This window comes from Bos javanicus, chromosome 4 (genome assembly GCF_032452875.1).
Source record: "Bos javanicus breed banteng chromosome 4, ARS-OSU_banteng_1.0, whole genome shotgun sequence".
Lineage (NCBI taxonomy): Eukaryota > Metazoa > Chordata > Mammalia > Artiodactyla > Bovidae > Bos > Bos javanicus.
This window is the reverse complement of record NC_083871.1, coordinates 71694312-72253169: the sequence shown is the minus strand read 5'-3', so window position 1 is coordinate 72253169 and position 558858 is coordinate 71694312. Positions and strand designations below refer to the sequence as shown.

At 40.6% G+C, this 558858-nt stretch overlaps 3 protein-coding genes, 1 long non-coding RNA gene and 1 pseudogene across 16 annotated transcripts; 3 read left to right on the top strand and 2 right to left on the bottom strand.

Moving 5' to 3' along the window:
• The first annotated feature begins 278471 nt into the window (after positions 1–278471).
• Positions 278472–443525, top strand: PALS2 (protein associated with LIN7 2, MAGUK p55 family member). 12 transcript variants are annotated; one of them, XM_061414334.1, is made up of 14 exons: positions 328047–328249; positions 332686–332779; positions 372941–373059; positions 395585–395737; positions 399066–399218; positions 399999–400226; positions 414387–414428; positions 415902–416033; positions 418941–419040; positions 419370–419438; positions 421002–421163; positions 428437–428639; positions 429595–429723; positions 437084–443525. In XM_061414334.1, exons 2-14 carry the CDS (start codon positions 332755–332757, stop codon positions 437258–437260), a joined length of 1692 nt encoding a protein of 563 aa, XP_061270318.1. In that variant the 5' UTR covers positions 328047–328249; positions 332686–332754; the 3' UTR covers positions 437261–443525. The 12 variants fall into 12 exon arrangements, with proteins under 12 accessions (XP_061270323.1, XP_061270319.1, XP_061270320.1 ...); XM_061414339.1 differs by lacking the exons at positions 328047–328249; positions 332686–332779 and adding an exon at positions 278472–278493; XM_061414335.1 differs by lacking the exons at positions 328047–328249; positions 332686–332779 and adding an exon at positions 307941–308025.
• On the bottom strand, positions 417697–517499 carry GSDME (gasdermin E). 2 transcript variants are annotated; one of them, XM_061414342.1, is made up of 11 exons: positions 517413–517499; positions 508753–508982; positions 503933–504125; positions 472286–472457; positions 470380–470500; positions 463790–463954; positions 460893–461020; positions 459804–459999; positions 453521–453594; positions 448864–449116; positions 417697–418991 (listed from the first exon to the last, which is right to left on the bottom strand). In XM_061414342.1, exons 2-10 carry the CDS (start codon positions 508961–508963, stop codon positions 448886–448888), a joined length of 1491 nt encoding a protein of 496 aa, XP_061270326.1. In that variant the 5' UTR covers positions 508964–508982; positions 517413–517499; the 3' UTR covers positions 417697–418991; positions 448864–448885. The 2 variants fall into 2 exon arrangements, with proteins under 2 accessions (XP_061270326.1, XP_061270325.1); XM_061414341.1 differs by lacking the exon at positions 417697–418991 and having other exon boundaries at positions 447037–449116.
• LOC133246250 (uncharacterized) lies at positions 451937–461177 on the top strand. Its single transcript, XR_009735978.1, has 2 exons — positions 451937–452245; positions 454633–461177. It is a non-coding gene; the product is annotated as an uncharacterized LOC133246250 (long non-coding RNA).
• An 8060-nt stretch (positions 517500–525559) lies between the features above and the next one.
• Positions 525560–532985, top strand: LOC133246892 (histone-lysine N-methyltransferase SETMAR-like; annotated as a pseudogene).
• An 8264-nt stretch (positions 532986–541249) lies between these two features.
• On the bottom strand, positions 541250–542788 carry LOC133246246 (EP300-interacting inhibitor of differentiation 1-like). Its single transcript, XM_061414327.1, has one exon. The coding sequence runs from the start codon at positions 542771–542773 to the stop codon at positions 542198–542200; it is 576 nt and encodes a 191-aa protein (XP_061270311.1). The 5' UTR covers positions 542774–542788; the 3' UTR covers positions 541250–542197.
• Positions 542789–558858: the final 16070 nt, after the last annotated feature.

The window sequence follows — 558858 nt, the reverse complement described above, 5'->3', positions numbered from 1 at the left end:
ATGCTGTCAGCAGAAAGGGTTGCTGTCTAATAGAACCTTCTGCAAAAATGTCCTGAATCTCCTCTGTTGAGTATAGTAGTCACTAGGCACACATGACTTTTGAGCACTTGCCCGTATCAAGTGCAAACAAGGAACTGAGTTTTACATTTTAGTGTATCTTAAATAGCCCTGTGTTTCCAGCAGCTACTGTATCAGACAGCTCAGATCTGCACGTTTCCTTAGGCCAGTACTCTTAGAATTTGAGTCATAAACAGAAACACACTGAGTAGGATAATTATCTTTTCACACAACATGGGGTATGTTAATTTAGCTACAGGTTATTAAACTCCCCCTCTCTTTCAGGTACTTATCTGCATAGGCTTAACGTTATTAGATTCTTATGTGTAATTTCTAAATCAAAGAAATGGGTCTCATTCTATATTTGTACTTTGAACTACACTCTAAAAAATATACATAAATATTTCTATGTGATGTCTTAAAACTGCTTACCAAATCCCTGTAGCATATCATGACTTAGGGAATTTTATGATATACAAGATATTCTGTGTTCATAAAGCATTCTAATGTTTTTCCAGTGCCCTTATGAAAGGAACCAAAAAGGCCCCTCATCCCTTCCATCATGTGAGGACATAGCAGGACAAGGGTTGGCTATGAATCAGGAAGCAGGCTCCTACCAGACATCAGACCTGCTGGTGCCTTGATTTTGGGCTTCTCTACCTCCAGAACTATTAGCAGCAAATCCATGTTGTTTTTAATCCCCAAAGTCTATAGTAATTTGTGATAACAGCCCAACAGGATTAAGACATTCCTAATAAACAAAAATTCACTTTAAGAAATATAATAATGGTAAACTTTAAATTTTAAACTTTAATTGCAAAGCTACATTCCAAAAGATTCCATAGTAGTATTTCTGAAACATTTACAGCCTGATAACCATTCTTGGAATGGGTTTAAATGCAACATGTCACACATCTATCACTGCAAATTGTAATCATCTTCACTAGAGTTACAGTAAGAACAAATTCAACCTTCATTAATGAGATGCCTATGAGCAACATAGTCATTATGAAGTAAATGTATAAGAATTTATGAAGCTCTCCTCTGATCCTAGATTTATCTGACATTCTATGAGCTATAAATTGTGTATGTTTTTTGTAGATGCCACTGTTTTTATTTTGATCCTTTCAATGCTCATGACACATTCAAGTAGAGGATTATCCCCCCCCATTTTCACCAGTGAGGAAACTGAGGCCCAAAGAAAACAAATGACTTTTCCCACCTCATTCAAGTTAGGGAGGTTTGATGGCAGCTGCTCTGTTTACAAACTCAGGCCTGCCTGGTGATGTTTTCGTGGAAGAAGTCAGTCAAGACCAGGTCACATATAATCTAATTAAGAACCTAATCACGACACACTTAAAACAAATTAGACAATAACAAATAAACCATGCAAAGGGCATTTAGAAGAGGAAATGAGTGTGGGCAGAATGAGCTAGAAGAGACTTCACAGAAAATGTGAATGTTGAGCTGGGATTGAGTACATTCTGGGTAGGGTGACCAGTTAAGCTCCACACAGAGGTGGGCTGGCTCACAGAGTGGCCAGGGTTGGATCAGTGAAGAAAAGTCCAAAAATGACCAAACTCATTCATCCATTCATTCATTCACACACTTACCATGTTTTGAGCACCTAGAACCCATTGGACATTACACTGAACACTGGGGATACAAAGATCAATAACAGTTTCTCAGGGAATTTGTCGTCTAATGAGGGAGACATGTAGTTATGGTGTATTGTTGGAACTGCAGAGGTGGGCCTGTTAGAGTTTGGGGTGTTAGAGGCCTCCTTTCCACTCATCATGTCTCCCTTTGCAGTTTCCTGACAGAAGAGCTATAGATTTAACAATCAGTGGGCAAATGGAGAACAAAGTAGCCGATCCAGTGAGGTCAAAGGCAGGGCTGCCCTAAGCTAACTCAGGATGCCTGGCTGAAGTCTAAGCCTCCAGAGTAGCCCAGCCCCCACACCAAATTTCAGCTCCCTGGTGGAGAGTGCAGGAATAGTGAGGTTTGTGGCAGCTTCCCAAACGCGCTTACCTAAACAGACACACAGACAGGAAGAGCTAGCCTGCTGTGTCCAGCAGCAGATGGCGGAAGAGAAGGGACACTCATGAAACCATGTTACCTCCTGGTACAATGCTCGTGCCCACGGAGCAATGTGGTCTCAAGAATCAATCAGAATAGCAACTTCATTCCATGCAGATGCAGACAGTAAAAGAGAATAGAGGAGGAATGCCCAGAAGCCTCTGCTAGCCAAGACAAAACTTGGGCTTTTCAAATTCAATACACTCAAAGCTGTAATTCCATTTCAGGGGCCGTGATATCTCCTCGCTCTCTTACAGGGAAGTGGGCATGAGGTGTTTCAGGAACTCTGCGAGGACACCCATCCCAGGCTGGGAAGAGTGGAGGAGGAAGGTCAAATTTCCTGGAGTAACTGATGCTTGAGCAGAGGTTTGAAGGTGGAACACCAAGTGCCAGATGAAGAATGCAAGGTAGGAGGTAGAGGACCTGCAGGTATGAGAAAACAATACATATTTTGAGTAGTTTTAAATTATTCATGTTTCCTCTACTTTGAAACTGACCGTGTGCTAAGCTCAGACCTCTGGGTTACTATTCTAAAAGCAGAATCCCATGTAGGATGGAATCAAGCCCCATAGCCACCCCAAACCCTTTTCTCCCAGGCATTCCTCCCCTCCAACCCCACCTGTCCTTCCTATAGACTTGGATCTGGGAGAAAACCAGCCCCCCTAATAATATTCTTCATTTAGCCAAATCAGGACTCAACTTCTCAGCCTGGGAGTTCTTAATCATGATCTTATGGACAAACCTACAAGTTCAGAGAATAAACATTTTAGAGTTGGTTCTATTCCCTAATTCAGGAGAGATACAACTCACTTTTGCTGTATTTTAACGGCCTAAATACCTACCAGCCTCTTCCCCCTGCTTAAATAAGGAACAGGACAGAGGAGCAGATAAAAAGAAATGGAAAAATCAGCATTGTTTGGGACTTCCACATAATGATACAAAGTTTCTTCCCACTAAGCAAAGAGGGCTATCTGGAGCCAGGTCCACACTAATCCTCCATGTGCCCTGCTGATGGCAGGAAAGCAAAGAAGAGGGCAGATAGTCATTCCTCTCTTTCTAATATACCTGCATTATGCTAGCAAGAGAGTTCCAGAAAAACATCTATTTCTGCTTTATTGACTATGCCAAAGCCTTTGACTGTGTGGATCACAACAAATTGTGGAAAATTCTTCAAGAGATGGGAATAACAGATCACCTGACCTGCCTCTGAGACATCTGTATGTTGGTCAGGAAGCAACAGTTAGAACTGGACATGGAACAACAGACTGGTTCCAAATAGGTAAAGGAGTACATCAAGGCTGTATATTGTCACCCTGCTTATTTAACTTCTATGCAGAGTACATCATGAGAAACGCTGGACTAGAAGAAGCACAAGCTGGAATCAAGATTGCCGGGAGAAATATCAATAACCTCAGATATGCAGATGACATCACCCTTATGGCAGAAAGTGAAGAACTAAAGAGCCTCTTGATGAAAGTGAAAGAAGAGAGTGAAAAAGTTGGCTTAAAGCTCAACTTTCAGAAAACGAAGATCATGGCATCCAGTCCCATCACTTCATGGCAAATAGATGGGGAAATATTGGAAACAGTGGCAGACTTTATTTTTGGGGGCTCCAAAATCACTGCAGATGGTGACTGCAGCCATGAAGTTAAAAGACGCTTGCTCCTTGGAAGAAAAGTTGTGACCAACCTAGACAGCATATTAAAAAGCAGAGACATTACTTTGCCAACAAAGGTCCATCTAGTCAAGGCTATGGTTTTTTCAGTAGTCATGTATAGATGTGATAATTGGATCATAAAGAAAGCTGAGTGCCAAAGAATTGATGTTTTTGAACTGTGGTGTTGGACAGAACTCTTGAGAATCCCTTGGACTGCAAGGAGATCCAACCAGTCCTTTCTAAAGGAAATCAGTCCTGAATGTTCACTGGAAGGACTGATGTTGAAGCTGAAACTCCAATATTTTGGCCACCTGATGCAAAGATCTGACTCATTTGAAAAGATCCTGATGCTGGGAAAGATTGAAGGCGGGAGGAGAAGGGGACGACAGAGGATGAGATGGTTGGATGTCATGACCAATTCAATGGAGGTGAGTCTGAGTAGGCTCTGGGAGTTTGTGATGGACAGGGAGGCCTGGCGTGCTGCAGTCCATGGGGTCGCAGAGTCAGACATGACAGAGCGACTGAACTGAACTAATGTTTAGATGGTTACTTAATACTGTGTATGCAACAGAAAGTGTTTTTTTTTCCCTCTATGTAGAACATTGGAATCAGTTACAATGTCATCAGAATTCAACAAATACCTTTTCCATCATCATAAAAGAAAACAGCCTTTCAAATGAGATGTTTCAGTGAAATATTATTTTATTGTGTTTTGTCAGTAGGAGGATTATGATATTGTCACAACTAAGTTATTGCCTTTTCTTCTGCCTATTAGTAAAATTAGCACAGTGTGATATCACACAGAATCTTTTCCTCTTTTTAAAATTGGAGTGGAATAACATATAATTAATCATATGTCATCCAGGCTCATTTTTTTTTAATGTGCTAGTAAGAGTTATCAATTTAAACTTGTTCTAATGCTGCAGGATTGAGACGCTTGCAATCATGGGAACAGGGTGATGATGTGAACGGTACCTGCTCTGTTGCCTGACACACAGTAGGTGTGCAGTGAGGACCAATGCAGCCTGCACTGGATTGGGATGGCTAGGAGTGATCCTGGAGGGGCCAGAAGCAAGGTGATGTTTGATGAACAACCTCGAAGGGTTCTTCATCATTCTCATCATTCTCCTGACCCAGGGATCCAACCCAAGTCTTCTGCATTGCAGGCAGATTCTTTACCATCTGAGCCACCAAGGACTAGGTACTGTTTATGCAAGGCCTTGACAAAAGTAGAAGAGTTTTTTGTAACAACTTCCTGGTGTTCTCAGAATCATTGGTTAACAGACTGTAGTTTTTAGTGATCTTAGAAGTTCTAGTCACATTAAGTTATCTTTAGTATCAAGTTTAAACAGAACTTATTTTATCCTTGAATATTGTGATCCTCAAATTTCCTGAAACACCTTTGCATGCATGTGTGCTAAGGCACCTTAGTCGTGTCTGACTCTTTGCAGCCCTATGGTCTGCAGCCTGCCAGGCTTCTCTGTCCATGGGATTCTCCAGGCAGGAGTTCTGGAGTGGATTGCCATGCCCTCCTCCAGGGGATCTTCCTGACCCAAGGATTGAACCTACGCCTCCTGGATTGGCAGGTGGGTTCTCTACCACTAGCACCACTTAGGAAGCCCATGGAATACATTTAGGTCACTGATATTAATAATTTTTTCCTGGCTTTGAGTTTAATGATAATTTTGGAGTTCTCACAAGCTGTTAACACTTACACTGCTAGTGTATTGACATATTACAAGTATGTCATGTTGGCATAGTACACTTCTTACTAATGTATTGACTTTAATTTCGGGGGACTCTAGTTTGTCCTTAGGCAGATTATTTTGATATTAAAACTTGTTAAGGATTTGAGCCTTTTAAAAAAGCTATTTTATATACAAGACACAGATTCCTCTAATTCTCAATCTGGTCCTAATTTCAGTATTCTTCGTTTTTCCAGAAGTTAATTGAGTTTGAAACTTTATTTGTTCAGTGTATTTATTTGAAATCTGATTTGACTCATTAATTTGGCTGCTATACTAAGAGGTTATGAGGCAATTTAAAGTTGAAATGAGAAACTTTGAGTAGAAAATAAAAGCCACAGTTTGCCCTTCCATCTCACTCAATGTGTGTTTACTTGCTCATGCCCAACTCTTTGCAACCCCATGAACTGCAGCCCACCAGGCTCCTCTCTGTCCATGGACCACAGCCCACCAGTCTCCTCTGTCCATGGGATTTTCCAGGCAAGAATACTGGAGTGGGTTGCCATTTCCTTCTCCAGGGGATCTTCCCGACCCAGGGATTGAACCCGGGTCACCTTACTTTTTGGGTGTTATCTTATTTGGGTATTATCTACTAGAACGTGTGTGCATGCTCACTTGCTCAGGCATATCTAACTCTTTTCAACCCCATGGACTGTAGCCTGCAAAGCTCCTCTGTTCATGGAATTTTCCAGGCATGAATACTGGAGTGGGTTGCCATTTCCTCCTCCAGGGAATCTTCCCAACCCAGGGATCAAAACCACGTCTCCTGTGTCTCCTACATTGGCAGGTGGATTCTTTACCACTGAGCCACCTGAGAAGCCCAGTAGAGAGAACAGCATTGTTCAAATGATTTTTCAATTAATGTTTGTCGAGAGTAATTTGAATTTTATTTATTCTGATTTCTCTATCTTTTCTATCACAGGCAAGTCTTTTCAAATCATAGTGAGCTGCTAAGTCAACTAGTCTGTGAATTTCAATGCAAGAATAAGCAGTGTTGGCAGAACAAATTTAATGTAGTCATTCCTCCTAATAGACTGAATTATTGACCAAGTTATAATGGAGGCAGCTGATCTCTGATGAGTTCCTAGAGTCCCAAGGATGTTATCAATTCCTAAGACATTTATTGAATAATCTGTCTATGACAGGTACTCTGCAAGGTTCCGAGAGTCATATAAAGATGAGTGAGACAGTTTCTCTGCTCTTAAAGACCTGGAAATTTATGAAGGAGACAGACACATGCTTGAGTGACTGCACTATAAGGTAGATCATGATTGAGATTTAAATAGAAACATAAAGTAGTTGCAATGATAGAACAGGGGAGGCTGAAAGCGTTTCCTTCCACTACTGTGTGTAGGGAGTGGGGCTGTTATTTGAAGTGGACCTTGGTGAATGGCAGTTGTTCAATAGGTTACTCTTCACTACTGCTAATCTCAAGGTTATTATTAACTATGTTATAGTCTTAGAAAAAAGGCTGTGCAGGTGCCCAAGCAATCTTCCCTGAGATAAATGTCAAGATGTCTAGGGACGTGGATATTGGCCATGCATCTTGGAGTCAGCATGATTATATAAATTGGTATAAATGGGAGGTGGGATGAGAGAATAAACACCATGGAGGGGATAGGATGGTGTCTGATGTTCTTTTAATGCTCGAACCTCCACCCTGAAAATCAGGGATTCATTTGGGCAACAATGAGTTCAGTTTAGTTCAGGTCAGTCGCTCAGTCATGTCTGAATCTTTGCGACCCCATGAATCACAGCACGCCAGGCCTCCCTGTCCATCACCAACTCCCGGAGTTCACTCAAACTCATGTCCATTGAGTCGGTGATGCCATCCAGCCATCTCATCCTCTGTCATCCCCTTCTTCTCCTGCCCCCATTCCTTCCCAGCATCAGGGTCTTTTCCAATGAGTCAACTCTTCTCATGAGGTGGCCAAAGTACTGGAGTTTCAGCTTCAGCATCAGTCTTTTCAATGAACACCCAGACTGATCTCCTTTAGGATGGACAGGTTGGATCTCCTTGCTGTCCAAGGGACTCTCAAGAGTCTTCTCCAACACCACAGTTCAAAAGCATCAATTCTTCAGCACTCAGCTTTCTTCACAGTCCAACTCTCATATCCATATGTGACTACTGGAAAAACCATAGCCTTGACTAGATGGATCTTTGTTGGCAAAGTAATGTCTCTGAGTTTGAATATGCCTTCTAGGTTGGTCATAACTTTCCTTCCAAGGAGTAAGCGTCTTTTAATTTCATGGCTGCAGTCACCATCTGTAGTGATTTTGGAGCCCAAAAAATAAAGTTGGGCACTGTTTCCACTGTTTCCCCATCTAATTCCCATGAAGTGGTGCAAAGAGATGCCATGATCTTAGTTTTCTGAATGTTGAGCTTTAAGCCAACTTTTTCACTCTCCTCTTTCACCTTCATCAAGAGGCTTTTGAGTTCCTCTTCACTTTCTGCCATAAGGGTGGTGTCATCTGCATATCTGAGGTTATTGATATTTCTACCACCAATCTTGATTCTAGCTTGTGTTTTTCCAGCCCAGTGTTTCTCATGATGTACTCTGCATAGAAGTTAAATAAGCAGGGTGACAATATACAGCCTTGACGTACTCCTTTTCCTATTTGGAACCAGTCTGTTGTTCCATGTCCAGTTCTAGCTGTTGCTTCCTGACCTGCATATAGGTTTCTCAAGAGGCAGGTCAGATGGTCTAGTATTCCCATCTCTTTCAGAATTTTCCACAGTTTATTGTGATCCACACAGTCAAAGGCTTTGGCATAGTCAATAAAGCAGAAATAGATGTTTTTCTGGAACTCTCTTGCTTTTTCAATGATCCAGCAGATGTTGGCAATTTGGTCTCTGGTTCCTCTGGCTTTTCTAAACCCAAAAAATAAAGTCTGACACTATTTCCACTGTTTCCCCATCTGTTTCCCATGAAGTGGTGGGACCGGATGCCATGATCTTCGTTTTCTGAATGTTGAGCTTTAAGCCAACTTTTTCACTCTCCACTTTCACTTTCATCAAGAGGCTTTTTCGTTCCTCTTCACTTTCTGCCACTTCCAATTTGCCTTGATTTATGGACCTGACATTCCAGGTTCCTATGCAATATTGCTCTTTACAGCATCAGACCTTGCTTCTATCACCAGTCACATCCACAACTGGGTATTGTTTTTGCTTTGGCTCCATCCCTTCATTCTTTCTGGAGTTATTTCTCCACTGATCTCCAATAGCATATTGGGCACCTACTAACCCGGGGAGTTCCCCTTTCAGTATCCTATCATTTTGCCTTTTCATACTGTTCATGGGGTTCTCAAGGCAAGAATACTGAAATGGTTTGCCATTCCCTTCTCCAGTGGACCACATTTTGTCAGACCTCTCCACCATGACCCTCCCGTCTTGGGTGGCCCCACACAGCATGGCTTAGTTTCATCAAGTTAGACAAGGCTGTGGTCCATGTGATCAGATTGGCTAGTTTTCTGTAATTATGGTTTCAGTGTGTCTGCCCTCTGATGCCCTCTCGCAACACCTACCGTCTTACTTGGGTTTCTCTAACCTTGGATGTGGGGTATCTCTTCAGGCTGCTTCAGCAAAGCACAGCCCCCATATTTTTGAAAGAAATGATATTTTGGCAGAGCAGTGGTCACACTGGGATCTAAGTAACAAAGTTTAACAGATGAGATTATTTCTCTTCTCCCAGGCTCAGACCCCAGAGTAACAGCACCCACACACAGCTCAGTCAACTGTCAGACATCAAGTGCTGAGCCCATAAATACAACAGGAGAAACTCTATCACTTGGCAGAACAGGCTTCTCATGAAGGGCTCCTGCAGTTGTGGCTGACATTTGGCAGATCAGTTTTGGGGTTTGACTTGTAGGGTCACCAGTCATTCTGGTTTTCCCATGACTTTTCCAGGCTTGGCACTGAAAATCCTTCATTCCTAGAAAACCCTTCAGTTCCAGGAAAGGCAAGGCAGCTAGCTGGTCACCCCACTTGGGAAACAGACTATTTGTGATCTCGTTTTTAGGGAAACTATGCTCTGAGTGCTCTACTATGTACAAGTGAGCATCTCAGCCGTCCATCTGCATTTACACACCTGAACACAAATGCTTAACTGCATGCTGTTTTCCTAATTGACTTTCCTAATTGACTCTTTGGTGAGAGTACAGCATTCTCTCTAGATCATTATAAAACGTGATTTCAAAATATTCCCATGATAGAAAAGAACATCAGCTGTTAAAATATTGAGAATGTTTTATAATTTCTAGACTAGCCACTTCCTTATTCTAACATTATGAGCACATTGGTTCTGTGAATGCATAAATATTTAATTTCATGGATAATTAACTCTTTATAAGAAAAATTATTTCAACTTGAAAGCTTAAATGGCTATTTGCCTTCTGAAATTACAAGTTTTGCAGGTTTTGTTTTTTGTGACAAGAAATAGGATGAGAGATCTAACATTTGTTGAGAAGCTGGTATAAACTAGAATTACTGTAATTCTTTTAATCCTCATACAAAACATGAGATGCAAGTATGGCTGGCCATATCTTACAGATAAGGAAACTGAGGCATGGAAAGGTGAAATGAAACAAGGCAACAAAGCTAGTAAGTGGTGGAGATGGAACTCCAACCCAGACCAGTTTGACTACCTATGGGGATTTTAAATCATTGTATTATTATTCTCTCAGTAAAACTCCACCCTGCTGTTTTATTACATATAATCAGGCAGTATAGAGAATTACTGAGCTGGATCATGGAGTCAGGAAAGAATGAAGTCCTTCATCTTTGGGCAATGACTCCCCTCTGTTCTCTAAATGCTTATTTCTTAAAAGTCTAGTGCATCTAATACTAATACAGCTATACTAGCTTTTCAGACATTCAGTTCAGTTCAGTTTAGTTCAGTCGCTCAGTCATGTCCAACTCTTTGCGACCCCATGAATCACAGCACGCCAGGCCTCCCTGTCCATCACCAACTCCCGGAGTTCACTGAGACTCACGTCCATCGAGTCAGTGATGTCATCCAGCCATCTCATCCTCTGTCGTCCCCTTCTCCTCCTGCCCCCAATCCCTCCCAGCATCACAGTCTTTTCCAATGAATCAACTCTTCGCATCAGGTGGCCAAAGTACTGGAGTTTCAGCCTTAGCATCATTCCTTCCAAAGAAACCCCAGGGCTGATCTCCTTTAGAATGGACTGGTTGGATCTCCTTGCAGTCCAAGGGACTCTCAAGAGTCTTCTCCAACACCACAGTTCAAAAGCATCAATTCTTCGGTGCTCAGCCTTCTTCACAGTCCAACTCTCACATCCATACATGACCACTGGAAAAATCATAGCCTTGACTAGACAGACCTTTGTTGGCAAAGTCATGTCTCTGCTTTTCAATATGCTATCTAGGTTGGTCATAACTTTCCTTCCAAGGAGTAAGCGTCTTTTAATTTCATGGCTGCAGTCACCATCTGCAGTGATTTTGGAGCCCCCAAAAATAAAGTCTGACACTGTTTCCACTGTTTCCCATCTATTTCCCATGAAGTGATGGGACCGGATGCCATGATCTTTGTTTTCTGAATGTTGAGTTTTAAGCAAACTTTTTCACTCTTCTCTTTCACTTTCATCAAGAGGCTTTTTAGTTCCTCTTCACTTTCTGCCATTTACCTATCTTCTTTCATCCATTTACTTTCAATCTTTCTGAGCCTTCAAGTTCTTGTAGCAAAATAAAGTTATTAAAAAAAGTTGGTAAGCCCTTTTACTATCAAGTTTAGGCTATTTACATTTACTATGATTATTAATTTCTCAAGAGGCAGATCAGGTGGTCTGGTATTCTCATCTCTTGAAGAATTTCCCACAGTTTAAGCAACAGTTAGAACTGGACATGGAACAACAGACTGGTTCCAAATAGGAAAAGGAGTTCGTCAAGGCTGTATATTGTCACCCTGTTTATTTAACTTATATGCAGAGTACATCATGAGAAACGCTGGGCTGGAAGAAGCACAGGCTGGAATCAACATTGCCAGGAGAAATATCAATAACTTCAGATATGCAGATGACACCACCCTTATGGCAGAAAGTGAAGAGGAACGAAAAAGCCTCTTGATGAAAGTGAAAGTGGAGAGTGAAAAAGTTGGCTTAAAGCTCAACATTCAGAAAACGAAGATCATGGCATCCGGTCCCACCACTTCATGGGAAATAGATGGGGAAACGGTGGAAACAGTGTCAGACTTTATTTTTCTGGGCTCCAAAATCACTACAGATGGTGACTGCAGCCATGAAATGAAAAGACGCTTACTCCTTGGAAGGAAAGTTATGACCAACCTAGATAGCATATTCAAAAGCAGAGACATGACTTTGCCAACAAAGGTCTGTCTAGTCAAGGCTATGGTTTTTCCTGTGGTCATGTATGGATGTGAGAGTTGGACTGTGAAGAAGGCTGAGCACCGAAGAATTGATGCTTTTGAACTGTGGTGTTGGAGAAGACTCTTGAGAGTCCCTTGGACTGCAAGGAGATCCAACCAGTCCATTCTAAAGGAGATCAGCCCTGGGATTTCTTTGGAAGGAATGATGCTAAGGCTGAAACTCCAGTACTTTGGCCACCTCATGCAAAGAGTTGACTCATTGGAAAAGACTGTGATGCTGGGAGGGATTGGGGGCAGGAGGAGAAGGGGACGACAGAGGATGAGATGGCTGGATGGCATCACTGACTCGATGGACGTGAGTATGAGTAAACTTCGGGAGTTGTTGATCGACAGGGAGGCCTGGCGTGCTGCGATTCATGGGGTCGCAAAGAGTCAGACAGGACTGAGCGACTAATCTGATCTGATGATTATTAATGTACTTAGATTTATTTCTACCATCTTATTTTGTTTTGTTTATCATGCTTTTGCTTTACTTCTATTTTGGTGGTGTTGTTTTATGGAATAAATCATTTCCTTCTTCTTTTTTCCCTCCACGAGGTTACATATTATGCTTCCCGTTGTTGTTGTTTTTCAGTCACCCAGTGATGTCTGACTCTTTGCAACCCCATGGATTGCAGCACGCCAGGCCTCTGTGTCCCTCACCATCTCCCGGAGTTTGCCCAAGTTCATGTTCATTGCACAGTGATGCTGTCCAGCTATCTCATCCTCTGATGCCCTCTTCTCCTTCTGCCCTTGATCTTTCCCAGCATCAGGGAATTTTCCAGTGCATCATCTGTTTGCATCAGATGACCAAAATACTGAAACTTCAGTTTCAGCATCAGTAGTTCCAGTGAATGTTCAGGGTTGATCTCCCTTAAGATTAACTGGTTTTATCTCCTTGCTGTCCAAGGGACTTTCAGGAATCTTCTCCAACACCACAGTTTGAAGACATCAGTTCTTTGACGTTCTGCCTTCTTTATGATCCAGCTCTCACACCTCTACATGACCACTGGGAAGACCATAACCTTGACTGTACTGACCTTTGTCCGCAGAGTAATGTCTCTGCTTTTCAACACACTGTCTAGGTTCATCATCACTTTCCTGCCAAGAAGCAATCGTCTTCTGATTTCACGGCCGGCTGCAGTCACCATCGCAGTGATGATGTATTTTCTATCCTTCTTCTAAACAAAATAAGGAATTAGAATGAGCCCAACTCCAATAACCTCCCCAGCCATTTTGCTCATTTGTCCTCCCGACTAGACATTCTTATTTCTGTTATTCAGGGTCGTCAATGGTGATTTATATTTGCCTGTGCTTACTTTTTTTTTTTTTTGATCACTGTTGCTACGTTCAATGTATGCCTTCTTTCTATATTCAGTTTCCTTCTTCCTACTGTAGTATATGCTTCAGAAGTTCATTTAGATAGTGTCTTGAAATCATGTATTTTTTCAATGAGTAGCTTTATTTCAGTTTAGCTGGACACAATATTCTACCTCTCCAGTTATTTTTTTTCAATACTCCATAGCTATCAGTTCATTGACTCTTAGCGTCCTTATTGATTTTCAGAAATCTGTAATCTTTCAAGTGTTTTTTTCCTGTAGATAATCTATTTTTTCCTCTATGGTTGCTTTTAAGAATTTTTCTTTTTCATGGCAGTCTGAAATTTCACACTGATGTGTTACTTTGTAAGGTTTTTTGTTTGGTTTTTTTTTTAATCATTTTTTTGTACTTTAAAGTCTAAGGATTTGGGTCTTTTATCAACCCACATATGCGCTCTCTTTAAACATTGCCTCTCTTATTTTCTCTATTATTTCATTCTGGAAATTCTATTGAGTGAACCTTCTTATTTTATGTTTCAAAACTTTAAATCACTCTCCTATTTCTCCTCTATTTATTTATCTATGCTACATATTCTGAACAATTTCTTCAAATATGTTCTGTTGCCTCTAGAATTCCCTTCAGCAAGTCTAAAATGCTGTTTAACCCATCCTTTGAGCTTTTGTTTTAATGACTGTAGTGTTAAATTATTATTTTTAGAACTTCTGTTTCGTTATTTTGAATCCTTTCTACTTTTTCATAGTGACTCATTCTTCAGACTTTGATTCACTTTTGTGTTCTTCATTATTTAAATTAATTGAAGTATACCTGTACTATGTACCCTTTCAGATTGCTGGTTTGTATTTCAAGTCCTTGAGGCTCTACTGTCCCAGCATGTTGGATTTTCTTATTCTTAATCCTCTTTTTTGTTCCTCATTCCCTACAGAAGCTCCATACAACTTTAACTAGGGGAATGTTCCTTCAGGATGGTTTTGTGTATATCTGCCATGTGAATCCCCAACCAGTTTATGTTAATTTCTTAGCTTGGTGGGTCCTGGATTATGGGGTTAGTGTACATTTTTCAATCCACAAGATGTTCAATTTGGAGTTTTAGTTTCCTATAGAGACTTTTTTCCCATCCAGAATCTAGGCACTGGAAGGCAAGCTAAGCCATATTTTTCCTATTCCATCCTTTCATTCTCTGTTATATTTGCAATAAACAGATATTTGAAGATCCTGCATTTATGCTGAAATCTCAGTTCCACCCAAGCAAAGTCAAGGGCTGAAAGCCTCATCTACTGAAACCAGAGCTTCTGCATTCCTTGAACTTACTCCCAGTGAGATCTTAAACAGGATGAGGCATAAGCATGGATGCTAAGATCTTTGCTTTTTAGTTTCCTTATTATTTCTGGTACCTGGATAATTCTTCCACCCTTTTTTTGTGAGCTCTCTTTTGTACTTCTAACATTATATATTTGGTTCAGTATCCCTAGCCTATTTGCATCATCTTCATACTTGATTTTTACTGAACTGGGGCTCACAGTGGTTAATTGTTTACTCATTGCTATGTTCTAGTGTGCACAAAAGGGCAGCCATTCCTTGATATACACACGAGAAAGAGTTATGGAAATATATTTAAACTAGTGTATTAGAAAGACTGTCATCAAAGAGAAAGAAAGATGCACATAAATTTATGCTACAAATAGTTAAACTACAAATTAGTGAGAAAGAAGTAGGAAGTACTACTACTATAAAAGTAGGAAGTAGAGGACAGAATGGGTAATTATATTGCTGCTCCATCCTTGACTACTTGAATGACCTTGAGTGAGTCACAGTCTGTTTCTCAGTTTCAACTTCTGGAAAAATTATTAATACCAACCTTGCCTAACCATTAGAATTAAGTGAACGAATGTGTAAATACTTGTCAAAATACATGGCAAATAGTGAGTACTCAATATATAGTAGCTCCCTCCCTCCATCAAGACAGAAAGAATAGAGGTGTACATCATCATATCATTAATTAGAGATGATCTGACAAAAAGGGATTTCAGCATCTAGTTTAGATGCTTAGTGAATGTAGCCTTTAGAAATCTGGAGGATTCAACTGGGAAAAAAAGGTCAATAAAGATGCAAACCCTGACTTGTGCTTCACTTCTAACACCTAGTGTGTTAAAGATTCACAGTCTCTGAGTTTCAGCTTATAGAACCTCTCTATGACAGCTGGCTGGCACTGTATTTAGAATATGAGTGGGGTCATTGCTTTAAATTACTGTTGAATCTGATCTTATCAAAGAATAATGACTTCCATGTAGAAACCATGTAAAACCATTGAACGGTTTCCCTTGAGGTAGCCTGCCCCTCCCCCCATCCCAGCTGTTAAGGAGTGAAGGGAGGCAGTAAACAGAGAAGACAGCCACTTTCCTGGAAATCTGGGTCAAAATTTCACAACAACCAAGAGATAGAAAGGACTTTAGAAATCATTAACTTGTTGGGAATTGTCAAATCTTGTTCCACGTATCAGTCCTTCACATACCTGGTTGAGGTTATTCATAACAATATGATGGATAATAATTACATCCTGAAGGAATACAGTGAAGTTACTGGATAGGAACTACTTATACTAGAGAACTAAAAGTGATCTTCTACATTATTAACATTGTATTTTCTAAGGTTGGGATTTGCCAGAATGTTAAAGTAGGCTGATTTTCTCATCTATTTTAGTGAAGAAATCCACTTGAGGCATGTACTATGTATTCTTGCCTAGAAAATCCCATGAACAGAGGAGCCTAGTGGGCTATAGTCTATGAGGTCACAAAAGAATCGGACATGACTTAGCAACTAAACAACTGTGTCTCAAATGCAGAAAAAAATGTGGAAGTAGGAAATTCTTTATTCCAAGAAAACAGGGAAGCCTGGTGTGCTGCATTCCATGGGGTCGCAAAGAGTCGGACATGACAGAGCGACTGAACTGATGAATTTAAATAAACTCCACATCTAAACTGTTTCTCTCCTTCAAAGGTTCCCCTTCTTCCTTCTGACATACAATCTAAGTGCAAGGAGAAGCTTGGTGTTGTGGTAAGAACTCTTGGCCCAAATGCCTCCCATCTCTGGAGACTCTTCCTTGCCCCTACAGCAACTGTGATTTTCTTCCACTGGTATATGGGCAGCAGTGGCCTCTGCTCTCACTGAGTCCTCTGTTGAGGTGTTCTAGACTGGAATAACTCGTGACTTATCTCAGGGTGGCCCAGCAAGACAGGTCCCATCTGACTGGATCTTCACTTGCCTCTCGCTATGTGCCTCCCCTCTGAGGCCCGGCTGTGAATCCCAGCTGGCAGCTCAGACAGCCCCCTCCCAGCCTTCTGCTAGAGGGACATTCCCCCTCCATTTTAGCACATGAGGCCCAGCTAGCATGTTCAGCTGCCTTCCCTATGGCCTGAGAACTTCAAGATCCCTTCTGCGCTACACTGAGAACATGGGAAAGCATGGGGGGTGGGGGTAGAGACTGTCCTACCCCCACTGTCCCCTAAATATTCCATATCACTTTTTCTCTCCGATTCTGGATACCTGTGTTTGAGAAGGTCAGCTTATTAACCTCTTCACTCTTTCTGGACTCTCTCTAATCTCACTCCACCACCAACCCCCACCACCATACACACTAAGTTAACCCAAAGAGCAGCAGTATCTGAACCCTAGTCTTACCTTTCTTTCACTCTCTCCCTTTCAAAAGGACCTTTGTGTTATATTCTCCTCTTTCCTACTTTCTTTGTTCTGGGAAGTACTCACCCTCCCCTTCCCAGGTAACATAAAACACTATTCATGCCAGAAAGGACTACATTTTAAGAATGGTTGACTGGAAGGAGAAATGCCTCAGGAGGTAGTTCAGTGATATTATCCTTGTTTCATATTTGAGGACAAGCCAAAGTAAAACACGTAATGACCACTATACGTATAGGGAAGAGCTGGTCACCAGCATCTACTGATATTAGTTCTGCGTGCTGCTCCTGTGCACCAGGGGAACCTCCTTGGGACCCAAGTGAATAGAAATGTGAGCCCTGCAGGGCAATGAATTTTTGGTGTCACTTTGAACCATCTCCACTTACATGTTCCTCTAGCCACGGTTTCTCAGAACTGCCATAATACTGAGAAACATCAATTCCATCTGCTCAGTTAGATGGTGAGTAGGTCAAGGTGGGCAAAGTTAAATACCTAGACAAGAGTAGGAACTCAAATCCAATTCTTTCGACACCAAGTCCAGTACTCTGTGGGGCTTCCCTGCTGGCGCAGTGATAAAGAAACTGCCTGCCATTGCAGGAGACTGAGGTTTGACCCCTGGGCCAGGAAGGTCCCCTGGAGAAGGAAATGGCAACTCACTCCAATATTCTTGCCTGGAAAATTTCACGGACAGAGGAGCCTGGCAGGCTACAGTCCACGGGGTCACAAAGAGTTGCATACGACTGAGCACACATGCATATGCTTATGCCAGTGCTCTACATGAGTGATACTCATCAGTGGAGCAGTAAAATAATACAACATGAATGGGGCGGGGGCGGGAAGTTGGGAAGAACCTGGGATTTCTTTGGAAGGAATGATGCTAAAGCTGAAACTCCAGTACTTTGGCCACCTCATGCGAAGAGTTGACTCATTGGAAAAGACTCTGATGCTCGGAGGGATTGGGGGCAGGAGAAGAAGGGGACAACAGAGGATGAGATGGCTGGATGGCATTGCTGACTCAATGGATGTGAGTCTGAGTGAACTCCAGGAGTTGGTGATGGACAGGGAGGCCTGGCGTGCTGCGATTCATGGGGTCGCAAAGAGTCGGACATGACTGAGCGACTGATCTGATCTCTCTCAAAATATTTTCCTTATTAACTTGTTCCATATTCCAATACAATAGAAAGTGAAAGTCACTCAGTCATGTCCAACTCTTTGGGACTCCATGAACTATACAGTCCATGGAATTCTCCTAGCCAGAATACTGGAGTGGGTAGCCTTTCCCTTCTCCAGGGGATCTTCCCAACCAAGAGATCGAACTCAGGTCTCCTGCATTGCAGGTGGATTCTTTACCAGCTGAGCTATCATGGAATCCCTCCAATACAATAGGCTCTTATTAAAATGCAGATATTCCTGAGGGTGTATATATTATATATCATATTTATCTCATGTATATCTGATACATGTATATATATATAATATGTAATACATTCAGATACCTGGGGATAATATCTACCTGGGAATGGGTGGATAAGGCAGTTTATTCACCATTGTTAACATTAATAACTTGGTATGAAATAGTTTATGCGTCCCTATCTCAAGGACAGCCAGCTGAAAGGTTTCAGTAAAGATAAGTAGAGAAAGATGAAGGAAGATACAGGTCCTTCTGAAGGAGAGAAGACCGTGTTTGGGGAGTGTGCGTGTTTACAGTGTATCAGCAGAGAACAAGCTTGGAACCTGGAACAGGTGAGGGTGTGTGGAGCCAGGGAGGCAAAGGTGGCTGAAGGGGAGTGGGGAGCGCTCTGGGGACGCACCAGACTCTCTGCACCTTCGTGCTCTGGACCGAGGCATGGGTTACTTCACCTCTCTAAGCCCCAGATTCTTCATGATAATTCCTGCCTCTGATAAGACTCAGCAAGTTGTTGATATGAACTCAGCAAGTTGTAAACACTCAAGCACTGTACAAACGATAGTCACAATTATCAAGGCATCTGTCCAACCCAGGGATTGAACCCAGGTCTCTTGCATTGCAGGCGGATTCTTTACTGTCTGAGCCACCAGGGAAGCCCTACTGAAGACCACATGAGTGACTTTACATTTTTTGACTCATTGCAGAATGCCCTTGTAATATGTAAAAAGTGCCAAGGAAACATGCCAATAATAGTTCATGGACATAAAAGGGTTTCTTTCTTTTTTTTTTTTTTAATGTGAATTTTTCTAATTTATTTGAATAATACATTTGAGGGTCTTGGTAAAAGCATAATTCTACAACCATGTTCCTTGATACTTGGCTTGTGAATTCGGATTGGCTTGGAAGAAAGGAAATGTTATTTAAGAGTTTTGCCTGAAAGGTTAAATACAAAAGCTTAGTGGTGTACTTGAAGGTATCTGAGTTCTCAGCTCATAAAAAAGCCAAGAGATACAGGGAAAGGTCAAGAAGGCCCCGCAGTGGATGCTGTGCTGTCATGACATCCCTCATTTCATGTCCGAGGCACTCAGTTGTCTAGGTGCTGGGAGATTTGGCAACTACTGGCACTCAGCCAAGCTGCTCAAAGAGAACCAGCCTCAGCAGCTGAGAGCTGTTTAGCCCAAGGTCCTGTGCATCTCCCCGCCCCGCCTACAAGGAGTCTCAGCATGTAGATAAAGCCCAGCCCCCTCGCCCTAATTTGGGACAGCTTTATAAAGACCCTTTCCAGCTCCAGAACTCCTGGTGGAGGTTTTTTTAGGTAACTGTAGAGTCGTTCCCTCTGTCCAACCACAAGCACACTCCCCAAAGAACTTCCTGCATGCAAATCTCCATCCAAGAGACCTTCACCAGGGACCAACCTGAGACACTCCCTCCCCGCTCTGCTGCCCTTGGGGGGCCTGGCCTGCAGAACAGGAGGGATTGTTCTTGTTCACTCTGCATGGAGCTGATTAAAAATTCACTTAGGCAGAAGGAAATGATAGCACCTTTAGAGCAGCAATGTTGAGTCAACAGGGAGGATGTTTCCAAAGAGCTTGTGTTCAGGGGTCAATGTCTTTCAACTGACCATCGCTTACACTGTTTTCTGAGGCCTCGGAGTCCGCAATACTTGCGATACAGTAAAATTTCCTGCCTTTTGCTTGTATCAGTTATATAGCAGTGCCTCATGGTAACGTTTGTTATTGTTCAGTTGCTAAGTAGTGTCCGATTCTTTTGTGACCCATGGAGCCACCAGGCTCCTCTATCCATGGGATTTCCTAGGTAAGAATGTTGGAGAGGGTTGCCATTTCCTTCTCCAGGGAGACTTCCTGACTGAGGGATGGAAACTGCCTATGTCTCTTGCTTTGGCAGGCGGGTTCTTTACCACTGAGCCACCAAGGAAAACTCCCATCTATACTGTAAGGAAAAACTGAGGAAAATTCACAATAAGCTAAACATACCAACTTTTATCCATTGTTAATTTATTAGAATAAAACCTCAATTCATCTATCAATTGGCAAAGATGATAGATGATAATATTTGACATAGGTGAGTCCATGAGTAAATGGTCACTGTTACAGAATATCGTAAAGATTTCAATTCTCTTCCAAATTAAAGTCAATGAAATACTGGTTACAGACCCCATTGGAACCTTTATAAAGAGATTCTTAAATTCATTGGAAAGAGAAAAAAAAAGAATATAAAAACTCTTTTTAAAAAAGATAAGTAAGGTCTTGCCCTACCAAACATAAAAATTTAAAGTATAAAATTATGGGGAAAACATAAAACTAAAGAAGTGAAGAGTGTGGTATTTGTGTAGGAAAAGACCAACTGATCAATAATACAGAGTAGAGCCTGTAGAAACCCCACCTGTGGATGGCTGGGAGTTTGTTATATGCCAAAGATGGCATTTCATATCAGTAGGGAAAATATAAACCATTCTTGAATAAGTTTATGTCAGTGGATAAAATAAAATTAATTCCTTTCTCACAAAACAAACTAAATTCTAGGCATTAGTTGGACAACATTCTAGAAAGGACATGAAGATAAATATTTTCAATTTTATGGACCATACAATTTCTGTCACATATTCAACCGTGCCCCAGTGGTGTAAAAACAGTCATCAACAATATGTAAACAATAGATGTCGCTGTGTTCCAATAAAACTTTATTTACAAAAACAGGCAGCAGGCTGGATTTGGCAGTAATCCAGGTTGCTGAACCCTAAATTAAAAGACCATCAGCATTAAAATACACACACACACACACACACTATAATAGAAAATATAGGAAATTTGTTATAACATTGATGTGAATAAGGCCTTCCTCTAAGCAAGACATAAAGGATTAACTGGAAATACTCAGTGTGGGCAAGAACACAGGGAAAGGTTTTTAAATGCATTCCTTTGGGGCCATTAATTCCATTGCAAGGAAATTATCCTATAGCAGAGATTGCATCCATACACAATGATAAATCTATATTTCCATAGATCTATGTATAGAAAAAGTTAAAAATTAAGCTACATGTTTTTTAACAGAGGTTTAATTAAATTCCAGTACATCTGTACTATGTCTAGCATAGTGTAACAATAGCATTAAAAAAAATAAGCTTGTTCTGTGTGTACTGACATGGCAAGATAAACTTGATACATTAAGTTTTAAAAAAAGCAATTACTTTCTGGAGTGTATACAGAGGGTCCCTGACTTACAATTTTTCAACTTTACAATGGTGCAACAGCAAGATACATTCAGTAGAAAACGTGCTTCAGATTTTGAATTGTGATTTTTCCTGGGTTAGTATATGTAGTACCATGCTCTTGTGATGCTGGGCAGGGCAGTGAGCCAGATTTTTGGATTATGTTGTTTGTTTGGGGTTTTTTGTCATTATTATTGATTTGCATAAGTTGTTTTTATGTTTTGAAAATTAAACCCTGTTGTTTGCTGCATTTGCAGTTATTTTCTCCCAGTTCATAGGTTGCCTTTTCATTTTGTCGATTGTTTCTTTTGTTGTACAAAAGTTTACGTTTGATTAGGTCCCTTTTGTTTATTTTTGCTTTTATTTCTATTGCCTTTGTAGACTGACCTAAGAAAATACTGCTAGAATTTATGTCAAAGAATGTTTTGCCTATGGTCTCTTTTAAGAGTTTTGTAGTGTCAAGTCTGACATCAAAGTCTTTAAGCCATTTTGAGTTTATTTTTGTGTTGAGTGTGAGGGAGTCTTCTAAGTTCATTGATTTACATGCAGCTGTCCAGCTCTCTCAACACCACTTGCTGAAGAGACTGTCTTTTCTTTATTGTATATTCTTGCCTCCTTTGTCAAAGATTAATCAACTGTAGATGTGTGGGTTTGTTATAGACCCTTCATTATGCACAAGAATACTCCCATATATCTACCTTTTCAGCTTAAAATTCAGTCTATGATTAGACCTGAGACCAGAAAGTATTCTCACAGTTAAATTGCTTTAAATTAACCCTCTTACTTAGTCTCTATGAAAAATTGCAAAATACTGAATGTCTATCAATAAGGATATGATTGGATCAGATATGAAGTATTCATGGTTTGGAATATCCTACAGCTCCTAAAGGAAAAAATATTTGAACTATACATACTGACCTGCAGGGATGTCCATAATTTATTAAGTGAAAAGAGCAGATTGCAAAGCAGTGTGTGTACTGGGATATGAACTCATTTTGTAACAACCCAAATAAGTGGAAAGAAAGGGAGGAAAACTCATATAGGAATATATATATTTGTGTATGTGTGAAGAAACAGATTGGTGTGAATGGATTCATGTCATACTGTTGGCCTTGGTTACTTCTGAAGATCAGGACTGGAGACGTGAAGTGATGAATTTTATATCTTTGTAACATTTGATGTGCAAAAATAAATATGTATTATTTAAAATTTTTAATCCAATAATTCAATCCCAGTTGCAAGTACACTGAAGTCTTGATAGACCCCCACATTTTCACAATATACTGTATATCCATGCTTCATAAACTTTCGAGTGCATGAGGATGCCTGGAGGTTTGTTAAAACACAGATTGCCAGGCCTCTCACCATCAGAATTTAACTCAGCAGATCTGGGATCAGGCCTGAGAATATGCATTTTTTTAACAAGTTGCTAGGTGATGCTAATGCTACTGGTCCATGGTCTGACTTTGAGTAGCTGTAAATCTGATTTCCCTGAAGAGAGAAAAATCAAAGAGACCTTCAAGGGTACCTGAGAAGGACTGAGACTAGACAGTTTTCAAGTGTGATGCTTGAGTACCATCACTGATGGGAAAATGTACTCATTCTCTTCAGTGGTACTTAACTGCCTCCTCAGAACCTGCTCAGTGACTGCAGATGCTCTCTTGTATGTAGCTCATAGACATTAAGTGTGGGACTGCTGTTGGTGATTCACGTTCAGAGCTTTGCTGTGTCTTTCCACAGCCTTTAGTTCAGTTCAATCACTCAGTCATGTTCAGCTCTTTGCGATCCCATGGACTGCAGCACACCAGGCCTCCCTGTCCATTGCCAACTCCAGGAGTTTACTCGAACTCATCTCCATTGAGTCGATGATGCCATCCAACCATCTCATCCTCTGTCATTCCCTTCTCCTTCTGCCTTCAATCTTTCCCAGCATCAGGGTCTTTTCAAATGAGTCAGCTCGTCTCATCAGGTGGCCAAAGTATTGGCGTTTCAGCTTCAGCATCAGACCTTACAATGAATATTCAGGACTGATTTCCTTTAGGATAGACTGGTTGGATCTCCTGCTGTCCAAGGGACTCTCAAGAGTCTTCTCTAACACTACAGTTCAAAAGCATCAGTTCTTTGATGCTCAGCTTTCTTTATAGTCCAACTCTCACATGCATACATAACTACTGGAAAAATCATAGCTTTGACTAGATGGACCCTTGTTGGCAAAGTAACAACTTTGCCTGCTTTTTAATATGCTGTCTAGGTTGGTCATAACTTTTCTCCCAAGGAGCAAGTGTCTTTTACTTTCATGGCTGCAGTCACCATCTGCAGTGATTTTGGAGCCCCAAAAATAAAGTCTGTCACTGTTTCCCTGTCTATTTCCCATGAAGTTATGGGACCAGATGCCATAATCTTTAGTTTTCTGAATGTTGAGCCTTAAGCCAACTTTCTCACTCTCCTCTTTCACTTTCATTCAAGGGGCTCTTTTGTATTCTTCGCTTTCTGCCATAATGTGATGTCATCTGCATATCTGAGGTTATTGATATTTCTCCCGGCAATCTTGATTCCAGCTTGTGCTTCATCGAGTCCAGGATTTCTCATGATGTACTCTGCATAGAAGTTAAATAAGCAGGGTGACAATATACGGCCTTGATGTACTCCTTTCCCGATTTGGAACCAGTCTGTTGTTCCACTTCCAGTTCTAACTTGCTTCTTCACCTGCATACAGATTTCTCAGGAGGCAGGTCATGTGATCTGATATTCCCATTTCTTTAGGAATTTCCCACAGTTTGTTGTTATCCACACAGTCAAAGGCTTTGGCATAGTCAATAAAGCAGAAGTAGATGTTTTTCTGGAACTCTCTCGCTTTTTTGATGATCCAAAAGATATTGCAAATTTGATCTCTGTTTCTGCTGCCTTTTCTAAATCCAACTTGAAAATCTGGAAGTTCACAGTTCACATACTGTCAAAGCCTGGCTTGGAGAATTTTGAACATTACTTTGCTAGCATGTGAGATAAGTGCAATTGTGCAATAGTTTGAGCATTCTTTGGCATTGCCTTTCTTTGTGATTGGAATGAGAACGACCTTTTCCAGTCCTGTGGCCACTGCTGAGTTTTCCAAATTTGCTGGCATATTGAGTGCAGCACTTTCATAGCATCATCTTTTAGGATTTGAAATAGCTAAGCTGGAATTCCATCACCTCCACCAGCTTTCTTCGTACTAATGCTTCCTAAGGTCCACTTGACTTCGCATTCCAGGATGTCTGGCTCTAAGTGAGTGATCACACCATTGTGATTATCTGGGTCATGATGATCTTTTTTGTATAGCTCTTCTGTATATTCTTGCCACCTCTTCTTAATATCTTCTGCTTCTGTTTGGTCCATACTATTTCTGTCCCTTATTGTGCCCATCTTTGCATGAAATGTTCCCTTGGTATCTCTAATTTTCTTGAAGAGATCTCTAGTCTTTCCCATTCTGTTGTTTTCCTCTATTTCTTTGCACTGATCACTGAGGAAGGCTTTCTTATCTTTCCTCGCTATTCTTTAGAACTCTGCATTCAAATGAGTATATGTTTCCTTTTCTCTTTTGCCTTTCATGTCTCTTTTCATAGCTATTTGTAAGGCCTCCTTGGACAACCATTTTGCCTTTTTGCATTTCTTTTTCTTGGGGTTAGTCTTGATCACTGCCTCCTGTACAATATCACGAACCTCCATCCATAGTTCATTAGGCACTCTGTCTATCGGATCTAATCCTTTGAATCTATTTGTCACTTCCTCTGTACAATTGTAAGGGATTTAATTTAGGTCATACCCGAAGGGTCTAGTGGTTTTCCCTACTTTCTTCAATTTAAGTCTGAATTTGGCAATAAGAAGTTCATGATCTGAGCCACAGTCAGCTCCCAATCTTGTTTTTGCTGACTGTGTAGAACTTCTCCATCTTTGGCTGCAAAGAATATAATCAATCTGATTTCAGTATTGACCATCTGGTGATGTCCATGTGTAGTCTTCTCTTGTGTTTTGAAAGAGGGTGTTTGCTATGACCAGTGCATTCTCTTAGCAAAACTCTATTAACCTTTGCCCTGCTTCATTCTGTACTCCAAAGCCAAATTTGCCTGTTACTCCAGGTAATGGCAACCCACTCCAGTATTCTTGCCTGGAGAATCTCATGGATGGAGGAGCCTGGTAGGCTACAGTTCACGGGGTCGCAGAGTCGGACACGACTGAGCGACTTCACTACACTTCACTTCCAGGTATCTCTTACTTCCTACTTTTGCATTCCAGTCCCCTATATTGAAAAGGACATCTATTTTTGGTGTTAGCTCTAAAAGGTCTTGTATGTCTTCGTAGAACCATTCAGCTTCAGCTTTTCAGCATTACTGGTCGGGCATAGACTTGGATTACTATGATGTTGAATGGTTTGCCTTGGAAGTGAACAGAGATCATTCTGTCATTTTGGAGATTGCATCCAAGTACTGCATTTTGGACTCATTTGTTGACTATAATGACTACTCCATATTCTCATGGAATCCAGTTGCTTGCCTGCTGGCTGCTTGAAATGATGTTTTGCCTTTGTGGTAATTGGCAATACTGTGGGCATTTAGAAGAAGCAGCAGCATGCCTGGCTCCCTCTGGCCTGAGGGAGCCAACAAGCATTAACTCAAGGGTCTGTGAGAGCTAACACATGATGGGAGCAAACGGTGTCATGAAAAGTTTTCAGTTTTCATTCTCCTAGATGTCTTGTTTGGTGGGGCAGATGACAAAACTATTGAAGTAGAAGGCCTAAAATTAGGGTGAGAGTTGTTGGGGATTTCCAGAAGGAACCTGAGGGATCAGCCAGATTACTAGGCATTCATTGAATGCACCATGTTCTCTCATTCTCTCTAGGTGGCTGAACAGTGGGTCAGACTTCAGGGTTTGACATTCCATCAACTTGATTTGGAATGCTAGTTCAACCTCAGCCTAAGATGTGATCCTGAGCAAAGTACTTAACATTTCTGAGCCCTGGTTTCCCCACCTGTTGAAACAGTAGAATAATAGGTGTCACAGAGGATTATCATTGGCATTAAGGGAGAAATGTTATATGTAAAGACCCTAAGTTTTCTTTGTAGTTATCATCATAATTATACTATTTCATGGATTATAAGAAACACATTTAAAATTTTTTTATATCTTTGAAATCAGGAAGCATAGGCAACTGGTGTGAGGTAATTGTTATTGTCTGTGCATGAGAACTTGCAAAACAAGCATTAGCAGCTTGTATGAAAATCTCAGAAACTATAGTGGAGTTCTCACCTAAGAAACGCAGCGTTGCTAACACTTTCGGTGGCCTAGACTTGAAGATGATATTATTGTGAAAAGCATGGCCAGTGATACCCAAAAGGTGAAAAGTGACTTAGGAGAGCTGAATTCTCAGTGGGGGAAGAAGTTTTAGAAATACCATTACCATATTATCAAAGATCCAGCAGGGACCAGATAGTGTACTCAAATTGGGAAATTAAGGAAAGTTTAGCAAAAGGGCACTTTACAAAAGTATGGATCAGGTTTAAGACAACCAGCAAAGGATAGTGGAGTGGCTCCAGACCACAAGAGTGGGGAGCAGTTACCACCCCTTGGCTTGAAGGGGCAAAGACTTACTAGACCCCTGAGAAGGTAGCTTTGTATAGAGGGGGGCTGGCAAGAGCTGTGGCCTTTGATAGAGAGAGGGACAGTAGAAGGGAGGAGACTTGGAGAATAAACACACAGCCTCACAGACCTTCCACCCTCTGATCTCCCTCTGGTGCTCCTCATCAGCTGAACTGATGAGAACCCAAATGAAGAGGAGCCCTTATGTGAAGTCCCCATAGTTCATTCTCCTGGGGGCATTCAGGACATAAAAATTGCAAAGGGTGAATTGGAGGGTCAAGCAGTGGATGCCCACATACTAACCTGTATATTGCTTACATTTTTTCCTATGGATATGATTTTTTACATCTTTGTGGGTATATCTAAAATATCTCTTTCTGTAGGTATGAAATAAAGATTCTAAGTAGTAGAAAGAGAGCTTCTATTTAGCTGTGGAACCTCCAAAGCCTAAAAAGTCTTACAAAATACTATTTCCTATCACATCCTCAAATCAATTCCAGGTAGATCATACATCTAAATGTAAAAGGCAAAACCATATAGCTTTCAGAAGCTAATGTTGAAAAATACTTCCTTCACTTTTGGATAATGAAAGACTTCTTTAATGGGCCATAAAAAGAAGTAACAGGAAATGAAAATATTGGTAAACTAGATGACACTGAAATTAAGAACTTTGATTTCTCAAAAAATATTATTAAAAGGGTAGAAGGGAAACCACAGAGTGAGAGAAGTGATCCACAGTACTTACGTGCAGAACAAAAAGAATCCTGTAAAACAATGAATCAAAGAACCCAGTAGAAAAAAAAAAGTGGGTAAACAACTTCCAAAAAGTGACCAAGAAGCATATTTTTAATATATGGTGTTCAGCCTCCTTGGTAATCCAGAAACACAAATTAAGCTCACAGCAAAGATTAGAACAAAGTTACTAGATGGACAAGACCAAGCATGGTCAAGAACGTGGCACTTTGGGAAATCTATACACTACTGTTTTTGTTGTTGTTTAGTTGCTGTCATGCCCGACTCCATGACCCTATGGACTGTATGTAGCCCACTGGGCTCCTTTGTCCATTGGATTTCCCAGGCAAGAACACTGGAATGTGCTGCCATTTGCTTCTTCACTGTACACTACTCAAAAAATGTAAAATGTGATAACCACTTTGAAAAACTGTTCAGTATCACATAGTATTGTTGAATGACAACATCCAACAATTCAGCTACCAGATATAAACCTAACAGAGAAGTCTGCATATAGATTCAAAAGACAGGAGCAGAATTGTCCACAGCAAGAAGGCTTATCATGTCCCCAACTTGGAAATGAGCTTCATGTCCACCAGTAGGAGAATAATATTTAGCAATTAAATGAATGACTACAGCCATACACAACTGTATGGATGAATAGGTTTATATTAAAAAACCAGGCAGTATTATTCTATGGTGCTACTAGTCAGGAGAGTGGTTATCTTTGGGGAGAAGAGAGAGGTGAGTGGGGTGGTGTGTGAGGGGGCACATGTGGTACTGGTAATGTTCTATGGTTTGATATGGGTGATGGTTACATGAGTATGCTCACTCTGAGTTAATTAACTGAACTGTATACTTCTACTTGCATATTTCTTTTTCTGTGGATCATAAGTCAATAATAAACTTTAAAAATAAAAGACCTTATAAAAGTTCGTAGGAATTAGATATAAGGAGACACTAAGTAAAGGCTGATTTGGGAAGGAGAAAGTCTGAGATTGATGTAAATGACTGAAATTCTATTTTAACCCCAGAAGCACTGACTGTAATGGATCATCATGTACTGTCTCCCAACCCAAATCTGGAAAATCATGCCCTAAAAAGAAATAGTTAGAGACTTTAAACTTCACTCTATCATCCCTGTCCCTTTCCCACCAGGCTGAAATTAAAGCTCTATTAAAAAGTGAATTCATTTAATATATCTTAAATTGACTGGCTTATCTGTCGAAGCCAGAACTACATTTCACAGACCTTCACGTAACAGCCAGTGCATATATAACACTTTGTTCTCTGCTGTTCCCAAGGTCTAAAGAGCCTGCACACAAACAAAACAAATCCATGATACAAATTATGGATATGGTTAATATAAAACCAATGGACCAAAATTATGTATTTTAACGATTTCTAAATAATGTTCTATATACCTAATAGCATAATTTGAGGAACTCAACAAAGCAACAAATTCCATTAACATTCTTATTAGTCCAAAGCAATCTCCCTTTCTTTAGGACACCTAACTTATCTCAGCAGAATTTAAGAGTCACTGCAGTATGAAGGGTAGAGTCTAAAACTCTGGATGCCAACCAGAGCCATATCAAGAGTCAGCCCCAGTCACAACCTCATGTATGAAGAATTGTCTCTCTTATTTCTACCTGATCAGACAGCTAATCCACCCAGCACATGTGAACAAACCCACCCAGTAAAATAAAGAAAGATGTTGTATGCCACTCAGCTCCAACCACATAGACAGTGGGGAAGGAGTTGTCTGTGATCATTCAAAGTTCAGGTCATTCTCTGGGTCAACAGCCAGCCCCACCGAGTGCCCACTTCACCCAGCACCAGGCTCACTGATACTATGACAGAGAAGAATAAGACTCAGTTCCTGCCTCAAGAGTTCATGGTCATTCATTTATTCTAGAGAATTTAGAAGCTACATGAAAGCAAGTTGAATAAAGCTAAAATCTGTTTTTTTCAATTACAATAGTAATTGAAATGTTTTTAGTTTTTAAAAATGTTCTTCCAGTTACAAACAATGCTACAGATTGAATGTTTGTGCCCTCTTACCCCTACCCCAAATTCATATGTTGAAATCATGATGCCTCATATAATGGTGTTAGGCGGCGAAGCCTTTGGGATGCAACTAGCTCATTAGGATGAAACTGTCATGAACGGGATTAGTGTCCTTATAAAAGAAGCTCCAGAAAGCTCCATTTCCCTTCTTCCATGTGAGAGCATAACAGGAAGACAGCCATCTATGAATAAGAAAGCCAACCTCACAGACGCTAAACCTGTCAGAACCTTGATCTTAGGCCTCCCATTTTCCAGGACTATGAGAAGTAAATTTCTATTGCTTATAAACACCCTGGTCTATGGTATTTTGTTATAACAGCCTGAGTAGACTAAGACAAACACATGATCTTTTTTCTTTTTCAAATCAAAACATGCTCACACTCTATATACTATCTCGTAATCTGCTTTTTTCAATTACTATTTTGTAAACAAAATAGCTTCTACCACCCCATAAGCTACACGTGAATGGAATATTCACATGTTATTCACTGGCTATCTTTTGCTCATTCCTGAATCCTTAGGATCTGAAAGAGTTCCATCCACCAGGCATCATTCTCTCCATCTCTATTTTTTCTTTACAAATTCTTCAAAAAAAAAAAAAAGACTATATATTATTACTTCCAGAATGAGAGAGAAATTTTACAGTTTCTTCAAGAGCTTTCTATGGTCCTAAAGTCTCATATGTCAAGGCTGTATGTTGTCACCCTGCTTGTTTAACTTATATGCAGAGTACATCATCAGAAACACTGGGCTGGAAGAAGCATAAGCTGGAATCAAGATTGCTGGGAGAAATAGCAATAACCTCAGATATGCAGATGACACTACCCTTATGGCAGAAAGTGAAGAGGAACTAAAAAGCCTCTTGATGAAAGTGAAAGAGAAGAGTGAAAAAGTTTGCTTAAAACTCAACATTCAGAAAACGAAGATCATGGCATCTGGTCCCATCACTTCATGGGAAATAGATGGGAAAACAGTGTCAGACTTTATTTTTTAGGGGTCCAAAATCACTGCAGATGGTGACTGCAGCCAAGAAATTAAAAGACGCTTACTCCTTGGAAGAAAAGTTATGACCAACCTAGATAGCATATTGAAAAGCAGAGACATTACTTTACCAACAAAGGTCCATCTAGTCAAGGCTATGGTTTTTCCTGTGGTCATGTATGGGTGTGAGAGTTGGACTGTGAAGAAAGCTGAGCACCGAAGAATTGATGCTTTTGAACTATGGTGTTGGAGAAGACTCTTGAGAGTCCCTTGGACTGCAAGAAGCTCCAACCAGTCCATTCTAAAGAATATCAGTCCTGGGTGTTCTTTGGAAGGAATGATGCTAAAGTTGAAACTCCAGTACTTTGGCCACCTCATGCGAAGAGTTGACTCATTGGAAAAGACTCTGATGCTGGGAGGAATTGGAGGCAGGAGGAAAAAGGGGACGACAGAGGATGAGATGGCTTGATGGCATCACAGACTCGATGGACGTGAGTTTGAGTGAACTCCAGGAATTGGTGATGGACAGGGAGGCCTGGTGTGCTGCGATTCATGGTGTCCCAAAGAGTCGGACACGACTGAGCGACTGAACTGAACTGAACTGAACTGAAAGTCTCATAGAATGGTCCTTAAATTTACTCTGAAAAGATACCTTTTCCTAAATACTTTTAATTTTGAAAAAAGATGGTTTCTTTGTCAAGCCTCACTTGTTCCAAGATGCCTGGGCTGTGGTTGAGAGCCTGGGCACTGATGGGACAGGGGTGAGTTCAACTTCCAGCTCTACCCTCTCAAGCCTGTGATTCCTCTTCTATGTCTTAAGGAAAAGAAAAAAAGCAACCTGAAAAATAGGGCCTCCTCCTCCTTAGATCTATAGTAAGATGAAGTGAGCTAATGCCTAAATAGACATAAGAGTGCCTGACAGGGATAGGTACTCAATATCTTCTCTGTATTTTTTTTCTTAGCTGTTCCTGCTGCTACTGCAGAGCCTAAAATCCTCTGAGGCAATTTTTCACTGAAGCTGGTTTTACACTGGAGTGCTTTGCTCTGAAAGCATTTCCTTTTAAGTTACTTCTGTATTTCAAACAGAATGTGGTCTGACAGAATGTGGTCCACTGCAGAAGGGAATGGCAAACCACTTCAGTATTCTTGCCTTGAGAACCCCATGAACAGTATGAAAAGGCAAAATGATAGGATACTGAAAGAGGAACTCCCCAGGTCAGTAGGTGCCCAATATGCTACTGGAGATCACTGGAGAAATAACTCCAGAAAGAATGAAGGGATGGAGCCAAAGCAAAAACAATACCCAGTTGTGGATGTGACTGGTGATAGAAGCAAGGTCCGATGCTGTAAACAGCAATATTGCATAGGAACCTGGAATGTCAGGTCCATGAATCAACGCAAATTGGAAGTGGTCAAACAAGAGATGGCAAGAGTGAACGTCGACATTCTAGGAATCAGCGAACTGAAATGGACTGGAATGGGTGAATTTAACTCATATGACCATTATATCTACTACTGCAGGCAAGAATCCCTCAGAAGAAATGGAGTAGCCATCATGGTCAACAAAAGAGTCCGAAATGCAGTCCTTGAATGCAATCTCAAAAACAACAGAATGATCTCTGTTCATTTCCAGGGCAAACCATTCAATATCACAGTAATCCAAGTCTATGCCCCAACCAGTGATGCTGAAGAAGCTGAAGTTGAACGGTTCTATGAAGACCTACAAGACCTTTTAGAACTAACACCCCCAAAAAATATCCTTTTCATTATAGGGGACTGGAATGCAAAAGTAGGAAGTCAAGAAACACCTGGAGTAACAGGCAAATTTGGCCTCGGAATACGGAATGAAACAGGACAAAGACTAATAGAGTTTTGCCAAGAAAATGCACTGGTCATAGCAAACACCCTCTTCCAACAACCCAAGAGAAGACTCTACACATGGACATCACCAGATGGTCAACACCAAAATCAGATTGATTATGTTCTTTGCACCAAAGATGGAGAAGCTCTATACAGTCAACAAAAACAAGACCAGGAGCTGACTGTGGCTCAGATCATGAACTCCTTATTGCCAAATTCAGACTTAAATTGAAGAAAGTAGGGAAAACCACTAGACCATTCAGGTATGACCTAAACCAAATCCCTTATGATTATACAGTGGAAGTGAGAAATAGATTTAAGGGCCTAGATCTGATAGATAGAGTGCCTGATGAACTATGGACTAAGGTTTGTGACATTGTACAGGAGACAGGGATCAAGACCATCCCCATGGAAAAGAAATGCAAAAAAGCAAAATGGCTGTCTGGGGAGGCCTTACAAATAGCTGTGAAAAGAAGAGAAGCAAAAAGCAAAGGAGAAAAGGAAAGATATAAGCATCTGAATGCAGAGTTCCAAAGAATAGCAAGAAGAGATAAGAAAGCCTTCCTCAGCGATCAGTGCAAAGAAATAGAGGAAAACAACAGAATGGGAAAGACTAGAGATCTCTTCAAGAAAATTAGAGATACCAAGGGAATATTTCATGCAAAGATGGGCTCGATAAAGGACAGAAATGGTATGGAACTAACAGAAGCAGAAGGTATTAAGAAGAGGTGGCAAGAATACACAGAAGAACTGTACAAAAAAGAGCTTCACGACCCAGATAATCACAATTGTGTGATCACTGACCTAGAGCCAGACATCCTGGAATCTGAAGTCAAGTGGGCCTTAGAAAGCATCACTATGAACAAAGCTAGTGGAGGTGATGGAATTCCAGTTGAGCTCTTTCAAATCCTGAAAGATGATGCTGTGAAAGTGCTGCACTCAATATGCCAGCAAATTGGAAAACTCAGCAGTGGCCACAGGACTGGAAAAGGTCAGTTTTAATTCCAATCCCAAAGAAAGGCAATGCCAAAGAATGCTCAAAATACCACACAAGGGCACTCATCTCACATGCTAGTAAAGTAATGCTCAAAACTCTCCAAGTCAGGCTTCAGCAATACATGAACCATGAACTTCCAATTGTTCAAGCTGGTTTTAGAAAAGGCAGTGGAACCAGAGACCAAATTGCCAACATCCACTGGATCATCAAAAAAGCAAGAGAGTTCCAGGAAAGCATCTATTTCTGCTTTATTGACTATGCCAAAGCCTTTGACTGTGTGGATCACAATAAACTGTGGAAAATTCTGAAAGAGATGGGAATACCAGACCACCTGATCTGCCTCTTGAGAAATTTGTATGCAGGTCAGGAAGCAACAGTTAGAACTGGACATGGAACAACAGACTGGTTCCAAATAGGAAAAGGAGTACATTAAGGCTGTATATTGTTACCCTGCTCATTTAACTTATATGCAGAGTACATCATGAGAAATGCTGGGCTGGAAGAAGCACAGGCTGGAATCAACATTGCCGGAAGAAATATCAATAACCTCAGATATGCAGATGACACTACCCTTATGGCAGAAAGTGAAGAGGAACTCAAAAGCCTCTTGATGAAGGTGAAAGAGGAGAGTGAAAAAGTTGGCTTAAAGCTCAACATTCAGAAAACGAAGATCATGGCATCCGGTCCCATCACTTCTTGGGAAATAGATGGGGAAACAGTGGAAACAGTATCAGACTTTATTTTTTGGGGCTCCAAAATCACTGCAGATGGTGACTGCAGCCATGAAATTAAAAGACGCTTGCTCCTTGGAAGAAAAGTTATGACCAACCTAGATAGCATATTGAAAAGCAGAGACATGACTTTGCCAACAAAGGTTCATCTAGTCAAGGCTATGGTTTTTCCTGTGGTCATGTATGGATGTGAGAGTTGGACTGTGAAGAAGGCTGAGCGCCGAAGAATTGATGCTTTTGAACTGTGGTGTTGGAGAAGACTCTTGAGAGTCCCTTGGACTGCAAGGAGATCCAACCAGTCCATTCTGAAGGAGATCAGCCCTGGGATTTCTTTGGAAGGAATGATGCTAAAGCTGAAACTCCAGTACTTTGGCCACCTCATGCAAAGAGTTGACTCATTGGAAAAAACTGATGCTGGGAGGGATTGGGGGCAGGAGGAGAAGGGGACGACAGAGGATGAGATGGCTGGATGACATCACTGACTCGATGGCTGTGAGTCTAAGTGAACTCCGGGAATTGGTGATGGTCAGGGAGGCCTGGCGTGCTGCGATTCATGGGTTTGCAAAGAGTCAGACATGACTGAGCGACTGAACTGAACTGAAGTGAACTGTATTTCAAAATTGTTATCACTGGAATATGTAGAATCGATAATACATACAGCAGGCTCTTGGGGCCGTGTCAGCTCCTTCTTGGGAATGGGTTCCCTGAACAGCTGGGAGGGTGTGAAAGGGCACTTAGCTGACCCCAGAGGTTTTTCCTCAGCCTGCTGGGGGGGCCCTTTTCTCATCATCACCCATTTAGTGACTCCAGTGAAATGCTGAAAAGTTGTTTAAAAAAAAAAGTATCAAGTGTGTGGAAGAATAAAGCTATATGCTCCTTATTTCACCTGTGTTAGTAAAATATCTTACATTCCTTTGTCCTTTTCTGTCAATAAAATTGAGTCCTGCTGGCCTGCTTTTTTTTGCTTATAATGCTGACTAAAGAAATCTCAGGCCTTAAAAATATGTCTTCATAATGGACAAGAGGAGTCGAGTAGAGATGCAAGAGGTTGCCCTTCTCCTTTTCTAGAGAGGGAGAGAGACCTTTTTCCCATAAAACTAGTTCCAATTATCTAATTTGGTAAAATGCTATAAATTGAGAGCTTTCACAAGAATATCAATCTTGCTTTTGTGTGATACGAGCTTAATTTTCTTCCTTTTTCAAAAATCTACCCTTGAAAAGTATTATGAACAGAGGAGTCTTGTAAGAGTCCTAAGACTTAAAAAATTGGTGCCCTGACCTATGAAAATATGGTGATTGTGATCCTCTGCAGCTTCCTCTGCCCTGATGATCCATTCTTTTCCTCTGTGGGCCTTGTCCTGGGCCTGAGGAAGCTGAGTCCCCTGGATCACATGCCCCAGCCTCCCTTTGGCCAGTGGGAGAGCCTGGACTTGGGACTTTGGTAAGGCAGGTGAAGTCCAGCATGAAGTTTAAAGAGACCCTCACTCTCAAGTGTGAGCCTGAGCATGAGGTCTCCCTGCCTGCCTCACACATGGGATAAAAAGAGGGCATTCACTCCCCCTCCATGTTTTGGCTGTTTCTGGCTCTGCCAAGGGAAGAACATCAGGAAAGGCTCCTCCAGGGCTCCAGTCCAACCTGGGCTCACCTGCCCCTCCAGCCCTAGAGATAGAAATGATTTACCAGTATTACTGGTCTCTGAGTTGCCCAACTTCCCTCCATGGTTCTCTTAACAACACTTAGCTTTATAAGTAGTTCCTTCATTAAAGGAAGTTTTGAACCATCTGAGTCAGAAGTTATTTCCCATAAGGACTCTCAGTACAGTTCAGTCGCTCAGTCCTGTCTGACTCTTTGCAACCCCATGGACTGCAGCACACCAGGCTTCCCTGTTCATCACCAACTCCTGAAGCTTGCTCAAACTCATGTCCATAGACTCAATGATGCCATCCAACCATCTCATTCTCTGTTGTCCTCTTCTCCTTCTACATTAAATCTTTCCCAGATTCAGGGTCTTTTCCAATGAGTCAGCTCTTTGCATCAGGTGGCCAAAGTATTGGAGCTTCAGCTTCAGCATCAGTCCTTCCAATGAATATTCAGAACTGATCTCCTTTAGGATGGACTGATTTGATCTCCTTGCAGTCCAAAGGACTCTGAAGAGTCTTCTCCAACACCACAGTTCAAAAGCATCAATTTTTTGGCGCTCAGCTTTCTTTATGGTCCAACTCTCACATCCATACATGATTACTGGAAAAACCATAGCTTTGACTAGGTGGACCTATGTCGGCGAAGCTAAGCTAATAATCTTTGGCAACAACAAAAGTAATTCTGATTGTTTATCTTAGGTTATTTATTGCTCACCAATAATGTTGCGATTGATAGCTCAGTATTCTTGACTAGTACAAATAATTGAAGTATGACTGTCAGATCAGAGAAGGAACAGAAGAGAACTTCAAATTCCATGCATTTGTATGATTTCTTAATTTTAAACATCCAGAGTTTTGTCCCACTTAGATGAGAGGAAAAAATTTTAGAGAAAATTGCAAAGTGTGGATGGAGAAAATGTTTAGGAAGCAAGTATGTTTGTGCCTGTACAAAACCTGCAGAAAATGGCAAGTTTTTTTGCACTATTCCTGATTCTCCAGGGTCTGTTCCATGACAAAGGAACAGAAGCCATTGTCATGCCGGGAAGTTGAGGTGCATGTCTTCAGCTAATGCTGAACAATGCATATTTTGGAAGATGCATTACTTGCTGCAGAGAAACTCCTCATTGGGAGGAGAGGGCACATGGCAATTCCTCCACTGACACAACTCTCTTCCCTGAAAGTTGCTTTGCCCTCTGGGGAGCTGGTGAACAAGTTGTGACTCCCAAGCAGCAAAGCACTGCAAAATTCAGTGTCCCCATTTTGAAAAGGTATAGATTTAGTTTTGTGGGAGTGAAAAGGGCAGAGGGGGAGGGGAGGAAACTGTTGCTCTGGGACCAACACCTCTGCCCTGCAGGCTTGTCCCCCTGCCCCTGGAGGCTATGGTTTCACCACCCCAGCCAGTACTTGCCAACCAAAGAATGCCATGAAGCTCAGATTCTTCATTCATCTATTGTATTGGGGAGTATGGCGTGGACCTGTTAGGACACTGTGCTCAACAAAGAGGCTTTCAGAAGCCATAATTTCTGAGAGTCTCAGTTCCATTTAGATGGCAAAATAATTGCAAGTTTCCAGTGAGAGTTTCCATAGCTGCAGAGGCACGGAAGTCTTGATTTACACTTGTATAGTCCTGGAATAGTTGTTCATATGAAAATGTTAATTAGTGTTATAACTGCTCTTTAATTTGCATATTCTGTTAATTAGCTTTCTCTTTGGGAGTGACCAGATTTGGAATATGGGTATGAGAGACCTATGCAACCTCAGAGATGAAAATGGATTAAAAATACTTTTTCCTCAACCACCATTCTTTTTTTTTTAATTTATTTTTTATTGAAAGATAATTGCTTTACAGAATTTTATTGTTTTCTGTCTAACCTCAACATGAATTAGTCATTGGTATGCATATATCCCCTCCCTTTTGAACCTCCCTCCCATCTCCCTCCCCATCCACCCCTCTAGGTTGATACAGAGCCCCTGTTTTGCCTGAGCCATACAGCAAATTTCCATTGGCTATCTATTTTGTATATGGTAATGTAAATTTCCATGTTACTCTTTCCATACCCTCTCCTCCCCTCTCCACATGTCCATAAGTCTATTCTCTATATCTGTTTCTCCATTGCTGTCCTGTAAATAAATTCTTCAGTACCATTCTTCTAGATTCCATATATGTGTGTTAGAATATATTTCTCTTTCTCTTTCTGACTCACTTCACTCTGTATAATAGGTTCTAGGTTCATCAACCTCATCAGAACTGACTCAAATGCATTCCTTTTTATGGATGAGTAAGATTCCAGAAATATTACTTTGCCAACAAAGGTCCATCTAGTCAAGGCTATGGTTTTTTCCAGTGGTCATGTATGCATGTGAGAGTTGGACTGTGAAGAAAGCTGAGCGCCGAAGAATTGATGCTTTTAAACTATGGTGTTGGAGAAGACTCTTGAGACTCTGTTGGACTACAAGGAGATCCAACCAGTCCATCCTAAAGGAGATCAGTCCTGGGTGTTCATTGGAAGGACTGATGCTGAAGCTGAAACTCCAATACTTTGGCCACCTCATGTGAAGAGTTGACCCATTGGAAAAGACCCTGATGCTGGGAGGGATTGGGGACAGGAGGAGAAGGGGATGACGGAGGATGAGATGGCTGGATGACATCACCGACTCAATGGACATGAGCTTGGGTGAACTGCAGGAGTTGGTGATGGACAGGGAGGCCTGGCGTGCTGCGATTCATGGGGTCACAGAGTCGGACACAACTGAGAGACTGAACTGAACTAAACTGAATATTCCATTGTGTATATGTACCACAACTTCTTTATCCATTCACCTGTAAATGGACATCTAGGTTGCTTCCATGTTTTAGCTATTATAAATAGTACTGCGATGAACAATGGGATACGTATGTCTCTTTCAATTTTGGTTTCCTCAGGGTATATGCCTAGGAGTGGGATTGCTGGGTCATATGGTGGTTTTATTCCTAGTTTTTTTAAGGAATTTCCATACTGTCTTCCATAATGGCTGTATCAATTTACATTCCCACCAACAGTGCAAGAGCGTTCCTTTTTCTACACACCCTGTCCAGCATTTATTGCTTGTAGACTTTTTGATGATGGCTATTCTGACTGGTGTGAGGTGATATCTCATTGTGGTTTTGATTTGCATTTCTCTAATAATGAGTGATGGTGAGCATCTTTTCATGTGTTTGTTAGCCATCTATATGTCTTCTTTGGAGAAATGTCTGTTTAGGTCTTTTTACCACTCTTTGGGTTGTTTGTTTTTCTGGCATTGAGTTGTATGAGCTGCTTGTATATTTTGGAAATTAATCCTTTGTCAGTTGTTTAATTTGCTATTATTTTCTCCCATTCTGAGGTTTGTCTTTTCACCTTGCTTATACTTTCCTTTTGGAGAATGAAATGGCAACCCACTCCAGTATTCTTGCCTGGAGATTCCCAAGGACAGAGGAGCCTGGTGGGCTGCCATCTATGGGGTTGCACAGAGTTGGACATGACTGAATCGACTTAGCAGCAACAGCAGCATACTTTCCTTTGCTGTGCAAAAGCGTTTAAGTTTAAACAGGCCCCACTTGTTTACTTCTGTTTTTATTTCCATTAGTCTAGGAGGTGGGTCATAGAGGATCTTGCTTTGATTTATGTCATCAAGTTTTCTGCCTAAGTTTTCCTCTAGAGTTTTTTTTATAGTTTCTGGTCTTACATTTAGGTCTTTAATCCATTTTGAATTTATCTTTGTGTATGGTGTTAGGAAGTGCTTTTACTTCATTATTTTACATGTAGCTTTCCAGTTTTCCCAGCACCATTTATTGAAGAGGCTGTCTTGCCCTATTGTATATTCTAACTTTCTTTGTCAAAAATAAGCTACTCATAGGTGCATGGGTTATTTCTGGGCTTTCTATCATGTTCCATTGGTCTATATTTCTGTTTTTGTGCCAGTGCCGTACTGTCTTGATGACTGTAGCTTTGTAGTTTAACCTGAAATCAGGAAGGTTGATTCCTCTAGCTACATTCTTCTTTCTCAAGACTGCTTTAGCTATTTTGGGTCTTTTGTGTTTCCAGTGAATTATGAATTTTTTTGTTCTAGTTCTGTGAAAATGCCATTGGTAACTTGATAGGGATCACATTGCATCTGTAGATTGCATTTGGTAGTATAGTCATTTTCAAAATATTGATTCTTCCTATCCAGGAACATGGAATGTCTCTCCATCTGTTTATGTCTTCTTTGATTTCTTTCATCAGTTCAGTTCAGTCACTCAGTCGTGTCCAAATCTTTGCAACCCCATGAATTGCAGCACACCAGGCCTCCCTATCCATCACCAACTCCCGGAGTTCACTCAAACTCATGTGCATCGAGTCGGTGATGCCATCCAGCCATCTCATCCTCTATCGTCCCTTTCTCCTCCTGCCCCCAATTCTTTCCAGCATCAGAGTCTTTTCCAATGAGTCAACTCTTTGCATGAGGTGGCCAAAGTACTGGAGTTTCAGCTTTAGCATCATTCCTTCCAAAGAACACCCAGGACTGATCTCCTTTAGAATGGACTGGTTGGATCTCCTTGCAGTCCAAGGGACTCTCAAGAGTCTTCTCCAACACCACAGTTCAAAAGCATCAATTATTTGGCACTCAGCTTTCTTCACAGTCCAACTCTCACATCCATACATGACCACTGGAAAAACCATAACTTTGACTAGATGGACCTTTGTTGGCAAAGTAATGTCTCTGCTTTTCAATATGCTATCTAGGTTGGTCATAACTTTTCTTCCAAGGAGTAAGCATCTTTTAATTTCATGGCTGCAGTCACCATCTGCAGTGATTTTGGAGCCCCAAAAAATAAAGTCTGATACTGTTTCCACTGTTTCCCCGTCTATTTCCCATGAAGTGATGGGACCAGATGCCATGATCTTCGTTTTCTGAATGTTGAGCTTTAAGCCAACTTTTTCACTCTCCTCTTTCACTTTCATCAAGAAGCGTTTTAGTTCCTCTTCACTTTCTGCCATAAGGGTGGTGTCATCTGCATATCTGAGGTTATTGATATTTCTCCCTATAATCTTGATTCCAGTTTGTGCTTCTTCTAGCCCAGCGTTTCTCATGAGGTACTCTGCATATAAGTTAAATAAGCAGGGTGACAATATACAGCCTTGACGTACTCCTTTTCCTATTTGGAACCAGTCTATTGTTCCATGTCCACTTCTAACTGTTGCTTCCTGATCTGCATACAAATTTCTCAAGAGGCAGGTCAGGTGGTCTGGTATTCCCATCTCTTTTAGAATTTTCCACAGTTTATTGTGACCCACACAGCCAAAGGCTTTGGCATAGTCAATAAAGCAGAAATAGATGTTTTTCTGGAACTCTCTTGCTTTTGTGATGATCCAGTGGATGTTGGCAACTTGATCTCTGGTTCCTCTGCCTTTTCTAAAACCAGCTTGAACATCTGGAAGTTCACGGTTCACATATTGCTGAAGCCTGGCTTGGAGAATTTTGAGCATGACTTTACTAGCATGTGAGATGTGTGCAATTGTGCGGTATTTTGAGCATTCTTTGGCATTGCCCGTCTTTGGGATTGGAATGAAAACTGACCTTTTCCAGTCCTGTGGCCACTGTTGAGTTTTCCAAATTTGCTGGCATATTGAGTGCAGCACTTTCACAGCATCATCTTTCAGGATTTGGAATAGCTCCACTGGAATTCCATCACCTCCACTAGCTTTGTTTGTAGTGATGCTTTCTAAGGCCCACTTGGCTTCACATTCCAGGATGTATGGCTCTAGGTGAGTGGTCACACCATCTTGATTATCTGGGTCATGAAGATCTTTTTTGTACAGTGCTTCTGTGTATTCTTGATACCTCTTCTTAATATCTTCCACTTCTGTCTTTTATCGAGCCCATCTTTGCATGAAATGTTCCCTTGGTATCTCTAATTTTCTTGAAAAGATCTTAGTCTTTCCCATTCTGTTGTTTTCCTCTATTTCTTTGCATTGATCACTGAGGAAGGCTTTCTTATCTCTTCTTGCTATTCTTTGGAACTCTGCATTCAGATGCTTATATCTTTCCTATTCTCCTTTGCTTTTCACTTCTCTTATTTTCACAGCTATTTGTAAGGCCTCCCCAGGCAGCCATTTTGCTTTTTTGCATTTCTTTTCCATTCATCAGTGTCTTATAATTTTCTGTGTACAGTTCTTTTGTGTCCTTAGGTAAGTTTATTCCTAGATATTTAATTCTTTTTGTTGCAATGGTGAATGGGATTTATTCCTTAATTTCTCTTTCTGATTTTTCATTGTTAGTATATATAAATGCAAGTGATTTCTGTGTACTGATTTTGTATCCTGCAACTTTGCTAAATTCACTGATTAGCTTTAGTAATTTTCTGATACTGTCTTTAGGGTTTTCTATGTAGAGTATCATGTCATCTGCAAACAGTGAGAGCTTTACTTCTTTTCTCATTTGGATTCCTTTTATTTATTTTTCTTCTCAGATTGCTGTAGCTAGGACTCTCAGAACTATGTTGAATAATAGTGGTGAAAGTGGACACCCTTGTCTTGTTCCTGAACATAGGGGGAATGCCTTCAGTTTTTCACCATTGAAAATGATGTTTGCTGCAGACTTATATATGGCCTTTACAATATTGAAGTAGGTTCCTTCTATGTACGTTTTTTGGAAGAGTTTTAATCATAAATGGGTGCTGAATTTTATCAAAGGCTTTTTCTACATCTATTGAGATTATCATGTGGTTTTTATCTTTCAATTTGTTAATATGGTGTATCACATTGATTGGTTTGTGTATCCTGAAGAATCCTTGCATTCCTGGAATAAACCCAATATGATGATGGTGTGTGAGCTTTTTGATATGTTGCTAAATTCTGTTTGCTAAAATTTTGTTGAGGATTTTTGCATCTATGTTCATCAGTGATGTTGGCATGTAGTTTCTTTTTGTGTGTTGTCTTTGTCTGGTTTTGGTATCAGGGTGATGGTGGCCTTGTAGAATGAGTTTGGAAGTGTTCCTTCCTCTGCAATTTTTTGAAAGTTTTAGAAGGATAGGCATTATCTCTTCTCTAAATGTTTGATAGAATTCTCCTGTGAAGCCATCTGGTCCTGGGCTTTTGTTTTTTGAGGGGATTTTTTATCACAGCTTCAATTTCAGAGTGTGTAATTAATTTGTTTATGATTTCTATTTCTTCCTGGTTCAGTCTCAGAAGATTGAACTTTTCTAAGAATTTGTCCATTTCTTCCAGGTTATCCATTTTATTGCCATATCAGTTCAGTTCAGTCACTCAGTCGTGTCCGACTCTTTACAAACCCATGAATTGCAGCACGCCAGGCCTCCCTGTCCATCACCAACTCCCGGAGTTCACCCAGACTCATGTCCATCGAGTCAGTGATGCCATCCAGCCATCTCATCTTCTGTCGTCCCCCTCTCCTCCTGCCCCCAATCCCTCCCAGCATCAGAGTCTTTTCCAATGAGTCAACTCTTCAAATGAGGTGGCCAAAGTACTGGAGTTTCAGCTTTAGCATCATTCCTTCCAAAGAAATCCCAGGGCTGATCTTCAGAATGGACTGGTTGGATCACCTTGCAGTCCAAGGGACTCTCAAGAGTCTTCTCCAACACCACAGTTCAAAAGCATCAATTCTTCGGTGCTCAGCCTTCTTCACAGTCCAACTCTCACATCCATACATGACCACAGGAAAAACCATAGCCTTGACTAGATGAACCTTTGTTGCCATATAGTTGTTCATAAAAGTCTCTTATAATCCTTTGTATTTCTACACTGTCTGTTGTTCAGTTCAGTGTCTGTTTTAACCTCTCCTTTTTCATTTCTAATTTTGTTGATTTGATTCTTCTCTCTTTTTTTCTTGATGAGTCTGGCTAAAGATTTGTCAATCTTGTTTATCTTCTCAAAGAACCAGGTTTTAGTTTTATTAATCTTTACTATTGTTTTTTTCATTTCTTTTTCATTTATTTCTGCTCATATCTTTATGATTTCTTTCCTTCAACTAATTTTTGGTTTTTTTAATTCTTCTTTTTCCAGTTGTTTTAGGTGTAAAGTTAGGCTATCCATTCAATGTTTTTCTTGTTCCTGAGGTAGGATTGTATTGCTATAAACTTCCCTCTTAGAACTGCTTTTGCTGCATCCCATAGGTTTTGAGTTGTTGTATTTTGATTGTCATTTGTTTCTAGAAATTTTTTGGTTTCCCTTTAGATTTCTTCAGTAACCTGTTGGTTATTTAGAAACGTGTTGTTTAATCTCCATGTGTTTGTGTTTCTTACCATTTTTTCCTTGTAATTGATATCTAGTCTCATAGTGTTGTGCTCAGAGAAGATGCTTGATATGATTTCAATTTTCTTAAATTTACTGAGGTTTGATTTGTGACCCAAGATGAAGTCTGTCCTGGAGAATGTTCTGTGTGCACTTGAGAATACAGTGTATTCTTCTGCATTTGGATGGAATGTCCTGAAGATATAGAGATTGATCTTGTCTAATGTATCATTTAAGACTTATGTTTCCTTATTAATTTTCTGTTTTGATGATCTGTCCACTGGTGTGAAAGGGGTGTTAAAGTCTCCTACTATTTTTGTGTTACTGTTGGTTTCTTCTTTTATATCCATTAGTGCTTTTCTTATGTAGTGAAGTGCTCCTACATTAAGTGCATAGATATTTAGAGTTGTTATGTCTTCCTCTTGCATTGATCCCTTGATCATTATGTGGTGTCCTTCCTTATCTCTCGTAATCTTCTTTATTTTAACGTCTATTTTGTCTGCTCTGAGGATTGCTACTCCAGCTTTCTTTTGTTTCCCATTTGCATGGAATATATTTTACCATCCTCTCACTTTCAGTCCATCTGTGTCTTTAGGTCTGAGGTGGGTTTCTTGTAGACAGCATATATATGGGTCTTGTTTTTGTATCCATTCAGCCAGTCTGTGCCTTTGGTCGGAGCATTTAATCCATTTACATTTAAAGTAATTGTTGATATATATTTTCCTATTGCCATTTTCTTAATTGTTAAGGGTTGATTTTGAGATCCTTTTTTCTTCTCTTGTATTTCTTGACTATATAAGTCCCTTTAACATTTGTTCTAAAGCTGGTTTGGTGGTACTGAATTCTAGTAACTTTTGCTTATCTGAAAAGCTTTTTATTTCTCCATCAATTTTGAATGAGATCCGTGCTGGGTACAGTAATCTTGGTTGTAGATTTTTCCCTTTCAGTGCTTTAAATATATCCTGCCATTCCCTTCTGGCCTGCACAGTTTCTGCTGGAAGATCAGCTGTTAAGCATGTGGGGTTTCCCTTGTATGTTACTTGTTGCTTTTCCCTTGCTGGTTTTAATATTCTTTCCTCATGTTTAGCCTTTGCTAGTTTGATTAGTATGTGTCTTGGCATGCTTCTCCTTGGATTTATCCTGTATGGGACTCTTTGTGCCTCTTGGACTTGATTGACTATTTCCTTTTCCATGTTGGGGAAATTTTCAACTATAATCTCTTCAAAATTTTCTCATACCCTTTCTTTTTCTCTTCTTTTTCTGAGACCCCTATAATTCAAATGTTGGTGCATTTGATATGGTCCCAGAGGTCTCTGAGACTGTCCTCAGTTCTTTTCATTCTTTTAACTTTATTCTGTTCTTCAGAAGTTATTTCCACCATTTTATCTTCCAGCTCACTGATTTGTTCTTCTGCTTCAGATATTCTGATATTGATTCCTTCTACAATATTTTTAATTTCAGTAATTGTGTTGTGTGCCTCTGTATGTTTATTCTTGAATCTAGGTCTTTGTTAATTGTTTCTTGCATTTTATCCATTTTGTTTTAAAGGTTTTTGATCATCTTTACTATCATTCTGAATGTTTTTTAATGGAGTTTGCCTGTTTCCTCTTCATTTATTTGTACTTCTGTGTTTCTAGTTTGTTCCTTCATTTGTGTAGTATTTCTCTGCCTTTTCATTATTTTTTTTAACTTATTGTGTTTGAGGTCTCCTTTTCCCAGGCTTCAAGGTTGAATTTTTTCTTCCTTTTGGTTTCTGCCCTCCTGAGGTTGGTCCAGTGGTTTGTGTGAGCTTCATATAGGGTGAGATTTGTGCTAAGTTTTTGTTTGTTTTCCCTCTGATGGGCAAGGCTGAGTGAGGTGGTAATCCTGTCTGCTGATGACTGAGTTTGTATTTTGTTTCTTGTTTAGATGGGGCATCCTGCACAGGGTGCTACTGGTGGTTGGGTGATGCCAGGTCTTGTATTCAAGTGGTTTCCTTTGTGTGAGTTTTCACTATTTGATACTCCCTAAGGTTAGTTCTCTGGTAATCTAGGGTCTTGGAGTCAGTACTCCAACTCCAGAGGCTCTGGGCTTGATCTGCTCTGATATTGACTGGGCAGGATCCAGTCTCCTTCCATCTGTGGCTCTGCCTCCAAGAAGCCATTTAGCCTGGGGAGAGACCATAGATCATCCTTCTGAGGCTGGCAGGGAAAGGCGTCACACCAACAACCGAGGTGCAGAGTCTAAAGGAGGCAGAGGTTCAGTTCCGGCAGGAGCAGCTGCCACTAATCCCTCAACCACCATTCTTATACAGAATCTTCTCCACCTTGTCACTCCCAAGGGTCTTTCAACTTCTGACTGTACGCTTCTAATGATTTCCCTAGGGGATAGGGGATGGTACTAGTATTCAGCCATTTGCTGGATACTGTGTGCTAGGTATTCTCTCCTGTATGCCCTTTAGTCACCCTAGCTGATAAATATTGCTATTCCCAGTTTGTAAATGTTGACACTGAGGTTCACAGAGCTTAAGAAACTTGTTCTTTAAAAAGTATGTAGATTTCAATTTTAGCTCAACATATGAAAACTTGGAAATCCCATTCTAACATTAAGAAAAAGCTGAAAAAACTGAACATCAGTTACTTAGCTTGTATTCATCAGAACACAGAATTCACAGAGCAAACTGCAATCCCCAAATCTGGAGAGTCAGGTGAACACAGAGAATACTGCTGAGATCCACTTCCTTGGAGCCCAAGCTACTAGTGCCATAAACTGGTAAAAATGCTTAAATGCTAATTGTGAAAAATTGCTGGAAGCTGAATGTGGACTAGCTTGAGGGTGAGAAACTGCTAGGGGCCACAGTTCTAGCGGGGGCTTCACTCTTCAGGTGGGCTTTACATCCAAGAAACCCACCAGGTTGTCACAGTAAAGATCAGAAAAAGATCCCTTTGTGGATCGGCTCATGGAAGAAAAAGCATAATCATTGTGAAATATACTGAAAGCATTTTTTATAATTCACTCTTTGCAACCCTATGGACCATGCCAGTCTCCTCTGTCCATGGAATTTCCCGGATAAGAATATTGCAGTGGATAGCTATTCCCTTCTCCAGGGGATCTTCCCAACCCAGGGACTGAACCCAGGTCTCCTGCATTACAGGCAGATTCTTTACTGTCTGAGCCACCAGGGAAGCCCCATAGCGCACTCCAGAAGACATGTTATCTGAACCTTATCTCAGGCAGGGGAAGGGCATTCTTCCCACCCCAGCTCCATCTTTCCTCCCTGTTTCATCTAAGGGAAACAAGGTGAAAGTGAAAGTGAAGTCACTCAGTCATGTCCGACTCTTAGCGACCCCATGGACTACAGCCTAACAGGCTCCTCCGTCCATGGGATTTTCCAAGCAAGAGTACTGGAGTGGGGTGCCATTGCCTTCTCCGAAAGAAACTACAATACAGGGAGTTAAATTTTTTCTATGATATGCTCTTTTGCTAAAAAATACTTTAATAATTCTAAAAGTAATTTTGGAAGGCATGGGGGAGGACGGAAGAGCTGAATTATTATTGCAGGGTCTCTGATCAGTGCTTTTTGTCCAATCCAGTGAGGTAATTAAAGATTTATAAGAATATACATATAAATGAATCACTCTGCTGTACACCTGAATCTAACACAATATTGTACATTAACTATACTTCAAGAAAAAAAAATTGAATTAAAAAACCAAAAGATTTATAATAGAAATCAAGGTGATAAAAATAACATTCAGCCGGGGATCATACCATTCAAGAAAAAGATCAAGAAAACCGCTTGTTAAAGCCAAGGTAATATAATCAAATTATATTAATAATATCCTATTCTTAGTAACAGAAATACTCAGTATAAGTGTTACAAAAACAAGTCTTATCATGTATTCAACACCATCATTTGCCAAGCATTGTGTTAGGTGCTTTACAATCATGATTCTAAATTCTAAAAACTATTCTTAGGAAGATGGGTAAGGTAAGGGAAACAAACAAACAAACAAAACTAGAAAAAACAACCATAGGTAACAGGGATCAGGCCTTTAAGGAAATAAACTGAGACTACTATAGCCAGATGGGCTTCCCTGATAGCTCAGTTGGTAAAGAATCCGCCTGCAATGCAGGAGACCTCGGTTCGATTCCTGGGTCAGAAAGATCCCCTGGCGAAGGGAAAGGCTACCCACTCCAGTATTCTGGCCTAGAGAATTCCATGGACAGTCCATGGGGTCGCAAAGAGTTGGACACAACTGAGCCATTTTCACTTCACTTTCACTATAGCCAGAAAAGGGAGCTGTGGACAAGAAGAAACACTTGTGAAGGGCACAACCAAGAAACACAAGCCTACCAAAGCAATGGGGTTTAACTTGAAGATTGCAGGATGCCACTTCTTCTCCACACCTTACTACTCCACCAACTGTGTCCCAGTAGACTAATAATGGGTTGTAGCCTGTTAAATGGTTAAAATAGAACACAATAATTGAGGTACACCATTGTGAGATTTCAGAACTCTTGGATAAAGAGAAGAAACTTCAGGGAGAAAAAACAGGTTTTGTACAAAGGATCAAGAAGCTGAATACCACTGGACTTCTCAACAGCAATAATGAAAGTATTATTGAAATACTGGCAATAATGAAAGCCATTACAGAAGGTAATGGCTAGAATAGCTTCAAGATTCTCAAGGAAAATAGTTCCAACCTAAAATGTCACGCTCGGCCTACCGGTTATGCCAATTAAATGTGACATTTTTCAGAAATCAAATATCACCAAATTTCCTTGCATTTATTTTCAGAAAGTTGATGGAGGATATACCATACCAAACAAGGGAGAAACCTCTCCTGAAAGAGAAGACATAACTGATGACTCCTTCCACTCCTCTGTCCCACAACTCAATCCCTACCATTAATGAATGTTGTTTGTATTTCTGTTTCTGCAGCCTAAGATCCCACTGGATCTTGGTAGTTACATCATGTTCTCTGAAATAAATTTCAATCCAAATCCTCAAATTAACTGACCACCTGCTAATGTTAAACCATATCCTCTCCCAACACAGACACACCAGGTACCCACACTTGATTATCCCAAACTTGGAGATTTATATTGATAAGTTCCCTGGATTGTGCCATGAGCCCTGCCTTGTCTTATCTAAGTGCAGAATCTGCTATCTACTACTGTTAAAATCCATGTTGTTAGTTTTGTCCCATTGCTCTAGACTGTCAGGATCCTTTCTGATCCTCTTTCTGTCATCCAGTGTACTTGCTGTCCTTTCCAAACTCCTTTCCTTTGTCATCCACAAATGAAATCAATGTGTTCTGTAAACTTTCAACCAAGGCATGGACACAAATGCCAAACAAAGCAAGGCTGCATCATCCAGAAGTTCATCAATTAATGCCAACAGCTGATCTACCAGTTACGACTTTACCTAACTCTGATGGGGAAAATGCTCCTGGAGAGAGCACCAGATCTGTAAACAAAAAACTGTATATCATTAACATGGGCTATCTGGTTTCTATGCTGTAATGCAATTCATGAGACATTTGCCATTTTAAGTGCAAACAAATTCTTTGCATAAAGTTTGAAATTGATACATTATTTTAGCCTCAGTTTGTGAAAACCAGCTACAGAGGAAAAATATAGGAGGAGAATCTCATATATTAGTTCTAAAGAAAATATAAAATAAACATTGCCTCCAGTCCCTATTACCCTTAAAATCCCTTTAGGAAAAGCCACATTGGAGAACATCTCAGTCTCTCAGTGAGATCACCAACATGAGTTTCCTTTCAGCATTGGAACAGATTGCTGTCTCTTTAGCTGATCATCAGTGAAGTAGCTGGTTCCATTTTAGTGACCATATTAAAAGAAAAATATGTTTATTTAAAAAAAATTTAATCAGGTGTATTTGAATTAGTGTTGTGTTAGTTTCATGTGTACAGAAAAGTGATTCAGTTATACATACATATATTCATTCATTTTTAGATTTATTTTTCTCACATAAGTTATCACAGGATATTGAGTAGAGTTTACTGTTCTATAGAATAGGTCCTTGTTGATTAGCTAACTTATACATAGTGGTGTGAATATGTTCATTCCAACCTCATTTATTCCTCCCCCCCACAACATTTCCCCTTTGGTAACCAAAAGCTTGTTTTGATATCTGTAAATCTGTTTCTGTTTTGTAAGTTCATTTGTATCACTTTTCAAAGTTAGATTCCACATATGAGTGGTATCATATGATATCTATCTATCTGATTTACTTTACTTAGTATGATAATCTCTAGATCTATCCATGTTGCTGCAAATGACATTATTTTGTTCTTTTTATGGCTCCGTAATATTACATTGTATATATGTATTACATCTTCTTTATCCATTCCTCTATTGATGGTCATTTAGGTTGCTTTCCATTTCCTGACTATTGTAAATCATGCTGCAGTGAACATCAAGGTGCAGGTACATTTTTGGATTATGGTTTTCTCTGGACAAATGCCCAGGAGTGAGATTGCTGGATCATATGATAGCTTTATTTTTAGTTTTTTGAGGACCTTCTGTACTGTTTTCTATAGTGGCTGTACCAGCTTGCATTCCTACCAACAATGTGGGAGGGTTCCCTTTTCTTTACACCCTCTCCATCATTTACTGTTTGTAGACTTTTTGATGATGGCTGATCTATCTGACTGCTGTGAAGTGAAACCTCATGGTAGTTTTGATCTACAGTTTTCTGATAATTAGTGATGTTGAACATCTTTTCATGTGGTGTCTGAACCTTTATGTCTTCTTTGGAGAAATGTGTATTTAGATCTTCTGCCCATTATTTGATTGAGTTGTTTATGGGTTTGATTTTTTTTTTTTAAACATAAAGCTGCATGAATTGTTTATATACTTTGGAGATTAATTCCTTGCTGATCACTTCATTTGCGGAGGTTTTCTCCCATTCTTTGGGTTATCTTTCATTTTGTTTATGGTTTCCTTTGCTGTATAGAGGCTTTTAAGTTTAATTAGGTCTTATTTGTTTATTTTTGTTTTTATGTATCTTTTCAGTACTAGAATCACGCTCCTTGTGGCAAGATACACCCACTGTTAGGAAAGATATTGTGTGAATATCAGGTTTTCATCTCACCTAGACCCCACAGCACGCACTTAGTGAATGGAATAGATGGAAATATTACACAGTCTCTTACTCTCAATATCTCTCTTGTGTCCCTTTCTTCCCCACAACCTGCCGCATTCCTCAGAGTAGAATTTACTTTAGTTAAACATGAATATTTTGGTTGTTTAGCCATACCACATTTAGACAAAAGGGTCAAAAGTATGCAGATTTCTGAAACCTGAGACCAGAAAGGATGTTTAGAGGCAGACAGTCCTTCAAATTAAGGTCAATTACTTACAGTCTGTTATTTTGGGAGATTCAGGGCTGGCCATTTCAGCAACAGGGTAAGTGTCCATTATAATCCAGATTTGTCATAGTTTAATTACATGTCTACCTTGGGGAATTATTGGGTGCCTAGATCTGCTCTTTCTAGTTACTCTCCTATCATTGTCCCCTGTCTCATAAAGTTGAGAAGAGACCAGGTCAACTGGAAACGCATTTTCAGTTCAGTTCAGTTCAGCTGCTCAGTCATGTCTGACTCTTTGCGACCCCATGAAGCGCAGCACGCCAGGCCTCCCTGTCAATCACCAACTCTCGGAGTTCACCCAAACTCATGTCCATTGAGTCGATGATGCCATTCAACCATCTCATCGTCTGTCATCCCCTTCTCCTCCTGCCCTCAATCTTTCCCAGCATCAGGGTCTTTTCAAATGAGTCAGTTCTTCACATCAGGTGACCAAAGTATTGGAGTTTCAGCTTCAACATCAGTTCTTCCAATGAACACTCAGGACTGATCTCCTTTAGGATGGACTGGTTGGATTTCCTTGCAATCCAAGGGACTCTCAAGAGTCTTCTCCAACACCACAGTTCAAAAGCATCAATTCAGAAACACTCAGCTTTCTTTACAGTCCAACTCTCATATCCATACATGACCACTGGAAAAACCATAGCCTTGACTAGAGAGACTTTTGTTGGCAAAGTAATGTCTCTGCTTTTGAATATGCTATCTAGGTTGGTCATAACTTTCCTTCCAAGGAGTAAGCATCTTTTAATTTCATGGCTGCAATCACCATCTGCAGTGATTTTGGAGCCCCAAAAATAAAGTCTGACACTGTTTCCCCATCTATTTCCCATGAAGTGATGGGACCAGATACTATGATCTTCGTTTTCTGAATGTTGAGCTTTAAGCCAACTTTTTCACTCTCCTCTTTCACTTTTATCAAGAGGCTCTTTAGTTCTTCACTTTCTGCCATAAGGGTGGTGTCATCTGCATATCTGAGGTTATTGATATTTCTCCCGGCAATCTTGATTTCAGCTTGCACTTTTTCCAGCCCAGGATTTCTCATGATGCACTCTGCATACAAGTTAAATAAGCAGGGTGACAATATACAACCTTGATGTATTCCTTTTCCTATTTGGAACCAGTCTGTTGTTCCATGTCCAGTTCTAACTGTTGCTTCCTGACCTGCATACAAGTTTCTCAAGAGGCAGATCAGGTGGTCTGGTAAAACTGGGGTTTTAGAGTCCCCTAATATAAATAATGCAAAGGAAAGTCATTGCTCCTCCATTGCCTTGCCTGGCTAGCAGTTTTTAGGAAGGAGGAAAATTTGTCTTATGAAAAGAGCAGTGAGCTTGTTTTTCATGACAGGGAACTACAAAAAAGAAAACCAGGGTGTATTGAAGGGTTTGACATAGGCAGTGTCATAATGGTGTGCATATCTAATGTACCCAATAACCTTACTTGAAACAGATGTGGGCATCTGTAGCATTTCTACTTATTACTACAGTGAAAGTGAAGTTGCTCCGTCGTGTCCAACTCTTTGCGACCACATAGACTGTAGCCTACCAGGCTCCTCCGTCCATGGGATTTTCCAGACAAGAGTACTGGAGTGGGTTGCCATTACAGTAGGAGGATTTTATTTTTAACCCAGATAACAGGACCTGAGCCAGGTATATATGTGTGAAATAGTAACCCAGCCCTCAGAAAGAGAAGCACACTATTGACAAACAATGCCTAACTCTAAATGAAAATTTGGACTCACATGGTCTTTGGCTGCATGAGGAAAGCACTTAGGTTCAGTAATTTACAGAATTAAGTGAGTGTCATATTCAAGAGCTTTTAGTAGGAATGGTACAATTAAATGACCAATATTTCAACAAAGCATTTAAAATTCTTATCCTTAATTCAATTTGACCATTTAAGGAGATTTATTAAGCAGATAAATATTATCCTGAAACCTGAGACAGAACTGTGTTTGAGTGTCTCTTCTAGAAGTACAGGTCAGCAGTGGACTGTTGCATAAGCAGGGGCTCTGGGTGCAGCAGGCTTGGGTTTGGCATAAGCCCTCTTGGAGGAAGTCGCCATTAACCCCACCATAGAGCTGCCAGAACTTACACAGGACTGGGAAATAGACTCTTGGAGGGCACAAACAGAACCTTGTGTGCACCAGGACCCAGGAGAAAGGAGCAGTGACCCCATAAGAGACTGACCCACTCTTGCCCAGGAGTGTCCAGGAGTCTCCCTTGGAGGTGTGGGCCTGCTACAGGGTTGGGGCCCTGAGTGTAGCAGTACACCTATGGGACTTTTTGAAGGAGGTCACCTTTATCTTCATTACCTCCACCATAGTTTGGCCTCAGGTCAAATAACAGGGAGGGAACACAGCCCGCTCTTCAATAGAAAATTGGATTAAAGATTTACTGAACATGGCCCCGCCCATCAGAACAAGACACAGTTTCCCCCTCAGTCAGTCTCTCCCATCAGGAAGCTTCCATCAGCCTCTTAGCCTTCTCCAACAGAGGGCAGACAAACTGGAAACCACAAACACAGAAAACTAACCAGTCTGATCACATGGACCACAGTCTTGTCTAACTCAATGAAACTATGAGCCATGCCATGTAGGGCCACCCAAGAGGGACAGGTCATGGTGGAGAATTCTGAGAAAACATGATCCATTGGAGAAGGGAATGGCAAACCACTTCAGTTTTCTTGCCTTGAGAACCCCATGAACAGTATGAAAAGGCAAAATGATAGGATACTGAAAGAGAAATTCCCCAGGTCCATACGTGCCCAATATGCTATTGGAGATCAGTGGAGAAATAACTCCAGAAAGAATGAAGGGATGGAGCCAAAGCAAAAACAATATCCAGTTGTGGATGTGACTGGTGATAGAAGCAAGGTCTGATACTGTAAAGAGCAGTATTGCATAGGAAGCTGGAATGTCAGGTCCATGAATCAACGCAAGTTGGAAGTGGTCAAACGAGATGGCAAGAGTGAACGTCGACATTCTGGGAATCAGCGAACTAAAATGGACTGGAATGGGTGAATTTAACTCAGATGACCATTATATCTACTACTGTGGGCAAGAATCCCTTAGAAGAAATGGAGTAGCCATCATAGTCAACAAATGAATCTGAAATGCAGTACCTGGATACAATCTCAGAAACAACAGATTGATTGCTGTTCATTTCCAAGGCAAAACATTCAATATCACAGTAATCCAAGTTTATGCCCCGACCAGTAATGCTGAAGAAGCTGAAGTTGAAAGGTTCTATGAAGACCTACAAGACCTTCTAGAACTAACACACAAAAAGATGTCTTTTTCAATATAGGGGACTGGAATGCAAAAGTAGGAAGTCAAGAAACACTTGGCTGCTGCTGCTGCTAAGTCACTTGAGTCATGTCCAACTCTGTGCAACCCGGTGGACGGCAGCCCACCAGGCTTCCCCGTCCCTGGGATTCTCCAGGCAAGAACACTGGAGTGGGTCGCCATTTCCTTCTCCAATGCATGAAAGTGAAAAGTGAAAGTGAAGTCTCTCAGTCGTGTCCGACTCTTTGCGACCCCATGGACTGTAGCCTACCAGGCTCCTCTGTCCGTGGGATTTTCCAGGCAAGAGTACTGGAGTGGGGTGCCATTGCCTTCTCTGAAGAAACACCTGGAGTAACAGGCAAATTTGGCCTTGGAGTACAGAGTGAAGCAGGGCAAAGGCTAACAGAGTTTTGCCAAGAAAATGCACTGGTCATAGCAAACACCCTCTTCCAATAACATGAGAGAAGACTCTATACATGGACATCACCAGATGGTCAATACTGAAATCAGATTGATTATATTCTATGCAGCCAAAATGGAGAAGTTCTATACAGTCAGCAAAAACAAGACTGGGAGCTGACTGCAGCTCAGATAATGAACTCCTTATTGCCAAATTCAGACTTAAATTGAAGAAAGTAGGGAAAACCACTAGACCCTTCAGATTTGTGCATGTGTGCTCAGTCGCTTCAGTCATGTCCAACGCTTTGGGACCCCAGGCTCCTGTGCCAGTGGGATTCTTCAGGAAGGAATACTGGAGTGGGTTGCCATGCCCTCCTCCAGGGGATCTCCTGACCCAAGGATAGAACTTGTGTGTCTTTTTTTTGTCTCCTGCATTGGCAGGCAGGTTCTTTACCTGGGAAGCCCAATAGTCTTTGTACTGAAATCTAAACCTGTACTTTTAAATATGCTCAGGGCCTTTCACTATACAGTTTAATGGTTTCCAGGACTTATTGATCTCATAATGTCAAAACAATTATTTTTCTTTGCCTCAAGGCACTTAATCTTCCATTAGAGGAGATCAGTACCAAAATTGGCTGTAGAGAGCTTTAAGGCTGAATTAAAATTGCACCAAGTAAACAATTGTGTCATTTATATTTGTTAGGAGGCAGTCACCACCTGACTTATCCTGCTTGTGCTGTAGGAACCAGAAGTCAGAGGGCAGTTTTCCTAGTGGAAGTTTTTATTCAAACTGTTGTGTCCCATCCGAGCTATCCTGTTGAAATATGACATTTCTGACCCTGATAACATCATGGGAATTTGAAAGAGGATATAGATTGATTTTTTCTGGGTTTCCTTATTCATTGACCAAAAGGAAAAAATAAATAAATTTTGTATGTATTCATAGACCAAAATATTTAACTTTGAAAGATTTTTGTCCTCAGAAGTAGGAGAGCAAAATATAAAATAAGAAAATTCTCTTGATACTGTTATTCATCTTATTCACCAACAGAACTCTGGCCAAGGGACCTTGGCCAACATTTACCAAGCACTTACTACGTATGCCAGGCTCTGTTAATACTGAATTGTATTGTCACTTAATCCACATGCTGATTCTATGAGAAATGCTTTATTGTTGCCTCTATTCTGCAGATAAGGAAAGCAAGGTATAGAGCAAATAAGTCAACTTGTCCAAAGATATGGGCACAGAGCTGGCTTGAAGTCAGGTAGTATGACTACAGCCTCTTATTCTGCCATATTTCTTTTGGAAAAAATCCATCTCTGAAATAGAAAGACCCTCACCCAACCCTTTGACCTACTGACTGTAAGACTCAGACAACAGACTGGATAAAAGTAATGTATTTTCAGATCTCAATGTTAATTTCCCTCTTGATCCTTCTTCCTGTTCTTTCTATAAGCTTTGAAAAGACGTTGGCCAAGCTGACAGGCTAGGCTGTACTTATTCAGAGATATTTTATTTTTCATGAGTGTCAAGGTAAGGAAATAAAGAGGAAGTATAAAGACCAAAAGCACTTAGGCCACCTTCTCTGCTTTTAGTCTTTGTAAAACAGATGCAGGCTCATGTATCTGTAGTGACACTGGGTATAAATTACCTTTTGGTATTTGGCTTCAGGAATCAGAGGAGTATAGGGCTTTTCCATTTGGCTTTTTATTTCCTCTTTTTTCTTCCAAAAAAGGACCTGATGAGGCATTTTCTCTTTATTCTGTGCAAACCTAAACTCTCTAAACAGAAGTTTATTCTGTGCAAACCTAAGCTCTCTAAACAATCAGGCTGTGCTGTAGATATGTAGTTTTGGGAACTCACCTGGTTGGTGGAGCAGCTGCACAACTTATTTGACAGAGGTTGGAAGTAGGAAGGGGTGTTTTGCTCAGGGAATCACTTTGCATCTCATTTTTAGAGCAGCTTACAGTTTAAACTGTTTAAACTATTGCACTGGGTGTGGGGCAGAACTTTCTAGCCAACGTGGCTTGATGAAGTCTTCAGAAAGAAGCAGAATCCTGTTCTAATCCTCAGAAAGACCATCCTACATCAGAGAAAGGACTCGTCTTCTATGTGGTGGCCAACACAAGTCCTTGGAGACTCCTGACCTGCAGTTGGGAGCTGAGAGAGAGGACACATTCAGGAGGCATTGTTTTCTGCCTTCTGTCTTGTCCTCAAGTTTTCCCAGCTTAGAGAGAACTTTACAGTTCATCTAGTTCAACCCTGGACTCTGCTTGGAGAGAAGGTTTTGTCCAAGTTTGAGGCTTTCATCTTTAGCCCTTTTTGGAACATTGGCTGGATCATCAGGAATCCACCTCCTGAAGTCACTGGGTTTACCAACATTTCCTGAGTCTTTGCCTTGTTCTGTGTCCTGCTGGTTCTAGGACTGTGAAGAGATGACCCACTTCTTCTCTCTGGCTGAGAGAGGAGGTAGTTAGGCATGATTTACCCTAGGAGTGACTGTTTACACCCAGGAGGCTAGATCCGGCTGGAACACAGCCATGTTCATTTGTTTGTATATGCATGTGACTGCTTTCAGGGCTTTCCAGGTGGCTCATGGTAAGTAATCTGCCTGCCAATTCAGGAGTTGTGGCTTCGATCTCTGAGTCAGGAAGATCCTCTGGAGAAAGAAGTGGCAAACCGTTCCAGTATTCTTGCCTGGGAAATTCCAGAGAAGCCTGGTGGACTACACTCCATGGAGTCACAAAGAGTCAGACACGACTGGGCGACTAAACGGGGAAAACAACGGTGACTGCTTTCGTGCTCCAGTGGCAGAGACGAGACAGAGACTGCACGGCCTGCAAAGCTGAAAATATTTACTGTCTTACTCTTGACAGGAAAAGCTTGCCAATGCCTGGTTTAATTCCTTTCCTCTTGGGGTTTCATTAAGAGCAGTGGCTGATAGATGAGGGTGCTTTGGCAAGGGCCATGTTTTGTAAAGCAGAATCTGAATGTGCCTAAAGGATGCTCATGACTCTTCACATGCAACTCATCCTGTTTTCCTAAACCCAGCTACCTTCATGCAAGGCTACCTCTGTGGCTTCAGAAGATATTTGAATTTAAGAGCCTTGATTCCAGGCAAGATCACTTAAGATGGACCAAGTAAGGAGTGGCTCATCTTCACTCAGCTTCACCGTTAAGCCTTGACATGGGGACTTATGTTCTTTACCTTTAGTCACTCTCCCCATAACAGAATCTTCAAATACTCATGGAATTATAGAAGGAAAAAAGTACAGAGTCCACCTGCCCTCTTTGACCCCAGGGGCAGGTCTTTATTAGCCTTTCAAGCCTGAAATAACACCCAGCACAGAAGAGATCCTCTACAAATATTGTTGAATGACTCAGTGGTGGAGAAAAGGGGAAGAACAGAGCAAACAATTGATGCTGCTTGGTAGTTGGCCAATAACAAGTTGAAGTTGCCTCATTCTATTTTCCATAAATTTTTAAATACTTATTTTAATGGTATAAAGATAGCCTTTTTGATTAGAAAACCAACCATATGAAGAAGTTTCTATGATCTGAACAATTAATATGACCAATTTTATTGTCAGTTCATGAATCTCCCAACAGTCACTAAAAAGAAAGCCTAGGAATTGGATAGATGGTAACTGTAGCTGAGTGTTCCATATGTTACTGGATCGTCTTTAAACTGACTTGACTTTTAGCTTTTAACCCTTGGCTGGTCCAAGGGTCCCTATTTGTGTAAAGATCTTAGTGATTGAGGGATTGCTGGTTGGTTTTTTTTTTTTTTTTTCTGTAAGCAATAGAAATCAGCATTTTATTATATATAGAAAGTATAACTTTATATTACAAATGATAGAACCCAAAGGAGCTATGAAGGATCCCATAGTTACCCCTTGGTTGATTGGCAAATTTCCCACCTGAGCTATGGTAGACAAAATGAGTTCTTTCTACTTAAAATAGAGAGAACTTTCCCTCAGTTCAGTTCAGTTCAGTCGCTCAGTCGTGTCCGACTCTTTGTGACCCCATGAATCACAGCACGCCAGGCCTCCCTGTCCATCACCAACTCCCACAGTTCACTCAGACTCTCGTCCATCAGGTCAGTGATGCCATCCAGCCATATCATCCTCTGTCGTCCCCTTCTCCTCCTGCCCCCAATCCCTCCCAGCATCAGAGTCTTTTCCAATGAGTCAACTCTTCAAATGAGGTGGCCAAAGTACTGGAGTTTCAGCTTTAGCATCATTCCCTCCAAAGAAATCCCAGGGCTGATCTCCTTCAGAATGGACTGGATGGATCTCCTTGTAATCCAAGGGACTCACAACAGTCTTCTCCAACACCACAGTTCAAAAGCATCAATTCTTCAGCGCTCAGCCTTCTTCACAGTCCAACTCTCACATCCATACATGACCACAGGAAAAACCATAGCCTTGACTAGACAGACCTTTGTTGGCAAAGTAATGTCTCTGCTTTTGAATATGCTATCTAGGTTGGACATAACTTTCCTTCCAAAGAGTAAGTGTCTTTTAATTTCATGGCTGCAGTCACCATCTGCAGTGATTTTGGAGCCCCAAAAAATAAAGTCTGACACTGTTTCCACTTAAAATAGAGAGAACTTTCCCTAGTTATGCTTGAAATAGACAGAGGTCTACTTACCTTTCATCAGTGGTTTGAACATCAGGAGCAGCTAACATTTATTGGATGCTTACTAGAGAGCAGGAGCTGTGCTAATTGCTATACATGTAGTATTTAATTTAATCACCACCCAAAGATATGAGAGAGATTGGATTATTATTTTTATCTTACATATTTGGGTACTGAGGCCTGAAGAGGTCAACTAAGTTACCTGAAGTCAGGCATGAATTTATTGACAAAGGTAATCCACTTCTAACTCCAAAGCCACTTAGCCACTAAAATGCCAATTCAATAATCTCCCTCAATAGTCCATGTTTAATTGTTTGCTGCTGCTGCTGCTGCTGCTGCTGCTAAGTCGCTTCAGTCGTGTCTGACTCTGTGCGACCCCATAGACGGCAGCCCATCAGGCTCCACCGTCCCTGGGATTCTCCAGGCAAGAACACTGGAGTGGGTTGCCATTTCCTTCCCCAATGTATGAAAGTGAAAAGTGAAAGTGAACTTGCTCAGTCGTGTCCAACTTAGCGACCCCACGGACTGCAGCCTACCAGGCTCCTCCATCCATGGGATTTTCCAGGCAAGAGTACTGGAGTAGGGTGCCATTTCCTTCTCCGTTTAATTATCATTTTTTAAAAAAGAAAATTCTATATGGAAATACTGGCTAGGCTATATATTACATTATGAAAGTGAAAGTCTCTTAGTCATGTCTGACTCTTTGCGACCCCTTGGACTATACAGTCCATGGGATTCTCCAGGCCAGAATACTGGAGTGGGTAGCATTTCCCTTCTTTGAGGGGTCTTCCCAACCCAGTGATCGAACCCAGGTCTCCCTCATTGCAGGTAGATTCTTTACCAGCTGAGCTACAAGGGAACACTGGTATCATTCAAAGCAGTTATGAACCTATGATCCACGGATATATACTTTACATGTTTACGAGCACTTCACAAAACCCATATATGTACACAAATTTGTGTACTTGTGTGTTTTGGTGCATGGGTGAGCATTTTTCTGGGAAGGAGCACTTATCAAAAATGTTGAGAACAGTTCACATTCTCAATAATTCAACTGTTCTTTGACATACTCAGTAAAAGTTTCCTGATTATCAACCATCTGGCCAGCACTTTGCAAGGGAGATACATGATGAGTGATGTACTGAAGAAGGCCTTCCTGCCACTTTTTGCAGTCACCCTAAAATAAGGAGGCCCTTTATATCTTTCCTCACTTAATTGGGCTCCAACATTGAACCTATATCTTACATTAATTTATGAACTTAAAGATCAATATAAAATTAAACATGCTAAATGTGTTCACTAGTTAACTGAAAAAATTAGAGGTACCATTCTTACCAAACAATAAAAATACTCTATATTATCATTTCGTAAATTCCGTAAGTATTCTGTCTTCATTGAATTGTCTTGGTTTTCTCCAAGTAATCAGTCTTTGAAAAAGTTTTAAAAAAATGTTTTTAGCAGTGAGATTGAGTCTTTTCCTACTAGATTTATTTTTCAGGAGCTTTTTAGTGTCAAGTGATAGAAACCCAGACTTAAATAATAATAGAAATGTATTTCATCATACAGCTGAAAAACCCAGTGCAAATTTAGTTTTAGGAATGTGTGTGTCCAAAGTTCAAACAATCATGTCAAAGTTCATTTCTCTCTCCATTTTTTCAATAGGCTCTTGCCACGTGGTGAAAAATAGCCTCAGGTCCTTAGTCTATCAAAATAGCAACTTCAGCAGAAAAATGATCTTCCCCATCTCTCAGCAAAGAAGTCACAACAGTATTTGGACTGGCCTGAGTTAGACATGCTCAACAGTAAGCCAAAAACTCCAATAACTATAGCCAAGGAGCACTCAAGGCCAGAATCACACACCTGCCTTTGAGCTGGGGGCGGGGGGGTGGGGGGGAATTGCGCCTCTCGGTTAACATGGTATCATAGAGAAGGGAAGGCTCGTGTTACCCTAAGAGATGCAAACGGTGCTTAATGTACCAAAACCACTGATACCCATCACACCAACATTTGTGTTCTCAGGAGGCTGCCTACCAGGCTGACAGTCTATCCTTTGCTCAGGCACACGTGCTAGGCATTATTTTAGGCACCAGAGATACAGGTAGGACTTCCCTGGTGGTTCAGACAGTAAAGCGTCTGCCTACAATGCAGGAGACCCAGGTTCGATCCCTGGGTTGGGAAGATCCTCTGGAGAAGGAAATGGCAACCCGCTCCAGTACTCTTTCCTGGAAAATTCCATGGATGGAGGAGAGTGGTAGACTACAATCCATTGGGTCACAAAGAGTTGGACACGATTGAGTGACTTCACTTTCACTTTCAGAGATGCAGGTAGACAGAAGAGGCAGAGATCCTGCCTTCCTGGGGTTACATTCTAGTTAGGGGAGAGAGTCAATAAATAAAGCAAATAAGTAAATTAAAGAGTAAGTTTTCAATAGAAGGTAAGAAGCTTTATAGAGAGCTACAAAGCAAGAGAGAGAAAGAGTGTATTAGAAAAGAAAAGGAGTTTCAAAGTCTGCATGATCATGAAGGCCTCACTGGGTGACTCTGAACAAAGACCTGAAGTAATTGAGAGATGAATGTGTAGATGTCAAGGGGATTAGAGGTCAGGAGAAAAGAAACAGCATGTGTAAGAGATGGGCACATGCCTGGTTTACTCAAGGTTTAGGAAAGAGACTAGACGAGCTGAGATTGAGTGAGCAATGGAGAGAGTAACAGGACATGAGTTCAGAAAAATAATGGCATGCCTTACTGGGGCTTTGGTTTTTACTTTGGGTGAAATGAAAACCACTGCGCTCTCTGAAGCAGATAAACTTTTCAAATAGCATCACTCTGGATGCTGTGTTGAGATTAGGCAGAGGAGGACCTTGGGGCAACATCAGGAAGACAATAGGGTTTGGTGAAAATTCAAGTGAGAGATGGTGACTTGGACCAGGATAGCAGCACAGCAGATGGTAAGTAGAGATCAGACTTTGTGCCTGTGCTAAAGGTAGAATTACCAGTTTATGCTATCTGAGTTTGATGTTGATCTAAGAGAAAAGAGAATGGTTAAGCTCAATTCCAAGATCTTTAATTAAAGTGGGGAAGATTGAAGAAGTAGATTTGGGGTAAGGGGGAAGATCTAGAAAATTACTAAAGTCTACCACACTATATGCAGGTCAGGAAGCAACAGTTAGAAGTGGACATGGAACAACAGACTGGTTCCAAATAGGAAAAGGAGTACGTCAAGGCTGTATATTGTCACCCTGCTTATTTAACTTATATGCAGAGTACATCATGAGAAACTCTGGGCTGGAAGAAGCACAAGCTGGAATCAAGATTGCCGGGAGAAATATCTATAACCTCAGATATGCAGATGACACCACCCTTATGGCAGAAAGTGAAGAGGGACTAAAAAAGCCTCTTGATGAAAGTGAAAGAGGAGAGTGAAAAAGTTGGCTTCAACATTCAGAAAACGAAGATCATGGCATCTGGTCCCATCACTTCATGGGAATTAGATGGGGAAACAGTGTCAGACTTTATTTTTTGGGGCTCCAAAATCACTGCAGATGGTGACTGCAGCCATGAAATTAAAAGATGCTTACTCCTTGGAAGGAAAGTTATGTCCAACCTAGATAGCATATTCAAAAGCAGAGACATTACTTTGCTAACAAAGGTCCGTCTAGTCAAGGCTATGATTTTTCCAGTGGTCATGTATGGATGTGAGAGTTGGATTGTGAAGAAGGCTGAGCGCTGAAGAATTGATGCTTTTAAACTGTGGTGTTGGAGAAGACTCTTGAGAGTCCCTTGGACTGCAAGGAGATCCAACCAGTCCATTCTAAAGGAGATCAGTCCTGGGTGTTCTTTGGAAGGAATGATGCTAAAGCTGAAACTCCAGTACTTTGGCCACCTCATGCAAAGAGTTGACTCATTGGAAAAGACTGTGATGCTGGGAGGGATTGGGGGCAGGAGGAGAAGGGGACGACAGAGGATGAGATGGCTGGATGGCATCACCGACTCGATGGACATGAGTTTGGGTGAACTCCGGGAGTTGGTGATGGACAGGGAGGCCTGGCATGCTGCGATTCATGGGTTTGCAAACAAACATGACTGAGTGACTGAAATGAACTGAACTGAACTGAACCACACTATATCCATTTTCAAATCTATTTTCAAATCCCCTGAGTTTGATTTCTGTCTCCCTTAAGAAAATTTCTTGTGTCGAGCAGTGCCAACTTTGTAGTTGGTCCTGTGCTAAATATGACTCAAGCCATAAACCCACAGTTTACAGGCTGTATGGGAAGACAGTGTTTCCCCACATGGATGTTTAGTAGTAGAAAACTGAATGACTATTGTTGTTCAGTTGCTCGGTTGTGTCTGACTCTTTGTGACCTCATGGACTGCAGCACACCAGACTTCCCTGTCCTTCACTATGTCCCTGAGTTTTCTCAAACTCATGTCCATTGAATCGATGATGCCATCCAACCATCTCATCCTCTGTCGTCCCCTTCTCCTCCTGCCTTCAATCTTTCCCAGCATCAGGGTCTTTTCAAATGGGTCAGCTCTTCACATCAGGTGGCAAAAGTATTGGAGCTTCAGCATCAGTCCTTCCAATGAACATTCAGGGTTAATTTCATTTAGGATTGACTGATTTAATCTCCTTGCAGTCCAAGGGACTCTCAAGAGTCTTCTCCAACACCACAGTTCAAAAGCATCAATTCAATTGCCCTCAGCTTTCTTTATGGTCCAACTCTCACATGCATACATAACTACCTGGAAAAACCATAGCTTTGAATATATAGACCTTGAGACTGATACAAAACATGTTACATTGGGACTAATTCTGTAACACATTCTTCTAGGAATTCAGATGAGAGAGGACTCAATTTTTCTGATCAAGACAGGAAAGATATAACTGAGGGGGTAGGATTTGGGTTGGCTCCTGAAGGAAGAACTAAATTTGGATAGATGAAGGGGATTATCTGTAAATTTCAACTTGTTTTTAGTGTCATACCTTAGCTGCCTTTATTGGTGAACAAGCTGTAGATCAGTGTTCTCAACTGCGATTCCTCATAGGAATTACTTGGGAAGCTTTCTTTACAAATTATTCTCATTTAATTGTTATAGAATGAGTCCTGCATATAAAGAGTTTTTAAAGCTTCCAAACAATTCCAGTGGCAGCCAGGGTTAAGACCTGGTACGTGGTGTAAAGCAGAGGTTGGCAAACTATAGCTCATGGGTCAAATCCAGCTGCTGCTTGTTGTTGTAAATAATCTTTTATGTTGATGAAAACCCAGTGGTGCCCATTCATTCACATATTGTCTCTGATGGCTTTCCTTCTATACCAGCAATGTTGATATCAGGCCCAGAAAAAGTTGATATCAGGCCCAGAAAAAGTTCACTGACCCACAGTGTGGCCAGAGGATCGTGGGCCCTGGTATCAAACATGCTGCTGCTGCTGCTGCTGAGTCACTTCAGTCATGTCTGACCCTGTGCAACCCCATAGACGGCAGCCCACCAGGATGCCCTGTCCCTGGGATTCTCTAGGCAAGAACACAGGAGTGGGTTGCCATTTCCTTCTCCAATGCATGAAAGTGAAAAGTGAAAGTGAAGTCACTCAGTCGTGTCTGACCCTCAGCGACCCTCATGGACTGCAGCCCTCCAGGCTCCTCCGTCCATGGGACTTTCCAGGCAAGAGTACTGGAGTGGGGTGCCATTGCCTTCTCCGATCAAACATGCACCTGGATCTAAACATTTCTACCCATTAATAGCTCTGTGACTTAGGACAAGTCACTCAACTCTTCAAAAGATGATTTCTCTACCTGTCAAAGATAACAGGGACATTATGAGGCTCAAAGAAGATAATCTGGTAGAGAACCCAGAATAGGACCTGGCACATGGAAATTTTCAATGAAATAGTTTTCCTTTTTTCCATGTACTGAATGGAACCAATCTTCCAGACCGTTCTTCTGCAAAAAAAATTTTTAAAGGAATCCTTTAAATTCCTTGCAGCCTTATATGACCTTTGTGGCATTCATACCTTCTCATTGTCCTGCAGCAGAAGTTCCTTCATCTGGGCCTTTAGGTGCTTCAGTATCTAGATGCTTTTCAGGGAAGATCAAGATGGACCCACTTTATATTTTACTGGGTAATGAAGGGTTTTAGTGTGTTCTGGTGTGTTTAATATGTAATATAATAAAAAAAAGGACTTATGTGTCATGTCAAGGGGTAGAAAATAAATGATTATGACAAGGGAAATGGAAGATCAGATGGTGTAACCTCAACTGACAGCAGAATCAGCATGATTAACGTTCTCAGCTAAAATAGCCGGCATTCAGAAGCATCCTTCCAGTCTTTCCAAGGAGCTGGGGACATGAACTGTTTCATAATGAGAAATTGCCAACTTCGTTTCTTGAATGTCCTAAGAAGTAAGGGACAGTTCTTAAATTTTCAGAAAAATTTTAAAAGAAAGCTACTGGACCAAGGGCAGAGATGTGGAAATGGAGCTTCATAGATCTTCATTCATAGATCTTCAGCAAATTACACACACACACACTCACTTACTCTGTACACAGTTCAGAAAGACAAATAGCTTTATACTCAGCCCTGACTGCTGGTTCTATAAACCACTGTTGCATGCTGTGTCGTTAGTGTGATTTGTTGTTCAAAAACCCTCCTCCCTAGAAGTGGCAGACTTGGGAGCTGCATTATGACTCTTGGGGCTCAAGAGTATTTGCCTTCATGGCCCCTTTCTTCCATAAAAAGCATTTAAAGTGATATGATTACATTGAGTTAAAGATGAACATAATCCAAGCTGATTAAGATTTCTTTTTTTCTTCTAACTTTAAAAGAAATTAGAGCATTTTCACAGGCTCCTAGAAAGTATCCTGGGCCCTGGGTACTCTGTATATTGTGCCTCATGGGTAAATCAGCCCTAGACTCACTTAGACAAAAGCAATACATCACATCCCTTAGCAGCTAACAAGCACTAAAAAGGCTCGGTAGAAGCCACATATACTGTGTTCTGAAAGCCTGGTCCCTTAGGTCTGACGATGAGTCCCAAAGTGTCAGTGGTGGCCAAAGGTCACACTAACCACATATGATGTCTTCCTGCCTGGGTGGATGTTACACTTACTACTGTGACACTGCAGTTGTCCTACCCCTAACACTATCTGCTGTCACTTATGTATAATCATCCAGAAATAGCATTGAAAGAGCAGAGTGGATCAAATGTGAGGATGACAGAGGGTAGACACTATGGGTGTCTGTACATTGTCCTCTGGACACCAGGCTTTCCACTCTTCAGGGACAGATTGAAGAATCTGACCCTGAAATCATACCCTAAATGCCAACTCAGGGACCGCTTCTTCTCCCCCAGTGACTCGGCTGAGGGAGGAAGCAATCTGAGCGTGATGTCGGAGTGACTGGGCAGTGCTGGTTGTTTTCCTAGCAGGTGTTTGCTTCCCATAAAGCCCCACTTTCACTGGTGTGAGTCACAGATGTGACTGCTGAGTGAGGGTTATGAGCCCAGTGGAGAAGCATACACAGTTACTTATCTGTCTATGTTACAGAGTCTATGCTGTGGGGTCTTCAGCTTCAGCAGCAGCACTTCAGAAAAAGACAAAAGAGAACCTTCCTTGCAGTAGTCAGGGAGGATAAGCATCATCCTCAGATTCTGGGCCAGCACTTGCTTTGGAAGTTAGCATAGAATCACATGCTCAGGGCCTTGGTGTGAGCTCTGCTTGACAATTGTCCTAGGAACCAAGTGATTTGATGTGATCAAAGGTAGGAACAAGGGTTTCAGTATAGCCTAATCTAGGCCAGTCTTGGAGTTGCTTGTGTATGCGTGTGTGTGTATCGGGCGGGTATTGAGAGGAGGGGATTTATAGTAAAAAAAAAAAAAAAAATCACTAATTAGAAAAGGTGATTAATTTTAAATTAATAGAACATCAGGGAGATTAGCAGATCATAATTCTGATTTCTTTACCAGAAGCTGACATCTAAAAGAAGAGAGTTAAGATAAAGGAGTAAATGGAAAATACTCTTTAAGTGATATGGAAACATGAGTCTAAGAGGGGCGTGGGGGAGGCGATTGTGTCAGACCCAGCTCAAAAAGCAGTTGTGCAAATCAGTTTCCTTCACACAGTAATTTGTGGAGCTATTGTTGAGGGTATTTGTGTTTGAATAAGAGCTTGTCTGTCTCATCACCCTGCTTCTCTCGCCCAGAGCCTAGAGTGAGAGCACAAACTTTCACCTGAGCTATTGTAGCTGGTAGTCATGGAAACTGCCGAGAGGCACCCAGTTCAATAGTAAGACTTCACTGCAGGAACACAGGCAGGAGGACGAAGAGCCAGCGGGTTTAAATAAGAGACTCGCTAATTAATGGAGCACCGGGGGACAGCTTAAAGAGAAAATTGCTCAGTAGATAAATCCAGGTTTTCAGGCCTCTCTAAAGGAATGATGGCAGTCCCTGGAGGGCTGTGGAAGTGAATGTTTTCTCTCTCCCTCTGTGATCTGGTTTGTTTGGAGTCTTTGGAGGCCAGTTTGCCCTGGCTCTCTGCAGCGAGGAGTAAAGACAGCAGGTACTTGGACTTCCCAGCCAGTTGAAATCAAGATGTGAAGTGGCACGGCTGAGACTCTAAGACATGGCTTTCCCAGCCTCTCTGTCAGCTCTGACCCTGGGTCTCTGGCTGTTTGTGTTCTGGTTCTTGGTGAGAGCCTTTTCAGGGAGGTGGCTCCCCTGCCCTTACGGGGCTTCTCTCTCACTCTTCCCCTTTCACCAAAGGCAAATGGATACTTCTCTTTGGTCTCCCTCCCCATTCCTTGCTTCCTGGCCAACTTTCAAGACTGTCCCTTTTTTAAAAAAAATTTTATTGAACTATAGTTGATTTACAATGTTATGTTAGTTTCTGCTAACTGAAGTGAATCATGTAAACATATACATATATCCCTCTTTTTTGGATTTTTGCTTCCCACGCAGGTTACCACAGAGTGTTGAGTAGAGGTCCCTGTGCTAAACAGTGGGTTCTCATTAGTTATCTATTTTATATATAGTTGCATATATGTGTCAATCCCAATTGCCCAATTCATCCCACCCTCTACTTTCCCTACTTGGTGTTCATACATGTGTTCTCGACGCCTGTGTCTCTATTTCTGCTTTGCAAAAAGGTTCATCAGTATCCTTTTTCTAGATTCCACATACATATGGACCTAGAGACTGTCATACACAGTGAAATAAGTCAGAAAGAGAAAAACAGATATCATGTATTGACACATATCTCTGAAATCAAGGCTGTCTCTTGATCAGGTAACAAAAACACAAGAGGATCAGGTCTAGCAGAGTCTGTGTGTATAAAATTTGAAAACACTACTGTATGCCTATCAGTCCACAAATATCAGCTGCTTGGAGAGGAATAGGAAAATCATTATCTCACCAGTCACCCATTTGAAAACACTTCACAACAAATGAAAGATTGATTTGGTCATTTAAAGTATATCAGATTTCATTCCCCAAATGCTTTCTGAGAGCCGTTTACTGAACTGGGTGCTGCAAAGGTTATTCGAGTAAATCAGGCAGATTCCTCCTGCCAGTTCATCTCCCTCAGGTGAAAGAAATAAGCTTGAGATGCTTGATGAACAGAATCTAAATAGTGTGCCAGCCTCCTCCTCTGTCAGAGGTGACGTCACCCTGAGATGAGGCTTACTGTCCATGGCTTTGTGCATTCCTACAGAACAAGTTTAGTTCAGTTTAACTCCTGAAGGTGCTGGGGTCACTCTGCTGGAGGCAAGTTCTGCTGAGTTGATGCCTAGACATTAGTATGGAGAGTGAGGTACGGGCCAGGCCAGTTTGTGGTCATGGTAGGAGGCTTCTCCAAGCCCATCCCTTTGCCAAGGTGGTCATGCTTTACTTACAATGGCTGAACATGTGTTTGTGACATTTGAGACCTGTGATATTTCAGCTCAAGCCTAGGGTCCCGCTATGGCCTGAGTTCTTCCCAGGTGGCGCTAGTGGTAAATAAAGAACCCAGCTGCCAATGCAGGAGACATAAGATCCCTGGGTCAGAAAGATCCTCGGGGGAGGGATGGCAACCCACTCCAGTATTCTTGCCTGGAAAATTCCACAAACAGAGGACCTTGACAGGCTACAATCCGTGGGGGTTGCAAAGTGTGGGACACAACTGAAGCGACTTAGCATACACATGGCTTGAGTACTAAGTCGCTTAAGTCATGCACAGAGTTGGACACGATTGGAGCAACTTAGCAGGCACACACTACGGCCTGAGCAGGGATTTGGACCAGTGGAGGCATGGCCACAACAGTGCAAGAGCATCCGTCAGGCCGCCTGGTACAAGAGTCCCATCATGACCCTGTGTGGGAACAACCAAACCACAGTGGTGCGGGACTGACCGAGTGACCTCTCCTCCTGCCACTGGCAAGCAGAGCTAAGTCCTCAGCTGGTAAACAATTTTGAGTAGAAGTGAGCCCTCAACAGTGAGACAGACTTTCTGCCCATTTGAACATGGCGGATGCACAGCAATTAGTTGGATAAACAAAAGAGTAAAAACCATCATCCTTATGCTAGTCTTTAGCATCCCTCTTACATTTTCCTCTCCCTGACCTCATTTCTTGTCAGTCCTTCTCTGGTCACTCAGCGCCAGGCAGGCTGGCCTCTTTGCTGTTCCTCAGGCGTGCTTTACCTCAGGGCTTTTGCACTTGCTCATCCCTATGCCTGAAATGCTCTTCCCCAGGAGGTGCTCCCTCATGACCTTAGAACACTCCCCACCTCCAGGATTCTCTTGCTTCCCATTCTTCTCTGATTTTATCCATAGAACTAATCACCATCTGACATTACGTATTTACCAGTTTGTTACCTCTTACCCCTACCAGAATGTAAGTTCTACAAAGGCAGGGGCTTTGTTTTGCTTCCTGCTGTTTCAGCAGCACCTAGAATTGTGTTTGGCTCATAACAGTGCTTCATGAACATTTGTGGTTGAAGGACATGTGAGTCTCTTGGTACCACAAGTTGGAGGAATGCATTCATGCATGTTACCAAGAAATAAGATAGAAGTTAAAAACCATAATGGGCTTCCCTGGTGGCTCAGACAGTAAAGAACCTGCCTGCAATGCAGGAGACCTGGGTTTCATCCCTGGGTCGGGAAGATCCCCTGGAGAAGAGAGTGGCTACCCTCTCCAGTATTCTTGCCTAGAGAATTCCATGGACAGAGGAGTCTGGCTGTCTACAGTCTATGGAGTTACAAAGAGTTGAACATGATTGAGCAACTAACACTAAAAACCTTAACTGAGGCAGATAACAGTGTCCTCAGAGTCTAGAGGAAGGAGAGAAGATTCCAACTGAAGGAGCTCCAGAAACAGTTCCTGTAGAAGGAAGGGACCATTTGATCCTTAAAAGATGAGTAGGATTTGGAATTTGGGGATGGGAGGCAATTTGAGTGAAGGATATAACATGAGCAAATGCATGAAGTATTAAGAACAGCTACTTTTAAGCTTGTTCTTTCATCTCATTATATTAGTCAATATTTTTAGTGCTTTTTGCCATGAAAAAAAAAATCGAAATCAACTGGACAATATAGATGACTTAACCCAGCTTTTGATTCAAATCTAAAGCAGCCTTATACTGAGATTTACTCTTAAGCAAATTTAGAGTTGCTTTTTATATTATTGATACCCTTGGATTTAATTCAAAGTAATGAAAATAATAGGTTGCATAATAATATTTATAACAGTAATTTATTGCTTGCTATAAGCTGGGCACTGTGCTAATTTTGTATACAGTGTCAACCTTTTAAACAGTTCTATGAGAGGAGCACTAATACTCCTTCCCATTTACAGATCAGAAAACTATATAAAGGTATATACATAAAGGCATAAAGATATTAAGTAACTTGTCTAATTTCACATTGTAAATCCAAAGACTTCAGCATGTATCTGTCTGATTCTAAAGCCCATTCTTCGAAGTGAAAGGAATTAATTTACAATGCAATAAACAGAATGCAAAAAAAAAAAAAAAAAAAAACATTAAAAAACAAAGAACAACTCCTTTTAACTAGAGCAAGGGAATATAGAAAAGAGATCAGTGAATAAGATAGTCTGAAATGTAATTGAACTTAGAAACTTAGATTTTTGAAGGGCCTTGCTTTCTGGTTGCTCCATTCTCTAGGAAATAATGAATTTCAGTTCTATAAAGCCCATAATGATACACCAGGGGCTGATATGTAAAACAGCCATAAGCACAGAGATAATCAGGTGGGACAAGGGGGAAGCACGCCTCCCAGCCCACACATCCACTCCCATCTCTGTGAACCCCTAAGGCGCTGCTATGCAGACTGAAAATCACTGCTCTATAAATAGGGAGCTATTAGAGGTGTTGGGGCTAGAGCAAGGCTGGATTAGAGCTATAATTCAAAAAGATGAATCTGGTAACCAGCAGACAAATTGGAGAGGGAAGGAACTAGAAGCAGGAAACTCAACTGTGAGACTTGACGGAGACTATATGAGAGAGAATGTTAAGTCCTAAGTTAGATGGGCCTGACCATGAATCAGAAATTCAGGAATCCAGGACTCTGGCAACATGGAAAAGTGACTATGAGGGAGAAAAGCAGGATTGGCTATTAGGGTTGAAGAAATCCACTCCAGTGGTAGTTGTTCCAATGGGCACCATAAGCTCAGGCTTGACTCAGGCCTGTGCCAACATCCTTCAGGTAGGAAGATCTGAGCCTCCAGCAATGCTGCAGGTCATATAGATTTCACCTGGTTCTTCCCAGTCAGTTCTCTGCAGGATCTAAGCCTGCAACTTGGGTGTGGGAAATCAAGAAAACAGATGCATGAGACAGGGAAAACATTGGAGCCCAAAAGTCTAAGGTCTCCATGCTTAGCTCCAGACTACTGAGTCCAGCAGAGAAAATGACACAGCTCTGCACACAGGAGAAACTGAAAGGAAGTCTTCAGCTTGTTCCAGGCAATGAAATTCCTTATGGATCCCTCATCAATTAATTCTCCCACCATTTTGACAAGCTATCAGTACACTGAGTCCCTACTCTACTATCTTGACTCTCATTTTCGGTAAGTAACCATGTTCATTCTCTCTAGGGCTAATATAGTCCAGTCCAAATGCCATCTTGATGATAAGATTTTATAATCTATACCTATTGCCATGATCTCTTGTCTGTGCTCCAAGCTACTCATCTCATACATCCATTGAATGTCCCATGGTCATCTCAAACTTGGCATGACCTAAAAAGAACTTGATTTCTGCTTTCAAGTCTATCCCTCCTCATCTCACTGTAATAGTAAATAGGAAACATCAACATCATCCACCCAGATATACTAGTTTAAAACCTAGAAACCATCCCTGATTCCTATCCATTGGCAGGTCTTGCCTATTCTATCTCAAAATGCATCTCCCTCAAACCCAACCTCTCCTCTCCATCACTACAGCCACTACCTTGATTTCCAAGACATAGCAATCTCCTGTTTTACTTATAACTGTTTGGCCCACTTCTTGACTCTCTGCTTTTCAGAATCACCTCCTTCCCTGGCCATTAAGTACTAGCACTACACAAGGCTCCATCCTAACCCTCTCCACTTCTTCCCTACCCTATTCCCTATGATCTCATTATTGCTCACACATCAACTATGCAATAACTCACATATTAATGTCTAAAAGCCTGAAAAGTTCCCTTGAACTCCAGACTTGTCTATTTAGCCACCTTCCTGCCATCTCTTAGAAGTCTCATAGTTACCATAATAATGCTCACCTAACATTTAAACAGGAGAAGGCAATGGCACCCCACTCCAGTACTCTTGCCTGGAAAATCCCATGGACGGAGGAGCCTGGTAGGCTGCAGTCCATGGGGTCTCAAAGAGTCAGACACGACTGAGCGACTTCACTTTCACTTTTCACTTTCATGCATTGGAGAAGGAAATGGCAACCCACTCCAGTGTTCTTGCCTGGAGAATCCCAGGGACAGGGGAGCCTGGTGGGCTGCCATCTATGGGGTCACACAGAGTCGGACACGACTGAAGTGACTTAGCAGCAGCAGCAGCACATTTTAAACAACTGACTTTTTGGACTCCACTTACCCATCTGCAAAGTTTAACTATCTTTGTTATTCTTTCCATCTATTTCTCTCTCTCCTTTTGTTACCTACATATTAGATTTTCTGGGTCAGTTTTCCGACTCTCTTACTTTACCCAGTGCTTTATTACGTGTTTGTATTTTTGCTCCACGCTGAGAATTATTACTTCCAAGAGTCCTTGCATACTAATTTCTGTCCCAAGACTAACCCCCTCTCATTTAACAAATCTACTCAACTGTTTATTTGGGGAACCATCATCTTTTAGCTCCAGAAAGTCTGCTATGTCCTCACATTCCTTGGTGGTCTCACCCTTACTTGCCTTCACATTGGTCTGTTTCTTCCTTCAGTTCTGTTTGCTGAGCATGGTTCTTTTTGCTGAGGTCAAGATTCCCTTTTAGGCTGCAGGGCCCCCAGAGGGATTCTTTTTCTTTGTCAGCTCACAGGGGCTCTTAAATAGTTGCTCAAATTCTCTAAGTTGTGGCACTTCAGCAAGTGGTAGATCAAAAAGTATTTCTTCCATGGGGGTTGACGGTGCCTCCAGCAGACAGGCTACCAGGCCTCTGACAAGGAGTGGATGGAAGTCATTCTGACTGAAGGGCTCCTCTCTTTCCAACAGTTCAGCATGGGATAAATTCTGCCAACCATGCCAGTTCCTCCTTGACATGTTGTGGCCAGGGAGCACAGGCACATTCTCACAGAGCTGTGAAAATATGGAGTTCTCTGTGTCAAGCCCATCCTAGAATCACATCTTCCCAGCCTCCTCCAGTGCTGTCTCCAGGCTCTCAACCAGCCCACAAAGGAGTGTCCTGCACTGGTTTTCTTCCTCAGGACCCTAGAGTCTGCAGGCTCAGACATCCCTACAGCTGCTTGGCTCTGGGAAGGAGGCAGATTAGTGCTGGGAGGGTCACCAGCTGGATGTGTGCTGGCACCGTGGTCCCAAGAGCCTCCTTCATTCCAATGTGATTTAAAGAGTTCATGCAGCTGCTCATTGTTCATGCAGCCATCCGACAAGCAGTCTTGGGATGCCAACTCTCAGCCGGGCAATATGCTCCAAGCAGGGATACAGACGGAGCCCAAGCAGGTATGCTCCCTGTCCTCAGGGGACTCAGAGTCCAGAGTAGGAACAGAGCTTATTCAATAACCACACAAGGAACTGGAGCACAGCCACTGTGTCCAGTGCTGCAGGGAGGAGGCCCATGTCATGAGGGGGCTGAGTAGGGATCTGAAGAGGTCAGGAAGGTCAGGGGAGACTTTCCTGAAGGCACAATTCTGGGGCAGAGATTTGCAGGATGAGCTGGAGTCTTGATTAGCAGAAGTGGGAAGGGAAGGAGGCAAGGGCTCCCAGGCAGAATGAATTCCCTGTGCAAATACTCTGGGCAGGAGTGAACATGGAACAGACAAGGGAGTTTCACGTGTGGAGCACAGAGCGAGAGACAGGGCAGAGCATGCGTGGTGAGGCTGCAGAGGGCCATGGGCCCTGACACGTGCAGGGCTGTGTTCTAAAGCCAAAGGGAAGTCCTAGAAAATGTGAAAAGTGGGACAAGGAGGTAGGAGGCGAGACAGGATCAGATTTGCATTTTGAAGGGTCATTTTGCCTGCAGTGAGGAGAAGATATTTTATGGACAGGTAGTGCAAAGGGGACTGAGTGGACTGGTTAAGAGGCTACTGCACTGCAGACATCCAGGTGAGTGACAGTGATGGGCGGGGAGCAGTGAATTGATTCAAAATTAAATTAGGATAGAAAAATGACCAGATTTGGTTATAAATTGGATGAAGTCACAAATAACATATATTAAGCCAATTCATAAGGAATGTTGAGAGTAGAGATACTAGGTGCAGAAATACTAGGCCAATACAAAGAGAAAGAAGGCAGTGTTAAAATCAGACCTCAAGGAATTTAAGGTTGAAAGTCTTAGATGAGATAAGAAGGATGTAAGTAATGAAAAAATCAGTATTTAAGATAACTTTATGTGATCTTGTACAAAAATCAATTGACAAATTAGAACAGCCATGCATTAACAGAGACCAGCAACACTTGGGTAATTCAGTCAAGGTTCTGTGGAAAGAAAGTCAGCACAGCTGGGATATGAAACAGACACAGCAGCAACATCCTCTGAAGTTGCTGGAAGCTTCCTGATCCTCACAACCCTCTCCAACAGGTATGCGGCCTAAGATGAGAGCATCAGAGTGGGTAAGGACCCCTGAACCTTTTTGGAAGGGTCATCGTCCCCGTCCAAGCTCAGTCTTTTATGCACAAGCCTGGGGCTGACCAGCCTGGAGCTGCACCTGCACTTAAGAGTGGAAACCAATAGACCTCAACCAGGACGCTCTTTTCATCGAAGGCTCTGCTGCTAAGTCACGTCAGTCGTGTCCGACTCTGTGCGACCCCATAGACGGCAGCCCACCAGGCTCCCCCGTCCCTGGGATTCTCCAGGCAAGAACACTGGAGTGGGTTGCCATTTCCTTCTCCGATGCAGGAAAGTGAAAAGTGAAAGTGAAGTCGCTCAGTCGTGTCCAACCCTTAGCGACCCCATGGACTGCAGCCTACCAGGCTCCTCCGTCCATGGGATTCTCCATGCAAGAGTACTGGAGTGGGGTGCCATTGCCTTCTCCATCTAAGGAGTTACCCTTCCCAAAATGATTGCTGGAACACAGCACACAGTACTCAGGCTCACAGACTCCTTACCCATCGTTCTCTCATCTCCTTGAGTCAACAGCTTGGTCCAAACACACTCCTAAGAAACTTTAAGTATAATAGAGTTAATGGTATCATTTGTTAAGTTCCCTGAAATAAGAGAAATATTTGAAAATTTCCCCAATTATAGCAATAAATGCCTAGAAATTGAAATGAGAGAATAATTTCATAAATGTAACTCAAATTATAAGTATTTGATAATGAATTCTACAGAAAAGGCCCAAGAATTACCTGATTAAAACTGTAAAATATTGTTGAAGAATAAGATCTAAGTAAAACAGAAACCATACCATGTTTTTAGATAAGAAAATATTTCTAAACTATAATTTTTCAAATTAACTTATAAATTTAATATTCCAATTAGAATACCATATTTTATGAGGGAAATAGGCTGGGAATTTAATAAACAGATAATGCCCAAGAATAATACAGTTATGGAAGATATAAATAACAAGAGTCCTGAGGGAAATTTGTCTCACTAGATATTAGAACATGCTTTAAAATAGAACAGGATATATTAGAAACTTGATCTTAGACAAAAGATCAAGAAGGAATAGAACAAGATATATTAGAATGAAAGCCACTGTGATCAAATCAATGTACAAATGGATCATGGAACATAGTGGGGGAAAAAAAATCAGTGGAACACAATAGATTCCAGAAATAGAGGTCAGCATATTTGAAAAATTAATATATGACAAAAATTGGGAATTGCACTAAGAGAATTGCATTGGCCAGCTGATTACTGATCTAGAAGAAAGTTTGTGCTCAGTTGCTCAGTCATGTCAAATTCTTTGTCATCCCATGGACTGTAGCCCGTGAGGCTTCTCTGTCCATAGGGATTCTCCAGGCAAGAATACTGGAGTGGGTTGCCATGCCCTCCTCCAGAGGATCTTCCCAACTCAGGGATTGAACCCAGGTCTCCCACATTGCAAGTGGATTATTTACTGTCTGAGCCTCCAGGGAAGCCCAAGGATACTGGAGTGGGTAGCCTATTCCTTCTCTAGGGGAACTTTCCAAACCAGGAATCAAACTGGGGCCTCCTGTATTGCAGGCAGATTCTTTACCAACTGAGCTTTCTGGGAAGCCATAAAGATACTATAAAGTCACTATAAACAAAAAAAAAAAGTCTGGAAAAACATTGCAATGTACAGATCAAACATTTAATGTCATTGTATAAACAGATCTCTCAAAATGACAAGAAGGGGACAAATAAATATTAGTAAAATGGGCAAAAGAACAAAGAATTTAAAGAAGAGAAAGTCTAATTAGTAAGCAGGTGCCAAGTTCACTATAAAATACCAAAGTTTATACATGCATACACATATGTGTGTGTGTATATATATATATATACACACACACATATACTCATCAGACAGGAAAAAAAGAGAGACAAAATGGGGATATTGGGAGAGGGTACTCTCATTTATTACTGGTAGAAATTTTAACTACTAAGAACTTTCAAAAAGAACCTGAAAACATCTTCATGTAAAAACTACATATATATTTGGTCAACCAGTTCTACTCCTGAGAACATATCCTGTAGACGCATCAGTCTGAATATATAAAAATATATGTATTGTTGTTGCTCAGTTTGCTAAGTTATGTCAGACTCTTTGCAACCCCACGGACTGTAGCAGGCCAGACTTCCCTGTCCTTCACTATCTTCCAGAGTTTGCTCAAACTCATGTCCATTGAGTGAGTCATGCCATCCAACCATTTCATCTTCTGTCATCCCCTCCTCTTCCTGCCTTTAATCTTCTGTGTTTAGGAGTTCTTATTTCAGCATTTTTGTAGCAGCCCCAAAGGAAACAAAATCACCACTTCATAGAGGAATGCTTAATATATTGGAGCTGTTAAAAGAAAGAATAATAGCTATATAAATTGACATAGGAGAGATTTGATGAAGTTTTCATAAGGTATATTGAATAAGAAAATCAAGATGCAGCAAAACATACAACTTATACATAAAAGATTAGATGAATATCATGATACTGTATTTTAGAAACAACCTAAGAAATACCTCATACATGTATGTGTAAATATGTATGCATAATATATACAAATATGTCATATATGTGTGTACATAATTTGTACATAAATATATATATATATTTATAAATACACATGTATATGATATATGTATAGAGAAGCCTATGTGCTAGATTAATAATTGGACCTCCTTGGGACAGAGTGGAATGGGAGCAGTAAAGAAATGATCCAGTTTGGGAAGGACAGTCATATCAAGTCAGTTTTTGGCTTAAAAAACCTTTAATGACTACTCATTTTACTTGGACAAAAATACAAGTCCCAGATGATTTTATCCCTGGCACTTCTTCAGCTTCACCTTCCACCTTTCTTTCTTCTAACTGTCTCTAATCATCTCAACCTTCTGAAAACTCCTAGAACATGCAAGGCTCTTTCCCACTGCAGGCTTTGTATTAAATACTTGTTTGTATTTCCCTTCTCCTGGAAGGTTCTTCCAGGGCACCAGACTTCTTGTCTTCTAGATCTCAGCTTAAAAGTCACCACACAAAAATGCCCAAATGCCAAATTTAACCACCCCATTCTTTGTTATAGTATACTGTATGTTTTCTTCACAGCACTTTCACAACTGGTGATTATTTTGGTTTTTGTTACTTAAGTATTGTCTGTCTCCCCACTTTGAGATGTAAGCTCCACAAAGGCAAGAAGTATGTGTATTCTTCTTACTTTGTTACTGACACCTAACACAGCAGTCGCTGAATGATCCATTTCTTTCACTGATGAAGTTCAATCTGTCAAATAAAAAACCATTAACTTTCTGCTCACTCCTCAGCAACATCCACACCCATCCTTCTTCCTCCAGCTGAGGCCTGCCTGTGAAATAGGTCCATGCTTTGCCCCTTCCTTAGGGACCTCAGCCCATTAGTTATCAACCTTCTTCTGTATTTTCAGCTTCTTTGCTGATGCTTTCTTTTACATATGTGCTAAAGTCTTCCCATTCTAAAAAGAGGAAAAGATGAAAACATTTAATATCTTTCTGATAAAATACACTTTGTGATGAATAATCCCCATGAATCCCAAACAAAATAACTAAAAAATTCTAAAGAATTTATTTTGGGAAGGAAGATGGGGACAGAGATAGTTCTGTGATGCAAAAGCAGTGAAGAGCAACAAAGAGCACAAAAATGAGACCTAGATATGGAAATGATAAATGACAGAGGCAGCATCACAAATTAGTGAAAATTGGCAAAGAAAGATGGTCTTTTCAATAAATAGACTTGGGAAAATTGTGCCACCAAAAAAAAAAAAAAATGAAAACTGGCTCTCTCCCAGATAATGTACATGCAAAATTGATTCTAAGCAGATTAAAATCCTAAATGTGAAAGGCAGAACAATAAAACTTTTAGAATGTACTAAAGAAACATAATTTCATGACTTTGGAATAGGAAAATGTGTTTTTTTACAGAAGAATCTATCAAAGAAAATGGCTAAAATGGCTAAATTTGAGTATATTAATTATATTCTGTTCCTCAAAAGGCATCATATAAAGAAAGTAGAAGGATAAGCCACAGCTTGGAAGATGTAATAAGCCAAAGACTAATATCCAAAAATATAAAGAACACCTATAAATTAATTTAAAAGGCAGAAAACCCACTGTAAAAATAGGCAAGTGATTTGAATAAACATTTCATAAAGAAGTCTGTAGTAAATATATATATATATATGGAAAAGTAATGCTTTCATAGTAATCTGCCAGAAAATGACTATTTTAATAGATCAGGATAGAAGGTGGTACACCAGGACTCTCAGGCTCTGTCTCCAACCTCAGGTAAAGTGGCTCCTGCATTTAATGGTCAGGTCCTCACCTCTGAATTGTGCTTAGGGTATTAATGTTTGGAAGAGGAGCTTCAGAAGAGGGACCTTATTCAAGATAAGAAGCTATTATAAAATTTTGCAAGAAGATTATGATCCAGCATTTATGAAATTTCCTAGTAGATTAATCTGATTTTTACTTATGGAAAATATGGGATTAACTTAATCCTCAATGAAATCTGAGGGTGCTGACCATAAGAGCTCAAAAAATAAACTTTTTAGTCTGATGAAGCCATCATCATTTTCCTGACCTCTGCCTCTCTCTCCGATCTCCTGTCTCTTCTCATACTTGCTGTAACCACTCCCATCTCATTCCTACTCTGATCTTTCTATATCTCAACATTTTACAGTATTGTTAGCAATTTTTAAATTTTTCTCCAATTCATGATGAGTATTATTGGAAGAAAAATTTCAGCACAAAATAAAGTCAGCAGTAGTTCCAACTGCATATGATAAAATTTGTTTTACTAAAAATTAATGGAAAACTCTATTTTTGTCAAAATTCAAGCTGGATGAATTGGAGTCAGTACAAGTAATGGCCTCAGAAGGAAACTATAGTTTTGCCTCATGGCAAAAACCACAAAGGGTAAAATGTGACAGGACCTCAAACTCAATCAATGAATCACATTTTGCTACAAAATTTCTCTTTAGAAACACATTGAAAATAATATCATAAAAATTAAAAAGAAGGAAAGATGGAACTGGTATCTCTTTTGTACAGAAAAACTGATAATTTAGTCCCATCCAGTTGACTCTGAAATTCTGAAAAACATTGTATCATTCTGATTAAAACATTTTATCCAAATTATCCTAAACATCAGTAGTTTATTGAAGTGTGCATTTTCCATGGACTCCTACAACTTACCCTATACATAAAATATTTATAACCTAGTATTTTGTGAATCAGAAAACAGCAAATATTTATTCATTATCTAATGTCATTCACTAATACTTATTGAGATGTCATACATTTTTGCAGCTAACATTTATTGAGTGCCAGCTGTATACTTCTTTGTGTGCTAAACATTAAGAATACAAAGATACACGAGACAAATTTCTGACTCAAAGAACTTATATTTACACACTGAAAATACAATAAAAGCAGTTCATTTTGCTTTATTTTTTTTGATTCTGTTTATAAATCTGTGCATTTTTTAAAAAATTCACATGGTTGAAGATGCCATTTGTAAATTATTCATTCATTGCTCTGCTATAATATCATCTCTTCAAGGCAGTGTCCGCTCCTGAATTTTCATTTATTTAAACACTTGTGCATGGCTTAGAAATCAGTACCAAAAACCTCTATAGCATTACACTCAAGATATGAAGTTGGCATTTTACATTCTGTAACAGACTCTCCTTAATTTAGCCTGTCAGAGTTAGTTTATCCTGTCAGTCCTCCATAAAGTCAAACCATTAATTTCCTGACTGTCAGTGTACATATCACTTTCAGGATAAATCTATCAAATAAAACCTGACATCTCCCAGGCTTTGCCATCATTAGATAGTGATTAATGTTAAAAACTTCCATCCGTCTTAAACACTCCCCCTTCTAATTCAGTAATTGGATCAAAGATAGAGGATATTGTGTTAATGGGCAGGGCAGTCTTCCCAGGTGGTTCCTTCAGCTCCCAAGATATGGGGTCTGAGATTCCCCCAAACCATTCCTAGCTTGAAGATTCAACTGCAGTCTCCAGCTGGACTTCTGCCTCGGTACTTCAGTACTCCATGGTGGTACTCCATGAATCTTAAAAAAGATCAGGATGAGTTAATTACAAACTTTGGCCTGCAACAATCAATGAAGCTGCCAGGAATCAGTTCTTTCAGATTTTTTTACATTGTATTAAACATATGGTATTCTAATACATATTTAGATATAGGGTATTAATAATATATTTTTAATACAGTGAGTTAATAAAGTACATTAACATATCAATACACTGCACTAAAGAGCTTAAAGCTTTATATTGGATTCCCACTGTTTCACTGCCAACTGGAAATACAATCTCTTCATATTCTGACTCCTACCCAGTCCTTCATTCTCTTTTAATCTCTCCTTCTGTCTTGCATCCTATCTCTGTTTCCCCACTCCAGCTTCATTGGCTTATTTGCAACCTTTCAAATACCCTGCTCTTTCCTTCTCTGAGTCTTTGCATTTTCTCTGCTGAAATGGTCTTTTCCCTCATCTTCATTCATGTTCTCTTCAACTTTCAGGGTTCTGACTCAAAGTCATTTCCTCAGCATTGGGCGTCCCACGTGGCTGAGATGGCAAAGAATCTGTCTGCAATGCAGGAGACCCAGGTTTCATCCCTAGGTTGGGAAGATGCCCTGGAGAAGGGCATGGCAACCGACTCCAGTATTCTTGCCTGGAGAAGTCCGTGGATAGAGGAGCCTGGCAGGCTATAGTCCATGGGGTCAAACAGAGTTGGACATGACTGAGTAACTAACACTTTCACTTTCTTCAGAATCACTTAAACCTAAATTCCATAAGTATGTTGTCAAACACCTCTCCTTTAGCACGAATGTCACCACTTACTTGCTTATCTGTTTAATGTCTATTTCCTCTCCTCAACAGTAGAATTCATGAGAACATGGAAATGTTCTGGCTTTTTACCGTTCTGTCACTGTAGCCAAGTACACACAAGGACTCAACTCACACAAAATGTTGAATAAATATGTTTAATTGCAGTGGACTCTCTCTCTCTCTCTGTCTCAGCTGCTTTTGATATTTCCTCTCTCTTGGGTTTTCAATAGTTTGACTGTCATGTGCTTAGATCAGATTTTCTTCCTGCTTGTAGTTTTTTGAGCTGCTTGGATCTGTGGGATAATTTTTTTTTATCAAATTTGGAAATGTTTTAGCATCATTTCCTCAAATATCTCTCTTCTCCTCCTGCATTCCAGTTACACACATGTAAAATGGCTTTATAATATCCCACAAGACAGCTTCTTGGAAGAAAAGTTAAGACAAACCTAGACAGCATATTAAAAAGCAGAGATATCACTTTGCCAACAAAGGTCCATATAGTCAAAGCTATGGTTTTTCCAGTAGTCATTGAGAGATGTGAGAGTTGGACCATAAGGAAAGCTGAGTGCCAAAGAATTGATGCTTTTGAACTGTGGTGTTGGAGAAGACTCTTGAGAGTCCCTTGGACAGCAAGGAGATCAAACCAGTCAATCCTAAAGGAAATCAACCCTGAATATTCATTGGAAGGACTGATGCTGAAGCTAAAGCTTCGATACTTTCACCAACTGATGTGAAGAGCCGACTTATTAGAAAAGATCCTGACGCAGGGAAAGATTAGGGCAGGAGGAGAAGAGGGTGACAGAGGATGAGATGGCTGGATGGCATCATCAATTCAATGAACATGCGTTTGAACAAGCTCAGGGAGATAATGAAGGACAGGGAAGCCTGGCATGCTGCAGTCCATGAGGTCTCAAAGAGTTGGATATGATTCAGGGACTGAACAACAACACAAGGCACTAAGGCTCTCTTTCTTTTTTTTTTTTTCTCTCTAAATTTCAGTTTAACTAACCTCTTTTTTTCTTCCCTTATACAGGACTTATCTATTCTTCAGGGTGCTATTTACCCTTTGAAATCTCTTTTCAGTGCACAGGTTTCCAAGAGCTATACTCAGACAGAGCATGTACAGTCTTCCCCTTTTTGTGTGTGTCTTAACATTTGACCAATGTTAAGACACACACAGGCGTTCAGAGGACGCCTGTGCACATTCCTGGAATTCCTCCTTGGCACAGCTCTTTCGTTTCTGGTACTCTGCCCTATAAAGTTCCAGCTGCCCAAGCAACGCCAAACTCTGATCTCTGTCCACACAGCTCAATGCCACTGCTGTGCTCTGTTCGTGCTCTAATTCCCTCCACTATGTCCCAAAGAGTTCACCACACAGACAGCCAAGGTGATCAGGAGACTCACTTCATGTTTTCCCTCAGAACTCCAAGTCTTGCTCTGTTTTTTATCCAATGTCTGAAAGTCATTGTTTCATATACTTTTCCAGTTATATAGTTGTTGACTTTGAGAAAACTAATCCAATACCAACTCTTCTGTTTCCCCCATCTTATTTGGGATAAATCCAAGCTCCTAGCCCTGGTTAATAAAGCCCTGTAGGACCTGGCCCCTGCCCACTTCTCTGACTTCATCAAACATCAGTTCCCTCTCTCCCCACCTGTAGACACCATACTGACCTCCTCTGCATCTACAGTGCCTCCCTACCATAGTGCCTTCGCCCTGCTGACTCTTCTGTCCAGGTTGCTCTACCCTCTGATCTTCATGGGATGGTCCTTTGCTTATCATTCAAGTTCACCCAAATTAAAGTATCCACTCAGTCACTGTCAGAGTAATCTGTTTTAATTATCTGCAGGATACATATCACATTCTGATATTTTTCATTCACCTAACTCTTGGCTTATTTTCTGTCTCCCTTCATTAGAACAAAGTATCCATGAGGCCAGGAACCTTTCCTGTCTTGTTTCCTGCTGTATCTTCAATGCTGTCTAGCCTGTGGAAAGCTCTTGCTAAATATTTCCTAGGTAAACGGATAAAACCCATTTTTCTTTTTGATTGCTTCATACTTTCTCCCAAATTACCACCAATTTCAATGGACATTCAATCTTATAAAATATACAGATGCTGAGGGGGAAGGTGGTAATGCTAACATTACCTGAACTTTATGACACTGAACTTTACATTCATTATCTCATTTAATCCCTATTACAAGCCTTTGAAGTATCTGCTATCACCATCGATATGGTAGATGAGGACACAGCGGCAAAGAGAAGGTCAGCGCCTTTCTGAGTATCTCACATCTCCTCACTCCCACACCCCACTGTTTTTTATCCAGATTTTATAGAGTTGGTATTGTTCAGTCTCTGATTTTTATTGCCCCGTCATTGGAGCTGGGTTTGTATCACCTTTGAGACGTGCCCAGGTCACGCTAGTCTCTAGCACTGAAACATCATGTACCACATCTGTTACCCATTAGTCTTCTTTGCAAAAAAAAAATAACCCATACTGTGCTATTGTATCCAACCCTCATGTTTCTACTGTAGCATAAATATGCTTAACCAGCTGTTGCTAACGCTTTGTAATACTTGTGACAACTCTACTGAGAACCCCTTCTTAATGGGGCAGATGGTGTGAACTCAAGCAGGCAAGTGGAAGCTTAGTGATAGAGCCCAGGAAGGGGGTGCTGGTCAATGCCACTTCATTTTGCTTTCGTTTGTTTTTAAGATTTGAGTCTAAAACAGGTCATGTGGAAGTCCCTATGCACAAGTTTCAAAGGTAGCATAAGATCTGAGGTTCAGGGTTAAAGGAAAGGAGTTTGGGGGTGGGAGAACAGTTAGAAATATTTTCACAGAAGTGACTGATGAAATTACCAAAATGAGTATGTTTCTCCAAAGAGCACATAGAGAGCAACAGAAGGCATCAAATAGAAGTAAAGAGCAAGGGGATACATAAAAAGAATGAGCATTTTCCCAGAGAGAGTAAATGACACATCCAATGCCAAGGTTAATAATAGCAATATTAGTAACTAAATAAGAGATGCAGTTTTGAGTAATTTTAGGAAAAAAATGTCCAAATACCATATCCACTGCTTACAACCTATGAGACCTGGGCAAGTAATTTCTTCACCCTCTTCAAGTTTGAATTAAATCTGGATAATTAATCCTTCCACAAGATATGAGAGAAGAAAACAGGGACTTACCATATAGCACAGGGAACTAGATTCAATATTGTTTAGTGACATATAATGGTAAAGAATCTGAAAATGAATATACATATATATAATAATATATATAATCACTTTGCAGTACAGCTGAAACTAACACAACACTGTAAATTAACTATACTTTAGTTTTTAAAAAATGATTTAAAAAACTATGTGAAAGAGGGAGATTCAAAATAGAAGGCACAATATGTATTAATACAATGAAATCAGTGTAAAGGGTCTCCCACAAACCCCAAAACACAAGCAGGTGAAGATAAGCCTCCATCATTCACATAGTCTGTAGGATATCAGCGGTTGCAGAGGGTTGTGGGAGGAGGAAGGAAAGACGGAAGCATCAAGTCTCCTACATACAGATTTGTAAACAAGAAAAGCTGGAATTCTTTAGTAGTCTAGTGGTTAAGACTCAGTGCTTTCACTGCTGTGGCCCAGGTTCGATCCCTGGTCAGGGAACTAAGATCCTGCAGGCTGTGTGGCCTGGCAAAAGTGGGAGGCAGGAAGAAGGGGTAGAAAAAAGCAATAGCAGCAAGAGCACTCCCTGGAAAGCACTGTGAGCCATTGGAGAACAGCCATTGCAGCTGGGAGGGATTTTGCCATTTTTGAACTCCCTGGGTGGGAGTGTGGCAGGGAGGGAAGGGGTCTGCAGGAAGAAATTCTGCATGGGTTTGAACAGTGAACCCCCTATTTTTCTCCATGGTTGGAAGAACGTTTAGAATTTAGGGGCAGCAGCAATAGTGCTAAAGGCTGTACAGATGCATGCTGCAGGAAGCCTTCCAAATTTCTCAGTTAAACACATAACAAAGATTTGGGTGTTCATGAGATCAGAGTATAAAAACATTAACTTAATTTTCTTTGAGACCACGTCTCAGGTTTCCTTGTTATTAGACTCTCCCGGCCGAAAATGGCCCCAATTCCATGAATGTTGCATGAGCTTGCAGAACATCTACGATGCCCTTGAGTAAGATTCATTATCTCACACAATGCTGGCTACTGCCGGTTCATGGCTGTATGTTCTAGCAATTTTGAGCTGGCTCACTCCAGAAGGAAGAAAAATTATGACATTAAAAACTTTACCTGATCTGAGCACCTGCCTGCATCTGCTTGTTTGTGGACAAACCAGGTAAGCTTGAGAACAAGTTATTTTAAATAATTTGCATATAGGAGGTTAATTACACCGGAAAACAGATATATTGGTCACAAATGTTCCCTGCCTCATTTTTGCCATTAAGTTACATAAAAAAAGAGGGCTGCGATTTCAGTGAGTGTTTGGGAAAGTGCCCCTCCTACATGTTTATGTGTAGGAGGTCAAGTGAATCCTGAGGAAAAAAAAATTCCAGACATGAGAATTCCTGGTGCCTCAGGGAGCAGCAAGGTGGTCAGTACTGGGAGCAGAGGTGGAAAGAGAGGCCATGCGGCTACAGTCAGTGCAGGGCCTTGTAGGGTCTTTGGGGACTGAGGCTCTTACGTTAAGTGGAGTGACCCCACTTGGAGGGTTTAGAGCAGAGGAATGACATAATCTGAATAATGTTTGAAATGGATTATTCTTGCTTCCTGTGTTAATGAGAATTACTAACTAGACTGTGGGTGGCAAGTGTGGAAGGAAGGAAACCAATGAGAAAATTTCCACAACTCTGAAAAAGGGTGATGAAGCTGCCCACATCAGGAGGGAGCAGAGACAATGGTTGTGAAGTGGTCAGGCTCTGGATATATTTTAAAGGCAGAGTCAATAGGACTTGTTGATGTATTAAGTGTGATAATTAAGACAGGATTCAAGGATGGCTCCACTGCTTTTGCCTAAACAAATGGAAGGATAAAGTTGCCATCAACAGAGACGGGAAAGACTGTGACTTGTGAGGGTTATGGGTTGAACTGTGTCCACGTGCCCCCCGCCCCCCTTCATATGCTGAGGTCCTAACTTCTAGTCCTTCAAAATGGGACCTTATTGAAAATAGGGTGTTGCCCCATTGCTCAGTCGGTAAAAAATCTACCTGCAAATGCAGGAGTCTGCCTGCAATGCAGGAGACCCAGGTTCAATTCCTGGATCACGAAGATCCCTTGGAGAAGGAAATGGCAGCCCACTCCAGTATTCCTGCGTGGAAAATCCCATGGACAGAGGAGCCTGGGGTGCTACAGTCCTTAGGGTAACAAGAGTCAGACATGACTGAGCAACTAAACCACAATAGTAATGAGTTAGTTCAGTTTAGTTCAGCCGTTCAGTCAGGTCCCCATGGACTGCAGCACACCAGGCTTCCCTGTCCATCACCAAGTCCTGGAGTCTAGTCAAACTCATGTCCATTGAGTTGGTGATATCATCCAACCATCTATCCTCTGCTGTCCCCTTCTCCTCCTGTCTTCAATCTTTCCCAGCATCAGAGTCTTTTCTAAGGAGTCAGTTCTTCACTTCAAGTAGACAAAGTATTAGAGCTTCAGCTCCAGCATCAGTCCTTCCAATGAATATTCAGGACTGATTTTTAGGGTTGTCTGGTTGGATCTCCTTGCTGTCCATGGGACTCTCAAGAGTCTTCTCCAACACCACAGTTCAAAAGCATCAATTCCTCAGTGCTCAACTTTCTTTATGGTCCAACTCTCACATCCATACATGACTACTGGAAAAGCCATAGCTTTGACTAGATGGACCTTTGTCAGCAAAGTAATGTCTCTGCTTCTTAATATGCTATCTAGGTTTGAAATAACTTTTCTTCCAAAGAGCAAGCGTCTTTTAATTTCATGGCTGCAGTCACCATCGGCAGTGACTTTGGAGCCTGAGAAAATAAAGTCATTCACTGTTTCCATTGTTACCCCATCTATTTGCCATGAAGTGATGGGACTGGATGCCATGGTCTTAGTTTTTGAATGTTGAGTTTTAAGCCAATTTTTTCACTCTCTTCTTTCACTTTCTTCAAGAGGCTCTTTAGTACCTCTTTGTCTTCTGCCATACGGGTGGTGTCATCTGTGTATCTGAGGTTATTGATGTTTCTCCTGGCAATCTTGATTCCAGCTTGTGCTTCATCCAGCCCGGCATTTCACATGATGTACTCTGCATATAAGTTAAATAAGCAGGGTGACGGTACTCCTTTCCCAATTTTGAACCACTCTGTTGTTCCATGTCCTGTTCTAACTGTTGCTTCCTGACCTGTACACACATTTCTCAGGAGGCAGGTAAGGCAGTCTGGTATTCCCATCTCTTTCAGAATTTTCCACAGTTTGTTGTGATACACAGTCAAAGGCTTTGGGGTAGTCAATAAAGCAGAAGTAGATGTTTTCCTGGAATTTTCTTGCTTTTTGTAGATCCAATGGATGTTGGCAGTTTGATCTCTGGTTCCTCTCCCTTTTCTAAATCCATCTTGAACATCTGGAAGTTCTTAGTTCACGTACTGTTGAGAAGAGGTCATCCTGGGGTAGTGTGGGTCCCTAATCCAATATGACAGTGTCCTTTTTAAAAGGAGAAGTTTGGACACAGCCATGCCCAGGGAGAATGTTGTGTGAAGATGAAAGCAGAGGTCTACAAGCCAAGGAACCACCAGAAACCACCAGTAGCTTGGAGAGAGAATGGGACACATTCCTTCTCACAGTTCCTAGAAGGAGTCAACTCTGCTGATGCCTTGATTTCAGACTTCTAGCCTCCAGAACTGTGAGCCAATACATATCTGTCATGTTGGCCACCTAGTGTGGGATACTTTGTCCCAGAAGCCCTAAGGACTTAATGAAGAGGAGTCTGGAGAGAAGGGCAAGTCAAGGATTCAGTTTGAGCCCCTTTAAATACAAGATGCCTGTTGAACATCTAGAGTAGATCAAGGAGGCAGCTCAGTATTAAAGTCAGAGGTTCAACAGAGACGTCCAGATAGAGATTTATTTTACTGATCATTAGCGTGCTCATAGCATTTAAAGCTATGAGATGAGTGAGATCTAGAGATCCAGAGAGTGAGAGCAAACAGATAAAAAAGAGGTTCAAGGAGGAGTCCAATCGAGGTTGGAGAAATAAGGAAGGGCTAGTAGGGGAGAGTAAGAAGGAGCTGCCTGTACAGTAAGTGGGAGACAAGGACCATGGGGTGTCCCAGAAGTTGAAGGAAGAAAGAGTTTTAAGGATGATTCAGAGACAGGCTGTGTCAAATATTGCTGGTGATGAGAAGGTGAGTAGGAATTGACCACTGGTATTAGTAATTTGGGTGACTTAGTGATTTTAGTGGACAGCCTACTGTCTATCTAATTGGATAGATTAGATAGATCTAGAGGCAAGGAATTAGAGACAATTTTTCATATAAAAGGAAGCAAAGAAATTGAGCCATATCCAGAATAAAAGTGACTTGACAGAGAATATGTTGCGTGTGTGTGTGTGTGTGTGTGTGCTTTACTTTAATATGAGAGAAGTAACCTTACATTTATATGTTGATGGAAATAATCCAGAAGAGAGGGAAATTTTCCTGTTGCAAATAAAATAAGGAAGAATTGCTGGAGTGATGTGTCAATACTTCGGTAGATGAGGGGGGTCAGGGAACCAGGGTCAAGGGGAGTCTTTGACCATGAATAGGAGCACGGAAGTTTCCTCCACAGGAACAGAAATGTAAGCAGGTATGTAGAGTCAAGGAGCTAGCAGGTGGTTTGTGCTGGGAACTTTGGCAAGTTCTTCTCACCTCTCTTGAAGCAGTGTCTAGTGGAATAGAAAGCAATGTCATCAACTGATAGACAGGAGTAGGAAGGAAGTGCTGGAGGTTTGAGAAGAGAGGAAAATATTGTGTAATTGTCATTTAGAAGATACGGAGTGACTGCCCTAAAAGACTATTGTCTGGTTGCCAGGCAGCCCACTGTGATCAAATTCACATTAAACATAACAGAAGTCACACAGATCCATGTGGGGAACCCAGTGCTCTCAGGAGGGAGTGACGGTTGACATAATGTGTCAGCCTGGCTGAACCACAGGGTACCCAGACATTTGGTTAAACATGATTCCGGGTGTGTCTGTGAGGGTGTTTCTGAATGAGATTAACATTTGAATTGGTAGACTGAGTAAGGCAGATTTCCCTCCCCACTGTGGGTGGGCCTCATGTGGTCAACTGAAGGCCGAATAGAACCCAAAGACTGAGTAAGAGCAAAGCCTGCCGTCCTGACTGCTGAGCTGGGACATTGGGCTTCTTCTGCCTTCCAGCTAGAACTTATACCATCAGCTCTCCTGGATTTGTAGCCTGATGACTGCAAGGCTTGGGATTTCTCAACTTCCATAATTGCATGAGTCAGACCCCAGGCCCATTTGGTCGGTCAGACCTGATGAGCTACAGTCAAATGGCATTAAAAAAAAAAAAAAAAGCCTAATGTCTAGGGCTCTTCACAGAGCAGGTTAGGATGGGTACCAACTGGGGACGAGCAAATGTGGACACTTCATACACTGAGTTCAGTAAAACATCTATAAAATGATTGAAAGTGAGCTCTGGGCAAGAATTTTAACATCCAATTTATTTTACAGATGAGGAACACTGAGGCCCCCAGAGATGAAGTTATGTCCTAAGGCTACACAGCTGGTTAGTGGTTGAGACTGGACTAGAGCCTATTTGGTTTCACTCCCCACTTAAATGCTCTTTCCACAGCCTCCCTAATTAGGGGGGCTTCCTGAACCCAATGAAGCACATGTAACCCTTTGATATGAGGATGCTTTCCACCAATAAAGCCAGGAAGTCTCCAGAAGCAATGCCTCCCAATTGCCTGGAACTTCTGGGTATGCATAAGGGCATCAAGGAGTTTTTGCCATTCAGAAGTCATTCCCCACCTTTAGATCCCAGAGGCCTTTTCAGTGACAGCCGCTCAAGCAAGTCCATGTATCTAATTAAAAATATGGATTTTCTGTTGTGAGTTAAAGTCAAAATGCAGCTTCAAAATTTGCTTTGCCAAGTACATTTAATAATACCTAAATGCTCTCATGTGTTAAATATTCATCCATTTTCTCCATAACTGCTTACGATAAATATTGATGATTATCTAACTTTGCAAATGGCTGTGTACATAGGAGAATATTCATGTGTGTCTCATTGATTTTCCTGACAGGGCCAAATGGAGCAGGTAGGCCAATTTAACACAACCAATTTCCAATTTTGCACAGGCTGAATAGGAGAAGGGCCATGGAAATGAATAATCAATCTTACTACCATTATTATTAATAATATTTAGCTTACCTACAGCTCCTTCCATCTTCTGAGCACTTTGCCAGCATTAACAAATTTATTCACTAACACTAAAGGGAGGCATTTCTGTAATGGGAAGGAGAGGCCAAGGGAGATGTACGTGGCTAACCAGGGCGAAGGAATAAGTTGGAGCCCTGGTGCAAAAAAGGGATAATCTCATGTGAGTTCTGATCCCCACTGGATTTTTTGCCTCCTTAAATTTTGGAGACTTATTGCAAACCCAGGAAGCAAGTCAAATGCATTTATAAAACCTAGTTTTATAAAATGTGTGCTCCCCATAACAATAAGAACTGCCTGATAATGGCTACTGTATTTTGAACACCTACAGTGAGCTCAACGCTGCTAAATGTTGGGGGTCAGAAAAGAGCCTCTATGCTGAAGAAGCTGGCAGATCAGTGAGGGAGAGGGAGCTGTGATGAACCAAACTATAAGCAGGCCATTCCTGAGATAACAGAGAGGCACAACTCCCCCGAGAAGGGCACCCAGCACACTGTGAACATCTTCCCCGTGAAGGTGGTGCTTCTACTGGATGAGGAGAATCAAGCAGGGGATTGGAGCAGGGGAGACAGCCATTGTAGAGAAAGGGGAAAACCTGGGGAAAAGTGGGCTGGAGAAGTGCTGTGTCCTCTGGAAACTGCAAAATACTTCAGTCTGACTGGAGTGAAGGCTGCCTATCTGAGAGGAAAATAATGTGATGCCAGAGGAATAATTGTGATGCCCTTGTATGCCCCTGCAGCAGGTTCTGTAATAGCTCCCATCGCCCTCGTTTCCCTGTAGTGTGACCTCGCCACCCTTCCCTCGAGAGGTGGATCATGTCCTCTCCCCTTGAATCTGGGGGTACAGTGGACAGAAGTCGGGTCAGGTCCCCTCCCTGACTTCTGAGACTGGGACAGAAAAGGCAATGCTACTTCCGACTCATCCACAGGGCCCCTTGCTTTCAGAGTGCTCAACCACCAGCCACGAAGTCTGGTGCAACACCCCACTGGTGCTCAGGCCACCAGGCTACATGGAGAGGCCACATGTAGTTGCTCAGGTCAACAGCCCTCGCTGAGACCCCAGCCAACAGCCAGCACTGGCCTCCAGACGTGTGAATGAAAACACCTCCAGATGACTCCAGCCCTGAGCTGTCGAGCTACTCCCCACTCTTTCATCTTCCCGGTGGAGACTTCAGACACTGTGAAGCCCAGGCAAACTGTCCCCATTGTGGACCATCCAAATTTTGGCCCATGAAATCCACTAGCATAATATAATGGTTGAAATTGGCGGGGGAGAGGGGGTTGTTATGGAGCAACAGTAACCAGAACAACAGCACCACGGACTTTTTATTCCCAGAGAACCGCTGAAGGATGTCAGGGGAAAGTAATATCGTCAGGTTTGGTGCTGAGTGGCCCCCAGGGAGGGTCTTCCCAGGTGGCTCTAGTGGTAAGGAACCCACCTGCCATTGCAGGAGACCCAAGAGATGCAGGTTTGACCCGTGGGTCAGGAAGATTCCCCGGAGGAGGGCATGGCAACCCACTCCAGTATTCTTGCCTGGAGAATCCCATGGACAGAGCAGCCTGGTGGGCTACAGTTCCATAGGGTCACAAAGAGTCAACACAACTGAAGTGACTCAGCACACACAGCCCCTGGGGATCTTATTTGAAATGCAAAGACCAACTAGTTAGTGGTTTCTGTGTCTCAGGTCTATGGGTCATTCTCAGGTGAGTCTGGGTTGTCACCTTTTGTGTCACTGTCAATTAATTTTGTCAGCCTCATGCCTCTCCCTCTGGCTCAGTGACTCTTATTCTTGGCCGGACATTTAGATCTCCTCAAGAGCATTAAAAAATCCCATTTCCCAGGCCCCACCCCAAAGCAATTAAATCAGAGTATTTGGAGAAGTGGGACCCTGACACGGGTATTTTGAAAGGGTCCCCTGGTGATTTTAATGTGCAGCAAAGGTTGAGAAGCATGGAATGAGCTGTTCACTGACCACATGGGCTGAGTTAGGGGACAGTAGCTCATGCTGTGGAGAAGGCAATGGCACCTCACTCCAGCACTCTTGCCTGGAAAATCCCATGGACGTAGGAGCCTGGTGGGCTACAGTCCATGGGGTCACTAAGAGTCGGACACGACTAAGCAACTTCACTTTCACTTTTCACTTTCATGCCTTGGAGAAGAATATGGCAACCCACTCCAGTGTTCTTGCCTGGAGAATCCCAGGGACGGGGGAGCCTGGTGGGCTGCCGTCTATGGGGTCGCACAGAGTTGGACACGACTGAAGCGACTTAGCAGCAGCAGCAGCAGCAGCTCATGCTGTAAATCTGAAACTTAGTTGAGAACTAGAATTACACATTGCAAAATTTGTAGTACTCTTTTCACCTTAGCAGAAAAAGAAGTTTCTAGACACTAGACTGCTTACTGTAAAAGAACCAAAGGAAAACTTACAGCCCCGAGGCCGTATTATGAAAAATACATGCATTCCTGAGGGTGAATTTAGGAAAAAAGAGAATGCTGAGGTTCTCTTATCGTGAGGCTTGTTTATTTTCAATTGAGAGCTTGTTTCTCTAAACCACAGCTTCCCCAGCATGGTTTGATTAAAGCATCTATTCCAACAAACTATTTTCTTTTGCTCTGACACTGGCCCAAACCAGAACCCATCAGTTTCATAGCTGTAGTGCATATCTAGAAACTGAAGAAAAGAATAAAAAACCTCCCCTTATGTTGTGTGAATACGGTGGTGAGTGGGTACATGTATGCAGGTCCAGAAGAGTGATACCAAAAGGTAGTGGGTGGGCAGGATGGTATAGAGAGGGACTGGGCAGAGGAGAATGAATTTAGGAACGCTTGCTAACCCTGAGCAGGTCACCTGCCTTCTCTGGGCCCCAGTTCTCTCAGTCATATAAGACGGTAGGGTAATCTTGAGGTCCCCTCCCCAGCCTGAGACTATGATTCTGTCATAAGGTACCAGAAACCTCTGTTCTGTTTTGTAATTATCATTCTGCCCCAGACAATCTGTGAGTCCTAGTACATGGCAGTTCATTCCTCTGTGTATTAACCATGTGGTTTTTTTAATTGAAATACAGTTTGATTTACAATATTAGTTTCAGATGTGCAGCAAAATCTCATTTATACATGTATTTTCAGATTGTTTTCCATTATAACATGACATCAAATATAGTTGCCTATGTGTGCTTAGTCTCTCAGTTGTGTCCAGCTCTTTGCAATCCCATGGACTGTAGCCCGCCAGGCTCCTCTGTCCATGGGATTCTCCAGGCAAGAATACTGGAGTAGGTTGTGATGCCCTCCTCCAGGGTATCTTTCCAGCCTAGGGACCAAACTCAGGTCTCCCACATTGCAGGTGAATTCTTTACCGTCTGAGCCACCAAGGCTATACAGTAAATCCTGATTGCTTATCTATTTTATGTGTAGTAGGGTGTATCTGTTAATCCCATACTCCTAATTTATAACCATGTTTTCTGATGCTTTGAAGACCCTTGGGGAGACTGCACCTCCCAGGGCTCTAATTCCTGGAGGTGAAAAAGGGATCACCACCCAGCAAACAAAGCAATCCAGAGCCATACCCCAAATACCTCCTTTATCAGGTCTCATAACTCTCACAGGCTGGACCACTGTCCACTTGCCATGGTCATCCCAGAATCAGGTACCAGACCACTAAGTGCAGCCTCTATGCACCAGAGCCTCCTGAAATTATGCAAATTAGCCAACCCTCAGCCTGCTACCCTGCCTTGCTCCTTCCTCTCTCAGAAATCACAATAAAGGCTCCTGCCCACGTTTGCCCCTCACTTCCTCTGCCTCCTGACTGCCCTGGTTCTTCCTGTATGCCCCCTGATCTTGGGAGCTGTGAGGGTAACAAGCTGACTTTGCAATGGCAGTCGCCTCCTGATCTGTTGACCTCACCACACCTGAATAACAACAGAAGCTACACTTTCAAACATTCTGACCATTTGTAAGTCACAGATGAGAATGGCAACCTTTCTCTCAGTTTTCTGAGAACAGCCATTGATCCCAAATGCAGTCCATCAAAGCATGTGTGCTTAGAAATTATAGCAACATTTCAGACCGATAAAGAAAAGTACCTTCGAAGTCTGCATGTTAGGATGGGCTGGTCCAGGCAGCCATTCCCTCATCCTTAGATCTGTAGATTGCCAAGCAAATTGTCCATGGAGTCACAGATGATTGGTATGCAAATTGGGGGAGCAAATACAAAACAGTCCTTCAGCATGACTCAGCAGTCTTGGTAGTGTTGCATCAAAGAAACTGACCCTAACCCTTCCAGACACACACCCTGTGCTCAATAGTACATATTCCCATTATCAAAGCAGTCCATTATGCCCTGAGTTTAGTAATGTTTCCCATAATTTGCATCATAATGGTGTACTGATATGATATGAGAGGGACCCACAGTCTCATCTCAGCACCCCATTTTCATAGCTCACGCAGCAGGCTTAATTTCACAGCTTTTAGTTTTATGACATTCAAATACCAACAATTGATCAAGGGAGGGGAGAGCCCCAAGTTGATTGGAAATATCTCACTGCAAAAAATCCTGAAGGAAAACTTGCCACTTTATAAAAGGTCACCAGATAAATAAATTGCCTTCTCAACTGGGATGATTCCTGTTGTCATTAAGCCCCAGCAGAGATCTAACACACTTTAATGCTTTTGCTAAATGCCGAGAGAGACAACGGCACGTTCGAGGTCAGAGACAATGAAAACTAAGCAATTGGAGCCCAAGTCAGAAGGCTTTTTCTTTTTTTCTCCTTTTTTTATGGGTAAGATGAAATAATAGGCACTTTTTAACTTTTTTAGACTCCGTTTCTGCAGTGGTAATCTTGTTCCACGTGAACTCAATTGACCAGGGACCGAGCTCCCACTGCTTACCTGAGTTGCCTTTATTGCAGGTGTTTCTCATTCCTGCTCTCATCTCACACCATCCCGCCGCCACCAACATGGGAAAGCAGCAGTGTTCACCGAACTGCAGGGCCTTTCTAGACCTTCCGAGACCTTCCTTCTGGTAAGTGGCTGCTATGGACTGTATCACATCCCCGCAAAATGCACATGTTGAAGTGTGAATCCCCCAGTGAGACTATGTTTGGAGATGGGGTCTCTAAGGCCTGGTCAGCCACCTGGGAGGAGAGCTCTCTGCTCAGTTCAGTCACTCAGTCGTATCTGACTCTTGGCAACCCCGTGGACTGCAGCATGCCAGGCTTCCCTGTCCATCACCAACTCCCGGAGCTTGCTCAAACTCATGTCCATCAAGTCAGTGATGCCATCCAACCATCTCAACCTCTGTCGTTCCCTTCTCCACCTGCCTTCAATCCTTCCCAGCATTATGAGAGCCCTCGCCAGAATTCAAACCCTGCTAGGCCGTGATTTTGGTCTTCCTCGCTTCTAGAACTGCAAGAAAATTAACCTCTGTGGTTGAAGTCACACAGTCTGAGGTATTTTGTTACAGCCAACCAAGCTGAGTAACCCAGTGGCCTCTGAGGGAGAGGAAAAGATTCCTGGCTTCACCACTGAGCAGGACCTCCAGGCCAGAATGGACTGTGGGCCCAGTTTGGCTGGTAGAGACACAGGACAATTTCACTACAGAGGTTTTCTGCTTGTAAGAGGGAGGTCGTCACACTGACCTCTAGCCACTCGGGCAGAGGGTATAGGTAAGGATGGTTAGGGCCATGGGCCCTCATCTAGGGAATGGGTCCTGTGTAGAAGTTCTTGTTATTAAGTATTGCTCCATCTGTGTGAAATGGTCTGAGTTTTTGCAAGAGTTCTTCAAGTTACAATGAGGGAAAGGGTGTGTCATTACAAGTGTTTGTTTATGAAACGGGGGTTAACCCAGACATTTACAGGATTCACTTTCTCCTGAAAGCTGGTCCTGAAGGTGTATGTGTTAGTCGCTTAGTCGTGTCCAGCTCTTTGAGACCCAGTGGACTGTAGCCTGCCAGGCTCCTCTATCCATGGGATTCTCCAGGCAAGAATGCTAGAGTGGGTTGCCATTCCCTTCTCCAGCGGATCTTCCCAACACAGGGATCGAACCCAGGTCTTTAGCATTGCAGGCAGATTCTTTACCATCTGAGCTACCTGGGAAGCCTGAAAGCTGGTCCTAGAATTATCTAGAAAATGGTGGGTCAGGCTCACTTTTCTGTGACCTCTCTGGCTGCTGCAGGTTGTTTCTCTGCTCTGCTAAATGAAGCGGATCCAGTCCAGGGATGCCTGGTGGATCTTTCTTTAAGCCTTGAAGCTCAGGGAGCTCCTGAGCTAATAATCCAAGCCTACACCCAAGCAACGTGCATCTGCAGGCCCCAGAACTGAAACCTCGGTGTCAGAGGCATGTCTCCTGGTCTTGGAGTTGAATGTCTATTAATCGTGTGTGAGCTCATCAAGAATGTTTAACTTCGCTTATAAGAAACTTGTGATTCTACCACACAAAGCAAAATAGTGTGTGTGTGTTCTCATAATTCATTTGTTTCTGTGGAAAGATACAAGATGTAGAAGCCAACTTTTACTGACCCAACATTTCCAGAGCACCCACTCTGAGCTAGGTGCTTTATATAGTAGAAACTAACATAAATATGAGTTAAAACCATTATATGTGTTACTTTATCTAAGCCTCACAATGATTTCAAAGGAGCATATTGTTATCTGCCATTTACAGAAAAAGAAACTGAGCCGTTGAGAGGTTTGGTAACTAGCCCATGATCATAATAAGTAACAAAATCAGGCTTCCACCTCGGTCGCCCGGGCTCTAGTGTCTGTGTATGGCCCCTGTATTTCATTAATCCTCATGTTACCCTACAAATCAGGGACCATACTGTATTTCATGGACCAAATAAAATTACTTATTCAGTATCTCATGATTGCTAATAAGACAGTCAAACCTTACCCAGATCCGAGTGACTTCTAAATCTACACACATTCCATGACCCAGGGGCTGACCACATTATTGAATCCAGAGAAGGTACCCCAGAACCGTGCCCCCCAATTTTAATGTACATTGCCATGTACCCAACATTCCACTCCTCAGCATTTACCCAAGAGAATTAAAAACATATATCCATACAAAAACATATAATGCAGGCAAATGTTTTAACAGCTTTATTTATAATATTCAAAAGATGGGGGAGAAAATGTCTATCAACTAAAGAACAGATAAACAAAATTGGGTATATCTTATACAATGGAATGGAGAAGGCAATGGCACCCCACTCCAGTACTCTTGCCTGGAAAATCCCATGGATGGAGGAGCCTGGTAGGCTGCAGTCCATGGGGTCACTAAGAGTCAGACACGACTGAGCGACTTCACTTTCACTTTTCACTTTCATGCACTGGAGAAGGAAATGGCAACCCACTCCAGTGTTCTTGCCTGGAGAATCCCAGGGATGGGGGAGCCTGGTGGGCTGCCATCTATGAGGTCGAACAGAGTTGGACACAACTGAAGCGACTTAGCAGCAGCAGCATACAATGGAATGCTATTTGGCAATAAAAAGAAATGAAGTGCTGATGCATGTAAAACATGGATGAACCTCAGAAGCATTATGCTAAATGAAAGACGCAAGACACAGAAGACCACATATTATATGATTCCATTTAGGTGAAAGATCCAGAAAAAGCAAATTTGTACAGACAGAAGATCAGTGGTTGACTCAAACGAGTGGGGAACAGAGATTAAGAGTAAATAGTCATAGGAACCAATAATGGATACACAACTTGCTAATTTCACTAAAAATTATTGAGTTGCACACTTGAAATGGGTGAATTAAATGTTATATAAAACATGCCTGGATTAAGTGGTAGATGTTTTAATGTGCTATTGAATCATCTTGGGATTTTGTTAAAGTGCAGAATCTGAGTCAGTCGGTTAGGAGTGAGGCTTGCATTTCTGAGAAACTCCCAAGTGATGCTGATGCCATTTGTTCAAGGTCCACGTTTTGTGTAGCCAGGAGACAGATTCCAAATCCCGGCTTCTCTAATTCAACCAACCAAGACAGATTACACCCTTACTTGGGCTTTGTTTGTGAAGATGGAGTACCCCAATGTTCTCTTTCTTGAGTCCTTATTTGGACCATGTCATGACTGTATAATACCAAACCCCAAAAGGAAAAATTTCTTTTTTTCTTCATCCTGTTCTTTGTTAACCTAAACCAGCAATTCCCCATATTTAGTGTGCATCAGGGTCATCCACGGAGAAGGTGATGGCACCCCACTCCAGTACTCTTGCCTGGAAAATCTCATGGACAGAGGAGCCTGGTAGGCTGCAGTCAAGGGGTCTCGAAGAGTCGGACACGACTGAGCGACTTCACTTTCACTTTTCACTTTCATGCATTGGAGAAGGAAATGGCAACCCACTCCAGTGTTCTTGCCTGGAGAACCCCAGGGACAGGGGAGCCTGGTGGGCTGCCATCTATGGGGTCACACAGAGTCGGACACGACCGAAGTGATTTAGCAGCAGCAGCAGGGTCATCCAAGGAGCTGTTTAATATGCAGATTCCTTGACCCACCCCTGAAATTCTGAATCTGTAGATCAGAACTAGGAAATCTGTCTTTTTATAAGCATTTCAGATCATTCTTTTTTAAAAAATTAACTTACAATATTGTGTTAGATTCATAATGGTTCAGTATTTTTTTAGATTATATTCCATTATAGATTATTACAAGATAATGGGTATAATTCCCTGTGCTCCACAGTAAATCCTTGCTGCTTATCTAATTTATATAAGTAGTTTGTATCTGTTAATCTCATACTCTGTTAACCTTCCCTCTCCCCTTCGGTAACCACAAGTTTGTTTTCTCTATTTGTGAGTCTGTTTCTATTTTGCATGTACATTCATTTGTATTATTTTTCAGATTCCACGTATAAGTGATATAGTGTGGTATTTGTCTTTCCCTGTCTGATTTATTTCACTCAGCATAATATTCTCTAGGTCCTTTCATGTTGCTGCAAATGGCAGTGTTTCATTCTTTGTAATGGCTGAGTAATTTTCTGTTACTATATTACATATTCTACTACACATGCCATATCTTCTTAATCCAATATTTGTTGATGGGCACTTTGATTACTTGCATGTACTGGCTATTATAAATAGTGCTTGTATGAACATTGGAATGCATGTATCCTTTTGAACTAGTATTTTCATTTTTTCTGGACATATACCTAGGAGTTGAATTACTGGATCACATGGTAGTTCTATTTTTAGTGTTTAAAGGAACCTCCATGCTGTTTTCTGTGACTACACCACCCAACAGTGTACGAGGTTTCCGTTTTCTCCACATCCTGTCCAGCAATTCTTATTGGTAGATTTTTTGATGATAGCCATTCTGACATGTGAGGTGATAACTCATGTTTTTCATTTGCATTTCTCCATTAATCTAAAAGTAGTGATTTTAAGCATCTTTTCATGTGCCTGTTAGCCACCTGTATGTCTTCTTTGGAAAAATGTCTGCTAAATTCTTCTGCTCATTTTTTGACTGGGTTTTTTGATATTGAATTTAAGAACTGCTTGTGTATTTTGGATATTAAGGTCTTGTCAGTCACATCATTGCAAATATTTTCTCCCCTTCCATAGGTTGTCTTTTTGTTTTGTTGATGGTTTCCTTTGCTGTGCAAAAGCTTTTAAGTTTAATTAGGTCTCATTCATTTATTTTTGCTTTTATTTCCTTTGCCTTGGGAGAATCATCTAAGAAAATATTGCTACGATTTATGTCCGAGAATATTTTACCCATATTCTCTTCTAGGAGTTTTATGGTATCATGTCTCATATCTAGATCTTTAAACCATTTTGAATTTACTTCTATATATGGTGGGCTTCCCTTGTGGCTCAGCTGGTAAAGAATCTGCCTGCAATGCGGGAGACCTGGGTTCGATCCCTGGGTTGGGAAGATCCCCTGGAGAAGCGAAAGGCTACCCACTCCAGTATTCTGGCCTGGAGAATTCCATGAACTATACAGTCCATGGGGTTGCAAAGCAACCCAACTGAGTGACTTTCACTTCACTCACTCTATATATAGTGTGAGGGAGTGTTCTAATTTCATTAATTTGCACGTAGCTGTCCAGCTTTCCCAAAACCACCTGTTGAAGAGACTGTCCTTTCTCCATTGTATTTTCTTGCCTCTTTGTCATAGTCTAATAGATTATATGGGACTTCCCAGGTGGCATGGTGGTAAAGAATCCACCTGCCTATGCAGAAAATGGGGGAGATGCAGGTTTGATCCCTAGGTCAGGAAGATACCTTGCAGTAGGAAATAGCAGTCCCCTCCAATATCCTTGCCTGGAAAATCCCAAGGACAGAGGAGCCTGGTGGGCTACAGTCCCTGGGGCTGCAAAGAGTCAAACACAACTGAGCACGAATGCACACAAGCAATGGGTTGTATTGGAGTTCTTATGCCAGTTTCCGGTTAGTTCTGCAGGAGAGTTGTTTCACATGTCAATTTGTCTCTGATGTGTTTATGGAGGGAAATGAGCGCCACGTCCTCTTACCCCACCACCTGATGTGGGAAATCACCTGGCAAACAAACAAAAATGCTTATGCCTGGGTCCCCGCCTCAGCGATCATGATTGTTTTGAAGACTTCCTGATGATTCTAACATACAGCAAAGTATAAAAATTCATTGTTTCTCATAGATGCTTATTTCATCCTTAGCTTCAAAATCAATTTCTGGGCCCCAGACTGCTGGTTTATCAGCAGTGCTTCTCTCTTCACCCCGTTCCTACAGCCCCTGAGGACCCTGTTCACCCGGGAGCACCAGCCCACTCTTGGCCACCTCCCACTGACAGTGTAACTCTAAGGCTTTGGACACTTAATCTGTGACTTTTCATCCGTCTCTAACTCCTTCTTTCCTTATATTTCATAAGAATCGCTGAAATTTCAAATCTTCCCCCTAAATCTCTTCCAGGGAAAGAGAGCCAGGAGAGAAGCTGAACTCAGGAGCCCATTTTTCTGTCATTGTTAACAGTTTCATTTATGGTAGACTTCCATTTCCCACACCCTTGTGTTCCAGCAGCTCACTGGGATGAGGGAGAATCTTTGGGAAGGCCTTCTGATCGTGTGTGGAAGGAGTGGGAGAGAATTAAAAATACAGGTGTACTCCCATAAAGCATTAGTGAGAAAGCAGCTATTTGGCATGTGTGTGTGTGTGCAGCCCACACAAACATAGGTTGTGTGTTTATGCATATGTAAATATGCAAAGTTGAAGCACCCTCTAGTGGAACACCTAGAGATCGCATTTTCCAGAGGAATTCACCCTCAAGAAGAAAAAGAAAACAAGATATTTTGAAATCTTATCTGACCAGAGCATCATGAGAAATGAGAGCATAAGTCTACAGCATCTTCATAGTCATGACAGGATATCCGGGGCACCGGCTGACTCAGTGACTGCCAGGTTCAGCTTGGTGAGCAGGGGGTGCAGGCTGAATCAACCTTTCTTACAGGCCTCCTACAGAGGCCTTCGTTCCCCTTGTGCCAAAGGTGTACAAAAGCAGGATTGGGAAGTTACAGCTGCTGCAAAGGAAGGTTTTATAGATTACCATGAAGTTCCTTCAGTTCAAGAAGCTGCCTGTTCCCATTTCAAATGAGGGAACAAAGATGGATTATTCACTAATGGGATAACCAGACTACTGTCAGGAAGAGGATATATTGGAGACTTAACCTACTTTTTTTACACTAAATAAATTTCAAATTAAAACAGAGGAAAACAGTGGAGATTATACTAAAGTGGTGAATGCCTTGCCAAATAAAGCCTCAAATCCGTAAAGCCATTAAAGAAACTTGATAAATTTTACTACAAAAATAAATGTTTCTCTGCATGGCAAAAAAAAAAAAAAAAAAAGCCATGAATGTATTCAAAAAATAAATAGCACACAGGGAAAAATTGCAACAGATAGCATGAAGGGGTAATTTCCTTACTATATCAGGTGTTCCTACAACCCATAAGCAAAAGACCAACAAGGCAATAGAAAGAAACAGGCAAGGGATCTGAACAGATAAGTGACAGTAAAGAAAAGGAAAAATTAAGCACTTAAACAATAGGCAGTGATATTCAATCTCCTTCACAAACATTGCTTTCCAGGTTGCAATGCAGGCTCACACATTTGAGTAGGGCAGGCTCAGGGAAGCAGGCTGGGTGATATGTGGGAATGGAGAGTGTACATCGGTACACTGTCCGTGAAGAGCAATTTTGCAATAGCTGTCAAAATGTAGCCATACGCATTGACCAAGTAAAGTCACTTGTAGGAATTTACCTTAGGATATGCTTGCAGATGTGTGAAATGATACATGCATGAGGAAATTCAATGCAGTATGGTTTAGAAAAGCAAAATCCTAGAAACACTCTAAGTGCCCACGAATCAAGGACTAGAGAAATAAAGCATGACACAGTCACACAGTAGATTCTTATGCAGCCCTGGGCTCCATGTTCCCAAGAGTGAGGCAGCTTGGTGTGATGATTGGATGGCTCTTCCAGAAACTTGAAGTGAAAAAGCAAGGTGCAGTGAAGATGCTGAGAATTTTCCATCACACTCCATTACTTTTTTAATTTAAAAGAAAAATGAGGATTCATGGGAGAAGTTTTTCTTAGTTCTCAGAACCAGCTAGTGATTTTTTTTCTTATATTTTTGGTATTGATATCATCCTGTTTTATTTTTAATTCAATGAATTGAATTTATCGTAGAAGGAATATGTGGAAATGATAAAAGAACAAACGTTAGTTTTTATGTTATAGACACAATAGTCAGGTAACTGCTTGTGTTTTCCCCAGTATAAGCTGCTAGAAAGTTCAGAATCATGTTAGTAGCTCATATCTCCGGACATACAGAATCTTCTGGGATGAATACTTTGTACTAAAGTAAACTCTAGCTATTTGTTTCTAGTCTTACATTCCCAAACTATTTTTTACATGTATTGTAATAAACTGCTTCAAATTCATTTTTTTAAGGAGGTAGGCGTATTTTTAAACTAGAATAAAAAGAAAGCAAAGTGAAGAAAGGAGTGTATATTATGCTACCATTTGCATTAAAAAAAAATACATGCCTGTGCTCATGCATGCATCAAATATCTCTGCAAGGATAGCCACTTTTGTTGCCTGAAGATGCTAGGAGGACAGATGTAAATGGAATCTTATTAATAGCTCTAAGTTATTTTGTATTTTAATTTTATGCCACATACATATTTTTAAAATATTTTTAAAAGTCCTCCCCTTTGCTGTAAAGAGTCACCCAGTTGCTGCAAGCACCGCTCTTCTGGTACAGCTGTTTCACCAACAGGAAGACGTGTTTGCAGAGGAGACAGTGACCTACCCTCGCCCACGGAGTTTCTGTTGCAATGTGAACTCCCTGGTTCTTTTTACTATACTAGAGCTACTGAGATATCTGTAAATATTTCTACTGGACTACAGAGAATGAAAGTTTGGCCCATCTTCCATAGTTTGCACTTTAGGAAAAATCAATTTGAGGTAAATAAAATTTTTTCCTCCATAATAAAACTGAATAAGTTCTTAATAGGAAAAGTGCAAAGGGCTGAGGAGTTTACTAGTGTAAAGCTTTCACTTTCATTCTCTACAAGCCTCACATCTTTATAAGTCCCCCAGCAGTGATGAATCTATTTTTGTCAGGTTTATGAGGTGTAACTTACATATAGTAAGATAGTAACATTTACCTTTTTAAGGGTACAGTTCAGTAAGTTTTGACAAACACATATAGAACATTTCCATCACCTCAAGAAGTTCTCTCTTTCCCTCTTATAGTCAAATCTTCCCACAGCCCTCATCTGGGAGCAAGTTTACACTTACAGAGAGCTTACCAAGATAGAACAGACTTCTCACATATTCTCTACCAGCTTCCCCTAATGTTGACATTTCACAGAACATGGTTTATACATTTATCAAAACTAAGAAATTGACACTGGTAAATTACTGTTAACTATAGACTTTATTCAAAAATCACTAGCTTTTCCATTGGCATTTTTCTGTTCTGGATCCCACCCAGCAGCCCACCTGCTGCTGCTGCTGCTAAGTCGCTTCAGTCATGTCTGACTCTGTGCAACCCCATAGACGGCAGCCCACCAGGCTCCACCGTCCCTGGGATTCTCCAGGCAAGAACACCCACTCCACACCCAGCAGCCCACATAGCCCTTGGTCAACCTATCTCCTTAGTCTCATCTGTGACAGCTTCTCCATCTTTCTTTGTTTTTCATGACCCTGACACTTTTTTAAGAGTATCAGTCAGGTATTTTGTAGTATGTTCCTCAAGTGGAGTTTGTCTTCTGTTTTATCATGGCTAAACAGGGGTTCAGGATTTGAGGGATAAATACAGAAGTGACGTGCCCTTCTTATTGCATCATATCTGGGAACATGATGTCCTCATGATTTCTTGGTTAATGTGACCTTGATCATGACCAATTTTCTCCACTATAAACTTACTTACTTTTCCACTTTCCATCCTCTCTTCATTGGAAACGAGTCACTAAGTCCAGCTCATACTGAAGGGAGGGAATTAAAGTCCACCTCCTAGAGTAGGATGTATATATACCTGTTATTGGCTGCCCATTCTCTTCCTGGTGCCCAGTCTTTCTCAGTGAGGATCTGGTAAGGTTCATGGAGAAAACTCTGCAGGAACTATATACTCCCACTATGATTGCACCTCGTATGGATCCTAGTCCATACTTGGCATGGCAACTATCTAGTTTATCTGAATTCTTCTTATTCACTTGTGTGACCCTGGCATCTCTTCCAGTCACACTCTGCACAGCTGAGCCAGGACTTTCCTCCCATCTCTTCTTGGAACACCCTGTCTTTTTTTAGATTTCAGGCACTTTAGTTACCTACAACCTCAGATCTCTAATGATTTCAGGAAGAATTATAACTTTGTTGTTTATCAAAGTTTTACCTGCTGAAAAGGGTGATGGTCTCTTCAGTTTTCTATATCCAGGGTGGAAGCAGAACTTGATGTAATGAATATGAAAAGCAATCCTCTCTCCTCCCCATAGAAAGTGAGATCTAAAGGCTTCATACTTGCTGAGACCTCAGAGAGCATCCATGATTATGTGACTCTCAACGAGGGCAACCATTGGCAGGTATTCCCTTGCACATCAAGACCCATGACTGTCCTGGGAATGACTGGAGTCATTCCAAGAATGAATGATCAGGGCCAAGTCCAAGCACATGTTTCCAGAGCCTCTCCGTCTAGTAGCATCCCTTACTCATGCCTCACTTGCCCAAGGCACCCTCCAGGTAGCCCATGTCTTAGGTCTGCCATGGCTCCCACCAACTGGGTTTATGTACTCCCTTAACAGCACCTGGGGACACCTCAGCCCCTCCTGAACCAATGAGAAATGTGAGCACAGGCTAGTATTTGATGGCGGCAGTAGTGAGAGCCCTGCCATCCTTCCCCTAGAACACAGGAATTCTAACCTCACACACTCAGGTCTCTGAAAATTTTGTTCCTTTTTTGTTCATTCAACAACTAGCAAATATGGTAGCAATTATGTGGCAGAAATTATGCTGCGCACTGGATGTGCATCCAGCCACCCCCGTAAGAACAACTTAACATTTATTCGTCTACATAAGGAGAGGCTAAGCAACACAGATCTTTGCATTTCAAGTATACAGAATAACCTTTGTAGTGACTGCACCTGGTATGTGAATGAACCATTATGAAGTTTCATTTGACCCTCCCAACAGCTCTGTGAGGTAGATGAAAGAGAAACTCAGAAACGTTAGATATTTGTCCTACAATCACACTGTTAGTATCAGAGCCAGGCCTTGAGGTCCTTCGACTTCAAGTGGTGTCTTTAACTGCCTTGATGCTTTGCCTGTCATGCTTGAATCTATCAGATATGTGGTAGAAAGGAGTAAATGTTTGAAACCAAATGCATCCCATTTAAATCAAAAGCACCCCTACCAAGAATAAGAGAAAAGACTGTTCAAGGGTTTAAACGCTTGGATTCAGGTCTAAATTTATATCCCTCAATCCAACAGCCTTTTTCTAATCATGGCACTCCAACTGAGACTCAGAGAGTGACCCCTGGACCTGGAGACCCAAACTGTCTGTGACAGTGACAGCAGCTGGCATGTAAGCCCATTATTACCAGCTGAGAGGAAGGTCCACTGCTCGGTTTCTTAGCAGAGGAGAAAAACCCCAAGTAGGTTTACAAAAAATGTTTTGAACTCTCTCAGGGAGTCATAATTAAGGAACACCAGTAGCACATCCAGTCCATGCTTCCACAAAAGCACAGATAAATTGTCTGAGGCCTCTGTAGGTGCTGCTCTGCACAGCCAGCCCTAGAGAGCTCAAATCTAATCTGCCTGATGTCCCTGGAGTAAGTGCTGCTCCAGGCATGTTTGAACTTCAGAGGAAGCTTGGCTGAGCCTATTTCATTATTCCCCAGCAAATTTACCCAAATGCCAGATAAGCAAGCCTTTTTTGATTCAGCACACTGCACACTGGAGCAAGAGAGCTATCGCTTGCTCATTTCACCTGGTGGGACACTTTTTGGAGTTTGCTTTCAAAAGAAGAGACAAGATTGCTTTCTCTCAGTCTTCTCAGGAAAAATAAATGAGGACAAGATCAATTTCTCAATTTTACATAGAGGAGTAACCATAAGACTGTATGATTTTCTCTATGATTTCAAACAAGCAAAAAAAAAAAAAAAAAAAACCAAGTGGTCAGGCTTCATCTTTGGGGATGAATAATATATCATCCAGGAGGCTTTTCAGCAGAATGGATTTGCCAACTTTCAGTGTTTGTCCTGAAGGAAACATTCGCTCAGTCAAAACATTTACATTGTAAAGTCAGGAGAATGTGTCAGCCTTCCCTGAGGTAATGTCACAACATCTTGACAAAACATATGCCACAATAAAATTATATCAGAGCAAAAAAAATAAGAAATAAATAAAGAAATGGTTATATTTGTCTGTATGTGTTACACACCTCCGCCTAAACTTCAGTTCCACTTACTAGGATGAAAACTTTGCAAATAAACTAAGAGAAATAAATTGTTCCCAATAAAAGAGGAATTCCTGAAACGTTTTTTTCAAGTAGACCAGAATATCTGTATAACCCAGTCCTCTATTTCATAGGTTTATTTGGGCCCTACATCCTTCATTGTATTCATTCTACATGATGAAAACTCATACAGTAAACTGATTGTATTTATAAGGAATACGTTTGGAATCCCTTTTGAATCCTAAATTCCTAAGCATGGAAAAGTTTGAAAGAGTTGCTGTATCCTACATACATTTCACAACACAAATGAAAACCTCAAATATAAGCAATGAAAAATAGAGCTTCTCAGGTTGGATGGAGATGAAGCAGAGAACACAGAGCCCCATCTCTTCATTTTCCTCTTAACTAGACGGTTAATCCCTTTCCACACCCTCTCTTGCCTCCCTCCTCTCCTGCCATCCCCACACCCAACTGATGGTCCCTTAGGCACCTCTGGGAAATTTGGAGGCAGTGTGGAGCAGCTGTTTGAATGCAGCTGCTCTAACTGATATCTATAAACGCCGTGCTGTACTCATCTGCTAGCAGAGATAAATGGCCTCTCTCTTTGATTTCTAGGAAGAAGTTAAGTGATCGTCGGTTCTATGCTCAGATTCGTGTTTGATGTACTATTGCTTTTAACGACTGTAATAAAGTTGTCATAGTCATCTACTCACCTCTAGGTGCTCCTCATCCCCTGAGGATTTTAAGCACCTGATTCACTCTCTCCCCATCAATTCTATCCCTGATATAATTCTTAGTGACTTCAGTATCCAAATAGATGATTCTCCTAAAAGTGTGACTTCTCATTCTTGATTTCTCTTCCTCCAGTGATTTTCCATATCCCACTGTCAGCCATTTGCTCCCTTGGCCATGCCCTGGATTGAGTCCTTGTTTATAAGTATGCTCCCTCAATAATCTCAGTAATTTTGCTGTCTGACCACCAACTCCTATCTTACTATCTCCCTCCCAGTTACTTGGATTCCAGTGGTTCTTCAACCTTACAAGCCCCCAGTCCATTGATCCTACTACTTTTTGCTGTCACTTTACCTCTTTTGTCCTGAGTTCCTTCCATAGCTTAGATTCCTTGGTTCATTTGTATATTTATTTCCTCACTCCTGACAAAATGCAATTCTAGTCTTTCAAAATGTAGATTTTGCTATTGTTTGGTAGGCTGAGGCCAACAGATCAGGAGATGACTACCATTGAAAAGCTAATATGTTACACTCACAGGTTCCAGGATGGGCATGGGGAAGGGGGAGGTGGGAGTGGAGGGTGGGATGCACCGTGCTAGGGGTTGTGGGGGAATGACACAGAAGGGCACCAGGGTCAGGAGACAGAAGGAGCAAGTGGGGAGCTGAACTAAGAGCCTTTATTGTGGTTTCCGCAGGAAGGAAGTAGAGAGGCAGAGCAAGCAGGTTTAAAATCAGCTAGTGTGAATAATTTCAGAGGGCCTGGGGCAAGGTTGTCCCTCCCTGGCCCTGGGGTGATTAGACAGAGGAAAAGTACCCAAGTGTGAAAGCCAGCAAAGGGAGATGGTTGAGAGTGTGGGCTCTGGATTGCTTGTTTTGCATATGAAAGGTATGTTCACAGACAAGACTTTTACTAGCTCTAGGAACTGGCAGCCCCAGGAAGCGAAATCTCTCAAGGGTCAGCAAAGTCCCAGACGTCAAATCATCAGAAACATATGGTTAATGCATCTGGTTAAATGCAGCCCTCTGCTGACTTTTCACCAGCACCCAGGCAGCTGGGTGTGATTGAAGCAAAACTCACAACGGTGCTGACTGGCCTCATTGTAAACGTATGAGCAGCATAAAACTCCAGAATTGCCCACCTCTGTTGACTTTGTCGGTTCACTGTCCCAATCTCCTGGCTTTTTAAAAGTTCTTCCTCTCTTCTCAAGCATCCAACAACTTCTTTCCCATTTTCCTTTCTTTGCTTCTTCTTTCACTGAAAAAATAGAAATAATCAGAAATAAATTCCCACACATTCCCACCATGAGAATCACCTGTACCCACTTTGTCTGCCTTCTTTCCTATTAAAACGGTGAGCCTCCAGGGTGACCCCTCTGTTCCAGCTCTACCTCTCTCCTGCTCAGAAGGAACCTCTTTCCATGTAGCCTCTCTCTAGTGCATCAACAGTTGCACCTTCTCTTCTGAATCACCCCATCAGACATAGAGATTGTAACCTCCCTCCTGAGAATGGAAAGAACTCTCTTGACTCTACGTCTTCCTTCAGATACTGCCCAGTTTCTCTGCTCCCATTTACAGTAAATTTTTCTAAAGAGCTTCTGTCTACTTTCTCTGCTTCCATTCTTTATTGAATCTCTTCAGGCTGTTGCTTCTCTTCACGCTGCCAAAACTGCTTTTATTGAGGTCTCTAATGACCTCCATCTTGCCAAAGCCAATGGTATTTTCCCACTAACCATTTAATTGAATGTATCAGTGTTGTTTTTTATAGATTTGTTTATTTTTAATTGAAGGATCATTCCTTTACAGTGTTGGTTTTTGCCAAACATCAACATGAAACAGTGCATCATTTCATGCCCCTAGAGATACTCTCTAGCCTCCTGGAAACCATCCTTTCTTGATTCTCTTCCTGTCTTAATCTTTCGCACTCTAAATACTAGAGTGTCCAGAGCTGAGTCCTCAGACTTCTCTGTCTTCACTCTTTCTGTGGGTGATCTCATCCTCTCATGGCTTAAAGGTCCATCCACATGCTGATACATCTAAAATGTCCTATCTCTAGACCAACTCCAGACTTGCCTCTCCAACTGCCAAGTAGACCTCTCTGCTTGGACTTTTAATAGGCACCACAAATTTAACATGTCCCAAAACAAATTCTTATTTTCCTCTATTCCTTCTATCATCCTCTGCATCTTCACTGTTGAACTCTTAAGTTTCCAACTGCTCAGATACTAACTTTAGAGCCATCCTGGATTCTTCTTTCTTCCGCACACCATATCCAGAGGATGAGTAAATTCTGTCAGCTTTCCTTTTTAAATGTAGGTACCGTCTGACCTCTTTTTAGCTCCTCCACCTGGTCCATACCACCATCATTTCTTCATCTGTCGTTTCTCACCCAATTTATTGTACTAACTGCTTAACTGTTTCTGTTTTTCCTCTACACCTGAATTGTTGCACCATCACCCTTCCACCACCCCTCCTTACCACCAAATCTGGCTACACTCCAGCTCTGGTTGTAGTCTTGGCTTCACCAGCATCCGGGGGTGTGACCTTTGGCAATGACTTTCCCCTCACTGGGTCTCTTTCTTCCCCTGTGAACTGACAGTGGATTAGGGTATTTAGGTTTTTTGTAGCTTGAATATTTTACGGTCATCTGTTTATCACACACTGACCCTTGAAAGTGTTAAAACCCCCTTTTATGCTTGGGGGAGGGGGGTCTGATTTAATGCTCCCACTGACTTCCATTCCTAGGCTTCTCACAGCACCCTGCACCTACCTCTGTGTGTTGTTTTTCACATGGTTCCGTAATCCGTGATTCGCTTGGGTCTCTCCCCTCATGGGACTATGAGCCCCACTAAGGCAGGAAGCCATGTCCTAGCTGTCTTCATGTCTTTAGAATCCAGCACAGTGCCTGGTATACAGTAATGCTCAGGAAAGGTACATTATGTGAATGAATAGAAAGCAGAACCCCTTCAAACTGGGGAGAGGATAGAGAAAAGAAGATAACAGAGATAAAGCCCCGAGGGATGAAGGCAAATGAGGATGCTGGGGCAAAAGGCCAAGTCCACAGTGACAGGTTTGAAGAAGAAAAGGGGTGGGGATACCGCAGGAAGGCCTGAATACAGTGGGGCCTACTGGGGCAGGGGGTCACTAAGTTGCACTGCAGAGCCAGCCTGAGCTCAGTCTCAAGGAGAGAGGCAACTCCATGCCTTCAAGGAGCTAACTAGCTTGTGGGGCAGCTAACTCATGGATGGACTAGAAGCCACGTAAAATTGTACCAGATGGCGCAAGAGCAGTACTGAAGCTCTGAAGAGTGTGGTATAGATTATTAACACTGTAGATTAGCCAGGGAGAGATGATATGGGCGAGAGCCTGTTTCCTGCTCAGCTGAAGACAAATCTATGCCTCCTTCCAGATTTTTTAAATCTACAGGTAATTTCTTGTGTTGATGCCCTTGTGAGGCAAATAAGGCCTTCATGCCAGAATCACAATGGCAAAAATTCAGTGGACCTTGTTCCAAAGCTTTCTGGTTTCCTTTCAGTGAAATGTGTCATATAGAAGTTAAAAGGCTTCACCCACATGTTCACAGCCACAAGACCCTCCCTGGCAATAGAGTCTGTAAGTGACGGTCCCCCTCCCACTTGGCTAACCATCCATGAAACCAAGGGACGTGTCTGTCTGCTTGGTGCTGCTTCCCTTTGTGTGGCTTTTACCTGAGAGACAGTTGTTGCTCAGTGAGATTTCTGGAAGAATGACTGAAGAAGTCTCAGCATCATGTGTTACAGGTGGGAAGATTTGCAACTAATTGGCTTATGTGTGAAATGTCTACATATCCAGGGAGAATTTTATTTATATGTAAGGAAATGAGTTATTTACAGGTGAGAATTGTTTAGGAGTACCTCCATTTCTTGGAAGTTGAGTTTATCATATAGCATTGTATTTCCTTTTTTTTTTTTTTCAATGTGGTAGGAATCCCAAATTGGGTCCAAGCTCTGTTCCCCACTGGAGATCAGACTCCCTGGACAATATACAGTGAACCTGCTGGGAAGGTCTGCCAGAAGCTGGCCAGCACAATGACGGTTGCGCCTCCAAGGTAAGGACTCTTCCTGTGAAGAGACAGGGGCAGGTTCTATGGGGAAAGAGGCAGGAAGAAAATGGGCTTTATGTACAAGGAAAGGTGATGTGTATATGTGGGGTGGGAAAGTACAGCAGACCATCAAAGTGAAAATGAAAATGGCTATTTCATTAAAAAACATTCTTAGATACTGAGCACTAACAGCTTGGTTTCATACCCTTCTGTACGGTGACCTTGAGAGGGTGATGCTGATACCTAGTGAGGACCTGAAGAAGGAAGCCAGATGAGGAGAGAAGAAAGCCATGGCTGATGCCACACTATTCAGTTCAGTTCAGTCCAGTTCAGTCGCTCAGTCATGCCTGACTCTGCAACCCCATGGACTGCATCATGCCAGGCTTCCCTGTCCTTCACCAACTCCAGGAGCTTGCTCAAACTCATGTCCATTGAGTTGGTGATACCATCCAACCATCTCATCCTCTGTCATCCCCTTCTCCTCCTGCCTTCAATCTTGCCCAGTCTAAGGGTCTTTTCCAATGAGTCAGTTCTTCACATCAGGTGGCCAAAGTATTGGAGTTTCAGCTTCAGCGTCAATCCTTCCAATGACTATTCAGGACTGATCTCCTTTAGAATGGACTGGTTGGATGTCCTTGCAGTCCAAGGGACTCTCAAGCGTCTTCTCCAACACCACAATTCAGAAGCATCAATTCTTTGGCTTTCAGCTTTCTTTATAGTCCAACTCTCACATCATACAATACAATACAATATAAGAAAATTGTTTAATTAAACATGCCAATAGTTGTAATCTTGGAGATTATTTTGGCTGCAAGTAATAAAAGTCCCACATTAAATTGGCTTATACACTCATGCATCTATCAGCCCCCATACATGATTACTGGAAAAACCATAGCTTTGACTAGACAGACCTTTGTTGGCAAAGTAACATCTCTGCTTTTTAATATGCTGTCTACATTGGCCATAGCTTTTCTTCATAAGCACATAAGTAGAGCCCTTGGCAACTACCGGGAATAGTTAGGAGTGTCTACGCATGAGAAAGCAGAGAGTCAGAAATATAGGTAATTGCCAATAATACTCTTGGACAATACCTACAGGTGTAGACTAGCAAGGAGGAACTACAAAGTGTTTAAGAACCCAGACTCTGGGTTTGTAATGCCTGAAACTGCCTAGTTATCTGACCTTGGACAAATCATGTAATGTTCTGTGACTCAGTCTCCCTAGCTGTAAAATTAAAAAAAAAAAAAAAAGTACCTAATTCATGGAATTGATGTGAAAATTAAATGGGTAAAGAATCTGCCTGCAATGCAGGAGACTCAGGAAATGTGGGTTCAATCCCTGCATTAGGAAGATTCCCTGGAGGAGGAAATGGCAACCCTTGCCTGAGAAATCCCATGGATAGAGGAGCCTGGCAGGCTACAGTCCACGGAGTTTTAAAGAGTCAGACACAACTGAGCACACACACACAATACATGCAAAGCTCGTTAAAGAGGATCTGACAGATGATCAAAATGGTGGTTGTTTGCATTGCTACAATGGTTGTATTTCTAGAGACCTGAAGAAGACACAGCGCAATAACAGTTCCTAGTATATTCTGGTAGATGAGTATCTTCATGGTGGTTTCTTCCCTTTGAAAGGTGGAGCCTGTTTTCCTCTTATTGAATGTGGGATGAACTCAGAGATTTGCTTCCAGTTATGTGAATGTGGTAGAAATGATCATATGTGATTTCTGAAGCTAGGTCATAAATTAAGAGTCACCTGACTCTTACTTCCTTAGATGGATCACTCAGTCTCGGGGAACCCAGAGGTCACATCCCAGCACAGTCATGTAGACTGCAGAGTGGCCATGTGGGGAGGAACTGAGACCTCTCACCAATATCCAGCACCAGTTTGCCAGTTGTGTTGTCAGTGAGCCATCTTGGAACTAGATCATCCAGCCCCAGGCAAGCCTTCAGATGAGTGCAGCCCCAGCTGAGCGTTTGACTACAGTCACCCAGCTAGGCTGCTCTCAAATTCCTGACCCACAGAAACTTTGATGGGACATAAATGCTTATTACTATTGAGTTGGCCAAAAGATTCATTCAGATTTTCCCATACCATCCTATGAAAAATCCGAACAAACTTTTTGGCCAATCAAATATTTTAAGTGGCACAGTAGTAAAGAATCCACCTGCCAATGTAAGAGATGCATGTTTGATCCCTGGGTCTGGAAGACCCCCTGGAGTAGGAAATGGCAACCTCACTGAACACAATCCTTGTTAACTGATTGTTGTATTGTATTTTTTTTCCTACAGGAATTGGCATGAAAGTGGATGTTTCTTATATTGAAAACCTGGGTTTTCAATATAAGAAAATTGTTTAATTAAACATGCCAATAGTTGTAATCTTGGAGATTATTTTGGCTGCAAGTAATAAAAGTCCCACATTAAATTGGCTTATACACTCATGCATCTATCAGCCCCCATACTAGAAGTCCATCAGTAGTGTAGGCTCCAGTGGCTGACTTATCCAGGGCACTGCTGCATCACCCTGTGACTCTCTTGCCCCAAACCTCCCCCACTGTCAGCCTCTTCCTCACACTGAATAATAGGATGGCTGCAGCATTTCCAAACCTCACATCAGTGCATGCCAGCACCTAAAAAAGTGTCACTTCTGGAAGCTAGCCCAGAAGAGTGAAGATGAATATTCCTTGATACATTTCATTGGCTAAAATTGAGTCACATGGCATTTCCTAAGTCTTCACTGGGAAAAAAGCTGGGATTACCTGCAGGTCACTCAGGGCCACCCCTGCAGGCAAAGGTGTCAGCCTTCCCCAGGGCCTCTGGAATGGGTGGGAAAGAGTTGGGCAGCTAAACCGTGTAGATAGTGTTAGAGACAAGAAAGGGGGAATCTATGTTGGAGAGGCCACCAACAGCAGAGGTTATGTGAAGTGATTGAAACAAACAAGAGCCATTAGAGCTTCCAGTTCCTTTAAGAGACATGGGAAGAAAATAGCTAGTCAGTTCAGTTGAGTCACTCAGTCATGTCTGACTCTTTGTGACCCCATGGACCGTAGCATGCCAGGCCTCCCTGTCCATCACCAACTCCAGGAGTTTACCCAAACTCATGTTCATTGAGTCAGTGATGCCATCTAACCATCTCATCCTCTGTCATACCCTTCTCCTCCTGCCTTCAATCTTTCCCAGCATCAGGGTCTTTTCAAATGAGTCAGCTCTTCGCATCAGGTGGCCAAAGTATTGGAGTTTCAGCTTCAACATCAGTCCTTCCAATGAACACTCAGGACTGATCTCCTTTAGGATGGACTGGTTGGATCTCCTTTCAGTCCAAGGGACTCTCAAGAGTCTTCTCCAACACCACAGTTCAAAAGCATCAATTCTTCAGCACTCAGCTTTCCTTATAGTCCAGTGAGAGAGGTTATCAGAGGACAGACAGACTGAAACCACAATCATAGAAAACTAACCAGTCTAATCAGATGGACCACAGCCTTGCCTAACTCATTGAAACTAAGCCATGCTGTGTAGGGCCACCCAAGATGGACGAGTCATGGTGGAGAGTTCTGACAAAATGTGGTCCACTGGAGAAGGGAATGGCAAACCACTTCAGTTTTCTTGCCTTGAAAACCCCATGAACAGTATGAAAAGGCAAAAAGATAGGACACTGAAAGATGAACTCCCCAGGTCGGTAGGTGCCCAACATGCTACTAGAGATCAGTGGAGAAATAACTAACAACACTCAGTTGTGGATGTGACTGGTGATAGAAGCAAAATCCGAAGCTGTAAAGAGCAATATTGCATAGGAACCTGGAATGTTAGGTCTATGAATCAAGGCAAATTGGAAGTGGTCAAACAGGAGATGGCAAGAGTGAACATCAACATTCTAGGAATCAGTGAACTAATCCAAGTCTATGCCACAACCAGTAATTCTGAGGAAGCTGAAGTTGAACGGTTCTATGAAGACCTACAAGACCTTCTAGAATTAACACCCCAAAAGATATCCTTTTCATTATAGGGGGATGGAATGCAAAAGTAGGAAGTCAAGAAACACCTGGAGTAACAGGCAAATTTGGCCTTGGAGTACAGAATGAAGCAGGGCAAAGGCTAACAGAGTTTTCCAAGATAGCAAACACCCTCTTCCATCAACACAAGGGAAGACTCTACACATAGACATCACCAGATGGTCAATACCAAAATCAGATTGATTATATTCTTTGCAGCCAAAGATGGAGAAGCTCTATACAGTCAACAAAAACAAGACTGGGAGCTGACTGTGCCTCAGATCATGAACTACTTATTGCCAAATTCAGACTTAAATTGAAGAAAGTAGGGAAAACCACTAAACCTTCAGGTATGACCTAAATCAAATCCCTTACGATTATACAGTGGAAGTGACAAATAGATTCAAGGGACTAGATCTAATAGACAGAGTGCCTGATGAACTATGGATGGAGGTTCATGACATTGTACAGGAGGCAGTGATCAAGACTATCCCCAAGAAAAAGAAATGCAAAAAGGCAAAATGGTTGTCTGAGGCGGCCTTACAAATAGCCGTGAAAAGAAGAGAAGTGAAAGGCAAAGGAGAAAAGGAAAGATATACCCATTTGGATACAGAGTTCCAAAGAGCAGCAAAGAGATATAAGAAAGCCTTCCTCAGTGATCAATGCAAAGAAAGAGAGGAAAACAATAGAATGGGAAAGACTAGAAAGCTCTTCAAGAAAATTAGAGGTACCAAGGGAACACTTCATGCAAAGATGGGCTCAATAAAGGATAGACGTGGTATGGATCTAACAGAAGCAGAAGATATTAAGAAGAAGTAGCAAGAATACACAGAAGAACTGTACAAAGAATAGCTAATAAACCTGCAAATCTTGACGACCACACATTTTATGATGTTCCCGCAGGCTTTACTTCCTAGTTGAGGTTTTCTTTCACCTTTGGTCATTTTTTTGTTTTTCTGTGAAATTATTTTTTTGTTACAGAATTTAGAATTTAATAAATACTTCAGATTATTAAAGGAATTTAAAGCTTTAATAAAGCTCTCAGCTTATTTATAGGTCACTTTGGGGAGGAGAGAGGTTTGGAAGAGGTCTCTTCATAACACAGGTTAAAATATGCATTCTTTTCTGAGCCAGAGCAACTTCATGCAGGGTTGTTCCTCATGTTATTAGGTGGCCTTTAATATTTTTGAAATATGGCATAATTAGGAGGCTGAACCTTACTTTAATGTTTATAGCAGCATTTTGTCAAACTAGGTTTTGGATCATATACAAATTCTGACACTAGAGGGAGTGCATAATGTATTACGGAAAGAAAAAGCATACACCTAATAAATTCAAGGTAAAAATGCAGAGTAGCAAGACAAGACCTTCATTATAGTCTGCCCTCCAAGCTCCATCCCCCTTTCCCCTCCAAAATAATATCACTGGAGGTCTCTTGCCCCCTTGTAGCTAGTTTGAGTTTGTAGGAGGTTGGTAGGTTGCTTGTATTACTGTGGAAAGAACGCTTTATTTTTCATTTTTAAAAGGAGACATATTATTTCCTACTTCTCACATGTTGAATGGCAAAATTAAAATTACTCCTTGCTGCTTTATTCTGTTTCTGACTTGGTCAACACGTAGTAATCGTATTTTTAAAATGAAAAGATCAGAGGTTTAGTCTTTGCTTAGAAAATGCAGTCTAGTCTTCTGAAAGTCAGGGAAAGCATCTATTTTAGCATTCAGCTTCATCCTTCACTCCCTTACTAAAGGTGCCACTCTGATTATTTAGCAGCTAATGTCAAACAATTAGCAAATCATATTTAAGGAATTTTTATTTCCTCATGCCAAAAGTCTCCATGCTCTAACAAAATGGAATGCCTAAATGGCTGAAAATGTGAAAATGACTGCAGATAGACTGAGCTATTAACATAGCAACAAAGGGCTGGCTGAAACAGTAAATGATTGCTGCCATTTGGTGAGACTCAACTGTTCCTGAAAAATGTGATAACTGCCATGTGCTTTTCTATAACCTTTTTGTGGATTCATTATGCATTCCACCGTTATCTTACATCCATCTAGTACTCATATCAGTCTTTGAGCTACCAGTAAACTGTCTCTTTAATGGAAATTAAAATTAGAAAAATTTAAAAAGCAAGCTCATTATGAGAAATCCTGGCTTCTATCCAGATGGGTGAAATGACCCATACAAAGGAAACATCCAGAACTACATTTCTTACTTCTAAAGGACCAAACATGCCTCAGACTACAGTATGTTTGTCCAGACTTAACTGCCAGCCTTCTGGCTAAGGACATTTCACCATAATGGCTTTTGAAAAGTGAAACAAGTTTTCAGGCAATGACTCCTTTTTTGAATTTTGGGGCTTTTTTTTTTTTTTTTGGAACAATGCTTTTTTCATTTGAAAACTCACTAAAAAACAGTACTGTTTCGACATTTCAGTTTAAGTCAAAAACACTCATCCATTTATTCAGTACAAAAGTTTCTAGTTAACAAATATCATGTGAAATAAATCTGAATTGTGCCCCTTGGTTGGATGGACCTGAAACATCTTGCCTTTGTGTGTCCACTGAGTGACTAGGACAAGAAAGTAGCCACTTCAATGGCTACTCAGTCTGTGATGAGCATGGGCCATTTTTACACACTTCCAAAGACTCTCACCTTTATATTGCTGCACAGGTATTTTTCTGTGCTTTAATTTTATTGTTAAATGAATTTGAGTGCACTCCTGAGCCCCAGAAGTATGCGTGAGTCAATCCCCTGACATCCCCTCTTCCCTGCTCTGTACCCCTCCCCCACCCACCACACCTACTAGCAGACTTTTCTCCCTCCCTTGATAGACTTCTGTTAGTTTCTGTCTACAAATTGGATTCATTTATTTTCACATTGTTGTATATTACTTAGATAACTTTGTCTTTATCATGAAATGTTTTCATGTTGGTTAGTGAAATATGGTTAGGTATCTTGGATTGGTGTGAAATTAATCATAATTTTTTCCGTAAAGATGAAGTGAAGCACTTTTTCACTTAACAGCTTTGTACTTAGTGGCACAGTTTCCAAGAATGCATTAAAGATGCTAAGCAAGGATAGATGTGTGCTGAAGCACAAAACAAGCATTGGGTAGGTCTGTAACTATGAAATTTCCCACATTCCACAGGGTAGCAAGTGATAACCTGCAAGAGACCAGACTAAAACTGCTCTGTGTTGGTATTCAGTATTAGGATTTGTTTTAGGAGCTCAATATGGCAGGTGGTTTCCAGAGTTTCTGGAAATTTTGTTTGGGGAAGTGGGGAGTTGCATCAGAAAAGGAAAATGTCTCCATCCAGAATCTTTTGGTAATTCAGGAGGTTCATGGATAATCTGACAATCCCCATAGATATATCTGGTTGATTTTTAAAAATGATTTTATATCTCTTTTTATGCTTTACAAGGATCAGGCAGCAGATTTGTTGGTGCATTGGTTCCCAGATGGCACTACTGGTAAAGAACCTGCCTGCCAATGCAGGAGGTGTAACAGACTCGGCTTTGACCCCTGGGTTGGGAAGATCCCCTGGAGGAGGAAATGGCAACCCACTCAAGTATTCTTGCCTGAGAATCCCATGGACAGAGGAGCCTGTCAGGCTACAGGCCATAGGGTCAGCACAGAGTCAGACATGACTGAAGCAATAGGGTCGGTCTAGTCTAAATTTCTAGACTACAATTCAGGTTAAATGCTAAGTTTATTTGTATAATTTTTTACATACAGTTTTCTACCCTTTGATAGCTGAGTACCATTGTTTTACATATGCTATGCACAAAATTCAGACTATTTATGGAAAATCTCCCAAGAAAATTTTGTATCTAAGTGCAAGCTGGTTAGCATTGACACAACTATAGGAATCCAATCTGGTGTGATCATTTATCCTTAGATCTCCTGTTGTGTTCAAAATGCTATACATACAATGAAATAGATACCCAAACAGTAGAAAATATTTTCTACTAGATATCTTCTGTGGGAAATTGTTGTTTGAGATGTTAAGGGAAACAGTATTTTCAAAACAAATCTAAATTCTAAAGGCATCCAAGATTGTGTCTTATCTAGGTCTACAAAGAAAGAGGTTGGAAAAAAGCACAACTTAGTTGTCTGTCCATGAAAAATTAATCAGTAGTGGTGAAGAAAAGTTTTTATTGACATAGAAGGTGTTTACAATGTACTGCGAAGTGAAAAAAAGCAAGTTACAGAAAAGAATCTGCATTTTTTAAGGAAGATGTGTATAGAAAGGAAAATCAGCAAAATTTAAAATAAAATTTAAAATCAGCAAAATGTAAACATGTAATTATTTCTGAATAATAAAATTATAGTTTTATTTTCCAACTTATTTGTATTAAAAAAATTTTTTTAACAATAAGCACATATTACTTGTTTGATATTTTATGTATGAAGTTTAAAAACACCAATAGATAGTAATAGCTTGATATTCACTTTGAATAAGATTTAGACCAATGAGTAAGATTTATTGAACCTAGCTGCATACAGAAATGCCTAGTGGGGAGAATCTGGAGGTGGTGACTCCTCCTTGCAGAAAAGGGTGGGAACAGTGACCAATTAAATAACTAAGTCCCTGCCCTCACAGAGCTTGCACCAGAGTAAGTAGAAAATGACGGTAAAAATTAATAAACAGAAACCTCAATTAAAATAGAGGCAGGAGGCCAGAAGTGGGAGCTCTCACGCAGAGCCCAGCAGGAAAAAGAAAGACTTCTTTTTGCCTGGCAAGTTCTTGGCCAATGAGAGACTGTCACAACTCAACCAATGAAAAGTCATTATACTTCAAACTCCAAAGGACTGTTTGCTATAGTTCCCCCTAACTTCGTTTGAAAATTAAAGTCGCTCAGTTCTGTCCGACTCTTTGTGGACCCCGTGGACTATACAGTCCAATGGAATTCTCCAGGCTAGAATACTGGAGTGGATAGCCTTTCCCTTCTCCAGGGGATCATCCTAGATCCTTTACCATCTGAGCCACCAGGGAAGCCCTCCTAACCTCCTTTTTCTCTCTATGAAAGAGTTCTCCTCTCCTTGTAGTGGGGGACTTGCATGGGCTTTACATTTAGCTTGCCCTGGTTACAGATCCTGAATTGCAATTCTTTACTGATCTCAAATAAACCCATTTTTGCTGGAAAAATAACTGGCAGTCAATTTGAGGTCTTCATTTACAATTCTGTAAATGAAGAGCTTTAATATAATGTCATTGGTTATATGAGAGAAGCACACACATGGAGAACTGTGGGAGTATGGCCAGAGGCATTCATTCTGGGATTTGGGGAAAATCTTCCTGGAGGACAGTGTCATGCAGTGTCCTGTTAGCTCAGTCTCCTCAGAAATTAAGTGCCTGGTCCAAGATCATACGGCCTTGTAGGGGCCAAATCTCAAGTCAAACCTTGTTATCTGACACCTAGAAGAAGAATAAAGTAAAAGTCGCTCAGTCCTATCTGACTCTTTGCAACCCAATGGACTATACAGTCCATGGAATTCTCCAGGCCAGAATACTAGAGTGGGTAGCTTTTCCTTTCTGCAGGGGATCTTCCCAACCCAGGGATCAAACCCAGGTCTCCCACATTGCAGGCAGATTCTTTACCAGCTGAGCCGCAAGGGAAACCCAACAATACTGGAGTGGGTAGCCTATCCCTTCTCCAGAGGATCTTCCCGACCCAGGAATTGAACCGTGGTTTCCTGCATTACAGGCAGATTCTTTACCAACTGAGTATCAGGGAAGCCCACCTCACAGCTAATTCTCTACCAATATTGACTTTGACAAGTTGGAACAAAAGGTCTGAAAAGGATGCAGAAAACATCCCCTTTTCCAGAACATCCCTTTCCTATAATCCACAACAACACACTTGAAATAAACCACCAAGGCATCAGCCTGTAGATATTATTAGTGAAGGCAGCCCTCTCAGGCAGTTTGACCTGGCACAAAAGTTGTCAGATTAATGGCATTAGAAAATTTGCAAATCAAATGGTTCATTACTTATGATACTACACTTGCAAATAGGATTATGTTGATTATGCACTATAAATAGCATTTTAAAGAGACTCCCTCAAGACAGAAAGGGCTAAAATTTTGTTAGTCAGGCTTTTAAAGTAAGGATCATTGAACCGCTAAACAGATGAAGCCCTGGGGTCAGAGATTAGCAGCCCAGTGTGGTTTTGGAAAGCCAGGATTCTGCTCATGATTTCCTGTTGTGACATCTTTTCACCAAAAGATGAAACAGGGGAGAGCAATTGATGAGGGAACCATCACAAGGGCGTCCCCTCATTTCAGAAGAGTCAGTGCTACAGCCTGAGTCAGCCTTGACTGCACTGAGCCACTGCCCAGGCCAAGACAACTGAATCCCTAGAGGAGAGAGGGCTGGGTGAGAGTGAACTCAGAGGAGAACTTGAAGGCTTCGACCTCAGTTGCCACTCCTGTCAGCTTCACAGCACATCCCTCTGAATAAACTTGTCCGATTGAATAATCTTTTGCCCTCTTTTTTTTCAAGAAGTCCAGCCAGTCTTACCTTGTCCCTTTTCATAGTATAGTAATCACATGGTAAATACTCAAGGAAGATGGCATTAGCTCACGTAAGTCTACACTGAGTCACTGAGTGCTACACATGTGCCTGTGTGCTAAGTCACTTCAGTTGTGTCCGACTCTTTGCAGCCCTATGGACTGTCACCTGCCAGACTACTCTGTCCATGGGATTCTCCAGGCAAAAATATTGGAGTGGGTTGCCATGCCCTCCTCCAGGGGATCTTCTCGACCCAGGGATCGAACCTGCATCTTTTATATCTCCTGCACTGGTGGAAGGTTCTTTACCACTAGCACCACCTGGGAAGCCCAAATCCAAAGTGGCTCTATGTAAAAAATTCCCAGCTTGCTGCATCCATTCACTTATGCCATTCTACTTGAAGGTTAGGCTGGGAAGATCTTCCCTATTAGTGAGATTATATTTTGTAATTTATTTTTATGTCACGGACCCAAAGCATTTCTTTGTAGAACATCAATACAGTGAAGTCTAAATAATTTAAGCATTTGGAAAAGACTACATTATATCAAAATCAGACTTTAAATATTCTGTTCCTTTTAAACATAGAAATAAGTACATCAGTAATAATGTTTCCCCATACAAAATGTTTCCCCATATAAAATTCCTGGCAAAGTTGTTTTAAAATATAAAGAAGGGACATTTAAGTCTACATTTCATGTGTGAAGAACCAGGGCTGCTTATTTTCTTAAGCAAGCTAAACATGTCCCCTGAAATTCTCTAGGTCCTATTAATGCGCTTTGAGAAGTCACTCTTCATAAGTAACCAGAGGTAAATGTAATCCTCTCTTGTCTGAATTCTTATAAATTCTAAGTCGATATAATCCTATTTCACTGTAAGTCTTTTCCCCTCCATTTTATAAATGTGCCTATACTTCCCACCCCCATCCCCACCTCTCCAAATCCACTTAATAGACATGGAAAATGTACTCTGTTACTAATGAAGGTTTACATCCTCTTGAGTTTTTCATTCTCAGTTATCTCCATTTACTGGAGAACTCATTCAGGTAGAGTCATATCCTTTCAAAATAAACTCAAAATGGCTTAAAGTCTTACTTATAGCAAACGTGATACCATAAAACTCCTAGAAGAGAACATAGGCAAGATATTCTCTGACATATATTGTAGCAATGTTTCCTTAGATCAGTCTCCCAAGGCCATAGAAATAAAAGCAAAAATAAACAAATGGGACCTAATCAAACATAAGCTTTTGCACAGCAAAGGAAGCTATCAGCAAAATGAAAAGACACCTACAGACTGGCAGAAAATATCTGCAAACAGTGCCACCAACACGGGGTTAATTTCCAAAATATATAAACAGTTCATGCAGCCCAACACCAAACAACAGTCCAATCAAAAAAAAAAAAAAATGGTGGAAGATCTAAACAGACATTGCTCTAGAGAAGACATACAGATGGCTAAAAGACACATGAAAAGATGTTCAACCTCACTATTAGGGAAATGCAAATCAAAACTACAATGAGGTAACACCTCACACTGGTCAGAATGGTAAATGTTGGAGAGGATGTAGAGAAAGGGGAACCCTCCTGTGCTGTTGTCTGGAATATAAACCCGGGCAATCACTACAGAAAATAGTGCAGTGTTTTCTTAAAAACCTGAAAACAGGGTTGCCACTTGATCCATCAGTCCCACTCCTGGGCATGTGTCTAGAGAAAACTCTAATTCAGAAAGATACATGCACTCCCCTATGTTCATAGCTGCACCACTTACAAAAGCCAAGAGGCGGAGGCAACGTAAATGTCCATCAGCAGACAAATAGATAAAGATTTGGTACATGCATACAGTGGAGTATTACTCAGCCATAAAAAAGAGTGAACTAACATTTGCAGCAATGTGGATGGACCTACTGGTTATCTACTAAGTGAAGTGAGTCAAAGCAAATGTCAAAGGATGTCGCTTACATGTGGGGTCCCAAATATAATACAAATGAAGTTACTTACAAAACAGAAACAGACCCACAGACATAGCAAACAAATTTATGGTTACCAGAGGGGAAAGGGCTGGGGAGGGATAAGTTTGGAGTTTGGGATTAGCAGATACAAACTATTCTATATAAACGAGAGAAACAAAAAGGCCGTACGGTATAGCACAGGGAACTATATTTAATATCTTGTAATAAATAATGGAAAAGAATATGAAAAAATATGTATGTAGGTATACACAAGAGTATACGTACATATACATATATAAACTGAATCACTTTGCTGTATACCATAAACTAGAACAACATTGTAAACTATATTTCAATTATAAAAAAAACAGACAAATCTTCCCCTGTCTTCAGCTTGCCAAGTGTGTGTTTGGGCAGCTTCCTTGAAATTGCCCAGCATTATGTACCTTATATGAAGGTGTAGCTGTCAGATCTACTTAAAACTTATACCTGCAACTTCTAAAGACACTTAGGTATCAAACTGAGGATAAGTTAATTATACCTTCTATTCTCAGTTAGGTGTCTGTACGCAAAAGTGTGGTTATTTTGAGCTTAAGGAAGCTGAATTTCTTCATTTGCTCAATGGACAGAAGACAGTAACCAACTATTCTCACAACTGTTGGAAACAAGCCTAAGAATGTAAATTGTCATGTGAGGAATTGCAGGTAATTATACAGAAAATGTCCCATGGGAAAAATATACTGGAACCGTCTGCCCAGGGACAGTTTGGCATCTCCATTACTAGGAAGAGTTTTAAAATATCACAAAAACCCATTAATCAAGATGGTTAGTTAGAAACCAGACTGGCAACAAGGGGAACAAGACAGACTTTTAGTTTTCTCTCCTTCTTTTTAGAGAACTATAATTAAGACATGTTTGTGTTACTATATACACATCTAGAACTTGCATGAAATGTCCTGTTTACAAAAACAGGAATGAACCATCCTTATTTGCAGAACACTGAACCAAACCCAGATATAATTTTTTTTCTTCACTAAAGCAAGTTTTAAATAAGACATTTACTGAAGCAGACTGATCCACAATCGTACTCATTTAAAACTTTTGATTCAGGTATCAACATCTTCTGAGTTCAACCTAAACTGAGCTAATATTTAAATGTATGTGAAACTCTCCCATGTATTACTTACAGATTCTTTATATTATGTATAATGTCTTTACATGATCTGGACACTATCTTAAACGATATATCTAGCATGGCTAAAGATCAAATTTGTTTTATAGAAACACAGCATAGGGCCTCCCTGGTGACTCAGTGGTGAGGAATCTGCCTGCCAATGCAGGAGATGCGGGTTCCATCCCTGGTCTGGGAAGATCCCACATACTGCGGAGCAACTAAGCCCCTATACCACAACTACTGAGCCTGTGCTGCATAACAAGAGAATCCAACACAATGAGAAGCCCACACTCTGCAACTAGAGACTACCCTCACTTGCGCAACTAGAGAAGAGCCCATGTAGCAACCAAGACCCAACACAGCCAAAAATAAATAAATAAATAATAAATATTTTTTAAATACGTAAGATAATTAATACATTCAAATCCATGTTAAACTAACCATCATGGTCTAGTGATCCTAGAAGTCTAAGGATATATTATAGGTCAACTGATCTAGAGATTTATAATGGTTAGCCCCCAACTCTTGGCACTAGTGGTAAAGAATCCACCTGCCAATGCAAGAGACACAGGAAACAAGGGTTAGATCCCTGGGTTGGGAAGATCCCCTGGAGAAGGAAATGATAATCCACTCCAGTACTCTTGCCTGGAAAATTCCACAGACAGAGAAGCCTGGGGACTACAGTCCATGTGGTTGCAAAAGAGTTGGGCATGACTGAGCACACACACACACAGCCCCAGCTCAGCATCTACCTTCCTTATTGTGGTTTAAGGTATTGTATCAGAGATGCTAATCTCCCCCAACCACTTTCTCATAAAGAAAACCTGACTCACTCCCAACCCTAGCTGCCAGAGTTGTCCATTGCAAACTCACCCTGAAGCACAGCTGGTTGGACCAGTCCAAAGCATACCCCCAAGGCACAGAGGTGCTCCAGGGCCAGACTGAGCCACCAAACCCTCCCTCTCTCACTCCTTTTGATCTAAGAAACACAGCAGCCAAGTTAGAGGGCAGCTGAAACACCCTGACAATGGAGCACGGATATCACTGTGCACACAGTGCTGCTGCTGAAGGCCCTGGGCAGCCCTGGTGCCTGAGTTCTGGGGACATCATTTTCTTTCTTTTCTAAATAATTATTTATTCATATGTTTGTTTTTGGCTGTGTTGGGTCTTTGTTGCTGCACAGGTTTTTCTCTAGCTGCAGCCAGTGGGATCTCCTCTCTAGTTGCCGTGCACAGGCTGTGCATGGTCTGTGGGGCACCCGGGCTTCAGTAGTTTTGGCGTGTGGACTCGGTAGTTGCAGCTTCCAGGCTCTAGAGCACAGGCTCAATAGTCAAGGTGCATGGGCTTTGTTGCTTCATATGTGGGGCCTTCCCAGACTCTGGCTCAAACCCATGTCTTCTGCATTGGCAAGTGGATTCTTTACCACTGAGTCACCAGGGATGCCCACAATTTTCTTTCAGTTTCCAGGAAAATTGTGGGTTTCTAGTAAACACTTACCCCAGATACTGTAAAATAGTTTCTGTTCCTCACTTTCAGGTGCTCTCTTGGCTCCCTTGCTTTCTCACATCTCTCCCTATGCCCTTGGGTGGTACGATCAGAGGAAGGGTCTCCGTCCTGTTTCAGAAGCAAAGAAAACACTGGAGCCACAGAAGCAGTGTCTGATCACACATGTAAACAGTGAGGTCTCCTAAAGGAAGACAAGCCATGAAACGAGATGTGGGAGGCTTTAGAACCAAGCGTGGGAGCCATGGTGGTACTTTGGAAGCCTGTTATTCTACGGTGCCATCTGCACGATGTGGGGCAGGCTTGATGGATTAAAGAGGCACTTCTCACGCTTAAATGAGCACAGTAATCACCCAGGGATCATGGTAAAGTGCAGGTTATGATTCAGTAAGTCTAGGGGAGAGTCTGTGTTTCTAACAAGCTCCCACGTGATGCCAAAATGTGCCTAGGGACCACATATAAGTAACACAGGTGTAAAAAGAACTGAGCAGGACTGAATTGTGTAGCAACAGAAAAATAAACAGTAAATAACAATAAGCAATAAAGTAGCAACAATACAACATAAATAAGTAAAAGGAAATAACCATAAACAACAATAAAAGGATTCCCATATCATCAAATTGTGACAGCAAACAAAGAGATCTCAAGATGATGGAACTTTTGGACCCACACACTCCCCATACTCTACACATAGCATGTATGACTTTGGATACAGTGCTGGTCACTCCTTAGGCTGAGCTAGAAGCCAGCAGTGCAGTTATTGATAGAGACTGGATCCAGTGTATTCCACGAGATAGGAAGGCAGGGGTCAGAGTGTAGTGCTTGGCACCGTGCTGCTGTTGTTGTTCAGTCTCTGTGTGTCTGACTCTGCGACCCCATGGACTGTAGCACGCCAGGCTTCCCTGTCCATCACCACTCCCTGAGTTTGCTCAAACTCACGTCCATTGAGTCGGTGATGCTCTCCAGCCATCTCATCGTCTGTCATCCCCTTCTCCTCTTGCCCTTCGTCTTTCCCAGCATCAGGGTCTTTTCCAATGAGTCGGCTCTTCCTATCAGGTGGCCAAAGTATTGGAGCTTCAGCACCAGTCCTTCCAGTGAATATTCAAAGTTGATTTCCTTTGGGATTATCTGGTTTGATCACTTTGCTCTCCAAGGGACTCTCAAGAATCTTCTCAAGCACTACAGTTCAAAACCATCAATTCTTCAGTGCTCAGCCTTCTTTATGGTCCAATTCTCACACCTGTATGTGACTACTGGAAAACCATAGCTTTGATTATACAGACCTTTGTTGCAAAGTGATGTCTCTGCTTTTTAATGTGCTGTCTAGGTTTGTCTTAACTTTTCTTCCAAGGAGCAAGCGTCTTTTAATTTTGCAGCTGCAATCATTGTACATATTGATTTGGGATCCCAAGAATACGAAATCTGACACTGTTTCCAATTTTCCCCCATCTATTTGCCATGAAGTGACAGGACCAGATGCCATGATCTTCGTTTTTTGAATATTGAGTTTTAAACCAGCTTTTTCAGTCTCCTCTTTGACCTTCATCAAGAGGCTCTTCAGTTCCTCTTCATTTTCTGCCATTAGGGTAATGTCATCTGCATATCTGAGGTTGTTGATATTTTTCCTGGCATTCTTGATTCTAGCTTATGTTTCATCCAGCCCAGCATTTCGCAAAATGTACTCTGCATATTAGTTAAATAAGCAGCCCTTGACTGCACACTGTGCACAGAAGACAAATACAGGCCCTTCTGAATATATAGCTGCTATGTGAAAATTAAACTTGGGTTATACTAAATCTATGCTATTTAAGAAATAAGTTGCAAAGTGTCCTTTACTGTCCCTTTTCTGCTGACCATAACTAGCTACATATCTACTCATCACAGAGATTCCTCTTTCTTTCATCAGTCCATCTGGTTACATTATTGAAAGAGAAGACAGAGCCCACTGGTACTGGCCAGTGGAACTCTGTGGTAGAAAGGGCAGCTCAGGACTGGAAAGTTGAGTTCTTGCTACTCAAAGTCCTTCTGTTGTGTGCTGCTGAGGAGGAAGGGGAGATGAGTTTGGTTCCAACTCAATCCTTGACCACGGAAGTACAGACTTTAAGTCTGGGAAGCCTTCTTTTTATTTAAAACACACTGTTGGAGGTGACAGTGCTTTTGGCCATGCAAATATTATGAAGCTCCCAATTTAGTTATGGTTCAGTTAACCTAAAGGAAACTGAAAAGCCAGTCGGGGGGAGCTCTGTGCTTTACTGGGAGAATGCCATATGATGAATTTCCTTTTCCAAAGTGCACTCTGGGCTGCCTTTCTTTAGTGATTTCTCAGTTAATTGTCAGCTTTAACCCTTTTTCAGCTGCTCAGTTAAGTAAGCTTCTGATTCAAGAGGGTAAACTGTCTTTATATTTTTATATCCTTCACATCTACCTGCCTCCAGAGGAAGATAAACAGATAAAATTTTTTTTAATATGACTATAAAATAATGAGACAAATTTAAAAATAAAAAAGGTCAGCACCAGCAATAATAGGTCATGTTGAGAACATGTTCCCTTGATAAATGTAAAGAGAGTGGCACTTACCTTTGCAGTCTTTATCCTCCAAATCCATAACTCAACCGATTCATGAGAAAAACATCAGATAAATCCCAAGTGAGGAACATTCTATGAAATACCTGACCAGGACTCTGTAAAGTCATCAAAAGTAAGGAAAGTCTGAGAAACAAATGTAGCCAAGGGGAGCCTAAGGAGACCTATCTCTGGATGCGATCCTGAAATGGAGAGAGGTCATTAGGGAAACACTCAGAAAGTTTGAATAAAGTATACACTTTAGTTTAAAATGCTGTATAAATAATGATTCATAAACTGTAACAAATATACCGTACTAATCTAAGATATAATAGGAGGAATTGAGTGTGGGCTAGTATATGGGAGTTTTCTGTACCACCTTCACAATTTCTCTGTAAATCTAAAACTGTTCTATAGTGAAAAGTTTTGCTTTCTTTTCTAAAAAGAGCATGCTGGCTGCTGTATGCAAATTATACTCTAGGGCATGAAAGTGGAACCAGGTTTTAATATCCCCTATGTTCTTGGAAACCAGCTTTCTCTGTATTTTAAAAAGAAATTGCAGCTATAAGACAGAAGAGTTCATACTCGTATTTCCAATTCAAATTCAAGACTACAGAGCTTTTACATAATCTTCTCCACCTCAGGCTAATTGGAGCATTGTTCCCTACAGAACTAGGCAAAGCCTTCTGAATTCTGATATTTGTGGAGCCCCCAGAAGAAGTGACAGCTCTGTGCCTAAGCATTCCAGATGAATCCTGACTCATATCAGTAACCTGACCCATTTCAAGTTCTTAATTTCCTTGGAAATGAGTGGATAACCAAGAATTATGAGTCATCTAAGGAATGCCTTCAACATGAAAGAAAGGGACCAAGAAAAACAGGGGAAAATGTGTAACAGTTGAAGGGATATATAATTTGAGAAACAAGAGAGAACTTAGAGGAAAAAATAATTACTACCCTTAGAGACATTTGAGAAGATTTGACATCATTAAAACCCAACAGAATGCTATGAAAGAAGAATGGAGAAAAATGAAAAAGTTCTTAGATAAGACTGCTAAATAAAGAGTTAAGTAAAAGAGTTCAAAAATAAAATTAGAGTTACCTCCCAAAAAGAAATATAAAAAAACAGATGGAAAATATAAGAAAATAGATAACATCTCTAGGATATCAGTTTAGGAGACATGACATCAGACAAACAGGAGACCAAAAAGAAAAGAGAGAAAATAGAGGGGAAGAAATGATCAAATTAAAAATGTAAGAGAACTTCTCAGACCTGAAGGAAAGAGGTATTCATATTTCAAGGATCTACCGAGTGCCTAGGACAATAAAATGAAAAACATTCACAACAAATTATGAAATCTCAGAACGTTGAGTTTAAAGAGAAGATCTGAAAATTTCCCAGAGAGACGCTTCTAGAGGTCATGTACAAAGAAAAAAAAAAAAAAAAAATCACACTGGCCTCAAAATTCCTCATTAAGTTAGAAGATAATGGAAAAAGATCTCAAAAATTTTGACCAAAAATAATTTTCACTGATCACTGAAGATCTAGGCAAACTACCAATCAAATGGAAAGCTAGAATAAAATTTTAAACAAAGGCTTGGGAATTTCTATCCCACGGTACTTGTGTTCCAGAACAAAAATAAATAAAAGGGGAGCCAAGAAGGAGAAGGATGCACTGAGACCTCAAATGGACCCAGAGATGCCTTAATAAACGAACACAGGAATAAGGATTGTAACTGTGGAATAGCAAGGAATGTTGATCCTAGAACCAGTATTCAGTCAGTCAGTTCAATTGCTCAGGCAGGTCCAACCCTTTGCAATCCCATGGACTGCAGCATGCTGGGCTTCCCTGTCCATCATCAACTCTCAGAGCCTGTTCAAACTCATGTCCATTGAGTCGGTGATGCCATCCAACCATCTCATCCTCTGTCCTCCCCTTCTCCTCCTGCCTTCAATCTTTCCCAGCATAGGGTCTTCTCCCATGAGCCAGCTGTTCATATCAGGTGACCAAAGTATTGGAGCTTCAGCTCAGCATCAGTCCTTCCAATGAATATCCAGGACTGATTTCCTTTAGGATGGACTGGTTTGATCTCCTTGCTGTCCAAGGGACTCTCAAGAGTCTTCTCCAACACCACAGTTCAAAAGCATCAATTCTTTGGTGCTCAGCTTTCTTTATAGTCCAACTCTCACATCCATATTATAACTACTGGAAAAATCAGACTTTGACCAGACAGGCCTTTGTTGGCAAAGTAATGTCTCTGCTTTTTAATATGCTGCCTCGGGTGGTCATAGCTTTTCTTCCAAGTAGCAAGTGTCTTTTAATTTCATGGCTGCAGTCACCATCTGCAGTGATTTTGGAGCCCAAAAAGATAAAGTCTGTCCTTGTTTCCCCATCTATTTGCTATGAAGTGATAGGACCGGATATCAGGATCTTAGCTTTCTGAATGTTGAGTTTTAAGCCAACTTTTTCACTCCAGTATTTTATCTAGACCAGTATTAAGTCTAGATAAAATGGACAGGCACTCCCTGCTCCCCTTGTATACAGAGGGAGGACCCGAAGTTTTAAGGTCCCCTGACCAAGCAGATTCCTTATTCCACAAGTCCTATGACCAATGAACTTTAAACTTGCATAAGAATCAAGTAACTCTGAGGTGGGAGTGGGGAGGGGTTCATTTACACCATTGTGTGTCCTTAAGCCTATATCCTAAGGGCCTCCTTTGAAAGGACACTAAACTGATGCAAAGTGATTTTGTCCATTCCAAGTTGTCATCTTTCCAGGCCTTGAACCTGGTCTGTTCTTTGTGGTCTCTACCCTACATGAGGCCCGGTCAACAGTGAATCCAACCCAGGGAAGAAATGAAGGGAAATCCCAGTAAGACAGCTGTGTAGCAGGCCTAAGAACAGGGAGTCCAGGTTTTAAGAGCAGATGAAGAACTCCAGGAGAGAGGGACCTTGGGGAAAATGAGGATCCATGGGATTTAATATGATCTCTGAGAGTATAGAATTGCTTATAGGATAATAAAGAACACTCCCTGTGAGGAAAATTACAAATAGTACAGTAATTATAGGTAACATTTGTGTGTATGTGTGCTCAGCTGTGTCTGACTCTTTGCAACCCCATGGACTGTAGCCTGCCAGGATCCTCTGTCTGTGGAATTTTCCAGGCAAAAATACTGGAGTGGGTTGCCATTTCCTTCTCCAGGGGATCTTCCTGACACAAGGATCGAACCCTTGTTTCCTGGGTCTCCTGTATTGGCAGGTGGATTCTTCACCACTAACGCCAAGACCAGGCACTATTTTAAACACTTTACTTTTATTAGCTTTCTAATTTTCATAACAGTTCAGACACGGGCACTATTATTATTCCCATTTTAGAGATGATAGAACTGAGGCAAAGGTCAAAAAGAACTTGGCCAAAGCCCATAGTTAGTTAATGACAAAGCCAGCATCAAACTGTGGCAGACTGGCTGCAGCCCCTGAGCACTTGAATTAACTGCCTGAGATCAGAAGGACAATCATCATGTCTGAGCTGTTGTGCTGTGAACAACATTTACCTAAATAAGACAATGAAAGCACTGTTGATTGGTTTTCATCTTTTAGTATCAGCTGCAGCATAACCCTAAACGTGTCACCAGGTAACAATGTAAAATGAAAGTACAAGTGGCAAAGTCAGGAAATGGAAAAGTAGGTTAGAAGAGATGAGGAAAAAGGTAGGGTGCTCTTTCCTCATCATACAGAAGAGGGGGTTGAGAGCTACCATCTGTAATTGCATTAGTTTGTCGTCTCTCCTGAAACTGTAATGTCAGGGGAGACCTCATCTAGCTTGCTCATCACTGTGTTCCCAGCCCCTGCAAGAGTACAAGGCACATTATCAGACATCTAGTAGCTATTTCTGGAATGATAGATGGAGGAAAGACAGACAGGAGGAGAGAGAGAGAGAAAGAAAGAAGGGAGAAAATGATGGGGAGGGAGTGAAATTTACTTGACAATAGTTTATTTAAATTTACAAAGGTAACTGATACAGGAAATAAAAATAGTGATATAATTTTATTGGGAGAGGCAGGTGTGCTATTGAGAGTCATCTAAATCCTTAACAAAAAGTCAATAAACTGTGTCTATATTTGATAACTTAGGAAACAGTGATCTAGGCATATTATTAAGAGAGATGTAGATAAAACAAAAAGCACTAAAAATAAGAAAATGTATGTGTTTAAAAATAGCTGTTTTTAGATGGAGGGTGGGAGTATTGAATGATGGAACAAGACACTCGATATTATAAGTCCATCCATATTTTTTTCTGTCTCTGTGCAGGTAATTATTCTGATTTAAAACAAAATTTAGCAACAAATAGAGCCACAATATTTGGGACTCTTCAAGTCACTTTTCATGTTAGTTTGACTTTGATAAATCAATTCTATGAAGTGTTTCAAGTAATTTTAAAAAGATGTAGCTCTCTGCCTGTCCAAAATCAACCCTATAGCCCTCCACTCTGGTAACATTTCCACATCAGTTAACCTCTCTCTCATCTTGGCACCCCACTCCAGTACTCTTGCCTGGAAAATCCCATGGACATAGGAGCCTGGTAGGCTGCAGACCATGGGGTCACGAAGAGTCAGACACGACTGAGCGACTTCACTTTCACTTTTCACTTTCATGCATTGGAGAAGGAAATGGCAATCCACTCCAGTGTTCTTGCCTGGAGAATCCCAGGGACGGGGGAGCCTGGTGGGCCGCCGTCTGTGGGGTTGCACAGAGTCGGACACGACTGAAGCGACTTAGCAGCATCTTGGCATTCCACTCCAGTACTTTTGCCTGGAAAATCCCATGGACGGAGGAGCCTGGTGGGTGGCAGTCCATGGGGTCATGAAGAGTCGGACATGACTGAGCAACTTCACTTTCACTTTTCACTTTCATGCATTGGAGAAGGAAATGGCAACCCACTCCAGTGTTCTTGCCTGGAGAATCCCAGGGACAGGGGAACCTGGTGGGCTGTCTGTGGGGTCGCACAGAGTCAGACACGACTGAAGGGATTTAGCAGCAACAGCATCTTCAACCATATTCTTTTCTCCTGACTTGTTTTTTCAACTCGTGAAACCAAAATTTTAACAACTCTCTCCCCACACCCCTTTCCCTTCACCTATGACTCTATCTGCGACTCTCTTCTCCTTCCAAGCTGAGCTTGAATAGTTATGTCACTGTGTCTCCTTCCATGCTGATTTTCCCCTAAATTTACTCCCATGACAGTTTCCAGACCTTCTAGTTGTCAGATCCAGAGGACAGTTTGGGGTCCTTTGCTTTCTTGACCTCTCTGGAGCACTTGATACCACAGCTCCCAGTCTCCTTAATGGGACTCTCTTCTGTTCACGTCTGTTCTTCTGTTTTGTAGGTCTGTGTTCTCCATGTTCTCTCTCTCCAAACACTGTAATTGCCTTTTATGGGCTCCATGGCTGGACATATATAACATGGCAGCCAATTCTGTACCTCTCAACCGTGACCTAGTCCTATGAAGTGGTCAACTTACTGTCTTACCTGATCACCAATCTAAGTTTCATTTGCGCATTTTGGCTCTAGAAGATAGATTTGGGGGTGGCTGTGTGCTTAAAGCTCTCTCTTCTTAAAACTACTCCCACTCATAACGCCTTCTGATAGATGAATATATGCAATTGATTTGATGACAGGAACCTAACTTTGAACCCCAATTAAGTGAAATGTCATTGCCCTCCAAAAATCCTGTTCTCATTTATAAACTTGTTACAAAAATTGTGCTCAGTTATTATATTTTAAATTTCCCCATTAAAAACGTGTTTTCTCACCTGCTTTATATATTTTTTTAAAAAAGGAAAATCAAGCTGTATCAAGTGACCTAGCCCTGGGGTCACAGCTGATAGCACCAAAGGCAGACCATCAGACCCAATGTGGGTAATCAAATTCCTTTCCTGGGATTGGTGCTATAACAAGGCAAAGACTGAGTCTGGGGCAAGCTTAGATCGTGAGTAAAATGTGCAGTGAAGTCTGAGGTTATCAAAAAGTTAAGAGCAGGATTCCAGAACCAAACTGCCAAGGTCCTTACTTCAGCTTCACACACTAACTGGGTGACCTGCAGAAGCTACATCAACTCTTTCTTAATTTATTTGACCTAACTTAATTGTATTTCTGCTTCAGGCTCTTCATAAGTGCTTATTAATAATGAGGATTATAGTTAGCATTTTAGGGGTTACAGTGAAGTTCTCCATCTTGGTGCTTCAAAGACACATTTTAAGATAAAACTTGAGGGAAAATTCATCTTTAATAAATGAAATTATGCATCTGTGGAAATAGCAGACCTTGGATCCTCTTCTGAGGAGCCAGTGTGGGTTTTAACATTTTTTGGTGTCAAATGGGGTTGTTACATGCTCAGGCTGCTCTGCAGACAACTCTGGAGCTGGCAAAGTGCTAATAACAAAAGTAATCATAGCAAATAATTCTTTTATGCCTATTTTGCTCTCACCACAACTATGAGGTTGGCACTATTACCCCACTTTACAGATGATGCAACTGAGGCACAGAGAAATAAGTAACTTTGCCAAGGTCACAGAATTAGCAAGTGGTGAAACTGAAATGAGAACCCTGGATTTTTTGGTTCTGAAATCTCTACTGCTAAGTCTTAAGCAGTAGTCTGTCCCACAAGTCAATATGTAGTATAAGGTTAATTCTCTCAAGGTTCAAAGCACATTGCCAAGGTGTGCTGTTTTGGAGATATGGGTCTCAGTCTTAATCTGGAGAGTCTTCCTGAAATAGAGAAAGTGAGAAAGGTAGTTAAGTTTAAATATGTTTTAAGGGCCATGAGGAAGATCCCACAAGAATGTGAATAAGTCCAGTCCTACTTCTAGACCAGTAATGCTGTGTGTGTGTGTGTGTGTGTGTGTGTGTGTGTGTAGCATGTGCTCATGCTATGGTAATAAGCAGAGTGGTAACTTTAAATTCCAAGATCAGCTAATGTATTAGTTGGAATACTGGCTAAACTGATATAACAATGAAACCTTAAAATATAGTCACTTAAGAGAGGATTTCCCTCTCACATGAAGTCCAGATATACATGGTACAGATCCGGTAGGAATGCTTCGCTTGGCTCGCCTGTGCTGTGTCTGCCCACCCTCTTAACATATGGCTTTCATTGCTGGGTTCACCATCTCTCAGACAGCAGAAATGAAGAAAGGAAGTGGAATTCATAGCCAGTTCTTTTAAAGGCAAGACCCAGTAGTGATGTACTTTAATTCTGCTCAGACTCTATTGGAACACTTGTCACATGACCATACCTGAGAGAAGGGAGGCTGAGAAATGGAGTTTTAGCAGGATGGATGGCGAAATGCCAAACTAAAAAGATCTTTGGAGATATTTCAGAATCTACCACAATTATTACTTTATTTAATGGTCTTCTAATAATCACAGCAAGATCTAGTTAATTATCTAGTTAATTATCTAGTTAATTCTTCTTATGATTAATATTCAAGAAGAAAACATGTTGATTTTAAGACAAGTAAAAATGACGTAGCTGAATATAGGGTTTAGGGTTTTCATTTTTATTGGAGGACCTTTAAGTGTGGAGAGTATCTTTGGCTGCTTCTCTGCAATTCAGTGATTTTTTTTCTTGTGCTTCCCTGGCTGCTGTTTCTCTTTGGCTCCACAGTTGCTGGCTCTTCTCTCTGCCAGGGCTCTCCAGCCATGTGGATCCAGCTGGAGGGAAAAACAGCAGGCAGATCCAGGGGAAAACTTTAGAACCTTACAAGAGGTTTTGATTAAAGTTTGGAAGGAAGTGTTCATTCCTTCACAGAAGACCTCTATTTTTATTTTTTATCCTTCTACTAATTTCTCATTGGATATTCCTTCGTTCCTTAATTTTATGTCCATTTTTAGGGTGCCTGTTTCCTCTCTATGGTCATTTTCACAGTCTCAATCACCCAGTCATTTGGGGTCTTTCTTTTTTTCAGTTTCACATTCCTTCATCCATTCTTTCTGCTAATTTATTCATTCATTATACATTTTCCCACAGCTTTGGTTACCAGGATTAATTTTCTTAATATTCCCTTCCATTTCCTCATTTCCTTGCCCATAAAATGAACATTTCTAATTTACTGTGGAATCTTTTCTCTCCTTCACTACTTTGTTCCTCATCTCATTTGTTACATTTCCTCACTCCTCATCCATTTTTTTGTCTCATTTTCCCATTACTTCACTCATTCATGTCACTTTTCTCCCATTTGCTTCTTCCTGCAATTAATTCTCATGTACCTTTTTGCTGTTTGCTCATTTTATACTTTCTTTCCCTGCAATCTTGAGCCTAAATTCCTTCTCCACCTATCTCTGCATTCTACTATCCATTCTCTCAGCTTTTTATTCACACCATCTGTAGTATAGCCATAAAGTGATGTCATGAATTATACTTTTTAAAAAAGCGTTAAGGGTGAGACTTATTTCTCAGCCGACTGTGGCATCCTCTCTTCCTCAGCCCTCTCCTTGCCCTTTGCTGGGTGAATCGTGTCCAGGCTGCCTCCTAAATGGATCACAGTCTGTCCACCTGCCCCATCCCACTTCTGGTGGCTTCTGTTCCATATCAGCTTTGGTTTTCTCCAAAGCAGACCCTGAAGCAAAGATTTGTATACACATAGTTCCATGGTTTTTCTTTGTTCAGTTTGGGCTTTGTTTTGTTTTGGTAGTTGGAAAGTGAGACAAGGGAGAAAGAAAATAGTAAAAGGTGTATTGATGAGCAGGTTACCACTGGGGGTATCAGAGTCGAATCCCACAGAGCACACTTTGACAAACTATGGAGAAGAGGCCAAATAACTATGCTCCTTTGCCCATCCTGAGTTGATGAAGGTTGCTCCTGGGGCATTAGCTCTCCTGTGCTTCCATCTTACCCCGGGAGCCTCCAACAGGCTCTCTGAAGAGAGAGCCCTGTGCTCTGCGCCCTAGAGCCAGAGCTGTCAGCCTGCCCAGGATCGCCATCGGGGTGCTCTGCGGACCTGGCGAGGCCCTGGCAGCTTTGGCCACATCAGCCCATCAAAATTCCTCCCCACCGTGCTCTCCCCACTCTCTCTTCCCTTCATCCATTCCTCCCTACACTTCCAACTGTGCCAGAAACAAGGAAAACCTGGCAGAACATTCACCGGACTATTAGCAGTGGTTATTTTGAAGGAAGCTATGTAGGTGGAAATTATACAGGATTTTTAATGCTCTATATTATATATGTTCTTTTTATTAAGAAGAAAAAATATGTATATATGCTCTCCATCTTATTTTCTGTGTTCAATATCTTTTGTATGTTTCCCCCTCTGTCAAATTCTGCATCCCGTCATCCATATGAAACCACCTATGTGCTTCCTTTTCTGCCTTTTTCCACCTCTTACTGGATTCATTTTCTTCCTCTCAGATCACTCATTTGTCACCCTGTCTGAGTTTTCTGTCTATAGCGCAGCTGTCTTCCAGTTTCCTGATTTACTCTCTTCTGTTTGGGATCAGGTCTCCCTCCTGTTGTCTCCAGTCTGTCACTGTTCCCCTGCTCTCATGTAGAATTCAGGAACAGAGAGACAGCTTCTGAGAGCCCCACCCTGCCATGCTCCCTCTGCAGTCAAACCTCATTTTCTCTCTCCTCCAAGATCTATACCTGTAGCAGCCCCTGGAAATCAGAAAGCCAGTTCTGAGCAGGAGGCCCAAGGACAGCTGTTGATCCTGAAAACAGTTTTAATTTGTCTCTGTCTCATTAGCTTAATGCTGATTCCAGTGGCCCCCACCTCCACCCTGGGCTGCTGACCAAGCTTGGTGACTTTTTTTTCCACTCAGCCTGAGGCTTATCAAGTCCAGAGACAAAGCTGACAGTTCAGGCAACCTTTTTTTGGTGACCCTGGCCCTTTGTGTCCACTGGCCAAGGACTTTCATTCATCTCTGGGCCTATAGTAATTAAAACAGAGAGGAGATCATCCCCATTGGCTGGCCTCTCTCTCTGTGAATCGACATGACAAGCAAAGTCGAATATATAAATGCTTATAGGGCAGGAACCATCTCTGAGTGTAGGGTTTGCTTTGATGACTGAGCTGGGAGAATTGTCCATTGCCAGGTGCTGCTGTGAATAGGAAAAAGTGAAAGTTGCTCAGTCATGTCCAACTCTTTATGACCCCATGGACTGTACAGTCCATGGAATTCTCCAGGCCAGAATACTGGAGTGGGTAGCCTTTCCCTTCTCCAATGGATCTTCCCAAACCAGGGATCAAACCCAGGTCTCTTGCATTGCAGACCAGAGGCAAATCATCACAAGGTACTTTTAAAATTGACCCCAAAAAGTGATTTATAACTAAGGAAGACTCAAAGCTTGAAGACATGTTTTTCTTCCTGGTAAATGCTTTATGTTGCCACATTTGAAAATCGGAGGTTGTGTCTGGACATGGTCAGGTTAAGAATCTATTCGGGCAGAGTGCAGTAGGCAAATCTCTGACTAGTAATCTCCATTTCTTGGTATTTCATACACTGTGTCATAAACTTGACCTCATGTGTATTTACTGTATTTAATCTTAATGTCCCCAGAGAGTGAGCCGTGATGACCCTGGAAAACCCGCTGAGCTGGGACAGACATGGGTAGTTTTGCCTGGACTCTATTTGCCTGGTATTCTAGGTGAAAGTGATCAGTTCTGGGTTTTAGGGAGGGACCCAGCTCCTGGAGAGAGGTTGACAGGGAAACCCATTCCTGTTTAGACCACCTAATTAAGACGACAAGAGCCTGGAACTCTTTATTTCCTCCAGCTCCTCCAGAGCCTTTAGCAGTCACTGTCCACTGCTAGGAGCCCTTCTTCTTCCCTCCTAGGCACCTATTCTCCTCTTGCTGCCTCTAGGAGTCCCACTCTGGGGAGCATCTCAACCATCTGTCCATTCAAACAGTGTTCATCAGGTGCCCACTACACATCATGAAGTGGGCTTTAAGGACCTGGAGAGGTATATGTATGGGCTCCCACCTTACAGGGACTCACAAAGCAGGAGAGACTGACCATACCAACAGGTAGGAAACCCAATCAAGGGAGGGATCTACCTTGTTTGGGATTCCAGAACACAGTGCTGGGGGAATGCCAGGCCAAGGGTACAAGGGTTCAAGGAAACTCCAGAGTCTTTTCCAGAGTCTTCTCCCATAGCAGGTGATTTTTTTTTAGTGATATAGCTCCCAGACAAGCTTCTAGCATCCTGAAGGCAGAGGTGTATATGCTCTGCTCACCAGAACACCCCCAGAGCCTGGAGGCACCTGGCCCAGCAGCTAGCACGCAGTGGGTTTTTATGTGTATTAGTGAATAAATCAACGTGGTGGCCTTTGAGTTGAGCCTTAACAGACAAAAAAAGGAGTTAAGTAGGTGGCAAAGGGGATGGCATATTTATTAATTGCTTTGCTTTATTTAAATTATGGATTTTAATAGCTAATATAGTTACATAGTTCAAAAACCAAAGCACTATAAGACAGATATTAAGAAGGCTCACTTTCATCCTTATCTCCATTTATTCCTTTCCCTATCTCATCATACCCCTCTCCTGCCCACTGCGAGTTACCATTTTTATTGAGATTTATATATTATTGCAGTATATCTCGTGCAAATAAAACTATAAACAAATATATTATCTTACTTTCTCCCCTTTCCTCACAAATGCTGGTATACTCAAAAACTGTTCTGCTCTTTTTTTTTTTTTTAACTCAACAATATATCCTGGAGATCTCTCCTGACAGTACATTGAGAAAGATCTTGTTCTTCCTGTAGCTGCACTGTACTCCATGGTATGCTGCTGCTGCTGCTAAGTCACTTCAGTCGTGTCCGACTCTGTGCGACCCCATAGATGGCAGCCCACCAGGCTCCCCCGTTCCTGGGATTCTCCAGGCAAAACTCCATGGTATAGATGCACCCTATTGGAAAGGTCAGTTAAGCATCCACTTGTGAGAAGTACTGCTTCTCTTCCTCTCTTCCTCTCCCATCTCTGTGTCAAAATTTGCTCCTTCTCTCTGAACGCTGATCTCCTTTAATTTCATAAGCCAATTTGGCTGCCTAATTGAATAAGCCAATTACATCAGTGCATTCAAAAGATGGAAATTTGTTTTTAAGTATACTTTGCAAAACAGGCTTTGAGAGCAAATGCCCTATTTCAAAGACAAGTACGTGTGCGTGCTAAGTTGCGTGTCTGACTCTTTGCGACCCTATGACCATAGCCTGCCAGGCTGCTCTGTCCATGAGATTCTTCATGCAAGAATACTGGAGTGGTTTACCATGTCCTCCTCCAGGGGATCTTCCTGACCCAAGGATTGAACCTGTGTCTCTTATGTCTCCTGCATTGGCAGGTAGGTTCTTTACCACTAGGATCACCTGGAAAGCCCTATTTCAAAGACATTAACCACCCAAGGAAATAAGCAGTGGAGCCTCTTGGTGCAGGGAATGTCATGTCTGCAGGTCGTCATCTTCTTAAAAGGATCTCGCCTTGTGTTGAAGACACAGCAGGGGCTCAGCTCGCTGGCCAAGAAGAACTGATTCCCACGACCTGTACTGCTGGTTATGCAGGCTGCTGCTGAGAGATCATTTGAGGCAGCCCCGTGCACACCCTTTCCGCCCATAGGTGTGACCCTGGCTGCTGTGAGGGTTGAGAGTGGGTGCCTTCTGTTCCATTCTACCCTGGTTATTTCAGATTGTCAGAAGAACTGTACCAATATTCCCAAGTAAACCTGGCTTTCTCCCTTAACTAAAATCATTCTTAAAATTAAAGCAGATGATTTTAAAGGGAATGGCATGTTCGATTTTCCCCTGCATTCCTTCCAGCCCAAGTGATGGGCTGCAACCTATAAGATATGAAATCTGTGAGAAGGGAATAAGGCCAACATGTTTATGTTGGTGATTACTGTTGACTTGGTTTTGCTATTACTATTCTAGGCAGTTTCCCTGCTTCATGCGATTGCTATTTTCAGCTATCTTTTATCTAGGGGTTTCTCCTCTCTTAGCACTTTTTTTTTTTTTTCATTCCCACAGTTCAGGAGCTCAGGTATGTAGTTCTTTGTGCAGAAGGATGTGTGTGGGCTCTGTTTGTATGTGTAAAAAGACCAAACTTGGTTGGCTGCCAGTTTGTTTCGGGTGTTTGAATGATGATTGTGGATTGTTGCAAAACCAATCTGTCTGCAGCCTCTGGATGAATACAGGAAACAGCCAAAATGAACACACTGCCTGTGGGACAGCTGCTCACTCACATCATTCACGAGTGGCTAGAAAGTGTCGATGATGGCTGGGCCAGAGGACAGTTGGAAGGTTATCAGCTACCCTCCCCCAAATCAGGGTGGGTTTTGCACCCATGTATTCTCACTGCAGAAGGACTGAAGGGCAACAGCAAAAAACAATTGTTGTTTCAAATACTGATGATGGAAATGCTCTTAAGGAGGACCTTTTGTTGTTCTTGATTGCCCACTTAGTTATGAAAAATGAGGCTCCCAAGCAAAATACAAAAGAAAAAATCAGAGCAAAGTGCTACATTGCTTTGGAAAGAAAAGAGAATAAGAAGAAAGGTCATCCCAGGGATATCATGGTAGGGGGTGAGAGGGGGAGGAGGGCAGAGAAAACCAAGGTCAGCAAGGCATCCTGGGAGTTGGGACGGCTGATGAATGGCTAACAGCTAGTTGTGAGTTGTTGTCTGTACTGTAGTTCCTCTTTGTATTCCCTCCCAAAGCCATCTGTAAAATCTGCTGCAAACACAGCCTTGTGTCAGTGGTACTATAGGGCCTGATGGCCAGAGGGGTGCCTTTCACTTGGGAGTTTTATGACCTATTTCAGGGAAGAAGGGCAAGGGGAGAGAAGTCAAGAGTGGTCTTCTTGTTAATGCTATTTGTTAAAAATTCCTTCAACTTAAGAAATATTTAATATGCTAAGGTACCATATTTTAGGATTGTATGTCCTGAATTCCAATAAAAGTAAGAAATGAAACTTTTATGTATACACATAGCTAAACTTACTTTCTGTTTCTGTTTGGAGTTCTGTTCATCTCAGTCATTCAGTATATCCAGGGTTGCATCTGAGCTGGGGGTGGAGGATGAGAAGAGAAAGGTGTATATACTGCCAAGGTCCCACTTGGGTCATTCTACCTTCTGCCCTGGAGAGACATCCAGTTTCCCTCTGACCTTTGGTCATCAGTCACGTGTGTTGAGAGTTGTTCTGCAGTTCCCCCTATAAACCCCTCTAGGTCCAGCTCTTTCTAAGCTCTCCGGTGTCCTCACAAGCTCAGGAAACCTTTTCTACTTCTGCAGCAGGATATCCTGTGGATCTGCTTAAGATCCTTCACCACCTCTGGGCCACTCTTTGGTTCATGCAAACCAACCCATGTCTGCATCACACTGAGGATGAGATTCTTCAGACCCATCTCTTAGCGCAGACACACCTGGGAATGAGGCCACAGACCTGCCCTGCTATCAGCTCCCTCAATCCATCTGGAAGTTTTATTTCTTCATCCTAGTGGGGAGAGAAACAAACCCCCAGTCTCCTAGCTTCGGAACCCCCACATTCTAAGCACTCCCCTCTTCTCCTCCAGTGGTGCAATTCTATGCTTCCTCTTGGGAATCCACACCCTTACATTATCAGATACTTTCTCAGACCTGCAGGTCTGAACTTCTGAAATTCAAATAGGCTGCTTTTGTACTGCTGGGCACTTCTTCCCTAAGGCAAAACTCAGGTGACAGTGTCACTGTTCAAGCATCAGTACCGTCACTGGGAGTTAATTGAGTCACCTGGCAGGTTGCCTCTTGGAACACCTCAGTTCAAGGTCACAAAAGTTGTGCTCTCAGGACGCCACAGGCTCAGCTAGTGATGGGATGTATAGAAAGTATTTGAAATTCCGCCTATTACCGAGAATGAGGAGGAATTCTTTTTTAATTGAAGCAGAAAGAATTTGACTTCTTCTAAAGTAATCCCCTTTTTGAGCATTCCTTGAGTAATCAGATGTCTTCTATCTTACAAACTTTTATTCAAATCAGAGATTCTGAAACTGAGGTTCATGAACTCCTTGAAATTACATGCAGAATTTTCTAGATGCCTTTTTTTCTGATGTAAGCATCCATGGGATTTTCTGAAAAACAGATTCTCCAAAGAATTTGTGACCCAGATAAGGTTAAGAACTGTTGCTATAAACCACAATCACAAATCTATTTCCCCTTGACTTTCATGAATCCCTTTTATTGAATTTTGAAGTTCACAAAATAAAGACCTACTCAAATGAAAAGGATTATTCTGTGCACTGAATTAAAGCCTTCAAAACCCAAACTTTATGTCTGATATCCCTCCCCACAGGTTCATTTATAATGGCATTTTACAGTTTGGAGGGAAAGCTAGATGTGACATCTGTCATCTCTTGGTCTCAAGGGCTAGACGCATGTCTGCTTCTCTTCACTGTTCAGGGTACATGCTTCCTGAGGCTAGACATCTCGGCTTCAGTCACAGTATGTGAGCAGCTGTGCTCCCCTGATTGAACCTCCATCAGCCCCCTTAACATAGACCTTTGCAGAGCATAAAGCTCTTGGGTGTTCATTTTGTCATTTGACCCTTAACACAACTCTGTGGCAGCAATAAAGGCAGATATTCTTGACCCCACTTTATAGATGCAAAAGGGAAGCTTAGAGAGGATAAAGATTGGACACAGTCCTACTGGAGTTTATGCCAAACAAGGTGCCAACCACAATTCTTTCAAAAATTGCCTTTAATTAAAAAGCTATTACAAGACAGTTTTTTATGCTCTGGTTTGGACTTAATTGTCTTCCATCCAAAATTCATATGTTGCAGTCCCTCCCACCTTCTTCCCCATACCTCAGAATGTGACCTCATTTTGAAATAGTGTTGTTACAGATGTAATTATTTAAGATGAGGTCATAACAGGGTAGGGTGGGTTCCTGATCTAAAATAACTGGTGTCCTCATAAGAAGGGGAAACTTGGCCACAGACATGCCATGTAAAGATGAGGGCAGAGATCAGAGTGATGCTTCTACAAGCCAAGGAATGACAAAATTGCCAGCAAACTAGCAGAAATTAGGCAAAGGCACAGAACAGATTTTCTTTTGAAACCCTCAGCAGGAATGAACCCTGCCAATAACTTGACCTTGGATTTCTAGCCCCAGAACTGTGAGACAATAAATTTCTCTTGTTTAAGCCACCCAGTTTAAGGAAGTTTATTGCATCAACTCTAGCAAACTAATATATGCTCTATTTCACAACTTTTAAAAGTTAAAGAAAAACATGACCCTTTATTTGGTATGAGATATTAAAACAACACAGAAATATGTGAAATAAAATGTGAAATCCCCACTCACCATACCAATACACTCACCCCCCACCAATGTAACATGTTTATATTAGATAATTATCCTCATGGAACTCTTTCTATGCATTTATATACATAATCATAGAGATTCCTATAGGTATCTTGGGGGCTTCCCTAGTGGCTCAGACAGTAAAGGTTCTGCCTGCAATGAAGAAGATCCAGGTTTGATCCCTGGGTCAGAAAGATTCCCTGGTTAAGGAAATGGCAATCCACTCCAGTATTCTTGCCTGGGGAATTCCATGAACAGAGAAGCCTGGTGAACTACAGTCCATGGGGCCGCAAAGAGTTGGACATGACTAAGTGACTAACATTTCACTTTTCATAGGTATTTTTTAACCCAGTTTTTCTGACTCTGAGTTTCCACTCCCTGTTATCTCTCTCTCAGACACCTAAAAATATGTTTGCTCTTCTACTGGTTGTTAGAAGTGGTCTTCCTCTTCAACAGCTTGTTGAACTTGCGTGTGTGTTAATACCCATTCTCAGAAAGAGGAAAAAACTTAAAAGAATCTCCCCAAGTCAAAGTATAAACATTGGAAAAGCTTTAAGAGATTGAAAGAAAAATGGATATACTTGCTTTGCCTTTCTCCCACAGCCAGGCATTGGGTACAAAGTGGAATGCAAATTTTGTGAGATGGTTTCCACTTAGCTCAGAGGGTAACCCACACTCCCACATATACACTGTGGAAGTTGTTTACCCACAAAGATCTGACTGGTACCCTCCCAGTTCCACCTGTTAGAAATATACTTTTTCGCGCTATAAAGACAAGGTGCCATTCTCTCTTCCTATCAACTCAGAAATTTCTGCTTTTTTAAAACAAAGCAAAACAAAAAATATCCCTGTCTCCAGATGGCCATTGTTGCAGAGAACATATGGTGCCTGGGAGAAGAGGGGGAACCTTGGGCCCCCCTAGTCTCTTCCAACAGGCAGATGAGGAGCATAGAATGCTCAATCTAAAAGAGAGGGGGGAAGCTCAGGGTCTGTGAAGTGAAGTCACCAGTCACATCCTGCAGTATCAGGGTCTGTTCCCTCACCTGCTGCTCCTTCCACCTCACTGACCACAGTCCTTAGAATACTTTATTCCTTGAGCACAAAACAAATGAGGCATCCCTGCATAAGAGCTGAGACTAAAAAATATTTCATCAACTTTGATGTCTACAGAAAATAAAGCAGAAGAGAGATGGGATCACAGAACAGGAGGCTGAGGCAGAGAAGAGGACCCTGGATGGAGTCCAAAAGGAATAAAAGAGAAAGGAAAATACAGAGAAGTGATGGGGTTGGAAGGACAGGAGGAGGGGATGATCCAAAAGGGTGTGGACAGAAAGAATCTTGACGTATTTTGTAACCAGGTTAAAAGGTTGGTCCCTGTGATGGTTAACTTTATATGTCTCTTGGCTGGGCCAGGATATCTAGATACTTGGTCAAACATTGTTCTAGATGTTGCTGTGAAGATGATTTTTGTATGAGGTTAACATGTAAATTGGGCTTCCCAGGTGACACTAGCAGTAAAGAACCCTCCTGCCAATGCGGGAGAAGTAAGAGAAGCAGGTTCAATCCTTGGGTTGGGAAGATTCCCTGGAGGGGGCCATGGCAACCACTCCAGTATTCTTGCCTGGAGAATCCTTTGGACAGAGGAGCCTGGAGGGCTATGATCCATAGGGTTGCAAAGAGTCAGACATGACTGAAGCAAGTTAGCAAACAACACGTAAATCAGTGGACTTTGAGTAAAGCAGGTTACTCTTCATGGTGTGGGTGGCCCCACTTAATCAGTTGAAGGTCTAAATAGCAAAAGACTGACCTTTTGCTTAGGAAACCCTAGCAAGGAAAAATTCTACCATAGACTGCTTTCAGACTCGAACTGCGATTCTACTCTAGGTTTCCAGTTTACTGGCCTACCCCATAGACTTTAGACTTGTTAGCCTCCACAATTGTGTGAATCAATTCTTTAAAAATAAATATTTCCTCTCTTTCTCTCATTCTCTCCCTCTCTCTCTCCCCCCCTTTCCCTCCCCCCATCCCATAGCATTGACTCTGTTTCTCTGGAGAATCTTAACACAGCCCCCAGCAACACTCCCCCTCCCTATATGCCCATGCCACTCCTGACATCCAAAGAAGGGCTATTCCTCCTCTTGAATCTGAGCTGGTCCTGTGATGGCTTTGAGTAGTGAAATGTGACAGATGTGAAATTTTGAGACTTCTAAGTCCGGACCTTAGGAAACTGGAACTTCCACTCCCTTCCTCTTGGATGCTTGCACTTGGAATTTTCCCACTTGGAATATGCTTTGAAAAACGCCAGCCACACAGAGAGATGAGGTGGAAGAAAACTTGGGTGCTCAGGCTGACAGCCCCCACAGAGGATTCAGTACCATCTTGGATTTTCCAAAATCAGATGAGCCTTCAGATGACCATAACTCTAGATGACATCATATGGGGCTAGAGAACCCCCACATTGAGCTCAGTTGACCCAGGGGCATCATGAGAGATTAAAAAAAAATTGATATTGTTTCAGGGCACAACAAACTGCAACAGGCCTGGTCTGTTACACAGCAGTAGGCAGCCTATCTTAAAATTTGGCCTAAAATAGACACTTCATCTACTAATCGCTGTTTTTCTGGATGGCATTGTTTGTACTTCATAAAAAGAGAAAGGGGCTCCAAGAGAAAGGTTGCCCTTATTTTCAATCTCAGGATCCCCCTTCCCTAGGTCTTCAAGCGGCTACAACCAACCATGCCAGGGCCCCAACTGGAGAAAGTCACACAACCACACCTTTGCACTTGAACTCAGCAGCTAAAAACTACTCCTTCAGCTTTGCTTTCTAACAGCCAATGACTTATTTATTAGCAGGTAGGAAAAGTGCCCCCACACCCTTTAAGATGTAGAACAGAGTGGTAGTGTTGCTGGGTTGGAGGCAGAAACTTTACGAGGGAGTCATCTGAATTAACTTCACTGTTATTTTCTTGGGAGGAACCTGGTCTTAGTGGCTTCCTTTCAACATTATATTCTACTACATTAGCCAAGGTCACTATCAACCCAAACCACAGTGGAAGTAGGCCAAACTGCTCATAAACTGCACTTTATGACCTACCACAGGAATGTCCTCCATCTTTTAAGAAGGAGGTTCATTCCAGTCCTATTAGAAGTTTGATGTTAAGGCCTGGCAATGTTAAGACTTTTACAATATGGGTTTCACTTAAGAGAATATAAGAAATTCATAGACTTTCATTGCTACAGAGTCTAAAATTTATACTGTACATTTAAGTATGCAAAAAAAATGTAGTTTATTTATTGCCCATAAATAATGACCTTCAGGTCTTATTGATTAGTTCAGAGACAAAGTGGGGGGCGGGGTTTCAAATACAAGGTCTGAACTTGCTACAGTGGATGGCAGCACAATTCACTGAGTTTAAGCCATCTCTCTTACTCCCTTAGATGACTCAACTGTCCCCTCCTCTGGCTTTTCTTAGGGAGAGGGTGGGAGTGTGCATCTGGCATGGCCTGAGGGCCTATATCCACAGGGTGAGCTTCAGACTCTGCATTGTTCTGCTGGAGAGTGAGGCCTCTGGTCCAGTCTCTAGACTGGTGGCCACCAAGAGTATGTCTGGTTCCAGATCTGTTTTGTTTTGTTTTTTTCTTCCTGGTCATAAATTCTCCAAGCTGCTCCCAGGGACATGGCCACCTCTAAGCTCCCCACCACCCCCACCACCACTGTATCTCTGCCTCACAAATGACCAGGGCTGGAAAGAGTATGTTTTTTACTCTCTGTCGTAACTGGGTTCTCTCTATGCTATAGAACAGGAGTTGGCAAACTTTCTGTAAAGGGCCACATAGTAAATATTTTAGGCTTTGTGGGCCATATGGTCTCTGTCACAACTACTCAACTCTGCATTTGTGGTGTGAAAACAGTCATAGACAATATAGAAATGAATGAGTGTGATTGTGCTCCAGTAAAGCTTTGTTTGCAAAAGCCGGAGGTGGGCTGGATTTGGTATCTGGGCTATGTTTGCCAGCTCCTGCTGTGGAAGAAATCAGTTATGCTGAGTCTTCCAGGCATAACTGCTGATAAGGAAAAGTCTGGTGGATTAGGGATAGTCACATTTGTGGGGTTTGTTTTTTTTTTACCCTGTCGCCATCAAATTGTGGCTCTATGAATCTTCATTTTAAAAACCCGTAATTGCTTTGACCACCAGAATATGGTGGAAATGGCAATGTGCCCTTTGCTGGATTAGTCCTTCAGAGACTGGCAGATCTCTTTCTGTCTCTTGGAACACTCGCTTTTGAAACCTTGAACTGTCATGTTAAAAGATTCAATGACCCTGGAAAAACTATATGGAGAGGATCGGAGTTTACATAGAGGTGAGAAGGTGCAATGGAGTTCAACCTTCCAGTGGTCCCCACCAAGACACCAGGCATGTGAGCAAAATTGTCATGGATCCTGTAGGAAGCCCAGTTGATTTCTACTGATTTCCCTGCACAAAAGTCACAGGAGGTAGAAGAATCACAAAGCCTTGACAAAGTTTATGACACACAGGAATGGTGGGTCTTTGAAGTCACTAAATTAGGTAAATTGCCTGAAAAGATTATAGATGGAAAGTCTATAATTAAAAAATATTATTCTCATTCCACTCAAAATCTAACAGAGCCACTAAATCTCATTGTTCCCTCTTCTTGGTAAATGTAAGGTAATGTTGTTGTTCAGTTGTGTCTGACTCTTTGTGATCCCATGGACTGCAGAACGCCAGACCTGCAGCTTGCTCAAACTCATGTCCATTAAGTCAGTGATGCCATTCAATCATCTTGTCCTCTGTCATCCCCTTCTCCTCCTACCTTCAATCTTTCCCAGATTCAGGATCTTTTCTAATGAGTCAGTTCTTCACACCAGCTGGCCAAAATATTGGAGTTTCAGCATCAGTCCTTCCAATGAGTATTCAGGACTGATTTCCTTTAGGATGGACTGGTTTTATCTTCTTGCAGTCCAAGGGACTTTCAAGAGTCTTCTCCAACACCACAGTTCAAAAGCATCAATTCTTCTGTACTCAGCCTTCTTCACAGTCCAACTCTCACATCCATACACGACTACTGGAAAAACCAAAGTTTTGACTAGATGGACCTTTGTTGGCAAAGTAATGTCTCTGCTTTTCAATATGCTATCTAGGTTGGTCATAACTTTCCATTCAAGGAGTAAGCATCTTTTAATTTCATGGCTGCAGTCACCATCTGCAGTGATTTTGGAGCCCAAGAAAATAAAGTCTGTCACTATTTCCATTGTTTCCTCATCTATTTGCCACGAAGTGATGGGACCAGATGCCATGATCTTCATTTTCTGAATGTTGAATTTTAAGCCAACTTTTTCACTCTCCTCTTTCACTTTCATCAAGAGGCTCTTTAGTTCTTCTTTGCTTTCTGCAATAAGGGTGGTGTTATCTGCATATCTGAGGTTATTGATGTTTCTCCTGGCAATCTTGATTCCAGCTTGTGCTTCATCCAGTCTGGCATTTCACATAATATACTCTACATATAAGTTAAATAAGCAGCCTGACAATATACAACCTTGATGTATTCCTTTCCCAATTTGGAACCAGTCCATTGTTCCATGTCCGGTTCTAACTGTTGCTTCTGACCTGCATACAGGTTTCTCAGGAGGCAGGTAAGGTGGTCTGGTATTCCTATCTCTTTAAGAATTTTCAACAGTTTGTTATGATCCACATAGTCAAAGGGTTTAGCATAGTCAATGAAGTAGAAGTAGATGTTTTTCTGGAATCCTCTTGCTTTTTTTATGATCCAATGGATGTTGGTAATTTGATCTCTGGTTCCTCTACCTTTTCTAAATGCAGCTTGAGTCTATGGCCATACCACCTTGAACACGCCTGATCTCATCTAAATCCAGCTTGAACATCTGGAAGTTCTCAGTTTACGTACTGTTGAACCCTAGCTTGAAGAATTTTCAGCATTACTTTGCTAATGTGTGATATGAGTGCAATTGTGCAGTAGTTTCAACATTCTTTGACATTGCCTTTGTTTGGGATTGGAATTAAAAACTGACCTTTTCCTGTCCTGTGGCTACTGCTGGGTTTTCCAAGTTTGCTGGCATATTGAGTGCAGCACTTTTAACAGCAACATTATTTAAGATTTGAAATAGCTCAGCTAGAATGGCATCACCTCCACTAGCTTTGTTCCTTGTGATACTTCCTAAGGCCCACTTGACTTTGCACTCCAGGATGTCTGATCCTAGGTGAGTAATCACACCATCATGGTTATCTGGATTGTGAAGATCTTTTTTGTATAGTTCTTCTGTGTATTCTTGCCACCTCTTCTTAATATCTTCTGCTTCTCTTAGATCCATATCATTTCTGTCCTTTATTGTGCCCATCTTTGTATGAAATTTTCCCTTGGTATCTCTAATTTTCTTGAAGAGATCTCTAGTCTTTCCCATTCTATTGTTTTCCTCTATTTCTTTGCAATGATCACTGAGGAAAGCTTTCTTATATAATGTTAATCTTCAAGCAATTGATTTCTCATCTTATATACCAGAGCATGAGAAGATTAAATTTTCTTTCCTGTTCAAAAATTCTGGAAGAAAATATGACCAGATCAGATGAAACAATAAGTGTTTGGGACTTGAGAGGACGTTAACATTGTGTCTGACAAGGATTACATTTTTACTGCCATGCAGGGGCTTGTAACTTCCTTGACACTGTTATGCAATTCCCCAGGGCTGCACAATTCCCCAGGACAGGACGTGTCTATTCAAGCATCACTGGAATCAAAAGGATTAATGAACACAAGGCCTTTCTCCCTTCTCTCTGCTTTTTAAAAGGGGAGGAGTCTTGCTTTGTGGCTATGCCAGCACCTGGACTTTCCTTTTTGGTGCAGAATCTGGGTAATGGACTGATTTTCCCAAGAAAAATAATCAGCATGAGACACTAGACCATACTTCCCAGAGTGTCTTTGTGGGGAGCATAAATGGAGGCCCTGGGGTGGAACTGGGGGTGGAGAGAGAATAGAGGAGCCATGTGGAGGGGAGGGAAAAGCGTGGATGGGAGAAAAAGAAACAGATTGTCAGCCACTGCGCCACCTCTGTGTGTGGGAGACGCTGTACCGCGTGCATGTGGGGAAAGAATTTTATAGTGGGCAACTGGGGATGGGGCTAGATTGATAGAGTGGCTGCCTGTGTGGAAAACAGTAGCAGAGAGCAGAAGAGAGGATTGTTAAGAGGTATGGTTGGATATTAGGAACTGTTTTCCCACCTCCATCTCTTTGCTGTCTTCTCAGCGACTAAATGGCATTGAAATCGTTTGATTTTTATATGTGCCTATTATAAACCAAGGTGTTTTATTTTCCAAAAGTATCCTTTATAGAGCAGAAGTCATAGTCAAGTCCCTACAAAATTTCTCATATTTGGGACGCTCTTTCATTTACTTTATTTGAACAGCTAGGTGCTGTTTGGGGAAGGCACATTGGCCTAAAAGATCTCCATCAATGCTGTTTTTGAGTGATTCTGAAAAATCTGAAAATCCTCTGGTAGAGTCTAAGACAAAAAGCAAAAATATTTACTACAGATTTAGTTGTTTGTTTCAGGGTATTATCTTACAATTGCAATCAGTGATATTGATTGTCTATAGAACATCTTTTATACATCTGTATAAGTCTTTTATAAATCTTTAAATAGGTCTTTGTAGGTCTTTAAAAAGCAAAGTAGTGCATATTAATGTTATGGAGATCAAACATAAACACGAACAACATGGCAAGAGAGCTGATGTTATACAAACGGGTACTTGGTTCTTGAGGTAACATTTCCAAGGACAGCCATTATGCACAGAATCAAAAAGCACTAATTCTCCAATAACTTAAATGGAAATAACGATGATACACTCTGGGATACTGTGATCTAGTTATGTTTTTTGTGTTTTTTTTTAATTGGGGAAAATAAGGGTTTTCTTTCTATTTCAGGTTGTTTTACTTAGGAACATATAAATAAATGTCAGTGTCTTTTGTGCTTCTCTGCTGTTAATTTCAACTGACACTGCACACATACTAAGCCATGTCGGGTCCCAGATATATTCAGACTTCACAATACATTCTTTAAGTCCTATTAAAATAAGCAAAAATAGCTTCTGTCTAAATTGTCTAATTTCTTTTGAAACATATATAGAAAATACAGTCTTTAGAATCTTGGTCATCCTCACACACTTGTTTCTGCATTTCTCAATATACAGAGAAAATTCAAGGTGAACCTCAGAGTTGATAATCACATTGAAGTGTTCTTCTTGAGAATGGCACATAATTTCGTCATATTACCTTAACTTTCCAAAGGGGAGAGTAGAAAGGAGCTGAAAAACTATCTTTATCCTTGTGATAGTTTGGCCCAAGAAGTTATGGTTAGAAGTATCTCGTTTTCTCTTGATCCTGCCTTGTCTGGAATACAGGTCACAAATCGGTGCAGCGCAGATCAGATCTGACCCACAGACTTGCTTTGTTTGGTTCACACAATGTTTGTGGTCTGGTTGAAGTTTTTATCAGTTCCCTTAAATGTTCACCATAATCATCACTACTCCTTACCCCCTGCTTGCTTTCGTCATTTATATTATCTTACTGGTCCCTGTGCATGGTTTTTTTGTCTGTCTGTTTGTTTATTGGTTTGGCTTTTTGCTTTGCAATCTTTGGTGAGAGTTTATAGAAATTAGTTCCACAAGTTGGCCATAAACCTACAAAGCAATTTGGTTATGTGTCAATCGGCTTATCATTTCTAAATTTACTATCAAGTGGCCTCAGAAGAAATGGGTGCATTTGGTTGGCTCTCCCTGTAGTTTTCTTAATGTTGTGCTCTTAGTTTACTCCTAAGTTTGGACCTAAAAATAATATTGGAGCAGCCTGGTTACCACCAATGGTACTGAAGTATTCCCACTGAACAAAGGCCTTTAATGTCACAGGAGTATGAGATGTACATTCTCAAACTCACGAACATCAAAACTGAACTTCCTGAAAGGAGAGTCTGCTGTAATAGTGAATAAAGCTTGATTCGGGCATTTCAAACATCTCTTGAGGACCTACCAACAATCAATAGCATTTTTCACCTTTCAGCACTTATTGTGCACTTATTTTTCCCTTTCTATAGACTAAACAAACAGATTACAAACAGAAGACTTTGTTTTGAGAAGACCATGCCAATCTCCTTAGCATCTACTGGAAATGATATTCCTGGGTGTCAGAATTCTTTATAAGTCTCTTTTCATTTTTCTAGAAAAAAAAAATCTGGGTAACAGTAATATGTGTTTAAAAATAAAAGCCAGCTGCTCATCACACATTCACAGCTTCCTCCCCTGCCCTCCCCTCTTCTTTGCCAGGCCTACAGGAAGTCAAATTTTCAATTTCATCTTGCCTTTTTAAGATCTTCTACTGCAAAGCCAGTTTCTATTTAGATGGATCTGGTGCCTGGACTTGGGTATTTTTGTGCCCTGACTCCCTAAATGAAAAAGGTAGTTATCCATTGAATATATTGTCTATCTAGCACTTTTCAGATGAAAGGGACTGGAAAACACACACTTTCTGAAAGACTCCTGTGCTATTCCACCAATTAATAAAACCACATTTTAAGCAAACGTGTTATCTACTTTATATTAGGGGGAAAATATCTAAGATATTAGATGTGGGTAATTGATTGCAAAAATGGCCCCAGTTCGCTGCCTCTTCTCATATCCAGGCCCTTTGCAAAGTGATGGTTTAGCTCTTCAAGAGATTTTATTTCCCCACTCTTGAACTTGGGCTCGTCTTGTGACTGTCTTTGGCCAACATGGCAGAAGTGTGGTGTCCCAGTTCTAAGCCCAGATCTCAAGAAGCCTTGTGCTTAGGTTGTTTCCATGTTTTGCCTACTGTAAATACTGCTGCTATGAACACAGGGGTGCATGTTACCTTTTTGAATTATAGTTTTGTCTGGGTATATGCCCAGGAGTAGAATTGCTGGATTATATAGTAAACGAGTTCTTCTTAAAACACTATGTATTAGGGTGGTCTGTATGCGTCAGTAGCTACACTTCCTCATAAAAGGCATTGTAGTATATGTGCACATATATCATAGAAAATATGAACATAGATGTAGGTACCACTACCAAGGAAAATTAGTACACTGCAAGGCTATTGTAAGAATTAGAGATGATATACATAAAATGCCTAGAAAACAGGTGCTCAGTAAATGAAAAGTACTAGTATGTTTATATGTATGTTTGATGTTTTGTGAGTTATAACTAATAAGTGTCACCTTCCTGGAGCTCACAGGTTAGAAGCAATATATGTATGATTAGAGTGGTCTCTGTATATGATTCTCACAAGGACGCCTGTCTAAACCAAGCCCCTCCAAGTAACTTTCTTCTCCTAGGAATATCTCAAGGTGGTTCTCCTTGGAGACCCAGAAATTATCTAGCCCAGACCTTCACTCTCCATCCCCGCTCTGGGCTCCTGCTGGACTTCTGCTATGGTCCAGTGGGACTGCACTGCACTCGCCCCGCCTCCTCGGTTTGTTGCTGTTGCTTGATTGCTCCTCCTCTGGTCTTCGTGACCGGTGACAGATTGACATTATTACTGCGGTTTGGCTTCTCCAGCCATTAGCTCTATCATATTACTCTCTTTACCAGTAATTTTTAATCAGGTTCTCATGGCAGACTGGCTAGATACTCACCAAACCCCTTTTTCTCTCTGGGTACATAACTGAACTATATTTTCCAGTTCCTAATATCGATTAGGGCCAAGGGAATAGTTTGCAATGATAAAAATTTGTTGCAGAACTGATGTATAACTTCCAGAATAAAACAAGGGTGCACCTTTTCCATACTGTCTGTCTCATTCCATAGTTGGCTGGTTGGAAGAGATAGACTGAAAGACAACAGTGGAACAGGGGGTGATAAAAGTACTAGATGGAAAGAGCCTGGATCTCTGTGTCACCACTTGAAAAAGAGTCACCTAAAGGAATGATCTGACCAGGAACATCTGCATTAGTCCTTGCATGAGTTAGAAATAAGTTTTCATTATGGTAGTAAGTCTCTGAGATTGGAGAGGTTGTTTGTTACCACAGAGTAGCCTAACATATCCTGACTAATACAACTCCCAACTTTGAAAGCCCTACTTTTTGTTGTTGTTGTTTATTAAAGTCCTCCTACCATAGCAGCTTTATTTGTCGCATTGCTTCTCACAGAGCCTTTGCACCTTTAAGCCTGGGCAAGTTGCGTAGAATTGGAGTAGGAAGAAAATATAAATCAACTCAACAAATATTTATTGAATGCTTGCCATTTGCTCTGTATTGGGCTAGGCACAGAGGTTGCTGTTGTTTAGTTGCTAAGTCGTGTCTGAATATTTTTGCAACCCTACGGATTGTAGCCCGCCAGGGTCCTCTGTCCATGGGATTTCTCAGGAGGAACAATACTGGAATGGGTTACCATTTCCTTCTCCAGGGGGAGTCTTCCTGACTGAGGGATTGAACTCATGTCTCCTACATACCACTGAGCCACCAGGGAAGCCCAGGCATGGAGGTTAGATAGCTGAAACACAGAAAGGACATCATAGTGCCTCACTCAATGTTACACTTCTCCAGGATTGAGTTTTGGTATCTCCCATCTCTGCTCTCAAGTATAAATTCCTTGCCCATCCTGGATACTGTGAGAAAGGCAAGAGATAGTCTTTTTCCCTCTGCTTCCCCTTCGCAAGTCTCAGTCCCAAGGCTACAGGGCAGCACCACCGTATCTTACGACATTTCCCTCCTAGAAGACCCAGTGGAGGCTCCTTAAAGAAGATACCTCTTTGCCTCCCCTTCAGTGCCACAACTTCAAAGGTAACTAGGACAATGAGGCAACTCCCATAAACATCTTCACTGCAGATATAAAATTTTGATCTCACAGTATTTTTTTATTGTTTTTGTCATTTATTTTCCTGCAAAGATGCCGAGAAAGATGGATCACAAGATTGTGAATCTTTGGGTTTCACCCTGACTTTGCAGACAACCTGAAATGTACCTGGTTATTAATAATGGGAAAATAAGTCATTGATAAAATAATGCTTACTGTTTTGTTCCACTGGAGAAGGTAAGACACTTGGATAAAGAGAAAAACTATTTGACAGAGAAAAGACGTGGTTGATTTAAAGAAAAGGAAAAAGTAATCCCAACAGTGATATTTCAACCATAATGATTTTGCATTCCCAATTTAGCTTCATAGTCCTGAAACATTTCTCCCTCCAATGCTTTTGGTTTTTCATCTGCCACTAAATAGCATGTTGCTGAATAATTAGAGTCACATTTGAGGGCTGGGTTGTTTTCAAGAATCTTTGTGTATTGGATGGCATTTTTCGCCAGGCAGCAAGGTGGTTCAGAAGAACTTCAGACTGTGTTTGCCTGTTGAAAAACGTTAAAAAGGTTTTTTTGAAACTAGAGGTGTCTACTAAGTCCAAAACGAATCGGAGGAGCCACATCAGCTGGATGCCATTAAAGCCTCAAGATTGTATCTCATCTTTCAATCGTTCTTCTGACCACACATAGAACATTCAGCAAAAGATGTTTGCCATGGAACCATCATCTGTTCCCCAGCTCTGCTGTATCTGATAGTAAAATCAGCTTGCTTTGATACTGAACGTGTTGGACGGAGATAATTAATTCTCCGTCTGGATAAGCAAGTCATTATTTCACCTCTTGTCCCTGCTTTAATCAGCTCCTTCGAGCCATCAAATGCGCCTGCGCACAGGATCACGCACGCGCTCCCTGGGAGTTATCAAATCCCGTCTGCCCAAAGAAATCAGCTTTACAGATTTTAGAGGGGATTTAAGACACTAAACGGTGTTCTTCAATGAACAGTAATGAGATTCTATTAACAACTTGATTTACAGACCAAATGTGACAGATGTGGCTAATCTGGTTTGATAATAGTACACATAATAAAATTCTAGTTTAAAAATAGTGCCAGTTGAGAACCTTTCTTCCATATAAACAGTTCCGAAGTCTTTTAGTGGAGAAGAAACCCTATTGTCTGATTATGCTGCAATTGGTATGAAATATTTCACTAATGAATTACAATTCCTGCATTTTAAAAAATTTTGAGTGTTAGACTAAAAACATTAAAAAAAAATTGGAAGCCTAGCAAAGACAGCAAGACTGACCTTATTTTTATAATTCTCTGACTATTGAGTTCAAGAACCTAGTAGCTAACACAGAGCTGGCCACTCAACAGAGATCTGTTGGGCCAAAATCTTTAAATGTTTGTTCAGTTGAAATGTCTGTTTTATCTTTAGCCTGCCTTTTTATCTGTGTGGAATGTTCCTCTGGCAAAAGTATTCTGACACATAGATGTTTCTTTTTTTTTTCCTAAGTACTAAATTACATTGCTTTTGGAGTTTCAGACTTTGAATGTACCCCATGTGATACATTTGAAGTGGCAGATGGAACTCTTATGCCACTGGAAATTCTAAACTATGTGAAAGAAAAATTTATTTCTCTTTCTCGTTTTCTGTTCAACCATAATATTTTTTTTATCAGTGCTGAGATGATAAATTCTACTGAAGTAAATAAATTGCTCAATGGATATTCTTATGTGTTGCTGCCTTTATTTTTCTTATGACATGCTGGAATTCTTCTGTTGTGAAAAGGAAAGAAAATTCAGTTTGGTGCCTGGTTCCTTTTCCTTGTCTTGATTTTAGAAATTAATGAGAATGCTCATGAAACAGCAAAGAAAATGAAAAAACCAACAAAAATTTAGTGTATTAGCAAATCTGACACCAAAGAATGAAAAAGTAAAAAGGAAAGAAAACTCAGAAGGATGCACCCTTTGCATTAAAATATTGATAAGAGATGTGAAAAGAAAGAAAAAAGAGGGAGAAGATAGCAAATGAACAGAAGGAGAGGAGTTAAAAGATACTTTGATATAGACACAGGCTTCCCTTGTGGCTCAGCTGGTAAAGAACCCGCCTGCAATGTGGGAGACCTGGGTTCAATCCCTGGGTTGGGAAGATCCCCTGGAGAAGGGAAAGGCTACCCCCTCCAGTATGCTGGCCTGGAGAATTCATGGACTGTATAGTCCATGTGGTCACAAAGAGTCAGACACGACTGAGCAACTTTCACTTCATATAGCCACAGCAAAGATTGGGAGCCTTTTACTGTAAGATTCCATCCCTGGGTCAGGAAGTTCCCCTGCAGAAGGAAATGACAGCCCACTCCAATATTCTCACCTGGAAAATTACATGCACAGAGGAGCCTGGTGGGCTACAGTCCATGGGGTTGCAAAGAGTCATACACTACTTAGCGACTGAATAACAACAACTATAGGGTTCAGAGCTCCTGGGCACGTCTGTTGAACCAGCAGCACAGGTGGGCCTCTCTGGGGCCTTTGACAAGCTTGTTAAGAAGCCTCCTGGGAAACAGTGCTAGTTCTGTTTATTGCTAGAATTAAGAAATATTGGAGGCTTCTGAAGGCCAGGTGAGGGAAATAATGGAATCTGGGGTGTGGGGAGGTTTGAAGAGCTCTTTAGAGAGAACTTATCGTAAGGAAAGATGAGTTCTCAAAGAGACCATTAAGTAGCCGTTGGAGAGGGTTGGCACTAAGGTTTGAATGTATATGTCCCCTTCATGATGGGGATTAGTGACTTTGTAAAAGAGGCCACACAGAACTCCCTAGCCCCTTTTGCCATAGAACTGTTGAAAAGACAGTCTTCTATGAACCAGAAAGAGGGCCCTTTGCAGAACCCAAGAATCCCTGGAACTGTGAAAAGCAAATTTCTGTTGTTTATAAGCCATCCAGTTTATGGTATTTTTGTTACAATAGCCCGACAGTCGAAGGACAGACATGGACTCCTAATGCAAGACAAGAGCTGTGGCTTGAATCTATTGCCTCCCCTTCAGATCTGTGTCTGAGCCTAGAGAAAAAAGCTGAGTGAAAACATGGAGTTGTTTCTTGAGAAACCAGGAAGGACACAGCTGTCCTGCTTTGGGACACTTTCCAGAGAGTCTCAGGTTCTCTTATATTCCTGTAAAATAATGGTGTGACCTCAGCACGTGACCACCATGAGAGTGGACTTCTGTGTCCAGCAGAGCAGTCCAGAGCAGTGGCCTGTCAGCTGTGGGCACAGTGCAGAGTGAGGAGCCTATAGTGCAGAGGCCACAGACAGAGAGGATAGCCACTCCCTTGGGATGAAAGGAGCGTGGAGAGGAGATTCCAGCAGAGCCCCATGGTCGCCAGGCTGTAGTGCACAGGACGGACACCTTCTGGGGATGCCCAGAGGCAGTGGGCAGTGGTGGCTTCTCAAGGGACCAGAGGTGCCACATAAGCAGATAGAGGCACTAGGCCGGCAAAGTGTAGGTAGAGAGAAGGCTGTGGCCTCAGAGACGGCTGAGTCCTAGAGACACTTGGGTTAGAGAGAGAAAAAGGGATCCTGAAGGGGAGATCTTCAGTCTCACTTGTGAATTTCAGAAGAAGAGAGCTGGGATTTTAACATTGGTCTGTCTGATTCTTGTTATTGTTTAGTCATAAGTTGTGTCCAACTCTTCTGCGACCCCATGGATTGTAGCCCACCAGGCTCCTCTGTCCATGGGATTTCCAGGGCAAGAATACTGGAGTGGGTTGATATTTCCTTCTCCAGGAAATCTACCCAACCCAGCGATCGAAACCACGTCTCCTGCTTTGGCAGGTGGGTTCTTTATCACGAACCATCTGGGAAGTCTCTGTCTGATTCCAGGCCCTACTTTCAGTTCAGTTTAGTTCAGTTAAATCACTCGGTCGTGTCTGACACTTTGTGACCCTATGGACTGCAGCACACCAGGCTTCCCTGTCCATTAGCAACTCCTGGAGCTTGCTCAAACTCATGTCCATAAAATCGGTGATGCCATCCAGCCATCTCATCCTCTGTTGTCCCCTTCTCCTCCTGCCCTCAATCTTTCCCAGCATCAGGGTCTTTTCCAGTGAGTCAGCTCTTCACATCAGGTGGCCAAAGCATTGGAGTTTCAGCTTCAGCATCAGTCCTTCCAATGAATATTCAGGACTGATTTCCTTTAGGATTGACTGGCCTTACTTTATTCATCACTAAGCACCATTGCTCCAAACAAAATTATTAGTGCAGCACGTGGTCCCAAGCCAGGCCCTGAGCTTGAATGTCTTATTCTACTACATGAAAGAACAAGAGAGTAGAAATTCATCTTTTAAATAATGAAATAAAATCTGCATGCAATTTTTAAAATTATTTACTGATAATGTCAAGATGCACAAAAGCTATTTGTGCTGGGAATTGGTGTGTTAAAACAACAAGGAAAGCAGATCCAGTAGATTCATAGCCACTGATGGCTGGGAATTAATAGAAGTGACCCTATTACCTGGTGTCCAGATCCTCCTCCATGGCCCTCCCTCTTGACCCTCCGTGGTCAGTCCAGGCCCGATCTCCATGCTACCCCTTACACCCAGCTGGGAGTTTTTAAAAATCTCGGGGACGCTGCCTGCACCGGGCCAGTTTTATCAGCATCTCTAGGTGTGGGACTCAGGCTTCAGGAATTTTTAAAGCTGTCCATGTGATTCCACTCTGCAGTCCCAGTTCAGAATTCTGCTCCAGGATCTCTGCAGACCTTGGGAAGAAGGGCTGAAGGAAGCCTTGCCCAGCATTGTGCTCTGGGGGTCCAGTGACCGGGCAGCACATCTGGGGGCTCACCTCCATCCCCCCTCACCTAACAACACTCTGTGCCGGGGTGCCTGGCCCACATCTGCAAATGGGTCCACAGGTAAGAGGACAATTTTTTCTAATGGGATCTTTATAACACTGTGGGCTTTATGCAGTGATTACGTGTGGGCTAAGGTGGGTGCACGCTAAGTCGCTTCAGTCCTGTCCGACCCTGTGACCCTGTGGACTGTAGCCAGATAGGCTCCTCTGTCCATGGGGATTCTCCAGGCATGAATACTGGAGTGGGTTGCCACGCCCTCTTCAAGGGGATCTTCCTGACCCAGGGATAGAACCACCTCTCTTATGTCTCCTGCGTTGGTAGGCAGGTTCTTTACCACTAGCGCCACCTGGAAAGCAGGATTACAGATGGTCATAAATATCTAAAAGCAAGGTTTTGAGGTGTTTTTAGGCTCATGGCACTTGCTGTGAAGCCTCCAGGAAGTTCTGTGTCTTTCTTCTCTCAAGCACATGCTTTACTGCAAAAGGGCCAGTTTTGTTTCTGTTTCTCTCGGACCTCAGGCTTCTACAGACTGGTGATACTTTTAATTTTGTTTCATGAAATATTCTTGACTATGTTAAAATTGTTGAAACACACAGAGAACCTGCAGGGGGTTGGGGGAAGAAAGCTGGACTTCTGCCTTTACCTGCAGATCCAGGCTCTGTCTGGTACACGGTTCTAATCACAGGCACCCACCTTGTTCTTTTGAGTCTGGGTTCCTGTGTTAGTAACCTCCCTCACACTCCAGTTCCTACCACTCTGGGCTTTGTCTGTCTCCCTGAGCCAGAAGTCTATCTGCAACTGATAGCAAATTGCCTCAAGCCTACAATGCACAGATAGCTGTTCCTAAAGCCATAGCCCATTCCTCCACCTCGCTTTCTGTGCCTTGCACAGCAAGCACACACTCTTGTTGCTGGCCATTAGCTGCCGGGCTGGATCATTAGCCTCCTTTTCTCATATTCTTCCCTGTCCCCACCCCCGGGCTTCCCTCTGCTCCCAGCCCTGTCCCACGCAGTCTGCTCGTCTCCATCCATCACCCACTGCACGGAATCCTCTCAAGACCAAGCAGGAGCACTTCCCAAAAGCATGCAGTCACTGCCTTTTAGGTATTGACTCATTTCATCCCCCCAATAGTCTTGTGGTGCTTTTAGAATATTTAGAATGCTTTTTAGAATATTTATGTAATTTATGGGCTTACCACTCAACAAATCAGTAACAGAAAATCTATATTTTATATGGTTAAATACATGTTCATTCATTCAATAAATAATCTACTAGGCATGATTCTAGGGGTGTAGGATATAAGACAGACCAGATTCCTACTCCATGGGACTTACATTTCATTAATAGAGGAGACAGACATTAAACATACAAAGAAAATTCTGTTGAAGGATAGTGAGTGCCTTGAAGCAAATAGAATGGGGTGAAGTAACTTTAAATTAGGTAGTTACTGAAGGTAATTAGTGAAAAGGTGGTATTCGAGCCATGTGAATGATGGAAAGGTTTGGGGGAAAATGTTCGAGACAGAAGGATGAGCTAGGACAAAGGTCCTATGGTGGCCACACACTTGACATCATTGAGGACAGTGAGAAGGCTGTGGAGGTGGATGTGAAGGGGAGAGTGGTACCAGCTGAGATGAGAGAGGTTGGCAGGGTCAGGTCAGGTGAAAAATCAACACCAATGTAAGCGGTATGGATACTGTTCTAAGTTTCATCCAGAGTTAATGATGGGCTTTAGGTGCGGGCCTGAAGCAGTCTGATTTACATTTGTAAAACATCACAAGGACTGCCAGGCAGAGAATGCATTGTGAAAGGCAGGAGTGGGAACAGGGAGACCTGTTTAGAAGGAAAAATATGTTGATCCAGATGCACTTGGCTGGGCTTTGATTAGTGGGTTATGATGCAGATAGAAGTGGAAGGATTCAGCATGTATTTGGGAATGGAGTGGATACCAGGAAAGGGGTCAGAGGTGAAAGAAAGTGATGAAACGAGAACAACCTATGTATTGAAAGTTAAATATAGGGTTGATTTTTTTTAATGTGAAAATCTTTATTTTGACAAATACGTATAGTATTTTTAAAAATTGACCTGAAAGTTAAAAAAAAAAAAAAAAGCAGCAGGTAAAAGTACCTTTCCCTGAGATGATGAAAACGGGGAAAACAGACATGGGAAAAGAAACCCAGAGATGGACTTCCCTGGTAGCTCACATGGGTTCAATCCCTGATCTGGGAAGATTCTGCATGCTGTGGAGCACGGCTGCTGAACCTGCGCTCTGGAGCCTCGGAGCCGCAACTACTGAAGCCCCTGTGACACAGCTACGAAGCCTGCGTGCAGCGAGAGATGCCACTGCGGTGGGAGGTCAGTGCGCCGAACTGGAGAAGAGCCCACTCTCACTACAGTTAAAGAAAACCCTCACAGCAATGAAGGCCCAGCACAACCAAAAATAAATAAAAGTGGATACATTTTTTAAAAAAGAAAAGAAGCCAAGAGGTCTGTAGACAAGAGACAAGTGAAGTGTAAATTGCCTATTAGGCACCAAGTACTAAATAATCTAACGCATACTCAACATACTGCTCAGTTTCACAGCAAATAGAAAAGCATAGCATCCCTACTCTTTTAAAAAACATCTAAGTAATGTTTGGTATGGACAATGGTGTGCTCTGGCTACCAAACCATCTAATGTCATCAATACTATTCTATTATTACTTCCTTCAACAAATTGGCAAAAACCACTTTGACAGTCATTTGATGTTTCTCACACATGTGTCAGAGAAGGCAATGGCACCCCACTCCAGTAGTCTTGCCTGGAAAATCCCATGGATGGAGGAGCCTGGTGGGCTGCAGTCCATGGGGTCACTAAGGGTCGGACACAACTGAGCGACTTCACTTTCACTTTTCACTTTCATGCACTGGAGAAGGAAATGGCAACCCACTCCAGTGTTCTTGCCTGGAGAATCCCAGGGACGGGGGAGCCTGGTGGGCTGCCGTCTATGGGGTCACACAGAGTCGGACACGACTGAAGCGACTTAGCAGCAGCAGCAGCACACACTTGTAACTGGGTGCCCGTGTGACTGCAAGGTCTGTCAGTGGTGACGTGAGCAGAAGGAGCTGGGGCGGCTTCGATGGTGGGGGAACCAAGTCCTGGTCCTGTCGCGTTTCATCCTGGCTGCTGACTAACCTCCCCTCCCTGTAGGGGAGGGCATTTCTGCTGATGTCCTGCTTTCTCTTTCCACTCCTCATCCGACGACCCTGGAAATACAACTCCCTGAGGCAGGAGTTCCTTCCATTCTGCTTTAGAGTATTCAGGCTCCAACTATAAGGTATTGATTAAAACATGAACTTACTAGTGTTCACACCAAAGACATTTTGGGTTTAAAGATTGGTGGGAAGTCAATTACTGCTGGTTTTTTCCTGACTTACTATTGTATAGATTTTGGAAATTATAGTAAGGAAGGTGATCATTCATGAGAGTGACACCCTTGTCCTTTTCATGTATTTTCTTTTCATATATATATGTATATATATATTTATACTCACACATATTATGCTTTTATAAAACTGGAGGTTTCCTGCTTTTTTCCCTTACCAATTTATCATATGCATTTTCCCACATCACTACTTTTCTAAAATGTAATTGTTAATGACGGCAATCATATGCCTGTCCCATAATTTTTTAACCATTCCTTCCTGACAGTTATGAAGGCTCTTCTCACATTTTTTTGGTCATATAAACAATGCTGTGATAAATATCTTTGAACATAAATCTTTGTTCATGTATCTGATTTATTTAAAAAAATTTTTAATTAATTTTATTGATTCTTAGAAATTAAATAAGTCAAAAGAGAAAAAATGTAAGGCAAATTTCCTGCAGCTAAAGTTGTACTAGTAATGATGGCTACAGCTGTTTGAAAATGCCCGTTTCACCACAGCCATTTTATGAGTAGATATACGACTTTCTCATTTGGGGAAAGAAATAAAGAAAAATGGCATTCGTCTATTTAATTTCTAAGTTTTTATAAAAATTACATTTTGAGTCTTGAACACTCTCAGATGTCCTTTAGCCACAATCATGAATTGGTATATCAATAATTTTCCCATTGTTGTATTAGGAAAAGTTTGTTATTGATTTATGAAGTCCCTTTATATAACAATAAATGAAACCCTTTGATATAATTCTAAATACTTTTCCTAGTTTGTTCCTTCCCTTTTAGTTGTGTTTTGGGTGTGTTTTTAAATCATGCTTTTGTAAGGAATTCTCCATCAGAATTAATAACAGATACTTGGAGGTCCAATCTGAGATCAAATCCTGGCTCTGCCTCTTACTAGCTGTGCCTTTTAAGTTATGTAAATTCCTTAAACCTCCATCAACTCCCTATTTTTTTTTAAGTTAATGTAATACCACCAATGTGATAAATTTATGGTAAAGAGTAAATATAATAATGAATAATCTTAACATTTGTGTCAGATATTATATGTTCTTTTACACGGTACATCTTCTCTCTAAATTTTATTAAAGTATAGTTGATTTAAAATGCTGTGTTTTATAAGTACCGCCTGCCAATCAGTTGTGCCACTGGAGCTCTGTAAATGCTGTGCTAATTTCTGCTGTATAGCAAAGGGAGCCAGTTACACTTGTATATTCTTTTTCATATTCTTTTCTATTATGGTTTATCACAGGATATTCAATACAGTTTCCTGTACTGCACAGTAGGACCTTGTTGTTTATCACCCTATATTTACTAGTTTTCATCTGCTAATCCCAAACTCCCCGTCTCTCTGACCTCCCTCTCCCCCTGACAACCCCAAGTCTGCTCTCCATGTCTCCGTGAGTCTGTTTCTGTTTTGTAGATAGGTTCATTTGTGTTGTGTTTTAGATTCCATATATTAGTATGATGTCATATGGTATGTTTCTCTTTTTGACTGACTTCACTTAGTTTGATAATCTCTAGGTCTATCTATATTGCTGCACATGACATTATTTCATTCTTTTTATAGCTGAGTAATAGTCCGTTGTGTGTGTGTGTGTGTGTGTGTGTATATATATGTTTATGTATATACATAACGGAGAAGGCAATGGCACCCCACTCCAGTACTCTTGCCTGGAAAATCCCATAGATGGAGGAGCCTGGTAGGCTGCAGTCCATGGGGTCGCTAAGAGTCAGACACAAGTGAGCGACTTCACTTTCACTTTTCACTTTCATGCATTGGAGAAGGAAATGGCAACCCACTCCAGTGTTCTTGCCTGCAGAATCCCAGGGACGAGGGAGCCTGGTGGGCTGCCGTCTATGGGGTCGCCCAGAGTCAGACACGACTGAAGCGACTTAGCAGCAGCAGTGTATATATATATACATACATACACACACACCCCACATCTTCTTTATCCATTCAGTTGTCAGTGGACATTTAGGTTGTTTCAATGTCTTGGCTATGGTAAACAGTGCTGCTATGAACATGGGTGTGTATATCTTTTGAATTATAGTTTTGGCTGGATATATGCCCAGGAGTAGGATTGCTGGATCATGTGGCAACTCTAATTTTAGTTTTTTGAGGAACCTCCATATTCTTTTCCACCGTTAGGCCAATTTACATTCCCAGTACACGGTGCATCTTGTTTAATCCTCACAACAGCCTTATTACATCTTCTGATAGTAGAGTTCATTATTTATGATAGAAAATGCAAGTGCATGGCTTTGGTGAGTCCCATAGTGAAAACAACCTGGTAAAGTTTGTTTCCCTCAGCATTTGCCAAGCTTATTTAATCACAGAAACTTTTTTCCAGGCAGCACCATGAGCATTACACAGTACTGGAATTTCAAAGACAAGCTTCTTTTAAAATGAAATTTTATTTTGAAATAATTACAGATTCACATGTAGTTTTAAGAAGTAATCCAGAGAGATCCCATGTGCCCTCAACCCAGTTTCCCCCAATGGCAACATCTAGCAAAACTATAGGACAATATCACAAGCAGGACATGGACATTGATGCAGACAAGATACAGGATCCATCCTGCTGAACTTTTACAGCCTCGCTCACTTCTCTTCCACCCACCCCCTTTTCTTTATATCTTCTATTTCTTTGCTGGGGCTTTCTATTTTTACATTTGTTTCAACCATAGCTATAATTGTTCTTTGAGGCATTTTTATCATGACTGAGTTAAAGACTTTGTCGGTTAATTCTGTCATATCTGTGATACTGATGTTGTCTTTTTCCCATTCCACTTCTGACCTTTTCTGATTGATTCTTGCTATGATGAGTGATTTTCAAGTACAACCTGGAAATGTTCATATTACGTGATGAGACTTTGGATTGTATTGAGCTTTCTGTTACTGACTTTTTCTGGCCTTGCCCCAGCATGAAAAGTGAGGGCACTGCCTCATTTCCCAGATGAAAGGAGAAGTTTCATGTTTCCCACTCAGCTTTCATTGACAACCATAGGGGTGGGGCTCCTTATTACTGCTGGGCAGAGATGGCAGTTCAGCTCCCCATGTGGTTCCATTGACAATTCTGGGGTCGGGGGTGGGAGGGTTGACAACTCATTATTGCCGACCACGGGGAAAGCCTGGCTTCACTCCACTAGGCTTCCTCTGACACCATCCCTGGGGGAGGAAGGGGGTGGCTCCTTCCTGCCAGGGGGAGGTGCAAGTCCAGGCTCCCGTGTGGTCTCCTTGGATGTGGTGGGAGATGGAGACAGCTCAGTGTCTAGTAGGATGAAGGTCTCAGCCCTTGATGATTCTTCCCTGACAGCACCCCCGGAAGGGGCTTTCAGGTGCTTATCACAGCTTCTCAAGAGCAGAAGTCCAGGCTGCCCGCCCAGCCTTTATTGGTGGGGATGAGAGGCAGGGCTGCAGGTTTTCCTGTGCTGTTGGCTAGAGGAGAATGGGTACTGTATAGAAGTTCTTTGTCCTGCAAGGCTCTTCTTTTCTTGTAGCTGTGACTAGAGAGAGCAAGTTTTTGTCAGGATTATTTTGGTCCATGTCTGTTGACGTTTCTAGATTGTTGGCTTCTTTAACTCCAAATTTGGGATATACAAGGCAAAAAAGAAATTCAGGAAACTGACCATTATATCTTCCCTCAGGTCCTGTGATTCCTAGCCGGTCTGCCTTTTCTCTCCACCTTTCAGAGTTTAGTTTGTTTTGAATCTAATATCCAGAGGTCTTAGTTGTACCTGCCAGGGGAGTAGGGCAAAGGATTATCTGCTCCATCTTCCCTGAAGCAGAAGCCTTTCTGGGGCATACCTGGAGAAACTCTTTTTATCGTGTTTTGTCATTGTGTTGCAACATCCCAACATGTTCAGAGTACTTCATTACTTATCATGGATAAAGCGTTAAGGCTTGCAAATGATTTACTCTTTGAAAGACTGAATACAAGATTATCCCACCTTTCACATAGTAGTTTTTGTAGAATAAGCATCCACCCCAACACTTAGCAGCCTGAAACAATGACCATTTATTTAGCTCATGGCAGAGCAAAAGTTGCCTCCACTAAGCACATAAATGTGTCTGTGATCTTCTGTGAGTCGACTAAAGCCTTGGCTTGGGTTTTTTGTATCTGAAGTTCCGGATGGATGACATGGTTGACTCAGGGCTGCTGACATGGTATCTTACCCTACAGCTCACACAGGGGAGTTAGGGATCCAGGGGAGAGAGCATAAGTGTGCGTGGCCTCCGGAGGTCTAGGAAAGGGTCTGATGGTCATGTTTACCTCCAAAAGCAAGGCACACTCAGTCCAGATTCAGAGTGTGGGGGAAATAGACTCCATGTGTTGAAGGAAGCAGCAGCAAAATCATTTTATAAAGAATGTGGTTTCCAGGGGGAGGGGCCAAGAACTGTGGCCAGTTTTCCAATAATTAATATCCCCATAATAATATCTTCTCAATTTGTATTTTCTAACATGTTTTCTTAGTAGGCAAAAGAAAAAAAAAAATGTGGCCATAACCACTGGATAAACTCTTGGGAGAATGTCATATGTATGAGAGTCAGTGGTAAACAGAAAACAGCTGATAGCTGGTTAGGGTGATCAGCCTAAATGGCAAATCTGATCATGTCACTCGTGAGCTTAAGATTCATAAATGACTTCCCAATGTCTACAAAGAATTCCAAACTCTGCTAACCCATTAGGCTGCCCGTGTGTGCTCACCAACCTCCCCCCAGCCTCCAGTTCTGCATTCTAATACGTGGACCTGCTCGCTGCTCCTTGCACCCTCTGTGTTGTTCCAGACTTTGCCCCACCCTTTGTGCTATTTCTTCTGCCTGCAACACCTTTCCCCACCAGCTCCTCAACCATCTTCTGTCAGGCTAGCTCACCCTTCTCCATCCAGACTTAGCCTATGGGTCATGCCCTGAGTTAGGCTTCTCTGCCCACCCCTTTGTCACAGGCTGGATTTATGGACTCATCTCTGTGCTTAAAACGTGCCTTGTGCATCATGCTAACTGAGTACTTGTTATATTGAAATTTTGCATTTTTAAGTCTGGCTTTCCCACTAGACTGTGAATTCCTCCAAGACAGAAAGCTTATTCTTACTTTGTAGCTGCAGCGCTTAGCACTGTCCAGTATATTAATAAATCAAATAGCAGATGCTGGTGGTACCCCCATCCATCTCTGGGGCCTTACCACTTTCCTATGCTCTGGGTGCAGATTCCAATAATTGTAGGCTCATGGCTGTTCTAGCTGTTCTCAAAATAACATACCATGCAGGTCTTCGGATAATAAGAGGTGGGACAAGATGCTTCTACTTGCTGTTGTTCAGTCACTAAGTCGTGTCCAACTCTTTACCTCCCTGTGGGCTGCAGCACCCCAGGCTTCCCTGTCCTTCACTATGTCCCAGAGTTTTCTCAAATTCTGTCTGTTGAATCAGTGATGTCATCCAACCATCTCATCCTCTGCCACCCTCTTCTCCTTTTGCTTTCAATCTTTCCCAGCATCAGGATCTTTTCCAAAGTCAGCTCTTTGCATCAGGTGGCCAAAGTATTGGAACTTCAGCGTCAGTCCTTCCAATGAACACCCAGGACTGATCTCCTTTAGGATGGACTGGTTGGATCTTCTTGCAGTCCAAGGGATTCTCAAGAGGCTTCTCAAGCAACACAGTTTGAAAGCATCAATTCTTCAATCTCAACCTTCTTTATGGTCAAACTCTCACATCCATACATGAATAGCGGAAAAACCATAGCTTTGTCTATATGGGTTTATTTCCTTTTGGATTGATTGGTTTGGTCTCCTTGCAGTCCAAGGGACTCTCAAGAGTCTTCTCCAGCACTACAGTTTGAAAACATCAATTCTTCAGCGTGAAGTCTTCTTTATGGTCCAACTCTCACTTCTGTACTTGACTATTGGAAAAACTGTAGCTTTGACCATATGAACTTTGGTTGGCAAAGTGATGTCTTTGCTTTTTAATACACTGTCTATGTTTGCCATAGCTTTCCTTCCAAGGACCAAGCATCTTTTAATTTCATGGCTGCAGTTACTGTCTGCAGTGATTTTGGAACCCAAGAAAATAAAATCTGTCACTGTTTCCACTTTATTCCCTTCTATTTGCCATGAAGTGATGGGACCAGATACCATGACCTTTGTTTTTTTTAATGTTGAGTCTTAAGTCAGCTTTTTCACTCTCCTCTTTCACCTTCATCAAGAGGTTCTTTAGTTTCTCTTCATTTTCTGCCATTAGAGTGGTATCATCTGCATATCTGAGGTTGCTGATATTTGAAGATGATCTAAAAAGAAAATATAGTGATTTTTATACGCTTCAGCCAAATAAAAAATGAATTTATAACAATTGTTTATGGGATGAAGCATGCTTTGGTCTGAGTGGTTACAGGCACAGCCTTGGAATCAGAGTGATCTGAGTACAGATCTCCTCAGTAGATAATAACCTCTCAGTTAACTTCATCTGTAAAATGGAGCTAATGTAACATAGTCATTGTGAGAATTAATGATACAATCCTTGTAGACTACATAAGCACATAGAAAACTGTTGTGATTGTTTTTGTTTTTAGAATGGTTATGGCTAGAGTTTTGCATATCTATACATAATTTGAAAAGAGAATTTTGTAGAGATCATACAGTGAAGAATCAGGCTGTTTGTTATAAGCCTGGAAAAATGTCTATGCTCAGAGACACAAAGAGGTTGACTTCTTACATTTCAAAATGTCCAAGGACCCAGCGATCTTTGGCCGTTTAGCAACTTAAAGAGGTTGACTGAAAGGGAGCAATTCATCTCTAGAGTTGTGGTTTGGAGTCTCTGAAGGAGAGAGAAGGGGTGTGTGTGTGTGTGTGTGTGTGTGTGTGTGTGTGTGTGTAGAACTGGAAACTTCCCTGCTAAATACTCTGTAAACAAGCTTTGTTGGATTAGCAGAACCTGCAAAAAATATGGTGACTGAAACCAGAACCATCAATGGGCTCTAGCATGCTGTGGTTTTCAATCCTTCCTAAAAGCCTCTTACGTAAAACAGATTTCAGCAAAGCTGGCTCCGCAGTTAAAGGGAGGAGTACATCCACTCTGCGGTCCCGTAAGTCCCTGCCCCGCCCCTCCATGTGAGTAAAGGGAGCTAGGAGACCGGAGTTCCAGACCCAACTATCCCACTCTCCTGCCTATGTGTGAGTTTGAACAAGTTCCAGCCCCTCTGTTCTCAGTTCCCTCGCCTGTAAGATGAAGAAACACTGTGTTTCCTCCCATTTCTATAGCTATGATTTTCAGTCTTCTAGCTGCTTTTTCCAGAGCACCCTCCAGCTTCTCTGAGTTTTGGAAACTCCATGTTTAGCCTCCACGTTTGGCAAGGGTTGTGCTTTTCCCTTCTCCAAGAAGGAGTCAGAATTTTCAAAGTCACGGATTCTGTATCTAGTGTTGTGGATGAGATTATAGGTTGTGCCTGCCAAATCTGCCTTGTGGTATGGGAGAAACTTGAGGAGAAATAAACACTGGGAGCTGCAGAGGAGGAACTAGTGCTGAGAATGCAAGGGGCAGGATTTCTGTGAATAGTAATAATGATGTTGATGATTCTAAAATAACATGCATACATAGGTAACTTCAGCATTCATTGTAATTCATACCTCTGACACTTTTTGCTCCAGTGTAAGAAGAGTGATCCTCAATTCTGATTCAGGATTTAAAACTCCAGATGCTCACTCCCCACCCCCGTCAGTTGATGTGGGTAGCACCATTTTCTGTGTGGGGGGCATTCTGAACTCAGCCAAGGTTGAGCATCACTGTTTTTAGCTATGTGTCTGTCTGCTTCTTCCTCAAGGCAGGCATTTCTATACCCGCAGCAAAAACAAAACAAATGTTTTTATCATTTACCTGACTAAATCCAGCTCTCAGTGACTGTCATTACTGTTTCAGTATTACCTAACCCTGCTCGGCCACCAGACAAAGTTAATATTTGCACTGTTTACAAAACAGTTCAATAAGTACTGAAAGCACAGCGCACAGGAGAGAATTTGCTGCATCATGATCTCATTTGAATTCTCTGATGGCAGTTCAGGGCTCTGTGTGGCAGACTCCAGGGACTTTGGACTATCTGAACTTCACACTCTCCCAGATCATAGCTTCTGATCTTTAAGAAGGTGACTTAAAAGAAAGGAAAAAAAAATTGTTTTGGGAGGGTGGAATACTATCACTGCTGCTCTGGCATGTTCCCTGGCACTGGAAACCTTGTTTACTTGCTCCAAATGGTTGTCACCCCCAGTTCCGGCACTGTGCTGCCAGCAGCTGTCCCTAAATGATTAATACAAGTAGGCAGATAAACTTCAGGTCATTCCTAAAGCAGAGCTCCCTGCACATTAACTCACTAGCTTAACCTTGTTTGACTAGAATTGAAGATTTTCTCAAACTGATATCTGTCTGAGGTCACCAAGGGGCTAAGGCTGGACTTTATAGCAGCCTTTACCAGAGCCAAGGCATCACCTGTTTGCGTAACTCAGTCAACAAGCCCTGATTTCCAAGTGATACTGTCCAAAGACTCCATGGGGTGGCCTCAGAAAGCAATGCCTGCTCCCTTCCCTGCTGCTAAGGCAAAGAAAACCAGGTGTCAGATGCTGAGAGTTGCAGTGAAGGGATCTGTCTGTACCGGGTTTTCAAAGTTTGCCTCTTCTGAAACACATAGTATCTCCCCATTTTGAAAAAGAGCACTTAAGAAGTTGTTTTAGAGGAAATTAAAATATGTCTTCTTTTTTGGTTCAATAATTCCATTCCTGATGCTTTGTATTTCCTTTTCCATGCTACAAGGAAGGAAGGAAATATGTTACACATATAGATGGGCTTCAAACAATACAGAGATTAACTAAATTGTAAGATATCAATTTGACTGGCTATTATAAAATTGTGCTTATGATCTGTATAGAATAACATGAAAGTGCTAACATTTATGTGGAAAAAAAGCAAAATACAGCAATACATCTATACTACATGTTGTAAATGAATATACATATGTACATATATTGGAAATAAATATATAAGAAATATGGAATATGGAAAACAAAATGTTGATATTTGGTAGCTGTGAAATACTGAGGGTTTTTATTCAAAATTTCCATGAATGCTGTTACAATATAGTTTGTCCAATAAAAAAGTAACATTGCTATCTCCTTTTTACAACTATTTACAACACTTTAAATGTTCTCTTATAAGATTGATGTAACACTTAAGTGTACTCTGAAAAGTATAAACATCCTGTGCTGTGAAGGCTTGAAGCTTCTTAAAGATTTCATATATATATATATATATATATATATATATATATAATATTTAATATTTATAACATGGGTAGAATGTACATATCATTATCCCTGTTTGGTAGATCAGGGCTCAGAGGCACCAGGACATGAATGGTTTGACCAAGGTTGTTCATCTATCAATGACAGGCAGGAGTGGAAGAAAGAACACCATAAATCTTTGAATGTTGAAACTAAATCCAATTCGCAACCTATACTGCATTTTTCAAAGAGCCCAGTAGGGTACCACATACTCAATGAGAACTTGGTGAACACAGCTTTTTTTTTTAAGGGCTAGAATTAGTATAGTGGAAGAGACTGTAAGCCAGTCTTCCGAACTCTAGCCTCACATCTGTTTAATTCATCATACACATACCCTTGTGAGATGAATCTTGAAACAGGGCATTCATCATGTCACTGCCCTACACAGGAACCAATAATGACTACAAGTCAATAGTTCAGACTCTAGGTGCTAACCACTGGGGCCAAAATGCCACTCTATTCCGCTTCAGCTAAACTTTTTGCTTAGAACTATCTGGAGTGTATCTCCCCACTTTCCAGTCCAGTCAAGTTCCCTAATACATCTCATGTGGTAAATAATCCCCTAAAGAGGTTTCAAGTTTTGTATAAATTGTAGCCTGCCAGGCTCCTCTGTACATGGAATTCTCTAGGCCAAAATACTGGAGTGCGTAGCCATTCCCTCCTCCGGGGGATCTTCCCAAACCAGGGATCAAACCCAAGTCTCCTGTATTGCAGGCAGATTCTTTACTGTCTGAGCCGCCAGGGTTGTACTGTGGCATTCACCTTTTAATGACATCAACATCAATTTGGCTTGCAAACCATCATCCATCAAAGTAAATTAACCTATTTAAACTGAATATTGCTGGCTTTGTCATTCTGCTATTTAATTGTAAGTTTGCTTTGGCTTATACACATCCTAATGTCTTTGGTTCTAGTTCCCGTTACTGTGGTTAAGTAATAAATTACTCTCAAATTTATTGACTTAAAATAACAGTTTATTTCTCAGATCTAGCAGTTAACTGGGCTCAGCTAGGCACTTCTTGCTCAGGGTCTCTCATACAGCTACTATCAGATGGTGGCTGGGACTGAATTATCTGAAGGCTCACTCACATATCTAATGCCAGAGCTGGGAAGACTGGAGCACCTGGGGGTGCTTGAGCAGGCGTCTCTAGCTCTTTGCTCTCCCTATGTGGCCCCACGTTTGCTTAATGGTAGCCTGACTTCTTAAAAGGTAGCTCAGGGCTCTAAAGATGATAGGTAAGTAGATAGATAACAGAGCAACAGACAAACTGTATTACATTTTCTATTTTAGTATCAAAAGTCAGGTAGTCTCGCATTCTACTTATTATAAGAAAAACACCAAGGCCAGTCCATCTTCTTGGGGAGCTGAATTAGACTCTACTTTTATGGAAGACATGCTTGAGAATTTAAAGTGTCTGTTTAAAATCACTGCAGTTTCACAGTTCCTTCCCTTTCATATCTGCTTATTCAAATTCAGCCATCCCTTGCAGCCAGGTCAAATGTCCCCAGTCCTCTGAAGACACCCCACTCCAGACCTCAGTCATTTCTCCAGTAACAAAAAGCCCAAAGCCTATGGTCTGTCTCATAGAGATAAACCGTTAATTGTTTCTGCCTCATATTATTTCGTTTCTAATGACAGTAACAAAAATAACAGCTCTAACTGAATTAAAATCCTCATACAGGCTCTGTAAGAGCTGTCCTACTAGCCCATTTTACAGCTGAGTTTGTTGCCTGGGGTCACTTCAGCTGGGCTAGAGTCAGACTCCTGAGTCCCTTCTCTTAAGCACTATGCTGTGTGCTGCTTTCTGTACTTTAAGTCGTATTTGTGAGTTATTACTAGGAAGCATGAAAGGCAGAAAAGCAGAGAAGGAAAGGGGAAAGGAACAAAAATAAAAAGACCTATGAAGAGATGTCAGATGAAGGACCCCTGTGACTGCTTCACAGGTGACGGGCACCCTGGTTAGCCACTCCCCACTCCATCACCCTGTCAGTCTCTGCACCTTTGAACTAGCAATCATAAAATGTGCCTGCATGGACTGTGATATTTGGAGGACAAAGGCACTTTGCAAATGTAAATGCCACGCATGCACAGTAACCACTCAGAGATGAAAGGTGAGTGGAGAACTGAACTCTCCAGCTAAAGTGCCTGACACTGATTTATCATTAGGTTCGGGAAGACCATAAACCCAACACACACACCAGTGCTCAGTCAAGGTGGCCTATCACTCATCACATTTGGGACAATCAACTTAAAGTCCTCATTTAAATAACTCTCTGAAAAAGGATCTCTGGAAACGGGACAGATTTTCAGGGTTATCCTCAGCAAGTGAATTCTCATCATACAACAGGACAATTTCTGGAGGTTTCCAGCGACTTAAACTGATAAATTTCCATATGAATTATCGTTTCCATATGAATTTATCGTTGCTGGAATGCTTTACAATAGCAAGGGGACTGCAAATTTGCTTTTCATTAACCTAATGAGCAGAATTCAGTAGTTGAACAGAACTTGGGAAATGCCTGCCCATTAGAAGAAGCACCACAACTTTCCACTTGAAGTCTGAGGCCAACCCATTAGTAAGATTGCACAATGATGAAAATGTATCTAAGTATCTAGTTATGTCTTCAGTTATATTTGTGATGTGCAAACTGGGTCACCCTGTCAGAAATCTGAGAGCTGGCCAGTGTGTGACTGCCAGGGAGCTAAATTTAAAAAGTATTTTTTTTAACCAAAATTGTTAAGGAAGACGGAGAGGGGTAAAGTAAAATTAAGTTAAGGACTGAAGGGAATATGGCATAGTGGTTAAGAGGGCAGCTTTGGGCATATCTGTCTCTCTGCCACTGACTAGGCACATGACCTAGAGCCACTAGCAGTCTCCAAATTTGTCAGTTAAAGACAGTAATAATTGTTGCTTTGAAAATTAAATGATAATTCCCACAAAAGTGCTTAGAACAGTGCCAGTCTCAAAATGTGTTCAATAAATTATTGTTAATTCTATCATCTGGAAATAAAATGGTATTTATTTCTCTTGCCAACAATGGGTTTATTTAATCTTTTGTGATTTGAAAAATCCCATAAGACTCTGATGCAAAACTATAGTCTATTTCTCAAGATAAGTGCACATGAATACCCACTAAATATTGATACCTTGCAACTTTAGAGGTTCAAGCACTTTCTAGACTCTAAAAAGTTCTTTTCTCATCTATCTTTTTATTCTCCCTTTCTGTTATTTTTAAGTTCTGTGGCTGTCCACATTTTGCAAATGCCTAATTAGTCTTCTTTAACGGCAGCTTCTAGAGGTAAGAAAGCCAACTCTAAAGCCACGCATCTTATATTTAAGATTTGAGAATATTTGAAGTCAAGGTAGTCAGGCAATCAAAAATTATGTACAACTCAAGGTCGGGAAGATTCCCTGGAGGAGGGCATGGCAACCCACTCCAATATTCTTGCCTAGAGAATGCTATGGACAGAAGAGACTAGCAGGCTACAGTCCATAGGGTCACACAGAGTTGGACACGACTGAATACAAGAATAAGGAAACCAACAACTCAATTGAAAAAATGGGCCAAAGACCTCAACAGACACCTCATGAAAGAAGATATACAGATGGCAAATAAGCATATGGAAAAATGCTCCTCCACATCATATGTCATCAGGGAAATGCAAATTAAAACAACAATGAGATATCACTCTACACCTATCAGAATGGCCCAGATCTGGGACACTGCCACTGGCAAGTGCTGGCGAGGTTATGGAACAACAGGAACTCTCACTATTGCTGATGGGAATGCAAAATGGTACAACCATTTTGGCAGACAGTTTGGTGGTTTCTTACAGAACTAAACATACTCTCACCATACCATCCAACAGTAATATTTATTGTTACTTGCCCAAATGTTCTCTAGACTTATATCCACACATAAACCTGCTCAGGGATGATTACAGCAGCTTTATTCATAATTGCTGAACCCTGGAAGCAACGAAGATGTCTTTCAGCAGGTGAATGGAAAAATAAACTGTGGTACAAGCAGACAATGGAATATTATTCAGTGCTAAAAAGGAATGAGCTGTCAAGCCATGAAAAGATATGGTGGAACCTTGCTCCAGTGCTGCTAAGTCACTTCAGTCGTGTCAGACTCAATTCGACCCTATGGACTGTAGCCTGCCAGGCTCCTCTGTCCATGGGATTCTCCAGGCAAGAAAACTGGAGTGGGTTGCCATGCCTTCCTCCAGGGGATCTTCCAGATCCAGGGATCAAACCCGCATCTGTCTGCCTGTATTGGCAAGCAGGTTCTTTACCACTAGCGCCACCTGGGTGGAACCTTTTAAATACATATTAATAGGTGAAAGAAACCAATCCGAACAGAACATATAGTTTATGTTTCCAATTATATGATGTTCTGGAACATGTAAAACTATGGAGACACTAAAGAGTTTAGTGGTTGCCAGGGGTTGGGAGTGAGAGGGCTTCACTGGTAGCTCAGCTAGTAAAGAATCCGCCTGCAATGCAGGAGACCCCAGTTTGATTCCTGGGTTGAGAAGATCCCCCTGGAGAAGGGGTGGGCTACCCACTTCAGTATTCTTAGGCTTCCCTAGTGGCTCAGAGAGTAGAGAATCCACCTGCAATGCGAGAGACCTGGGTTTGATCTCTGGGTTGGGAAGATCCGCTGTAGCAGAGCATGGCAACCTACTCCAATATTCTTGCCTGGAGAATCCCCATGGACAGAGGAGCCTGGTGGGCTAAAGTCCATGGGGTCACAAAGAGTCGGACATGACTGAGCAACTAAGCACAGTATAGCAGGAGAGAGAGGGACAAATAGGTGGAACCCAGGGGATTTTTAGAGCAGTATAATTACTCTAAATGATTCTGCAGGGATTCCCAGTGGCTTGGCAGTCAAAGAATCCACCTGCAATGCAGGAGACGTGCAGGAGACCCAGGTTCCGTCGCTGGGTCAGGAAGATCCCCTGGAGAAGGAAATGGCAACCCACTCCAGTATTCTTGCCTGGAAAATCCCATGGACAGAGGAGCCTGGTGTGCTGCAGTCCATGGGGTTGCAAAAGAGTTGGACATGATTTAACAACTAAACAATAACATGATACTATAATGGTGGACATATATCATACATTTATCCAAATGTTTAGAATATACAACACCAAATATGAACCCAAAATTAATCTATGGACTTGGGGAGATAATGCTGTGTAAATGTAGGTAGATGTGTAAATGTAGATCTACTGTAACCACTGTACCGTTCTGGTGGGGGCAGGGATGTTGATAAGTAAGGGAGATTAGGCAAGAATACATGTGAGGAGTGTATGGGAAATTTTGGTACCTTCTATTCAATTTTGCTGTGAACCTAAACCTTCTCTAAAAGTATCTATGTAAAGTTTACATACTATTTAAGGTTTATGGCTGCTGCTGAGTCGCTTCAGTCGTGTCCGACTCTGTGCAACCCCATAGACGGCAGCCCACCAGGCTCCCCCATCCCTGGGATTCTCCAGGCAAGAACAGTGGAGTGGGTTGCCATTTCCTTCTCCAAAGCATGAAAGTGAAGTCGCTCAGTCATGCCTGACTCTTATCGACCCCATGGACTGCAGCCTACCAGGCTCCTCAGTCCATGGGATTTTAGCCCCTTTCAAAAAGAGTTGGTAGTATAGAACTCAGAACACATTAACTCTCAGTGTATCAAAATATGACAGCTCCACTACCAGGACAGGACTCAGAACATGTTTAGCCTATGAGGTTGATACTGAACTCATTACTTTCAACAAACTCAATCCTCTTCCTGCATCTTCCATCTTGAATTGCTGGGTCAGTCATTAATTCATTCACCCATTCAGCACCTATACTAAGTCCTTGCAAGGAATAGGAGAACAAATCAGGCCCCAACCCTCAGATACTTAAAGAGAAAGATAGCTAAACAAATAAAGGGGTTCAGTTCAGTTCAGTCGCTCAGTTGTGTCCAGCTCTTTGTGACCCCATGGACTGCAGCATACCAAGCCTCCCTGTTCATCACCAACTCCTGGAATTTACCCAAACTCACATCCATTGAGTCAGTGATGCCATCCAAACATCTCATCCTCTGTAGTCCCCGTCTCCTCCTGCCTTCAATCGTTTCTAGCATCCCGGTCTTTTCAAATGAGTCAGCTCTTCACGTCAGGTGGCCAAAGTATTGGAGTTTCAGCTTCAACATCAGTCCTTCCAATAAAGGGGTGAGGGGCTATAATGTACCAGGTATTGGATTGTGGGATAAATTGGATAAGTTATCCCAGGTACTCAATCGGGCCTTCTCTTATTGTTGTTTAGAGTCATATCTGACTCTGTGACCCTATGAACTGCAGCACACGAGGATTCCCTGTCCTTCACTATCTCCCTGAGTTTGCTCAAATTCATGCCCATTGACTTAATATTGCCATCCAACCATCCCATCCTCTGTCAGCCCCTTCTCCTCCTGCCCTCAATCTTTCCTAACATCAGGGTCTTTTCCAATGAGTTGGCTCTTTGCATCAGGTGGCCAGGGTATTGGAGCTTCAGCATCAGTCCTTCTAATGAAAATTCAGGGTTGATTTACTTTAGGATTGATTGGTTTGATCTCCTTGAAGTTCAAGGGACTCTCACGAGTCATCTCAAGCACCGCAGTTTCAAAAGCATCAATTCTTTGGCACTCAGCCTTCTTCATGTTCCAATTCTCACACCTGTACATGACTATTGGGAAAAAACCACAGCTTTGACTATATGGAGCTTTGTCAGCAAAATGACATTGCTGCTTTTTATTATACTGCCTAGGTTTGTCATAGCCCTTCCAAGGAGCAAGTGTCTTTTAATTTCATAGCTACAGAGCCCTTGACTGTGTGGATCACAATAAACTGTGGAAAATTCTTCAAGAGATGAGAATACCAGACCACCTGATCTGCCTCTTGAGAAATTTGTATGCAAATCAGGCAGCAACAGTTAGAACTGGACATGGAACAACAGACTGGTTCCAAATAGGAAAAGGAGTACGTCAAGGCTGTATATTGTCACCCTGTTTATTTAACTTCTATTCAGAGTACATCATGAGAAACGCTGGGCTGGAAGAAACAAGCTGGAATCAAGATTGCCAAGAGAAATATCAATAACCTCAGATATGCAGATGACACCACCCTTATGGCAGAAAGTGAAGAGGAACTCAAAAGCCTCTTGATGAAAGTGAAAGTGGAGAGTGAAAAAGTTGGCTTAAAGCTCAACATTCAGAAAACGAAGATCATGGCATCCGGTCCCACCACTTCATGGGAAATAGATGGGGAAACAGTGACAGACTATTTTTCTGGGCTCCAAAATCACTGCAGATGGTGACTGCAGCCATGAAATTAAAAGACGCTTACTCCTTGGAAGGAAAGTTATGACCAACCTAGAGAGCATATTGAAAAGCAGAGACATTACTTTGCCAACAAAGGTTTGTTTAGTCAAGGCTATGGTTTTTCCTGTGGTTATGTATGGATGTGAGAGTTGGACCGTGAAGAAGGCTGAGCGCCGAAGAATTGATGCTTTTGAACTGTGGTGTTGGAGAAGACTCTTGAGAGTCCCTTGGACTGCAAGGAGATTCAACCAGTCCATTCTGAAGGAGATCAGCCCTGGGATTTCTTTGGAAGGAATGATGCTAAAGCTGAAACTCCAGTACTTTGGCCACCTCATGCAAAGAGTTGACTCATTGGAAAAGACTCTGATGCTGGGAGGGATTGAGGGCAGGAGGAGAAGGGGACGACAGAGGGTAAGATGGCTGGATGGCATCATTGACTCGATGGACGTCTCAGTGAACTGTGGGAGTTGGTGATGGACAGGGAGGCCTGGCATGCTGCAACTCATGGGGTCACAAAGAGTCGGACACGACTGAGTGACTGATCTGATCTGATCTGACAGTCATCGTGTGTAGTAATTTGGAACCCAAGAAAATAAAATCTGTCATTGTTTTCACTTTTCCCCCTTCTATTTGTCTTGAAGTGATGGGACCAGATACCGTGATCTTCGTTTTTTTGAATGATGAGTTTTAAGCCAGGTTTTTCACTCTCTTCTTTCATGCTTATCATGAGGCTCTTTAGTTCCTCTTTGCTTTCTGCCATTAGAGTGGTATCATCTGCGTATCTAAGATTGTTGATATTTCTCCTGGCTTGATTCCAGCTTGTGATTCATTCAGCCTGGCATTTTGCATGACGTACTCTGCATTTAAGTTAAATAAACAGGGTAACAATATATGGCCTTTCCCAGTTTTTGACCAGTCATTTGTTCCATGTCCAGTTCTAGCTGTTGCTTCTTGACCTGCCTACAGGTTTCTCAGGAGACAAATAAGGTGGTCTGATATTTCCATCTGTTTAGGAATTTTCCACAGTTTGTTGTAATCCACACAGTGAAAGGCTTTAGTGTAGTCAATGAAGCAGAAATAGATGTTTTTCTGAAATTCCCTTGATTTCTCTGTGATCTAATGGATGTTGGCAATTTAATCTCTTGTTCCTCTGCCTTTTCTTAACACAGCTTGCACAGCTGGAGGTTCTCCATTCATGTACTGCTGAAGCCTCACTTGAAGAATTTTGAGCTTTACCTTGTTGGCATGTTAAATGAGCACAATTGTAGGGTAGTTTGAACATTCTTTGGCATTGCCCTTCTTTGAGATTGGAATGAAAACTGACCTTTTTCAGTCCTGTGGCCACTGCTGAGTTTTCCAAATTTGCTGGCATATTGAGTGCAGCACTTTCACACCATCATCTTTTAGGATTTGAAATAGCTCAACTGGAATTCCATCACCTCCACTAGCTTTGTTCATAGTAATACTTGATAAGGCCCACTTGACTTCACATTCCAGGATGTCTGGCTCTAGGTGAGTGACCACACCATCATGGTTATCCAGGTCATTAAGACCTTTTTTGTATAGTTCTTCTGAGTATTCTTGCTACCTCTCCTTAATCTTTTCTGCTTCTGTTAGGTTCTTAACATTTCTGTGCTTTATCAATCCCATCCTTACATGAAATGTTCCCTTGATATCCTCTGCTGCTGCTGCTGCTGCTAAGTCACTTCAGTCGTGTCCGACTCTGTGCGACCCCGTAGACAGCAGCCCACCAGGCTCCCCCATCCCTGGGATTCTCCAGACAAGAACACTGGAGTGGGTTGCCATTTCCTTCTCCAATGCATGAAAGTGAAAAGTGAAAGTGAAGTCCCTCAGTCTAGGACATATTAAATACATTGCTGAAGAAAACACTGCTAATGCCTATCAGTCACTGATGTGATTCCAGCTTCTATAATAATTTCAACCCCTTAGAGTTACAGAAGAAATCTCTAACAGGCAGTAAAGTGTAGACAGCTAGTCACCATGGCCAGTGGGCTCTTGATTGGTGAACAAGGACATCTTTTTTCTTCAGGGGTTGAAATCCACATCCATGACTGACAACCCATCAAAAGCTGGGACCCAAATTTGTACAGAGACAAGGTAGCGTGGAGAGAAAACAACACCCAACAACCCAGAAGTCTTCAACCACCACTTCTTATGCCTGGGTTTTAGTTCTTCAGCTGTGTCATGTGGGAAAATGTCACTTTCCTTCTGGGGATTATAGAATTCATGTCTCTTTGACTAGTTGTAGCTGGAAGCATATGCAAATGTTTCCATTGTGATGGAAGCAACAAGCTGATGTCAGTCGATCTGACAAAATTAAAATCTGTTTAATTTTGTCCTGGCATCTTTATCCCCAAATCTGAATCTACCATCAGATCCCACAGTTGTAAAGGTGCCACAAATATGATGGAATGTGTTTCCATTTACTGAATAGATGTCCTGAAATGTGAGCAAAGTCTTCAAAATGTAGCCACAGGTTTCAGTGAGGCCTCTAACTTACACTTCTTATATCTGCACAAGAAGAGCATGCCCCAGGAAACAGCAGTTGCTTCAGCTTGGGTGCTGAGTGAAGAGTCCTGTGAAGCCAGCTGGAAGTCTCTCTATAGCCTGGAGCAGAACTGCAACTCACCCATCTGCCCTCATGCACGTGACCAAGAGGTGAGTGTTCATCATTCTCATTTGGAGTTGTTACTGTAGTAAAGCCTGACTGATACTGATGGGCTTAAAGGGGAGAGTGTGTTTATTTCTACCTGAGTATCTGAAAAGAAAGCTTAATTTTTAAAAAATTTCTTTGAAAAGCTAAGGATGCTAGTGGATTGGTATGACGACTATACAGGTTTTGAAGCAAGGTGTAGAGATGGAGATTTCTGGACTGGTAAGGAAGAGCCCAGTGACAGCGTGCTAAGCAGTTTGTACCATATTCTATAACATGAGAGCTTGGAAATAATTTTAAGCAAAAGCGACCAAATTTGCATTTCAAAAAGTTATTTAATTGTAATGTGGTTGAGGATGTATACAACTATAAGGTCAGTAACAAAGATATCAGTTAGATGATTAAAATAGCCTAGTGAGATGCCTGAAACTTTGCAGCAGGCTGTCACATGGCCCAAAATGGCAGCCTTGAGTAGCACTAGAGGAGGGGTAAGAGCGTGATGTAAGGCATGATAAGGGGGTAACTTTTCAAGGACTAGAACACTGATAAGATACAGGAAGTGAGATACAGGTCAGAATGAAGAATGGCTCCCAGATTTCTACCTTGGGTTACACAGTGGATGGTAATGCTTCTAACCATGATAAGATGATGACAAGGAACAGGGAAAGGCAAAATAAATCATTTCATCTTAGACACGCAACTGCTGAGGTTCCTTTGGGACACCCAGGTGGATATGCCAACGAAGAGGTCTGAATTACACATGCTGGTCGGGGAGAAGCGGATCCTTCAAAGAGCGCACCTGTAAAGGGAAATGACAGGTCCCTGAGAACAACTCTCAGGCAGTGAGAAGCTGGGGATGAGAAGCCTGCAAAGGAGACAGAGGTGGAATTGTCAGACACAGGTCAGGAGAAGCTGAGAGGCTAGCGTCATGGGAAGGAATGTGAGCACAAATGCACTGAATCTTCTTTTCACTAAAACCCAAGGTGAAAAAAGGCTCCCTGCAAACTGAGATGGCAGGTCACCTTCTTGCAAGAAAAGGACCCTTCATCAGCCAGAGCCACTAAAAGTCACAGAGAGAGAGGGTGACCTGTGGCCAAGCAGCCACTGACAGTCACAAGAAAAATAATGAGGTGACCAACACAGCACAGTGGGAAGAGGGCACATGGACTTCCACACTCAGAGAATCCTTGGCTCTGCTGTGGCTGTGATTGTATTTAAAATGCTGTTTGAAAGTCAGGCTTCCTGTGCCAGGGACTTTCATCTTGCACAGCTCCACGTGAGGAACAAGGCTGCTGAGCAAAGAAGAGGAATTTGAGCATCCCTGATCCTCCACTTGTCAGAGAGAGCAAGCCTGGAGTCAGTATCAACCAGCTCAGTTATTTAAATACATAACCTTGGCCAGGTTAATTCATTCATTTATTTGTTACTAGATTCACAGTACTCACTTTGTACTAGACATTATGCTAGCAACAGTGAACAAGACTGACAAGTTCACCCTGGTGGAGTACTTCTTCTGGTAGAGAAGTGGGTAGTAATGTCAATAAACAGCTGATGTCTAACTGTGACATTGATTGAGGAAGTAAATAGGAAGATGAGATAAACCAGTGGCATGCCTCAGAATCACTCATATGAAAGCTGTTAAAACATAGATTGCTCCATCCACCTCTACGTTCTCAGGTAATGGGGATGCTGCAGGTCCAGAGATACTTTTGAGAACCAGTGATACAGAGCAACTGGGGAGGTTTTTTAGATAATAACAAATAACACCTAGGTGGGCATTTTGCATTCCAGGTACTAGTTTAAATGATTTGTCTCCATTCACCCATTTAATACTTTTAACAGCTTTGTGAAGGAAGAATCAACAGGATGTGACCGTTTTAGAGAGGAGGAAACAGACACAGGGATATTAAGTGTTGTACTCAAGGTTTTTAACTCAGGTTTTGAGAGTACTTTATATATTTTAGATACCAATCCTTTGTCACATACATGCTTCACAAATGTGTTCCCCACTTGTAACTTGTCTTTTCATCTCAACAGGGTCTTTCACAAAACAAAACTTTTTAATTTTTATAAAATCCAATTTATTAACTTTCCCTTTAATGGATTGTGTTTCCTGGTATCAGGCTTGTAATTCTTGATTCAGCCCAACTTCCTAAAGATTTTCTCCCACTTATTTTAAAAAGCATGATAATTTTAAGTTGTGCATTTAAGTAAGTCTGTTATCCATTTTGACTTAACATTTGTGTAAGGGGTGAGGTTTATGGTGAGGCTTATTGTTTTGCTTATGAATGTCCAATTGCTCCATTTATTGAAAGGAAGTGCTATCCTTCATTGAACTACTTCTGTACTTTTGTTAAAAATCAACTGAGCATATGTCTGAGCCTATTCCTGCTTTTCTGGCAGTTCAATTGGTAAAGGATCCACCTGCAAAGCAGGAGACCTAAGTTCAATCCCTGGGTTGGGAAGATCCCCTTGAGAAGAGAAAGGCTACCCACTCCAGTATTCTGGCCTGGAGAATTCCATGGACTATACAGTCTATGGGGTCGCAAAGAGTTGCACACGACTGAGCAACTTTGGCTTCACTTCACTTCATTCTTATTCCTGGGTTCCCTATTCTGTTCCATTGATTTTTGTGTCTATGTTTTTACTAATACCACACATCTTTACTAATGTAGTCATCTAATAAGTCTTAAAATTGGATAGATTGGTTCCTCCCACTTTATTATTTTTTTTCATGGTTGTTTCCATTTCTTTCTCATATAAACTCTTGAACAATCATGGCTATATCTAAAAATTCTTGTTGGAATTTTGATTTTAAAAAATGGGTTAAACCTGTATATTAATTTGGAGAGAATTGACATCTTTATTATGTTGAATCTCCCAGTCCATAAACACCATATGTCTCTCCATCTATTTTTTATTTTCCTCATCAGTATCTTACGATTTGCATTATACAAGTCCTATGGAGAAGGCAATGGCACCCCACTCCAGTACTCTTGCCTGGAAAATCCCATGGATGGAGGAGCCTGGTAGGCTGCAGTCCATGGGGTCCCTAAGAGTCGGATACAACTGAGCATCTTCACTTTCACTTTTTACTCTGATGCATTGGAGAAGGAAGTGGCAACCTACTCCAGTGTTCTTGCCTGGAGAATCCCAGGGACGGGGGAGTCTGGTGGGCTGTCATCTCTGGGGTTGCACAGAGTCGGACACGACTGAATCGACTTAGCAGCAGCAGCAGCAGCACACAAGTCCTATACGTCTTATACATAGTATCTTAGATTTACGCATAAGCATTTCATTTTTGCTTTTGAAAAATTATAAATGATAATAGAATTTTAATTTCAGTATCCACATTTTCATTGGTAATGTATTAAAATACAATGGATTTTTGAATGCTCATTTTGTATTCCACAATGTTCAGTTCAGTTCAGTTCAGTCACTTAGTCATGTCCGACTCTTTGCAACCCCATGAATTGCAGCACGCCAGGCCTCCCTGTCCATCACCAACTCCCGGAGTTCACTCAAACTCATGTCCATTGAGTCGGTGATGCCATCCAGCCATCTCATCCTCTGTCGTCCCCTTCTCCTCCTGCCCCCAATCCCTCTCAGCATCAGAGTCTTTTCCAATGGGTCAACTCTTCACATGAGGTGGCCAAAGTACTGGAGTTTCAGCTTCAGCATCAGTCCTTCAGTCCAATGAACACCCAGGGCTGATCTCCTTTAGAATGGGCTGGTTGGATCTCCTTGCAGTCCAAGGGACTCTCAAGAGTCTTCTCCAACACCACAGTTCAAAAGCATCAATTATTCAGCGCTCAGCCTTCTTCACAGTCCAACTCTCACATCCATACATGACCACTGGAAAAACCATAGCCTTGACTAGATGGACCTTTGTTGGCAAAGTAATGTCTCTGCTTTTCAATATGCTATCTAGGTTGGTCATAACTTTCCTTCCAAGGAGTAAGCGTCTTTTAATTTCATGGCTGCAGTCACCATCTGCAGTGATTTTGGAGCCCAAAAAAATAAAGTCTGACACGGTTTCCACTGTTTCCCCATCTATTTCCCATGAAGTGGTGGGACTAGATGCCATGATCTTAGTCTTCTGAATGTTGAGTTTTAAGCCAACTATTTCACTCTCCTCTTTCACTTTCATCAAGAGGCTTTTTAGTTCTCTTCACTTTCTGCCATAAGGGTGGTGTCATCTGCATATCTGAGGTTATTGGTATTTCTCCCGGCAATCTTGATTCCAGCTTCTGCTTCCTCCAGCCCAGCGTTTCTCATGATGTACACTGCATATAAGTTAAATAAACAGGGTGACAATATACAGCCTTGACAAACTCCTTTTCCTATTTGGAACCAGTCTGTTGTTCCATGTGCAGTTCTAACTGTTGCTTCCTGACCTGCATATAGGTTTCTCAAGAGGCGGGTCAGGTGGTCTGGTATTCCCATCTCTTTCAGAATTTTCCACAGTTGATTGTGAATCACACAGTCAAAGGCTTTGGCATAGTCAATAAAGCAGAAATAGATGTTTTTCTGGAACTCTCTTGCTTTTTCCATGATCCAGCGGATGTTGGCAATTTGGTCTCTGGTTCCTCTGCCTTTTCTAAAACCATCTTGAATATCTGGAAGTTCACAGTTCACGTATTGCTGAAGCCTGGCTTGGAGAATTTTGAGCATTACTTTACTAGCGTGTGAGATGAGTTCAATTGTGTGGTAGTTTGAGCATTCTTTGGCATTGCCTTTCTTAGGGATTGGAATGAAAACTGACCTTTTTCAGTCCTGTGGCCACTGTTGAGTTTTCCAAATTTGCTGTCATATTGAGTGCAACACTTTCACAGCATCATCTTTCAGGATTTGAAATAGCTCCACTGGAATTCCATCACCTCCACTAGCTTTGTTCGTAGTGATGCTTTCTAAGGCCCACTTGACTTCACATTCCAGGATGTCTGGCTCTAAGTCAGTGATCACACCATCGTGATTATCTGGGTCACGAACTCTTTTTTGTACAGTTCTTCTGTGTATTCTTGCCATCTCTTCTTAATATCTTCTGCTTCTGCTAGGTCCATACCATTTCTGTCCTTTATCGAGCCCATCTTTGCATGAAATGTTCCTTGGTATCTATAATTTTCTTGAAGAGATCTCTAGTCTTTCTCATTCTGTTGTTTTCCTCTGTTTCTTTGCATTGATCGCTGAGGAAGGCTTTCTTATCTCTTCTTGCTATTCTTTGGAACTCTGCATTCAGATGCTTATATCTTTCCTTTTCTCCTTTGCTTTTCGCTTCTCTTCTTTTCCAAGCTATTTGTAAGGCCTCCCCAGACAGCCATTTTGCTTTTTGGCATTTCTTTTTCTTGGGGATGGTCTTGATCCCTGTCTCCTGTACAATATTCTGCAATGTTACCAAACTCATTTAATAGTTCTAGGAAGTTTTGTAGATTCTCTGGGATTTTCTAAGTAGATTGTCATGTTAGCTACAAATATAGACTTTTTAATTTTTTTTTCCAATCTGCATGACTTTTATTTCCTTTTCTTGCCTTATTACACCAGCTGTATCATCCATCACTGTGTTGAATAAGAGTGGTGAGTGTGGACCTCCTGATAATAGGGAAAAAGCCATTAGTCTCACTATTGAGTGTAAAGTTAGCTGTAGTTTGGGGGATTTTTTTGTAAGTGCTCTTTATCATGTTGATAAAAGTTCACCTCTATTCCAATTTTTCTGAAAGATTTATTTTATCATGAGTAATGTTGAATTTTGTTGAATACTTTTTCTACAGTGGATGATATAATCATGTGATATTTCTTCTGTAGCCTGTTAATATGTTGGATCACACTGATTTATTTTCAAATATTGAATCATTCTTGTGCCTTCAAATAAATCTCACTTGATTATGGCCTATAATTCTTTTATATGTTGCTGAAATCTGGTGGCTCAGACATTAAAAAATCCACCTGCAGTGTGGGAGAACTGGATTCGATCCCTGGTTGGGAAGCTCTCCTGGAGAAGAGCATGACAACCCACTCTAGTATTCTTGCCTGGAGAATCCCGATGGACAGAGGAGCCTGGCAGGCTACAGTCAATAGGGTCCCAAAGTGTCAGACACGAGTGAGCAACTAAGCACAGCAAATTCTACTTATTAATGTTAAAGATTTTTTTTCTATATTTGTCGTTCAGTTGCTTAATCGTGTCTGACTCTTTGTGACCCCATGGACTGCAGCATGCCAGGCTTCCCTGTCCATCACCATCTCCCAGAGCTTGCTCAAACTCATGTCCATTGAGTCAGTTATGCCATCCAACCATCTCATCCTCTGTTGTCCCCTTCTCCTCCTGCCTTCAATCTTTCCCAACATCAGGTTTTTTCTAATGAGTCAGGTCTTTGCATCAGGTGGTCAAAGTATTGGAACTTCAGCTTCAGCATCAGTTCTTCCAATGAATATTCATGACTGATTTCCTTTAGAATTGAGTGGTTAGATCTCCTTGCAGTCCAAGATACTCTCAAGAGTCTTCTCCAACACCACAGTTTAAAAGCATCAATTCTTCATTGCTCAGACTCCCATATAGTCCAACTACATGTCACATACATGACTACTGGAAAAACTATAGCTTTGACTAAATGGACCTTTGTCAGCAAAGTAATGTCTCTGCTTCTTAATATGCTATCTAGGTTTGATATAACTTTTCTTCCAAAAAGCAAGCATCTTTTAATTTCATGGCTGCAGTCACCATCGGCAGTGACTTTGGAGCCCAAGAAAATAAAGTCTTTCACTGTTTCCATTGTTAACCCATCTATTTGCCATGAAGTGATGGGACCAGAGACCCGGGTTCAATCCCTGGGTCAGGAAGATCTCCTGGAGAAGGAAATGGCCATGACTTTTCTTTATTAATGAGTGATATTGTTGTATAATTTTCCTTTTGTGTACTATGTTTCTCTGGTTGTGATATCAAAGTTGATACTAGCTTCAAAAAAAATGAATCAAGAAGTATTTTACTCTATTTCTGAAAAAGATTGTGTAGAATTGGTTGTTAATTATTCTTTAAAGCTATGATAGAATTCTCCAGTGAAGCCCCCTGGGCCTAGAGATTTTTGTTCTGTAGAGTTATTATTTAATTACAATTCAGTTTTCTTAATATTTATAAGTCTATTCAAATTATCTTCCTCTGTTGAGAAAGTTGTGCTGGTTTGTGGTTTGCAAAGAATTTATTTTGTCTAAGTTGTCAAATTTATGTGTGCAGTTGTTCATAGTATTCCTTTATTATCCTTCCAGTGTGTGTGTGGTCTATAGCAATATTCCCCATTTCCTTCCTGATCCAGTGAAATTTTTGGTCAGTTTTTGTAAGAGGTGTGTCAATTTTACTGATCTTTCAAAGAGTCAGTGCTATGTTTCACTGATTTTTTTTCACTATTTTTTACTCCTGCTTGCCTTGAGGTTTTTTGTTTGTTTGTTTTGTTTTTTTTGCTCTTCCATGTTCTTGAGTTGGGAGTTTAGATTATAGATTTGAGAATTTTCCTTTTTTATTTTTTTAAAATACATGCACTTAGTCTTATAAATTTCCTTCTCAGCACTGCTTTAGCTGTGGCCCACCAATTTTTATTGGGCTTCCCTGGTGGGTTATACAGTAAAGAATCTGCTTGTAATGCAGGAGACTTGGGTTTGACACCTGGGTGGGGACGATCCCCTGGAGAAGGGAATGGCAATCCACTCCAGTATTCTTGCCTGAAGAATTTCGTGGACAGAGGAACCTTGCAGGCTCTGGTCCATGGGACTGCAGAGAGTCAGACATGACTGAGTGACTAACACACACACCAATTTTTTTATGTTGTATTTTCACTTCCATTAAGTTCAATTTATTTTTCAAAATTCCCTTGAGATCTCTTCTTTGACCCATGGATTATTTAGAAAAGTGTTGCTTAGTTTCCAAGTAATTAGAGATTTCCTTATCTTTTTTTTTTTTTTTACTGATTTCTCTTTTGATTCCAATGTGATCAAAAACATATTCTGTATGATTTCAGTTACTTTAAATTTGTTAAGATTTGCTTTATGATCCAAGATATGGTTTTTCTTTGTATAAGTTTCATGGAGACTGCAATTGTTGGGCAGGGTCTTCTGTAAATGTTTCAATCCTATGTCTTAGCCAAGTCACTAGAGTTCTGTATCATTACTGATTTTCTGTCTAGTTATTCTGTCAGTTGTTGAGAGGCATATTGAACTAATTGTTGATTTGTCTATTTCTTTCAATTCCTCCAAGAGCAAAACTGGGGAAGTTTTAAGCCAAGGGTACATGCATATTCATGAAGGGGCTTGAACAGAGGAGAATTCAGCATAGATTTGAGGCAGATGTTCATACAGTCCAAGCTTTAGATGATTAAACTCACAAGTATCAGAAAAGGTCATTGTTATCCTCCCTTAGGTTCCAGCTTTTCAAATGGTCAAATGCTTCAGGCTAATCTTTACCACTGAAGTGAAACTGGAAGTCTTTACAACAGACATATTATTTTTGCTATTATTGTTTCTCTTGCCTAATAACAAGATCATCATTACTGAGATGTGTTCAAGGGCAAACAATGTGGCCAGGTTTAGATCACAAAATGGCTTAGGCCTAAAATGGCTTCTCTTATGTCAAAAAGCCATATCTGGTTCTTTTCCGCCAAGGACCCTCTAACTTATCTGCTTACGCTCTAAAGACCAGTGTGGCCCTGGTGAGCAGTCAGCTTAGTAAGGGTAGAAGTCTAGGCTCCCACTTGGCCTTGGCTGGCATGGTTGGGGTGGAGTCACAGTTTAGTTTCTCTGGTGGCTGGTTGGAATAAAGTAGTTATTGTCTGTAAGATTTTATCTTGCTAGATTGCCCTTTTCCTACTCCTTTTACTAGAAAGATCAGAGTTTTGTTGGAACTTTGTTGTCTGCCCTTTTGTTGGCATTCCCAGATGCCAACTCCAAGTCTGGGATAAAGGAGGCAATAGGAAAACCCAGGAAACTCACCACAAGGTCATCTCTGGGGTCCTAAGGTCCTTTCCCAATCTACTTTCCTAAGTTCCTTTCCCAGTCTGCTTTCTTCTTTCCACCTTTCAGTCTGTCTGTGTTTGTCTTATATGTAATATCTAGGCATTTTATGTGTATTTGTGTGTGTGCTAAGTTTCTTCAGTCATGTCCAGCTCTTTGCCCCCCTACAGACTGTAGCCCACCAGGCTCCTCTATCCATGGGGATTCTCCAGGCAAGAATACTGGAGTGGGTTGTCATGCCCTCCTCCAGGGAATATTCCCAACTGGGATCAAACCCGTGTCTTTTACATCTCCTGCATTGGCAGGCCAGTTCTAGCACCATTTGGGAAGGTCTAGAATACTCATGTTGTTTATTTTCTCTAAAATATGATGTTTGGGGGATTCCCGAGTAGCTCAGTGGTAAAGAATCTGCTTGGCAATGCAGGAGACTCAGTAGACATGGATTCAGTCTCTGGATTGAGAAGGTTCCCTAGAGGAGGAAATGGCAACGCACTCTAGTATTCTTGCCTTGAAAATCCCACGAACAGAGGAGCCTGGTGGGCTACAGTCCATGGGGTCACAACGTGTCAAACACAACTGAGCATGCAAGATTTTTTTTTTAATGTTGAATTTCTTTTTTTTAATTAATTAATTTATTTTAATTGGAGACTAATTATACATCTTAAAATAACTTACTGCCTGTGGAAAGCCTGCTCCTCCCTGAGCTGGTCATTCTTAGAGACAGAGCTAAGTAATCAGCCAGGAGCGGGGTCTTTGAAATGCAAACTAACCAATCCAGAACCCTTTCCTTTCTGAGGCCCGTGCCCATGAGAGGCAACATTCCTCCACCTTAATCTTTCCAGGGCCAAGGGTCAGACAACTGGAGACTGCCACATGGCCCAAAGCCCTCTGAAGTTATTCAGATCAGCCAGTCCTAATCTTTTAGCTCTGCTCTGCCTTGCCTCTACTGCAGAAACCCCAGTAAAGGTAGCTGGCCTGTGATCTATTCTCAGTCCTACTTCTGTGTCTTGACCAAAAGCAGGCCTCTTGTTTCTGAGGAAACTATTTGTTTTCAATAGCATTGACTACTCAGTCATCTTTATAAATTAAGACCCAGGGCACAAAAAAACTCATCAGGAGGGGAGTGGCAAAGTATGTCTATTCCATCTTCCTCAGAAGCATCGAAAGCTCCAATGATTTTAAGGCAACTAGCCTGATGTTTGTAATCTCTCCCTTGCAGACACCTTGACCTGTTTTGCATCATAGCACTAATTTGGCAAAACTGGTTCATCTCGGCTCTCATCACGAACTTGTGGCCAGTGTGATCCAACTATCCACTGACCCTGTGCTTCTGCATGAATGCAGTGGAATCTGTGTGGAGGAAAGCATAAACCATGCTGAATGGTCTCATTTTCCCTGATGACTGCATGCATTCCTCTCTCTCTTGTCCTTACTACTGCTTGAATCCCACTGTATTTCCCTAGGCCATCTATTAATACATGCCCCACGCAACTATCTCAAAACTTTTCCTTTCCCCTCAAGCCTCCAACACCCACTCTCCCATCTTACTCTCAGCTGCACAGCCTGCTCACTCATGTGGTCATTCAGCCACTGGGAAAATTAAAGTCGTTTGCGGAGAAGCTTCCCAAGTTCCTTACTCTGCATCTGCTCCCCTACCACAGCCTCTGTAATCTTGTACTCGGTTTTCCTACCTATTACCTTAAATGATCTGTCCTGGGTTTCCATCTATATTGATTATATCTTGATGCATAGCAAATTAACCCCCCCCCCAAATTTGGTGGCTTACAACAATAAACATGAATGACCTTACAGTTTCTGTGGGTGAGGAATTGAGTCACTTAGCTGGATAGTTCTAATTCAGAGGCTTTTGTGCCGTTGCGATTAATGTGTCAGCTTGAGCTGCAGTCATTTGAGATTTGGCTGGTTCTGGATGATCCTCTTCCAAGATGGCTCACTCATATGGCTGTTGGTTGGCAGCCTCAGTTCCTCATCACATGGGCCTCTCCAATGCTTTGCTTGAAAGTCCTCACCACAAGACAGCTAGCTGCTTCCAGAGTGAATGATCCGAGAGAGAGTAAGAGGGAAGGAAGCAACAGTGCCTTTTATGACCCAGTTTGGGAAGTCACACACTGTCTTTCTCTTGTTAAAAGCAAGTCACGAAGTCCAGCCTGTATTCAGAGGGAGGAAAAATTAAGTTCCCCCTTTTGAAGGGAGATATGTCAAAATATTTGTGGGTGTGTTTTAAAAGTCACGCTATATAAAGTGAATCCCTCCATTTACACTCAAAGACATCATTCCAGCAATTTCCCCCTTTCTCCTATACCATCCACTTTTACATCTCTATTTGATCATCACCATTATTGTGGAAACATATTGTTATTTTCCCACCTTAAAAAAAAATTTCCTTCAGATACACTGTAATTCTTTCACACCTTTACACAAAACTCCTCAAAGAAGCTGCCGTTAGTCCCCTCTTACTCTCAAACCCACATTGATCAGGCTCTCTTCTCCAACTATTCATGAAAACCATCTTATCCATTCACCAAGTGAAGGCCTTACTGTTGCAAATTCAATGATTGGTTCTGAATTCTCCCCTTATATGACAGCAACCACTCTCTCTTTCTCAGTGCATTTTCTATTGGCTCCTAGGTCACCTCAGTCTCTTGGGTTTTCTCCTGCCTCATTGTCTGCATCTTCTCAGTCCCCTCCTGGTTCCTCTTCTCTCTGACATATTAAAGCTGTAACATGTCAGTTCTAGGACTTTGGTCCTTTTTTTCGCCTCCAACTGTATTCACCATCTTAATGTCTCATATAATCTTATGGCTTCAGATACCATCTACAGGTCATGACTCAAAGATTTGTACCTGCTGTGCAGACCTACCACCTGAATTCTTGACTCATACCCCACCGCTTTTTCAACATCATTTCCTCTCAAATATTTCATAGATATCTGAAATTTAGCATGCCTGAACTATGATGTCTCTTGTATCACAAATCTGCACTGCATTCGGCCTTCATCTAAGATGAAGCCTCTATTTCCATTTTGACCCAAGTCCTTCGTATCTTTCCTCAGAAGTCACTTTTTCACTGAAGCTTCACCACAAAATTTAAAGCTGCAGCCTCACTTCCGATCAGTTTTACCTGCTTTCTTTCTTTCCTTTTCCTCCATATAAAGCACATCATCCTCTAACATACAATGTAATTTTAATTTACTTAATTATTATGCTTATTATATTTCTTCCCTCCACAAAGGTGAAAGTCTTTGTTCACTAATGTGTCCCAGCTTTGTTTGCTTTGTGCACTGGCGTCTTACATCTCTGTGTACCTAGACGCATTCGTATCTTATAATATGTGCTTAGTAAATACTTGGTTACTAAAATTGTTTTATTGTGTTAAAAAAAAGACTTCTCCATGAATAAGGATGGATGGGGGTATGGGGTAGGGAGAGAACATATGTCAGAAATGTTTTCACCTGCAAGTAGGAAAATAATTGAACTGCTTTGGACTAAAGAAATGAGTTACTTTTCACTCAAAACATCATGTCTGAAGGGGTGGGTTTTGTACCCAGTGAATCAGAGTTAATGCCTCTGTGATTCTGGTGCCTTTTCTCTTATACTCACAAATGCACAAATACTGCAGCAGCTGCAGCCATCAAATCTACATTCCAAGCAAGAAGAAAAAGAAGGCAGATGAGGTGTTACCGGCTATCAGGTCAAAGTTTAGGCAAAGGTAGAGACAGAAAAATGCAAAAGACTAACAATATATTTTGTTATAGTTTGGGAAGATGAAAAACAGAATGATTTTTTAAGAGAAAATGTGTGAATGGTGGAGCCATTTACTGAAGTGATTCAAAATCAGGGAGAAAGAGATCTGGAGAGAAAAAAATTCAAGGTCTCCAATTTGAACAGCAAATTTGGAGATGCTTGCCCATCATCCTGCTTCCCAGGTGGCACTAGCAGTAAAGAATCCACCGGCCAATATAGGAGACACAAGAGACATGGGTTCAATCCCTGAGTAGGGAAGATCCCCTCAAGTAGGAAATGGCAACCCATTCCAGTATTCTTACTTGGAAAATTTGATGGACAGAGGAGCCTGGCGGACTACAGTCCATGGGGTCGCAAAGAGTCAGACATGACTGAGCACACACAGAAACAACAGCCAAGTGCAGATGTCAAGTAGACAGTGGAATATACAGCTCTAGTAGTAATGGCAGAGTTTGGGGCTAGATATATACATTGAAGAGCCATGGGTACATGAATGGTATTTAAAACCATTGTACTGGATGAGATCACCAGGAAGTATAGATGGAGAAACATCCAAAACTGACCGATGAAGGAAGGGGAGGAGAGAAAGCAAAAAGCTTAAAAAGACAAAGAAAGGGAAAAATTACAAAAATGTTGTGTCATTGAAATGTAAGGGCAGAATATTTTAAGAGGAAGATTACTTAACCTTTCAGAGTACATTTTTTTCATCTATAAAAAGAGGCGAAGAAGAGTAGGGTATTTATGAGGATGAAATGCTATAATAAATGTAAATACCTAGAAGGTTGACTCACTATGATAGGCACATAATGTCTCTTCCCTTTCCTTTCCTTCCTTTTGGGTAGCTTCCTCGGTCATGTTACCAGACCCACGGAAGGAGAAAACATTCCAGGAAACCTTCTTATATTCCAGCAGTGTGTGTTGACTCAATACAGTAAATAGCCACTTGTCTAGGAAATATTTATGTAGGATGAATAGAATAAATATTGATTTTGTTTTATCCTGGTATCCATACAGCTCAAGGGCAATGGAGACTCAGTTCATGAATTTTAGAAACAGTAAATATGCTGCTCATATTTTCAAATCTGCATCAACAATGAATGAATGAACACTTTTTGATTAATAAATGAACAGATCATGTGTAAAGAAATGACATAATCTCTATTCCAGGCCAGCATTAAAATCATTGTGAGTGTATGTGTATGTTATCTTAAGGTGGTTGACATAGTTGATTTCATAAAGGTGTTATGAAGTCATTATTAAAAGACTACTTCTTACTTCAGTACCATACACTGACCTATTGCCCACCCAGCAATGGATCAGTGGTGAGCCCATCACCACTATGCTGTTGTTTAGTCACTTGGTCATGTCCAACTCTTTGCAACCCCATGGACTGCAGTGCTCTAGGCTTCCCTGTCCTTCTCTATCTCCCAGAGTTTGCTCAAAGTCATCCCCTTTGAGTCAGTGATGACATCCAACCATCTCATGCTCTGTCATCCCCTTCTCCTCCTGCCCTCAATCTTTCCCAGCATCAGGGTCTTTTCCAGTGAGTCAGCTCTTTGCATCAGGTGGTCAAAGTACTGGAGTTTCAGCTTCAGCATCAGTCCTTCTAATGAATATTCAGAAGTGATTTCCTTTAGGATTGACTGGTAGGAAACAGTAAAAACTCAACTCAAAATAGACATACTCTACCTTAGAGAGTGAATTTAAGTTGTACTCTACCTTCTAGAGAGAATGTACATCCTCTTTATAAGTTAAGGCCAGGGTGAACTTCAGGGACCTCTTCACATAGTATTAGCTGCAAGTGTATTTGCAGATATATCTATCTGCCTGGCCAGGCAAAGTAAATTCATGTCATTGGACAAAGAAGTACAAGCCCACCTTGATACCAGGAAAGATTTACCTACTTGAGTCCAGCAAGTGGAAATCAGAGTGGAAAAGTCAAGGGAACAATAAACTGAAGTGAGAAGAATATTGGGGTCTGTGTTATTTATAGTGATTTCATGTTCTTGGAGTCAAATATTTTTTTCTGTCTTACGCTCTCTTTTTGTGCTTTGCTTTGAAACTACTCTGGAAAAACCAACAGTAATAATCAAATGGAGGGTTTAAACATGATCCATGTAAAACTAGTCTGATTTTGGGGGAACCAGGTCCTGAGAACTGTGTACCCACACAATAAACTGCCTCCTTTTCCCTTCATGAGTAAGCACTTATAAACAGACTTCAGGGGGTGTAGTTGAATGGTTAAAGGACCTGTTTTTAATAGCAAGAAATGTTTACTGACTGAAGACTCCATCTTGCAGCTGCCTACAGCCATTTTTAAAAAATCATTCTTGTATGCAGCATCCCTGGAAAGTCATCCATTTACCCAGCATAGGGAGCAGGGGCTCCCACGAGGTAGCATTTCATTGCTCACAAAACACCTATCAGAAGCACCATCATTCCACTGCACCCTTTAAATTTTGACTGATGAAGACATGGCCTAACAGAGTGCATTCCCAGAGTCTTACTGACACAACTGATCAAACAAATAAGCCAGTAAAGCCATACTACTAGTATACGGGGCTCAAGAAACCCTGATCCAAAACTTAATGTTTGTTAAATGAAAAGGGAAATCAAAGTCTCTCTACAGTGCCTGCTGAAAACATAATGATTTTCCTAGCAAACTTTAAAGTTAGTTCCAAGTTCAGTTTCATATGGCCCCTTGAGAAATAAAACTGAAAGCAGAAAAGAAAAATTCTGATCAGGAGCAAGACCATTGCTGCTGGTTCTCCTTTGCAGCCTATATGAGCCAGTGGAATGAGAGCTAATGTTGACTATTTTTTGGTGCCCATGGGAGGCATTACGAGCCCAGGCGAGGTGCCAAATGACAAGGTGCTGGGCTTGAAAGTCCAAGCTAAGCACTAGGAGCTCAGGTTGACAATATCATTGGGAGCCTAAACTGAAACTTAAATTGACCAGCCTGTGGACCAGGACTAGCTTGAGGAGGCATGGAAGGCATAACAGGGATGAGGGCTGTAATCAGACAATAAGAGCTAATTCTTACTGGGGACTAGCTATACACTAGGCATGGTACCAAGTACATTACACTGATTATCTTTTATTTCATGGAAGTTGTGTCTCTGTGTCCTCAGTCGCTCAGTCATTTCTAACTCATTGTGAACTCATGCACTATAGCCTGCCAGGCCCCTCTGTTCATGGGATTCTCCAGGCAAGAATACTGGAGTGGGTTGCCAAGCCCTCCTCCAGGGGATCTTCCCGACCCAGGAATCAAACCCACGTCTCTTGTGTCTTCTGCAATGTCAGGTGGATTCTTTTACAATTAAGCCACCTGGGAAGTTAGTTACTATTATTTTACTTGGTGTACACCTGAAGAAGCTGAGGCTCACACAGATGAAGAATCTTCCCCAAGGTTGCCCCTGCAGTGAGCAGGGGAGCCAGGGCTCCAGTTCCAAAAGATATGATTCCAGAATTTGGCCCCATCATGGGGAGCCAGGGCTTCCCTGGTGGCTTAGATGGCAAAAAATTTGCCTGCAGTGCAGGAGACCAGGGTTGATCCCTGGGTCAGGAAGATCTTCTGGAGAAGGGAATGGCAACCCCCTCCAGTATTCTTGCGTGGAGAATCCCATGGACAGAGAAGCCTGGTGGGCTACAGTCCATGGGATCGAAAAGAGTCGGACACGACTGGGTGACTAAAACACTGTAGGGAGATGAGGCTGAGTTCCTAAATGGTAATGTGACACTGGCATCCACCTCTTCTCTCTCCTCCTTCCTTCTGCACGTCTGCAGGCTTGACCATCACCTGGGCTCAAACACTGACTGTGGGAGAACAAAAGCAAGTGGGCCTGCAAAGAGAGTCAGTAGCCAGGAGAGAGAGAGGTGATCCAGGGCCAGGGAGAGGAGAACCAGGCTGCCAGGCACATGACAGCTGATGGGCAGGAGGAAAACACACTTCACATCTCATGTTGGCTCTTCAGAAATCTGTTCACTTTAACTTTGAGAGAAATATAACCTTGTTCTCTACAGCTGTCAAATTATTTCATCAAGAAGTCAAAGTAATGAAACTGGGACAGGATAATAATCAAATGGTAAATCAAAATCCCCATTATGAAATGGTACATCTAAGAGTTTGGTTTAAATTGGTATATTGGGACATAGAGAAGAAAAGGTTATGGTTAATATACCTTCATATGTTGCAAATTGTTTACTGCCTTCAAGTACTGGAAGAGCTGGCCAATGAAGGAGGGAGTTGGCTGGTTTCATGTGGTTTCCAGAGGTGTTAATTCCTGTTATTTCTAATAGAAAGGGCTGTCCATCAGTGGATGTTCCCCCCGCTCTACTGCCCACAAAGCAGGGAGTCTTCATCACAGGGCACAGCTAAGCAGAAACTAGATCATTGGTTAAAACTTGGTTGTATGTTGATAATCCCCAGGAAAGTTTTTTAAAATATTAATGCCTTGGCCCCATTCCCCCCAAATTTTAATTTAATTGATTTCAGGGTAAAGCCCTGACATTGTGGTCTTTAAAAACTGTCCCTCCCCTACTTCCTGCCCCAGTGATTCTAATAATATGGAGCAAAGTTTGAGAACCATTAAGCTGGATTCCCATCAGGGATGATAGAGAGCAGATTCCCACTCTGAGTTGAAGATAGGTCCAGATTCTCCCACGCCTCTTTCCCTTCTAAGATCCTAATTTGCTAACTAAGGCCCTTCATTGTGTGTTTGATGTTTATGATGGCTATCAATAATTTTATGATCAATTATTAGTGAAAGAGCTCTACCATTTTTTAATGTGAAGGAAAGTAACAAGCTATAAGCAACAAAAGACCACATGCGCTATACTGGATTCCTGTCTCTTCAAAATTACGTTCTAAGAAAATGCGTGATGAATTTAGAATGCTATTAATCTGAAACCGCTCATCTTTCGCAGCCCTACACCCCTTGCACACCGTAGGAGAATTTCTGGAGACTGTTAAGAATAGTGCAAAGGATATGCTTGCATTCTGAACACCCAATCTAATTGTTTCAAGAAAAAAAGTGAATTTGGATTTAGAAGAATTTCCCAGAGCAAGAAAAGAGTAAGAGGTATGCCTGCCTGTTGAAAAGCAGAAGAACTGTCCTGTTTCAGTCTGCCTTGCTATTGCTGCCACCTGGCATCATTTTTCTCACTCCTGGATCTAAGCATCCTATTTAGCTGAAACTGTCAGAATCCCTTCAAACCAGAGTCTGATCTTCACACAGGGCCTGAACTAATATCACAAAGGGACTTACAATCATGTTTGCTGGGCACCTATTTAAAGACAGAAGTCCAGGACTGGTATCAGCATAGCTGTGTCTGGTAGACACACAAAGGTTCAAGGAGTACAGCCTAGTGGAAACAAGCTCGCAGCCTGATTTTTGCCTGCCACGATCCTGCAGCGTGACTTTGGACAAACTGTGTCCCCCTGGTGCTTCAGTAACCTTAGAAGTTAAACAAACAGCGAAGTGCTGACTCACATCAGAGAGGTCATTGTGAAGCCAAGAAAGACTCCTAGAGAGGCTCTGCCTTAGTAACACAAAAAGCTAAACTGGGTTTTCATGATCCTAGCCTAGAATCCCCAGAACTTTTAATTTAATACAGCTTTGTGTTTCCTGCCGCAGGAAGAAGGACTGTGACCAAGAGTAGAGTTGAAGCGGAGTTATTCAATATTTGTGCACAAGAAAATCCTAAAGCTTGATGTTTGGGATATTACCCTTTCTTAAAAAAAAAGAAAAAGAAATGTATGAGAAACTGCTCTGTGCCTCTGTGGGTTAAGAGTTTAATACGTTATATTGATGAAAAATCTATTTCAAACTGTTCATGTTGAACTTGTCAGGCAGCTTTGGCAGGAGCAGAATGGGTTGGCAGACAGACAGCTTCCTCACGAGTGGGGGTAGAACCATTTAGAAACCTCGGAGCTTAGAGTGAAGAAGGATGCTGGGCAAAGAGAAACAAGATCTAGGCTCTGAAAGCGTCTGCTCCTATGTGAAAGCTAATAGCTATGGCCCCTAAAACGTTGACATCAGCTCCTCAGGCAGATAAATGATAATTCTCAAGAGCAAAATGTAATTGTTGATGAACCATTCACCAACCTCAGAGAGCAGCAAATGATGGGGAAACTAGAGGGAGCCTGGGATATAGAAGAGAGTGAGCCATAGTCCCACTTACCAAAGAAGAGGGATCACTCTATCACAAGGAAAGAAAATAAAATAAGTTTTATTGTAGGAGATTATGGCACATGAAATGAATTGGCTAAAGAGGATTCTCAAAGATAGAGGGAACTTTATCGAGTATATTTTCTTCAATGGTAATTTGGAACCTGATCCATAATTTCTACCTTCTCTAACTTTCCTGCTTTCCTGAGTAAAAAAAGTGGGGGAATATACATCTCTCACTCTTTTTTTAAATTTATTTTTAATTAGAGGATAATCGCTTTACAATGTTGTTTTGGTTTCTGCTGTACAACAATATGAATTTGTTATGAACATACATATATCCCCTCCCTCTTGAGCCTCTCTTCCACCCACACCCCACCCCACTTCCCTAAGCTGAGTACCAAGCTGAGCTTCCTGTATGATATAGCAGCTTCCCACTAGTAGCTACTTGATAGACGGTAGTGTATTAATATACATGTCAATGCTGCTCTCTCGGTTTGTCCCACCCTCTCCCTCACTGTGTCTACCAGTCAGTTCTCCATGTCTGCATTTCTATTCCTTCCCTGCAAAGAGGTTCATCAGTACCATTTTTCTAGATTCTGTATGTATGTGTTGTTGTTGTTCAGCCTCTAAGTCATGTCCAACTCTTTGCTACCCCATGGACTGCACCATACCAGGCTTTCCTGTTCTTCACCATCTCCTGAAATTTGCTCAAACTCAAGTCTATTGAGTCGGTGATGCCATCCAACCATCTCATCCTCTGTCGTCCCCTTCTCCTCCTGCCTTCTATCTGCTTTCAATCAGCATCAGGGTCTTTTCCAATGAGTCAGATCGTCGCATCAGGTGGCCAGAGTATTGGAGCTTCAGCTTCAGCATCAGTCCTTCCAGTGAATATTCAGGGTTGATTTCCTTTAGGTTGACTGGTTTAATCTCTTTGTGTCCAAGGTTCTCTCAAGAGTCTTCTCCAGCACCACAGTTCAAAAGCATCAGTTCTTCAGTGCTCAGCCTTCTTTATGGTCCAACTCTTACATCTGTACATGACTACTGGGAAAGCCATAGTTTTGACTATACAGACCTTTGTTGGCAAAGTGATGGCTCTGCTGTTATATGTATTAATATACGACATGTGCTTTTCTCTTTCTGATTTACTTTACTCTGCATAACAGGCTGTAGATTCGTCCACCTCACTACAACTGACTCAAATTCAGTCTTCAAATGGCTGAGTAATACCCATCTCTCATTCTTGTCTGAAAGTTTCTTAATCTACTCACTCCATCTACCTTAATCTATGTTCTTCCTGAGCCCCCCCACTTTCCACACCAGGATCTTGATATGACTTCAAGCTATTCCACCATTGAGACCTTGAACTCTGATCACTTCCCAGCCACATCCCATTATGCAAATAATTCATTCTCTCTCTTTGCTCTTACTGAACTGCCTTTTGACACCTCCTAGGACTTCAGTATCGGAATAGGCAATGGCAACCCACTCCAGTACTCTTGCCTGGAAAATCCCATGGATGGAGGAGCCTGGTAGGCTGGAGTCCATGGGGTTGCTAAGAGTCGGACACAACTGAGTGACTTCACTTTCACTTTTCACTTTCCTGCATTGGAGAAGGGAATGGCAACCCACTCCAGTATTCTTTCCTGGAGAATCCTAGGGACAGAGGAGTCTGGTGGGCTGCCGTCTATGGGGTCACACAGAGTTGGACACGACTGAAGCGACTTAGCAGCAGCAGCAGGACTTCAGCATAGGCATTGTGAATCCACTCATTGTCCCAGTCAACCTCTCCCTCTCAGTGACCCTCCCTTCTTTCTATCCTTCCACCCCTCCTCATGAGTCCTGCTCATCTCTCTAATCTTCTGCATTTGTGGTGCCAAACATTGCTTGGGGGAAAAATAACACAAACCTGTAAATCATATCCATCACATTTATGGTTTCCAACTTCTGATGTACTCTCAGTGTGGCTTGGCAAGTTTGCCTGCCTGCTCACCTCTCAGCAACCATCTCACATCCCCAGGACTCTTGTCAAGCTCCTCTATTTCGTCCTCAACCCAACTCATCTATTATCCACAAACAACCTTGCTTCCATCCGACAGAGAACTAGAAGTCAAAAGATGGTAAATCTTATCATCTCAGTCTTACCATCATGTTCATATACATCTGGTCCCATCCTTACCAACCTCCCCTGGTCTAGAAGAAAAAAACGAACCTTCCTGGATTTTAGAACCACCACCTCCTCCCCTCTGTGTGAGAGAAGGAATTTGTTCCTCCATTTCCCTTGATTTCTTGCTCTCAACTTCACACCTACTCAAGACTCCACTCTTTCCAAACAACCACCACCTTCTCTTCAATTTGACAGGCCCCTTGAGTTACCCTATATCTCTTCTCCCCTTTCTAGTCAATTGCCTTTAAAACCATCAGTATGTTCTTTGCTTCCAGATCCTTGCCTCCCATTCAAGCCTTGAACCACAGACATATGACTTCAGTACTGAAACTGCCCTTGCTAAAATCACCAATGATCAACTTCTAGATCTAAGGGATAGTGTTCAGTTTTTTAATCTCACTGAACTTATTTTACTTCTTTGAAGCCCTTTTCTCCCTTGACTTCCCTAGCTCACTCTCATTAGTTCTTCTGGTTCCCAGAAGCTTGCTAGAATCTGCCCCTGTTTCCTGGTCCCCAACCACTGCCCCTGCTTCTGCTAACATCTGCTCTTTATCTCTCCTCCATGAAATCACCACAGCTTGTCCCAAAGCTGATCATGTCACTGCTGCTGCTGCTACTAAGTCACTTCAGTCATGTCCGACTCTCTGCAACCCCATAGATGGCAGCCCACCATACCACAAATTCTCTTGTCTCTCCAGAACCCACAGGATGCTGTACCCAGGGTTCCAGGCAACCTGTCCAGCTTCATCTCTTTTCCTGCTGAAAGGCATCCTATGCTGTAGCCATTCTGAAAAACCCACAAGGTCTTAAACAGGAACAAAATATGACACATATTAAGTAACAGTCAGTAAGAGGACATTGTTATGGATGTGGCTTCGGGTTTGACTTATGTCTCCTTATCTTAATATTATTTAGTATTTAAATGATTTTCTTCTCCAGAAAGGCTTTTCATGCCATTTTGTTTTTGCACAACTATTTCCACCTTTGTAGGGTGGTCCTTCCCAGTTGGTGAATTTCTCAACCTTTAAAATTCAGCCCAAATCCATGCCACATCCTCTGTAAAGCCACTCTTCACTTGCCTCTTGCTGGGCTCCCCATCCTGACACAGTCGAATCTCTGGCTTCTTCTTTTTTTATCTACAGCATCTTTGTAATACTTCCATTCTAACACTTGTCCACCTGAGTAGCAATGTTTCATTCAAATGTCCATTTCCTGCACTGGGCTGAGAGCTACCTGAGGGCAAGGATAATGTCTTCATCATCTTCAAATTCCCAGAACCAGCCCATGCCTGACACATAACAGGCTGGATGAATGATGAATTGTATTCAGTTAAACCAGATGAAATTACCATTTTTATAAGCCAAATACCAACAGTTTCACTTATTGCCATAAATATTTTGTGTCTTTCTTCATGCAGCTGAAAGTGCCTTGATGCTCATTGTGTAGTAAATCCTGGGGAAATTCCTGTAGGGTTGTATGAGAAATCATGGTCATCGTTTTATATAAATGGTTCAGTGGGTTGGTTGCAGAAATGGATATGGAACCAAATCTTTTGACAGTCATTCCTTTCATCCTAGGGTCTATCATCCTAGATCCATGAAATTCTAGAGTGAGAAAGAAATTCAAAGGATTTCCTTCCTGGTAGTTCTAGTCAGTAAGACACATAAGTTTTCTGTCTTTCCTATCATGTGTCCAAAGTTGAAGATGATAAGCTCTCTCACAATAATAATTGAACATTTTCTCTCACACCCTCACCAGGCAGTCCATTTCCAAATCATCTCCCTCTCCCTGCAATATGTCAATTTCTGACTTTATGGAGATAAAGCAGCTGCAATGTACCCAGCTTATAATAACTCTCCTACTACTTACAGCTACTTCTTCTCCCTTCAGTTTTATTTTACTTCTAAAAAAAAAAAAAAATCCCATCTCCTTTAAACTCTATTCATAGGACCTTCACATCATTTTAATCAAAAGATTTCAGGGTCTTCCATAACAATAGTTCCCAGTCTCATTAGACCATGTTAAAAATGGAACACCCATTAACATCCCGCTGACCTAATGTTCAGGGGAATAAAATTTGGGAAACAGGGCTCCGTGATGTTTGCACACTCCTTTTTAAATATGAAGATAAAGGCTAGATGTGATATCCTTGTAAGGGCATCATTTGTATCACACAGTGTAAAGATAACTTCCCAGCCTTGGCAAGGTCGAGTCTCTGTTTACATATTCATGATTGTAATTGTCTCTTTAACCACAGACTCATAATGCCACCTCATACTTAGAGCATACTTGTGCTTTTATAGTCTTGAATAATAATTGAGCTTTTATTTTCTGTCTTGCATAGTAATTGAGTTTGAGTATATTTATTTCATATGCTATCTTGATAGGGTTTGACTATCATCCAATATTTTCTCTAATTTTTTTCTGATCATTTTAAATTCCATCCTTCTGAAGTCTTAGCATCCACCCTCCTCTTGTCACCCCCCTACTCCTCCAACCCTGAGAAGTGGTGTTACCTACAGATCAAATTAGGATGTTTTCAAATATACCACATTCAAAGTTAATTTTCTTTTATTTTTAAATATTACATAGCTTGGGTTGGAAGTTCTGTGATAAGATTCAGCAGGCATTTTCTCTTTTTGCACACTTGCTCCATGTTTAACCCTGTGCTAGATTCTGTGATAGCTCTCAGAGATCATTGTCAATGTGAAGAGGTTGTTCATGCATACAAGTAGTAGACTAAGAATAGGAGGTGTTGTCTGATCAAAAAGATAAAGGAATAATTCTATAAAGTAAGTGCCAATCAAGTCAAGGAGCAAGATGACCAGATTGGACTTGATCTATGATATGAAAGCTTAGGAGGATTTGGTGTTTAAAAATCCATAGTAAAGAGGTGGTAAGATGAGACACAGAAGCAAGAACGGATACAAATACGGGCATTAATGGGCTCTTGCTGGGGGCGGGGGCTACCCACTTGACTCGTAAATCAGCTACAGCTCTGTGACTCTGTACTACCATTAGGATTACACATACTGTTAGGATGTGTAAGTCTGACATCCTCTTTGGTTTATGACTACAATGATAGCAGGGACCATAATGAATTTGTCCTTGAAGACTCAATGATATTAAGAGTGCCTGGCCTATAATACATGTTCAGTAGGTATACATTTAGGATTTTTTAAAATTGGTTTGAGTGAAAAATAAGTTAGTATAATAAGTGAAAAAGCAAGTTATAAGTTAATATAATATAATGGTGATTGAATTCAGGTTCTGGAGGCCTCTGAAAGGCAACTGGGTCATTTCAGCTTCATTGAGTGGGAGCCACTGAGTCCAGAATAGGAATGACCAGATAATATGGTACTTGAGGAATTTACCTGGCAACAGTGTTCAGAATGAATTAAATGGGAAGGGGGGAGTTGAAGGAAAAAGGGAATTATTGTTAACTCTACGTATTATTCTGTCTCTCTTGAATCTTTTTCAAGTTTCTAGAAGGATCTTTGGAATCTCATTATCTTCAAGTCCCATTCACTCTTCAGCTTGTTCTAACCTACCTTCTGTTCCCACTTCACAGTCCTTAACTACTCAATTTCTCTGCAGTATTTAACCTCATTAACATTTTATCATGTGAAAACAGCTTAAAAAATTTTATTAGACTTTACTTTTTAATGCAGTTTTAGGTTCACAGTGAAATTGAGCAGAAGGTACAGAGATTTCCTATATACTTCCTGTCCCCACACATGCAGCATTTTTTAATTACATAATTATTGTTACAAATTTAAGCAATACTTAAAATGCAAAGAAGAAAGTAAAAATTACCCCAAATCTCCTCTTTCAGAGATAATCACCATTAACATTTGGGTGAACATTCTCCCAAACATTTCTCTAGTCTATGTCTACATGTACAAGCAGATGGCTATGTGTATAGAGATTTACATAAATTAGAACATATAATACTCATTTGTCAGTAACTTGCATTGCTTTTCTTGTAATAAGTATAATTGTCAGTAAGCATAAATTTGTGTAATTTTGGATAGGGGCATAGTCCACCAGTGACTATTTGTATAACACATTCCCTAGTGGGTAAATGTTAAAGTTTGCTTTCAGTTTGTGCTATTGTTCAGTCATTAAGTCAGGTCTGACTCTTTGAGACCCATCGGACTGCAGCACGCCAGGCTTCCCTGTCCTTCACTATCTCCCGGAGTTTGCTCAGTCATGTCCATTGAGTCGTTGATGCCATCCAACCATCTCATTCTCCGACACCCACTTCTGTTTCTGCTCTCAGTCTTTCCCAGCATCAGGGCCTTTTCTAATGAGTCAGATCTTAATTGATTTCCTTTGGGATTGACTGGTTTGATCTCTTTGCAGTCCAAGGGACTCTCAAGAGTCTTCTCAAGCAACACAGTTCGAAAGTATCAATTCTTCAGTCTCAACCTTCTTTATGGTCAAACTCTCACATCCATACATAAATAGTGGAAAAACCATAGCTTTGACTATATGGACTTTTGTAGACAAAATGATGTCCCTGCTTTTTTATATGCTATCTAGGTTTGTCATAGCTTTTCTTCCAAGAAACAAGCCTCTTTTAATTTCATGGCTGCAGTCACAATCTATAGTGATTTTGGAGCCAAGAATATAAAATCTATCACTGTTTCCACTTCTTCCCCATCTATTTGCCATGAAGTGATGCAACTGGATGCCATGATCTTCGTTTTTTGAATATTGAATTTTAAGAAAGTGAAAGTGAAGTAACTCAGTCATGTCTGACTCTTTGCGACCCCATAGACTGTAGCCTACCAGGCACCACTGTCCATGGGATTCTCCAGGCAAGTATCCTGGAGTGGGTTGCCATTTCCTTCTCCAGAGGATCTTCCCGACCCAGGGATTGAACCTGGGTCTCCCGCATTGTAGGCAGACGCTGTACCATCTGAGCCACCAGGGAAGCCTATTGAGTTTTAAGTCAGCATTTTTACTCTCCTCTTTCACTCTCATCGAGAGGTTCTTTAGTTCCTCTTTGCTTTCTGCCATTAAAGTCATATCATCTGCATATCTGAGGTTGTTGATCTTTCTCCTGGCAATCTTGATTCCAACTTGTGATTCATCCAGCCCAACATTTCTCATGATGTACTCTGCATATAAATTAAATAAGCAGGGTGACAGTACACAGCCTTGACTTACTCCTTTCCCAGTTTTGAACCAGCCTATTGTTCTATTTCTGGTTCTAACTGTTGCTTCTTGACCTGCATACAGGTTTCTCAGGAGACAAGTAAGATGGTCTGGTGTTCCGATCTCTTTAACAATTTTCCAGTTTATTGAGATCCACACAGTCAAAGGCCTTAGTGTAGTCAATGAAACAGAAATAGATGTTTTTCTGGAATTCTCTTGCTTTATCTATGATCCAAGAGATGTTGGCAATTTGATCTCTGGTTCCTCTGCCTTTTCTAAATCTAGCTTGTACATCTGGAGGTTCTCAGTTCACATACTTTTGAAGCCTAACTTGAAGGTTTTTGAGCATTACCTTACTAGCATCTAATAGGCTTCCCTGGTGGGTCAGACGGTACAGCGTCTGCCTACAATGCGGGAGACCCAGGTTCGATCCCTGGGTCAGAAAGATCCTCTGGAGGAGGAAATGGCAACCCACTCCAGTATACTTGCCCAGAGAATCCCATGGACAGAAGAGCCTGGTGGGCTACAGTCTATGGGGTCGCAAAGAGTTGGACATGACTGAGCGACTTCACTTTCACTTTCACTAGCATCTGAAATGAACACAATTGTTCAGTAATTTGAACATTCTTTGGCATTGCCCTTCTTTGGGATTGGAATGAAAACTGACCTTTCCAAGTCCCGTGGCCACTGCTGAGTTTTCCAAATTTGCTGACATATCGAGTGCAACACTTTCACACCATTATCTTTTAGGATTTGAAATAGCTCAGCTGGAATTCCATATGTCCACTAGCTTTGTTCATAGCAATGCTTCCTAAGGCCCACTTGACTTCATACTCCAGGATGTCTGGCTCTAGGTTAGTGACCACACTATCGTGGTTATCTGGGTCATTAAGACCTTTTTTGTATAGTTCTTTTGTGCATTCTTGCCATCTCTTGTTAATATCTTCTGTTTCTGTCAGGTCCTTGCCATTTCTGTCCTTTATTTTTTGCCTATCTTCGCATCAAATGTTCCCTTGATATTTCCAGTTTTCTTGAAGAGATCTCTAGTCTTTCCCATTCTATTGTTTTCCTCTATTTCTTTTCAGTTTTCACTGTCATTCATAATGCTAAAGTAAATACTTCTTTATGTTTTTGCCAGTATACCATGATTTTGGTAGACTCTCTCCTTCTTTCCTAGTTGCTCATATGATAAAGAATCTGCTTGTAATGCAAGAGACCTGGGTTTGATCCCTGGGTCAGAAAGATCCCCTGGAGAAGGGAATGGCAAGTGACTATATTATTCTTGCCTAGAGAATTCCATGGACGAATTCAGTGGAGGAACCTGACGAGCTACAGTCCATGAGATCACAAAGAGCTGGATGTGACCAAGTGATTTTCACTTCACTTCTCTTTTCTAAAATTCTCTGTTGTACATTATACATTCTTATGACCTATCTCTATTCCATTGGTCTAATTCCTCCTGGTTCTCTCACATATCTGGTGGTTTCTTTTCAGCCTTCTTCATGGGCTGTTTCCCTGACTACTCTTTAAATATTCATGTATAACTGGCTTTTATTCTTAGCTCACTCTTCTCTCCATCTTTTTTCTAGCTCATCTCATTTTACTCTCATAGTTCAGCAACCACATCCAGATGGACAACTACAAGTTCAAGATCTCTATGCCTGATATCTTTCCTGAAATTCACATAGATGTCTGCTAGCTACTGTACCCAGATATCTCAGCTAACTCAGTGCATCCAGCATCTTTACCCCATACTCACTCACTCGGCCATTTAGATATTTCATGGGAAATTTTAGGGAGGGGATCATTTCTTATTCATTTTCTTTCTTACCACTCTGCATCCAATCAGTTATCAAGTCTGAAATCTGCCTCCTAACATTTTCATGAAATGCCTTAAAATATTTCTCAGGAGGCTACTGGAGGATGCTCTACACCAGAACAAGGAGTAACCCAAATAGAAGATATGATAATCAGGATACAGGGGACTCAAGACAGAAAGGAGGAGAAGGGAATTCTCAGAATGATGAGGATAAAAATTCCAGGGCAATGGCTATCCAGCGGCCCAGGTAGGAACCTACCCTAGGAGGAATGAGATAACGGAAGACTCTTGGAGAGATGTCTCTAAAACCAATGTGGAACTGCTAAACATGTGTTGGGATATACTTGGAGATGTTATTTCAGTTTGGCAAAGTTTTGGGGATGAATTAGTGACAGCTTCATAAGCATAAATCTGTATAATTTTTATAGGGACATAGTCCTATCAAAAATATGTAGTATATCCTTTTTTTTTTTTTTTCTGTGAAGCTATCACTAATTCATCCCAAAACTATATAAAGAGAGAGAACTATAATTACTCAAGCCTACATAGCTCAACTCTGATGATTCCATAACCACAGTATTGTCAATACTGAATATTGATTTAATTGAAAATATGGATATAACTGGCAAGATAGGATAAGAAAAGTGTTCTGTGTATGTGTTGGAGAAGGGAATCTAAGTGAGCCTATTTTTGATCATCCATGTTAGAATATGAATAAAAAACATCTAAAATTGAAAACTCAAGAAAAAGCACTTAAAACAACAGAAAAGCTGACAGGGGTTGTCTAAGAAAAGGAGGAACAGGAATAGAGAGAAATGGGATGGAAAATTCCTATTTTTATCATAAGCTCAGTAGTGTCATTTGCTTTTTAAAGCTAGATATAAGCATTACTATGACTTAGAATAAAAATTGAAAGAAAGAAAAATTGGAAAGAATCACAATATTTGTTAATAAATAAAAAAAGTTTCATACATTAGAATAGACACCGCTTTTAAAAAAAAATAAGGTAACTATATGGGAAAACGTAAAAGTGTCCAAAATACACTGAAAAATGAAAAATGCTAGTTGCAAAAAGATGGTATTATCTGATTTTCATGCCACAGCAACATTAATAATAAATCATTTAGATAATAAAGCAAATCAGAGGATTCATAACCAAACTATTAATGATTTGAGGATGGGGGGAAGAAATTTCACTTTTCCATATTATATATTGAGTTTTGCATTAGGAAAATGTTTTGTTTCTGGTTGCAAATATATTAAGCAAGCAGATATTTCTCGTATCTATTATGTCCTTTTCATTCCTAATACCCCTGCCCTGAAAGCCAGTAAGTGGCTTATAGGCAGCCCCAGAGTAAAGTTCCAAACTCCTTAGGATGGCATTTAAAGCTCTTCTAGGGAGGGCTCCCAGGTGACGCTAGTGGTAAAGAATCCACCTGCCAAAGCAGGAGATGCAAGGGCTGCAGGTTTGATCCCTCCTGGAGGAGGAAATGGCAACCTGCTCCAGTGTTCTTGCCTGGAAATGGACAGAACAGCCTTGTGGGCTACAGTCCATGAGCCTGCAGAGTTGGATGTGACTGAGCATCCAACAGGAAGGACCTCTGCTGGGATGTCCAGCCAGGGGCTTTGGCCACGTTCTGACTTGAGCTGTGGGGATGCATTCTTGTGCTGTCTTGCTCTTGCACTGGAGACCCGTTTCTGTACCACTGTCCATCCATTAGCCTCCAACACAGTCTAGGCATCTCTTGACTGCCTCAGGGAAGCCTCCTCTTCACTCTGAGCTGGGTTGGGGTCCCATATCTATACCCCTGACAGTGACTTATGCCTGATTTACCAGAGGACTTAACACACTAAACAAAAATGATTATCTTCTGTGCCAACCTCCTGTCAACTAAACTATTAACTCCAAGAAAAACAGAGGCCGTGTTTTATTCATGTCTTCATCCTCAGAGCCTGGTGTAGTGTCTGGCATCTAATAAACATTCAATACATGTTTAAGCTAATTGAATAATTCAGGCACAAGTTGCTGAGAATCTGTTATATGTCCACTTGGGTTAAACATCACTATTAATCTCTACTTTAAGGGCCAGCATGTTTTGAAAAATGTCCGTGCACTGGCATTCTAGCTTGTGGGGAAATGGAAAGGAAGTAAGTACCACTGTCTTCACGCCAATCTTCATGTGAACAAAGCAGCAATTGCATGCCAACTGTGGAGAGGGTGTGAGCAGGCATCTGTGATTGCAAATGGCAGCGCTCACTGTTCGTTTCCTGTCACTTTCCTGGGTCTGAAATCCTCTCCTCGTGACATCTTTGCCACCCAGATGTGACATGCTTCAAGGCTAGCTTATCTATTCATTGAGAGATACTGTAACCATTTGTGAATCCATTCAGTGGCGATCTGACCCAACACTGATAGGCCTAACTTCTCCTGATGGTTATGAGGATACAACCAATGTTCTTCCTTAAATCCAGGTAGATTCCATCTATAACCATAATTCCTTGAGTCCCATTAGCAGTAATAATCCAGATTTCACTGAGTCTCATGCCTACCTTGACAGACTACTAAGTGTGCCCCATATGCTATGTAGCATTTGGAATCTTCCGGTGGTCTAAAGCACTCACTCCTCTAGCTCTATTCTGGCTCCCTCTCTAACACACATCTCCCTCCAGACCTGCATTCTCCAGACAGACAGGCTCCAGAGACCATGCCACATGGACTCCTTCCCTGTCATGTGGCTAGAGGTGCCCCAGATCCAGGCTGCTTGGGCTGCAGTATCATAGAGGTTTTACCAAAATCACTCATTTTGCTTTCCCTCTTCTTCTAACTCCCCACCTACAAGTAACTCTGGGTCCTTCTCACCTTGAGATAAATTTCCTCCCAAGAGTATCTATATCCAACATATATCCAGGATCCAACCACTTCTCCCCACCCTCACTTGCTCCCATCTGGTGCAAGCCACCATCTCTCTCATTAGATCCCTAGAATCCCAACTGGTCTCCCTGCACTGATCTCACCCCTCCAGCTTATTCTCGACACACCAGCCCAGTGTTCCTGTTAAAATCTAAGAACCTCCGATGGCTCCCTTCTCACTCTGCACAAAAGCCAGTTTCCTCTCCTGTGACCCTACCAACCTCCCTTGCTTCTCCCTTTTTTCCTTTCTCCCTTTCTCGCTCTCTCACAGACATACTGAGTCTGTCTCATTTGTTACACAGCTACTGCTAGGATCATCTCCTAGAACTTCATAATCTCAAAGATATAAATATCAAATATTTTATATTGGGGATTTTTTTTAATATTATAGCTTCTTGATAAAAATAGAATGTATTCCATCAGTAAAATAAATAAGTACTAGATTTTAAATAATGGATTAAAAGGAATACATATAGGTGGCTCAGCTGGTAAAGAATCCGCTTGCAATGCAGGAGACCTGGGTCAATCCCTGGGTTGTGATGATCCCCTGGAGAAGGGAAAGACTACCCACTCCAGTATTCTGATCTGGAGAATTCCATGGATTGTATATTCATGGGGTTGCAAAGAGTCGGACATGCCTGAGCAACTTTCACCTATAAGGCACTCAGGTAGAAATAATGGGGATAAAAGCTAAACTTTTAAATATATATATGTCTTCCTTTGATTTGATTTTTGGACCATGTAAATGTTTTGCATAATTATAAAATAATTTTTAACATACATAAATACAAGTAAAATAAAACAGTGAATTTAACTGTATATCTAATTGGTGGCATAACCATATAAAGAAAAGCATTTCTAGCTGGTTTTTAAATTAGTAATTTATTATATACATCCCTAGTGGAATATACCCAAGTAACAAAAATGACAGCAGGAAAAAAATTTTAAACTGTTTTCAGAATTATTATTATTGGTGATAGTCTTGGTATTCCTGTTCTGAGATGGTTGTATGTATATTATAAAGTAAGAAAAAAAAAACAGAAATTATCCTTGTGTAATTGAGACTCAATTATTTTTGGCATTAAGTAAAAGAAGATATACATAAAAGATTCATGGGGTTATGTAAAAGTGCTGTAGTCCTGAAACTGAATTACAAGTATCAATATGAGCTAATGATAATATTTTATCTTTAAAATAAAAATCCCATTGGCTACCTCTGTCCACTGAAAATAACTAATCCAGTAGCCAAGAGCATCCCTATTACTCAGATTGTCTTTAAATATCATTTTCCAATAAAGGATGCAAGATTCTTTGGAGATAAAGGCTCATTCCAGGCCTAGAACTGAAAATACAAAATGAGCCCAGAATATCTTTCCAGAACAGGTAACTCTGAATCTATCAATGACCATTGGGGTCATAGCAAAAGGTGTCAGGGGCCATCTTAAGTAAGGAAAATAAGTGCAATGAGTTCAAACGTTCCAAGTATGAAATCAATGACTTTGAAATTATACTAAAAGAAGAGAAATGTTATTGGCCACTTTTGGAAGGTGCTAGGGAGAAAACTCATTGCTTGGAAAACTGATAAATAAGGGAAACTAATTAAGCATTTATCTGTACCTTTCTATAAGAACTGTATCTCAGGAAAATGAAATAATTAATGAGAGGACATTAGTTTTCATGGAACTGTTTTAGTTCATAGATGAAGAAAGAATACTAGAACTGGAATATCTTCATCGTGCAACTTTGAATGAATTTATAGATCTAGTCAATAATAATCATGAAAAAGACAACCAGAAATTAAGGACTGCACAATGGGAAAACACAGCACTTAGTGCTGACCAAAAGAAAAAAATATTGAATCTAGATCTAATCAAGCATCTAATTCCCACTACCAATTTACATGAAATTCAGGAGTCCAAAGACAATGTTAAACCAACCACAGAGATGCAATAAGCAAAAGACTGAAAATTTAGAAAACTCAAAGGAAAAAAATACAGTTTCTTCAAGGAAATTTTAAGGAAAAGACAGATAACATACAGATAAAAGGGGACTTGAGAGACACATGAACCGATTGCTATGTAAGAACTTTATTTGGATTCCAATTCAAACAAGTAAGCTGTTTAAAAGTTTTTAACGTAATTGGGATAATGTGAACACTGTAATTTATGATAATGAGGAATTGTTAAAAATTTTATGTGAAAATGGTATTAAAGGCTTTACCTTTGAAAAGAGTACTTATTTTTCGAGAGATACACTCTGAAGTATTAGCAGATGAAAGTATATGATATGTGAGATTTGCTTCAAAATAATCCAGAGTACATACTGTAGGTAGAGATGTAGGTGAAATACAGTGACAAGTTACAAGTTGACAACTGTTGAAGCTAAGTGATAGGTATTCTGAAGTACAGTTTACCATTCTTTCTACTTTTTCACATGTTTGAAATTTTCCATTAAAAAAAAAAGTTTTTAAAAAATAGATAAGTACATGTTATCAAAAAGAATGATCTGTTCTCAAGAGATAATTGTACATCCACATTCATAGCAGCATTGCTTCCAATAGTCAAAAGATGGTGGAAGCAATCAAATATCCAACTGCGGATGAATACATAAACAAAATATGCTGTATACATTTTGTTCTTGTTGTTCAGAAGCTCAGTCCTCTCTGACTCTTTACGACACCAGGCACTGTAGCATGCCAGGCTACCCTGTCCTCCACCATGTCCTGGAGCTTGCTCAAACTCATGTCCATTGAGGTGGTGATGCCATTCAACCATCTTGTCCTCTGTCATCCCCTTTTCCTCCTGCCTTCAATCTTTCCCAGAATCAGGGTCTTTTCTAATGAGCCAGCTGTTCACATCAGGTAGCCAGAGTATTGGAGTTTCAGCTTCAGCAACAGTCCTTCCAATGAATATTCAGGACTGATTTCCTTTAGGATTGACCGGTTGGATCTCCTTGCAGTCCAAGGGACTCTCAAGAGTCTTCTCCAACACCACAGTTCAAAAGCATCATTTTTTTGGTGGTCAGCTTTCTTTATGGTCCAACTGGCACATCCAGACATGACTACTGGAAAAACCATAACTTTGAATATATGGAACTTTGTTGGCAAAGTAATGTTTCTGCTTTTTAATATGCTGTCAAGGTTGGTAATAGCTTTTCTTCCAAGGAGCAACTGTCTTTTAATGTCATGGTTGTAGTCACTACCTCTGCAGTGATTTTGGGGACCAAAAAAATAAAGTCTGTCACTGGTTACATTGTTTCCCCATCTATTTGCCATGAAGTGATGGGACCAGATGCCATAATCTTGTTTTTTGAATGTTGAATTTTATGTCAAATTTTTCACTCTTCTCTTCCACCTTCATCAAGAGGCTCTTTAGTTCCTCTTTGCTTTCTGCCATAAGGGTGATGTCATCTGCATATCTGAGGTTATTGATGTTTCTCCCAGCAGTCTTGATTTCAGCTTGTGCTTCATTCAGCCTGGCATTTCGCATGATGTAACCTGCATAAAAATTAAATAAGCAGGGTGACAGTATACAGCCTTGATGTACTCCTTTCCCAATTTTGAACCAGTCTGTTGTTCCATGGTTCTAACTGTTGCTTCTTAACCTGCATACAGGTTTCTCAGGAGGCAAGTAAAGTGGTCTGGTATTCCAATATCTTAAAGAATTTTCCACAGTTTGTTGTGATCCACACAGTCAGAAGCTTTGGTGTAGTCAATGAAACAGAAGGATATCTTTTTCTGGAATTCTCTTGCTTTTCCTATGATCTACCAGATGTTGGCAATTTGATCTCTGGTTCCTCTACCTTTTCTAAATCCTTCTTGAACATGTGGAAGTTCATGGTCCATGTACTGTTAAAGCCTGGCTTGGAGAATTTTGAACATTGCTTTACTAGCATGTGAGATGAGTGCAATTGTGTGGTAGTTTGAACATTCTTTGGCATTGCCCTTCTTTGGGATTAGGATGAAAACTGACTTTTTCCAGTCCTGTGGCCACTGCTGAGTTTTCCAAATTTGCTGACATATTGAGTGCAGCACTTCACAACATCATCTTTTAGGATTTGAAATAGCTCAACTGGAATTCCATCACCTCTACTAGCTTTGTTCATAGTAATGCTTCCTAAGGCCCACTTGACTTCGCATTCCAGGATGTCTGGTTCTAGGTGAGTGATCACACCATTATGGTTATCTGGGTCATGTTATGAAGGTCTTTCTTATATAGTTCATCTGTGTATTCTTGCCACCTCTGCTTAATATCTTCTGCTTCTGATAGGTCCATACTGTTTCTGTCCTTTATTGTGCCCATCTTTGCATGAAATGTTCCCTTGGTATCTAATTTTCTTGAAGAGATCTCTAGTCTTTCCCATTACATTTTTTCCCCTCTATTTCTTTGTACTGATCACTTAGGAAGGCTTTCATCTTTCTTTACTATTCTTTGGAACTCTGTATTCAGGTAGGTATATGGCGTATACATACAATGGAATATTATTCAGCCTCAAAAAGGAAGGAAATTCCAATACACACTACAACATGGATGGATATTGAGGACAAATCCTAAATGAAACAAACCAGTTACAAAAATGTCAATATTGTATGATTTCAATTATATAAGATATCTGGAGTGATCAAATTTATAGAGATGAAAAGTAGAATTGTGTTGGCAGGGGCTGGGATAGGGGAGAGAGAGTTGTTTAAGAGGTCTAGAGTTTCAGTTTTGTCAGAAAAAGAAGTTCTGGAGGTTGATTTCATAACAATGTGAATGTACTTAACACTACTAATCTGTATGCTTAAAAATAGGATGGCAAATTTTGTGTGCATTTTACCATAGTTAAAAGTAAAATGTTTTTTGAAAGGAATGAATATGCACCCCAGTGTTCATCACAGCACCCAATTATGGAAGCAACCTAAGTGTCCATCTACAGAATAGATAAAGAAGAGGTGGTACATATAAACAATGGAATACTACTCAGCCATAAAAAAGAATGAAATGTTGGCATTTACAGCAACATGGATGGATTTGAAAAGCATTATGCTAAATAAGTCAGACAGAGAAAGACAAATACTGTATGATATCACTTATATGTGGAATATAAAAAATACAACACAGTAGTAAATACAGCAAAAAAGAAACACACTCACAGATACGGAAAACAAACTAGTGGTTACCACCAGGGGGAAGGAGAAAGGGAGAAGGGAAATATAGGGGTAGGGGATAAAACATACAGACTATCATGTATAGGATAAGCCCCAAGAGTATATTATATAACACAAGGAATTTAGCCAATATTTTATAATAACTATGAACAGAATTCAGTTCAGTTCAGTCATTCAGTCATGACCGACTCTTTGTGACCCCATGGACTACAACATGCCAGGCCTCCCTGTCCAACACAACTCCCAGAGTTTACAATGGAATATTGTAATCACCAACTCAATGTCCATTCAGTTGGTGATGCCATCCAACCATCTCATCCTCTGTCATCCCCTTCTCCTCCCACATTCAATCTTTCCCAGCATCAGGGTCTTTTCAAATGAGTCAGCTCTTTGCATCAGGTGGCCAAAGTATTGGAGTTTCAGCTTAAACATCAGTCCTTCCAATGAATATTCAGGACTGATTTCCTTTAGGATGGACTGGTTGGATCTCCTTACAGTCCAGGGGACTCTCAAGAGTCTTCTCCAACACCACAGTTCAAAAGCATCAATTCTTCAGCACTCAGCTTTCTTTATAGTTCAACTCTCACATCCATACATGACTACTGGAAAAAGCATAGCCTTGACTAGATGGACCTTTGTTGGCAAAGTAATGTCTCTGCTTTTTAATATGCTATCTAGGTTGGTCATAACTTTCCTTCCAAGGAGTAAGCATCTTTTAATTTCATGACTGTGGTCACCATCTGCAGTGATTTTGGAGCCCCCAAAAATAAAGTCTCTTAACTGTTTCCACTGTTTCCCTATCTATTTGCCATAAAGTGATGGGACTAGATGTTATGATCTTCGTTTTCTGAATGTTGAGCTTTAAGCCAACTTTTTCACTCTCCTCTTTCACTTTCATCAAGACTCTCTTTAGTTCTTCACTTTCTGCCTTAAGGGTGGTGTCATCTGCATATCTGAGGTTATTGATATTTCTCCCGATAATCTTGATTCCAGCTTGTGCTTCATCCAGCCCAGGGTTTCTCATGAGGTACTCTGCATATAAGTTAAATAAGCAGGGTGACAATATATAGCATTGATGTACTCTTTTTCCTATTTGGAACCAGTCTGTTGTCCCATGTCCAGTTCTAACTGTTGCTTCCTGACTGAACAGAGTATAACCTTTAAAAATGGTGAATCTCACTATGTTGTGCACCTATAACTTATATTGTACATCTACTATACCTCAATTGAAAAAATAAACCTATATCATAAAAGTTCTGAGAGAGCAGTCCTGATAAAAAGGAAATTCTATAACTAAGTCAGTCTTAGGTTCACAGAAGAAAGAAACTTAGATGGAATTTGGATGTCTAAGAAGGGGGCAAATATTGGAAGCCCATGGAAAAGCAATTGAGTTATAGGGAAAGCATGGTACAGGAAGTCTGTGGCCCAAGAACACCTTAGAGTCTGAGACACCTGTACCGGTGAGGATGGAAACCAGAGTGAAGGAGTGATGTGTGCAGAGTCACATTGCCTCACTGGTGGTGATGCTACAGTGCCTGGAGGGAGGGTCAGCATAGCTTGCTCTCATGGGGACCTTTGTCAGCTGTGGATGGTGGTTACTGAGCCAGCATCATGCCTTGATTCTTTTCTCAACCTCTTGCTGTCACCTGTAAGTGTCAAGTCTCCCTGGAAATGGTAGACTAGATTAAGATAGGAAAGATAGGGAGTTAAAAATTGCCTTTAAAGTTGCTGGCTTAACTTTAACATCTTAACTTGTTACATGATCTTTGACACTGAAATTTATCCCAAAAGTTGATAAATAAGCTTTTATGCATAAATCTTTTTAAAAACATCAAGAGATCTGTTAAAAGATAATAAAGCGTTAAGGCCAAGAAAAGAGTACTTTATATAACTGAAAAAAGGAAACTATTATTATACAATATCCATTAACATCTTTAAGGCTGCTATGTAGAAAACTTTTATACAACGTAATTAAAAGGAAAAAAATAATGCAGATTAAGCATTAGGACTAAAAATGGTGTCAGCACTGCTTGCAGAAACATCATGGTGTACTCTGTGTTCAGAACAAGTGTTTAAAACTAATGAACAAATATGCATTCAAAGGGATTTGGTAGCTGAGAAAATTGAAAATGGATTCTGAATTATTTCTCTTCTAGGTCATCTCTTCCAAGTTCTTAATGAAGTTACATAGTGCAACTAAAATAGTAATTTCAATTGGATGACTAAAAGGTTGCTTTGTCTTTTTAAGTGTACCTTTGCTGCTACAGCAGTTGATTGGACTGACAAAGAAAGGGTTAACTAAGAAGTATTGAGAAAATGATTAAAGTATTTAAAATAATAATGACTAAAAAGTTTTAAGGGGGACTAGAGATGCATCAGAGAAGGCAATGGCACCCCACTCCAGTACTCTTGCCTGGAAAACCCCATGGACGGAGGAGCCTGGTAGGCTGCAGTCCATGGGGTCGCTAAGAGTCTGACACGACTGAGCAACTTCACTTTCACTTTTCACTTTCATGCACTGGAGAAGGAAATGGCAACCCACTCCAGTGTTCTTGCCTGGAAAATCCCATAGTCGGGGGAGCTTGGTGGGCTGCCATCTATGGGGTCACACAGAGTCAGACATGACTGAAATGACTTAACAGTAGCAGTAGAGATGCATATCTTTAATATATTTTTAATGGAATGTTTTTCATATCATCAGTTATTCACATGTAGTCAAAATGTCTGCTGCTAAGTCACTTCAGTCATGTCCGACTCTGTGCAACCCCATAGACGACAGCCCACCAGGCTCCCCGTCCCTGGGATTCTCCAGGCAAGAACACTGGAGTGGGTTGCCATTTCCTTCTCCCATGCATGAAAATGAAAAGTGAAAGTGAAGTCGCTCAGTCATGTCCGACTCCTATCGACCCCATGCACCACAAGCCCACCAGGCTCCTCCATCCATGGGATTTTCCAGGCAAGAGTACTGGAGTGGGGTGCCATTGCCTTGACATTATTTTTGTTATATGTAATTTGTTTTATGTTATATGTTATATATGTTATTTTACTGTCAATGCCAGACTGTAGGAGGCTACAGAATGGTTTAGGCCAGTGAGGAATCTACATGGGGGGAAACCTGCACAAGGCAGAGGCAGAGGGTGGGTCCAAGGACAGGGACCAGTTATAATGACCACAGCAGCCTAAGAAAGAGAAACAGATCCTTTTAATGCAGCTGACCGCCAAGCAAAGAATCTGGAGCCACTTTAAGTGCTCTTTCTTTTTATTTTCATGGCACCCTTGGTAAACCTCAAACATTGCCCTAATGGACATAAGATCACAGTTATTGGCTCATACTAATCCATTGTCTCCTGAAGACTATAAGTTAAGACTTGCTGCTTTAAATTATTCAACTTTTTAATCCTAGCCCTCAACAGAGATATGTAGGAGGTATTTAATAATTGCTTCTAGTGTATCTAATTAAAATATCAAATGAATAGTATCTTCCAAATCTACATCCTTTGTCCTAATTTTTATTGTGGACTCCAGGCTCATGTTTCCAATTAGGTGTTGGGCAGCACTACCTGCCTGCCCCACTGGTACTTCAAACAAATCCAAACTCAAATTCACCATCTTTCTCTTCCCACCCCACAAAAACTAGTTCTTCCACCCATTCTTTCTATTCCTCTCCTTAAGTAAATCTTAAAGATTTAAGCAGGCAGAGTTTAAACAAGATAACGAGCACCGATGAAAGAAATGTATTTTTTTAGCCTTCTATCTAAACAAATTGACAATATGGAAACAAAGAAGACTCAGAAACATTGCTAAGAAAATGGGGCATGTGGATTTCCCTCCCAGGTTTTCTTCCTTTAGGGACCTGCCCTGTCTCCACCCATGAGGTTTTGTTGGGACTGTCAATCACATCTTGATCATACTGGTCAGTCAGCCTTACTCTAGGGACATGGCATGTGGAGCAAGGGCACACAGACAGGCAGTTGAAACCAGATCATTCAATAACCCAAGCGTTTCTCAAATTCCTGGAACTGGCCTGGGTACTGCTCTTCCCAACATCTGGGGCTACCCTCCTTCCACTAAGTCTGTGCATCCTCACCCCAGTATCCTTTCAATAAACCCTTTTTACTTGCTTCAGCATCTATTCCTACAACCAGAAATCAAAGAACTTCAATACAAAGGAGAACTGAAGCATACTCAAATATAGTCTCTGATCTTTTAAGTTGTTTTCAAAGTGGCTAAAGAAAAGATAGGTATGAAAGTTTTATGATGAAATTCAGGAAAGGAATAATAGGTTTAACAAAGAGTGGAAGAAAGAGAATTCTGCCTGAATTTCTCTCTCACTCTCTGTCTCTCTTATGTGCGTGCACGCATGCACACACACACACACACACATATACACAAACACAATCTGAAAGAGAAAGGAAGGAAGAAACATCTATAAAAAACACTGTGAACATCAAAGAGTACTGGGGGAAGTCCTTATTTTTAGAAAGCAAGTACAAAATGGAAGAAGGGCTTAGAATCAAGGCCAAATGCAGAAGATGCTGCATGAATAGGATCTCAAAGCTCAGGTCAAAGTAAATCTTGTAGAAAATGCTGATATTTCCAATTGTGCTTGGAAGGTGGGAAAAGAGAATTTGAAGAGGAAAAAATGAATATTTATTGAGCGGTTACTGTGAGCCTCTGTTCCAGGTACTTTACATAGACTGATTCATTTCTTTAACAACAACAAAAAAAGGCAGGTGGTTAAGGATATATGGGGAAATTAGTATCACCCTAATAGAGTTTTCTTCCTCTAAACTAGGTGCATTATAATGACTTGTCTGTATCCTGACACAGGCTGAGTAAACAAATATAAATGGAGGCCATTCACCATATGTCTAAATATTTTAAAGTTGTATGACAAGCTTGGCTCAGGCCCAGCACAGGTTTCCACCTGATGATCCATAACCATCCTGTGGATTTGCCCTGAAATCCAAGGCTAACAGAGTGGTGCTCTCTCCTAATGGTGGCACAGATCTACTGGGGAAGCAGGTGGTACAAGCTGGTCCTGAGCCCAGGAGCCCAGGACAGGTACTAGGTAGGGATGGACCTGGTCACTACCATTTCAGGGAGTCCAGCAGATGAATTACCTGATACACAGCCTCGCTTTTCCAACTGAGACAGCTCTGAGTGTTTCCTAAATCCCTCCTCAAAGGATCGCCATTAGCTGGGAAGCCCAGCTGCCTAGACACCCACTTTGGGGGATTTGAAAAAGCCAACAGTAAGCAGAGCAGCCCAGATCTTTCTCTGGCTTCCAGACAGAGGGTATGATTCTCTTCTGACAAATACCCGTCTCATACCCACTAGCCCGTCATGCTCTTAGCCTAGCATCCTCTAGGTGAGGCTTAGGTAGAATCTAGTTCCACATGTGTCCCTTTCCCAAAATTCCCATTTGATCAGTCAATTCTAAACTTTGAAAAAGTATTCTTAGTAGACATAAAGGGGGGAAAAAAGGTTTTCTGTATTGAAGTTTATGACATGTGTGTCCTTCCTGACAGGTATGAGGATGATAATGTTTGTATCAGGAAACCTCTTAAAATATAGCATACAAAATTGAACACGCCATACAAATATAATCTGATCAAGGCAATATAAATATATTGGTGCTATTACTTCTATGATCTTGACACTGTCCTAAATGTGTGGGCTAAGACAACTAGCTTTTTTATCCGTCACATCACATTGTCAGCTCATGTTAGGTTAAGAATTCATTTCAACTCTCAGGACTTTTTCACAGGAACTCCTACCAAGTGAGTTCTCGCCTATTCAGTAGCTGATGTTTTGAATCTAAATGCAGGATTTTACATGCATTGCAGTTACATCTCACCTTGTTAGCTTTGAATTTTCTCTTTCATTTGTAGTGTTTGCTCTCACTTCCATAGTTCTGTCATGGGAAAAATTAGTATGTTTATATTTTATATCTTCCTTCCAGTATTTGATGAAAGTGGTCAGGAGGGTAAACAGCAGATATAGAATCAATGAGAAGAGCTGAGAGGTAGCTTTTTTGAAATGTTATTTTTAATAATGAGTTTTCCAACAGTGGAATGGTTTTCTTAGGAAAATAAGGAAAGAACTCAAACAAAACCCAGATGGGGCTAGAGGAAGAATTTTCAGCATCATGGACTCCTGAAGACACCTCTAAATCCAGGATTCTGTGATTATATGATTCAAAGTCCAGAGTTATAGGAGAATATCTCAGCATTCTGTAAGCCAACTCAAAGTCCTATAGGAAACTTACCTGTTCCCCCAACTGACATGATGGCTCCTCTAAGTTCCCACCCCCACTCCATCCCCTTTACTGTTCTTATCATAGTTCACATTTTATTATAGTTGTTGGCATAAGGGTCTCATTTTTGCCATTGGATCCCTGCATTCAAGTACTACATTTTATTTAATTTTATTTCTATTGTATCTGTAGAGTCCAATTTGTACATGCATGTGTGCATGTTGAGTAGCTTCAGTCATGTCTGACTCTGCGACTCTATAGACCATAGCCCGCCAGGCTCTTCTGTCCATGGGATTCTTCAGGCAAGAATACTGGAGTGGGTTGTCATGCCCTCCTCCAGGGGATCTTTCCCACCCAGGGACTGAACTCGCGTCTCTTGAGTCTCCTGCATTGATAGGCAGGTTCTTTACCACTAACATCACCAAATTGGGCTTCCCTGGTAGCTCAGCAGTAAAGAATCCACCTACAATGTGGGGGACTTGGGTTTGATCCCTGGGTTGGGAAGATTCACTGGAGGAGGAAATGGCAACTCACTCCAGTATTCTTGCCTGGGAAATCCCATGGACAGAGTAGCCTGGTGGGCTAAAATCCATGGGGTCAAGTATACACACAGGTAGGAAAAAAGGAAAGTGTGGGTTGGGGTTTTGAATCCAGGAGACAGGTTTAGAGCTCCAGCAGCGAGGGTAAACTTGACCTGGGTTCCCCCTGACTGGGCACCCCCTGAAGGCAGAGGCCATAGCCTGTACCTCCTCATTAGAAACCAACAGTGTTTAACATATAATAGACATTCAGTATCTGTGGAGTGATAAATGAATTGATAATTCCTCCAAGAAGGAGTTCAGTTTGTTTTCTAGGTAGGGCTACAAGAGGAGAGAAAAGGCAGAGGGGGGCAGAGGGACGAGTGGTAGAATCTGGCATTGTTTTGAAAGCATGACATAGATACCAAGGCCTGGATTATCCTCATTGTCCTAGGATCTCATCACTAACCCTGACTTCAGACTTCCCAACTCAGAATCACCCTCTAATTAAAGAGCCCCTGGTCTCTAACTCCTTCCTCCTACTGCCCCCTTTGGATCAAACCCCATTTTAGATTAGGCTTGCCAAATTTAGCAAATAAAATCACAGTACACCCAATTAAATTTGAATCTCAGATAAACAACAAATAATTGTTTTTAGGTTAAGTATGTTCCATACAATGTTTGGGATATACTTACGCTAAGAAAGTATTTGTCAGTATGTGAAACCTAACAGGGCATCCTGGTATATTTATTTTCTGGCAACCCTATTCTGGGGACACTCTGGATATGCTTTCCCTACAAATTGCCTTTTTCTAAGCTGTCACAGGGGCATATTCCCTTAGTTTCATCCTCTTGCACACCATTAAATCCAGACTTGTAATTAATACTGTGGAAGTAATATCAAATGTCAAAGCGCCATTCATTAGTGGTCACACAGTATTTGATGGAACTTCTGATCCAATTTAGCCCTTGCTTTCAGGTTAGAGACAGAATAGAAAATTGAGTTCCTTTCCTTACTTTTCACAGCAAGTCATTGTCAGAGCCAGAATTATGATACAAGCTTCTGAATTTGGAGGCTCAGTGGATTATACTGCCTCCTTCTCTGTTGAGGACTTTATTCTCTTATATAGCCCTCCATCTCTTATGGGTCTTAAAAGTGCTTGGAAATTCCCTGGGGAATGCAGTGAAGGGTTGGGAAAGGGAGAAGCAACAGCACTGTTAAAAGGAAAGTGTCTATTACACGTGAACCTTCCAGCAGGCAGGTTATATAAGCTAAGACATCTGAATCCAACTGGAGCCCACCTTAGCACCAGTAGGCTAATTCCAGAATATTCCTTTAGTAGTACTCGAGGCGAGAGACTAAACACAAATGACTTTCTTGCTGTCAGATTGTGTGTGTCTCTGTCTTGTTCTTGGCTTACAGAGATTACAAAGGGAGAAAAAAGGAAGGAAGAAACAAGCCCTGGGTCAATATTTTTTTCTCCTAAGTCTCTTAAATACTCTGAGTGAAACTCACAAATGGATTAATTTCTGCAATGTGTGTGTGTGTGTGTGTGTGTGTGTGTGTGTGCCAAACGATTGGATCTTTGATGCCTTAACTCTGTAGCTCTCTCTTCAGTCCAGCCAGGACTCAAATTGTTTTTCAGTAAAGCCACCTGTTCTGTAATACATTTGGACATCTTAAAATATACAAAACTCAAGACCTAGCTCCTTATCTAGACTATGAATACAGCTTCTTTGGCCTGGGTTTCTTGTAGAAAGCAATTCATAAAACATCACTTATTATTTAGAAGCTGGTCTGCAGTTGGCCCAATTTTATCCTTTGCCTGGCTCATCATTCTAAAACATACTGGTATGGAAACAGGTTATTAGCTTCTTAAGCTTTTAGATGTAATATTGTGTGGGAGTCATCCCATTTTGTGGCAAAGCAAAAGAGACATAACCTCCACGTGAATGTAATAGAACTGTGCATATAGAATTGAACCAATTTTCCTTTGTTGGCAACTGTGCCAAGTTTGTCTGTACTACGATACTTTATGAAACCTATTGAAGACCCAGGACATGGGAAATGTCTGGTAATTATACCAGAAGATCAAACCATATGTACTTGTATTCTGTGCTAAGTATTTAAGTACAGGTACCAACTGTGATGGCAAGCCCCCAGAGTGCATTGTTTCTTAGGATGAAAATATTTCATCCTAGGACTAGGTTGAACTGGAAATATCTTCTTCCTTTATGTGCCAAGGTGCCTTGACAGATAACGTGGATATTGTGGTATAATGATGAGAGAGCATTTTGAAGTGTAGGCTGACATCTTTGCATTTCTGCCAGGAAGGCAGCGTGGTTCAAAAGAGGCCGACATCCCAGTTGAGAGCCCCTATCTGAGCAGGGACCCTTTGGGGTCAGGGTTCTGCTAGTGAATGTGTCTCAGAGTTCAAGATCTAAATAACCACATCTGAATGGCTTTAGATGGTACTCCGTTTTGGAAATAGGCTAACAATATTTAATATTCATGAGGAAAGAATTAAGACTTGCCTAATATAGAGATTCGTACAAGTTTGAATATAAACAATGTAGGTTTCTGAAAGTTCTGGTGAGAATAAGACCTGAGGTAGAGTTAAAAAACGTGCTGTTTGTAAGTAGGCTGGCTGATGAAGAATTTCTATTCAACAGCCAGCCAGGTCTGTGCAACAAAGGGAAACTGCATGATAAGCTCCAAATAACTTTTCTGCAGGCTCAAGAGGCAGGTTAGAGCAGAGACCGGGTGGCTGAGGTCCTTTCCAGGGATGACTTCAAAAGGGACCCTCTGCTGACAGCTCTGTCAAAGGGGAATGATCAGATGCACTTAAAAACGAACATCTTCATTCATGTCTTCTGTGGCTATGGCCAAACCTATCCTGCAATCAGCAGACTTGAGGCAGGGCTCTCAAAATAAGAAGCAGTTATATTCTGTATCCACTGAAGGTGGATTCGTATGTGCCTGTGAGTACAATCTAGTTTGCAGAACACGGCTCAGCTGGTATTGGGCAAGATGAACGCAGAATACAAATGTGGGGCTGAGGAGGGGCTATGAAGAGCTGGACGCTGACATCACCTCCAGAGAGGGAAACATTGGCAGCCTGCCTCATGGTCTTATGTTTACACAACTCGGCTCGGGGGATATTGATTTTGGGATCGTTAGACCAAGCAATCAGAGAAACAACAATCCTAGCAACACAAAAATCCCCTTCTGGGTAAAATGTTTTAGTTTGCAAATGGATGTAAGACGGGCTCAAGATGAACCAAACCTTAGGATGTTGTGGGGGGGTTCCTCACCACTCTGCCTCCTTCTCCTGCTAAACACTGGCTCCTTGGAGAGCTGGAGAAATGTGTGCCCACCAAGGCTCCACACCCCAGCGAGGAGCAGCCCTAGACAGGATCAACGTCTGTGCACGGCACTCACTATCATTGTGAGAGATCCACTGATCTCAAGTTCATCTTGGCGTCTGTCTGAAGTGGAAGATATCCCTCATGTGGCTATTCTGTCTTTGTCAAGACACTTGCTGAATTGTTTGTCTTTTCAAATGCTAACCTGAGTGCTTAAAACTCCCAAGGTGAAAACAATCTCCCCCATTCTGTATTCAGTTCACACATAGTAAGGTGTGCCCTCTCTTGGGACCACTATTCTTGCCAACAGAAAATTACACCCAGTTTGGCTAGGAAATAAGGAACCACGAACATAACTCTTTTTTTCTTAATTTGCCAGGAATTTGATGCTCCCACAGGGATGAAAGTGAGGCATTCAGAATCCTTTTAAGAAAAGAAGAGTTGAGGGGGAAAGCATGCTGTTCCATTCTTTTCACTAGAGAACTGCAATACTTAATTCAGTCCTACAGCAAAAAAAAAAAAAAAAAGAGAGAGAGAGAGATTCATGGAGTGAGGAGGTTTACGAATTGCACTTGCTACCAAAAACACACACCCATGGAGCTGAATAGACACACAGGCCCCATATAACAGAGTGTCTAGGTCAGAAATATTTTGAGTTGTAAAATGATTTTTGTTGCCACATGTTCTTAATAAAAGCCTTGAACTTTTTTTTAGGTCTAAAATAAAGATCACCAAATGAACACCAAATGATAGAGATTTGAATTAGGTCATAATTGTTTGTATTTTCTGAAAGTCTGCTACATGCCACATGTATTTTAAATGCTTTGCATGTATTGGTATATTCTTAATTCCACTTTACAGATACAGAAACCAAGTAACAGAGATGTGTAACTTTCCCAAGTTCACACCACTAGCAAGTGACAAAGACAGAATTTAAACCCTTGTAGTCTCTAGGCGTGGCCAAGATGACAGAGTAGGAAGACCCTGTGCTAACCTTCTCCCATGGCACATCAAAACTATACTATTTGCAGAGCAACTATCTATAAGAAAGACCAGAAGACTAGCAGAAAAGATCTTTCCACAACTAAAGATATAAAGAAGAAACCACAATGAGACAGAGGTGTGGGTCAAGACCCACACCCCTAGGGAGGTGACCCACAAACAGGAGGATAATCACAATTGCAGAGGTTCTTTCCAAGGAGGAAGGGGTCTGAGTCTCATATCAGGCTCCTCAATCCAAGGGTCTTGCATTGGGAACATAAGCCCCCAGAATCTCTGCCTTTGAAGATCAGCAAGGTTTGCATATAGGAGAACTGGAGAGGTATGGGAAACAGAGACTCACTCTTAAAGGGTGTTGCAAAGTCACACATGCTTTGAGTCCCAGAACAAAGGCAGCAATTTGAAAGGAGGCTGATTAGACTATTTTGCTGATGTTGAGGAGCCCCCAGGAGAGACAGGAGGTAATTGAGACACGCCTGGGGGCACAGACACTGGCAAAGCCATACTGGGGAGCTCACTTTGCCACAAGGACACTGGCTCTGTTAAGTGCCATTTTGGAGTCCTCCTTCTAGCATATTAGCACCAGGGGCTTACCTGCACCAGCAGGCCAGCACCAGCCCTGAGACCCCCTGAATCCCCAGGCAGCCACCCTGGGACCCATTCCAGTCCACCAGCAGGTGAAGGCTACCCTAGGGCCCCTGGGCTATGCAGCCAGCTGTGCCAGGAAATAGCCCTCCCCATCATCAGGCTTACACAGCCCCAGGTCTCTTTGGGCCCCACGGCCATTCATCTTAGGACTCATCCCTGGCCACCAGTGGGCCAACTCCAACCCCAGGATCCCCCAAATTGCTTGACCAGCCAGAACCCAAACTCACTCATCAATGGGCCAGGAGCCACCGCACTAGACAGGGCTTGTAAGCCAACTGGGCCAGGGGCCAGCCCACTGGGCTGGCACCTACCAGCATGCCCACAGTAGTCAGCCCAACCACAACAGAAGGATCCATACAGCCCACATCGGGGTACCCTTGGAATATTCAGCTCTGGGGACCAGAATGAAATGTATTCTTGGACCCCACTGAACATCTGCTATGTAAGTCACTCTTCCAAGATCAGGAAACATAACCAACCTTCCTGATACTTCCTGAAACAAACACAGACACATGTTCAAAATGAAGGAACAATTCAAGACCCCAGAAGAAGAACTAAGCAAATTGGAGATTAACAATCTACCCAATTAAGAGCTAATAGTAATGATCATAAAGATGCTCAGTGAATTCAGGAGAAGAATGGGTGAACACAGTGTGAAGTTCAACAAAGAGTTAAAAAATATAAAGAAGAACAGAGCTGAAGAATACAATAACTGAAATTAAAAATACACTAGGCAGAATCAATAATAGATCAGAGGATACAGATGAACAGATCAGCAAACTGGAAGACAGAGTAGTGGAAAACACTACTTTTTTTTTTTCCCCAAGAAAAAAGATATTTTAAAAAATGAGAACTGTTTAAGAGGCCCCTGGAACATCAAACATACTAACATTTGTATTATAGAGGTCCCAGAAGGAAAATAGAAAAAGGGACAGCAAACTTATTTGAAGAAATAATAGCTGAAAACTTCCCTAACATGGGAAGGGAAACTGACATCCAGTTCCAAGAAGCATGTGTTATTGCTCAGTCATGTCCAACTCTTTTGTGATCCCATGGACTACTGGAGCCTACCAGGCTCCTCTGTCCATGGGATTTTCCTGGCAAGAATTCTGGAGTGGGTTGCCATTTCCTTCTTCAGGGTATCTTCCTGACCCAGGGATCAAACCCTCATCTCCTGCCCTGGCAGGAAGATTCTTTACTACTGAGCTACCTGGGAAACCCTCCAGGAAACAGAGAGAGTCTCAAAAAGATGAACCCAAAGAGATCCACACCAAGATAAATTACAGTTAAAATGGCAAAAATTAAAATTAGACAGGTAGATACACGTACGTGCATCCACACAGTGGAATATTACTCTGCCATGAAAATGACTAAAATCTTGCCTTTTGTAACAATGTGGATGAACTTAGAGTGTGTTATGCTCGGTTAAATGAGTCAAACAGAGAAAGACAAATACCATGTGATTTCACTTATATGTGGAATCTAAAAAATAAAAACAAAAAATGAAAAAATAACAAAAACAGACCCAGATACAGAGAACAAGCTGGTAGCTGTCAGAAGGAAAGAAGTGTGGAAGATCATAGAGGTTAAGAGGTACAAACTTCCAATTATAAATAAGTCATGAGAATGTAATGTCTATCTTAGGAATATAGTAAATAATACTGTTTGTGACAGATGTTAACTAGCCTTAGCACAGTGATCATTTGTAATGTATAAAAATATCAAATCACTATGCAGTACACCTAAAACTAATAATTATGTCAATTATACTTCAATAAACAAATAACCCATGCAATCTTGCACCAAAACCTGTGCTCTTAACTACTGGACTTTATTGCCTCTCAAAAGCCCTTTAACCTTATTTTTTTCATTCTGGCAGATATAATATGATACATATAAAACATATAACATTTTATCTTATCCTCATTTTTTGACACCACCCCCCTTAATTTTAGAGTGAAATAAACTGTTCCGGACACTTTTATTTTTCTCATGGCATCTACTTATATATGAGTAATGAAATCTGTCACTTAAAGATTTTCAATAATAAATACAATTTGTCTGTTTAATTAAACATTTTTAAAGACCTGATTTTTCTCTGGACTTCCCCTTCCAAGTTAATAAAATCAATGAATATCATTAAAGAATAAATATAAAGACATTATTAAAATAGAAAATAAAAAATACAATTTAATGTTATTAATATGAATAATGTTTTTGTAAATTCTACTTGCATCACTGCTCTACTTCTGTTTCAGGGACCATAACTCTTGTGTCATTAATAGATACGTTCACAGCATCATTTTTGCTCTCCTGCAATGCAGATATAGATGTACTTTATGTATGCCCTTCATCTACCCTTGCTTTCTTGCTTGTTGAAAATTTATTCATGGGTAAAATTTAAAAATAAGTGTAAGTAGCTATGATCAGAATTCCACAGTCATTTGTAAGAACAACTATAACAGCATATCATTAACTATCAAAAGAAATCATATTAGAATGGAAAAGAATGGAGCAACATCATTATAGACATAAGCTTAAATCAACTCCATTTATAGTGTTTTTTAAAGAAAGAAAAATTAATCCAGAGCTCACATATTTTACAATTATTAGCCAATTATTTGCTATATATTTCATAACTTGTGGTAGCATACTGGTGCATCCTGACTTTATAGTTAAGAATAGCTGAGCCCTGTGAATTTTGCCTCAGTCCAGTTCAGCTATTCATTCATTTATTCATTCAACAAATATTTACTGACTGCCTCCCATGTGTCAAGACCTGTTTATCCCCTGGAGACATGCTCATCAGAAACTGAGCTCTCTATTCCTTGTGTTCTGTCAGAATGTTCTGTTTTGAATGAAACCATTTGTATTAAATACTTTTTCACTTCTAGCTTCCAATTCTCTTTGCTAGCAGCCTCCCACCCAAATGAGTGACTTCCTCCAAGAGAGCACCAGTGGAAGCTGAAAACCTTTCATCTTAGTCCAGAGCAACCTCTACAGAGTTTGTTTCCCTCTGGAGCAAATCAGAGCTTAACAATTTCAAAATCTCAGTGATAAAGCATCCTGAGGCCAGTGTTCATTGTCACCTGTCTCTGTCATCAGCACGCCGAAAAGACAAACTATCTTGTCTGTCATTGTTGGGAAGCAGATGGAACAGAAATGAGCAGAGCTGATCACTGTTAGTGGAAGGAATCAACGTTCCTAGTGAGAGGCAGGCTACTTATGAAATGATTCAAGGGTTTTTCACTAAAAAATAAAAAAGACCAATGGTTGTTGACTTCTGCCTCTAAAGTTCTTTTTGGCTACTGGAAAACTCAAAGTCTATGCTGGGAGGAAAAGCCAAGGTGGTAAACCCAGGAAAAAATTATACAGTAGTTCTATCATGACTATATTCCAAGTGCCATAATTAGAAACCTCTGAAAACCTCTTTCTCTCCAGCTATGAATTTCAAAAATATGATGGATTTATTCTGCTCAAATATAACATTCTTAGAGATAAAACACCCTTAGGAAATCCTAGAACAGGAAATTATCCAACCTCTACAAGGCAATTAGCAGTCCATCAAAATTTATTTATTTGCTTTTCATAAAAAAATAACCTCATTGTTTATATGACTGCATTGAATTTTTATGAAGCCCATAATAGAAACTTTCTGACTCATCGACAAGAGTTTGAATTGATTCAAAAAATGCTGTGATAAAAATCTCAGCTTGGTATTTTTGGCTCCTTAGAGAGGAGAGGATTTCAACAATTCTTTAAAACAAATCCTAAAAACACAGTCCATCACTCGAGAGTTTGAGTTTTGTATTTTGCCATCCTGTATGTAGTTAATCACATCATGGCATTCTTTGTTCTACCTTGAAATAGCCCACAATAATGCAAATCACAACTACAAAATTCATGTAAAAAAAAAGAGTGGAGCAAATGAATTACGGGACTATTGCGAGATGGATTTTTAACTTGTTACTGAAGCACAAAACCTGACTTGTGTCTAAGCCAGGAGCCTTTTTTTTTTTTTTTTTTCCAGAGCAGATGTGCAGTGTTCTCTTATTGGTGATGAGCCACAAGAGGTTGGAAGAACTAGTTTGGTCTAATTCAGTCACCTGCAGTCACCTGAAGTCTTGTTTGAAGTTCATTAAGGCAATTGAATTCAATTCCACAAACATTTACAGCGCTACCTCATGTAGGGAGGTATGTGTGCTAAGGGCTGGGGGAGGCTCAGTGATGCTGAGATACCAGCACACCCTCTCAGAACTCAGAATACTGGCATCCCCAGCAGCATCATTACACAACCTTTTTCTAATTGGCTTCAGTGATCCTAAGAAATTTACCGGGTGTTGAACTACCTTGAAAATCAAAGCACGTCCAAACAGCATGTTTCCTGGAATGTCTGGAACCTACAGATCTAAATTCTAGATCAGAACTGGGAAAGGAGAAGTCATGTATTCAATGCATCATTCATTTTGGAAACCCTTTCCTCACACATCAATGTTTATAGCTATGTGATTTTTATGCCAGTGTATTTTCCCTCTAATAATTGACTAAGCTGTGTTAAACTTATTTAGATTTGTTTCGACTGAGTTAATTTCATTTTTTAACCTAAGCATTCTAATTTTTGATTAGAACTTTGAAATTTCCGTACTTAATTCTGTCTCTCTCCCATCATTTTTTCAAAGCCCAATAACTGTAGCTAACATTCATTGTACTTGCTCTGATCCCAGAACTGTAAGAAGCACTTTAGTACACTACCTCACCTAATCATATCCACCCCTGTAACGTAGATATGATTACTATCCCACTTTGACAGATGGTAAAATAGAGATTTAGTCAATTAAGTGACTTGCTCAAGATGGTACCACCACTGAGCAGCCACAATGGATTTGAACATTGGTTTCTTTCTTTCCTCTTGAACTCACTCCTTCCACATTATCCATTGATTTCATTCTTCAGCCTTTCAGGCTTTAGATTTGTTTGCTTCCCTTATACCTTTTTCGACACATGAACCAACCAGTAGAGTCCAAATTTGGATTTTGTGAGTCACAAGCTCCTGCCCAACTCTGAAGTCTCTAGACCATAATCCATTATTGTCAACATTAGTGGTTCTCCACCAGGGGTGATGTTGTTGCCCCGGGCATGTTTGGCAGTGTGTGGAGACCAAGAGAAGTGGAGAGGTACTACTGTCATCTGGTTGGTAGAGACCCAGGCTGCTGCTGAATTTCCTAACAATGCACAGGACAGGACTCCTTAGCAAAGAATTCTGCAGTCCAAAAATGTCAATAATGCTAAGGCTGAGAAATCCTGATCTATATGATACACTCAGTGTTTACAATAGGCTCTCTTCTTTGTGAATTATATGCTTTTGACATCCCATTTCATGAACTAGGTTACCCAAAGGAGCTAATCCAGTGCTTCCATATCCCCAGTGGCCTAGAACAATGCCTTGTCCAGAATAGGCAGTTAATAAATATATCAGTTCTGATTAGTAGCTCATCTCTTAATTCACTCACTCAGATTCATCACTTTTAACAGATATCTGGGAATAAATGTGAGAAATAGAGACATACCCTTCCTTGAAGAAGTTTATAGTCTAGAGGGGAACTCAAACCACAGAACAAGTGCTGTTTGCTGGGACAGAACATGTTTGAGGGGTGGGTAAAACATAGGAGGAGTGAACCAGAGAGGATTGGGAGGTGAAGGAGGTTTCCTGGAGGAAGTGACAATTAGCACCAACCTGAAGGATGGTGGTGGCAGTTTAGTCGCTAAGTCATGTCCAACTCTTGCAATCCCATGGACTGTCGCCTGCCAGGCTCCTCTGTCTGTGGGATTCTCCAGGTGAGAATACTGGAGTGGGTTGCCATTTCCTCCTCCAGAGGATCTTCTCGACCCAGGAATCAAACCCAGGTCTCCTGCATTGCAGGCAGATTCTTTACCAACTGAGCTATGAGGGAAGTCTTACTCAGTTCCCGAAGGATGAGTAGGAGTTAAACCATTGTAGAAGAGAAAGGGCTCTTGGCAGAGGAAAGAGCAGGTACAAAGGCTGAGAGATGAGAAAGCAACACAAGAATGAGGTGGGTGCTCAAGCTGCCAGGAGCAAGTAAAAGAAAATGAAGAGCCTCAGAGTCATATACAAATGTTTGAATTTTATGTCAAGGGTAATAGGAAATAATTGAACGCCTTTCAGAGAAGAATGACAGGATCTATTTTGTTTTCAAAGAATCACTCTGGCTCCATATTACATGTCATCAGGGTAGTGCAATTAAAATAGCAGTGAGATACCACCAGGCATCTATTACATGGTGAAGATCTAAAGTACAAGCACCAAGTGCTGGCAGGGATATGGAGCAACGTGAACTTTCATTCCTTGCTGGTGGGAATGCAAAACGGTGCAACCACTTTAAAAGACATTTGGGCAGTTTCTTACAAAACTAAACATACTCTTACCATATGATCCAGCAAAGCTTTTCTTGGTATTTGTGCAAAGGAGCTATAAATTTATGTTCACACGTAAACATGAACATGGATATTTATAGAGCTTTGTTCATAATTGCCAAACCTGAAAGCCACCAAAGGTTCTTCCAAAGGTGAATGGATAAATAAACTAGTCCATCCAGACAATGGAACATTATTCAGCACTGAAAAGCGGTGAGCTGTCAAGCCATGGAAAAATGAGAAGGAGGGTTCCCTTTCCTCCACGCCCTCTTCAGCATTTATTGTTTGTAGATTTTTTTTTTAATAATGGCCATTCTGACCTTTGTGGGGTGATACCTCATTGTAGTTTTGATTTGCATTTCTCTAATAATGAGTGATGTTGAGCATCTTTTCATGTGTTTGTTAGCCATCTGTAGGTCTTCTTTGGAGAAATGTCTGCTTAGGTCTTCTGCCGACTTTTTAATTGAGTTGTTTGTTTTTGTGTTTTGAGCTTCGTGAGCTGCTTGTATATTTTGGAGATTAATCCACTGTCAGTTGTTTCATTTGCTATTATTTTCTCCTATTTTGAGGGTTGTCTTTTCACTTTGTTTATAGTTTCCTTTACTGTGCAAAAGCTTTTAAGTTTAATGAGGTCCTACTTGCTTATTTTTGTTTTTATTTTCATTATTCTAGGAGGTGGGCCATAGAGGATCCTGCTGTGATTTATGTCAAAAGTGTACTGCCTATGTTTTCCTTTAGGAACTTCATAGTTTCTGGCCTTATATTTCAGTTTTTTTGTTTGTTTTTTTTTAAACTTTATAATATTGTATTAGTTTTGCCAAATATCGAAATGAATCCACCACAGGTATACCTGTGTTCCCCATCCTGAACCCTCCTCCCTCCTCCCTCCCCATACCCTCCCTCTGGGTCGTCCCAGTGCACCAGCCCCAGTTTTTAATCTATTTTGAGTTTATTTTTGTGTGTGGTGTTTGGAGGTGTTGTAGTTCATTCTTTTACATGTAGCTGTCGAATTTTCCCAGCATCACTAATTGAAGAGACTGTCTTTTCTCCATTGTATATTCTTGCCTCTTCAAAGACAAGGTTCCCATAGGTGTGTGAATTTATCTCTTTTTGCCAGTACCATACTGTCTTGATGACTAAATTGATACAGCCACCATGGAGAACAGTATGTGGACTCCTTAAAACACTAGGAATAAAACTACAATTTTATAATAAAATAAAACTATAAAACCTACAATATGACCCAGCAATCCCATTACTGGGTATATACCCTGAGGAATCCATAATTGAAAAAGACACACGTACCACGATGTTTACTGCAGCACTGTTTACAGTAGGTAGGACATGGAAGCAACCTAGATGCCCATCGACAGATGAATGGATAAAGAAGTGGTACATATGTACAAAGTAATATTACTCCTGCCATAAAAAGGAACACATTTGAGTCAGTTCTAATGAGATGGATGAAGCTAGAGCCTATTATATAGAGTGAAATAAGTCAGAAAGAGAAAAACAATATTGTGTATTAATGCATATATATGGAATCTAGAAACATGGTACTAAAAAACCCACTTGCAGGGCAGCAGTGGAGACGCAGACGTGGAGAACAGATTTGTGGACACTGTGGGTAAAGGAGAGGGTGGGATGAACTGAGACAGAACCACTGAAACATGTACATTTCCATGTAAAATAGATAGCCAATAGGAGTTTCCCATAAGACACAGGGACTTCAAACCCAGTGCTATGTGACAACCTAGAGGGGTGGGCTGGCATGGGAGATGGGAGAGAGCTTCAAGAGGTAGGGGACATATGTATGCCTATGGATAATTCATTTTGATATATGGCAGAAATTAACATAATTGTAATTATCCTCCAATTAAAATAATGTGAAGGAAACTTTCACATTACTAAGTCAAAGAAGCCAATCTGAAAAGATTATATACCATTGGATACAATTATGTGACATTCTGAAAAAGGCAAAACTATGGAGACAGTAAAAAGATTAGTAATTGATGTGCATTGGGGTTAGGGAGATGGATAGAAAGGTGGAGAGCTGAGGCTTTCTGGGGCAGAAAAGGAACTACTCTGTATGCTACTATTATGGTGAATGTTGTTGTTTACTTGCTAAGTCATGTCTGAGTCTTTTGTGACCTCATAGGCTGTAGCCTGAGGCTTCCCTGGTCACTCAGTGGTAAAGAAGCTGCCTGCAATGCAGGAGACCCTGGTTCAAGCCCTGGGTTGGGAAGATCCCCTGGAGGAGGGCACCCACTCTAGTATTGTTGTCTGGAGAATCCCATGGAAAGAGGATCCTGGCAGGCTGCAGTCCATAGGATCGCACAGAGTCAGACATGGCTGAAGCGACTAAGCAGCAGCAGCAGCAGGCTATAGCCCACCAGACTCCTCGGTCCATTGGATTTTCCAGTCAAGAATTCTGGAGTGTGTTGCCATTTCCTTATCCAGGAGATCTTTCTGATCCAGGAATCAAACCCACATCTCCTACATTGGCCAGTGAGTTTTTTACCATTGAGTCACCAGGGAAGCCCATTATGGTGAATACATGTCATTATACATTTGTCCAAACCCATAGAATGTGCAACACCAAAAGTGTACCCTATGGACTTTAAGTGATAATGATGTGTCAATGCAGGTTCATCAGTCGTAACCGGCATAGCATTCTGGTAGAGAGTGTTGGTAATGGGGGAAGGTGCACATGTATAGAGTCAGAGGTGATATGGAAAATCTCTGTGCTTTCTACTCAATTTTGCTGTGAACCTAAAATTACTCTGAACAAATTCTATTTAAAAAAGAGGGATGACTCTGAATGCCATGCATAGAGATGGGCTGGGAGTTTAATGGTTAAAACAATCACAGGGAGGACTTTCTTTGGGACAACAAAGTACACCTACAACTTGATGTTAAGGTTTTGAAATGTGTAAGGGATAACTGAGGAGTCCTTTAAATCCTAATCAAGCAAGGTGACTGCAGTACGCTAAAGTTGAAATCTGGTCAACTGTGTTACATTCAGTCTGAAGAAGGACCACCGTACTACCAGGGCATGTCAGTGGGGGGCTAAAACATAGGCTCAAAAAGAATGCGCACTCAGTAGTGTGTCTTTAGTACCAGAGTCCAGACTTAGAGGCACAGCCCAACAGTAACTTGATGACACCAGCTGTTAATTTCATCCTGCCTAGTCACTTTCACTTTTCACTTTCATGCATTGGAGAAGGAAATGGCAACCCACTCCAGTGTTCTTGCCTGGAGAATCCCAGGGACGGGGGAGCCTGGTGGGCTGCCGTCTATGGGGTCGCACAGAGTCGGACACGACTGAAGCGACTTAGCAGCAGCAGCAGCAGTAGACATTCAGTAAATATTTGTTTGAAGTGAATTAGATTAAATTGGATTCCATGCTCACCAAGCAACTTTCTGATCTGATCACAGTTTGACTTCCTGTGAATCTCTTTTCTGAGCATAAATTGTCCTGATGAGCTGACCTGAAAAGTGATTCAAGTTGGCATTATGATGGATGTATCCATCTCTTTTGTGTTTGGTCATTATAGTGGATACTTGGGGTTGTTTATCCAGCATCCATCTTCCTTCCCCTCTTCAATCAGTAAATCTTTTTTCCATTTAGTTACCTATCCTTTCTTTATGCAGTCCAAGTGCTTCGCTAACTCACACATCTCCAGCAGAAATAAGCCTTGACTGTCTTAAGTCAATCATCACATTTAACAGTGATTAGTTCAGATATTGGTACATGACCTAAACCAGTCTAACCTAAGTGAAATTCAAGAGTCTTTCTTATAAAACTGGGACAGAGATAATCTCTTTCTTGGTGATTAAAAAAAAGCAAGCATATAGCCCCTGGACACAAGCATGGGGAGCTAATCTGCTATTAGCTAGTGTGATGGTTAAGTTTATGTTTCAGCTGAGATATTGCTGTGAAGGTGTTTTTTAGATGTGATCAGCATTTAAATATGTAGAGTTTGAGTGAAGCAAATTACCCTTCAAATAATTATCCTCCGTTCCAGTATTCTTGCCTGGGAAATCACATGGACAGAGGAGCCTGGCAGACTACAGCCATGAGATCACAGAGTTGGACACAACTGAGCACATTCTACAGGTTGACCCTTCTAGTTCTCATTAGTCCTCTTCTCTGACTTTTGCTGCAAATCTCTCTCTACCTGTTCTTAGGTTTATCCCTCAATATTTGACTCACTTTAAATCTTCCTCCCTACCCCACTACTAACTTCACACAGAAACAGAACTCTCAGTGAAGTTAACAATGACCTCCTTCTTCCCGGGCCACAGAGTCTTTCCAGTACTTCATCTTCCTTAACTGTCTGCAGCATTTGACACTACAATCCACCCACTCCTGCAAATTTGGCCTCAAAGTGATTTTTGTGACACTGTTTTTCTTCCATCTCTCTTACTACTCCTTGGCCTCCTCTCTTGTTGGGCCCATTTCCTCCTCCTTATGGTCTCCTCTCTAACCATCTGATCCACTCCCTTGTCACTCCCTCCTTCCAATCTCACATCTTTGTTGCTTCTTAAAACTGCATCTCTGACCTTTCATTTCAACTCCCTCCAGTACAGGCCTGCCTGTCTGCCCCCAACTTCTGTCCATCTCAGTGTATCCAAGTGTAATTTATTGCTTCATATTCCAGAACTGCTGCTTCTTACAGCCGCTGCATTTTTTGACAATGTGTAGATGCCCAGGCCAAAAACTCAGAGTAATCTTTAATTTTTTCTTTTCTTCTCTCCTCCATATGTATTCAGCCACCACAGTCTTCAGTTCAGTTCAGTTCAATTGCTCAGTTATGTCCGACTCTTTGTGACCCCATGAACCACAGCACGCCAGGCCTCCCTGTCCGTCACCAATTGCCGGAGTCTACCCAAACCCATGTCCATTGAGTCAGTGATGCCATCCAGCCATCTCATCCTCTGTCGTCCCCTTCTCCTCCTGCCCTCAATCTTTCCCAGCATCAGGGTCTTTTCAAATGAGTCAGCTCTTTGCATCAAGTGGCCAAAGTATTGTAGTTTCAGCTTCAACATCAGTCCTTCCAGTGAACACCCAGGATTGATCTCCTTTAGGATGGACTGGTTAGACCTGCTTGCAGTCCAAGGGACTCTCAAGAGTCTTCTCCAACACCACAGTTCAAAAGTATCAATTCTTCTGTGCTCAGCTTTCTTTATAGTCCAACTCTCACATCCATACATGACTACTGGAAAAACCACAATCTTACCTTTTTCTTAAAAACTTATAAAAAATGTACCTTTTTCTCTCTAATTATTGTATTGCTAAGAGAGTTTTTGCCCCACTACCTCTCCACCTCCAGTCTCCCCACTCTACCATTTCGTAACCTGACGGTGTCCTCCAGTGCTACTTCATGCCCTACTCAGAACACACTGTAATTCCCTCTTGTCCCCTGTAGCAAGCCCAAGACTTGCAGCTATTGCCAGGGTCTTCTTTGATGAGGTCGCCCCACTCTCTTCTCCAGTTGGATATGTCTTTCTGTGTATCACATCCGAAGATGTGAGCTGGCCCTGCAATGTAAAGGCTACTTATTCTGTAAATGAGCTGTGCAGAACTAACCAAACCACTTTATTGCAAATGTTAAAGGTTTATTTATTTTCCCACTTAGTAACTTGCATTTATTTGTTTCCTTCTGTGTACCTAGATGCCATGGGAAACAGGAAGAACTAGTAATCTGAGTCCTGTCTTTAGCAATTCACCATCTAGTGGGAGAGCCAAAGATAAGTGTTTATAAATGATAATCACTCCATCAAAAATAGTGACTTTTTTAAATTAATCACACAGAACAAAAATTATTTATCACAAAAGTTATATATACATATATTGCATACATTTTTTTAAAAAGTTCTAACATTACAGAAGTATGTTAAATAGTCAAAGACCCCTGCTGTTTCAGTTTCTTAATTCTCATTTAGTAAGAGTAACATCTTAATAGATATCGTATAATATCTATATATACACACATATATACATATATCTGTTTTACAAAAGATAGCATCATACTATACATATTATCCTGCATTACTCATTCAACAGTAATGTCCTTGTCTAATATACCTGATTCTTTTTTTTAGTGACTGCATAGTATTCTTTTGAGTTCAACAGTCTCCTGTAATCATCTATCCCTCCTCTTTCTTTATCACAAAGAAAGCTTCAGCAAGCATTCTTTCACACAGTTTCAGTGGTATGCTGTAAATAGTTTAAATTTTGCTCTTCAAATTTTAAAAAGCCCTGCTTTGTAATATCTACCAACATCCCTGGTATAAATACTCTTCACTATTAGTGATTTCAAGCTACCGAAGTAACACCAGAAGGCAGAGTTAGGAAAAGAAGTGCATAACAGCTCACGCTAGCCAGTCAGATCTGCTCCACCATACCAGGGTATACTTTATTATGCATATGCTTTTGAGTGTTTTATGACACAGGAAAACAAGATATTAAAAGGCAATTACCACTTTGCCAGACTGGGGAACAGAACTAGTTTATTAACTATAATAAAGTTGAACCATGAATTAAATGCTTTTCTTTTAGATTCTGAAGAGGGCCCTTTATCTGTTATCTTAAATAGATTCTGTTTAAAAGCCAAGAAAATTTCAATGCATTCCTTTTTGCCACCTGAGAAAATCACTTTAAGCTAAGTAGAGTAAATGGATGACTAAATATATTTTAAAGATGTAATAGGAATCCAATTAAATCCACCAGTTAGTATGTTCAGACACAAACACGCATGATGAGAAAATGCTGACCCCTCCTCTTTGGGACACTCCTGTTAATAGGACTGAATTGCACACAGGTGCACAAAAGAACCGCCTCAAAATTGAGGCTGCATCTGAATCACCTGGAGGGCTTGTTAAGCCACTTTTTCACTGGGCCCCAGTCACTTAGTTTCTCATCCCTTAGGTCTAGGCCTGGACCAAAAATCTGCATTTCTTTCCACATTCCCAGGTGATGCTGAAGCTGCAGCTCTGGAGACCTCACTCGGAGAACCACCGCCCTACAGGAAGCAAAGCCCAGAGAATTCTTCCTGCTCTGGTATTGTGGAAATTTCTATCAAATTTCTGTAGCTAGAGACTTTCTCCTGTTAAACTACAGATAAATTTAGAAACAGAGAAAGTTAAGTTTGATAGGGCCTCCCTGGTGGCTCAGACAGTAAAGAATCTGCCTGCAATGCAGGAGACCTGAGTTCAATCCCTGGATTAGAAAGATCCCCTGGAGGAGGGCATGGCAACCCACTCCAGTATTCTTGACTAGAGAATCTCATGGACAGAGGAGCCTGTTAAGCTACAGTCCATAGGGTCACAAAGAGTCAGATGTGACTGAGCGACTAAGCATACAAGTTTGATAAGTAATCAAAGCATTTGAGAAAGGTTCAATAGGGGAGTGGCACAAATTCTTTGCTACCAAGAGAAAAGCATACTGAGATTTGTTTTTGGAAAATGAAGGACACGGTTAATGATTGCTGTTAGTGTAAACAGAAAGGATAAACTTTCAAAGTTCAAACTTCTCATTCGCAGAGGTGGTCACACAAACATCTGGGTGTGAATCCTGTCCCTGCCATTTAACTGACTATGCTATAGTTGTTCAGTCACTAAGCTGGGTCCAACTTTTTGCAACCCCATGGACCGCAGCATGCCAGGCCCCTCTGTACTTCACTATCTCCCACAATTTGCTCAAATTCATGTCTATTGAGTCAGTGATGCTATCTAACCATCTCTTCCTCTGTCACCCATTTTCCTTTTACCTTCAATCTTTCCCAGCATCGGGTTCTTTTCCAAAGAGTTGGCTCTTTTCATCAGGTGGCCAAAGTAATTGGAGCTTCAGCTTCAACAATAGTCCTCCCCATGAATATTTGTGAATATTGAGGGTGGATTTCCTTTAGCAATTATGGTGATTTAGACACAAATGATGATGATAAAGGTAGTGAGAAGTGGTCAGGTTCTTCTGGATATATTGGATTGTCAAAATAATCATAATAATGACAATAATAATTTGTTTGGGTTTTCCTGGAACATCTTATGGAAAAACCCAAATGAACTTTTTGGCCAACCCAATATTTTGAGGTTGGATCCAATAGAACCTCTGAAAGATTAAATGTGAGTCATGCAAAAAGAACCAAAAGTGATCCCAAGACTTTTGACCTGATAGTGCATATTTTGTCCTCTGCTATATCCTGGGGTCTTCTCAGGTGGCACTAGTGGTAAAGAATGCTCCTGCCAGTGCAGGAAACTTAGGAGACAAAGGTTCAATTCCTAGTTTGAGAAGATCCTATGGAGAAGGAAATGACAACCTACTCCAGTATTCTTGCCTAAAGAATCCCATGGACAGAGGAGCCTAATGGGCTATGGTCCATAGGGTGGCAAAGAATCAGACACGATTGAAGTGACTTCACATGCATGCTGTATCCTATCCCTTGCCATGGAAACTCATAGAATTAGGAGAGGGAGCTGCCAGGACACTGACAGAACATTACCCAAAGTCTGTCTCAATGGCACTAATTTAATATCCCAGCATTTTACATAAAAGGATCCAGGTGTCATTTGAAATGAAATGTAGCAATCAAAATTGCTATAAACCATTAAGAAACCTGAAGCTCTTGTGGGTGTTCCAAAACCTATAGCTAAGCTAATTATAATCTCTGCCACAACTTCCCTACTTGCTTTTAGATGACAAAATATTACTCTCTATTTTTTGTTTTAATTCCACATTAACAGATTCCTAGAATCTGTCAGCAGTAGAACATGTCAACCACTATACAATTTTAAATCATCTTTCTTTGCTTTACAATAAAAGAAATGTTTATTTTAAACTTCTCCAGGCACTGAAAAATTACCCATTTGATCTGATGTCAGAATCTTTATGCTGAGTATTCCAAATCACTGTGGAGTTCAGCACTCTGCAAAGCAATGTTGGGGTTACAGATCCTATTTGCAGCTTAATTGCCGGTGAATTGATCTATTCTAAACTAAGTATGTCTTTTCTTAGGCCCTGAGTTTTGGGGTCTTTGAAAATTTGCAAAGCAATCTTACTCAAATCTTCTGAGACTCCATGTTAACAGACAGGGTCTTTGAAAATGTTGTTTTTCATTCATTATTCACTTGTTCATTCCATACTGATTTCACATCATGTTCAAGTCTTGCTCCATGCTGGTGATTGAAATGTAGACAAATCCTTGACCTCAAGGAGCTTACACCATATTGACAAATGAAATGTATACACACACATGAGGCGGTACAGTAGAGTAAGAACATGGAGGTTATGAATAAGCCAAGACCGTAAGCACAGAGATGGGTGCAAAGGTGCTCCAAGAAAGAGGACCTGGTACAAGAGAGTGTAAGGGACATTCAGGCAACATAAAATGCAGTGCAGAAGCGAACCACACAAGCCATTTCAATAAGGTTGAAGTTTAAACGTGCAAAGTAAAAAGACGAGAGGTAAGCTGGTACTAGCCCGGAAAAAGCCTAAAATTTTAAGAAGCCTATAGTTATCCAGAAGCAGTGAGGAATCACTGAAGAGTTACGCACAGGGCCCCACGAGGAAAGGTGGTGATTTGGAAAGATTGCTTTGGCCACAGTGTAGAGCATGGACTTGAAGTCACTCCCTGCTGAAGCAATTCTTTATCCCATTTTTTGTCTTACAAAAAAGCCAAAATCCTTAATAGGGTTCACAAGTCACAAAGCCTTGCTCAGTCAGGTCCAGGGTTCCTATCCAGTTTCAACTCCATCTCTGCTTCCTTGGGTCTGTCCATTCCAGTCACAGTGGGTTTTCTTCCACTTCTTCCAAGGGACCAAGCTCATATTTCCACCCATTCTGGAACTCCAATTGGGTTGTTTCCTCTGCCTAAGGACTTATCCATCTCTGGCTAATTTATGCCTTTCATTCAGATTTTAGCCTAATCTTCACTTTCTCAAGGATGTGTTGCTTCACCTCCTGGACTACATTAAGCCCCCTCTACACACTGGACACCCTCATTATAACCAGTACCTCTCCTCTCATTACACTTTATTGAAAATGTTTATTCAATGCCAGTCTTCCCCAACAGACTGAACTTCTCCTTCATGCCTCTCTTATTAGTCATTGTCAAGTGTTACATGGACTCAGTGTATCACTCAGTCATTGTATACTGGATAAATGAATGATGGCAATAGACAGATATATATGAACTAAGGAGGTGGAAACAATGGATTTGAGTCTTAAGTGCTAGAGTGACTGGATTTGGAAATTAACTGAAAACAAGGGGAAAGAGTTGGAGGAAAGGGCAGGCCTTGTGTGTCTGGTTCCCCATTGCCTTGCACAGAGCATCGAATGGTACCTGGCCCCTGGTAAAACTATTATACAGTAAATAGTTGTGTCGAATAAAGTTGGATGAGTGGAGGTCATTTCTCAGCTTGCAGTTTGATCTAGTGTGCAGCTCCATTCCCTGAGAGACAGAAAACATGAGTCAATTGCTTGTACATCAAAGTTTCAAATAGCATTGCTCAGCTGTTTGCTTTTAAAGAGACTACTATAGAAGTATTCAAAATGACCTAACAATAGAAAGGAAAACAGAGGATGAGTGTGAGTGAAATATTACTGGGCTATATTATATTTATATATATAAATCTATATTTATATTTATTATAAATATAATTATAAAATACATATTATATATTACTGGCTACATTATATTTATATATATACAATATAAATATATTTATATTAGTATTCTAATTTAAATTATAACCAGTTATTTTCAGTAGAATTATATTATCCGACTGTCTTTAATTTCTGGTAAAGACAAGCTATGATGTTGGATGCTGCTGCTGCTGCTGCTGCTGCTGCTAAGTTGCTTCAGTTGTGTCCAACTCTGTGTGACCCCATAGACAGCAGCTCACTAGGCTCCCCTGTCCCTGGGATTTTCCAAGCAAGAACATTGGAGTGGGTTGCCATTTCCTTCTCCAATGCATAAAAGTGAAAAGTGAAATTGAAGTTGCTCAGTCAGGTCCGACTCTTAGCGACCCCATGGACTGCAGCCTACCAGGCTCCTCCGTCCATGGGATTTTCCAGGCAAGAGTACTGGAGTAGGGTGCCATGTTGGATTATCTGCTTCTAAACATTGCACTGGAAGTTGCAAAAAATATATATATATATTTGTTTCCTTTGTCCTAGATGCGAAGGATTACAGAGATTCCCTAAAAGCTTCTCTACTCTAACCAGTTATGTTATCTTTTAACTTCAACAATGTAACACACAAGGTTTCCTTCTGAGGTATGAAAAGTTCTGAAACTATCTAGATAATGCTGATGATTGCACAAGATTGTAAGTGCACTTAATGCCACTGAATCATTTACTTTAAAATTGTTACAATGTAAATTTATGTTATGTATCTCTTACTACACACACAAATTTAACAGGAAGATCTGACTATGTTATGTAACTTAGAAAAATGTAAGATTCACTCCATTTGTGAGATGCTTTTGAAGAGCGTAGCAGTGCAATGCTGTAGAGACTTTTTTCCGGAAAGAAGATTTGGAATCCAATGTCTGAGAAAGGAATGAAATTCTGGTTGCATGTGACCTGACTTTGAAAGTAGAAGAAAGAGAGTCTAAGTAATAACAGAAAACAATTGCTTCCCAAGGTATATAAGAAAAGGGCTGTCCTTGATTTTCTCCCTGTCTAATTCTATTTGCTTCTCAAGAGTTGCATTCTTAAAGAATTTGAACTCCCAATGCAATTCTGTGCTTAAGCAATCCAAGAAATGTGGTCCTTACAGTAGTTTTCAGCTTTGTAACCAATAAGAACACACTTATTTACTGTTTTCCTTCAGAGATTGCACATTTGGAAAGGTGCTATCTATTAAACAATATCAAACAAACTTCCTTTGTTAAATATAATTAATTCATTTTCTGTTTTCTACTTACTGTATAATACTTGTGTACCGATCCACCTGTGTCTCTGATTAGCAGGCAACAGTTAGTGTTACCATAGTCGGTTGATGAAACTGCAATAAAAGCAATGAATTGACTTTCAGGCTTATCTGCCAGCATTTTCATCCACTGATGCTTTTAGACATTTTAAAACACTAAAAATTCACTAGGTTCTTTAAAATACTGAAAAATAGCTTGGACCCCTCCGTTGCTACCTTCCAGGGTCTCTAATAAAGAATCACAACTGGAATAATTAGTGTTTATCTTGTGTATCTCAGTGGAGTGGAGGCAACCACCTTAATCAAGCTTATCAAAATCACCACAGGGTCTTTTTCAGGCTACATGTTTCCCTGAGACCCTGCAGAGAAACTGGTACACCTTCTGAGCAGGGGCAGGTGGATGGTGATGTTTTTTGCTCTCTTGAGAATTATTACTGCTGTAGTAAGATGCTCTTATCAATGACAGTATATTATACTTTTCAAGTGTATGAAGACCAAGAATGTTAAGAACCAAACTGAGTTACATAGGCCTTCATGTCAGACTTTCACAGCAAAACAAATTTCTAATGGCAAATCATTCTCATGCCCTGGACTGAATAGCATGGGCCAAGAAACAATACAGAAAAGTGCTCTAACAAATTTATGGGGAAAAAATATTAAATTTCCAGTAAAAGTGAGTAACAGTCATAGATAGTTCATAAGAGAAGAAACTAAAGTTACTAACAAAAATGGTGGTGGTGGGGAGAGAATGTATCAACCTGCCTAGGAAATGAAGAAAGAAAAATACAAGGCACACTGCAGGCTTGACTTTGGCTTCCAATCAAGATGGGGTAACAGTGACCGGACTGATCCTCATGCCCGAAGCCACTGAAATGTGGATGAACTTTAGCAAATAATTATTTGTAAAACAGCGAACATCAGTCAGTGAGGAGAGTGATTCCTGAGAGACAGAGGAAAACTGAGGTGAGCCACCTGATTGCCTTGTGCCTCGACAGAGCTTCTTCAGAGCATCTGCTCTGATGGAGTTTTCAGCTCATGGCCTCTGAGTTGAAAGAAGAAACGGAGAATCCAAGAAGATCAAGACATCTAGAATTTGCAGGATAGAGTAATGAGATGGAGAAAGCTGCAGAGAGTGAACCCCAGAAGTCTGCAGAAGGAGGGTTTCCGTGAAGTCTTTAGCTGAGGACCGATCAGCATGAGCGTGTGAAGAAACCACCAGAGACCAGAGAGAGACCCCCCCCACCCCCACAAAAGGCCTGAAACAGACACTGGCTGGGGCTCACGTCAGGCCCATCCCACCAGCAGACTGGAACATGGGATGTGGTGGAATATTCAGAAGGATCCTGCCTTACCCTTAAGGAATTAGTCCTTCAGTGAACACTGGCCTGGGCCCACCTAACAAGTCTTAGAAGCAAGACCCAAAAGAACCAGACTATTTCCCAGAATAAAGCCCATGACCATTATGTGAATACAAAACTATTTAGTAGCCAGTTAGGTAAAATTCACAGCGTCTAGAATTCAATTAAAAAATTAAACAGAACTTCAAAAAAATTACATAATGGGGAGATAAATTAACATGTAGGTTTTAATTAATTAAGACAGATGGTAGAATTTACAAACTAAGTACGATAAAATGGTGATTTAAAACTGTATTCCCTATTCCATATAATTAAAAGTTAGAGACATAGAAGACATAAGAAAGACCTATATCAAACTTGAGAGATTAAAACAGTAAATGGGGATCATCTCATATCATTGGATGAGATGAACAGCAAATTAAACATTGCAGAAGAGAAATATTATTGAATTTGAAAACACAGCAATATAAACTTCCCCAAATATAATGAGAGAATGTTGTTTAGTTGCTAAGGCATGTCCAATTCTTTGCCACATCTTGAACTGTAGCCCACCAGACTACTCTGTTCTTGGGATTTTCCAGCCAAGAATACTGGAGTGGGTTGAGATTTCCTTCTCCAGGGGATCTTCGCAACCCAGGAATTGACCCATCTCCTGCCTAACAAGCAGACTCTACCACTGAGCCACCTGGGAGCCCATAATGAGAGAACAGAGAATCAGAAATATAAACAGAGCATCAGAGAAACATGAGACAACTTCAAACAGCAAAATATACGTGAAATTTTGGTTCCTTAAGGAGGGGGGTTAGGCAAAAAAAAATTGCTGGAACAAAATTTTTCAAATTTGATAGAAGCCTACAGATAAACCCACAGATCTAAGAATACCAATTAACCCCAAGCACTAGAAATATAAGGGAAACTACAGCAAGGTATATCACAATAAATTTGCTCCAAACCAGTGATGAAGAATAGAATCTCAAAGTCAGAGGAAAAGAATATCTTACATGCAGAAGAAGAAACATTAGTATGACAGCAGACATGTCATCAGGGAAAAATACAAGTGAGAAGACATAGAAGAACAACTTCAAAATATTAACCTCAAATTCTATACCTAGCAAATATGTTATTTCAAACAAAGGCAAGGGAGGAGATATATGTATGGTTTTAGCTATTAACATTGTACAGCAGAAACCAACACAACATTGTAAAGCAATTATCCTCTAATTAAAAATTTAAAAATAAAAACCAATTGCTTAAGATAAGGAAACAATAGAAAAGCTGAAAGAATTAATTAGGTTGATAGCCCACACTACAAGAAAGGCTAAGAAAATCCTCAGACAGACAGAAAATGATACCAGATTAAAATACAACAAAATGAGGAGATCTAAAATGGGAACTATGTGAGTAAATGTAAAAGTTTTTATTTTCATTATTCACATCTTTTAAAAAGATGGTATTGTTGTTGTTCAGTTGCTAAGTCATGTCCAACTCTTTGCCACACCATGGGATGTAGCACAACAGGCTCCTCTGTCCTCTACTGTTCCCCAGAGTTTGCTTAAATTCATGTCAGTTCACTTAGTGATGCCATCTAACCATCTTATTCTCTGCTGCCCCCCCCCCCTTCTCCTCTTATCCTCAATCTTTCCCAGCATCAGGGTCTTTTCCAGTGAATTGGCTCTTTATATCAGGTTGCCAAAGTATTAGAGCTTCAGCATTGGTCCTTTCAATGAATATTAGGGTTGATTTCCTTTAGTATTGACTGGTTTGATTTCCTTGCTCTCCAAGGGACTCTCAAGAGTGCTCTCCAGCACCACAATTCAAAAGCATCAATTCGTCAGCACTCAGCCTTTTTTGTGGTCCAGCTCTCACACAACTACTGAAAAAAACATAGCTTTGACTATACAGTCCTTTGTCAGCAAAGTGATGTCTCTGCTTTTTAATACACTGTCTAAACTTGTCATAGCTTTCCTAACAAGAAGCAAGCATTTTTTAATTTCATGTCTGCAGTCACCGTCCACAGTGATTTTAGAGCCCAAGAAAATAAAATCTGTCACTGCTTCCACCTTTTCCCCTTCTATTTGCCATGGAATGATGGGACCAGGTGCCATGAAGTTGAGTTTCAAGCCAGCTTTTTCACTCTCCTCTTTCATTTTCACCAAGAGGCTCTTTAGTTCCTCTTCACTTTCTGCCATTAGAGTGGTATTATTTGCATATCTGAGGTTGTTAATATTTCTTCCAGCAATCTTGAGTACAGCTTGTGATTCAACCAGCTGGCATGTCACATAATGTACTCTGCATATAAGTTAAATAAGCTAGATGATAATGTACAGCCTTGTCATACTCCTTTCCCAATTTTGAATCAGTTCTATCTGTTGCTTCTTGATGCTTATACAGGTTTCTCAAGAGACAAATGAGGTGGTCTGGTACTCCCATCTCTTTAAGAATTTTCCAAATTTGCTGACATATTGAGTGCAGCACTTTAACAGCACCATCTTTTAGGGTTTTAAGTAGCTCAGCTGGAATTTCATCACCTGCATTAGCTTTGTTCATAGTAATGCTACCTAAGGCCCACTTGACTTAACACTCCAGGATGTCCAGCTCTAGGCAAGGGAGCACACCATCATGGTTATCCAGGTCATTAAGATCTTTTTTTGTATTCTTCTTTATATTCTTGCTTCCTCTTCCTAATTCCTTTTGCTTCTGTTAGGTCCTTATTATTTCAGTCCTTTATCATGCCCATCTTTGCAGGAAATGTTCCCTTGATATCTCCAACTTTCTTGAAGAGATTTCCAGTCTTTCCCATTCTATTGTTTTCCTCTACTTCTTTACATTATTATGTCTCCTTACTTTTCTCCAAAATGTTGCATTCAGTTGGGTATATCTCTCCCTTTCTACCTTGCTTTCATTTCTCTTTCCTCAGCTATTTATAAGACCTCCTTAGACAACTACTTTGCCTTGTTGCATTTCTTTTTCTTTGGGATAGTTTTGGTTACCACCTCCTATATGAACCTCTTTCCATATTTCTTCAGTCACTCTGTCTACAAGATCTAACCCTTCAAATCTATTCATCACTTCCACTGTATAATCATAAGGGATTTGATTTAGGTCATATTTGAATGGCCTAGTGGTTTTCCATACTTTCTTCAATTTAAGCCTGAATTTTGCAATAAGGAGCTGATGATCTGAGCCACAGTCAGCTCCAAGTCTTGTTTTTGCTGATTGTATAGAGCTTCTCCATCTTTGGCTGCAATGAACATAATCAATCTGATTTCAGTATTGACCATCTGGTGATGTCCATGTGGAGAGTCACCCCTTGGGTTGTTGGAAAAGGATGTTTGCTATGACCAGTGCATTCTTTTGACAAAATTCTGGTAGCCTTTGCCCTGCTTCATTTTTAACTTCCCTATTACTCAGGTACCTCTTAACTTCCTACTTTTGCATTCCAATCCCCTATGATGAAAACAACATCTTTTTTTGGTGTTTGTTCTAGAAGGTCTTGTAGGTCTTTATAGAATCAATCAACTTCAGCTTCTTTGGCATTAGTGGTTAGGGCATAGATTGGATTACTGTGATGTTGAATGGTTTGCCTTGGAGATGAACTGAAATTGTTCTGTTGTTTTTGAGACTACAACCATGTACTGCATTTCAGACTATGAGGGCTACCCCATTTCTTCTAAGGGATTCTTGCCCACAGTAGTAGATATAATGGTCATCAGAATTAAATTCACCCATTCTCATCCATTTCAGTTCACTGATTCCTAAGATGTCAGTGTTCAATCTTGCCATTTCCTGCTTGAAAAAGTGAAAGTGTTAGTAGCTCAGTGTGTCCCACTCTTTGCGATCCCATGGACTGTAGCCCACCATGCTCCTCTGTCTATGGAATTCTTCAGGCAAGAATACTGGAGTGGGCAGCCATTCCCTTCTCCAGGGGCTTTTCCCAAGCCAAGTATCGAACCTGAGTCTCCTCCATTGCAGGCAGATTCTTTACCATGTAAGCCACCAGGGAAGCTGTCAGTGTTCAGTCACTGTCTCCTACTTGATCACATCCAATTTACCTTGATTCATGGACTTAACTTTCCAGGCTCCTATAGAATATGGAGCTATTAGTAATTACCCTCCGCTCTTCCCCAGTAGCATAGTGGACACCTACTGACCTGGGTGACGGGGGGTTGTTTATCTTCTGGTGTCGTATCTTTTTGCCTTTCCATACTGTCCATTGGGTTCTCCGTGCAATATTACTTGAGTGAGGTTGCCATTTCCTTCTCCAGTGGGCCATGTTTTGTCAAAACTCTTAACTGTACCCTGTCCATCTTGGGTAGCCTGCATTGCATGGCTCATAGCTTTGTTGATTTACATAAGCCCCTTTGCCATGACAAGGCTGTGATCCATGTAGGGGTTTAAAAAGATATAAGCTATTTAAACAAAAATGCTAACAATGGAGTTTAGGCTTATACCATTTATACACGTAAAATATATGCCAACAATAGCACACAAGTTGAAAGGAGTGAAATGGAACTGTAGTATTTTTTCTTACCCTGTACATGGAGTAGTATGTAACATCACTTGAAGGTAGACTGTGATAAGTAAAAATCAGTAAGACTATTAAAGATTTTAAAAACACCATTACCAACTTGACCTAATTGACATTTCTAGAAGATTCTATTAATGTTTTCTGATGAAGAATAATATAGAGAGCAAATACACATTCTTCTCAAGTACATGTGGAATATTTACCAAATTTGGTAATTCTAGGTCATAAAACAAATCTCAATAAATTCAAGAGGGTTCACAAAGTTTCAAGTCATACTATGTTCTCTGACCACAGTGGGACTAAAGTAGAAACAAAAGTATATCCTTGAAAAATCTCCAAATATATGAAAACTAAATAACATACTACTAAAACAATCCATGGATAAAAGAAGAAATAAAATGGAAACTGAAATTATTTTCAGTGAAATGAAAATACAACGTATTAGAATTTTTAGGACTCCACTAAAGCATTTCTTAGAAGGGACTATATAGTGTTTGTAGTAGTGTTTAAGGAAAAGTTTTAACCTATATTAAAAAAGAAAAAATGTCTCTAATCAGTGACCTCAGGCTCAGCATTAAGCAATAAGAAAACAAGCAAATTAAATCTAAAGATAGTAGAAGAAAGGAAATAGTAAAGATTACACCAGTGATTAATTAAATAGAAAATGGAAAAACAATAGAGAAAAATCCATAAACCAAAACTACTTCTTTGAAATCAATCAAATAAATTAACCTCTAGTCAGCTTGACCAAAGAGAAAAAAAAAAAAGTAACAAATGAATAATATCCACAATGAGGAAGGTGGTGGTATTTACTACAAATTCTACAAATACCAAAGGAATGATAGAATATTTTGAACAATATTATGCCAATGAATTAAACAACTTAGATTATTTAATTCCTTGATAAATTCCTTGATAGACACAAGCTATTAAAGGTTACAAGGAAAAAATTAATAACCTCAATTCTTCTATGTCTATTAAAGAAATTACAATTATAGTTTAAAAACATTCACACAAAGAAAACTCTGGGCACAGATGACTTCTCTAGTTAAATTTACCAAACATTTAAGGAAGAAATAATACCAAGTCTACACAAACTCTTCCAGAAAATATTACATTAATACTAAAACTAAAGACATTACAAAAACACTATAGACTAATATCTCTCATGAACACAGAAGGAAAAGTTTATCAAATTAAATCCAATATTTTTTTCAAAAGGATAATATATCATGACCAAAAGGGTTTGAAAGGTTGATTTAACATTTAAAAATTTTTAAATGCTATTCACCATAAAAACTTGAAATAAAACACCTTGATCATCTCAGAAGATATGGAACAAACATATGGACAAAATCCAATACCCATTTCTGATTTAAAAAAAAAAAAAAAAGACCAAACTCTCAGCAAATTAAGAGTAAAAGAGAACTACTTCAACCTGATAAAGGGCATCTGTGGAAAATCCTAGAGATAAATTTCATACTTTATGGTGAAAAAGTAAAACAACCTAAATGCCCAATTATAAATATGATTAAAATAATTACAGTGGATCCATGCACTAGAACATTTTAGGAATGTTAAAAGTCAAATATTTAAAGAATATTTTGAAGCAAGAAAAACTGTTTATGATACAATGCTGAATGAAAAATGGCCTATATAAGCACATGATCCAATTGTGTTAAATACAGAGAGAGAGAGAATAAAATCAAAAGGAAATATTCATACATGTTAACAGTTATTAACTTTTTCTGGGGAGAGGAAGAATGATATTATTTGTAATTTGTTCTGTATATACTTTTATGCACTTCCAAATTTTTGTCTTTAATGTTAGAAAAATTAATGTTACTAAATTTTAAGAAACAAATAGTAGACTGGAAAAAATAAAATAGAGAAGTTTAATGACTCCAAATTTGTATCATCGATTTTCCTCAGCCTCTTCCAATATTCACAACTGGCCCTAGCTTCTCAGATAACTACAGACAACTGAAATTTAAAAGGTCCACAATCAAACTTAGGATCTTGTTTAATATGATTATGAATTCATTAATTTACCTATTCAACAAACACATTGAGTGTGTACTATATATATACAGTCAGGTACTGTAGTAGGCAGTGAACATACAGCAACAAATAGGATATGGACCCTGCCTTCAAGAATCCTCTGACATTGTGATGGACATAAGCAATCACACTTTATAGTAGAGTAATCACATTTTATAGTAGAGTAACATGTGTTATATAATGGGAATATGTACAAGATGCCAAAAATTTACAGAAGAAAAACAATGACTCTAGCCTTTGGTGGTTAGAAAATTCTTTCTGTAGCAGAAAACATGTAAACTGAGTTGCAAAGAATGTGAAGTTTAGGCAGGTGACATGTAGTAACTTATGTTCCAGAAAGAGAGATCTGTTTGCATAAAGGCCAAGAGGCTCACAGGGCTCCCCTGGTGGCTCAGATGGTTAAAAAAAAAAAAAAAAATCTGCCTGCAATGCAGGAGATGCAGATTTGATCCCTGGGTCAGGAAGATCCTCTGGAGAAGTGAATGGCTGCCCACTCCAGTATTTTTGCCTGGAGAATTCCATGGACAGAGGAGCCTAGAGGGCTGCAGTCCCTGGGGTTGCAAAACCTAGACAGTGTATTAAAAAGCAGAGACATCACTTCACCAACAAAGGTCCATATAGTCAAAGCTATGCTTTTTGTAGTAACCATGTACACCAGAGAAGTCAGGGAAGTCATGTAGGACAGGGAAGCCTGACATGCTGCAGTCCATGGGGTTCAAAGAGTTGGATACAACTTAGGAACTGAACAAGAGGCTCATTCAGACAACTGCAAGCAAACACTTGAAAATAGGATCCTGATCATAAAAATCCTTGAAAATCATCAAGGAATGGGGACTTTATTCTGTGACAATGAGAAACTATTACAGGATTTTCACTAGCACCAAGTATCCACACATTCATGCAGTTACAGATTTGGAGAAACAGAGCTTCCTCTCCTTCTAACACCCAGCTATTTTTCAGAATCTGGGAAGCAGGGCTACATGGCTCACAAATAGGACTGTACCACTGTTATTGGCTTCTGCCATATGAAGTTGATGGTAACCACGCCAAAGATTTGTGACGTTACCATCTGCTTTGGAGCACCCATTCCTGTTGGCCACACTGACCTCTGATGTAGTCAACCTTACAATTGCTCTTTTGCTGGACAGTCTGCTATGAAATAAGAGAGGAAAGCTCTCCCCTCCATGTGATGCTTTGGTGGGAGAGGGAGGGTCGTCCTCATAGCAGGGTGGTCCAAGGATGTCACAGAGTTTCGTAAGCCTGCTGTATTTGTTTGTTCAGCCATTTTTTCCTGGGAAGCACTCCTACCACAGAGCACTTGGATCAGAAAAGTTTCAAGTAACAGCTATTACTATGTTCCAAGCACAAGTGGTTATCCTCCGATGTTTAGAACCTACTATGGAGACTGGAAATTTATGCCAGACTCTTTTCTTCCATCAGGTGGCTCTCTCTCAGGGAATCTTTCTCTCATTTTGATTTGGCTTGTTTTAGACATCCAGAGTCTACCATATGTGACATGTCTGAATGCCACTTGCAAAAACCCTCTGAATGCTTTGCCTAGCAGTTTCCCCAGCCTCCCTGAGTAAATTGAGCTAAATCAATATTAGAAACTGGGAGTGAAAGGAACTCCCCCTGATCCATCCACCAGCTGTACCCATGTCTCAGCTATGGTTCAGCCAGAACACGAGTTGATCCTTCCACAGTGAAAAATGTAAAAGCTTTCAACCAAATGCTAATAATAGAGCTCTAACCAAATGCTAATAATAGAGATCTCTCTGAAGTAGGGGCTTCCCTGGTGGTTCAGCTGGTAAAGAATCCTCCTGCAATGCGGGAGACCTGGGTTCGACCTCTGGGTTGGAAAGATCCCCTGGACAAGGGAAAGTCTACCCTCTCCAGTATTCTGGCCTGGAGAATTCCATAGACTGTATGGTCCATGGGATCACAAAGAGCTGGACACGACTGAGCAACTTTCATTTCACAGCGCTGAAGTAGAATTTAGGGTGCTATATTTTCTAGTTTCTTATTTTCATTTTCTAAGTTGCTTCTCAGTGACTATAATTATAATATTTGTAAGAGATCCCACAAAAGTAAATAAATGCTACCATGATCAATAAACAGAGGGTTGGGGTGGGTATCGGTGAGTGGTGGAGGAAACCAGCACTCTCACATACGTTAGAAGGGGAAGGACCTTTTCTTTGACAGCTATTTGGAAATAGCAGTCAGATCTTTGCCACACTCTATGACCATCAATTTCCCTGCAGATATATTCCCTTAAAGCTATACAAATATCAGTAGATGCATAGGGATGTTCAAGGGAGCATTTTTCACAACAGTAAACATCCTAAGTGGTCATCGACAGAAAGATGATTAACTAGGTTTGGATACATCCATATCAGGGATGTGGTGCTAAATATAACAAAGTATTGATAGATCTCTATGTACTGCTTTGTATTGCATTCAAGATGTATTGAGAAGAGGTAGGTTGCAGAGGAGATAGATAGATAGATATATAGGCTGATACCACTTGAGGAGAAAGATGGATAGATGGGTGAATATATGGATTGATAGGTGACAGATGATAGGTAGCTAGGTAATTTGGATACACATGGCAAATGTCTGGAAGAATTCAGAAGAATGTTGTGACTTTTACTCATCATCTTGTAGCTTTTATACTGTGACTCATTTCTACTCACCCCATGAACCCTGAGTTAAGGCCAGTATTCTCCAAGATGCCAGGTCTTTTCAAGAATACTTACACATGCTATTTCTTCTATCACAAGTGCCTCCCCTCTCCTCTATCTTCTCACAAACTCCTTTTTTTCCAGTAAGGGTCCAGCTTCATGGCACCTCTTCAAGATGCCGTCTTCAGAGCTCTTGCTTTCATTATATGTTAGCAGCTTTTTAGGGTCATTTAAAAAAAAAAAAAAAAAGCCTGTTTCCCTCACTAAAAGGGAAACCTCTCAAAACAGGAAAACCATTTATTTCAGAATCTAGATTTATATTTCAGAATCTAAAGCCATGTGTTGTACCTAATAAATATCTTCAAAATGATTGCTATTTAAAAAAAGGAATGACCTTTGTAAATATGAAAGTCTAGTCTCCTAGAAAAAAGAAATTAGCCTTAGCACGCTAAATAAATGTCTGTCTAAAAAAAAAGGCCTGCAAGTCAGAATATTGAGGTCTAATATATTACTGAAGTAGGTTTAATCAAAATGGATGCTTTCAATTAATTGAGTATCTTGAGTAACTTTTCAGACTTTGCTGTTACTTTAAAGAAATTATTCTGTGTTAAATCTTAAGAATCATTTTCTATTTCAGCCAATTTCTCATCTTTTGTTTATACAAGAAGATGATACAAATGACTGGATTTTATTGGCATTTGTCATTTCTAATTATAGATCTTGTTTTTAAAAGAAGCATAGAATCACAGCATTGGTTAAAGGTTATATACCTTGTGATCCTTTTGTTTAATGTTGAAACTTCTCTTCTTGTTCTCTGCTGTAGTTCAGACATTACGAAAGGGTGAGGAAAGGCACAAAATTTGATTGGCAGCAAACACAGATGTTAACTAAAGGGACTACAGTCAAATGTGAATAATTATATAAATCATAATAGAAAGTGAAAATCAGTCAGTTTCCACATACAGCATGTGCTGCTTGGTTTCCTGAATGCAGGAAGTGTTGGGAGGATTGATGGGTATGTTTTGTGTGGATCCAAGTGGACTTTCTCAGTCACTTCTGGCTTTTACAAATCACGCTGGAGTCCTTTTGTAATGCTAATAACACAGTGATACAGATAAATGACAATACAGCCTATGATTTCCATTAACAATTGTGATTACATATATTTTCTCCTATTGACCCATGAATATATCTTTCATACCATATGTCCCAGCTTTTATTTCTGAGAACATGGCTTACTAGGGTTATAAACTAAATTGTTGATAAATAATTTATGAAGGATATTGTTTTGCTTGGGGAGATAAGATTAGATCTGTTTTATTAAATCTTCTAAATAAACTGTGGGGCTCTTCTGTAATAAAAAGTGACCTTCATGGAAGAGATGGATGGGCTGCAGATGACTGTCACTTCTCCTCACTGCATATACCCTTCATATTTAGTACCATTCCTCACACAAAATAGACTTTCAGTAAGTGTTGCTGAATTAATTAAAAGATTGGAATTAAGGAGAAATGTCTCGAAGCCATGAACAGAAATTAATCTTCTCTTCTAATAGAACCCTGATATGGCATTTGCTCAGAGGTGATGATTTTCTGGGGTTGTCACATATCTACTAGGACTTAGACATTCGGTCATGCTCAACTCATTTCAAAGCCAGCTGAGAAGTGCTTGGAATTTCAACATACCAACACCCACAGACTCTGCCACCCACTGTCCACCCTACCGGGCCTCAAATAATTTCTTTGATACTTCATCCATGTGCTTTTGTGGCCTTTGTCCTAGAAATTGAAATGTGTCTTTGTTCATGCTTTTATTCTACTTCAAAATTCAAATGTCTGGAATGGGAAAAATATTGCTGAAAACAAACTTTCTATGCTTTGTCCCTAGATAACCTGGCGATTAAATAGGATCCACCGAATGTGGCATTTGACTTGCCATTTCTTACGAAGAAATTGTAAGCGTCCTCTGAGTTTTGGAAATAAGAAAATTTTGAAGTGAAGATGTGTAATTGAATTTTTTTTTTAATTTTGTGACATGACATGCAGATCTGAAAAGTGTTTCACACAGCAGCCACCAGGATCTCTTTAAAAATCTGATCACAGCTCTCCACTGCTTAAAGCTTTTCCGTGGTTTCCTGTTGATCCTACATTAGTCTCAGCTTCTCACTGCAGCCATGAGAAGCTGTGTGTCCCATCCCCATCCAATTCACCTGTCTCATCATACACCCTTTCTCCTCAGTCCACATACCTAGCAAGAGAAACTTTTTGCTATTACACTTTCCCCCACTAGAACCTTCTCACAGGCTGTTCTCCAGCCTGTGCAGCCAACACCACCTTTGTCAGCGCCTCCAGCCACCTTTGCACTTCCCTGGCTGACTCCTCAGCGTTCACCTCCTCACAAGAGACGCTTTTGTTTCTACAGATTAACAGTTCACAAAGCATCTCGAACTTCCCCTTCACAGTTTCTATAATGTCTGTGTTCCTCACTGGATCTGGAGATCATTCCTAACCTTGGCATTAACATGTCTTTAACTCAAGCAAAGTGCTTCAGCACACAGTAGCATAGCAATAAATGAGACAATATAACTGTGGATGAAATACTAGAAACAATCAGGGTTTGGGTGTTATAGGTCTGGGTTTTAATCTTGATCTGTTACAGTGACAGACTTTATTTTCTTGGGCTCCAAAATCACTGCAGATGGTGACTGCAGCCATGAAATTAAAAGATGCTTGTTCCTTGGAAGAAAAGCTATGACCAACCTTGACAGCATATTAAAAAGCAGAGGCATTACTTTGCCGACAAAGGCCCATCTAGTCAAAGTTATGGTTTTTCCAGTAGTCATGTATGGATGTGAGAGTTGTACCATAAAGAAAACTGAGTGCCAAAGAATTGATGCTTTTGAACTGTGGTGTTGCAGAAGACTCTTGAGAGTCCCTTGGACTGCAAGAAGATCCAACCAGTCCATCCTAAAGGAAATCAGGCCTGAATATTCATTGGAAGGACTGATGCTGAAGCTGAAACTTCAATACTTTGGCCACCTGATGCAAAGAACTGACTCACTAGAAAAGACCCTGATGCTGGGCAAGATTGAAGGCAGGAGGAGAAGGGAACGACAGAGGATGAGATGGTTGGATGGCATCATTGACTTAATGGACATGAGTTTGAACAAGCTCCGTGAGTTGGTGATGAACAGGGAAGTCTGGCATGCTGCAGTCTGGGAGGTCAAAAAGAGTCGAATACAACTGAATGACTGAACTGAACTTAACCTAGATCTAAGTTATGGACAAACACTAAGTAAGCTTTTTCATCTGCCTCTGACTTGATGCCTAAAGTTAAAATTGACTGAAAGGTCTTCAAGCTGTGGGTAAAAACAAGCCAAAATAAAATAATAAAATCCTTCTTTCAAAAAACACTTAGCCATTGCCTACCTGCTGAGAACCCATAAACTTCAGCATGCAATTTAGCTTTTAAGTTGACAATGAACTTAGTCGCTTTAAATATTTCAATATTTGGGGGATGAAGAAGAAAAAAGTAAGACTCTTAAAAGTGAATATTGAGGCTGACTCACCTTGAAGCAAAGACAGCTAGGTCTGTTGGGGACACAGCAGCCACGTGTCTCTCTATTGGATGTGGCTTCATCCTTGGCTCCTACAGGAAGCCATAATTCTACCTGCTAAGCTGTGCAAAAGCAGAGACATTACTTTGCCAACAAAGGTCTGTCTAGTCAAGGCTATGGTTTTTCCTATGGTCATGTATGGATGTGAGAGCTGGACTGTGAAGAAGGCTGAGCACTGAAGAATTGATGCTTTTGAACTGTGGTGTTGGAGAAGACTCTTGAGAGTCCCTTGGACTGCAAGGACATCCAACCAGTCCATTCTGAAAGAGATCAACCCTGGGATTTCTTTGGAAGAAATGATGCTAAAGCTGAAACTCCAGTACTTTGGCCACCTCATGCGAAGTGTTGACTCACTGGAAAAGACTCTGATGCTGGGAGGATTTGGGGGCAGGAGGAGAAGGGGACGACAGAGGATAAGATGGCTGATGGCATCACTGACTCGATGGACGTGAGTCTGAGTGAACTCCGGGAGTTGGTGATGGACAGGGCGGCCTGGCGTGCTGCGATTCATGGGGTCGCAAAGAGTCGGACACGACTGAGTGAACTGAACTGAACTGAACTGAAGCTGTGCAAACCTAGGGCAGGAAGGGATGGGACAATTGGTCTTTGTATCCATGTGACTATCCAGGAAGCATGTGACAAATGTTTGGGGAGTATTTTTACTATACTATGTATCTGTTTAATTTTAAACGTATATATAGCTTGTGTGAGTAATGTATATATAAAGAATATATATCTCACCCAGGCGGCGCTGGTGGTAAGGAATCCACCTGCCAATGAGGGAGACACAAGAGACACAGGTTCTACCCCTGGGTCAGGAAGATCCCATGAAGTAGGAAGTGGCAACCGACTCCAGTATTCTTGCCTGGAGAATTCCATGGAAAGAGGAGCCTGGTGGGCTACAATCCATGGGGCCACAGAGGGTCATATACGACTAAGCAACTAAGCAGCAGCATATTTATGTAAATATATAGACAGAGTAATAGTTTATCAAGATAGAATTCACAAACCATACAATTGATCTACTTAAAGGATATAATTCAAAGTTTTTAGTATCTTCATAGAGTTGTGCCAACCAGCATCACAAACAATTTTAGAATATTTTCATCACCCTACAAAGCAACCCTATATAAATTTAGCAGTCACTCCCCATTATTTTTAATCCTCAGCCCTAAGCAATCATTAATTGACTTTTTGTCTCTAGAAATTTGCCCATTCTGAACATTCCATATAAACAGAATCATACAATGTTGTGTACTTTGTGATTGGCTTTTTTAATTTAACACCATGTTTCAAAATCCATCCATGTGGCAGCTTGTTTTAGTACTTCGATTTTTAGAGCTGAATAGTATTCCATTGCATGGATATGCCACATTATATTTATCCATGCATCAATTTACAGAGATTTGCATTATTTCACTTTTTGGCTATTATGAACAATGTGGCTCTGAACATTCATACACATATTTTTGTGTGAGCATATATTTTTAATATCTCTTGTACATATGCCTAGTATTAGAATTGCTGGGTAATATGGTAATTCTCTGCTTAACCTTATGAGCAACTTCCAGACTTTTCCATAGTGACTACATCATTTTACATTCCTACCAGTCATGTATGAAGATTCCAATTTTTCCACAGTTTCACCAACACTTGCTATTGGTTGTCTTTTTGATTATAGTCATTCTAGTAAGCATGAAGTGGTCTCTCATTGTGGTTTTGATTGTTTGGCACCCCACTCCAGTGCTCTTGCCTGGAAAATCCCATGTATGGAGGAGCCTGGTAGGCTGCAGTCCATGGGGTCGCTAAGAGTCGGATACGAATGAGCGACTTCACTTTCATTTTTCACTTTTATGTACTGGAGAGGGAAATGGCAACCCACTCCAGTGTTCTTGTCTGGAGAATACCAGGGACAGGGGAGCCTGGTGGGCTGCCATCTATGGGGTTGCACAGAGTCAGCCACGACTGAAGTGACATAGCAATAATGTTGAACATCTTTTAATTTGTTTTTTGGCCATTTGCCTATCTTTTTGGATATATCTATTCAGATCTGTTGCCTATTTTTTAACTAGGTAATCTTTTTATTGTGGAGATATGAGTTCTTTTTATATTGTATCTACTAATCTTTTATCAGCCATCTTATTTGTAAATACATCCTCCTATTCTTTTCATTTACTTGATAGTATCCTTTGAAGCACGAAAGATTTTAATTTTAATGAAGTCCAATTTAGCAGTTATTTGTTGTGACTTGTGCTTCTGAGGTCATATTTAAGAAGACTGCCTGACCCAAGGTCACAAAGTTTTATTTCTAGATTTTCCTCTTACGAGATTTTTCTTTTTAATTTTTAACTTTACACTTAGGTTTTTGATCCATTCTGTGTTGATTTTTGTGTAATGTGTAATAAAGGGGTACAACTTGTTCTTTTATATGTGGATACCTAGTTTTCCCTGGAGAAGGGAGTGGCTACCCACTCCAGTATTCTTTCTTGGAGAATTGCATGGACAGAGGAATCCGACGGGCTATAGTCCATTTGGTGGCAAAGAGTTGGCCAGGACTGAGTTCCTAACACTTTCACTTTTTTTCACCTAGTTTTTTTTTCCCAGTGCCATTTGTTGAAGACTGTTTTTCACCACTGAGTTGTCTTGGTGCCCTGTTAAAAATGAGTTGACCATAAATGTGAAGATATATTTTAGTATTCTCAGTTCTATTCCATTTATCTGTATATTATTCTTATGCCAGTACCACAATGTCTTGATTACTAAAGTTTTGAAATCAGAGAATGTGAATTCTTTAACTTTATTCTCCTTTTTTCAAGACTGTTTTGGGTATTCTAGGACCATTTCATTTTCATGTGAATTTTAGGATCAGCTTTCAATTTCTGCAGAAGTTCATTTTGAATTTTGAGAGGAATTACATAGAATCCAAAGCTCAACTGGGGAGTATTGACATCTTAGCAGTATTAAGTCCTGTGCTCTGTGAACATGTAATGTCTTTCCACTTATTTGTTGTTCAGTCACTAAGTCATGTCTGACTCTTTGCAACCCCATGGACTATATAGCACATGTCAGGCTTCCCTGTCTTCCACTATACTCCAGAGTTTGCTCTAATTCGTGTCTGTGAGTCAGTGAAGCTATCCAACCATCCCATCCTCTGCCGCCCCCTTCTCCTTTTGCCTTCATTCTTTTCCATTGGGGAAGGGTCTTTTCCAATGAGTTGGCTTATGTTTTTTAGCTTTTAGCATATAAATCGTATACTTCTTTTGTTAAATTTATCCCTAAGTATTTTATTCTTTTCAATTACATTGTAAAGGGTATGGTTTTCTTTTTTCTTTTCTTTTTTTTTTTTTTGTGTGTGTGGGGGGGGTGTGAAGGGATTTTATTTCAACTGTTGTATATGAGAAAACTGGAATATAAAACTGGCGTTATTGAGTTCTTCTAAAATGTTATATGATCTTTTAAGTGTCCAAAAATGTATACCTTCTTAAAAAATAAAAATAAAATCCACTAAAACTAAATACATTACTCAGTGAGAGGAACAGAACTATCAGAAAAGATGAAGTTTTCTTATTACTAGGTAAGATCCTAGAATTCTAGTGACTAGTTTCAAAAATTAAGATGCCATGAATTAATGGTTCAGAAATAAAATGGGCCACTTCAGGGATGGTGACTCAACAAGAATGTTTAGAGAAAGTCTTTTTCAACTTTTGGATTCTACCCTATTCATTAGCATGACCCAACAAGCATTTCCCTGGGCCCCACATAAATCTTCCACAAAATAAGAGGATTGGACCAAGAGATCACTATCTAATAATGTTCCCTGATTATTACTTTATTAAATTTAAATTACAAAAATTAATGGCAAATGGTAATTTCCTTCCCCAAATAGGCATGCTCTTCCTAAAAAGCACTGTGGACAGAGGGTTTTTCCTCTCAAGGTTATACGCTAATACTTTTCCATTACAAATGATGCATATGGTCAAAATCTATAAATATATTTGACCTTCTTTTCCAATTTTTGGGCTTTCCTGATAGCTCAGTTGGTAAAGAATCTGCCTGCAATGCGGAAGACCCAGTTTCAATTCCTGAGTCGGGAAGATCCACTAGAGAAAGGATAGGCTACCCACTCCTGTATTCTTGGGCTTCCCTGTGGCTCAGCTGGTAAAAAATCTGTCTGTAAAGTGGGAGACCTGGGTTTGATACCTGAGCCGGGAAGATCCCCTGGAGAAGGGAACAGGTACCCACTCCAGTATTCTGGCCTGGAGAATTCCATGGACTGTATACAGTCCACGGGGTCCCAAAGAGTCAGTCACAACTTTTGCTTTCACTTTTTTCTGATTTTTATTGATATTATCTACAAACTTCATGTATTTATCTTGAGCACAAATGTTATATCCCCTAACTTGTTGCTCATTTTAGCGTTTAAATACCTCTGGTGTCCAGCTTGGCTGGACTATTTTCCAGTTCAGAACATCCTGTGGAGAAAGCAGAGTGGGCTACTCCCTAAATTGTGGACTGTGATTTATAGCAGATGGACATTGTCTCCTTAGTTTTTAATGTCCCTCACTTGTTTACCAATTCCAGAAAAATTCTTTACAAAAACTGAGATAACATTGAATAAAAGCAGGAAACATGTTTGACTTTATAACCAACAGAAAGTTCATTATGTAAATAAAATCCTTTAAAACCGTGAAGTATAATAAAATACTTTTTAGTATAAAAAGTATAGTAAAGTATAATAATAAGTTTAACCATTAAATATGACATGAACAGTGATTAAAAACGAATAGCAAAGAGGGGACAGAATGGACATCTGTGTAATGGGGGAGTTTGTGGAAATAAGCAAGATATACATGCTGAGGGTCCTAAAGATAATCTTTGATTAAGAAATCCAATTGACTAGGGGACTAGATAGACAAGCAGCTACATAGATAGAATCACCTAGCAAAATGGTAAATTTATACTCTATATCATGTTGTACCGTATTGCATTAATTGGATAACAGTTGGAACTATGGAGCCCTTTCCTTGGACTTTAGAAATGCCAATGTACCACTTAAACAGTAGTCCACCCTGCCTTTCCCAAAAGATGTTCTGAATAAGAAAATAGGGTCAAGTTAGATACAAAATACATTTAAATGCTAAAATAAGCAATAAGAAAGGAGACAGATATATATATATATATATATATATATATATATGTCTTTTATTTATATGTACATATTTCACAAAGACAATACTTATGATTACCTACTACAAGGACTATTCTCGACCTTGTGGGGTATAGCAGTAAACAAAACAGAGAGGTTGTATTTTATTATATTAACTGTATTTACTGTATTATATTCTAGTGGGAGTATAATGTTATACTAGATTTTACTGACCATAGCCCCTGGAACAGTGATAAGCACACAGGATATGCTGATATATTCTGATTCTATTATGGAACTTTACCTGTGTCACAGTTCGGTGAGGGGAGCAGAGTTCTCTGAGTATTATGGAAGAAGAGGCATCATAGAATCAACCTAATACCATTGTGAGATGCTGGGGAAATGAAGGTCTCATGGTGGATTTGGACTCACTCAACAGTTAGTCCAAGATACCAGACTCCTAGCTAAGAAGGGGAGCTGACTGGAAGCTATTGCTTTTGTGCAGCTATTGCCTCTGTAGGTTTTAGTCAGTCTCTGATGGTGGCCCTGGCGTTCCTATTGGTCAGAAGTTGGAAAGAGTAACTGGAGCAGCTGGAATTGGCCTGGCACTCTCACATCAGCCCACCACTGATCTGACCATGATGACCAGCAGAGATGGCCACTCCTTCACTTCTGCTTTTCAACCTTGTGTTGCTTAACCAGGTTTGCACAGCACAAAACACCATACCTGCCATCCAGATAACAATACAATAGGAGTTTCCTGGTGGTCCAGTGGTTAGGACTCCACACTTCTACTGCAGGGGACCTGGGTTTGATTCTTTGTCCAGGAGCTAAGATCCCACAAATCTCTCAGTGCAGACCTGCCCCTCCAACAAAAAGAGAGAACATGTGGCATGGATGAATCCCAGAGTAGTCTTTATGATTCCTACCTCTGAGTGTCCACAGCTTTTCATAACATCCTCCACCTGAGTGCAGGTGGCACCTGTGACTTACTTCTAATCAAGAGAACACAATAAAGGTGATGGTCATCACTCTTGTGACTGTATTACGTTATATGAGAGAGTCTTAGCCAACTGGAGTGAGACAGACTCTCCAGCGGGCCTTGGAGTAGCCTACAGCCGTAGGTTGAGAGCTGCCTGTAATGAACATCCCTTGGAACGAGCAGCAAACCACAATAGAAAAGTCAATCACAGGCATCGCAGATTCTCACTTTTCAGCTTCTATTTTCACCTTTCTTGATCCACCCTAGTACAGGGTTTTTCTTTTCTTTTTTTCCCATAATACATTTTTTAAATTTTAAAATTGTATTCTTTCCAAAAAATTGCTATTTTTTTTTTTTTACAGTGGGTCCTTGTTGGTTATCTATTTTAAATACAAGAGTGTGTACATGTCAATCCCACGCTCCCCATACATCTCTCTCCCCCATCCTTCCTCCTGGCAACCATAAGTTCATTCTCTCAGTCTGGGAGTCTGTTTCTGTTTTGTAAATAAGTTCATTTGTATCATTTTTAAAGATTCCACATATTAGTGATTTCATATTATATTTGTTTTTCCCTGACTTACTTCATTTAGTATGATAATCCCAAGGTCCATCCATGTTGCTACAAATGGCATTATTTCACTCTTTTTCATGACCAAGTAATATTCCATTGTATGTATGCACCACATCTTCTTATCCATTCTTCTGTTGATGGACATTTATGTTGTTTCCATGTCTTGGCTATTGTGAATAGTGCTGCAATGAACACTGGGGTGCATGTATCCTTTTGAATCATGTTTGCCTCCAAACACGTGTCCAGAAGTGGAACTGCTGGATCATATGGTAACTCTGTTTTTAGATTTTTTTTAAGGAACCTCCATGCTGTCTTCCTTAGTGGCTACTGCAAGGTTTTTAATCTTGGCACTATTGACATTTCAGGCTGGAGAATTTTGAATGTGGGGTGCTGAATTTTGAACGTAAGAGGTGCAGCAACATCTCTGGCCTCTACAAAGTAATGTTATCATCACTCACCACTCTCTCCCAATTGCAATGACCAAAAATGACTCCAGATATTGCCCAATGTACCCTGGGGGGTAAAATTGCTCTGCTTGGTAAGTACTATTCTCGTATAAGGCCTACTGCAGCACTAAGCTCTGCATAGCCAAAGGGAAATCTTAAAAAAGGGAAAGATAAGCCTTGGGCACAGTTAATTCATACACTAGAAAATCTGCTTTCTAACCACACACCTTCAAGAGTCAAAGCTGGCACTTGCAGCCCTAGGTCCAATCGCTTTTTCATTTTGCTTGCCAGCTGATAATAAGAAAGTGCTCAGGTGAACACATTACAGGTAAACCTTATTTGGAAGAGAAAACTATATTTTTAACAATGTAAGTAGAGACATTTGACTGAACCATTAAAGAGCACAGTGTGGATGTAAGTTCTATTCAAACAGATCCTCCTGTAATGTGGGAGAATCTATTAAAAGGTAGACCTTGGGAAAGTTTTTATAAACAACTAATTATACAGTACATCTTTCTGAAATATTTGCTTGGGGTTCCATAATCTGTTTCTCATCATCTCATATTTTGGCATAAGCTGTCATGCTGCTTAAAATATTGTGGCCCAGGTGATGTTATAGGATATTAATGCCAGTATGAAATCCTGTAAGGGGCACAAATTAATCACAAAATTATTTTGAAACAGATGCCCTAGATATACTGCTGTTAGCATAATAAGCTTTCTGGTAACAGAGCTTAAAAAAAAATAAGTTGACTAAAGTATGAATGGAGGGGTGAATGAATTCATTCTTGCAACCCGACTTTATTGAGAAACAACTACGCATTAGGCATTGCTATCATTGCTAGAGACATCATAGATAAGGGGAAAGATTTAATGGTTAGGGTTACAGAAATGACAGGTTCCTTGTTTAGTGGGAGAAACAGAAGAATGGATGAATGAATAGGTGTGGTATTGTGATAACACTATGCGTAGGGCACTGCGGTAACAGGGAGAGAAGGTGACTAACTCGGCATGGAGATCAGTGAGGCTTCCAGTCAGAAGTAGAGAACTGATTTGCATCTGTCAAGTGAAGGAGTTGGGAAAGTGTGCTCCAGCAGAAAGAATAACAGGAGTGAACTTGAGAATTGTGATCCAAGCCATCAGAAATGAGTCTGGTTTGCAGGCAGGGCCAGGTGATGACGTGCTTGAAAGTTTTAAGTACGTCCTGAGGTAATGGGAACCACTCTGGATTTCATGCAGGGCTGTGACATGGGGGCAGTTTGTGTTTCTGGAGGAACTAGTCTCTGACTGAAGCATTAAGAGGACCTGGACAAAGCCTGAGGCAGAAAGCCTCTTGGTAAGCTAAAGCACATGTGTATGCATGTGTGCCTAGTCGTGTCCAACTCCTTTGGACCCCATGGACTGTAGCCCATCAGACTCCTCTGAACATAGAATTTTTCAGGCAAGAATACTGGAGTGAGTTGCCATTTCCTCTTCCAGGGAATCTTCTCCACCCAGGAAGTGAACCTGAGTCTCTGGTGTCTTCTGCGTTGCACAGATTCTTTACCATTAGCACCACCTGGGAAGCTAAGGCACATGTAGTGTCAAAGATATTCATGAAAGCTAGCACAGATGCAGCCAGGATGGAGAAGAGGATTGGGGCAAGTTCTCACCTCCATGGAACTAGGTCCACAAAGAGCCTCCCTCTCAGAAAGGGAGGAAAGGTAGAAAGAATTAGCCTCCTTGGGTTCTACAGGAGGCAATACACATGCAAAACAATCCTAAACATCTTCAGTGCTTAGAAATATACATCTAGAACATATTCCTAAATGTCTTAAATAATTACTCATATGATACAGAGTAAACCTACCCCGATAAGAAAAGATGTCATTTGGAACACATATTCATTAAAAAGGAATTATCATACTTTACAAAGTCAATCTGTTTGCAGTTACTAAATGTTGCCCTTTCTCTGAGGAAAATCACCAATGTAGACGTGCATGTAAACCACATTTCATTTTTCTCTCCTAGTTCTAGTGTGCAGACATCATTCAGTATAGCAAACAATAAGTAATCTATTTTATACATTTGTGCCAAATAAAAATGGCTGGATTCAATTATATTTCAAGTGGCAGAGCAATAGCACATAAACGGGGAGAGTAGCAAGATGTTTAAATGAAGTAGGCAAACACAACTTTTCAGGAATATATTTATTGCAGATGTCAAGGTGCTGTTCAGCTATAATAAAAATGTTCTTTAGGTATGTCATGCTATTGCCTTGGCACTGGTTTGTAATTTTAAGCGAAGACGTATTCCTCACCCATTTCAGGCCCAAGAAATGGACTCATTTTAAAATGATGGGAAGCAGAGATAGAATGTGATAGCCTTGCTTGTATAAATATAGCCCTGAAAGATTCAAGCATTTAGAATTGGTTTGCCCAGAAACTGCTAGAACTATATTTACCAACACCTAAGTCATTCGAAATGGAATGCATTCTAGATCAAGCCTGAACTGGCAGAATTGCCCCATTGTTTCTATTTTCAAGTTATCTAGGCTGATCTAAAGTTTAAATACATTTTTGAGCTTAATTAAATGAAACACTTAAATTATACAAGCATTTAATACTTACTTTGAAACTGAAAAACAGATATCAGGAAATCCCTAGGTAAAAAGAGAAATCAAGCAACATCTGTGAGTCCTATTTCTCTATCACTTGGGATGGATGTGTTTATAAAGATCCAAATCTTTAAATAACCAAATGCCTCTGAAATGATTTTTTTAACTTTTTGCACAGTACTGGCTGATCAGTGGAAAGGCCTGAAGGTCCTTACACAGCTGTTGCCAAAGAATGATTTGTGAAGGCATCAGGAGGAGGCAGTACTCACCAGAAGTGCTCTGATGATCTCTTCTTGGGACCTGGAAACTCTGGGAAGGTAGGAGAGTACCTCACTCATGGGGCTGTGCCAGCATCCCCAGGGTGCTTGCTATTTTGGTATGAGTTTTATAGGGACCATTTATGAAGATTTTTCTCTCTGACATTTAGCCATGCTGTTTTATAGCCATGAAAAAGGAAAGTGATTTTAATAAGTTATGGGAAAATTATAGCACAGCGCTTTACATTCACTCAACACACACTGCTGAATGAATTAATACATGAGAATGCCCCTTCCCCACAATACAGCCTAAGAAACAGAATTTGAAAACTGTAAGAAACCTTAAAGATCACCTGTCTTGGCATCCCATGGCACCCACACATACCCAGTTTTACAGACGAATAAACTGAGGCCTGGGGACTTTGCCCAAGGTTATGCAGTTAACTTAATAGTGAAAATGAAAGATACCAAACAAAGAAGAAGATATTCATTTACTTCTTACTCACCAGGGAATCTGTTAAATTACTTATTTTTGTAAATTGCTAGGGCCTCCCTTTAGCTTACACATCGTAAGTACTCAATAAAATTCATGAAATTTATTCATTCATTATTTATTCATTTATTTCTTTATTCATTCAGATAATCTGTGCCAGGTATCAGGTATATGAGCAACTGGGTCATATTCTCTTTCAAATCGAATGTATTAGAATCAAATACATATTTTTATTTCTTGAGTGAGAATTAATATTCCTATGTCAAATCATATCATTAGCCTGACTAGTACTACACTCTGCCCTCAGCAGGATTTTCTAGCTGGGATTCTTGTGGGAAAGTTGAATCTCCCAATCACTTTAGCTCATTATGCAAGTCTGCAAACAACCATGAAGGCCGCGACTGACTGACTACCTCGGGCTGCGGGTTAACGCTCTGTTTCATGAGATTTGACTACCATCATTATGGTGGTTTATATAACCACAGATGTTCCCTGATAACTACAAGAAAATTCAGCTGATTCAAAACTGCTGTAATGTTAATTCCATAAACAGCTCACTGAATTCCATGCTAAGCATAAACTAGAATGCTTCTGTTTACTATTATGTTATTTACAGCATTGTACCCTTTAATGTCATTATGTTTTCTTTCATCCCTCTTCTATTTTTAATTTGATAAGTCTTCATCCCCATCCAGTTTACACTTTTCAAAGATCAGATTAGCCTATTTTAAGGCTTTATCATCATACATATTCTTGCTTAAAGTAACACAGTTTTTATTTCAAACATTATTAAGTACTTTTTGTTTGCCATTATAGTGTTAAATACTGCATCCTTGTGAGATTACCCCAAGCAAAGAGATTTTATACTTCTTTGCCGTGAGTCATATCCTTCATTTAGGTGAACTTACCGTATCAAATATAGCTTTGTTGTTCAGTCATGAAGTCATGTCTGACTCTTTGAGACCCCATGAACTGCAGCACACCAGGCTTCCCTGTCCTTCACTATCTCCCTTAAAACATTCTAAAAAAAGAATTCTAGATCTGTCAAGATGACATTAATCACTACATCTCTATTCCCTATTAACCAGTAGTTCCCAAACTCATGAGAATCCCCTGATGCTGCTGCTGCTAAGTCGCTTCAGTCCTGTCCGACTCTGTGCGACCCCAGAGACGGCAGCCCACCAGGCTCCGCCGTCCCTGGGATTCTCCAGGCAAGAACACTGGAGTGGGTTGCCATTTCCTTCTCCAATGCATGAAAGTGAAAAGTGAAAGTGAAGTCGCTCAGTTGTTTCCGACTCTTCGAGACCCCATGGACTGCAGCCTACCAGGCTCCTCCATCCATGGGATTTTCCAGGCAGGAGTACTGGAGTGGGGTGCTATTGCCTTCTCCATGAGAATCCCCTGGAGGGCTTAAAAGGTTAAAACACAGATGGTTAAGTTGAAGCCACCCAGTGTCCATTAATAGATGAATGGATAAACAAAATGTGGTACACACATACAATGAAATATTGTTCAGCCTTAAAAAGGAAGGAAATTCTGACACATACTACAACATGGATAAACTTCGAGAACATTATACTAAGTTAAATAAGCCACTCACAAAATGAAAAATACTGTATGATTCACTTATTTGAGGTACCTGGAGTAGTCCAATTCACAGAGACAGAAAGTAGGATGGTGGTGGCCAGGGGCTAATGTGGAAAGTTGTTTTTTAATGAATATATAGTTTTGGTTTTGCAAGATGAAGAAAGTTCTAGAAATGGATGTTGGTAATGTTGCATAGCAATGTGAATGCACTTAACACTAATGGATGATACACTTAAAAATAGTTAAGGGGTAAATTTAATATTACACATAGTTGATCCCAACTGAAATACACACACACTCTCAGATTGCCAGATTTCTGCAAAGATACTGATACAGAAGATTCAAGATGGGGCCTGGGAATCTGAATTTTTATTTTATTTTATTTGTAATTGGAGGATAATTACTTTATCATATTGTGATGGTTTCTGCCATACATCAACATGAATCAGTCATAGGTATACATATGTCGCCTCTCTCTTGACCCTCCCTCCCACCTCCCAACTCATCCCACTCCTCTAGGTTGTCACAGAGCACCAGATTGGGTTCCCTGCATCATATAGCAAATTCCCATTGGTTATCTATTTTACATATGGTGATGTATATGTTTCCATGCTACTCTCTCAAATCACCCCACCCTCTCCTTCCCTCTCTGTGCCCAGAAGTCTGTTCTCTATGTCTACATCTCCTTTGCTGCCCTGCAAATAGAATTGTCAGTACTATCTTACTAGATTTCATTTATATGCATTATGATATTTGTTTTTCTTTTTCTGACTTACTTCACTCTGCATAATAGGCTCTAGGTTCACCCACCTCAGTAGAACTGACTCAAATGCATTCCTTTTTATAGCAGAATAATATTCCATTTTATGTATGTACCACATCTTCTGTATCCATTCATCTGTTGATGGACATCTAGGTTGCTTCTAGCATGTTCTCCTGGAGAAGGGCATGGCAACCCACTCTAGTATTCTTGCCTGGAAAATCCTATGGACAGAGGAGCCTGGTGGGCTGCAGTCCATAGGGTCTCAAAGAGTCAGACACGGCTAAGCAACTGAGTATGCATGCACTCTTGCACGTTCTCAGATGGTTCTGACCTACTGGTTTGGGGTCTCATCCTGAGAGCCACTGAGATACACAAATTTAGTGAGAGCTCCAGAATTACTATGTAAAGGGGGTTTATGGGTAATAATATATTGTAAGAAGGATGAGGGGGTTTGCTCTTCCAGTTCTGATAGGGAGCACACTGTCTTTAGATTGCATGTTTATTTGGAGAGCTGAAGAAATTATAACCAGCTGCTCACAATTCTAAACCACCTCTTGGTGACAAAACTGTACTTAGCTAATCATGCAGGTCATCTCATAAATCCTAAGTATAAAAGGGAAAATTTAAGAACTTGACATTTTTGCACTTAACAGATACATTCTCTTTCTTGCATTAAAATTTTTTTATTTTAAATTGAAAAAGAGCAAGTATGCATTTTTATAGGAAACTCTGAGGTGTTAATCAAGTGAAGAGCTGTATGTTGAATACCTGCTATAAATAGAACAGATATTTATTGTTGTGCAAATTAAGAATGAAGCAATTGATAAGCTCTATCAAATTGAAATTCATAATACTCCCTGAGGTGTGGTAGAACAGCAGTCTCATCAACTGCTGTGGTACATGCATGCTAAGTCGCTTCAGTTGTGTCTGACTAAGTCTGTGAGTCAAGAATACATATTACATTATTAACTCAATTAAAATTTTTACACATTAAAGGAAAATTAAAGTGCCTATGAGATTGTAGTATTATAGATAATCAAAACTTTTACTTTAAAGATTCTTAAAAAAATTTACCAGTGCCTATTTAATACGCTAAGAGAATAGTCTATAGCATAAAATATAGATGTATGTCTCACCAGTCACTTGTGGGAGTATAAAATGTCATAATCCTGATGGAAGGAAATTTGGCAATATCTAACAAAATTACATCCTCATTTACCTTTGACACAGCAAGTTCTAAGTTCTATCTCAAAGGTATAGTAGCAAAACAATGAAAAGACCCATATACAAGTCTTAATTTTTGTTACACACAAGTCGTAATTGCAAACAGGAAATGTTTGAAAGTAAGCTAACTGCCCATCAATAGGGGATTGACTAAAGAAGCTAAGATACACTCACACAATTGAATACTGTGTGGCTGTAGAAAGAAATAAGGAATATATTGACATGCTATGTTACATAGGGATCTTCAATATATATAAGTGAAAAAGTAATATGCTAAATAGAAAACAGTATGTATAGAGAGTGCTACCCTTTATGCAATAAAGGGCTGTTTATATATATTTCTCCCCTTTTTGCAAAAAATAATAAACTAAAAACTAATACAAATGATTATTCACCAGGGAAAAACAAAGTAAAAGCACAGTGAACTAGCTACCTATGCTGCTGCTGCGGCCGATGCTAAGTCGCTTCGGTCATGTCCAACTCTGTGCGACCCCATAGACGCCAGCCCACCAGGCTCCCCCATCCCTGGGATTCTCCAGGCAAGAACACTGGAGTGGGTTGCCGTTTCCTTCTCCAATGCATGAAAGTGAAAAATGAAAGTGAAGTCGCTCATTCGTATCCGACTCGTGGCGACCCCATAGACTGCAGCCTACCAGGCTCCTCCATCCATGGGATTTTCCAGGCAAGAGTACTGGAGTTGGGTGCCATCACCTTCTCTGAGCTACCTATAAGAACAGATAATATTACTAAGACAATATTGGCAGATGAAGAACAAATAGAATTCTTATATACTGCTGGATGAAGTGTAAACTGGAACATCCACTTTTAGAAACTTTTTGGCAATATATACTAAAGCCTGAACACACACATACTATACCAATTCTATTCTTGAAAATGTACCCACCAGAAATATATATGTGTGTTAAAATGCATGTACAGATCAGATCAGATCAGTCACTCAGTCGTGTCCGACTCTTTTCCACCCCATGTATCGAAGCACGCCAATACAATAATTTATCCATTTTGCTATTGATGGAGAAAATGGTTTCTAGTTTTTTGCTTTAACAAATAGTGCTTCATGAACATTCTTGTATGTGTCTTTTAATACAATAGAATAAACTAGCAGCGATGAAAAAGCAAATACTTCCACCACCCACAATATGGATAGATCTCATAAATATATTGTTTCACTATTTTATTTATATATAGTTCTACATGTGGTTGGAGAAGGCGATGGCACCCCACTCCAGTACTCTTGCCTGGAAAATCCCATGGACGGAGCAGCCTGGTGGGCTGCAGTCCATGGGGTCGCAAAGAGTTGGACAGGACTGAACGACTTCACTTTCACTTTTCACTGTCATGCACTGGAGAAGGAAATGGCAACCCATTCCAGTGTTCTTGCCTGGAGAATCCCAGGGACGGGGGAGCCTGGTGGGCTGCCGTCTATGGGGTCACACAGAGTTGGACACGACTGAAGTGACTGCCACTTAGCCACTACATGTGGTAAAACTAACCTAGTATCTGAAGTCAAAAGAGTGGTTGTCTCTAGAGACAAGAGTGGCTTAGGTGTGGAAAGGGCAGTTTCTGGGATACTAGAAATATTCTACATGGTGGGTTCATGGGTATATTCAGTTTGTGAGAAATCATCAAGCTGTATGCTCATGATGTGAATATACCACTGTATTATTGGAGAAGGAAATGGCAACCCACTCCAGTGTTCTTGCCTGGAGAATCCCAGGGATGGGGGAGCCTGGTGGGCTGCTGTCTATGGGGTCACACAGAGTCGGACACGACTGAAGCAACTTAGCAGCAGCACGTATATTATACTTTTTAAATTGTTCAGAAGTGTAAAATTATTTTATCTAAAGGGAGGGATGAAGCAGGGTGAAGAAGATGGCTTGAAAGCAAGACTGTTCTGAATCTATCTCGTATGGTTTTGCTTTTGGAATCATGGACATGTTTTCCATATTTAAAAAATAAATTCAGTGTAATAAGAAAAATGTATAGGTATATGTATTAAATGGAAATAATTAAAACTATGTTTTATCAGATGTTAAATTCTGAGATGGATGGCTAGATCAATGGATGGATGGATAGACAGGTATAGACAGATGATAGATAGTTGTAGATACATTTTTTTCTCTTTTACTTTTAATTAGAGGATAATTGCTTTACAATATTGTGTTGGTTTCTGCCATATATCACCACAGATATATTTTTAAAGAGGACTCTATTCAAAGCTATTCTCTCAGGACTTGACGTAACTATGAAAATGAACAAAGCCAAGTCCTCTGAAATGATAGAATGATAATTCTAGATTTGGTCTAACAGCTTAAAAAAAATCATGAATGTTAAAAGCTCAAAAACTCAAGCTGTGTGGAAACAAAGAAGGAAGACAGCAAACAGTGAACAGCTGGAAAAGCACTAGTTACCATCCAAAGCAAAGAGATGTACTGTGGTTAGGCACATTCCAACCTCATGGCCTTTGGAATTGACAAAAATGTGTTAGAGAGGCTGTAGCATCAAGGCAGGTGGCTCTGTGAGCTAGGCAGTAAACTAAATGCTCTGACAGAGCCTGCATCTACTTGGCCTTGGCTGAGTCAGTTCAGAACATTTAATACTGAGTGCTGCACAACTTGGAGAAGGCAATGGCACCCCACTCCAGTAATCTTGCCTGGAAAACCCCATGGACGGAGGAGCCTGTTAGGCTGCAGTCCATGGGGTCGCTAAGAGTCAGACACGACTGAGCGACTTCACTTTTACTTTTCACTTTCCTGCATTGGAGAAGGAAGTGGCAACCCACTCCAGTGTTCTTGCCTGGAGAATCCTAGGGATTGGGGAGTCTGGTGGGCTGCCATCTATGGGGTCACACAGAGTCGGACACAACCGAAGCGACTTAGCAGCAGCAGCAGCAGCTGCACAACTATGCAAAATGGTGAGTGGAAAAATAATAGTCAAGTGGTTCGTAACTGTTTTTTTTATTTTATCATAAACTTCAGCAGCTGCTTCCAACTACATCATGCCCAAGACTTTTCCAAGACTTGGTCCTAAGCTAATGGAGGGTGGGGGATAATGGGAAGAAGTCTAGATGAGAATCTTGGGGAGAGGCAAGAAATATCATTATGTATGCAATAAGCAATCTGATTTTAATCTATAGGGAATTCTGACCCCCAGTGGATCTCATTGCATAAATGGGGTCAGAAGTCTGAATGTCTTTCTAGTTTGAGAATACACATACAGCTCTGCACCTTACTAATTTTTTGAACTCAGCCATCTCTTTAATCTCTTTGCACTTCAACTTTCCTCATCTGTAAAATGATAAGGAATCCTGTTGAGTTGTTCTAAAATTAGCTCAGATAAGGCACAAGATGTATTTAGCACAGTGTAAGGGTTTAAAATCTGCTAACATTACCATGCTACCATACTCTATTTTATCTTCATGCATTACTAACTAGAAAAAAGTAAGGAGAATGAATTAACATTTACTTACCACCTATTATATGCTAGATGACTCACTAAGCATTCAGATAGTACAGTATAATTTTTATTTATTGTATTTAATCTTTGCAAAACTATGATTAGGTTACAAATCATGTGGCCCAAGGATTTGAGTCCATAGTTCTCTGACTCCAGGAATTATTTCCCTGTGTCTACAATAAAGCAATCATCAGGCTGAAAAGAGAACCATATCAGAGGGATAGTCTGCGACTGCCCAGAAAGCCTTAATTAGTCATTCATAAAATAGCACATACACACACTAAGAACTAAGCAAAAAGGACTTATTCTGTCTTAAAATAGAGACTATTCTTGGAAAATGGAGGCAGACTGGAATGGACAAAGTGTAGGCAAATTGAAGTTGGTGGCCTGCAGAACAGTGCCTGGCACAAGTGAGTGAATGAGGACATTTAATATGGACGAAAGTTTCTTCAGTCACTACACATCCTCTGTGTGAAGTTGAGGTCAGAATTGAGGAGGCCAGGGCAAACTAGAGGACTTAGACCGATTAACATATATGATCCAAAGCCAAGGGTCATAGAATAAAATATTCAAAGTATCCTGAAAAATCCAAGCAAGACTGTTACTGTAGACATAAGAAGTAGGTGAGCTCATATTGTTGAGAGCTCAAGGCTGGCCAGGAGTCACGAATGGAGGAGGAGGATATGAGTAAAGCATAGACCATGGCAGTTCAGACTGAGCAATGGAATGAACAGAGAGGGAAGAAAATATAGACTAAGCAGGAAGTACAGTCAGTTTTCATATGTGGATCCCAGGACAGTGACTGTTGGCCCAGAATTCTGATTTTAGATAATTAATAAAATACGGGTAGGTGTTGTTTCATGAAACTTTCAATATATGTTCTGGATCATATTATAAAATGCATTTTTTTCTGTGGGCTATGAAATGTGCTTTAGGGAATTTGAGACCTACTTGAAAATTATACTCCTGCTAATGGTAGTTAGGGAAATAAGCTAAATTGTTGATTAGAAAAGACCCATGGTCCAAATTTGCTTCAAGAGATAGCCATACCTTGATAAAATCACCACATCCAAGGTCTATTTTACCATTCCATGGGCAAAAGAATTTGTTGTGCTGCCCACAAAGAGATGTCCAGTATCTTTTGACTGATTCACATATCAATGTGCAATGAGATATATGGCTGCATGAAGTTATTTTGATCATCCCCTCCTGGAGGGAAAAATATGCCTGGGTAGTTGGATGAGAACATGGCTTGGTGCACCTTGAATCAGAGTAACAGTAATTAGTCTGATCATGTAAGTGGTAGTAACATCTGGGTGTGAGAACTCTCTTTGGTAATAATAACAGCTAGCATTTATTGAGAGCTTACTTCATGTCAGACTTTGTACTCAATACTTTATATCTCATTTAATCCTCGCCTTGAGATTTTTCAGTGACGAGACACACCTGCCAAGCAGATGGCATGTTGGTGTCAATTAGCCAACCTACCCCTCTTCTGAACACACGCTAACAAATTGTCTCTGTTACTCCATCTTAGCAGTCTGCTAATCCTGCTTGCTAACACTGTGTTCCCACACTTGCCTAAACAACACTCCAGAAGCCCCCATGAGGAGCACCGGTGGGCACACAAGCTGTAGAATAGCATGGAGTATGTAATCCATCTTACACAGTGGTAAACAATTTCAGATATTTTAAATGAAACAAACTGGATGTATTATGAAGCACGACGCTAAATTTGAATGAAATGTAATTTCATCCTTAAAGTAAAAATCTTGAGCTCTCTCTTTTAGGGTGGAAAACTTTTAAAATCATAGTCCAAGGCCAACACAGAGCAGCTGAATAGGCCTACATTTCCTGAATTATAATCATAAATTTGCTGCACTTCCTACAGCACTGCCTGGCTCACCTCGACTGAATTGGGTTTTCAAATTTAATGAGCCCCATATTGACAATGAAAACCGACCTTTTCCAGTCCTGTGGCCACTGCTGAGTTTTCCAAATTTGCTGGCATATTGAGTGCAGCACTTTCACAGCATCAAATTTCAGTATTTGGAATAGCTCCACTGGAATTCCATCACCTCCACTAGCTTTGTTCATAGTGATGCTTTCTAAGGCCCACTTGACTTCACATTCCAAGATGTCTGGCTCTAAGTCAGTGATCACACCATCGTGATTATCTGGGTCGTGAAGATGTTTTTTGTACAGTTCTTCTGTGTATTCTTGCCATCTCTTCTTAATATCTTCTGCTTCTGTTAGGTCCATACCATTTCTGTCCTTTATCGAGCCCATCTTTGCATGAAATGTTCCTTTGGTATCTCTGATTTTCTTGAAGAGATCCCTAGTCTTTCCCATTCTGTTGTTTTCCTCTATTTGCATTGATTGCTGAAGGCTTTCTTATCTCTTCTTGCTATTCTTTGGAACTCTGCATTCAGATGTTTATATCCTTCCTTTTCTCCTTTGCTTTTCACTTCTCTTCTTTTCACAGCTATTTGTAAGGCCTCCCCAGACTGGAAAAGGTCAGTTTTCATTCCAATCCCAAAGAAAGGCAATGCCAAAGAATGCTCAAACTACCGCACAGTTGCACTCATCTCACACGCTAGTAAAGTAATGCTCAAAATTCTCCAAGCCAGGCTTCAGCAATATGTGAACCGTGAACCTCCTGATGTTCAAGCTGGTTTTAGAAAAGGCAGAGGAACCAGAGATCAAATTGCAAACATCTGCTGGATCATGGGAAAAGCAAGAGAGTTCCAGAAAAACATCTATTTCTGCTTTATTGACTATGCCAAAGCCTTTGACTGTGTGGATCACAATCAACTGTGGAAAATTCTGAAAGAGATGGGAATACCAGACCACCTGATCTGCCTCTTGAGAAATGTGTATGCAGATCAGGCAGCAACAGTTAGAACTGGACATGGAACAACAGACTGGTTCCAAATAGGAAAAGGAGTTCGTCAAGGCTGTATATTGTCACCCTGCTTATTTAACTTCTATGCAGAGTACATCATGAGAAATGCTGTACTGGAAGAAACACAAGCTGGAATCAAGATTGCCAGGAGAAATATCAATAACCTCAGATATGTAGATGACACCAGTCTTATGGCAGAAAGTGAAGAGGAACTCAAAAGCCTCTTGATGAAAGTGAAAGTGGAGAGTGAAAAAGTTGGCTTAAAGCTCAACATTTAGAAAATGAAGATCATGGCATCCGGTCCCATCACTTCATGGGAAATAGATGGGGAAACAGTGGAAACAGTGTCAGACTTTATTTTTCTGGGCTCCAAAATCACTACAGATGGTGACTGCAGCCATGAAATTAAAAGACACTTACTCCTTGGAAGGAAAGTTATGACCAACCTAGATAGCATATTCAAAAGCAGAGACATTACTTTGACAACAAAGGTTCGTCTAGTCAAGGCTATGGTTTTTCCTGTGGTCATGTATGGATGTGAGAGTTGGACTGTGAAGAAGACTGAGTACCGAAGAATGGATGCTTTTGAACTGTGGTGTTGGAGAAGACTCTTGAGAGTCCCTTGGACTGCAAGGAGATCCAACCAGTCCATTCTGAAGGAGATCGGCCCTGGGATTTCTTTGGAAGGAATGATGCTAAAGCTGAAACTCCAGTACTTTGGCCACCTCGTGCGAAGAGTAGACTCACTGGAAAAGATTCTGATGCTGGGAATTGTTGGGGGCAAGAGGAGAAGGGGATGACAGAGGATGAGATGGCTGGATGGCATCACTGACTCGATGGACGTGAGTCTGAGTGAACTCCAGGAGTTGGTGATGGACAGGGAGGCCTGGTGTGCTGCGATTCATGGGGTCGAAAAGAGTCCGACATGACTGAGCGACTGATCTTATCTGATCTGATCTGATATTGACAATGAGCTCTGAGGTTCTGTCTGCAGTGTGAGTGTTCAGTCACGTCCGACTTTTTGCAACCCTATTGACCATAGCCTGCCAGACTTCTCTGTCCATGGGATTCCCCAGGCAATAATACTGGAGTAGGTTGTCATGCCCTCCTCCAGGAAATCTTCCGAACCCAGGAATGAAACCTGCTTCTCTTATGTCTGATGCATTGGCAGACAGGCTGTTTACCACCAGGGCCACCTGGGAAGTCCAAGTTCTGTCTATAGGTAGCTAATTTTATCCAGTAATTATTTTTTCAAAATTAGAATATATTTTCTTTCTCTGACTGAAAAAGGAATGTATTATAGAAAGTTTTGGAGATATAGAGGTACATAAAGAACACATTTGTAAGTACCTTAAGCTCACCAATATGAAGGGAAGAAGATTGTTAACATTTTAACAGACAAATATTTTTGAGTATCTGCTATATGCCAGCAACTGTTCTGAAGTTTAGGGCTACACTAGAGAAAGTGCTTGCCTTCAAAACATTATACTTCTTCATTCTTGTAGATATAAATGTTAGAGATAGAAATAGAGATATACAAATACACAAGTATATTTTTATAAGGCTGAGATACTATTCTTATTCTTTTATTAGGTGACTTTTTATTTAACAGTATGTTACAAACATGATTTTATTTTATTACACTTTCATCTACATCATAGTTATTAAAAGCATCACAGTAACTTAGGGACACAAACCTGCAACTTATTGTAGAATTTAGGTTGTTTTCAATTTTTCTTTCTTGTAAATATACTAAGATGAATATTTTTACAGACAAATTTTTGTGAATATCCATGATTATTTCTTTTGGATAAATTCTTTTTGGATCAACATGATCTTCTTTTTAGATCAAAGATCATGCATGTTTTCATGACTTTTAATGCATTATCAGAAAGAGTTACACCAGCTTCTGTGTTCAAAAGCATTTTATGATCATGTCTGTTTTCTCATACCCTCAATATTACATGTTTATTATAAAAAATTTTAAACCAATTTGTAGGTGAAAATTGGTTTCTCATTTTAATAAGTTTCTTTGATTTCTCATGAGATCAAACATTCACTGGATTCTGTAGTTCATCTTTTGTGAATTGCTTTTTCATGTCTATGCTTTGGCCATTTTTTTATTGGGATGGCTATCTTTTTTCTCTCTTATTTGTAAGAGTGTTTTCCTTTTAAATAAAGTAAATAATAAATTTTTGCCTGCCACATGTGGTATACCTTTCAGTTTATAATTTGCATTTTAATTTATATGCTGAGTTTTTACTTTGAAGAGTTTTAAAATTTTATGTGGCTGATATGTGTTAGTCGCTCTCAGTCGTATCCTATTCTTTGCGACCCCATGGAGTGTAGCCCACCAGGCTCTTCTGTCCATGGGATTTTCCAGGCAAGAATACTGGAGTGGGTTGCCATTCCCTTCTCCAGGGGATCTTCCCAACCCAGGGTTTGAACCCAGGTATCCTGCATTGCAGGCATACTCTTTACTGCCTAGCTATCAGGGTTTTCTTTTATAACTTCTGCCCTGGTTTGTAGCTTAGAAAGGCCTCTCCCACCTCTATATCTATTATCTTCTCTAATTCCAAAGGATAGCATCACAAAATGTGTTGGACACATTCTGAATATCTCTCAGTTTTGAGGAAGCAATATGATCCTTCAATTTTTAGGAAAAAATTGGGGAGTGAAGGGTTACAGAGAGGAGGGGTTGGTAGTGCTTTGAGGCATGCATGTTATTGTACCCTTTTCTTTCCAGAAAGCAACTAGATTCTAAGCCAGTGGTCTTGGGGAGGGCCCAGGAATTGGCATTTCTAACAAGTCCCAAGAGGAGGCTCTTGACTCTTCCAGTCTGTAACCATAGAACACTGGGATTCCTTAATATAACTACCAACTTTAATTGATTTACTTCATCCTTTTTCTAATCTAATAACTTTCACTAATCTGACACAGTAAGATAAATTTAAGAGTGTGAGCATATTTTCTCTGGTGTACCTGTCCCCACTCAAGACCTGACCAAATGAAAAGACCATATCCAGATGCTAGATTCCAGAAGGCCCCCATGGCTGCCTGTACCCCTGAGATTGCCCAGAGGCCACTGGCCCAGGTTTGTTTCTGACTGAGCGCTGGGAGACGGTCCATTCTCTTCTGCTTCAGTAACTGCTTTGTAGAAACAACTGTGGTGAATGTGATGTCTAACTGTGCACCTGGCTACAGTGTGGGGTTTTGTTTTGTTTCAGTAGCAAACCAAATTCTCTTTCCTAAGATTTATATTTGTTTTAAAACTAAAACATTATCCAAATGAGCCATCAAAGCCAGTTGATACCACCTTGCCGCTCATGCTCAACATCTTTGTATAAATGAAGCTCCCAAGGGATTAGTCTTCTCTCCTGACTTCTCTGTGTTTCCTTGCCAAAGACTGCTTTGCCAGCCTGCTCACCTTCCCAGCCATTTCCACTATGCTTTTCTGAAATTCCTTGTTCACCACCACCACCACCCTGCCCCAGATAAGCATTTCTACCTCCTCCCATGTTTTCCCCACAGCTGGGAGTCATCCTAGACCCTTTCCTCATTCCCTACATCCAGACACAAAATCTGGAAGACCATGTCATCTCAACATCTCTCAGACTTTGTCTGTGCTTCTGATTGCTCTTGTTACTGCCTTAATTCAAACCCTTAGGGTCTACCCTTGGGAAGTCCACATGGTACAGAAACAAATATCCAAATGATTTGGAATCACAGAAACTTGTTCTTGATGCACATCAACTGCTTATTAACAGCCTGACATTGGAAAAATAACTTGACCTTTCTGAAGCTTCCTCCTCTTTAAAGTGGGAATTAGACCCATCCCACAGGCATGCCTTGTGAGTTAATGAGATGGTGTGTGTGCCAGAGGCTTAGCCACACACTAGGTCTGCAACAAACATGGGTTTCCTTTGCTACTCATTTTTTTCATTCTTTGGTTTTGATCAATGTTCCCTCACAGATTCCCTGATCTCCAAAAGAATATCCACGGTATCACCAGAGTAATCTTTTTGAACCAGAAATATGATTTTTTTTTAAAAAGCAATTAGTGTCTTAGCATTGCTCTCAAGGCAAAGCTGCTGCAGGGGTGATCCATCCACCATCCTCCATCTGCCTTTACAGGCTCATCTCCTTTGCTTCCACCTCTAGATGTTTCCTGAAAAGTGTGCACACTCCTCACAACACACCTAATGGCTTCATGCCTTCCTGACTTTCCAAGTCTGGTCCCCATGGCAAGTATCCTGCTCTTTCCCGAACCCTGTTCACCTGACATCTTCTTGCTATTAATTCCTTAAGCCCTGCCTCAAGCATCTGTAAGAAGTTTTCTTTGAATTATTTATATGATTGATCTTACTTCCTTTTTATATCACTATGGTACTTCATATAAAATGTGATTACACTCTTTGTAACATGGTAGTATGAAAATTCAGAGAAGGCAATGGCACCCCACTCCAGTACTCTTGCCTGGAAAATCCCATGGATAGAGGAGCCTTGAAGGCTGCAGTCCATGGGGTCGCTGAGGGTCGGACACGACTGAGCGACTTCACTTTCACTTTTCACTTTCAGGCATTGGAGAAGGAAATGGCAACCCACTCCAGTGTTCTTGCCTGGAGAATCCCAGGGACAGGGGAGCCTGGTGGGCTGGCGTCTATGGGGTCGCACAGAGTCGGACACGACTGAAGCGACTTAGCAGCAGCAGCAGTATAATAATTATTTGTATGTCCATTTCTCTTCTGGACTCTGACTTCATTGAGAATGAGATCACATATGAAGTAGATGAGGTGGCTTCATACAGCTAATATTTAACAAACAGAACCATTTTACCCTTAACTCTTCCTGAGCGCCTCATACTTTATATTGTGTATGTTAAAATGAACTCATATCACACCGTTAATATAACTCTTTTGCTATGATATTTTAAAAGATTTTATAATTTTGCTTTTAAAATTATTTAGCTACAAATGAGTGGTTTAATTCTCAAAGGGCAGTGATTTCTAGGCAATCATTAAGCAAAATCATAATTATCCCAAAGTGGGAAACCTGACCTAGAAATTACTTTTAAATAAAATGAAATACTAAATTAACATAGTATTTTGTAGATATTTAATAAGATACTTATTTTTTTTATGTTTTGTCATGTTTTTTCTTTTCATTGTTTTGGAACCAGTAGTGAACTTTTTCAGATCTTGTATATTTCCATACTGCTGAAAAGTTTGTGGGCTTAAAGGACTGTTTTATTGTATGTAATCAGCACAATGCTTCTGCTGATATATACTATTAAATAAAAAATAAGTGTTACGATGAATTAATAAATAGCTCTGTGGCCTTTTTTATTTTTTGCTACCATTTAATTAGCCTTTGCCAAGTGCCTGGTCTTGTGCTATTAATTTCTGTATATGTTAACTCAGTTGATGTTCACCGTTATCTCCATTTTTACGGATGGATGAAACTGATTCCTAAGGACATCAAGGAACTTGTCTACTCAGTGCATGGATGGCAGAGCCAAGATTCACTCTAATAAGGCCATGTCTAAATCAGTACACTGTATCATCTTTAAAAAGTCCCTTAAACAATCTGACATATAAGCTTCCTTGTCCATAAACTGAAGATATTTATGTATTTCTCAAAATACATATGTATTTTGAAAATGAAGTGAAAAGTGCCTAGTATAGCCTTAGAACACAGTTTTTGTTGTTGCTGTTTAGTGGTTAAGGAGTGTCTGACTCTTTGTGACCCCATTGACTATAGCATGCCAGGCCCCTCATCCTTCACTATTTCCTGGAGTTTGCTCAAATTCATGTCCATTGAATTGGTGATGCTATCTAATCGTCTTATCTTTTGGCGCCCCTCCTCCTTTTGCCTTCCATCTTTCCCAGCATCAGTGTCTTTTCCATTGAACCAGGTTTTCACATCAGGTAGCCAAAGTATTGGAGCTTCAGCTTCATCATCAATCCTTCTAATGAATATTCAGGTTGATTTCCTTTAGAATTGACTTGTTTGATCTCAATCATTTAAATAGTTTGCTAGAGACTGAAAATAATTCCCCTATTCTGGGATAACAATAGGTGAGGTCAGAATTCCTATGATGTGCTCCCATAGCAGCTAGACTATCCCTATGGAGCACCTTCATTGAATCTAATATATTTGCTTGTTTAATTATTTTCCTGTATAGACTGTGAGTTCCATGAGGACAAGAATCACGCCTTTAGTCACCTTCATTCTCAAGTTCCCAGCATATTATCTGACACAGATATTAGCTACTAGAAATAAATATTAGTTGAATTGGTTAAGTTAGTAAGCACCTACCTGGTGCAAATAACTACTAGGAAAGGAATAGAAATCAAGTCTTTTGCCAACAAGTAGCCTATACTCTGGTTGGGTTTAAAAAAATCATAGCACAATATTTCCAAAGTAATATGTACTCATTATTTATATAGTAACACCTCACAAGACGTCACTGTTTTTTTTCTATCCATCAGTTCAGTTCAGTTCAGTTCAGCCACTCAGTCGTGTCCAACTCTGCAACCCCATGAACCCCAGCACACCAGGACTCCCTGTCTACCACCAGCTTCTGGAGTTTACTCAAACTCATGTCCGTTGAGTCACTGATGCCATCCAACCACCTCATCCGCTATCGTCCCCTTCTCCTCCTGCCTTCAATCTTTCCCAGAATCGGGGTCTTTTCAAATGAGTCAGCTCTTTGCATCAAGTGGCCAAAGTATTGGAGTTTCAGTTTCAACATCCATCCCTCCAGTGAACACCCAGGACTGATCTTTAGGATGGACTGGTTGGATCTCCTTGCAGTCCAAGGGACTCTCAAGACTCTTCTCCAACACCACAGTTCAAAAGCATCAATTCTTCTGTGCTCAGCTTTCTTTTTAGTCCAACTCTCACATCCACACATGACTACTGGAAAAACCTCCCATAAAGGATATACTATGAAAAACATTGTCATAATCCTGCTAATATTCTTTTAGCATACTAAGATATCATTAAGATGTAAGAAGAGAACGAAAACACATCAAGCCCATAATGATATGCAAATGATATTGATCTAATCAGTCATATTTGCTGTCATAAAGAAGTCCACATGATTACCAAATATTTCACATATTGTATGAACATTATTACAGACTACATCATCATCATTAAACACCCATCTGTGTGAAGCACCCCGCTAGGTACCATGCAAAATGCTTTAATTTAAATAAGTACAATTTCTATACTTTGAGAATAAAGTTCACTCAAATAATCCTCTCTTTTAAAAGATTCTTGATACTTTTAAAGTATTAAAGAATAACTTAAGCAACTAGATCCTATTCTATTGACACTTTCATTAATTTTCATAAATTATCAAGTATATAAGGTAAATCCTAAAGAACATGGATTCAACTAAGCTTACATTTGTCATTTATTAATTGAAACTAGATCTGATTATTTATATTCATACTGATTTTTGTATAGTCTTTATATATGAGGACTTTATATATGAGTCATTATATATATGAAAGACTTTGTCATGGCTTTCAATTTTGTTTCTAAATTTATCATTTGATTTTCAACTTATTTTATGGCATCTTTTTCTCCAAATAATGTCATGCAGTCACAATTTTAAGTCTTTTGATACAGTTTCTGTCTTGGTGTAATGATGTACTTTCTTTTCATTCCTTGTATGGTTTATCTTTTAGATTTAAATCTTCAATTCATCTGGAATTTATTTTTGGAAGGTATTTTTTAAATGTTTTGCCAGTTCACCATTTTTTCAAATTATGTCCATTATTATAAGTAATATCTTTTGCCTTCCCAAATTTCCATACATACATGGATCTGTTTCATGACTCTTCGTTCCATTATTCTAGCTACCTATTCTTTCTCCAATACTGCATATTTAAATTACTATGATCTTACATTTTAGTTTCTGATATGGCATATTTTTGTTGCTAACAAATAGGAAATGCTCTTTTTAAATGTTCTAGTTTGTTATTATGTCTATGGAAAAGCAATTGCATTTCATAAGTTTTGATTAGATTTGAATGTCTTTCAAGTCTTTCCTTTTATTTCTCTCTGCTGTTTTAGTTGATTGTCTTTGGTCATTTAGAGAGACAATTTCATCTTCTGTAAATAATGATCACTTTGTCTCTCTCTTATGTTAATATCAGATCTCTTTTCTTTCTTTTCCTACCTCACTGGCTAGAACTTCCAGATAAATGTTTGACAATAGTAGATACAATGGAAACTTGGTCTTCTTTGAAAGGAAAGATAATCTAATTAAGAGTATTCTTAGCTCATAATTATGCACTAAAGATATTTAGCAAGTGGCCATTTGCTCATCTACAACTGTTGTGAAAATAATAGCAGTCATAAAACTCTCTAATGCATAATAATCTCTTCCTGAGCAAACACCTGTACCAGGCATTCTACACATTTAATTCATAGTCCTTAAAAGATCCTGTAAGGTAGTGCTATTACACCACTTTGCAGATCAGGAAAGTTCTCATCTACTGACTAATATACCCAAGGTTACCCAATTCAAAAGTAGTGAATTCAGAAATATAAACTAGAGCTTTTGATTCTAAGTTCTTCCTTTGTATCATACTATCACATTACATGGATTCCCGTGTGGCTCAGCTGGTAAAGAATCCTCCTGCAAGGTGGGAGATATGGGTTCGATCCCTGGGTTGGGAAGATCCCTGGAGAAGGGAAAGGCTACCCACTCCAGTATTGTGGCCTAGAGAATTCCATGGATGAGTACGTGGGGTCACAAAGAGTCGGACAAGCCTTTCCTGTGTTACCTGGTGGGTTTTCTAAAGGTGGACTCTGAGGTAGTTCTGTGTGCTCAGTTCAGCAGGTACACTTGGATGAACACATGTGAAAGGAAGGCCAAGGTAGCCAGACTTAGCAGGGGGAGAAATCCAGGTAGGATGCAGGCCTGAATAACAGCCTCAAATGACCCCGCAGTGTGTCTGGAGCTAAAATGGCCTCTCAGACTTGTTACATGGGCTGAAGTGGCTGGGCCTTTACATGTTCCTGCTCCACGAGTCGTTTAAGGTGGACCAATCTGTGAAGGGCTTGGGGCACATCTTTGGGCTTTCTGCAGCTGACTTCATCCCGAGAGGGCTAACAGCTGGAGGCTTTCTTCTGCCAGCTGTCCTGCAGAAAAATCTTTCATACGTAAGCTGGGTCAACAAGTCTTTCCTTAAGAGTATATCTGGGGAGTGTATCTCTGCATCCATCAAGTTCTCTAAGAAAGCTAAAGTTAACCAACAATGAGAAAAAAAAAACTAGAATAATACTTTTAAATGTGCTGCTGTAGATAAGTGATATGTTATATTTTTTAAGTGTTTCATTTACTCTTAATGCTATTCTTTCCCAATAGGGAAGTGGATTTACACTTAGTGAGGCTGAGTAGATGCTTTCTGTTCCTTTTTTATGTGGTAAGTACTTGTGCTACCAAACTATCATCAGTGCAATGTGTTAATAGCTAAATAATGACCATGTACCACTAAATGAGTGAAAGAAATCTTTTTCTGCATTTTTTAAAATTTATTTATTTTAATTGGAGGATAATTACTTTACAATATTGTGGTGGTTTCTGCCATACATCAACATGAATCAGCCATGGGTGCACATGTGTCCCCCTATCTTGAAACCCCTTGCACTTCTCTCCCCACCTCTCCCATCCATCCTTCTGGAGTGTTCAACAGCACTGGCTTTGAGTGCCCTGCTTCATGCATCAAACTTGCACTGGTCAACTATTTTACATATGGTAACATACATGTTTCAATGCTATTCTCTCAAATCATCCCACCCTCACCTTCTCCCACATAGTCCAAAAGTCTGTTCTTTACATCTGTGTCTCTTTTGCTGCCTTGCATATAGAATCATTGTTACTGTCTTTCTAAATTCCATATATATGTGTTAGTATACTGTGTTGCTGTTTCTCTTTCTGGCTTACTTCACTTTGTATAATAGGCTCCAGTTTCATCCACCTCATTAGAACTGATTCAAATGTGTTTTTTTAAATAGCTGAGTAATGTTCCATTGTGTATATGTACCACAACTTCCTTATGCATTCATCTGCCAAAGGACATCTAGGTTGCTTCCATGTCCTAGCTATTGTAAACAGTGATGCAATGAACATTGGGGTACATGTGTCTCTTTCAATTCTGGTTTCCTCAGTGTATAACGCCCAGCAGTGGGATTGCTGGATCATATGGAAGTTCTATTTCCAGTTTTTTAAGGAATCCCCACACTGTTCTCAATAGTGGCTGTACCAGTTTGCATTCCCACCAACAGTTTAAGACGGTTCCCTTTTCTCCACACCCTCTCCAGCATTTATTGTTTGTAGACATTTTGATGGCAGCCATTCTGATCTGCATGACATGATACCTCATTGTGCTTTTGATTTGCATTTCTCTAATAATGAGTGATGTTGAGCATCTTTTCATGTGTTTATTAGCCATCTGTATGTCTTCTTTGGAGAAATGTCTTTTTAGTTCTTTGGTCTGCTTTTTGATTGGGTTGTTTGTTTTTCTGGTATTGAACTGCATAAGGTGCTTGTATATTTTGGAGATTAATTCTTTGTCAGTTTTGTTTGCTATTATTTTCTCCCATTCTGAAGGCTGTCTTTTCACCTTGCTTATAGTTTCCTTCATTGTGCAAAAGCTTTTAAGTTTAATTAGGTCCCATTTGTTTATTTTTGTTTTTATTTTCATTACTCTTGGAGGTGGGTTCTATAGGATCTTGCTATAATTTATGTCAGAGAGTTTTCTGCCTATGTTTTCCTCTAAGAATTTTATAATTTCTGGTCTTACATTTAGATCTTTAATCCATTTTGAGTTTATATTTGTGTATGGTGTTATAAAGTATTCTAGTTTCATTCTTTTACACATGGTTGACCAGTTTTCCCAGCACCACTTGTTAAAAATTCTTTTCTCCATTGTATATTTTTGCAGAAACCCTTTTAAAATGTGTTGTTTATTTTCTATTTCATTTATCACTTTTTTAATTCTTTAAAAGTCTAATTCAGAAAAGAACATGCACTATTCTATAATATAGTTCTACTGTAACAAAAACAACAAACATAGCTTTTTCACAAATTCTACTTTGTTAAAACAGGCAGTAACTTTGAAAATCACGGTGATGAATCTGAGTTAAATAACATGTTATGGAGAACCCTTAATTGTGGTGACTTGTACTATAATTCATTCCAGTTGAATTAACCTGAGAGTTACAAAGCACTCTGTGTATGAAGTGTGGGAATGAGCAGGAGTTTTGCACTTGAACTGACTTGAACACTTCATAGTTAGGGAGCCTTGGGCAGATTAATTTAATCTTCACTTGTTTCCTCATTTGTAAAATGGCAATGATAATAATGATTCAAATAGGATATAAAGGACAGAAAACACTGTCTGCCACATAGGCATGCACACAATAGATAGTTGTTATTACTCACTGTTATTACCAAAACAGGATTACCAAAAAGATCTGGTTTTTGAGATTTATAAACAGCTGATGATTGTAAAGAGAAATATAGTGCCCTGTACTTCCTAGCATGAAGATGGCATCATTTTGCTGCTGCTGCTGCTGCTAAGTCGCTTCAGTTGTGTCCGACACTGTGCGGCCCCATAGACGGCCGCCCACCAGGCTCCCCCGTCCCTGGGATTCTCCAGGCAAGAACACTGGAGTGGGTTGCCATTTCCTTCTCCAGTGCCTGAAAGTGAAAAGTGAAAGTGAAGTCACACAGTTGTGTCCGACTCTTAGAGACCCGATGGGCTGCAGCCCACCAGGCTCCTCCGTCCATGGGATTTTCCAGGCAAGAGTACTGGAGTGGGGTGCCATTGCCTTCTCCGGGCATCATTTTAGAATGGGCTATTAAGTTCTTGGATTTATTTGTAACACACACACCCCCACCCCCCACCCGACACACCCCCTACACTTAGACCTATTTCCTACTTCATTTTTGTTCCCACTCCCCTGACCATGTTTCATTCATTTATGAAACAAAAACATCTTAGGGGCCTATGCACTCACTTTCTTCACTTGCTTTTGCCCTCAAGTCTGCCCTCCAGTCTTCCAGAGGCACATGGGACTTTGAGTTTTGCCCTTTATTTCTGTACTTAATGACTATCAGACATTCTGTGTCACTCTAATGCCATAAGACTCCACATGAAGATCTCTGCCCTTCAGGACTTCATGCCTCTCTGCCTATCCAGTGAGCCTAGGATACCATATAAATGCCATATATATTCAGTCTTTACATTTTTTTTCTGTTTTCATATCTTTAAAAATCTACTTTTGATGCCTGAGTATAATGGCCTTTAATTTTTTCGCTCATGTATAAATAGGAAAGGTGGAATTTGGAAGCCAATTTTAAATGAGACTCCAAAAGGGTTAATTAGACATAACGGCTGGCTGCTGTTGGGTTCAACTCAAGTAGCTCAATTAGGGTCCCTGCCTGAAATCTAATTTCCCTTGGAAGAGCTTCTCAGCTGTAGCTTGTATATTCAAGAGCAAGAGTTCCATTCTAATTAGCAATATTTCTTCCACTTAATTATCTTTAATTTTAGAAGTCCACCATCTAATAACTTTATCTGTTTCAATAAATGAGCCCCTACTATGAGTATTATTGTGCCAAGCATTCCTGTACATAGCACCCTGTATTCTTATCTACAGGCAAGTAGGAAATGAGGCTGGCAGTTGTGGTGTAAAGAGTATTAAGATAAATATTCGAAGACGAATGATGCTATTGTGAAGCAGAATAGGTAAAGGGCTGTAAGAGATAAAATGTTACAAGAATCCAAATGAAAACAGTTGCCTCTGTTTGGAGTGGAGCAGATAAGTTTTAGTGGAAAAGGAGGATGCGAGATGAGCATAAAAGCTTGCATTGGGGCCAGCAGAAATGGGCAAGGCATTCCTGTCAAAACAAAGGGGTGGAAATATAAAGATGCACGATGTGACTGATGTGTAATATCCCCCCATGCAGGTGGGGGTGGGGTAGTCTTGAAAGTCACTGTGAATGACCTGTGAATAGCGTTTCACTGGCAGTGAGGAGGCAAGGATGATGTGACTGACATCTGGCATTCAGGTTCATGTGGGACAGGGCAAGAAGTCTTCCTGGAGGGACAGAGGAAATGAACAAGAGAACCCACTCCCATGAATGACATTGAAAAGGCAAATTTCAAGGGACCTGGGTTCAGGCTGTGTGTGTTAGGGAGATGGTAAAGAAGGCACAAGGGAAACCTGCAGGAGGAATAGTGTAGGGAGGGAGAAGCAAAACATTTTATTTTAGATGTTGTTTAGAACTGTGAATGGATTAACTTGATGGATATATTCAACAGGAAGTTGAAAACATACCTAAAGTGAAAGTGAAATCGCTCAGTTGTGTGTCTGACTCTTTGAGACCCCATGGACTGAATTCTCTAGGCCAGAATACTGGAGTGGGTAGCCTTTCCCTTCTCCAGGGGATTTTCCCAAAGCAGGGATAGAACCCAGGTCTCCCCTATTGCAGGCAGATTCTTTACCAGCTGAGCCACAAGGGAAGCCCAAGAACACTGGAGTGGGTAGCCTATCCCTTCTCTAGGGGATCTTCCTGACCCAGGAATTGAACCAGGGTCTCCTCATTGAAGGCAGATTCTTTACCAACTGAGCTATTAGGGAATCCCTAAAGGGAGTAGAGAACTGTAGATACAGATAGGCAAGCGTTGAAGATAGAGCCTTAAGGGTCGATAGGGCTTCCCTGGTGTCTCAGCAGTAAAGAATCCACCTGCTCTGGCGCTGGAGAAGACTCTTGAGAGTCCCTTGGATTGCAAGGAAATCAAACCAGTCAATCCTAAAGGAAATAGACCCTGAATATTCATTGGAAGGACTGGTGCTGAAGCTGAAGCTCCAATACTTATGGCTACCTGATGTGAAGAGCTGAATCTTTGGAAAAGACCATGATGCTGGGAAAGATTAAAGGCAGGAGAAGAAGAAGATGACACAGGATGAGATGATTGGATGGCATCAACTGACTCAATGGACATGAGTTTGAGCAAACTCCGGGAGATGGTAAAGGACAGGGAAGCCTGGAATGCTGTAGTCCATGGGGTTGCAAAGAGTTGGACATGACTGAGCGACTGCACAGCAATAATGGAGGGGATGCAGATTTGATCTCTGGGTCAGGAAGATCCCCTGGAGGAGGAAACGGCAACCCACTTCAGTATTCTTGCCTGCGAAATCCCATGGGGTAACAAAAAGTCAGACGACATAGCAACTACGCAACAAGTATCGATGAGATTCTTGAGAGAAACAAGAATCACTTCTTTGTCTACACTTTGTCCCTCAAAAATCTCTCCCATTCTTAAGTGAAACATTTTCATTTAGGAAGTGGAGGAGATGACACAGCAAGTTAAGAGGGCAGAGAAAGAATAATCAATGAAGGAGAAGGAAGTCCTGGGGTGTACAGGGAAATAGAAGGAAAGGAGAGGTTTAGGCAGGGGCATGGAGGTTAACTCCTCCAACTCTGCAGAGGAGTTGGATTGCTTGAACATTAAGCAGAAACTCTCCCCATTGTGTCTGCCTAAGACTCTTAATATTGCATTTATCACGTGATCATGTAATTACTTATTATTCTCCACAGTGGCTCAGATGGTAAAGAATCTGCCTACAATGTGGAATATCTGGGTTCACTCCCTGGGTCAGGAAGATCCCCTGGAGAAAGGAATGGCTATCCATCCCAATATTCTTGCCTGGAAAATTCCAAGGATAGAGTCCTTAGGGTTGCAAAGAGTCAGACATGACTGAGTGACTAACACTAACACTGACTACGGGTTGCCTTCTTCTGACATTATTCTCCACCATTGGGTAGGGGTAATTTGGTATTGTTAATTATTTTATTGTCAACATTTACCGCTGTAAATGACTGAATGAATGGACACATGAGTGAAAATGTCAGTTATGCCTCAGTATAGTTTCAATTAAGAGGTGAGTGTGGAAGCCAAATTCCAATGCCTAAAGTAAATGGTCAGTCAAGCTATGCAAGCTATTTTTACTTTCGTAAGAAACAACAACAAAAAAAACCAACCCCAAAACATGCAAATTCTTAGAACTGTTGACTTTACTTGCAGTGATAAAAAAAAAAAAAAATGAACTGCCCTGTGTCAGGGAATGTTCTTTCTGGTAGGTAGGAGAAAGTGCTGCTAAGAATAACATTTCTGTTTATTTTGAGATTGTCTGTTGACCTAGTGGGACTTCAGAGAGATTTAGATTACAAGTAAAGCCTCTGACAGATATCTATGAAAGCGAGATTAAAACAATAATACACACAATCAACTGTGGTCCAAGGGCTTGTAAACCATTGCCAGTTGGAATGCTCAGAGAATTGGGAACAGCGATCTTTAGGCAGCCAGGTGAGACTAATCTGGGGAAGCTTTAGGAAGGAGATAAATTTAAGCTGTTTTGAAAGGGGACTATTCTAGTCAATTGGCAAAGAGTCTTATGGCACACGATTAGGTATTTTAATTTGATTACTTGAGGTAATTTGGAGCCACCCCAATATTCTGAAAAGACTTGGTATAAAATGTTTGGAAGATGACTCGTTTCAGTAGTTTTTAACGCTGACTGCATATTAGAATCACCTGGAGAGCTTTGAAAAATCCTGGTGCCCAGACTGTAGGGCAGAACGATTTAACCTAGAGGAGGAACCCAGCCATCAATATTGTTGTTTTTGTCTTTTTTTGATTGTTTAAGTTCTCTGGATGATTTCAGTAAACAGCCCACAGTAAGAGGTACTGCTCTAAGTGTCAGGAAAATTGCAAGCAAGCAAGCAAGAGACTAGAATTAGAAAGGTTAGCAAGGAGGCTGGAAATCGGAATCTGACCTAGCTTTGTGAACAGAGATAAAAGGGGTGAAGCTAAATAAAGTATTCTGGAGGAAAGCTTGGTTGGACTTTGTGGTGCATGTCAGTTGCAATTTTTCACAAAGCTATATTCCCAGAGCATCACCATTCTTAATATGATGGATTAGTTGAAAAATAGGCAGGCAGGACTTGCTTTGCTAAGATTTGGGGCTATTAGCAAAATTCTCAATTTCTGAAGCACCAAAGCCACTCAGAAGAGAAAAAAAAATCATATTGAAAGTATAGAAGCTTTTGTTTATATTTGAAGCAGGAAATAAAGCCAATGATGGATGGTCTGGAATTAGGAATCAAAATTCAGACTTTAAATTGATTTACAGTTAGGAGAGATACTGGGCTGGCAAAATTATGACCCTTTTAGAGTAACCTTGAAGAAAATGAAAAGCCAAACCATTAAGAGAATTCCTCATCATTTTCAAGCATAACATTCCCTTTCCTGGAATAAAGAATTTGTAACAGGTATGGGAAATGGATGGGTTTTGTCTCAGAAATGATGACCTCTTAGAAAGGTGAGCTGGAAAGCAATAATGAGAATTCCAATGTTCATATTAAATCACTTTAAATTTATTCCAGCATGTCCCATTTTCAAAGTTTAGGGGAAGGGCAGAATGTCATATGTGGCACTACTATTTATAAAAATTAGTGTTTCATAGTAATATATCATATTTGATAAAATAGGCGCTGGAAAAGAACTTCCCCTGCCAAGAGTATCCTGAAGGAAAGCAATCGAAGGCAAATGTAGAGCAAAACCATTTTCCTGGCTCCAAGGATGAGGCTGAGACTTACAGGCATGATAAGCCTCAATGTAATAGCTGTCATTACATAGTGAAAAGACTTGGAATTATAAATGAAAGATAATTGTTCCTGTATTGCTGCTTCCATGAACTGGGTTCCTGGTACATGCAGCGATAAGAGAGTTGGGCAGGACTGGTCCCAGATGTAAGTCAGGGAAGACTACATTTGTGACTTGAGGGGTAGAGACTCCTGTCTCCCTCCAGAAAACTTGGTCAGTGACTGTCATCCTATTTTCGGGAGTGGGATGTGGAGTAGGAAGTTAGTACATTGCTTCCAGAAGACCCTGGAGAAAATAAGTGTACTATAAGGGATGAGGAACACAGCAGAAATTACATTCTTCACCTCTTCCTCAGAGGAACTCAGGGCACTCCCTGGGTAGGATGAGGTTGAAGGTCAAAAGGAAGAAGAGAATCAGAGTTGGCCAGTCTGGGTAAGGTGCTGCAAGAATGAGCCACTGGGTATCTTCCTAGGGGACACTTATGGATCTAGTAAGCAAGGAGGCAGAAAAAGAAGACCTGAAAGTTCTGTTGATTCTCTGAGAAAAGAAACCCCATTCTTTCCTTCTGCATCCTTACATCACTCTTGGGCCCAGGGCACCTTCTATTTCATTTCATCTTGCTGACCACAAGGGAGGGAGGCTCCACCTGTGCCCAGAGTTACTCTGTATCCCTTAGTACATTCAGGTGTCCTCAAATGCTTCCAATTTCCCTTCCTCAGGGTTGCTGTTCCAGGAAAGAAGGTTCTAAATTAATAGTCTAAAAACTCCCCCTGCATGTTGGTTTGCAAAATTAATGATCCTTATGAAAAAGTAAATTAATCTTTGATGCTTGGTTGAGGCTAAGAGAAAAATCACTGTTTGGGGGACTGGGCCTTCTTAATACCCCTCATCCAAAGCATTCTCTCTCTCCCTTCTGGACTAACCACACTCACAGAGATTGGGAGGGAAGGGTGGACAACACAGCTTGAAAGTCCATCTCTGAATCCACAGGGCCGTGTTGCAAACATTTATCAAATGCCTGTTTGCGCAGTTCAGTGCAACTGTGCCCAAGAGGAGCCAGGAAAGACTGCAGGGAGGAAGCCCCCTGATGTGATGTTCCTCCCTTGCTAAGTTTTACTTGCACTTTCTACATACACAGTTTGAAAAGACTGCAGTAAACATTTTGTAAAATGTAAATACCATGATCACGGTTTCTTCAGTTTCAGGAGGAACACAACAGCTTTGCCAAAAGCCCCCATCACAGGTTCCAGGGTTCACAGATCTCTCGGGATTAGATAGATATTAAAGGAATTGGAAGTTCTGATTGCCTCGCTGTGTTTTTCTAAACCGAGCCTCTGCTGCACTGCGTTGCTCAGTTCAACTGAAAAATTAAATCTGCACTCCTGTCAAAATGTGTCATCTGCACACCCGGACACTTATCCCAGTTCATCATGCTTTCTGCGGAGTCGAGGTGGAAAGAATGCTGCAGCTCCCACTTGCGAGGCCTGGGAAGACCAGGTGTTTGGGAGGATCCGAACAACTGTTGTCCTCGGGAGTGTCCTGCGGAGCCGACCGGGAATTCCACGGGAACCTCGGTGCTAGGAAAATAGCTAGTGTCCGTCCGTTTCCTCGGATGTGAATCACCCTGGTTGGGCTGGGAGAATATGAAGGACCTCGTCAGCGCTGTAGAACCTGCCAAATACACATCAGAACCAGGGGCGTGTGTGTGAAGGGGGAGGAGGCAGAGTCTCCGGAGGCTTTTCTTCGAGGTCTATTTATCCTTTGTGCCCCACGGCTGGTGGGTTCTTTGAATGTAAACTCTTGGAAAGGGCCGGGGGAGCCTCTTCCACGCTCGGGGGAGTATCTTGCTCGTCTGTAAATGCTGAATGACAGCGGCAATTTCGGCCCGGAAGGGCCGGTGCGGATTGGGTCTGGTGACCCTCTCGCAGGCGCGGCTCGGGGCCAGGACCGGGGACACCATGGAGAGGCCGCGGAGCACGGGCGGCGCATCGGGCCCGGGCGCAGTCTGCTGGCGCTCGGAGGGGGCCCCACCTGGTCGCGGAGCCTCGGCCGGAGAGGCGGGGCCCGGCTTCCCGGAGGCGGCGGCGCCTCCTCGAGCCCGAGCGCGCGCTCCCCGGCCTCCGGCGCACGCGCGAGGCCGGGAGGGAGCGCGCCCCGGCGGCGGCGGCGGCGGCGGCGGGAGGAGGAGGGCGGCCGAGGGGAGCCTAGCCGCGCGCGCGGAGGTGGTGGCGGCGGCGGCGACCTGAGCCGGGTGGAGTGGAGAGCGAGGGAGGGGGCGGAGGGAGAGGGAGGCGGAGGGGAGTGAGAGCCGCATTTCCAGTTCCCAACTACGAGCCGCGAGTTTGTAGATGGGGCTGCTCCGTGGCGCCTGCGGCTGAGAAAGAGCAGCGGCGGCGGGCAGAGAGGAGCGACGGCGGCGCGGAGGAAGCCGAGGTGCGAGTCGGTGAGTTGCCGGGGCCCCCACGTCACTCGGGTAACGGTCTCGCCGCGCGCCGGGCCGGCCCGGGGTGGGGGCGCCCTGTTGCTGGTGGCTTCGCGCCACGCGGGGACCCCGCCCCGCCCCCTCAGCACCTGGGCTTGGGCGGGCGACGAGGGTTGCTCCGCTCGGCCGGCGCGGGAGGGGCGCGCTCTGCCGGGCCCCCGGCTCCTGGGTTGCTGGCGGGCGGGCGGAGCGCGGCAACGTGTCTGGCCCATGCCGCCGCGCCCCGCTCTCGCCACGCGCTCCGCGGCGCGGCCCGGGCGGAGGCAGGGCTGGGGCTGGGGGCGCGGGGCCCCCTCCGGCCGCCGGCACTCTCTGCGGCGGGAGTGACGTTAAGACTTGAATGGAGAGCCGTGCTGGGGGCGGTTGTGGCCGTGACAGACACCTTCGGGGGTCGGTCCTCAGCGCGGGCGGTTCCGCCGGCCTCTCGCTGCCTCCCAAGCTCCGAGTTCTTGGGGGAGGAGGCTTTGGGCAAGTACTGCTGCCACTTCCGAGGCACGAGACTCCAGTTGTTTGGCCAGAGTGGTTGTGGGCCGAGCACACGCTGCTCCGGAGGCGTTTGCGGCTGAGGCAGTGCTTTCCGATTCTGGGTACGTTGGTCTGGAACCAAAAAGGTTCCTTTTTTTTTTGCGGGGGGGGTGGTGCTTTTTTGGGCGAGGTGGAGGGCCAGGAGGGAGCCGATGGTCGGTGTGATGACAGGATGGGGATTGGTTGATGGGTGTTTTTTGCAGAAGGACTTTTTAACACTTTCTTGGGAGTTTCGTCTCAATTTCCTCAGCTCCTGAGGTTACAGCTGGAGATTCCATCCATTCAACTTCCATCAGCTGGGGCACGTTAAGAGGGGTCGGGGGTAGGAGAGGAAGGTAATTGAAGGCTGATGGGGAAGCTCAGAAAATTCACCGCATTACTTACAAACAGCTGGTTTAAGGTCAAGCTAGCCACGTTTTACTCCCCTTCCATGCCTTTGGGGATGGTTGAAATTTTACTTGATGCTTTCTCAATTGGTCGTCTTGTTATATGGCTCAGAACATTTGAGGTGCGTTAAAATGCTCTTCAGTTGGCGTATGATTTAGCAGCCATTTCTTCCCGTGAAATCTTTCGAATGGTCGTTCGGAAACTTCTGTTCGTCGGCTGTTTTAGGTGAGGTAACACGCTGGTACCAATGCGGAGATAGTTGCGGTACGTTGGTGAAACGACGGACCTCAAGGTAGAATTGTATCAGGCCTGATTATAGTCAAGTCTTCTGAGGCCTGATTACAGTAAACAAAGAACTTTTGGGGGTTGTGTCATTTTGAGGTCATCTGTATCTGAAATCTGTCATATATTTAAATTCATGTTTTAAGTATACGTTGGCACAGTGTGTTACTTTTTAAGGTCTATGCTTCTTTTAGTTTAGACTAGGGTTACATAATATACAAGTGGTAGCATCTATAATGGTTCTGTTTTTGTCCTGTAGAGATTGCACACTAAATATGAAAAAACATTCTGGGATGTGTTTGTCCTTTTCTAATTGATGCTGCTCAAGTCCTTTTCCACTTGGAATTTCAAAATGAATTTTTTTCTTTCTTTACTGGAAAGAAACTGGAACGCTGGAAAAATTGGGGGCTTATGCAAGTCTGGTAGCTCTATATAAGACAGAATCATTTTCTGTTGTTCTGTAGGCCAACTGTTGGATTTTTTCTTGACGAATCATATTTTTCTTAAACATTCGTGGGAGCAGTTTGCATTTTTCTTGAGTCCCATTTCAGGCTGAAATTGTTCCAGAAGACTACACAGCCTGGTACTCTAGCTTCTTCCCCCACTCTCTCTCTCAAGCTTGGGATAACCAAGAAAATCATAATTGAGAGGCTCCGTATATGTTATTTGTGCTCTGTTTTGAAAATTGAAGTTGTATGAGTATTTACCACCCCTTTATAGAGTTTACCATTTAATAATGGATGATGAGCAGAAGACAACCGAGATTTTAATTAAATACCCTTCACATTTTTGACATCCAAACTTTGTTGAAAGTGAGTGATAGCATATTTTTGCTGAGAGTTACAAATAATACAGGGTAAAATACTAAGAAAATAAATACTAAAATGGGCAAGAGAACCCATTTGTACTTTTTGTGTCACTTGCTGTATTATAAATTACCTAGTTAGGTGGCTTTATAAAAAGAGTATCTTGCAAGTTAGACTTAGGTTTTTAGCACTGGTAATAATTTTCTTTACAAGATGATTCATTTGGTAAGTGACGAAATTTGTATCAGAACTTCACTTCAGGTAGATGTGGTTGACTTGCAATGGATGTCCTGATATTTATTTCAGGAGGGATGAACACCTCCCCATTAGATAAAATAGTTGGCTATTTGAGGATATCACTAAATTATTCCTTAAAAAAAGAATGTACTGAGAAAAAACAACCTATAGGTTCTTTCCTTCCAAAAATAGTGTTCACATTTATGAATAATATAAGAGCAGAAAAGCATATGAGGTCTCTCTACAGATATTGTGATAGCATTGAATTAAAGATTTTATTTCTTCTCTGTAGGTACCAGATTCTGCATATATTGTTTTTGGTCAGTCTTAGAGAAGCTGCAATGATTTTCTCTCTTCCAGTTATTTGTATGTGACCACTGGGGGGAGACTTCACAATTTAGGTTGATGGTATCCCTCTCTCTACACTGCTGCTAATCATTCCTGGGCACTTTGCCCAACTACTGGAAATGTGTTGAGGAAGATGCACTTAGAATCGAGTCCTGATCAAGGTGTCTAAATGACTTTTATTTCTTTAACTCACACCACACTCAAAAAGTACCTCTCTTTATAAATTGTGTTTTAAACAGTTTACTTTTGGGTCTGTGTTACATGGGCTAGCTAAACATCTAACGGTGAAAGAAGAGATTCATGAATACATTAGAGCTTTCAAAGATCTGACTTTACTGATATTAATCTTAGAAGCAGTGCAGGCTTAATTACTTGCTTTGTGTACATAGGAATTAGTTGTCTGGAAAAGTCTGGAGAGAATATCACTCTTCTTTAAGGTGTACAGTATCCAAACCTCTCTAAACTGGTTGGTCTCTTATTTTAAAAAGCTTTCAGAGGGAGAGAGATTGAAGCATCCTTTGTGCCTAATTTCACCACACGGGGGAAGTTTCTCCTTTATCACAGTGATAGAGATAAGACCAAAACTCACAACTTTGTTGACCATTAAGTTGAAGCTATTCTCAAGAGGTACAATAAAGTCAGGAAAAACTCTAGTTTCCAGTCTTCTCTTCTGACAGTATTTAACTTTATTAGTGTCCAATTCAGTAATAACTCAACAAAGGACATTATTTTTATAGTAGTTTATAAAGAACTTAAATTCTTCATAAGATCTTGATTGTAGCAGATTTATTCACTGTATAATGAGTAGGATAGAATTTGAAGTAGTTTCTATCACCTTTCCTAGTTTCTTCATTTTTACAATGGCTTCACTTTTTTTTTTCCCTTAAAAAATTTCATAAGTACAATAAGAGATGTTTTCTGCTGAAGAAATGCAGATTCCTGGCCAACCTCAACATTGTGTTTACTACTTGGGGAATAATTTCTAATGGTCTGCAAAGCAAAATGAGAAAGACAATGTAGTGAGTTTTTCATAAAGCTCAAGTTACTTTCAAATCCTTTCCTCTGCCTACTAGTTCCTATAATGGTCTGATTCCTACTTACTTTACTGACTTACAGCTTTTTCTCTTAGATCGGTTGCTCCTTTACCACTTCTGTAGCATTCTCCCTTGTTCACTGTTTTCCATCTACCCAAGGCGTGTGTGCTCTGTTATGTCTGACTCGTTGTGACCTCATGGACTGTAGTCCACTAGGCTCCTCTGTCCATGGAATTTTCCAAGCAAGAATACTAGAGGAGGTTGTCATTTCTTTTCTCCAGAGGATCTTCCTCACTGAGGAATCGAACCTGAGTCTCTTTTGTCTCCTGCACTGGCAGACAGATTCTTTACCACTGCTGTGCTTGGGAAGCGCCCTTCTTTTTTTCTGCTCAGAAATGCCATGGCTTGTTCCTGACTTAGGTCTGTTCCCTTTGCCTGGAATTGCCTTGAAACATGACACAATGGCTCCTTTTCATCATTTCAGGTTTCAGTTCAGTAACTTCTTTTTCAGTTCAGTTGCTTTCTCAGATAAGCATTACTGTGGAACCACCCTGTCATAATGACACCATCCTCATTTCCCCTTATCCCATTACTTTTTTCTTTTTTTGCAGATTGTTTATCATATCTGACTTTGTTTTTTATATTATTTTGTTATCTGTATGCTCTCATTAGAATGCAAGCCCCATTAGAACAGTGATTTTTATCTCTTTTGTCTTAACAGTATATTTCAAGAACTTAGACTAGTTCCTGGCACACAGCTGTCATTAAATATATATATCCCTTTTAAAAAATCTGAGGTTCTATTCCTCCTGAGGCTTTGGTGTTAAAGTGTTCCTTTATGAAATGATTTGAGTCAGTGATAGTTGTAGTAAGAGTTGTAGTAAGTAGGCCACTTTTGGCTGTAAGTTATAGAAATCCATTCTGACTGGTATTGGTATGAACAAAAAGTGAGATTTACTGTAAAGATTGATGCAGGAGTGTCTAAAGGAATGCCAGGGTTGGGACTCTGGAACTCCAGTGCCAGCGGAACACACTTCATCTCTTCTGTTTACTCTTCCCCGTGCGTTTGTTTCATGTTTTCTAATGCTGTGGAGGACCACTTCCTAGTCCTCTTAATAGAAGATATGGCCTCCAGCGGCTCCTAAAATTTCCCTGTTTCTGGGCCCAGAAGGAAATAGATTTCTCTAGCACCCAAACACATGGGGAAACAGTGAGAAACTTAATTCTGGGTTGGGGGGGGCCTCCAAAATCACTGCAGATGGTGACTGCAGTCATGAAATTAAAAGACGCTTGCTCCTTGGAAGAAAAGCTGTGCCCAACCTAGACAGCATATTAAAAAGCAGAGATATTACTTTGCCAACAGAGGTCCATCTAGTCAAAGCTATGTTTTCCAGTGGTCATGTATGGATGTGAGAGTTGTACCATAAAGAAAGCTGAGCACCGAAGAATTGATGCTTTTGAACTGTGGTGTTGAAGAAGACTCTTGAGAGTCCCTTGGACAACAAGGAGATCCAACCAGTCCATCCTAAAGGAAATCAGTCCTGAATATTCATTGGAAGGACTGATGCTGAAGCTAAAACTCCAATACTTTGGCCACCTGATGTGAAGAACTGACTCATTTGAAAAGACCCCAATGCTGGGAAAGATTGAAGGAGAGAGGAGAAGGGGATGACAGAGGATGAGATGGTTGGATGGCATCACGGACTCAATGGACATGAGTTTGAGTACACTCCAGGAGTTGGTGATGGACAGGGAAGCCTGGTGTACTGCAGTCCATGGGGTCACAAAGAGTCAGACACGACTGAGCGGCTGAACTGAACTGATGCATAAATTGCTGTAGGTATTATGGGAGAGGAAAGAACTTATCTGAACACTAACTTGTATTGCTTTATTTTATTTTTCTTTAATCATGAAATAAGCCCAAGCTAGGCAATGGCACCCCACTCCAGTACTCTTGCCTGGAAAATCCCATGGACGGAGGAGCCTGGTAGGCTGCTGTCCATGGGGTGACAAAGAGTCAGACGCGACTGAGCGACTTCACTTTCACTTTCATGCATTGGAGAAGAATATGGCAACCCACTCCAGTGTTCTTGCCTGGAGAATCCCGGGCACAGGGGAGCCTGGTGGGCTGCCGCCTATGGGGTCACACAGAGTCGGACACGACTGAAGCGACTTAGCAGCAGCAGGCTAAAGCCAGCAAAATCTCTGCCCATTTCCCCTACAAGACACACACAGGAGATTGCTTTTAGGATCATAATTGCCCTCTCAGATCACCTCTTCATCCTCCCTAGTACTGGTGAAGTTTGTTTCTACATCAGTGAGGTTTCCATTAACTTTGTATCTTTTCAGAGACTTGTACTTTGTTAGCTACTTAGTAATTCTCAAGGAAAGATTGAACTGAATAATGCTTAGCTTAAGAGCTTTTTATAACTATTTCATAATTTTACGTTTTTGGAAATAATTTGTAAAAAAAATGATTTAGAATTTCACTTAATATATATACGTAGGATTTTATTACAATAAATGGCCATAGAACACTTTTGTAAATTATTTATATAGTATATTAATGGAACTCTACTTTTACATGGTTCCTTTGCTCTATAAAATATTTTTAGATCTTTATTGTGTTGGAGAAATGTGGAAAGAGGAGGGTAGGCAACTGAAATGCCTGGAACTTTTCTAGAAAATTTCATGAGAAACTGTGAGGAAGGTGACTGAGTAGATCAGGGGCCATATGCTTAGGAAAGGAAAAGAGTGAAGAAGTTACAGAAAGTCTCATGGAACCTGGAGGGGCTACATCTTAGGAGGAGTTTTAACCATAGGAGGAGTTTTAACCATGGAAAATGCTGTTAATGTAGTTGAATGCATACTTTGAGAATACGTTATATACTTTATGACACTTTAATTCTGTAGGTCTTCTGCCATGAGTTGACTCTGATACAGGGGTTCTCTACCTAAGTGGCTGTCAGAATCCTTTAGAGATATGTCTAACCAAAGGATTCTAGTTTAGTATGTCTGGTGTGGAGCCAGAGCGTGTTTATATTTTCAGAATCCCCAAGAGTCAATATTTATAAAATAATCCACTTTATAGAGTATTCTCTTCAACAACCAAATCAATCAACATAGCTTTTAGGGTCCTTTAGGTAACTAATCTCAGAAGGGCTTCCCTGATGCCTCAGATGGAAGAGAATCTGCTTGTAATGTGGAAGACCCAGGTTTGATCCCCAGGTTGGGAAGATCACCTGGAGAAGGAAATGGCAACCCATGCCAGTATTCTTGCCTGGAGAATTCCATGGACAGATGCTACAGTCCATGGGGTCACAAAGAGTCAGACATGACTGAGTGATGTAACACACATACACCCTCACAAAGTCTGTGGTCTCTACTTTGGCCAGATTGGTAGCTCTGTAAACATCTGACTGATTTCCATTGCTCTCCCCACTTTCATTGTTTCCCCTTCTTTGACTACTTGTTTCTTCTGCTCAAAAATGTTGAAGCTTGCCTCCCCCAAGAAGCTGTCTTGGCTGGTCTCATCCACGGTTTATCTTTACAGTACAGGACAGATTATAGCACAACATTGACACAGCTGGTAAATACACATCCTAAGAGGGGCTGATTCGTGTGTTTTCACTGTTAAGTCTTGTGCATGTATTCCCATTTTACTGTTTGAACATCCTTAGTTTTTCCTTTTGCTACCAAGAATTTGAAGCTTATACATAGCTGGCTGAATATCGATAATGGCATCAACAGTATTTTTGAATGCTTACTATGTTTCAGGAACTTTGCTGAGTGTTCAACACATTATCTCTTTTGCTCATCAGCAGTTTTTTAAAAATCAGATTAAAACCCTTATATGATTGTGCTAGTTTCCTGTGGCTGCTGTAACAAATTGCCACCAACTTGGTGGCTTAAAAACAAAAGTTTATTCTCTCACAGTTTTGGAGGCCAGGTGTCTGAAGTCAGTATCAGAGGGCCAAAATCAGGGTGCTCCCTCCAAAGGCTCAAGAAGAGACTATGTTCCTTGCTTCTTCCACAGTTTGGTGCCTGACAGAATTCCTTGACTTGTCGTTGCATCACTCCAGTCTTCAAAGGCAGAATTTCACATCTCCCTCAGCTCTCTTCTTCTCATCACCTTTTCCTTTGTGTGAGCAAAAAAGAGAGAAACCTCTTATTGCCTCTCTCTTATAAGGACACGTATGATGGCATTTGAGCTCCCCTTTGCTCCAGAATAATCTCCGTGTCACAGGATCCTTAATCACATCTGCAAAGACCCCTTTTCCAAATAATGTATCATTCACTGGTTCCAAGGATTAAGACATGAGTGTTTTTTAGGGGACCATTATTCAACCTACCACTTTGATCATTCAGAAGAGGACTGGTAAAAGTCTTTTTTTCCATCCTCATTCCTCTCTGCATCAGCATTTCTTATTCAGAGACGGTTTTGCTGCCCTCTCATCACTCTCTCGGGGACATCTGGCTGTCGTAACTGGGAGGGGGTTGCTGTTGGCATCTGTCAGAGGCCAGGGATGATGCTGCAAACAGTGCATAGGGTGGGCCATCCCTGAGTTATCCAGCCCGAATGTCCTAGTGCTGGGGCTGAAAAACCTGGTCCTATTTATACGTAACTATTACAAATAGTTTCCTGGACATCATTCCTGAAAAAAAATCTTATATTAGCTAGCACATGAGTAAAGCCCTCTGATATGATTTGATTATGTCTGGTGGTAGTTTTTGGTTAAGTGAAGAGTCATAATAAATGACTCACATATACCTTAAATAACATTTTCACTTTCAAAATATAAATACACATGCACACACTAACATTTTCTTTGAGTGTGTATCTTTTGAGTGGAGCTCTGGGTCAATATTCTTATAGAAACTTGCTCTGGCTTTGGAGAAAGAACTTAAAAGTTTGTGGAGGAATCTGAGTGTAGGATCTTTGTAGTGTTTTATGACTCCTCGATTGTTTATAGTTGACTTACACTTAATTATACAGCAATTTGGATTTTTTTGTATTATTGTTTTGTCACTTGCTTTCTTTGGATCTCTCTAAAGCATTCAATTTGGCTTTCATATAAAGAACAATATGACTCTGGTGGTCTTGTATCAAATATATATATATATAGTGTGTGTATATAAAGAAATCTTTGTTTTGTACAGAAAAGAATTGCTCTAATATATTGCAAATAATTCTTCCAGTTGTAGCTCACTTAAGTAGTTTCTCATGTGACATAGAGCTAATTTCATAGTTACTTTCAGATTTTTGGAAGTTTTGGAAAATTTTGTTTTAATACTGTAATAACTTTATAAATTATATAATATTGCATAAATACTTTATTGCTATTCATATTAATGCTTGATTTACTTTTCACTAACTGCAACAAATATTATTTGGTGTTTTGCTTACTAGCAAAATATTTTCAGTTTCTTATGTAGTTAAATAGCACAATTTCTTGAAACTGGGTATTTTATTATTTTCTTACTCAGCAAGTGAGTTAGGGATGTGGATTGTAATTCCAGTTTTTGTAACTTCCATCTCTTTTACTTTGTCCAGGACACAGAGCTCTCTGTGTGGTACAAATAATAAGCTTGCTGGCAGATCCTGGTATTATTGTTGAACTTGATATATTGATACTTCATCTCTAAAATAGGGGTTGTAATACTTACATTGTAGGGTTGGTGTAAGGTTTTAATTGGATAATAAACACAAAGTGTCTAGCACTCAGTCTGGGACAGTCAGTAAATGTCAGTATCCTTTCCTTCTCTTACTGTTTGGTACAGTGTTAAATGTTCAGTGGATATTTGTTGAATAAACATATTTTCAGTTGCCTTAGCTTGATTCATTTTTTCACATTTTTCTTTCCAGCGTAAGAACTATGTCTTACTTAATAAATATTTTTTATAAGAATTTTGCTTTTAAAGTAGTCCAATAAGTTATGTGCTATTAACTAAAGTTACAAAGTCTTATTTTTATATGACATTTCAGTGTGTTTACAAAGGCAAGTTAAATATTAGGTGGAAAGATGACTATGTGACCTCAAAGATTCCTTCAGGCATGATCTAAAATTTTTATAAAATTCACACAATCCTGAATTTTCTTTCTTCTTTGCCCTTAAAATCTAAAGAAGTTAGTAGTGTTTGAAAATATAGCATTTAGTTGGGAATGAAGACAATAATCATACTTGTTATATGTTCATAATGGTTCCTTACCATATTATAGGAATTCTTTAGTCTTTGGGATGAGTGTCACTGTCTTCAAGTGGATTTGTCTTTTTATTTTACCTAGAATATATATATATATATATATATATATATATATATATCTACATATAATGAAATGTTTAAGGGAAGTTTCATTTTATGTAAAGTTATTTGCCTTTTTACTCATCTATTAAATATCCTTCTACCTGAGATTTTGGTATACTTGGGTAGTATACTGAGTAACTTAGGTAGCTGAGTTAAAAGAAATTTAATTCATTTAAGTTGCTTATTGTAGAAATTAAATGATAGTCATGCATGATTTTATATAAGTTGATTCAGGTATTTTCTGTTTTAAACTGCTAATTGTCATTTGTAATCGGGGATAAATGAAAAAAATTAAACCACATTTTTTAAGAAGGTTGGAACACTGTGAGGCAAATGGGCAAAGCCATCAATCACAGCTGCCCTCGCCACCCTTAGCACTGGGTTCTTGAAAACCCCAAGGCAGAGATACCTTCCCTGAAGGAATTTAAGCTGTTACAGGAGATGTCAGGCCAAGGAGTCAGATTGTGAGTGAACCCTTAAGAAATCTTAGAAGCTTTAATGTCCTCCCAATTAAAGCATTAGCTATATCAGCATTTTATGCAGTTTTGAAATATCAGGTATTAGTTTCCCCTACTTTCTTCAAAGAAATGTTTCAGGATTTCCAGTCTTGGGGTTGGGAAGCAATTTTTAGTGTATCTTATTCAGAGCCTTTCTTATTTTCACTTAAAGGTTACTAACTGTTGTTTTAGAGATAGCGTAACTTGAATATTTGAGATTAAAAAATAAGCTTTTAGTAACCTTTATTTGACTTGCTCGCTATAGCCAAGTGGGTATTTATAGTTCCTTTCCAGCTCTGGTAACTTCATGCCAGTTCACGTCAGAATGTGACACAGTGGAACACTGATGTGGCTGCTGGTCCTTCCTTTCTCACCTTTGTTCTCTCCTTCCCAACACACTGTGATTCTAGATCGAAGGCTGGAGATGTGTTTTGTCTGTTTCTATCTCTTTTAGCAGGGCCCTGCAAATATCTTCTACTCCTACTCTGCCATCTCTTTATTTCTCTTCTATCTTCCAAACCTGCAGTTCCCTCTTTCCCAAAAGTATCTCCAGAAACAGCAACTTAGAATTGGTTTACACTCTAGAAATGTTTACCAGAAGGAAATCCATGAATATGTGTATATACTGGAATTTCATATAGTAAAAAAGAGGGAAGAAACAGTCTTTGTATCCCCTCAGCCAAGCATTGGCCCATGAGCTTAGGCAATTCTTAGCATTTATTATTGAACAAATTAGGAAACTTCAGAAGTTGGCACGTAAGTAGTGGTTTATCATGTGCAGCAGACTGTTAGTTCTGAGATAGATTAAGAAAAGAAATTCTTACCTGTAGAGGGGGACTTGCTACTCATTTGATTGGATTAATTTTGAGAAAAGTCCTAAGATGCGTTTAGTTCTAAAACTTTAATTATAAAAAAGCAAGAAGTGGGTCATCAGTTGGTGAGATATTGAATAGCTAAGACAAAAAAGAATATTTTTGGGTGAGGTAACATGAATGAAGGCATTTAGGTGGGAATGAGATGTGTGGTTGTAAGTATAGGAAGTAAAAAGATCAATGTGGTTAGGACAGAGAGTTTGTATTAGAGAATAGAGGAATTCAATTGATTCGATGAAAAGCTCAATTTTTAAAAGAAATGTAAGTATTTCCAGATGGCAGAAAGCCCTATTTTTCTAATGCAGTATTGTCATTAAAATGATGATTTAACGAGCTGTGTGATAGTCTTACAACTGAGTGAATTACAGTGAAGAAAAGAACAGTAGGAGAAGCCTTGCAGTGGTAATTTAAAGGTGAAGCAGCGAGAGCTTGGAAGACAGAGGTGGCAGAGAAAATGGAGAGTAAAAGATGAATATATTAATAGTGAAATTGTGAATTCACTTTGGCCAGTTAAATGGAATACAGAGGTATTTTGAAGTTTTCAAGGGATTCCTAGGCCAAGGAAAGTCCCTGGATTTTTCAGAGTTTAGGGATCTTTTCCCAAGATAAGCCCTGTTCTTGTTTTAAAAGTTTCATTTAGTTTCTTATTTTTAAATAAGTTGTTATATTCTTTAGATTTCAGTAGGCTGTTCTCAACCATATTTAACCCTTTTCATTATCAAAGGATAAAAAAGTTCTTTTGAGACCACTTACCTGGATATTAATAAGTCAAATTTATTTGGATTTTCATGGTATACTATTAACTTCAAAGGGAGGATATTTACTGTAATGATAATTGAGGTGCTGGTGGGTGCTGTCATGGAAAAAGAGGGACAGAGGAACTAAAAATTAAGAAAAGGGGAAACTTAGAAAATCAAGACACTGGTAGTACTGAGGAAGATGATAAAAATATTAAACCAGGAATATTATATTTTAAAAGTGCTCTAGTGCCTGAAAAATACTTCAGTGCTAGAAGTTGTGGGGAAGTATGTGAAGTCAAAAAAGATTTGACTTGCCTTATCAGAGAGCATATATAAAGTATGGTCATGGCTCTTCCTCTCTGACTTTTTTTTTTAATTCACCAAAAAAAGAAGAAAGAAATTGTATAGCAAATACCTCTTACGACCATGCCATGATCATACTTTCTCTGAACGTGAAAGTTGTTCAGTTGTGTCCAACTCTGTGACCTCATGGACTGTTCAGTCCATGGAATTCTCCAGGTCAGAGTACTGGAGTGGGTAGCCTTTCCCTTCTCCAGAGGATCTTCCCGACCTAGAAATCAAACTGCGGTCTCTTGCATTGCAGGTAGATTCTTTACCAACTGAGCTATGAAAGCCAAATTAATATGAGACATTTACGGTGTGATCAAGAAAAGTGAGGTGATTTTGATGGTAGAAGTATCAAACTTTATTAGCTTGATTCACATTGTTTAGAATATACCATTGATGCTTTAAGGAGACAGTTTTTGCCTCCCGCTGGGTATTTGGTAATATCTGAAGATTTTTGGTTGTCACAGTTCAGATGGGGGCTGCTTATTAGCATCTAGTAGGTAGAGCAAGGATGCTACTGAACAATTCATAGGACACCCCCGCCCCCCCATAACAGAGCCCAAAATGCCAATAGTGCCAAGATTGAATAGCCCTGGAGTATGGGAGTAAGCAGTTTTTCCCTGGGCAATTTTAAAGACCTGTATCAATTTATTGTTTCTTTTTTTTGCAAGTCTGATTGTTAATTGTCTTCTGTTAATGTCTTCTTTCTTCCCACAGCTTACAATACACTTGATTGTCACTGTTTTCTTTACTGTGTTCGTATCCTCAGGCTAGGTCTTGGGCTTCCCAGGTGGCACTAGGGACGTCGGTGGCTCAGATGGTAAAGAATCTGCCTGCAGCGTGGGAGACCTGGGTTTGATCCCTGGGTTGGGAAGATCCCCTGGAAAAAGGAATGGCAATTCACTCCAGTATTCTTGCCTAGAGAATTCCATGGACAAGGAACCTGGTGGCTACAGTCCGTGGGGTTGCAAAGAGTCGGACACAACTAAGCGGTTTCACTTTCTTTCCCAGGTGGCGCACTGGTAAAGAATCTGTCTGCCGATACAAGGAGATGCAAGAGATACAGGTTTGATCCTTGGGTTGGGAACATCCCCTGGAGAAAGAAATGGCAATCCCCTCTAGTATTCTTGCCTGGAAAATTCCATGGACAGAGGAGCCTGACAGGCTACAGTCCAAGGAGTCGCAAAGAGTTGGACACAACTGAGCACGTGCATCTTGGGTACTTTGATTAGATGCACTTTGATTTCCAAATTCTGAGGGCCGTTTGATGTAGTTTCTTAAGTACTTTCTTTTGTAAGAATACTTTTTCATGTGCTTCAGGTCCTAGGTCTGGGTTGCACTAGTTCTTGAGTCCAGGTTTTATTCTAGTGATGTTTAAATGTTCTCATTTTTTATGCAAGGTTTTTTTTTTTAACATTATTTAAAACCGTTGTAATCTTTCTTTTGTGTGTGTGTGTGCACACGCATGCACACGTGCTCAGTTGTTCAGTCTTGTCTGACTCTTTGCGACTTTATAGACCGTAGCCTGCCAGGCTCCTCTGTCCATGGGATTCTCCAGGCAAGAATACTGGAGTGGGTTGCCATGCCCTCCTCCAGGGCGTCTTCTCGACCCAGAGATCAGACCCACATCTCCTGCATTGCAGGCAGATTCTTTACCACTAAGCCACTTGGATATACAAGTTTATTTAAATGAAATACTTGACTCCTGGAAAAGCTGTGTAGGAGTTATTTCTTTTCGAATGATTTTATCCCTGCTTATAGATAGATTGCCATACCTACAACATTACATTTAACAGCTGCATACAAAAAGGTATTTTAAAAGGTATTGTAATTATAATGGCTTTATAATGATAAGTGAAAACATTAAGAACCAATTTTTTCCCTTAACCTACCTCAATTTGATGTTGACTTAAACATATTGATCATTTAGTAAAGTACAAGTGCCATATGCCTGTGTATATACACTGACCCTTGAATGACATGGTAGATGGTGGAGTGGAGGGGCTGGGAATCTGTGGCTAATTTATTGTTGGGCCTCTTACCTAGAGTTCCTTGGTACCTGTGAATTCAACCAACCATAGATTGGGTAGTACTGTAGTATTTACTGTTAAAAAATACCCACGTTTAAGTGGTCCTACACAGTTAAAAGCCCCATTGTTCAAGGGTCAGCTGTACTAGGTACTCTGTGTATGAAAAGAATAGGGAGGAAAAGCAAAAGTACAGAGCAATTATGTAGTAGTCAGGATGTGGTGGATCCATATTGTGTTTATGTGTCTATGTGTGTGTGTGTGTTGAAAATTTATCTCTGAGAGGTGAAGTTCTGGAGTAAGTGTAGGTTTGTTTTTTGTTTTTTTGTAGTAAATATTTTCTGTCTACTTCTAGTATGTATCACTTACGTCTTAATCTTCTGTTTTCATCTGTGCAGATGTTTTGTTAATTGGCCTTCCATCAGTCTAAAACTGATCTGCCTCATTGACCTGTTAAAGAGACATTCACTTGTCTATTGAGTGACATATTCTGGAACTGCACAACAGAAACATCTACCCCACTGCTTCAAACATGCTTACTTATTGCTTTGAGTCTTGACTCCTTCCTTGGGCGTCTGTCAGCCGTGGAGAGCATTGCAGGCAGCTGCCGCCTCATGAAAGAGGTTTTGGGTCCTCACTGCCTAAGCGCACAGCCAGCATCAATAACTCTGTTTTAATTCAGGAGATGTTTTATCTAAGAAATATTTAAATGCTTGCAGAGACTACTCTTCTGAGTCTAAGAATTCCAGGGTAGTCTGATGCACTGCTTTTATCCTTGGTGTGCTGAACCACCCACTTTATCTAAAGGGAAGGATTGACGTTGATTGATAAACAGGACAGCTCTCCCTCTCGTTACTTATTTATATAAACTTATTTTTAATTTTTGAGAATTCTAATCTTAATGATAAGCAATTAAAATAACACAGAAGGATGAATGTACAATGAAAGTTTAAAATTTTTCTGTTCCCAATCTTACTTCATGGAGTTATTCATTGATAACAGTTTCGAACCGAGTCATATCAGTAAAGTGTTTCTCAATAATTGGTGTTTGGCGTTTTTGGCAGCACTGTACTTTGTCATGTGGGATTGTGCTGAACACCGCTTAGTGTTCAGTGCCCCAGTTCTCTGCCATAGCCATTGGAGTATGAAAGATGTCTTCACACGTTTCCAGATGCTCTTGGGGAGGGAATGGTACTGGTCCTGGGTGAGAGTATTGTAAAGTTTAAAATTACACTGTGTATCTTTGAAAATATGTCTATTTTTTCAACTTTATTGACTCTACTATGAAAGAAGAATATTTGAGCACACATGCATTTCTCATGGGAGGCCCAGAAAAAAATTCACTTGGGAAGAACTGTGCTTACTTATAATGGCTTAGATTACTATGGTTTTTCAGTCTTACCTGCTTTCCTTTATGACAGCATTACTCTTGTGTTCTCAGTTACCTGTCTTTTTTTCTTTTCTCTTCTTGAGTGTTTTTGTGTGTGTGTATGTGTGTGTGTGTGTGTATGATTTTTCAGATGGCCAGCTCATGCTTGGTTGGGTTTTATTCAGGGGATTCTGTGCAGTCTGGTTAGGGGGCACATTCCTCCAGGGAAGATTTGCTAAGGATTTTCTTGGGCACCTCTGTAATTTTTCTGCTTGGAATTTTCTGAATTAAGTAGGTATAGGGGAACTCTGAATCCTGGAGAGTAGGCTGTGGTTACAAATTCTCAGGTTGTATTGCCCCCTAATATGGTGTTCAGGCTGTAAAAGGCTCATATCCTCATTGTCTTCCTTAGCCAACAGGTGTATCTTCAGCCAGGTGGGGTTAGTCTTGTATGGTTCCTGCTCTATGTGGAGGGGTCTAAGTTGGCAGTTCATTTTGAACTGCCTAGTTCAAACCTAGTTCAAACCAAGGCCTAACCTGCTGCTTCTGAACTAGGTGCTGACTCTGCGAACCCTTTGTGCAGCCATGACTCAAGCACGTGCTTACCAGTTTGTTTTTATCCTCTTCACATGGGCCCATGGGGAGTTTCTTGAGCACTAGCTGTTGTACTTGAGAGGATGTTTTGGATATTTTGGTTAGTATTTCTGTTCTATTAGTGAGAGAATGATTTCCAGACTTTTAAGTCCATCTTTTTGTTGGACATGCAAGCATCTTCCCCTACTTTCTGACTTCTAGTATTTCCTAAAATTTCTGGTATTTAATCTCTCATTTCTCTTTCATCTACCTCCAGTAATATTTCTATTCTTTTTAAAAAGCATGTATTCTGTCATTTCAGTGAGTCCTCAGGAGGGAGACAGTGTAGACGTCTGTGCTCAGCCTTCCTTTGTTTCTGGAAGCTTGTCTCCTATTTTTTAGGTCCAAGTCCATCAGTGCTAACTGACCTGATGAAAACTAAATCTCTATAAATGCCTGTTCATTTAACTACATTTTTCTTTTTTCTTTTTTAAATTTGACTTAAAAAGCATGATGTTTAGCTATAAAAGAGGTGAAAGGACAGGGATGAAGGACAAGGTTCAGGGCATTAACTGTGCAGTTGAGCAGGGCCTCCCTGGGGTGGGAAGCAGCATGGGGATCTTACCATGAAGTCTAAATATATAAGGGAAAATTACAACAATGAGAAACCACAATTTTTTAAATTATGTGCAATAAATGGTAACTGCAGTACATTTGGCATAATAATAAGAGTTAGAGTTCAAAGATAAATAAGATGCTATTTCTGCCCTCAGAGAACCCACTAATTTGTGGTAAAGACAGACATGTAAATGAAAATACAGTCACTTCTCATTATTCATTCTTTGTGGTAGTTTTGTTCTGTAAGTCTCTTTGAACACTGAATTGGGGAACACTGAGCCATTGTCTCTAGGCTAGAAGGGGGTTAGGTTCCTACAAGCCCCAGTCACATTTTCATTAACTGGTCAGTACATAACCTTGCTTTCTGTGTGTTGCTGTTTAAAGACATCTTGATGCATATATATCTATATATATCTATTAGTATATGTGTGTGTATATACTTGATTCATTAACATTGAACGGCCAACAGCACTATAATTTCATGCCTAAAGGAAGCTCTTCAGACACTTGTATTTTCTCTGCAAGGCACATCACCTACTTCTTTGTGGTTAGGAACACTGGACAGCACTTATGCACTATGCTTGGGGGACATTTCAGACAGCAAAATAACCAAGCACAAAAATGTGAAAAACATGACACTCAGTAAACCATAAAAAGGACACCTATTTTTTGTGTGAGAGTAAAACAAGAAAGCAGAGTGTTGCCTCATTAAACCTAAGCTGGGGATGCACACACTTAGGCATGTCGTTTTTGCTGCTTAGTGTCTTCATATGACAACAAAAGCACCGTGCATTTTGACTTTGGCGTTAAAGGTAAATTTTATCAAGTGGGCAAATTCACAAATACAGACTCCATGAATAATGAGGACCAAATGTACTATGGTATAAGTGCTGTATGTTCTGCCCTAGGAACTGCTAGGATGGGTCAGGAAAGGCTTCACCATTAAGGTAAAGTTACAGCAGTATGAAGCAACAGGCTTATGGATAGCAAATGGCCCGGTGTGGCTGGAATTAAAAGGACCTCTTAAGGAGGACCTCCTTGACCTTTGAACAGGTAAAGGAGTTGGGGGGATATGAGGTCCTTATGCCATGTTAAGTAATTTGAATTTTATAGGTGATGAGGAGCCAGTGAATGATTTTAACCAGGGAGAAACATGGTCATATTGTATTTTGGAAAGTTCACTCTGATGGTGTATCAGGAATAGGTGAAGTCGGAAAACTAAATAGATTTTAGAAGTTAAGCTGAGAGTATGAACTAAGTAAGTGACAGTGGAGATAAAGAAAAAGGGATGTGTTTGTAAGATATGTAAGATAATAGATTGAAAAGCCTTGGTGGTAGATTCAATTCACTTCAGTCTTTCAGTCATGTCACACTCTCTGTGACCCCATGGACCAGAGCACGGCAAGCTTCCCTGTCCGTCACCAACTCTTGGAGTTTGCTCAAACTCGTGTCCATTGAGTCGGTGATACCATCTTACTATCTCGTCTTCTATTTCCCTTTCTCCTCCTGCCTTCGGTCTTTCCCAGCTTCAGGGTCTTTTCTAGAGTCAATTCTTTGCATCAGGTGGCCAAAGTATTGGAGCTTCATCTTCAGCATCAGTCCTCCCAATGAATATTCAGGACTGATTCCCTTTAGGATTGACTGGTTTGATCTCCTTGCAGTCCAAGGAACTCTCAAGAGTCTTCTCCAACACCATAGTTCAAAAGCATCAGTTCTTCAGAGGTACTGGGAATAAAGGAAGTTGAACATGTGTACCTCTGTGCCATTAACTGAAATAGGGAATACTGGAGGGTGACCAGATTTAGGATGTAATTTGAGTTTTGGGCATGTTGAGTATTATCATTGTGTTTGTGGGATATCTTTACAGAGATTAGGCAAGAAATATAATCTTAAACCCAGGAGACAGAGCTTTGAGAGACATTTAGATGTGGGAACCCTTTGGATGGTTTTGGCAGAAAAGTAACAATCTGTACATGTTTTAAATGATTGCTCTAGCCAATCTAGAGAATATTGTTGAGAACTGGAGTGAAAGTTGGGGATCAACTGAATGACTACTGAAATAAATGAGCAACAGATGGTGGTGGCTTGGAGTAAAGTGACAGCAGTGGAGGGGTACAAAGTTGGGTTTTGAGTCATTACCTCTATCATGGCTGAATTTAAAAACCACTTTATCATTGGATCTGCTTTGAATTCCCCATATATGTGTGTGTGTGCTCTAAGCCACTTCAGTTGTGTCCAACTCTGTGTGACGCTATGGACTGTAGCCTGCCAAGGCTCCTCTGTCTATGGGATTCTCCTGGCAAGAATACCAGAGTAGGTTGCTATGCCCTCCTCCAGGGTATCTGTCTGACCCAGGGATTGAACCCACGTCTCTTATGTCTCCTGCATTGGCAGGTGGATTCTTTACCACTGGTGCCACCTGTAACTGCATATATAATATGTGTTATCCTGAAAAAACTATCAGTGAAATTTATTCTGGAAATCTAGTTTGGGGTATACTAAAAAAGATTCACATTTTCATATTTAATACAATCAGGCACTGATCCTGTAGTTGTATTTCATGTTTATTAGTGCTTATTGTATAAAAAACACTTCTGGACAGTTCCACTGGTTCAGTTATAATTCTGCGTATTTTCTTATAATACAGCAATGGAGCTTTAAGCTGCTTTACTAATTAGTGACTAGGTCAAAAAATTTATTAGAAGCTGGGCTACTGCATTGTGAGAGCAAATTAGGAATGGCGCTCACTATTTGAGCTATTAAAAAAAAAAAAAACTCTGTGGATCTAGTTTTTCTATGGATCAGCTCACTACTTTAACTAGGATACTTCCTGGACACAGCATGGAGCTGGGTCCAGGGTAAGAAAAGAGGAGATTAGTCGACCAGTTAAGAGACTTTTAATATAGTCTAGACAAGAGAAGAGGTAGAAACTGTAAATCAAAGATCAGAGATCAGAAACTGTGATGGGGGTGAATATTTTAGACTTTGTGTAGTAGAATGAGAAGGATTTGGAGGAGAATTTGATGTCAAGGTTAGGGAGAATTAAAAAAAAATCAAGATTCTGAGATTTTAAGCTTTGAAGAATGGTTGGATGGTGATATCATAATAACAAGAGCTAGAATCTCTAGCATGAGTGAATAGTTTTGAAAATGGTAAATTAAAGGCACCATCTTTGGAGTTCCCAGGGGAAGTACATTAGAAGACAGTTGGAGAACAGTGAGTGCTGTAACCAAGATTTGAAAATTCTGTTCACATAGAAATTGGTTGAAGTCCTAAGAGTGAGTAATATCACTCATAAAGCAATTAAAATCTAAGAAAGACCAACAGGAGTGACCGTCTGCCCTCAGGCAGAATGTGGACAGAATATGTGATTGATTTTTCAGTTCAGTTCAGTCGTTCAGTCGTGTCCGACTCTTTGCGACCCCATGAATCACAGCACGCCAGGCCTCCCTGTCCATCACCAACTCGCAGAGTCCACTCAAACTCATGTCCATCAAGTCGGTGATGCCATCCAGCTATCTCATCCTCTGTTGTCCCCTTCTCCTCTTGCCCCCAATCCCTCCCAGCATCAGAGTCTTTTCCAGTGAGTCAACCCTTCACATGAGGTGGCCAAAGAACTGGAGTTTCAGCTTCAGCATCAGTCCCTCCAATGAACACCCAGGACTGATCTCCTTTAGGATGGACTGGTTGGATCTCCTTGCAGTCCAAGGGACTCTCAAGAGTCTTCTCCAACACCACAGTTCAAAAGCATCAATTATTTGGAGCTCAGCCTTCTTCACAGTCCAACTCTCACATCCATACATGACCACTGGAAAAACCATAGCCTTGACTAGCCGGACCTTTGTTGGCAAAGTAATGTCTCTGCTTTTGAATATGCTATCTAGGTTGGTCATAACTTTCCTTCCAAGGAGTAAGCGTCTTTTAATTTCATGGCTGCAGTCACCATCTGCAGTGATTTTGGAGCCCTGAAAAATAAAGTCTGACACTGTTTCCCCATCTATCTGCCATGAAGTGATGGGACCGGATGCCATGATCTTCGTTTTCTAAATGTTGAGCTTTAAGCCAGCTTTTCCACTCTCCTCTTTCATCAAGAGGCTTTTTAGTTCCTCTTCCCTTTCTGCCATAAGGATGGTGTCATCTGCATATCAGACGTTATTGATATTTCTCCTGGCAATCTTGATTCCAGCTTGTGCTTCTTCCAGTCCAGTGTTTCTCATGATGTACTCTGCAGAGAAGTTAAATAAGCAGGATGACAATATACAGCCTTGACGTACTCCTTTTCCTATTTGGAACCAGTCTGTTGTTCCATGTCCAGTTCTAACTGCTGCTTCCTGACCTGCATATAGGTTTCTCAAGAGGCAGGTCAGGTGGTCTGGTATTCCTATCTCTTTCAGAATTTTCCACAGTTAATTGTGGAAATTATGTGGAAATTGTGGAAACCATGCAGACAAATGCTTTGGCATAGTCAATAAAGCAGAACTAGATGTTTTTCTGGAACTCTCTTGCTTTTTTGATGCTCTAGCAGATGTTGGCAATTTGATCTCTGGTTCCTCTAACTTTTCTAAAACCAGCTTGAACATCAGGAAGTTCATGGTTCGCGTACTGCTGAAGCCTGGCTTGCAGTATTTTGAGCATTATTTTACTAGTGTGTGAGATGAGTGCAATTGTGCGGTAGTTTGAACATTCTTTGGCATTGCCTTTCTTTGGGATTGGAATGAAAACTGACCTTTTCCAGTCCTGTGGCCACTGCTCAGTTTTCCAAATTTGCTGGCATATTGAGTGCAGCACTTTCCAGCACTATCTTTCAGAATTTGAAATAGCTCAACTGGAGTTCCATAACCTCCACTAGCTTTGTTCGTAGTGATGCTTTCTAAGGCCCACTTGACTTCACATTCCAGGATGTCTGGCTCTAGGTGAGTGATCACACCATCGTGATTATCTGGGTCATAAAGCTCCTTTTTGTACAGTTCTTCTGTGTATTCTTGCCACCTCTTCTTAATATCTTTTGCTTTTGATAGGTCCATACCATTTCTGTCCTTCATCAAGCCCATCTTTCCATGAAATGTTCCCTTGGTATCTCTAATTTTCATTAAGAGATCTCTAGTCTTTCCCATTCTATTGTTTTTCTCTATTTCTTTGCATTGATTGCTGAGGAAGGCTTTCTTATCTCTTCTTGCTATTCTTTGGAACTGTGCATTCAGATGCTTATATCTTTCCTTTTCTCCTTTGCTTTTCATTTCTCTTCTTTTTACAGCCATTTGTAAGGCCTCCCCAGACAGCCATTTTGCTTTTTTGCATTTCTTTTCCATGGGGATGGTCTTGATCCCTATCTCCTGTATAATGTCATGAACCTCCATCCATAGTTCATCAGGCACTCTATCTATCAGATCTAGTCCCTTAAATCTGTTTCTCACTTCCACTGTATAATCATAAGGGATTTGATTTAGGTCATACCGGAATGGTCTAGTGGTTTTCACCACTTTCTTCAATTTAAGTCTGAATTTGGCAATAAGAAGTTCATGATCTGAGCCACAGTCAGCTCCTGGTCTTGTTTTTGCTGAATGTATAGAGCTTCTCCATCTTTGGCTGCAAAGAATATAATCAATCTGATTGCGGTGTCTACCATCTGGTGATGTCCATGTGTAGAGTCTTCTCTTGTGTTGTTGGAAGAGGGTGTTTGCTATGACCAGTGTGTTCTCTTGGCAAAACTCTATTAGCCTTTGTCCTGTTTCATTCCGTACTCCAAGGCCAAATTTGCCTGTTACCCCAGGTGTTTCTTGATTTCCTACTTTTACATTCCAGTCCCCTATAACGTAAAGGATATCTTTTGTGGGTGTTAGTTCTAAAAGGTCTTGTAAGTCTTCAGCCTCTTCAGCATTACTGGTTGGGGCATAGGCTTGGATTACTGTGATATTGAATGGTTTGCCGTGGAAACGAACAGAGATCATTCTGTCGTTTTTGAGATTGCATCCAAGTACTGCATTTTGGACTCTCTCGTTGACCATGATGTCTACTCAATTTCTTCTGAGGGATTCCTGCCCACAGTAGTAGATATAATGGTCATCTGAGTTAAATTCACCCATTCCAGTCTGTTTTAGTTCGCTAATTCCTAGAATGTCGATGTTCACTCTTGCCATCTCCTGTTGGACCACTTCCAATTTGCCTTGATTTGTGGACCTGACGTTCCAGGTTCCTATGCAACATTGGACCTTGCTTCTATCACCAGTCACATCCACAGCTGGGTATTGTTTTTGCTTTGACTCCATCCCTTCATTCTTTCTGAAGTTATTTTTCCACTGATCTCCAGTAGCATATTGGGCACCTACTGACCTGGGGAGTTCCCCTTTCAGTATCCTATCGTTTTGCCTTTTCATACTGTTCATGGGGTTCTCAAGGCAAGAATACTGAAGTGGTTTGCCATTCCTTTCTCCAGTGTACCACATTCTGTCAGACCTCCCCACCATGACCCACCCATCTTGGGTGGCCCCATGGGCATGGCTTAGTTTCATTGAGTTAGACAAGGCTGTGGTCCATGTGATCAGATTGGCTAGTTTTCTGTGATTATGGTTTCAGTGTGTCTGCCCTCTGATGCCCTCTCTCAGCACCTACCATCTTACTTGGGTTTCTCTTACCTCGGACATGAGGTATCTCTTCACGGCTCTTCCAGCAAAGCACAGCCGCTGCTCCTTACGTTGGATGAGGTGTATCTCCTCACCACCGCCCCTCCTGGCCTTGAATATGGAGTAGCTCCTCTTGGCCTTCCTGTGCCCGCGCAGCCACTGCTCCTTAGACATGAGTTTGCTCCTTTCGGCCGCCTCCCCTGATTTTTCAGTTAGCTTGTTGCTAAACATGGGAAGTTTGAGGAAAGTGATGGCTAGGGAAGCCAGATAGCAGTGGTGAGAATGGGAAGGTGGAGAATTGAAGAAGAGATGTCCAGGGTGACTACTTTTTAGAGAAGCTTGGTGTGGTGGGAAAAAGGAGAGATAGGAAGATGTGACTTAAAAGGGAAATGGGTTCAAATTTAAAATATTGTCATTGAAAGATGAGGAAGATGTTAATATTTATAAATGTGGAGATGACAAATGAAGAAAATATACTGAAGTAACTGGAGAGGGATAGCCCGTGGGTCATGGTCCTCCAGTGGGTGGGAGGGACTGATTCGTCACACAGCCAGCAGCTTCATATAGGATGAAGGGCATATTTTCTTGTGAGATTTGAGAAAAAGAGGTTAGAAATGGTGCTACTGTAGTTGATTCTACAAGCGGAGGGTAATTTCAGTAAATCATAAATGATAACCTCTTTTCCCTTCTGACAAAGTCATTTGCTGACTTGGGTAGTAAATACTTGAAATAGAGAATGTGAGAGAACCAAGGGACAAGTAATAGAGGCATGCAGCAGTACTTGGGACTTTGCTGATTTGGAGAGAAATAGTGAAGTTTAGGACTTCCCTGTTGGCTTAGACAGGTAAAGTGTCTGCCTACAATGTGGGAGACCTGGGTTTGATCCCTGGGTTGGGAAGATCCCCTGGAGAAGGAAATGGCAACCCACTCCAGTACTCTTGCCTGGAAAATCCCATGAACGGAGGAACCTGGTAGACTACAGTCCATGGGGTCGCAAAGAGCGACTTCACTTTCACTTTCATTTTCTTTCAGGGAAGTTTGAGCATCTGCAAAACCTGGGATAAGAATAGGAATGAGGGCACTGAATGGAAGGAAAGCGCCATGGAGATCGGAGGTGAAGGGGGAGGTAAAGACAAATTTGATTCACAGATAATTTTGTCTAGGGCTACCTGCATGGAAATGAGTGTAGGTGAGTTGTAACCAGGCTCCTGGGTAAATCTTTTCACTAAGTCTAAATGTAAACTACACCATTAATGCAATTTTATCAAACCAAGCATATGAAGGAAATTCTATTACAGCAGAAAACTGTCATTATAGAAGAGGACTTGTAAAAACTTTCTGCAGTATTTGAAACAGTATTTTTATCTAACCTTTTGAAATTTTATGAGAGACACAAATTACCATATTTCTGGTTCATTTTATTACCAGTATTCTCAAAACATGGTATCCAGCTCTTTAATGGCTAGAATTGAAGGGCTGGCAAGGATATCCAGTTGTGTCTAGTGTTTATGCTTCCTATGGGGAAAATTGCAATGAGAAAAAGTCTAAAATAGTACTGGCATTCAGTTGTCATTTTATCTATTTAGAGTATTCTTTCACCACTTTGAACATATTGCTTGTTCCTCAAGTTTCTTACAACCAGAAATTCTTCCAAATAAGAAATGTGAGGTTAAAGCCTAAAATAATCTTTGCATTTTGGCTGAAATATGGCTGCTGTCACTGAGGTAGAACTTCTTTGGCCTTTCTGAATTTCTAAAACTTTAAAAATTAGCAAGCTATTCTATGCAGAGTTTCCATCTGGACGTATAGAATGAAGTTTTCTAATTTTATAGACTATATTTGATGTTGCTTCCCATAACTCCCTATGTGGGGAAATTGTGCTCTCCATCTTCTTAACTGAGCATTCCTGCCCAGAAGAGCTGGTTGAGTGACATACGTTTGAGAAGGGACTGTTTCCTTATTCTTTTTCATCATCAATAATATATTTTTGTGGTTATTTTTAATGCAATGCATTGTACTTACTTTTAAGTAATGTTTTGCTCAGTGCTTTAAAAGCTGATAAAAGTAAGAGTGAGCAACAGCCTGAGTGTTGAGAGAGAGATAAGAATAAAATACTCCAAATTGATAGCTAATTCTAGTAAGCTTATAAAAATATTTTTACATAGAGAGATTGATGTCATTTTAGTATAACAGTACTATCATCTGAATCGTATTTGTTTACAAATCAGTGATATTTGAGCCCCAGTTCCGAGTTGTAGTGGAATTAGTGGTGTGTAAGTAAAGAAAAATGATTTGGGTTGAAATTAGATAAACATAGCAGTAAATAGAAGAAGCAGTTTTTATTATGAGTTAAATAAGATTGATTTTAAAGTTTCCTTTTGTTAAACCTTTACACTTACGAATGCTGAGAAAATACACATCTTTTGGAAATTAGAAATGTTTTTGTAAGTTTTTAATATTGATTTTAAATGTTATACTTTAATGGAATGTTCTACCAAAATATATTTCATGTCTTAGTGTTTCCAAAAGAATTTAATGAAGCATATCATCTGAAGACAACTTGGTCTTCCCAGTCTTTTTCACCTTCAAAGAAAGAGTACTGTTTGTTTTTAACTGCAAGAACAGTTGTAATTCTGATTTTTCTGCATTGAAACTGGTTACTGTTTACACAGAAGAGGTGTATTTTTGGGTAGGTTTTTATATTAAAATTGTTAATGCATGTATAGATGAAAGACTGTCTTGCTCTTTATCTTTTTCTTGCTCCCCAGAGGCTACTACTTTGAACTTTTTAGCTGTTTCTTTTGGCACTTAGCTCCATGTCATTATATGGTATGCTTATGTGGGTGATTTCTTAATTTTTTCAGTTTTAACCATTTTGAAAGATGAGAATTTAGCTCTTTTTCCTACTCTTACTCTCTATGCGTATACACTTCTGATCCTTCATTTCCCCCAACATAATTAACATTTTTATTAAATCAGTATTTATTAATTGATCCATTAATAAACTGTAAGGACCTTCTGACTTGTCCAGGATGGACTCCTTATTCTCCATACCTCATACACACCCATCACCATCTTGTTGAGAATTACCTTTGCCTTTCTCCTGGATCGTGTCCTCTAGTTGCTTTATCTCACATCTTCCCCTTTTCTATTTTGCCCCTTTGTTACATGCTCAGAGAGCAGCACATCTTTTTTAAAAAAAGAAAATTTCTAAGAAAAAGTGTTTGTGGTAGATTAGTTTTATGAAACCTTATAAGCAAGTCTGAAAATTATTTTTAACTGTCCTTGCACTTGACTGATAGTTTGGTAGGGTAAAATATTTTAGGGTGGAAATGTTTTTAAGTTCATCATTGCATTGTCAATCTCTTTAGATGTCATCATTGAAAAATTCAAAAGCACTTCTGATTCCTAATTCTTGAAATATCATTGTAGTTCCCCTCTGTCTCTAGCGTTCTGAAATTTCACAATGATGTGTCTTGGTATGCCTCTATTTTCATCTATTTCTCTGGGTACAATATACCCCATTTAGTCTAGGAATTTACTGCTTTGAGTTCTGGAAAATATTAATTGTTTCATTAATGTTTTTCCCCCCTTCTGTTTTGTCTAATCTTTTTATAACTCCGCTTGTTTAGATGCCCTCTGCTAGTCCTCTATTTTTTTTTCTTCTATTTTTCTACCTTTTTGGTATTTCCCCTAATTTATCTTCCATGATTTCTATTGCATTTGTCATTTCTACTTTTGCATTTTTATTTTAGAAGCTCTTTTGTTTCCCCTAGGTGTTCATCTCCTATAGGAGTCTTGTTCTCGTTCCATGAATACAATATTTTCTCTTGAGAATTTTAATGATTTTCTTTTATCCTTAAATAGTTTTATTATTCCAAGTAGATTGTACCTGTTTGTTTATTCTAGTCCCTGACGTTCATGTTACAGGCTTTCCTCAGTATCTGAGATCCTGAGGTTAATACTCATTTTTAATGAGTACGGTAATAAAACCATGGAGCTCTGTTTGCAGGTTGAGCTTCTCTGTAGCCATTCTGACTGGATTATTTAGGGATAATGCCTTATCTTTCCACTTAGGCTGGTCATGTTCTCTAGAGAAGACTCTTCACATCTTTCTGGAAACTAAAGCCCAGGCTAAAGTATTTTGATAGTCAAGAAGGAGAAGCAGGTGGAAGGGTTGTCTCTTCATTCAGTAATCCTGTTTTCCATATGATTTCATTGTCCATTGTCCAGTGGCACTTCTTACCTTAACTCCTTCTGGAAGATCTACCTCTAGTTTTCAGTTCTGCATAGATGAGGGTGAGGGGCAGCAAGTACCCTGCCAAGAGGGTAGGACTGAACTATTGATAAGTAGTATACATGAAAAACTAAAAAAATAAATACCAACTCTAAGAAAATAAAACTACCAGAATGGAGAAAGATATCTAAAATTTACTAATGAAGCATCTACTGAATACTGACCTAATATTTTCTGAGTCTTCCTATCTCAGTTCCCCTCACCTCAAATACTTTGGGTCATTCCTCAGCCTTTGAAAGATTTTGTTTTATAAAATGAAATGGTTTTCTGCTTTTCTTGTAGTTCATTTAGAGTTTGGCCTCTTGTGTCTGCTAAATCAGTTAGCCCTTTATCCCTATGTTTTATAGCTTCCAAAGTCAACTTTTTTCTACATTCTCCACATCTTCATAAACTTAATGCCTTTAAAATAAAATTGCACATATACATCTTTATTAAATTTTAGTGAAATTCTAGGTGAGAGCAAAATTAGAAATATTTATATTTGTCCTCTTGAATAAAAATATTTGTTCATTTTACTTTTATTTTTCTGTTTACTGTTCTTTCAACTTTGACACTTAATTTTGTCAAATCCAAATTTGCCAAAATGTTGGAGCCTGTCAGAAGAGTTTCTGCTTTGTAACCATGTTTATTTTTAATTACACTTTGGGTTAAAGGATCTGTGATGAAGAGCCTTCTTACATTTTCCCTTCTGAAAGAAGATTGCTTACTCTAAGAGCAACTACAGTCATGCATGCTTTGCTTCAATTTGATTTTTTCTCTTCGTTGTTAACACAAGAAATGAGTTGGTTCCTTTGGCATACTAGTGCTATTTCAAACTCAATCTAGTCCCCAAGTGACTGTATTTTACTTTGGTATATGTCAGTTGTTGATTATACAAAATTTTGTCCCCAATCGGACCTGAAAGCTAGGTGATGTAAAGGAAAAATAATTCAGAGCATTAGTTAAGAATTTACTAAACATTTGTTCACTACTTAATATATACAAGGCTCTATACTGGGAACTGTTTCCCCATCTATTTGCCATGAAGTGGTGGGACCGGATGCCATGATCTTCGTTTTCTGAATGTTGAGCTTTAAGCCAACTTTTTCACTCTCCACTTTCACTTTCATCAAGAGGCTTTTTATTTCCTCTTCACTTTCTGCCATAAGGGTGGTGTCATCTGCATATCTGAGGTTATTGATATTTCTCCCGGCAATCTTGATTCCAGTTTGTGTTTCTCCCAGTGCAGCGTTTCTCGTGATGTATTCTGCGTATAAGTTAAATAAACAGGGTGACAATATACAGCCTTGACGAACTCCTTTTCCTATTTGGAACCAGTCTGTTGTTCCATGTCCAGTTCTAACTGTTGCTTCCTGACCTGCATACAAATTTCTCAAGAGGCAGATTAGGTGGTCTGGTATTCCCATCTCTTTCAGAATTTTCCACAGTTTATTGTGATCCACACAGTCAAAGGTTTTGGCATAGTCAATAAAGCAGAAATAGATGTTTTTCTGGAACTCTCTTGCTTTTTCCATGATCCAGTGGATGTTTGCAATTTGATCTCTGGTTCCTCTGCCTTTTCTAAAACCAGCTTGAACACCAGGAAGTTCACGGTTCACATATTGCTGAAGCCTGGGTTGGAGAATTTTGAGCATTACTTTACTAGCGTGTGAGATGAGTGCAACTGTGCGGTACTTTGAGCATTCTTTGGCATTGCCTTTCTTTGGGATTGGAATGGAAACTGACCTTTTCCAGTCTTGTGGCCACAGCTGAGTTTTCCAAATTTGCTGGCATATCGAGTGCAGCACTTTCACAGCATCATCTTTCAGGATTTGAAATAGCTCAACTGGAATTCCATAACCTCCACTAGCTTTGTTCATAGTGATGCTTTTTTCTAAGGCCCACTTGACTTCACATTCCAGGATGTCTGGCTCTAGGTCAGTGATCACACCATCATGATTATCTGGGTCGTGAAGATCATTCAGAAAACGAAGATCATGGCATCCGGTCCCACCACTTCAAGGGAAATAGATGGGGAAACAGTGGAAACAGTGTCAGACTTTATTTTTCTGGGATCCAAAATCACTACAGATGGTGACTGCAGCCATGAAATTAAAAGACGCTTACTCCTTGGAAGGAAAGTTATGACCAACCTAGATAGCATATTCAAAAGCAGAGACATTACTTTGCCAACAAAGGTCTGGCTAGTCAAGGCTATGGTTTTTCCTGTGGTCATGTATGGATGTGAGAGTTGGACTGTGAAGAAGGCTGAGCGCCAAAGAATTGATGCTTTTGAACTGTGGTGTTGGAGAAGACTGTTGAGAGTCCCTTGGGCTGCAAGGAGATCCAACCAGTCCATTCTGAAGGAGATCAGCCCTGGGATTTCTTTGGCAGGAATGATGCTAAAGCTGAAACTCCAGTACTTTGGCCACCTCATGCAAAGAGTTGACTCATTGGAAAAGACTCTGATGCTGGGAAGGATTGGGGGCAGGAGGACAAGGGGATGACACAGGATGAGATGGCTGGATGACATCACTGACTTGATGGACGTGAGTCTGAGTGAACTCCGGGAGCTGGTGATGGATAGGGAGGCCTGGCGTGCTGCGATTCATGGGGTCGCAAAGAGTAAGACACAACTGAGCAACTGATCTGATCTGATCTGATACTGGGAACTATAGTGGAAGAGAAAGCTTTTATACATGGAGAGGTTATAATTTAACAAGGAGAAACAGGGAATAAACATGAAATATTTAGTGAATGCCGGAAAACCATTCATTCAGCTTGTTTTTACCAGATGTTTGTATTTAAAAATCAATTAGAGAAATATGAAATTGTGAGTGTATGTATTCCCTTTAGATCTTGACTTTGTTTATTAGATGTTATATAATAATATTTTTTGGGAATTACATGGTGTATAGTGACAGAATTAAAATCTGTATCTGGTACCACTCTTCCTTCAGCATTTCTTGAATTCTTGATAATTGTTTTTCCACAAAAGATTACTTTAAACAAAGAATATGAAAAAAAAAGGTAATTTAAAAAAAAAAGGAATGATTTTATATTTAATACTTTGCTTTCAGATTTCAGTACATATGTTTGATTCCATGACTATTTACCTTTCACAGTTCAAGGGGAGAGAGAGAATAAAATAGAGTGGTGACAAGTATCTTAACCCACTGGTTATCTGTAGCATCCAAAATCCCTAGACCCTTCACACTGCAATAAACTGGAATTTCATTTCGGTCATCTATGTTTTTAAAGGTCAGTTTTCATTCCAATCCCAAAGAAAGGCAATGCCAAAGAATGCTCAAACTACCGCACAGTTGCACTCATCTCACACGCTAGTAAAGTAATGCTCAAAATTCTCCAAGCCAGGCTTCAGCAATATCTGAACCGTGAACTTTCTGATGTTCAAGCTGGTTTTAGAAAAGGCAGAGGAACCAGAGATCAAATTGCAAACATCCACTGGATCATGGAAAAAGCAAGAGAGTTCCAGAAAAACATCTATTTCTGCTTTATTGACTATGCCAAAGCCTTTGACTGTGTGGATCACAATAAACTGTGGAAAATTCTGAAAGAGATGGGAATACCAGACCACCTGATCTGCCTCTTGAGAAATTTGTATGCAGGTCAGGAAGCAACAGTTAGAACTGGACATGGAACAACAGACTGGTTCCAAATAGGAAAAGGAATTCGTCAAGGCTGTATATTGTCACCCTGTTTATTTAACTTATACGCAGAGTACATCACGAGAAACGCTGGACTGGAAGAAACACAAGCTGGAATCAAGATTGCCGGGAGAAATATCAATAACCTCAGATATGCAGATGACACCACCCTTATGGCAGAAAGTGAAGAGGAAATAAAAAGCCTCTTGATGAAAGTGAAAGTGGAGAGTGAAAAAGTTGGCTTAAAGCTCAACATTCAGAAAACGAAGATCATGGCATCCGGTCCCACCACTTCATGGGAAATAGATGGGGAAACAGTGGAAACAGTGTCAGACTTTATTTTTCTGGGCTCCAAAATCACTGCAGATGGTGACTGCAGCCACGAAATTAAAAGACGCTTACTCCTTGGAAGGAAAGTTATGACCAACCTAGATAGCATATTCAAAAGCAGAGACATTACTTTGCCAACAAAGGTCCAGCTAGTCAAGGCTATGGTTTTTCCTGTGGTCATGTATGGATGTGAGAGTTGGACTGTGAAGAAGGCTGAGCGCCAAAGAATTGATGCTTTTGAACTGTGGTGTTGGAGAAGACTCTTGAGAGTCCCTTGGACTGCAAGGAGATCCAACCAGTCCATTCTAAAGGAGATCAGCCCTGGGATTTCTTTGGCAGGAATGATGCTAAAGCTGAAACTCCAGTACTTTGGCCACCTCATGCAAAGAGTTGACTCATTGAAAAAGACTCTGATGCTGGGAAGGATTGGGGGCAAGAGGAGAAGGGGATGACTGAGGATGAGATGGCTGGATGGCATCACTGACTCAATGGACGTGAGTCTGAGTGAACTCTGGGAGTTGGTGATGGACAGGGAGGCCTGGCGTGCTGCAATTCGTGGTGTCGCAAAGAGTCAGACACAACTGAGCAACTGATCTGATCTGATCTGATGTTTTTAAAGGCATTTACTTTAGTCAGCTGCTGCTCCTGAGCATGTTAAGACTGGCAACTCATTTTCTTCCATCTTACTGAAATTTGCAACTGCTTCCAAGTTTCTCAAGGGTATTTCTGATCCCATTATAGTGTCCAGACATTTGGCATGAGAATAAAAATTAAGAGAGATGGCCACTGTTGACCAGTAGGAATTTGTATCTCCCCCTTCAGAACAAAAATCATAATAAAGTCATACCACATAGTGACAAGACTGGGACAAAGAACTGCGTTTTTTCATGCCCAGTGTTCTCTCCACTGACCAGACTAAATTGTTCCATGATTTTTCTTCATATCTGCTACTCTTTGAAATGCAAGGCTTCAGCGACAGAACCGGGGTCATCATATCCCTGTGTTCTCGGCCAGTCCCTTGCAAAATGTTATCCTTGCAATCTCGGATATTTTCACTCTCTTTTTTTTTTTCATTTATTTTAATTGGAGGCTAATTACTTTACAATATTGTAATGGGTTTTGCCAAAACCCAAAAAAGTGGGTTTTGCCATACACTCAGGTGAATTAGCCATGGGTGTACATGTGTAAAAGGGAGACTATTGAGATTGTTTTGTAGAGGGATCATATATGGGAAATGCTGCTTATAATCTGTGGTGATAGCTGGAAAAGTGGAGCATGGTTTGGTGCTACTCAGTTAAGCTGAACTCTTGATACATGTATTTTTTTTTTTTATCGTATTGGCTTACTGCTGGCAAGTCTCTTAAACTTTTGGGGCCTCATTTTTCTTATCTTTAAAATGGAGATGATACTTATACTCTCTAGCGTACAGCAGTTTTTTGAGACTAAAGTGAGATAGAAAATGTAGGAAAAGGTAATAATCTATACATATGCTATGCTATGCTAAGTCACTTCAGTCGTGTCCGACTCTGCGACCCCATAGACGGCCGCCCACCAGGCTCCCCCGTTCCTGGGATTCTCCAGGCAAGAACACTGGAGTGGGTTGCCATTTCCTTCTCCAATGCATGAAAGTGAAAGTGATGTCACTCAGTTGTGTCCGACTCTTAGCAACCCCATGGATTGCAGCCTAACAGCCTCCTCCGTCCATGGGATTTTCCAAGCAAGATTACTGGAGTGGGGTGCCATTGCCTTCTCCGAATCTATACATAAGGTGATCATTATTTGAACTTAAGTAGAGACTTAGAGCAACACTTAGGATTCTAAGTTAGGGAGAACACAAGTATGAATATTAAAGTGACTAATGAAGGTGGGAGACGACAGACAGCTAATGTCTGCAGTGGTGTGCAGGCTTGATTCAGTGATGAAGGAGTTGTAAAGAGAAGGGATTGCTAAGATTTTTATACTGATACCATTTGATGGGTTTAATTAAATTATCATGTGTGGGTGCCTGTTTATATTAGCAGAAAAATCTAAAAGGACTCTTACAAAAAGGGTTTCTTAAAGCAACAATAGTAAGAAATTATTCCTCACTTAGTACAGATAGAAAAGGTAGTCTGTTTTGTCATTTTACAATTGTGAGAGTTATAGTGTTATAAGGGAGTAAAAAGTTTTCCAACCTGATAAATATTTGTAAGAATCAATATAGAAATTAATTCTTAGTCATCTCATACCAGATACCCTGGAGCTACATTCAGAAACCACAGTTTTCATTGTGTGCATTTATGACTAACAGTAGAATCTAAGTTATTTTCATTTGTTCCCATAGTGGATAGAAGGCTCTATTTCCTTTCTGAAATGTATAAAGGTTGTGATTAGAGTAAAAATGGAGAAAAAAATCTGATTGGTAGGATGAAAATTTAAAAATTAAGAGTAACTGTTAATGAGTTTCCTTATTTGTAATGCTTAATTGTAGGCTTTAAAGTGGCTTTGTAACTCAAAGTGTGCCTGTTAAAAGTATGAAAAGGTATTATTTAATGTGACATAGACTGAAATTGCTTACTAGGAAAGAAATCCATGATGTAAAGCACAGACTAATACATAAGGCACCAGGTATTTATGTTTGGGGAGACAAATCAATGACCTGAGAGGTGAGGCTCAGCATTTTTGCCTAATAAAATCTTGTATATAAGGATACTTAATTTTATTAGGTAACATGGCTTTCTTTAATCCTTGTAAGTCTGTACAGAAACTTATAGGAATCTTCATGATATTGACTCTCCAGATACACAGTTTATAGTTTGAACAGCTCATTTGTTCAGATATTGTTTTGTTACACAGGTATGGATAAATATATTAATTATATAACAATTTAAAGACATTACCAGATGGAGCCAAAAGCCCTTTTCACCAACCTTTCTTTCAATTTCTGCTCCTTCCCCAGGGGTAATATGTATTATATCAATACTTTGCTATATTTCTTTGCAGACATATTCCTCTATATTTGCATATTTGTGTTTGACAAAAGATAAAGTATTGTTTTGTGTGCTTCAGTTCTATGTATATGACACAATTCTATCTTTATGACACTTGCATTTTTCCACAGAAAAACGTGTTTTGGAGAGCTCTGTCACGTTAGTGTGTGTAGAACCGTGTTGTTCTTTTAACTATTGCAGATTATTCACAGGATGGGGATTTAGCCATTCCCCTGATGAGAAACATTGAGGCTGTTTGTTTTTTCCCCATGTTTTCCAGTAACATCAGGATGTACATCCTAAAACGTTGCCTCAGAAGCAGTATTACCAATTACTCTGATGATCTTTCATTGGATAAAAAGTCGTGATGATGAAGGCTTAATAGAGTTAAGACTTAGATTTTTTTTTTTTTTAATGTTACTGGAATTTCTGGTGGCATGAAGAGGCTAACAGTTCTCATCTGCAAAAAGCAAATAGAAAACCAGAAAAAATTGTCAAAAACATCCATTTAGAGATACTGAAAATTGACCAAAGGCAGTTTAAAAATTGGTCTTGCACAACTGTTACGACTTGGAGTGAGAACAGTGGGAGTCTGTGGCCTTCTAGCCTGGGCCCTTCCCAGATAACCCTTCAGGCTTGCCCTGCTGCCCCACCCTCCTCAGTTGATGAAAAATGAAAGTTTACGAGCTTGGGATTAGCTGAGAAAACCAGCAGCCCTGCTGCCAAAGAGATGGGGGTGGGGGAGTAACTTGATTCAGGGAAGGGAAGAGAGAAGGGGGACAGACATACCTGTGACTCTGCAGATACAAATTGGTGGATTTGGTTGGAAACAGGAGGAGAAAACCTGCCTTGCTAGCTCCAGGTTGTGGACCTGGTTTAGGGTGAGGAGTGGACCAGAAGACATTTAATAGAGAAATCCCAGAAATGAGAGAACCGTAGAAGGACTGAGATAAGCTCTCCATATAGCTCCAGTTGACTGGGAAACTACGTATCTGAAGGGGTGACCCAAGGGAGCCTGACAAAAAGTTTAAACCAAAGGAGATTGGAAAACTGGCTGCAGTGTTGAATGAATTCCCCAATCTGTACACAAGTCAACTGGCAGAGGCTGGACGTCTTACAGACTTGAGATATTTGAGCACAACCATTGCCCAAGTCATTGGACGACCATTAAACTGTACAGACACAGGCACACGCAGTAGGAAGCCAGGCTAAAATATAAAAGTAAGAATTAGAAAACTGACCAGAGACGTCCCAACTGAGTACCATGTAGGGAAACTGGTTCTGCAATTTAAGTTCAGATGAATTACTAAAAGGAGACCCAACATCTCTGAAAAATAAAATAAATCAAATTACTGCAATATATTAAAGGTTCAGTTTTCAAATGGAAACTGCTGGACCTTAGGAAAAAGAAAGAAAACAAAACCTAGGAAAACATGACCCATAATCATGAGAGTCAATGGAAACTGACTGAGTGGGCTTGATGTTGGATGTAACAGACTTCAAATTGGCTATTTTAAATATGTTCAAAGAATTAAAGGACAGTATGTTAGCAGCACTTAATAGAGAATCTCAATAGAGAAATTAGAAAATAAAAATGAGATAGAAAATTTAGTTTTGAAAAGGACAGTAATTGAAATGAAAAGTTCATTAGATAGGCTCAGTAACAGATTTGAGATGCCAGAGAAAAGGAAGATCAATAAAAAGTGTTCAAGAAGAGAGAGAAAAAAAAGAATATTGAGAAAAGTAGACAGAGCCTTGGAGACCTGTGGGACAATGTTAGACATTTTAACATGGGTGTAATGAGAGTTCTAGACAGAAAGGAAGGAGAGAAAGGGACAGAAAAAATATTTGAAGAAATAGTGACACCATACCACCCCAGGTTTGGTGGACAATAATGACTTAACAAGGGTTTCAGGAAGATGGAGTAGCACGCTGCACCCTGTCTCTTCTATTGAATGCAGCTTTAAAAACTGGACAGTATACAGGGAGTAGCTATTTGCAGACTCTGAAAAGTCAGTAGTAGCAGGTGGATTGGAGAAGACAAACAGGATATCATTAAATCAACAGTGAGTTTACTGTGGGTTGTTTGTTTTTTGTTGTTTTGCTTTGGTATCCCTGACTTAGCCTCAAGCCTAGAGCATCAGAATGGACAGCTGGAACTCCAAAAACCCAGTGGTTCTGGTTTAAAGAGCAAGATCCTCAACAGGAGTGCAGAAATCTCTCACTCTCCCTCCCTCTTCCTCTCTCAGCAGTTGCAACAGCTAAGAGGAGCCTACCTAAAACTCCAAAGCAAGAAATCTTCCTCTTTGATTGGAGGAGTTGTACTTCCTGTCTTTTTTTTCCTTTTTTTTTTTCTTTTCCTGTGTTCTGTGGCCATCTGAACCAGATCTTGAGCCCAGTTATAGAAAGTATCCTGTAGAGTTGGTTAAATTATGCCCCAGATTTCTGGCTGGAGGATAAGTAAAGAACATCCCAGAGAACCCAAAGTGCCAGGCAGATTGAAGAAGAGGCTGGAAAGAGATTCTGAACGTTGTCATGCATTCCTGGGCTCATTCTTGAGATATGCATGTGTAGATCTGACCCTGAAGACTACACATGGTGTTTTGTGCCAAAATACCAATAGACTACCAGCTAGGTCCCTGACTGCCTAGTGGGTGGTTCATATGTGGGACAGAGCCAAATAACACTGTGGAAATTTTGAACAGTTTACTGGTTTCTTATAAAGTTAAATATACACGTATCATGTGCTCTAGCAATCCCATTCCTAGATATTTACCCAAGGGAAATGAAGACTTAAGTTCAAAAACAAGGGTGCAGATAACTATAATAAAATGGCATTGGTACCTTAAAGAGTCAGAATTTGAGAACTGACCTCTACTGAGTCAGTTGCTTACTGAAACAAAACATATCAACACTCTCCCTAAGATTTCAACAAAGCAGAGTCTTCTTTTATTGTTAAAAATATAGAACATACAGTCCAGAATTCTTTGGCATATGAAGAACCTAGAAATCTGTAATTCTCATGGACAAAGATAATTATCAGACACTAACACTGAGATGACGCAGATGTGGGAAACATCTGAGAAAGATGTAAGCAGGTTTTATAATTATAAATATGCTGCAACAATTAAGGGTACATTCTCTTGAAATGAAAAATAGACTGTCTCAGTAAAGAAACAGACAAAAGGAAAACCAAATGGAAAATTTGGAACTGAAAAATATAATTAAAAACTCATTGGGCAAGCACAGTAGCAGAATGCAGATAACAGTCCATGAACTCGAAGATAGAGAAGTAGAAATTTATCCAAATTAAACAAACAAACAAAAAAAAAGTTGAAAATAATGGGCAGAGTAAAAATGAGAGAAAATGACAAAAAAAAAAATTTTTTTTCCCAAGGATTAATGGGATGATACCAGAAGGTCTAACATTATATTTCATCAGACAATTAGAAGGAAAGAAAAATAATATGACACAGAAATGAATATTTAAAGAAATAGTGGCCAAAAACTCCCCAAATTTGGTGAAAGACATAAACCTTTTCTAGTAGACTCAAGAGGTTCAGTGAACCTCAAATGGAATAAGCCCAGTGAAATCCATGCCCAGAAACAGCATAATGAAATTGCTGAAAACAAGACAAAGAATAAAAAAAGCAAAAAACAAAAACCAGTAATAGAGAAACTATTGAATGAATGGATGTCTCATCATAGAGCATAGAGGTTAGAAGGAGGTGAAACAATGTTAAACACACTGGGGGCAGCCGACAGGGATTGGGAGGAGAGAGATCAATCCAGTAAAACTGTTTTCCAGAATCTGCCTTTAAAAAAAAAAAACAAAAATAAGAACTTGTATTTGAAAGCGCTGCACATAACAGAAAAGTGTTTCTAAGTAAGATTGCCAGAAAGTTACACTAGCTGCTTTTATAAGACATTTACTTGGTTCATAGTAGAAAGATCAGTAAGTTCATTTAAAATGGTAGTTCACTTTCTTTTCTGAATTAAACTTGTCATCAGGATGACAAAGTACAAAATGGGTCAGGTAAGATGATTATATTTGGGGCAAACCCTACTATGTTAATTTTTTAAAAAAACATTGTTTTCAAGGTGGGAGTATTGTAATTGCTGTTTTTGAGATTTATTTTTCACTGACACTTTGAATAATTAGCAATACAATGAGAGATGGTTGAAGGGAATGAATTGCAGAATGTTAGATAAAACAGAGTATTTAACATTGACATGTTTTTAGTATTAGATCAGTCATTTAAATTTATTATATAACTTCATGAGTTATACCAATGTCATTTCTGTTTTACAGATAAGGAAATAAGTGTGTAGTTAAATTTTTCTTTAATGCTATATTGGAGAAAAAGATTAAAATTCAGAATTAACTCTTTTTTAATCACTCTTTGCTACACATGTTCTCAGCATTTATATTGGTATATCTTTATGAGGCAATTCATTATTATTATAACAAATAATGAAATGAGGCCCTCTTGATGGAGATGTAATTGATACAACCTATTTATAAAGGACAGTATGACAGTATCTGACAATTGAAAAATTACATATTCTTTGATCTAGCAATGCTCTTAGCCTTTACTTACTAATGATACGTTCAGTTCAGTGGCTCAGTTGTGTCCAACTATTTGCAACTGCATGAACTGCAGCACGCCAGGCTTCCCTGTCCATCACCAACTCCCGGAGCTTACTCAAACTCATGTCCATCGAGTCAGTGATGCCATCCAACCATCTCATCCTCTGTCACCCCTTTCTCCTCCTGCCTTCAATCTTTCCCAGCATCAGGGTCTTTTCCAATGAGTCAGTTCTTTGCATCAGGTGGCCAAAGTATTGGAGTTTCAGCTTCAGTATCAGTCTTTCCAATGAATAATCAGGACTGATTTCCTTTAGGATTGACTGGTTGGATCTCCTTGCTGTTTATGGGACTTCAAGAGTCTTCTCCAACACCACAGTTCAAAAGCATCAGTTCTTCGGTGCTCAGCTTTCTTTATGGTCCATCTCACACATCCATACATGACTACTGAAAAAACCATAGCTTTGACTAGATGGACCTTTGTTGGCAAAGTAACATCTTTGCTTTATAATATGCTGTCTAGGTTGGGCATAGTTTTTCTTCCAAGGAGCAAGCGTCTTTTCATTTCATGGCTGCAGTCACCATCTGCAGTGATTTTGGAGCCCCCCAAAATTAAGTCTCTCACTGTTTCCATTGTTTCCCCATCTATTTGCCATGAAGTGATGGGACCAGATGCCATGATCTTAGTTTTCTGAATGTTGAGTTTTAAGCCAACTTTTTCTTTCTCCTCTTTCACTTTCATTAAGAGGCTCTTTAGTTCTTCTTTGCTTTCTGCCATAAGGGTGGTGTCATCAGCATATCTGAGGTTATTGATATTTCTCCCAGAAATCTTGATTTCAGCTTGTGCTTCATACAGCCTGGCATTTTGCATAATGTACTCTGCATATAAGTTAAATAAGCAGAGTGACAATATACAGCCTTGACGTACTCCTTTCCCAATTTGGAACCAGTCTATTGTTCATATCCATTTCTAACTGTTGCTTCTTGAGCTGCATACAGATTTCTCAGGAGGCAGCTAAGGTGGTCTGGTATTCCCATCTCTTTTAAGAATTTTTCACAGTTTGTCGTGATCCACAGAGTCAAAGGCTTTGGCGTAATCAATAATGATACATACATAAATATATATATCTGTGGTGTTCCTGGTGCCTCAGCAATAAAGAATCTGCCTGTAATACAGGAGACTTGCAGGAGACACAGGTTTGATCCCTGGGTCAGGAAGATCCCCTGGAGTAGAAAATGGCAACCTACTCTAGTATTCTTGCCTGGGAAATCCTATGGACAGAGGAGGCTGACAGGCTGCAGTCCACGAGGTCGCAAAAGAGACATGAATGAGCGACTGTAAACAATAACAAAACAACATGTATGTATGTACAGATGTAGATGTGGACATATTGGTGTTGATTGTAACAGATTACAGCTATTAAAAATGGAAGCAGCCTGTATATCTTTCAGTAGAGGACAAACTAAATAAATGTTGACTCTTCCATATATTGAAAAGCTAGATGTATTGAAAAAAATGAACTCCAGTGGGGAAAGATTATTAAGATTTTATTAATAAAACCATCATGTTCATGTAAATAAAAAAGCTTATATTCAAATATAGGGAATACATTTTGCTGGGAAGCCTAGAAAGAAAATCACTTTGGAGGAAATCAATTTTTGTGTTTATTTTAAAATATTTCAGTGTAAACTTCCATTCACCAAACTGGTATATATATACACACACATACATATATATACACACACACATATATACAAATATATATAATTTTTAAAATAACATATAAAGTTTTTTAACTTTCATCAGAACTTTGACATTTTTACTCCATTATCTTCTGGTTTTAAATATTAACCAGTAATAAGTGGCATGGAAGTCTGTTACTTTTACAAGGTCTTTTCATTTCTTTCAGGAAATCTTCACTTCCCCTCTTTTAATCCTCAACGTTTCGAAATTTTATTTAGGTGTCCAAATATGGGTCTTTTCCATTCAATCTGAGGTTTTTTATGTCATTTAAATTTGGGGAAATTTTCTACTGTTTTTTCAACTGTTTCCTTCCCATCCTTGTCTCTGATTTTGTCCTGTGTAACTCCTGATACACCCTGTTGGATTTAGATTCCATATTTTAAGTATTCTCATATTTTCTATCTTTTCCTCTACATTTGAGAGTTTACCTTGACTTGATTTTCCAGGTTAGTAATATCAACCTTATTCTATCATTTAGTCTGCTGTTTGATTTTTTTTTAATTTAACTATTATTTTTACAGGTAGTAAAAACTGTATTATTTTTACAGTAGTTGCCAGGTACTTTTTCTTCTTGAGTTGCTCCATTTTCTCCCCCCTTAGTGGCCCATTCTTTTATGAGTGCAGTAGCCTCACATGTTTTTGAGAATGCTAATAAATATAAAATTTTAAAGTTCTGTTCTCAGCACCATCTGTTTCCCCTGTAATTTAGTTTGTTCAACTTTGTCCCTTGTCACTGTTTTCTTCAGATGTCTGGTGATCAATAATGGTTGGTTTACATTTACAAATGAAGGACTGCATTGATTAATCCAGAATATCTATCTGTTGAGAATTTCCTCTGTAGTTGTGTAGGCTCTCCCTCATCGCACTTTCTAGAATGGTGGACTTTGCCTTCAGATATTTAGGCAAAACAAAAACAAAAAAAAACTGGTGAGCAAGCTGAGAACCCGCAAATAGCTAAATTAAGAAGGAGGAATTTACCCTGGAGTTGGAACATATTTGTGCAAGTTGAAAGAACAGAAGGGGAGAAGGGTGTGCCACCCCTAGAAGTGTTAGGCAGTGTGGTGAGGGGAATTTTTGGTTGTCATAATAACTGAGAAACACTACAGGCATTTGGTAGAGAACAATCCTGTGCAAAAAGGGTTACACCATTGTTTCCTGTTTCTTTTTAAATTTTACTTTTAATTGGAGGATAAGATATGAAAGTGAGAGTCGCTCAGTCATGTCTGACTCTGTGACCCCATGGACTGTAGCCCACCAGGCTCCTCTGTCCATGGAATTTTCCAGGCAAGAATACTAGAGTGGGTTGCCATTTCTTTCTCCAGGGAATCTTCCCAACCCAGGGATTGAGCCTGCGTCTCTTGCGCCTTTTGCATTACAGGCAGATTCTTTACCATCTGAGCCACTAGGGAAATCCCAAGAGTCTTCTCCAGCACCACAATTCAAAAGCATCAATTCTTTGGCACTCCGCCTTCTTTATGGTCCAACTCTCACATCTATACATGACTATTGGAAAAATCATAGCTTGACTTTACAGACCTTTGTTGGCAAAGTGATGTCTCTGATTTTTAATATGCTGTCTAGGTTTGTCATAGCTTTGCTTCCAAGCAGAAAGTGTCTTAATTTCGTGGCTGCAGTCATCATCCATGGTGATATTGGAGCCCAAGAAAATAAAATCTGCCCTTGTGTGTGGAGGTCCTTAATTGCTGTGAGTGGCTACCCATCCACTGTGCCTGCCCTTTTCTTTTATTGGCTCAAAGCTTAGATTTTTTTTTTTTATAGGCTTCTTTGGGAAATACGGCTCCACGTTTTGTTTTAAGGGTTTAAACATTAATTATAAATTCAGGATTTTCAATAGGGTGAACTCTTTGGTGGTTTGCACTGGGATGCCTTCCACTGGGTGTCTCACCAGTCTCATCATCTTACCGTCCCACCACCCCCACCAAATAAAAGAGCTAATCTTTTACTCATTTCCGGTATTCACTGTGTTAATAATGCACTAGGAGGTACTGTTCCAGGAGTTTCCATGTATTATTTAGTTGCACCAGCCCTGTAGGATAGATAGTACTGCCATCCCCCGCTTAACAGATGGAGGAAACTGACTTGGAGGAGTTAATTCATTTACTCTGGTTTTCAGAAATAGTTAAGTGGTAGTGTCCAGGCTTTTAGCCACTATGCTATATCACTTAATTCTCTGATTCCTCAGTAGTGTTCTTATCGTCATACTTTATTCATATGTTTACACATTTTGGTCTACTCTACTAGATTCAGTTTTTGAAGGAAAGACAACTGTGTTTCTAGTCTCTTCTGTATCTATGGGCTTCCCTGGTGACTCAGCTGGTAAAGAATTCGCCTGCAATAGTCCCTGGATTGGGAAGATTCCCTGGAGAAGGGAACAGCTACCCACTCCAATATTCTGGCCTGGAGAATTCCATGGACTGTAAAGTCCATGGGGGTTGCAAAGAGTCGGACACGACTGAGCATCTTTCACTTTCACACCTGGTCTGTAAGCACTCAGCTAAGGTTAAGTTAACTGAGCACAAAGTTTAACTTTCTTCTCTGATGCATTATAACTAGATTAGAATTTCAGGATACTGTTTTGAGAGCTAAGGTATTGACTACATGATGTCATTTTGTAGAAAATAATTGTTTTTATTGACTTGAGGATTTAGATGAACTCTTGCTGGCATGGTGAAATCAGCCAAGTGAATATTGTGTCAAAAATTAATCATAAAGAATCCTGTCTTGATCCAAATTTCTTTCTTTTTAATTTTTATTTTATATTGAAACATAGTTGATTAATAGTGTTGTGTTAGATTCAGGTGTACAGCAAAGTGATTCAGTTATACATATATTAGTATATGTATCTATTCTTTTTCAAATTATTTTCCTATTCAGTGTATTGCAGAATATTCAGCAGACTTCTTTATGATATACAGTAGTTTCTGCTTGTTTATCTATTTTAAATATAGTGTGTACGTATCAATCCCAAACTCCCAATTTATCTCACTCCCACCCTTCCCCACTGGTAAATATGTTTGATCTCTAAGTCTGTGAGTCTTTTCTGTAAATAAGTTTATTTTTTATGTTTTTTGTCGGTCAGAACCCCAACTCTGATGCAAACTTGTCCTGGAATGTTGAGCAGATGCAATAATCCCTGAAGTCTAAGTTTAATCATCACCATAATATCAATGTGATTTTCTACTTTATAGGGTTGTTTAGAGGACTAAACGAGATTGTATACATAAAGCATCTAGAACAAAAAAATGTCTGGATTAAGTGGATGGTCAAATAATAATACGGTCTGCCAGATCGGTATAAAATAGAGAGAAAGCTAAACTAATCATTCATCCTGATCTTTGATCACTCTCTATTATTTGAGACAATAGCACGTTGTGCATAATAAAATAGCACTATGGTATCAATAGTCATCATCATCAACAATAAAGAAAATATTATACATGTAAAAAAAAAAGAAAAATATTCCGTATGTAAGTGAGATTTTATGGTATTTGTCTTTCTCTGTTTGGCTTAGTTCACTTAATATGATAATCGCCAGGTCCATCCATGTTGCTGCAGATGGCACTATTTCATTCTTTTTAGTGGCTGAGTAATACTTAAATGTACCACATCTTTATCCATTTCTTTGTTCGTGGACACTTAGGATGCTTCCATATCTTGACTATGGTAAATAGCACTACAATGAATATTTGGGTACAAATATCCTTTCAAACCATGCTTTCCTCCAGATATATGCCCAGGAGTGGGATTGCTGGATCATATGGTAGCTCTATTTTGAGTTTTCTAAGGAACCTCTGTATTGTTCTCCGTAGTAGCTCTACCAATTTACATTCACACCAACAGTAGAGGAGGGTTCCCTTTTCTCCACACCCTGTCCACATTTATGGTTTGTAGATTTTGTGATGATGGCCATTCTGATTGATTTGAGATGATGTCTCATTGTAGTTTTGATGTACATTACTTTTTTCTCTAATTAAGTACCAGTACTGAGCATCTTTTCATGTGCCTCTTGGCCATCTGTATATCTTCTTTGGAAAATTGTCTATTTAGTTCTTCTGTTTTTTGGTCGTGTGGGTTTTGTTTTGTTTTCTGATATTAAGCTGCATGAACTGTTTGTAAATTTTGGAGACTAATCCCTTGTTAGTCACATCATTTGCAAGTATTTTTTCCCATTCTGTTATCATTTTGTGTGTGTGTGTGTGTGTGTGTGTGTGTGTGTTTTCCTGTGCATAAGCTTTTGACTTCAACTAGATCCCACTTGTTTGTTTTTGTTTTTGTTTTCATCATTCGTAGAGGTAGATCAAAAAGATACTGCTGTGATTTATGTCAAAGTGTTGTGCTGTTTTCCTCTAAGAGTTTGACAGTATCCAGTCTTATATTTAGGTATTTAATCCATTTGGAGTTTGTTTTTTGTGTTTTAAGAATGTTCTAATTTCATTTTTTTGCATGTAGCTGTCCAATTTTCCCAGCACCACTTATTGAAGAGACTGTCGCCAGTATTGTATAGTCTTGCTTCCTTTATCATAGATTAATTGACCAGAAGTGGACAGGTTTATTTCTGAGCTTTCTATCCTGTCCATTGATCTATATTTCTGTTTTTGTCCCAGTACCATACTTTTGATGACTGTGGCTTTGTGCCTGAAGTCAGGGAGCCAGATTTCTCCAACTCCATTTTTCTCTCTCAAGATTGCTTTGGCTATTTGGGATCTTTTGTGTGTCTATGCAAATTGTTTTGTTCTAGTTCTGTGGAAAATGCCATTGGTAATTTGATAGGGATTGCATTGAATCTATAGATTGCCTTTGGTAGTATAGTCATTTTGACAGTATTGATTCTTCCAATCCAAGAACATGGTATATCTAACTGCGTCATCTGTTTCTTTCATCGCTTTTTCTTTTGTTTGAAGTGCAAATCTTTTGTATCCTTAGGTAGGTTTATTCCTAGGTATGTTATTCTTTTTGATGTGATGGTAAATTGTATTGTTTCTTTAATTTCTCTTTCTGGTCTTTCATTGTTAGTGTACAGAAAGGAAAAGATTTCTGTGTGTTAATTTTGTATCCTGCAGCTTCACTGAATTCATTGCTGAGCTCTGGTAGTTTTTTGGTAGCCACTTTAGAATTTTCTTTGTGTAATATCATGTTGTCTGCAAAGTGACTGTTTTACTTCTTTTCCAATATGGATTCTTTATATTTCTTTTTCCTCTCTGATTACCATGGCTAGAACTACCAAAAATATATTGAATAAACGTGATGAGAGTGGATATCCTTGTCTTGTTCCTAATCTTAGAGGAAATGCTTTCAGTTTTTCATTATTGAGTATGATGTTAGTGGTAGATTTGTCATATATGGCATGTGTTATATTTAGGTGTGCTCTTTCTGGGCCTTCCCTGGTACTTCAGATGATAAAAGAATCTGCCTCTGGTGCAGGAGACCTGAGTTTGATCCCTGTGTCAGGAAAATCCCCTGGAGAATGGAATGACTACCCACTCCAGTATTCTCACCTGGAGAATTCCATGGACAGAGGAGCCTGGCGGGCTACAGTCCATGGCGTCACAAAGAGTTGGACATGAGTGAACGACTAACACTTTGAATTTCATGTTCCCTGTATGCCCACTTTCTGGAGAGTTTTTATCATAAAAGAATGTTGAATTTTGTCAAAAGCTTCCTGCATCTATAGAGATGAGCATATGGCTTTTCATTTTGTTGATGCAGTGAATCACAGTGATTGATTTGTAGGTATTGAAAAATCCTTGCATCTTGGGGATAAATCACATTTGATCATGGTGTTGGATTTGGATTGCTGGTATTCTCTAGAGGATTTTTGCGTCTGTGTTCATCAGTGACACTGGCCTGTAATTCTCTTTTTGTGGTGTCTTTGTCTGGTTTTGGTATCAGGGTGATAGTGACTTCATAGAATGAGTTTGGAAGTATTCCTCTGCAGTTTTTTTTTAAATAGTTCCAGAAGGATAGGTGTTAACTCTTCTCTAAATGTTTGATAGAACTTACCTGTAATGTAATCTGGCCCTGGACTTTTGTTTGTTAGGAGTTTTTTAATAACAGTTTCGATTTCAGTACTTGTGATTGGTTTGTTCATATTTTCTCTGTCTTCCTGATTCAGTCTTGGGAGATTGAACCTTTTTAAGAATTTTTCCTTTTCTTCCAGGTTATCCATTTTATTAGCATATAGTTGGTTGTAGTATTAATAGTCTCTGATGGAGAGGGAAGCCTGGCGTGCTGCAGTCCCTGGGGTTGCAAAGAGTTGGACACAACTGAGTGATCCTTTGTATTTCTGTGGTGTCCATGTTAACTTCTCCATTTTCATTTCTGACTATAGTCATTTGAGCTCCTTTTTTTCCTTGATGAGTGTAGTTAAAGGCTTATCAATTTTGTCCCTTCAAAGAACTAACTTTTAGTTTCATTGATCTTTTCTGTTTTCTTAGCATCTCATTTATTTTTGCACATATCTATATGATTTCTTTCCTTCTACTAACTTTGGGTTGTGTTTGTTGTTCTTTCTCTAGTTGCTTTAGGTGTAAGATTAGGTTGTTTATTTGTGATCTTATTTCCTGAGGTAAGATTGTGTTGTTATAAATTTCCCTCTTAGAACTAGTTTAGCCACATCCCATTGGTTTTGGATCATTATGCTTTCCTTTTCATTTGTCTCTAAGTATTTTTTAATTTTCTCTTTGATTTCTTCGGTGATCCATTGGTAATTTAGCATAATGCTTAGGCTCCATGTGTTTGTATTTTCTTAGCTATTTTTTCTTGTAGTTGATTTATAATCTTACAGTGTTGTGGTCAGAAAAGATGCTTAATATCATTTCAGTTTTCTTAAATTTACTGAGGCTTGCTCTGTAGCCCCAGCATGTGATCAGTCCTGGAAAATGTTCCATGTGCACTTGAGAAGAATGTGTATTCTGCTGCTTTGGGATGAAATGCTCTCTAAATATCAGTTAAGTAGATCTGATCTAATGTGTCATTTAAGGCCTATATTTTCTTTTTTTTTTCTTTTTTTTTTTTAATTTTATTTTTAAACTTTACAATATTGTATTAGTTTTGCCAAATATCAAAATGAATCTGCCACAGGTATACCTGTGTTCCCCATCCTGAACCCTCCTCCCTCCTCCCTCCCCATACCCTCCCTCTGGGTCGTCCCAGTGCACCAGCCCCAAGCATCCAGTATTGTGCATCGAACCTGGACTGGCAACTCGTTTCATACATGATATTATACATGTTTCAATGCCATTCTCCCAAATCTCCCCACCCTCTCCCTCTCCCACAGAGTCCATAAGACTGATCTATACATCAGTGTCTCTTTCGCTGTCTCGTACACAGGGTTATTGTTACCATCTTTCTAAATTCCATATATATGCGTTAGTATACTGTATTGGTGTTTTTCTTTCTGGCTTACTTCACTCTGTATAATAGGTTCCAGAGGCCTGTATTTTCTTTTTGATCTTCTGTCTGGATGATCTATTGTTGAAAGTTGGGTCTTAATAGCCCCCACAATTAATGTATTATTGTTGCTTTCTCCTGTTATGGTTATTAGTATTTGCCTTATATATTTTGGTGCTCCTTTGGGTGCATATTTACAATTGACTTATCTTCTTGGATTGATTCCTTGACCATTATGTATTGTTTTCTTTATCTTATAAATCTTTATTTTAAAGTCGTCATTTTTCTGATAACTGTGTCGCTACTCAAGTTTACTTTTGATTTCCATTTGCATGGGATACCTTTTTCCATCCCCTCAATTTCATTCTGTGTGTGTCCTTAGATCTGAAGTGATTTTCTTATAGATAGCATATATATGGGTCTTGTTTTTGTCTTTATTCCACTTGTCTATGTCGTTTGGTTGGAGCATTTAATCCACTTACATTTAAGGTAATTATTGATGTGTATGTTCTTATTGCCATTTTATTAATTGCTTTGGATTTGTTTTTCTAGCCTTCCTCTTTTGTCCTCTTGTGATTTGATGACTAACTTTAGTGTTATGTTTGGATTCCTTTTTCTTTTTTGTGTGTATATCTAGTAGATTTTTAGTTTGTGGTTACTAGGTTTTGATATAGCTGTCTATATATCAGCAAGATTGTTTTAAGTTGCTGGTGTTTTGATTTCAATTGCATTTCTAATGCCCTGCATTTGTGTTCTCTTCTCACAGTCATTGGTTTTGATACCATATTTGTGTGTGGATGACTTCCTACCATTATGTTTGCCTTTACTGGTGAACTTCTATTAAATTTTAATAAAAATTTTTATTTTATGTCTTTTTACTGAATGATATTGTAAAAAGTTAGAAATATGTTTCTGTGTAAGTAGTGCTTCTGTAAAAGCTTGCCATTTTAGTAGACTAAACATTGAAAAGGTAGCATTTCTATCTTTGTGGCTTATTATACAGTTTGTAGAAAGTTAATAGCTTTAAGATTATTGCTTTGTAAACTATACCATATTTATCTGATTCTGTTTTATATGGAAGTTTTATTTATAAATAACAATATATAACTTGAAAGTGAAAGTGTTTAAGTGTTAGTTGCTCAGGTGTGTCCAACTCTGTGCGACCCCATGGACTATAGCCCATCAGGCTTCTCTCCATGGAATTCTACAGGCAAGAATACAGGAGTGAGTAGCTATTTCCTTCTCCAGTGGATCTTCCCAATCCAGGAATTGAACCCAGGTCTCCTGCATTGCAGGTGGATTCTTTATTGTTTGAGCCACCAGGGAAGCTCATATAACTTGAAAGCAATTCTTTATTTTTGGTAACAGAAAAATGTTACATTTTTGTGATTGAAACTCTGTTACTGAGAACTTGTGATGTACCACACTGTGGGCTAGTTGCTGAGAATATAGATTTGAACAGGACAGATAAGATTTCTGTGCTTATTACTTAAGAGTTTAGAAAGAAAATTATACAGTAAATAAATACTTATCAACATCATTTGTTTTATCAGAGTTATAAAGCTTAGACTACTACAAAAATGTGCATTAGAAGAATTCACCCTAATTGGAGCCTCCAAGGACATATAGGAATTTTGCTTCTGAAGGACCTGTATGAATTAAGTTCACAAAGGTGATGTTAAGTTAGGAGTTGTTTACATCAGGACAGGGGAAAGATTGTGGTGGCTAAAGCCACAAAGGTTGGTGCAGATTGTTGAAATTAGCAATATATTTTAAAGACTTAGAGGCCATATAATTTACATTGTAATAAATATCTTGTGGGTGAGAGATGTGTATGTGTGTATGTGTAAGAAGCTCTTGTGTGTGTATATGTACATATGTGAATGTGTGTAGGAAGCTCTTATATAGTCTGGGCAAAAAATGATGATAGCTAGGACTCATGATGGGAAGAAATTTTTTGATTGCAGAAATATTTAGGAGGTGGAATCTACTGCTTCCTTTACTCCAGTTCAGTTTCTCTTCCTATCACTTCCAAACTTTCAAATATTTTTGCTATTTTATTTCTTTTCTTCCCTCTTTATTCTTATGGGTTAAAAAAAAAAAAAACTTTATTATTACTTTGCTTCTGTTTTAATAGAGATTCTAGAGGGAAAGACTATAAACTTAAGTAGTCAATCTACCATATCTAACTGAAGCCTACCCCCCAATGATTTGAAATGTCACCTTCTGCATATATTAAATCCTATTTAGCTTGTCAGGATTTCTCTGTTACTGTGCCAATACCACACCAGTTTAATTTATAATGTTTTTATATGTGATAGCACCAGCACCTTCTTTACACGTGATTTTTTACAAACATATTGGCTGGTTTTACATATTTTCTCTTTCAAGTAAATTTTAGAATAGCTTTACCACAAAATCCTGTTGGAATTTGTTAGGATTTATTCATTCATTTTTTTCGTATGAAATGTTTTGGAGAGAATTAATATTTTTATAGAATTGGATTGTCCTATGCCAGAACATGGTCTCTTCATTTATTTATTTTAAATATCCTTTGTGTGTGTGTGTGTGTTAGTTGCTCAGTTGTTTCCGACTCTTTGCGACTAGAGAATGCCAGGCTCCTCTGTCCTTGGAACTCTCCAGGCAAGAATACTGGAATGGTTTGCAGTTCTCTTCTCCAGGGGATCTTCCCTACCCAGGAATTGAACCCAGGTCTCCCACATTAGTCAGGCACTTTACCATCTAAGCCACCAGGGAAGCCCAAGTATCCTTTAGTATATTTTATATTTATTGCGTATCTATCTGAACATTTCTATTTTAGCCTTATTTCTTATTTGTAAATTTTGTTGCTGTCGTGAATGTAGTTTCTTTCTCTCAGTGATGTTTTTTAATTGGTTTTTACTGTTATTTAGAAAAACTTTTGATTTTTCTATATTGCTCTTGTGTCTACCAAGACACAAGTCAAACTCTTATAACTTCAATAATTTTTCAGTTGATTCCTTAGTCTTTCTCCTAAGTAGATAGCTATAACCTGTGTATGTTTGTTTCTTTTGTAACATCTTTCTACGTTGATTAAAACATTCAGTAGAGATTTCAAAAGTAGTAATCTTAAGGAAAGTTACGACCAACCTAGATAGCATATTCAAAAGCAGAGACATTACTTTGCCAACAAAGGTTTGTCTAGTCAAGGCTATGGTTTTTCCTGTGGTCATGTATGGATGTGAGAGTTGGACTGTGAAGAAGGCTGAGCACCAAAGAATTGATGCTTTTGAACTGTGGTGTTGGAGAAGACTCTTGAGAGTCCCTTGGACTGCAAGGACATCCAACCAGTCCATTCTGAAAGAGATCAACCCTGGGATTTCTTTGGAAGGAATGATGCTAAAGCTGAAACTCCAGTACTTTGGCCACCTCATGCAAAGAGTTGACTCATTGGAGAAGACTCCGATGCTGGGAGGGATTGGGGGCAGGAGGAGAAGGGGACGACAGAGGATGAAATGGCTGGATGGCATCTTGACTCGATGGACATGAGTCTGAGTGAACTCCGGGAATTGGTGATGGACAGGGAGGCCTGGCGTGCTGTAATTCATGGGGTCGCAAAGAGTCGGACACAGCTGAGCGACTGATCTGATCTGATCTGAATCTTAGTGGATATTCTTGTCTTGTCCTTGACTTTAATGGTGAAGCTTCTGACGTTTCTCCATTAAGGATAATGCTTCGTACAGATTCTGATATAAAATTATTCTGGTTTTCTTCTAGTCATTTAATGGTAAGATTTTCTTTGGCGCTCAGCCTTCTTCACAGTCCAACTCTCACATCCATACATGACCACAGGAAAAACCATAGCCTTGACTAGCCGGACCTTTGTTGGCAAAGTAATGTCTCTGCTTTTGAATATGCTATCTAGGTTGGTCATAACTTTCCTTCCAAGGACTAAGTGTCTTTTAATTTCATGGCTGCAGTCACCATCTGCAGTGATTTTGGAGCCCAGAAAAATAAAGTCTGACACTGTTTCCACTGTTTCCCCATCTATTTCCCATGAAGTGATGGGACCGGATGCCATGATCTTCGTTTTCTGAATGTTGAGCTTTAAGCCAACTTTTCACTCTCCACTTTCACCTTCATCAAGAGGCTTTTTAGTTCCTCTTCACTTTCTGCCATAAGGGTGGTGTCATCTGCATATCTGAGGTTATTGATATTTCTCCCGGCAATCTTGATTCCAGTTTGTGTTTCTTCTAGTACAGCGTTTCTCATGATCTACTCTGCATATAAGTTAAATAGACAGGGTGACAATATACAGCCTTGACATACTCCTTTTCCTATTTGGAACCAGTCTGTTGTTCCATGTCCAGTTCTAACTGATGCTTCCTGACCTGCATACAAATTTCTCAAGAGGCAGATCAGGTGGTCTGGTATTCCCATCTCTTTCAGAATTTTCCACAGTTTATTGTGATCCACACAGTCAAAGTCTTTGGCATAGTCAATAAAGCAGAAATAGATGTTTTTCTGGAACTCTCTTGCTTTTTCCATGATCCAGCGGATGTTGGCAAGTTGATCTCTGGTTCCTCTGCCTTTTCTAAAACCAGCTTGAACATCAGGAAGTTCATGGTTCACATATTGCTGAAGCCTGGCTTGGAGAATTTTGAGCATTACTTTACCAGCGTGTGAGATGAGTGCAATTGTGCGGTAGTTTGGGCATTCTTTGTCATTGCCTTTCTTCAGGATTGGAATGAAAACTGACCTTTTCCAGTCCTGTGGCCACTGCTGAGTTTTCCAAATTTGCTGGCATATTGAGTGCAGCACTTTCACAGCATCATCATTCAGGATTTGAAATAGCTCAACTGGAGTTCCATCACCTCCACTAGCTTTGTTCATAGTGATGCTTTCTAAGGCCCACTTGACTTCACATTCCAGGATGTCTGGCTCTAGTCAGTGATCACGCCATCGTGATTATCTGGGTTATGAAGATCTTTTTTGTACAGTTCTTCTGTGTATTCTTGCCATCTCTTCTTAATATCTTCTGCTTCTGTTAGGTCCATACCATTTCTGTCCTTTATCGAGCCCATCTTTGCATGAAATGTTCCTTTGGTATCTCTGATTTTCTTGAAGAGATCTCTAGTCTTTCCCATTCTGTTGTTTTCCTCTAATTCTTTGCATTGATCACTGAAGAAGGCTTTCTTATCTCTTCTTGCTATTCTTTGGAACTATGCATTCAGATGTTTATATCTTTCCTTTTTTCCTTTGCTTTTTGCTTCTCTTCTTTTCACAGCTATTTGTAAGGTCTCCCCAGACAGCCATTTTGCTTTTTTGCATTTCATTTCCATGGGGATGGTCTTGATCCTTGTCTCCTGTACAGTGTCATGAACCTCATTCCATAGTTCATCAGGCACTCTATCTATTAGATATAGGCCCTTAAATCTATTTCTCACTTCCACTGTATAATCATAAGGGATTTGATTTAGGTCATACCTGAATGGTATAGTGGTTTTCCCTACTTTCTTCAATTTAAGTCTGAATTTGGCAATAAAGAGTTCATGGTCTGAGCCACAGTCAGCTCCTGGTCTTGTTTTTGCTGACTGTATAGAGCTTTTCCATCTGTGGCTGCAAAGAATATAATCAATCTGATTTCGGTGTTGACCATCTGGTGATGCCCATGTGTAGAGTCTTCTCTTGTGTTGTTGGAAGAGGGTGTTTGTTATGACCAGTGCATTTTTTTGGCAAAACTCTATTAGTCTTTGCCCTGCTTCATTCCGTATTCCAAGGCCAAATTTGCCTGTTACTCCAGGTATTTCTTGACTTCCTGCTTTTGCATTCCAGTCCCGTATAATGAAAAGGACATCTTTTTGGGGTGTTAGTTCTAAAAGGTCTTGTAGGTCTTCATAGAACCGTTCAACTTCAGCTTCTTCAGTGTTACTGGTTGGGGCATAGACTTGGATTACTGTGATATTGAATGGTTTGCCTTGGAAACGAACAGAGATCATTCTGTCGTTTTTGAGATTGCATCCAAGTACTGCATTTCGGACTCTTTTGTTGACCATGATGGCTACTCCATTTCTTCTGAGGGATTCTTGCCCGCAGTAGTAGATATAATGGTCATCTGAGTTAAATTCACCTGTTCCAGTCCATTTCAGTTCGCTGATTCCTAGACTGTCAACATTCACTCTTGGCCATCTCTTGTTTGACCACTTCCAATTTGCCTTGATTCATGGACCTGACATTCCAGGTTCCTATGCAATATTGCTCTTTACAGCATCGGACCTTGCTTCTGTCACCGGTCACATCCACAGCTGGGTATTGTTTTTGCTTTGGCTCCATCCCTTCATTCTTTCTGGAGTTATTTCTCCACTGATCTGCAGTATCATAGTGGGCACCTACTGACCTGGGGAATTTCTCTTTCAGTATCCTATCATTTTGCCTTTTCATACTGTTCATGGGGTTCTCAAGGCAAAAATACTGAAGTGGTTTGCCATTTCCTTCTCCAGTGGACCCCATTTTGTCAGGTCTCTCCACCATGACCCGCCCATCTTGGGTTGCCCCACGGGCATGGCTTAGTTTCAGTGAGTTAGACAAGGCTGTGGTCCTAGTGTGATTAGATTGACTAGTTTTCTTTGAGTATGGTTTCAGTGCGTTTGCCCTCTGATGCCCTCTTGCAACACCTACAGTCTTACTTGGGTTTCTCTTACCTAGGGCGTGGGGTATCTCTTCACGGCTGCTCCAGCAAAGCGCAGCCATTGCTCCTTACCTTGGACGAGGGGTATCTCCTGACCGCCGCCCTTCCTGACCTTCAACGTGGAATAGCTCCTCTAGGCCCTCCTGCGCCCGCGCAGCCACGGCTCCTTGTACGGCTCCTTGTACGGCTCCTTGTACGTGGGGTTGATCCTCCCGGCCACCGTCACTGGCCTAGGGCGTGGGGGCGTGGAGTAGCTCCTCCCGCCCACCGCCGCTGGCCTCGGACGCGGAGTAACGCCTCTCGTCGCGGCCCCTAACCTCGGACGCGGGGTAACTCCTGTCGTCGCGGCCCCTGACCTCGGACGTGGGGTAACTCCTCTCAGCCGCCCCCCACCCGCCCCCCCCTCCCCGACCTCGGACGATGGGTATCTCCTCTCGGCCGGCACCGGCACCCCCACCCCCACCCCCACCCCCCCGACCTCGGACACAGAGTAGCTCCTCTTGGCCTTTCGTGCACCGTCACAGTCTGGTACTCTGGGCCGCTGCCCCTGACCTCATTTTCCATTAGGAATATTAAATTTTATTTCTTGTATTTGAAGCATTGAGGGTGGTATACTGTCATATATATTAAATTATATTATATATTTTAAAGTTAAACTGGGCTTCCTAGGTGGCACTAGTGGTAAAAAAACCTGCCTGCCAATGCAGGAAACGTAAAAGACATGGCTTTGATCCCTGGGTCAGGAGGATCCCCTGGAGGGAGGGCATGGCAACCCACTCCAGTATTCTTTCCTGGAGAATCCTGTGTATAGAGGAGCCTAGCAGGCTACAGTCCATGGGGTAACAGAGTTGGACATGACTGAAGCGACTTCTCATATATGCACGCACAGTGTTAAATTATCTTTACATTACTAGGGTAAACTGTGCTTGTGTGTTGTTATTTTTTAAGACATTGTTAGATTCATTTTGCTAATATGTTGTTTGGGATATATGCATATATACTCATATGGAGTTTAGTATTAATATATACTTTTTATTGAATTTTGAAATCCATATAGAACTCAGAAAGCTTTTGATCTCTTCCTGTGTTTTGCTTTAAAATGTGAATAAATCTCTTTCTTAAAGGTTTGGTACAACTTATTCTCAAACCTATCTAGGCCTAATGTCTTTTTTAAATGGTAGATCTTTGAAAACCTTTTGAATTTCTTCCATTATGATCTGTTTCAATTTTTACCTTTTTCCTAAATTTCAGTAATTGACATTTCACTAAAAAATCCTTGCTTGACTACATTTTTAAATAAAGTTGTTCATTGTGTTTTCTTTTATATCTTATGCCTGCAGTTATTTTTTTGTTACATTTCCGAAGTTATTTGTGTCTTGTCTTTTATTAGTCACACTAGCCAAGTATCAGCCTTTTTTTTATTTGCCTTTTGAAACAGCCAGTGTAATGATCAGATCTATGGCTATTTTTTTTTCCTCTAGGATTAATTTCTGCTTTCCCTCTTAATTCCTTCTCCTAGTTTTTCATGATCCATAACAGGTTTTCCATGCTTTTTCTCTCATTGCCCTTTCTAGTGGGAAAATTCTTCAGTTTGATTCTTGCAATCCCCACTCCTAACCCCGCCCCCCACACACTAATTTAATTTAATCTTGTTCTTTCTTTGGCTCTTTCTTTTTTCTTTCTCCCACCCTCCCCCCCTTTTTTTAAATAACCTCCTAATAAGAAGTAAGCCTGTTTCTTTGGCAGTTAATGTTTCTTGAAATTCAGTTCAGGTAGTTCAGTCGCTCAGTCACGTCCAACTCTTTGCGACCCCATGAACCGTAGCATGCCAGGCCTCCCTGTCCATCACCAACTCCCGGAGTCCACCCAAACCCATGTCCATCAAGTAGGTGATGCCATCCAACCATCTCATCCTCTGTCGTCCCCTTCTCCTCCTGCCCCCAATCCCTCCCAGCATCAGGGTCTTTTCAAGTGAGTCAGCTTTCCGCATCAGGTGGCCAAAGTATTGGAGTTTCAGCTTCAGCATCAGTCCCTCCAGTGAACACCCAGGACTGATCTCCTTTAGGATGGACTGCTTAGATCTCCTTGCTGTCCAAGGGACTCTCAAGAGTCTTCTCCAACACCACAGTTCAAAAGCATCAATTCTTCAGTGCTCAGCTTTCTTTATAGTCCGACTCTTACATCCATACATGACCACTGGAAAAACCATAGCCTTGACTAGATACACCTTTGTTGGCAAAGTAATATCTCTGCTTTTGAATATGCTATCTAGGTTGGTCATAACTTTCCTTCCAAGGAGTAAGCGTCTTTTAATTTCATGGCTGCAATCACCATCTGCAGTGATTTTGGAGCCCAGAAAAATAGTCTCATTGTTTCCACTGTTTCCCCATCTATTTCCCATGAAATGGTGGGACCAGATGCCATGACCTTAGTTTTCTGAATGTTGAGCTTTAAGCCAACTTTTTCACTCTCCACTTTCACTTTCACCAAGAGGCTTTTTAGTTCCTCCTCACTTTCTGCCATAAGGGTGGTGTCATCTGCATGTCTGAGGTTATTGATATTTCTCCTGGCAATCTTGATTCCAGCTTGTGCTTCTTCCAGCCCAGCGTTTCTCATGATGTACTCTGCATATAAGTTAAATAAACAGGGTGACGATATACAGCCTTGACGTACTCCTTTTCCTATTTGGAACCAGTCTATTGTTCCATGTCCAGTTCTAACTGTTGCTTCCTGACCTATATATAGGTTTCTCAAGAGGCAGGTCAGGTGGTCTGGTATTCCCATTTCTTTCAGAATTTTCCACAGTTTATTGTGATCCACAGTCAAAGGCTTTGGCATAGTCAATAAAGCAGAAATAGATGCTTTTCTGGAACTCTCTTGCTTTTTCGATGATCCAGCAGATGTTGGCAATTTGATCTCTGGTTCCTCTGCCTTTTCTAAGACCAGCTTGGACATCTAGAAGTTCACAGTTCATGTATTGCTGAAGCCTGGCTTGGAGAATTTTGAGCATTACTTTACTAGCATGTGAGATGAGTGCAATTGTGTGGTAGTTTGAGCATTCTTTGGCATTGCCTTTCTTCAGGATTGGAATGAAAACTGACCTTTTCCAGTCCTGTGGCCACTGCTGAGTTTTCCAAATTTGCTGGCATATTGAGTGCAGCACTTTCCAGCGTCATCTTTCAGGATTTGAAATAGCTCAACTGGAATTCCATCACCTCTACTAGCTTTGTTCGTAGTGATGCTTCCTAAGGCCCGCCTGACTTCACATTCCAGAATGTCTGGCTCTAGGTGAGTGTGAGTGATCACACCATCGTGATTATCTGGGTCGTGAAGATCTTTTTGTACAGTTCTTCTGTGTATTCTTGCCATCTCTTCTTAATATCTTCTGCTTCTGTTAGGTCCATACCATTTCTGTCCTTTATTGTGCCCATCTTTGCATGAAATGTTCCCTTGGTATCTCTAATTTTCTTGAAGAGATCTCTAGTCTTTCCAATTCTGTTGTTTTCCTCTCTTTCTTTGTGTTGATTGCTGAGGAAGGCTTTCTTATCTCTCCTTGCAACTTGGTGAGTTACATTCTTGCTTTTAGTTTTCATGTTTAGTTATTCTTGTTTTGTTGATATTTTTTTGAAGGGTATAGATTAAATATATTAATTTTTCTCTAGTTTACTTAGGAATCCCATTTGTATGTCATTGAATCTAGCTTCTGATTAGAGTCCATCCTCTTTAATAGAGGAGGAGGAGTGAAACTTGTAGGAAACTTACCTTCTGAGTTTTGGGACTTTCCTTTCTTCCTGGAATCTCTGAGTAAAATGGGACACTTCCCTGCTTCTCTGGATCCAACTCAGCTTTGTAGCATTCTCACTATATGAAACAGCTTTCTGTTTCATGTATTGAGGTTTTATGTGTAAGAGTTGCCTTATGGTAATCCATGTTAGAGTGCTTATTATAGATCTAATTAATGTTTTAATAGTTTATAAGGTTAATTCTCTCGCTGCTCCTTGTTATAATTTTTGCATATTTTCTTGTGTATCTTTGATATGCTTTTAGGATGACTTAATTAAAAAGAACTATTTTATTTTTTGATCATGTTATTAGATCACTAATTTATAAGCCAGTGAATTGGCTTGTTAGGGGCAATTGTTTCTTCACACTGTCCAATAATATCCCAACAAGTGAGGGAGATGGGATTATGCCAGGTATTAGAACATTATTTATTTTATTCACAGCAGAGTATGAAATGAAGGTGTCAGGGCAGATGCTTTCAGGTTTGACCTCCTGGTGCAACTAGAGCACCAGGGTGGATTGTTGCACCCGCACTCACCACTTCACCTAACCTCCTCACCAGTTTCTCTCTGCCTTTCCTGCCTGTCAACTCTGAGACACCCAAAACCCAGTTTTCATTCAAAAGGGGAAGATAGGGAAAATTCCAAGACCCCTCACCTCAACTCTCACCATTGTGATTAAATAACCTGGAACAGGGTAGGTAAACTAAGTGAGAATTTTTTGATAGGAACATTAAGAATGACATCTGAATTCAACTCCAGAAAAGAGCTCTACCAGGAGACAGTAAAGCCTTATCAGATGTTCTGAAACTGCTCATAAGAAAGTGCTAGAGAGTGGTCCTCTAGGTATGAGCTCTAAAAGGTCTGGACTCAGTGGGGCTTTGGCTGGTCCAGTCTGGGCCTTCAGAATCCAATGACCTGGGCTGCCTGGCAAGCACAATGCAGTTGGTCTGTCTCAGTCTTCCGTGAGAGTCCTTCAGTTCCATCACAGAATGCTCCCCAATGTGTTATACAGTTGACCCTTCAACAGCACAGGTGATTAAGGCCACCCACCCTCTGCACAGTGGAAAATCCCTTTATACTGTCTCTGCAGTTCCGTGTTGGCAGACTCAACTAGCAACAGATGTTTAGTACTCTAGTACATATTTCTTGAAAATAATCCACATATAAGTGGACCTGAGCAGTTAAAATCCATGCTGTCCACTGTAGCTTCCTTCAAGATCTTCGGTTTGAGAAGCATATGTTTACTCTTCTCACTGTAGCGGAGGTGTGTCACCTGTTGGTTGTTGGGCCACTGGGTTAGGTTTTGGCTATTGACTGGTGGTGTGCTGAGAGCTCCCACTTTGAGATTTGACCACAGGCACTAGCTCAGTCAGGGCCTCCTGAAAGTTTTGGTACTCTTTCTGGCCACAGAAAGAGTCCTGTGTCCCATAGGCTGTCTCGACATCCAGCAAGGTATCAGTGAGGGCTTTGCATATACCCTTGAAAAGAGTGTTAGTGTTTCAGAAGATGTAGCAGATGGGATCCAAAAATCTTGCCCATTAAGGAATAAGGATTCTGGCTGTCAGCTTGAAGTAGGTTTTCAGAGACACAGATGGTGGCGAGGTTTCATCCTGTGCAGATAATTGTAGCAGTTCTGACTTCCAGCTGTAGCAGTCTTGGACCATCCTTCATGAGGAGGCAAGGTTTGTACTTGATATCCCAGAGTCTGGGATACTCAGATATCATCTCCTCTTTGAAGTCTTTGGGGGCATGAGGCCTCTAGGGATATGAGGTCAATTTCAAGATTTCATTATGAATCTTATGATTTACTTTTTCACAAAAATTAATAGCAGTACACATACCAGATTCTTGTCAACCTTAACCAGCACACCATTCACCCAGACTGGCTTCCCTAACCTGTGCTGAACTGCAGCAGTTTACCCTACTACCCTGCCTCCTCAGCCCAAGTTCCCTGGAGCTCACCGTCCAGGTCATTTTCCTAGTGAATCGGGGGAAGACCAAGCCAGGATTAGCCTGAAAACATGGTTATTTAGGGGATCTATGGTAGTTTTATTAAGTGAAAGTGAAAGTCACTCAGCCGTGTCTGACTTTTTGCAGTCCCATGGACTATACAGCTCATGCAATTCTCCAGGCCAGAATACTGGAGTGGGTAGCCTCTCCCTTCTCCAGGGGATCTTCCCAACACAGGGATCGAACCCAGGTCTCCCACATTGCAGGTGGACTCTTTACCAGCTGAGCCACCAGGGACGTCCAAGAATACTGGAGTGGGTAGCCTAGCCCTTCGCCAGGGGATCTTCCTGATCCAGGAATCAAACCAGCATCTCCTGCATTGCAGGTGGATTCTTCACCAACTGAGCTATCAGGGAAGCCCAGTTTTATTAAAACTCTATTAAATATAAAAATTAGTTTGGGAATGTTTGGCAACTCTAGATTCCCTTTCACAACATGGGATATGACTGGCTTATAAGTTTTTGTTTAGATTTCATATATTAAAAAATCAGTAACAACTTATAAAGATCTTCAAAATAACCAAGGATATATTTCACAGTCTCTGCCACTTTTCTTTCTGTTTAATTAAGCATAAAATACAAAAATTTAAACATCTCAAGAACCAATATAAAAGATATATTAAAACAAAATCTTCTATACAACTGGCAGTTTTAACACCAGCTAGATGTTTGATGATATTAAGGAATTATTGTTATTTTATTAGATGTGCTAACAGTATTGTTACATTATTTTAAAAAAAAGAGTCCTGATCTTTTACACATAAACACTCAAATATGGTATTTGGGATTTGCCTCAAAGTTAACGTAGGACAGAAAGTATATAGGAGTATGAAACAAAATTGGCCATGAGTTGCTAATTGTTAGAGCTGATAATTATTGGGTTTGCTGTAGTATCTTTTTTGTATATGTTTGGAATTTTCCATAATAAAAATAAAGGCAAATGTAGAATGTCGAAAGAAAAAAGTCCTCATAAAAAAAAATACTTATGAAAAGTAGAGCTGACTACATTTATAGCCACAGGGTAAAAATACTAATACTTCTGAAGATTGTTGGTTCTGTTGTTCCCTGCCCAGAGTACACTTTGGACCTCAAGCAAAATTATGAAGTAGACTTTGCTTATATTCTTTATTTCCTAGTGTCGACTTCATCTTAGCTCCATATCAGTTTTCTTTCTGCTTGTTGTAAATGCACATTTTTCTCCCATTCACCTCTTTACTTCCCAAATTGTAACTTACTTCTTCCTACTGAGTCGGAGACCTAAAGATGAACCTGTCCCAATTAAAGTGCAAGAGAAGACTACTCAGGATAGAGTTTACGAAGGTAGAAGTTGGTAGTAGTTCTGTTTGAGCATTTGGAAAAATTACTGATAGAAATGTGAGAAGTTTGTTGGAATATTGTGGGGAGAAACTTGTAGGAGTCCTATATGAAAAGCACTAACTGTTGATTTTATTTAAAAATTGCCAGTCTGCAGAGAGGGAAAAGTAAACGCTTTACTAGTACGATTAGCTGCTGCTGATGATGCTAAGTCGCTTCAGTCGTGTCCGACTCTGTGCGACCCCATAGACGGCAGCCCACCAGGCTCCCCTGTCCCTGGGATTCTGTAGGCAAGAACACTGGAGTGGGTTGCCATTGCCTTCTCCAATGCAGGAAAGTGAAAAGTGAAAGTGAAGTCGCTGAGTCTTGTCCGATTCTTAGCAACCCCATGGACTGCGGCCCACCAGGCTCCTCCACCTATGGGATCTTCCAGGCAAGAGCACTGGAGTGGGGTGCCACTGCCCTCTCTGATGATTAGCTAGTACTATGCTAACAAAAATAAATAATGCCTAAAATAAGTATGTCAAAAAGTAGCAGTATTAGCATATTATCCAGTGATAGTTATGATTAAAAGAAACCGCAAATTCAAAGCAGTTACTTATGGATGGGATCATTTGGGAGGGAGTCTGACAGCATGAAACAAAGAACTACTGTGTTTTATTATAAGCAACTTAGTAATACAATGTCTTTTTACAATGTTTATGTTTTATTTTCATAAAAATATGAAAAAAACAAACTACAGTATTAGTATACTTATTCTAAAGATTCATCAAGGGAAAAAAACTTATTAATAAAACTAATCTGAATAAAATTAAGATTGTGATTTTGAATGTAGTAGGAATCTAGCTTCACCTTCTTCAAATGCATATCCAGTTGTCCCAAATAAAAGGCTGTTCTTTTCTTCTTTGAACTATCTTGCCACTCTTGTTGTAAATCTATTAACCATAGAATGGGTTTATTTATGGATTCTCAGTTATATGTCTATCTTTATGCTGGTACCACAGTTTTGATTACTAGTGAGTCTTCCAGCTTTGTTCTTTTTGAGGATTGTTTGGCTATACTGGATTTACTGTATTTCCCACATGAATTTTAGGATCTGCTTATCAACTTCTACCAAAGAGGGTGAGGGAAACTGAGATTTTAATAGGGACTACATTAAACTTATCGATCAATTTGAGGCCTGTTGCCATCTTAACAATATTAAGTCTTCTAATCCTTAAAATTTGGTATCTTTTTATTTATTTGTCTTTAATTCTTTCAGTGATATAATATAGCTTCACTGTAAAATCCTGCACTTCTTTTGTTACATTTGTTTCTAATGATTTTATTGATTTAATGCTATTGTAAAATGAATGGTTTTGTTAATTTCATTTTCAGAGTGTTTATTGCTAGTGTATAGAAGTACAAATGATTTTTGTACTTTTTTGCAACCTTACTGAGCTCATTTATTAGTTCTAAAAAGTTTTTTGTATATATTCCTTAAGATTTTCTGTATATGAGATCATATCATTGGCAAAAAGGGAAAGTTTTATTCATTTTTTTGTCTGGATGCCTTTTTCTTTTTGTTGCCTAGCTGCCATGGCTAGACCCTTCAGTACAATGTTGAGTAGAAATGACAGGAGTAGACATCCTTGCCTTGTTCCTGATCTATGGCAAAGCATTCAGCCTTTCATCATTAAGTGTGATGTTACCTATGGGGTTTTTGTAGATGCCCTTGAGCAAAGGAAAATTTCCTTCTGTTCCTCGACAAATTTTTATTTTTTTAGCATGAAAAGGTATTTGATTTTGTCAAATGCTTTTTCTGTGCCTGTTGAGATACCATGTGGTTTTGTTCTAGTAATAGTATATAACATTGATTATCATATGTTGATGAGCTACGCTGTATGTACTCCTGGGATATCTACTAGGTCATTGTGTACAATCCTTTTCATATGTTGCTGGATTCAGTTTGCTAATATTTTATTAAAGATTTTTGCATCTGTGCTTATAAAGGATATTGGCTGTAGTTTTCTTGTGATGTCTTTGTCTGGATTTAGTTTCAGGATCTCACAGAATAGTTGGAAAGTGCTCCTTCCTCTTCTACATTTTTTTTCAAGCTTGTAAAGTAATGATTTTAGTCTTTAATGTTTAATAAAATTCGATAGTCAAGTCATCTGATTCTGGGCTTGTTGGAATGAAATTTCTTGATTACCTAATCTTTTTATTTTTTTATTGGTTTTTTAGAATTTTGTGTTTCTTCTTGAGCAATTTTTTAAAATATGAAAAATAAAAAGAAAGTATAAACTTCTAAGTATGTATTAGATAATCTGATAAAGGCCCAAACTGCATGTAAAAACCTGTCCTGTTTCTAATTCATGGGAAGTCAATTTGAAATTTATACTGTTTAACAGTTCAGTTTTTCTAATGTGTTTTTCAAAAATGTTTATTGTTAATGTATTTTTATTTGATTTATTTTAAAATCATATTTCATAATAGTTTGGAATTTAAGGTTTGCTTCTTTTTTTTAATACTGCTTTTATCTCAGCAGCAATGCAGCAAGTGTTGGATAACCTTACGGAGCTGCCCTCATCTACGGGAGCAGAAGAAATAGACCTAATTTTCCTCAAGGGGATTATGGAGAATCCTATTGTAAAATCACTTGCTAAGGTATATTGATTTGTTCATAAGATAACTAAATTCTTTTTAAATTGTTTTTACAGAGGTCTTTTCAGATTAGTGTTTTAGAACCTAAGTGAGGTATAACTTAGGCTTAGTTAGCAAATGATAACAGTTAACAACTAATGAAATCTTACTTTACACACAAATCAGACTATTTTGCTTCTCTATTGACTTTAAAGTTTTAGGGGAACAATAACTGAACAGTTGTATTATAATGGAAGTCTGTGAAAAAGAATGTGATTTTGTCTCCATTTTCAACAACAGCAAAGTACTGATTTTCTTCTTTTATGTTAGACCATATACCTGTTTTTCAATTTAGTTCTTGACTTCCTATAACTAGTTATTTTTGAAAATTTTTTTTATAATCTGATATTTTTAGTCTATTTCCATAATCAGCTCTGTAGTAATCTTTTTTACTCATCCAGAAATATAGTTTTACAACCATTTTTGGTCCAGTTTTATTTCAATTACAGTATTTCCCACAGTAATTTTTATAAATGTCACTTAAACTTAGCATATTAACTGTTTCACAACCCTCCCCTCCCATTCTTCAGATGATTTCTTGCTTTTAGGAACGTATGCCATACACTCTCTCTGACCTTTTCTTTCCTTTATTTTTTTAATAAGATATTGAATACAGTTTCTTTTGCTATTCAGTAATATCTTGTTACATCTCTGACCTTTTCTTCATGTAATCATCTTGTCATTCTTGGAGTGTTGATTTTTATCCTTTCCTGAGATCATTTTTTGTAACATAGTCTATTACTTCTTTTCTTCTAAGACTTCTGAAAAATCATACTTTTCCTATGTGTTCTAATAGTAAGAGTGAGTTAGTGATGCAGTTCTTCATTTTATTCATAAATGTAATCATTCTAAGGTCACATGATATGAAGGCTTTGGTTCCTAAGTAGAAACTAATTCACTTACAGATCACCCAACTAGAATTTTTATTGTAGTCATGTTTGACTGTAGTCTTTCCAAAATTTATTAGGAATTCCTTTAATAATAATACATAGGATATAATTTACCTTCAGATTTAAGCTTCATGTCACAGATATCAATCACTATGCTGTGTTGAGATAAATAGCTTCAGTGTCTTAGAAATAAGTAAGTTAAGTGTTAGTCTCTCAGTCGTGCCCAACTCTTTGCAACCCCATGGACTGCAGCCCACCAGGCTCTTCTGTCCAAGAGATTTTCCAGGCAAGGATACTGGAATGGGTTGCTATTTCCTTCTCCAGGGAATCTTCCCAACCCAGGGATTGAACCCAGGTCTCCTGCACTGCAGGCAGACTCTTTACTGACTGAGCTACAAGGGAAGCCCTAGAAATAAGTAAGGGCTGTTTAAGCCTATTAGTTAAATGGCTCACTCTGAGCTCTTACTGCCACTTTAAAAATAGTGTTTTATTCCTCCCTTAATATCATACCTACCTTACTGTTGGTTGTCAGTTTTTTTTTCTCAGTGTACCTCTTACATCCCATCCTCATGTTTATTTAATTTAAAGCTTTAAGATATAGATCAAGAAACTCAATTATATTATGCAAGGCATCTTATAATGTGCTTATTGTTTATAAGAGTTTTTAAAAATTGCTGTTTCATCTTTGCAAAAACATAAATTGAAAACTAGGATTTAAAATAGAAAAATTATTTGCCTAAGGTCACTTATCTAGGAAATGACAGAAATACTTAGGCCAGGTCTTATTTCTTCAAATTCTTTTTTTCTTTCTTCCACAGAGCAAGTTGTGTGTCTCTCTGTGTATATTCTTGAGAATTTCTGTGCATAAAAAAATTACTGATTTTTGTGTCATTGACATTAGCCTTATTTGAAGGTCATTTTTGTTCACTATTCTCAGCAACTGAAATGGCTGCATAACTTTTGAGCAGCTGAAATGCTATTGTGATCTTTTGATGATAAAATTGAAATAGAAAAAAAAAGAATCACTCAGTAGTAAACAACATTCAAGCAGCTTCTCAATAAATAGAAGCAGTGGTAGTTGAATATTCCTACATTGAAGGTAAAGAAATCCCAGAAGAAAGAAAGGACTTCTGCTTCCAAGAAAGAAATGTGAAGTCACAGCAGGCCAAAACTCCCAGTACCAGTAGGGGGAAAGATGGATTAACTGCTAAAGAAATAGCGAGGGTACATTCCTAGACTTGGGGAGAGTCAAGAGCATGTGACTAATAATCATGAGAAGAACAAAAGAAACAGTCTTATAAATAATCCTTTTTAAAGTTTATATGCAAAGATTTTTAAGGAACATTTTTAATAAAGAAAAGAGAAAAATAAAGACATTTAAAATATTACTGGAAAATAAGAGTCAAAAACAATCAAATGGTTATTCGAGAACTCAAAAATACAATATCTGATTAACAGCTCATGTGATGGGTTTAATAGAAGACTAAACACAGCAAACAAGAAGACTAACAAATTTGAAGACAGGTCAATTGGGAAACATCTAAACTGAAATTCATAGGAAGGTACATATAGAAAAGACAGTATGTGAGACATACTCAAAAGGCCAAATACACATGTAGTTAATATCCCAGAAAGGGGGCAGGGGATGGGGCAGAAGAAACAGTGCAAGACACAATGATCAAGAATTTTTAAAACTAATGAATAACATCAATTGAGAAATTCAAGAAGCCAAATGAACCCCCTGGCAGGGAAAAGAAAAAGAAAAACATTCCTTTGAATATCACAGTCAGACTCCTGAAGATCAAAGATGAAGTGAAAATCTGTAAAGTCCCTGAAGAAGAAAGACATATTACCTTTAAGGACAAGCAGTAAGACTAATAGCTATAAAACAGGAACTATGAAAGTCGTAACAGAGTGGATTGAGATCATTAAGGTGCACAAAGAAAAACACTGCCAACCTCAGATTCCCTCTTCAGGAGAACAACCTTCGGAAATAAAAGCAAAATAAAGGTTTTCTTTTTAGACAAAGTCTGAGTAAAATTATCTCCATTTACTCAGCAAGAAATGCAAAACGAAGTTCTTCAGGCAGAAAGAATGACAACGGAAAGGGAGTAAATATAATACTGATTTTTAGGATGAAGTGATGGTAATGTCTTGTGGCATTGATAGCATGTATATAAATGAAATATGTGAAGATGATAGACCAAAAAGAAGAAGAGACTTTGTGATTCAGATAGATATAAGATGCTGTTGTTATCAAGGAGGTGGTCAAAGTAATATCTTAAGGTTGTATAAAAAGGTTAGGGATGCATATTGAGATCTTGAAGGCAGCCACGAAAGTAAAATTATAAGAATGAACAAATTCCACCCAAACCTTAAGGGTGAGAAAATAGACTTGAATTACCTTCATTCCAGAAACAACTAGAAGAGTTAGCAAAAAGGGTGAAAGGGAGTGGCCATCTTCAGATACGGGACAACAAGCAGCACAGAAAGGTGAGAAGTGAGGTGAGCATTATGAAACTGTCTCAGGCCTGTTTCCATGTCTAGTGCAGAAAGAAGTATAAACAGCCCAGCAGTCTTAATAGAGCTCAGGATTTGGGGAGAAGGAGGTGACTGGACCTTGTGTGGCAGAGTACTGGGGAGGAGGAAGCTAACCCAGACCAGACCTGGAGATCTGCTTAGGGATGCCTTCAAATCTCTGGCTGAGTGCTAACCTGTGCATATGTGAGGCATGCCTCTGGAGTCCAAGGAAAGATCCACTGGAAAGCACAGTAGGCCAAACAATTTCCAGGGCTCAAAAGGGCGGGGAGATAGTTTAGTTTGCATTCCCACCAGCCTGAGTTGAAAAGTCTTCATAATATGCAGGATATTGGGCATAGTTCACACTAAGTTTCTTATAACAAATCTAGGAAACTAGTTACAGACTACAGCAAAATCAAACTAAAAATTAATAACAAAGTTATTCCCCAAATCCCCAAATATGTCAAAGAGCATTCTTCTAAATACCCATAGATCAAAGGAGAATCACAAAGAAACATAAAAAATATTTTGAATTGAATAATGTGAAAATATATAAAAGAATTTCTGGGGTGCAGCAAAGCAATGCTTAGAGGGAAACGCCTGTATTAGAAAAGAACAATGTTTAAATCAATGATTATATGTATACCTTGAGAAAATAGAAAAAGAACAAATTGAAATATGCAGAAAGTAAATGAAAAAGATGAGTGAACATAAAAAGATGAAGAAAATCAATATAACTTTGAATATATTAATAAAATTGGTAAACCTCTAGCTAGACACAAATTATCATTATCAGAAATGAAAGAGAGGACATTGCTGCAAATCCAGCAGACATTGCAAGAATAATAAATATTATGAACAACTTTGTGGCAATAAATATGATAACTAGAGGAAGCTAATTTCTTGAAAGACACAAATTACTAAAGTCCACAGAAGAGTGGATACCCTGTATCTGTTTTTTTATAATTGAATATTTGCAGTTTAAAACCTGAAGCTTCAGCCTGTATGAGTTCAAAAGAAAATTCTATCAAACATGTAAGGAAGAAATTATACCAATTTTACATTATTTATTCTAGAAAAAAGAAAGGAAAACATTTCCAATTTTGTTTTACTAGTCTTGATGTTACCCTGATATTAAAACCAAACTGCAGAACAGTATCCTTAGTGAATGTAGACTAAAAGTTCTTAAGAAAATATTAGCAAATTAAATCTAGCAACTTACAAAAAGGGTAATACCTCATTACCAAGTGACTTTTGTCTTAAAAATACAAGCTGCCTTCACATTTGATAACCAATAAATGTCACCATTTTAATAAGAAAAATCATATGATTATATTCATAGTTGCAGGAAAAGCATTTTATGAAATTGAACATCCATTCCTCATAAAAACTCAACAAACTTAGAATAAATGCCTCAACCTCATGAAGGGCATCTGTTAAAACCCCATGGTTTTAACAGTGACTTCTTTCTAAGATCACTTCTATTCAACTTTTATCACTTCTATTCAGCTTGGTACTAGGATTCTTTGCTAGTGCAAAAAGACAAGAAAAAAAAAAGGGTATACTGATTGAAAAAGAAAAAATTAACTGTCATTTTTTAAGGATTATGTTACCATCTATGTCAAAAATCCTAAGAATCTACCAGAAGGGGTTTTTAAAAAAAGCCCTGTAGAACTAATAAGTGAATTTAGCAGGAACACAAGATAAAAATTACTCTATGTAAATCAATTATATTTTATATGGTAGCAGTGAACAAATTGGAAATAGTAATTTAATAGGAATGAAATTTTTTAAATGTGTGTAAGACGTATAAACTGGAAACTATAAGACATTGTTTAAAGGTATACATGTATACTTACATAAAGAAATTGGAAGACTCAATAATCTTATAATGTAAATTCTCTGCAAACTGAGCTGAAGATTCAGTATAATCCCAGCCAATTATACGGAAATTTATAATGGGCCAAGACCAGACAATTTTAAAAAGTACAAAATTTGATGCCTTCCACAACCTGGAAGGATTTCAAGGATTATTGTGACTCTATAGTAATAAAGACAATGTAGTATCAACGTATAGGTCAACAGCACAGAAGAGAGTCCAAAAAGAGACTACCACATGTGTAGTCAACTGACTTTTTGCACCATGATAATTCAGTGCAGAAATAATAGTCTTTTCAATAAATGTCACTGAAACAGTTGAATATTCATATGTTAAAAAAAAACCTTTTTACCCTACTCTGTGTCCTAAAATTAGCTAAAAATAGATCATAGCTCTAAAAGTAAGAGCAAAGACTAAAATATTCTAAAAGAACACATAAGGAAAAAGAAAACTCTTTGTGAATTTAGATTCTTAGGTAAGACATAAAAAGCATGAGGCATAATGAAAACTTTGATTAATTAGATTTCCCCTGAAAAAGACACCGTTAAGAAAAATAAGGTGTGCTACAGACGAGAAGAGGACTGGATGAAGCACGAGCTGGAATCAAGATTGCCGGGAGAAATATCAATAACCTCAGATATGCAGATGACACCACCCTTATGGCAGAAAGTAAAGAGGAACTAAAGAGCCTCTTGATGAAAGTGAAAGTGGAGAGTGAAAAAGTTGGCTTAAAGCTCAACATTCAGAAAACGAAGATCATGGCATCCGGTTCCATCACTTCATGGGAAATAGATGGGGAAACAGTGGAAACAGTGTCAGACTTTATTTTTTTGAGCTCCAAAATCACTGCAGATGGTGACTGCAGCCATGAAATTAAAAGACGCTTACTCCTTGGAAGGAAAGTTATGACCAACCTAGATAGCATATTGAAAAGCAGAGACATTACTTTGCCAACAAAGGTTCATCTAGTCAAGGCTATGGTTTTTCTAGTGGTCATGTATGGATGTGAGAGTTGGACTGTGAAGAAGGCTGAGAGCCGAAGAATTGATGCTTTTGAACTGTGGTGTTGAAGACTCTTGAGAGTCCCTTGGACTGCAAGGAGATCCAACCAGTCCATTCTGAAGGAGATTAGCCCTGGGATTTCTTTGGAAGGAATGATGCTGAAGCTGAAACTCCAGTACTTTGGCCACCTCATGCAAAGAGTTGACTCATTGGAAGAGACTGATGCTGGGAGGGATTGGGGACAGGAGGAGAAGGGGATGACAGAGGATGAGATGGCTGGATGGCATCACTGACTCGATACACGTGAGTCTCAGTGAACTCTGGGAGTTGGTGTTGGACAGGGAGACCTGGCGTGCTGCGATTCATGGGGTCGCAAAGAGTCGGACACGACTGAGCGACTGAACTGAACTGATCCTAAAAAGAAAGCTACTCATTTATTGCTGATATGGTACCAGTAATGCAAAATGATACAACTACTTTGGAAGGTAGACTGGCAATTTCTTAAAAAGCTGAGCATTGTGTTACCACATAATCCAGTGATTGTGCTCCTTGACATTTACCCAAGTGAACTGTTAATTTGTGTCCACATAGAAACATACACATGAATGAATGTAATGGCTTTATTCATAATTGACAAAGCTTGGAAGCAACCAAGGTGCCCTTCAGTAGGCGTATGGATAAACAAAGTGTGGTACATCCATACAATGGAATATTACTCAGGAATAAAAAGAAATGAATTACAAAGCCATGAAGTAACCTTCATGAACTATGGATGGAGAACTATCTATGGAGGTTCATGACATTGTATAGGAAACAGGAATCAAGACCATCCCCAAGAATAAGAAATGCAAAAAAGAAAAATGGCTGTCTGAGGAGGCCTGACAAATAGCTGTGAAAAGAAGAGAAGCAAAAAGCAAAGGAGAAAAGGGAAGATATACCCATTGGAATGCAGAGTTCCAAAGAATAGCAAGGAGAGATAAGAAAGCCTTCCTCAGCGATCAGTGCAAAGAAATAGAGGAAAACAGTAGAATGGGAAAGACTAGAGATCTCGTCAAGAAAATTAGAGACATCAAGGGAACATTTCATGCAAAGACGGGCTCGATAAAGGACAGGAATGGTATGGACCTAATAGAAGCAGAAGATATTAAGAAGAGGTGGCAAGAATACACAGAAGAACTGTACAAAAAAGATCTTCATGACCCAGATAATCACAATGGTGTTAATAGTGATAATCACACTCACTCACCTAGAACCAGACATCCTAGAATATGAAATCAAGTGGGCCATAGGAAGCATCACTAAGAACAAAGCTAATGAAGGTGATGGAATTCCAGTTGAGCTATTCCAAATCCTGAAAGATAATGCTGTGAAAGTGCTGCACTCAATATGCCAGCAAATTTGGAAAACTCAACAGTGGCCACAGGACTGGAAAAGGTCAGTTTTCATTCCAATCCCAAAGAAAGGCAATGCCAAAGAATGCTCAAACTATTGCACAATTGTACTCATCTTACATGCTAGTAAAGTAATGCTTAAAATTCTCCAAGCCAGGCTTCAGCAATACATGAACCGTGAACTTCCTGATGTTCAAGCTGGTTTTAGAAAAGGCAGAGGAACCAGAGATCAACTTGCCAACATCCACTGGATCATAGAAAAAGCAAGAGAGCTCCAGAAAAACATCTATTTCTGCTTATTGACTATGCCAAAGCCTTTGACTGTGTGGATCACAATAAACTGTGGAAAATTCTGAAAGAGATGGGAATACCAGACCACCTAATCTGCCTCTTGAGAAATTTGTATGCAGGTCAGGAAGCAACAGTTAGAACTGGATATGGAACAACAGACTGGTTCCAAATAGGAAAAGGAGTTCGTCAAGGCTGTATATTGTCATCCTGCTTATTTAACTTATATGCAGAGTACATCATGAAAAACGCTGGGCTGGAAGAAGCACAAGCTGGAATCAAGATTGCCGGGAGAAATATCAATATGCAGATGACACCACCCTTATGGCAGAAAGTGAAGAGGAACTAAAAAGCCTTTTGATGAAAGTGGAGAGTGAAAAAGTTGGCTTAAAGCTCAACATTCAGAAAATGAAGATCATGGCATCTGGTCCCATCACTTCATGGCAGATAGATGGGGAAACAATATCAGATTTTATTTTGGGGGGCTTCAGAATCACTGCAGATGATGATTGCAGCCATTAAATGAAAAGACGCTTACTCCTTGGAAGGAAAGTTATGACCAACCTAGATAGCATGTTAAAAAGCAGACATTACTTTGCCAAAAAGGTCCATCTAGTCAAGGCTATGGTTTTTCCAGTGGTCATGTATGGATGTGAGAGTTGGGCTGTGAAGAAAGCAGAGTACCAAAGAATTGATGCTTTTGAACTGTGGTGTTGGAGAAGACTCTTGAGGGTCCCTTGGACTGCAAGGAGATCCAACCAGTTCATCCTAAAGGAGATAAGTCCTGGGTGTTCATTGGAAGGACTGATGTTGAAGCTGAAACTCCAATACTTTGGCCACCTGATGTGAAGAGCTGACTCATTGGAAAAGACCCTGATGCTGGAAAAGATTGAGGGCAGGAGGAGAAGGTGATGGCAGAGGATGAGATGGTTGGATGGCATCACCTATTCGATGGACATGGGTTTGGATGGACTCCGGGAGTTGGTGATGGATAGGGAGGCCTGGTGTGCTGCAATTCATGGGGTCTCGAAGAGTCGGACACGATTGAGCGACTGAACTGAACTTAACCAACCTTAAATACTTATTACTAGGTAATATAAGCCAGTCTGAAAGGCTATACACTGTATGATTCCAATCATATGACATTCTGTAAAAAGTAAAAAATATAGAGACAGTACCAAAAGAGTCAGTACTTGCCAGAATTGGGGGGATACAAAGGAGGGGTGGTTTGGTGGAGTACAGGACATTTTTAGGGCAGTGAAGCTACTCTGTATGATACTATTAGGGTGTATCAATGACTTTATGCATTTGTCAAAACCATTGGAATTGTACAAAAGTGATAATAAATAGATAAACTAGAGGCTTTAATTAATAATGGTGTATCTATACTGGCTAATTAATTATAGCATTTATCATATTAATACAAGATGTGAATAAAGGAAACTAGGGATAGGAGAGCAGATATATGGGAATTCTCTGTGTTTTCTGCTTATTTTTTTCCATAAATTTTAAACCTTATTAGGTAATGTCCATAGTGTACTTTAGGGTTCACTCTTTCTGTTGTACATTCTATGGGTTTTGACAGATGTATAACAACATGTAGTATCTTTTTCTGGTTTTGGTATTAGAGTAATGCTGGCCTTTATAGATTGAGTTAGCAAGTGTTTCCTTTGCCTTCTGTAAGAGACTTAAAAAATGGTGTAATTTCTTCTTTAAATATTCGGTAGAATTTACCAGTGAACACATCTGGACCTGGTGATTTTGGAAGATTATTATTATTGATTTAATTTCTTTAACAGATACAGGGCTACTCAGATTATCTGTATCTTCTTTTGTGAGTTTGGTGAATTATGTTTTTCAAGGAATTGTTCCATTTCACCTAGTTCATCAAATTTATGTGCATGGATTGTCCAACCATTCCTTTATTATACATGACATTAGTAGTAATGGGCTCTTTCATTTCTGATATTAGTAAATTCATATCTTCTCTTTTTTCTTAGTTAAGCTGGTAAGAAGTTTATCAATTCACTTTTTTCAAAGAACCTGCTTTTGGTTTCTTTAATTTTATGTTTTCAATTTCATTTATTTCTGCTCAATACTTTATTATCTTTTATTTAGCTTGTATTTAATTTGATATTTTGAGTTTCCTAAGGTGGAATTTTTTAGATTATTTATTTTAGATCTTTATTCTTTTCTAAATATGCATCCAGTGCTATAAGTTTCCCTTTAAATACAGCTTTCACTTCAACCCATACATTTTATAAGTTGTATTTTCATTTAGTTCAGATTTTTAAAAAAAAATTTTTTTGAGATTTCTTCTTTGCCCCATGTCTTATTTAGAAGTATGTTGATGGGTCTCCAACAAAGGTAGGTGGAATTTTTATTATACTTTATATGCTCTTTATTCTTATAAGCTTGCTAAGGTGTGTTTTATGGCCCATGTTGTGTTCTAACTTGGTGAAACTTCCATGTGAACTTGAGAAGAATGTGCACTCTGCTGTTGGATGAAATTTATTGGTGTTTTGTTCAGTTCAACTCTATCCTTACTTATTTTCTGCCTGCTGGATCTCAGAGGAGTATTAATCCAACTATAATAGTGGACTAATCTGTTTCATATTGAAGTTCTATCACATTTTGCTTCACATATTTTGATGCTCTACTGTTAGGAGCATTTACTTTAAGGATTGTTCTGTCCTTATTGTTGTGTAATGTCTGTTCCTAAAGGAAATCATTCCTGAATATTCATTGGAAGTACTGATGCTGAAGCTCCAATACTTTGGCCACCTGATGCAGAGAACTGACTCACTGGAAAAGACCCTGATTCTGGGAAAGATTGAAGGCAGGAGGAAGAGGGGACAACAGAGGATGAGATGGCATCACCGATTTGATGGGCATGAGTTTGAGCAAGCTATGGGAGTGGTGATGGACAGGGAAGCCTGGTGTGCTACAAAGGGTCGCAAAAAGTCAGACACAACTAAGAGATTGAACTGAACTGAATGTTTGTTCCTGATAATTTTCCTTGTTCTGAAGACTGTCTGAAACTAATATAGCTACCCCAGCTTTCTTTTGATTAATGTTAGCATGGAGAAGGAAATGGCAACCCACTCCAGTGTTCTTGCCTGGAGAATCCCAGGGATGGGGGAGCCTGGTGGGCTGCCATCTGTGGGGTCGCACAGAGTTGGACACAACTGAAGTGACTTAGCAGCAGCAGCAGCATGGTATATCCTTCTCATTATTTTACTTCTAATCTACCTGTGATTGTTGAGTTGCTAAGTCATGTCTGACTCTTTGTGACACCATGGACTGTAGCACGCCAGGCATTACTTTTCTGGCATGTGAAATGAGTGCAACTGTGCCATATTTTGAACAGTGTTTGGCATAGCAAACACCCTTTCCCAACAACACAAGAGATTACTCTATACATGGACATCACCAGATGGTCAGTACAGAAATCAGATTGATTATATTCTTTCCAGTCAGAAATGGAGAAGCTCTATAAAGTTAGCAAAAACAACACCTGGAGCTGACTGTGGCTCAGATCATGAGTTCCTTATTGCCAAATTCAGACTTAAATTGAATAAAGTAGGGAAAACCACTCAGCTTATTCAGGTATGACCTAAACCAAATCCTTATGATTATACAGTCAAAGTGACAAATAGATTCAAGGGATAAGATCTGATCTGGTGCCTGAAGAACTGTGGATAGAAGTTCATAACGTTGTCAGTGGGCAGTGACCAAAACCACCTCAAAGGAAAAGAAATGCAAAAAGTCAAAATGGTTATCTGAGAAACCTTACAAAGAGCTGAGTAAAGAAGAGAAGCGAGAGGCAAAGAAGAAAGGGATAGACATACCCTACTGAATGCAGATTTCCGAAGACTAGCAAGGAGAGATAAGAAAGCCTTCCTCAGTGATCAGTGCAAAGAAATAGAGGAAAAAATAGAATGGGAATGACTGGAGAGCTCTTCAAGAAAATTAGAGGTACCAGGGGAACATGTCGTGCAAAGATGGGCACAATAAAGCACAGAAATGGCAAGGACCTAACAGAAGCAGAGGGACTAAAAAGAGTTGGCAAGAATACACAGAAGAACTGTATAAATAAGGTCTTAATGATCCAGATAACCATGATGATGTAGTCACTCACCTGAGCCAGTCATTCCTGGAGTGTGAAGTCAAGTGGGCTTTAGGGAGCATTACTACGAACAAAGCTAGTGGAGATGATTGAATTGCAGCTGAGCTATTTCAAATCCTAAAAAATAATGCTGTTAAAGTACTGGACTCTATGCCAGCAAATTTGGAAAACTCAGCAATGGCCATAGAACTGGAAAAGGTCAGTTTTCATTCCAGTCCCAAAGAAGGGCAATGCCAAAGAATGTTCAAACTACTGTACAGTCTACATCTATTTTTACATTTAAAGTGGTCTTTTTTTATAGACAGCAAGATACGTAAGTCTTCTTTTCTTATTGTTTGGTCTATTCATTTTCTGCCATTTCTGTTTTAATTGAGCATTTTATATGATTTCATTTTTTCTCCTTTTTAAACATAGCAGTTATATTTATTTTTAGTGGTTTCCTGTTGATTTTAAAATAAAGATTTACAACTAATCTCAGTCCATTTCCCCTATATTACTTCACTGTATTACTGCACATGAAGTAACTATCTTATAAGAGTATTTCCAATTTCCCCCTTATAGCCATCAGTCATTTCATTTATCCATAAGTTATAACCACCAAGTATTGTTGCTATTAATTTGAAGAGTTAATCTATTAGAGTAAGGTTTTTTTTTTAGATTTTATTTTACTTTCATTTATTTTTTTCTTTAATCTTTTTTTTTTTCTTAATTGAGATGTGGTTTTTGAACGTATATTGTTTTCCTCTCTAAAGAACCTCTTTTAATGTTGTTTTCAAGGCCAGTCTATCAGCAATAAATTCCCAGTCTTTGTCAGACAGAGTCTTTATTTCTCCTTCAAAAAACTTCATTTTTGAAGGATGGTTTGACTGTTTAGCTATAATTCTAGGTTGATAGGATTTTTTCTTTCTACACTTTAAGTATTTCACTACACACTCTTCTTGCTTCCATGATTTCTGGAGAAGTCCTGTGTAATTCTTATCCTTGCTCCTCCATAGGTAAGAATATTTTTCCTCCAGTTTCTTTCAAACTTTTCTCTCTGTCTTTGATTTTTGCACTTTGAATATGATTGTTTGGTGATCTCTCAGATTCCTGGATCTATAGTTTGGTGTCTATCATTAATTTTATAAAAAATTCTGTCATTATAGCCTCAAGTACTCTTCTGTTTCTCTTTGTTAGTCTGCTGTTCCCCTTATATGTGTGTTATATCTTTTTGTAGTTGTCCCACATGGCACCCCACCTCAGTACTCTTGCCTGGAAAATCCCATGGACAGAGGAGCCTGGTGGGCTGCAGTCCGTGGGGTCACGAAGAGTCGGACATGACTGAGCAACTTCACTTTCACTTTGCGCTTTTATGCATTGGAGAAGGACATGGCAACCCACTCCAGTATTCTTGCCTGGAGAATCCCAGGGATGGGGGAGCCTGGTGGGCTGCCGTCTATGGGGTTGCACAGAGTGGAACACAACTGAAGCGACTTAGCAGCAGCAGCAGCACAGTCCTTAGATTTGTTCTATTCCATTTGTGCCATTTCTTTTTTATCTCTGATTTCAGTGTGAGAGGTTTCTACTGGCATATCTTCAGGCTCACTGATTGTTTTTCCTTCTTTTTTATTTTTTTTCACTCAGGCATGTCCAGCTCTTTGCAACCCCATGGACTGTATAGTCCATGGAATTCTCCAGGCCAGAATACTGGAGTGGGTAGCCTTTCCCTTCTCCAGGGGATCTTCCCAACCCAGGGATCAAACCCAGGTCTCCCACATTGCAGGTGGATTCTTTACCAGCTGAGCCACAAGGGAAGCCCTCACTGATTGTTTTTCATGTGCTTATTGGCCACTTGTATATCTATGGGGAAATGTTTATTTAGATTCTTTGCTCATTTTTGAATCAAGTTGTTTTTGTGTGTGTTGAATATTGGGAGTTTTACATATATATCTTAGCTATTAATCCCTTATCAGATATATGGTTTGCCAATATTTTTCCTATTTGGTTGGTTACCTGTTTACTCTTTTTTTTTTCAAGAACTTAAAAAGCAGTGATTTATTTTCATGTATCTGTGGGTAAGCTTATCTCCACCATTCTCAGTTTAGAGTGGCTGTGCTTTTCACGTCTCTCATTCTCCTCCTAAGACGAGTGGGTAGCATAAGCATGTTCTTCCCCAAGGCAAAGGCATCAGTACAGAAAATACTCACAGTTCAGGCCTCAGTTTGAAATGGGTACATCATCATTTTCACTTCATCCTCCTATTGGCTAGAGCAAGTTGCACAGTTGAGCCCAGAATTCAAGCAGTAAAGAAATAAACTCCACCCTTTATTTAATTCAACATTTAAAAATGCATCCCTTTGTCTCCTGAATATAATTCTTCAATGAGAAAATTGCTTTCAGTCTAAATGTCACTTAAGTTTGTGTGTTTTTTTTTTTCTATTTCTTGAGGAGCCTAGATTTGGATTGTTTTCATATATTTCACTTAGTTGTTAGGGTTTTTTTTTTTTTTTTTTGGTCAAACTGAGGACTTTCATCTTTCTTGAGATCTAGAAAATTTGCAATCAAAGAAACTCTTTCTTATTATCTCAGTGTTATACTACTAAAATCCCTATGCTAAACAGCAAGCACGATGCTGTTTACTCTTGACATTATCTTTTGGTGCATAGTTTTTGTGTTTTTTTTAATTCTCAAGAAATTCTTTTACCTATTTTTTTTTTCCGTTGTTGCCTCTGCCTTTGGTGTCATAGCCGACAAATCTGCCATTTACAGTGTTATGAAGCTTTGACTCTGTTTTCTTCTAATAATTTTACAGTTTTAGGTCTTACGTTTAGGTCTCTGATCCATTTTTGAGTTGTTTTATATAGTGTTAGATAGTGATCCATTTTCATTCTCTTGTATGTGAATATCCAGTTTTCCCAGCTGTGTTTGCCACCCTTGTCAAAAATTACTGGACTGTACATGTGAGCCTTTATTTCTGGACTGTCTTCTATCTCATTGGTCTATGTCTGTCCTTATGACAGTACCACACTGTTTTGGTTAGTGTAGCTTGGTAGTAAGTTTTGAAATCAGAAAATGTTAATCTTCCACTTTATTCTTTTTCAGAATTGTTTTGGCTATTCCGGATGCCTTGCAATTCCATACAAATTTTAGAATCAGTATGTCAGTTTCTACAAAGAAACTTCTGGGATTCCAGTAGACATTGTATTGATCATTCTAAGAGAGTATTACCATCTTAAGAGCAACATCTTAAAAACAACAAAGTTTTTAGATCCATGAACATAAAGTGATTTTTCATTTAAGTCTTTATTTCTTTCAACAATGTTTTACAGTTTTCAGAGTGAGTTTTCACTTTCATTAAAATTACTTTAAGTATTTTACTCTTTTCAGTGCTATTGTGAATTGAATTATTTTCTTAATTTTCTTTTCAGATTGTTCATTTTTAGTATATAGTATATTGATTTTTGTACATTAATCTTCTATCCTGCAATCTTGCTTAACTTGTATATTGGTTCCAGTAGTTTTTTAGTGGATTCCTTAGGATTGTCTCAATACAAATCTATGAATAAAGATAGTTTTACTTCTTTCTTTCTAATCTGAATGCCTTTTATTTCTTTTTTAGGGAACTTTCTTCATTGGCCTTTTTATTTATTTTAATTGAATTATAATTGATTTACAGTGTTGTGTTAATTTCTGCTGGACAACAGAGGGACTCATTTATACACATGCGTTCTTTTTTATTTTTATTTTTTCTGGACTAATTGTCATTCTAGGAGATTGAGTACAAATGTTGAATACAGTGATGAGAGCAGACGTTCTTGTTTCCAATCTTAGGGGAAAACTATGTGTTAAATACAATAATATTCACTATTGAATATAATAGTACCTGTGGGTCTGTATTCTGCATTCTAAACCTTGATTTATTTTTTACATATTCATATCAATATCTTCAGAGAACCTTTGTTCTCTTTAAAAGTGGCATAATATTCCATTGTATTGAGTATATCCAAAAAATTTAGTCAAACTTCTGATATTTAGATGGCTTTTTTACTTATGTCATGCTGTATTATGCAGTCTTGCTACATGTTATTTTACACCTGTGTGTGTATCTCTAGGAAAAATGTTGAAAGAATTGTGTGATTTTGGTTGTTATAGTCATACTGCTCACTAGTGTGCTCCCACCAGAAAAAAAAAAAAAATGTGTGAGAGTACATGTCATCTGACATATTCTCAACAACATAATCAGTCAGTTCAGTTCAGTCGCTGAGTTGTGTCCGACTCTTTACGACCCCATGAATCGCAGCACGCCAGGCCTCGCTGTCCATCACCAACTCCCGGAGTTCACTCAGACTCACGTCCATCGAGTCAGTGATGCCATCCAGCCATCTCATCCTCTGTCATCCCCTTTTCCTCCTGCCCCCAATCCCTCCCAGCATCAGAGTCTTTTCCAATGAGTCAACTCTTCGCATGAGGTGGCCAAAGTACTGGAGTTTCAGCTTTAGCATCATTCCTTGCAAAGAACACCCAGGGCTGATCTCCTTTAGAATGGACTGCTTAGATCTCCTTGCAGTCCAAGGGACTCTCAAGAGTCTTCTCCAACACCACAGTTCAAAAGCATCAATTCTTCAGCGCTCACCTTTCTTCACAGTCCAACTCTCACATCCACACATGACCACAGGAAAAACCATAGCCTTGACTAGACGGACCTTTTTGGCAAAGTAATGTCTCTGCTTTTGAATATGCTGTCTAGGTTGGTCATAACTTTCATTCCAAGGAGTAAGTGTCTTTTAATTTCATGGCTGCAGTCACCATCTGCAGTGATTTTGGAGCCCAAACACATAAAGTCTGACACTGTTTCCACTGTTTCCTCATCTGTTTCCCATGAAGTGCTGGGACGAGATGCCATGATCTTCGTTTTCTGAACGTTGAGCTTTAAGCCAACTTTTTCACTCTCCTCTTTCACTTTCATCAAGAGGCTTTTGAGTTCCTCTTCACTTTCTGCCATAAGGGTGGTGTCATCTGCATATCTGAGGTTATTGATCTTTCTCCCAGCAATCTTGATTCCAGTTTGTGCTTCTTCCAGTCCAGCATTTCTCATGATGTACTCTGCATATAAGTTAAATAAGAAGGATGACAAAAGAATTTATCTTTGCCAGTCTCATAAAGAAATTAATATTTCAGTATAGTTTTAGTTGCATTTTTCTTATGAAGGAAGTTGTGTATCTTTTCATATGTTTAAGAAGTATTTGAATTTCCTTTTTTGTGAAGATTTATTTTGTAAATATTTTTTGTAAAGATTCTCATTTTTAGTTTTTTGACATCTCTTTGGTTCTTCTAATTCTACAGGTATCTTTCAGAGTGGCTCACCTCCCTGAGTACCGTGAGATACAGTTTATCTAATCTAAGAATTTGAGCTTTTTTTGATTCACTAGATTACTCATTAGATAATTCAATTCTAATTTAGTTATACTTATTTCATCCATTTTTTTCAACAAAACATATCTCATCTTTTTTGATATGTATGTAGTAGCAAAGTAAAAATTGAATTCTCCATTCTCTTTTGTCTCATTTCTACTTTCTGCTCAAATTTTTACCTATTTTTTGACTATTTGTGGATTGCTGTTTGTCTTAGTTCAAAAATCTCTAGAATAAGAGATGTCTATTGACCACAGTCAGTCTTATCTCCTTTTTATTTAATCACTTTTTAAAGAAGTAGTTAATTAGCAACTACTGTATACTTAGCCATGTTCTAAGAAGAAACAATATATAGTATTTTTGTTTTTAACAGAGAAAGATAAGGTTACTACACGTAATAATTACAGCATTATCATTACTAGATAATAGCATTTGTCACTTTATGTACACTGCATAACTTGTTAAAAATTTTGTTTACCAGCATGGATGAACTGTGTTTGTGCAAAATACCCAGAAGTTTTGAAAGAACTTTTTCTTCCCTGCAGCTCATTTTTCTAAGGTGCAGTGGTGAATAGGATTCTTAGAACTAGACATACAAAAGGGCTAGGCTATATTTTTATCAACTCCAAGTATTCTACAAAGTCAGTTATGGCATGTTCTTCCAAGTTCTTGTGGCAGGAGAAATATATTTCTATTGAGTTGTGTTAGGTTTCTAATAATCCTTTTTCTTAAAGGAAACAAGACACATTTATTCAAATAGCATATGATTCATTTCTGTCTCTCTGGTAAGTTTTCAGTATTTCCTTTGTCTCTTTTGTTTGATTGTGTGTGCTGCATCACTTCAGTAGTGTCTGACCCTTGGTGATCCTATGGACCATAGTCCTCTAGGCCCTTCTGTCCATGAGCTTCTCCAGGCAAGATTACTGGAGTAGATTGCCATGTCCTCCTCCAGGGGATCTTCCTGACTCAGGGATCAAACCCACATCTCTTAAGTCTCCTGCATTGACAGGTGGGTTCCTTACCTCTAGTGCCACCTGGGAAGCCTGTTTGATTAGTTAAATTCAAGTTGGTACTTGCCTCGTCAGTCAGTCAGTTCAGTCGTGTCCAACTCTTTGTGACCCCATGGACTGCAGCACACCAGGCTTCCCTGACTTGCCTTTTGAAAGCTGCTAAATAAATTTTGACTTGAGGTCTCAACTTCTTTCACATTATACTAGAACTTATACAGTTTACATATTAACAAATATTGACCTATAGTTGCTTTCTTGGAAATACTAAAGTTTATCTTAATTGAACCCAACTATATTTCAGAAATTGATTTTCTATATTAATTATATCTGCAGTTTCACTTAAAAAAATGTTTTCTTTCTCTGAGGATTTATGTGTTGTGTAGTGACAATTTTTTCCTACCATAGAAGCAATCTCTGTAGGGTTGATGTGCAGACACCTTCAGGTATGTTTGTTTTTATAGCATAGTTTTGCCCTCTACTTGACTTCCTCTTTCTCTTTTGCTGGTAGTCTTTCCACATTCCCTCCTGTTCTCGCACAGTTTAGGAACAATAAGGTTGATCAAGATAGAAAGGAAGGGAAAGGTATTAGAGTTTTCAAGCCAATGATCTTTCCTGTTCTTCTACTTTTTGCAAAGACTTCAATTTAATCAAAAAGTCTTAAGTAACATAGGATATTATAGAAAATATATTGGCTTAGTACCTGAAAATTTTAAGCCAGTCATCATCTGTTCCCTGGAGCAACAGGTAATTCATATAGCTCTTTGAGCAAAAGAATGGAGATTGACACTGTGGGTGGTCTTCTTGAACCATAGAAGTATAATTTAGCATATCTAGCACCCCACTCCAGTACTCTTGCCTGAAAAATCACATGGATGGAGGAGCCTGGTAGGCTGCAGTCCATGGGGTCGCTAAGAGTCGGGCACAACTGAGCAACTTCACTTTCACTTTTCACTTTCATGCATTGGAGAAGGAAATGGCAACCCACTCCAGTGTTCTTGCCTGGAGAATCCCAGGGACAGGGGAGCCTGGTGGGCTGCCGTCTATGGGGTCGCACAGAGTCGGACACGACTGAAGTGACGCAACAGCAGCAGCAGCAGCACTCATCTCACATGCTAGTAAAGTAATGCTTAAAATTCTCCAAGCCAGGCTTCAGCAATACATGAACCGTGAACTTCCTGATGTTCAAGCTGGTTTTAGAAAAGGCAGAGGAACCAGAGATCAAATTGCCAACATCCGCTGGATCATGGAAAAAGCAAGAGAGTTCCAGAAAAACATCTATTTCTGCATTATTGACTATGCCAAAGCCTTTGACTGTGTGGATCACAATCAACTATGGAAAATTCTGAAAGAAATGGGAATACCAGACCACCTGACCTGCCTCTTGAGAAATTTGTATGCAGGTCAGGAAGCAACAATTAGAACCGGACACGGAACATACTGGTTCCAAATAGAAAAAGGAGTACGTCAAGGCTGTATATTATCACCCTGCTTATTTAACTTAAAGGCAGAGTACATCATGAGAAACGCTGGACTGGAAGAAGCACAAGCTAGAATCAAGATTGCCGGGAGAAATATCAATAACCTCAGATATGACACCACCCTTATGGCAGAAAGTGAAGAGGAACTCAAAAGCCTCTTGATGAAAGTGAAAGAGGAGAGTGAAAAAGTTGGCTTAAAGCTCAACATTCAGAAAATGAAGATCATAGCATCTGGTCTCATGACTTCATGGGAAATAGATGGAGAAACAGTGGAAACAGTGTCAGACTTTATTTTTCTGGGCTCCAAAATCGCTGCAGATGGTGACTGCAGCCAAGAAATGAAAAGACGCTTACTCTTTGGAAGGAAAGTTATGACCAACCTAGACAGCATATTCAAAAGCAGAGACATTACTTTGTCAACAAAGGTCCGTCTAGTCAAGGCTATGGTTTTTCCTGTGGTCATGTGTGGATGTGAGAGTTGGACTGTGAAGAAAGGTGAGCGCTGAAGAATTGATGCTTTTGAACTGTGGTGTTGGAGAAGACTCTTGAGAGTCCCTTGGACTGCAAGGAGGTCCAACCAGTCCATTCTGAAGGAGATCAGCCCTGGGATTTCTTTGGAGGGAATGATGCTAAAGCTGAAGCTACAGTACTTTGGCCACCTCATGCAAAGAGTTGACTCATTGGAAAAGACTCTGATGCTGGGAGGGATTGGGGGCAGGAGGAGAAGGGGATGACAGAGGATGAGATGGCTGGATGGCATCACTGACTCAATGGACGTGAGTCTGAGTGAACTCCGGGAGTTGGTGATGGACAGGGAGGCCTGGTGTGCTGCAATTCATGGGGTTGTGAAGAGTTGGACACGACTGAGAGAGTGAACTGAACTGAACTGACACTGAAAGAGCTATGCTAAGAAGTAACAACTCAACTAACAGTCAGTGAGAGCATATGTCATACTTTTAAATGATTGATAATGTATAATATTTTCGATTAAATAATTAACTGTAAGATGATGATAGGGTGCTGCTGCTGCTAAGTCGCTTCAGTCGTGTCCGACTCTGTGCAACCCCATAGACAGCAGCCCAACCAGGCTTCCCCGTCCCTGGGATTCTCAAGGCAAGAACACTAGAGTGGGTTGCCATTTCCTTCTCCAGTGCATGAAAGTGAAGAGTGAAAGTGAAGTTGCTCAGTCGTTTCCAACTCTTAGCAACCCCATGGACTGTAGCCTACCAGGCTCCTCCGTCCATGGAGTTTTCCAGGCAAGAGTACTGGAGTGGGGTGCCATAGGGTAGCTTACTGTATAATCAAAAAGTTGAATAAGATTTAATAGTTAAGAGCTCAAGTTTGATGATGTTGGACTACCTCACTTAGTTGCTTACCAGTAGTGTGAACTCAGGCAGTCACTTTATCTCATTTTGCATCATCAGGGTCTGTGTCTGTAAGGTGAGGATGGTAACAACATACCTACCTTAGCTGACTACACACATGCACAGTCTGATACTGAACTTAGAATATATTTACTGGCACAAAACAAAAGCCCTCAATAAATGTTCAAGTTCTTTTCTTCCTTTTTTAAGCTTTCGTATACTATCATTAGAGTATTAAGACTATTTGCAAGATTAATCATGCTAAATTAGATTTTTTTTTAAACAACAAATATTTATATTAAAACAATTAGCAAAGGTTTCCCTGCTGGTCCAGTGGTTCAGAATTTACCTTACAGTGTGAGAGACACTAGTTGGATCCCTAGTCGGGGAGGATCCCACATGCCACAGGGCAACTGAGCCTGTGTGCCACAACTAACGAGCCTGCGCTCTGAAGCCCATATGCCACAACTACTGAAGCCTGTGCTCCACAGCAGGAGAGGCCACTGTGCTGAGAAACCCTTGCAACTAGAGAGTAGCCCCCACTCTCTGCAAATGAAGAAAGCACGTGCACAGCACTGATAGACCTAGCCTAGCAAAACAATAAATGAATAAATTAAATAAAAAAACAGTATTTCCAACTTGTCTTGTGAGTTAAATAGTTGTGTTTTTTTTTTTCTCAGTGGTTATAATCATTCCATGATATATGTTAAATGATCTCATCATCCTCTCTTTATCAGGCTTCTGTTACGCTTTAAGAAAATTATAGAGGTACCTGTTCTCGCTCTTAGTGGCATTCCCTAGTCATCTTAACATTTTTCATATCTAAATCTAATAGAAACTCATTGCTCTATTTAAATTACACTTGGTCTTTTTGACAATTTTGTTTCATAACAATTATAATTTCTTCTTACGGTTTATTTCATATGACTTAAAATTTCTTCTTTGGAGGTATTCCTTTAAAGTGCTGCTAATTGCATGATAACATTTACTATGAAATCTGTATGTTTCCTCTGATTGAAAGGTTCAATTTCAGTAGATCAAACCATCAAGTAATATCTTTTAAAACTTTCAAAAGTTTTCAAGAAGAAAACCACAGTCTGAGCAAAGCAGTATGTGTTATTATTTTAATATACTGGTATTTTTTCAGGCTCATGAGAGGCTAGAAGATTCAAAACTAGAAGCTGTCAGTGATAATAACTTGGAATTAGTCAATGAAATTCTCGAAGATATCACCCCTCTAATAAATGTGGATGAAAATGTGGCAGAACTGGTTGGTATACTCAAAGAGCCTCACTTCCAGGTAAACTTTCTCTATTCTCTTCTTTCCAAGTCCCCTGTATTCCCAAAATACTCTTTTAGTAGTTTCTGTTTAAGATGAAGTTTTTGAAAGATTTAGGGCCATATGTTGCAAATTACAACTTAGATGTTTTAATATCCTCATATGCTTATGCTACATAAACAGATACACTTACTATACAGATGTACAGTGTCTGTCAAAGAAATGCATTAGAATGGGTTTTTCTTTGTGTAATTAAAAAAAAACAACAACAAACCTATTTCACCATCAGACCACATGCTTGGGACACTTTTCTCATGGTGATAGTGGATTTTTCTTCCTTAATACCACTGTTTCCCAGCCCTTCTTGTGACCAGTGATATGCCTTTTCAGTATTGCTTCTAAGACTGGGTTGCAGCTGATGACCTTAGAACAAGAGAGAGCTGTAGGGGATAGAAACAATGACATACTTTCCCCAGGGACAAAAGATAAATTCAACTTAAGCATTTGTCTGTGTAGGTGAAGAGTTAATCAGTTTACCAAAGACGAATCAGTTTCAGAAGAGAGAAGGGGAAGTGGAGATTTCTTAGAAATCTATAATTAAGACAGTTTGGTATTGGGGCAGTATTAGAAAAATAGATTACCTGAAGAGAAGAGAAACCCCAGAAATACATCCTCAGACAAATGGCAGCTTGATTTATGAAACACTATATTTTAGTGGAGAAAGAATGGACTGTTCAATAAATGGTCGTGAGATAGAAGAATAAAGTGTCACCTGCTTGTCACTGCAAATCTTAGCATTAAAAATCAAATGGCAGCACCCCTATGCTTTTCCTCAAGATTTTCCATGACTCTCTAACTATGTTACTGCAAAAATTATGTAAATGTATAGTGAGATGGTTCCAACATAAATCTATATCTCAAGTACAAAAAACAGAAACACATGTCAGAGACACCGTTATGCAGGGGCCAGTTAATTGAGGCCTTAAATGCATACTAAGATATTTGAACTTTATCCAGAGGACATTGGGAACCTTGGGAAGGGATAGGGGTGGGGGAGGTTATTAAACAGGGAGAGGTCAGATTGTGGAGCTATATGGTTTTGTGCCAAGGTGAGAAGTTGCGATGGCAGCATAGATAGTGGGAAATGTGAGGATTTTCAAGTTTTAAGCTGTAAAATCAATAGGGCTTAGTGAGTGATTACATGTGACAGCCACAGAAGAGAAATCTGGGAAGTTGATAAGGACAGGATTTCTGACAAACAATTGATGGCATCTACTGAGATAAAGAACACTCTGGGAGGGCTATTACGGTCATGCTCATGTTAAAGTAACTGGCCATGTTAAGTTTGTGGTATCTTAGAAGAATGCATCTGGTAGAACTTTGCAAGCATGCTATATTTTTTATGTAAGTATGAAATTTAATGCATAAATTTATATGAGGTCTAAAAAATATATATAAACTTGTGAAATAGCAGCAAGTAAAAATGCAGAAATTAAGACATTGCATTTTTATTACCCAAATCACCACTATACTACCATGGTGCATATTTCTCCATATTTTTTCTATTCATAAATATACATATGTATTTTTTTCTTTACTGACTGCAATCATTTTGCATAAGCTGTTTTGTAATTTACCCTTTTTTCAGCCATTGACTTCCACTTTTCCATTTCAATAGACCTCTGTAACACGCAGTGCATTTTACACAAAAATACTCTTTACAGCTGGTTTGTATGTATGAATTTTCAAATTAGGTCCATATGTGGCATTAGTTAGACCATCCCTTTCTCCCTTGATTATGATGTTGACCTACTAGAGAGACCAGACCAGGCCATTATCCTGCAGAATCCACTCCTTGGATTTACTTGTGTGCTTTCCTGCTATGTTGTTTAGTTATCCTATTTCTTATAAACAGAAGTTTTACCTAAAAGATGGCTTAAGTTATATTTGAAACTAGGATGCATCTTGGGCTTCCTAGGTGGCACTAGTGGTAAAGAACCCGCCTGCAGTGCAGAACACCTCAGAAACACAGATTCAATCACTGGGTCTGGAAGATGGCCTGGAGAAGGCCTAGCAACCCACTCCAGTATTCTTGCTGGAGAATCCCGTGGACAGGAGAGCCTTGGTGGGCTATAGTCCATAGGGTCACAGAGAGTTGGACACGACTAAAGCAACTTAGCTCACACTCAGGTGATACAAGGTAAATTAATCTGCATCAGATGATGTATAATATCTGGTTGGCCCATCACTCTTCTTTTTTTCTGAATTGAAAATTTTTTTTTTAAACTTTTAATTTTGTGTTGGGGGTGAGTGTGTTAGTCATGTAGTTGTGTCCGACTCTCTGTGACCCCATGGACTATAGCCCCCCAGGCTCCTCTGTCCTAGCCAATTAACAAACAATGTTGTAATAGTTTCAAGTGAATAGTGAAGGGGTTCAGCCATACGTTGCCCCATCACTCTTCATGCTGAGATTAGTCCCTTAATCAAGGGCAATGACAGCCAAATCCTACCCTTGAAAGCCTTTCCACTAAGAAGTAATCTAGTGTGTTATTATTCTGGCATTATACAAATGCTGTTTCCTTTCAACCATGTAGTTACTGATGAGTTCAAATTAATAATCCTTGCCTGACTCAATATTTTCATTAGAGGTTGCAAAATGACATTTTTCAAATTTTCCCATTCTTAGCTGGTCTTCTTATATAGAGTTTTTCCTCATCAGCTGAGCTGTTTAGTTAACCTACAGTGCATTTCCAACTGAAAAGTTAGGGAAATGCCAACTTCTTCCCTTTGCCAATTTTAACAGTAAAGAATTGTTTAAAAGGGCAATCTCAAATGGTAACAAATGAGATTTTTTTCAGTCCTGTTTTTTAAGTAGCATTGTGGACTTACGGAGTTTTCATTAATTCATTATGTTTCGGTTGTATATAATCCTATGTTTTGTTTTGATTTTTCAAATTATCATGACTCTTGGCCAGTTGTGGGCAGATTTTTAATATATGAGTCTGAAGCTAATGAGAGAGATCTGGATCAAGGGAGTTCTCAGTAGTGGTTCAAGTCACAGGAATGGGTAATATTGCCTAAGAAGAGTGTATAGGGTAAAAACTAAGCAGCCTAGATTAGTGATTTAAGTAGCTTCCATAATTTATAGGAATAATCCTTAATATATGAATTTGTGAGTTTTTTCTTTGTAATTTTTCTTCAGTCTTTTATACTATTTTCATGAAATGACTAAAAATTACCAATTAATGCCTTGGAAATTTTTAGTACTCTATTGGGATAATGAGCTGCTACTTTTAATAACTTATTCCATCTGTAATCAATAACCACAGGCTGTTTTGAATCCTTCTAGTCACTCTTGGAGGCCCATGATATTGTGGCATCAAAGTGTTACGAGTCACCTCCATCAAGCCCGGAAATGAATAATTCTTCTATCAATAATCAGTTATTACCAGTAGATGCCATTCGTATTCTTGGTATTCACAAAAGGGCTGGGGAACCACTGGTGAGTTGATCAGTCGGTGCCTTCTTAAAGCTGAAATCTTACATACTCGTGACTGAGTCACTACTCTATCTCATTTTTTTCTTTCATAATTTTTATCTTTATGAAAACTTTACTCATGTTTGTTTCATCAGTCTTTTTTGGCTTGTGTATAAAATACACAGGTGATACTCTCAACTTGATTTAGCATGCAGAATTAAACCAAAATTAAACTGAAATAGAGGAGAGAAGAAGTTTGCCTATGAGTAGAAAAAATTTCAGAGGATAACTTTTTTTCCTATACCCTTTGAAGAAATGAATTGAGGTTGCTTACTAATTATATATAGTAGCAAAATGCAGAAGAACCTTGTTATTAAAAATTGAAATCATTGGTAGGACTCTGTAAGTAAATGTTTACAGTTTCATGCTAACATGGCATTTCGGGGCTCTGACTATGAGAACAGTGAAGTGAGAAAACACCAGGAGCAAGGCCATCAGAATGCACAAATACATTGCTTGCTCCTTTGAGCTTCCTCATATCTTGTGGAATGCAGCCTAAGATATGTTTAATTTTCAAGGTTACTCTTGCCGTGGAAGCCCCTTTTTTAAGGGATGGTGTATGTTGTCACAATTGTACATGGTTTAATGAGATTGGAGTATTGAGTTACAAGTGAACATGGGAAAAGTAGGAATGATTTACTCACTTATTTTTAGAATTATTTTCTTATATATACATAGTCGGGAATATTTACAATTTATTCCTAACAACCAAAAATCAGTAATTCCATTCCTTATTTTCTTCAGGGTGTAACATTTAGGGTTGAAAATAATGATCTGGTAATCGCCCGAATCCTCCATGGAGGGATGATAGACCGTCAGGGTCTGCTTCATGTGGGAGATATCATTAAAGAAGTCAATGGCCATGAAGTTGGAAACAACCCAAAGGAATTACAAGAATTACTGAAAAATATTAGTGGAAGTGTCACCCTGAAAATTTTACCAAGCTATAGAGATACCATTATTCCTCAACAGGTTAGTAATAAAATTCATGCTAATACTAAGAATCCTTTTTTTTTTAAATCACACTGTTGGATGTAACCACCAGTTGCTACTTTTTTGCTAAAGTGAAGAGAAAAAACTGCCTGGTTTAATTGTTCTAAAGTGCCTTATTTTGTCATGGGTGAATTGTTGGTATTTTTAAACAATATTATCTTACTATTCAAAAGGAATTTACTTAAGAAATCTCTGTGTGAATACCATGAACCCTCCGTTCAATTCAGTCATCAGTTGTGTCGTCTGACTCTGTGACCCCATGGACTGCAGCACTCCAGACCTCCCTGTCCATCACCAACTCCTGGAGCATGCTCAAACTCATGTCCATTGAGTCTGTGATGCCGTCCCACCGTCTCATCCTCTGTCTTCTTTCTCCTCATGTCTTCAATCTTTCCCAGCATCAGGGTCTTTTCAAATGAGTCAGTTTTTCATATCAAGTGGCCAAAGTATTCGGAGTTTCACCTTCAGTATCAGTCCTTCCAATGAATATTCAGGACTGATTTCCTTTAGGATGGACTGGTTGGATCTCCTTGCAGTCCAAGGGACTCTGAAGAGTCTTCTCCAACACCACAGTTCAAAAGCATCAATTCTTCAGCACTCAGCTTTCTTTATAGTCCAACTCTCACATCCGTACATGACTACTGGAAAAACCATAGCTTTGACTAGATGGACCTTGTTTGCAAAGTAATGTCTCTGCTTTTTAAATTAGCTATCTAGATTGGTATAGCTTTTCTTCCAAGGAGCAAGCCTCTTTTAATTTCATGGTTGCAATCACCATCTGCAGTGATTTTGGAGCCCCATAAAATAAAGTCTCACTGTTTCCATTGTTTCCCCATCTATTTGCCATGAAGTGATGGGACCAGACGCCATGATCTTAGTTTTTCAAATGTTGAGTGTTAAGCCAACTTTTTGGCTTAAACTCACCTTGTGCAGTGATTTTTGGACCCTAGCATTTCAGTAACCTACAGCTAATAGGAGAAAAACCTTAAAGACTTTTTGTCATTAACTAGCAAATAGTTTTGACACATGTCATGTTCCAAGCCCTGCGAGGAAAATAAGCATGTAGTCCTGATCACCTTTACCTTGGTGTTCCAGTGATGGGCTAAACAGAGAATGAGGACAGAAAGAGAGGATGGGTCCAAATTGAAAAGAATCTTGAACACCTGGTTTTACCATTTGCTCTATGTTTTGTAACTGATTTTTAGGTAAAACAGATTATTAAGCCTGGCAGTGTTTTCATGACAGTGGTCACTAACCTCATTATGTTTAGTGAATTTTAAAAAGAAGAGAGATGAGATTGTGTAGCCAGGAAGCAGATTTTTGAAAGTGTGAGGTAATTTGTGAAAGGCAATTCTTAGGAAAGGCTGTGATGACTGCTTTGTTTCAAATAACTGTGCCACCACTTACTAACTTATCCTCTCTGTGTTTGTTTTCTCATCTGTATAGTTAGGAGTATTTCTTTTCTCAAAAGATTACTGTAAGGATCAAATAAGTTAATTCAGCAGCACCTGTCACATCCTGCATGCCAGCCCATAGCTGCTGCTATTGTTTTGATGGTGGTAATGAGGTGGTGGTGTAATTCCAAAGAAATGGTAAAGAAGGAAAAAGTGATGAGATAATTGCAAAGGAACAGTTGACACTTTAGATAAGTACGTTGAAACTTGGGAGGGTTTTCAAATCCAGATAATGTAGATATAGGAAATATTTATCAGTATTTTAGATGCATTTAATTATTTAGGTTTTCCAGAAATTTGTTCCAAGTATGAGTAAAACTGCAGGTCTTTTACATAAGATGCTGCCACTATACTTATTTTAATATTGTTAATATGATAATTGAAAAGACTAGTATAGTATAAAAGTCTTAGAAATAACCTATGTTGAATACCTGCTTTATATTGTTCTTTGGGAGAGTAAGAATAGTCAGTTATGAATTTTTAGCATGTAAATTGGATTTCTGAAAATATACAGGCTTGTTGTGAACGTTTGTTTAAATAAAGGATAGAGACCTTGTCTTTTCAAGGAAAAGAATCATAAGAGAAATGGCATTAGAAATTAGACATTTTAAATAGCTAGTGTCCCTCAGACTAGCTTTATTCCTCAATTGGCACCTAAGTAGATTGGAAAAGTAGGAGTTAAGATTTATTTATTTTTTTAAAATTATACATTAGTTGTGATAGTTAGACTTTTTTTTTTTTAACCCCCTGTGGTTCAAACTTCAGAATTCCTATCAGCTCACCATGACTATAATGGACTTTTATGGAAAATTTTTTGTAATATCAGTAGCTAGGGCTTTGGCTCAAATCCCTTTGTAGAATCTGCACCTGGTGAATGGTCTGAATGATGTGAAATGCAAGGATCTTTAGCCCTGTCTTAGACATACATTGTTCTCTGAAGGCACAAGACAAAATCTGCTTTTTATTTAGCCTTCAGAACTGGGAGAAGGCATTGAAATGGGGAAGGTCTAATCTTCCATCCAAGCCTGAGCCAGTCTCAGACCTGTCTTACCATAAAAAAAGAAGGGACTAACATGAAAACTTCCAACAGGAGAGATAAAACACACCCAATTGGGACATTTTTAAAGCGAAAGGGGGAATAATTACTAATTATACTAGAATAGGACTGTCCTGGGTGCACTGTGTTCCTCTTATAAGAGTAACACTAATGGAAAGCAAGGGCTTTTAGCCTCTCCAGTTCTACCACTCGTTCACTAACTGGAAACTCCACCAACTCTATTTCTTAACTGCCGTGAGAGCAGATGGAAGCCAGGAGGTCTTCATACCAGGGTTGTGTCTTTCAAAGCATGGTCAATGGATCATCTTTATCAATAGCATTTGAGGTGCTTATTAAAAATCCAAAATCTTTCATGAAACCACAGAATCTATATTTTTAAATTTGAAGACCAGGAGGGGTTAGAAATTGCAGCTAATTCTGAAGTTCTCCAGCTTACATGTATGTAGGTTTCCAAAGACTTTAAAATTCCATTTCTTTATTTAAGGCCAAATTAATGGGAATTCTCTCTTTAAGGCCATTATGAGCCACATAACAAAAATATGAGAAGAAATTTGTTTTATTTCATTCAAGGATGTACATGTAAGAATTCTCAACAATGTATTAGCAAATGAAATTTAATGATATATAAAAAAAAATAATATAATGTGTCCAAGCTAGGATGGTTTCATGTTAGAAAGTTCATATATGTAACCAAACAAATTAACAGATTAAAGAAGAAAAATATCAGTAGAAAATTCAATGTAATTCAGTTCCTGTTCATGATTTTTTAATTATTTATTTTACTTTACAATATTGTATTGGTTTTGCCATACATTGATTTGAATCTGCCATGAGTGTACACGTGTTCTCCATCCTGAACCCCCGTCCCACCTCCCTCCCCATCCCATCCCTCTGGATCATCCCAGTGCACCAGCCCCGAGCACCCTGTATCATGCATCAAACCTGGACTGGCGATTTGTTTCACATATGATATTTTACATGTTTCAATGCCATTCTCCCATATCCTCCCACCTTCGCCCTCTCCCACAGAGTCCAAAAGACTGTTCTATACATCTGTGTCTCTTTTGCTGTCTCGCATACAGGGTTATCGTTACCATCTTTCTAAATTCCATATATGTGCGTTAGTATACTGTATTGGTGTTTTTCTTTCTGGCTTACTTCACTCTGTATAATAGGCTCCAGTTTCATCCACCTCATTAGAACTGATTCAAATGTATTCTTTTTAATGGCTGAGTAATATTCAATTGTGTATATGTACCACAGCCTTTTAGGATTAGTAAATTGGGAACAGGAAAGAACCTCCTTAATCTTTTTTTTTTTTTAAACTAAAACAAACATTATTCTCAATAGTTGACTGTTAGAAGCATTTCTCTTTAAAAATCAGGAACAGGACTTTAAGCTGGTCTTCCTGAGACTACTTGAGTGCCAAGCCCAGGGCCCATGTGAAGTCCCATTTCCACTCCAAGATGGAAAAAACCCACCATAAAGAGAAACCTGCCAAACTTCAGGCATACTTGTGCATTGGTAAAAAGGAACCACCCTCAGATGATATAACAAATATCTGTTGTAACAGATGATAAAAAAAATCTTCAGTTCTCTTTAAAAAAATTCAGAATAAACATTATTTCTGATTTTAAAGAGGTAAGTATATTTGCACACCAGTAAGTGATGATTCATTTTAACAGTCCTGATGCTCGGACATTTCTGGCAGCAGTCCATTACCAGCTGTGCTGAGACAAAGCTCCTGACAGAAAAGCCACCCAAATCTTAGACCAGCTTGGTGTCAACAAGCTTTCAGAATCCTGGCAGAAGCTGGGTGGAAAGCCCCACTTCCTATTGGGAAGGAGAGTGATCTTGTTCAGAATTTTGATGAGGCTTCCAACAGTGAGGCAAACAGAACTTCTTTAAAAAAAGAAAGAAAAGAAACTTCAAGAATGTTGACTCCTAAAAAATTTTGTTTAGCATGTAGTTAAATATAGAAACCTGTAGTATTTTAAGTTCTGAGGCTCTTGGGCACTGCTGCTTTTTAAATTTTTGTTTGTACACAATTGTTTGCAGTTAATTGAGCCAAAGAAGCCAGAACATAAAGTTTAAAACAAGGGTTAATAATGTCATTGCCTAGTTAAAAAAAATTAAGAACTAGAGAAGGATGTTCATTAATACCATTTATGTTCAAGCTGGTTTTAGAAAAGGCAGAGGAACCAGAGATCAAATTGCCAACATCCACTGAATTATAGAAAAAGCAAGAGAGTTCCAGAAAAACATCTATTTCTGCTTTATTGACTATGCCAAAGCCTTTGACTGTGTGGATCACAATAAACTGTGGAAAATTCTGAAAGAGATGGGAATACCAGACCACCTGATCTATCTCTTGAGAAATTTGTATGCAGGTCAGGAAGCAACAGTTAGAACTGGACATGGAACAACAGACTGGTTCCAAATAGGAAAAGGAGTTCGTCAAGGCTGTATATTGTCACCCTGTTTATTTAACTTATATGCAGAGTACATCATGAGAAACGCTGGACTGGAAGAAACACAAGCTGGAATCAAGATTGGCAGGAGAAATATCAATAACCTCAGATACGCAGATGACACCACCCTTATGGCAGAAAGTGAAGAGGAACTCAAAAGCCTCTTGATGAAAGTGAAAGTGGAGAGTGAAAAAGTTGGCTTAAAGCTCAACATTCAGAAAACGAAGATCATGGCATCCGGTCCCACCACTTCATGGGAAATAGATGGGGAAACAGTGGAAACAGTGTCAGACTTAATTTTTCTGGGATCCAAAATCACTACAGATGGTGACTGCAGCCATGAAATTAAAAGACGCTTACTCCTTGGAAGGAAAGTTATGACCAACCTAGATAGCATGTTAAAAAGCAGAGACATTACTATGCTAACAAAGATTCATCTAGTCAAGGCTATGTTTTTTCCTGTGGTCATGTATGGATGTGAGAGTTGGACTGTGAATAAGGCTGAGTGCCGAAGAATTGATGCTTTTGAACTGTGGTGTTGGAGAAGACTCTTGAGAGTGCCTTGGACTGCAAGGAGATCCAACCAGTCCATTCTGAAGGAGATCAGCCCTAGGATTTCTTTGGCAGGAATGATGCTAAAGCTGAAACTCCAGTACTTTGGCCACCTCATGCAAAGAGTTGACTCATTGGAAAAGACTCTGATGCTGGGAGGGATTGGGGGCAAGAGGAGAAGGGGACGACAGAGGATGAGATGGCTGGATGGCATCACTAGCTCGATGGACATGAGTCTGAGTGAACTCCGGGAGTTGGTGATGGAAAGGGAGGCCTGGCGTGCTGCGATTCATGGGGTCGCAAAGAGTCGGAGCGACTGATCTGATCTGATGTTCAATATTTTATGGAAAATTCCGTAAGCACGAGAAGACAGAAATAATTATGAAAGCAGAAGATTTGGAAAGAAGAACAAAAGTCAGTTTCATTTCTATATGCCATCAGCAGACATCTATAAATGTAACTAAGACATCATTTATAATAGAGAATATCACACTTATGTCTAGAAATAACCTAATAAAAATATTCACCTCCATGCACAAAAAAATTAAGATCTAAATAGATATATCATGTTCATGGACAAGAAAACAGTATTATGAAGATATCAACTTTCCTCAAATTGACTTGTAGATTCAGTTAAATTCCAATGAAAATTTCAATAAGATTTTTCATGGTATATAAGATGCATAACTAAGACAGTTGAGGCAGAAAAGCAGAAATAGGGACTTATTATTAATGTGTAGGAATTAAGATATGTGGTATTGGCATAGGATTAGACAAAATGAGCAGCAGAAGAGAGAGTTCAGAAAGAGATCTACACATATACGTTGCTGTGATATCTCACAGAGCTGATATGTCTTTCAGTGAGAAAAAGACTATTCAGTGAAAGTGTTAATTCATAGGGATAATACGTGAAAATGTGTTCCCATTTACTGTCTGTGCACTGATCTGACACTAATCAAGTAAAGGGGATACATGGTCAGTAAACATGCGAAGAGATATTTAAAATCACAATGTGAGATACCATTTTATACCATTCAGTTGCAAAAAAATGTAGATGTGAAACTGGACTCTATCTTCTACATTGCTGGTGCCAGTGTAAATTGGTATAACCACTTTGGGAGGGCAAAAGGTTTAGCATTATCAAGGTTGAAAGTTTCCACATACTAAGACGCATAAGTTTTTAGAGCAATATGTGTATAGCTGGAAACATGTTGATAAGCATGTCAGTTCCCCAAAGAGCACATGCATAGAGCATAATACTATCTTTTAAAAGTTTTAAATAGCTGTATATTTTTGCAGATTATATATAGGTTTAATAAAACTTACAAAAAAGGAAAGCAAAGAATTTGTGAACACAAGATTCAGGATGAGGGTTACCTTTGCTTTGGGGGAAGCCAGGGCAGTGCAAGGAAATGGAATGTGGGCAGGAGGACCGTGTAGGTTTCTAGCTTCTGTTTTATGTGGTAAGCTCATGACTGTTTATTACATTATTAAAACTAACAAAATTAAAAAACAAAAGCAGACCTTGCATGGACCAATGACTCAAGTGTAGTGTAAATTAAGAATTATTAGTATGAGTCAGATCAGCGTAGGTTTATTTATTTGTTTATAGTAACAATGTGACCCACATATGGTTATTTACCGTATAGGAGTATGAATTGCCTCTCAGAGCTTTTTAAACCAAATGTATAGTTTCCTTGTTGATCTCAAAATATGTTATTTGTATGTGTGCATTTGAGTAGGTGGAATTCATGCACTTTGAAAATCTTTGGAAAAATAGCATATCTGTTATTATCTTAGAGAACTTCTTAGCAACTCTGATCATTGGGTTCACTACCTTGTCACTTACTATACTTATATACTGTTACTTATATGCAGACTCAGGTGGACCTGAAACTATGGTTTGAGGCTGAGAGTGTGTGCACAGCACTTGTACCATGTTCAACCAACACATTCCCAAATGAATTACCAGCCTCTTTCTGATTTATGACAAGGTCATGGTGGAGATGTTTCTCTAGCCTGTCACATTTGATTTCTCTTCTTCTAACTGTTACCATTTGCACAGGCACAGTATATTTCTGTACAGTATTTTATTTTGTCAGTACTTTGACTTTTTATTTTTACATTTTCAAAATATCTTTGAGGTAACGTTCATAGAAATAGCATACACTTACATACATAGTATATAATTAATGAATGTGGACATATCTGTTATGTACCCATGAAACCGTCAATACAATCGAGATATAGTGAACATTTCTGTCACCCCTAGAAGTTTTCCTGGGTTCACTGTAATCCTTCCTGCCTGCTCCTTATCCCAACCTTCATGCCAGGCAAGTACTGCTCTTCTGTCACTATAAATTAGTTTATATTTTCTGTATTTTTATATAAATGGGTTCATACAACATGAATCCTTTGATTTTGCTTTTTTGTAAAAAAAAAAAAAAAACTGATTTCTTTCTTTCAGCATAATTATTTAAGAGATTTAACCATGTTTTCATGTGTATCAGTAGTTGATTCCTTCTTATTGACAAGTGATATTCCATTACATGGCTGTACCACAGTTGGATTTATCCACTAACTGGCTAGTGAACATTTCTGTTGTTTCTAGTTTGGGGCTATTATAAATAAAGATGCTAAACATTTACATGTAAGTCCCTTGAGTAAATACCTAAGACTTGAAGTATTGGGTCATTTGATATGTTGTATGTTGAACTTTTAAAGAAATGGCCAAACTGTTTTCAAAAGTGGTTGTACCAGTTTACATTTTCACCAACATTACATGAAAGTTGCAATTACTGCACATCTTCACCAACATTTGGTATGGTCAGTCTTTATAATTTTAGCCATTCTTATAAGGGTGGATGGTGTCTTATGGTGATTTTAATTTGCGTTTTCCTCATGATTGCTAATATTGAGCATCTTTTCACATGCTTATTTGCCATGGTTATGACAACTTTAATGTCTTCAAATCTTCACCCATTTTTTTATTGAGTTGTTGTTTTCCATTTGTTTAGTTTTGAGAGTTCTTTATGTTTTGATACAAGTACTTTATTGGAATTATGATTTACAAAGACTTTTTCCTAGTGAGAAAGCTTGTCTTCATTCTCTTAGCAGTATAATATGAAGGCAGATGTTCTTGATTTTGATGAAGTCTAATTTGTCCTTTTTTTAATGAATCATGCTTTTTTTCTGTGTAAAAAAAAATGTTTGTACAACACAAGTTTATAAAGATTTTCACTTTTCGTTGTATACTCGCATCTTGTTCTATGATCCATTTTCTCTGAATTTTTGTATAAGGGATAAGATATGCATCAAAGAATTGGTTTGGATTTCCTGTTTCTGTTTTTGCATCTGGGTATCCAATTTTTCCAGCTCTGTTTGTTGAAAAACTGTTTGTTTCATTAGATTTGGACATTGTTTTGATTGTTTCTACTTCAAATATTGTTTCTGTTCCTCAATTTCTCCTGCCCTTTGGTGATATATGAGTTATTCATGTTGGGCTCCTTGAAATTGTCCCATAGCTCACTGATACTCTCTTCATTTATTCAGTCTTGTTCTCTCCCACTTTTTCATGTTGGACAGTTTCTATTGCAATGTCTTCACATTTATTATTCTTTTTTCCCCTAAGATGTCTAATCTGCTGTTAATCATATTTGGTATACCTTTCATCTCAGATATTTTTGTTTTCATCTCTAGAAATTTGAACTGAATCTTTTTTTCTTTATATATGCCATGTTTCTACCTAACATGTCGAATCCTTCCTCTAGCTTCTTGAACATATGCTACAATATGTAAAGTTAAAAATAACTATTTTAATGTCCTTGCCTACTAATTCAGTTCTATTTGTCATTTCTGTGTCACTTTTCACTGGTTTATTTTTCTTCATATTTTAGATTGTATTTTCCTGCTTATTTGCATGCCTGGTTATTTTTGATTGGCTGCCAGAACTGAATTTTATCTTATTGAGTACTGGATTTTTTTTTAAGCTTAGAAATATTCTCAAGCTTTGTTCTAGAATAGTTATAAGGGAGCAGTCAGACACTTTCAGATTCTGTTTTATAAGCTTTGTTAGGTGAATGACTATTGTAATGAATAGCACCGTCATAGGTAATAAAAGATCTTAACTCACAAAAAAAAACAACAACAACAAAAAAAACAAACAAAAGAAAAGACTAAGTCTAGGGCAAAACTCTCTTGAATACTGAAAGAAAGTGAAAGTAAAATCACTAGTTGTGTCCGACTCTTTGAGATCCCATGGACTATAGTCTACCAGGCTTCTCTGTCCATGGGATTTTCCAGGCAAGAGTACTAGAATGGGTTGCCATTTCCCTCTCCAGGGGATCTTCCTGACCCAAGGATCAAACCCAGGTCTCCTGCATTGCAGGCATGAATTATGAAGCTTTTTCACTCACAATGGTGATAGCAGAAACTGTTTGATGTTACATGATCTTCTGATATCTTTGCCCATTAATGCTGCTCTTTACACACCTGGAGTAACAGGCAAATTTGGCCTTGGAATATGAAATGAAGCAGGGCAAAGACTAATAGAGTTTTGCCAAAACAAATGCACTGGTCATAACAAACACCCTCTTCCAACAACACAAGAGAAGACTCTACACATGGACATCACCAGATGGTCAACACCGAAATCAGATTGATTATATTCTTTGCAGCCAAAGATGGAGAAGCTCTATACAGTCAGCAAAAACAAGACCAGGAGCTGACTGTGGCTCAGACCATGAACTCCTTATTGCCAAATTCAGACTTAAATTGAAGAAAGTAGGGAAAACCACTAGACCATTCAGGTATGACCTAAATCAAATCCCTTATGATTATACAGTGGAAGTGAGAAATAGATTTAAGGACCTAGATCTGATAGATAGAGTGCCTGGTGAACTATGGAATGAGGTTCGTGACACTGTACAGGAGACAAGGATCAAGACCATCCCTAAGAAAAAGAAATGCCAAAAAGCAAAATGGCTGTCTGGGGAGGCCTTACAAATAGCTGTGAAAAGAAGAGAAGCAAAAAGCAAAGGAGAAAAGGAAAGATATAAATATCTGAATGCAGAGTTCCAAAGAATAGCAAGAAGAGATAAGAAAGCCTTCTTCAGTGATCAGTGCAAAGAAATAGAGGAAAACAACAAAATGGGAAAGACTAGAGATCTCTTCAAGAAAATCAGAGATACCAAAGGAACATTTCATGCAAAGATGGGCTCGATAAAGGACAGAAATGGTATGGACCTAACAGAAGCAGAAGATATTAAGAAGAGATGGCAAGAATACACAGAAGAACTGTACAAAAAAGATCTTCACGACCCAGATAATCACGATGGTGTGATCACTGACCTAGAGGCAGACATCCTGAAATGTGAAGTCAAGTGGGCCTTAGAAAGCATCACTACGAACAAAGCTAGTGGAGGTGATAGAATTCCAGTTGAGCTATTCCAAATCCTGAAAGATGATGCTGTGAAAGTGCTGCACTCAATATGCCAGCAAATTTGGAAAACTCAACAGTGGCCACAGGACTGGAAAAGGTCAGTTTTCATTCCAATCCCAAAGAAAGGCAATGCCAAAGAATGCCCAAACTACCACACAATTGCACTCATCTCACACGCTGGTAAAGTAATGCTCAAAATTCTCCAAGCCAGGCTTCAGCAATATATGAACTATGAACTTCCTGATGTTCAAGCTGGTTTTAGAAAAGGCAGAGGAACCAGAGATCAACTTGCCAACATCCGCTGGATCATGGAAAAAGCAAGAGAGTTCCAGAAAAACATCTATTTCTGCTTTATTGACTATGCCAAAACCTTTGACTGTGTGGATCACAATAAACTGTGGAAAATTCTGAAAGAGATGGGAATACCAGACCACCTGATCTATCTCATGAGAAATTTGTATGCAGGTCAGGAAGCAACAGTTAGAACTGGACATGGAACAACAGACTGGTTCCAAATAGGAAAAGGAGTACGTCAAGGCTGTATATTGTCACCCTGTTTATTTAACTTATATGCAGAGTACATCATGAGAAATGCTGGATTGGAAGAAAGACAAGCTGGAATCAAGATTGCTGGGAGAAATATCAATAACCTCAGATATGCAGATGACACCACCCTTATGGCAGAAAGTGAGGAGGAACTCAAAAGCCTCTTGGTGAAAGTGGAGAGTGAAAAAGTTGGCTTAAAGCTCAACATTCAGAAAACGAAGATCATGGCATCTGGTCCCACCACTTCATGGGAAATAGATGGGGAAACAGTGGAAACAGTGTCAGACTTTATTTTTCTGGGCTCCAAAATCATTGTAGATGGTGACTGCAGCCATGAAATTAAAAGACGCTTACTCCTTGGAAGGAAAGTTATGACCAACCTAGATAGCATATTAAAAAGCAGAGACATTTTGCCAACAAAAGTCCGTCTAGTCAAGGCTATGGTTTTTCCTGTGGTCATGTATGGATGTGAGAGTTGGACTGTGAAGAAGGCTGAGCACTGAAGAATTGATGCTTTTGAACTGTGGTGTTGGAGAAGACTCTTGAGAGTGCCTTGGACTGCAAGGAGATCCAACCAGTCCATTCTGAAGGAGATCAGCCCTGGGATTTCTTTGGAAGGAATGATGCTAAAGCTGAAACTCCAGTTCTTTGGCCACCTCATGCTAAGGGTTGACTCATTGGAAAAGACTGATGCTGGGAGGGATTGGGGGCAAGAGGAGAAGGGGACGACAGAGGATGAGATGGCTGGATGGCAACACTGACTCGATGGACGTGAGTCTGAGTGAACTCCGGGAGTTGGTGATGGACAGGGAGGCCTGGCGTGCTGCGATTCATGGGGTCGCAGTTGTCGGACACAACTGAGCGACTGATCTGATTACCTGATTAGTATTCAGCTGAACCTAGAAGGAGTCCTCTGCAGTTCTCAAGTTCTTTCTCTGGGCAATCTTTCCTTACTGTTGCTCTTTTCTGTGCACTGTGGCCACTTTGATAGCCCTGGTCACTCAGCTCATCTCCTCAAGGTGGAGACCGTCAGGCTTCTACCTAGAGTCTCCCTTCCTGCATTACACCTGGAAACTTTTTCTCTGCAGTTAGTTTGGGCAGTGGTAAAGTTCATCTTGTTTGTTTCCATTTTTTTTTAGGATCACTGTCTTTGTAGTCTGATGTCTTGACAAACATTTCATATATTTTGTCCTATATTTTAGTTTTCTCAGGTTAGAGAATGGGTCCTTGTTACCTCATTTTAGTCAGAAGGGGTGTTATTTTATCTTTACTTTCATTACCATAAGAACTTAGTTTTCATTTAGAAGGTTCTAAGAGTCAAGAAGTAAGAATACGTATTCCGTTGAAATCTCTCTCCTAATCCACTACCAGTCTAGTCCTCACTTCCTATTGTTAAACAATTAGATTGCTTCCAATCACTTGTGATTAAGAAATAATCAGTAGTTAATAGTTTTCTATGTAAGTCATTTTGCATATATCTGAGTTAACACTGCTGTTGAGTACATTCCCAGAGATGGATTACTAGGTCAGAGATTTTTTGTAATTTTGATAGCTGTTGATTGCTAAATTGGCCTCTCAAGGGATTAAATCAACTTTTCCACCCACCTGTTAGGACTGTGGGTCAGTTGGCATTTTCCTATCTACAGAATGTTGTCAGATATTTGGATCCCTGCTAATGTGATGGGAGGAAAATGTTACTATAATATAGTTTTAATTTGTATTTATACTCTGAGTGAGGTTAACATTGCTTCCTGGTTTAAAAGCCACTTTCTTTTTTCGATTCCAACTCCTTTAGATTGTTGATCACTTAGTTCTGTTAGTGATTAGAATATGAGATTGAAATATTTTAGCAGATTGTGTTTAGTCACTTCTTAACCAATAAACAGTTAACATCCATAGCTTATTAGTGAAACATTTTTAAGTGTGCTTAATAAAATATAATTGTACAAAATCTAGTCAAATCTCTATGATTTAAAGGCCATTGCAAAATGTTTAGATCAAAGGTTGGGGTTAATTGATTTTTCAGACAAATTTTCAAAGGTCAGAGTAAAACTAATATAATCTGAGTATTTGAAGCATAAGAGTAATGTCCCAAAGCTTATTTGGTTAATGAGAAAAATGAGAATTGTTTCTTCTAGAAATCATTTACATTTGAGAGATGTGGTTTGTTTCACAAATGATGATATTTCCAGCACCTTTTGATGGGAGTAGGGAAGTGAATATTTGAAATTTGGGGTAACTGAGAAAGTGTAAGCCTTTTGTTACAAGTATATTCTGACCCGCAGGTAAGACCAATAGACACATTCACGGTTAGATGATAGGATTCTCTTACTATTGATCCAGTACAGCTTTTATGAGAAATAAGGAGTATCCAAGTATTTTTTTTTTTTTTTTTACAACTTTTACATATCCCTCCTTTATCTTTACCTCATCTCTGCTAACTTTTGCTTCTATCATTTATAATTTTCAGGTATTATACCCTTTGGACATTTAATTAGGGAAGTAGTTGCTTTACCAAGTGAATGAAATGAAAATGGGCCAGTAGTTTGTCTATATTTATTTAATTTATTATCAATTTAAAGTCTGGCTTTATTTATGCAATGAAAAATATATTTTTAGAGTTGCACCAATATGGAGAGGCATCCCGCACACGTCCGTCAGGTATGGTGTCATTCCAGGACATTTTGTGGTACTCTGTGTTTCTGTCTTATTAGCCAACTAAATTTACCTAATTACATTTAATCATTTTGGTTTTTATCCATTGCCAAACCACTGAGCTGCATGCCATTGTCAAGTTAGCCAATTATCACATTTTAGCGATCATAATACTGTTTGTATGCTTGCTTTGTAGATATTTCTAAAATTGCGTATCAGGAAAAAAATTACTGGTTTACTGATTTTTTTTAAGCATTAATATTTAGCCTTTCAAAAGTTATTGAGAATATTCTGAATGCTTTCTATAAAAATCATCTAATTGTAAATAACTAAAATTTTGTCATGTTTCAAATTTAATTATTTTTAAATTATTTTAATATGCATCTGTCACATTACATTTTACTACACTAATAATGTAATGATCTACTTGTGCTATTTGAATATCCTGTTTGGTTATATTTATACAAGTATTGATAAACATAGGAAAGTAACATCATTATTTTGACTAATTATGTGCTTTCCTGCTTGTTAGTTTACCTGCTGATTAATGCTTAGTCAGTTTTCTAGAAGATAAAATTTAAATTTCTATAAATATGCCTGGAAAAGGTCTGTAGTAAGAAAGTAATTGGTCTGAACTTGCCATTGAATACTGAAAATGCTTTTAACCTAACTAGAATTCAAAATTAAATAAACTAAATATTTTGGATATTGGAGATCATAACTACCATGCTAATTGACATAGTTTTATTAATAAAACAGATTTAAAAGAAATTTCCATAGTTACATGAATTTAAATTGGAAATAGCTTCAAGGCTTTTTTAGTATTTGTCTTAGTATTAATTTGATGCTGATCTTTTACATCAAAGCAGGATAATTCCAGAAAACTATTTTCCTCACAACTTTTGGCCAGTGTGAATCTATGTGACTAAAAATATATGTTATTACCAGGGATGAAAGTTTGTTTTTTTAAAAAAAGGTTACTGACTATATTTCAGGTCTGATTTCAACATGAACCTTTATTGTTTAATTTTGGCTTTAGGAACCTTTCAAAAAGTCATTCCTACTATATCTGAAACATATGACCTAACTGCATATATTAGTTCAGGATGTTAATTAGAAAGTGTCATTTACTTACATAAAAATTATGCACTGTTGGTTGGACAATCATCTGAAAAGATTGGGAGAAAGTGAGAAAGCAAGAAAGGTGGAAGAAAACAGTTGTTAAACTGTTAAGATTAGAAGTTAAAGATAGAAACAAAAATTTAATGTAATACTAATGTTTATTTCCTGTTTTGTTTTCTGATACCAAATTATTAATGTTCTAATAACTTTATATTTAAGGAAAACAAGTTCCTTAGCTGAAGTACTAAATACATTATCATTTACATTATCAATTAATTCACAGTGCTTTGAAAAAGATTTCCAAAATCCAGTGACAAATGGTACATTTCTAGTATTTTTAATTGTGCTGTGTTTTAGGTATTTGTGAAATGTCATTTTGATTATAATCCATACAATGATAACCTGATACCCTGCAAAGAAGCAGGATTGAAGTTTTCAAAAGGAGAAATTCTTCAGATTGTAAACAGAGAAGACCCAAACTGGTGGCAGGTTAGTACGCTTCTCAAAATTTCTTCACCTGCTTTCTTATTTTCAATATTAGATCTGACCAATATCTGAATATTCAGGAGGAAAGTATTATTGTTTGTTCTAGTGATTTTTTTTTCCCTGCATGAACAGCTCCTGCTTCATGGCTATTAATTTTGTGGACAGAAGACCAAATTGAGAGGGACTTTGTGAGCAGCTGTTAATAAATTCAGTATTAACTAGCCTGTGGTTTAGAGACTAGACCAGTCGGTTCTTCCACATAAGATTATAGTAAAATATAGCACTCAGCAGGAACAACTCCCCTGAGGTCATCCCTTTTTCAGTGTTTGTTTTAACTAGAAGTCTTTACTGTGGGTAGAGTAGTCTTCCTCTTGTCTTCTCTCACTGTATGTATGTTCATGACAAATAAAATTTAATTTCTTTAATTCTTGAATCTATTTGCCCACCTCAGTTATTGAGAGTTGAAGGTTTGCTTTATCATCTGTGTTGTTTGGTTTTGGATTAAAATCTGTGTGTATAGAAAGGGATATGTGTTACCACTGTCTTTTCCCCCTCCATTTTTCAGAAGATGTGTGTGATAGTCTTCTTGTTTTTCCTTTTCACTAATACAGCTTTCAGAAGTCTCTAGCAGCAGTAATAAGTCTGTTTTTGTAATTGCTTACAGAGACTAACAACCAGAACTGGAGAAACAAAGTCTAAAATTCCTTAAACTGTCACAGTAAAAGAGAGTCTCATTAAGGAGCAAGGTGTGAGCGGGAAGGACCTGGGATCCATGCTGAACTCTGAATTAAACTGAGATGTTAGAAACTCAGGGCTTCCCTGGTGGCTCAGACCATAAAGAATCTGACTGCAATGCAAGAGACCCAGGTTCAGTTCCTGGGTCGGGAAAATCTCCTGAAGAAGGGAATGGCAGCCCACTCCAGTATTCTTGCCTGGAGAATTCCATGGCCAGAGGAGCCTGGCAGGGTACAGTCCACGGGGTCACTAAGAGTCGGATACCACTGAGCAACTAAACTTTCATTAGTAACTCAAATTAACTCTAATAAGTTATATTGACTTCTGAGGGGGGATGAATTGTAACAATAAGAACAATCTTACTAATATGTCCTTCAAATTAAGACATTATAATGTATAAGTGTACTGTGTGGTGAGAGAACTAAGAAATGAATAAACAGAATCCATGAGTTCAAGAGGTTTCAACTGAATTTCTTAGAACTCTCATCTAAAAATATCTGCTTTCTATGGGCAGTTTCCTTTGTTGAACTTTCCCAAGTTTCTTTTTTACCCCCTTCTCTCTGAATGCCATCTCTTAGTTTTCTTCTAACCATGTCAGCATTATCAATCTGTCTCTTCCTGCATTTTTGTCATCTGTTACTCAAAATGTATTTTTTAAGATTTTAATTGCTAAAAATAATACTAGATTTTTCTGTTCTAGTTGTAAGGGTAAAGTCACTAACATTGTGTGATAAGCCAGTATCTCTAGTAGCCAGTTCTCCAGCCACTGTTTTGAAATACTTTGGGTTTCAGTTTAAAAGTTAAGTTTTTTTTTAATTAATTTATTTTTTATTGAAGAGTAATTGCTTTACAGAATTTTGCTGTTTTCTGTCAAACCTCAACATGAATCAGCCATAAGTATACATATATCCCCTCCCTTTTGAAGCTCCCTCCCAAATCCCTCCCTATCCCACTGCTCCAGCCCGACACAGAGCCCCTGTTTCATTTTCCTGAGGCATACAGCAAATTCCCATATCTATTTTACATATGGTAGTGTGAGTTTTCTTGTTACTCTTTACATACGTTTCACCTTCTCCTCCCCTCTCCCATGTTCATAAGTCTATTCTCTATGTATGTTTCTCCACTGTTGCCCTGTAAATAAATTCTTCAGTACCATTTTTCTAGTTCCATATAAATGTGTTAGAATATGGTATTTATCTTTCTGACTCACTTCACTCTGTATAATAGGTTCTAAGTTCATCCACCTCATTAGAATTGACTTAAATGTGTTCCTTATAAAAAGGAACTGAGTAATATTCCATTGTGTAGATGTACCACAACTTCTTTATCCATTCATCTGTTGATGGACATCTAGGTTGCTTCCATGTTCTAGCTATTGCAAATAGTGCTGCAGTGAACAATGGAATACATGAGTCTTTATATGCCTAGGAGTGGGATTGCTGGATCATATGGTGGTTTTATTCCTAGTTTTTAAGGAATCTCCATACCGTCTTCCATAGTGGCTGTATCAATTTACATTCCCACCGACAGTGCAAGAGCATTCCCTTTTCTCTACATCCTCCCCAGCATTTATTGTTTGTAGACTTTTTGATGATGGCCATTCTGAACAGTGTGAGGTGGTATCTCATTGTAGTTTTGATTTGCATTTCTCTAATAATGAGCGAAGTAGGTGAAGTTTTACCCGTTTTAAACTTATTCTTCCTCTCAGGATATTCAGATTCCTGGCAGCATGAATTAAACCCTCCACTCTGTTCTCCCAGTGCTGTCTGTCCCCCCGCCCCCCACTTTGATTTGGCCTCAGGAAATACCATTGTAGTAGGATTAATATGATAGCAAACACCTAACAAGTGCTAACACAGAGAACAGCATTTATTCCTTTCCATTCCCTCTAGTTTAGTGTTATAAATAAAAAGGTATTAGTAATTTAAAGATCCTGTATGCTTTTGTATTTTGGTCTTAAAATTTCACTACCAGGTGGCACTCTGGTTAGATGCCCATTGATTCCTCAGTACTAAGGTCTTTCAGTATCCTGACAGTGCCATGCACTTAAATATCAAGGTCCGTTTCTTAAGAGCAAACTTTTTTTTTTTTAACTGACTACTGCATGTCCTGCTTATTAAAATGTTGTCTCAAATTTTAGTCGCTGATATATACAATTCATTAATTTGATTCTAGGCTAGCCATGTAAAAGAGGGAGGAAGTGCTGGTCTCATTCCAAGCCAGTTCCTGGAAGAGAAGAGAAAGGCCTTTGTTAGAAGAGACTGGGATAATTCAGGTGACGAACTCGACACAATAAGTAACAAGTAGCCCTTTGTGGCCACATTTTCTTACCTCTTTCATCTGAATTAGCAGATGAATTTATTTAAAATATATCTAGAGTCAACATCTGCTTCATTGTATCACTCTCAAAAATAAACTTTTTGATCCCTTTCTGCCACCTGCTGGTATTATATCAGAATTCAGTGGCTCAGCTCACCCCTGCCCATTTCGGCTCTGTAGGATGCAACCCTGGGAAGATAATTCTCCCAGCCCTGTAGAATACCCCAGGGCAATGTATATATTCCAACATACTGTTTAAGTTATATTTGCCTTGTCATCCTTCAGGACCTTTTTGTGGAACAATAAGTAGCAAAAAAAAGAAAAAGATGATGTATCTCACAACCAGAAATGCAGGTATGTTTTAAATACTTTGAGAAGTCCAAGTGAACTATGAACTAGCTTTATCATTAGTGTGGCATATGTTCTAAATGTATAATTTTAAATGAATGAATTCATATTAGTTCCCGATTGCAAGGAACTGCAATATGGACACTCAGTGCAGTAATATATAGGCATTATTTAAATCCTGATATACATGCTTGTACTATCACCAGTGTGCTTTATTTTATGAGCATAATTTACAGTAAAATGAATTCATTAAGATTTATGCTTGTATTAATGAAGGAACAATGTGACAATTGAAACTGTTTTTTTAAGAACTTTGACAGGAACTTATGTGTTATTTCTGCAGAACAAAATCCCTTTTTATGACTATGTTAAAAGTGTTATGATTAATGGCAAACATATTCTACCATAACATTATCCATGATACTTTTGGAGAAAAGTACTGGACCAAACAAATCTTAGCCTGATCTAATAGGATTCTTTCTTAAATTTTTTAGATTTAAAGACAGATAAATATGACACCCACCAGTTACTCTTTTCAGTTGTAGAGGCTGCTAAGAGTGACATGCAGCTCTTTGAATCAGAAGGCTCTAGAGACTCTGATTCAAAGACTCAAAAGAACTGATCATTGTAAAGTGCTTTCTTGACTTTAGAGCTTCCTCTATGCTGGTAATAAACTAAACAGCACACTATAAAGAAAATAATGTAATGACATATTGCAATAATAATAATAATAATATAATAAGGGGAAAATAGATTCTCCCTTAACCTGCTGTGGAGAAATTGTGCAAAGAAAGTGTTGCTATTAAGATAATAACCTAAGGAAGAAGTGTTATTATTGTAGATTGAGAGTCATAGCCATAATAATAGGTAATATAATATTTCAAATTCTCTTTGGCTTTATTTTTCATTAAATACATATACTTAAAGCTTTCTTGCAAAATGGAAAGTTTTTCATTTTCCCATTGATTGTAATTTTGGAATGTGTTTCTACTGAAAATGATTAGGATCAACGTTTTATTTTATACATAAATTTAGAATCTTAATATTTAAATGTTATTACGTTGCCTGTATGCATTTTATTAATCAAACTGATATTTGCAGAAGTTGCCACACAGTATTTATTCATTTATATCACTGAAGGAGTACTCATTCTATGAAACTTAGTTAAGTGGCTACTCTAGGTATACAGCTATCCTTCCTATTTGATATGCACTTTTTAGTGGAATAGATTACATAAACTAATTTGCAATTTGATTATATTAACTAATTATTTCTACTGATGAATTGCGAAGAAACAAGTTTTAATGGATAGTCTGTCTTATAAGGATAAAGCAAGGACACTTTTTTAGCTTTGTTAGATTTTTAAGGCAAAAGGATGGAAGCAGATGTTTAAATCAGAATACAAAATAATTTATTGTACTTTACCAAATTTATTTTTAAAAATCTACGCTAAGTCAGTACCGTTCAGGTGATACTTCACTATCAAGACAGCTAAAACATCACTGAACAGAACTGAATATGATGTTTACAGAACTGAATATGATGTTTTCCTATTACCCTTACATTTAGAATTCGATCGTCATGAAATCCAGATATACGAGGAGGTAGCCAAAATGCCTCCCTTCCAGAGAAAGACGTTAGTATTGATAGGAGCTCAAGGTGTGGGCCGAAGAAGCTTGAAAAACAGGTTCATAGTGTTAAATCCCACTAGGTTTGGAACCACAGTGCCATGTAAGTCTTCTGCATTTCCTTTGCTATTTGATTTGGAAGGAAAGGATGTGTGTGTCGGCAGGGGGGCCGAGGTGGGGGGTAGGAATTACTATTATTTTATTCCCAAGGAATTTCTAATTATGCCAATGGAAATGAAAGAGCAAATGATACTGAAACCTTGACAACTCTACAGCTGTCTTGAAATAGCAGTGAAATAGCACTGTAGCCTCTGTCAGCTTGCTGGCTGGTGGCAGTCACTTCTCCAGACTCTTCAATCCGGTAATGTTCATTAAATGCAGGTATTAAGAGTTGTGGCAAAATTAACATTAGCTTTGTATATTCTTGTACGATTGACATATATCTGAAAAGTTGTGTTTTTCACTTATTTTATTGCAAAGAAAAGGGGGAAAGATGCTGGATCCTCTAACACTCCCAATGTCGCAGTCCCTTTGTGAATTTGTGTGTTCTGGCTTATAGGTCTCATTCCTTCAAGGTCATGAGCCTGCTTTTTGATAGCACGTCAAAAGAGATTCTTCTTCCAGAGCAAGCAAGATTAATTAAGTTCACATATTTATTTATGTATAAAATACATGATGGGAAGTACAAGCATTAAGTGAACCAAACACTCATTTTATGATCTTTGCATTCTTTCTCCATTCATACATTTACAAGGAAAGTTAAATAATGTCAAAAGCATGCTTGATGAGAATGGAGTTAAAGCAAGGAGTTAAATGATATATCTGCCTTAGAATGCCTTAGTATAAGGACTACTATACATGTGTCTTTATGTCTTCATCTTGGAGATATATGAGCCTTTACTTATGGGAACTTATCTCTTCCCTGAATATAAGCCAGTTTTGCCTTTGTAACTCCCCTTTCTGTGCTTCCATTGCTGACAAGCCCCGTTTTGATTCACATAGAATTTCTGTAGATGTTTTAATTCCTTTAAGCTTTCCAAGTCAGGTCTTAGCCTGACATCACTCCATCTCTTTCAGATGAGTTTTAGGGTGTCTGTCCTTTCATCCAGTATGCTTAGACATTCAGTTCTCAGTGAGTAATCCTGTTGCTAGCATTCTTAGGGGTGTTGTTTGTAATCCCTTTAGGGCTTGAGTTGCATTGTATACACTGTAAATCAGTAAATCAGACAAATCCTAGTTAAATAGTTAACAAAATAAAAATCTCACTGTGACCAGAGTATTTTAAAGTATTTTGTTTTCTGTTTTTATCAAATTAATGCATGTAGCATATTTTATACCGGTGGCAGATTCATTTTGATATTTGGCAAAACTAATACAATTATGTAAAGTTTAAAAATAAAATAAAATAAAATTTAAAAAATATATATATATATATATATATATAATGAAAAATAACCCCATCTTCTTCTACCTAGTTACCGGAAACAGTCACTTTTCAATCTTTCTGGTATTTCTTCTGTTAGTCCTCCATATGTTTTAATAATATCTTCACTCTGCTGTTTCTTGCTCTATCCAGTGTAGGCCTTATCTGCTGTCTTCCTGAGTGTCCTCCCAATATAAAGATAGCTCTCAGTTCAGTTCAGTCGCTCAGTCGTGTCTGACTCTTTGCAACCCCATGAATCGCAGCACGCCAGACCTCCCTGTCCATCACCAACTCCCAGAGTTCACCCAGACTCACGGCCATCGAGTCAGTGATGCCATCCAGCCATCTCATCCTCTGTTGTCCCCTTCTCCTCCTGCCCCCAATCCCTCCCAGCCTCAGAGTCTTTTCCAATGAGTCAACTCTTCGCATGAGGTGGCCAAAGTACTGGAGTTTCAGCTTTAGCATCATTCCTGCCAAAGAAATCCCAGGGCTGATCTCCTTCAGGATGGACTAGTTGGATCTTCTTACAGTCCAAGGGACTCTCAAGAGTCTTCTCCAACACCACAGTTCAAAAGCATCAATTCTTCGGCGCTCAGCCTTCTTCACAGTCCCAACTCTCACATCCGTACATGACCACTGGAAAAACCATAGCCTTGACTAGACGAACCTTTGTTGGCAAAGTAATGTCTCTGCTTTTGAATATGCTATCTAGGTTGGTCATAACTTTCCTTCCAAGGAGTAAGCGTCTTTTAATTTCATGGCTGCAGTCACCATCTGCAGTGACTTTGGAGCCCAGAAAAATAAAGTCTGACACTGTTTCCACTGTTTCCCCATCTATTTCCCATGAAGTGATGGGACCGGATGCCATGATCTTCGTTTTCTGAATGTTGAGCTTTAAGCCAACTTTTTAACTCTCCACTTTCACTTTCATCAAGAGACTTTTGAGTTCCTCTTTACTTTCTGCCATAAGGGTGGTGTCATCTGCATATCTGAGGTTATTGATATTTCTCCCGGCAATCCTGATTCCAGCTTGTGCTTCTTCCAGCCCAGCGTTTCTCATGATGTACTCTGCATATAAGTTAAATAAGCAGGGTGACAATATACAGCCTTGACGAACTCCTTTTCCTATTTAGAACCAGTGTGTTGTTCCATGTCCAGTTCTAACTGTTGCTTCCTGACATGCATACAAATTTCTCAAGAGGCAGGTCAGGTGGTCTGGTATTCCCATCTCTTTCAGAATTTTCCACAGTTTATTATGATCCACACAGTCAAAGGTTTTGGCATAGTCAGTAAAGCAGAAATAGATGTTTTTCTGGAACTCTCTTGCTTTTTCCACTATCCAGCGGATGTTGGCAATTTGATCTCTGGTTCCTCTGCCTTTTCTAAAACCAGCTTGAACGTCAGGAAGTTCACGGTTCACATATTGCTGAAGCCTGGGTTGGAGAATTTTGAGCATTACTTTACTAGCGTGTGAGATGAGTGCAACTGTGCGGTAGTTTGAGCATTCTTTGGCATTGCCTTTCTTTGGGATTGGAATGAAAACTGACCTTTTCCAGTCCTGTGGCCACTGCTGAGTTTTCCAAATTTGCTGGCATATTGAGTGCAGCACTTTCACAGCATCATCTTTCAGGATTTGGAATAGCTCAACTGGAATTCCATCACCTCCACTGGCTTTGTTTGTAGTGATGCTTTCTAAGGCCCACTTGACTTCACGTTCCAGGATGTCTGGCTCTAGGTGAGTGATCGATCACACCATCGTGATTATCTGGGCCAGTCTTTGTTTTAATACAAAACTATATGCATGAATTCTGTCATAATTCATGCATATAGTTTTGTATTAAAACAAAGACTAGCTTATTCGGTAAGTCGCGCATTTTTCTTGGAGACCTCAGTCTCACAAGCCTCAGTCTTCCTGCTTCAGTGAGGACTACACACACTCCTCTCTGTCTATCCCACGTTAGCATAAGGATGTTTCCCTTTATTGTTGTCCTGAGTTGAAGCTATGGCTCCTGGGTCCCATTCTTTTTCTTTCTTGGTTTATTGCATTGTTTTGCTGCGGCACATCACTTGCAACTTGACAAGAAATGGTGTATGGATGTTAATTTTTGGATCTTTGTGTTTGAAGTTGTATGTTTTTTGCCCTGTATTTGATTAATTGAGAATAGAAAGTCTAAATTGTAATACTGAAAAGATGTTACTCTTGAATCCAGTTTGGTTAAGAAGTCTGTTGTTCAGTCACCAGGTCATGTCCAACTCTTTGAGATCCCATGGACTGCAGCACACCAGGCTTCCCTGCTCCTCACCATCTCCCAGAATTTGCCCAAGTTCATGTCCATTGAATCAGTGATGCCATATAATCAATTTATCCTCCGTTGCCCTCTTCTCCTTCTGCTTTCATTCTTTCCCAGCATCAGGGTCTTTTAAGAAGTCTAGGACATCATTTTAATTTTTGTTCTTTCATAAATGACCTGATTTTCTTCCTTCAGAGTCTTTTTATTTTGTTGGTTTTCATTATCTTATAATAATGATGTGCCTTTGTGTGCATCTATTTTTATTCCTTGTGCTGATGATTGTGGCTCTTCAGACTAGAAATTCATGCTCTTCCATTCTAGGGAATTATGTTTCTTCGATGATTTCTCTCTGTTTTCTGTTTTGACTTTTTTTAGAATTTCTATTAGCTAGATGTTGAACATCCTGGATTTATCTCTTTTGTCTCTTACTTTTCATATTGTCTAGCCTTTTATCTTTTTATTCTACTCTTTAAAAGATTACCTTGAATTCTTTATCTTCTATCTCATCAGTGTTTATCACAACTAGTCATAATTTTCATTTTAGGATTATTTTCTGTTTCCTGTTTAATTTTTTTTTCCCATAGCACCATCTGTTTCTGGGAACTATCTCTGCTGTATCTCTAAGAATATTAAATAGTGAGTGTAATTCTTTTTTATGTTTCTGTTGTATAGGATGATTAAAATATTCTGGAGATGAATAATGGTAATGGTTGCACAACAGTGTTAATGTACTTACTGCCAATTAATTGTACACTTAATAATGGTTAAAATGATAAATTTTATGTTATATATATTTTATCATGATTAAAAAACCCTAAGAATTAATCATATTAGCTTCTTAATATTCTAGTATATAAGTATATCATGCTTTATTTAACCCTCTCTGTTATCGTCCATTTGCATGGTTTGGGTGGCATTTTTGTTACAAGTAACTAAACTGTGTATATGTAAATCTCAGATGTAAAATTAGTAAACCAAAGGATATATATGTAGAGAGGGATTTATACATAGAAGTATAAATATATTTATTTCATCTTGCTTTCTTCATGCCAAATTAATTTACAGAAAGATATACTATTTTACCTTTCAACAGATTTTTAGTAACTGTAAATATTCATATATGAATTTTTATATAGAATTATGTATGTATATCCATACATCAACTCTCATTTCGTTACATGATGTTGGTGTGTCTTACTTTTTTTTAAATCATTCACATTTATATAACATCTAGTTTTTATTAAGCTTCAGAATTAACACATACAAAAAAATATTAAGTGTGACAAGTTTCCTTAACTTGTGATACATTGTCTGGTGGTCTGGATGGCAAGGTCTCATAGGGAAGGAGGTAAATACTGCTGTTAGATTAAGTTGATTTCATTTTCTTTATGTATTATATGATCCTAAAATAAAATATTAAAAATTATTCATCTTCTTGGCTAAACTGCCTTATTAATTATGTTTTCTCTTTACTATGTCTTGGAATAGTTAACAAATGTTACTTTGTTGCTTATTTCCTCACTATATGAAGAGCTGCTAAAGATTAGAATTTTGCTAAACAATCTATTAGTTACCATAAAAGTCTAAGGAATCAGCTGTAGTTAAGTCACCCTGATCTAATTTCTCTGTTCTAAAAATGGAAAAAGACTTAATTATGTGGCAATTTAGATTGTGTGTGTGTGTCCACTAGAGAATGGTATTATAGTTAAAATTCACTTGTAAACCAAAAACATTTCCCCAATAATGTGAGATTCTCTCCATGTGATAGAGGTAGTGGTGGAGGCAGTGTGTGTGTCTGTACGTTCCACTTCAAGCAGCACATTTCTATGTGTGGTTTCACTGTGGTGCATCACAAAAGTCATACTCTTCTAAAATTATCTTCACAGATACTAAGCCAAGTCCTAGCATGTGTGTAGTTGGGGAACTTAAAATTGCCTTTGAAATTTTATCATACCACTTTTGGTAAAGAATTCCAGAAACCTTAGAGATTACACATTTTTTAACATGAAAAGTCATTATGGGCATCTTGAAGCTCTTTAAGTGACTTCATAAATCTCTCTACAGTAATCTGGGATGAGCCAGAAAACAGCAGGGGAAAAAGGGAATTGTCTCGTACATAATGATCTCATTTATCAATTAGACCCTTGTTACTGAGCTTGAACTTAAAGTTTTGTTCTTATAAAAGTTTTCTTGGTGTGTTGTTACAAATAGTCCAAATACTAACTGTCACTTTTTCATCTGTTTACTTTCTAACTTTAATTGCATATAGTTAATAATTTCCTCAGATATTCTGCTTGTATAAGTACTTGACTAATAGAAGTAGAATTTTTTTTTATCTATATCTGATGTAGCCAAACTCAGATTAAGGTTAAACTTGAATATACACACACACGTACACAAATTACCTTTCTTCCTAGGGAGTTCTAGCAAGTTGGCAGAGAGTACATAACTGCATTTTTACAACAGTTTGAAAGGTGATAATTATCTGTTCCTAGCACAGCCAGGTTGCAAAGGAGTTGTATGTTTCTCAAATACCAGATAAAAGGATCTTTGACTTGATCTCTCTCTCATTCTCTCAGAAAGAATACTTCAGGTCAGAGTAGAGAAAGTAGAACATAGTAACATCCAGGTGGCTAGATCTACCACTGAGGTGCAAAACAAAACAATTAACATTTGGAAATGTCAAGTAGAAGGAAGCCAGAAGAAAGGTGTGGTACTAGGGTGAAATAAAGGACAGATAATTTGTGGGTAAAACTACACTTCAGAAAATTGATAATACCAACTAAGAATAGAACTTTGCTCACTTACTGGACTTGCAATTAGGCAGTGTTAAAGTATAAAGAAATTAATACTCCTTAACAGAAAGGGAGTATTGGTCAGATAGAAAAGACCCTCATTTGCAATATACTTCACACTTAAGAAGGAAATGGCAACCCACTCCAGTACTCTTGCCTGGAGAATCCCATGGAGGGAGGAGCCTGGTAGGCTACAGTCCATGGGGTTGCAGAGTCGACTCGACTGAGTGACAGTGACTTGACTTCACACTTATTGCTCTTACCTTAGTTAGGAATTTCAAGTTAGGGCTCTGCTTCTAGGTAAAATATATTTCAAGTTTCAAACTGACTTTATAAAGCATATTTTTTGGATGTAAATTGTATATTGGAGACTACCTCTTAAAACATTTCTGTGGATCAGGGTCAGTAAACTTTTTTATTTTAGATTTTGTAGTCCGTTTAGTCTGTACCACAGCTATTATGAGAAGTAAATGGCAACCCACTCCAGTATTCTTGCCTGGAGAATGCCAGGGACAGAGGCACCTAGTGGGCTGCCGTCTATGGGGTCACACAGAGTCAGACACGACTGAAGCGACTTAGCAGCAGCAGCTATTCTGCCTTTGTAAAATGAATGAAAACATGGGTGATAAAATGAATGAGCAAAGCTGTGTGCCAGTAAAACTTTTTTACAGAAGTATTATTATTTACAATAAGAAGCAAACAGGTTTTGTAAATAAACTTTATTTACAAAAATAAGATTTGGTCATAGGCTATGGTTTGCCAACCCCTGCACTAAATGTAAAAGTCTTAAGCTACCCTGTACATTTTGGTTTATATTTTAATACATTGCATTGTCTCTGTACAAATTCTCAATGCTGTGTTATTTAGTTACTTCACGGAAACCAAGGGAAGATGAAAAAGATGGCCAAGCATATAAATTTGTGTCACGATCTGAGATGGAAGCTGATATTAAAGCTGGAAAGTATTTGGAACATGGGGAATATGAAGGAAACCTCTACGGAACCAAGATCGACTCCATTCTTGAAGTTGTCCAAACTGGAAGAACTTGCATTTTGGATGTCAACCCACAAGTAAGCTGTATGAATTCCAAAGCTGTTTTTTAAGTTTTAGTTCCTGTGGAGTTTTTGTCTTCAGATTATGAGGATATCTCTTTTCCTCTATTACCTGTGGCGATAGAGAACCTTATTATGCATCTACAGCTAGTTTACTAAATCTCTAATCCATTAGTCAGCAGAGACTTGGATGGCAATAGATGCTTGAGTCACACCCCTTCCCACCCAGCACACACACAGCCCCACACATTCACACACATATCCCATTCATTTCATTCTCATTCTGTGTCCTTTACTGACCCCTTCCCACCATTCTACACTCAACCCAATCCCCTTTCCCTACTCAGAGATTTGTATTATTAATAGTTTGGTGCATATCATGCTGTCATTTTAAGTATGCTTTAAATAAAAAAATATATATATTTAGAAAATGTAATGGGTTTTCAACTTTTGTTGTTTCTTATATACATAAATGGAAAAATTCTATACAGATTCTTTAGCCTTTTTTCATTAAGCAGTATTTTTTGAAGATCTTTTCGTGTTAGGTACTATAGAGCTTTTTTTGTGATTGCTGCATGATATTTCATAGTACAGATATATGATTATTTATATAACCACTCTCCAGTTAACGGACACTGAAATTATTTCTGCTTTTTCAATATTAACAGAATTCTACAATTAACATAGAAAGCATTTATATCATTCTTAATGATTTGGGATCATTAATACTTTTTTTTTGTTCAGGGGTACCAAAGAGTAGTGAGACTGAAATCAGAACAAAATTAATGGATCACCATTTTAGGAAAGCACTATATGGAATCAGAAGGATAGAAGGGAGGTGAGGGGATGGGGAGCAGGTGTTAGACTATGTCCTTTATCTTTAGGAAGAGGGCAGGTGGACTTTGATTATTTAGGGTAACATAATTCAGATTCTAATCCTATATAAATTGGTTTGCAACTTTCTTCTACACAGGCCCTGAAAGTGCTGAGGACATCCGAGTTCATGCCCTATGTTGTGTTCATTGCTGCTCCAGAGCTGGATACCCTACGTGCCATGCACAAGGCCGTAGTGGAGGCTGGTATCACTACCAAACTTCTGACGGTGAGGAGTGTTCAGGCTAGCGGTGTTATTTTCCTCCTAAAGTTTTTCCTTTTTCTTTTGGGCATGTTTAATTCTATCTATTCATATTTATGAAACAAACACATTACATAAGGTATCACAGAATAAAAATATGTTCCCTGGATGTAGTTAGGATTTAGAACAGTATTGCTTTTACTTAAAAATCATCGTCCACTCCATTTTAAAACAGAAGTTTACTCTGTGTAAAGGAAATGGAACAGTGTTAAAATGTACATATTAATCTAATTCCCTCTTTTTACCTCTGTGGAAACAGGGCCTATACAAGATGTTCATAAGGTTTACTATGGGTAGAGTTAGGTGTTGTTACATGTTTTCATTTCTCCCTCTCTTTTTCTCATGTTGTGAAAAATTTTAAATATGTAGAAAAGAGGGAAGACATGAACTCCCATGTGCCCACCACTTAGCTTCAATAACACATGGCCATTTTTGTTACAATTAGACCTCTCTTCACTTCCTCCCTCACCTTGAATTATTTTGAAGCACATCTTTGATATCACATCAACCATAAATACTTTAGTATTTATGTCTAAAGATAGACGTTTTGGACGTAACCATGAAACCATTAACACATCAAACATTAGGAAGAGCAGCTTCTTAATATTATCAATATATAGTCTGTATTTGCATTTCCTCAGTATTTATAATTTTTTTTAGTTAGTTTGTTCAAATCAGGATCCAAACAAGATTAACACATTGCATTTACCTAATATCTTCTAAATCTTTTTTCCCCCACCCCAGCTTAATCAAGGTATAATTGATATACAATAAACGATATATGTTGAAAGTATACACCTTGATAAGGTGGGGCTCATGTATGCACCTGTGAGGCCATCACAGTAAAGAAACGGCATGCCCATCACCTCCACAAGTTTCCTTGTGCCCCTTCACAGTCCCTCCCTCCTGCTTCTACCTCTTCCACAATTTAGCTGATTAGCCTTGAAATCAGGTAGCTTTAGTCTTCTTTGTTCTTTTTCAGGTTGCTCCATGTCTCTAATGAGCTTTATGAATATCTGAAATATAGTTATAATAAATGTTTTCATGTCTTCAAATTCTAACATTTGCACCAGTTCTGGATTATTTAATGACTTTGCTCCTCATTGTGAGTCTTATTTTCTTGCACCTTTGCAGTCCTAGTAATTTATTGGATACCTAATATTGTGAATTTTGTCCTGGGAAATGCAGCTATTTGGAAATTGTTTGTTCCTTTCACATCTTGCTTTAAAACCAGAGCAGTTCTCATTCTAGGAGCAATTACTCTTGAGTGCTGAGGCAAAACCCATTTGAGTGCTCTCTCAGATGACCTGTGCCTCAAGAGGTTTTCTGTCCTGCCTGTGGGCATGGATATTGTTTCTGGCTCAGAATGATAGCTCTCATCCTTCCTGGTGATTCTTTGGTGATCCTGGGTAGTTGTGAAGTGCAAGGATTGGTATTCAGCTGAATGCTGGAGGGGGGTCTTTTGCAAGTCTCCAGAGTTCTCTCTCCAGGCTGCTGTTCCATCCTGTATTCTGTCCTGCAAACCCCTGCCGCCTTGTTCTCCCTGGACTGTCAGCTCTGCTGACAACTGAGAGTTCAGTAGCCTCCTCCTGGGCTCCGCCTCCCTATGCTGCAGACTGGAAGCTATTTCAAGCTGGTGTGTAACCTGGGATAATCATAGGGCTCACCGTTTCCTATCTCTGGAATCCCTGGGTTCCATTGCTAACGTGCGAAAGACGCACAGTGTCTTTTGTTATTCCGTACTTGTGGTCTGAGTTGTGAGGCAGGAGAGTTCTTCTGATATCTTTTGTGTTTTTTTTTTTTAGGAACTGTGATGTGAAGTGGTAGTATTCCAAGTTTGTCATTCGTTCTGCATTTATAAACTAGAATTCTTCTAAGTAATGACTTTTTTTCATTAACTAGTAGATTACTCTGAAGTAGAGTATATACAGAAAAGTAGAAAATATACTTGATACTTCCCCTTTATAGATCAGTTTTCAGAATAATGGGTTTGTTCCATAACAGACTCCACAGGTGACCAAATAAGGTTTGTGTTTTTTAGTTTTTACATCCACAAGCACATGGATTTAAACTTGATATATTTTACTCTCTTATTGCAGTTGTTATTCTTATTGATGTTCAAATTGTCCCATTTTTGACCAACGGGGGCTTATTTAAGTTGGCCCTTGAGATCTATTTCATGAGCCTAATGGTCTCATATAGCTTCCCTGCTGTAAGACAGATGTTCCAGGCTCATCTTGTACATTTTCTGTTCCAAGCCAGGAGTCAGCTATTTGTCCAAAAAGCTCTGGTTCCTTTTAGAGTAAATGATATTTTATTTTAGGACTATAATATTAAAGATGCACATTGTCCCAAGATTGAGGATTGTTTCTAGCTGTATGCACCTTTTAGGTAGACAGAGCTCATTTGGATATATGCTTTTCTGTTTGTATGTTTGAAGGAAACTGTATCATGAATTTATACTGACACTTCCCCATCAAATCCAGGATTACAGGGTTTATACTTAACCTCTTTTATATGGTAACTCCATTCTCCTGTGCTGAGTATCCCAGTTCTCAAAAACACTGGGAATGTTAAGAGTAGCACATAATTGCTCATTTGCTTTATCTCACAATACACAGCAGTCTGAATATAAGTGTACAAATGCTACCAGGTATGATTCTTGTGAACTGTCTCTTTTATCTTTAGGGTTTATCCCACTAAGTATATCAGTCAAATCAAATCACTATATATTAAAGTCACTTGAAATACTCCCTTGTCTGTGCTTAAGTCAGTTATTACTCTTTGATGTGTAAATTGTCTCATCTTTAGCTAGGAGGAGCCTATTCCTCTTATTGTCTTGAGTCTTTTTAATACAACCCCAATAACCTTCAATGATTCTTTGCTTCCTGGTACGAGCTGCTCCAGGTTATCCTTACACATTTCTTGGCCCAGATCTGGAACCAGCCTTCCAAAAGCCCTGGTTCCTTCTAGTGGGAAGTAGTATTTAGGCCTCCTATGGATGCTAGAATTGTGTATTCAACTTAGCTGGTCATTGTTTCGAGATCTTCTTAGTGACCAGATAAAGGAAACATATTTCCCCCTTTTGGAATATAGACATTATTAGTTCAATTTGATAGTTTCAACTCAGATTTTACATTTTTACTTAACTTCTTTGACTTTTTTAAATCGTTTTTTTTCTCCTATGCTGAAAGTCTTCATTCCTAATAACATTAACATAATTTCAGACTTTACATATATAAAATAAGCACATACTATATGTGTAATTCCTGAGTCATAATATTAACAATATGATTATTAAAAAGTTTTAAGTTTCAGACTTAAAACTTTTTTAAAAAATTATGATATATTCCTTGAATATTATTTTAAAGTCACTAAAATAATTCAGTGTTTAAACCATCAACTTGAAACACTTTTTTATTTTGCTTTTAAGTTTTAGGTATTACTGTTTTTTATTTGAATTTAATTTTGTCATATAATTGTATACATTTTCATAGTTCCAGAGTAAATCTTTAAATCAAACAAAATTTAGCTTTACTGTCCTCTGTACTCCAGCCTCCCACCTACACAGGTAGCTATTTTCACAATTTTTAATATAAATATGTGTATCCTCCTGCCCCCATTTCTTACATTAAAGGTAGCTTCTTACATACAGTTGTCTGCCTGCCTTTTTCACTTACTAATACATTCTGGAGATCATTCTATAGCCATACAGAGAGAGAGGTTTTTATTCTTCCATCTATATGGTATACTAGATAATTGTCACAGGATTATTATTGTCAAATAGAATTGATTTGTGTTTTAATAGGACAGATTGCTAATGACTATACTAGGTAAGATTTGTTTATAAGTTGGCCTGTTTATACATCTATAACAAAAGGCTCCTCTGTTCATGGTATGCTCCAGCAAAGTATACTGGAGTGGGTTGCCATTCCTTTCTCCAGGGGAATTTTCCCAACCCAGGTGTCGAACCTGGGTCTTCTGAATTGCAGGCAGATTCTTTACCATCTGAGCCACCAGGGAAACCCAAAGATATTTTAGTTGTTTCAAACTGATTTAGAGATCTCAGTGAAAATATTAACTAAAATATAAGTACTAATATCCCTCAAGCTTACTTGAGAACCCACTTCACTATTTTACTTTCCTTTAGGAGTTTTCACCAAATCCATTAACTTATTTACCATTATTAAGCTGATGTTCCTATTATATTGATAACCCAGACCTGAGCTCCAATTTACACTAGCGTTTACCTACTTAACATTACAGCTGCACCTGGATGTCTCATAGACACCGTAAACTTAGCATGTACAAAGTAGAATGTTTTATTTACCCCCCACCCAAAATCATATTTCCCCCACTCCCACCCACCCAACTCTACGTCTTCTGCAACTATCCATTTATTCAAGCTAGAAACTCGAGCTATTTTTGATTCATTCATATTCCTCACGTTCCATATTCAGCCCATCAGCTAAACTGGATAATTTTATCACCAAAATATATGTCTATTCTGCTGTCATTTCCATCTTCTCTGCCTCCATCATAATCCAGAGATGTCTTCCCATCGCATCTAGGTCTTCCATGACCTAGCCTGTGCTGTCTCAACTTATTACCCCATCCTCCCTTGTCCTCCATCCATCTTGGTGGTCTTTTTATCTTTCAGTATCCATTTTCCCCTTGGATTTTACATTGCTGTTTCCTCTGCCTGGAATGCTCTTTCCTCCACTATAGTTCTCAATTTAAATGTCATTTCAGTTCAGTTCAGTCACTCAGTCGTGTGCAACTCTTTGCAACCCCATGAATCGCAGCACGCCAAACCTCCCTGTCCATCACCAACTCCCGGAGTCTACTCAAACGCATTTCCATCGAGTAGGTGATGCCATCCAGCCATCTCATCCTCTGTCATTGCCTTCTCCTCCTGCCCCCAATCCCTCCCAGCATCAGAGTCTTTTCCAATGAGTCAACTCTTCGCATAAGGTGGCCAAAGTTTTGGAGTTTCAGCTTTAGCATCAGTCCTGCCAATGAACACCCAGGACTGATCTCCTTTAGAATGGACTGGTTGGATCTCCTACAGTCCAAGGGACTCTCAAGAGTCTTCTCCAATACCACAGTTCAAAAGCATCAATTCTTCAACGCTCAGCTTTCTTCACAGTCCAACTCTCACATCCATACATGACCACAGGAAAAACCATAGCCTTGACTAGACAGACCTTTGTTGGCAAAGTAATGTCTCTGCTTTTGAATATGCTATCTAGGTTGGTCATAACTTTTCTTCCAAGGAGTAAGCGCCTTTTAATTTCATGGCTGCAATCACCATCTGCAGTGATTTTGGAGCCCCCAAAAATAAAGTCTGACACTGTTTCCACTGTTTCCCCATCTATTTCCCATGAAGTGATGGGACCAGATGCCATAATCTTAGTTTTCTGAATGTTGAGCTTTAAGCCAACTTTTTCACTCTCCTCTTTCACTTTCATCAAGAAGCTTTTTAGTCCTCTTCACTTTCTGCCATAAGGGTGGTGTCATCTGCGTATCTGAGGTTATTGATATTTCTCCCGGCAATCTTGATTCCAGCTTGTGTTTCTTCCAGCCCAGCATTTCTCTTCTACTCTGCATAGAAGTTAAATAAGCAGGGTGACAATACACAGCCTTGACGTACTCCTTTTCCTATTTGGAACCAGTCTCTTGTTCTATGTCCAGTTCTAACTGTTGCTTCCTGACCTGCATATAGGTTTCTCAAGAGGCAGGTCAGGTGGTCTGGTATTCCCATCTCTTTCAGAATTTTCCACAGTTTATTATGATCCACACAGTCAAAGGTTTTGGCATAGTCAATAAAGCAGAAATAGATGTTTTTCTGGAACTCTCTTGCTTTTTCGATGATCCAGCGGATGTTTGCAGTTTGATCTCTGGTTCCTCTGCCTTTTCTAAAACCAGCTTGAACACCTGGAAGTTCACGGTTCACATATTGCTGAAGAAGAATTTTGGAGAATTTTGAGCATTACTTTACTAGTGTGTGAGATGAGTGCAATTGTGCAGTAGTTTGAGCATTCTTTGGCATTGCCTTTCTTTGGGATTGGAATGAAAACTGACCTTTTCCAGTCCTATGGCCACTGCTGAGTTTTCCAAATTTGCCGACATATTGAGTGCAGCACTTTCACAGCATTATCTTTCAGGATGTGAAATAGCTCAACTGGAAATGTCATTTAGGTAGGTTAAATGTCATTTATTCATATGTAGAGTCACTCTGTCTAAGGTAGGTCTCTTAAAATTCTTTGTTCCTGGTTGGTTTCTTTCATAGTACTTACTACAACTTGCAAGTTTTTGTTTATTTGCCCTCTTATTTGTCTCCTCCAGTAAATGGTAAGAACCCATTCCGTCTTATTCACTGTTATATCCATGGATTATGAAACAGACATTTTAATAGGAACTTAATGAATATTTGGAGAACCTGTAGAAGTATTGTGAAATTTAAAACAGTTTAATGAAAAGCTTTACTTGCTCATGAAAAAACCTGTTCTTTACTTATTCTCCCTAAATATTCCAGAATGACTAGAAGTATTTTATGAAATATAAACAATAATGAAATATATAACAAATTAAAGTGTGTGTGTGTGGTTGTTGTTGTTGTTGGGGGTGGGGGTGGGGAGCATGTAGTCTTCAAACTGTTCTTCTGAGATTCTCTTTCTTAGAGAAAGGCAGTAAATTTGGCATTGAGCTTAACAGCCACTGAAATTTGGGTTCCATGATTTACAGACTCCATAAAGTAAAAATATTTTGAGAAGAATGATGTAGTCGGGCTGTGCTGTGCTAAGTTACTTCAGTCATGTCCTGTTATTTGAGACCCTATGGACCATAGCCCACCAGGCTTCTCTGTCCCTGGGATTCTCCAAGTATGAATACTGGAGCGGGTTGTCATGCCCTCCTCCAGGAGATCTTCCCAACACAGGGATCAAACCTGCATCTCTTGCATCTCCTACATTGGCAGGCAGGTTCTTTACCACTAGTGCTACCTGGAGGCTAGAGACCTACAATAATTCCTTATTACTTTGGATTTCACCCTAAGATTATTGTCAATAGTCCTTTAATTAGGAATCTTCTCTTAGTATCAGTGAAACAGAAGACACAGAATACTCAAAATGCAAACATGAATGCAGCTTTAATGACTGGATATGAACAGATGGTAATATATTTTTTAGCACTCTATGTAGATTAGATTTTGAGGATTGATATCACACTCAAATATCCATCCTAGTTACTTCTTCTTTCATTTTGAGTTGATTGTGAGCAATAAGTATACATTGTGTAAACTTTTCCTCTTGAAACTCTTTGCCAGGACTCTGACTTGAAGAAAACAGTGGATGAAAGTGCACGGATTCAGAGAGCGTACAACCACTATTTTGATCTGATCATCATCAATGACAATCTAGACAAAGCCTTTGAGAAACTTCAGACTGCCATAGAGAAACTGAGAATGGAGCCACAGTGGGTCCCAATCAGCTGGGTTTACTGATGATTCAGTAAGGTTCACAATTCAAATAAACTTTCCAAAAAGTGACTGCAACAGTTAAACCTACTGAATAAATACATGCACAGATAGAAGATATCTGCCAAGTCCAGGCATTTTTATTGTGTAGATTGAAATACCAGTACACTATTCTGAATTTTTATATAAAATGTGGTTGAGAAGGTGTACTAATATATAATTTATCTTAATTTTTCTAACTTTTTATGGATAATCTTTCTATTCATATCACATAAAGAAATGCGTTGAAGCATTTTGTATATGTTTTGATTTAGTACCCTTGCCTTTTTCATCCAAGGAATTTTCAAATCATTCACTCTAACATTGGTCTCACATTTTCACTGTGATAATGAATACTTGAAATAGTTTTGTAAAGCTGTCATTTAGTTCAGTATTTAGTGAAGGGTCAGCTACTCTTATTAGGAAAAAATAATGGTTTATTGGCCTTCTTTCCTAATATATTCAATTTCTTACAGAAGCAGAATTTTAATGTCAGTGCTACAGCTAGTCTACCACCATCCAAATCTGACATCAGAAGTCTGCTCAGTGCAACATAGCTTCATTATTTCAGAGTTGTACGGCTATCCGTTCTAATTTATGCAGCTATGTTAGTTTTTTCCCTTCATGCTCTCTCTCGTGAAAAAATGAAGAGCAGTACCTTGCACTCTCATTCGTTGCAGTGACGGGCTGATGCTTCGTTAACATGTACACGGCGAGCGAGGCCACACTGGCCGGGAGAGTGCCTTATCCTGCAAACCTTGTAACAGAATGACTCTGGGAGCTGATCCATTGTAAAAGTTTAACTGATGAAAGTGTACCTATTGCTTTATACAGTTTTCTATTAGGATATGATCAGCAAATGTATCATGCCTCTGAAAATTTCTGTGATGCTGAAAAATGCCTTTCAGTTTGCAGTTGGGGGTTTATGTGAACAATCAGTTTGCTTTTTGAAGTGTGATGTGATCATTAGGGTATTTTTTCAGTTTGTTGTGTTGTGAACCAAATCCATTGAACAATTTATGAAATTTGGAAAAAATTGTCAAATGTTTTATCTCACTAGACTACATATATATTATATAGTATGTACAGTGTATGTATTATATAATATGTATTAAATAATGTTTTATATATTTTTTTACATTTGTTAGGAAATGTACTTTTTGTTTAGGAAGTAAACTTTTTGATTAGGAAAACAGTTCTCCTTCTTTAGATACATTAATATATACAAATTTCCAAAATTCATCTCAGTTAATATCTTCCTTTAGGATTCTTTGATGGTATAAATTCTTCTAAAGTATATTCAGAGATGCAGATTATTGTTTAACTAAGTTAGCCATATTTTATACTGCTGCTAGCTTTTCACATAAACAGTATTCACACTTAACAGGTTAGGTGCTTAAACTTTGATGATCATCTTTGTCTGGTGGTAGACACCAGACCCCTGGCTGCTGAAATTTGTTTTCCCCTCAGCTAAGCTGTCACATGGAATGCTAGCCCGGAGGACTCAGAGGGAAGAGAAAATACATGGTAATAAGCAGCAGGCACTGTTCTTTTTCACAATGAAACCAAACACCCAAGTAGCTGTATGGAGGTTCGTTGTCCTAGAATAGGAAATTGGTAGCAAAATGGATCATACCCTTTAGTAACTTTGGTAACTTTTAAACCACGTACATTTACATCAAAGTCTTGGCTTCTCAAAGATGAATCAAAGCACAGTGTCGAGATGATGTCCCATGACTTAGCATCTCAACACACTGTAAATTTTAAGAGAAATTTTATTTTCACATTCTCAGGAAGTATGGTGTCTTCTGCAGTGTGCCTTCGTGCTGCTGCCTGCCACCTCTAGGGGATCACTGGAGCCGCTGCCTGCAGCCTCTAGGGGATCACTGGAGCCGCTGCCTGCAGCCTCTTGGGGATCACTGGAGCCGCTGCCTGCAGCCTCTTGGGGATCACTGGAGCCGCTGCCTGCAGCCTCTAGGGGATCACTGGAGCCGCTGCCTTCAGCCTCTTGGGGATCACTGGAGCCGCTGCCTGCAGCCTCTAGGGGATCACTGGAGCCGCTGCCTTCAGCCTCTTGGGGATCACTGGAGCTGTTGCCTGCAGCCTCTTGGGGATCACTGGAGCAGCTCAAGAAGTCTATCCACAAGATATTTTACCCATCGACACAACAGAGATGGTTTTTACATCAGACATATTTTAGGCCTTATCACATGGTATAAAGTGCACATTATTTAGAAAACAGTCTACACTTGAGTTATTTCTATTATAAATGGTATTCATGACTAGTTTATACACATGAGATTCCTCCTAATATAAAATGGAACAATGCAGTTGATTTCATTTCCATCTAGATGCCAGAGCCGAAAAGAATCAATTTATAGCAAAGTTCATCTATTTCAATAAAGAGTCATTGAACTTGAAAGTGAAGTCCCATCTGGTTCTGTAGAAACCAGCAGAGCTCTGCTGGGGCAAGAAGTCCCAGAGGCCCCAGAATTCTCCTATAGCAATGACAGTATAGTTGTGATCAAGGGAATGTGAACTTCTCCTGTAGGGAAGGTCTAAGATAACTAGCTTTACTGAAGAGAAAATAGCTTAAGGTGACATTAAAAATATTGTTAAAAATATGCGTGCATATGCTTTTGGGAAACAATGTGCCAACATAGTAATGCACCTGAGGATTCCTTGTAGACAGGTGAGCATCCACATTCAGCATTCAGGGCATGATTATTTATATACAGCTAAATATTATATATATTTTTAAATATACAAATATCCCATATCCATAGAGTTGATGTCCCTGGATAAGTCATTTAACTGTAACTAGTGTAATAAATGTGATGCACTCAAGTAGAATTTTTCCTTTTATTATAACCAAGCCTTGATTATGCAGTTTCCATTTCTGTTTGATATTTGGATAGTGTCAAGTAAAATACTATCCAATACATCAGACTTTGTTTACTTTTACCATACAACTGCTGAACATAGCTTTCTAAGGTAGAAATCATATCATAAACCCAGTACAGCAATAGTAGCCTGAACCCTAGATTCTAGAATCTAGTAAATTTAATATAATAGCTTATAAGGACAAGTTTTCTTTAAAAGAGCAAATTGGATATTAACACAAATTTAGAAAAGAATCCAAATTAGCAATAAAATATGTTAGTGTAGCATTATAGACTATGGCCAGGTACTGACTGCTTTGACTGTAATATCCCAGTGACCATAGAAGATGATCTTTGTTTTAAAGAGTCATTTAAATTTGTACTTGTTTTTATGGATAACAACAAGTGTCACAATCCAGTGATTGGGGTTGATTTTTCAGATGGATAGCCATGGAGTTAGGTATAATTATTTTAAACTGGTAAATATTAAAGTTTTGAAAATTGGTCTACTTAACATTGTACTTTTATGACTTCTGAAACAACACCCCATTTTCCAGGAACCACAGGCTAGGGAGCCAATAATTTTATAGTGATGAGTCTTTATACTACATATGGAAAAAGCAATCCTGAAGTTTTCTGTATATAGCTAGCAGGTCATTTTTTAAATGTTTGAGTCATCATATATATAATATATATATATATATACAGCTATGTGTATAATATGTAAAATTCTCCCAAGATATATGGATAATAATACTAAAATGTTCACTATGTAATTATAACTAATGCTCTTACATTTTTAATTATTTCCAAATTCTTAGACATTATGAAACTTTTCACATAGTTTTCAGAGGCTCTGGTTTTACTTTGAGTTAGATACTAATCCCCTTTCTGAAAAATATATTTGGAATTAAGCTCAGAAAGGTATTCTAATTTTATTTTCTTAGGGAAAAAGGACAGAGTCATGGATGGAAACCTCCTGGGAAATACTTATTTAAACCTTCAAATGAATTTGAGATATGGTTCAGGCTTAGAGATTATAGTACCTGCCCTTCTCTTGGATTTGTTGTGAGAATTCATGTAATAACATCTGTAATGGATTTGGAGTTCTTAGGAGAAATTCAGTATTTTAAATAACAGGATTATTGTATATAGAACAAGTTAATATTCACAAACTTTTAAGAATACAATTGAGTAATAATTCATATCATTTTTTACATATACATTATATGTCTGAAGAAAACAATTCTATAATTTTCTTAAGGTAAGATTATTTTTAACTGCATTTTTGCTAGCTTCAAGTTTTATTTTTAGTGTTTTCCATAATTTACCATATTACTTTGTGTGTTTCTGGAATGACTTAGTACACAGAATCAAAAATGAGTCCTTAAAACACTAGAAAGTGAAGGAATGATGCTATCTCATTTCTAAGATAAGACTTTAAAAGCATGATTTGCACTACTTCTGCAGTACACTGCACTGCATTCTTTAAAATAGTCTCTCTTTTTATAAAAATAGAGCTGGTGCACTTCTACTGGCTGAGATCCTAATTATGACTCCTGACCATATGACCACTGAGAAAATTTACATCTCCCTTTTAATAATACACTTGTTAAATAAGGCTAACTTAATATTTATCTTCACCGTAATTTATAACTCTGATGAGGTAAATGGTAAATTGGAAATTCCTTATTAAGCTACTTTATCTGTTTATTATATATATTCATTTGCCCTGAGTTGGCTTATTTTTTAGTTCTTTTAAAGTGTACCTCTCTTGGAGGTAACATAGTGATAGGTGCACACCATTTAGAAATTCTGCCTTCAGTTTTAAAACAGCTCTGAGGATGTTGTTCCAGCCTGAAAGAGGTTGTGTTCTGGTCTCTTAGTGGCCTTGGTCAGGAGGTCTTGAGTTCAGAATCCTTTTCTAAGTCCAGACCTTTAGGAAATCCTCCTCCTCACCAACCAGACCACTCACAAGTCAAACAAAATTTAAGTAAGCAATCCAGTACTCTTATTACATCTGAAGACACTCTGATCTTTGCCCCTTAAAGCTGCGTACCTTATTCTTCTGCCTGAAATTTATCACTGCAGCCCTATGGTTCAACCCATAGTATTAAGTTTAAAAGGCATTTGTTTCTTTAAAAGGGGAAACATATTCAGTTACCTCCAGTTGGGGGACCACGAATCCAATAGGACTGCTTTTTTTTTTAGTTTTGTTCTCTACCTGCTTCAGGGCCACTGGCTGATACTGCAGTGCTATGAGAAATCTGACTTGCCTCCATACACCAAAGCTGACCAGAAGCAACAATTCTTTTTTTTTCCCCCTACCAGCTTTAATTGTTTTCTAATCTCCAGCACAAACTGAATGAACACATCTACAGATGATGTAAATGCCACTTACAACTTGGCAGATTAAATGACTTAATGCTTGTAAATCTGTCTTGAGTCCCAGTGAATAAGTACTGTTACTAACACAGAGCAAAAGCCAAAAAAGGTCTTACTTTAAAAGTTGGGGATAAATATCTTTATTGCACTTTAGTCACAGCAACCCAGGGTAGAAACATACAAATATGACAAACTATGCCTGAAACTTAACCTTCTTCACATCAGTCAAGGAGGCCTGGGAGCTTGGAGGATGAGGGAAACTCTGCTATATATATTATTACCATCACTAAACCATAAGTCATTACCAATTAAAATATGTGGTTCTCGTCTTATTCTTAAATACAAGAGGCAGGCAGTGATGTGAGTAACCTTTGCAGACTTTGCAGAACATACTTTGTTCTGATAGACATGGTCTAACTGAGAAATGCCTTAGTCTTTTTAGTGGAACTTGATTTGAGGAATAGCTGATCTCCATCTGTAACTGCAATACAAGGTAAATACTTCTTTTGGCTGTGTGTTCTCTTTAAAAAAGAACTGCTGATTCCTGTTTCTTCAGTAACATTGATGTTTAAGAAAATGTTATCTTGGATTTTGCTAGAAGAATGAACACTGGGGTTCAGCATCTGGTATACTTTCCACATGTTGTGTTAGCTCTATTAAGAACCCATGATGAAAATTTGATGTGAGGACTTTGGGTGTTTTTCCCCCCATTTCATTTTGGTATATTTTTGTTTCGAACACATATGCATGCTCTTTTTAACCTCTAGTCTGTGAAATGATGGTAGAAGAGATTTTTTTTTTTTAATGGAGGGCAAAATACTTGTTAACAACCAAAAAATTAAAGCTGAACAAGCTGCTAAAGGTGAAAAAGTTTAAAAATAAAATTAATTGCTACTGCTTTCCAAGTAATTGTATTACTAGTACCTGTACAAAAGAAACATTATTGCTGTCCTTGTATAAATAAAATCTACCTGCAGTACAATTAAGTATTGACTTCTCAGCAACTGTCCCTGTAAATTTTTCTTTTCACATATTAATATGTTGTCCAAAATGAAATTTACTGAAATGTTCAATCTGTGAGACTGCATACTCCTGGTAAAATATTTTTGTATATATAAAGAAATAAATACTTAATATTGGGAAAATGTAGTGTTTCATTTCTAGGTAGAAATAAGGCTTGAAGATAATAAAATATAGAAGGTATCAGGTGAGTTTGGGCAGTTTCTTTGAACTGCTAATCATCTTTGTTAAAAGCTTCTAATGTCAGATTTTTCCCACCAAAATTTATAAATTTTTCACCTGCCTCCCTTTTGTTTTTTAACAAGGAAACCCTAATTATTGTTTCATCTGTCCCAGCCCAAAGATTCTATAGCTTTCAAAGACGACTTAAAGAATTCCAGAGACAGGGAAGATTAAAATACAGGATCAAGAGAAGACCTCTACGCTTAGATGGCATGAATACTAGGGCCATTTCCCAGTTAGCCAAGAAAAGAAAAACCCTGGTGGGAAAGACAACGCCTTCTGTGGCACATAGCTCAGCCCTGAGGTCTGCTATGAGAAGGGGAGGAGGACCCACTGGACCGACCAAGAGATGGAGGCATGAATGTGGGTGAGCACAGGAAGCCTGTTTCCAGAAAAGGTACTTTGGCAACTCGTTTCCTAAGCTAGTTTTCTAGGATTCCATACCCCACAATGCAGAAATTGCTGGTCTAGTGTATTTCTGATGTCTCCAAAAGAATTAGTTTTTTTGTTGAAATATATTTGCTTTATAATACTGTGGTAGTTTCAAGTGTACAACATAATGATTCTGTATTTTTACAGATTCTAGTCCGTTATAGGTTCCCTGGTGGCTCGGAGGTTAAAGCACCTGCCTGGAATGCGGGAGACCTGGGTTCGATCCCTGGGTCAGGAAGATCCCCTGGAGAAGGCAATGGCACCCCACTCCAGTACGCTTGCCTGGAGAATCCCATGGAGAGAGGAGCCTGGTGGGCTACAGTCCATGGGGTCGCAAAGAGTCGAACACAACTGAGCAACTTCACTTTCACTTTCATAGGTTATTATAGTGGGTATACTTCCCTATGCCATACAGTGAATCCTTGTTTCTTATCTACTTTATAAACAGTAGTTTGTTAATTTCATATCCCTAATTTGTCCCTCTCCCTTTTAGTAACCACAAGTTTGTTTTCTGCGTCTGTGAGCCTGTTTTGTGTATATATTCATTGGTATTTATTTTTTAGATTCCACATATAAGTGATATTGTATAGTAATTGTCTGACTAACTTCACTAGGCATAATTCTTTTTAGGTTCATCCACATTGTTGCAAGTGCCAGTATTTCATTCTTTTCTTATAGCTAAGTAATACTCCATTGTGTCTATACCACATCTTCTTAATCCTGTCATCTGTTGATGGGACTTGAGTTGCTTCCACGTCTTAGCTATTGTAAATAATGCTGCTGTGAATATTGGGGTGTGTGTACCTTTTCAAATCAGTGGTTTTGTTTTTTTCCAAATAGTGAGATTGCTGGATCATGTTAGTTCTATTTTTAGTTTTTGAGCAAACCTCCATACTGTTTTCCATAGTGTTTATACCAATTTACATTCCTGCCAACAACATAAGAAGAAAGGTTCCCTTTAGTCCACATCCTCTCTGACAATTTGTAAAGTTTTTGATAATAGCCATTCAGACCCTTTTGAGGTGATGCTTCATTTTGGGTTTGGTTTGCATTTCTAATAATTAGCAATGTTGAGCATCTTTTCATGTGCCTGTTTGCTATCCGTATGTCTTATTTGGGAAAATATCTATTCAAGTCTTCTGTCCATTTTTTGTTGGGTTTTTTCAATAATTGAGTCATATGAGCTGTGTGTATAGTTTGAATACTAACCACTTGTCAGGAACATCATTTGCAAATATTTTCCCCATTCCATTGGCTGCCTTTTTGTTTCGTTGATGGTTTCCTTTGTTGTACAAAAGGTTTTAAGTTTAATTGGGTCCCATTTGTATATGTTTGCTTTATTTCTTTGGCCTTGGGGGACTGATCCAAGAAAATATTATGTTTTACTTCCGAGTATTTCACTTATGTTCCCCAAAAATTAAGTTTCACATAAAGTCATCATTCCCTTAATAAACACAGCTGGGTGTCCATATAAGTGGACTGGTGCAGTTCAAACCCATGTTGTTCAAGGGTCCAACTGTGACTCACTCTTCCATCTTATACTACCTTGGTTTTCTGTCACTGCAATAACAAATTACCACAGACTTAGCAGCTTACAACACAAACTTATCATCTCAGTTCTGTAGGTCCATAATTCAACATAAGTCTCACGAACAAGTCTCATGAGGCTAGAGCGAAGTTGTCTCCCAGGCCCTGCCCTGGCTCTTACCTGCAGGTCCGGAGGAGAATATGCATCCAGGCTTTTGCAGGTTGGTGGTGGTCTCCATTTCCATGCAGTTGTAGGATCGAAGTCCCCACTTCCTTGCTGGCTGGCCGGCCAACTACTCTCTTGTCCTTAAACCAGCCTCCTCTATCTTCAGAGCCAGCGGCAGCTCTGAATTCTTCACATGCCTCATTTTTTCTGCATTTTCTTTGGCCAGATCCATCTCTCACTAACCCTTCTGGTTTCTTTAAGGGTCCACCCAGATAATCCAGGGTCATCTGTCCATCTCAAGGTCCAGTACCTAAAAACACCCTTTTTGCCAGGTTCTAGGGATTTATTAGGTCATGAACACCTTTTATCGGCCATTTTTGGGCCACACCACACTGTGTCAGCATTTCTTCTATCCCCATTTATGAAACAGAAGTAGTTGTAGAAATAGAGTTAAGGCAGCTGTTCTGTTCTAGGAAATACTACTATATTTATTATCTGTTTTCTAGGTGTTCTGGGATACTAGGACTTGATTCCAAATCTCATTACTAAAAGAAGGATGGTTCTGAATCTCAAGCAGTAAATAAAGGTATATTTAAAGTTAATATTTAATGGTGAGGATACCAGTTAGTTAGAACAATCTATCTCACCCTCACTGGAGCCCAACACTACCTCATCCACCACATCCCAGTGGGAATCTGCTGTAGTAGCATATGCCCACATCTTTTTCAATCGCTAATGTTTACAACACAGTCCAACAGGATTACTGGCCAATCTTAGGGCCATTGTGGAAAGAGACTACCTCAGTTGCTGTTTAATGTAACCCAAACTTTCAGTACTTGCTTGGATGGCTTCTTTTCTTTCTGTCTTAAGTCTGTGTCTAGTTTTTAATGTTTGGAGGGTTTTGTTATTTTTTTAACTCAGGATAATACATACAAAATTCTAAAAGATGAACCACCCCATCTCACCCCCCGCCCCCAACCAATGCCTCTTGTCCCAACCTCTAAATCCTTTCCTCAAAGCAGACCCTGTTGGGTTTCTTGTGACCTCTTAAATGAGATTTCCCAGGCATTGAGATACATGGATATCTGTTTTTCATACAAGTAGATTCATATCACACATTCTATCTGCAGTATGTTCTTTATACTCATTTTATTTCAGAAAAGCAGGAAAAAACAGGTAGGTATAGTGCCACCATCTCAGCACAACTATTTTGACTTTTGCATTCCTTTCCAATTTGTGCTTATTTTTTTATGTTGTTGCCACCACAGTTACAACTCTTTCTTTCTTACATATCTTAAATATTTGCATAATAGCTACATGATTTAGTCTGATTTTTAATAGAGGTAATGAAAGGGTTATTTTCTTCATTTCTTGCTTATTAACGTTCATTAAAATCTGAAGCACAGGAAGGGAATAAGTAGGCAATGTTGAGATAAAAACAGGTGCTGAGTAACATAGCATGTTCCAGCTGCTAGCCCTCATCCCCACTGCCTGCTGCCCCCCAAGTAAGTCGAATTCTAGCAGCGACTTTTTGCTGAGGGAAAGCAGAAGTGGCTTCAGGTCCCCAGTGGATATTAGCATTGGCATTAGGGGCACTCAGAAGACAGTTCAGGCTATTTATAGCAGGATATGAAAACAGAACAAACAAGAAAAATACACACAGTTCAAAGTTCCTTTGATACAATATGTAGCATTTTACAAATTAAACATCCAACATGCATGCAAAATCAGCACACTGCTGATTGGTACATTGATCAAAGCACAGCAAAGTCAAATAAATAAAATGCATATATATATATATACTAGGCCCTAAGGAGAAGTATGTCCTGCAGTTAGGTTATTTTTTAGCATAATTTTGTTTAGCAGAAGACTATGTTCTCTAGTGGCATTTACAGTTCATTTTCAGTCACTGCATAGCATATAGCACATTCAAAATGTAGCCTTCTATGAAGAGAAATTGCCTCCCCACAGCATTCATAATTTAAAATGAATTTTTGGATCAAAGTGTCAGCCTCATCTATTTTGTTTAACAGAAAGTGGGGAAAATAAAGTGATAAATGGACCTATTTTTTTTTACTGCAGAGAAAAGGTCTGACTACTCTGGCTTAGAATTCTCCACCCTCCTCCAGCTGGGGTGCTAGGGTCTATAAATCGGACACTGGGTTAGCAGCACAGGAGGGCCTCCCATGAAAAAACCCTGTACAGAGTAACTGGTAGCTGAATTCAAGGTGATTTGTAATGCAAAAAGCCACCACTTCTTAAACTATTAGATAAATTCATCTGCTTGTTCGTTTACCATGGTGACCTAAGCCCCAAAGGCAGTATTTGGTGATGCTGAAAAGTAGCCAGCCTTAGCTGATAACACGCAGAGGCAGATCTCAGATACTGCAGATTTGGTTCCAGACCACCACAGTAAAGCAAATCACACAAACTTGTTGGTTTCTCAGTGCATATAAAACTTATTTTTATACTATCTTATAGTCTGTTAAGGTGTACAATAGCATTATGCCTAAACTATGTATATACCTTAAAAATACTTTATTGCTAAAAAATGTTAACATCATCAGAGCCTTCAGCAAGTCGAGCTGTAATCTTTTTGCAATAGTAACATCAAAGATCACAGATCACCATGATACATATAATGAAAAAGTCTGAAATACTGGGAGAGTTACCACAATGTGACAGACACAAGTGATCAAATGCTGTTGGGAAAATGGTGCCAATAGACTTGCTCAACACAGGGTTGTCACAGACCTTCAATTTGTTAAAAAAAAAAAAAATGCATTGTCTATGAAGTACAATTGGAGAAGGAAGTGGCAACCCACTCCAGTATTCTTTCCTGGAAAATCCCATGGACGGAAAAGCCTGGTAGGCTACAGTCCATGTGGTCGCAAAGAGTCGGACACGACTGAGCAACTTCACTTTATGAAGTACAATAAAATGAGGTGTGCCTGTACCTGTAATCCGCACGTGACACTGTTACTGTGCTCTGCCCAAAGCACAGAGTCCACTCAGGCTGATGTAAAGTATCAGTGGTAAGACGTTAGGGTCCTCCCTACTGGCAGCTTTCACGGATGATTGCATTCTCTCCAGGTTAATGTCAGTTGCGGCAAACAGACGCTGCACGATCCCAAACTTTTCTCTATCTTTCAGAGGAGCCAAAGCTGGGTCTTCAAGATCAGACACACCATCATGAGACAGAGCACGGAGCTAAAATGACACACGTAAACAGATCACCAAAAAACATTATAGAAAGTCCACATCATCGGATAATACCATTAGCACTTCTAGCTAATTATGGGGAAAAAAACTAGTTACGTTGTTTAAATTCTTCCAGTAGAACAGGGAAAACCCTTGAACTGTGACAGGATATATTTGGCTCAGGCAGGGACCTCAGGCCTGACTTTATCCACTTTGCCTGGAGTCGCCCGTTGTTGTTCAGTCACTCAGTCATGTCCGACTCTTTGCAACCCCACTGAGAGAGTCATTTCCTAGGCAGGTTGATAGGAAATCTAGGGGTCCCCAAGGAGAGAGGGGTCTGGAATTCTCAAGGAGGAAGAAAGGACAAACTTTTCATAGTCTTTGTAGACCAAGACCTGGGGACTGGAGTCGATGAAAATGAGAGGGTAACAGGCAGGAAGGCCAGGGGTCTCCAAATGGAGGAAATAGCCTGCAAGTGTCAGACTTTTTTATCTCTCTTAAGCGGCAGGAGGAAAACAAACTAGCAATATTTTTTCCTCTATACAAATTTAAAGGGAGGTTTCTCTTAAAATACTGTGTTGCCATAATGACACCTGGTTTCGCCTGAAGTTAGCTATTCTTGAGCCTAGAGATAACCAATGCCTTTTTCTTATGGAAATGTTTGTCTTAAGCTATGCTAATGTACTATGCCTTTACCCCAAACTCTGTCTCCAAGTAGGTTCTGTCTCTTGGCCCAGAACCTACTTGACAAACCAGTATGTTATACTCAGATATTGTTCCCCTAATCTATGTAAATGAAACTATTTGTATGGTAGTCTGCCCTTCTTCAAAATTCAAGTTAATTATTTTATGGCCCAGGATAAGCCATTTGGTGCCAAGATTATCCCAAAATGCATCTTATGGGTGAGGGGCCTGGTGCCATTCTGAATTTTAAGACATTCCTTTCTTTCATTAACAGACTGCTAGTGACTATATAACATCCAGCTGAAGACTAGCAGGGGGTACTCTTTCTGCCCCCTTCTGATGCCTATGTCAGAAGCTTTCTCTCTCTATCTCCTTTATACTTTAATAAAACTTTATTACACAAAAGCTCTGAGCGATCAAGCCTGGTCTCTGGCCCCAGATTGAATTCTTCTCCTCCAGGGGCCAAGAATCCCGGTGTATTCACGTGATTCAACAACAACCTTTCACCATGGACTGCAGCACCCCAGGCTTCCCTGTCCATCACCAACTCCCGGAGCTTGCTCAAACTCATGTCCATCGAGTCGGTGATGCCATCCAACCATCTCATTCTCTTTCGTCCCCTTCTCCTCCTGCCTTCAGTCTTTCCCAGCATCAGGGTCTTTTCTAATCGGTCAGTTCCTTGCTTTAGGTGGCCAAAGTATTGGAGCTTGAGCATTCAGTCCTTCCAGTGAATATTCAGGGTTGATTTCCTTTAAGATTGACTGGTTTGATCTCCTTACTGTCCAAGCAGTCCTCTGACCAAACCCCTACTCTCTGGATTCTACCTTCTATTGGATCCATTAATTCCAGTAGATTAGAAAGGTCAGAATGTAACTTTCTCATACACAGGGCATAAAGTTTGTTTTTTTACTTTAATCCAAGTGTTAGAATTTCCTATGTATATTTGCATAAACTCCTCAAAGGTAGGTACCATAGTTTATTTACTGATGGTCTCTGCCTCAACCTTCCTCTTCCTTCTACCTTCCTCCAGAGTTCCCATAGAACTTTCCTTCTCATCTCTGAGTTGTCAGCTGAAATGCCACATAATGGGTCTCTCCTACCCCTCTCTCCATAGATTCACTCACTACTCCCACCTCCCAGCCACTATTACATTATCTTATTGTCTTCATTTACTTACTGTATCTGACATTATCTTCTTGCTATTCCCTGTTTGCTCTGTGTATTAAAACCTAAGTTGCCCAGAAGAACAGGGACCTTGTCCGGCATGCTCACCTTATACCCCACCTGGAACACAGACCCTCACTTCTTCAGAGAGGTCACATCAGACGCTGCTCTAATCGCAACTGCTCAGAACATTGGAACCTTTGCTTTTAGGGTCTTGAGCAATGCCTCTGATACATTTGTTTTTAGTCTGTAGTAATTACAAATTTGCCAGTAGATATGAATTTTAAACAGGCACTCAAAACCTGATCAAATTAGTAATGAGAGTAAAATTTTAAATGAAGTAAGCCTTATAAAGTATGCGTGAATTTTAACTGAATCTGCAGGGAATCCAAAAGAATTCCAGACATGTCCTGAGCACTGACAGCCTTACTAAAAGAAATACGCAGCTTGCCCCAGTGGCTGAAGGATGGCACTCATTTGCATATAAACCTTCTTGTGTCTGTTATCAAAACCAGCCTTACAGATCCATACACCTGTAGATTCACCCAGTAACCAGAAGCTTCCCTTACCATGTGGCCCAGAGAGTGGATCTGGTCTGTTCTTATTTAAGCATGACCACATCTGGTGACATAAGAATGAGCTCCACTGGCGAAGGCTGAAGCCTGCCAACAGCACAGTTCGCTGTGTCCTGGGTCTGGTGGAAAAGTGCCCAGCAAAACCCTGCCTGCCTCTCTGAACATCTGCCAACCCCAGGCACCCAGAGGCACTTCTAGGTATGAGAGAGACTACAGTCACACCTGAAGGAGTGGAGGTGTGAAATTAACATTCTCTCTAGATGATTATAAACTCACCTTCTTACCATTTCTTCCACCAGTTTGCAAAGGTATGAGTGTATTTGACACTGTTCTTTCAAAAGCCTTTCAGAAAGCCTCTCAAACTTACTCTGGCCACCAGACAAGACAGGAATGCAGGTAGATAAGAAATATAAGATACCCAAGTTCCAGCAGGAGCCTTGCTGTCTTAAGAAATGTTATTATGATATCTAGGGGAGATTATATGAAGACACTCTGGAAGGTCTTTAAAGAAAAATTATTTGTTTACTTTTGTGGGGCTACTGAATATAAACAAATGACTCTATGGGTGGATAGTTTTACGCCAAAGTAGAATACCAGCTGTGCTAGAACTCCAAGTGCATTCTAAGAGCTACTCCTAGAACACCAGCAGCTGAATTCTGGTGAATGTGATGTGGGATCAAATCCTAGAGCAGACCTTCAGGGATGACGACCAAGTGTGAGTTGGTTGGGAGAGAGTGTTACCTAATGTGGTCTTAGTAGTATTTTCTTTTTGTATATACTTCCTGAATGCAGTTGATGGCTTTGTAAATACATGGTAAGGGGCTGACCTAGGAAATACTAAATATTCAGTTGCTATGAAAGGGAGCTAAGCTATGAAAGCAGGACTACTGTCGTTGCAGACAATTAGATAGTGATACATATCATTTCCATAACCAAACTGCACCATCAGCATTTACCCTCAGCTGGCTGCAGGACAATCTCATGCTGGTTCATTTTCAAGTAGTTGAGTTTTTGTGGTCAAAGTACAAGAACACAGCATTCCTCTGGGTGGTCAGGCTCTGCTTTCAGTTGTGAATGACATCTGAACTGCTTCTTGGAATGATGCCTCGCTGCAGTTTCCACAGGTCTCTGCTACACAAGGATGCACCAAAGGCAGTAACCACCATGCCGACAAGTTCCCATGGCAGATGAGTAACAAACTGCAGGGTCCTATGTAGGCAGTCTACCCCAGCACCTGCTCTACAGACCTGGCCACAGAGCTCCAGGCTTTAGTTCTTTGGGTCTAAACAGCATGATGGCATTAGCCCTTAGGAACCAGGCCTCAAAATAAGTAACCAGGGATGCTTTGCTTGTCTGCCCCAGGCTAAGCAACACCTGCAGAAGCCACATTAGAGGAGCTGCCCCGGCCTGTCTGTCGATGGTTCCTTCTGTTAATGACCTAATTTGTAATTTAAAAAGGAAAACTTAACCTTGACTTTCAGGGCTAAGCTCATCATTACTTAACTCTTACTCTTGCCATGACATTTCCCGAGGGCATGAAGCTAATGATATTCCTAAGAGAAAATGAAAGTCTCCCTGAGACAAAGCCGTCCTATTGAATACCTCCCTGTTGAATTCAGTGCTGAATCAGACTGGTCCAGCCATAGAACTGGCATGGCAAATAATATGGTGTCAGGCCCCTTCCCTGCAACAAGCCTTGGCCAAAATCCTCTCCAAGAAATGCCGAAATCCTGAGACCTGGAGTATAAAGACAAGCCCTGCTAGCAAGTTCTCCAGATAACTCCTTTCCCTCTGAGCTTTGGTTTTCTTATGTGTGTGTGATGTAGGCAGGGTATAAAAGAATGTGAGGTTAGTAATACCTGTTTTAACCTATTTTGAAGGGCTATTGTGGCTGAGAAAGCCTAACAAGTTTTATCAGCTGCTGGGTATTCATCTCCCCCTCATTTCCCTGTTCCTACCAACCCCAGGTCCCCTCGGGGAGGGTTCTTACCAGGTGGTACAGCAGAGGGATAATCTGGAGTTTACAGCAAGTGCCCAGCAAAGCTGCTGCATTATCTGGCATTTCTGCAGGAGAAAAAGAGAATCGGTCACTGCCCAAAGAAAGCATACACGGAAGCAGAGCCAACCCCTGGGTTGTACCTAACTTAGATGTCCTCTGCCAGCCAGATATGCTCAGTTATTGCAGAATAAATGAACAAAGCGGGCTACACAAGCAGCACAGTCTTTTACAAAATAGATGTAGGGACCAAGTAACCAGCTCTGTGTTCACCAGAGGATATTTCTTGCATGTAATTCTCCAATCAGAAAGAACTGTACAGACTCAAGGAAAAATTAGTCAACACAGACAGGTAGAAAGAACCTGGGATTTAGTGACAAAAGAGCTATGTTTCACCCCACTAAATATTTGGGGAGTGATCTTTGGTATACCTCTCCTAGCGTATTTCCTCATTTGAGTACTATAAATGTGGGGGGGGGGGGCAGGTTTGTTGTTGTTTTTTCTTAGCCTATGTCAGACAACTAAATAAACTATAAAGGATTACACCTAGGTCACTAGTCATGTCGTAGGGGGAAAATGTAGCCTGTTTCAACCTATTCTGAAGGGCTGGCACAGCAGAGCTCCTGAGCCCAGAATTGTGCAGGGCCCCCGGCCTGGCACTGGCGATTCTCAGGATTGACACAGAGCTGCACATGCCTGGGGGCTGCACCAGAAGGGTCCTTCCCAGCCCCAGGAACAGGGAATCCAGATGAGTGTTATTCCAAACTGGTTTTAAATACCTCCCAGGATAGAACAGATGAGATTGCTAAAAGGACCCAATCCCTTGAGATACAACATTTGAGCTGAAAAGGCAAAAGAGAAGAGTCATCTGCTCTATCATCTGGCCCAGGGAACACTCATGAACTCCTCCATCTCCTGCGTTAATCAGCAGCCTTATTTATAAAGGGCAGTGTGCTGCTTAGGCTGAAACCCAGCAGAGGACAATGAAACATGGCTTGTTCCCAGGAGAGGAAGGCTGCTGGGTGCATGGGGCAGCCCTGAAGATACAGTCCTACCAGTGAACCCCCTAAACTGCATTTAAAGCTTGTGTGTGCTTTCATCTCCAGAGAGGATCCACCATTTTCAACAAATCCTCAAGGAGGCCCTGATTCCAAGTCAGGAAGATGAAGATGGTAAATACATGTAGCCTTGCCTTGTGGAAAGATCCCCACAGCTGTGAAGGGCAGGAACACAGTCACCTGGAACATGACGTCCTGGCTGAGCTACTGTCACGGTCATCTCACCAGTTCATGTTTCCATCTCCTCACTTTTCAGGTGACTCCTGAATCCCCTGTAATCATCATCATCCCTTATTCCTGGAAATACTTTATTTCCATGTTACTCAGTGGTCATTTCCTACCCTGAACCTGGCTGAGGACATGGGGATGAAGAAATAGCATCTGCTTTGCAGAGTTTGACTGAAGCAACTCAGCACTTAGGCCCTCGTGTCTAATTCTTTGCAACCCTATGGACTGTAGCCTGCCAGGCTCCTCTACCCATGGGATTCTCCAGGCAACAATACTGGAGTGGGTTGCCATACCCTTCTCCAGGGGATCTTCCTGACCCAAGGACTGAACCCACGTCTCTTAGGTCTCCCAGACTGGCAGGTGGGTTCTTTACCACTAGGACCACGTGAGAAGCCTACCATCTGATTTTACTACTTTACTTCCCTTGATTAATTCCCTTGAGGGTGGGGATGTTGATTTTTCTCCTACCTCAGCATCTGGCAGTGCCTGAAACACAGTAGAGGCTTCTTCAGTTGTTTATGGAATTGAAATGACTTTTGATCTTTCATATTCTAAGTATTTAGCAGGTGAGATCTGGGAAGTTCATGCTTAAGGTCACAGAATGGTGGAGAAAGGGTTCCAGGAGACCAGCCAGATGCTGAGACTGCAGTGCTTTAAACAAGGACAAGGAGGCAGGTCCAAGACAGCACCACAGGAAGATCCAGAACTCACCACCTCCCACAGACAGACTGAATCTACAGCAGCACGTGGAAGAGTTTCCTCTGAAAAAACCCCAAACTGCCGAGCGACTCCCTACACATCAGGTGAACTAGGAAGAAAAGCCCACGGCAGCAGGTAGGAGAGGCCGAGCACAATCTCCCTGTAAAGCGCCCTTCTGGTGCCACGACCCACACTCAGGAGGGAACTCAAACCCCGAGCTTCTCCCTGTGGTGGAGGGCCTGAACCCCACCCTTTATGCTCTATCTGCCTCATTCCAGGGTGCTGACATCTCCTGGAAAGGAACTTGTGATTTTTGTGACTGCCACCCAGATGACATTTCCAGGTCACCAGGCTCTGGCTTGTGGGATTTACACTTGTGGTCTATATATATTTATATACTTTAAAAGCTCTGCCTGAAGGTCTGGCCTCTAACCAGCCTGAATCTGAGTGCTGTCTGAGCCCCTCTCTGGGATACTGACAGGTGTTGACAAACCCTCAACTCTTGGGAGCCACTAAAAATAAGCTGCTTGAACAATCACAGAGGTTTGAGAAACAAGAGAGAGCTAGGGCAAGGCTGAACAATAAGGTTCTTTCTTGCGAGAGACCACTCCCTCAGGACTGCGAGAGGTGACTGTGTTATCTTATGCATGGAAGCAAACACAGAAAAGCAAGGAAAATGAAGAAACAGAGAAAAATGTCCCAAACAGAACAAGATAAAAATCTCAAAAAAGGTCCTGAATGAAAAGAATATAAGTGATTTACCTGTTAAAGGGTTCAAAAAGCAGCTTTATGATCCTAAAGCTGCTTAACACACTTGGGAGAAGAACGGATGAACACTGAGAACTTCAACAAAGAAACAGAAAATGCAGGAAAATACCAAATATTAAGTCACAGAAATGAAGAATACAGTACCTGAACCAAAACAGACACTAGTGGGTTTCAGCCATACACTAGATGAAGTAGAAGAAAAGATCACTGAACTCAAAAGACAAAGCAGCGGAATTCACCCAATTGGAGCAGCATCTTTTTGCGAACACAGCTCAAGAAACTATGCTACATCATCTGGCAAACCAACATTTGCACCTAGGGATACCAGAAGAAGAAAAAAGGGGCTGAAAACTCTCCTAACGTGGGGAAGGAAACAAACACTCAGACCCAGGAGACCCAGACCACATTAAAATGTCAAAACATAAAGACAAGGAGAGAATCGTAAAAGCAGCGAGAGAAAAACAGTTACAGGGGAACCCCTCCATATGGCTATCAGCAGATTAGGTTTTTCAGTAGAAACTTTGCATCCTAGAAGGGAGTGGTATGATACAGTGAAAGTACTGAAAGAAAAAAAAAACTTGCAACCAAGAATATTCTACCTGATAAAGTTGTCATTCAGAATTGAAGGGGAGAGAACTTTCCAGACAAGCAAAAGCTGAAGGAATTCACCACCACTAGACCAACCTTGCAAGACAAGTTAAAGGAACCTGTTTAAGCTGTAATGAAAGAGTACTAATTAGTAATAAGAAAACACATGAAAATAAATCTGTCTCACTGGTAAAGGTAAATATATAGTAAAATTCATAATAATCTAATGTTGAAGGGTAAATTAATCACCTACAAAACTAGTAGTGTGAGGTTAAATGACAAAAGCAGTAAAAATGCAGTAATCTCTTAAGGGATATGCAAGATAAAAAGATATGCTTTGTGACATCAAAACCGTAAAATGGCAGGAGAGGAAAGTAAAATGTGGAGCTTTAGAATGTGTTTAAACTTAGACTGTTATACATACTATGTTGGTAACAACTTAAGTTGGCATGTAATCCTCATGGTAACCACAAAAAAAATGAGAAAGGAATCTAAGCATATCATTACAGAAAATCATCAAGTCACAGAGGTGGAGAGCAAGAGAAGAAAGGAACAAAAGAACTACCAAAGAGTCACTAAATAATTAACAAAATGGCAGTGAGTACATATCTGTCAGTAATCACTTTAAATGTAATTGTCTTTTGATTGGAGAATTTAGTACAGAGTTGCTGAATGGATACATTAAAAAAAAAAAAAAAAAAAAACATTATACTGCCTATGGGAGACTCATTTCAGATGTGAGGACATACACAGACTGAAAACAAAAGGGAAGGAAAGATAGTCCATGCAAACCAAAAGAAAACGGGGGTTAATGGGCCATCTTTATATCATAAACAGACTTTAACACTGTAATAAGAGACAGGAGCGCTACGCAATGATAAAGGGGTCAAGCCAACAAGAGGATACAACACTGTGAATACGTACACATCCGGCACAGCATCACCTTTGGCTCAGCAGTAAAGAAGCTGCAGGTTCAATTCCTGGGTCAGGAAGATCCCCTGGAGAAATGGCAACCCACTCCAGTATTCTTGCCTGGAAAATCCCATGGACAGAAGAGCCTGGCGGGCTATGGTCCATGGGCTCGCAAAATAGTCAAATACAACTGAGCACTCATGCGTGCACGCACATAAGAGCACCTAAATATATAAGCAAATAGGCCTAAAAAGAGAAATGGGCAGCAATACAATAATAGTGGGGGACTTTAATACTCCACTTTCATCAATGGCTAGATCAGACAGAAAACCAATAAGGAAAGAATGGCTCAAAAATACCTTTAGACAAATGGAAATACAGCACATCAAAATTTATGTGATGTAGCAAAGGCAGTTCTAAAAGGAGAGCTCACAGCCATAAATGGTACCTCAGGAGACAAGAAAAATCTCAAACTAACTTTACACCTCAAAAGGAACAAATGAAACCCAGAGTTAGTAGGGAGAAGGACATCACTAAGATGAGGGTGGAAATTAAAAGCAGACTAATAGATTTTTTTTTTAATCAATGAATAGCTAATTCTTTGAAAAGCTGAATTAACAAAACATTTAGCTAGATTTGCCAAGAAAAAGAGATGCCTCAAATAAAATCAGAAATGAAAGTATAGATGTTACACAGATTCCCCAGAAATACAAGAGATCATAAAAGAGTACTGTGGACAACCTAGAAGAAATGAATAAACTAAACACATACCACTCACCAGCACTGAATCAGAAAGAAATAGAAAATCTGAAAAGACTGATTTCCACTAGGTAGACTGAAATCAGTGTAATCAAAAACCTCCCAACATACAAAAGTCAAGGTAAATTGTGAAGGAAAGGCTTCTCAAAAGCTAGAGAACTCTGGCCTGTAGATCAGCTCCTGATAGAATGCCTGTTTTTAGACTCTCTTATATAATGATTAACATTGGGGGAAAGGTCTCTAGTGGAGTTCCACAGGGCTCTCGTCTTATATCCTGTCCCAGTCAAAACATTTACCCATGACATGGAATAAGATATAGAGCATACATTCATTGGCATACGGAGCTGGAAGAGGCATTTGCTCTCGTTATTCAAAAACTGAAGATTCCTGGGCTTTTTTTCCAGGGCGGTGCTAAGGAGGAACTCTTGAAATGTATCAGGAACTCAACGTCCACCTTGAAAAGAAGTTGCAGGGACTAAGACTGGGCTAGTTTGTCAGCTCTTGCCTCTCTGAGAAGTGAAAGTCTGGGACTTCCCTGGTGGTCCAGTGGCTCAGACTCCAAACTCCCAATGCAGGGGACCCAGGTTCAATCCCTGGTCAGGGAACTAAATCTCAACTCAAGATCTCGCATGTTGCAACAAGGACCTGGTGCAGACAAATAAATTCCTCATACAGGATGACCTCGTTCTGGTCCCACAGACCCTCTGGCATGCTGCATTCTGGGTGGGAGTTGGTACGGAAGTGTAGGGCGGGCTCTTCAGCTCACTGATAACTGGATGGCCAGGATGGGTGCGGAGGTTGTGAAGGCGCTGGGCTCAGCATCCTAGTGCTTTGGGATGCTCTTTGCAGCCTCCCTGCTCTCATGGCCACAATGCTGTACTCAGGATAGGGCCATAAGTTTGCAAAGAGGAACAAGAGGATGAGAAGGACCGAAACACGGGGAGATAGCAGTTGCCAAATGATGCCTGGCAATGTTGAGTAGCAGTGGCTTTCAAGTGTGAATCACAGGCTGTCTGGGGAAGTGGTTTCCTGTGTGGGTGAGGGGGTGTGCCTGCAGACGGCCCTCCCTGGGAGAGGAAAGAAAGTCCTCTCCAAGAGAGTGGAGGAGGCTAGCAGCAAGTCCATGACTTCATGGCAGTACTGTAAACTCTCCTGCTTATCTTCCCTGCACTGCTTAAAAAGGTGGGAACCAAATCTCCCACACAGTAAGCAAAGCAATTTCAAGGCAACAGCATTTCTTCCCTTTTTTTCCCTTTGATCCATACCTGCTAGCGCACTGACCAAGAAGAAGGCTGTAGAGAAGAGTTTCTGGTTGTCGACCACATCCTCTGAGCCCAGACGCTCGCCCTGCACACTGCACCCCACCAGCCGCAGGAAGGTCGTGAGGTTGTGCTTCTGTGATGGCTTCAGCTCCCCCAGAGCCACCAGTGAGGGTGACAGGCTGCTGACTATGTCATCACACTGCGGGATGAGGTTGGGGGGGTGGGGAGAGAGACAGATGTAGTAAAGCCAGAGGTGAAGCCGGGCACAACCCAGCCTCTGCCTTCACGACATACAACCCTCACCGTGAGCTGGTGCATTCATACATGCTAATTCAGTCCTGTCTCACTCTTTGCGACCCTATGGACTGTAGCCCACCAGGCTCCTCTGTTCATGGGATTCTCTAGGTAGTAATACTAGAGTGGGTTGCCATGCCCTCCCCTCCAGGGGATCTTCCCAACCCAGGGCTCAAACCCGTGTCTCTTATGTCTCCTACATTGACAGGCGGCTTCTTTACCAGTGGTCCCCAAATATAGGTCCACCCGGAGCTTCACAATAAGACCCTATTTGAAGTTCTTGCAGATGTAGTTAAGGCAAATCTCAAGATCAACCTAGATTGGAGTGGACCCTAAATCCAGGGGTGGGTGTGTGTCCATTAAGAGACAGAAAAGGAGACGGCCACATGAAGACAGAGACTTGAGCGATGTGGCCACAAGCAAAGGGGTGCCAGGAGCTCCCCAGAGCTGGAGCAGGCACACACGGATTCTCTCCTAGAGTCTGTGGGAAGCAAAGCCCTGATGACACCTTGACTTTAGACTTGTGGTCTCCAGAACTGTAAAAGAATACATTGCAGTTTGTGGTAATTTGTCACAACAACACTAGGAAACCAATACACCCTTCTACTCTGCACCTCAGCTACCCTTCTACAGTTAGAAAACTAAGGGGCTACGACTAAGAACAAAAACAGCTTTAGGATTAAAAGGAGGTGAAGAAATTTCAAACATGATTTTACCCTAGCTCAAGGTCTCTTATCCCGAGAGACCTAGCCCAGAAAAATAGGCAGAGACATTGCCTCGAGGTGTCTCCAGTCTTACCACTTGTTCCAGGACCACCAGTAATTCTTCATCCAACAGGACCGCCTGGAGGATGTCATTCAGGGCTATCTGTTGCTGCTCGGGCAACTCCATGAAGGGATGGAAATTCCTCTCTAAGAGCAGAGTGGCTGTGAACACAGCAGAGCACACCAGGTCTCATGACTTACCCCAGAACTAGGGACAGAAACTCAGGCATTTCAGAGAGAACTGTCCTCTGTTCTTTCATAGACACTTCCAGCTGCATGGTCAATAGTGGAACTCAGAAATAAAGAGTGTTAAATACCACCCTGTGTGTTTTTCACTAACCAGACTATTAAAGGAAGAAAGAAATGGGGAAGGAAAGGGAGGATGGGCAGACAGAAAAGAGGGAAGCCAAGTTTTGTCTCAGACCTTTTCCTGATGACTCACTAAACAGTAATTAAGTCTAATCAATTTCCTGAAAAAGTCATTTGCAATTATTATTAAATTATCAAGTCTAACTTACTAAACATCAGTTAGGACTTTTACAAAGCTTCAGAGCCACACAAATTCCAAAATGCATTATTTTTCATATCTTTCCAGTACACTGCAGATTTTGTATCCTTTAACATGAAATGCATGCTGTTCAGTTCAGTTACTCAGTCGTGTGCAACTCTTTGCAACCCCATGAACTGCAGCACGCCAGGCCTCCCTGTCCATCACCAACTCCCGGAGTCCACCCAAACCCATGTCCATCGAGTCGGTGATGCCATCCAATCATTTCATCCTCTGTCGTCCCTTCTCCTCCTGCCCTCAATCTTTCCCAGCATCAGAGTCTTTTCAAATGAGTCAGCTCTTCGCATCAGGTGGCCAAAGTATTGGAGTTTCACCTTCAACATCAGTCCTTCCAAAGAACACCCAGGACTGATCTCCTTTAGAATGGACTGGTTGGATCTCCTTGCAGTCCAAGGGACTCTCAAGAGTCTTCTCCAACACCACAGTTCAAAAGCATCAATTCTTCGGTGCTCAGCCTTCTTCACAGTCCAACTCTCACATCCATACATGACCACTGGAAAAATCATAGCCTTGACTAGACGGACCTTTGTTGGCAAAGTAATGTCTCTGCTTTTTAATATGCTGTCTAGGTTGGTCATAACTTTCCAAGAAGTAAGCATCTTTTAATTTCTTGGCTGCAGTCACCATCTGCAGTGATTCTGGAGCCCAGAAAAATAAAGTCAGCCACTGTTTCCCCATCTGTTTGCCATGAAGTGATGGGACCGGATGCCATGATCTTCGTTTTCTGAATGTTGAGCTTTAAGCCAACTTTTTCACTCTTCTTTTTTACTTTCATAAAGAGACTGTTTAGTTCTTCTTCACTTTCTGCCATAAGGGTGGTGTTATCTGCATATCTGAGGTTATTGATATTTCTTCTGGCAATCTTGATTCCAGCTTGTGCTTCTTCAAGCCCAGCGTTTCTCATGATGTACTCTGCTCTTCAAGGGGCTAGCATAATTTTCATTAGGCAAACACAAGATAGCCAATTTCCCCATTCTTTTTTACCTGTCCTGGAGAATGGGTTAGAACCCCAGCTGGATCACTCAACACCCTCTTCAGGATGCCTGAGACTCTCCCATTAAAATCTTCCTTTTTTAAGACAGTCAGAAGCTTCTAGTAATTTAAGCCCAGTGGGAATTTGAAAACAAGATTTGATAACCCAAAGCTTCCATATACAGGGATGGATAGCAATACATAAATGCACCACCTCTGCTGATGTCAAATTCCAACAACAGTTATACTAAAAAACTGCCCTATAAACCCAATTTAGTCCTCACCACCCCCAGCCTGGATAGAAAGGCTGTCCTGGCTGCTCTAGAGTTTAAGGGCACAGAAGCAGGCCCCCACCCTACTCCCGCCTAAACCACCCAGCCTCCCTACTCCACCCCCGGCTGACTAGAATGGCCAGCTTGCAGGGTAGACTAATGGGAAAGGAAATTATAAGAAAGCTCATCCTGTCTTGTCACTTCCCTGTAGTGCATGCAGTTAAGGCTGCAGTGGTTCTAATCTTAAGTGGCAGCTGAAAATCACACCCAAACATCAGGAGGAGGCCTGCAGCCCTGGCGTTAGATAGGAAAGCCTTCAGAGTGGGCCTTCACTGCCAATTCTGTCAACACTGACATTTTTGCTACAGAAACAAAAGCATCTATCCTCTGGTTTGGGACTTGCTGAAGCCCCATTGATGGGGGCTTCTTACCCTCCAAGCCAGAGATTCTGAGCTGCTCCTAGCATTCTTTAGTAAAGTGGAAGTGAAAAATTATTCATTTTTCTTTTTCCTTGCCAATCTCCTTTTCTACCATATACTGTACTCCTACTAATTCCCAACCTACTCCCCCACAAAAACTTTTTAAAACACAAAGTGCTGTGGAGAGCAAAAGGAACTGCTGCAGGCACATCACACGTCCTGCCTTCCTCGTCGCTGGATGCCTGGGCACCATACGGCTTCATGCCACGTGGATATGGGCCTCCAAGAGAGCATTTTATTTTGCAGTGCTGACAAAGCATTGCTTATCTTGGCAATGAAGCCTGGAATAAATGAAACAGATGCAAAACTTGGGTTCTCTCTCCTCACTGCTGACTAGTTCTTCTTGGTAGTCAGCAAGACTGCCATGGTTCAAATGAAAGAAAATGCTAGGCCCCGACTCCTGCCCTCCTCAGCCTCCCACCACTTCCTTAAAACAGACCATCCAAGACCAGAGGTTCCCTAAGATCTGATCAAGGTGGGTCCTGCTGAGAACCAGAACTGACTCAGGCACCATCTTCTCTGTTCTCAGATGTTTTCCATGAATCTCTGGGGAATCAGCCCTCCTGAAGGGCACACCACTTCCTGGGGGCAGAGCAGTCAACTGCCCGTCAGCTCACCATGCCCCATCCTGTGACAGTACCTTGTTTTAAAACACTCAGTGGCTTATCCTGGGCAGGCAGCCCTTGTCCGGCATCTGGCATGTCCCAGAACACAAACTCTCGGAAGGGCAGGGGGTCCAGCAAGACAGAGTTGCTTCTCCTTTCCTGCTCAAAGCCACCATGCTTCCCTTGTAGGAGGCAGAATTCTGTAATGGAGGAGAAAAGGACAAGCCAGGCAGAAGGGTCAGCCTCACTGGCACATCCCAGTCCCAGCTTTACCTAAGTCAAGAGGGCAGGGAGGCACATCCACCCTCTTCCCCATAAATCCACTTCGCACACGTAAAGCTGTTTGACCAAAGTTCAGCCACTTCCTACAAATGCCAGAGAAATGGTCGTTCCTAACATAAGGCTCTCTGAACAGGCAGGAAGCAATCTTCCAATCATCAGAAGTATTTCCTTAGCCTGAGTGGAACAAACCAACTCCCAACAAACAACCCACGATATATAAGTGAGGAAATTTGAATTTGATTGATAAATCTGATCTGACTGAACTGATATTACAGAATTATTGACAATATATTTAGGTGCACAAGTGGTTACATGGCTCTTGGAGAGTCAATTTTTCTTCATTAACAAGTAGTAAAGTTTTTACTGCAATTATATGAATGAAACTTATATAGAGTGGGAAAATCCAGACACAAAAGAATATATTCTACATGAATCCATAGGAAGGAAAATAAGTCTTTTTAAAAGCCTTATCTTTTAGGGATGTTTCCATATTTATAAACAAAAATATATAATGCCTATGATTTGCTTCAAAACAATTTGAGTAGGGATGGAGGAAGGTGGGGAACTTATAGATGAAACATGAATTGTCCAAGTTAATGAAGCTGGATGGTAGGTACATAGGGTTCAGTATATTATTATCTGTACTTCTGAACATGTGTGTAATTTCCCAAAATAAAAAGTTTTTTAAAATAATAAAAAGAAATGCTCCTTAAATACTTTCACATTTGAGAGCCCAACTAGGGTAACTAAGTTGTAGGTAAAAATGTAACGGTGTGTTCTTGCTAAGCAAAAACAGTGTGTGAACTTAATGAGGATTCTCCTTCTGACCCACCTCTTAGAGTAATGAAAATAAAAACAACAAATGAGACCCAATTAATCTTAAAAGCTTTTGCACGAAGAAAATCATAAACAAAATGAAAAGACAACCCTCAGGATGGGAGAAAATATTTGCAAATGAAGTCGTCAACAAAGAATCTCCAAAACACAGACAGCTCAACGCAGCTCAGTAATAACAAAAACAGAATGACACAATCAAAAAATAGGCAGGAGATCTAAATAGACATTTATCCAAAGAAGACATACAGATGGCCAGAAGGCACATGAAAGATGTTCACCATCCCTGATTATTAGAGATGCAAATCAAAACTATAATGAGATATCACCTCACACTGGTCCGAATAGTCATCATCAAAAAATCTACAAATAATAAATGCAGAGGAGTGTGTGGAGAAAAGGGAACCCTTCTACACTGTTGGTGGGAATGTAAATTGGTACAACCACTATAGAGGTTCCTTAAAAAATAAAAATAAAACTACCATATGATCCAGCAGTCCCCACTCCTGGGCACATAGCAGGAGAAATCCATAATTCAAACAGATATAGGCACGCTCACACTATTTACAATAGTCAAGACATGGAAGCAACCTAAATGTCCATCCACAGGAACAGAAAAAGATGTGGTACATATGTACAACGGAGTGCTTCTCAGGCATTAAAAATAAAATAATGCCATTTGCAGCAGCATGAATGGACCTAGAGATTGTCATACTGAGTGAAGTCAGACAGAGAAAGGACATATATGGTAACTGCTTATATGTAAAATCTGTTAAAATGGTACAAATGAACTTATTTACAAAACATAAATAGAGCTACAGATAGAGAAAACAATTTTATGGTTAACAAGGAAGAAAACAGTGGGAGGGGATAAACCAGAAGGTTGGGATTAACATATAGTAATTACTATATATAAAACAGGTAACTAATAAGAACCTACTATATAGCACAGGGAACTCCACTCAATACTCTGTAATGACACATATGGGAAAAGAATCTAAAAAAAGAATGGATTTATGTATAATTGAATCACTTTGTGGTATACCTGAAACATGGTAAATCAACTACACTCCAATAAAAATTTAAAATGAATACATATACACATAAACACAGAGGGAAAAATGTTTTTAAAAAAATCATATTCTCAGGGAGAGTAGGTGTCAGTAGATCATGGATGGGGGCAGGAATCTGCTTGTTAGAAGGCACCTGAAACTAACACCACATTGTAAACCAACTGCACTTCAATAAAACATTTTTTAAAAAAGAATGCGCCTTCTTTTTATGCTTCTATTTAATAATCTGTGTACAGGCTATGGAATGAGGATGTGGCTGAGCTAGTACTTGCATAACATGTGGAAGGTGCGGGTATTAACACATTTTGAATTGGTGTGGGCACTAATAACATCCATAAGACAGGACAGTTGTCAAAAGACAAATGAAACAAGCTTTCACTTACTCACTCAACCTATCCACACTCCTGGGCATCCAGGATGCCCCGGCTGACTCCACCCGCTACACCAGGCACCAAGGTGAGTAAGTGTGAACCCCCAGGTCATGCTCCCAAAGAACAAGGACCACGACCATTAACACAGCCTCAAATGCTGCCCAGAGCCCTGTGGGGCCAACTGTATTTTGGGATCCACAGCCCCAGCAGTGCTCTTCCTGTACACATGCACAGCTCCTCTGCGGGCAGTACCAACTCCTTCACTCTGCAGCATCAGACATGTTGCACGGAGCCAGAGATGCAAAAGGGCTACAACCTAGGCTTTGACAATGACTAAGATACAAGTGGAAAAGGTGGAGGGGGTCACTGAAGCCAGACTGGCAGGTACAGAGAAAGAACCAGTAGATGAAGAAAGAACTTCTTATATGAAGCAGTGACTAAGTAGCCCCCTGAAGCCTGGTAGGAATTAGCTGGGCCAAGAAGGGAGCACTCTCCAAACAAAGGCTCACAGTAAGCAAGAGTGGAGAGTTCCCAGATGGTGGGTTAACTTTGGAGGTGCCAGAGATGAGCAGGAAGGCTGGACACAACGTGCCTAGGAGTGCAGACTTTATCTTAGGACAAAGGGAGCCTCAGAAGGGCATTCAAGCAGGTGAGAGAAATGATCAGACATGCATTTTTAAATAATCACATTAGCTACACTGCTAAAATGGGGAAGATTCGAAGCGGAGGAGCCAGTTAAAGGCCTATGATGGGAACAGGGCAGGGGATGTTGATACCAGCCTCTGGACCTGCAGAGAAGTGCACAGACCCAGGAGGGTGGAACGCACAGGTTCTCGTCCACAGGTGCCCGGTAAGTTCATGCTGACACTGCTATATTTAAAATGCATAACCAACAAGGACCTACTATATAGCACAGAGAACTTTGCTCAATATTATGTGGCAGGCTGGGTGGGAAGAAAGTCTGGGGGAGAATGGATACATACACATGTATGTCTGTGTCCCTTTGCTGTCCACCTGAAACTATCACAACATTGTTAACTGGCTATACCCTAATACAAGATAAGTTTAAAAAAAAAAATAGTTTGTGCTGAAAGGACATTGGTAAACGCTTAATTCTACAAAGCAAGGACTAAAATTCAAGACGAGAACATGATATTTCTGAATGTCCACATAAGAGGGGAGCTGTTGGCAAAGAGAGGGGTCATGGCTGAAGGAACCCCTTGGCAAAGACAGGCTCACTGATATCTCCCCCAAGGGACACAGAGGAAGTAACCTCCTGGCAAAGTTTCAAAAGACAGGACGGTTGTCAAATGTACTCACACCCTGAAGGTAGGAGGAGAGATCAGACAGCCTCTTAGTCAGACCAGCGCCTGCAGGGGTGTTTATGAAACCAGATTAGAATGTTGTGCAGGAAGAGCAACAAAAAACACAGATGGGAAAAAGCAGCAGAACCGGCTTAAAAATCAGTGAGTTGCACAGAACAAGAGCCTGACCAACACACTGCATAGGCAGGGCAGGCGGCGGGAGAAGGCCGGGGTATGAGAAGTAAGCCTAAGGAACCCGAGAACTCCCCAGGGCACCTCTGCTCAGCAGCACAAAGAGGAGTTTATTTTCAAGACAGAGGAAGCAAGCCAAAATGAAAGGCTTGAAATGGAAATCCAAACAGGAGAGCTTCCCCAGGCAAACTGTCTTTCCAAACCCCTCTGTTGGGCGGCCACCAACAGCGCGGACACCTCCTCAGAGAAACAGGGAGGGGCTCCCGTTGGTCCCCAAACCAAAGGGTTCTCAGAACCCTCATGGGCATATCCTCCTCGAAGGCCAAGTTTCCAAAAGGCCTGACAAAAGTGACACCCCCACCACCAGTCCATCTGCACGGGACAACCAAGGCCTCAGCGGCCAGGGCTGGAGTCACACAAGCCCCTGTGGGCCCCTGTGGTGACACAGCATATCACACGCTGGTAACAAAAGCCGAAAAGTGAAAATGAAAGTCGCTCAGTCCTGTCCAACTCTGCGACCCCGTGGACCATAGAGTCCATGGAATTCTCCAGGCCAGAATACTAGAGTGGGTAGCCTTTCCCTTCTCCAGGGGATATTCCCAACCCAGGGATCGAACCCAGGTCTCCCACACTGCAGGCAGATTCTTTACCACAAGGGAAAGGGATTCCCTTGTGGCTCAAGGGATTCTTGAGCCACAAGGGAAGCCCAAGAATACTGGGGTGGGTAGCCTATCTCTTCTCCAGCGAATCTTCCCAACCCAAGAATCGAACCAGGGTCTCCTGCATTGCAGGGGGATTCTTTACCAACTGAGCTATGCTGCTGCTGCTGCTGCTGCTAAGTCACTTCAGTCATGTCTGACTCTGTGCGACCCCATAGATGGCAGCCCACCAGGCTCCCCCGTCCCTGGGATTCTCCAGGCAAGAACACTGGAGTGGGTTGCCATTTCCTTCTCCAATGCATGAAAGTGAAAAGTGAAAGGGAAGTCGCTCAGTCGTGTCCGACTCTTAGCAACCCCATGGACTTCGGCCTACCAGGCTCCTCTGTCCATGGATTTTCCAGGCAAGAGTACTAGAGTGGGGTGCCATTGCCTTCTCCAACTGAGCTATAAGGGAAGCCCTATAACAAAAGTCGAAGGGAGAACTTAATCTAATGAGGCAGTGTGTTCAGTGGACAGAGTCTTTCAAAAAGAAAGAACAGAATAATAATCACGTCTGGAATGACACAATTTTGGAACCATGGACCTAAAGGATGTTGATCACAATTCTTGGTATTCCTGGTATCCTGTGCATCCCTGACCAACGCCTGGACCAGCTTCCTACAACTGGCAGCTTCACTTTTCGTCACCTCCCTGAAACACAGAATGCTCCATGTGTGAAAGAAAGAGGGAGGCTCAGTGACAGTGCCCCATGCCCCTCACGTGCCCACTTGTCTACCGTCCCATCAGGACAGTCAGCGATCTGAGAGCCCATGGAAGCTGAACCATGATTCCGCAAGTGGCCGAGTGAGGGCCGAAGCCTGAGTCCCAGAAGAACCCCTCATCCCTGGCCTGGTCCCCCACCTGATAGAAAACAACCCAGGAGGGCAGGAGGCAGCTGTGGGTGTGCGTGGCCCGTCCGAGCACACCCTTACAGCGCTATCACCATGGAAAACTGAAAGTGCACAAGGACGGCGAGAGTCGTGCAGCGAGCCTCCGCACAGACACTGAGCAGCTGTGGCCGCCTCCCTCGTCTCCACTCTCACACTCACACCACGCTCTCCACCATGTCTGAAGCAAACCACACAGTTTCTTTTCACCTGTGAGGAGGGCACTGTAAATCTCTAAAAACTAAGACGACTCTTCATAAACAAAGCCACAATAATATGACCATACCTTAAAAAGTTAATTATTTATGATGTTACATATATTCATTTCTGTCCTCAAGAAGCAGTCAGTTTTCTTGGCCTCCCACAACCTCTTGGAAAGAGTGTTAAGGGAAGAGCCCTGAGCACCTAAGAGCATCAGTCACATCAGCTACTAAAGCCTTATTTTCTTCAAGTGACGCAGTGAACTTCCAGCTTTGAACACACTGGTGATCAGACAGAAAGGTCAAATGCAGCTTTTTGGGCTTCATGCTGGGGGAAGGGAGGTAAAATAATTAGGATGATGACAGTATTATAATAGCCAAGGTGAGTACTTAATAAGCCACCAGTGTTCCAGGCACTTCACACGCCTCATCTAACTTGCTCTTCACGGCAGCCCTGTGGGGAATGTCTTTCCTCTCCCAGACACAGGAAGCCGAAGCTCAGCAGGCTTCAGCTAGCTGCCTGAGACCTCACAGGACCCCACGGCACTCGGGCTGTGCCCTGTATGTGAAACACACGCCCCATGCGGACATCTGCACCAACACCCTCGGACCACGGCCGGCCATCTCACTTGCCGTGGGACATCCCCCAACTCTTCTGATACCTCTTTCCTCTCATCCCCAGAGCAGCAGGGAATCCTCTACAAGATGAGCCTCAGGGTAAAATGGGGTGTCCCTCCTCAATGACTCAACCCACCTCCAGAGCCCCGAGCTGAGGCACACTCACCGAACTGGCCGTCTGCCCTCACGTACAGCTCGATGACGCCATAGGCAATGGTGGTGGGAGCTGGGATCTCCAGCACCACGTTGCTGTCCTTGATGATGTTCCCATCCTCCATCGCTGACACCTGCAGGAAGGGTGCATGCTCCCACCTGTGCGCTCAGGCTCCCCTAGGCTTCTCCTGCCTCCCATGTAACCAGCCTCGGCCCTGTGCCCAAGAAGTGCCGGGAAACTGCCCACAGAACTGGGGGGAAAGAAGAACCAGCCAGCAGGGGTCAGGATTTAATCCTTGTCGGCCTCATGATGTCCTACACATATTCTAAAGTCAGTGGCCAACCTGTAGCACAAAGGCAAGAATCCAGAGTTTAGGAGATAGTAAAGTTAGGTCTATGATGCTGAGTAAAGAAGATAAGTCAACTTCCCATTTCCCTCATGGAAGATTATGGAAACAACTTTGAAATCCTAAGAAAATCATCAATGGTAAGAGTCTGACTAGGAGAACCTAGCTGAGAGCAAGATCCCCTGAGCACATCCTCCCAGACCAGGTATGTGACACACTGTGCCATCAGATAAAACTGGGGAGAGGCTGGAAGGAAGGGGCACAAGGAGAGAAGGATGGCCAGGAAATGCCGAGTCAGCAGCAAAGCTCTCTCCAGACCCCGTCACAAATCTGACTCTTGCCCACTATGGCCTGGGGAGGATGAGAAGTGGCTCAGATGCTGGAGATCAGAGGCCTTTATAGCGACTTGATCCTGGTCAGAGTGTGATAACTACCAACCTCCAGACACCCCAGCAGGCTCCAAGCCTTTGGTGGGGTTCACTGTGGACAGAAATACTGGCAGGGCCAGCTAAAGCCAGCTCCCATCAGACCTCATCACTCTGTCCAGCCTGCCCAGCCCAGGGAGAGTCCAGCTCCAGATCTGAATCTCCACCTCCTTCTAAATATTACATTACTGGGTCCTCTGGTATAATTTGAAAGTTACCCCAAGAAGTAAACTTCTAAGACCAGAATATTAGGCACTATGGAGGGGAGGCAGTTTGGGGTTAGAGCCTCCTGTTCAGTTCCACTGAAGCTCAGGGATCAGCTTGATAGGACTGTAACTTAATCCAGAAACATCTGTTTATGTATATTAAAGACACATGTGCTGATCTTTACCTTTCCTAACTCAATCCACCGGGGATTTAAGGCAGCTAATCTCGAAATCGTCATTTCTGAGACCTTTGATTCTTAGGGGCTCTAGGAGTTATCTGTGCATTGGCCTGGCCGGTGTTCATTTGATCCATTTTTTGAAGGGGGAATGCACCTGATTCACCCCGGTATGCCAATCTAAGCATCCCATTGCCCTGGCCTTGGGTTTGCTTCAGGAATGGGCACAGCCCAAGATGGTCCAGTGCCTGCCTGCCCGGAAGCACTCCTTCCACTAGGGATGGGGTGGGATGAAAGCCAGGAGCTGCCACCCCACGAGCTTATATGAGAGGCAATCCACCTTAAGAGAAGGCAGCTCACCAGCTTCTCAAGTCCTGGATCCAGCAGTGACTGAATAAAGTAGTGAAGACAAGTCGCTCAGTCATGTCCGACTCTGCAACCCCATGGACTGCAGCCTACCAGGCTCCTCCGTCCATGGGATTTTCCAGGCAAGAGTACTGGAGTGGGTTGCTATTTCCTTCTCCAGGGGATCTTCCTGACCCAGGGATCAAACCCAGGTCTCCCACATTGTAGGCAGATGCTTCACCATCTGAGCCACCAGGGAAGTCTCCTAGATCACTCCAAATGTTTCAGTTACAGGAGCCAATCAGTTCTTTCTTGTTTAAACCAATTTGAGTTGGATTTCTGTGAACTCCCTACAAGAGTCCTGATGAATGGAGACCCCACTCCCAGAGGGCCCGGCGCCCCCCTGGGCCAGGCGCGCACCTGCACAGTCCTGGTCTGGATCCCCACCATGCCACCACACGTCTCCTCGATCTGGACATGCTCAGATATCACGCACTTCTGCGTCGTCACGATCTTCTGCGTCAGGACACACAGGACCGCGTTCTTTCTCTCCAGCACCTGCTGCAGTACCGGGTTCTTCAGGTTGATTGTTCTGAAAAAAGAAAAGGCCCGTGAGTGGCCTTGGGGAGGTGGATGCAGCATGAACTATCACTTCTTGCACAGCTGGCGGGTGAGGAGCAAACAGGTGACAGCCAGCATCCGTTATTTCCTGGTGCTTAGAGGGGGCCAGCTCATCCAGAGAGGCAGAAACCAAAGTCTCCTGAGGCCACCTCAGAGCTGCCAGGCCTCCAGAGAAAGGCTGGCACCACAGGGACGGGGTTCCTGTCAAACAGCCATGCTGACTGTCACAGAAAAAGAAAGACACCCAACAGGTACAGGAGCTGCAATCCATCTGCTCACACCCTGGGAACTCCACTCTGTCATTTAAGCAGAGGCCAAGGGACCATCCCAGGCACGGGCAATAAATACAGGGTGACTGAGGTGGGGGATGCTGACCAGTGCTTCTCACAGAAGAGACGGGGACAGGCTTGAGGAATGAATCGCAAGGGGAAACTTGGATTTTAATTTTAGAAGTATTTTTTCATCTGTCTGTCCAGGAAGGATATGTAATCTCTTAGAAGGGATTTTAGAAGGGCTTCTCAGTTAGTTCAGTAGTAAAGAATCTGCCTGCCAATGCACAGGGCAGAGGAGACGTGGGTTTGATCCCTGGGTCAGGAAGATCCCCTGGAGGAGTAAATGGTAACCCACTCCAGTATTCTTGCCTGGAGAATCCCATGGATTCTCCAGGAGCCTAGTGGGCCACAGTCCATGAGGTCACAAGAGTCAGACACAACTGAAGAGACTGCACATGCATGCAGAAGGGATTTTACATCACTTTACAGATGGAGAACTGAGCCCAGTAAGGTGTGGCCCGCCCAGGTTTCCCAGCAGAGACCTGGGGCTCCCAGGTGGCTACTCCGGGGAATTTCAAGAACAAGGTCAATTCCCATCTACAGAAGATAATGTGCTGATTAGAAGCAAATGATGTAATGCCCACTCTGGAAGTCCTGTTCAATGCTATGAGTCTATGGGTGGACAGGAAAAAAACCAGATTGGAGTTAGTGGCAGCACAAGAACAATTACAGTGTTCACCCTGTGCTTTTTAAACAGTCCAAGGTGAGTTACCTTCAAAAGCTTGGCCCCATCGCCAATCCATGCAGTGGCTGTCGTCCCACCCCCCAGGTAGATGCAGCTTCTCCAGGCTTCAGAAAGCATCCCCAGAATGGAGGCAAGCAGCTGGAAAGATCCTGTCTCCATGAAAAACGCTGCCTGGGCTGGAAACAACCCATATCCATCAACAGATGAACGGATACACCAATGTGGTCCATGCATACAATGGGACATTATTCAACCACAGAAAGGAACGAAGCTGACATGCTACAACACCAACGAACCTTGAAGACATTATGCTGAATGAAAGAAGCCAGGTACAAAGGGAGAAATACTGGATGATTTTACACATATGAAATATTTAGATCAGGCAAATTCTCAGCCACAGAAAGTAGATTTAAGGTTATCAGGGGCTGGGGAAGAGAGAATGGGGGACGGGGGTTCTTGTTTGATGGCTACAGAGGTTTTATGTAGGGTGATGAGAAAGTTCTAGAAATGGATAGTGGTGATGACTGCATGACAGTGTGAAGGTACTTAAACCACTGAACTATGCACCTAAAAATGGTTAAAATGATAAAATTTATGTTATATTTTATCACAATTTAAAAAAGTAAAGACATGTCCATCGACAGATGAATGGATAAAAATGTGGCACATATATACAATGGAATATTACTCAGCCATATAAAAGAACAGAATTGGGTCATTTATAGAGACGTGGATGGGCCCAGAGTCTGTCATACAGAGTGAGGTAAGTCAGAAAGAAAAAAACAACTATCATATATTAATGTATATATGTGGAATCTAGGGGCTTCCCTGGTGGCTCAGATGGTAAAGAATCTGCCTCCAAATGCAGGAGACCTGGGCTCGATCCCTGAGTCAAGAAGATCCCCTGGAGAAGAAAATGGCAACCCACTCCAGTATTCTTGCCTGGAAAATCCCATGGACAGGGAATCTATAAAACAGTACAAATGAACCGATCTGCAGGGCAGGAATAGAGATACAAAGAAAAGAGCATGGGCTGGGGGTGGGTTGAATTGGGAGAATGAGATTGACTTATATGACTGCCACGTGTAAACAGATAGCTAGTGGAGACCTGTTATCTCTGAGCTAGCTCTGTGAGCTGAGGTGTTCTCAGGTGACTTAGATGGGTGGGACGGGGGGTGGGGGTAGGCGGTGGAGCCAAGAAGGAGGGGCACTTCACAGATACGCATGTAGATACAGTCAATTCACTTGGTTTGATCCCTGGGTCAGGAAGATCCCCTGGAGTAGGAAATGGCAACCCACTCCAGTATTCTTGCCTGGGAAATCCCAAGGACAGAGAAGTCCACAGGGTCGCAAAGAGCCAGACACAACTGAAGCATCTTAGCATACATGCATGTACAACACTGTAAAGAAATAAAAATAATAATAAAGACACGGGGAAAACTGTTCAATCTCGGTAGTGGTCAAAGAAATGCAAATTATAACCATGTTTCACACATATTAAGTAAGTAATAAAGATAAATCAACAACGACAAAAAGGCTGCGCAGGGCTCCATTTCCAGGAAGGCAGATAGAGGGGAACCTGCCTGGCGGGGGCTCCAATCCCAGCTCTGCCCCTCCAGCTAGGTGACTGGGAGCGAATGGCTCCCCCCCGCACCTTGTTATCCTTGTGGATACACTGATAGTGATGCTGTCTCTTGCTATGATCGCTGTAGGGTTTACTCAAGAGGCCACATGGTGAGCAGTCAGCATGTGCCAAGCAGACAGTCAAATGCCTCCCGAATGCTGGCCGGCTCCGGCCACCATCCTGTATATCCCCCTAACCGAGGCCCCCAGAACAAAGCCCCAGGGTGTGCACTTGATGGGAATGATAGGCAGTCAATTGGGTCTCAGGTGCTTTTTCACATCTGTCATGCCCTTAGAACCTCCAGTGGACACATCTCATCTCAAATCCTTCCCCCAGGCAATGAGACCTTTAGCTCTGACCCCTGCCTCTGGGGACCCCACCTTCCTGCTGTCTCTCTGCGCCTTAAACACAACAGGTCAAGGCCTGCCCTGAGGCCTTGACACAATGTCCCCAGGGTCCCCACATCTGACACAAGTCACTTCTCAGGCAGGCCAGTGTTCCTCGCTCACCCTGTACAGAGCGACACCCGCTCACACTGTGACACGCTAGCATGTGGACATGACATTCACATACTCTCAAGAGCACACTTCCACATGACACTCTTCCGGGTCCTTTGTTTATCTGTTCATTGCCTGTCTCCTCCCTCTAGACCAGTAGTCCCCAACCTTTTTGGGATCAGGGACTGATTTCATGGAAGACAGTTTTTCCATGGACCGGGGGTGGGGGGAGATAGTTTCCAGAAAATTAAAGCACATTACATTTACCGAGCACTTTATTTCCAATCTAATGCCTGTATCTGGCAGGAGATCCTGGCCTGTGGCCCAGAGGCTGAAGACCATGAAAGTGTTAGTCACTCAGTCTTGTCTGACACTTTGTAGCCCCATGGACTGTAGCCCCACTGGCTCCCCTGTCCATAGAATTCTTAAACTCATGGAAATAGGGGTTGTGCACGCCAAGGGCACAGTACATAGTTTTGGAATAAATGAATAAATAAAACGTGGGGTGTTTTTTCGTCTTTGTGTATCTGCCTTAATGAACATGCAAATGTATGAGTAGGTATGCATCTGTGGGAAGAGAGAAAACAGGAAGATGGAGGAACTGGAGGATAAGCAGTGTGGCTTAGAGAATGACGTGTAGCGATGATTCTTCCTGTAGACTGTGTGAGGCCTATGGACACAGATTGGAAGATGAGGGCCAGCATATTCACCAGCAGGATGTACATTTGAACCAGGCTTTGCTGACCTCCTTCTGTTGCACAGCATCTCCTATTCTAGCCAATTCTTGAAAAGCAACTCCCTCAATTATAGCTCAGGTACTGGCTCCTCCCCATTTGATGAGCAGTACATCAGAAGCAGCTACTCCCACCCACAAGCCCAGAAATAACAGCAGAGGAACAACTGAAGGCTGCCTTGGGGCACCTGAAGTGATTCTGGTGGGTTGAAAATCACTGCAGTGCTTCACGGTCTAAACGGATCCACTAGAGTGCTTGATATTGCCTTAACCAATGTTCAATTGTTTGAAAAGAAAAACCTCTGGGACTTCCCTGGTGGTCCAGTGGTTAAGAATACACCTGCCAATGTATTGCATAGACATAGGTTCAATCCCTAGTCTGGGAAGATCCCACATGACACAGGGCAACTAAGCCTGTGCACCACAAGTGTTGAGCCTGAGCTCTGCAACAGGAGAGGCCACCGCAATGAGAAGCCCACATACTGCCACAGACTGCAAGCAGAGAAAGTCCCCGGGCAGCAATGACGACTCGATGTAGTCAAAAATAAACACATACATATACGTGGTGGTTTAGTCACTAAGTCGTATCCAACTCTCGCAACCCCAAAGACTGTAGCCCACCAGGCTCTTCTTTCCATAGGATTTTCCAGGCAAAAATACTGGAGTGGGTTGCCATTTCCTAAACCTCAGCCTAGACCCCCAAGACTCCATTGCTTAAAATGCCCACCTCCCTCCAGAACCCCCACCTCAAACACCAGAAAGAGGAGGGGGAAAGGTCACATTTCCTTAAACGTAACTTCCTTACGCGTCTGAGAACAGCAGTCCTGAGATGCTTGTGGGGACCAGCCAAGCACCTGGGAGGCTTCCTGCCCTCAGAATACCTGAGGGGTGACCTCACCATGGGACAGGGGACAGAGCCTGACCAAAGACAGGGTGCACCTCCCAGGCTGAGATCTGGGTGACTGGGGAGGAGAGTGTCACAGGGCAAGTCCTCTGGCAGGCCGGCTGAGAGCTGCTCAGCGGACAGGCAGACACTTCCCACCCAGGTCACTGGGATTCTGTTTCCCAGGACGGTGCTGCCACCTTTTGGAAACTGAACACTGGACAGACCAGCTCATTCTCAATTAAGAGAGGAGGCTGGTGTAGACAGAGGGGAAGCTAATTATCAGAGGCAGTAGACTGTTCATACAGGAGTCTTCACAAAGCAACTTCTGGAGTGAATTCTGCCCCATCTCCACTGGTCCTCCAGGGCCCAGACACAGAATAGCTCATAGGAGCCTGGTCCCAGCCCTCTTGGAGCAGGAGTCCTTGTGTGATGGGACTCACCTCGACCCACCAAGTGCGGAAGCTAGCAGTATTTCCATGTAATTCATTTACTTTATGTGCGTGTGTGTGTGTGCTCAGCCGTGTCCTGTATGCATTTAAAGAGATCCACGGGTATCTTCAGATTACTAAAGTTCAAAGAACAAAAAGTTTAAAATCCTAGAGCAAGGTTTCATAGATGAAGAACAAGGAGGCCCAGAGAGGTAGCAGATAGTAACCAAAGTCACAGTTGAAAGACCCAGGCTGGTCTTTCACAAGCCCCCACCATCCACAGGAGCCCCACCAATGCAGGCTCCCTTCTCTGGGTGAGCATTCCTGAAGGCTATACCAGGAATTTGACCTTTATCTCTTGTATGTCCATGTCTACACATCAGTATCTTGCCTGTCTGGTTAGACCAGTAGCTGAGGAGTGGAAGGAGGGACCATACCCAAGTCCTCTGGGAAACCAAGTATCCCTGCCAGCCTCTCTCTTCTGATCCCATCTTCTGATGGCTGCTCTTAGGAAATCCTTCCTGGGGTCATCCCTATTGTTCCATCTCTCCTGGGTTCTATTAAGAACCACTGAACAACACGGACAGAAGCTCTTTAGAGAGAGACACAAGGGAGCTAGATGGCCGGGAGATCAGGGGTCGGGGGGTTTCACCTTCTAAGTTTTGACCTTTAGCATTTAAATCATAGGAACATATCAATTATTCAAAAATTTGTCATTAGCATTATGCTACCTATCCAGTTGGTGGAGAAATGAATAATTTATCACATAAATCCCAGAGGGCAGGGTTGGAATAAAACTCACTCCCCAGTCCAGCCAGGGGTCAATGCCACAGCCGGAGAAATGGAGCAGAAGGTTTCCCACAAGAAAATAGGCAGCTTGATGCTCTTCGGCCTCGTCACACATTTTTAAGGACCGCCCAAGGTTGCAGATGGCAAGTTGGTGCTAGAACAGGGGGCCATGGAGGCAGTAGTATGGTCAACATCAAAGGGCTGGACCCAAAGGAACAGGTCTGGAGGTAAGACAAAGGAGTCCACACTAAGCGGGGGAGAGAAGAGCACCCCTTCCTGACCCCACAGACCCACTGCCCCCCGCCATTCTCCTGTGAGATCACCGTCCTCTGTGTGCCCACAGCTCCGTGCAATGCCAGCACCTACAGCCAGCCCGCAATGGGCCCAGCTTTCTGTCTCCTCACTGGGCCACTGCCTCTCATCCCTGAGCCTGTTTGCACATCTGTCAAGTGAGAGCTGTAAGAGGCCACCTGTAGTGACCCACGCTGTACTTATCTGAAAATATTTCTTTCCTTCCAATAATGATGGGGAAGCCAAGTCAAGTTCCCCCCCACCAGCTGGCCAGAAATATGCCCAGAGTTTTCAGGTAAGCCTTCAGGCTGGGGAGCAGACCCTCCAAGCAACTAAGAAAACAGCTACATGGATACAAGCCAGTAATTCTAGGGGTGGGGTAGGGGGGAGACCAGGCAGGAGCTGCTGGAGGTGGGGGACAAGGAGGGAAGAGGAGTAAAAAGTGTGGCTCCAGCCCAGCGAGGCTGCTGGGGAGCGGCTGTGGGCCAGAGGAGGCCGCAGGAACACAGGCTCCGCTCCTACGGCACCTGACAGCTCCCCAGGCCCAGCCCTCGTGAAGCCACCTCCTCTGCAGGCTGAAGCGCTCATTCCCATTCTCTTTACTTCTCAGGCTTTGAAAACCAGATGCAACCCACAGAGAAGAAACCCAGAGAAGACTTTTAAGACTCTAACAATATCCAAAAGAAGGAGGGAAGCGGTTTTCTTTCCTAAAGCATAATGCAGCCCCCAGGACCCCCTCCCGTGGAGACAAGGGGAGGGCATGCTTTCTGAGCAGACTCGTCACCCCCAAACTCATTCTTGTAACTCCACAGATAACTGGGTCCTATTGTGTCTGGGCTAAATGCTGGGGATTCTCAGTGAGCAAGACCAAGGCGTCCTTGTTGCCACAACCCTCCTTTGTAATATGTCCTAGAGGAACAGGGCTTCAAACAGAGCTCTGATAAGCTGCTCCAAAAAGTAGAGTATGTCATAAGAGAGTAGACACAATCGGCTCTGATCCAGTCTTCTGGGAGAATGTGAAACTACAAGGGCCCCAGGGGACGGCTAGTTCTGAGGTAGGAAACCAGTTTCATCTTGAATACTGCCTCTGATGCTGTCTACCCACCAGGAAAGGATTCTAAGGCTGAGACTGAGTCTTAGAATCCTTAAGCCAGGAAGCAGTGAGAAGCAACAGAACCACGACTGATTGGCAAAGTTTGCACAGGCCTGGGACCCTTCAGAGGTTACAGACTGGCTTGAATCCCATGGCACACATCTTCTGACTATCAGACCAGTGCTCTTTCCACTATGTAGCTCTAAAGACTGATGCAAGAGGCTAAAGGCAAAGGCACTCTGAAGAGACTGTGCAAGACTGTGGGGGTTGGTTCTACCATCTCTCTAGGAACAGAGATTGGGACATCGTGCAGAGCCCCAAGATGGCGGCAGGCCTGCTACTGCGAGAGTATTAAGCCAGAATTACTAACCCACAGGAACCTAGTTACATCCTGATGATTAAGGCTTTAGCAATTTAAGTATTTCTCCCAAAGGGTTTTGATTTATTGGCTAACGCCGCAATTAAAAGGAGAAGTGCGTGTTTGCCAACCAGTTGTATAGCAGAAAAATTAGAAAGGCTATGGAGATTACGTCCATGCACATTGCTTGTAAACTTGGCTTTGCTCTCCTGACATTTCATCAAGCAGCAAAGTTAGCTTCTCTTTCGATAGTCAGCCTCCTCCAGTCTATAGACCTGGCAAAACGATCCCACCAAGGCCATGACTAGAGTTTATTTCAGCAGCCACCTCCTCAAACCCTGAAAGGAACGTGACTCTGTCACTTCCATGGCCTGCTTAACCCCCAGGGGGACAGTCCTTTCCCAGGTGGAGTCTGTGCAGAGTCTGTCCAGAGAGAGAAGGGGAGGAGGGCTAGCCCTTCCACTGTGTCTGGTTTGTTCCTGTGGGCACCACACTGACGTCCCCTGAGTGTGATGTACCACTAGCTGCATCCTTTGTTCAGGTTTGGGAGCCTGGTACAAGGGCAGGAAGGGGTGACGCAGCCCCACAGGTAAGTCTTGGCCAATCCTGGTAACTCCACTGTTCTCAGCAAGGATTGGATAGGATGGGCCATCCGTGGCAATTCTGTCCATTAAGACTTGAGGAAAAGTCTATTAGGGGTTTCTGGGAGGATCTTTCTCTCTCTTAATCAGAGGCACAAGGAAGAGACCACTCTTCTGACTTTGGGCTTTGTCTGCAATGCAGTCGTTTGGGCACCAAGAGGAAAACTGGGTGGCTGGGACAAGCAGTGCACGGAAGCTGCCACAAGGGGGTCCCACTGAGCCACCGAACGAACCAGCCACCAGGAACCACAGGTGAAGGTGACTCATCCTACCTGGGGAGGTTTTTTATGGGCGGTAACGACAGATTCTCTTTACAACTAAAGACACTCTATCTGGTCCATGAAGTTACTGTCACCCTTCTTTCGCAGAGGACAGAAACAGCGAGCTCATGAGCCCCTGACGCAACAGCATGCCACTAACCAGGACCAGGAGGAGAACACAGCTGAGCCTGTCCAACCCCAAAGCCCTGTGTCTTCCCATCTTCCCTCTCCCTGTGGGGCCTCCTCTGGGCCCTGTACACAGAAGCTGCTTCATATGTGCTTGATAGCAAACAAGCAGTCTCTCTGCTCAGTTCCCTGGGAAAACTTCCCAGAGACTGGAAGCAGACCCTCTCAGAAACCCAAGCAGCCACCACTGGCAGTCTCCATACCAACCAACACTCCATTTCAACCATTAAAAAAAAAAAAAAAAGAAACTTCCCACACAGTCCACCAGAGATGCTCAACCCGGAGCCAGGCCCAGGGCAGGAAGTCATCAGAAACTGTACCCTAGGGCCGCCACTTCCATCTGCTGAGGAAAGCCCTGCTGTGTCACAGGACTGTGACATCAGGACTGTAAGCTGGCTGGGAAAAAAAAAAAAAAATCGAGGCACAACACTAACAACACATTATAAGCAAAGTGACGGGGCCACCCCCACAGCGTGGATGCCCCCAGCTCTGGGGACACTGCCAGCTATTCAACACCTTATCTCACTCACTCACAACCAGGGAGAGAAAGGAAAAAGTGACTGAGCAATTACGGACTGTCAACCTTTCAGATGGAGTAATTAATTCACTGCCACCTGCAGAGGTGGTGCAGCAGGTCTGAGAGATGCTAAAACCGAAGGAGGCTGATGCAGGGAGGCGAGCTCACGCAGAAGCCCATGGGCCAGTTTCTGCCTTCCAAGCTCTGTGCATCTGCAGCTAGATGGAAAACTCAGGGGTTTGGTGGACCTGGGCTTCCATTTAAGTCCAGACAAACTAGTGAACCTCTGCATTTCCATTGCAAAATGAAGACAAACCAAGTATTCTTTCAACCAAACAGTGCTGATGGTGCTGCAGGCACCATGAGGGGCCAACGGTGAGCAAAACAGGACATTCCAGGAGGGACACAGACGTGGAATCAGGCAGTGACAAGAGTCACCCCACAACGGGGTTGGTGCTCCGATAGGGGAATCAGTGACGTGGCTGCTGAAGGAAGTGGGAGGGAATCTGATGAAGCTGATGGAGGGAGTCTGCATGTGAACTTCGTGTGTGTGGAGGGGACTGGTAGAGCCTTCAACATGGCGGGGGCCGGGGAGGGGGTGAGAAAGAGCCTGGGGCACTGATGCCAGGGACTGAAAGAAGTTCAGGGGGCTGGGCCTGAGCGGAGGAGAGCGTGGACATCATCCCTAAGACAGTGAAGAGCACAGAAGGGCACACGCCAGGCACAGACATGATCCAACGCACTGCCACGCGGAAAATCAAATGGAGAGGGTGACTGGGTGCAGAGGGACCAGCCAGAGATGCCTGGGACATTAAGGTGAGAGTTGGTGGTGGCCTGCAGCAGGGCAATGTGAGGCTGGGGCATGAGAAGAGCAGGACAGATATTTGAGAGGCAGAATCAACTAGTGGGAGACTAGGTGTGGGAGGGAAGGCCAGGAGGGAGCCGTGTCAGCAGATTTCTGGCCAAGACAACTGGACTTAACGCTGCACCAACCAGCACCTGGAGGGGAGTCAGGCAGTGAAGCAGGTATGGAGAGACAATGAGAAGTTCAGTGTTGGGTGTCAGACACGGCATGAAAGCTCCACGGGAATAAATGTCTGCTCGCCTAAACTCTAACTCCTAATTCCTGCCGACCCAATTTTGTACATCACATCTTGCCAATTTTTAAACATATTTTTTCACTTCTCTGAAATCAGGATGTTTGTAAATGAACAGGTGACCTGTTTAGTTGGCAGTGTTCTTAGTGGTATATACAAGGGTGGTATATACAAAGGATGAAATCTTGGATTTGATGAAATTATGTCTATCAACCTTAAAAGAAAACAGTACAAGAATTTCTCTCCTTATGACATAAGTCCTACCTAGCTCCAGAAAGATCTGAAGTAGCCTTTAAAATAAAGTTCATAGGACAGAATGATTTCTGTAAAACAAAAATTACCCCGGGATCAAATATTGAAAAGAATCCTCAGAAGACCCACTCCTCCACAGGAGGGGCTCGGCTCAAATAAAAACAAGAGGTCAAACAAGCATCCCGAAGTCCCCAAAGCTGAGAACTAAAACACAAACCAGGAGACAGAACAATCTAGAAAGAAAAAAAAACAACAACAACCAGCAAGAAACTGACTGACTTACAGACACCACAGAGACGGGCATGGCCTGGAGGTCTCAGGAAAGATACCTTTTACAAAACAGTGGGTCTGAGGATCTGATGCGGCCTTGAGAGCTTTATTGCTGCTCTTTCCAAAAAGGATATGATGAGAGACGGTAATAGCTTACTAATACTGCTCAAGAACTTCATACACCTTTGGATTTCCCTGGTGGTGCCGTGGATAAGAATCTGCCTGCCAATGCAGGACACACGAGTTCGATCCCTGGTCTGGGAAGATTTCACATGCCATGGACCAACTAAGCCCATGAGCCATTACTTCTGAGCCCATGCTCTAGAGCCCACTAGCTGCAAGCGCAGCCAAAAATAAATACTTAAAAAACAACCTTTAAAAAAAAAAGAATTTCATACATTTTCATTCAAGAACTGAACAAGCATCTCCTGTAAAAAAAAAAAACAGAACATTCTGTAAGAATAACCCGTGTGCTTTCCTGACTTTCATATGCCAAGAAACATGTCTAGGTCTACACTCATTCCGGAGAAGCCAGGCTGCTGGCACATGCAAGTCTGACTCACTGAAGACAGTCAGTCCTTCCATGGTGGGGTTCACGGTGCAGACCACATGGCTGCCTGCCTCCTCCACAGAGGAGCGAAACAAGGCTGCAAGATGTCAGCATCAGAAACCCCAAGGGCTTCACTTCATTTCTCTTCTGAAACTGCATCTTCTGCCCCGTCACAAAACACTAAGGCACCCCTTACCTTCCCACAGCTCTGACCTTTGCCATCTTCTATAGCCAGGCTCTATTGGGGGCTGCTTAGAATAGCAATAATTATGGAAGTGTTCACGCTAATAACTACAATTTTTGAGAACTTGCTATGGGCCATGCTTTGTTTATATGTTCTTATTTAATTCTTACAAAAACTCCTTCAGAACATGAACCCCATTTCACTAATGAAATTTTTTATTTCAAAAAAATGAACCTGAAGTTTACCAGTTAGCCTAAAAATACCACCACCAAAAACACCAGCAAGAAAAGAGCAGGAAGAGGGGCTGCTTGACGCTCACATTCCCAGACCCTAAGATGCCTTCACCTGGTTTATTTTGCCTACTTAAAGACTTTCCCCGTGGAAGAAAAAGAAGAGCGTAAGCAAAAGAACAAGATTCAGGAAACTCTCTTTCTCCAAGTACACGTGGCTAGAGGTCTTTAAATTGTTAGGCACAAACTCTATTAAAAATAACAATGCCAGAGAAAGACACGAGCTCACCTCATCTCATGAAAACACCAAAATGAGAACTAACTGCTAAAAACCATTGACAAAAAAAAAAAAACACCAAAACATACCACAAAAGATCTAAAGACAAAGAAGAAGCCATGAGACAGTCGGAGGGTGTAATGGTGATAAAATCAAATCCCATACCTCCTCTCCCAGAATGGGCAACTCACAAATGGGAAAATAATCACATCACAGAGGTTCCCCCACAAGAATGAAGGTTCTGAGCCCCAAGTTGTGCTCCGAACCTGGTGGGGGGATCTTAAGCATTGGGAGGAGGAACCCCAAGAGCATCTAACTTTGATGCCCAGAGGCATTTTATTGCAGGAATTCCACTGAACTGGAGAAAACAAGAACTCCACTCTAAGAAGGCGCACACAAGTTCATGTACACTAGGACCCAGGGGAACAAAGAAGCGACCTTCTAAGAGCCTGGGCCAGACCTACGTGCTAGTATCCTGCAGAGGCAGGACACAACTATGAGTCCCTGCAGGGACAAAGACACTAGTGGCAGCAGTTCTGGGGAGTACTCCTTGGCGTGAGCCCTGCTGGAGGCCACCATTTGCTCACCAAGACCAGGCCCCACTCAACAGCCTCCACTCCTGAAATCTCTCAGGCCAACCAACCAAGAGGGGAAGAACACAGTCCCACCCACTGGTAGACAGGCTGTGCAAACTCTTCCTGAGCCCACAGCTGCAGAGTCAACAGACCCCTTGAATTGCCCTTGCCCACCAGAGGGACAAGACCCACCTCCATCCACCAGTGGGCAGTAAACAGTTCCTGCCACCTGCACAAGCCTCTCAGTTCAGTTCAGTCACTCAGTCGTGTCCGACTCTTTGCAACCCCATGAACTGTATCATGCCAGGCCTCGCTGTCCATCACCAATCCTGGAGTTTACTCAAACTCATGTGCAGGGAGCTGCCCGTGAGAACGGGGTCCTCTGTCCGAAGGACACAAGCTCTGGGAGCTGCCTCAGTCCTTGAGGGTTTGCTTGCAAACATAGCTCTCTGTCCCGCCACCCCAGAGATTAGGCGCTTATTTACTGCAGACACCTGGCGTTCTGTGCAAACTTCTCACGCAGAGAAATGTTATCTGGTGTAAGAAATAATAATAGGGTGCCATTCCCATGCTCTCAAGATTTCTTGTGACTGTTTGTAAGATGTATAGGTCAACCAAGAAAAAATGTCAACTGTCTTGTCTTTCTCACGCTCTTCTGTATAAATATAAGATGCTGAATAAAGTTGGTGTCAGACTTTGTCCCTTCGTGGAGACGTGTCTGAACCTCTCAACCCCATCTTTGTTGTAGTCTCTTGCTTTAGTTTCTTTCTTAGCCCCGCCGTGCACGTTCTCGGGACCTGATCGACTTTGCCGGCTGGCACGGACACTCATGTCCATTGAGTCAGTTATGCCATCTAATCATCTCATCCTCTGTCATCCCCTGCTCCTCCCGCCTTCAATCCTTCCCACCATCAAGGTCTTTTCAAATGAGTCAGTTCTTTGCATGAGGCAGCCAAAGTATTGGAGTTTCAGCTTCAGCATCAGTCCTTCCAGTGAATATTCAGGACTGATTTCCTTTAGGGTGGACTGGTTGGATCTCCTTGCTCCCAGGGACTCTCAAGAGTCTTCTCCAACACCACGGTTCAAAAGCATCAATTCTTCGGCACTCAGCTTTCTTTATAGTCCAACTCTCACATCCATACATGACCACTGTAAAAACCATAGTTTTGACTAGATGGACCTTTGTTGGCAAAGTAATGTCTCTGCTTTTTAAAATGCTGTCTAGATTGGTCATACATTTTCTTCCAAGGAGCAAGTGTCTTTTATTTTTATGGCTGCAGTCACCATCTGCAGTGATTTGGGGGCCCCCTCAAAAATAAAGTCTGTCACTGTTTCCATTGCTTCCTCATCTATTTGCCATGAAGTGATGGGACCAGATGCCATGATCTTAGTTTTCAGAATGTTGAGTTTTAAGCCAACATTTTCACTCTCCTCTTTCACTTTCATCAAGAAGTTCTTTAGATCTTCTTCGCTTTCTGCCATAAGAGTGGTGTCATCTGCATATCTGAGGTTATTGATATTTCTCCCAGCAATCTTGATTTCAGCTTGTGCTTCATCCAGCCCAGCATTTCTCATGATGTACTCTGCATATAAGTTAAACAAGCAGGGTGACAATATACAGCCTTGACATACTCCTTTTCCTATTTGGAACCAGTCTGTTGTTCCATGTCCAGTTCTAACTGTTGCTCCTGACCTGCATACAGATTTCTCAAGAGGCAGGTCAGGTGATCTGGTATTCCCATCTCTTTCAGAATTTTGCACAGTTTGTTGTAATTCACACAGTCAATGGCTTTGGAAAGTCAACAAAGCAGAAGTAGATGTTTTTCTAGAACTCTCTTGCTTTTTCAAGGATCCAGTTGATGTTGGCAATTTGATCTCTGGTTCCTCTGCCTTTACTAAATCCAGCTTGAACATCTGGAAGTTCACAGTTTACATCCTGTTGAAGACTGGCTTGGAGAATTTTGAGAACTACTTTGCTAGCGTGTGAGATGAGTACAATTGTGCAGTAGTTTGAGCATTCTTTGGCATTGCCTTTCTTTGGGATTGGAATGAAAACTGACCTTTTCCAGTCCTGTGGCCACTGCTGAGTTTTCCAAATTTGCTGGCATATTGAGTGCAGCACCTTCACAGCATCATCTTTTAGGATTTGACATAGTTCAACTGGAATTCCATCACTTCCACTAGCTTTGTTCATAGTGATGCTTCCTAAGGCCCATTTGACTTCACATTCCAGGATGTCTGGCTCTAGGTGAGTGATCACACCATCATGATTATCTCGGTCATGAAGATCTTTTTTGTACAGTTCTTCTATGTATTCTTGCCACCTCTTCTTAACATCTTCTTCTTCTGTTAGGTCCATACATTTCTGTCATTTACTGTGCCCATCTTTGCATGAAAAGTTCCCTTGGTATCTCTAATTTTCTTGAAGAGATCTCTAGTCTTTCCCATTCTATTGTTTTCCTCTATTTCTTTGCATTGATCACAGAGGAAGCCTTTCTTATCTCTCCTTGCTATTCTTTGGAACTCTGCATTCAGATGCTTATATCTTTCCTTTTCTCCTTTGCCTTCCGCTTCTCTTCTTTTCACAGCTATTTGTAAGGCCTCCTCAGACACCCATTTTGCCTTTTTCCATTTCTTTTTCTTGGGGATGGTCTTGATCACTGCCTCCTGTACAATGTCATGAACCTCTATCCATAGTTCTTCAAGCACTCTATCAGATCTAATCCCTTGACTCTATTTCTCACTTCTACTGTATAATCATAAGGGATTTGATTAGGTCATACCTGAATGGTCTAGTGGTTTTCCCTACTTTCTTCAATTTTAGTCTGAATTTGGCAATAAGGGGTTCATGATCTGAGCCACAGTCAGCTCCGTCTTGTTTTTGCTGACTGTATAGAGCTTTTCCATCTGTGGCTGCAAATAATATAATCAATCTGATTTCGGTATTGGCCATCTGGTGATGTCCATGTGTAGAGTCTTCTCTTGTGTTGTTGGAAGAGGGTGTTTGCTGTGAGCAGTGCGTCCTCTTGGCAAAACTCTGTTAGCCTTTGCCCTGCTTCATTCTGTACCCCAAGGCCAAATTTGCCTGTTACTCCAAGTATTTCTTGACTTCCTACTTTTGCATTCCAGTCCCCTATAATGAAAAGGACATCTTTTTTGGATGTTAGTTCTAGAAATTCTTGTAGGTCTTCATAGAACCATTCAACTTCAGCTTCTTCAGCATTACTGGTCGGGGCATAGACTTGGATTACTGTGATATTGAATGGTTTGCCTTAGAAATGAACAGAGATCATTCTGTCACTTTTGAGATTGTATCTAAGTACTGCATTTCATCATGAGAAACGCTGAGCTGGAAGAAGCACAAGCTGGAATCAAGATTGACGGGAGAAATATCAATAACCTCAGATATGCAGATGACACCACCCTTATGGCAGAAAGTGAAGAGGAACTCAAAAGATTCTTGATGAAAGTGAAAGAGGAGAGTGAAAAAGTTGGCTTAAAGCTCAACATTCAGAAAACGAAGATCATGGCATCTGGTCCCATCACTTCATGGGAAATAGATGGGGAACAGTGGAAACAGTGTCAGACTTTATTTTTGGGGGCTCCAAAATCACTGCAAATGGTGACTGCAGCCATGAAATTAAAAGACGCTTACTCCTTGGAAGGAAAGTTATGACCAACCTAGATAGCATACTGAAAAGCAGAGACATTACTTTGCCAACAAAGGTTCGTCTAGTCAAGGCTATGGTTTTTCCAGTGGTCATGTATGGATGTAAGAGTTGGACTGTGAAGAAAGCTGAGCACTGAAGTATTGATGCCTTTGAACCGTGGTGTTGGAGAAGACTCTTGAGAGTGCCTTGGACTGCAAGGAGATCCAATCAGGCCATTCTAAAGGAGATCAGCCCTGGGATTTCTTTGGAAGGAATGATGCCAAAGCAGAAACTCCAGTACATTGGCTACCTCATGTGAAGAGTTGACTCATTTGAAAAGACTCATGCTGGGAGGGATTGGGGCAGGAGGAAAAGGGGACAACAGAGGATGAGATGGCTGGATGGTATTGCCGACTCGATGGACATGAGTTTGAGTGAACTCTGGAAGTTGGTGATGGACAGGGAGGCCTGGCGTGCTGTGATTCATGGGGTCACAAAGAGTCAGACATGACTGAGCAACTGAACTGAACTGAACTGCATTTCAGACTCTTTTGTTGACTATGATGGCTACTCCATTTCTTCTAAGGGATTCTTGACCACAATAGTAGATATAATGGTCTTCTGAGCTAAATTCACCCATTCCAGTCCATTTTAGTTGGATGATTCCTAAAATGTTGATGTTCACTCTTGCCATCTCCTGTTTGACCATTTCCAATTTGCCTTGATTCATGGACTTATCATTCCAGGTTCCTATGCAATATTACTTTTTACAGCATCAGACTTTACTTCCATCACCAGTCATATCCACAACTGGATGTTGTGTTTGTTTTGGCTCATCTCTTCAGTCTTTCTGGAGTTATTTCTCCACTGATCTCCAGTAACATATTGGGCACCTACTGACCTGAGGTGTTCATCTTTCAGTGTCCTATCTTTTCACCCTTTCATAATGTTCATGGGGTTCTCAAGGCAAGAATACTGAAGTGGTTTGCCATTCCCTTCTCCAGTGGACCATGTTTTGTCAGAACTCTCCACCATGACCTGTCTGTCTTGGGTGGCCCTACACGGTATGGCTCATAGTTTCATTAAGTTAGACAAGGCTGTGGTCCATGTGATCAGATGGGTTTGTTTTCTCTAATTGTGGTTTTCAGTCTCTCTGCCCTCTGAAGGAGGATAAGAGGCTTATGGAAGCTTCCTGATGGGAGAGACTGACTGAAGGGAAAACTGGGTCTTGTTCTGATGGGCGGGGCCATGCTCAGTAAATCTTTAATCCAATTTTCTTTTGAAGGGTGGGCCTTTGTTCCCTCCCTGTTGTTTGACCCAAGGCCAAACTATGGTAGAGGTAATGAAGATAATGGGGACCTCTTTCAAAAGGTCCCATACAAGCACTGCTACACTCAGTGCCCCCAACCGTGCAGCAGGCCACTGCCAACTGACACCTCTGCCAGAGACTCCTGCACACTCATGCACAAGTCTGGGTCAGTCTCTTGTGGGCTCACTGCTCCTTTCTCCTGGGTCCTGGTGCACACACGATTCTGTTTGTGCCATCCAAGAATCTGCTTCCCCAGTCCTATTTAAGTTCTGGCGGCTCTATGGTAGGATTAATGGTGACCTCCTCCAAGAGGACTTATGCCATATCCAGGTCTACTGCACTCAGAGCCCCTGCCACCGCAGTAGTCCACTGCTGACCTGCACCTCCTCAGGAGACACCCAAGCACAGTTCTGTCTCAGCCTCTATGGTGTCTCTGGGTCCTGGTGCACACAAGGCATGTTTGAGCCCTCTGCTGCTGCTCCTAAGTCTCTTCAGTCATGTCCAACTCTGTGCGACCCCATGGAGAGCAGTCCACCAGACTCCTCCATCCCTGGGATTCTCCAGGCAAGAATACTGGAGTGGGTTGCCATTTCCGTCTCCATTAAGCCCTCTGAGCCCAGCCTTATCCACCAGGGGGCAGACAGCAGAACCAAGAACTACAACCCTGCAGACTGCAGAATGGAAACCGCAATTACAGAAACTTAGACAAAATGATACAGCATAGGAACATGTCCCACACAAAGAAACAAGAAAAAAAATCCCAGAAGTACAACTACAATCTACTGAAAAAGAATTCAGAGTCATGATAGTAAGGATGATCCGAGATCTTGGGGAAAAAATGGAGGCACAGATCAAGAAGATACAAGAAATGTTTTTAAAAAGAGCCAGCAACCTAGATGTCCATCAGCAGACGAATGGATAAGAAAGCTGGGTACATATACACAATGGAGTATTACTCAGCCATTAAAAAGAATACATTTGAATCAGTTCTAATGAGGTGGATGAAACTGGAGCCTATTATATAGAGTGAAGTAAGCCAGAAAGAAAAACACCAATACAGTATACTAACGCACATATATGGAATTTAGAAAGATGGTAATGATAACCCTGTATGAGAGACAGCAAAAGAGACACAGATGTATAGAACAGTCTTTTGGACTCTGTGGGAGAGGGCGAGGGTGGGATGATTTGGGAGAATGGCATTGAAACATGTATAATAACATATGTGAAATGAATCACCAGTCCAGGCTTGATGCAGGATACAGGAAGCTTGGGGCTGGTGCACTGGTGACCCAGAGGGAGGGTATGGGGAGGGAGGTGGGAGAGGGGTTCAGGATGGGGAACAAGTGTACACCTGTGGCGGATTCATGTTGATGTATGGCAAAACCAATACAAAAAAAAAAAAGAGCCAGAAGATTTAAAGAACAGAGATGAACAATATAATAAATGAAAAATACACTAGACCGAATCAGTAGCAGAATAATGAGGCAGGGGAACGGATAAGTGAACTGTAAGACAGAACTGTAGAAATCACTGCTGCAATACAGAATAAAAATAAAAGAATGAAAAGAAATGAGGACAATCTAAGAGACTTCTGGAAAAACATGAAATGCACCAATATTCACATTACTGTTCCACAAAGGAAAGGAGAGGGAGAGAGGACCTAAGGAAATATTTAAAGAGATAATAGCTGAAAGGAAGCACAGGTCCCACATAATATAAACCCAAGAAAGAACATGCCAATATAAACATGTCAAGACACACCGTAACCAAGTTGACAAAAATTAAAGACAGAGAAAATATTAAAAATAACAACGGAAAAGCAACAAGTAACAAAAAAAGGAATTCCCGTACAGTCATCAGCTGATTTTTCAGCACGAACTCTGCAGGCCAGAAGGGAGTGGTATGATATATTTCATGTAATGCAATGGAAGAACTTAGAATGAAGAATATTCTACCTAGCAAGGCTCTCATTCAGATTTGACAGAGAAATCAAAAGCTTTAAAGGCAAGTAAAAGCTAAGAGAATTCAGCACCAGCAAACCAGCTTTACAACAAATGCTGAAAGAATTTCCCTAGTTTTCTCAAGGGAGAGGGCACAACTATAAACAAAAAAAAATCACAAATGGGAAAGCACACCAATAGAGGAAAATATACAGTAAAAGTCAAAAGTCATCCACACACAAAGCAGCAACTATGAAAAGATGAGAGTACAAATGCAGGAAATGGGAAATGCACGTGAAATTAAGAGACCAGCAACTTAAAATAACCTTTTATATGTATAGACAGCTATAACAAAACCTCATGGAAACTGCAAACTAAAAAACAATAGATACAGACACAAAATGAAAAAGCAACCCAAACACAACACTGAAGATAGTCATCAAATCACAAGAAACGTGAGCAAGAGAGGAAGGGAAGAAAAAAGACCTACAAAAATAAATCCAAGCAATTAATAAAATTGTATTAGGAACATACATATTGATAATTATCTTAAATTTAAATGAACTAAATGATCCAACAAAAAGATATAGACCAGATGAATACATACAGAAACAAGACCTATATATAAGAGAACCACTTCAGATCTAGGGACACAAACACTGAAGGTAAGACAGAAAACGTATTCCACTCAAATGGCAATCAAAAGAAAGCTGAAGTAGCAACACTCAGAAAAAAACAGACTTCAAACTACTGTAACAAGAGACAAGGAAAGACACTACATAATGATCAAGGGATTAATCCAAGAAGAGGATATAACAATTGTAAATATATATGCACCCAACATAGGAGCACCTCAATATGTATGCCAAATACCAACAGCCATAAAAGGGGAACTAAAGAGTAACACAACAATAATGAAGGACTTTAACACCCCATTTACACCAGTGAACTGATCGTTCAGACTGAAGATCAATAAGGAAACATAGACCTTAAATGCCACAATAGGCCAGATGAACTTAATTAGTATTTATAGAACAGTCCATCCAAAACAGCACTTTCTTCTCAAGTGCACATGGAACATTCTCCAGAACAGATCACATCTTGGGCCTCAATTCAAGTGCCAAAAAATTTAGGAAAACTGAAATCATATCAAGCTCCTTTTCTGACCACAACACTATGAGAATAGAAATCAACTACAAGAAAAAAAGCTGTTAAAAAAAAAAAAAACACAAACATGTGGAGGCTAAACAATATGTTACTAAACAATCAATGGATCACTGAAGAAATCAAAGAGGAAATTAAAAAAAATATCTAGAGACAAATGACAACAAAAACATGATGATCCAAAACCTATGGGGCATGGCAAAAGCAGCTCTAAGAGGGAAGTTTATAGCTTCCAACAAACCAGAAGTCCAACTACAACCTTACCTCAGGAAACAAGAACGAACACAAATAAACAACCTAACCTTACACCTAAAGCAACTAGAGAAGGAAGAACAAACAAAATCCAACAAACAAAGTTAGCAGAAGGAAAGAAATCATAAAGATCAAAGCAGAAATAAATAGAGAGATGAAGAAAACAATAGAAAAGATCAATGAAACTAAAAGCTGGTTCTTTGAAGAGATAAATAAAATGCATAAACCTTTAGCCAGACTCACCAAGAAAAAAAAAAGAGAGGGCTCAAATCAATAAAATTAGAAATGAAAAAGGAGTAGTTACAATGGACACCAGAAAAATATAAAGGATCGTAAGAGACTACTACAAGCAACAAACAGTCCAATAAAATGGAAAACCTAGAAGACATGGAACATTCTTAGAACAGCAAAACCTCCCAAGACTGAAACAAGAAGAAATAGAAAATACGAACAGACCAACTACAAGTACTGAAATTGAAACTGTGATTTTAAAAGTTTCAACAAAAGTCCAAGAACAGACGGCTTCAAAATGAATTCTATCAAACATTTATAGAAAAGTTAACACCTATCCTTTCGAAACTCTTTCAAAAAAAAAAAAAAACTGTAGAGGAAGAAACACTCCCAGCTTCATTCTATGAGGCCAGCATCACCCTGATACTAAAGCCAAACAAAGATACAAAAAGAAAGAAAAGAAAATTACAGGCCAATATAGAAGAACATAGAAGCAAAAATTCTCAAAATACTAGCAAACCAAATCCAACCATACATTAAACGGATCATACACCATGATCAAGTGGGATTTATCCCAAGGATGCATGGATTCTTCAATGCAAGCAAAGGAATCAATATGATATTCCATATTAACAAACTGAAGAATAAAAACCATATGATTTTTGTCTATTTTGTTACAAAGCGTCTTAATTTCATTCTTTTACATGTGCTGTCCAGTTTTCCCAGCACCACTTATTAAAGAGGCTATCTTTGCCCCATTGTATATTCTTGCCTCCTTTGTCAAAAATATAAGGAAAACTTCTGACCACCATACACAAAGATAAACTCAAAATGGATTAAAGACCTAAATGGAGGACCAGAAACTATAAAACTCTTAGAGGAAAACATAGGCAGAACACTCTATGGTATAAATCACAGCAAGATCCTCTATGACCCACCTCCTAGAGTAATGGAAATAAAAACAAAAACAAACAAGTCAGACCTAATTAAACTTAAAAGCTTGTGCACAGCAAAGGAAAACTATAAACAAGGTAAGAAGACAACCCTCAGAATGAGAAAATAATAGCAAATGAAACAACTGACAAAAGATTAATTTCCAAAATATACAAGCAATCATACAAGTCGCACAAGTCAATACCAGAATAACAAACAATCCAATCAAAAAGTAGGCAAAAGACCTAAAAAGACATTTCTCCAAAGAAGAGACAGAGACGGCTAACAAACACATGAGAAGATGCTTAACATCAGTCATTATTAGAGAAATGCAAATCAAAACTACAATGAGATATCACCTCACACTGGTCAGAATGGCCATCATCAAAAAGTCTACAAACAATAAATGTTGGAGAGGATGTGCAGAAAAGGGAACCCCCTTGCACTGTTGACAGGAATGTAAATTGGTACAGCCACTGTGGAAGACAGTATGGAGATTCCTTAAAAATTTAGGAATAAAACCATCATATGACCCAGCAATCCCACTCCTAGGCATATACCCTGAGGAAACCAAAATGGAAAAGACGCATGTACCCCAGTGTTCATTGCAGCACTATTTTCAATAGCTAGGACATGAAAGCAAAATAGATGTCCATCAAGAGATAAATGGATAAAGAAGCAGTGGTACATATATATAAAATGGAATATTACTCAGCCATAAAAAGGAATGCATTTGAGTCAGTTCTAATGAGGTGAATGAACCTAGAGCCTATTACACAGAGTGAAGTAAGTCAGAAAGAGAAAAACAAATATTGTATACTAAGGCATATATATAGAATCTAGAAAGATGGTTCAGTTCAGTTCGTGTCAGTTCAGTTTGCTTAGCTGTGTCCGACGCCTTGCGACCCCATGAACTGCAACACGCCAGGCCTCCCTGTCCATCACCAACTCCCAGAGTTCACCCAAACTCATATCCATTGAGTCGGTGATGCCATCCAGCCATCTCATCCTCTGTCATCCCCTTCTCCTCCTGCCCCCAATCCCTCCCAGCATCAGGGTCTTTTCCAATGAGTCAACTCTTCGCATGAGGTGGCCAAAGTATTGGAGTTTCAGCTTCAGCATCAGTCCTTCCAATGGTTGGATCTCGTTGCAGTCCAAGGGACTCTCAAGAGTCTTCTCCAACACCACAGTTCAAAAGCATCAATTCTTCAATGCTCAGCTTTCTTCACAGTCCAACTCTCATATTGATACATGACCACAGGAAAAACCATAGCCTTGACTAGCCGGACCTTTGTTGGCAAAGTAATGTCCCTGCTTTTGAATATGCTATCTAGGTTGGTCATAACTTTCCTTCCAAGGAGTAAGCGTCTTTTATTTTCATGGCTGCAGTCACCATCTGCAGTGATTTTGGAGCCCCCCAAAATAAAGTCTGACACTGTTTCCACTGTTTCCCCATCTATTTCCCATGAAGTGATGGGACCAGATGCCATGATCTTCGTTTTCTGAATGTTGAGCTTTAAGCCAACTTTTTCACTCTCCTCTTTCACTTTCATCAAGAGGCTTTATAGTTCCTCTTCACTTTCTACCATAAGGGTGGTGTCATCTGCGTATCTGAGGTTATTGATATTTCTCCCGGCTATCTTGATTCCAGCCTGTGCTTCTTCCAGCCCAGCGTTTCTCATGAAAGACAGTATTGATGAAATTATTTGCAAGACAACAAAGGAGACACAGATGTAAAGCACAGACTTATGGACCCAGTGCCGGGGGAGGAAGGAGGGGGTGGGATGTATGGAGAGAGTAACATGGAAACATACATTATCATGTGTAAATAGATAGCCAATGGGAATTTGATGTATGACTCTGGGAACTCAAACCAGGGCTCTATAACAACCTAGAGGGGTCGGATGGGGTGAGGGGTGGGAAGGAGGTTCAAGAGGGAGAGGACATGTGTATACCAACAATGATTCCTGTTGATGTTTGGCAGAAACAAATACAATACTGTAAACCAATTAAAAATAAATTAAAAAAAACACAATCATCTCAATAGATGCAGAAAAAGCTTCTGACAAAATTCAAAGCCATTTATGATTTTAAAAGACCCTCCAGAAAGTGGGCATAGAGGGAACCTAATTCAAAATAATAAAGAACATATAGGACAAACCCAAGTCAACATCATTCTCAATGGTGAAACACTGAAGGCATTTCCTCCAAGATCAAGAACCAGACAAGGATGTCTACTCTCACCACTTTTACTCAATATAGTTTTGGAAGTCCTAGCAATCAGAGAAGAAAAAGAAATAACAGGAATCCAAGTTGGAAAAGAAGTAAAACTCACCGTCTGCAGATGACATAATACTATGCACAGAAAATCCTAAAACACTACCAGAAAACTACTAGAGCTCATCACTGAACTTGGTAAAGTTGCAGGATACAAAATTAATACATCGAAATCTGCTGCATTTTTATCACCAACACCAAAAGGTCAGAAAAATTAAGGAAACAAACACATTGACCATCACATCAAAAAGAATAAAATACATAGGAATAAACCTACCTACGGACACAAAAGACTTGTACTCAGAAAACTAAAAGATGCTGATGAAAGAAATCGAATTATGACACAAACAGATGGAAAGATATACGATGTTCCTGGATTGGAAGAAACAATATTTTCAAAATGACTACAATATCCAAGGCTATCTGCATATTCAATGCAATCCCTATCAAATTACCAATGGCATTTTTCACAGAACTAGAATAAAAGTTTTAAAAATCTGAATGGAGACACAAAAGATCCCTAATAGCCAAAGCAATCTAGAGAAAGAAAAACAGAGCCAGAGGAAGCTGGCTCCCTGACTTCAGACTTTACCACAAAGCTAGTCATCAAAACACTATAGTACTAGCACATAAAACAGAAATACAGATCTACAGAACAGCGTACAAAGTCCAGAGATAAACCCACACACCTATGGTCACCTAATCTATGACAAAGAGGCAAGAACATTCAATGAAGAAATGACAGTCTCTTCAGTAACTGGTGCTGGGAAAACTGGACAGCTACACATAAAAAATGAAACTAGAACATACCCTAACACTATACACAAAAATAAACTGACCTAAATATAAGGCCAAATACTATAAAACTCTTAGATGACAACATAGGCAGAACACTCTCTGGCATAAATCGCAGCAATATATTTTGAAATATCATTGTAATTGCACTCAGGACAGCTATCACAGTAACTTTAGAGGTCATGTGTAGGCCATAATAAATAGTAGTATTTAAATTCCCTGTAGCTCAAACAGTAAAGAATCTGCCTGCAATGCAGGAGACCTGGGTTCCATCCCTGGGTCGGGAAGATCCTCTGGAGAAGGGAATGGCAATCCACTCCAGTATTCTCTCCTGGAGAACCCCATGGACAGAGGAGCCTGGCGGGTGAGAGTCGGACATGACTGAGCGACTAACACTACCACTACACTTGTGTGTAAAACTTGTGGAATTTGTATTCAGATATAAAAAGACTATCCAGGTACAATTTTAAAAGACTTTAAATAATTATGAAGGTTTATCACTGCCATACACATTGCTTGCATGATATATTAATTTCATATAGTTTACAAGTTGGGATGCTTAATGAAGAACCAAACTTCTAATTAGTATGTATTCATGGAAAAATGTAATCTTTTTTTTTAACCAAAATTTGCTTTACAATACACCAAAGAGTGAGAGTGAGGTGTGACTGTACAGTTATAGCCAACCCTCCTTAAACCCCAAACGGTCAGAAAAGCACAATATGGCACGGTCTCTGTAAATCAGCTGGAACCATGGCTCTGAATGCAAGGAGAAGGAACTGATGTGTGCACTCAAGTCCACTCACTTCTACATTTAGTCCACAGAAAGCTCTTAAAGAACCTCTAGTCCGGCTAGTCCACCTACAGTTGGGGAAACTGAGGCCAGGGCCAGAAGTGACCCTGACTTCAGGGTCTGCAGAAGTTATTTACTAGGAGTAAACTTCTTCAAACACTAGGAGATTAGTGGCTGAGATGGAATGGGTGTGGCAATTATACTTAAAGCATCCATAAATAGCAGCTGACAACAGAAGACAAGGAGGAAAGACTAATGAGTTTATCATAGAATAAATAATACTCGGTCTTAAGAATAAAACATGAAGCTGAGTCATTACGGAAAGGCCTTAGACTGTTTTCCATCAAAAATGTTTTACAATAAACTAGAGCTCTCATTCTGGAGAAGGCAACAGCACCCCACTCCAGTACTCTTGCCTGGAAAATCCCACGGGCGGAGGAGCCTGGTAGGCTGCAGACCATGGTGTCGCAAAGAGTCGGACACGACTGAGCGACTTCACTTTCACTTTTCACTTTCATGCATGGAGAAGGAAATGGCAACCCACTCCAGTGTTCTTGCTTGGAGAATCCCAGGGACCGGGGAGCCTGGTGGGCTGCCGTCTATGGGGTCGCACAGAGTTGGACATGACTGAAGCGACTTAGCAGCAGCAGCAGAGCTCTCATTCAAAGGGGTCATCTCCAACATCTGGAAGGTAAGTCCTGTGGTTGTAGGGATAGCCTTTATGCCCAACAATGCTGGATAACTGTTATATATTCGTGTCCCTGGGTTTTTTTTAATGCTAGATGAAGCTTGTTTTTGAGATGTGCACACATCTCACAGACAATAAAACAAATACTTTGAATTCCTAGGACTAAAATAACTTGTATACAGATGACAACTTATCTAAATGACCTGAAATAAAAATGACTGCAAATGAACCCTCAAGAACATACAGTACTTAAGCATTACTAATCACCACTCCCAAGGCCATGCCTGTATCAAACAGCCAGTCTTATCGACATGATGATGCTGTGGGAGTCCAAAGACAGGCAGACTACATAGATAAGAATTTATTATTCCAACAAGTAACAAGAATGTTACGTTGACATGATCTCCATCCTATGGTCAAGTCCTCATCTTTCCTCCCCTTGTAGCTCAACTTTACCTCCTAGCAACAGAACAAGGAAGAGGTGACTGTGATAAGACACGTTTTCCATCTCTAGACTTTAAATGTATTCCCAGTGTTGCCCCTTCCCTTGTCCCTTCCACACAGGCCATTGCTTCCCCATCACCTGTACAAAGAATGTCTAAACTCTCCCAAGATGATCTCACGCCTTCGTGCGGGCACCTCCAGGTGGGTGGACCAGCTGTTCATAGGTGCCTGGAACACTGTGCACCCTCTAGGTGCCCTCACTGGGGACCTGGGTTCACGCCTCTGCCTTTACATCTCCTGTTATAATTTTAACTACTTTTATCTCAGTCAACTCCTTTGCTTCACAGTCACTTCAAGAATGATATAGAGGAAAGAACAAGAGTTTTGGAGTCAGAAAATCCTGGGATGAATCCAAGCTGCAGCACCCAAATTGAGCTCTGGGACTGAGAACAAGTCACTTCTCCTCCCTGAGCCTTAGATCCTCAGGCCTAAAAGGAGACGGCTGTGTAGAGGAAAGGAGATGACACCCATAAAGTGCCCAGCACACAGTAGCTGCTCAGCAGATACTTCCCCCTCCCTCTCTCCCTGTCTCCCCACTTACAACTTCTGGTCTTAGCCTCTTTTTCTGAGAATATTTTCTCCCATCTCTACTTACTGACTTCTCCCCATATGCTTCCTATTGGCACAATCTTCTACACCTGAATCACGATAAGCGAGAAACCTATATTGGGAAATGTGATTATAAGCATGCCAAACTGTGGATCTTCAAACAGAAATAACAAGACTGCAAAATAGAAACACACTATAGAGGGCTGACTAAAGACAGGGACCACCAGCCCTTCTGTCCCTCTTCCCCCTTATTTGCCAGACTTAGCCAATAAAAATATAAGACCCCAAGTTAAACTTCATTTTCAGATAAACAGAAAATATTTTTCTAGTATGCCCCCAGTAGGTATTGTAGTAGAGAAGGAAAATGCCTCTTTACCAAAGAAGAAAATTAGTAGAGAAAAGATAACTAAGGTCATGACTATCAGAGAAAGAGGTTGCTGTCCTTCCACCTCATATCACCAGAGAGAGCTTAAAGTTCTTTGAGAAAGGGAATTCCTGCCCCCGAGTCCTAATGCAGTGGAGTCCTGGAGTTCTAGAAAGTGCCATGAGGCAACAGTCAAATAACAACCACTGTCCTTCAACTCCATTAAACATCAGAGCTTAGTGGAAAGGTGGATGGGTTTTGAAGACCTCAGTTGCTCAAACATCCTCATTATCTGTACAAAGTCTGCCCACCAAATAATTGATACATGAGTTTTATGGTAATTTTTATTGATTTTTAAACAGTATTTTATTCAATGAGCAAACATATTTCATATAATCCTGAAAAGAGGAGATAAGCTACCTCTCTCTACACGAGTGAGTTTTCTCAATATATTTGGGTTGGCATTTTCTGTTTTAAAAAGGGTGATAAACCACACAAGAAAATGCACATATGTTTCTGTACAAATGGATATATCATCTCCCATCAGGATTACTATAATAACCTCTCAATTAGAAATATCATCTCTGATCAGGACTATTGCAATAACCTCTCAATAGGACTCCTGGCTTCCACCCATTCAGTCTCTCTTCAGCTGCCAGAATGATCCTCCTAAAACATAAGTTAGATCCTGTCACTTCTCTCCTCAAAGTCTTCCAGTGTCTTCCTACCTCACCCAGGAAAAGAAAAGTGAAAGTCGCTTAGTCCTGCCCAACTCTTTGCAACCCTACGGACTGTCACCTGCCAGATCCTCTGTCCATGGAATTCTCTAGGCCAGAACACTGGAGTGGGTAGCTGTTCCTTTCTCCACGGGACTTGTCAACCCAGGGACCGAACCCAGGTCTCCTGCATTGCAAGCAATTCTTTAGCCACAAGGGAAGTTCCGAGTGAGAGTTAAAAGTTTTCTCAGTGGCCTGCAAGGTCCTACAGGCCCTCTCTGACCTCACCTGCTCCTGCCCAGATGCCTCAGCTCCAGCCACACCACCTCTGCCTACAACTTTCTTGCCTAAGACATCTTTACACTCACTCCCATCCCCAACTTCAAGTCTTTTCTGTCATGCCAATTTCCCCAGGATGCCTTCCTTGGCCACTTTTTCAAGTCATAAACCCCATTCCTGGCATCCTCTATCTCCCTTCTCTGCTAAATTTTTCTCCATTCCAGTGAGCCCCATCAATATACTATATATAATCACTTAGTTACATGTTGTCTCTCTCTCCCCCAAGAATATAGGGCAGAAATGCTGGTGTTTTGTTCACTTCAGAATCCCCAAGATGTAGAACAGTATGTAGTAGGCATTCATTCAGCAGTTACTTGAGGGATGTTGAAGAAATACAAGGTAAAAATAATAATGTATTATCATTTTGAAACAGATGTGAGAGTTGGACCATAAAGAAGGTTCAGTGCTGAAAAACTGATACCGTTGAATTGTGGTGCTGGAAAAGACTCTTGAGAGTCCCTTTGACAGCAAGGAGATCAAACCAGTCAATCCTAAAAGAAATCAACCCTGAATATTCATTGGAAGGACTGATGCTAAAGTTGAAGCTCCAATACTTTGGCCCCTGATGCGAAAAGCCAACTCACTGGAAAAGACCCTGATGCTGGGACAGATTGAAGGCAAAAGGAGAAGAGGGTGGCAGAGGATGAGATGGTTGGATAGCATCACCAATTCAATGGACATGAACTTGGGCAAACTCTAGGAGACAGCAACGGACAGGCAGGCCTGTTGTGCTGCAGTCCATGGGGTTGCAAAGAGTCAGACACAAATTAGTGGCTAAATAACAACAAATCATTTTGAAATAGGAGGGAAGAGAGCAGGGCACAACCTTTGAAAAAATGACATGGCCAGAGGACACAACATAAATTGATTAGAACCAAGTGGGTCCAAAATGGTGGACAAGTTGACTTGCACTAGACCTTGAACCTCAGTGCAACTCATTCTAACACATCAAGTTGGCAAAATGATACATCCACAGGCACCACGACAGTCCCAAGGCCAACCAAAGACCAAAAAGTGGGCTGTGGCCCAACTCTCAGAAATCTCTGCCACCTCCCCAAAGTAGTTGGAATACTATCCCACTTATTAGCCTATGAAATTACGCAGCTCATAAAGGTTGACCACACCATATTTTGACACAGCTTTTGCCCAAGATGGCCCACACTCTGTGGAGTGTGTTTCTCTCCAAATTCACTTCTTACCTATCACTTTCTCTCCTGAATTCTTTGTGATGAGACATCAAGAACCTGAACTTCATTAAGTCCTAAAAACAGGTGTGTGATCTCAGTTGGAACATTATGGGTTTTGGCCGGGTTCAAGTCCCAATCTGAGTTGGAGGTTTCAGTTTTACTGGAGTAAATTGTATTTACTGGAATTTAAACAATGTGGAATTGTCTTCAAGATTTCAGAGTTAAAAACCAGCTCTTCCCCGAAGTACTTCACCTGCTTTCTTCTTTCCCTAATCAGAAAATCATAAAGAGCCAGAGAGAGGAGTGTGGTTTTCCCACTTCTGATCTTAATATTCCGAAATGTAGAACAGAGCGTTCTCACTGTTGGTATTTTATAAATCATATGATTCTTTAAAAGTACACATTTGCCTGAAGTAACATCCTTTTAAAGGGTTTCCCAAGTGTCCCCGCTCGGGCTAAGAATAGTGAAAGTCCAGACTAACGGATGAACTGCTCATCACATTTCAGCGATGAGCATTCAGTAATGTTTGCTGATACAAATGACCTTCTTTTTGGCCACACAGCTATGGGATCTTAGTTCCCCTACGCCCCCTACATTGGATGCCTGGAGTCTTAACCACTGGACCACCAGAATAACCCCACAGAATGACCTATAAATGAGAGACATGGGACTTCCCTGGTGGTCCAATGGTTAAGAATCTGCCTGCCAATGCAGGGGGCATGGGTTTGATCTCTGGTCCAGGAAGATTCCATATGTCACAGGGCAACTAAGCCCACAAGTACTAGACGCACCTAGAGCTCGTGTTGCACAACAAGAGAAGCCACCGCAACGGGAACCCAGCACACGGCAACTAGAGAGCAGCCCCGACTCACCGCAATGGAGAAAGCCCACGCACAGCAGCGAAGATCCAGCACAGTCCAAAGTAAATAAATAACTTTTTAAAAATTTAAACGAGAGGCGCGTCAAAGTCAAAATGCCGAGCAGAATTCCCATTACCTCTCCTGGGCATCTCCGATGAGCTGCTGCAAGTCCACCTCCTGCTTCCTCAGGGTTCCAAAGGAGGACTGACTCTCCACGAGGCCTTTGCCGCCAATATTCAGCTTGACCTTCCCCAGGGCTGTCTCCAGGGTCCCACTCACATGGTTTTCAAACTTGCCCTCGTACTTCACAAAGTCCGACTCCACGACCACTGCAGTGAATAAGACATGCAGAGGAATCTGATGACAAAGTGGCCAACTCTGTGCCTCAGGTCACCTAGCTTTCCAATCCTGCGGAAACCTGTGGGAAACACGAGGTCTGCACTCAGAGCGGAGAGCCGGCGGCCACGCTGTACAGACAAAAGAACCTGGACGCTGACTGAGAGTGTAGTGTGTACTGGTGGCCAGGGGCTCTACTGAGTACTTTTTTGTTCTTTCATCTTTCAAGTCCAATATACACACATATAGACATGTGCACCAAAAGTATCTTTAGAGTTCCACGAATAATTTTAAAGTAAACATCTGTTTAACTGCTATCCAGATAAATAAATAGGATGTTTTAAATGTGTGCTTTGAGGATGAAGGGACCAGATGAGGATGACACATAAGCAGAAAAAGCCCAGCAGCCTGGCACTCTGCTCACCCACCCACCCAGGGCGTGGCCTGCCTGACCCAGTATCTGGCAGATCAGCCGCCTGAACCTGTCCCTGGGCATTTTCCCTTCCCCTTCGTGGCCTTGAAGAACACTCCCCTGGCTTTCATTACCATCTCCATTCAAACAGTTCTCCCATATTTAGCTGTTTATTTCTGACCTCTACCCAGTCATTCAATTCCGTATCAAGCAATTCCTTATCTCTGTGTTCCTGATAAAGTCAGTGAGCATGCCCTTCCTCCCTGCTTCCATCCTGGAGTACGCAAGCTCCAGACTCTCCATTCTTCCTTCCTGGCTTCCCAGACAATAAAGAGTGATGCCACCACCCAGCTGGTGTCCCAGCATAAATGAGCTCCCCTAGGAATTGCCATGTTCCTCATCAGGTCATACCAGACTGCCTTTAGTATCTGCCTTTTTTTAAAAAAAAGATCTGAACACCAAGGTACACATGTCTGAGGATCTTAGCCTTCTCATATCTCTATATGTCTTCTGTTCTCATTTTTAATTGAGCCAAATACTACCATAAAAATAGTCTCAGTCACCATCATTCAAGGAAGGCTACACTGAGAGTCTCTTAGGAACCTGACACTGGCCCTTTTCGTTCCCCTGACCCAAGGATCTCCTGGGCTCCTGGTGGTACTTCATAATGGATTCAAATCTACTGGGAGTCTGAAAGGCTTCTTTAAACCCAGTCACCACCCCCAACGCCTATACTTCTATCACTCCAGTCAAGAAAACCCATTCCTCAGCCAGGGTTAATGAGAATTAATCACCACTCATTATCTGTGGAATTTACAAAGTAAACGATTATCTCCACCAAAAATAATAAGGAGTTTATGAAAATGCCCCCAAATCAAAGCCTTTTCCTATTTACATCTTGAGAATACAAACATTCTGGGAATTGACTTGGAAAGCAGCATAGAGCAGCTGTTAAGAGCTCGAGATTTGATCACTACTCTAAAATTCCTCGTTGGGAGACCTGGGTATCTCATCCATCTCCCTGAACCTCAGGTTTGTCAATGCAAATTGGAGATAATTAATAATTCCTACCTGATGGATTCTGCTGGAAGCTGGTATCTCTAAACCATGTAATAAAGAGCCTGGCACACAGCAAGTGCTCAATTTATCCACTGGGTTTAGACCAGAGCAACAACATTTCCCAATAAACAGGACTGTCCTGGGTTGTACAAAGTGCTACACAGATAGAAACTCTACCTTCAGTTCCCAGTTCTGGTCCCCATCAGGCTTATTACCACTCCTGGAAACTCTGACCCCAGGACTGGACCCCACAGCAGCCGGGGATAATCAGGACTGTCTGTGTATTCGAAAATGCCATGAGAGACACAGACACGTTCTGAAATAGACGTCATCTGTGCACATGTCTGCACCGAGTCATCCACTGCTGCAGGTGGAAGGGAAAAGTGCGGAAGCCAACAGGCTGTCACTGGGACAACCAAGTCATGGTCCTCTAACCTCCACACCCCGGAACACAACACAGCACTCCAGTGCTGTTGCCAGGGGCAAGGATGACAAAGGTGAGGCATTTCAAACCTGTTCGGTAGACAAAGAAGAGGGCACCTCCCATCACAGCCCTAACACCCACAGGGCACAGACGCAGGGGTGAGCTCCGGCCTCAGCTGATGAACATACGTGGGACTTGCTCATCTCAGGGACTGCCACTGGCCTGACCCATCTAACAGGAGCTCTCTGGACACCACGAAGAGGCCAGGAGCACAGAGTGGTGAATCCCAATTACTCAGCGGTTCATGGGCTGCTCTGTGATTTTTTTTCTCTCTTGCCTTTCCTCATAGCTAGTTGTTATACCATTTAATAAATGTTCCACCCAATAGCCAGGGGGAAAACATGACATAAATCACTATCAATTCATCTGCCCATTGCTTGACAGCTCTGATAATGGGCCTGGCTGAAGAAAGCACTGTCTAGAATGCTGGTCTGGAAGAAAGTTTAGAGATTATTTGTCAACTCAAATTATTTCCTCTGTCACTTTTACCCTTTAAAGAGAAATGCAATTACAAAATTAAAGAACTTTAAAGCTAAAAGAGGACTTGAACATCATTTAGCCCAGTAATTAAGAGTTGATTGTACCTTCATACATCACTCTATTTCCTCAAGTTGTGTAGGAATGAGTACCAAAAGTCTTTGAAAAGCTCCCAACTTCTGGTCCAGTAATTGTATATTTAAGAATCTGTGCTACCCCAATGTTCACAGCAGAATTATTTACAATTGCCAAGATATGCAAGCAACATATGTGTCCATCAATAGAAGAATATATAAGGAATATGTGGCATATATATACACACACATACATACACAATGGAATAAAACTCAACCATAAAAAAGAATGAAATTTTGCCATTTGCAACAACATGGATGGAGTTGGAGGGTATTTTGCCAAGTGAAATAAATCAGAGAAAGACAAACACTGTATGTTATCACTTACAGGTGGAATCTAAAACATAAAACAAACAGTGAATATAATAAAAAAGAAACAGATTCACAGATACAAACTAATGGTTACCAGAGGGGAGAGAGAAGCAGGGAGGGGTAAGAGGGTAGAGAATTAAGAGGTACAAACTGCTATGTATAAAATAAATAACCTACAACAATATACTATACAGCACAGGGAATATTTTACAATAACTATAAATGGAATATAATTTATAAAAATTTTGAATCATTATGTTCTACACCTGAAACTAATAGAATATTGTAAATCCACTATATCTCAAGAAAAACAAAATTTTAATAAAAAAAAGAATCTACGCTGAAACAATTGTTTAAAGGAAAAACAACAACAAAAATATTCATTGCAGCCCTATATACAAAGCACTAAATTGGACTCGTTAAGCAAATTAGGGTGCATACATACTGCTTATTGAAAACAGTACTAAGAAATATTTAAACCATACTAAGAAATCTAAACATATAAGGTTAAATAAAATAAATGAGGAACATGTTAAAATTACATGTAGTGTGTTTCCAATGTTATTTTTCAAAAATTAGAAGCAGAGATAAAAAAGATACAATATAATAGAAATTAACATTTGATGGAGGAATTTTTATTGACTTGTTTTCTTGCCTTTCTATATTTTATAAATACTTCTTTGTAATAATGAGGAGTATTTTTGATGTTTGACATTTCAAGCTCACTATCTCCTTTCCTTTCTGTTACACATCTGGGCAATTGGGTAAGAAATTTCAGGTGCTCTCTCCATTGGCACCAGCAGCAAACTGAACCCTTGCAAACCCCACCCATACAAAACCCTCACCATACCTCCTATTCACTAGAACAACTAAGCCCATCTTTTTCCCTCTTCTCTCTAGTTATTTTGGACCAGCCTTGGCAATCTACTATGTTCTCCCCAGAAAAGCTTCATTTTGTGAGTAATAAAATCTTTCACACTCTCCTGATGGATACGGGGCATCATCAACCTCAATATTAAACCAAATTGGGAGCAGTAGAACTTCAGTCCACTTATACTGAGGAGCCACAACATCTACAAGTGGGCATGTTGTACTTTTATACCAAAAATTGCAATATTGGAACTCCTCTGGTAGAAAGAACAGTGGGTAGGAATCTGCCTGCCAATACAGAAGACACATGTTTTATTCCTGGTCTGAGGAGATTCCACACACCTCAGAGCAATTAAGCCTGACCGCCACAACTACTGAAGCTTGTGCACCCTAGAGCCCATGCTCTGCAGCAAGAGAAGCCACTGCAGTGAGAAGCCCATGCACCGCAAAAAGGACCCCGCACAGCCAAAAATGGAATACAAAAGAAAAAGAAAACAGAACGGATATGTCTTTAAAACAGTAAGCAAAGAATCAGGAGAACTGATTATAAGGTATGGCTTTATAATCACTCCAGACAACATGTGGCTTCCCCAGTGGCTCATTGGTAAAGAATCTGCCTGCACTGCAGGAGACGTGGGTTCAATCCCTGAGTGGGGAAGATCCCCTGGAGAAGGAAATGACAACCCACTGCAGTATTCTTGTCTGGAGAATCCCATGGACAGAGGAGCCCGGTGGGCTACAGTCCATGGAGTCACAAAGAGTCAGACATGACTGAGTGACTAAACAACAACAACAAAACAAGACAACGTGTGTCTAAAAGAAGAATCATCTCCTGATCTGAAACAATTGTAAATATAACCAAAGAAACATACCTGGACTCAGAAACTGGTCTTCTGTGAGTACATCTCCAAGAGTGACAGATAAAAACTGGTACTTGGGTCTCTGCCAGCACCAGTATCTCTTTTTTTTGGTCACCAGACTTAGAAGTTGTAATTTATCTGAGTCATTCAAGTTTGATACTGCGATCAGGTTACCTCCAGCATCAACTTCCTTAAGAAAATTTCGTGTTGCTTTGGCAAACATTTTGAGAACTCCAGATTACCTGAAAAAAAATATATATATATAGGAAGTTATTATTTCATAACGTTTTCCTAAAATCATCTTATTTCTTCCTAGTATCAATCAGTATTCATGAAAGAATATCTTCTCCTTAGAGAAGCCTCTAGCTTGAGTTCAGTTGATGTCTAAAAAATAAAAAATTGAAATACTAAAAGAGGATATGAGTATAAATCAGGATAGGCTAGGTTATGCCTCCAAATCTCAGTGGCTTATAATCAGAAGGGTATATTTAGTGCTCACACTACACATCCAGTACAGAAGACGTTGCTCCTTGCTGTCATTCAGGGATTCAGGCTAAAGGGGCAGACACCGTCTTGAACATCATCAGTCATCAGCCAACAGGAAATAAGGTTCCAGAAAAGTCTCACATCAGGTATTAAATGCTCTAGCCCAAAACTGACACATATCACATTTACTCACAATTTGTAAGAACTAGGCACATGGCCTCAGCCAGTCATAATGGTCATGAAATACCAAGTATTGGGAAGGCAGAGACCTGGGAATATCTGTTGAACAGCATACTGACTACCCAAATGTGCATCTTACTTATGACTACTTCTTTGAAGGGTTGAATGTGCTTTTTCTTTACATTGTGTGATTTCCCTTATCCATAAATGTAAAGTGACTAGCTATTACTTTTAAACCCAGAAATGAAAAGCCCAGTCACTCTTCAGCTGGAGGGGAAAAAAAGAAACACACATTGGAAGATATAAATGTACTATATTCACTGGAAGATGTCTATACTTTTCAATAAACTATTAGAATTACTGGCTAAACATCTGGGGGAAAAAAAAGTCAGATCCCTATCTCATGCCATGCATGCATGCTAAGTCACTTCAGTCACATCCGACTCTGCAACCTCCCAGACTGTAGCCCGCCAGGCTGCTCTATCCATGGGATTCTGCACGCAAGAATACTGGAATGGGTTGCCATTTCCTCCTCCAGGGGATCTTCCAAACCCAGGGATCAAACCCAAGTCTCTTGCATCTCCTGTGTTGGCAGGAGGGTTCTTTACCAACCAGCACCACCTTGGAAGACCCATCTCATGCCACACACAAGAGCAAATTCTCAGTGGATTAGAGGGTTTTTAAAGAAAAGTGAAACCATAAAAGTAAAAAAGACAAACAAATATTTGTACAATTGAAGAATTAGAAAGGCCTTTAGAAAGACAAATAGCAAACTGAGAAAATGCTTATTTTCTAGTTTGTATTAACAAAAAACTAGAATACTTAACATTAAAAAAACCTTTGCAAAGTACATCAAGGATTAAAAAATGGTAGGAGACACATGGACAAAAGTTATAAACAATTCACAACATATAAACTGCACATAGCTGTACATATGCAAAATACATATGTGCACACATACATGACCATTATTATTCAAAAAACGCACAAACTGAAATAACTATCCACAAAGGTTAAAATGTCTAATGCACAAGAAAGGTTAAAATGTCTAGTGCACAAGAACTGTGTTTTATTTATACTTGTACCCTGGTATCTGGAAGTCACATAGAAAACACAATTATAGAATTTAAGAGCTGAGATAATCTTGGATGTTTAGTTACTAATAGTTCAACCCACCTTCTTTACCATGGATCTTCTCGAGAACATTAAAACGTTTTGTTTTACTATCATTAATTCTTCTCTAAAGTACCTTCTCTTAGATTATTTTATAGCCATCTAACCCTGTTCTTTTATCAGAGAACTCATTTATCAAAATATTTATTGAATCAGTCATTATTCTTAAGCATGCTAAAGCTGAAACTCCAGTACTTCGGCCACCTCATGCGAAGAGTTGACTCATTGGAAAAGACTCTGATGCTGGGAGGGACTGAGGGCAGGAGGAGAAGGGGACGACAGAGGATGAGATGGCTGGATGGCATCACCGACTTGATGGACGTGAGTTTGAGTGAACTCCAGGAGTTGGTGATGGACAGGGAAGCCTGGCGTGCTGCACTTCATGGGGTTGCAAAGAGTCGGACACGACTGAGCGACTGAACTGAACTGATGTACTATACCCAGGTACTGTGTTTAAGCACTCAGGATACATACACAAAAGGCAGCCTCTCACCTTAATGAGCTACTAATTTGGTGACTAGAAGGAGAAATAAACAGTTAAGTTTTATGCTAGATATTGACAGAGATTGTGAAAAGGAATGAACCAAGAAAAAGTCATCTCGATCAAGCTGGAGAGAAACACAGTGTCGCAGAAGCTGTCATGAAGCAGACAGCATCACAGCTGCATTTTGTGGGCTAGGTAGAAATGAGCCTAAGTCAGCAAAGGAGTACTGAGAGGAGGTTCTAGCAGATGAGCAATTATAAAGGCTCAGCACTTGCAGGAAGTGGTGAACAGGTGGAGAAGATTTTCTAAGATTTGGGACCAGCAAGGTCGTAATGATCAAGAGACATGGGTTTGTGTAGCTATGCCTATCACCACTCCTTTGACAGACTTAGAGTTGCTCTGCAAACTCTGGGATTGGTTCCTGCAGTGGACTGCCAGGTTCTAGAGCAGGGAGGGGCAAAAGACAAGGATGAGGAAGACTCAGTGTTGGTCCTGAAGGCCTGTACCTCCCCTGATGAGGGCCAGGGCAGCAGGAGCCACTAGAGGGGTTATATAGGGAACAGTGTGATGAGAGTAGTCACTTAAACAGATCTTCTGGAAATGAAATAGGAGATCAGCTGGAAGGAACTACATCAGTGCCTTAAGGGCAGAAAAGATGCTGGTTTGGTGGCTTCCCCAGAACTCTGGTTGGATGTGAGGTTTCTGATGAAAGAAAGGAGACTCCCCAGCATGGCCTGCAGACAGCGCAGGCCTGGCTTGGCTGATGAGATGGAGATGCCAGTTATCAAGAGAGGGATCTGGGAAGAAGCAGATTGGTGGGGACAGTAAGGCAGTACTACCACTGAGAGTGCGTCTAGCATAAGATGCAAAGTTAATTTTGTCAAACACAAGGGAAGAATATTGAACAAAATACTGTCTCCTCAATGACCTGACTTTCCTGGTGGCTTAGACGGTAAAGAATCTGCCTGCAATGCAGGAGACCCGTGTTTGATCTCTGGGTTGAACACTAGACTTTTCCAATGGAGAATTCCACGGACAGAGGAGCCTGGCAGGCTATGGTCTATGGGGTTGCCAAGAGTCGGACATGACTGAGTGACTAGCACTCACTTTCAGTCACCTGGGGGATTTCACCCTGCTTTGCCCCAAGAAAAGAGTAGCAGCAGAACCTGCGTCAGTTCACCGGGGGTATCAGGATCTCCATTTCTATGGTTTCCATTCTTTACTGGGGCAACCAGGAAGGGAGTTCACTACCTTGACTTCAGATTAAACAGGTCTCTGAAGAACATACATCAGGCTTGCTATTAAAAAAAAAAGTAACAAAACCCATCTGCTATAGGCAGCAGAGTCTTAGTAATGACACCACTCCTCCCCAGAGGGATTAGAGGATAAAGAAGGGGAACTCCTAAATTAATTTTTAATTTTTTTTCAATCTAGCATCAAACATAGCCTCTTGACAAGGTAGGTTGTTTGAAGAAGAGTTAACAGCAGTGACTACTGCTTTGGAGGTTTTTATTCAGACTTATTTAATCAAAGAACTGAGGATATTTTCCTTGTGAAGCTAAAGTTAGAGGGTTTGGGTTTTTTTTTTTTAATTACTATATTTGAATACACAATACATTTACATGGCTCAAGAATCTAAACTATGGGAAAAGATACACACTGAGAAATCCCATCCCTACCCAGGTCCCATCTACTTTTTCACCCCTGTCCCCTTCAAGTATATCACCTTCATATTTCTTTATACAAATATAAAAGGAATGTACACACTGTTCTGCATCTTGCTTTCTGTCACGTGGCAATATATCCTAGAGATCTCTCCATGGTGAGTACCCTCTGCATAATACAGTTCACAATACCCCTTCCTGAAGATGTACCATTGCTTATTTAACCTGTCCCATATTGCTGATCACTTGGGTTACGTCTAAATTTTTATTACTATAAAAATGCCATACTAAATACTGAATGTGTGTCCCCTTCCTACATGGGCAAGAGAAGGGGTCCCCAACCTTTAGGCCACAAACCGGTACCTCCTGTCAGATCAGTGGCAGCACTACATTAAAAATAAAGTGGACTATAAATGTAATGCACTTGAACTATCAGGAAACCATGCTCCCACCCCTGGCCCATGGAAAAATTATCTGCCACAAAATAGGTCCCTGGTGCCAAAAAGGTCAGGGACCACTGGGCAAGAGTGTCTGAAGAGAGATTTCAAGAAGTGCTAGACCAATGGGTAAATGCATCGATAATTTACAGGTTGTACCATTTTTCAGTTTCACCAATAAGGTATGAAAGTATCAGTCTCAGCAACAAGAGTAGGTTATCAATCTTTGTATTTTTGCTAGTCATAGGTGAGAAATAGTATCTCAGTATAGTTTTAAGTCATGTTATTTTAATATAACATATAATTTAAGAGGCTTCCCTGGTGGCGCAGATAGTAAAGAATCTGCCTGCAATTCAGGAGACCCAGGTTCAATCCCTGGGTTGGAAAGATCCTCTGGAGAAGGGAATGGTAACCCACTCCAATATTCTTGCCTGGAGAATTCCATGGACAGAGGAATCTGGCCAGCTATAGTCCATGGGGTTGCAGAGTTGGACACAACTGAGCAACTAACACACATTTTAATATAAATGAATTCAAGCGTCTTTTGTTTGCAGCCTTTTTATATATCTTTTTCTTAACTGTTTGTGTCCTTAGCCTATTTTCTATTGCTTTTTCTTTATTCCTAGAAGCTTTCAATAAATCAGAGAGATGAACCAAGATATAAGCTAAAAATTTAACACAATACAGTTTATCATGTGGCATAGGGAGCCAATAAGTTGCTGTCTGATTCTCAAACAACTAAAGTAACTGTCCCACCTGGAAAGATTAAATAATATGCCCAGAGTCCACTAAAAGATCTAGAACTCAAGCTGCCTGACACAGACAATGCCTCAACTAGAAGCCAGACGTCAGATTCAAATTTCCAGAATGCTCCAATCTGAAAGAAGATGAAAATGACCTCCCTAGAGGTCAAGGTCAAAATGCTCATGGCCTAAAACTCCACTGCACTTTACAGCTGTACCAAAGAGCCTGGGCTCCCTCACTTGGGCCTGAAGAATTCCATTAGCAAACATCTCATCAGCCTCTGTGGCTGCCCAACTTGAAGCAGATTAGAACTCAGAGAGTCAAAGTCAAGGCAGTAATGACATGAAAGCTCAGCTCAGACTCCTGGACAAGAGACATTAAAGGAAGAGACCAAAAAAGCAAGACAACGACACAAAGTCAGAAGAGCACACGGCCAACTCGGACCAAAGAATCTAAAAAATAGTTGCCAAGATGGTGACGGCATCAGAAGATACTACAATCGCTCTGACCATCCTCAAGACTGATTCAGTGTGATGGAATGATCACATCTTTGAGTTGCAAAAAACCTACCTCTTCCCAATTCAGGATTCTTCTCTAGAGCAGCTCCAGTTGATCAATGGGCCTCTGCTTGAATTCTAAGGAAGAAACCTCAACATCCACTAGATAAAGAGGGGGTAACTATATGCTGAGTACCTGCTATGTGCCAGGTACTGGCTAACTCCTTTCTACATATTTCCTCATTGCATCTCCACGACAACCCTCAGGAGGTATTGTCTGCATTTTACAGAAGTGGAAACTAAAGTGCAAAGATGTTATTTGCTCAAGAACACAAGAAAAAAAGCAGCAACCCTGACATCCAGGAACTCGCTTGGTACAATCAGCTAGCCCTGGGGTTGCCAGCACTGGCCCGGCATTCTCCTGGCTGGCACGAACAATGTCACAGGACATCAACATCAGGCAAGGCCACTCAGTGGTCATGATAAATCAAGACCAAAACAAGACCTTTTATAGTCTTATCTGACCACAGTCAGAATGTGAACACTGTCCAAACCACAAAAATGACCAAACACTCCCACTACCCCCACCAACCCTGACACATAAGTAACTGTGGTTTTCGGTCAACAGCAGTTTTAGCCTCACTCCTTTCAGACATGATTTACAAGGATACTCCAGAGAATTTCCCACACTTTCTGGCAGCATCCAATCCAGAGTAAAGTCCTATTTCCTTAAACTCTCCTCCAAATCGCCTAGAAGCCCAAATCCTATAACTCCTTTCTGACACCCAGATATGGAGAAGCCCAGGGTTGCCCATGGAGCAAAGCCTCCCTCATTCAGCAAGGAACTGACCCAACCCCTTCAACTCCACCTGCTGTTCCCAGAGGTCTTTGACTAGAAGGCTGCTGCTGCTGCTGCTGCTAAGTCACTTCAGTCGTGTCCGACTCTATGCGACCCCATCCCTGGGATTCTCCAGGCAAGAACACTGGAGTGGGTTGCCATTTCCTTCTCCAGTTCATGAAAGTGAAGTTGCTCAGTCGTGTCTGACTCTTTGAGACCCCATGGCACCCTACCAGGCTCCTCCGTCCATGGGATTTTCCAGGCAAGAGTACTGGAGTGGGGTGCCATTGCCTTCTCCGTGACTAGAAGGCAGTGAACCTCAAATAGAGAATTAGTGCTGAGCCCAGATTCCAACTGAGGTCCACCTGTCTCCCAAGCCTAAGTCCTGGACCACCTGCTCTGCTGACACCCTAGTCAGCTTTATTTTTTTTTTTTTGAACCACATATGATTCATTTTGTAGAGTAAGAAAATGTGCTCAAAAGGGTAAACTTCAGTTACAGTGGAAGCAAAAACCATGGCTATAAAACATGCTATTTCCTCACCATCTAGGAAAACAAGACACTGCTATTAGTACTATTGTCTCTTAACAACTTCAGCACATTTCAAACTGTTTTTAGTTTTCTAAACAACAAAGTGAAATTGACTCTATTAACTTTAAATAGAGGTGTCATTCTTCCGTATCTTCCAATGCTTACAGCCCAGTGCCTTCATTTGTATAGTAAGGCAAATTAAAGGGGAGAAGGCAATGGCACCCACTCCAGTACTCTTGCCTGGAAAAACCCCATGGATGGAGGAGCCTGGTAGGCTGCAGTCCATGGGGTCGCTAAGAGTCGGACACGACTGAGGGACTTCACTTTCACTTTTCACTTTCATGCACTGGAGGAGGAAATGGCAACCCACTCCAGTGTTCTTGCCTGGAGAATCCCAGGGACAGCGGGGCCTGGTGGGCTGCCGTCTATGGGGTCGCACAGAGTCGGACACGACTGAAGCGACTTAGCAGCAGCAGCAGCAGCAAATTAAAGACAAGGAACTCTATCATTTCTTTCTAAACTAAAAATCTGAAATTAAAAAAAAAAAAAAAGGTGGTCACAGGGCACGCATGAGCTTGTAAAAGGAGGGTGAGTCAGCAAAGGTTTGGGGGAAGTGGAATAAATAACTGGAGGCTGATTAAGTAAAGAACCCACTGGTTCTCCTTGCGGGTTCAAAAAGAAAAACAAAAGCACTTCTGGAAAACCTAAGGAGCTTCTGAGGGCTTGGGCGGTATTTCTCAGATCTAATTGTCTGGCCTCATCTTTTCCCGGAGGTTTTCGTTTATGAAAAGAGCTCATTGGTGGTGGCTTTGGAAAACGATTAATTTACTCTACACTTCTTCAGCTGTTCTCTGATTCCGCAGCACTTTTCATTCCACTTCAACTAGTTTGTCTATTTGCCTCTTAAAGGCATCCATCAATCCCAACGCATCCTTCCTTCTCACCAGTCCTCTGAACTGAGTAGAATCTCAGTGAGAGGGTTTTTCCAAACCCGCTAGAACCCACGCCGTTCTAAGACGGCCCTGGTCTTAGAACCTGGTCAGGTGCAGAGGGGAAGCGGTCCGGGTCCGCACGTGGAGGCCCCGTGAGCGCGGTGATGTCATCCCATCCAGGCTGAGAACTACCGGGCGGGGCCTGGCCTCCTCCTCCTCCGTAACCTCGGGGCCCAGGATCCCCGACGCCAGGGATGGGGACTCGGTCCAGGCAGGAGAGAGAATTCCACGCCGCCCCCGCCTTCCTTCCCCGCGCACACGCGCCCCGGCACGCGGCCATCTAGAGCCTAGCCAGGAGAAACCGGAAGACAAAGAAAGAAGGAATGGGGAGGGGGCGCGAAGAAGGCGGGCAGTGGGTACCCGCTGCCCTAGCAAAAGCCAGAGAAGGAAGTGGCAATGGAGTGGAGGAGGAGAGGAGAGGGGATGGGATGGGAAAGGGGTGGGGTGGGGGGACGGGGGCTGGAAACGGGGGAGAGGGGGGACGCCATGGGGCCGGCGGTCCAGTTGCGGGCAACCCACCCATTCGTCCCCCTTAGGACTAAGGGGCACACCGGAGGGTGTCCCAGAGAGAAAGGGCCGCGCGGGCTCGGCTCCCCAAGGTCAAAGCCGGATCCCGAACAGAGCCGAGCCCAGACACCGGACTTACCTCGCAGCTGCCTCGGGCCCCGAGCCGGTCGAGTCGGAGGAGCCCTCGGGCCGGGCCGGGCCGAGTCGAGGCGGGGGATCGCGAGGGAAGAGGGCGGGCGGCGGGACCTTTGCTCGGTCCCCGCCCCTTGGAGCCCGGCGAGGCGGCGGGAGGAGTGAGCTCCAGAACTGGCACTGGAGAGTGTTGAGTTCTGAGGCTGCCCTCAGCAGGGCATGGAGAGACACGGGGCTTCCCCTTGGGCTCCCATATGCTCTGGGCATATCCTGAGTTACCCCACCTCCTTATCAGTATAACTGTCCCTGACTATTCCAATTAAAAGCACAGCCAGTCCACCACCCTACAGGAACACGCCCTAGTTCCTTGCATGCTTTATTTTTAGGATTTCATACTTACTTCAAGCATTGTCTTTCCCTAGAATGCCAGCTCCACAAGTGCAAGGGGTGGGTGTGGGGGGAGATTTTGTCTGTTTTGTTCACTATACCCCACACCTAGCACAGTACCTGATGGATGATAGTAACTGAGTTAATTAATGCATCCTCTTGTTCATTTCTCCAACTAGACTGCGAGGTCTCACTCTGCTTTGCTTGGCACAGGGTAGGTGAACAATGAAGTAATGGTTGTTGGACGAATGAATGAATAGAAATGATCAAGAGAGAAGTACCCTTTTTGTCCTCTATCTGGCCACACTGATTAGAGAGTTTGGAAGAAAAAAAATCACTGTCTTGCTCCTGTCAAGAAACTTTGTATCCATGCTGTTGTTTCTCTGTCCTCATAAAATTGCACTGGCTTTTTATAGAGATTATTGTCTCCTGACCTTGGCCATTAACCTCAAGAACATCATTGTAAGTTGTATGTTAGTGAAGTTCCCACCAAGAAGCCCTCCTCTGCCTAGATAGGTAACCACCTGTAATTGAGAGTACAGGAGCTTTTTGTGCAAATTGCTCAATGTCTTCAATGTCTTCCCTTTCTTTTTTATCCTGTCCCCTGCCTTTCAAGTAAATGCTTGAGGAAGATAGTATGAGATTAGCAGCTAGTATTTATATAGCACTTTCCAATTACTGTCACCAAGCATGGTTTTAAGTACCTCACATGCATTGACTGATTCATTTACCCCTCACAGCAACTGGTTGGAAGTCCAAGTTACAAATGAATAAATTGAGGCAAAGAATGGGAAGCCCATCCTACTGAAAAATGATCCTTTGGGGCCTGCCCCCATATCCTCTGCTGTAGCTCCTCTCAGCAGTAGGGAAATGATAGTATCTGATGTACATTTCCTGAGTTGTTTTACATATGCTAAAACCACCACCAAGTGGAAGAAATTAACTACTTGATGACCATGACCAGACCTACTAGCTACTAAGGATCCATACTGTTAACCGCTGTGATGACACCGTTAGCTCACCATCAACCTATCAGAGTACTATGCACGGGCTGATCACATACCCTGGGACACCCCTCCCTCACCTGGATTTTAAAAATGCTTTGCTGAAGTTTTTTGTTGAACTCAGGGACTTTGGCTGCTTGGTGTGCCCTGAAATAAATACTGCATTTTCCTTCATACAACGCAATGTCAGTAGATTGGTTTCACTGCACACTAGTGAAGGAACCCAAATTTGGTTCAGTAACAACACTATCTGAGCTTTAAAACCACTGGACAGTGCTGACTCTTCTGAAAATAAGAAACACAAGAGTCAGTCCATCAAGCAGTGTTTGAACATGTAAGTATTGGGAGAGGGGGATGAATTGTGTTTAAGAAAGTACCCCCACCCCATTCCCCATGGCTACTTATCCTGTCCCAGATGGTTGGGATTAGCCCAAACCGAGAGTCTCAACTTTTCTGTTGTATTTTTTTTGAACAGTTGTATTTATTAATATTATTATTAAAGTATTTGAAGATTTCAGACAGACAAATGCAAGATGGGAATTTTAGCCCAACTAGGGAAAAAATGAATAGAAAGAAAACATCCAACCCCAATCCTCTCACCCCATTGTAGATACATCCCATTAAGAAAATGAAGCTATAACAGAATCTTGCAGGAGACAAATTGGGGTAGTCATAGTGATGGAAAGTGCTTTTAATAAGATTCACTCTATAAGCTGTGTTTCAAGTTACAGAACTTCTGAAATACATCCATGGGGTGTTGTTTATTTCCTACTCTTTCCCCCAGATCCTTACTGAATAAGCAACTTGTAAAGGTGGGCAAAAATCGATAAAATGTTTTACTGGGGTATATTTCATAAATATACATGGTAACAAACCACCTCCACCTTAATTACTTCCAAGTTCTTTGAGAGCTACATTTGGAGAGACCTGCACTCTTTTAGATAAATAGCCTCCATGGAGGAGAAAGAACACACACAGGCTTTGAACCAGTTAGATTTGGTCAAATCCAGCCTACCACTTACCAACTGAGTGATCTTAAGCAAATTTTTAATTTCACATTTACAAATTACCTGTAGTGTTATCATGAGATTTTTAAAAATGTATGATAAGCACTTGGCACATAGTAGGCCCTAAAAAAAAGTTCATTTCCTTTCCTTTATTAATTACTTTTCAGTTAATGTCACTTTTAAATTGAGCATAGCATGGAACTCTGCTCAATGTTATGTGGATGGGAGGGGAGTTTGGGGGTCAAGGGATACCTATATATATATGTATGTCTGAGTCCCTTCACTGTTCACCTGAAACTCACAATGTTGTTAATCGACCATTTCTTGTTGTTCAGTTACTCAGTCAGGTCCAACTCTTTGAGACCCTATGAACTGCAGCATACCCAGTTTTGCTGCCCTTCACTATCTCCCAGAATTTGCTCAAACTAATATCTATTGAGTCGGTGATACCATCAAACGATCTCATCCTCTTTTGCCCCCTACTCCTCCTGCCTCAATGTTTCCTAGCATCAGGGTCTTTTCCAACGAGTCTGCTGTTCACATCAGGTACCCAATACAAAATAAAAAGTTAATAAATAAATAAATTGAGCCTAAAATTTTTACCTATGTATAATTTTGTCTTTTACCATATTGACTGCTTTGCAGAGGAACATAGCTTCTAACATAAATTAAAATAAAATTTGGCATACATTGATATATATATTTTTAAACCAATTTAACTTATTACCCTGAGTCCCCAAAGTGTGTGTTTTGTTTTGTTTTGACTTGAGACTACATTGCCAATGCATATTACCAATTACTATTCTAAGATAGGTTAAATATGGCCCAGAATTAACAGCCCATTTCTTTCAGTGCCCCAAACCATCTCTTGTTCAATTGCAAGGTACAGAAACATACAAGAACTAAAGTTTACTTGGTGGTTAGCAAATGATCAACCAAAATTGCCCAAATTTAAAGTCTCAATGCAGTGCAAAGAAATAGAGGAAAACAATAGAATGGGAAAGACTACTTCGAGAAAATTAGAGACACCAAGGGAACATTTCATGCAAAGATGGGCACAATAAAAGACAGAAATGGTATGGACCTAACAGAAGCAGAAGATATTAAAAAGAGGTGGCAAGAATACATGGAAGAACTATACAAAAAAGATCTTCATGACCCAGATAATCAAAATGGTGTGATAACTTACCTAGAATGTGAAGTGAGTGTGATCACTCATCCTGGAATGCAAAGTCAAGTGGGCCTTAGGAAGCATCACTATAAGCAAAGCTAGTGGAGGTGATGGAATTCCAGTGGAGCTATTTCAAATCCTAAAAGATGATGCTATGAAAGTGCTGCACTCAATATGCCAGCAAATTTGGAAAACTCAGCAGTGGCCACAGGACTGGAAAAGGTCAGTTTTCATTCCAATCCCTAAGAAAGGCAATGCCAAAGAATGCTCAAACTACTGCACAATTGCACTCATCTCACACGCTAGCAAAGTAATTCTCAAAATTCTCCAAGCCAGGCTTCAACAATACATGAACCATGAACTTCCAGATGTTCAAGCTGGATTTAGAAAAGGCAGTGGAACCAGAGATCAAATTGCCAACATGTTGGATCATCAAAAAAGCAAGAGAGTTCCAGAAAAGCATCTATTTCTGCTTTATTGACTATGCCAAAGCCTTTGACTGTGTGGATCACAATCAACTGTGGAAAATTCTTTAAGAGATGGGAATACCAGACCACCTGACCTGCCTCTTGAGAAACCTATATGCAGGTCAGGAAGCAACAATTAGAACTGGACATGGAACAACCGACTGGTTTCAAATAGTAAAAGGAGTATATCAAGGCTGTATATTGTCACCCTGCTTATTAAACTTACATGCAGAGTACATCATGAGAAATGCTGAACTCAATGAAGCACAAGCTGGAATCAAGACTACCGGGAGAAATATCAATAACCTCAGATATGCAGATGACACCACCCTTATGGCAGAAAGTGAAGAAGACCTAAAGAGCCTCTTGATGAAAGTGAAAGAGAGTAAAAAAGTTGGCTTAAAACTCAACATTCAGAAAATGAAGATCATGGCATCTGGTCCCATCACTTCATGGCAAATAGATGGGGAAACAGTGGCTGACTTTATTTTGGGGGGCTCCAAAATCACTGCAGATGGTGACTGCAGCCATGAAATTAAAAGAGGATTACTCCTTGGAAGGAAAGTTATGACCAACCTAGATAGCATATTCAAAAGCAGAGACATTACTTTGCCAACAAAGGTCCATCTAGTCAAGGCTATGGTTTTTCCAGTAGTCATGTATGGATGTGAGAGTTGGACTACAAAGAAAGCTGAGTGCTGAAGAATTGATGCTTTTGAACTGTGGTGTTGGAGAAGACTCTTGAGAGTCCCTTGGACTGCAAGGAGATCCAACCAGTCCATCCTAAAGGAGATCAGTCCTGAGTGTTCATTGGAAGGACTGATGCTGAAGCTGAAACTTCAATACTTTGGTCACCTGATGTGAAGAACTGACTCACTTGAAAAGACGCTGATGTTGGGAATGATTGAAGACGGGAGAAGGGGATAGCAAAGGATGAGATGGTTGGATGGCATCACTGACTCAATGGACATGAGTTTGAGTAAACTCCAGGAGTTGATGATGGACAGGGAGGCCTGGCATGCTGCAATCCATGGGGCGGCAAACAGTCAGACACATCTGAGCGACTGAACTGAACTGAAGCAAATGTTATTGGACAAATATGGAAATAAAATAATTTGCTGTTGTTAAAGACTCTTGAGAGTCCCTTGGACTGCAAGGAGATCCAACCAGTCCATTATGAAGGAGATCAGCCCTGGGATTTCTTTGGAAGGAATGATGCTAAAGCTGAAACTCCAGTACTTTGGCCACCTCATGCGAACAGTTGACTCATTGGAAAAGACTCTGATGCTGGGAGGGATTGAGGGCAGGAGGAGAAGGGGACGACAGAGGATGAGATGGCTGGATGGCATCACTGACTCGATGGACATGAGTCTGAGTGAACTCCGGGAGTTGGTGATGGACAGGGAGGCCTGGCGTGCTGCAATTCATGGGGTGGCAAAGAGTCGGACATGACTGAGCTGATCTGATCTGATTTATCGCACTATAAATTACCCTAAAACTTAGTGGGCTGAAACAACAATCGTCTTATCACATCTCATAAATTTCAGGTGAGGGCTTATCTTAATGATTTTTCAGTACCATGTTGCATTGGCTAGGATCATTCATCAAAATTTAGCTAGAGAATAGCCTCGTCTGAAAGTCCAGGATGGATGACTTCACCCAAATGTCTATTGCCTTGGCAGGGAGGTCTAGAAGGTAGTCTCAACCACACACATTACATGTGGCCTCTTTATCATGGTGATCTCGGGGGAGTCAGACTTCTTATGTGAAGGCTTTGGGGCTCCAAAAACCAAGTTTTCCAAGAAACAAAGCAGGAGCTATAAGTCCTATGAGTTGGTCCCTGAAAACCTAGAATGTAACTTCCACAGCATTCTAGTATTGAAACAAGCCTAGATTCAAAGACAGGGGAATTATACTCTACCTCTTACTGGGAAAAAGAGCAAAGAGTTTCCAGATACCTTTATTCTACTAATTTTTATGAAAGAGAATGCCATTAAATACAGTTTTTTTTAAATCCTATGTTTTCTGTTCGTGTAGAAAAACATATCATCAGCAGCATAAAGGAGATTTGCAATGAAGACTGGTAGTCATCCACAAGAGGTCAGGTTTCTAGAAACTTCCAGAAATACCACAATTTATAGCCAAACACATTCTTCTCATTCCATTACCATTATTCTTAAAGATCATTCAGCATCCAAGTTTGCTATACCCAGCATAGAGAAAAGCAAAGTCCATGCATCCAACATCTTGTTAATTTAACAAATATTTATTAAGGATCAGGGCTTCCCTGATAGCTCAGTTGGTAAGGAATTTGCCTGCAATGCAGGAGACCCTGGTTTGATTCCTGGGTTGGGAAGATCCACTGGAGAAGGGATCTTCTACCCACTCCATTATTCCTGGGCTTCCTTTGTGGCTCAGCTGGTAAAGAATCCACCTGCAATGTGGGAGACCTGGTTCGATCCCTGGGTTGGGAAGATCCCCTGGAGAAAGGAAAGGCTACCCACTCCAGTATTCTGGCCTGGAGAATTCCATGGACTGTATAGTCCATTGCGGGTGCCAGCCGGCAAAGTTGATCAGGTCCCGAGAACGTGCACAGCGCAGCTGAGAAAGAAAACTACAGGAAAGGAATACTACAACAAAGATGGGGTCGAGAGGTTCAGACACGTCTCCACAAAGGGAAGCGATCTGACCACGACTTTATTCAGCATCTTATATTTATACAGGAGAGCGTGAGAAAGACAAGACAGTTAACATTTTCTTTGTTGACCTATACATCTTAGAAACAGTCACAAGAAATCTTGAGAGCATGGAAATGGCACCCTGTTATTATTTCTTACACCAGATAACATTTCCCTGTGTGTGAGAAGTTTGTCCAGAACTCCAGGTGTCTGCAGTAAATAAGTGCCTAATCTCTGGGGTGGCGAGACAGAGAGCTATGTTTGCAAGCAAACACTCAAGGACTGAGGCAGCTCCCAGAGCTGTGTCCTTCAGACAAAGGACCCCATTCTCACAGGCAGCTCCCTGCAGTCCATGGGGTCACAAAGAGTCAGACACTACTGAGCGACTTTCACTTCACTATTAAGGGTCTACTCCCAATGGCTCAGCAGTAAAGAATCCACTTGCCAACGCAGGAGACATGGGTTAGATCCCTGGGTCGGTAACATCCCTGAAGAAGGAAATGGCAACCCACTCCAGTATTCTTGCCTAGAGAATCCCATGGTCAGAGGAGCCTGGCAGGCTACAGTCCCTGGGGTTGATAAGAGTTGGACAGGACTGAAGAGCACATATACATGCATGTACCAAGCACTATATGAGAAACTGAAGATATACTGGAGAGCGAGGGAAATATGGTCCATGACTTCATAGAGCTTGAGAGTCTGTCTGGGAAGGCAGACAGACAATAAGGAGGAAGTTTGGGAAGTTCCATGATCAGATGCCATGGGACGGCTTGGCTGGAGCATGTAGCATGGTGGAGGAGGAAAGCTAGCCCAGTCAAGGAAAAGGCAACTAGTCAGAGTAAGCTACCTGCTCAAACTGATAAAACCCTGAATTATAATGGCTCAAACACCGTAGCAGTTCATTTTTTCTCAGTGAACAATCTAGGGTAGTTCCAGAGTGTGTGAAGTAGGGATGGAGAAGGGTACCCTCTGTTCCTTCAGGAAGCAGCCTGGTTGAGGTTCTGCTATTTGCAGCTCAGGGCTGCCAAGGGTGCTGGGCATGGGTAATTTCAGCAGGCTGAGAAGGAAATAACCTAGAGACTCTCTCATGAGAGACTTTCATGGACCTGGCACTTTGCCTGTGTACCCACCTCCACCCATAAATCAACCACATGGCCCCCCTCATTGCAAGGGAGGCAGAAAGATGTAGACCTTGTGCCCAGGATAAAAAGAGGAAATGGGGTTCTGAAAGCAGCAGCAGGCTCAGCTTCAAAATGCTTTTGGAGGACAAATAGGTATAGGACAAGCTCAAAGATTTTATAAAGAATCTAAATGAGGGCAACCCAAACAGCTGAACTGCTTTTAGTTTAAATAATTTACTTTCAGATTATATAATGCATACTAAGAAGAAAATAAACCTTTTAAAATCCTATGCCTGGTTTAAAGGATATTTAAGAAAACATGGAGAAATATGATAGAGTGGGTAAGGGTGGTATTTTATCTTTAACAATTATTACTGATACAACTTCTTAGCTGAATTTTAATTGGAGAGGGAGAGAGGGAATTGAATACACATTGGCTATTTGATGAGGTCCTTAAAAATGCTAATTGCAATGGGAAAAAACAATTTGGCAAGGAAAAATTATCTTGGCATCTGATTCCATCTTGATTGTTTGCTAGAAGGGCCAGTACAATAAATTTGTCAGTCTGAATGATGAGAGAACAGCTTCAGAAGTTCAGCGCCTGCCACCCTCTGGGCATCTTTGACACTATGAATGATTTTACTTTCTTTCAAACTGTTGGTAGAAGTGGATTTTATTTTCTACTAGCATACTTTGAAATCTTCAAGCTTCTTTCCCCACCTCCCTGTCCCCCGCAACCTCAGATTACCTGTCATCTCCCTGCAAGGTTGGGTTTCTCTGAGGAATCTAGACAGCCAGTAGGAAATGGATACACAGGGACCTCAGAATTCAGGTAGGCTTGCTTTCTGAGGGTAAATCCATCTTCCTCTGCTAAAGTTCTCATATTAAAAATAATAAAAACATCAATGCTGTGATGGTTAATTTTATGTGTCCACTCGACTGGGTTAAGGGATGCCCAGATATCTGGTAAAACATTGTCCTGGGTGTGAGGATTTTCTGGAAATAGATTAGCATTTGAACCTGTAGACTGAGAAAGGAAGATCACCCTCCCTAGTGTGTGTGTGTGTGTGGCTGGGGGGGGGGGGGGGCGCATCATCCAGTCTCTTGAGGGCCTGAACAGAACATGAAGATAGAGGAAGGGGAATTTACTCTCACTGCCTGAGTTGGGACATCCATCTTCTTCTGCCCTTGGATAGCGATGCTCCTGGTTCTCCAACCTTCAGACTGAACTGTACCACTGACCTCCCCGGTTTTCCAGATCATAGATGGCACATCTTGGGACCTGCAGCCTCCATAAATCATGTGAGCCAATTTCTATAATAAACCTCCTTGTACAAAGATATAATCTATGTATCTGTATATAGCACCAAACAAAACCAATAGGCTATATCTCTGTATATCTATATAGATATACAGAAAAAATGGTCCCAGAAAATTTTATATATCTATACAGATCTATCTCTATATGATAGATATATTGTTATATAACCCTGACTAATACACACACCAAAACCAACCAAATGAGCAAATTTCAGTGTCACTTAGGTGGTTGATTAAGACTGGACGGTTTCATGATTTGGAGTTAGCACATCACTAAGTTTGGGTCCCATCTTTGCCTCCTGCTTGGTCTTACTTTGATACTCCTCCTCTAAGCCTCAGTTTTCTTATCTGGAAAGTGGTGACGATAACACTTAACTCATATGGTGACTGCGATTCATTTGGCACCCAGCAGATACTTCAAAATGGTAACTATCATTAGTTTTAGGGTCCTTGGAATTCCATTTCATTTTCAAACATCACTAACTGCCTGCTATGTGCCTAAATAAAGGCATTCGCTGACCTGGCTCACAACTATTAGAGGAATGATCTGTGAAAAAAACTTAAAAAGAACCCGGTGATTTTGACTTGGGAGGGAAGGTTATCAGGAAATGTGTTCTGGAAAGATTAGCCTTTGATCAAGACCTTGCAGCAAAGGATTCAGGGAAGTCCAGACATCTTTGAAATCTCTCTAGATTACATTTCTCATCACTTTCTCCTCACCAAAGGAGTCCTACCCACACAGGGCAATACCAAACATTCCCCCAGCTATGAAATAAGCCTCACATTCTAGAATCAGAAGTAGTTTGAAATGTAAATATTACTAAAGATATTCACATGGAAATGAGACCAAAAAAAAAAAGCATGTTAAAGCATAAATGTTGATATCCTTTTTGGATAGCAGTGTTTCATCAGGATTTTGAAAAATGCATGGAAGGTTTACAAATAGGAAACTACTATTTCACAACTTTGCTCCTTTTAGTTTAGTTAGAACAGCAGATATCAGCTTCTGATATCTATAATTGCTACTTTTTTTGACCGCTTACTTTGTGTCCAGCATGGTTCTTTATAAGCATTATTTCATCCATTCTTTGTACAACTCTATAAAGTATTATTATCCCTATTTTCCAGGTGGTAAAAAAAAATCCTCAAGAGGCAGCCTACAAGTCTTGCACAGTTGATACTAATAAACTCAAGTCTCAGTCCAAGCCTTAACTTTTGATTACTGCCTGACAGGTGAATTTTGGGAGGAAGTCAAACATTTAAACACAATCCTGAAAGTTCAGCTTTTCACCTTCAGGTAAATTAGTATTCACTTACTTACAACAAGTTGTTATTTCTTCTGTTCTGAAATAGAGATTCCTAAAACAACCTCTGCAACCCAATGATTTCTATTACTCTATTAAAATATATTATTTTTATGGAAATTTGCTTTGGCTGGATTTTCAAGGGAGGAGGAAATTGTAGAGACTTCCTTTTGTTTCTGCTAAAGCTTTTGTCATTTCTTCTAAAATTGCCACAAAACAGTCATTATAAGGATATGAAATCTGAGATAAAATTACATTTAAAATATTTTCTGATTCATAATATATACAAGAACCTTAAACATTTTTTCAGATCACAAGTTAGAGGGTGATTTCCTTTTTTATGTCTTGTCTGATAACTCTCCACCATTAGAGAGTCCAGAAAAAAATGCTTTTGATGGCTCTTGGGCATGTTTATATGACTCTTTATTAAATGCCATCTGCTTTTGCTTTATTAATGTTTTATTAAGGACCATCTGGCTGTTGCTACAGATTATATAGAGTCTCCAATGAGTCAGTTCTCACCTATTAATAAATTATTAAGTGTCATCATTAGCATAAGAGAGATGAAACCACCAGGTAGTGGAAAGCCTAGGAAAACAGGACACCCATGTCCCAAGGCTGCCCCCAGCTGGTGTTGGCAGCACGGTCCCTCTATCTTCTCCGGGCCCCACGTGTTTCACCTGGCAACTGAAGGTTGCACTTAGTCTCTGAAATGACTTCAAACTTTAAAATTCCGGGTCAGAAGCTCAAATGCAGTGCTGTAGGCCAAAAATCTCAGAAGCATGGGGGAGGGATTCTGCATTTGAAGACATGTAAACTTCCTGGCTATAACCTGGGGCCTAACAAAGAATTGTTAAGATTTAGGACAGGTGAGAGAGGGACCATCATATCCTGAGCCAGGTGAAGCAGTAGGTGAAGTTTGGGTCAGGAGTGGGGACCTGAAATAGGAAAAACAGGCTGAGAACAGACTGGGAAGGGCTTTCCTAACAATGAGAAATTGTCAATTACATCTTTTCTCCACATCACTTTCTTCCCTTCTTGGCCTCAACAATCTTTAGTCCTTGGGAGCCAGTCATTCCAATAGGTCTAGTCAAACAGATTGGTCTCTTCAGTGCTTTAAACATTACCCTTAAAGCAAGAGTTTCCCAAACGGTGCAGCATGCAGTGACAAGTGGAGCTAAAAATTGAAGCCTTCAGCCCTGGAGGTGTGAGTCACTTACTGGCTGGCTCTTGTATGAATACTTTTTTTTAAATTTTTTTTATTGAAGTATAGTTGATCCCTGGATTGGGAACATCCCCTGGTGCAGGAAATGGCAACCTGTCCCAGTATTCTTGCTGGAGAATTCCATGGATAGCTGAGCCTGGTGGGCTCTAGTCCAAGGGGTCACAAAGAGTCGGACATGACTGAGCAACTGAGCACACTCGCACAGTTGACTTACAGTGTTGTGTTAGTTTCTACTGTATGAAAAGTGAATCGGTTACACATGAATACTTATATTTTCTATGTGCGATACGATTGACAAAGATTGGGAGTGCTACTCTAAGCAAATTAATTTGCTTAGCTAATGTTATTTATCAGCAGTTCAAACATAAACAGCATTTATATTGTTTTTATATACTAATATATATAGTATATAATATATTATGTTTATGATATTAAATTATATATTATTGAATAATATATAATGATATAATCTAATGAATAATATATATAATATATTAAATTCATATTGCTATAGCCTGAATGTATCACCCCAACATTCACATGTTGACATCTAATCTCCAAGTGTGACAGTATATGGAGGTGGGGCCGCTGGAAGGTGATTAGGTACTGAGGACAGAGCCCTCGTAAATGGAGTTTGTGCCCTTTTAAAAGTGGTCCCAGAGAGCTCCCTTCCCCTTCTGCCACCTGAAGACACAGCAAAAAGAAGTCCACCATCTATGAATCAGGAATTGGGTTCTTACTGAATCCTCTAAGACGGGACTCTAACCCTTAATCCCTGACTTAGAAGAGGACTCAAACTTGCTATCTGAATTGAAACCAGTCACCTGGTGTCAGGACTTGTTGAAGCTCAGGTTCTTTTGTCTTGATGCATAAACAGTTCAATGTGGGGCTAAGTGATAGGCAAAGAGTGGATTTATGAGTGTAAGACACTTGTGAGAGATGTAAGCAAGCAGATAAGGAAGCAGAGCCCTGAGAACTGTTGCCAAAATCTTGGCTCCCACCAATGCCAAATAGAAATACAGAGACAGAATTTGGAGGAAATAGAAAAGAGTGCCTATGTGATTTTTGCTAGTCAAAAGGGAAACATAGCAGGCTAGCACCTCAGGAACTGTGTCCCCATCTCTCAGGAATAGAGAGAGGTTTTATATCCTCATGAAGGCATTGCATTGTTTTTCTCTTGTAGAGTTTCAAAACAACCACAGTTGGCATCAGGCAACTCAGCAACCAGGTGTGGTAACCCTAAAGTTATCAGCCCATAACCTTTTTTCTGAATTGCAGAATGCTACAAGAGAGTGTAGTGGGGAGAAGAATGCCAGGTGCAGAGTATAATCTTTGGAGTCAGAGAGTAATTAGTGTTTTTGAAGCTTTGTGAAGGACAAGTCTAGCTACAAATGTTTGTTTTAGCTTGGTGCAAAAGTAATAGCAGTTTTTGCATTCTTGAAATTTGCTGTTTGATATTGATATACGTTCTTAATAAATGTGGTTATGTTATACATCATTTTAATGTGTATTTCTTGCTCTATGGTTTTTTGCTAAAGGCTTATTACTTACTCTGGATATGATGTTAGACAGAAAGCAAATTCAAGCAATTTTCTTATTCAAGTTCAAAATGTGTGGTAAAGCAGTAGACAGTTCGCAGCATCAACAACACATTTGGCCCTGGAACTGCTAAGGAAGGTACAGTGCAGTGGTGGGTCAAGAAGTTTTGCAAAGGAGATGAGAGCCTTGAAGATGAGGAGCTTAGTGGCCAGCCACTGGAAGTTGACAGTGACCAACTGAGAGGGTCAAAGCTGATCCTCTTACAACTACACAAGAAGTTGCAGAAGAACTCATCATTGAACATTTTACAGTCATTTAGCATTTGAAGCTAATTGGAAAGGTGAAAAAGCTCAGTAAGTGGGTGCTTCATGAGCTGACTGAAAATCAAAAAAAACAATCATTTGATGTGCTGTCTTCTCTTATTCTATGCAGCAGTGAACCATTTCTCAGATTGTGACACGCAACAAAAAGTGGATTTTATACAACACTTGGCAGTGACCAACTCAGTGTTTGGACTGAGAAGAAGCTCCAAAGCACTTCCCAAAGCCAAATTTGCACCCCCCAAAAAGGTCATAGTCACTGTTTGGTGGTCTGCTGCCTGTCTGATCCACTACAACTTTCTGAATCCTGGCAAAACCAATACATCTGAGAAGTTGTTCAGTTGCTAAGTCATTTCCAACTCTTTGTGACCACATGGACTGCAGTATGCTAGGCTTCCCTGTCCTTCACTATCTTCCAGAGTTTACTCAGATTCATGACAACTGAGTCAATGATGCTATCTAACCATCTCATCCTCTACTACCCTCTTCTTTTGCCCTCAATCTTTCCCAGCATCAGAGTCTTTTCCACTGAATCAGCTCTTCGCATAAGGTGGCCAAACTATTGGGGTTTCAGCTTCAACATCAGTCCTTCCAATGAATATACAGGGTTGATTTCCATTAGGATTGACTGGCGTGATCTCCTTGCAGTCCAATGAACTCTCAGAATGTTCAATACCACAACTCAAAAGTATCAATTCTTCAGTGCTCAGTCTTCTTTATGGTCTGACTCTCCATATATGGACCATCATGTCCATACATCTGTACATGACTACTGGGAAAACCATAGCTTTGAATATACAGACCTTTGTCGGCAAAGTGATATTTTTGCTTTTGAATATGCTGTCTAGGTTTTTCATAGCTTTCCTTCCAAGGAGCAAACATCTTTTAATTTCATGGTTGCAGCCACCGTCCACAGTGATTTTGGAGCCCAGGAAAATAAAATCTGTCACTATTTCCACTTTTCCCCCATCTATTTGCTCATCCTTACATGAAATGTTCCCTGATCTCTTCAACTTTCTTGTTTTTCTCTGCTTCTTTGCATTATTCACTTAAGGCCTTCTTATCTTTCCTTGCTATTCTCTGGAACCCCATATTCAATTGGGTATATCTTTCCCTTTCTCCCTTACTTTTCACTTCTCTTCTTCCTCAGCTATTTGTGAAGCCACCTCAGAAAACTATTTTATCTTCTTGCATTTCTTTTTCTTGGGGATGATTCTGGTCACTGCCTCCTGTACAATGTTGCAAACCTCTGTCCATAGTTCTTCAGGCACTCTGTGTAGCAGATCTAATCCCTTGAATCTATTCATCACCTCCATTGTATAATCATAAGGGATTTGATTTAGATCATACCTGAATGGCCTAGTGGTTTTACCTACTTTCTTCATTTAAGCCTGAATTTTGCAATAAGGAGCTGATGATCTGAGACACAGTCAGTTCCAGACCTTGTTTTTGCTGACTGTATAGAGCTTCACCATCTTCGACTGCAAAGAATATGATCAGTCTGATTTCAGTATTGACCATTTGGTGATGTCCATGTGTGGAGTTGTCTCTGTGTTGTTAGAAAAGGTTGTTTGCTATGACCAGTGTGCTCACTTGACAAAACTCTGTTGGCCTTTGACCTGCTTCATTTTGTTCTCCAAGACCAAACTTGTCTGTTCATCTGAGAAGTATGCTCAGTAAATAGATGAGACGCACCAAAAACTGTATTGCTTGAAGCGGGTATTAGTCAACAGAAAGGGCCCAATTCTTCCCCATGACAGTGTCCAACCACATATTGCACAACCAATGCTTCATAAATTGAATGAACTGGACTGCGAAGTTTTTCCTTATCTGTCATATTCACCTGACCTCTTGTCAACTGACTACTGCTTCAAGCATTTCGACAACTTTTTGCAGGGAAAATGCTTCCACACCATCAGGATGCAGAAAATGCTTTCACTGAATCTTGAAGCATGAATTTTTATACTGTAGGAACAAGCAAACATTTCTTATTGGCAAAAATGTGTTGATTGTAATGGTTCCTATTTTGATTGCTAAAGATGCTTGAACCTAGTTATAATAATTTAAAATTCATGGTCTGAAACCCTAATTACATTTGCACCAACCTAATAGTAACAGCTTTAGGTTGGTGCAAATGTAATTAGGCATCACTGACTCGGTGGACATGAGTCTGAGTGAACTCCGGGAGCTGGTGATGGACAGGGAGGCCTGGCGTGTTGTGATTCATGGGGTCGCAAAGAGTCAGACACGACTGAGCGACTGAACTGAACTGAATAGTAACAGCTAAAGAATAACCAAGATTGTTTAATTCTTGCAGGTCTGTTTGGCTGGTATGTGCTGAAGGCTGTTCACTCATTCCTGTTTCATGGCAACAGAACAAAGAGGGCTACGTATTTATTATCAAAGCAGAAGTAGGGAGGGGAGAAGATCACTTTCTTTCTCACTCTTGGGTAGATGTCAAGGCTTACATCATTAGTCCCTCCTTTAACCCTTTATCGTCTAACCAGGACTGTCATGGCACTATTTAAATAATATGTATATTAACAAAAGGGTGGTGACATATAGTAAAATATCCATCTCAGGTTTCTGTATAATATCCCCTTTCATCTAGTTACTTTCCCCTTTCACAAATACTTTTGTATTGGCTACATGCACAAATGGTCCTCTTCAAGGACCATTAACTCCCTAACTTTATGTAACAAAATGTAGACCCCAGATCTGTTTCTTTATACTTGAACTACATATGTAGATTTTTGCTTGGTTACTGGACTTTTTTATTGAAATGACAATAAATAGGAAAATAAAGAAATATATGTGCATTTCCACTCTGGCACTTTAGGAGTTTGAAAGTCACTACTGCATCCTAACAAGTAAAAATTAAACAAACTGAAATAATCAGTAACTCTTCTTAGAATTGTTAGAGGGGTGAGGCCATAGGGCGAAATGCTGCTGTCTTGGAGAAAAAGACCTGAAGATACAAAGAATCACAATTTACTAGAGCAGAAACCTCTGCAGGAACCAGTGCTGAGGTAGGAAAATCTGACCTGTAATTGAACAATTGCTGGAGGCTCAGAGTGGAAAAGCCTGAAAGCGAGAAACTTTCCACACCTGCAAGCTTTACTGCCAGGCCCTGCCAGGTTCTCACCGTGAGTACCAGAGGGAAATCTCATGCCTCCAGCATGGGGAGGAAAAAAGGAATCATTCTGAAATGTATCTGCTTCTTCACAAAGAGGTCTGTCTTTTGAGAGAAACTATTTTACCAGAACCTAACTTAGTGAGATTTTATCAAGACACTAACTGACCTGGGAGGAGGGACATCCCAACTTCAGCCCACTCTAGCCAGCCTGTCCTACCCAAGAGAGGAGAAAAAAACTAAGAGGCTCACTAGAGGTCTGAGAGCTAATCACAGGCCCCCAACGCCAAAGAAATAAAAGCAAAAATAAGCAAATGGGACCCAATTAAACTTACAAGCTTTTGCACAACAAAGGAAACCATAAACAAAACGAAAGGACAATCTACAGAATGGGAGAAAATATTTGCAAATGATGTGACCTACAAAGGTTTAATTTCCAAAATATACAAATAGTTCATACAGCTCAATCAAACAATCCAATCAAAAAATGGACAGAAGGCCTAAATAGACATTTCTCCAAAGAAGACATACAGATTGCCATAAGACACATGAAAAGATATTCCACATTAATTGAAAATGCAAATCAAAACTATTACAGTGAGGTACCATCTCACACCAGTCAGAATGGTCATCATCAAAAAGTCTACAAATAATAAATGTCAGACAGGGTGTGGAGGAAAGGGACCCTCCTACACAGTTGGTGGGAGTGTAAACTGGTGCAGCCACTGTGGAGGACAGTACAGAGATTCCTTAAAACTAAACACAGAGCAGCCATAAGATCCAGCAATCCTACTCCAGGGCATATATTTGCAGAAAACTCTAATTTGAAAAGATATATATACCCCAATGTTCATAACAGCATTATTTACAATCGCCAAGACATGGAAACAACCTAAATGTCCATTGACAGACAGAAGGATAAAGAAGATGTGGTGCATATATTCAATGGAATACTACTCAGCCAGAAAAAAGAATGAAATAATGCCATTCGCAGCAACATGGATGGACTTAAAGATTATCATACTGCCAGGAGCTCGCATATTGCACATTGAGGGCATATTGCACATTGAGTTCATATTGCATATTGAGTGCAGCACTTTCCACAGCATCATCTTTCAGGATCTGGAATAGCTCAACTGGAATTCTATCACTGCCGGTAGCCAGCGTGAGGAGCTCCGCCATGACAAAGGTCATGAGGAAGGAGGCTCGGCACACGCAAAGGCGGGATCGAGCCTTAGGAGTCCCCCTGGAAATTCTCAAGCATTTACACCCAAAACCAGAGTCTGCCTACTTTCTGCTTTGTGCTTTCACCTACACCTCTGACTTTACGGGGGGCTGTCCCCCACTACCTCTCTGAAAAAGAGTTAGCTTACAGCTCCAGTTAATAATTCCTGGGTGTGACAGTGTTTCAGCCTACAAACTCCTTTGGAAATCCTCTAGCCTGCCTGAATAGGTTTTTCTGGCCACATGTGATTGTTCAGAGCCTCCCAACTGTGAGAGGTAGGAGATGTTCTAAACTGTCTAAACACAGATTCTTTTGAGTAGTTAAAAGATTGATTAGAAATTGTATTGGTGAAGGGATTTTCACTTGTTGGGCCAATGTTTGCTGCTAAGTTTCCATATCCCTTACCTGCTGTGTCCCTGGCAGTGTATTGATTAATATAATCGGTGTAAGTAGTAGCTTTAATGTTTGTAACCTGGGACCCTTGAGTTAATTCTTTTTCTTGTTATAACCCACCACACCTTTGCTCTGTAGGAATGCAACTTTATCTAATGCTTTTGGAGGGTGGCTCCTGACCAATCACCTTTAGAGAAAAATAAGTTTTCTGAAGAAAGGGTCTTAAAATGTTAACAGGCCTCCGGGCCAGAAGATGATGCAAATCACCTAAGCTTTGCATATGATAAGTTTGCAGGAAGAAAGCCTGGCTTGCTGCCTGACTCTACCCCTTCCCCCATTATCCTCTATGCATAACTTAAGGTATAAAAACTACTTTGGAAAATAAAGTGCGGACCTTGTTCACCGAAACTTGGTCTCACCATGTCGTTCTTTCTCTTACCTTCTGGCTGAATTATTCAGCCTCTTTTCTCCACTGAATTTCCTCACTGAGCTATCCTCATTCTATTACTCTTTATATCCTTAATTAACATTTAATTAAGCAATTGTTTCCTGATTTTCGCCTACGCCGTCTCTCCTTCGAACACCCTGGATCAGCCAGGGCTGGTCCCCGGCATCATACTTACTGAGGTAAGTCAGACAAAAATGAATAGGACAATATATTACTGATTTGTGGAATTTAAAAAAATTCATACAAATGAACTTATTTATAAAACAGAAACAAACTTATAGTTGTCAAAGGGGAAATAGAGGGGAGGAATAAGTTAGGAATTTGGGATTAACAGCTACACACTAGTATATAAAAAATTAACAAGTATATAAAAAAATAACTAGGGCCTACTGTATAGCACAGGGAACTATATTAAATATCTTGTAATCTCCTATAATAGAAAAGAATCACTTTGCTGTACATCTAAAACTAACCCAACACTGTAAATAAACTCTACTTCAACTAAAAAAACTTTAAGAGTGAGATCTAACCTAGGATCACAGAACACTTGCCCTCCTTGACATCTTCACCACATCCCTGAAGGCCTATTTACTCCAGTTCCTTTACCTAAGACATACATCATGCCCAGCTTTCAACAAAAAATTACATAGCATACTGAAAACCAAAAACAACTGGAGAAGACAGAGTAAGCATCAGATCTAGACTCAAATATGGCAGAAACAGTGGCGTAATCAGACCAGGAATTTAAAACTACTCTATTTTATATGCTAAGGGTTCTAATGGTTAAAAGTAAACAATATATAAGAACATAGATAACTGTGATATAAGAAAGAAAAAATTTTTGGTCTTTGTCCCTGGCTCCTGGCACAGAACTCCTAAAACTCTTGGAATCTCCTGAGTGATGATGTTGTCTTTGTTGTGTTGATAAAATGACTCTTGGCTGAGTGATGTCTAGATGGTTTCAGGACAGAGGTTGAGCACTGGAAATACCAAATCATGTGACCAGAGGGTTGGAAATTTCAGTCACATCCCTGACCTCTGGCAAGGTAAAGGGACTAGATATTATTTTCAATCACCAGTCACCAACAGTTTAAATGATCATGCTTCTGTAATAGAACTGCCATAAAACCCCAGTAAACAACAGAGTTTGTAGAACCTCCAAGTTGGTGAACACACTGAGATGCTAGGAAAGTGGTGTACACAGAGAGAGCATGAAAGCTTCACGGCCCTCGCCCCATACCTTGCCCTAGACATCTCTTCCATTTGGCTGTATCTGAGTTGTGTCTTTATAACAAACTGGTAATAGTAAGCAAAATGTTTTTCTGATTTCTATGAATTATTCTAGAAAATTATCAGACCTGTAGGAGGAAGTTGTAGGACTCTCCAAATTTGTAGTCAAGTCAAACAAAACTGCAGGTAACCTGGAGCCTTGATACCTGGGTTGGTGTCTGCAGTGGAAACAGCCTTGTAGAACTGAGCCCTTAGCCTGTGGCTGAATATAGAAGTTGAGACAGAAAGGAGGTCTGAAACCTGCACCTCAGGACTATCCTGGGGTCTCTCGGCTGAATAACCAGCCCCTGGGTGTCTGCCGTGAAACAGGTCATCCTCCACCCCACACACACACACGTATGTGGCATACATACATGCTAGGTTTCTCAGTCACGTCCGACTCTTTGTGACCCTATGGACCGTAGCCTGCCAGGCTCCTCTGTCCATGGGATTTTCCAGGCAAGAATACTGCAGTAGGTTGCCATGCCCTCCTCCAGGGGATCTTCCTGACCCAAGGATGGAACCCATATCTCTTATGTCTCTAAATCCAGGACTTGGTGTCAGAGTTGAATTGAATTATTGGGCACCCTGTTAAAATCAGATAACTGGAGAATTGGTTTTCATCAGAAAACACTCCTGAAAGAACCTGAGTAGTGTAAGCAGAGAGATGGAAATTCTAAGAAAGAATGAGAAAGAAATACTAGAGATTGAAAATATTATAAGAAAAATGAAGAATGCCTTCGGTGGACTAGTTGGACTGGACATGACTGAAGTAAGCATCTCTGAGCTTGAGGAAATGTTAATAGAAACATCCAAGGCCAAAAAACAAAGAGCAAAATGACTGAAAAGGATAGAACTAAATGTCTAAGAACTGTGGGACAAAAGATAATGTCCATTCAATGAGAATACCAAAAGGAAAAGACAGAGAGAAAAGGCCAGAAGAAATACTTGAAGCAGTAACAACTGAAAATTTCCGCAAAATTAAAGGGAAAAAAAGGGTAGGGTGAAGTTCAGAATTTTCCATAGAGTGACTAGGACAGAATCACCCTACCCTCTGCCCAGGACAACTCCTTAGCCCCCTTTTCCCCCTTAGCATTTACCACTATCTAATGAGCATTATATTTTCATCTTTCAAGATTTCTTCCTTTCTCTTGGACTTCCTGCAGTTTGGATATGACATGTCTAGGTATAATTTCTTTGGTATTTGTCCAGCTTTGTGTCCTCTGAGCTCCCTGGATCTGTGGTTAGATCATGGCATTCAGTCCCATCACTTCATGGCAAATAAAGGGGAAAAAGTGGAAACAGTGACAGATTTTATTTTCTTGGATTCCAAAATCACTGCAGATGGTGACTACAGCCACAGAATTAAAAGATGCTTGCTCCTTGGAAGGAAAGCTATGACAAACCTAGACAGCATATTTTAAGGCAGAGATATATATCACTTTGACAAAGTACAGTCAAAGCTTTGGTTTTTCCAGTAGTCATGTATGGATGTGAGAGTTGGACCATAAAGAAGGCTGAGTGCCAAACAACTGATGCTTTTAAACTATGGTGCTAGAGAGGACTCTTGAGAGTCCCTTTGTGAGCAAGGGGATCAAACCAATCAATCCTAAAGGAAATCAACCCTGAATATTCACTGGAAGGACTGAAGCTGAAGCTGAAGCTCCAACAGTTTGGCCACCTGATGTGAAGAGCTGATTCATTGGAAAAGACCCTGATTCTAGGAAAGATTGAGGGCAAGAAGAGAAGGGGGTGCCAAAGGATGAGATGGTTAGATGGCATGACTGACTCAATGTACATGAGTTTGAGCAGACTCAAGCCTGGCGTGCTACAGTTCATGGGGCTGCAAAAAGCTGGACCTGACTTAGTGACTGAACAGCAATTAGAATTCATGGTGGACACATTAATAATGCCTTTCTTTATCTGGAGTGTGTAACAGGCCCCTTGGCGCAGTAGGAAAGGTTTAACTAGGATGACGTTCTTTTCTGACCCCCACTGGCTGTGTGAGCACAGGCAGGTTATCCATCTGGGCCTCTGTTTCATCTCTACAGCTGAGCTTCTTCCTAAAGGACTTAGATCTACAAGGACCACCCTATCCCCAGCTGCTCCTGTGGCGGCCTCTGGCTCATCTTCAGGTCTCAGCTTCAAGTTCACTTTCTCCTGGCAGCATTCCCCAACCCACAGATTTAATAAGGTCTACCTTAGTCTACTATCTTCCTTCATAATAATTTTCTCAATTCTAATTAATTAGTCGGTTGTCTAACTATCTAATGTCTGTTTTTCCTGCTGGGGTGCAAGCTCTGTAAGAAGGAAAGTTGTGGCTGTCTTTGTTGCTGCCTCCTGAGCACTTTTCACAATGTCTAGCACAGAGTAGGCACTCCAGAAGTATCTTTCAGATGCACAGATGAATAAATGAACAGTCAAGTGGTTATGAATTAGAGATTAAGTAATTGGCACAGTGCCTGGCATATATTTGGTGCCTAGTAAATGATAGCTGTTGAGTTCATGGACATACTTTTCATCAGATGCTAGTAGTTTCCATGACTAACTTGGTTTTATGTCTTTGCAAAGGTTATTGGGATTTTATGAATGAGTTTCATATAGTTCAGTAATTTTTCAGAAATCCAATTACTAGAACTTAGAGAAAAGATTGTGTATCTGTATGATGATGATTATGATTCCCTGGAGAAGGGAATGGCAACCCACTCCAGTATTCTTGCCCAGAGAATCCCATGGACAGAAGAGATTGGCGGGCTACAGTCCATGCATTTATACATATTCAGTCACTTTAGTCATGTCTGACTCTTGGCAACCCCATAGACTGTAGCCCACCAGGATCCTTGGGCTTCCCTGGCAGCTCAAACAGTAAAGAATCCACCTTCAGTATGAGAGATCTGGGTTTGATCCCTGGATTGGGAAGATCCCCTGGAGGAAGGCATGGCAACCCACTCCAGTAGTCTTGCCTGGAGAATCCCCATGGACAGAGGAGCCTGATGGGCTGCAGTCTATAGGGTGGCAAAGAGTCAGACATGACTGAGCAACTAAGCACAGCACAGGCTCCTCAGTCCATGGGATTCTTCTGGCAAGAATACTAGAATTGGTTAACATGCCCTTTTTGAGGGGATCTTCCCAACCCAGGGATTGACCCCGCTTCTCCAGCATCTCCTGCATTGTAGGTGGATTCTTTACCCCTGAGCTACTACGAAGCCTGGACTATGGTCCATGGGGTCACAAACAATTCAACAGAACTTAGCATGCACATACATTTGTTCTTTGGGTTTTTTTTCTTGGCCAGGTGCCTCTCCTTCTATGTGCTAATGTCTCTTTTACCTATAAAAGAGGCCATTTGATGAGACTTGACCTTCAAAGATGAAGAATCTAATTGCTTGGAACTTGGGTTATTTCAAACAATGAAACACTCAATAGCTTTTAAGGACCTGTTGGGATGCAGAGAGGCAGAGCTAACAGGTGCTGGTTAGGTTATGGGATTGCATTTTCAAGGAACACCATGCTCTTGACCTGAACTGCCTTCCTGATCTGAGAGGCTGTAGGCACAGATGGTGTGCAAGTCTGCACTCAGCAACAGCGTATGCTTTTCTTTCACCCACCTTCATTCCTGAAGAATCTGTCCTTGGTCTCCTGGAAACTCATCAGCGATAATTTTTTTTTCTTTTTTTTTCTCTTTTTTTACAGAGAACAAGAAATCTTTATTATTTTGAATGCTGGTGCATAACCAAAAACAAGCTTAATTAGAGGAGGAGACAGGGAAACTTCAGATACTGAGGTGGATTTCTGGGCAGATTTAAAACTTTTAAGGGCTGTTCATAGTGTCTTTTTTTTAGATGTAGGGCTTTCCTTAACAATGTTCATTTAACAGTTCTTACATTATGAAGTTCAACCAGAGTCTTTTGCCTGTAAAGTTAAATGAAAAAAGAGAGCAAGTGAAACAGAAAATTCTCTAGTATATACTGATATTTGAAAGAGTTTGTGTTCTTTGTAATTTCATGTACATTTTACAATCTAAATTTGAAACTTTATTAAGGACGTCTTAAGTTTTGACTTTTAAAAATGTTCAAGGCAATGAATTTTCTTGAATTAAAGATTACAGTAGCTTTAAAAATGATCAAGATATATGTACAAACAAAATCTCAGTTGTTCTTGGAAACACGTTTTAAGATATAGCACACAAGACACATACTTCTTTTGGGGGTAGATTATCCTTTGAGATACTGAAGAATACTCGGTAGATTTATTTTACACTAAAAATTTAGCCTTTGATAACCACAGCTCGGATAGATTACAAACTTGAATCTTTAAAGTTTTCTCAATATGCTTTCAGTCCAAATAACTCAAAGACATCTTATGTCCTAAGGTGGATACATCAGTTACTTTTTCTCATATAATTATCATCAGTGGGCTCTTGTACTGGCAGTCTATCTTGGTCATAACTTATCCTTGAAAAGCCATTCCTTACAGTGAAACATGAAAGATTATCTTCCTCGATGCAAGGAAATTACTCTGAGTAAACAACAAAGTCAAAGCCGTGTCTCTGGACATTCTTGAAAACAGGTTTCAACAGTACTAAGATACTCTTCTTTAACAGTTTTCTTCCTTTTTCATAACTGTGCAGTCACTACCTTATTCTACTCTGCAGAAAAAAAAAATTTTTTTTTGGAAGATTAAGTTTTTCATTGGCACAGAACTATTGGGAATGAACCCAAAAGACAGTGGAATGCTGAGTCTCTCCTCAAGCAGCTTCCTCCTCTCTTAACAGCATTTAACTACTCTCTGTCAATGATCTCATCACAGCCGAGTTCTTCCGTCAGACGATTGACAATCATAAGTGAAAAAAGCTCTTCGATAAAAGCCAATTGATCAAACGGGGTCTTCTCATAATGCATCTGAAACCCGCCATCCAGAGCTGCTTCTCTGGCTCTGGAGGTTCTCAGAAACATCTTGTTGGCTTCTTCAAGGGCCGCTGATACTCTGTAGCCCGCACCACTGAGCGGCTCCTCTTCCGGATAGTCATAGTCGTCCTCCCAGTCATCGAATTCCTCGCCCTCGTCCTCGTTCTCGAAATCAGGGCCCACGACCTGGCCTGGCTGCTCCCCAGGGCTGGGCCGGCTAGCGAGGCCTCGGGGCCCCTGTGGCTCCGCCATTGGCTGGGCCGCCTCCTCCTCCATTGGGCCTTCCTCCTCCAGTTGTGGCGGGGCCCCGGCGCGGGAGGGGTTCGGGGATAGCTCCCGGCTCCCGCCGCCTACCTCCATATGCGGAAGGTCACTCTCACCAGGAATCACATCCATTTGCAGATCGGTGTTCTCCTCATAGAGCTCGGACAGCTCGTTCATTTCAGACATAGTGCAAGCAGCTCAACCTCCCCACAAGTCATTCGTTTTCCCTAAATTATTTTTTTAATTCTACAGGTATACCTGGAAGATACTGTACGTTTAGTTTCAGATCACTTAATAAAGTAAATATTGCAATAAAGCTAGTGACACAAGCTTTTTTGTTTCCCAACTTGCATAAAAGTTGTATTTATACTACACTGTAGTATATTGTTCAATAGCACATCTAAAAAATGTACATAAGTTAATTTAAAAGTTGCTAACCATCATCTAACCTTTAAGGAGTCCTAATCTTTTTTTGGTGGTGGAGGGTCCTGGCTTAATGGCTGCTGACTGACCAGGATAGTGGTTGCTAAAGGCTGGGGCAATTATAACAATTTCTTAAAATAAGATAACAATTATGTTAGCTGAATTTATTCTTCCTTTCATGAACAGTTTCTCTGTAGTATGCAGTGCTGCCTGATGGCATTTTACCTACAGTAGAACTTTTTTGCAAAATTGGAGTCAGTCCTTTGCAAACTCTGCCACTGTTTTATAAGCTACGTGTATGCACTATTCTAAATCCTTTGTTGTTATTTCAACAACAGTCACAGTATTTTCACAGGCATAGGTTCCTTAATGAACCACCATTGTTTTGTTTTTTCTGCTCATGCGTAAGAGCTTCTCATCCGTTTAAGCTGTATCACAAGATTTCAGCAATTCATCCTCATCTCCAGGTTCCAGTTATGATTCTATTCAATAGTTCTCATGCTATTTCCATCATATCTGCAGTTACTTCTTCCACTGAAGTCTTCAACCCCTAAAAGTTATCCATGAGGCTTGCAATTAACGTCTTTCAAACTCTTGTTAATGTCCATATTTTGGCCTCTCCCATGAATAGCAAATGTTCTTAAATGGCACCTAGAATGATACAGTCTTTCCATGGGGTTTCAATTTACTTTGCCCAAATCAGAGGAATTACTACCTATTGCAGCTATAGCCTTATGAAATGCATTTATTTTTATTATTTTAAGATACAGCCCCTTCTTTAAAAGTCTTTATTGAATTTGTTACATTGCTTCTGTTTTATGGGTTTTTTCTTTTTTTTGGCCACGAGGCATGTGGGATCTTATCTTGCCAACCAGGGATCAAACCCCACCACCTGCGTTGTGAAGTGAAGTGAAGTGAAGTGTGAAGGTGAAGCTTTCCAGGGAAGCTCCGAAATGTACTTCTTAATAAGACTCTAAAGTTGAAAGCATTCCTTGATCCATGGGCGGCAGAATGGATATTGTGTTAGCCAGGCATGAAAACAACATTAATCACATTGTACATCTCCATCAGAGCTCTTGGATGACTAGGTGTATTGTCAATAGGCAGTAATATTTTCAAAGTGGTCTTTCTTTTCTGAGCAATTGGTCTCCATACTAGGCTGAAAATATTCAGTAAACCATGTTGTAAACAGATGTGCTGTAATCCATGCTTTGTTTTTTCATTTACAGAGCACAGGCAGAGTAGACTTAGCATGACTCTTAAGTGCCCTAGGACTTTTGAAATAATAAATGAGTACTGGCTTCAACTTAAAGTCAGCAGCTACATGATCCTCTAATATGAGCATCAATCTATCCTTTGAAGCTTTGAAGCCAGGTACTGACTTTTCCTCTCCAGCTATGAAAGTCTTAGATGATACCTTCCTCCAATAGAAGGCATTTTTATCTACATTGAAGACCTGTTTAGTGTAGCCACCTTCATTAATTACCTTAAGTAAATAAATAAGTGTTAGTCGCTCAGTCGTGCCTGACTCTTTGCGACCCCATAGACTGCAGCCCACCAGGCTCCTCTGTCCATGAGATTTTCCAGGCAAGAATACTGGAGTGGGTTGCCATTTCCTTCTCCAGGGGATCTTCCCAACCCAGGGATCAAACCCAGGTCTCCTGTACTGCAGGCAGATTCTTTACTGACCGAGCTACAAGGGAAGCCCTAATTACCTTAGATCGTCTAAATAATCTGCTACAATTCTACATCAGCACTTGCTGCTTCGCCTTGCTCTTTTATGTTATGGAGATAGCTTTTTTCCCTTAAACTTCATAAACTACCCTCTGCTATCTTCAACCTTTTTTTCTGCAGCTTTCTCACCTCTTTCAATCTTCATAGAATTGCAGAGAGTTAGGACCTTGCTGTGGACTAGGCTTTGGCTTATGGGAATGTTGCAGCTGCTCTGATCTATTCAGAGCACCAAAACTTTCTTTATATCAGCATAAGGCTGTTCCACTTAGTTCATGCATTCACTGGAGTTGCAGTTTTAATTTCCTCCAAGTTTTCCTTTGCATTCACAACTTGTTTGGTGCAAGAGGCCTGCTTTCAGCTTGTCTTGACTTTCAACATGTCTTCCTCACTAAACTTAGTGATTTCTAGATTTTAATTTAAAGTGAGAGACATGTGACTCTTCTTTCACTTAAACACTTAGAGGCCATTGTAGAGTTATTAGCTGGCCTAATTTCACTGCAAGGAGATCCAACCAGTCCATCCTAAAGGAAATCAGTCCTGAATATTCACTGGGAAGACTGCTGAAGCTGAAACTCCAGTACTTTGGCCATCTGATGCAAAGAACTGACATTTGAAAAGACCCTGATGCTGGGAAAGATTGAAGGTGGGAGGAGAAGGGGACAATAGAGGATGAGATGGTTGGATGGTATCACCAACTCAATGGACATGAGTTTGAGGAAACTCCAGGAGTTGGTGATGGACAGGGAGGCCTGGGATGCTGTAGTCCATGGGTTCGCAAAGAGTCAGACATGACTGAGTGACTAAACTGAACTGAATTTCAATATTGTGTCTCAAGGAAAAGGGAGATCCAAGGAGAGGGAGAGAGATGAGGAAATGGTTAGTTGGTGGAGCAGTCAAAATACATTTATCAAGTTTGCCATCTTATGTGGGTGCAGTTTGTGGCACCCCAAAATTATAATAGTAACAACAAAGATCACTGATCACAGATGAGCATAACAAATACAATCATGAAAAAATTTGAAATATTGTCAGAATTACCAAAATATAACACAGAGACACAAAGTGAACAAATCTGGTTGGAATAATGGTGTCAATAGACTTTCTGAAGGCAGGGTTGCCACAAACCTTCAGTTTGTAAATAGCACAGTATCCGTGAAGTGCAGTAAAGCAAAACACAATACAACGAGGTGTGCCTGTATTTTCTTAAACTCAACTCCATTCAGGCATTTATATGCTCTTGGGTATAAACAAATTTAGCATTTAGTCTTAGCTGCTGTTTAAATCATTTGGACTATAATTCTATTTTATGATTTATACATCTCAAATTTTACAGCCAGTACCTGAAGCACAATGAAAAAAATGAAGCTGGATAGCTTAAGATAAAGTGCCAATATTATTCTTTCATATTTTAGGGCAAATCATAAATCCACAGATCTGTGGCCTTCATTTTAATCTAGTTTATGATTAATTCATTTTGATTGTTCATAGTTGATGTCAATGCATATTGTTTTTCCATTTGCTGATTTGGCATCGCTTCTTATTTTCATGTTTTATGGAGAGTCTTAGCTTTAGTTATATTATGCAGATCTAAAGAATTTTTAAGACCAGTTAACAGTCATAGTCATGTTGTTATTTATCAGCATAGCTCCCTCTCTCACCCACCTTTATAAGAGCCCGTGACTTCTAAAACAGTGATGGCAAGGTCCCTTGGGTTTTGCAGAGCTAAAGATTAGCATATACATAGATGAAAACATCCCTTGAAACAAACTCTTTCTGGAAGCAAGCATTCTCCATCCCTTTGTCAGCTATGGAAAGCTCTGTGGGTATCTACTTCCTGGAGTACCAGAAGGCTCAGATGCCATAAGCACATCATCTTCTCTTGTTCCCAGTACACAACCAGATCCTTGCTCTTTTTCGTGGCTTCTGATCCTGTTTTTGTCTTTAATTCCTCCCTGTTTATATAGATGTGTGTCCCTTGGATCCACAAATCCTTTGGAAAGTGTGTGGGGTCCAGGTTATAAAAAAGGTACCCCACTTTATTTCAGTTCAGTCGCTCAGTCATGTCTGACTCTTTGTGACCCCATGAATTGCAGCATGCCAGGCCTCCCTGTCCATCACCAACTCCCAGAGTTCACTCAAACTCACGTCCATTGAGTAGGTGATGCCATCCAGCCATCTCATCCTCTGTCATCCCCTTCTCCTCTTGCCCCCAAACCCTCCCAGCATCAGAGTCTTTTCCAATGAGTCAACTCTTTGCATGACGTAGCCAAAGTATTGGAGTTTCAGCTTTAGCATCAGTCCTTCCAATGAACACCCAGGACAGATCTTTAGAATGGACTGGTTGGATCTCCTTGCAGTCCAAGGGACTCTCAAGAGTCTTCTCCAACACCACAGTTCAAAAGCATCAATTCTTCGGTGCTCAGCTTTCTTTACAGTCCAACTCTCACATCCATACATGACCACTGGAAAAACCATAGCCTTGACTAGACGAACCTTTGTTGGCAAAGTAATGTCTCTGCTTTTTAATATGCTATCTAGATTGGTCATAACTTTCCTTCCAAGGAGTAAGCATCTTTTAAAATCTGTCTTCCTGAGACACTCTTGTCTGGTACTAGTCTGAGTTATGAGGGACTGACAGGCCCTGCTCATCCTCCATCTCCTCCATCCCTCCTCCATCTCTCCCTGCTATTTCTTGGTGGCAGCACCCATTTGTACTTAACAAACAGATCATGGTTACCTGCTTGACATTTAAAAAAAAAACAACAACAATGTGTATCTCCCCCTGAGTCCTCAAACTAGAATCAGGACTACCCCCAAAGATTTCGAGCATTTCCCAGGACTTAAATGTTTTGCTCATTTCTAGCTTTAAGACCCCAGGTCTGCAAACTCACTAGGCTCATCTAGTCTATCCTCTCTTTAGAGTAGATACAGCTATGGAATCCAGCCTCTACTTCTCATTTATACAAATACCACCCACATGAGGCATATGTATGTGGAAGATGTTCCTGAATGCTTGGGGAAACAGAAAGTGTTTATAAGAAAGCAAAGCAAGCAACTAAAAACTACATAATAGGTGGTCCTGGGATTTTGCCATCTCTGTGGTTTGTCTTCTGCCAAGCCACACTCTCAGAGTGTCATTTTTCACCCACAGTGTTTTATCAAGTTAGTTTTCCCAGTGAAGACAGTTCCTTTCCTAAGTGGAATTCCAATACTAGGTTTTATGGTGGTGTTTCTCTCATGATGTTACAAAAGATGACATGGACACAGTATCTTTATAACTCTATTATAAGTCTAAGAAGGCAAAGACCTCCTTTCAGATTTCTTAACAACTCAAAGAGAAGGAAGGAGGATGAATGTGGACCATCTGTTGCGTGTCAGGTTGAGAAGAAATAATTTGCCTAAAAACCACAATGTTTAGATTGCAAAATCAACACAAATTTGTGAAATGACTAGAATTCCCTGATATTTCAAACTCACAAAACTACTAGGGACTCTTGGACATTGCTGCCTCTACTTGCTGCCTACCTGCTCCAGCCTGTCTCTAGTAACCTTTGCTAAGGATGCATGGTGGGAGGGAAGAGTGGCCGTGGTGGCCATTGTGACTAACTTTATGTGACTAAGACAGTGTTCCTGATGGTGGTTCTTCTGAGAAAAGTGACGTCTCAAAAATGGAAAGGCTTAAGTCAGACTTTAATGAGCCATGAGTCAGTTGCTGAGTTTACTTGTTGCTTAACTTTTTGTTATCAAAAACATCAAATCTATATCAAATAAAATAGAGTAATATAATAAACTTCCCTGTATCTATCATCCAGCTTCAATAATTATCAACTATGGGCAATCCTGTTTCATCTATATCCACTCCTTCCTCCATAACCACTACCATTTTATTTTAAAGCTAATCATAGGGTTTGTTTTTTTTTTCCCCAGGCTTCCCTGGTGGCTTAGCTGGCAAAGAATCTGCCTGAAATGTGGAAGACCTGGGTTCAATCCCTGGGTTGGGAAGGGAATGGCTACCCACTCCAGTATTCTGGCGAGGAGAATTCTACAGACTGTATAGTCCATGTGGTCGCAAAGAGCTGGACCTAGGTGAGCAACTCCCACTCACCTTCAATCACAGGTTTTATTTTATAACCAGGTCTTCACCATCTCACTAGGATTTGCTTTTATTTCAATTAAAATTTAACCATAAATACATTTCAGTTAAAATTTAAACATAAATAAATCACTTAATTGAAACCTTTTAGAGCCAATATTAACTACTATTACACAAATGCACCTGGTGAGATGCCTCACTTTATCATTTCTTAGGTCACTATTCTCACCTCCTGCCCCAAAGATAATTTATTTTCCAAACCAATCTGATGCAAATCATGTCCTTGTATTTCTGAAAAGACCAGAGATTCATTTATGTGTATAATACAGAAATGTATATAATAGAAATAAGGCTAAAAAGTTTAAAATTGTATGCCAAAATATTAGCACTAATTTTTGGGGGGTGGTATGAAATCAGGAAAGTTCCATTTTATTCTTCCCTTTCAGCTTATAATTACTTACGTTTTTCTGTTGGTAAAAGTAATGTATTACTTTTATGATTAAAAAAGGAACATAAACATCCACCATGAATAGAAATTAAAAAAAAAACTTTTCTGGAAAATAACAGTTGGCTTCCCTACACAAGTTGAACTCTTCAGGATAAATGGGAAAATGAAAAAAAATTTTTAACTAATCAACAAAATTTGGATACCCTGAAAGTGCCCTTACAGTCAGGACTTGAAAACGTGGTCTTGCCTATCAGCTGAACAAAACCCATACCCATGGCCTGACCCAGGCTTTTAGGGTTGCTTTAGGGAGCAGAAAGCAGTATAGGAAATGGAGCTGAGGAACTAAACTGCTGAGTTTGGTGTTAGATGGCTCTTAGGGACAGAAGGTAGGATATTTGAAACTAAGGCTCTCCTGGAAAAAACAGACACAGAGAGAGTCACTGACTCTTGGTGGGGCCATTGTTGCAGGCGACTTCCTGGAGAAGTAAGGCCATATTTTGCCCATGAGCCTGAAGGCCTCTGCTTCCAAGAAACCCCCCCTCCCTCTCCTGCACCTTCCCCTCTCCGCCCATAATCAGATAAGTTCCTGCCCTTTGATATGAGAGTGGTGTTACTTGCTGTGTCCAAAGGGGATTAAATCCTCATGGGTTATATTTATTGTTCTTATTTAGTTTACCTTTAAAAATAAGTTTATGAAACCAAACTCCATTTTCTAATTTTTCAAGGAACATGTATTGTGTGATTTCAAAAAAGGAAAAGAAAATCTATTTTGCCCTTGAATCTATTCCAGCTTCCCATCTGTTCCCCATAAAGGCTTCCTCTAAAAGACTGAGTATGAAAAGAGAGGTGGAGCTGGGGGAGAGAGAGAAAGGAGAGAGGAGAGACCATGTGTGTGGATGTGTGTGCCTGTTTGTGCCCGTTTATGTATGTTTTTATGTGTGTTTATGTGTGTGTTTGAGAGCTCCAAGGAGAGGGACCAGGTTAGAGCTAGGATTCAACTAGGTCTCAGCTTCTTCAGGAGCCTCCATTCTGATTGGAACCCACACATGGCAACTCTGACAATGGGGTCTAGAAGCCCGGCTGAGGAGCTCCAGACCTCAGCATCAGATGTCAGGCTGAGCAACAGCAAAACCATGGTCAACAAGGTTCTTTAGACCAAATGTATCTGTATGAATTAGAAGACAGGATAGGGTGATGCAAACCAAGAAAATGGTTTGGGTTTTGTTTCTGGTTGGTTTTTGCTCTCTAACAAGAATTTAAGTAGATGGTCCAGAGTTGGTGTGGTAGTTTGACTGTGTAGGGTGACTAACCATCCAGTTTGTTTAGGATTGGTCCTCAGTTTGTGGAATTTTCAATGCTAAAACCCAAACTGTCCTGGGCAAACTAAGACAAACTGGTGACTCTAAGTGTTGGGTCCCAGTGTCCATAGATCTTGCTGGTTTGCCAGACATGTTCTTTCCGTCTGGAGGTAGAAGAAAGCTGCTCCTGTTTTCATCCTTCTTTCCATGTGTAGCCAACAGGAAGGGAGACCAGGAGGGGGATGAAACATACCTTTCATTCTAAAGGCACATCCCAGAAACTGCACATAACACTTCTACTTACAGTATTTGAATCAGAATATAGTCACTTGGCCATACCTAGCAGGAGTCTGGGACGTGTTTAGCTGGGTAAACACACATCTGGCCAAAGCTTCTATGATTTTGGAATAACAGGAGAATTAGTATAGGCAGGACATCTGGCAAGCTGCCCTAGTACTGAACAGATAACACTTCATGATGCTCCCTATTCTCCACAACTCCTTTCTACATGGTTCTTTCTGCATAAATTGGCACATTGTACCATGTGACCATCCACCCAGGGCACCACCAGGCAGAATCGGGCTGGACCTAGAACCCAAGTGCAGTCAACTTATAGTGTTGTCAGCAATGGATGACATGGCTTATATGACTGGGCTGTGACCCTTTTCTAGAAAAATTGAAATGCAGATACATTAAGTTGTCTGTTGCAGAAGCTGAAAGATATCCAGAGAAAAATTAGGCAGCAGAAACTATGAGCAAACAGAAGCCATGAGAGAGAAAAGGTCACCCAATAACAAAGTTGTTGGTAACTGCAGAGTGGCAGGGAGAAGACAATGGCACCCCACTCCAGTACTCTTGCCTGGAAAATCCCATGGACGGAGGGACCTGGTCGGCTGCAGTCCGTGGGGTCGAAAAGAGTCAGAAACGACTGAGCGACTTCACTTTCCCTTTTCACTTTCATGCATTGGAGAAGGAAATGGCAACCCACTCCAGTGTTCTTGCCTGGAGAATCCCAGGGACGGGGGAGCCTGGTGGGCTGCCGTCTATGGGGTCACACAGAGTCAGACACGACTGAAGCAACTTAGCAGCAGCAGCAGAGTGGGCAGAGGTAGCAACAGAGAGGTGCACAGGAGGGGGATTAACCTGTCCCTGTGCAGAAAAAGATAATCTTATCGACAGAAGTAGGTGGGATTCTGAATCATCTTCTAGTTGCATAAATATATCTCAGTTTGTAGAGGCTCAGCAGTAAGCTGCTACAACATTCCCTGTGACACTTTAATTTCAGTTCCCAGCTTGCTGCTGCTGCTGCTGCTGCTAAGTCGCTTCAGTCATGTCCGACTCTGTGCGACCCCATAGATGGCAGCCCACCAGGCTCCCCCATCCCTGGGATTCTCCAGGCAAGAAGACTGGAGTGGGTTAGGGGAGTGATTAAGTATGGAGTTGGCCACTAAGTTTGTTTGGGTTTTTCCATAGAATATGAACAAACTTTTTGGCCAAACCAATAGTATGTTGTGTCTGAGTGTCTGCGTCAGTGGGGTGCCATTAGTGTACATTCAGCTGGAAAAAAACCACCCTAAAATAACCTAACAAATAAGCACACTTGTCATCTCATATGTTAAGGTGTGCACAGGTAGAGAGGTTCCAGGGTGGCCAACTCAGAGACTCAGTGGTGTCATCTACGGGGCAGACTCTGACTTTTCTCACTGCCATCCTCAGCCCCCTCAGACTTGCCTCTTCCTGGTTTCAGGTTGACTACAGAAACAATTCACACAGCTAGTCAGGGATGGAAAGGAAATGACCCTCTCTTTAGTCCCTTAGTGAGACTGGAAGACATGTTTCAAGCTGCCAGAAGATTTTTGCCCCCATCTCATCATCCCAAGCCCATTCCTAAGTCAGTCATTGGGAAGAGGAGAAACTGGTACATAGGTTTAGTCTGACTGAGACGCTACGGCCAGGGACGGGGCTTGGCTTCCCTTCAAATACAAGGTTGTTCATATCTGAACAGAATCAAAGTGCTCCTTGTCAGCAGGAAGGAGGACAAAATAGCAGCTTTGGAAAGTATACTATAGCGTCCACTACAAGACACTATGAGGTCAGCTGGCTCTTCTCTGGCTGACCTCCAAGGGTACGTCTCACCTTTAAGGCCCCAGTGTTACAGATTAAAAACTGTATTAGAAAACAAAATTAGAATTTTGCCACCTGACACATTCTGGGGTGTTAAGTACTTAGTTGCTCAGTCATGTCTGACTTTTGCGACCCCATGGACCGTAGCCCGCTAGGCTCCTCTATCCATGGAATTTCCCAGATAAGAATACTGAAACGAGTTGCCATTTCCTTCTCCAGGGGAATCTTCCCAACCCAGGGATCAAACGTGGGTCTCCTGCATTGCAGGTACATTCTTCACCATCTCAGCCACCAGGGAAGCCCCTGGGGTATTGATTCACCTTAATCAAAAGGTCAGTTTACAAATCAGGAAATCAGTTTATTGATTTGTAGTCCAAAATGCACAAATCTCTCTCATGGCTGGGAAGCTCATGCTTACCACCCAGCACATAGCAGTTAAATAGCCAAATTAATATCCCCAAAGTTTCTTGGTTGTAGATAACATCCAAGAAAGGATACAGATGGCTTTGTGTCTTTCTTTGTCTTTGCCACACAATTTTGGGCTTCTTTTCCATTACACATGACATTCTCCTTGCCTGGAATAGCTTTGCTGCCTGTCTCTGCCTAAAAATGCCCATTCAAACAAAGTCCAACATCACCTGCATGATAAATATTCACTGTAAGTTATTTCCTTTCTCACTGTGGTAAAATTCTTAGTCATCATTGTCTCCCTAATGGACGGCACTGCAGTTCAGTCCAGTCCCTCAGTCGAGTCTGACTCTCTGCGACCCCATGGACTCCAGCACGCCAGGCCTCCTTGTCCATCACCAACTCCCAGAGTTTACTCAAACTCATGATTCTCAGACCTTGTACATGTAAGAATCACCAAATCAAAATAAGACTTTGTTATTTAAAAAATCATATTTTCTACTGACAGAGGAATGGATAGGAAGATGTGGTCCATATATATATAATAGAATATTTACTCAGCCATAAAAAAGAATGAAATAATGACATTTGCAGCAACATGGATGGACCTAGAGATTATTATACTAAGTGAAGTTAAAGACAAATATCATATGATATTACTCATACATGGAGTCTAATTTTAAAAATGATACATATTAACTTATTTATGAAACAGAAACAGACTCATAGATTTAAAAAAACCTTATGGTTACCAAAGGGGAAACGTGGTGGGGTGCGGAGAATAAATTAGGAGCTTGGTATTAGCATGCACACAGTACTATATATAAGATAGATAACCAACAAGAACCCAGTGTATAGCATAGGGAAGTACACTCAATATTCTGTAATAACCTATGTGGGTAAAGAATCTGAAAATGAATGAATATATGTATAACAGAATCACTTTGCCATATACCTGAAACTATTGACATTATAAATGAACTATACTCCAATAAAATTTTAAAACAAATAAACAAATACAGAGAAAGAAAAAAAGTTTAACAAAAAATCATATTCTCAGGGAGTGTGATTCAGTAGGTCATGGATGGGGGAAGGAATCTGAATGTTAATGTGCACCTCCGCAGGGGATTTAGGCCATGTTTGGGGAAGCATTGGCCTAGACCGTGATCTTCTTGCAATTATCGTTCTGGTGATGGGAAATGGCTATGTTCCAGGAAGAAGGCCTCTTCCTCAACTGCAGTGAATGGGCAGTAACAAAAATCTTCCTCTTCCAAGGAAATCAACAAAGTCCTCATGACTTTCTGCTCTAGTCAGTATGTATATTAAAAGGTCCTGGACAGGGAGTTAGGGGAGTTAGGTGTTCTGGAGTCCATGGGGTCGCAAAGAGTCAGACACGACTGAGCGACTGAACTGAACTGCAGTGCCATAACTCATAAAGAAAAAAATTAGAGTCAGGGTTAGGGTTAGATAGAACCCAGGGTAGAACCCAGCTCTAGAACCCAGCTCCAGAACCCAGCTCCAGGCACCTTCTAAAAGGTAGAGATGCCTAAGCTGAGGATTGAAAGGGAGAAAGTGAGTTTGGTAGATGTGGTGGGAGAGATCCTTCTCAAAGAGGGACAGACTGTGCAAAGCTTGGGGACCCAAGACTATAGGCAATTCAAGGGAGAAGAATGCATGAGGGGAAGTGAAGCATAGAGTAGTCATGGGCCAGTACACATATTATTCATTTACAGCACCATATAAAATAGTAAAAACAACTTATTGAGCCCTCATTCTCCATCAGACACTATAAATTATATATATCATGTACAGCATAATGCTGTGTTTATTACACTATTTGGTCTCAAGTTTAAATATCCTCTTAAAGACTGTATGCTCTTAAAAGACCTTCATGCTCTTAAAAATTAGAGAGAGCCCCAGAGAGCTTTTATTTATGTAGGTTATATATATCTATTGATATTTACTGTATTAGAAGTTCAAACTGAGAAACTGAAGAATATTAATTCTAAAAACTATGGATAATATACCATTATATGTTTACATAAAAACATACTTTTAAATAAATACAACCAGAATCTCTAGCACAAAAAATATTAGAGGGAAGAATAGCACTATTTTATATTTTTGCAAATATCCTGACTGTCTGGCTTAAAAGAAGACAGCTGACTTCTCGTCTGCTTCTGCATTAACCTTGCACATTCACATGTCATACAGCCTCTGGAAAACTCCTCTATACATTCAAGAGGGAAAGTGGAAAGGGAAAATAGTGTCTTAATAGTATTATGAAAATATTTTAGACCTTGTGCACCTTGAATGGGTACTGAGAGATTGCGGGGATGCCAGATCACTTTCTGAGAACTGCTGTTTTAGAGGCTAAGAACACTTGAATCATGGTTTTTTCGAGTCTGAGACTGAGATTGTAAGCAAGTTCCTCAGCCTAGGTCTCCATTTCCTCCTTAGTGACATGGGGACACTTAGGGAACCTTAAGGGTGGTGATTGGCATGGTGTAAGCCATCAGTAAATGGCAGCAGCAGGTGCTCCTTGGAACAGCCCTTGGGGGTGAGCTCCAGGGCAGAACAGAGGAAACAGGAGAGCCAGGGTACAAACCCAAGTCTCTGACTACAAAGGCTGGACTTGTGACCACTGTGTTACACACATGCCATGTTGAGATGTTCTGAGCAGAGATGTACTTTAAAGAGATTAATGTTGTGAACAGAGCTTAGGAAAACCACTCTGGTTGCGGCTTAGAGGATGGAGAGGTGGCACTGTGACTGCAGTCAGGGGCTCCATTAGGCCAGGCAGGAACCATCAAGTTTCCTTTGGGCCATGCTGTTTGACCTCTGGAAGGGCTGGCCAGAGACAGTGCTGTGGGTAAGGAAGAGGAACTTCTCAGGTGGTGGACTGGGCAGGACTCAGGCCCATGAATGTGGGCATGAGGGAGGTGGAGGAGTCTTAAATCTCTCTGGCATTTCTCACTTGAGCAACCCTATCAAAAATGTGTGACCACTTATTCAGAGTATCATCAACCAGGGAAGCCTTGGTGTCCAGGGCTGGTCACTTTGGCATGGAGCACCAATGTGGCTGATGATAGTTTCCAGCCCTTCCAGAGGTCAGACTTCTACAGTGTGGCCCAAAGTCCCCACCAAAACCACATTTTTACTGTAAACTATTTAGCATGGTCCAAAGTCCCAGGTATATAAAAGTCCCAGGGATATTCCAAGGGCTTAGAGGGTATCTCACAAGAAAGAGATGGTTGAGGTCCAGTCTTTTCTTTGTCAAATGTACAGGGTGTGAACAACTCAAGCCTGATGCATTACCCTTCACTGCACTTGTATCCAGCTGCCTACTTAAAAGGACTCTCGAAAAAAGTTACCACCTAATTTTTTCATCAGAGCACCCAAATCTGCTCTGCCCATAGTCTTCCTTATTTCAGTTCACGGAAACTTCATCCTTCTAGTGGCTCAGGCCACAGACCTTGGAGTCATCTTTGACTTCTCTCCTCCCACATCCCAAACTTAACTCTGGCCAGTCCTGTTGATTCTATCTTCAAAGTATTTCCAGTTTCTTTCTGCTTCCCTCCCACTCCATTATTTCCACCCTGGTCCAAACCTTCACTATTTCTCTCTGAATGAGCCCAACAACCTCCTAACTGGCTCCTTGTGTCCACCTATGGCCCCTGCAAGCTCTGCCACGCAGCCAGATGACCTTTTAAAATTATAAGTCAAATCATATCATTCCTCTGCTCAAAACCCTTTATTGGCTTTTAATCCCACTTGGCAAAAAACAAAATCTTCTGACCCCAAGTACCTCCCTGCCCTAATTTTGATTTGCATCCTCTCCCCAACTCACACTGCTCCACCTGCACTGGCTTCCTTCCTCTCACCAGACACATCCCTGCTTTAGACTTGTATTTGTATTGAAATATTCATCTTCCCTCCCGACTCTTGAATATTTTCCTCCATAGCACTTTTACATCTGTCACACCACTCATCTGCCTGTTTATGAACTCACCGTCTCCACCTCCAGCCACCACTCTCTGCCCCCACCAGACTCTATGCTCCACAAGAACAGAAACTTAATTTTTAAAATCTCTTCTGTATTCCCTGTATTGTTGACTGTAGGCAAAGGACCATATCAATAGACTTTGCAGCCTATTATTCACACTTGGGTCATTTTGATTCTACAAAAGTTTGATGATTCAGAATCTGACAGTTTTATAAATAAGCAATGTAATTCTTCCATGTGGCCAAATACTTTCCATTTTCAGGATAAAATAGAAAAGAATAATTTAGGGCAGATTCTCCAATGTGTAGGTAAGCTCCATGGGGGCAGGGGTTATGTCTGGCATGTGTTTGGTGCTCATGAATATTTATTGATTGACCAAAGAACATTCCTACCTAGTCTTAAGATCACAATCTGGCAGCACAGAGAGAAATTTAGTAATAATTTGTCCATTTGATGTTGGGGCCATGTGAGATTTGTGGATAAGTGACCTACTCAAGTTTTACCAATAACTAGAATTAAGTTCCCAAGTCTCATCCCAGAGTTCTTTTCCTGTTCAATGAGCTCCCTATGTCAGCTTCAGAGACCTTTGGGACTAAAATTAGAGAATAAGGACTTGGAAGGGAAAAGGGAGTTGGGATCTCACTGTTTCCCTCTCATTCTGTAGCAAGAGGAGCTGGATTTTGAAACATGCCAGACATGCACTCATATCCCCTCACTGCTATTAAGAAATTGGGAGAGTTTGGTCAAATTGCTTAATTTCTGGTTCTCAATAAACACTTCCATTAAATAGGGATTGCCTAAAGAAGTGAAAGTGAAAGTGAAGTCGCTCAGTCGTGTCCAACTCTTCATGACCCCATGGACTGCAGCCTACCAGGCTCCTCTGTCCATGGGATTCTTCTGGCAAGAATACTGGAGTGGGTTGCCATTTCCTTCTCCAGGGGATCTTCCTGACCCAGGGATTGAACCCAGGTCTCCCACACTGCAGGCAGACGCTTTAACCTCTAAGCCACCAGAGAAGCCCCCTTGCCTAAACAGGGCTGTGGTAATACTTCCATAGTGAGTCTGCAAAACTGTAACACTGTAACTCAGAAGTGAGAAAAATTAATTCTTTCACCTTGTGGGTAACTGATGTGGTCTTCCTCATGAGCCTTTCACCTATTGCTTAGCAAGAAAAACAATTCAAGGTTTAATTTTGTTTAGTCTAAATAGATACAGAATCTCAGTAGGAAGTGATGAAAAAGATTCTGGAGATGGAGAATGGTGATGGTCACACAACAGTGTGAACGCACTTAATGCCACTGACTTTTACACTTAAAAATGTACAAACCTTGAGCTATAATTACTGGAAATGTAATATCTAACATGACTAGAGCTAGCTCTGCCGTATGGTAAAATTGGAAGTTGTTTAGAGAGTAGATCCCAAGAGTTATCATAAGGAAAAAAAAAAACATTTTTTGGTCTTTTTTTGTACCTATATGAGAAGATGATGTCAACTAAACTTATGGTAATGATGTCACAAGATATGTAAGTCAAGCCATTATGCTCTACACCTTAAACTTACATGGTGCCATACATCTAACAAAGCTCAATAAAACTAGGGGGAAATGGTTAAAATGTTAAAACTTTATGTATCAATATGTGTGTGTGCATGTGTGTTGGTCACTCAGTCGTGTCTGACTCTTTGTGACTCCATGAACTGTAGCCAGCCAGGTTTCTCTGTCCACAGGATTCTCCAGG

Bases quoted from the DNA above. Each gene is read 5' to 3' on its own strand.
- PALS2 (XM_061414328.1), top strand. From the start codon at position 308,405: ATGGAGAGCCGTGCTGGGGGCGGTTGTGGCCGTGACAGACACCTTCGG. The intron at 373,060-395,584 runs GTATATTGATTT...GTATTTTTTCAG, and splicing joins TTGTAAAATCACTTGCTAAG to GCTCATGAGAGGCTAGAAGA. The intron at 421,164-428,436 runs GTAAGTCTTCTG...TGTGTTATTTAG, and splicing joins GTTTGGAACCACAGTGCCAT to TTACTTCACGGAAACCAAGG.
- GSDME (XM_061414342.1), bottom strand. From the start codon at position 508,963: ATGTTTGCCAAAGCAACACGAAATTTTCTTAAGGAAGTTGATGCTGGA. The intron at 461,021-463,789 runs GTACTGTCACAG...CTGTGTTCACAG, and splicing joins ACTGAGTGTTTTAAAACAAG to CCACTCTGCTCTTAGAGAGG. The intron at 460,000-460,892 runs GTAAGACTGGAG...CTCATCCCGCAG, and splicing joins TGGTGGTCCTGGAACAAGTG to TGTGATGACATAGTCAGCAG.
- LOC133246246 (XM_061414327.1), bottom strand. From the start codon at position 542,773: ATGTCTGAAATGAACGAGCTGTCCGAGCTCTATGAGGAGAACACCGAT.